Genomic DNA, 489,897 nt, shown 5'->3' with positions numbered 1-489,897 from the left:
GAAAGCAACAATTCGAGACATAAAAAACTACATCTCTTTTGATATGTAAAATATTTCACGGGCAGTACACTCACGGAATCTCCGTTATCGAAGTGCCACGCCAAATCTCCCCTTCAATTTTCAGTAGTCAAAGAAATCCAATTACTTCCTACGTAGATCTCGCGATTCAATTTCCTGTCGGTAAAAGAATGGTGAGAGCAATTCTGAAATACAAAACGCGCAGGACGATTCACGAGGCGGAGAACGGTGAAAGGATTACCGTTGTCGGACACTGAAAGAACCGTCCAAAGTAAAAGGATTAATCTGGATCATCTGGCTCTTTCTCCTGTGTATGCACTCGTGCGAGGAAACGACTCACCTTTCCGCTTTGAAACAAACCTCAGAGCCACTCTTTGCAGTCGAATTTACCCTCCATATTCAGGGTGGGCGATTTTAATAAATTTTCCAATTTTAGTGGGACAAATTTGCATGTTAAATTAAATTATATGATTTCTTAGTTAAGTTCAGTGAAGTTTATGTGATGTGTTCATGTGTTCATAATGTGACAAATTTTATGTTTTATTGTTTCAGCTATGTAGTCGCCATTTTTTTGACCACTGATTCTTACATACACAGTTATGTTTATATGATAATTAATTTGATATGTTCATAATATGACAAATTTTATTTTTTATTGTTTCAGCTATGTAGTCGCCATTTTCTTAACCACTGATTCTTACATACACAGTTATGTTTATATGATAATTAATTTGATATGTTCATAATATGACAAATTTTATTTTTTATTTCTTCAGCTATGTATTCGCTATTTTCTTGACCACTGATTCTTACATACAGTTAAATTTATGTGATGATTCAGTTGATGTGTTCACAATTTTATTTTTTATTTCTTCATCCATGTACTCGCCATTTTCTTCATCATTGATTCTTACACAGTTAAATTTATGTGATGATTCAGTTGATGTGTTCATCATTTTATTTTTTATTTCTCCAGCTGTGTAATCGCTATTTTCTTGACCACTGATTTTTACATACACTGACTCATTTTGAGATAATAAGTTCCGTATGAACATGTTAAAAGGGAAGGCAAGATGGTGACGTAAGGCAAGATGGCGACCGCAGGGTATTAAGAAAATACAAGTGATTATCAGAAGGCGTGGGTGTGCCGTTTAGGTTAGCGTAATTGGACCTTTATCCATCCGATCAAAGCTTTGCGTTTAATCGGTGACGGTAAAACGGTCCTCTAAGGGCGGTAAAAACCGGTTCGATACAAAAGCAAAAGTGAAATCATTATTCGCCCAGCCCTCTTTCTCCTCTCACTTTCGATGAAAGCTAGTAACCGAAACGTTTCCATTGGAAACCAATCAGCTTGTCTAATGAAATAATTGTATCCTAAATTATGTCCTGTTGACTTCTTTATCGAGGAGAAAACTTGAAAATATTTTTAAAGGCAGAGCTAATGTAAGCTAGCTTTTAATCTAAATTTTGTTAGGCATAAAATCTAAGTGACCACTTTAATTCACATTCGGACTGAACATGGAGAATGACAGTAAAAGTGCTATGAATTTTGTCCAATTCCCCGGAGAAAGGCAGAAAGTTGCAAAAGGCACACGTGAAAAGGCATTCGAAATGTGAGAGGCTCTAAGGAAATAACATAGAGTAACATCAAAAATCGAACTGGGTTAACTAAAAATCAGAGTTTCCATATCTAGTTTCAACCACGATAAAAATATCAAACTTTCCATCTTCGCAGTGGATGTAAAATTTTACTTGCTCTCTGTTAATTATGGAAAGTGGATAATAAAGATAATTGGAGCTCCTTTCCTTCCGCAGTATGTCTAGAAACAATATAGCACGTGTTGCTACTAGGTGCTATGTAGGTAATATGTGACACGTTCACTCTCACCCGTATCTTGCATGTTAATTTAATTTTAATTTTATTACGAAGTTTCGTCTTCTCTCTTGTAATCATTAGATTACAGCAAATTATAGATTCTTGTGGCAAGCTGTTTTTTAAGATTTTATTTTTGTGGCGCCTGTATGACTTCTCTTACCTGCAAGTATCACGAGAAGTCTACCTACAGGCTCTAAATCTATCACCTTTGACGAGTCGTCCACAGATAGAGCCACTGTGCTAATTTATTAAAAAAAAATAATTAATTTATGCAACATGGATCAGTGATCTGTTACATCCTCACATATATACAAATATACAAAACACAATTTAACCAAAATTATTTAAATCTTTGATTTGCATTATTTTCAACAGCTCAAAAGAACAATAGCTTTCTTATCAGTCCCTTAATTGATCATAAATTAGTTCATATAAATGTTTGATTCGTAAATATTCTTATTTATACATAGATAAAAAGCTCAGAAGAAAGTCCAACTTAATGAAAATGTTATGGATCCAAGACTCTTCTCGGTTCAAGGTTACAAGTCCGTGAACGTTCCAAGAAGATTACATAACCTTGAGCAGCCCAATTTTTAACGATACCGTTAAGAAAGTTATGACTCTAACATCGAGATCTTTGATATCTGTAGTACATTAGCCACAGGTATAGAAATGTCCTCGAGACAGAACAAGGAAGTACAAGAACAAAGAGACAAAAGAGATGTCATCTACAAAGTATTCTGTGAAGAGTGCCATTAAGTAAGTCTCAATAAATAAAGAACTCGAATTGAATTTAAATAACAAAGAATTTAAATAGTGGCAAATGTTGTCAATTCAAATCGTGTCCCATTGGAACCACATCAATTTACAAATGTCAAGTTATGCAGGAACATTCATTTCCCATAATTGTGAATTCAGGATTTACTGCCTGAAGATCCCATAATAAATTCGACGGAGATCGTGGGAAGATTTTTTATTAAATAAATATTTATTATAGGCCAAGGATAAATTCGAGTTCATTTACAATTTAAATCCATTCGCAGGGTTCGGTCTTCTTTTTATATGCATATTCTTAATTAATATTTTTTATACGAAGGTTGTCGCTCGAACATATTAAAATTCATGGACCAAATTTTTCTGAAATCTCTTAGTTTCCCGCTTTTCTAACAAACTTATAAATGATCAGTGACGTAAGGTACTCAAGAGTTATCACGAACTTATGATTGGGTCATACGTTTCAGAACGAGCCGTCCATTAAACCTTACAAAAGTTATCCAAGTCCTTTAAAAGCTTCGATAATGGGCGTAAACATCGTAACAGAGACGAAAGGCGACGAATTTACATAAATCATCGCTACAGAGTTAAAACGTTGGATAGAGTGCAAGAGAAAAAGAACGTAGGAACATTAATACCAAACGAAGCAAAGTCTGTCCAAACGACACCAATACAACCTACGGATACATGTCCAGGAAATATTTCGTTCACGACGCTGGAGCATCTCGATGGCTCAGGCCTTCGACAAGAAGTCAATTAAAAAATCTAGTTCTGCCAATGCCACGAGGATTGCGAAATAAACTGGAGGGAGCATCGGCCGAGTATAAAAAGTCGACATATCTTTGGGATGATATTCGACTCCACATCCAAACATCACGCGGTTAACATGAAACTCCTGCTCGTCGTTCTGGTAAGATTCCTCTATTCACATCCTCTCCTTCATCTTTACTAGTCTTTAGTTCTCTGAATTTTACATTAACTCTATATTCTAAAATAACTGTAGCTTCACATATATGATTTGCAACCCCTAAGTCTGAGCCACGTGTCCTTTTAATTAATGCCACGTGTGACATTAAGCTAGGCCAATGTGGATGGTACTTTCAATGTGGATGTTGAATTATATTGCATCGCAGTTAAATTTCACTTACAAAACCCTTGTAATATTTCTATTTCTAGTTATGATTACACTCGATGTATCTTCCTTAAGCCCTTGAACAATTATACTATTAACCATTTAGCTTTACCATTTAGCTTTACCATCTAGCATTACTAAATCTCAAAATACTTTCAACGTCATTCAGTGACACACGTTCAAAAATAAAATCTATTAACATATAATTGCGAAATGTTGCAGGGCTGTATAGCAGTCTCGGCTCTGCCCGTGGAGAAGCAAAAAAGAGACATCCTCCCAGGAGACCCCCGCTACGGTACCGATCATCATCACCATCACGATAACGTGATCGAAGATGCACGAAGCTCGCTGCCATCGAACAGCTACGGACCTCCTGGCTATCAACCAGGTGTTCCTCTGAACAACTTGGAGCAACACTCTGACGTAACTCATTTTTCGACTCCGTTGCCAAACTTTGATGTCTCCAACAATGTCCAGGTATGATCAAATGTTAAATGTTAATCAAATGTTGCTTAAATTGTTGTTTCATTGGAGTTCAATGATCTTTGTGTAGGAGTTAACGGTATCTTTATTTATGGTTTTGTACAGCTTCCTCAACTGAGCAACAGCTACATACCCGTGAACACGGAGACGAAGAAGACTGTCACGACGGTTAATGTTCCTGTTCAACACACGAAGGTTCGTCAAATTTTTAATTACTAGCAGGGAAATTATATGCTATTATATGTAATAAGTATAAATACAATGAATGATTATCTAATATTTGACCATGCAATGAATAACGATATAGTGTGTTGCGATTTAACACGTGGTTAATATTTAATTCGCGTTGCAGACCGTAAGCGTTGGACCACCAGCCACCTCTTACGGAACTCCCGTGGTACATCACACCAAGGTAAATTAACATACCGAATCTCCTTTGCAAGTACGTGATTAAATTATAATTTTGTTCAGACCTCGGTCGATACGTCCAGCGGACACGTTGAGACAACGCACAAGACAGTGAAAACCGAAGTTCACGACCAGCAGGTGGTAGACTTACCGACTCCGTCAGTGAAGGTCATCCAACAAACACCCGTTACCCAAGGTAGCTTGAGCTTTATTTTTATAATTTGTCAGACAAACGCGAAAGGCAAATCGAAAGGCAGAATACCGTAGGCGTCATTACGCAACGCATAAATTTTAAAATTCCGATAATTCAACGAACGTCATGTTGCCAACATTCTGAATAATTTATACACCCGATCCGCTATATTTTGCGGAGATAAATATTCATTTTTGTAACCTACAGAAAATACTTTCCAATTTTGAAATAACTTCTTTTTCAGCGGCGAAACATTTTACTGCAGTGAAGAACGTTCCAACCACCTTGACGAAAGACGTGCACTCTGATAGCCTAACTCAGGGTCTGCTAACTCAAAGCTTGCCCGGCTACCAATCGTTCGGAGGATTCTATAATGTACCCAGCTATAATATTCCTTCTTACACACCCTCCGTTTACACGAACTTCCAGCCAGGCTACAACGCCTTCCAAACTGCGTACTCCGGCTGGTCGAACTACCCTAGCACCCTGGACCACCAAGTGCAGCAGCCTCTCACCTCTCAATTCACCCTTCCAAGCTACTCTTACTCTCATACTGCTCAACTCCCGCAAACGTACCAATTGCCTCAAACTCTCACACACCTCGTAGAGCAAGTACAACCACTGCAGAATGTGCACTCTGTGTCCCCCGTGAAGACGGTGCAGAGCTATACTCCGGTGGAGACTCTGACCCACTCTGTGCAGCCAGTACACACTAGCTCTGTGAGCACCGTGACGCCTGTTCAAAGAGTGCAGTCCGTCGAGGTGTTGCCTCCTGTGAAGCAGAGCTATACTTCAGTGGAGACTGTGTCCCACTCCGTGCAGCCAGCGCACACTAGCTCCGTGGAGACCGTAACACCTGTTCAAAAGGTGCACTCCGTCGAGGTGTTGCCTTCTGTGAAGCAGAGCTACACTCCAGTGGAGACTGTGTCCCACTCCGTGCAGCCAGTGCACACTAGCTCCGTGGAGACCGTGACACCCGTTCAAAGGGTGCAGTCCGTCGAGGTATTGCCCTCCGTGAAGACTGAACACACAGTGCACTCTGGTCAAGTCCAGAAAGGACCCATCAGCGACTTCTTCCAGAACCTCTCCCAGAACTTCCCATCTCTGCCCTCGTTTCCGACGTTACCATCCTTCCCCTCGTTGCCGGATTTACCTAGCTTTCCCTCGACGCCAGCGCCAGCTGAGGAACCTGTCTCAGAAGTTAAGGGTTTTACTGCCGACAAAGAATCCATCACCGTGGAGAACCCGTTAGTGTCCGACAGCTTGAAGGGTACCGTTGTACAGCACGTCACTCCCGCTAACGAGTATGTTCAGCCCACGGCTGCGAATGGAGGATACGTGTATTGAAAGGGAGTCGAATGCTTGAGATTGAAAGATCGAGAGAAATGTGAAAGTCACAGGACGGATGTAAAACGCGAACTAATATAAGTAAATAAATTCTTTTATTACAAACATGGTCGTTTGATTTTAGGTTAAGGCGGAACTGTAATTTTGTAGTCATTTGCGAAGTGACACGATTTCGTGGGGTAAAAGACATGGTTAGGTTAGGTTACATTAAGCTTGGTCCATTATTTGTTCCAATAAATCGTCATTTTTTTTTGACTGTTGTGGAGTTTGTCGATGTAGTCACTTCCTTAAATTAATGTACCACAACTTCAAATGAATTCGACGCTTCCATGTCATGAAATCGTATCAAATGACACAGTACTGTAGAAAATGTATAAAATATTTTATTGTATCGTGTCATAAATCTTCAGGCGATGCAGTGTAAGAAGGAAGATGTGGCAAACGTCGAAAAAAATAAATTCTGAAGCAACACTGTTACCACACGTGACACTTATTCGGGGGGTTCATTTTCGACCCGACAGGGCATTTCCATACTTCGCTGAACTCTTTGGAATTCTTGAGAACTCCTTGAAGCCTCACGTGTCCGGGACAGTGAGAATCCAGCAGGATCCATTTGAGAGATTTAGGCGTATACGATTCGCACCATAGCTGGAATTTAAATGAAAAAATCTTGCGTAACTTTGGACGGTAATTATAAGGTTAAAATTTTCAACTCGATGAAATATTCATGAGGTGCCAGTATCAAACTTTGCACACATTGAATTATAATTTAGTGACTTGGCGTCTCACAAATTGGCCACAAAATTGCATGATGCTTCCTCCGGGTAGTAATTTGAATCGCGACAGGAAAGTTATCAGTATTCATAAAAAGTTGTTTAATTTATTCTTCAAAAAACGTACGATGCTCGCATGTTTCTCAATCTTATAATTATTAAAAATGTCACTCTGTTATCTCATCTAATGTACTGTTTCATAACTGAACTTTCTGAAACTTCTGCATAATAAAGTGGAATATTTATTCGCTTACGTGGGCGAAGCCGAGGAAAACAAGCTGCTCAGATGTGAGATGAGTGAATCCAGGAAGTAGAGGCTCCTGACCGTGTCTGGCCTTCCATCTTTCGTAAGCGATGACAGCCTCTCTGAGACCCCCATTATCGGCTATATTTTCGCCCAGCGTACGTTCCCCGTCGATGTAATCGTCTACCTGTTGGAACGGACTCATGATTAACCATTCTTCATCGGGAACTGCTTCTTTGAACGAGATCATCTGTTTAAGATGGAGGTACACCTTGAGTTAAAAATTTGATCTTGTAACCTGGGTCAGCCTGACTTCACATTTTTATAAAAATTAGACTGAGTCTAAGACTGAGACTAAGTTAGAGAAGTTAGACTAAGTGTAGGAGTCTACAAACTAGGAAAACTTAATGTTTAAAAGAACTTAGAGATTAGGGAAATTAAAGAGTTTAATCTCTAAGAGAACTTAGAGAACTTAGAGATTAAGATCGCCCAGACTAGGTGAAGTCCGGAGACCAAAAAGAGTCCAAACCATAAAAAAGCTAGAATCCTAAATATATTGTAAATTCCTTGATACCAAAATTTGCTATATTTACCTCAGCTTCATAATACTTGTTATAATGTTCCACAAAGCACTCTGTCTTCTCAGTATACCGCAAAATAGTCTCATTCGTCCACCACTGTCTAACATTCCCATCGCTATCGTAATGTCTCCCACTGTTATCGAATCCGTGAGTCAATTCGTGACCCAGAACCGTGCCTATAGCGCCATAATTCAGGGATCTAAAACAGAAGATATAGATCTACAACTGCCCAAACCCAATTACGTGATTGCCTTACTCCAAACCCAATTCGTAAAAGGGGAACTGAAGGATTCCTGCAGGTATAGCTGCATGCGTTAGAGAAGTACATGGTTAACTTTTTAAAAATGCAATTGTGAAGAGAATCAGATAGTTACTTATGTGATTAAACTGGAAGGTGTGGAACGCGTTCACGTCGGTTGGATCGGTCGCCCAGCTGAAAAAGAAATGTTTAACTTTGCATCGACTTCGCAAGTCGAATATGTGGAAACTTGATCTGCTTTGTCTAAAGAACTTACTATGATTCGTTGTTGTAATTAATATCGTGTATGCAGTCCAATTCCGAAAGAGCCATCAAACGTACAACTTGCACCATGTTCCCCAAATATTCCGTCTCTGAGAGGTCTATCTGAAAACACAGATGATTAAAAAATAATGACATCCTTGAACATATGAAAAAGTATTCAAACTTACGCCTTCATAGTAGTCGTTAAGGATCTTCTCATCGAACAACCACTCCGGAAACCCAATCTGAGATTCCATTTTCCTGTTTTTCTCCAAAGTCGCAGTTTTCGTTTGCATGTCCATCCAGTCGGTTCGCAGAACCATCGACGCGAAAGCCTCTTTTATATCGTCCAGCATTTCGAACACCTTTTTACCCTTGCCCTCGTGGAACAGAGGGTCCACGAACAACCACGAAACCGCCATACCTGTAAATTATAACACTGAGAAACCCTCCGATTTGATAGGTTCTAGGAACTAACCCATCAAGTCGTTCACGGCGGAAGCGCAGAGCATGGACTTCGATTCACCGATTTCGATGCTGGTCATCTCGTTGATGTAGTTCGTCCAAATTTTTCTTAGGCTGGTGGAGGAGTGCGGCACTACGATGTCTACGATCACCCACCAAATGTAGGTTTCTGGAATATTGAAATAATTGTTAGGTTAAGAGCTATAGGCTGTAAGAAGCTGATGATCAAACATATGTATGTTTCTGGAATATTGAAATAATTGTTAGGTTAAGAGCTATAGGCTACAGGAAGCTGATGATCGAACATATGTTTGTACATTTTGCATAGACAGATGACTCATAAAGATTCAACGTATCTAATGTGTAACACTATGTAATATATGACTTATCTAATGTGAAACATATGATATAATCTTTTATTTGCAATGTTAATTATTCTTCATCTACCTAGTTCCGCCTCCTCGCTGAGAGTCAGCATCAAAGCAACCTCCTTCAAGTACTCCAAATCCCCAACCAAAACCTTGTCCTTCCGACTCAAATCCAGAACCTCAATATCCTTGAACACTGACTCGATAAAAGGTTTCCACAGTGGTTTAGGCGTCAAAGTCGAGTTCACCTCCGTCACATATTCATCAGTCACCTTCTGCAGATCCTCCACTAGCATATAGTCATTATCAGTCGGGTCAGCGTCCCATATACTTTCATTATTCTCCAGACGAGACAACTGCAAGTAACACAATCTATAACCAGTCTTCCTAATACAATAAAACGTGCTACTGCTGCTGTACTCACATAATAAAAAGTGCTGCTGAGTTCATAAATGGTCTCCACAACCTCCTTCAGCTCGTTCTCCTCAGGAAACGACGCGTTGCTCAAAGAACAAGTATCGAGGGTACCATTATTGACGACCTGTTTAATAATGTCGGACATGTATCTCAACTCTGCTTTCTTCAAAGAGCTCGTCAGTTCGTCCTCCATCTCGTCTTCCAACTTCCGGAAACGTGATCTGATGGAGTGCAGCCGCTTCTCCAGCTCCTTGTCACTGTCAATAATCGAATTATTATGATCGGATTCCACGAAGATGATAGAGTAAATTATACTTGGGCAGTGGACTGCTCGTGATCGGCGTGTCCAATAGCATGATGTTATTACTGGTGTTTCGTGGGTCGGGGATAATGTCGAAACCGAAAAAGATGTCCCTTCCTAGAATCTTTTTCACCCGGGCCATCTGGTCGATGTAATCGGTAGTCTTCTTAGTGAATGCCGCCGGAATCGAGGGTAAATTGAGTTCCTCCAGTAAGTCGAACATCGGCGCCAGCCCTAATTCGTCCACGGAGTCTGAAATATTGGTTTTGAGAGTATAGGGTACTTGTGACTATTAAAATTTAGGAGATAATTCTGTAGAAATACCAACGTACGCACGTCCATGCAGCTAGCGAACAATATTTTCGCCTGTGTCACTGCCCAGGGTGCATTGTGGTTCGTGACATTATCCCGTAACAGCTCTCTGATTTTCCTGTACACGCGATCTCTACGCTCCTCGAACCATGAATTTGTTAAGCTGTTGTCCGGTATAGGATGCTCGTCTGGCCATTTTCCACATACGTACCTAAATATTCCACAGTATTTTTCACGATGAAAAAATAACCAGAAGTAGAAGTTTGCAAAGTGCTATAGATAAATGTATCAATACTCACGTATAGAAATCGTCGCAAGGGTCTACAGACGTATCCATAGATTCTTTCAAACTAGCCGCTAAAACAAAAGTTTCTGTCTCTAATCACACTTAAATGTCTCTAATCGCACTTAAATGTCTCTAACCATACTTAAACGTCTCTACTCACACTCAAATATCTCAAACCATACTCAAATATCTATAATCCTACTTTTATCCAAATGAGCCTACCTATACGAACGCAGCTCTCCGTTTCGCACAACTTCGTCTGCTTCCTCGTGGCGTCTAAAAAACGCATCCTCAAAATTCATCCTCGAAAAGAATATTAAAAAGCTACGCAAAGATGCTTACACAGTATCGCGAAGAGTAGAGTCATCATCAATAAGAGCGCCATCAAAACAAACATCATAATCACCAACAAATTCGGTACTTGCCTCCGTCTCTTCAAGCTTGAACAAGAAAACGAAAGGACGAATCTAATTGCCGGTGGAAGGCAAATTAGCGGCTTCCTCGCCGCTTAATGCATGTAATAATTCGATGTAATGATACCGCGAACCGGAGACAGCCGGCAAACGTCAATCTCCGTTCACTTACCAGGCGTGTCTGGATCTTATCGGTACCAAGTTCTTGTGGCTGGTGACGGTGTAAATCGACTGCGTTTCATCCTCTGCGAAAATCGAGAACAATAGAGACAGCGTATGAAACAATTCTGAGAAATCAAACAATTCTGCTCCTGATTTTATAACGAGACGCACATGGTGCGTCGTGGTGGTCCTCCCATAAGACGCACCTTGTGCGTCATGAATCTGTGACCCGGTCCACGAACGAAACGAAGTGACAAAGGGTCATGGAGAGTTAAAAGGTGTATTAGCGGAAGCGGTGAATAAAAAGTATGACTATACTCACTGCGTCGGTTCATGCTGAATGGCCCAGTGACCGGATCGAACTGACGACACTGAACAACCTCGAGGGACAACGGGTCTATCCATACGTTCACATTTTCCTGCTTTGCCAGTGGTTCTCGTTACGTCCATTTTCACCTGCGCTTCCTCGTTACATTCACCCCGGTGTGTTTTCTCCACTCAAGTGTGCGTGGATCGCACACCGTCTCTGCTTATAGCATCGTGAAACGTTAATGCAGTGATGTAGATCTGACAATCGTTTCTATATCGCGCTACAATTTTCCTGCTTCCGGTGATAACACGGTTATACGCGACATTAAGGACGTGAACTTGGACTGAAAAAGGTTGCACTTTTGTCGACTGCGATTCGTGGCGTTAGCACGAGCTGACGTATCGCATAGTTTTGCTGCACGTGCTCATGTAACGCGTGCTTCTCTAATGATGTAATTCTAATCTGGTAACGAGTGAAGGTACGTCTAACGATGCAATACGTTGAAAAACGATACGCGAAATTATAGCTTTGCTATGCGGAGTCGATCGAAACTTTTACGATGGAATTGGGAAGCGTGATATTGCAACGCTTGGAATTGCAATGGGTAGAAGTACAACTCGTAAAACAGCAACACATAAAATAGTAACGTCCAACGTTGCAACGAGTCAAATTGCAATGTGTAGAACTGCAACGCGTGGAATTGCAATATGCAGTACTATAACGCATAGCATTGCAACTCGACCAACTGCAACACGTGAAACTGCAATGCGTCGAACTGCAACACATGGAATTGCAATACTTAGAATTGGAATGCATGGAATTGCAACGTGTGGAAATGCAATCCGTCGGACTGCAACGCGTGGAGTTGCAACGCATAGAATTTTAACGCGTGGAATTGCTACGCATAGAATTGCAAAGCGTGGAATTGCAACTCTTAGAGTTGCAACGCGCGGAATAGCAAATTTTGGAATTGCAACGCGTGGAATTGCAAATCTTGGAATTGCAACACGTGGAATCGCAAATCATGGAATTTCAACGCGTGGAATTGCAACTCTTAGGGTTGCACCGCGTGAAATTGCAAATTTTTGAATTTTAACGCGTGGAATTGCAACTCTTAGAGTTGCAACGCGTGGAATTGTAAATCTTGGAATTGCAACGCGTGGAATCGCAACGCGCGAAATTGCAGCGGGTGGAATTGCAAGAGTTGCAATTCCAATCCTTGGAATTGCGCCGCGCGGAATTTCAACTCCTGGAATCCCAACGCTTGGAATTGCACCGCGTGGAATTGCACCGCGTGGAATTGCAACGCGTGGAATTACAGCACGTGGAGTTGCAACTCTTGGACCTGCAGTGCGTCGAACTGTAACGCGTGGAATTGCAACGCATAGGATTGCAAAGCGTAGGACAATAATGTATGAAATTGCAATATATAAAATTACAGCGCAAAGATTGGCCCATACGGCAATATAACGAGAGAGCTTACAAATCAAACGAATTGATAGTTTTTCTAAAGGTGCATAAAGAAGCGAAGCAAGGAGTGAAAATTAAATCGTGTGATTTGACCTTCCTCATAATCGACTGCACAGTTTATTACTAAAACATTGCACTTCTTTGAACATGATCGATATCGTTGTTTAACGGGATTCTCTCAAGGTTTGCTTCTCATTATAGAAAACGTTCTTCTCGTTGTTTGCATTGAACAGAAGTGACGTAAGGGATGGAATCATTTATCTTGCAGAAGGCGCTTAATGCCAGCAGTTGTGCTAGGTTATGCCCGGACAATTGTAGCGTCATTTTATTACCCGAGGCATATTAGTGACATAACAGCTTCCTCGATTAATTCCGGGGATGTCAAGTTGAGAGAAAGTAGGAACACGTGTTTGATTATTGAATTCATATTTCTATAAGAAACGTTGATTTATCGGGTGATTAGAAACTTCGCTCGAGCCTTATATAATAATAAAAATTATATCAGTAGTGCAGAATTATATTATAAAAATAATTATCGAAGTTATGTAAAGGTCATATAAAATTACAAAGTTTGAACATTCGTTGTATGTCAAATAGAAGTAGGCTATCAGTAATCAATCGCGATAAGTAGAAGGTCTCTGCGATCGATATTGTTCCCATCTCGAAACAGGATAATCGATGTCCCCCGTAGACAGTGGGTGACATGATTCGATTTGTTATCAGTGTCGTTGAACCTTCCACTCCCATTTACCATAAATTCCACTGGGAAATGAAAAGAATCTCTTCTCAGAAAACTGAAGCAATTTTCTACGTGAAATGATAATTACACTTAACATGTGTCAGGTGCCATTCAATCGGACATATGAAATCGGTAAGGGAAACAGTCGCGAGGAATTCTAGTTCTCAAGAAAATCGCCGCGGGCGACTCCTTCGGGCGTCATTGCAATTCACTGCAATTTTTTGTCCGCTGCAGTTCTCGATTTCTTCGCTAACCTGCCCGAGGCTCGAATCGGTGTCGTTGAAAGGGTGTTTGCAAATTAAGTTCCCGCGGCTAACTTTCAGAAATGAAGTCAACTGCTAAGTATTATAAATTTAGGATAAACTCAAGATCATTCATTTTCTTTTTTCCCTCGAAATTATTTAAATAAAATTCCTTTTGTGAATAACAGGTTTTTTATTTCACGTAGAAAATTAATTTATTTTTTCCCAAGTAATTGTTCTTGTTTTTTGTGCCAGTAATTTTTCTCTAGTTTCCAGAAACCGTTGAAAAAATTTCGTAAAGCGAAAGTAGACGAAGAAATCGAACGATGAAATTTCCCTCGGCGCTAACTGTAACAGTTCTGCGTAGCGAGCGGTTACGCAAGAATCATTAAAATGCATCGGTAACGTAATTAGACGGCGATGCCCTTCCGTAATGTTATCTTTCTCGGTTCAAAATAACCCCAAAAAAACCAAGCAACATAATTTATAGTGTTAATGATTATGCAAGCCTACGAGAGGACGATCGATGATCGCGGAAGACTATCTTGCGTCGATCGCCACGCGATTCAACCATTTTCCGGTTCGTTGTGCGGAAATAGGCAATAATTGTAGAATTTTATTTATGGATCAAATATTCGATCAATTATTGCACGCACCAGCAAACCTCTTATAAAATCATTCAATTAATTTTCGCTCGTTATTATCTAGCCTTTTGCTTCACTTTGTAATTTTGATTCGAGACTGAATTACAAAAGTATACAAAGATGTGGAATATTATTTTTAAAATTATAAATTATTACGCAAGGTAATTGAAAAGATTTGAATCATCGAACGTTATCGAATCCTGAAATTAATTTCCCACACGTTTCCTATTATTCTTTTTTAAGGAGAGTTACTGCATCGAATCTCAGCGTTAGATTTACGATTCCCGCCGCTTTCTCGTTACGTAATTCTAGCCTCCCGAGTTATGTTTTAAATAAAAATTGCGTAACAACGATTGTATGAAAAATTGGAGCGAATCGAACTCTCTTCTCACTCGTCTAAAAAAATCAAAAATCGAGTAACTACTTCCCCGACAGGAAAATAACATTCACAGCTCGATATTCTATTTATAAGAGTACTTATACCTCGCTTCAAGGTTCCCACAAACGACAGAAAAAACATAGCGACACTTCAATAATTGCAGGAACTGCATGACATGCCGATATTCAATGCGATCTATCGATTTTTCATGCAAACAAAACTCGAATTGCCTTCCGGCACGGTGCACTGCGAAAACAACGACAAGGGGGTTGCTCGTTTTTGTTTGGACGATTCGTTACCCTGGCGACATTAGATTGATTTGTATCGTACCGCTATACGTTTAGAAACTCACTGTACGAAAATGACCACCACTTAAAACTGTAACATTACTCTTAAACTAAATTTAATTTAATAAAATAGCATTTGAGTTAACATTTGACGAATTAATATTTGATGAGTTTTAACTGGTTAATGAGTTTTAATAGGGTTGAATAGAAAACAAGTGATTTATCACAAGACATAAAAATTAACTTTTATTAGAAAATAAATAAAAGTGTTGTTGCAGAAGTATGATGGGGATGGGTAAGGTAGGGTTGGAACTAGGCGGAAGAAAGAAAGAAGAATATACAATGAAGGCACCGGTAGTCGTCGAATATCACATGCCGCACAATAATTTCATGATCCATTAATCGGGAACAGGGTAGGGAGGTGTAACTATCAAAAAAAGTCGCTGCGCTCGTGTAAACGTGTATCGTGTGTACAAAAAAAGAACAATAAATTTTCTTTTCTTAAAAGTTGGCTGCCTGGTCTGAGGTCTTCGGGTGGTCCAAGAATACTCGCCGATCCTGAGGCTGTTTTTTCAAAGCAACTCGACGTTCTTTCGCCCACGGTTCCTTCCAACTTGGATAATACTGATTTTCAAGTCCCTGAAGAATACTGTTTTTTCCCTTGAAACGAAGAACTCGAGTTGACCCGGCTCCTTCAACTGTATATCGTCCTCAGTTTCCTTCACGCCAAGAGAATTTCGATGTTGGCCATGCTGGTTAGCGGTTGTTCGTAAAGCGTCGTCGCTACTTCCGGATGGATGCACCTCAGGACGGCTCGTCCAGGATGGATCACCCTGGACCAGCGAGTTCAACGGGTGCCGTTACCTTAGTCCCAGGGGTGGTGACTCACTGGAGCCTTGACGATCTTTACGGGTTCCACATAGTGCTCAACACCGATCAGATGGGGCTTGACTATTCCGGGTCCGTGGTACGGGATTTTCACGACGGGTATATGGGGAATCTTAATGTTCAGGGGCTGTGGGTGTGGTGGCGGGATGGCCGGCTGCTGCGGAATCTGGATTGCGTGGATAACTTCCGGAGCGTGCACCTAAGAACACGTTAATCACATTATCTACTGTCACCAGACTCGAACTTAGACCCTAGGTCAAACCTAGAATCTCTGTAAAGTAAACCTTCTCTGACCAGCCGTTTCACAGCCAATTGAACACGGAATCTATAAGAGGTAAAAGCTGGTAGGAAAATGAGCTCGGAAAATTAGAGCAGATTGCAAAACCTAGTTGCACAAGGGAGTTGAAATCGCCTGCAGTTTCATCAGAGGGTTCGTCCGGAAGAATTCGGTTTCTCTTTCGAACGGAAAGTTACGTGATATGTAACCATTAAACGAAAATGAGAAATTGATCAAGGGGATCATTGAGCATGATCGAGAAGAAAATCGATGATTTTTTTTACCTGACGATAAGATCAAATATTTTGTTGTTACCTGAGGTACCGATACCTTTACGATGGGAGGTGAAGGTGCACCTTTGTAAGAAGGTGCATGATAAGACACTGGAGCTGGCCAAGGTTCAGGCGCTGGCAACGGCAGCGCAACCTAAGTGTCCCAAAATCACGAATTCAATATCTATGATTTTTAAACGAGAAGTTTGTTACGTTATTTCCCCGAGTGTGTCCAGCTACTCGGTTGTCGAAGAATGTCGAAGTTGTCGAGAAGTCGAACAAGTTTCGGAAGATTATGATAAGTGATAGAAGAATATGTAGAAATGAGTGTATTACTCCTGGTGTGTCCTTTGAAGTCTTTCGTCGATTCAGACTTTCTTGAAGAGTTACACTGATCGTTGTTAAGGTAGATCAGAACTTGCATTAAGAGAAATGTTAAAGAAGTTATAAATGTTATTACCATTAAGGTAATAAAGGTTACAAGAACGTTATTGTCAAGTTACGAATGGAATAGAACCATGCTATATTTTAATGTTTCGATACTGTCTTACGTGCAGTTAACTGAAAATGTTTGGTGTAATAATTAGAGAAAGATGCTTTTTTTGGGAACTTACCGGTTCGTGGTACGAGAGGAGGCCGGGATAGGCACTGGCGACGGCCAGGACAGCGAACAAAGCAATCTGAAAAGGAATATTTTTACATACTTAAATTCTATGATCTACATTAAATAAAATGCAAAAACCAAATTTCTTGTTAAAAAAAAATAAGGTGTAACATTTGACATTAGCAATATTTTCTGAAGAACCATATTTTGAATATTATTCAATGCTGCAAGTAGTGATGCTATAAGTACACAATGCTACGTAAATTATCTGTAAGTTAATACTAACTAGTTAAGTTAATCTAGCAGTATGAAGTAGCAGAACCTAACCAAATGAATTTTTTATTAGAGAAAAAATACGATGGTAGCATTTGATATTAGCAATATTTTCTGAAGAACCATCTTTCAAATATTATTCAATGCTGCAAGTAGTGATGCCATAAGTACCCAATGCTACATAAATTATCTATAAATTAATACTAACTAGTTAAGTTAATCTAGCAGTATGAAGTAGCAGAACCTAACCAAATGAATTTTTTATTAAAGAAAAATAACGATGGTAACATTTGATATTTAAAATTTTCTGAAGAACCATCTTTCAAATATTATTCAATGCTACTAGTAGTGATGCTATAAGTACCCAATGCTACATAAATTATCTATAAATTAATACTAACTAGTTAAGTTAATCTAGCAGTATGAAATAGCAGAACCTAACCAAATGACTTTCTTATTAAAGAAAAATAACGATGGTAACATTTGATATTTAAAATTTTCTGAAGAACCATCTTTCAAATATTATTCAATGCTACTAGTAGTGATGCTATAACAAGTGCCAAAGCTACATAAATATTATCTATAACTTAATACTAACTAGTCAAGCTACGAAAGTTACTGTACTAGCAGTACAAAATATAATAACATCCAGAACTATTTAACATTCAAGTAAAAAATTGATCAGGCCCTTCAAGAACGCTAAGTCTCGTGTCGAGCAGGGACTAAGAATGATAGAATCGTCCAAAGGCAAACTTACGACGAACTTCATTGTGGGCGATTTTTCTAGTGCAGTACACGGGAAAACACTACGTATCTGAGGGGCGACGCGGTATGCTTTTATAGCGGTGCCCTGCCCAGGCCCAGGGAACAAACATGAGGCGGGGGTACAACGATTGCATTGCATACAGACCCCTTTCACCAATAGCGAGCGACCCTTTCGGACCCCTTATTCGGCGCTCTATAAATTCTAATATCGTTCGTACTTCCGGTAAACGATGACACCCGAAAAAACTTCCTGGACCAATTAAAAATTAGGAAAAATTGATCTGGAATTTCCTAAGTGCGAAAAATTTAAGAACTAAAATTGCAAATGTTCGACGTACGATATCCGGTCATCTCGAAACATGGCAACAGAATTGCACAGCGGAAGATTAAGACTTCCGGCAGAATTGACGTAATCGTTCCTTCACAATTTGTCACTGCTACTTTCCAGAAATATGACTGCAACAAGTCTATTCTGCTGGGAATATTCGAGTTCAATATCGATAACTATCTTTCATAGCGAGATATTCTTTCCATAACTTATTCTTCGATCAGAACACAACTTTCGTAATAAAGAACCAATTAACGCACCGAATTGCGAAAAACCATTGTCGATCTGGCTACTTCCTTTCGCAAGTTGCAAAATTATCGTGAAAAACTCGGGCAACATCATCTGCGATCAAAACATAATTGTTCGTTGCAAAAAAGGTAGGCAGTTTATTGTTCTCCGTTTACGGCGAGCATTGTGTGAAACGTGAAATTAGAACGCAGTTTTTCTAACACGCTGGATTAAATTCGGGAATTAAAAAGTAAAGGATCGAATTGTTCAGTGTCGTAAATTTGGCGGAATTAATTCAGCGTTAAAGGCCAAACTTAAATCTTTAGATTTTGCTGTCACACGAGTTATTTTAAACCCACGGATTTTCCACGTGTATTAAATAATACACGACCCAGAACTAGATGCATTTACGACTTTGCACTCTAGCTCGTTAAATTATCCAGCGTTTACAATGCTTACGAAATTGGCGAGTCGTAAACCCGAAGCTATTAGCGAGGATAATTGGGATAAATAGGGTGGATGAAGATTGAAACAGAATTTTACTTTCTGTCGGAAATACACTTTTTTCGCGAACCAGAATTGCGCAATATTTCCCAGATCAAAAACACGTACGAAGAATTTTCGCCTAACCGGCTGTCACAACGAGAGAACCAATTTGGCAATACCAATGATCCTTTCTTACTTCGATCTCATTAACGTTCACCGTCGATAATAAATGAGGTTCGAAGAAAAAAACTCCGAACGATATTACGACAAATGTATGTACATGAAATAAATCCTCGTTAATGGACCACATTTTTTGCATCGTTTTATCATATAGGGGATGATTGGTCCGAAGAGACTACGTTCTCCTAGATGATCTTCAGCGAAGGTTGCAACAATTCGCTAAGTTTCCACCTTGGCACGATTTCTGTAATGCGACTTTTCTCGCTACCTTTGGCCTGAAGGATCTCCTTTTCGAGAAAACCCGCCGCCCTTTACATGGGAGTACGTTGGCCAATCTTCTTGACCCGTTGCTTCGCGAAGATTCGTTATTCCAAACGTTCGTTTAAGGTCCCAGCGAAAAAGGAATTATCTTAACAGCTCCTGAACAGATGTAGGACCTTGTGATTTAATACCTGAAAGAACTTTAGGACCTGTGAGCTAGAATCTTAGTTACCAGAACTTAGGTTGCTGCTTTTACCTCTCTAAGATTCTAGGTCCTATGTAATAGAAATTTTGGACCTAAGGACGTAGAACTGTAAATTCGTAGTTCATACGAATTCAACTCGCGAATTTTTCAGGGTTTCTTCTAGTGATCCATCTAGGAATGGTTTTTTTGACTGATTGGCAATTATACCGGAACGGTCGACCAGTCACCACTTGCTTGCGCAATCCCGAGCGTGTTACACTCGTTGTTTCTGATCGCGTACAACCGAGAAACAACCAACCCTGCACGGATGTTAACTTGCTGAGACTTCTTGCAAAACCTGGAAAGTTTAACGATCCCGATTATTCGAGCGCTGTTTCGGCACGGTGGAACTAAAAATGGAATATTCGGCGGTTTATGGTTCCGTGAACATTTTATGCTCAGTGATCATTTTGCAACGTAGCTTATTGGTTACCCTTTCGTTTCTAGGGAATTTGTTTAAAATTTGTAATGAATGAAACTCACCGAAGATCGTATCTGCAAGATGGAATGTCTGTAATTATCTCCATTAGAGAGATTACAATATTTGATTTTATAATTTTGTAGCGAGGGAAATGGATTCGAGTAAATGCATCAATCCCTGAGAAATTATCCGTTTAACGATCCGAGACGTCATTATCTCCCACTTCCTGATCGGCAAGCATTAACCATCGATCGTTCTCCATTTGTAAACGCCGCGAACAAAGTAACTTGAAAATGAATTCACCGCAGTCTGAATCGAGTTCAATCGCTTGCTAATGAGCCAGACTAACGTAACGCGCTTTACCTGAGTCTCTTTCCATTACGGTTTCCTTTATTCGGATAAAAATCCAGAAATCTTCCGCAACCAGGTCGACGACCATCGCTGATGATCGATCAGCCGGAGAAAACCGACAGTCATCCGAAAGATGTTTCGATTAAGTAATAACTTATTTGTCAGGAGAAAATGTGAAACAGATTTTTGACACAAAAATGAAACTCGGAGAAATTAAAATTAATGACACAATAAAAGGGCCAAGTTCACGCTTCGTCGAACGAGCAGAAATTCGAAATCTTCCCGTGATTCACCGGTCATCGTTGCAGTCCAAGGCATGAAGGAAGCATTAAGCAACATTTTCAGATAGAATCGCGAACTTGGATCACGAATCAAGTCAAAAGTTTCGGTCATCCAGATTATCTGATCTACCAACGTTTCCTGCCTTTCTCACCTATCAATCTTCAGAATGAAAACATTAAACGTGAATCTGATAGCTTGAATTAGCGAATGACACGGTTACACAATACGTAATCTCCTTTTCTTTTTAATTATAGTATGTTCTTGCGAGGATGGAAAAACATGAATCATAGTTCGATCGCGGTGCGCAATAGAAGTTTGCACCTCCCCGAACACGTGAAATATCAATTTACTCGGAACTTCTTGCCAAAGTGAACGTTCCTAAAACTCTCCGTAACAATTAAGGAACGCTGGTGAAATCGAACAATAAACGGTAATCAAGCTCGTGTAACACGCTCGAAAAAGCGAACAGACGTTACATTAAAGGTTACACTGCGTAAATCACTCGAACTGTAACAGATTTGCATAGATCGATCGAGCAGGTGCCGTTTATTAGCGTCGTGAGTGGTGAGTCTTGTAGCAACTATTGGCTAACGTTACAAATTGCGGCATATTAGTTACAAAATGTAGCAAAATTTGATTGAAATATTCTTGATTCGTCAGCCTATTCAATTAGCTACACTCTAACTTTTTACTTAATATATACTTAATTCCGGCATCGTAGAGTAAATTATTTATGGAGCGGAGGATTCTGTTTAAAATAAAATTCCGCAGAAAAATTACATAACACTGACACGTTTGAATCGTTATGCCGAAGTTTAGGTTTCCAATGCATTCCGCGAGCATTTTCCAGTTCTCCAGATTGCTGAATTTGTCCTCGTGTACCTCGATCGTTCCCCGATCAACGAATGGCAGAATGTGATTTCTTGCTGCTTAGGTGATCGTATTTCTTGACGTTAGACATTTTGTAGCAACGTACCGGGTGGCCTGGATTATTACAAGAAAATCTTAACACATACATTCAAGACTATATACAACATATTTGAATTTACTATTTCGCATATTTGCCCAAAAAATTTATCTCATGTTCACCCCATTAATTCAAGTTTAACTAATTTACCACTTCATTCGTTTCATATGCCACGCTTTTATTACCGCACACCCGTTCCAAATGAAGATAATTGAATAAGAGCTTCGCCTATCAGAGATTTCGTGGCAATTAGAAGTGTTAAATGGCCTAAACAGGGTCCGACAAAAAAGGTAAGTTGTCCAGAATGCAGGTGGCAGATGATCGCGAAATTAAGCTCGGTGATCGGATTTTCTGTGGCCAACACTCGCCAAGTGCTCCAGATACGTTAGCCAAGGATGGCGATTGCAACAATCTCGGTGCTGGTGCCCCCGGGGCAACATGGATTCCCATATCTGCGGGCACTGACCACGCCAACGAGCTTAGAAAGTAAAGTTCCATGCGTCGGACTACGCCATCGGCTGTTACTTGTTTAATTATTTAATTATACCGCGGTGGCGGTAACCGAGTTACGCAGAACAACCCTTATCATAACTGAACTCATGAGACTTTGTTATATACTTCTATAGAGTTCACCTAAAATTTATCTAATTCTATCCAAATTATCCATGTCCATATTATATCATATTTATATCATTATCCATACCATGTCACATTACATTATCCATATTATATCACATTATATTATCCATACTATATTTATGTATATCCAACATTTAATGAAATGCAAATAGTACTAATGTAACGTACTTGCTACACAAAGTAACAGGCAGGAAATTGAAAAGTCTGAACGTCAGTATTGTGAATAATTGCGACTTTAATGTGCCTTACCACACACGTCCTTTTTCACCGTGGCAAGGATACGGATCGTTAGTTTTCAGATTTATACTTTCAGTACCTTACTTCATTTGTACGACACTAATACTGTTTGATATTCCGTTCGCTAATTATTCCATTACATTTGAGTTCAATGTCTCATACTAAATTCATAAATATATAAATAAATTGTCCCTTCACGCATCCATGTCTGTGACTTAAAATCGCAAGTATCCCTGCGACCACTATTTTGAGACGTCCATACTAAATTGTACATACTCTCAAGCATCCATTTCTTAACCCCAAAATCGCAAGTATAAATTCGTATCATTTTGAACTTGAAAGAAGGTATGAATTTGAAGAAACTCGTACGCAATATACGCCGGCAATAAGTTCGTACACGAAGTTCACGCACACGACGCAGCCATTACCTAGAAACGAGAAAGTTAGTTGGAAAAATGGTAGGGAAACAGAAGAAGGCGAAAGTTGTTACATATTGTAATGAAGAACAACAATAAAGTCATTAAACGGAGCGTTCGTTTATCAGATAAATTAACACAGTAATCTCGTTTCGTAACGCTGAGTGATTCTATTTTGTAATCTTATACGGTTGCACCTGAGCAGCAACGAAGAAACATAATGTCTGCTTGTAAGCAGATCGAGGTCAAGTTAATCCTATGGATCGTTACTCATCCATGGGATTCTTTATCAACTGAAACAAAAAAAAGCCGTGACCAATGGAAGCATAACGTGGAACGTTGTGGAAGGAATTGTCGTAACGTTATTTCATCTGGTTCTAGAGCCGCGGGCAATGACTTTGAGAACGACAAACTTGGAATCGAGGCTTCCAACGAGCTTCGACACTTTTAGCTGAAAGATCTAACGTACCCTTCACTCTACGAGCTTGTTTTTGTCGTCTCTGTAACTGGCTCTCGTTTAATATACTTAACAGGTTTATGTTCATCACGTTGACTGCCTGCGGAATCAATTCAATTTACTCGGTAAAAAAGAAAATTTTGTATACTTAACTTTGATATCCTTAATCTGGTATTTTATCATGCGTGTGCGCATCACGTTTTTATCGTGTTTTTGTAATTTATCTATCGACGTACTTCGTTCGAGGAATTCAAGGTTTCAGACAATGAATCTGCAAAAATCCATGAAGGGATAATGATTAGAGCGAAATTGAGACATGTCACGAAACCCGACATTTCTTCAGACCGATTTTAAATTCATAACAGCTGCGATTACGAAATGATGATACAGGCGACGCATCTGTTCATTAAAGTTCACGTGGTAACGTAACAACCTATGTAAAAACTTGGCTGATTTTCTACGGAAGTTCTACAAAATCTATCGAGTGTTCCGGTAAGACGAGTACACCGAATTACCGATACAAACTGCGTGCATGAACTTTCATCGCGAAAGCGTGGCGATATAGAAAAGTATTGCATCCCGGAAGAAAATATGCGCCGATTACCGCAACCGGGAATCAGTGCCTCGTAAAATCTTGTATTAAACAGTTCATAACTGAATTACATCGTTTCCCACTTTGTATAGCGAGAAAATCTCTCTGCTACGCAACTGGCATATCGAGTTACGCTCATTTTCGAACGATTATCAATTCGATACTTGTTCACTTCCTATATTTCCACATATGATCTTTGTAAGCCACTAAAATTCAAAAGTCTCAAAGTCTTCAAGTAGTATTTTATTTGCATTATGCATAAGGTATTGCACTGATATTTAAATCATAGAATTGTTATGTAATTCTTTCTACAAAAAGTGCACATTTTTCTGTCAGTTCTACTTCAGTGAAGCTACATATTGCTTCGGTTGACCGAGGAATAATAATTTTTAGAAAGGATGCTTCTGAAAAATTCTATTTCCGAAATTTCGAAAATTTATGATAATTTATTTTTGGGAATATTTGACATAATTCTTAAAAAAAACTTTTTGTATCATTTACTTAATGTCATCCTTGAGATTTATACCACTTTCAATATCTAATTTCATTTGCAATCGTATTTCGTTTCAAAAATAATTTCAATGTAACTCCTTCGCAGTGCGTTAGAGAGCGCTTAGATCGATCACTATTGCTGTTTATTTCAAATGGCCGCCACGTTAAAAAGCAATATTGTGATCGCGGGAAAAAATATCCTATTTTATATTTTTCCGTGAAAATTCGAAATTCTAACAAGTTTAGGTGTGTAAAATTAGTGGTATGCTGTCGCTAGACAGTAATGGAACTCTTCAGGATGAGGTAAATCAATCGTAGTATTGATTTCAATATTTTCTCAAAAATATATGCTTTGAATTTTAGGTTATGTTGTTTGCCGTTCAGTTACCCTTTTCTCCTTTGTTTTTAAGGATAAAATTATACGTTTACACATTTCTGTCAGTACTGCAAAGAAATAACTTAATCATCAATATTTAAACCTTATTTTTTATATTTTTTAATTGTTCTCATTGTTCGAAATAAATTTCTTGTTGACGTTTACGTTCTGTCAAATATAAAAATGTTTCTAATCATTTGCCTTTGTATGTTCTTTGATTAATTGCAGTATGAAATTAAAATAAATATATTCTTGCAGGAAACCGCTAGTGAAAATGGATCTGATGATTATCCAAGAATACCTATTTCTATGGATGGGCCAAAAGAATGGACTTATACGATGAGAAGACATATGCAGGTATATTTTAGGTGTATAATTAAAAGGAACATTTAAACTAATAATTTTATTTTGTCTTAGGAAGTTGTACCTGGTTTATATCTTGGCCCATACAGTGCAGCTAGTCGGTCCAAACTTCAATCTCTAATAGAACATGGCATAACTCATATAGTGTGTGTTAGACAGGATATAGAAGCAAATTTTATAAAGCCCAATTTTCCAGATAAATTCAAGTACAAAATATCAATACTTATTTTATGTAGTTTAATGTTTAGATAAAATACTAATAAACAATGTTATAGGTATCTTGTCTTAAATATTGCTGACACAGCCACAGAGAATATTATTCAACACTTCCATAAGGTAAAATCCTTCATCGATGAAGGTTTAACCTCTGGTGGCCATGTTTTAGTCCATGGCAATGCAGGCATATCAAGATCGGCAGCATTGGTTTTAGCATATGTTATGGAAACATATGGACTCTCTCAGACGTAAATTTCTGTGTTATTGAAAGTATTATATCATGTTTTATTTAAAGATTATGTTTATTGGAATTTAATGCTTTCTACAGGCGTGCATATGCAATGGTACAACAAAGAAGGTTATGTATAAACCCTAATAGAGGTTTTATGGCACAGTTAAGAGAATATGAACCTATTTATCAGGCTCAAAAAATATTAAATAATGAACAACAATGTTCAATAAGACAACGAAGCAAAAGGACTATCCATCAAATGGATTCTGAACGAACAGAGGACAAATGTGATACAATGGATAGTTGATGTAACTCAAAAGAATGCTAAACTTACCAAAAGACTTATCCTAGACCAGATACAGAAATAAAATCGACGGAAAGTAACGGTCTTTACGTCGTCATGTTCTGAAAGATACCTAAATACAGAAGTATATTAAAAAATCAGATGTTATGCTATTTAATTTTTAATATAGTATGTAAAAATGAAAAATTTATTACATGTATTAGCTGAACTAATTGTTTATTTGGACGAACAAGATATAGCTTTTAAACTTTTGTCTATATTTAAAACTATGATGTGCACTAATTTATAGTAGCTAATAAATTATAAACAACTTTTACAAGGTAAGCGAAAACGTTAATTTTATTGTTTATTTATTAAGTATTTTTTCTCGTTTACAACTGAGAGGATTATATTTTTTAAGTTCACATTATTTATTGCTGTAAAATAATTTCCTACATTTTATTTTTGCAAGTGTATTACTCCTCATAAAAATTGTACGAATTTCTTGTATATTTTGTAAATTAAGATAATCCAAATTATGAAGCGTGATAAGTAAAATTTTTTAATACCAAATTTTTGTATTTATTTCATACAGCTATTGTAGAATACATAGATTCGTGACAAATCTTCATACAATAAATGTTACTTTAATACTACCTATTTAATTTTTGCTGGTATCAGCAAACAAATAATGGTTTCATTGTCTTCGTCTCTCAATTCCCATTTCACGGTGACGGACAGCTAAAATTAATTCGCTCATATGATTACGAATGTCGTTACAGTGACGCATAACATACAATGACTAATACAAAATACCTTAGGATAAGATTTATGCACTGCTAACATATTTTTATATTTGTATGGGCCACCCTTGGCTAAAGGACATGTAAGTCCTGAAGTAGAATCTGCGCAAGCGTCTGCATTAGGCAACGGAAAAGGTATAGGAACATCCATTATAATACCATGCACAATTGCAGTAACTTTCGAAACATCCTTATCTACACAAAATAATATAGTTTTCATTTATGCCTTACAATAAAAAAACGGTGAATAAAACCCATATTTACCAACTGTGAAATCGATAGTAATTGTTACGTTCGTATTCTGTATTAATTCGCATTCACTTTTAGCCATATCACAGTCCAATTTAATGGATGTAAACTTTCCCACCTTCGAGCCTGTGCAGAAGAAAAAGATTGACGCAAATAAAAAAATCGAGAAAAACATGATAATGTAAAATAATATTTTCAATAATTTCATCCTAATTTAGATAACATTCTCCTGAAACTTTCCGTACAAAAAAAATGTTTTCAAATGTAAAATAAAATTTCGGCTACTGTAATTATGTATATACGATTTATTTTATGACAGACAATCAACATAGTATTAAATTATTATAATTTTACGCAAATTGTAAGTTTATAATAATTCAACGTAATTTAAAGAAAGTACGAATGTCAGTTGTTATCTGTTGACGAATTCTCATGCGTGTTCGTGAGATACTCATTACAATATCTTCACGCGCAGTATCAAACAAAAGAAATTGTCTTCTGATTAACACAATCAACAACGCTCAAAGTTCTCATAAAAATGTAACCGAATTGTTTTTTATAAGACAATAAAAACATTTGAAATTCATACTCTTACCGACCCTTAAAATTCTTTTGGTAAAAGTACTAAATACTTCTATGTTCTAACATTTAGGTACTAATATTATTAACACTTGTGATATATTTTTTTATGTTAAATATATTTAAAAAAATATTTAAAACTCACCGCAATCATCGATTTCAAAGGCCCGACACGTTAAGCACAAGTATAAGGAAAGAACAGCAGCGATCATTCGATACATGTTGTTTGGTCGGTGTCTGCGCGGTTATTACAGGCTGTTAAAGTATACGAAGCTCTATATTGAAATAAATATTGGGCAGCTACTCTTGATATACACCGCGGCTGTTACGCCATTGCTAAATTACGTGTCTTAACGCGTTACGTACGAAATTAATATCAACTTGCTTCACGAATGCACTCCTATCTTGTGTACAATTTTGAATACGTGCAGACGAAGTATAATTTTCGCTTTAACTTATCATTAACGTGTCAAAGCAAAATTTCGAAGCAACAAAGATCTATTACATCGTGTCTGACTATTCTTTGCGGAAAAAAACAAAACACTATACTCGCATATGTGACGTGAATGTGCCAAAATCTTAACTTTGTTCACATTTACATATTTACTGATAGGGGATACTAAATCTATTTTTAGATTAAACTTAGTACTTGTTAATTTCTTTGATATTTGTTGTGCAATGACGACTTTTAAAACTGTGGTCGATATAGTTGGCTGTCGATATATTACCGTGTGCTGATATATTTTTTTGGGGGTTTTCTATATTGCCTACTGTTAATATATTATCCACTGTTGGATAGTGGTTGATAGGTAGATTATTTTTTAATTCTTGCTCTTATGGCTAGAGTATCTCTACACTACAGATGAGTCATATAACATGTCACTTCTTAAAGCATTATGGGTATTAACATTTACGTGCGACTATGTGATTACACTGTTAAGAACAATGAATAATTTACAATAAAATTGCAAGTTCCACAACAAGCATAAACTCCATAATGCAATTTAAGTCCGCTGCGTCTTTCGAGTCATGGAGGAATCCCTTTGTCCACTTTCCATTGTTTTCCATTTTCCATGATGAACCTAAAAAACCTTCAGTTTCTTTTCACTGCCTCAATTTATGCGGACAATCACTTCAACTTATAATTATTCTAAACGTTTAATCTTTACGACAGGGAACGGAACCGGACGATACCGTTTGGTTCGATTAATTAACAACTCATTAGAGTCCTCGATTTGGGTCAGAATAGCAATGAACGGAAGGGTCCTACGTAAGTCGGTATGAATATTCGGTTATTGGTATCAAGGATGACGAAGCGGAAAAAGGAAGCTTGGAAATATTAAAATCGATGGGAAATAACAGTTAATTATCCATACTTTAGATGGTGCCAAAGAGGTACCATTTGGGTAGCTATCAGAAATCATGCGAAATGAGTTTGATACAAAAACTCGAACACTCAGATGAATCACACGTTTATCATTTTTTAGCATAAAAGGAAATGAATGGATTCATCGGTAAAAAATGGCAAATCCGTGCAACCTCTCCCTAAAACTCCGTCCACATACCTGATCTTTACAAAATGTGGTGCTTCTTGAGCACGAATAATGCATAAAGGATACCCGGACGGCATTCGTATGAAGTCGGATGATGAAAACTGAATATAAAACCATCCGACCAAAATGAAGCAACAGTTTGTTAAAGGAGTTAATTTATCGATCTTCCCCATCGGTCAATCGTGTCTTACGATCGAGTATGCCGGTCGTCGTTCGCTTATTTGTCGCGAAATGAGCAAAGTCTCGGTTCTCAGGCGGTAAGATGGCTCCTGTTTTCGTGAACAGCCGCACGCATCGAATCAAGATGAAGACCATGTCGAGTTACACGTGCTGCGCAGTGGCATACTGAATCGGACACGTCCGTCTGCTCACGTGCGGCAACTGTCGAAACGTGAGACAATCGTATCGTTTCTGCGGTGGATTCGATTCTCTTGATCATCCGAGTACCGAGCTTCTATCGCGAAAATAGCGAACTCATGCTTATTCGATCAAAATTTAATGTCGGTTCAGAGAAATCGCACCTTGACCAGTTTCTGGGAAGAAATTTTGCTAACAGAGGCACGTATGGGACGTTTTTTGTTGATTTTCTAATCCACGGTCCGGATACAGTGGATGATCTACGATTCAATAGAAATACCTCCGGGGTGGAGGCACGTGGATGTTTAATTCAAGATCGTTTCTTAGAATGATTCTGACCGTGCAAATTTTACGCGCCTCACGGTCGTCGAACGGATGCAGTAATTCTGTAAAAATTACTCGTAAAAAACGCCACGCGGCAGAAATATCTTCCACACGCGTCACTGATTTGACGTACACATCGCTGGTTTCCGGTATATGTTTCATTTCTTCTCGCTTTCTTTCGTCGAATCATTTTCTCTAAGCACAAGATAGATCCTGGACACGTGTTGTCGCGATTCCTATTTGAACACCAATCACGAAGAGCAAACAGGTAAGTCCAGGTGGATGGGTTGAAAGACCGCGTTACATCTCGCCAGTGGATTGCGTTCATCTTGCAAATTTCCAAGATAAAACGCAGGAGACAGGTGTTTTGTATCGTATACTAGCTGTAACGTGTATCCTGCTAGACGCGTATCCTGTTCAATGGCGTGGATGAGGATCCTCCGCTGAATTAACAATAAGCAGTGCTCGCTATTCCTTACGCTGCGAGAATAGGAAGATGCGGTAAATAACTCTCTCATTACAATCATTTTTATCGGCAATTTTCTATTATACTAATTGTTTTAGAATTTAAGACTAACATGCTAACATTTACTGTCAACCATCAGTCCACAGTAATGGATTCTATGGAATCCGACCTTTCATATTAATTTACAAGCTTCTTTATTTGACAAGTTCCTTTATTTTACAAGCTTTGAAAGAAGGTAGTCTTCAATTTGTTGTAAGTGGACATAAACCTCCCTCGCCATTTCGATCTCCTTTTTACTGCAGTGATCTGATCAGCAGTCAGAAGGATCCCAGGCAGGCAGGAATTTACAGTCATGGTTTTCCAGGGAAGACATAAAATAGTCGCAGGTGTATAGTCGGCCGACATAAACGGCCGCAAGGCTACGAATTCTGCATCCCGATTGCGAAACAAGATCTGCCCGTAGACGCACCTGCTTGTCTTGCGTCAGCTATCGATGCGGACTCGTTGGAAATCGATCAGACGTATCCTTATTCGTGGCTACGTGACCACATTTCCGGATCGTGATTCGGCGATTGTTTGGACAGGAAGTCCCTGAAGATTTTGATTTACGTCTAAATCAAACCGTAGGCCATGATTGCTAATTCGCAGAACAACCAGAACGGCTGGACAACAGATTTTATTCATGCAAGGGAGGAATCTCGTATTCCGCGTTTCATGCATGGCTAGCACTATATATTTTATGGTGGATCCGTGGACGGACTCGTAAACGAACGCTGATGCAACTAAGTGTTCATCATGCTTTTGATTTGACATTACCGTGTTATCAATATCCGTGAGGACGTTGATTTACGGTTACAAGCTCGCATGATCGTCTGATTGGCGCCAACAACGGGGTCGTAAACAATACGTTCGTTCTAGACATTTCATTTTACGTCAACTTGGATGAGCAATCCCTAAGATAGCAAATTTCAAAGACCTTGTTCAAACTTACCCATCGATTACATAGCTACTAACTTATCTAAATCTAAACTAACTCTTTAACCCAATGAGAGATGACTCACAGTCACCATTCTATTTAATACAATAATTTTAAATAAGCATTTTTAACTGATTTTATAACACGACAGGTGTGATGTATAAACATAGTGAAACAAACTTTTTAACTAAGTTTTAAAGTTGCTGTTTGTAAACAGTCAAATTACCTCCGAAAGGGTTAATTAAATCTAAATCTTGTCGAGTCGAACAAGAATTCGGAGTAATTTTAAGCATCGAGAAACGCGAGCATCCGTGCAGGGCAAAAGGGTTAAAGGTTGAAGGGAGAAGTCGTGGGAGCGGTTGAAATATTCGACGGTTTCGTTCGAAATCGCGAGGAGAAGAAAAGAAACAAAAGGGGTCTACATGCGAGAGAGAAAGGACTCCCCTAAGGTTTTTGGACGTGCGTGTCACGTGCCAGCGGCTGAGTCACGTGACTCGCGGCGCGGTAGATCTGCGCGGTGCATCATCGCATGAAGATCGCGATGGCGGCTACCTTTTGAACACGGCCTGCCATATTTCAGCGCAGACGATTTTTTCAGTTCGCTAACGGACACGGAATGCCTGACAATTCGCTTGCGCATCGGGGAATCGTGACGGACGCGATGTTGACTCTAAAGGGTGCATTCGTAACGAGCGTCATTTGAAATTTCAAACGAGACGCTCGCGCCATTTTTCAATCACGAACTTCGCGAACTATATTCTCGAATTTTGCTGTTAACTAGATTTAATTCTAAATAATTTTGCTATCGTCCGGTTCTATTGAAATATTTTACGGACGTTCATTTTTTAAATATTTTTAAAAAAATTTTCTTTTGCCCTCATCAAAAGGATCGACTAAGTTTTGTACTAGCTTTTTATGATTTGTACAGAACGATTACGATGTAGAGAATAATTTGGAGGCTGGTAGAAATGAAATATTGAATTGCTGTGACACAGAAAATTTTTATTATCCTTTTTGTTACATGAGCCATGGTCCGAAAGTGGGTCGAAAGGTATGGTCGGAATGGGTGTGTGAGGATCGTGCGGTTGTCCCCGGAGTGAATTTTTCATCGTTTCCGAGATTTCAATAGGTATCCCGCGACGTCCATATCGAAATACCTGAAACAAATAAATTTCCTTGACACTCCGCACAAACTCTACTTACCCATATCTTCTGTCACCTCACCTTTTGTCTAAATTTGAAATTTCACGTTTCGTTTGACTTTTTTGAGACGCGTTGGAAACGAGCCTCGCTGCGATTGCAGTGGATTTTTCAGGAGGGCTGGTGGTGAGCGAAGGTATGTTCGACAATCGTTTACCCTGACGGTTTTCCTTGGACTTCCTTCTAACGTTCAGATCCGATGACACCACAATTTCGTCAAAAGTTTGTCCAAAAACATCTGAAAATAACATTTCATACTGTCGTTAAGCAGTTGTCCTTCGCTTTCTATATTCACTTACATAACGCAAGTGAAAGAGAAAGAAGTGAAACTTTATCGTTGTGTAAAACAATAAGGACAATGCAACGGTGTAAAATGAATCATGGGATCATGGTTGCACGTGAGACCACAATAAGCAGCGTTAACTTACATCGTTCAGTAAGAAGACACGTTCATGACTCTCCGATTAATTATTCATTCGTTCATAAGTTTTACTTACGTTTCTGATCCGATGTTTGCTGAGCGTTGACGATCACGCAGGCGAGGGTGATCACCAACAGGGCCAAGAAGTTGGTCATTGTCGGGAAATTCCTTCGGTTTGAGTCTGTTTTGAAGAGAAGGCCGAAATTTTGTTTTAACCTGAAAGTAAGCGGACAAAATTAGAGTACATTGTGAAAGTCATGAGTTGACACACCTACGGACTGGAGTACCTTTTACCTATTGTAGACACATATCAGTCACCGTGAATATAAGACAAAATGTAACTTTGTAATGACTTTACAACTGGTAATAATGATAGCAATCATTTGACATTTAAGTGTCAGTTCACATTAAAATTCTTCAAGAAAAAGGAATTTGACAAATGTCACTTGATCAGCCAACACCTTACCATAGAAACGCCTCGACATCGTGCAATGTAAAGAGTAGAGTTCAACATGAGATAAAAAATGAAAAGATAGAATTTGAAAACTGTGTCCTTCGAGACCAGACTTTTCACTGTGACACATGCTTCTCACTCGATCCAGATCACATACCAAAAAAGAACTCGAGTAAAGTATAAACCAAAGCACGATAACGAAACGAAAGGTAAAAAAGATGTTCCAAAGGATGAAATGGATGCAAGTACACCAACTGTTCGACTTACCGACGACTTAGCCAGAAGATACTTTCCGAGTCGACAACCGCACGAGAAATGCGAGCACAATGCCGCGGAAGCCTTCAAGAGAGCATCGAAGATTTGCTATAGTACGTGGTGAACAGGAACAGGTCGGGGGTAAGGGTCCAAGAGGAGGCGCCTCGACGACGTTCACGTACTGTAGATCGTTGCACCGGACAGACCACTTTCTATTTCATTTTTTCTTCCCCTTCTCGTTCTCGCTCCTATATAGGATCTGGACTTTATGTTCAAATGGACCCGGAGGACTGGTCCATTGCTCAGGACGAGACTTCTTTGCGTGTCCAGTCACGACTAAACAATACTTAACGATACCGGAGGACGGACCTTTAACGAACCCCCTTTAACCCCCGTCACAGTCGAATAAAATTCAAAGTATCTACGTTTGCACATTCCACGAGTGGAACTACGTTTTGGGACCAGGACTGAATGCTCACAGTATTTTTATAAAATTTCGCTTGTACACTGAAATTCTACAAACAGCAATTTTTATTGTACACTTCTAAATTTCAGAACTCGTAAAAATACAAATAAATCTTTATTGTAAAATTCGCGTAATTACAAATGATCTATAAGTTACATGTTGATTAAATTAGCATACAGGATGAATATGAACGAAAATATCGCGTGTACTCTCGCGGTCCCGGTCATTGAACGCTGCTCTTCGCGTCCCGATTTTTCGCTGCTCGTTTTGTTGCAGGACCTCCTCCTTTTGGCCTCCCTTTGTGCTGTTAATCCCCGAACCCTCTGTTTCGATCCTCCTCCATCCTTGCGCGGTCCTCGTTCCTCCCGTTTCGCGATATTTTGTTCGGTTTTATTCGCGGGAACATCTGGTGGTTGGCGTGGTAGCGCGGACAAAGGAGAACTGGCTCTCCCAGGAAATCTCGAGGAAGGAGGGTGGTTTTGGTCTGCTCCACGCCCGTTCGGGCTATTTACTTATACCTAGTGACGTAGAATGTTTGTAAACAATGGATGGCCCGTGGATGGCCGAGGTTGAGCATGCCCGATGGAATTACATCGGAGTCAGGGGTTGATTTATGACCTACGGAAAATACCAATCAATTTTCACTCGGGTTATAACTGTTGCATTGTTCGGGGAGATAATACAAAGGTAATATGGTGATTGTGCAAAAAGAAAGATAGGAAAATTGTAATCACAAGATCCTTTGAAAACAGTGGAACAAAAGTTTGAAAGTACCTCGACGATTTTTGTAAAATGTTCGAAATTGAAGGTGAACGAACTGAAGAAATTAAAAGGATAAAAAGGTGTGACGTAATCGCAACACGTCTTTTCACTTCTGTCGGTGTCACGTAGCGCGATATACCGCTAACGAGAACAAGAAACATCTGTCCGAGCTGGTCCATGTTCGAGGATGCAACAATCTTGGTATCGTGTCACTTTTGTCGAGTGTCTTGGAGACATCTCGTTGTCTCTCTTAGCTCGTACGAGGCAGTCGTCTCGACAGAGACGTATGCTTTGCCTACGCGTTGATTATTCAAATGTGTGTGGGACCTGTGCGAAAAAAAGCGAACGTCGTAAACGCCCGAGCCGCTCGCATTGTCCCATTGAGCCGAGATCCTTTTGGGGTACGTGTGAAAAAGAATGGACAAAGGGAAAATGAATCTTCTTGGTTCTCAGGCGATCGGCAGACGGCCAGACGGACGGATTAACTCGTTTTAAAAGGACCCTTGGACGCCATATTGCCAGTGGCCGAAGAGAGGAACGACCGCTGTACGCTTCTTCGATCCTGGCGAGACCGGTCTGTTTTCATCCCGAAATGCGCCTACACCGCGCAACATTCGATTTTAAATCGACTCGTTTCAAACGTATACACAATTCTAATACATATTCTAATTAAATTTCATTTTGCAATGTACACTGACGGTATAATAATAATTTTCAGGTACTTTGACAATTTTGAGGGTACATTTAAAATTTGAAGGACATAGGGTACATTTGACCAGGGTCTTTAACAGCAAGTATTTTGAATTATTTCTTAGGTCGAGGTTGAATGGAATATTCCTCTACTTTAACAAACTCTAATCTCAATGTCAAGATCTTTGAACGTAAATATTTTTTAAATTCACTCAGCGACTCAAATTATGGCGTACGTGATTGATGTGTGACTTTAATGAAGTGCATACTTAATAGTCTTTCCTCCGGAAATTGAGACTTAACTGATTAGTTATTCATGAATTTTGTCGGTAAAACTTTTGAAACCACCTGTAGTTACCCTCCAGAGACGGGTTTTTTGCTTGACAACCAGCAATTTCAAGCCATTCTTCCTTTTGCAACGGTCTGACAGTGGTTCAACGAGAATCGTCATGATTATTTTGTTTTTCTAAATCCTTAAAGAATCGATATCAATGAAAAAAATTAACATCAAAACAGTTTGAATCTCCATAGAATATTAATGAAAAAAAATTATCAGTAAAAAGTTTGAAGAAATTGAAGCTCCATGGAAAGGAGAATCGATTGTATAGTTGACAATTGCATCACGAATCGTTAAAGTTGCATCAATCGTACAGATATACGATCCTGTAGAAGCGAATAAATCCCTGTATGTAAATGATTTCGAGTCTCCCTTTCAAGGGTCACTGTGCGAGGGTCAAAGGTCACAAGTGATTCCACAGTGTGTACACTTATTCATGCACGGTATACAGACGGGTGAATGCAGATTTTAGATTAGGCCTCGTGAAAGCAACGTTGGTTGCAACATAGACTGCATTTAAACTCGATTCGACTTCATTTTCGAGTCGATTTTCGACATTAGTCATATTTATGCAAAATAGGACTTGGGGTTCTAAATCTTGCGATAATTGAAAGAGTCTTTACACTGTATTGGTAGGGCATTCGTTCTGAAAGCTATTGTGTTTTTGATACCTGGTTACTTTGAACAATTGAATGTAGAAACAATTGAGCTTAGAAATAACTGAGCTTCGAAGCGTTAGGTCTTATCGTAGATCAGGAAATGAGGATCAGTTTATGGTCAAGGACCTCGTCTACAATTTTATGAGTATCGTCGAATGAGTTAGCTAAAACTCGAAGAGTCCGAAGCTCCACAGATGTTCCTCTATCTCGTAAAACAATATAAATCTCAAATGGGCCAAGTTCGTTAACCCTTCAGAACCTCAAGAATACATTCAAACATCCTACATATTATAATAACTAACCTTCGACTTGAATATTTCTACGAAAGAGTTTCGAGAGGTGACCCTGGTTCGATGTTTCAATGAAAGTGAAAGGAATAGAAAGACTCGTTAGTACGAATGCAGTTAACAAGCTATTCTCAACTCGTAAATAGATACGAGGTGTACGCTCAAGTATTTGCACCTGAAGGAATTACAGGAAGAACTGATTCACGTCAAACTGATCTCGACTTCATGTTGCTCGTTTAGTTGCGTCACGCGTGCTGTCGCTACACGCGCGTGCAAAGTCAATTAACACTTTCACGGTCGGTTCGCGATGAAATTGTCTCCTTTGGTGCACAAATTTAAAATTTACTACGGGTGCGCAAATTTAAAATTTACTGTGGGTGCGCAAATTTAAAATTTACTACGGGTGCGTAAATTTAAAATTTACTGTGGGTGCGCAAATTTAAAATTTACTGTGGGCGCGCAAATTTAAAATTTACTGTGGGTGCGCAAATTTAAAATTTACTGTGGGTGTGCAAATTTAAAATTTACTGCGGGTGCACAAATTTAAAATTCACTGCGGGTGCACAATTTTAAAATTTACTACGAATGCACAATTTTAAAATTTACTGTGGGTGCGCAAATTTAAAATTTACTGTGGGTGCGCAAATTTAAAATTTACTGTGGATGCGCAAATTTAAAATTTACTGCGGGTGCACAAATTTAAAATTTACTGCGGTTAGTTTATCATGTACTAAAAGTTCAGAGATGAGTATATGAATAAGCTAATTTTTTTTAATATCAAACAAACTGTACCTATTTTTTAATGTTGAAATAAGCTGTGGTTTATATATCAGCTATTTATATTAGGGTAGAAATTTGTCACAGAGTGCATCAACCCCTTGCAGTATTTTAACGAGCCAGACTTATGTAATGCAACAAATCTTACTTAAAGACTTAATATATTTCTAGTACAATTTTGAAGTACAATTGTAACTTCTATAGTCAAAGAGCGTTGAACACAGAATAGTCACACTTTGACTTTCTTTAATGATTTTAATACTGCTGTAGTTAATAGTTATTTCTGACAATCTAATACGATAAGGGATTAATCTGTAAATCAAAGAAAAATGAATTTACATTACCTAAAAGTTGTCAGTAATTTTGGCTGCCAGACGACGCCTCCGCCACACTGAACGATGCGGAGTACGGTCCAAAGCTGAAGCTAGCACTCTGTGCATTGGCCTGACTTTGGCCAACAGGTTTCCCATACGAATCTACAGATCCTGCGGAAGCTGTAGCGAAGGATCCTCCGACACTCGGTTGTGGATGGTACTCTGGTCTATATCTGTAAAAAAAATTGTGAAGACTTCGAACTCCAATATTTGAATGAATTGTTATACCCTCCGTATTGACCACTGGGGTAGAAATTGTAGCCATCCGGTTTGTGTTTGTGGTGTTTATGCTTGCGATGGTGGTCGAACGTCCGCTCTTCCTCGACGTCGTAATCTGAATAGTCTGCGTCGAGGAGTCCGAACTGTGGCGATCGTTGGTCCCTGTTATTACCTATTAAAATTGTACTTGTAATAAAAGAGCTCAACCACAAAAAATAAGTACAAAAACTGACCAGTATTCGAGGCGACTTCAACGGGGTTCAACGATGCAGGATCGGAGAGTCCTGTGGGTTGCGCGTCGATCAGCGCACACAAGAGTATTAATAATAATTGCGATATCCACATTATGACGAAACGACGAATTCGACAGCGAGAAAGAAATTGTAGGAAGTTCAGTGAACACGATCCTTTTATACAAGTCCACACCAACGAATTCAAGGAAGACACCTAGGTCCCATAATTTCCTAATGTCCGTTTATTGGTTCCTAAAGAGTGGACGACCTTACTGATCAGGGCCGATCGAAAGTGGACTAGAGGAAAGTACGAGTTTGCCTGAGGACGCTAATTCTCTTGGGACGCTGCGGGGAATTACGTCGAAGGAAAAAATAGTTACTTCGATGAGTAATTTTTCGAATATCATGTTTTATTCAGCACGCATGTGAAATATAGTCAAGGTTTAGCTATTATGAATTTTGGAGTATTGTTTCTTTGATGACTTGCAAAGATGCTGTTGTAGAAATTTAGGTTAGGTTAAAGGAGGTGTGGATACTAGGTTTACTTAAATTGAGTTTTAAGAGGTTAGGGTTACTCAAATTGAATTTTAGGAGGTTAGGTTTACTCAAATTGAATTTTAGGAGGTTAGGGTTACTCAAATTTTTAATTATAAGAGGGACAAGAATTTTACGAATATATGAGTACAATTTAATACACTTTATTTTATAAAATCACACTTCTCACGTTTATAAAATAACGTAGTCAGTCTCTTATTAATTTCAGTCTTGTGTCTCTCCTTATTATTACAGTGACATATAAAATGATTCTTATGAATTATAATTGTAAAATGATTCTCATGAATAATATTTATAAAATAGTTCTTATGAATAATAATTATAAAACGATTCTTATGAATAATAATTATAAAATAGTTCTTATGAATAATAATTATAAAAAGATTCTTATGAACTATAATTATAAAACGATTCTTATGAACTATAATTATAAAATAGTTTTTATGAATATTAATTATAAAATGATTCTAATAAAATATTTCTTACGAATTTTGTCGAAAGGCTACAATCTAAAATAATCATCAGGATGAACTGACTTCGTCAAATTCAAATAGCACCTTAAAAATTATGATTTAGATTATTCAACGCCTAGAGTCACGCCATTATTTGTTACAAGAAATATCTCTTTAACCCAGTATATGTTGATGAGTTTTGCTGTGTTCAACTGATAGACTGCTGTGAGGTAGCTGCAGATTGGCATTGAAACTGTGGGTCTTCGAATAGGACACTGAATGATGTAGCAGATGCGGAAGAAGATGGTGGCGGTGCACTGTAGAGTGAGAGTGAACGGAGCTCGATGAGTGGGCGATAGAAGTTTCCAATCTGAAATAAAAGAAATAATGAAATATTAACTGTCGTTATTTTACTGTTTGTGAAGTAAGCTGGACTCGACTTGAAATTAATTTGTCTGTCAATTCATTCTTGATTTTAGAATTCAGATTTATTTAATAATGAACACTAAACCTTGATAGGTTTGATATATGCTGATTCATAAAATCCACACTTGATTTAAAAAATTAAGAATGAAGTTCAGTAGTAAATAAACAAATGAAACATAAGTTAGTACATTCTTCATTTTTGTGAAGATTCGAGATTTCAAAGAAATAAACTTAATAAATTTTGTAACTTAATAAAGAAATTTATAAAACTTGCAAAGTCTTTGACTGCTGTGGTAATTTTAGTGTTATTTACTTACCCTGGATAATTTGCACCCTCATATTCGATCTGCTTTTTGACTCTCTTCGCACCCTGACTGCCTTCTTCACTCGCTAAAATATACACGTCATTAGAATATTACACTAAACTCTCCTATATTAATAAAAGTCAGAATTTCTTTAAAAAAGAATCCAAAGAATGTTCCAATAACTGAATCAAAGTTAAAGTAAAAATTCTTACACAACGTCAATGATCGAGCATCAACCACAATTTCCACAGCAACCAAAACTACCAACAACACGAAGAACTTCATTCTCGCCGAATATTTCCAAACTGAATGCAGATTTCGTCGATGCTTTCCTTTTAAGGGTTCCTTTCCCCGTTATGGGTTTTTCAGGAAAGCCATGGTTTGCCTATAACAATGATTCCTGGTCGAAGACACAAATCGTGGAATTTTAGGTAGGTGATTAGCGGCAATAAAGCGATAAAGGCATTACCTGTGGATTCCCCTCTAATGTCGCTGATGATCCTCGACAAATTAGATTTAACATCCATGGAATTTTACGTGGATGATGTAGTTTCGATGACTAAACAATTTCTTACTGTGCAACATTTAACAATTAAGATGGCGGAGCTACATTCAAGATGGCGGATTCCTCGTTTGAAATTAGAAAACTTCTTCAAAGAAATTTTTGGGGAAGTCTTTCTTCAAGATTAAGTGTTAGATAATTTACATATTTTTAATTTATTTATTTATTTCTCTACATTCATTGCAATTTGTGCAACATTTAACAATTAAGATGGCGGAGCTACATTCAAGATGGCGGATTCCTCGTTTGAAATTACAAAACTTCTTCAAAGAAATTTTTTGGAAAATCTTTCTTCAAGATAAACTGTTAGATAATTTACATATACTTAATTTATTAATTTCTCTACATTCGTTGCAGTTTGAAAATAAGTAACCATAAGACGTCCCTAAAATTTACTATTAAAACATACATATAAAATTTTCTTCTAATTACAAATTATATTCAAACTCGAAACCACTTAAACTCTTTCCATTCCAATCTCTTTGCATCGAACAAAACCAATAATCCTTCCATAAGATTTATCGTTGTTCAAGAAATTATTTACAAACTTCACAAAGATTGTTAAATTGTTTGCTATTATTACTATGCGCATTCGCAGTAAATTATAGCTGCATATCGAAGAAAATAGCAGAGATTTAAAAAAAGACAGAAACTGATAATAATGCTTAACGATTCTTCGATGACGTGCAAACATTTGCAAGCGGATTCTATTTCTCGAGAACTTCCTCTTGTATAATTAGTTTCAGACATCGTGATCTTGTATTCATTTTATCTTCCTACGATAACGTTTACCGGTTTACATTCATTTTATAATTATTCAACTTTCTCTGATTTTTAGGAGTCTTCCTACACTTTCTGTTTTATTAATCATTGCTTTACTGATTAAATATAAACACTGTTCTGAACTGAACTGGGTGTTCAGGTTGAGTTACTTTAAGTTACCTCTGTTTTTACAGAGCAAGAATTTCATTCTCCAGTTTTCAAATTTATTTAACAAAATATTTCTAATAATTCCTAATATTGAAAGCATAACAAAAGTATTCAAATGAAAGGTACACTGAAGAAGAATTGTTAGACATTGTCACTCAAAAATTAACAGTAAGCTTGTATCTAGGCAACGATAGGTCTAGCAGACAACTACGCCCGCTGAATATTAACATGGAACAATGAACTGATTTCAATGTCTTCGAACGGATTCGCGAAATGAGATCGTTTACGAGGTCATCGAACCGGGCCAAAATGGCTGAGAGAATATATGAATCTGTGATTCGAATTTCGCGAAGCCATTTACAGCAAAACCGTTTGTCCAATCTAGAAACCACAAGTCACTGAGTCACATCAGAAAATTAGACGTTTGTCCTTTTAGAAACCCTCACTGAGTCACAAAAGAAAATTACACGTAAAATTTATTATTTAACCTCCTTTTGCTCCGTTTGTGTATGATAATTCGTGAGAAACGAAGATGCAATTCAAATTTTTAAAGGCATCGCGAATCCAGCTGCATCCGAGCGGAACGATCGTTCTCTAAGGTAGATGTGCTCGACCGCTTGCGTCGCCTGGTCACGCTCGAAAATACGATATGCGTGACTTGGAAAACGGTGCGTTTCGAGGTTGATTCATGAAATCGTACGAATTCATGAAGTATTCACGGCCTGATAGCGGTACCGGCCAGACAAATCTGTCGGAGAATTAATTCCAACGGAAATTGTCCCTGTTAACGATTAACTGTCCTGGGACTCAAAGGACTCAAAAATTAAGATAATATGTGGACTCCAAAATTGGGAAGATAGCTCAATCAATCTGGAAATGGAGGAAGCTTATAAATAGGTGGAGAGCTTAGAGATTAAATGAACCTAAATGTTGACCTAGAAGTGGAGGGAACTTAGAATCAGTAGGATTTAGGGTTTTGGTCAAGGTAGAGATTAAAGGAGTCGAAGAATTAGGATAACACTGGATTAGAAATCGTAACAGAGTTTGGATCCCTGAACTCTGATCTCAGAATCTACAAATCGGGAGAAACTAGAGGTCGAGGGGACTTAGGATCAGTGGGATTTAGAAGTCAGTAGAATTTGGGAAACCCAGAAATTGATGTCCCGAATTAATAAATCCAAACACTGGAATATTAGAAATCTTGAGAGAGCTCAGCATAAATACAAAAACCTTGAGATACCAATACCCAAAAATCGAGAGAACCTAGTTGACCCTAGAATCAGTAGAATGTAGCCTAAGTCCAAAAATTAATAAAACCCAAAAGTCATAAGAAACCAAGAATGCAACCCTTGAGGAAACCAATCCAACCCTTGAGAATCCCCTTGAGAAAGAATCCAACCCTTGGAAAAAGGGGTATAAAGAGAATATTTAGGTACTTAATTATTGAAAATATTTCACAAAAAGCCGGGAAGGTACAGTGACACGCGAAGGCGGATCTGTCTGAGGGCGTTTGAAATTCAGAACACGAGCGTCTCGGCCACCGCCATTGGACTCTTACGGACTTTTGATCATCCCCAAGAATTATCGTCGCCTCTGACCAGTCATACCTGCAGACGTCCGAGCGTGTATGACTGACATAATGTTAATATTAACGGGTTACGTCAAACAGACGTCATTAACCGTACCGGGTGATCATTGCAAAACAGCGTCCTTCCAGCGACAAAAATAGCCACTTGCAGCGATTAAAAATAATCTAAAGCTTCCTGCCGGAAGAATACCATAAGTATAACTTTTGAGAGTAAGCAACCCTGTGATGGTACTTTCTTGGAAGAAGCGGGTCATGGAACGGGAATGAAAGTCCTGGAATGGCGAATTCCCGCGATTGAAAGAATCAGTGGAAAGCATCGTTCCGACTCGTTCCTTGGAGGCCTATTTATAGAACGATTGAAAATGTATGAACCTCTATGTTATTCTGTCGTTAGATCCTTTTATCAGGCTACAATCTGTGACTCACGAACCGTCTCGGCTTGAAAAAAGGAAACTGTCAACGGCGATTCTTGTCATCGTTCATCAAACCACTGTTCATTGACGTCTTTGCTACCGCCTTAAATTAAATTTAGATATCAATCACCTTTTTAGCTTAGATTTTTCAATGATTAGAATGCATTCAAAATTTAGATTGTCATTTAGGTTGTCAGTCCATATATTATTTTATTTTGGACACAGGTCCAAAATTGTCCTTTTCAAATGACGAAGGTTGTTGACTCAGCGACTTGAACTGGAGATACCACATAATGTGGACATCGGATTAGTCTCATTATTGCTGACAGTCATTTTTCTTCCAAAATCTTGACTACTATTTTATTAGACAGTCCACGTGTTACTTTATCATGGACATAGGTCAAAAATTGCTCATTTCAAGTTCTCATCCAAGGTTGTTGACATGAGGACTTGAACTGAAGGTGCCACATAATGTGGACAGCTGATTAGTCTCATTATTGCTGACAGTCATTTTTCTTCCAAAATATTTTACTGCTAGTTTATTAGACAGTCCATGAATTACTTTATCATGGATACAGGTCCAAAATTGCTCATTTCAAGTGCTCATCCAAGGTTGTTGACTTAGCGATATACATTGATGACACATAGTGTGAACAGCTGATTATTCTCATTATTACTGACAGTCATTTTTCTTCCAAAATCTTGACTACTATTTTATTAGACAGTCCACGAGTTACTTTATCATGGACACAGATCCAAAATTGCTCATTTTAATTGCTCATATAAGGTTATTGACTTGAACTGGAGGTGCCACATAGTGTGGACAGCTGATTATGTTCAGTCCCAGCACAGTATATTTCCGAAGGATGTATAGCACCATTCCAAGTAAGAATGTGTATCTGCATATCTAGAAGTCCTAAATCTGGCCTTCGAAGACACCACGTGCTGCAACGCGATCAAAGAGGACGATCGACGAGGGATCGCAATTAATGCGTTCGATTCAACAGGGCTCCAATCAAGGATGACGATCACGTATCGTTGAACGATGCGCACGTTTGCGTTACGACGATCCTGTTGGGTACGAGGCAACCACCTGACGAACGATGGTGGGGAACCAGAGGGTCCCATATCCCCGTTCTCGTGGCTTGGATCCGACCGATCCATCCCATAGCCTGTGTCATCGTTCGCCCATCCCATCCCATCCCCCTTCGTGATCCTAGCTCCTGGTATAAAAGCAATTGCGGATTCGAGGATACCAGCATCGTGCAAAAAGTCCGTGAACCAGGTAGACCAGGTAGCCAGGTGTCCAGTGCTTGGAGTTCAGTCTCTGGTATCCGGAAGAACGTGCGAACGGTGTTTGGAAGATTCTTGTATTTGTTTAATTGGAGTTGGAGATGGCGCAGTGGATGACCTTCGTCCTCTTCGTCGTGGCGGCGGTGGTCGCGGTGGCGGAGTCCAGAGCTATCCCTGCTGAACCCAGTGAGTATCAAATTTAAACCCGAGCTGGAGCTCTTCATGGTTCTAGTTTGTTATTTGTCTCTAAACACTTCTGAGACATATCTGAATACTCCCATTAAAACCTAATTGTGCGGTCAGCATCAAACCTCTGACTGTTTCATCCTCTTTAGTTCAAACTCGAAGATTCAAACTGGAAGCTCGAGTATCATACTAATCAAGCTCTCTAAGACTAGGAATACTTGTCCCAATAATTTGAGTACCATCTTTGTCTATTCTTCGACATAGAAATTAAATAACAAAGCAATTGTTACTTAAAAATACACGAGAGTCTCTATCCTACATTATATGTGGATACATTATGTCCTACACTATCTCTGCCTTACACTACGACAAAAATATGTGTCCTACAGTCCTAATATTCTACGTCCCAGGATTCTAATCCTACACTATCTCTGTCTTACGCTACCACAAAAATATGTGTCCTACAGCCCTAACATTCTACGTCCCAGCTTCCTATTCCTACTGATCCAAAAAAGCTACGACTCCAATACGTTTAAAAGTTTCAGTAATGCTAGATCCATACGGGAACCCGATAGTCTTCCTCCGCGAGAAGAGGACAGCGGTGCACCCCTACCCCCATAGAGCCATGATGTTCACCGGCTACTACCGACCCGTACGTCGGTCGAGTCACGGTGGCCAGGCGACAGGTGTGTTCGCTCAAGGCAACGCCGTGAGCGGAGAAGCCTTCTTCGGTGGCATGCAGGCGCCACATTTGAAGAACGGCCCAGAACCGATCGAGGAACCGGAAGTCTCTAGCGCGGAGGCTGAAGCTGCGCCAGAGCCGGAGCATCCTTATAGCCAGGATGAGCAGACTCAGGAGCAGGAGTACCAGCCGGAGGAACAGGTTCATCAGCATCAGCAGGAGGAACAGTATCCGCAGGAGGAAGTGCAGGAGGAGCAGCATAAGCAACACTTGCCTCCTCAGGTAGTTTATGAAGCTTGATGTTAAGTTAACTTAAACTTGCTTATGATAGTTCTTTGTGGAGTATCTTTCTTACAGTACTCTTCTTGTATCATCATTTGTAGCATACCTTTCTAACTGAATTCTACATTAACTTAACTTAAACTTGCTTATGATGGTTCTTTCTATAGTATCTTTTTTACAGTATATTTCTGCAATAGCCTTTCATACAGTACTCTTCTTCTATCATCATTTGTAGCGTACCTTTCTAACTGAACTTGATATTAACTTAACTTAAACTTGCTTATGATAGTTCTTTCTGTAGTATCTTTTTTACAGTACATTTCTGCAGTAGCCTTTCTTACAGTACTCTTCTTGTATCATCATTTGTGGCATACCTTTCTAAGTAGACTTAACTTTAACTTAACTGAACCTTTTCCTATAATAGTCCTTTCTACAGTATCTTCCTTGCAGTAGCTTCCTACAGTAGCCTTTCATACAGTACTCTTCTTATACCATCATCTCTAGCATATCATTTCTAACTAAACTTAGCCTTAACTTAACTTAACCTTTTTTACAATAATCCTCTCTACAGTACCTTACTTACAGTATCTTTCTTACAGTAGCTTTCTACAATAACCTTTCTCGCAATGCACCTCTTCTCTCATCATCTCTAACAAACCATCATCTGCTTCTAAATAGACATACCAAATTTAATGAGTATTTAACAGAGCAATCTTTGTATGTTTCAAAGAATGAACAACCTGAGCCAGAAGCAGCCCCAACGCTGAGCACAGAAGCCTCTCCAGTGACCCTAGCGGAGGAGTCCCACCCCAGCATCGAAGTGACGACCACTCGCCCAAAGGTTCAGCACGGGAAGAAGACGAAGAAGACGCAGGTTGTGGTCGAAGAAGACGACGACGACGATGAAGAGTACGACGACGAGCCAGTTGTGCCTTTCGTGCCTTTCAAGGGAAATCGTCGCCGCCAGAATTATCCGAACTTGAATAACTTCTTCCCGATGGTGTTCAGTTTTCCTGGAGCCTCCTCCAGATCTGGAGCTCCTGGATCTCCCCCTGGAGCAGTGACCGCGATCGCTAACAGTTACAGCACTGGGAAAGGAGGCGTCGCTAACTCGGTCGCGACTGCTTATGGAGGATCCCATAATGGGTAAGTTTCTGATTTTATTAGAAGTTTGTTTTGTACTATTTAATGTTTTAATTTTGTAGGAAGAAGAAACCTGCACCGACGCCTGAGGAATAGAGCCCCTCGATACCGTTAAATATTCCGCGCGATATTAATATGCAGACAGGATAGACAAACACTTTTAATCGGTTCAAAGACGGCCGAAAAGTGGTGGATTTGTAATCTGATGTCTTCCTGTTTCGTGCCAACCCTTTACGATCACTATGTCTTACGAACGATAAAATTAGTATTTAACAGTAAGTTATAGCAGCTTCGTTCAAGCTTCTAAAACGATAAATCTAATCGTTGAAATCGAGATTGGTCTTAGAGTATCTTTTTTTTATAGTTGTATTTAGGTATCGGTAGATTTAGCTAGTAATAAGTGTAAGAGTTTAATCGTAAAACGGACAAGTGCAATATTAAGTCGATCGTTCAAAGGGTTCGCATTACTGCCATCGATCGACACTGATCACGCGATTGTATAGTTCGCAGATCTACGCGATTACGAGTTAGAATAGTTCGAACCTAGCCGAGAGGCAGCGATACTTATCGATTGTTACTGAATCTTAGGATTTCCTGAATAAAAACAATCGATCTGACAAAGTTTTTCTTTACTTTCCCTTTGAATCCTGATTTTTCTAACATAACCTCTTGTGCGTCACGTGCGTCATATGCGTCAGACACATCAATTATCATCTGCGACAAAGTCCAAACGGATTGTTACTGAATCTTAGGATCTCCTAAATAAAAACAATCGATCTAACAAAGTTTCTCTTTACTTTCCCATCAAATCCTAATTTTTCCAACATAACCTCTTGTGCGTCACGTGCGTCAGACGCATCAATCTCCTACAAATTCAAACCAGATAAAGAAAATTAAGATCCCATACCACTGTTCTATTCAGCAATCCTCAACTCAAATAATAATTACTAAACTACAACTTCAAAATATGAGAAAAATATTTAAATAGCAAAGTGACGAAGGTCGCCAAGGGATAAATTTGAGAACATTAGAGAGCAAAGTACCGAAAGACAAACACTCTTAGACCGCAAGAAAGTGGTCAGGTGTTTAAATAATGCTCGGTTTAACCACTGACGTAATTACGAGAATGTTGTCGCAAAAAATGTAAACGAGACGAAACTCGACACGGAGGAGCTCGAATTGATTCGCTAAACGAACGTGTTAGAAGGCGAAGCACAGGAATCGTTCTGTTTTATCCTTGAAATCATATGTACAAAACAATTAGTCATCATATAATTCCTACATTGACTGTGATTCAGTGAATGGCGCGTTTCACGATATTGTGGAATCTTTTTGTTCCAAAATTTCCTGTTATTGTAAAAGCAAGGTTGAAGATTTCATAGTTTTATGAAGGTCAGCTTAGTCTATGAAAGCTAGGTTTACTCTATGAAAGCCAGCTTAGTCTATGAAAACTTAGCTTTATATGAAAGTTATCTTTCATACTTTCAAAGCTATCCAAAACAATTTCAATGTGGTTGACTTTGACACACTATTTGCTTTATCTCTCATAATTCATAATAAATCCTGCATCACCTTCGTCTAAAAATATGCAGCTATTATTCTTTGATGAAAATATTGACAAAACAATGTTAACGATTTTAAAAAGAAAAAATTATCTTGAGGTCATCGTTGAAAGAAAAGCAGCCAACTTTTTTGCTATTTGATCACACCTGGATTATCCGGCGTGTCCATCCAATGGATGAGGTACGCTAATGAGATGCGACTCCTCGTGAAGAATACCCATTTCATACCTAACACGTAACCGTGTTGGGGCATCCCAGAACGTGTGTAGTTGCATTATATAAAGATCGACCTCTTCATCTTCGCATCGTCATTTCGCACTTGATCTTTACGGGAGTTATCTCGATAGTGGACTGTTTGCAAACATGTCGAAGATTGTTTTGATCTTGGTTGCCATTTTGGCTGTTGCTTTTGCTTATCCTGTGGTTGAAGAAGGTATAGTTTACAAGGTTCTAGTTTTGGGAGGAATTTTGATTGAGGGAGTCACATTGATTTGACTGAGGGAGTTACATTGATATGGTTAGGTTAGGTTTGATACCATAATGATATAGTGTTGATAGAAAGTGTCGTTCAGGATTTGTTTGGAGAACCAGAAGGAATTGAAATAGTGTTTGAGGAGTACATGTATATTGACTTTAATATTTTAGAACAATATATTGATTAGATTGATATCATAATGATATAGTGTTGATAGAAAGTGTCATTCAAGAATTTGTTTTGAGAACCAGAGGAAATTACAATAACGTTTGAATACTTACATGTAGATTGACTTTAATATTTTAAAACAAAGTGTATAACTACTATCAACCACAGTTAACAATTATTTCTTATTAATTCAAAGTTAATAACCGGTAATGTAGTAAAAGTCAAATAGGAAGATGACAGCGCCACAAGAACACGTGCTCACTAAAATAAACTGATTAACATCCTCCAACACAGTGACTGACTAACAAACATATTTAGCACTCACTTGACAATCATCACAAATTATTACTTCTCGACATTCTATAAAAGCCACCTGCCGAATTTTGATTATAGCAGAAAAACCATCGTCAAGGATAGTGAGAGATGCAAAGGCGGATCCACACTTTGGCGGAGGAGGATTGGGTGGTTTTGGAGGAATCGGTGTCATCGGTGGATTTAAATTAGGTGGTATCGGTGGCTACGGAGGTGGCTATCCTTATCATGGTGGATACGGTCATGGTGGACACGGTGGTTATGGACATGGTGGTTACGGTCATGGTGGTTACGGTGGACACGGTGGTTACGGTGGACACGGTGGTTATGGAGGTGGATCTTATGCTAGCGCGCAAGCTGGGTAAATATTTAAATACCTATCTTGAAAATTTCATTCTAAAAATTTTATTATACAAATTTCATTATAACAATTTCATTCTGAATATTTCATTTTGAAAATTTCTTTTTACAAATATTATTATAAACATTTCGTTATGAAAATTTCATTCTGAAAATTTCTTTATAAAAATTTCATTACAAAAATTTCATTATAACAATTTCATTCTGAAAATTTCTTTATAAGAATTTCTTTATAAAAATATTATTATAAACATTTCATTATAAAAATTTCATTCTGAAAATTTCTTTATAAAAATGTCATTAAAAAAATTTCATTATAACAATTTCATTCTGAACATTTCATTATAAAAATTTCATTCTGAAAATATCATTACAAAAATTTCATTATATCAATTTCATTGTGAACATTTCATTCTGAAAATTTCTTTATAAAAATTTCATTACAATAATTTCATTATAGAAACTTCATTGTAAAAACTTCGTCATGAAAATTTCATTATGGAAATTTCTTTAAGAAAACTTCATTAAGAATTTCTTAAAATTTCTTTGAATGAACTTATTTGTCTGAAACAGAGACTTGTTTGTTGCAGGTCCTTTGGATTTGGTCGATAAACAAAATAGAATTAGACATGTAACTTGACGATTTCAATAAACTTTTCTACAACCTCTAAAAATGTTTTTTTCTTTCAAACCTCCCCGAACTTCAATTAGCGACAGAATATTCTAGTACCGACAAGTCGATAGGTTTGATTTCATTCGGATGTTTGAGAAAAGTGTTTGAAAAACACGGCATACCGTTGTGCGCTTACAGCAACATCATTGCTATAAAATCGGTTGCTCTAACGAACGCAGTCATTTAACGGAATTCTTCTATCAAAGTCGAATAGAAACCTGAAGAAGAATGAAGTATCTAGTGATTGTGTTCTTGATAACCCTGCAAGTAAGTTTAAATTAAATCTTAAAAGTCAAATTTTTAAACTTAACTAGTTTAAATTACTTAGCTAGTTTAAACTACTACTTGAGTTAATTAGCAAAAATTCACCTGAAAATATCTTTATAGTTGCGCCATGCCTGGTCTGCGAAACTGGAATCGAAAGGTAAAAGACATCTACGTATTATTTGATTAAATAATTAATAATTGTGTTGGTTTCTTAGCAAATCAAACGAAATTGGGTCAACCGAGAATTCGAGTGCACAGAGTTTCCTATCCTATCAATGAGGAGTCTTACGGGAAGAATATAATGAATGAAGGAGCGAAACAACTGTTTCCTTTGGAAAATAAGGCTTTGCTGACGTTTTCTGAGAAGCTGCAGTCTACTCTTCCTGATTTGAGCGATCTCATTCAACGTGAGGTAAGAAGTTTGATGGTGTGGAGTTGCACTTGTTAGCTTTCGGCCATTTTGTTTGCTTACGCCCATTTTGTTTACGGTCATCTTGTGTACATCTTCATCTTCTTTACATAGCGTCTGTAAACTTGCACCTTCTTTTAGACAACAATATTGCAAGTTTAATAAAATCGAATTTTGTAAAATATTTGAGAGAGATGTTAATGTAAGATGGCTGTAAAGAAACAAGATGGCCGTAAATAAGTAGACTACGTTAACAAGTGTGACTACGTAAACAAGTGCGACTCTACGAAATATTTAACATTTTGACTGTCACGTCACCCACATATGGTGCTTATTGGACAAATCTCACTCGTGACGTACTTAAAACTCAAATGTGACAAACCTTACTCAAATTTTGAATACTCCTCTTCGTGTTGACTGACGCATTTGATAAATAAGTGACACGAGAAGGGGTTAATCTTCCATACGTATCATCTTTATTATTAAGAATTTGTTCGCTAATCTAGTTGGAAATATTATTTTAAACTATGAATAATAAATATAACTAATGTGAGAATAGAAACAAAAATCTACTGCTTCTGTGTGAGAGTTAACGTGTCAAATTTCAATTGCAAAAATAACTTGATGCAGGCACAGTTGTTCAAAGAGTTGAACGTAATTCTGAAAGAGCTGCCCCGAGAGGAGGCGACGAAGTTGAAGAACGTTGACTTCGCAGTGAACGAGATGGATATCGCTACTTCAGCATCTATGAAATCGATGCTAAAGAATACTAATCACTTGGATAATAACCTTCTGAATTCCCCGGAAGAGCTGAGTGTTTATCACCAAGAGCAGTCACGTAACTATTTTGACTTTAAAATAAATTAGGAGATAAATCAGATCAAATCTAAAATTCTGCAGATCTTATTTTTGTCGATGTCACTAGGATCTCCGATTGAATCGTCGAACGATCCGGAGCTGAAGGTAGTAAACAACATTGCACAATACTTGGACAATGTACTGATGGAAATTCGGAACCACATAACTTACGTTCGTGCAGTGTTTGAGAAACTATGCAGGTAAAGCAAACAACATTTTTAAAATTGAAATTTTTTAAAATGTTATACGAAAACAATGTTACAGGAAACATAATTCGTTGACTCGGAATGCAAACATGGAGGCGAATCAACCTAAGAAAGTCTCCATACTCTAAATTATTACTTTCTATTCACTGAAATATTCATAAAAAATGTATTACCGTATTTAAGATTTATGTCTGTAATTTTTATTGTGATTTAATCTTGAAATTTGCTAAATAAAGAGTTACGAATTCATTGTAAAATTGAATGAAATTGCATGATGAAATTGATTAGAGTTGGTCCACGGTTACGTGAAACAATTTCTAGTTTGATCGATCACATTCGGTAACCGTTGGCGACTGAGAAAGAAAACATCGCGTCGGTAGTGTTTTCTTCTTTTTTCAGGTAAGTTTACTGTTAACTCGATTGTTACGTTGTCAAAATTTTAAAATATCACGAATGCAAATAAATGAAAGAGAATTGCACTTGAGGAAGCTTTACTTTTGTTGAGAATTATAAATAATTGACGGAGAGGTACGAATTAAGGGCAACCATTTTGTAATGAGACTTTCGATGTGACATAAAGAAATTTTGTTACTGAATCACAATTAAATCTTTATAATAATATCAGACAATTATAATAATAAACAGTGTAGGATACAGAAATAAATTCTAGAGGTTCCTAACTTGCTTTAAGATATTTTAAAAAAATATTTCTCTCCTATTATTTCGTGTGGTCCACGTGCAATCCTAAATTTACAACATGGCGACAGTGAATGACTCATTCAACATGAAATTTCATCTCTGAAAATTAAACTTAAAAATTAAACTTAAACTTAAACAGACTTAAAAAAAGTCTGAATTATTGAATTTAAAAAAACATTACATTGACACAAAGTGTTAACAGAATTCTTGTAGAGTTATTCTCGTCCATACTGATTTCTATCAGTATTCAGTATTTGTATTAAATTATTCTCGTGCATACAACATACATAGAAGCTTTCGAAGGATGTGCATTTTACTGCTGTTTCAAGAGTAATCTCGCACACGTAACTTTCCATATTTCCCGTAACGAGTTTTCGGCACGCAGTTCTGAAGGTTCTAAAATCTAGGACAAACTTCCGGATAAATGGTATATATAGATAACGAAATGAGTGCAAATAAAGCAGATGCACGCAATCCACTGATCTTATCGATAGCTTCTGCAACAAATTTCTATTAAACTTCTTTTTTCTGGAATTTCTATTAAATTTCTATTAAATTTCTTTATTAAACAGCAAAGGTTGCATACTGTTCATCAGGAATGTGGTCAAATGTAGTCAATGTTGCATGTAAATAAAACCTTGCATTCCCAGAATAACATAAACGCATGCAATTTGCGGTATTCGCAAGAGAATTCAATTTTCTAAATTATGTTACATTAAGTAAATTTGAATGGAGGGAATTATCTGAATTGCCCAAATGAGATTTTAACTTCTATAGATCATATGAAGGTTTAAAACTAAAAGCTAGTCTAAGTGGAAATGTTAACAGATTTCCAATCAAAGACGATGAATCGTTGCGTGTTATTGATCAATCGATCCGTAACCATAGCTTCTTTGCGATCAATTTCCGTTCGTGCTATGGCTGCTATAATTGGAACACGAAGAACAGATAATTCTGACGAGTTTGAGAGCTGTCTAATGTTCTCCTTCGTTAAGAATTATTCTGCTGTAATTTACTGTTACGAGTTAGCACTCAAGTTAAGATTAAAACCAAGATGAAGATCTGAACTTTTGAGATGTGACTCGATCATCTTTTATTTTTGAGAGTCTCGTACTTTTTCTTGGTGTCTTAGTTTCTTATACAGTAATTATCACAGTTGTGTAAATTTTAGAAAAAAAGAATGAACACGTAAATTTGAATGAGACTTGTATCGTTGGAACTGCACTCTTGTGACTGTAGCCTTGAGACAATAACTTTGAGACTGTAACGTTGAAACTGTAATCTTGGAAATGTAATCTTGAAACTGTAACCTTGAAACTATAATCTTGAAACTGTTAGGGATACCGAAAAGTAATCAAAATTTTATTCGCTGGCGAAAAATATTTATTTATTAAAAAAATCTTAAATCAACAAAATAATTTCCATCACTTTCTAACGCTTTTTGCCAGCTTAAAGGCAATTGTTTCCTTCTTAAAAAAAGTCCTTCGATTTTTCATAGAAAAACTTTGAAATCATCGAAGAAATTTTGATTACTTTTCGGTACCCCTACTATTAACCTTGAAACTGTAATCTTGAAACTATTAATCTTGAAACTTTAACCTTGAAACTGTAATCTTGAAACTATTAACCTTGAAATTGTAACCTTGAAACTATAATCTTGAAATTGTATCCTTGAAATTATAATCTTGAAGTTGTAACCTCGAGACTGTAACCTTGAAAGTCTAAACTTGAAACTATTAACCTTGAAACTGTAACCTTGAAACTATTAACCTTGAAACTGTAATCTTGAAACTATTAACCTTGAAACTGTAATCTTGAAACTATTAACCTTAAAACTATAATCTTGAAATTGTAACCTTGGAATTCTAAACTTGAAACTGTAACCTTGAAACTATAAGCTCGAAATTATTAACCTTGAAACCATAATCTTGAAATTAAAACCTTGAAACCTAATAATTTTAACCAAGAACCACATCCTCTCCTTAAATCCACGTTCCACCACCCCGAAAGAATACTAACATCCTCAAAGAGGAAGATGTCTCCCAAATTCCAGAGAAATGAACGACCGCAGCCTCTCCAGCACAAAAGCACGAATGGATCACAGCGTCGGCGTCGGAGTCGGCGCCGATGGCGCGAGCACCCTGAACCTTCGTGCTGGCACGACGTTGATGAAAAGCGTTTCAATCTTCCTGATGAGTGGTCGTAAAGCTTCCGTGAACTCCAAACGGCAAACTTCCGGTAGCCCTAAGGAGCTCCGTAAGAAGCATCGCAGAAGGATGCCGGAAGTTGGTGCTACCAGGAACTCTACTCACACTGTTAAAATGATCGAGTCTTTGAAGAGGAAAACCAGATTTTCTTGGCAAGTATGATCAAACGTTAATAGAACTCTCTTTGTAACTTTAATTTCTTCAATTTTTATTTCTTTTATTTCTTTTTTTTAATTTCAAAGAAGACATTAAGGGCTCAGACATTGATTTAACAGAGTTTGTGGTGCATTTTATTTAATTTTGAAGACGGGGATTTATTGGGATTCGAACATAGATGTAGCAGAGTTTCTGGTTCATTTTGTTTAGTTTTCAAGGTGGGAACTAGTTAAGGTTCAAGCATTAAGGGAACTGTCTTTCTGACTTATTTTCCTTAATTTTAATTTCCTTTTTCTCTTTCTTTAATTTCAAAGATGGAAGTTAGTTAAAGGCTCAAACATTGATTTAGCAGACTTTGTGAGGCATTTTATTTAGTATCAAAGGTGGGAGTCTATTGGGACTCCAACATCGATGTAGCAGAGTTTATTACTCATTTTCTTTAGTTTCAAAGATGGAAGTCCATTAAAACTCAGACATCGATGTAGCAGTCTTTGTGATTCATTTTCTTTAGTTTCAAAGGTGAAAATCATTCAAGGTTCAAACATCGAAGAAGTAGACTTCGTCGGCCATTTTGTTGAGCTTCAAAGATGGAAGTCAATCAAGACTTAATCATCGACAGAACAGACTTTGTGATTCTTTTAGTTTAGCCTGAAAAGTGAAAATCAATTAAGAACTAACCATTGACAGCAAAGACTTAGTGGTTCTTTTAGTTTAGTTTCAAAAGTGGAAATCAATAAAGAACTAACCATCGATAGAGCAGACTTTGTAGTTCTTTTAGTTTAGTTTCAAAAGTGGAAATCAATTAAGAACTAACCATTGACAGAACAGACTTTGTAGTTCTTTTAGTTTAGTTTCAAAAGTGGAAATCAATTAAGAACTAACCATTGACAGAACAGACTTTGTAGTTCTTTTAGTTTAGTTTCAAAAGTGGAAATCAATTAAGAACTAACCATTGACAGCAAAGACTTTGTTGTTCGTTTAGTTTATTTTCAAAGTTAGAATCAATTAAGAACTAACCATTGACAGAACAGACTTTGTAGTTCTTTTAGTTTAGTTTCAAAATTAAAATCAATTAAGAACTAACCAATGACAGCAAAGACTTTGTAGTTCTTTTAATTTAGTTTCAAAAGTGGAGATCAATTAAGAACTAACCATTGACAGAACAGACTTTGTGATTCTTTTAGTTTAGTTTCAAAAGTGGAGATCAATTAAGAACTAACCATTGACAGCAAAGACTTTGTTGTTCGTTTAGTTTATTTTCAAAGTTAAAATCAATTAAGAACTAACCATTGACAGAAATGACTTTGTGGTTCGTTTAGTTTATTTTCAAAGTTAAAATCAATTAAGAACTAACCATTGACAGAAAAGACTTTGTTGTTCATTTAGTTTATTTTCAAAGTTAAAATCAATTAAGAACTAACCATCGACAGAGCAGACTTTGTAGTTCCTTTAATTTAGTTTCAAAAGTGAAAATCAATGAAGAACCTTGATTCTATAAACCTCTCTTACAGGTCCGAACTCGACAACCTCTGCAAGATGTACAAAAAGTTAACCAACAGCCCCCAGCAACAAGTGGGACAATCAATTATTGGTAGAAGATCTCAGTCGAATCAGACTATAGAGGTAGCGACACTTAAATTATAGAGCCATAAGTCGCGTGCACAGTACATCCCTAGAGAAGCATGCGATGCACACGATTCTCCTTTCACCCTGTCGAGTCATTTAACGTTTCCATTTATCAGTTCTACACTTGAACAACGATTAGACATGAAAATCCTGTGCAGGGCATCGACAGGGGTATTTTTCGGAACCTTCTGCACAATACTTTCAAGGTGATCACTGAGGACACGTTGGTGGAGCGAATCTTTTGCTGTTGGGATCGGGAGAACGAGGGGATCATCAGATTGGAGCCGTGGATTATGGGGTTGGATCTGTACCTTCGCGGAAGTTTCCGAGAGAAGATAGAGTTTTGCTTTAGGGTTTACGATTTGAACAGTGATGGATTCATCACGAAGGACGAGATATTTCAGCTGTTCAAGTAAGTATGTTCATTTTGTGATAAACACAGGTTACTATATTTTTTCGCAATGAACATTCTTTAGATTTCGTAGTAGAAAAGTGTATTTTGTAATAGAATTTTTTATTTTTAATGAAAAGCGTCGTAATTTGTAGGTGGTTGGTTTTGCTTTAATTAAAAACCACTGCATGTGGAGTATTTTTAATATTTTACTTTGTATTAGATACGAAAATTAGTAGATTAAAATTTTATTTAGTGAACAATAAGTAATTTGATGTATTTGAAATACTTTGCAAGCCAATTTTTCATAATTTTTTAAATTAAAAATGATCTATCTACTAAAAGATATAAGTTGCGCCATCTAGCGGCGGAATACTTGAACTAAACTGAAAAACCGTATGTCGGAACACGCATAAAAGGACATTAAAAAAAAAATGAATATTTCGCCACTTTGACGACGTAGTATGGTTCCTGAGGCATTTAGAAACAAATTTCTATTAGGGTTTGATGCGTTTTGATGCCGAATAAAGCCAGAAAATGAATTTTTGTAGAATTCGGTCGAAAACGGTACAGGTGGCGCCATCTAGCGGTGAGCGGCGGAACTACGAAAAAATAAAATTTCGATTTTCTCGAAAACTAGGGACTTTTCCGAAATTCTGAGATATACAAATTGTTCCTTATCGCCTGCGGAATCTAACGAATGTAATTATAGCCTGCTAGGACAATTATTAAGGAAAATAGAAAAATAGCCCATTTCATGGACTAAAAAATTGGCGTCCATCTAGCGGTGGAAGTTGGAACTACAAAAATAGAAAATCTCGATTTTCTCGAAAACTAGGGACTTTTCCGAAATTCTGAGATATACAAATTGTTCCTTGTCGCCTACGGAATCTAACGAATGTAATTATAGCCTGCTAGGACAATTATTAAGGAAAATAGAAATATAGCCCATTTCATGGACTAAAAAATTGGCGTCCATCTAGCGGCGAAAGTTGGAACTACAAAACTATAAAAATACGATTTTCTCGAAAATTAGCGAACTTTGAGTACTTCCGAGACTCAGAAAGTGTTACGTGGTCGCATTAGAAGCAAAATAAATCAATAAAAGTTTCCTGGAAGTTTTAATAAAGAAAATAAAAAAAATGTCATTTTATGGAGAAAATTTGTGGCGCCATCTAGCGGGGGAATACCTGAACTAAACCGAAAAACCGCATGTCCGAACACGCAGTAAGGAGTCAAATAAAAATTGATTTTCTGGACTTAATAGGCAAAAAAATGAATAACTTGTTCAACGAAAGTTGCTTCACAATGTCTAAGGAAGCATACTGCGTCGACAAATTCCCGAAATATTACTTTTTATATTTTTCCTTAACGCGTGTTTGGACATACGTTTTTCCAGTTTAGTTCAGGTATTCTGCCGCTAGATGGCGCGACAAATTTTCTCCATAAAATGACATTTTTTTTATTTTCTTTATTAAAGCTTCCAGGAAACCTTTATCGCTTTATTTTGCTTCTAATGCGACCACGTAACACTTTCTGAGTCTCGGAAGTACTCAAAGTTCGCTAATTGTCGAGAAAATCGTATTTTTATATTTTTGTAGTTCCAACTTTCGCCGCTAGATGGACGCCAATTTTTTAGTCCATGAAATGGGCTATTTTTCTATTTTCCTTAATAATTGTCCTAGCAGGCTATAATTACATTCGTTCGATTCCGTAGGCGACGAGGAACAATTTGTATATCTCAGAATTTCGGAAAAGTCCCTAGTTTTCGAGAAAATCGACATTTTCTATTTTTGTAGTTCCAACTTTCGCCGCTAGATGGACGCCAATTTTTTAGTCCATGAAATGGGCTATTTTTCTATTTTCCTTAATAATTGTCCTAGCAGGCTATAATTACGTTCGTTCGATTCCGCAGGCGATAAGGAACAATTTGTATATCTCAGAATTTCGGAAAAGTCCCTAGTCTTCGAGAAAATCGAAATTTTAATTTTTCGTAGTTCCGCCGCTCACCGCTAGATGGCGCCACCTGTACCGTTTTCGACCGAATTCGACAAAAATTCATTTTCTGGCCTTATTCGGCGTCAAAATGCATCAAACCCTAATAGAAATTTGTTTCTAAATGCCTCAGGAACCATATTACGTCGTCAAAGTGGCGAAATATTCATTTTTTTTTTTATGTCCTTATATGCGTGTTCGGACATACGTTTTTTCTGTTTAGTTCAAGTGTTCCGCCGCTAGATGGCGCCACGTGTACTATTTCAGATCTAATTGCATAATTATCTATTTTTTGGGCTTAATCAGCATTAATATGCATTAAATATTAATAACAATTTACTTTAGAATGTCTCAGGAATCGGAATATATGGAGAAAGTCATGAAATAACATTTTAAAAGTTGTTTAATACTAAAATATGATATACTGTGCTGCTTCTACCGCGTCGATGACATAGGAAATGACATGAAAATACCAAAAAGAAAAGAAATTTAAAAATCTCCAATTTTATAACTAGGTATTAAATATTAATTTCTGCTATCAGGAACTGTTTAATGAAGCAACCAGGCGAGGAAGACCCCGACGAAGCCGTCCGCGATTTATCCGAAATGGCGCTGAAGAAGCTGGACGTCGATCGCGATGGAAAAATCTCTTTTCAAGATTACAAAGTCGCTGTGCTGGAGGAAAATTTACTCCTGGAAGCTTTCGGACAGTGTTTAGTCACTGACGAGAATCGTACTTCTATTTTAGTCTCTTTACAATCGTAAAATAAATTAAAATTGAAACTGATTTATACACTAGACTTACGAACTTCTAATGATTTATATTTATAGTGAAACTAAAATAAAAAAATAAATTAAAACAATGGTAACTTTCCTAATACAATTTTTTAGCTAATAACACTTTCAATAACTAAAGCATTAACGAGTTTCAATAACACTTTACTTCAACGAAACTTTTTAAAAAAATTTCTAAATAAATTTTGTAACTAAAAATAAGAAGATGACGAAGAATTAAATCTAGTAATTTATGCAGGAAAATGAAGGAACAAACAATATATGCGATAGATTCGTAATCATGGCACCTGCCGTTTATTAAAAACAAATTCGATAGTAATCGTAATTACAAACAATAATAATATTAATAATAATCATATAATAATAATATAATAATAATAATAGCATAATTACAAAATACGCTCGAAATCTGGCTTTCTTACAGCATGATCGCTGAATCAGTCTTAACCCTCGGATTACCAAGCATCGAAATCACTTAATCTTTTCTTCACCCTCGTATTCTCTTCCGTTTCGAAAAAAAATATCGATCTTCGACCGATAACCCGAAGGCTAATTAAACTATGAAACCGTTCTAGAGGTATGTTACACGGTGATGCAAGGGGGTTTCTTTATCTTCTCTCTTTCTCTCGTGTTATTTGAAAAAATTGACATCTTTCGCGCAACAAAATATCATCGGTTCACTTCGTCGCGGTACTTCCGGTTTTCCAGGACCCGTGCCGCGACCTCAAGGTTCCTTTTCACGGATACGCTTTGTGTACCTTTGTGTATGTGTCTGTGTGTATATATATATATTTCATCTCATTTAATTTAATCTTTCATTTATATATATATTCTGTTATAATTAATATACACGCAACGAGTTTCGCGGATTCCCGTCTCGAATCGATCGCTTTGTACGATCACCGGGAAATAGAGGGGGTGCCATTCTGGATTTTTGTCGAACAATTTTATCATTTTTCAAACAACGCACTTTCCGTTTTATGGGAACGTTTTGTACATTTACACTTTGTGCTCAGGATCTTCTCTACTCGAGACAGTGTTCTTCAACAACCGTTCGAAGAACATAGACTCAAGGTGTCGGTTAATTGGTACACGGAAAAAACAAGGCAAGCTTATTCGACAGAAATCCTCGTTGAAAAATATTACAGCTTCGTCGATCGATTCTCGACGAAATCCGCGGATACTGGGGTACATACGATAAGACGCGCCCCGACGGAAACGAGCGAGGCTGACTTTTATGCGCGAATAACAAAATAAACGATCCACATTCGTTTCGTCAGAGCGCCTGAGATCTGCCAAGGGTGAACGACTTTCGTTCCGTTGTGACGTGAAACTAGCAGTTAGATAAAATACTATTTCGTCTTTTTTTTACGTACAATAACATATATACCTATGGTAGTATATCTATAGATTTATATACGTATATTCATTAAAGTGGGAATGACGAGCTACTAAGTTCGTCGTCAAAACTACTGTCGCACGAACGCAACGTTAACGTTTCTATCTCGTAACATTAAACACTGATTTTCATCGTAAATATATATATACTCCATTTTCTATTTCGTTTTATTATTTTTCTCATTTTTTTTTTTGTTCGTTCGTCACCAGGTTTTTTCGATTCGTTTTTCAAGGTGTTCTACAACGAAGAGTGTATGTGTGTGTGTATTGCAGTAGCATGGAAACGTTCTATTTCGCGTCTGCCGTCAAAATAGTATCTTACCCACTTCTAGAAACTAGAACAACGAAGGTTCAAGGAGGAGAATAGACGCGATTCCGGTTTTGTATAGGCACTTAAACGTCGGGAATAGTGGTGGGAACCTTAAGGTGGAGGTCCATCGAACGCCTGCTATTTCCTATTTACAGTCTTGATTTCGTATGTTACATCTTCCAGGAGGAATTACGTTCGCCACCTACGCTCCTGTCACTGTTCATCAAATTTCTTTCAGTTACAAAGATAATTTCTTTCAAGAACAAAGTTTTAAAAGAACATTTTGATAGGTGCAAGGTTTAGACAGACTGATCTGAGTGAACAAGATGGCCGTCAGCGAACAAGATGGCCGCCGATACACAAGATGGCCGCCAGCGAACAAGCTGCCCCTCACCTGACAAGTTTAAAACTCTCTACCTTAAGAATTCGTTGAAAATTTCTTTAAAAATGAATGTAAACCAAGACTTGACACTTGATACAGTCGATAATTAATATCATTGCGTGTCTACGGTTTTGTATCTAATAATTAGCAACCTGAAAGTTTCACGAACAGCGACACGAGCGCAAGTCTGTGTAAAAGTAACAGTTAGCACGATATCTAGCTAAAGAAAGTAAGCACAGAGAGAAATAAAACATACATACAACTCAACGATATTGAAATATAAAATTCGTTTTCCACGATTATTAAAATTCGTGACATTTACACGCATACACAGACGCATACAGTGCGTTATACCAAAATACACTTACGATTGCTACAAAGTAATCGTTTTCTCTCTCTCTCCCCCTCTGTATATCTAATATAGTATATATATATATTATGTATAAAAATCAAAGCGCATATTACAACGTTATATATCAAGTAATAGCAATAGTCGATAAAACGAGAATAAACCATAATAGTCGTAGTACGAATAATATTAATGAAACAGAAATTTATAATAATCATTAGTACGATATATGTATACATAAAAATGGCATTATATCCTTCTTATTCCTTCGCTTCCCCCCCTGACCCAGTTCGTTTACATCGACTCGTTTCTTACACCTGATACACACACGCATGCAGGTGTGTAATTGTAACGATGAAACAACTTTAACATTTTGATACTGTTCATGCATTTTAGGTTTGTAGAAATAAATATTTCTTCTTGGTGTGCAGATAGGAGGGTGACCAGCACCGCAAATTTAAAACGTTAAAAAGAAGAAACTTCCAATCGAGAAATTGTTTTCGGGAAAACGTTAAAGTTGTTTCAACAGCAAAGTTCATAAAACATCCAATATATATAATATGTATATTCCGCTGTGACGTGCATGTACACGCGCGCACGTCGTTGATTAAAGACTAGCAATTATGGTTCTCTTAAAGGACTACGCCGTTATAATTAGGTAAAACCGTGGTGGCCGCTGACGCGGTTGATTATCCTACTAGTACGTTACCGATAAATTCTTTTCTTTACTAAAATATAATTGTTATGGTATTCTGTGTTCCGCCAGTGATCGCGACTCGTTCGATCATGAGAATCAACGCGACGATTAAATGCTGAACGAATGTATGCGTTTAGTATAAAAAACCCGGATTGTCGGATAATCGATCCGTTCTTCGTTTTAAATGCAAGCGAGTCTTCAATTTTGAGCGTACAGTGCAAAAGCGATGGTCAAAAGAAATGGTAAAGTCTGGCAGTTATTCGGTTGTCGTTTGGCAGTAAGAGTGAGAGGGCAGTGTTCTTAAATATCGAGTCGCGATAATTCTCACCTAATGCGATCAATTCGTTTCGGAAAACGACTCGAGACGTAAACATAATTCGTTCGAACACAGATTTCATAAATTTTTTAACTGACAGAAAATAGTTAAAAATCGTCGAGGATCGTTCGTCCGAAACATTGACCGGCGCAACACTCGGAATAGACATTGAGACTCTGTTCGCTCCACGCCATGATTATTTTGGCAATTATTGTACTCTCCTATATTTACAGCTCTATCGTACACGTAATATACAGAATATCGAGCGGAAAGGCAAACGTTACCGTCTACACCTTCGAAATAAAACAGGATTCGAACATGTTTGCTCGTGGTCAAAATAGGGGCAACCCTCGCAATAAATTAAAAAACATTCCACTATCTCGAAACTGATTTCATCGGACATAATTTGATCTCGAGAATAACTACCCTCGAATAAGCCAACATGGGGGAAACTGGAGAGATCGATAGTGTCAGAGGGTGAATCGGCTCCAACGTGCTGTGCTACACGACCTGTGTGATCGATTTAAAATATAGATTACGCTTCGAATACAAAAATACAATTCTCGGTGGAGATCAACGGGAGCACGGAAGGCCGCATTCGCCTCACTATGCGATTCTCTGCACCAATGATTTACGCAAACTGCTCAACCCTTTCGATGCCCTTTCATTTTCAAAATCGCACGATTTAAAATCAATGAAAGGGTCAAGATTCAAGTCCAGAAGATATTCGAGTGATGTGTTCGAGATGTATGGATTTCAATTTAGAAAAAAAATCTCGAAAGAACGTGAATGGAAATAAAAGACGGATGGATTAAATCGGGTCATTCGAGGATCTCTTTTAAAATCACCGCATCAATGGTAACTTTCAAGTAAATATAAAATGCGTCGTCGTTTTTTCGATCTCTCGCATCGGAAATCGCGCTCGATTTTTAGGACCAGCTCTCCGGTTTCTGGGATCGACGGAGAAATATATAACCATGTTCAAACATAAAACTCTCCAAAAATATATTTCCCGTTTCCTCGCTTTAAATTGTCTTCGACGAGATCGATAAAACCGGACAGCTGTGTTTCGAACATAGAGTTGAAACATAATCTTTCTCTCGAACGATGTGCAACAGCCGCAGAAATGTAACGTTTCCCATTTAACCTCAAGCTTTCGAAGTACTTTTGCACTTATTGCAGATACGGGAAGATTCTTCCAATTGACAGTCACCTTAGAACTTTTCGCGCTACATATTTCTGCGGCTGCTGCACTGAACGATATGCTCAGACACTCGAATATAGAGATTCCTCTTCAAATTGGCGGGGAGCAATTTTGACTCAGCCAAATACTTTTTGAAATATACCCAAATGTACGGTGACGAGAGTTGAGCAACGTGAGAAAGAATACCGAATTTCAATCAAAAGAATACAGCCTGAACCTAGATACATTGCTAGATCTTTGATCTTACTTTTGTAATTTTGCTTCTTTGGCTTAGCATCAAGGTTCTAAACGTACCCGTTGCTTAGTTACTCGCCACCGTTCGATTACACATTAGCAATGCCCCTGAATCGAATAATTTTAACTTTACAGCGACTAATAATACGCGTTTCCTCTTCAAACCTATCGCTCTACATCCAGACGCTATTTAACCCTTTGTAGATGAGTAGAATGAAAGTTTTATTCGGAAGGAAATGTTTTCTTTCAGAATATCTTTGAGCAACATTCACGAAATCAGAATACAGCTTTATCTCCAAAGAGTTAACGAGTCATCAGCTATTCGAAAACGATGAACGCAGAAAGCACTAAAAGCACAAGACGGTAGAGTGTCTCTCGAGCGTGTAAAGTGTATCGTATTAAAATACAACTCTTCTAACTCGCGTTTCATCGTTTTTAATCCTTCGTCTTTCCGTTGTCCTACCTGTATCGTAATGGTTTAATATTTAATAATTAACGTTACACCTCTTGTTCTCTCACTCCCCGGTTTCATCGTCAAATCGTCTAAAAATATGTCCTATGTATCTTCGTAATTTCTCATTCGTTCTCTGATTCTCGCTTCGTTTACGTTTCCCCATTCAAACAACGAGATGTTATCGATATACACATGCATACCTCGCTTGTACGTACTGTTTGCCTACGTCTAGGTGTATTTGCAGAGTGAAACACGGACGGTAGTGCCTAAGAGAAGCTCACCCGAGATCCGAGAACCTCGAACGCCGAGGGAACGGTGCATCCTTCCCGAAATTCCTTCCCCAGATCGTGTAAGAGAAAGCAAATCTCGCTCGCTTAATGTTCTTGCAAAATTTCGGAAATTTGCTTAACCTCTTCGAAACAGATGCTAATTTCGAGCGATAACTTCTTACACTCTTCGAGCAAAGACAAATTCGCGATGATCGATGGAATGGAACGACTCGTAAAAATTCTTGCCATTTTTAGTATACTGATCTTCGAAAATCATGTGTTTACTCTGTCCGATCAGTCTGAACTCGTACAGAACGTCGTTGATCATCTCTTGGAAATCTTCCTGAGTGAAAGCTCGAAGAACATCGTTCATCCCCTTCCGATGCACGCGTTCCAAACCCTAGTCTCTTCGGAAACTACGGGCATTTCCGTGACCCAGCACTGCTTCGTTTATCGTCCTGGACTCTGTCGAGTTCTGAAAGGCGACACCTGTGCCGTTCGTTCTGGGATGTCGACGGTCCTCGATGCCTACTGTATCTTCGTCTAGTGATTTAACCGGGTTCTAAAACGGCTCGAAACGTAACACGCCGATCTTCTGCCTTGCGACTGGCAACGAGTTCGGAACAGTTAGGAACGTCACGCTTCGTCCCGGATCACCGACGCTAACATTCAGGCCTGGTTCATGCGATACCCATCGAAGTCGACCGAGACTTCCTTTCACAAATAGTCGTTGTCCACTGCCTGCGCGTCCTGGGACTTCAGCGTGGCCATCTCCTCCACGGTGCCCTCTTCCGCCTCCTGCTCCTCCACGAAGTTGATGCTGCCCGCTTTGTACCACACTACTATGTCCACCACGAACGCCAGCACCAGGATTCCACCCGTTGTGCCTGCAATATTCAAATTGTAATTAATTACTTTTAATTATAAAATCACAATTGAGATATACAATTTGGATATAATATACAATTGTCGGAAAAATAACAGAACTTTTCAAACAGAAAGGATTAGTTCCTTTTAAAAAGTTACTTTTCATACTGTGTCGAATTTATGTTTAACAAAAGAGTGAAAAATAGGAAAGTGCTCTGAAATCTCTTTTCTCCGTACCGTGATAGAACATTCTAAAGACATTGGAGTCGTAAAGCCAGCAAGCACCTCGCTCGCCGCAAGCGTATTCCCATACGAGACAGGCTGAGTCCACCACAGCACCATAAACGATAGGACACGGGACATTACCTGGAATCAGAAGAACGGTTACAAGAAATTTATGTTGGAAATTAATTTATTATCGGAAGATTATTTCCGTAGTTAAACTAATTCCGATTATTAAAAATGGTAATATCACGGTATTTCATGGAGGAGGTAAGGAAATCTAATAACGTCAAATATCTCTTCGGTTTCTATTGGAGAGGGGTTCTAAACATGCCAGTACGTTTGCCATTGTCTCCTTTATAAGCACTCGCAATCCCATAATGTAGCCGGATCGGGGATATAAACGTCTAATTAAAGGAACGGGAAGAAAATAATTACCAAACAGGCCGATGGCGAACTGTATGAGACCCAAAGCCATAGCCTTGTCCCGTGGATCCACGCACCGTAGAATCAGCAGCATGGAGCCCACCTCGCTCGTAGAATGGATGAAAACGAACACGGAGAACAGGACCATATAAACCCAAAAGTTACTGCACTCGAGCGCGCAGTAACCGATCGTCGCGGTGCTCAGCGTTTCCGGTGTCGTTACGTTCGGCCCGATACACTGGCAGTTGTAAAACTGTAAAACCCGTGAAACGATCCTTGGATCATTAACATATTACTTACCAGATTCGTATAAACTTGGCTATAGCGAAATAATACTCGAAACGATTATACGGAGACTACTTAACGCTTTAAAAGTATTTTATCGACGCAAGAATTTCTCTGGGTGGAATTATCGAGATTGTAAAGTAATTTACAGGTTATTTAGCGAGGACTTTTATCGAGCGAATTCGAGAGCAAAATTCGAACAACTGAAAATGAAATGCTCGACGCGAGCAAGTTGGATTGCGAAAGTAATGACTTGTGCTGTTGCGCAATCAATGAAGCATTGTTTCGTCCACGCGAATAATGCGATTTCGCCCGTAAATGGTAGAACAACGAAACATTTCTGGCCTAGTTGCATGCGACTGTCACCGACAATTACCGTGGTTGTTCCAATGCGCTATATATCAATTCGGTTACGTCATTGAGTGTGCAACAACAATCGGAAAATGCGATTTCAGGTAGCTACTTTTTTACATTTATCATCGATACATTTACAAGAGGTTACCCCATCGATGGGGTACGACTTAAGGAATAAAGAAATTCCAGGTACAAATTATATAATTATAAGAATAAGTGATATAATTATAAGAATAAATGATATAATTATAACCGCTAAGATTAACAATATACTCTTAACAATATGGCGGGTTCCGAGGATGATGTGATTATTCAAGACTTTGTTCAGTAATGATGTATTACAAATTACTGGATCATACTCACCGATGCAACCTTGCCATCGACGATGGTATAATTCGAGCAACCTGCGTGACACGCAGAAAAGTAAGTTTTACCATCGGCACCGCAGATTGGACTGAACTTATTGCGGACGCAATCGCAACTGGCATCGCAGGTCGGTTCGAAGCTGGATAGTCTAGAAAATAATACAAATATTTCCTTGAGTTAATTATTTTTAACGTGGTTGTTGACTGATGTGAACATGATCGTGGACTGTTTTGAACATGATCATGAACTGTTTTAAACATGATCGTTAACTACTTTGAACATGAATGGAAACTGATGTGAACATGATCATGAAGTGTTTTGAACATGATCTTCAACTAGTTTGAACATGAATGTAAACTGATGTGAACATGATCATGAACTGTTTTGAACAAGATCATGAACTGTTTTGAACATGAATGTAAACTGATGTGAACATGATGATGGACTGTTAAGAACATGATGGTCAACTATTTTGAACGTGATTGTAAACTGATGTGAACATGATCATGAACTGTTTTGAACATGATCGTCAATTATTTTGAACATGAATGTAAAGTGATGTGAACATGATCATGAACTGTTTTGAACATGATCTTCAACTAGTTTGAACATGAATGTAAACTGATGTGAACATGATCATGAACTGTTTTGAACATGATCGTCAACTATTTTGAACATGAATGGAAACTGATGTGACCATGATCATGAACTGTTTTGAACATGATCCTCAACTACTTTGAACATGAATGTAAACTGATGTGAATATGATCATGAACTGTTTTGAACATGATCCTCAACTACTTTGAACATGATTGTGAATTGATGTGAATATGATCATGAACTGTTTTGAACAGGATCTTCAACTACTTTGAACATGATTGTGAACTATGTTGAACATGATCGTCAACTCTGTTGAACATGATCATGAACAGATGTTCACTGAAGAAAATTATAATTAAAGCTAGAAAATAAGAAATGTTTCATAAAAGAAATCTTACCCATCGGAATGCGAAACGAGACCAGCAAAATCGTCCATAGGACAACCGATGAACATGAGCACACCCATGCCGATCGCGTAAACAACCGCTGTGAAGGCGATCCAGGCTGCGACGAACCTGGCGTTAGGCTTCGCCCTCAAGATAAACACTCCGCTAATTATAATACCCAGTCCCATTACTAAAATACCTCCGACACCTGCGGACAAACGACAAATGCAAAATAGTCACGACAATGTTTCATTAATTAAACGCCGTCTCGTTAGCTTGAAATTCGTACGAGAGTTTATACGAATTAGCTTATACTACTCAAGATTATACGACTAGTTGATTCGATAGAAATTGCTATTGTCTTTTTCTGCGAAACGTTACGTGAGCACGAGGTTATACTACTCAATTACAATAATTACCTAAGGTATATCTTCGAAGGTTGTGAGAAAATAATTTGATGTCATGTTAAGAAACAATATCGTGTAATACAAAATGCATATGAAATTTTAAAAGTGTTTAGATTGCAAAGTAAATTGAAGAGGATCGAACGCGAGTTCTCGCGTGTCTATTCGCGAAAATTACCTGAGATCATGTTCGCATGATGAGCTGGCAAGCGAAATTGGCTCTCAAGGTACTTTGGCAGGAAAGTGTAGAGGCCGGCGATCGGTAGGATGTGCAGCACGCTGCTGGCCGTCCGGAACATAAGAATGTCGTTCTTCAACAGCCTCTTCACCGCTTTAGGGAAGTCTGCAACAGGTAGAGAGAAGGCGAGGTGTAGCGAGTACGCCGTCGTGCAGGCCAACGCGAGCCAAGGTATCGCGACCTGTAGATTTACATGAAATTTATCTCCGTTTTTTACCAATAATTACCCCAATCCGAAATTAATCCCAGAACGTTGCTACATAAAAATATAATCATCGATAGGAAATTCAAGGAAGAGGAGGTTCGGAAACTGACATTAAAAATGCCTAGGACTGCTCTAGGCTTCCAGGAAGGCCGGTCTAGAGTCGTGGCAACCCCGCATAGAGAAGTCCAGCAGACCATGAGTAGACAAACGTGACTAACATTGCGCTTCGTGTATTATCGCGACAACCCTGCAGAAAGAACATACAGGGTGGCCTCTCGTGGAAACTCGCTAACTCGTTCCTTCTTCCATGTTCGTGACTATGGATGATTACCAACTATGATTGTTCAAAGTCTCCTAGGTTTTATAAGCTGATTTATACTGGTCTTTGAAATCGACATATTGGGTGCTGCTTTAACAATTATTCATTGTGATGAGCAAAAAATTTGTGGATCTACAGGTCCATCTTAATTACCCAGAGTTAATATGTTGAGTTGTTTACATAGAGTCAATTGGATAAATGTGTTGCAGACCTAAATCGTTATTTTTCTTCAGGAGGGGCTGACAAGTCTGTTATGTCTTTCAGAAAAGTTTTTCATGGTCAGTCAAATCTTTGGTCCTTCGAGTTGCTTTCAATAAATTCATCCTTTTCAAACATACTTGGTTTCTATTTTTTTTAGACTTGTATCTGTTAACATTGATAAGGTTGTTTAAATAAAATAGAAACTAAGTATGTTTAAAATGGATGAATTTACTGAAAACAACTCTTGAAAAACAAAAAATTAGACTGAATGTAAAAAACATTTTTTAGAGTCATATCTATTAACACTGACATTGGTTGTTTAAATAAAATATAAACTAAGTACGTTTAAAATGGATGAATTTATTAAAAACAATTCTTGAAGAACAAAAAATTAGACTGAATGTGAAAAACTTTTTATAGTTTCATATCTGTTAACCTTAATATTGCTTGTTCAAATAAAATAGAAACTAAGTATGTTTAAAGTGGATGAATTTATTAAAACAATTCTTGAAGAACAAAAAATTAGACTGAATGTGAAAAACTTTTTATAGTTTCATATCTGTTAACCTTAATATTGCTTGTTCAAATAAAATAGAAACTAAGTATGTTTAAAGTGAATGAATTTATTAAAAACAATTCTTGAAGGACAAAAAAATAGACTGAATGTGAAAAACTTTTTTCAGTTTCATATCTATTAACGTTGACATTAATTGTTTAAATAAAATACAAACTAAGTACGTTTAAAATAGATGAATTTATTAAAAACAATTCTTGAAGAACCAAAAATTAGACCGAATGTGAAAAACTTCTTTCAGTTTCATATCTATTAACGTTGACATTAATTGTTTAAATAAAATACAAACTAAGTACGTTTAAAATGCATGAATTTATTAAAAACAATTTTTGAAGAACAAAAAATTAGACTGAATGTGAAAACCTTTTTTTAGTTGTATATCTGTTAACGTTTAAATGAGAATCAAAAAGAGTCCTCGAGAAAGTTAGCAATTATGGAGCAATGTCTAGAAGAGGAATGTCAGACTAGGAAATAGTAATCCGCGAATCGCGTGCATTGGATTCGACAGCAGCGTCCTTTAAGGCAATTTTCTAGTATTCGTGACGAGAACGCGGAAGTTTCCCATCGAACGATACCGCCAATAACTTCGTGACATTTCACCGTTTTTGTGAGCCATTGAAAAACTAAACGCGCAAGAGCCTTGAAATGTCCCCAGTTTTTCGCTGCCTGCAGCGCGAGAAAGTCGAAACTCGACAAACACAGCTTCCCTCGAACCCCTACGAAACCCGATACACTTCGAGAACGGGCGATTTTAAAATTGACCACCTTCTAGAACTAGCTCATAGAATTCGACTACTATTCACGAGAAACTTGAACCTTTGTGTAACTCGAAACTAGAGAATCCTTGATTATTCAGGGGCAAAATTTAAACAAAACACTCGGATTACAGCTTCGTAAAAAGATTGAATACCAGTATTCAAAGTTCGCAGTAGAAACAGACAGTGGACAGACAGTAAAAAAGACAGTCTACTTGCACAGTCTACCATTATAAACCTAACTACGTATAGGAATTAATGATTCATAATCTTCCGACTAAAAAGTTTCAGCAGATAATTAATTTAAGTGAATTTACAGCCGCAGTACGCGTTAAGAACGAGATTATGCAATTTACGGGGGTCAGCGAGATCAACGACTTAACACGAAAGTATAAAACTGAAGGTGTCCCGAAAAGCACAGATTTCTCGTGTGTACCGTACGTAGGAGTAGTAAGGATTGGTGTACGTGAAGCACGCGTGTGTGTGTGCGTTAATAATGATGACTGACCGACTGGTGCACTAGGTGGGGCAAGTTCACGGTCACGCGTCGTGCATAGCGCTCGGTAGGCACGCGCGAGCGCGACCGAGTGCATTTCTGCGTGCATATACGGCCCTGTTTCTTCTCCGTTGGATCCTCACGGGGAGAGGACTTATCTCAGCTGTCTCGTGCACCAACGTGCACCTCGGACATAACACGCGCGACGTAACATAGTAGATATGCAACTTACAACACGGCTCTTGCGCACCTTTTCCAACTACGATTTTAACGGCGTCTTACATTTACATCTTCCAAAATTTGACTTTATAGCTGTTCAAAATTATCTGACTACCTGGGGAAGTCTACTGAGTGATGTACTTGTAGAAACTTCATTTTTGTTATCAACCTCATGGTCGAATTTATGAAATTGATTTGTCTTTTAACAGGAGTGAATATACATTAACACTTCACCTTCTAAAATTCAACTTTATTAGACATGGTGTTGCTGTGCAAAATTGCTGTAGAGTAACTGGGAAGTCTACTGAGTGATGTACTTGTAGATACTTTATTTTTGCAGTCGTCGAACCTCATGATCTAATTTGTAAAATAGACTTGTCTTTCTATAACAATCAGTAGACTTGTCTTTCTGCAGCAGTCAGTAAACTTGTCTTTCTATAACAATCAGTAGACTTGTCTTTCTGCAGCAATCAGTTGACTTGTCTTTCTATAATAATCAGTAGACTTGTCTTTCTATAATAATCAGTAGACTTGTTTTTCTATAACAATCAGTAGACTTGTCTTTCTGCAGCAATCAGTAGATTTGTCTTTCTATAACAATCAGTAGACTTGTTTTTCTGAAGCAGTCAGTAGACTTGTCTTTCTATTACAATTAGTAGACTTGTTTTTCTGCAGCAGTTAGTAGACTTGTCTTTCTGCAGCAGTCAGTAGAATTGTCTTTCTGCAGCAGTCATTAGACTTGTCTTTCTGCAGCAGTCAGTAGACTTGTCTTTCTATAACAATCAGTAGACTTGTCTGTTTGCAGCAGTCAGTAGACTTCATCATACGTTACTTAAGAATTTTTGAATAACAATAACACATGTTTAAAGTAGAATTATAGAAGATGTTTGAGACAGACGCTAAACAAGATGGGCGCAAACAGACAAGATGGCCGTAAACAAACAAGATGGCCGCGCATCAACGCGTCATTCTTAACAAGCTATAATCGACACTGTCAATCTAAAGGTGAAGCAGTGTAAAAAGTGCACGAAGCAAGTTAAGCGTCAAAGTCACGAATGCACCGTCAAAGTGTTAATAAGAAATGTTTCTGTCGAAGAAGGTATCTTCACGACCGGATGCACGGCTGTGTTTTTGGCGAGCCCGAGAGCAGTGAGAAATGAACGATTCTCTCGAGAGAAACTTTGTCGCTACACGGTCAATGTAACGCTCTTCAGATTCTATTGAATTTCGATACGCTTTTTGTAATCGAGAATCATAAAAAATGATGTGTGCGGAGCTATTTTTAAGAAACGTGGGAGATGCAACGGAGCACGTGCTGCACTGGAACGTACGTTTCATTATCGATGCTACTCGTGTCGCATTTTGAGCAGTCGACTCTTTCAGGAACAACATTCCGCTACATTGTCGGTCAAGGGTAAAAAGTATGGGAGAAAATATTGGACAGATGTCGGTCGGACCATTCTCCTCTGATGTAATAGAGAATGTAATGTTTATATTAAAAAAAACTAGTAGTTTTCCATCAATCTGGAGTTGCAGATGTTACGACCTTCGATCGAGAGTTTCAACGAAGCGAACCAAGAATAAACGCGAAGGGTCGCCCTGCTGTCCCAAGGCGCAAAGGGTTCCCAGAAAAGGGCTCGCCCGTGTTTCAGAAAGCGTTGGACTGCGTGTTCACGATCGAACGAGCAGACACGCCGGATCTGCGAAACCTAAATTCGCCATTGACCTTGACTGCGAGCTTCACGCTTCAAAGATCGACTTATTGGCCCGCCATACTATTTCCGACGGAAACGTAATTATTTTTTATCAAACGTTTGCTTTTCATATTATCTACATAGTCCACGTCTTTTGAAAATTTGAGAACCGTAAAGACTTTAGTCCAAGAACAAATAGAGCCGAATTAATAGACGGTTACGGGCCGATAATAGTTTTATCTTACTCGAATCTTCCTCGGGCAATTTTACGGGCCAGCCACGAAACACGAGCGCGCAAGCGGAACGGCTTACGGGAAGCCATAAAATCAAATTAAACCGCTCTGATCCGATAGCCGGAGCTTAAACACCGGCCTCTCTGACGAACAATTCGAGTCGCCACGATAAATCAGGGCTTACCTCGGAGACTAGGCTTTTTCGCGTCCGCTCGTTTCGGTGGCGTTCTGCTAGCAGGCAGCCGAGTCGGGAACGCGAACATTCCTATGCTCACCAACATCAGCATCGCAGATATTAGCACCAAACCTGTAACATTCAATTTTGCCTTTTCTTTTCTTCTTTCCTCAATTAGAAACTTCAGGTTATCAGACACACAGAATGTATGTTAATTGAAACAACTTTGGTACGTTGTTGTGAAGTTCATTGAATATAAGTGAATATAAGTATGTATGTTAATTGAACAAACTTTGGTACAATGTTATGAAGTTCATTGAATATAAGTGAATATAAATATGTATATTAATTGAACAAACTTTGGTACAATGTTATGAAATTCATTGAATATAAGTGAACATAAGTGTGTATGTTAATCGAACAAACTTTGGTACAATATTATGAAGCTCATTGAATATAAGTGAACATAAGTATATATGTTAATTGATAAAACTTTGGTACATTGTTATGAAGTTCATTAAATATAAGTGAACATAAGTGTGTATGTTAATTGAAGAAACTTTGGTACAATGTTATGAAGTTCATTAAATATGAGTGAATATAAGTATGTATATTAATTGAACACACTTTGGTACAATGTTATGAAGTTCATTAAATATAAATGAACATAAGTATGTATATTAATTGAACAAGCTTTGATACAATGTTATGAAGTTCACTGAAGTAACATAAGTGAATATATCTAGTTGAAAGTGTACAAAGTATCCAGTTGATAGTGAATGTATTTACCAAGCCACCAGGCTCCGACCCATCTCAGATCCGTCGGCGTGATCTGCGGATTTACCGACAGATCCGCGTAAATCATGGTACACACTGACCCCAGAATGAACCCTAACGCTGGCCCCAGTATCCTGACACCGATGGTGATCGCTATAACAAACGCAGACAAAGTTAGCTACTCGTATTAGCAGAGCTGAAACTTGATGCTTACCAAAATACAGAGGGCTTTCTCTGCTGGCCACATTGTCATCGATGTAAGGAATCCCAAGGGTGTAGACCGCCGTTTGCCCCATTCCGACCCCCAGCAAGGATACGAAGAATATAGCCAGAACCACCGTGGTTATTTTGCTTTGTATCCTCTGTTTCGTGAGAGTGTCACCCTCGCAATCGTTCGTGGTGTTCACGTGTGACGGGGCGATGGACGAGTTCAAGCTTTAAAGAAGATTCGTGATAAAAAGCCGTTATACACTGAGAAGAGGGGTTGAAAAATAATCACCTGTCGAGCGTGCTGTTCTCCAATCGATCCTGCAGCCTGCAAAGATACGCAGGTATCGGGTCGGTGTTGTTCGGATCGCCAGCCTTGTCGCTCGGCCCGACACCGCTTAAAAACATCTCGTTCTGATGGATCAGCTGTTCGCCGAAGATGAAATGGGGCATCGAGCAGGTGAACGAGCTCACCGCGAACAGGATCATGCCCCAAGCGATCCACTTAGGCCGGTGACCTTGGCCTCCGTAGTACGTAAGCAGGAGAGAGGAACCGATCTGACCGATCTCCGTCGCCGACATTATGATACCGGTGGTTTTCGACTGAATCTGGAACAGCTTCTCGATCGTCGTGATCACCGACACGAAGTACGTGAAGTACATGCCCTGAAGGACCTGCAATTAAAACGCGTAAGACCTTGATGAAATCATATATTAAATCTAGTCCTTGAAGAAATTATATTTAATCTATCATAAGATTCCGAGATCTTGTTTGGTTGACATTAAGGAGTACGAACCCAGGTGATGCAGAAGGTGACCAAGAACGCCTGCTTCGTGGCGAAATACTGGAGCCAGTGGGGTCGACACGGTCCCCATCCGCAGGACACATCCGCGTCATCGAACTCCGTGTGAAGGCTACTCGACTTCTCGTCAGACATGATCAACTTTCCGTTCTCCGTCCCAGCGATTTCGTGTAACTTCCCGTTCGGTATCGACCCGTTGTTGTTGTGTTGTTTACCGCAGATCAAGCCATTCCCATTCGCCATTTTCGGTGGGATTATCGTTAATGCTTCGACGTTTCCGTTCGCCAGGATCTGCGTGTCCTCTCCTGCCATTATATCCTTCAACGTTGCACGTTCCTTCTCTATTTTGCCTCGCTCTTCTTCGGATCCTAATCGTATACCCTTTTTCACCATCTACCCGGGATTCTTCCTCGTGAGAGGATCTTCGCGACCGCTCAAACGGTTTGCATTCGAACGGTCAACCTGAAACAGATGGAGGACGAATTCTTTATAGTTTTTCTTAGATTTTGTTCAAATATGAAAGGTCAAATTAATAGCAAATTGGTATCGATGGAACTGTCGTTCCTTCTTGAAATTCCAGTTATGACGGTGGCTATGACGATGGTTTTTAAAGTTTTGTTCATGGTTTGTCTATTTCAAAATGTTGAGAAGGTAATTTGAAAAGCTAGATTGAAAAGGTAGATCTCATATTACTTCTGCTGCTATGTAATTTCATGTTCACCCATGAACAATTAAGTATCAGAAAGTGTGCACGTAGAAAAGAAACTATTCGACTGAAACAGCCTGTAGTCGGCATCCTCTCACTTTCATCGGTGCCCGACTTTCCTCATTTCCCTTGCGTTCCATTGCACTGGCTATCCTAACGATGCGGTTTTCACTGACAGCGAGTAGGAGTCTGTAGACTGGTCTATACAACGGGTGACCCGGAAGTCATCGCAATTCCACTCCATTCAAACTTCCATTCAAAGCTAGAATGTTTTGAATTCTGACACTTTATGTCAGACGAGGTTCAGACAGTTAGAGATTCGATTTGTTCCTCAATGTTGTATTTTTCATTGTATTTTGATTCAGTTTTCTTGTGGATAAAGTCCAGTACCTTCTCTGAAACTACTTTTTGTATGATACTTTTCGATATATTAGCCTAGTTACCAAAAGTCCTTTCTCAACCCGTAGAATATCTCTGGGAGCAAAACATCAGACAAAACGATTTCCGAGGAATTTTAAATCGAACCGTGATTCCATTAGGGAGCGAAATGATTCGAGAGAAGCGTTCGAGCAAGAAACTTCCTGTCGAATGGTCTCGCGCATGATAATAAAACCCGAAGAACTGTACACGAGCGGATTTTATTTGGACGTTAATTGGCCGGCCGGTAACCGACCTCCAAAAACACACTGTCCAAGAATACGAATGTGTTTACGGTGCCGTTTCGCTGCGCGCCATTGACCCGTTAATGTTCAAACGCGTGTCTATTCTCCACGTGTCGATTTATTCCACGTGTTTTTTAAATATTGGAGTTTCGAAAAATGGAGTCACAAAGCACGGGATATTACGATCGTTAGAGGATCCATTAGGGAACCAGAAGATTAAGAAGTTCAATTAGCCGAGAACTTTCGCCGGTTAAGGAGGGCAATGTCGACACACGAGGTTGCAATCAGAACGAAATCGAAAGGGCCTACCGAGAAGAGCATCGATTCTCCGATGGTGAAACTTCCATCCGTTTTTGTCGAACGTAAATCCTTTTCGGGCGGCTCGAAGTGAAAATCTCCAGATTTTTCTCGTCCGTGATTCACGCCTTTTTTCAACGAATTTATGAATATTTATCATGTACAAAAAGTGGATCGGTAGGATTTTAGGGAGGTATGTTATTTTAGACGAAACGATTTGTTTATCGCTAACGGAGGATAATTTTAGTTCGGGAATTCTGGTTTCCCTGTTAGAGATTTATCGCTCGCTTAATGTCCCGACTCCACGTTTTTATTCCGTGATTAATTCCTTGGGAATATTCTTTCAATTAATTTTCATGACTGACTAAATTCTTCCTCCGAGTACATAACAAAATAATGAAAGTCAAATAATCGTCGATCGCTATTTATTTCTTCATTAATCCGAGCATAGTTACGTTATAGAATTAGTGTTAATTAGGTACCTGATAATTATCAAGGATCGTTAATCCGATTCTATGGTCGTTAATGAATGCTTGAAAAGAGCAAAGAAATTCCAGGCGATCGAGCGCAGGCCAATTGGAAATTCCTCTCACATTTCTGATTTCGTTCGGGATTTCATAGACTCCCGTGGAACCAGCTATGATGCAACGAGAAAAGAAATTTCCGGTAATAAATTGTCGTGGTATGTTGCCGTAGGCTTGAATGGGGACTCAAATATCTCGTAAGAGTTCTCGCGGAGAACCCACGTGCGTGCTTCCCGAGAGGCCGCTTTCTTATTACATTCTACTTTTCATTCTACAATCCCGTTAATACCCTTCATTTATTCCTATTATTTTTTAATTTGTACCCTGACGCACTCATGACGCACTTACAGATTGAACGTCACAAAAATTACGTCAAATTTAGGTTCAATTATAAGGTGCATTATCAAGGATCCTTGGGTATAAAATAGTTAAATGAGAGGCTATTTTAGTGGACCGTAGTGTACATCTCTATGGAGGCCATTTTCGTGTCAGTAAGTATGAGTTTATACAAAAGGACAAAGGTACAAATGATCTATTAGTGTCTGTTTATTGTACTGATCCTTTGATCATTTATTAGAAAAATTCGTACTATGTATGAGTTTATAAGAAATGACAAATATGTCCAAGTACAATCAATCTATTAGTGTTAGTTTATTATACTAATCATACGATCATTTATTAGAAAAATTCGTACTATGTATGAGTTTATAGAAAATTACAAATATGTCCAAGTACAACCAATCTATTAGTGCTGGTTTATTATACTGATCCTAAGATCATTTATTCAAAAAATTCCTACTACATATAAATTTATAGAAAATGACAAAGATGTCCAAGTACAACCAATCTATTAGTGTCCTTTTATTGAACTGATCCTAAGATCATTTATCCAAAAAATTCATACTACATATGAGTTCATAAAAAAATGACAGAAGTGTCCAAATACAACCAATCTATTAGTGCTGGTTTATTATACTAATCATACAATCATTTATTCAAAAAGTTCCTACTATATATAAATTTATAAAAAATGACAAAAATGTCCAAGTACAATCAATCTATTAGTGTCCCTTTATTGAACTGATCCTAAGATCATTTATCCAAAAAATTCATACTACATATGAGTTCATAAAAAAATGACAGAAGTGTCCAAGTCCAACCAATCTATTAGTGCTGGTTTATTATTAATCATACAATCATTTATTCAAAAAATTCCTACTACATATAAATTTATAAAAAATGACAAAAATGTCCAAGTACAACCAATCTATTAGTGTCCTTTTATTGAACTGATCCTAAGATCATTTATCCAAAAAATTCCTACTACATATGAGTTCATAAAAAAATGACAGAAGTGTCCAAGTACAACCAATCTATTAGTGCCAGTTTATTATACTAATCACACAATCATTTATTCAAAAAGTTCCTACTACATATGAATTTATAAAAAATGACAAAAATGTCCAAGTATTAGTGTTCCTTTATTGTACTGATCCTAAAATCATTTATTAGAAAAATTCCTACTACATAGTTCATAAAAAAATGACAGAAGTGTCCAAATAGAGCCGGTGTATTGAACTGATCCTGTCTGAAAGTATAATTCAGAACAAATTGAAAGATTGAAGTAGGTGATTCGTTCTAATTTCGATGAAGGAGAAGAGAGGAGACACAATGAAGCACCTGGACACACAGACACGTAGGTAAACGAAAAGAGCGTTCCTCGTCAAGTTCCAGCAGCGTTGCGCCGGAGAGACTTGGTCTAGGTCGCCTTTCACTGTCCTACTGACGTCTCGTGGTTAGTTGGTTAGTTGCTCTATTCTACTACGACTATAACTCAATGCCAGCATACACGTTGTCGTACAGAGCGACCCAAAAGAAACTACCGGCTCGGAAGGCCGAGCACGTGATGCGAGGCAAAAAAAGGCTAAATCTTCCACTCGGCCAGCTGGAAACTCACACAATGTAATTCTCAATTGCCGAACTTTGGAACAAACATCAATCTACTACTAATAAAATTCATCTAGCAATAAAATTCAGAGTTTCTAAGAAAACCTTGATCAACCCAATTGACATATACGTCGCTGAGAAATTTTCCAGATCGAGAAATTTGAAAGATTTGAATAATCTTGTGGGTCATTCGACATTTCTCTGCAAAAATGTCCGTAGAAAAATGTTAAGGTAAATGTTTCCCGCGATTCACTTTCGATCGGCAAGTCGGTCGCAGTGAACGTATCGCAAATCTTTGCAAATGCCCCCAAGAAAGTAAAGTGGAAAGCAGCAAGATTTATATGCTACTTTGATGTTCCCAGCAAACTTGTTGAACCTGATCTTGAATCTGGTTTACGGTGATACGCTCACATGCACGCGGAACGTTCGGCTAGACGTCGAAGAATAATTCGAGCCACTTTAGCGGGACAATAAATAATAATCGGCGTTAAAGACAAGGCGGAACGAGCCGGACGATTTTCACGTTTTACTCGTCTCCTAATTTATTCGTCGACATTCCGGCTGACTGCGATCGAATCGATGATTCGCAAGGTACTTCAATAGTTTTTGAAAACTGACAGTAAAAACACGAGTCGCTTTCCAGAACGAAATCGAGATCAGGATCGAGATTCCTTCTATTGTTCACGCTACGAGAATTACTTTCGCTGCTTTCGATTTTCGCGACGCCTGTGATTCAACGGTGACAGCTTCAACCGGTACACGACTTTCGTTCTCGTTTAATTACGATTTCAGCTAGAAATGGCCGTAGGCTGTTGTTTAAAAAAAGGAAAAACGAGTGTAATTGTACGCTTTTACTTTCGATTGTTTTGCCGTACAAGATAAACGAATTTAATTGTTTCCTCCTGGCAAGCGTTAATTAGAAAGTCGATTGTTGCGCAGTTAATGACAAGTCGCTCCTTAAAAATGAGACTAAAAGTGATGGAAATAAAAAGCGTTTTCCCTAAGATATAATATCCCGGGGAAATTATCTTATAAAAATCCAGCCCCGCTGAAATCAACCCCAATTACAAGCCACAATAAACAACATCATTCCTGAAATGACATCAGACTCAATTAAGCACTTAATCGCAGCAACGAGGCATAATCCAATCTTTACAGACTACCTCTATAAAACCCCGCCTACCATGTCACACTCGCCGAAGGAATCACCACGACCCGGCACGGCCGTAAAATATTCTTTTCCGAAGGATGATTCGACGAAACGCGCCACGACCAGCTCTCCTGCATCGTTATTCGACGTCGCGAACGTTTAACAACTTTTGAAACCTCGAAGATCTTGGTTATCCTTGAAGCCACAGTACTTGTGCAACGTTTTACTCGCGCATAAAATACAACATGGTAATATAAGCTTGATAGTTTGTCAATCCGAAAGATCTCCAGTCTAAAATCAGAATCAATTATCGGCTCTTACTATGATAGTTTACGTAGATTATTACCTTAGTTATCTCGAATATTAGTATAGTGATCAGCGCAAACGAAGTTCGGACCTTGGCAATTCTAACTTCAGAATGTTCCAAGGTCTTCGAGTTGACGACCCAAACGTTACAATATCCGGTAGAAATGGCACGAGAGGCAAACGTATTATGGTAGCCATAGATAGCAAAGCCACAGCGCATCATGGTGGACCGATGTAATAATAGATTGCATTCAACCGTGGTGGTCCCTGGCCGCAAATTACCGACAATCATAGCCGACGCTATCGAATCTTCTTTTTTCGGCAAATAATGGTTCTTTCAACCCTTTTACTCCTCTTTCGTTCTTGAAATAAAGCTTATTAATGGGGTATATTTAGGGATAGGCACATCAGCAAGCTTATTACTCAAAATCGATATACGAAAAATAAAGTATGGTCTGTCATCCACACATGTCATCTACAAATTTAAGAAAAACTACTAGTGCCATCTATTTTATGTCAACGTTATGTGAGCCTAGTGGTGTATTGATGCAAATGTATCTTGAATAAAAAAAATTAATTTTGGCAAAATAATTCTTCTCCTATTTAAAAAGTTCCATTAGTTTTCCGACCTATACATATATGTAGAAAAGTAAGTAGGGTAAAAGATTAATATCGTGTAATGGTTTAATAATAACCGCTCGCCCGAGGACATATCGCAAGGTATCTAACAATCTCAGTTTGATAAATATTGGGGTTCGATCAATATTCATGATACTTAAGCTCCATTTATAACGCTTTAGCGTGGCAATATATCTAGCGCGTGGTCCACTATCGTGTTAGGCTCGTACTTCTTTCGCATCCACATACCTCCCTTTACACACCTTTCTCGAATGCAACTCTCGTGGCTGGCCACGTGTGGCATGGGTATTGCACGTGTAGCGCCGGTGCCAAGCGATACAAATCGATCCGCGGGTTTCACGGTTTAGTTTGACTCGATCTAATCCCATCGCGGTTCGGCGTTGATTTATAGACGGTTGCTTTGATTTCTCCGTTCTTGCAATTTTTACCCGGTCTTCCCACCGGTACGTTGGTTGCTACACACGCGATTATGCGAGTCAGGTGAACACAGGTGCACAGGTGTGCCTCTAGAGACGGGAACAAACCAGTGATTGGCTCGCGAACAATGCGGTTAATCATGTTTTCGCGTGACATCTCGCGATAATAAGTGGGTCAACTAGACTGATAGACTCGTTCGGCTGGGCTGAATTATTGCCGGATTTATCTTACCACCAGACCGTTCTATAACACTTTTCAACTATTCGCAGATCCGTCAACGGTTCATTGCGGTACCTCGTTTTATCAGTTTGTTCGTCTCTTAGGAAGAAACATGTTCCGGGATGTTACTTCCCATACTTTGACGAGTTCCACTCGTGACGCACTTTCAGCTCAAATGTGACAAACCTTGAACATTCTTCAATTCGAAATTTAGGTCCAACTATAAGTTGCATTATCAAGGGTCCCTGAATATAAAATACTCACAATTAATTTTCTTTATTCGTTTTAATGCTATAGCCCTGAATAGTCTTGACTGACGCATCTGTTAAATAAATGGCATGGGAAGGGGTTAACCCTTTGCACTCGAAGGTAATTTGTTTGCAAACAGCGACTTTAAAACTTACTAATATAAGGGTTAAATGAATTCTTTTCAGGTTATTATTTCTGTAATAATTTCTAATATTGCTTGCTTTACTATGTTTATAAAATGCTTATTTCAAGTTACTTTATTAAAATGGTGACTGAGTTACCCCTCGAGCGTAAAAGGTTAATATATTGCTCCATTTTGATCGACAAGTAGAAAAAAGATTGAATCAACGTAGAGACGGTTTGATCCCATCTCTATCCAGCCCACGACACACCGATTCCCGCGCATACGCAGCTGTTGCCTCGCAAAGTTTTATGCACGCATTTATTTCAAGCGTTCAGCTTGTACGAGGTGTACCGGCCTCGGTACCCTTAATGAATTCGCGGAAATTTCATTCCTTAGCGAATTCTTCGCTGCGCGCATAAGAGGCTGAAACGAATCGTTCGCGGCCTCGTTACGACCGTCCAGGAAATATTCCTGGAATTCGTGGAAAATGGATGTGGCTCGGTTCAGGACGCCCATTTCTCCGTTTCTCAACATCCTTTGTCAGAATCGCCTTCATGGTAGATTAGAGGCCTTGAAACTTCCGAGGAACGCTGTACGCTTCGAAATCGATCGATTATCGAATCCGCCATGTTTCCTCTAATTGAAGCTTAATCACGATAGAGAGGCCTTGTTCTTGTCTTGTACAGAGATAACGAGCAATTCTCTGCTACTTTTCCTTCGGGGGCATTCGAGCGAAACAGTGCAGGAATTCCAGATTTCAATTTCGTACAGTCCCTCGAGCGTAAATTATTGTGTTGAATACTCTTCTATTTTCAGCTCACGAGAACCGCGTCAAGTAGAGTCGTCGATGATTATTCAGACGGCGGACGCTGCCGGTGAAGTTTTATTCCATTTAACCTTAATTTTCCTGATTCTAGAGCTATACTCTTATTTATTCTGTACGGCTATTTCTGCAGAGCCATTCCAAGTTAAAAATCCCGCGATAAATATATTAATTCTTCCCATGTTAATTTACGAACTGAGACCAGAACCTGATAATTAAATCCTTCGAAATCTATTTAAAAAATTGAGGAATTTCGTCCGAAGAGATCATTGTTCTTCCCCCGTTTTCGCGGCATGTTCAAGGTTCCATCGCTAAAAGAAAAGCAGAAGAGGCTACAAGAGTAGCACGAGGACACGAGGCAGCAACGAAATTCAGGATCGTGTTCGCGCGAGAAACGACGACGGGGAGAGTGAAAGAAAGTGAAAAAGCCATGGACACGAGAGAGCTATGCGCACAACGGAGAAAGAGAAAAAGACAGGCGAAACTGGCTGGATGACCTCGGTCTCGGAGTTGCAGTTGCAACGCGACAGGTTCGCAGCTGCAGTCTGTCCCAGATGTCGAGGCTGACGTCGGCGTAGGTGTGAGAGATCTGTGTACACTCGGCGTTTCCTTCGAACTGTGTCACGGCGTCTTTCTAGCCGGTTTAAAAGTAAAAGTAATTGATAGACGTTCGGATGATCTCCCGTTTACTTCTGCTTACAAATATCCTCGGTTCTAATATCTTGCTTGCAAGATTCGTGAAAGGGTACCTGGAGAGGAACTTCTTGTTTACGGGTCAAACATAAAAAGTAGGTCTCGAATGCATCTAGTCTGGAAGTTGCAGACGCAGCAGGTGCGCATCTGCGACCTACTCTCTAAATCGATGGTAAGCACCGGTGACGTAGGCGCAAAACTGCATCGGATCGCCAGCACGTGACGCGTTCGTGTGCACGTAACACAATGCAAGCGAAACAAATTGCCTACGAACGTTGCTCTATCGAACGAAACTGTCCGACAAATCAGAGGATCAGTTTGGAATCTAACGATCTGAACTAAGGTTGCAAGAACCTAGTGAAACGATCTGGTATATAGAAGAGACTTGAGGCTTTTAGGGCTCGGCGTCAGGTATTGAGGCTTTCGGGTGTGAGCCGTATCCTAAAGGAACAGCTAGCTAGCTAAGAGATACACTGGTAAATAATTAAATGTAAGACACCTGAAGTCCAAGCGTTTAAAGACTATCGATGTGAATAGAACCATGAAAAGATGTTCATCATAAAAGCTATCAGTGAAAGATGTTACTTAGCTCTAAACATCGGTCTCTATTGAAGCAATCACGTGAATTGCTACTAGTCGGATTTGGAACTCGAAACTCCGGTCAATTGAGTCACGTTAGCGACGGCTTCTGCCTAATTCTAGTATCGGAACGACTACCACCTACATTATTAATTGGAAAATAGCTCCGGGTGTCCTTCTGTGTCGCAATTTCGTCGGTCCCTCAATAGTCCATCTCTGAAAGCGTAGGGGCCGTTGAAAGTTTCTAGACTAGATCGACAAATTGAACCGGGTAGAACCTCAGACACCGCGTTATTGTGGCTTTCGATAAAACGTTGCTCTAAAAATACTTAATGGGATATCGAATCGCTTCTCGGAATCTTGCTCTCCATTGTTGGCCGATTTCTAAAGACCCGTCGACGAGCGAGCGTATAAATAAAGAGGCGAACAGAAGTAATTAGGATAGAAAAAAGCAGGGGAACGGAGGGAAAGGAGGGTATCGCGCAGGCGAGAGAGGCAGAGAATCGCCCGGATGACCTCAGTGTCTCGAAGCTACGGAGAGCAGCAGGTACGCAGCTGCGGAATGTCCCATATTCCCATGGTGAACTCGGACGCTCGATAATCGAGATATCGAGCACGTAGGTGCGAGAAACCACGAGAGGCACGGACAACGTTACACGCTACGCTCCCAGCTTCATACACGGCTTGCATCATACGCATTACACACACTTTGCTTGATGAAACAAATTGGTATGACCTGGTCTAGCCACTGTTGCTGCTGCCGTTGCTTCTCATCGACACCCTCCAGCCTGTCCCCCCTTCTTCGTCGTTCTTTCGTCGTTTCATTGAAGGAAGTCGTTTAGAAGAGATTCCTCGGCCCCCGACTGTAATTTCCGCGTGGCAATTCGACGCCGGTTTCCTATGCCTCTTCCATTTTGCTCGCGGTCAATTTCAATTGAATTAGATACGTAATCTCGTTCGATCCAAGCAAAAACCTACGGTTTCCCTTTCTCGCCTACTATGTAATTTCAATAATTTTGCGGATCGAATTACCACTCACGATCAGATTCCAAGGCATTCGATAAATTTCACCGGTAATTTACCGTCGCCTCTGGTAACCTATCCGTTTATTATATTCGCGTAAACGATTCGACAGGTTAACCGATACTCAGATTATATCGACAGATAACGGCGGATCTAACATTCTCTAGCTGGATGCACTTTTTATACCTTTGACTATAAAAGTGATGCATTAACCTCTTGCACTATTTTGACGAGTCCGACTCGTACCTCGGCCGTGATCAATTTTACTCAAATTAATACGCTTCAATTTGGAGTTCAAATCCAATTATAATTTACATAGTCAACGAATAATAACATATTGACATAACATTTCAATTTTTTCCATTTTAACCCCTAGCACTAATTTGACGAGTCCGACGCATTTGTACCTCGGCCGTGATCAATTTTACTCAAATCTTGAATACGCTTCAATTTGGAGTTCAATTATAGATTGCATAGTCAACGATCGAATACCAACATATTGAAGTAACATTTCAATTTTCTTGTCTACTTTAATATTATAGCTTAATTGTTCAGTTCTGCCTGACGCACCCGACAAGTCATAGTGCAAGGGGTTAATATTGTAGCTGTTAGTTCTGACGCACCTGACAAATAAGTCATAGTGCAAGGGGTTAACGTTGTAGCTGTTAGTTCTGACGCACCTGACAAATAAGTCATAGTGCAAGGGGTTAATATCGTCGGTATCAAAGTAGGCTTTCCGGTGTTTCAAGAAGCTCGTCCAAATACCCGGTTGAAAGACATATTCAGAGTTTCGCAAACCAGGTCGAAGTCGCGAGAAAGGAGGAACTGGAGCAGACCTTCCGAAACGTTCGTTTTCGTGGCGCAGGGATTCGCTGGTGATCGAGTGAAAATCACGGACAACGGGGAAGGAAGGGGTAGGTAGAGGAGGTCGAGTCCCGGAAAAGAGGGAAGGAAGAACGTCAGCGAAAGAGGAGAAGGCTCGAGGGGGAAAAGAGGGTTCGCTCGCGAGGGAGGCGACGCGACGTTCGGCGCGCATAGTTCAAAGATAGAAGAGCGCAGCGGCACGTTGCACCGATGCATGCCCGCTGCATGCCCGCTGCATGTGCATTGGCCGGTTGTGCGCGCATGCACACAGACACGTAACCAGCTCTGCGGCACCGCCATTGAGACCTGACCTACTTTGGGACACACGGTTCGCCGACATCGCGCTTCGCCCGAGTAAAAGCACCGAGCAAAGCACACTCCGCGAGCGTGGGCGGCCGGTCTTCCCTTCTCGCTCTTTTTTCCGCTCCTCTGACCCGACTGTCTTCGTTTTTTACCCTCCTTCTTCCACCTTTTTTAATGCGCTCCCCGATAAATTTCCGACATTTTTCCTATTAAACTCTTTTACCGGGTAAATATTAATTAGACTCTAGATTCCACCAATCAATCCACAGATTTTTAGTGGTAGTCGTTATTTTTGGGACGTTCTTTTTCGGGACACTTATCGATGTTTGCTGCGTGACCCTTTTGTTTCTCGATTCATCTCAACCCTTCTTTTTTTATTTCTCTTGATCTCTACGCACCTCATTTCTGCTCTGTCCACGACCCTTTCGCACCCTGTTCTCTCTCTTTGTCTCTCGTCGACCCTTCGGATATAATGCACCGGTTTTCGGTGCACCGAGAGATTTCGAGTGCATTGGCCTAGATACGAACCGAGCGGGGTTTGATATGAATTTTCCGGTAGACACGGATTTTCCCCTCGGATATCGGGTCAACGAAACGAAATTCCCGCGAAAGGAGGACAGCGGGAGCGCAATAAAGGCCGGATCGACGTCGTCGATTCTCACCGAGCCGAACAATATTCCTCGATTGAATCCACTTGCGGCGCCTGCCTCTCTTCCGCGGTAAATGACTTCATCCGTGAGAGAACGACTCGTCTTTCCGTCCAGAGAAAATGCTTGAAAATCGGGGAAATGGGCCGTGAACGGCAAGAATAAACTCGCGCAGTTATTGGATGCAGCGAAGTGTTTCTCAAAAGCAACCATAATTAATATTCGTGAGTTTTGATTCGTCACGGTTAACCGATAACTCCAGCCCGATTACGTTATAGGGTTTTAACTACCTGTTCCTCGTAGGAACTTAAAATCTCGAGAAAATTTCTAGTGTCTAAGCTCGTAAGATCGCAGAAAAAGGTAATGACAATCCTGCTAGAAGGGAAGAAACCGGTAATTGTTAGATTATCGGCGATCATTAAGATGCATGACTAACATTTACGAGCACGGAATCGCGTTTATGATCGTGCGAACGAAGTCCATAAAAGTGTCCGCATTATCAGCGAAAGAGAACAGTAGGATCGATGAAAGAGAGTCTGGAACACGGAAACCGAGCAAAAATATATTTCGAGAGATCGTCCCACGATCGTTGCGCAAATGGCGTACGAAGCCGTTATCGTCAGAGCGGAGGATATTCGGCCGATTATCTTAACGACGCTGCATACCGAACGGGTCCTTTCACCAATAACGTATTTAAACATTGTCGCTTTAAAAGTAAAAAAGAGAAATCGAGAGGGAAAGCAGCGCGAACGCGAGCAATCAATTTGCATTAACGAAGAATTCGGCTCCTGAAGTTCGCTTTCTTCTTTCTCCTCGATTTCTGGAGGGAGAGAAAAATTTCGAGGGTACAATCGCAGCTTGTCAAGCAAAACAAACTCGCTCCCTCGGATCCGCAAATAATCCGAGTCTTCTATAAATTCACCTTGAAACGGTTATCCACCCGCGGTGCATCTCCCTGCAAGCTTCGCTTCGAAATCGGTCGAGCGTGACCGTGCTTTAACGTGAACTTATTGCCAGATCGGTCACGGTTCGCCAACTGATTCGATAAAAGTTTAACCATACGCGATCTATCCTCGAAAATCGAGTTATAAAAATGTAACATTATATGTAACATTATAAAAATACACATTATATGCCTAAAACGAATGATCACTCAAATGATCACTCCATAAGTTTCTTATTACAAGGCACACATTTTGTTAAGTACATTTCTTGAAATCAGAATTGATTTTCATCACGACAAAGAATAAATGTACTAATTTATGTTTCATCGTTTGTTCATTTATTCTTTAACTTCATTTTTAATTTCTAGTTAAGTACACATTATATGCCTAAGATTACCAAACCAGTTAAATGACCGCTCCATAAGTTTCTTATTACAAGGTACACATTGTGTTAACATTTCTTGAAATCAGAATTGATTTCCATCACGGTTAACAATAAATGTGTACTAATTTATGTTTCATCATTTGTTCATTTATTCTTTAACTTCATTTTTAATTTCTAGTTAAGTACACATTATATGCCTGAAACTGCCAAACCAGTTAAATGACCGCTCCATAAGTTTCCTATTACAAGCTACACATTTTGTTAAGTACATTTCTTGAAATCAGAATTGATTTTCATCACGATGAAGAATAAATGTGTACTAATTTATGCTTCATCGTTTGTTCATTTATTTTTAACTTCATTTTTAACCATTTCTTCAGAACTGCCTAATTTCAGCCATAACATGAAAACAGACACAGAAACTTGAAATGTAATGTGAATTTGGTATCATGCAGTCATTGACTATGCAAATTATAGTTAGACTTGATCTCCAAATCAAAATGTATTCAAAATTCGAGTAAAATTGGTCACAGCCGAAGTATGACTGCGTCCCAAGTCAGACTCGTCAAAATAATGTAACGATTTAATTTCAAATTAAGTACTGCCGGTAGATTTAGTGTTAAATCCCCCAAAATACCTTAAATTAAAATACCAGAAATGACCAAAGAAGGTGCAGGGTTAAAAATAACCGGAATCGTAGAAACGCGTGAATGGAATCGAAGATCGATCGAGCCCTCAAACGGTTCAATGGAAAACAGGAGCAACGGTTGGCTAGGGTATTTTTAGATGGGTCGAGATTGACCGTGTTCGGCTGTTACGATGGCTGGCGCACGTGCATCGGCTCGCAAGCACAGGGAATCGTTGCACCGGAGAGAGAGAGAGCTTGCAGCCCCCGTCAACTGGGTCAACGTGACACCGTCGACGTCGTCGCTCTTGACGCACGTGCAAACATCTTGAAACGCGGCACGCATGTGCAGCTTGCCAGGCTAACTTCGCCTGGATTTCCCTGTCGACGATCAATGACGTCCGGGAAACGTTCCTCTTTTCTGCGTCCTTCGTTACACTGACAAGCACTTGCTCTACAGCTTTATCGACCTTTTGCTCGCCGATTGCTATATCATTTACTTCACATTTTATGATATCTCTTTGGGTATAAAACTTAGCGTTGTATACTTAGGGTAGATAATACTTAGGGACTCATTGTATACCTAGGGTATAAAATACTTTAGAATCTCGTTTACTTAGGGTATGAAATACTTAGCGTTGTATACTTAGGGTACAAAGTACTTAGGGTCTCGTATACTTAAAGCTTCAGGGACCACTATGTCACTGGTGCTAGCATTGGTAGTCGAACTTTTGCAGTTATAGTTTTGCATATAAGTCATTGCAAAATCTAACGATGTAAAGACCTAACCTAACCACATAAATCACTGTAAATGATTTATCAGACTTAATTTCGCTTTCCCCTTCGAAGCCTCCAAGTAGACAAATGGGTAGATGTCCAGACTCGATATTCGTCGTGGCGTCCGCTTATTCCCGAATCGAAACGCGTGTCGCCGAAAAAAATGAAAAAAGTCAAAAGAGGCAAAAAACGGAGAACGAAGCGAGTGAAAGTGCGAGCCGTCTCGAATTCGCGATTAGAGGGGCCGTTGAAGAAGAGGCGCACCCGCGGGTCCCGCTGCCAGGCCCCGAAAAAGGCGAATCACCTCGCGTCGAAAGTTGCTCTTCCGAACGAGTGTTGCGACTTGACGCGGAAAGAGCGAGAGAGAGGGAAAGGTGGGACGAGGCCGAGAGGGGAATCGTATGCGAAATAACAGGCCGTTCAAACTGCGCAAATGTTTGCGAAATGACGTCAAAAACTCGCCAGCTCTGTTCGGATTACACGTGCGGTCGGTGAACGCGTGCCTGAACCTCGGGACAAAAGGATGATTCTGGCTAATTATCTTAACTGCTAGGGAAGGTTAATACGCCGGAAACACCGAGGATCAAATATAATTACGTGTAATAACAGTCTTTGATTTTCGATATGAGCATTTTGGGTAGTTCTGTTGGGGGTTTCTTAATCCTCGTGTGATCCACGTTATACTGACTCATGTGTGACATGCGTTATTCGGATCTGATAAACAGGTATTTTCTTTGCAATTTTGCATTTGATTGTTATTGTGATATAGTCTAAGATGTACCTAACATTTTAAACACCTTCAGTTGTCACCTTGTAGAAATAAGGGTGAATGACCAGAATGATCTGTCCGGAAGATTGCAGATTAACACATTGCCACCCTTGAAGCAATCTTCAATTGCATCCAGCAGTGTTTTAATTTTTACAAAATATTTTCATAATATCTTGTTACATTTATTTTCCCTTGTAATTAATGTAGTCAGATCCATGTAATTAATGCGAGAATTTGTTATTAGGAAAGTGAACAAATTTTTAATAATACACGTGTTAGATCAGTAGAGAAACTTAAGTGTCAGCCATATATGTGACGTGGCAGTCAACGTGTTAACATACGCCAACAGAATATTCCCAGTGAAACAGCCATACGTGATCAGACTCCCCCGTGTTTTATCCGATTGCACAGCTAAACGCGTTAATTTTAACGGCGAAGAAAAGATAGAGTTGAAGAAGAGAAGCTAGGTCGCGAGAAGCCGAGAGCAGAAACGGCGCTCAGAAATAATACACGGCTAAGAAAAAAGGGGGATACGAGGGGATGCACGGTTTACCTGCAACCTGCACACGGATGCATATTTTTCCATCCCCTATTCATTCGCGAGTGTACGGTGCTATGACCCACTTCCGTCTGCGGAATAAACGACACCACCCACGCACGGGATCCTCGAGCTCCATTCGAACACGGTGTTTCATTGATGCACAGGGTCGATGTTTCAACAGAATCTAGATCGAATGCTTTCGAATCTGTCGTAATCGCTGGACTTGACATGATTTTACAATTATTACTAAGTATTCGATACGTAGTTCGATTCTGAAGACTCTTGGACTCTGAAGATTCTACTTGGAGTCTGAGATTGTACCTGGAGTCTGAAGATTTTATTTGGAGTCTGAAGATTGTACATAGGGTCTGAAGATTTTATTTGGAGTCTCAAGATTGAAACTAGAGTCTGAAGATTTTATTTGGAGTCTGAAATTGTATCTTAGAGTCTGTAGATTTTATTTGGAGTCTGAAGATTGTACCTAGAGTCTGAAGATTTTATTTGAAGTCTGAGATTGTATCTTAGAGTCTGTAGATTTTATTTGGAGTCTGAAGATTGTACCTAGAGTCTGAAGATTTTATTTGAAGTCTGAGATTGTATCTTAGAGTCTGTAGATTTTATTTGGAGTCCGAAGATTGAAACTAGAGTCTCAAGATTTTATTTGAAGTCTGAAGACTGTACCTAGAGTCTGAAGATTTTATTTGAAGTCTGAGATTGTATCTTAGAGTCTGAAGATTTTATTTGGAGTCTGAGATTGTACCTAGAGTCTCAAGATTTTATTTGGAGTCTGAAGATTGAAACTAGAGTCTGAAGATTGAAACTAGAGTCTGAAGATTTTATTTGGAGTCTGAAGATTGTATCTGGAGTTTGAAGATTTTATTTGAAGTCTGAGATTGTACCTAGAGTCTGAAGATTTTATTTAAAGTCTGAGATTGTACCTAGAGTCTGAAGATTCTACCTGAAGTCTAAAGACTCTTCCTGAAGTTAAGAATTTAACTTGATTTCTGTTAACGACAATGTTTCTCTGGATTATTTTTAAACAGTTCCAACGGGAAAACGTTATCGATAACTGGAACATTGCAGGAAGTTCGCGGCAAATATCGTAGATGGCAAGCATTACGAGACAGCAGGAAGAAAGCGAGCGTCGAAAAGCACGGTAAAAGCAGAAAGTGGAACGGCGGTCGGATTGAAAGCCTCTTCTCGTTCGGGGACTAACAGACATTTATGAGACACTGGAATCCGAGGAACGACCGGTATCTCGTATTTCGTCGTCGAGCCAAGGAATCGAGCAACCGTGAACCGCCTACGCGATCCGATCAAACCGTACGAATTAATAGGGAAAACTGTTGCATACCCTCTCTTCCGTAATCTTGAATAAATTAGAAAAGACCGTCGTCGACGTTGCCGGGAAGCGACCTAAAATTTTATTCGAAGTTTTACGAATTCTGGGTCGTTAAACTGCAATCGAACATAAATTTTACCATCAATTTTTAAGTCTCTAGAAGTTGCTGGAATTTTAATCTACTCGACATAGTCCGATTCTAACTCTAACTCTGATGGGTCGTTGCTTATAGCTAGTTTGAGGTCGACATAGCACAGGTAATTCCAGCGTTGAAATATTCTGAGATCCACTAAGCTAACTTAATCCCTACTACACAATCCCTGAGAATGTCATAAAACAAATTGCAATTCCTGTTAAGAGTAATTGAAAGAGGAAATATTTTTAGTGGTGAAATTTTCGAGTAATCGGTATCGAGCAGAGGTTGTATCGGCAACGATGGCTCCTCGAACGAGCCTGGAACGTCGTTCCGTGGCCGAATCAGCCTGAGTTTGCCGGATGCCCGGCCGGCCGAACCTGTCTCTTCTACCGGCACGCACGGCGCTTCATCGAGGCACCGTCACGCGTGGAAGTCGTTTACCCCTCGGAGTTATTTGGCCCCTTCGTGGCGAGCAACGCTCCGGCCAACACGCTCCAACCGGACGACGAAGAGTGACACAACACGCGGGACGCCGGTCGACGGCTAACATCGGAGAGAAGAAGTTATTGGTCAGAGGAAGTTGAGGGAAATTTGGTGATAGGGGTATCTTTGGGGTGCATTCGACTTACCCTTTCTACCAATTCCACTCCTTAATTTTACCAACTTCTTAATTTACAAAATAAATCAAATTCTCATCAAAGCAAAAGATGCCTCTTAAAGCAAAGGCTTCTTAAATCACACATGTGTTACAACATTGTAGATAAATATATTTTATAACTGGCAAATAAATGAAAATATATGAACAATCTATTTGTTTGAATTATTTTTAAGATCCAAGAGAAATGAAACCACACTTGTAGGAGTGTGAAGGGTTAACCTTAAGAACCGTTCAAACATCGAATGTACCAAAAACCTCACTAAACAAAGCTACCTCTCTAAGCTATTTTATTACAAAATTTTAGTTCTGTCCATGAATTAAAAGTAAAAGTCTTTGTCTACGAGCCACGTGTCGTCTTTCAGTGATCTTCAAAAGGAAGTTCGAAAGTGCAGGAAAAGGGCAGGGTCACAAAGGGAGGCTCAGCTGATATTTAAACGGACGCGTGTCCAGGGCATCGAATGGAACGGGAAACGTGAGGTGGATAAATCGGTCGAAGGAAGGAAACGGCGACGGAAGAGTCGAAGAAAAACAAGGCGAGAAAACAAGCACGAAAAAACCGGGCGGCCGAGAAAAAGAGACGGAAAACAAAGATGCGACACACGTGCCAGGGACACGCGTGCGTGTAGGCGCGAGAGAAGGAACGGGAGAGAAAAAGGGGACGAGAAAAAGTAGGCGGAAAAAAAGATGCCGGGGGAAAACGCTGAAGAGAAGGAAAATAAAAAGAGAGACAGAAAAAGGAAACCGATAGAGGCACATTGTACGAGAGCACACAACCACGCGATTTTAGTTCTCCCTCCTACGGTCGCTACGAGGATCCCCCTTACGGCTGCCGAAAACAACGTGGAGACCTTCGTATGGCAACTCGCCCGACGGCGACGCCGAGACGTATTCCGCATACGTAAACCCGTGTCTCTCGAACACCGACGAATCCACTGGCGTCTCACGAAATTTCGGAGAACGATCCTTGGACGGGGGACCGAGGCGTGTCTTGATACAACGCTTCAACGTGTCACGGTTCACCTTCCACTGGAATTTTTGCGAGATACCTATTTCTAAATTTTCGGGTTTATAAAGTTAGATATTTAGAGAATTTGTTAATTCGAGGATATCATAGGTAGTATATGTGTCTTTGAACTGAATACTTTGGGCAAGTTCAACATTTTTATATGGAGAAATTTGGACGTTTCAATCTGGGAACTTGAGAAGTGGAGTCAATTCAAGAATGCCACATCTAGCTCTACGTATGCATCTATGCTCTTAGACTGAATACTTTGAACAAGTTTGAATTTTCTATATTTATAGACTTTGATGTTTGACAGTCTGGGTACTTGAGAATTTGTGAGGTAAATTCAAGAATACCTCCACATCTAGCTCTACCTCCACATCTCTACTCTTAGACTGAACACTTAGGACAAGTTCAAAATTGTCACATTTACAAACTTAGACATTTGACAGTCTGGGTACTTGAGAATTTGTGAAGTAAATTCAAGTATACCTCCACATCTAGCTCTACATCCACACCTCCACTCCTGCGACCGAATTTCTGCCCCCAAATAAAAATAGCAAAAATATTTTTGCTTCAACCCTTAAATACATAATGATGCAGTACTACTACTGTTTCAAATCGTACTAAATAATGAAGTTGCAAAAGTGAATTATATCACTACCTAATAAAATATATCTCATTTTGCAAAAATGATGCTCTTAAGGGTTGAAAGCAGCCAATAATGATGCAGTACTATAACTGTTTCAAATCATACTAAATATTGAAGTTGCAAAAGTGAATTATATCACTACCTAATAAAATATATCTCATTTTGCAAAAACGATGCTCTTAAGGGTTGAAAGCAGCCAATAATGATGCAGTACTACAACTGTTTCAAATCATACTGAATAGTGAAGTTGCAGAAGTGAATTATATCACTCCCCAATAAAATATCTTGCAAAAATGATGCACTCAAAGATTAAAAGCAGCCAATAATGATGCAGTACTACAACTGTTTCAAATCATACTAACTAGTGAAGTTGCAAAAGTGACCTATATCACTCCCCAATAAAACATATATTATTTTGCACTTAAAAGCAGTCAACATCGAGTTCCGCCATTTACGTTTTCCATCTTGCTTCGCTATTTTAAGCTTGAACGCTTTTATAGCAACAACTTTGTCATTTCCCTGCGAAACGAAAATCTCCCATTGTAAAGGGCAGACGGTGTATTTTGAGCTCGATGTGTTCTAGGACAACTTTGTTCGTTGAACTTTTACGCGGTCGTGTTTCTCGGAGGAACATTTTTTTTTCAACTTGCGTGGGATGGTATCACGTGGGAATTGTTTCGTGACATACATATGTTTGTACGCTGAAATTCGTGTGGGTTTTCTTTTCGTGGATGCTCTATCACTTTTGTCTCTTTCGTTTCGTAACGTTTCCGAACTTTCCATCGGTGCTCAAACTATTTGCAACGGAAATAGAAAAAAGAGAATCAATTTTTGGGGCTCTTAGTTTTCATGGACATGACGAATGTGCAACGAAGCACGCAAATAAACGACCTACAGACTGGAAGGGGAAAAACTTTTCGATCGTAAAAATATCACGGAAACGCTTCTCGAAAAACTCGAGCCAGAATTTTCCTGACTTTAAATATCGCGATATCGAACGAAACCTTTTAGCGTCGACGAAAATATCTGAAAACAGACGGATGATCAGACTTCGACTAAATAAGAAATCGCGGATTTCAGTTTGTCCTGCACGGGATTATTGATGACTGTTTTCTTTACTCACAATGAAGTTGTATTGTCGAGAGGTAGGTACGTGGCACAATACAAGATTACGTAATTTTAGAAATCGCCGAAATTTCGATGAAAAATATAAGAGTTTAATTATCGAGTACGCGATTATCGCTTTAAATTAAAACCTGACACACATACGATTTATTATTACGTCACACGTAGACCGTGACCCGTGACACGAGCGTGATTGGTGGTTATAAGGCATGGGGTTAAGAACGATCGAAGGGTTTTCCACGCAACTTCGATAAGTGGCTAGATCAGAAGTATTTAACTTGTCCGCGTTTAGAAGCGTGCCGTTTCTTTCGGCCCTGGCCTTAATGTGTACCGATAGAATGCATCACCTACCTCGTAAACCCTACAATCGAAATTCAAGGTAAATTTATCGTAATAAGTTTTAAATAGAGATCGGAGTGGAAAGAAAATCGCGAGTGCAAAATACGCGCTTGACCTTAGTCATCGGTTCGCGAGGTCGATGGTTGGCGAGAAAAACAAGAATTTATCTCAGCGAATGTTTCCATTCGAGTTCATAATTCGCATTACCCTTAATGAAAGATCTTTTCCAAAAAGATTTCTCGAGAACCGTATCAGCTCGAGAAACAAGCACGCGATTAATAACGATGTCAAAGCGACGGCAATTGAGCGTCACGCTAAAAAATATTGACCCAAATCGCGAGCATCGATTCGCCGGGAGACGTTCTATCGTACAATGCACTTTCACGCGGCAAAATCCTCGTGATAACGAGCAATTCAAACACGTTTTTACGCGATGATAAGATAAAAGATTGTATTTTTTCTAAGCCGGCAATTAACAATGCAGATACGATTGAAAAGAGGTCCGATTTTCAGTCAAGGGGTTAAATGGGAACATGGCAAGATCGCGAACAAGCAAGCACACTGGCAGCTAGAACGACTATCACAAGGTAGTTAGCGTGAACAGAGACGTGACGTTGCCGGTTGCCTGTCCGAGTACTTTCATTGCTGTTATACAACCGCGGATCGAGCGACCGACCGACCGCTGAAAGGAGAAATGGGAACACGCAGTGGTTCTCATGCAAACCTGAACCTTATCGATCGTTTGTTCGAGACCAGAACGCGGATAATAGGTCTCGATGGATCTCTGCTCGACCCAATTTGCGGGGATAGCTTAATCGATTCCAGTCTGACATATCGCTTTCGAGATGTTACCAGTTCAGAGTTCACCTTGCAATTCTATTTTCTTTACTACACTTATTATTCCAAACCCATTTTATACAAACCTATACAAGGATTAGGGTTTCAAAAATATTTGGAGCTTAGGGTTTCAAAAATATTGCAAATTTTGTGAGAGGAATCAAGGTACTGATAGTCTGTTAACAAAGAGTACAGACCGTGTGATCTCACATGACTCGATTGCTAAAATATTCTCATCAGATTTTTAATAAGATAGTAAGGTGGCATGGTAAGGTTGAAAAATAGCGAGAAGCTATGTGAAATTTCTCGATAAGCCATCGATTGAGCACCGTGCACAAGAGCAGAACGAAGGTGAGTTTTATCTCGCGGTGTTCTACCCAAGGCTTCGTGTAATCTCGGTCGCGGAGAAAGTGGAAAAGTGTATCATTGACTTCGTTCCCTATATACACGGTGACTCTATCAACCTTACAATTTACATTTTTTAAAATGATATTAAACCTCATCCTAGATTAAGACAGCCATAAATTGCGATCTTCTTGAACCATGTGCAACTGTGGTCCATTTATGTTAAACAATAATTTTATCGTACGAGTAGGAGTATAAAGAACTCCGAACGACAAATAAAAGTTACAATATATAAAAGTTTTTGAGTGAAATAGTTTGATGAGCGAGAGGTTAAATTTAAACCAATAAAGCAGATATTTTTCAAGAGACACTTAGGATGATCAAAGTTGCTCGATAAGAAGTGCAGCAGCAACAGTGTTGCAGCGTTCACCTATTTTCAGCACGCGGTCTAATATTAATCCCGACGATACCTGCCACTAAAATCGATATCCCTCGCTGTTCGAACTGGGTCAAACAGTTGCGCGCATTCTGACGTTATTTTTAATATCGCGAAATCCACCCCCTTTTCTCCAGGGAGTCTTATCTTTCTGCTCTCCGATATCTTTCATTAAGAAAAAACTTCTTGTGAAAATTCCGTAGAACGTTTGTAAATCAAAAATTTCAGTATGGAACGCAAGGATGTCGAAAAATGTAACTATTTCGAAAGGAGTTTTCGAAATTGACTTTCGAATGGAAAGTCGAAGGCTGCGACTTCGAAGCGAAATTTAGTAGGATGTAAAGCTATAGACGGAAGCAAATATCGGTTTAATTCTCCAAGTAAAATTTGCAAAATACCAATCCAGCTTTTAAATCGAATAATTGAGTCGAACGGTAGAAACTTTCGATATAGCTGACGAAAGTAAATGCAATTGTTATTGTTAGCAAATGTACTTTATGAAGAAGAGTCCACGTAACTCTATTTTATAACGCCGCGCACCATGCAATGCCATTTGAACCAATTGCACCGTAGCAATTGCTTTTGAAGAGAACGTCGACGTTGACGCTTTACTGAACCAGGTTTACGATTTATATAAACCCTTAATTTTTAATTTCACTCTTTTTCGAATAAAGTTCTCAGAATCGTATTTATACCGTAATATTATTACTGTCTATTCGAACGTTAGCTCGTAACAGCTTTAAACGCGATCGTATATTTATTAAGCAGCCATCTACATACATTAAATCCAGTAAACGCTTAAGCCTCTGCGATCCTCTTAAGGGCACGACGTAGGGACCGTAGCAGCCTTGAGGTAATCGATTTTTCCGTTTCCATCTACATTTACGTCCGATGCTCGAACAGATGCTGAGAGTGCTCGAAATCGAAAAAAGTCGAAGAAAGCAAGAAGTTATTGCAACATCCGCTAATCGATTTCATAAGAAATTTCAATCCATTAACTTGCGAGAACCCATCAATCCTTTCAGAACACAGAATTTAATGATTCATTTGCTAAACCAGATTTCCATCGATTCGACTCGGTGTCAAGAATTTCCATTTATCTATCGTGACAAACGATATTTGCACACTGCAGAATTACAACACTTTCAAACATCAGAATTTGAGAATGTTGAAACTTGCAAAATTCAGAAAGACTAAGCCTGAAATCTGCAAGTTGTTGCAAAACGCACATCGAACAAAACCAATGTTAAGCTGATCTCACGTCTGTAGCTTCATCCTCACGAACGGACAGCTACATATTTTTCTTTAAAAGCCGAGGCAGACGAACGCATCGCGTTCTCGAGGCCACGGGTCGAGGCAGATAAGATATAATTATTGGTGTCGCAAAAATGGCTGAATCCGACCCACCCGCTCTCCCTCCGTACTCCGCATTTTCTTTCATCTTCAAATTTTATCTCTTTCATGAAGTTCGGTGTTTTGATTCATGGATATGTAACAAACTTTCGAAACCTTCTTAAAGATTCAATGTTACAGTCATCCAGAAAATTGCTAACACAGTGTCCATCAAGAGTTTAAGCTGTTTGATAAAATATTGTTTGAGAAATTTTAGGAGTACAATGAAATAAAGGTGTATTATGACGATTTTGTTTTTGGACATCAGATATAGTCAAGTATTGTTCATAGAAATCATGGTACAAATATAATTATTTGCAAAAATACAAATTTTATTTTCAGCACATGTTCACAGGAATGTATTGGAGGACATAGCATTACAATTATTATTACAATTATTGAAAAGTATTTATTTAAGTACATGTACAAATGTGGGTGACATGAGGATTGTTTCAGAAGTAACACCATTAAGTAACATCATTCACAGTAATATCATTAAGTGTTAGCAGTAACGTCAGTAAGTAACATCATTAAATAATTCAATTACATCGACAATATTTACAATATTCAATATGGATGTATTCACAAATGTATTCACATATTTGCAAGTCAAAATTGAAATAACAATGCGTTAACGAATCGGTCAAGTTCCAAATGTTTAAAAACATCTTACTGAAAAATGTATTAAATAAAATACCAATCTTTTAAATGAAATATTAACCTTTTAAATAGAAAATGTTCTCTGTATAATTAAAGGATCAGACATGGTAGAAAAACGTGATGGCAAGGTTTTCCAACGGCGTCGACCCCCTTGGGCAAACCGAGCCTGTCTTATCGTAGGACAAATAAAGATATCGCGATATCGGACAGATTAAAAACGGAAGAAAGCACGCGAAAGATAATTTTGGATCTTTGGAAAAGGATGAAAATTTATTCGAAGCTGTCAGCAAAGCCGCGAGAGTTAATGAATCAAGCACGTGTTACTTAAGCGACTAATTAGCGCCCGTAGAAGAGAGACCGTTGAAGGAAAGGTTAGGTCCAGAAAAGCAGAAGATGATGGTAGGAACGCGCGGTCGCAGGGTCACGAATGGCACGCGCGATTCTCAATGTCCACTATTAGCCAACACTAGTATCGCATATTTTCTGTCTGACAATTTAGCGGGGAACTTGAACCGTTGCATTGTATACTAAAAATAAACGTGATACCTGAACCTTCTCTTCATTGTTTATGTGAAATTTTCACCTCCATTTTGTACGAAAATGAGAATAAAAAAATATTTTATAGTAGTTCAATTTGTGTTAAATAAACCCTCTGAAAAGAAATTCTTTCCCGTTTGTCGTTCGTCCAAAATAAATTGTCAAATTCGAGAGTGGTTTTACCCCTTAAAGATCAATAATCAAAATTGCAGGTCGCGTGACCATGCAAACGCAGCGACCGGCAATGACAGTGTAATAATGACTGTTACCACTTGCTACACGACGATGTTTACCCGCCGTTCGTGATCATCGATCATACGCGGTCTTGAAATTCAATAAAACGCCTCGTCTAGTCGGATTGATGATCGAGCGGAGAAAAAGTCCGGGTCTACGAGTATCTAGCGATTACCTGTGCCGCGTGTGATTAATGCCGCATTTTGCGTGTATTATTACGCACGCCGGTTTTTACCGCGCTGTACAGGTCACTTCAAAACACTGCAGACGAGCCGTACAAAAAATTGAAACAATGCAAAACACGTTTCGATTTTTCCTCCTTCGCTCATCAAAATTCCTTATTAACCGAAGATGAAGTTGCAGAGCGGCCGCCTCAAAAGACTCGAAAGAAGCGTGAAACCGTGTTGTTTGGAAATATCCAAGCTATAAACGTAGCTGTACGACAAAGGAACGTAAGTCAGAATTAAAGGAACCAAAAAGGAAGTGGAAACATTTTCGAAACAACGTGGAAGGCCGTAGGCTAAAGTGGGACAGGGAGGATCAGTTTTTCAAGCTTTTTTCTCTTTTTGCGGTCGAAAGTGAACGCGCGCGCGCGAGGCAAATCCGCTGCAGCCGTTTTTGCGCGGTTTATTGCGATTTAAAGTCGATTTACGCGCGGCCACCGCGTCGTTCAGCTTTGATCATCGACAGCCAAAAAAAGTTAACGATCAATGATCGCGTGGAATCGGCCAGACTCATCTCCGGTTTCCCAGCTGCGAAACTTATGGAACACACTGTGCTTCCACATTTTTGTAACTTCGTAAACGCTTTCTTGGAGACAAAAAATTTTTACGGAGGGAAAAAAATGGTCGAGGAATCTCCGAGATCGTAAAACGGAGAAAAAAAGGGACGGGTTTAAGGAAAATCGTGGCGTTAACATAAATCACGGAAAAGGTTCAGGCTCGTTAGCAGGTACACAACCTTTCTTCGAGGAACATAATGGCTGAAAAAGTAGATAATTGAAAGGAAATGGAAATTTTGAAAGGAGAGTTCACACGGAGGCTACGATGTGGCTAACGGTATCCCTGGCTGCAACCCGTCTCAAAGGCCTTCGAAGCTGCAACTTAGTGCAGGGAACGTGACTCACGGATGCATCGGTGCGCGAAAGTGGAAAGACTGGTGGTGAATTTGACGCGTGCCCTCTCACCTGTTGCACGAGATGCATTATCGATAGCGAGGCTTGTATCGATTATGAACGAATCCTTCTCGATTCATTATCGTTGATCTGCCTTATGCTTCGAATCTCTAGCGTTCTCGATAAATTTAACCCTTAAAGGCTCGGATCACGACAACGAATGCACAATGTGGTAACAAATTTTCTAGGCAATATTCGTGAAATGAAAATTAAATTAAATGAAATTCTACATTACTCTTTGTTTAACACATTCACTGCCATACTGAAACAATTAAAAATTGCATCCAGTAGTGTTTTAATTTTTACCAAATATTTTCACAGCATCTTGTTACATTTTCCATGAATCCATGGAATTTATGCGAGAATTTTTTATGAGAAAAGTAACCAAATTTTTAGCAATGTTAGATCAGTTTAGGAACTTAAGTGTCCATGTACGAATGTCGTGGCACGTGTTAAATTAATTATGTAAACTCTTTGTTAAAATTAATCCTGTTTGTTTAATTTCGAGGAAGAATATCTTACCGTAGGAATAATTTACGCATCCGCTAGCACTTGTAAATTTATCAGGTTCATGCGTGTGGCTGATCAACACTGAAATTATAAGCATTTGGCGCCTGTCGACTGTAGTTGACGAGCCGGTTCGATGATAGTATTGCTGTTTTTCTGCCGTGGCGTTTCATTTAAAATGAGAGAGAGGGATAGAGGGAAAGAAAAAAACGTGATAACCCGTCCGCCACACAACACACATATTTGTTTGCCGGTTTTCTGCATCTACAAGCAGGCGTCGTGTCGCTGTAATAAAAGCGGCACAGAAATCGTTGTACGAAACCTCGCTTTGTGTATCTTATCGCTGACAAACGGGCAAACAATGTATTCATTTGCATGTCGCGTATTACATAAATATCCCTGCCACGCGTGTGCTACGATGAGCAGACTAGCAGTCGAGAAACTAATCTCTCGCGTGCAGCTTCTTTTTATCACTTGCCATCTCTATTCAAGATCTCGCCATCTCTTTATTAAAAAGAGAAGAATTCGAAATAATTTCGTCATCGAATTGTCCGACTTCCTGACCACGCAATAATCAAAATGTCAATATCTCGTTCCCACTGCGGCAATCGACGCGAAACTGAAAAATTCGTATCCTTGATCAATACCGTGTCTTGCCATGCACGTCTGTTTTCACTGCGGCGGACAATTCGCGATCGCGATACCAGTTTTTCGTGGGTTTCGTTTGCACGGAAAGATTATCGCGGTTGTTTTCTCGAGATAACCGATCCAGATGTCGCAACGAGATTTCGCTCGTTAAAACGAAGAAAAGCGCAAGGAAATCTTGATGTTTCTCTTACATCAAGCATAACGAACGACGGATCTCGTGGCGGGTAAATAGCTTCAAGGAATCGAGCGTGAAACGCGATGCGTTTCAACGTTGCTTATTATAGAACGTATTCCAAACACCTGTAACTCCAGGTGTTTTGGAAACGAAATGGAGTGTAAATTGTTGATAACGCTCGTGAACCTTCAGCGAAATTTCGCTTGGATCTGACTTTGAAACAAAAGACGTCTTTGATCAAAGCGCTGAAGATAATCTCAAGCTCCTCCGCAGAGAAGCTTGCAGAGAAGGTTCTACCTTTCAGACGTGACAATACATTTTATTAATCCTAAAAATGGCACAAACATGTTCGATAGCACGAAGGATCGAGCTATCGAAAATAAAGCGAGTAAAGGTCATAAGAACCCTAAGAGCGAGCAAAGAGTGGAAGCATGGTCAGGTACCGAGGCAGCGTCCCAGCACGAGCAGTTATTTGGAGCAGCAAGGGGATATAGTCTACCAAAACAACCCCTGCAGTCGGCAATTACATGGAACAACAAAAGGGGTCGAAGTTATGGTAGGGCAGCGATCTCGGCGGTCGTAAAGGCGTGAAGTCCAGTATCGTGGAGGCTCACGGTCACGGCACAGATACGTCGTAGGTCAAGAGATCGCGGCGTGGTTTTGCAAAAAGGCAAGAAGTCGAAACGTACCTGTCATACGTCGTCCCGTCTCGCTCGTTCTGGCGCAGCCTCTCCTCTCTTTCGCGTGCACCGTCTCTCTCTGTCTCCCTGTTTGGTCAGGGCCATGCGTCATCGGCGCAGAATCGGTGCGCTTTGGAGGAACGTGGACGCGCGGCCGAAGAAAGAGCGTAGCAGGGCCAGCGCAGACAGCAGCGAGCACGGCACCGTGCTCCAAGATATTTGGCGGGCTCGAAAATAGCAACAGCGTTGTCCTTTACGGTGTGTGTGCTCCCTCTTCTTCTTCTTCTTCGTCGTCTTCTTCTTGGTCCGCGCGCCACTGGCAGCCTCGCACCGCCCGGTGTAACTCGCTCGGTCGCTCCACCAGTTCGCACTTTTATATACCACGCGTTCGTTGCTGCTTGTCACTTGACCGCTTTCCGCTCTTCTCTCACTCGGTCACCAGCTGCACGTATCTCCGGATGCGACCAGCACCACTCGCGACGCGATTACCACGTCGATACCGCGACAATTCCACCATGAGATAACCCCGAAAACGAGTGCGATCGCGAGCGATCGTTCCTCCCTCTGACCCGTGAACCACAGCCAAATACTCGCCGATCTCGATCAAGGATTTACTCGGCTTCCATCGTGCTCTTTGGAGCTCTGCAGTATCGCGATCGATCCGATAAATCGGTTCACCTGTCGCTTCCCGGTGTTCCTCGTTCGGGTCGGATTCAGATCCGCGCCAGGTTTTCCACTTGCTCCCTCGCTCGATCCCCTGGTTCTCGCACACGTGCACGCGCCTCCGAACACAGCGATCCCGACGTGCTGAGCGAGAGAGAAACGGAAAGATGCTCGCGGCTCCGCGGTTCGCGCGCGACTGACCGAGGGCGAGAGTCGTTATTGGGAGCAGAGCGCCGGTGAAGTCTGTTCGCCTCGGCAGCCACCTCTCTCTTCACCCCTGGTTAGCGCACGTTCTTTCTCTTTCTCTCTCGACAGCGCTCCCCGTCCTCCTCGACCTCCTCTACCCGCCTCCTCTACTCGCTTTTCCTTCTCGCTCCTTCTTCCCCTTTACCCTGCTCGTCTACTCTCTCTCTCCCTCGGGGTAAGCCGTCTCGTTCTAGTCGCGTCGCGGCGACCTTCCTCGTCCCTCTTCGCGTCGGTCTCTGTCCCGCTCGGCCCGGCGCTCACTCTCGGCTCCCGTTCGACGCGGAGCAGGCGCGAAACGAACGAAACCGAAACTTAAGCTCGGCTGTCGCCTCCTCCGTCTCTTCTTGCGCCTCTCTTCCTGGCTCTCCCTGGCTCTCCTCTCGTTTCCTTACCTTCCCAGCAGCGGGCCGTTTGCTCCGTTCGTCTCCGCGCGAGGCTACGCAGGCCTTTCGAACCTTCGAAGACACTGTCCGAAACTGGTTGGAGAGATGGCCCGCCACTCGTTTCGGCATCGTAATCAACTGGCCAGACCGCTGTTCCACGCGGCCACCCGTTCCATCCCGTTTCATCCCGTCCCAACCCCGATCCTCCTCGCTCCGCCGCGCCGCTCTTCTGCCGACCTTTCCTTCCTCTTTCCTCCTTCTGCGTTCCAGACTCGGACCGAGGGAACGAGTCCCTGATGCGCGCGTTTACGCGGCCCTCCGGAGATCGGGATCCGAATTCTGGCAGCTGCTCGATCGCCCGAATCCTGCCCCCTTTTCAATGGGTGCCGTTTTTGCCCTCGCTGCTCCTTCTTGCCCTCGTAGGAACTAGACTAGAATTCGAGTGAAAGCTCATCGACACCTTTTCGGAATCTCGCTGGACCGAGTTCTTCCCTTTGAAACCGATTCCGCGAAAGGAAAGGTGAAGTTGATGAAAGTTCTCGTAGAAAGTGTGGTGAAGGAGCGACTTCCTAGGTACGATCGAATTACTTCCGATAGTACCATCGTGGAATTCAATTTCGACTCGTGATCACCGATATTGTCCTTTGCGGTATTTTTCAAACCGCAACGACCGCGGCGTTTCTTTCCGCGTAAATTCGAGTTTGTTTTCCGCTGCTCCTTACGTAACTTTTCTCGTAACGAGCTTCGTATAAATTAATTAAAATCGGGAGACCGAAAAAGTCCCACTCGATTCGATTCCCATCTAAACGATGCATTGTAACGGCATTTTTATCCGATCCGATGAAACTGCACCTTCTACGCTTCACTCTCGATGAATAGCAAACTATTTTACGCTTTAATCGGACGAACAAGATCTCTCGCTCTTTCGCCCGGCCGTCGATCAAACGATCCTTTTCGATACTCACAGTCGCTCGTTCCTTCGTGCAACGCTCTCAGGCATCGTTCGTCCCTGTGAATTGTTTCAATTAGACGAGATAACGGCTGAACTAATTATATACGCGAGACGCTCCATTAAATTAATCTCACAAAGGTAATGGTACCCCGCGTCTTTATTGGCACGAGAAAAAATTGAAAGAATGATCCAAATATAGGAACGATTCGAACAATGCTAAGATACTTCTTCAGAGTTGTAAATCAACTTTACTGCTATACGGTAAAATATCCTGAATGGTTTCATTAAACCATGCGAATCGAACATTTCAACGCACTTTCAAAATATTCTCGAATACGTTGATAAAGCCGGCTTCTTCTGGTTGGCCATATCGAACGATGGTTCGCGTGCCGATTGGCATTCAACTCGTTTCGCCGCGGCAAAATGCATCCCGGTGTACACGTAACGCCGGCAACATGCGTCGACGTAACACAGAACGTATATATACGCTTCGAGACACACGGTTTGGATTCAGCGGCAGGTATGCGTCGCGACGCGACACGACGTGCGAGAAACCGACGGTACCGTTATACGAACACCGTCGTCAGAATCTCCTATACACCGAGGAACGGAACACCGCTCCTAGCCGAACGAATACGGCGTCGAATCACGAAAATCTGGACACCGTCTCGAAGTATTCCCCTACCTTTGACACGCCCTGTAGAAGTATGAATTCTTTTGAAACTCTACGCAATTTTACGTCTGGTTCCTTTCGTGCAGGAGAGTAAAATTTGAATGCGATTATCGTCTCAGCAATCTCGTTCAAGTATCAATGCATTCCCTCGAGATTTCACGGAACACGTGCAATCGTCGATTATAATGCACCGGTGAAAAAAATTCGAAATATTTAGGTCTTCGAGGAAGCCGGACCACGGTCTTTTAATGGTAGCTTGCACGTGAATCCTATTAACATAAATGAAAGGGCTGCGCTGCATTCCGTAGCGAATGGAGATTGACCTTCGTCAGGATAACGTGACCTTGATATACCTTCTATTAAGAATCGATACATTTGTGGTAAGGGTAGCCACGTTCTCCGCCAAGTGAAAGGGTTACGTGTGTCTACGTTGCAATCCTTTAACGTGGTTTCGAATCCCCGATCGATCGACATTGGAAAAGTGGAATTAAACTGATCGGTTGCACCTTGAGAGAAATTACCTCTATGCCTTATAGCCTTTTACCACCAAAATTTAAGGTATAATCTTGTAGAGAACACTTAATTTCTTTTACCAACTTAATTTACAAAATACAAGTATGTGGCATGTGTCAAATACTTTCAATGGTAATAATTTACTAATCTGTTTAAATTATTTATAAGATCCGAAAGGAATGTGATGCTAAAAGGGTGAAAAGACAAAATTTCCATAAGATCTCGCAAAACTATATCCGACAAGACCCTCCAAGAGCCCCCAGCTAAAGATAGCTCAGTAACAGCAGAATTAATGGCGGCTCCTCTGTATCAATTACACGCAGTATAATATACCAGGAAACGTTGAACAATTATTGTTGTCTGGCCCACATATTGCACCGAGCCTGCAGCATCGTTCCTCGTCTCGCCGTCCACTTGCCTTCATTGCACTCGTCGAAGGTTCGCAATTTTTATCTCTATCTTTATAATTACCCCTCTGTTTCCCAAAACAGCTGGAAAGTTTCTTCGCGTTTGTATTTCTTTTCGGGAAAGTTGATGTTTCATTGTGAGTTACGAGAATCGTTTATGACCGGTCGTAAATCAAAGACCTCGAAACGGGAAGTCATCGAGGGGACTATTAGAAAATGATTTGGGGGATGACAACTTTCTTTCGAAAGTTCATTTTGATACTCTCATATTCACTTTGTACTTCATTATGTGAAGAAATTCAATTGAACTTTTAATAAGAAACATTTAGCATTGAATGCTGCTAAGTGAATAAATCTAAAGTTCATAGAAGGCGTACCAACTCTTAGAAATTAATCACAAAATGTTGCTAAAGTTCCATAATATAATTGCTATCGTACGAACAAGAAATGTGAAGACATGTGAAGACATGTGAAGTCATATGAAGTATATGAAGACGTGTGAAAAATATAAAGACATGTGAGGACATGTGAAGACATGTGAAGATATGTGAAAACATGTGAAGGCATTGTGAAGTTATGTGAAGTATATGAAAACATGTGAAAAATATAAAGACATGTGAGGACATGTGAAGACATGTGAAGACATTGTGAAGTCATGTGAAGTATATGAAGACATGTGAAGACTATGAAGACATGTGAAAAATATAAAGACATGTGAGGACATGTGAAGACATGTGAAGATATGTGAAGATATCTGAAAACATGTGAAGACATTGTGAAGTCATATGAAGTATATGAAGACATGTGAAGAATATGAAGACATGTGAGGACATGTGAAGACATGTGAAGATATGTGAAAACATGTGAAGTATATGAAGACATGTGAAAAATGTAAAGACATGCGAAGACATATGAAGACATGTGAAGAATACGAGGACATGTGAAGAATATGAAGACATATGAAGAATACGAGGACATGTGAAGAATATGAAGACATGTGAAGACTTGTCAAAAATGTGAAGACACATGAAAAATGTGATAAATTGAATAGAGTGTTGAATCGGTTTAACCGACCATTTGCGCAAGTCTGACTATTGTAAGGGCGAGAAACGGGCGGGATCCATTTAGATGAGTTGAGTAGCGTCGTATCGAGCAATTAATTTGTTTATCGATAGAAACGACGATACGCGTAGACCTAGACGAGCCAGATGATTGGGCAAGCATGAAAGCGATTAAGCACACGCGACAGAGACAATTAAGTCCTGTAAGATCAAACGCGACCCGTGTGTCGGTCACGACTGGCATCGCAACCTCGTGTACGTACACCGCTATTTTTACTCCGGTGAAAAATACTTTGGACTCGATATAACGTTTTACGCGCGTACGTGTCATCGTCGCTATCTCTTCCACGACCAGCCACGGTTGTCCGTGTTTTGCAACACGTTGCGTGCCGTATATTTCACAAGCGTAACACGCTTATCGCCGTTGCAATATACTCCAATTTAAATGATTGCCGATAATTCAGTCGGTCAGCTCGGGAATTCGTACACCCCTCAAAAAAACAACGACGATTTTTCGTAACTTTCAAAAGCGTTTAATTAATCGTTTATTTTTGGACCAACGTATTTTTTGTCGCAACTGCAGGTTGCAGCGACTCGGATTCTTATCTACAATAGCCACAGCAACATTGTTTTGCGCTACTTACGTCATCTTATCGGGAATTCAACGAATCGCGTCATTCGTATTCCGAGATCGCGACAAGATATAGCCTGATTTCGGCCCAGCATTCATCGATTCAGATCGGAGAAAAGTAGTACACAAAATGCATCCATGAAAAGTGATTTTGCATCTCCTTCGATTGCCAGAATTAATCGATGCAATACAATACGCTAATTCGATCTAATCTTTAGTGGCTAGTCAGACGACTGTTTCTACTGCGGAAGTCTACCTTTATTCCATTAATTTTTAATCGAAAGTATAATTTTCGATGAAAGTATTCGAAAGTGCGTGGGACACCGTCGTCCTATATCGCATGTTAACAGATCTTAAATGCATAAGCATCAACGATCCATTAATTACAATCGACCACATCAGCGAGTCTATTGTCCCGAATGGACGCAGGACAAAAAAAGGGTGTCTCGGGATTTTAAACGAACCATTGGCCGAAATTCGTCGTGTCACGGGCTGTTCCCTCCCCTGTTAATAAGATATCAACCTCTATCCGGTCGATTGTTCTGCCCGCGTTATTTGCGCTGCAAGTGCGTTGAACCAAGCGGCGATCACGACGAATCGTCATCGAGTAGATCGGACCCAACAGCTTCATTGGGAAACGAGACATTGTGGCCCAGATATCGATGCGACTCGGTTGCTTTAACAACGCGCCGATATTCTCGGTACTTTTGTATTCGAGAAATGCCATTACATTGCAGCTGGATACCGGTGCTTGTACTTCTTTGAAATTCAATACATTATGGAACAGTCGCAACCTCTCGTTAATCCTTTTGCAATAATGTCTATTTTATTGCTAACAGAATCTCTTCGCATTACAAAAAAAACTTCCCGTATCAACGTGTTGGGTCTATTGGAAAATTAGATCCAATCTAACACGGTACCGCAGTCTCACGCTCGCTCGCAGACAGAAATTATGAAACGTATTTCGTCTGGTAATAATCTCGTAACGCTACAATAGCGTTTAGGGAAGAACGAGGAAGAGCAGTGACCCCGGTACGCGGAAGTGATTAAGCGCGTGTAACGTTTAAATGGCAAGTATGGATTAACCCGATTAACTTATTCGTCAAGGAGCAAACGAAGCTGATCAAAGAAGCCGACCGATCGAACGGAGATCGTGATCCGATTCGTTCGAAGGGCAACGCACGAATCATGATCAATTCTCTGATCAGTTTCGCCTTAAGATTAATATGCAGGAAGTTAACCGGCGATTAATCAGAGAAACGAGAAAAGTCGAACGGACGAAAAGTGGAGAAAACGCGATTGATCAACGGAAATTAAATCCAGAGAAAATATTTTAGCAAGATTACGAGAAAAGTTTTAGTAAGATTTTTACAGATACGCAGACTGTACAATCATTCTTAATTACTGCGACCTTTGCGCACGACATAGGGGTGCACCGGTGACCCTGGCTCGGTCTATATTTCGTTTGTCCCTTCCGAGAAGGCAATTATGTCTGAATTAGTAAATTAGCCGTGGCTTGCCACTCTGTATTGTTGAAACTGGATTGCAATCTGTACCTTCCACTCGCCGACCACAATGTCAACGTCTGTCTAACAGCGGAGCATATTCAAAAATTCATGCAACAAGACTGCTCTCCGCAAGAAAATAAAACGCACATTTGCCACGTTTAAATATACGATTCTTTTTTGTTCGGCTAACACGTTTCTCCCCGGCTGTTTAGAATTTAACCTCGATTCGACATTGAAATGTGCATCCTGTCGCGTTGAAATGTATGTGCTTGATCAGACATCTCGCAGTCAGATTGAATAGACAAATTCGATCGACCTCGTTTCGAAAGCTGTTTTTTCCGATCGAGAAAAATCGAAATTCAATCGTATAAAAGTGGTTAGGTAACGTCTACGATTTGGCAAGATCTACAGGTTGCATCAAAAGTACGTGTACCACGCGTTATATCGCTTAAATACGAAGTGAAGACCAGTGAGCAAATATCGGCAAGTTCAACGAACGAAGAATACAGAATTTAAGACGTGCGTCGTGTCATGGACAAATGGACGTTTTAAAGGGAACAATTTGTGACAAAGCCTGTAGCGAGCCTGTTTTCGCCTTGTTTTCGAATTTCTCGGTCGGTCGAACTCGCTGAATTATTGATGAGCCTGATTGGCTATGCCTGAACGTAAAGGAATTCAGATATTATTCGTTGTTCGAAGCGAGAACCACGATCGTCAACGAGCATCGTCCATCTTGACCAAAGTCCAGCAGGCTTTACTGATTTCCGGACGAGATAAAACGCTGTTGGCTGGTGACAGAAAACGCGGGAAACGAATGGGACTGTCGACGGAATTTCGGATGGAATTCTTAATCGGTCGGGGATATTTTCAGCCGCGCCGAGAAACACGAGGAATACAACCTTTGACACGACACGAAAAGGGCGGTCGTTAACGCTTGTTAATTTTTAAAATGTTTGAAATTTTTGGAAACGAATTGTCGTATTGATAGCATTAAAGGATGAAGTCCTTTTGGATTACGGTTTCCCTCGGCAAGACGAATCGATCTCGCCAAGGAACAAGATCGGACGATTCCTAGTCCAACTGGTTCGGTTGCTAGCATTCCGTGGAAGGATACTGCCACCCTTCTGGCTCGAGTCCACGAGAGCAGGGGAGGGAAAGGACGAAATAAAAAAAGGGGAACGAAGCCTGGCTAGAGGGCGACTGGAAGGCGTGTGCATAGTACAGAACGAATTTGGAAAAATTTTCCCCGTTTGCAAAATTAACTTACAGAAAGTCAAGAAGGCAGATCTACAAAAATAAAGAATTAAAATTTCATCAAACACCATCGTGCAATTTAATCCTAAACAAGGTTTGAAGATTTGAAAAATTTAATAAGGGTTGATACTGTGCTGCACTGAATTTGGAATTAAAATAGCAAATAGAAGAGAAATACATATGTCCAGTACAGTATATAGAAAAGCGACGCTGTGGATAGAGACGGTCGACCTTGTCTCGTGACGTCACCGACCGTCTAGACGAGATCCACCGCTTTCAATGTCCCCCATTCTCCCCCATTCTTGGATTAAATTCGAGAACTAAAAAACTCAAAACGAGCCACGACGGGCAACCCGATCTCCACCCGTTCACTGGATTCACCGCATTAATTTCGACGACCTCGCTCTCTCTACTACTAACTATATCTCCCCGTGTTGCTCTTACGCTCTTCTATACTCCCCTAGTCCACGTTCTCTCCCTCGTGTGCACACGCTCTACGAGTATACCTCCTTCGACCTTATCCTTCCTAGCAGTTTGCTCCATTGTCACGCTTAAGCTCAGTTTACGTCGAGGATACTAGACCGAGTAACTTGACCGACCGATCTACCGTCTCTGCCATCACTTTTACTAGCTGCTCTAAAACCTTTACTCCTACATTTTTACCTACGTACTTTGACGTACTCTATGACACTGGATAGACTATGACATACTCTATGACACTGGATAGAGTATATTATCGGAATAAATTTTAATAAACTTCCTATGATATAAACATAAGAGCTTCGTATTTGTGAAGGGTAAGATAGAGGAAAAAGTTTTGGAGCATAGTACGCATAGAAACGGCCGTATGTAACAAGAGCAGGTGTGTAGCAAGGTGAGAAAAGGGTAGTACTCGAAGACCCTCGTGAAACAGGGAGGAAGTTTGAAGATCCTGTTGCCAACGGTTGCAGCAGGACAAGCGGATCCCTCCTTCGCCGCGTAGAAACGTGTGCTTTCGTCGGAGGTTAAAGTGCCGATCGATGTACGCACTCCTCGACCACACCCGTCGATGTTCCTCCTTTGGCTGGCTTGCCGAACTTCGGGGAATCGATACTTGTATCGCGTCATTGAATATCGAATAGGTCCGCGGACGTACCCGGTGAATATTACGAAAGACTCCGGGCTGCCCAGTGATTAACAATGAACCCATATTTTTATTTCGAGAAAATTAAGTCATCTTCTACTGAACGTTTCGTGGAAATTTACCTTAAATTTGAAACTTTCTGAAGAATGAAACTGAATGAAGATTGTAAATGATTCTTTGTATAATTTTCTGTACTTAAAGGTTGCTTCCATAATTTTTATTTCGACAAAAATTGATTTCTGAGGGAAAATAAATCTGAAACACGTTTGTCACGCTCTCAAGTGATTGCCCGATAATGCTACAGTCTCGTTAATAAATTAACGTTAGGTTAAATGGGCATCGTTACGTACCCGCTGCTGCTAGGCGTGGTTCATACTTGTTCTGAATACAACATTTTTCGATATTAACACTCACTTTCCTAGTACCAATCAATAGGCTTACGCAATCCGTGATATGATTGCGGTATCAAGTATTAACATAAAAGTGCATTGAACTGAGAAAGAGGAAAAGAATAAAAAAAATTCTATTCTCAGTCTCGCAAATTAAACCCTTGAACAATTACGCAGATTCGAGTAACTGTGTCAAATCTCCAAAACGGAAGAGTTATAAAAAGAAGCTAGCTCTTTTATTCGAATCAAATGCTCCAATTTAAGAGGACCTAAAAAACGTATACATACATCACGCTATTGGGCACAATTAGGTGTCGGGCATGCACGTACGAAATAGCTGTTTGCACGACTTATGTGTCTCGTCAATTGGTTTTAAATCTCACGACGGGGTTTGCCCTTCGAGCCGTTCCAGCAGGGGTCACGGTTAAGGTCAGGCCTGCAGTGTCAGATCATTTTGGACGACCGTGTAGGTCACTACATTTTAAACGAGCCAATCACGTGCCTGACCGCCTTCAATTTTATGCACCGACCCGTCATCGATGACATCCTTGAAACGTTGTTAATCTTTGCTCGCTCGTTTCTCGCTACCTCTTTCGATTCTTTCGTGCGAAAAATTTCACCAACTTTTTTTGACAAATCCATAACTAAAGGATGCAAGGATAGCACTACAATAACCTTACAAATTTAATTTGGTAAAAAATAGAAAATTGAGAAAGTGGATGCTTAACATCCACAATAGATTAAGGATAAGTAATGATAGCTGCAAAAGTGGGTGTTCCACATGTTCCCTAACAATGCATCAACACGAAATATTTGTAACGTTCAAAAATTGTGGTGAATAAAGTAATGGTGGAATTGTAAAGCAATTGGAACATAGACGCACGAGGTTTATTCTTCGATCTGCTCCAGCAGAGGTCGCGGTTAAGGTCTTGCCGGCAGTGTCAGATTATTTTGGACGGGCATGTAGGTCAGCACAAACAGCCAGAGCAAACGATACGCTCGCGAGAGCACGTCTGGCCCGGCTCTCGCGCATTAGCGGGTCAGATTGAAACACAATCGATTTAACGAAGCGAATCATCCGCCACGAGGACGAGGGCCAAGGGCGAATCTCTTTAAATGTCTGATTCACCTGTTTCGCTTTGACCTCTACGTTTTGACCAGCCTCAAGCGTGCGAGGAAGAGAGAGGCAGACTGACCCGGGAATGGGAAAGAAAGTTAAGAGACGAACGAAAGCCAATCGTCGACGATTGATATAAACGATTTAATGGTTTAGCCTCGGTTTCATGCGTTCCATGCAGCTTGCAGCAGACTGTGACCGCTCGTTCTTTATTTAACCACCTGTGATAACACCTCGTTATTTCACTTTTCAAGCGAACACTGAAACCTTTGGAAATTTCCACATTCAGTATCTTCAACGATGTACTAAGTACAAGAAATGGGTCCTACAATGAAAATCAACAATGCGGTTTCCAAGTATCTTTACGAGTCGCTCAAAAATAGCCGTCTCCCGGGGTACCGCAAAAATATATGCGAGCTTCCTATGCACACGTGCAATATTATCGCCGCTGTTACGTTGTTATGCTAAACGATTTATACGCCGGTGATTTATAGGCCACGATATATAACGCACCGATGCGCCATTACTTGTCAGATTAACGGGATACTTCGCGCGGCGGATTTACTCGCAACCTGCGCGCGTTACTTTTTCTCCTCGAACCCACTGTGTGGCAAAATACGTGGGAGGTTACAAATTTGTTGGACAAGATTTCCAATGTGAACTTTTTGGACAAAAGTTTCACCTAACTCCGTTTCATGACATAAGTCAAATGACACGTGTGTGAAGTTCGAAGTTCACAAAAAGTAAAATCTTGATTTGTAACATGATTGAAGAACTTCAAAGTGATGTACATAAGACTTGAAGAGTATGTATGTACACATGTATGTACATATATGAATACATACATACATACACATATGAACACATATGAATATATGACACACACATGAATACATGTATGTACATACATACATATATGTCTGTACATATATAAATACATACATATACATGCACATATGAACACATATGAATACATGTATGTACATACATACATATATGTCTGTACATATATGAATATATACATATACATACACATGTGAACACATATGAATACATGTATGTACATACATACATATATGTCTGTACATAAATGAATATACATATACATGCACATGTGAACACATATGAATATATGACACACATATGAATACATGTATGTACATATATTAATACACACATACATACATACACATATGAACACATATGAATACATGTATTGATAGTGGTTGAAAATGAAGATTGAGTATTTTGGAAATAGTTAAACAGCACGTTTTTATTAGAAGATGAAACGGGAGATTCCGAGTGAAATTTAGTGGCATGGCAGTAAAAAAGGCAGTGGGTAATTTTGTGGAGCTAAATTGTTCAGCTATTAAAGATCGAAAGGGAGAGAGCATACACGAAAAGCTACCTCGAGCAGCTAATTCTTGACCCAGTCCCAAAGCCATTCGGACAGCAAGTTCCCAGAAACGAGTCGCAAATCAACGCGAGCATAGGAAAAGAGACGAGCACGAGCGGAGACAGCGACGATCCCCTTTTCGTCCGTGTTAACGCGGACAAATGGCGCCGATACAAAGTCAAGCGGGCACACGAACACGGGATCCCAAGAAGCTCCACCTCGCGAGAATCTATGAGGCTGGAATACGCGAAGTAACCAACTATTAGTAACCCAGACTTTAGTATTCCCGTGGTGTCGTCTCGTACGAGAGACTTCCTCATTCCACAGTTGAGCTATTGTGAATCCCTCCCTCGCCGCAACACTTCTCTCTTCGTTTTCTTCCTTTTCTATCTTCTGCCCGTTCTTCCTCCTCTTTGACTGTTGCTTCTACTTCATCCCATAGTCCAATCGCGTTACCTCGGCTCACGATTACGTATACTCGAACCGTTCTTGTCTCTGCAATTTTCTACCTTTACCTTCCACCCCCTTTTTCCCGTTTTAACGATCTACTGCTAGCGTGACTATATCCCTCTTGTATCGCGCGATCAACTTTGTTGACGCTGTTGCCATTCGAGTCTGGTTCTCGCGTGACAGTCCACGCACGTACGTCGATGCTGCTGATTTCCACAGAAAATTAGGATTTCCTAGATTTCGTCAGCAATACATATTCCGACCTTCCTAAAAATTCTCTAACTTAAATTTCATCCCCAGCAATTATCTTAATTGAATTACGCAACTCGAGACCCTTTCAAAAAAAAGCTTTCAGATATTAAAAAAAGAAGGGGAGATGTTTCGTGCTACGATAAAAGGATTAAACCATTAAACGAGGCGAACAAAAAAAGGAAAAAAGGGGGTAGAAACGATCGTGGCTCGCTCGAAAATTCGTCCCTCGATTATAATTCAGCGTATCCGGCTCGTAGGGGAAAAGAGGATGGCTGGGATGTAATAGCCACGCATCGGGGTCCCAAGAATTATCGGCCCTCTGTCCTTCGATCTCGAGCTTCGTTTTGCATTGCTGCGAACGGCTGCGACAGGTTTTCCCCACCATCGATGCTTTTGTCTAGGAAAGGTCGTCGTTTTCAGATCCTAGATTCATTTTCCTGGAATCACTTCCCTCGATCTTTTAGTAATCTTTTGAAGTTTAACGGGACTCGCACTTAATTGCTGTTTGCTTAACCGACTCAGCGACAAGGTGGCAGATGCCTCACACAGGAGTTGCAACAAAAGCGACTGTGTTATATTATCCTGTACCGTATAATCAAACGATGTATGGTATTGCAACGAGACACCTTAATCGAATAAATTCAAAGAATATTTTTTTTAAAATGAATCCTGTGTACAATTTAATGAATCCATGCAAATGCACGTGCGAGCTAATCATAGATTTCAATGCCACCTTTTCTGATTCTTTTTCTTTTGAAGAAGAATGACGAAACGAGGCAAGGTGAACATATCATGAATGATCGTTCAAGTAAATCGATACGAAAGAAACATCAGCAAGGATAAAATGTTATATTGTTAGAAGGTTTCGCAACTGATATTACTCGAGAGTATTACGATGCTAATTTTATGGATAATAAATGATAGCGTGCAGAAGCGAATACAAATTGCAAGAAATAATCTGAGCAACAATCTGCACAATTATCAGCGATTAGGTTAACCTTTGAAACATCCATTTTTCGCCGTATACCATTCATCCAGATATTCTCATAATTTAACGATCGATATCCTGGAATAGCTGTTCGCCTGGTTGCGGCGTGACGTGACGGGAGAAAGGAAGCGTGATCGGAGTAGAAATTACTTTAGATGGAAAGCAGAGGCCGAAGAGAGTGCTTTGAAAAGTTTTGCGAGTAACACCGACGGGGAAAGTGGATGAAAGTATTACGTGTTCAAAAACCCCTCGTGGCAAATAAATGGCTAAAGATTTACGGTGCCCCGCGTTTCAGACTCGTCTCATAAACAACGCCCACGTTCAAATTTCGTTTCTCGACCAGTTCCACATTGTCTACTTTTTGTGGAGTTTGACTTTCCTCAATTAGCTCACCTACAAGTTTTCGATTCACTTTCCTACACCTCACCTACTTCTTCAAAAGACAAAAAAAGGTTGTCAATTGTCTCTGTAGATGAACCACACTTTTGCAGCGTTTCACAATTAGGGTCACAATGTAAATCCTCAAAATTGACCCAGGGTCGTGACCGTGAATCACAGAATGGAAGCAGGTTATCGATAATAGTTTTTCCCGGGTGGGCCAACAGGAAAAGTCGCTATCTCTCTCGTATTTCTCGACGTGCATCGCGTGTGGGAAGATGACAATGCACCGGTGGCCTCGCGCCCGATACGCCTTACGTGGTTACGCTCTCGCAGCCCTGGGGAATTCTCTCTTTGCACGAGCGTGTAACTCGCGCGAGCACGCGTTCCTCCTAACGATTCGCTACCGGCACATTGATATTCCAACGTCGCGTACGCCCCTGGCAGATGCCCAGTTCTTCCTATTCGAACTGGACGATCGTCCATTTTACCCAGCGTCGATGAAGCGATCAGAGCTAAATGTTGCAAGGGAAATTTTGAGTTTAGGGACGAAGGTAATTTTGTATCTGTCACGAGGGATATCTTTAGCGGTGAATTTAGACGGAACCTGTCGAACACGTGGATTGCTCAATTGACCAGACTTTGGCTCAGGAACCATTCATCACTGGTTTAGCACATTATCTTTGCATTTCTTCATCTACTTTCTTTTACAAATCCTTAATTTGCAAAGTGGATCGGTATATAAGTAGAAATAAACATTCATAAATAGAAAAGTATTGTAACAAGGAGTATGTAACAAATTTTATCTTATATTACAAGAAACGAATGATGATATTCAACTAATCTATTGTAGTTGAGGTACAATCAACATAGAAGAGCAAATGGTTAACATTGTATTGTGTATGATGCAAGTACATTTATCTTTTATTACAAGAAATAAATGAATGATAATATTCAATCTATGTAGTCAAGCTAGAACATACGAGTACAGAGGGTTATTGTATTGTATGATGCAAATATATTTATCTTTCATTACAAGAAATAAATGAATGATAGTCGATCTATTGTAGTCGAGCTACAACATAGGTGTACAGAGTGTAAACATTGTATCGTATGATGCAAATATATTTTATTACAAAAAGAACATATCTTTTATTACAAGAAATAAATGAATGATAGTCGATCTATTGTAGTCGAGCTACAACATAGGTGTACAGAGTGTTAACATTGTATCATATGATGCAAATATATTTTATTACAAGAAGAACATATCTTTTATTACAAGAAATAATTGAATGATAGTCAATCTATTGTAGTCGAGCTACAACATAGGTGTACAGAGGGTTAACATTGTATCATATGATGCAAATATATTTTATTACAAGAAGAACATATCTTTTATTACAAGAAATAAATGAATGATAGTTAATCTATTGTAGTCGAGCTACAACATAGGTGTACAGAGGGTTAACATTGTATCATATGATGCAAATATATTTTATTACAAGAAGAACATATCTTTTATTACAAAAAATAAATAAATGATAATATTCGACCAATCTATTGTACTCGCCAGTCAACGTAGCAAAGAGTTAACATTGTACCGATGCTGCCATCACATATTAAAATGGCCGCATCGAATTATCATAAGATTAAGGTAACTGGAAAGTTCTCGCTTAAAATGCAGAAAAAGATCGATCGGCGATCGAAACGACCGCTTCTCCGAACAGAGGTCGCCGATTAAAACGGGAGAAAGCAAGAAAGAATAGGCGCACGCTCCTCGTCGACACGCGCATTTGCGTTCGTCGTATTGTTATTCCTGCAACGGCTGCTACGCCCCTGGCAGATGCCCAGTTTTTCTATTAGAGCCAACGTCAAACCTTAGGAATGTCTTCTGCCAGGATAGGCCTCTGCCCGTTGGCTGAACGTAGCCACCGGCTACATTTCCATTCACACATCTCATAATCTCCCAACGAGCCACCATTGTGCCCACTCGTGGACCACTAAAAATCTTCTCCGTCCGTCTCTCTCCCTTCCTCGACAAAATCGTCGCGTGAGCATTGACCCGCGTGTGCCGTTACCAAGCTTCCAAAATACGCTTCCAAAAGAATCCATTAGCACCAGAACATCCTTTCACAGATTTTCTCGGAGAAAATTGACGCATGTTAAATTAAACCACAGTATGCTAAATTAAACCACAGTAGGTTAAATTATGACTGACCATGGTTTTCCTTCGATTAATTAAAAATTTATCGTCGAGGTAGAGGGTTACGTCAATGGCCGGTATCCAGAACACGAAAATCGTCGTGGGATATAACTGGGTCACACCACGTTTCATTCTCGTTTCAACGACAACTACGACGACGCAAGACATTCTAAGTGGAAAATGAGCGAACGCTAGCTCGCGTTCATAAGGTTAAACGAGTGTGCTGCAAGCAGTTCACCGCGTGGAAGTTAACCGGAGAAGCAAAAGAGCGTTTATCGTGAGGGGATGATTCGAGATGGGGGAACCTTTCGATGAAAATTTGGAATTGCCACTCGTAATAAACATAGAAACAATATATGAGGGGCGAGACGGGGGAACCTTTTCGATAAAAATTTGGAACTGCCACTAAACATAGAAAATATATGATGTTTGCTGTCCGGTCCAGAATCGACATCTCATGGGAATTGCAGTGTTACGTATTACGTAAAGGCCATTCCAATGCACGAATGAATATTTATAATCGGTTATTATCAAAGGAACCATTCATTCCCTTCGACAACTCTATAATTCATAGCTGACGCGACAATAAACTACAACGTTTCTGCAATATGCATCTCGTTAAAGAGGCTCGTACTTAGTCACGCTCATTCATTAATCGTCAATTTCTTCGATAGCGATAAAAAGTTATAATTTCAGTATCGATGAAATTGTTTATCAAGTTTGAATTAAAACTGACAAGCGAATTACTCTGTCAATCGGAGTATAATAAACGTGTCTCGGGTGTTTCGTTAATCGCGATAAGTGAAGATGCGGGCGCTCACAGGTGTGGCGACAGGTGAACCGATATGACACTTTTGTGTAACGTTGAAATTTTTATTCGAAAGGACTTCCGTCAATAGTCGAAAATAACCTTTGATAAACTCGATCGCAATCCTGACTTTCCACTCGGCCCACGTACATTCAAGGGATGGGTACTGAAAGACCCACTGTTCGGCCCTGACCGCTCGATTACTCGGTAGAAATGTCTCCGTTCTCCGACAATGACCTTTCCTCCTCTGCCGTTCTTTTTAACCGTTCACTGAACGAAAAGAAAAGGACCAATGTTTGCAAATTTTTTATATTTCAAAATTACATAGAAAATTAGTGTACCCTTCCTTAATATTTTTGTCTGTCAAGGTCTCCGATTCCAAGAACCTTTCCGAGTCTCATAATCGATCATGCTAGTCTAATTCCCGAGATCAAGAAACGCTAGAGAGGATAAATTCTCAACGTGGGACTCTTGAGTTACGATCCTTGTACCAAATTCCAACGCTAAACGAGTGTGTTCCAATAACTCGGTAAACACAAAACCGAAGTTACTCGACGGAATATTACGGACAAAAGCTGAATGGAGGAAATTAATTGACTCAATGAAAGAACAGAGCGTGGTTTTTTCCTTCGACAAACAGTGTCGAATGAAACATACATAAGATAAGCCAGAATTAAATTTCCGACATCTTATTTTGGATATTACATTACGTTTACTATCGCGTAAGGTGTCCAAGGTTAATGATGTAAGAACGCAATCTGGAACACGACCTGCGACACTGCGAATTTATCGTGAATCCCCTTGCAGGGGTTAATCGCGAAACCCTAGAACGAGATTGGGTTTTTGAGAGATAAGAAATCTTTGTCCCTATTTTTTCTATGATTAACAGAGCAACCTAATGCAAGAGACTGATCAATAGTCGACATTCGCGATTTGCATATGTGTATATGCAAATTCCTAGTAATACTGTCAATAGCACGTAATGTACGCGTTTGCGGCGCGGTTGGGTCGCGTTATAAATCTCGTTGCTAGCCGATATTCTTGCACGGCATGATTCGCATAAGCTCGCATGCAAATTCGTCGTGGCGATTATTTTCGGCCCGCGTGTACGTAGACACGCGAGTCGCCACAAAGCCTCTAGCGACGACGCTGATACGTGGCGACGACCAGCAAAGAGGAACACGAGCACAGAACGGAAGATTAACGAGTCGCAGACGGCGACCGCTGTCCCTCGGACTGTATCACTGGCAAGATCAAAATTACCGATCCTACGATTGCTCCGTTTTTACTCCTCCCCTTTAATCGAAAACTCAGGATTCTTACCCCAAAACTCTATTCCTAAAAATCGACTTCCTGAGAAACTGTAGATAGGGACAGAATTAGTGTGAAATACTGCAGCCATTCACCCAACATTTATCGAGCGAAAGATCAAAAATTTCCTTTTCATATCAGAGGGGTGGTTCGACAGCAAAGATTCGATGATGGCGATTTCTTCGAAAGATCTGAACCCACGAGATACGCGACCTCACCCTAACGCGAGTCCTGAAAAACTGTATCAACCGAAGTTACACCCCCGACCAATTTCACGCGATTATCTCATTTTGCAAACGAGGAGTCGCGATGGACGAAGATGGAGTGGCGCCAAATGTCGTGGATGCAATTCCCCGGAGTGCTTCGACTGAATGACAAGTAAATCAAGCGTATAATTGGAATTCAATTCGCACAGTGGCACAGATACACGGCATTAGAATTCCGCTTGCGGGTCCCTCCGTACGATAGCTACTTGACCGCACACGCACGCACGTACGAACGCGTCAATTGCAAGCGAACTGCACGGGGCGATTCGTCTTCGCGCATTTTTTCGCGATACGTTTTCTAACGAGACTCGCTAATGAACGAGTAGGCGTAGAATTATGGATACCCGACTCTTGGAGATAGGAACGATTCCATCTATTTCGTCGCATCATCGTTCGTGATTGAATTGAATAGAGCTCGATTTGATACGGTTAGATCTCGCTACTTTGTTTCTATCTCGAATATTGTCTACAATTCGATCAAAATGTACGGGGTTATGTGAAATAAAACGCGTACAGTTTATCAGATTAATAATTATATTTATAAACGATGAAAGAACCTATAATAGAATTCGGTGCTTACAGGACGGGCGCACGGTTAGAACTAAAAAGAACTGCAACGACAGTACATGTGTCTATACCTGGAGTACTAGCAGGCCCCAGACCCTAATTAGACAATGACTTCCAAGGATGTAGGGTTTTCTAAAAAATCCTTAAAGTTAAAGCATGGTCAAGGCTTTAGCTTCAACAGTACGAATGTATCGATTTCATCAATTTTGAACGAAAAGTATAATCAAACGTTGATTCTCCGAGTGAAATAAGAGAGAAGATTTCTGAAAAGGGTGCGATAGCAGAGAGTAAAAGCTAGAGCAACGACAGCAAGATGTCATTGGTGGGAAGGGTGGCGGCAGCAGGGGGTGCAACGGGGGCTAAAACCTAGAAGGTTAACAAAATCAATACCAGTGGGTGGCAGAGCTGGTGGTCGGCCTGCTGGGGGGCTAGGTCGGCCACTGACCTTTATCCAGGCCAACTGCATCATCCCCGTTTCTACGCGCACGCACATAGGAGGTCGTCGTCTATTTTCACGGCGAGCCATTTTCGTCGGATGAAAACAATCCAACCGTACGTATACGTCTACGAATGTACGTTCTGATCTTTCATGCTCGATGAAATCGCTATCATCGAATTTTTCCTCTAACTACCCTTGCAAGCTCTGTTATAAAAAAAATACCATTTGGAAATTTGTTATCTTTCGATCGATAAATGTTGGGTGAATGGCTGCATTTTAACTGTAAGGTAGCATGATTGTCTTTTTATTGAAGGCTAGAATGAATGAATTAATGAAATATATACTGTCTCAAAGGCCTGTGGTTTCGCGACATGTATTTTTCATCTTGATAAGTCGATATAGCTGGATAAATCCTCAGAGAGTGACACCGATTTTGGAAACCTTCGTGACTTTTTCGAAGGATAATTTGAAGCAAACTCACGTATGAAAATTTGCAGAGTCTTGAACAATAATTCACGGTAGACTGGAATGGTCAGTGTTCCAATTAAGAGCAGAAAAAAGCATAGAAACTGCACCTTCTCACGATCTATGAAATGCTGTTCTTTAACACGAATCGTAATATCGATAAGCGAACCCTTTAATCAGTGTCCGGGGTTAAAACCGCCCAAAAGCTAATGTTCGAACACCTGGATCGTATCAAACGGCAGCACATTTTTCTGCGTTATCAATCGGCACGATCGTTCGCTCACGAATTCCGACGATTAGCCTACTTACTCGAGAAGAAAATAGCTGGCGGAATAACGCGTATCTAAGTCGTCGATCGAGTAACAGGAACACGAAGGGCTCTTTTGGGTTTTACGAGATGCTTTAGCGTCGATGTTTTTCGTCACGCGAGGAACATTAGCCCCGAATTTGATTCCTCAACTTTTATTGTCAAGTTAGGCCCTTTCGACGAAGGATACGAAACACGATCCAACACCTGCCACGTATATATTCGTGTTTAAGCCGAATCATTAGATCGCTGGTTCCCTGGAACGAATTTGGCCCGAGTCTCAAGTGAGTTCCGCTGAACGTCACCTTTAACCATTAAGGAACCAGACGGAACTTCCGTGAATCGAATTGGAGCGCAGTGGCAAAAGATCCTATATATAAGCGAATCCCTGAGTCTAACGGAGAAACTTGATATTCGGATCATTATGGGACTATTCACCGAAACTCCAAGCTGATTTTTGTAAGTCTCGGATATTTAGAAACGAGAAAGATCGGAACAAATTAATATAACTGTAGACTTTCTCTTCGAAAGAAATATACCGTAACACGTTAACACCGTTACAAATTTAATCAGAATCCAAAAAACGAGGACGGAAATTTCTAAAATTATGTGGACCTCTTCTAAACTCCTTCTGTTCCAATTATTATACTTGAAGCGTCCGATGTCTTGTCTCACCGTACTTGCAAGCGTCTAATTATACGTCAAAAGCGAAAGCATTTTACCTTAAAAAAAAAGTCCAGCGACAATATCGGAAGAAAGACAATAGGATCAAAGACCTCTCATCGAGTAAACTTTGTAGCAAACAGTTACGAACAACGATTTACAGACCCCTTAAGTGGCCAAGCGTGACTCGTAAAGCATTTATATTAGTGCGTACAAACGAGCCAGCAGAAAGAAACGTATACGGTGAAGATTTTACGAGGGGCACCGTAAAACGTATACGAAAGTCGGCTACCTAAAGGCGAGCGACGGGAAAACGAAAAACACGAGACCGGAGTACATTAGCATTTTTACACAGCAACGGGAATTAGCATGCTACGCGTTAGCGGCTAGCAAAGTCGCGATTTAGGCCAGCAAACGACACAGACGGCGGTCGTCCTTGCCGAGCAACGTTGTCCTGTCCGGCGATCGCACTGTGACCCGCTTTTTTCTAGGATGTGGGACGAACTAGCATGCTCTCCTCTCGGCTCTCTCTTTCATTTAGAAATCCACGCATGCGAGAATAGAAACCGCTTCATTGACGGATTTCGCGGGACAACGAGCTTCGTGGATCATAAGGATCACGGTGGATCAAAGTATGCACCGAGGCACGAATACGCTGATGATGTAATCAACCACGACCTGAGCATACGAAATCACCTCACGAACCAACGATGTAGTAATACGAATTTACAGTAAGACCATCACGAAAATATGTACCTTGCTAGGAACCATCTTGAAAGATAGCTTGAGATATGAGGGTGAAATTTTAGATCGTCCCGAGAAGGAAAAGAACCGAACTTTTCAAGTACCAAGAGTCAAATAGTCAAGGTTAATTATGGAAAGATAAAACAGATCGTAGCAAACAAGACAAATGGTTAAGACACCATTAACCAATAGATCAACGTGACGCAGCCTTTTTCACAGCCTTCGAAGTCTATGCGAAATCGACTAGAAAAAAAGAGAGGATTCAACTATAGTTAAGCAGAAAGGTTCAGTGAACGGAACATCGTTCTACAATAACGATAAGAGCGTTGCATATGCCAGCCACAACATCGCTAATAGAATAGGGTGACGGAGGGTCTTGTTCCACGCCGATGGAACAAATGAAAAGAAATGACGACGAAGATGAAGACAAATGGTTCGCGGTACTAGACCCGAACTCCTAAAAGTAACAGAGGCAAATCAACGGAACGAATCGAACGTCCGAACGCCACCAGTTCATGCATGTAACATGTAACATTCATAAACGCACGAGCCGACGACCTCGTTCCGCTTCGTGTGGCGCGTTTCGAATCTCTGACCACTACTGGATCTCGCCCATTATTCCTTTTCTTCTAGCCCTTTCGTTCTACCGATACTAGATATTAATCTTGAACATACTTCTTGAGAGAGCCTAGAATCTTGAAGAGACTCGAACAACCTAGAGAGGATAACCGAGTCTAGGATCATTTAAGAGGAACCTTAGAGCCTAAACTAGAACCTGTTCAGTTCAAGAATTTGAGACTATGGGATGCTATAAAAATTACTTAATATGTACTTCAATCTGGAGAGACTGAGAGCGTAGAATCTTGAGGAGACTCGAGGAACAACCTACAAAGAACAACCGAGTCTGAGATAATTTAAGGGGAACCTTAGAGCCTAAACTAGAACCTGTTCAGTTCAAGAATCTGAGACTATGGGATGCTATAAAAATTACTTCGAATGTACTTCAATCTTGAGAGACTGAGAGCGTAGAATCTTGCGGAGACTCGAGGAACAACTTACAGAGAACAACCGAGTCTAGGATAATTTAAGGGGAACCTTAGTGGAGCCTAAACTAGAAGTCCAGTTCTTAAACTGGATCAAATTCTTAAATTAGAGACTATGGGATGCTATAAAAGTTTGTGGAGTAATTTTAGTGTGACAGCACTGCCGAGACAAAAGCACAGTGGCGTTCACACGGAAGATCGACTGATATTCTCGAGCGGTCGACCTATGCGGAGAATCGTCGATTAGCCAATTCCAGCGGATGCAAATGACGTGGCGCGATCGTACGATCACGATCGCCATTTCCGACGTATTATGTAGATAATCGCGGGTTGAACGGAAATTTTGGCGTAGAAAGCGTCGCGCGTCCGCTCGAACCCGCCCTGCGATGTTTTGCGTTTCAAATCGCGCTCGTGATTCATTCCACGCGATCGAACAACGCTAGCAGAAGATTCGTGGAATTCTTGAATTTTTACAACGCGTCTCGATCAATACGGACTTCCGTGAACCGATAGAGCGAAACGTGAACGGAATACGATGATCGAACACCTAGCTTCAGTAATTTGCTCGGAACTTCCTTGTTGATTTTCAATGAGGTATTCTTCGATTAGTTCTATTCGCGATATCGTATCGCTAGGAACGTATTACGGGACAAAGTGAAGCATCATTGAGAGAGAAACGCGCCGACGCGTTAAACGCGCGTTCATCAGTTAATTACGCGAAGAAATAATCAAGTTACTTTCCGCATGCAACCAGGCGAGCCACCAATTAGGCATAACTGCACGCAATGCAAACACGACCGTGACGCGTGTATGCGTGTGCTGGACACACTTGTTTTCCACGTACCGTTCTTTTGCTCGCGCGGTTTCTACGCCACGTGTTAAGGCTATTTGCGCGCACGAAACGGGACAAATTTAAACGTAATTTACCAAGGAACATTGTACGCGACCGTTCACGGAGGATCAAAGGCGTTTAAATCAATTTTAGAACAGCTTTAGTCGAAATTAGAACGTGTAGTTAGTACCCGGTATCTTGCTTTCTAACTCGGTTTCGAATTGCCATGCGCACTGTATTCAAAAGTCCCGCTGCGCATGCGCAGTGCGTGCTTTTCGAGATCCCGCCTGTCATGCGCAGTAGTCGAGTTTTTTAAGACGCAGACCGGCATTTGTAATGTATATAAAAATATATGTACCTTAACCTAGCATCACGATACAAGCAATAAGATCGTGAAATAATACTAGAAACGGATAGCGCAATACCGCAGCATAACCTCATCGAACAATCTAATGTTACAAAGTAGCATGAAAGTCGAGACTCACCGCATAGCTCGTCTCCGACGAGGAAGGGGCACACCACCTGTAATTAAAACAGACATTATTGATTCTAGATCACTATCGTCCACTGTCATGAAGTTCACCGCTGTGTTTCATATTTAATGTAATCGGAAAGAAAAGGGAAGAGCTTTGACGTACTACAAAAATTCTATGTGCTTCGAAAAGTTTCTATCTAGTGCCGCGCAATATGTACACCATTATTACGTGTTAAAACAGAAAGATAAAAGATTATTACATACCTTAATACGTATAGACGTATGCATTGTTACAATCTCAAATTAAACTTTGCACAATTACGCACAATTACGCACAAAAATTTCAAGAAAACCGCACCACCACTGTTCAAAAATTTGATCGACTCCGCCATTAACAACCTCAATGTAGATTAGGTAACGTGATCTACATCTAAGATCTACGAAAGACGCGACATCTATAATCTATGAAAATGAGCACAAAGCTTAAGCTCCTTAAGTCGCGCGTTTTTACCCGCGTCACTTTTAGTAACTCTATGCTCGAAGATTTTCAAGTGACAGGTGCAGCACCGATTTTAAACAATAGTATTCGTCGCAGTGGTAATTACGAGTTTTTCAAATTGCGGAATAGTTTCGAAATACGTCTCGATACGTACGTGCAAAGAATTCATTTACTTGCGTGCTCTTTAAATGACGCGTGCAGAGGCAAGTGCGTAAAAGCAACTTTAAATTCTGGCTTCGACAAAGTTCCCCAGCATTAACGCGCAAAGAGAAGCAGCTCAAAAGCCGGTAGCGCGACGACGTATTTATCCAGACAGCAGACAAACATACTACTTGCCTGAGTACCTGACACCTGCTCACTTTCGTATACTTTTAAAGAGGACTACGAGTGAAACTGGGCACGCAAGTCAGACAGAACGGTGAGTCTTTAACGTAGTTGTAACGTGATCTCTGTTTTCGTTTCAACTCCGATACTGACCATGAATATCAGGGGCTCATTTATTCTCGATTAACTAACGTACGAAGCAAATTTAAGAATGTGACATTTCGTAACAATAGCTGTCAAACGATGTTCGTAACGATATCAAGTAGCAATCTTGAAAGGTCGATTGCGCGCGAGTCTATGAAAATTAAAATCCATTATCGCGACGATGCATTATGATATATTTGAGAAGGAGCAGAACGCGGACATTGACTCACGTGACCAGAACGAATTACGCTCGTACGAATTGCGTGAACGCGACCACGCATAAATAACGTGGCTGTGTGTACGCAAAGTGTACGCCGGCGACAGTGACGACAGTGTGGACACGGTTGATCGCGTGAATAAATACACACGTGCATATGCGCGTATATACACGTAAATACTCTCACCTCGATACAAATCGGCAAGCAGGCAGCAGGCCGTCACAACACGACGGTCGTTGCATCCCCTCCCGCCGCGCCTCGATCCTCCTGTTCCCGTTCATTCATTCCTCTTCCACGCGACGCCGCCGTTGTTTCTTTTCTCGGCGGACAACGTTCGTGTCAGCAACGTTAACAGACGGCACACCATAGTTACCCGGTGTACAGTGGCATACTTTGCGCGGTAATCGAATAAAGTACGATCTTCGATCAACCGGAGACGACGAACCGCGATTCGGACAAACCCGATAATATTCGGACACGCACCGTGACGCGAAATTCCCGACCGATCAGACCGACGCCATTCTTGCTTTCAAACTGTTTATATCGCGTTAGGGTGCGTTTAGTCTAAACGAGCAAAAACTTGGAGTAAGAGCATTCGTTCGCGCTCGTTTGATACGAAGCGAATTATCGGGTCACAAACTGCTGAATGTTCATACAGGTGATTGTACCGTAAACGCATTTAAAGTCGTAGAATTCAATATGTATGACATGGAGAAAGAACAATTTCTCAGCAACTATTCAATGATGGACTGATAGCAATCGTGTGTTAACATTAGATAAAAAGTTGTCTGCGATGAAAAGTAACATTCATTTATGTCCATCTGCCAAACAATCGCTGAGCAAGAAAATGCTCGTTTATGAATTTCGTCAAGGTGAAAGAAGACAAGCATTCGCTCGCTTAGTCCAAACGCACCCTTAGGGTGAATTCCCACTGAGCCAAACGAGCGCAAACGAGAAGGGAGAAATATACGTCGATGTTCGTCTCGTTAGTTCGCTAGACAAGCACCGACATACGGTTTCCCCTGGTGCTCGCTCGATTCGGTGAGGTCTCGCGCTTAGACATTATGGCACGACCAAAACAATTCACGTGAACGTGCAACGTATACACACCAATTGCGGGGTATTAATCAAATCGTTCAAACACCGCCACTTATTTCCATCGGCGATTATGCGGCAAAACAAAAATAGCCTCCTGCGTGCTCCGAAAGATCGCGCTACTCTTCGAGTCTGGTGGCCGTAGGCGGCGTGACGTGAACGCGGCCTACCGTAAATACAACGGTTAATAGGAGAACAGCAACGACGAGGAACAACCAATAGCACCCAAACACTAAATGATCAACATCGCGAGGAAAACTGTCGTAGACTACGCGCAGTATACCAGACACGTTCTCAAGGACGTCCGCGAACGTCTCGCCGGCGACTTCGCCGCTACCACAGCAATCGAACGACATTTGACCAGTAACCGTGGTACCTTCGAATGCTCCGACTGGACGAAGTATGACGGGCTGAAGCCGGGAAATAAATGCGGAGCACCCATAAGAATGTCGCGCTATAAAACGGCGCGCCGCGACAACGCGACTAAACGGGCTAAGCGGGTTTTCGCTTTCGACTGAAATCGAATGTCCTGCCGGCTAGCCGCGAACGCCAGCCCGTGTGCGAGTACGTACGTGTGCGCACGCGTGCGTGTTGCGTGTGTCGTCGTACGGGTGTTTCTATCCAGCATCCAATATCGAGTATCCCGACGAGTAAACGTAGCCCTGTCGAGCTCGTGTTACAAAACACTAGTGTCGACGAGATGAGTTGACCGATTAAATTACAAGTGACACGCGCGTAATGCACTTCACGATAACAGATACATCTTTTCTTGTTTACCTTGAGGTCATGCCGCGTCGCGGTCACTTCAAAATGAATAAAACGAATGAGTTCTGTCTTAATTTTTAATATTTTTCTTACAATTACAATTCGCTCGATTTTCCTTTTATAATTACAATGGCTGTCACATATTTGGTGGTCATTTATATGGATAAATTAAATTAACTAGTACATCAAAGAAAAATATATTTATTTAAACTTATAGTAATCATTGTACAGCTACAATGTTCATATACAAACTTCATTTTCATATATTACTTCCATATTATGCCATTTTCTGTAAATGGTCTTTAGTCAAAAATGTGAAGCAAAGTACTTGTACTTATAGGTCACATAAATGGATATTGCCTCTGAAATTGTAACATGTATTTCATTATAAAGTATGATAGCATTGTGTTTGACTGAATTAGTAGAATTACATTATTTCTTCTCTTCATTGAGATTATATTTTGTCTTCAACTTATCTATTTCTTCCATCTTTTTATCTACATCCACCCGCTTAAATGCTTTATTACTTTGATAATATAAAACTACCAAGTATCTATTGCAAACATTAAATCCACTTAAATGATCACATGCATTCTTAGCATCAAATATATCTTCGTAAACGACAAAAGCTGTTCCTCTGGTTTCAGCTGTATTACCCCTATAAGAAAGGATATACTAATCTTAAAAATCATGTACAGAATGTAATTAAGAAATAAAAAGAAATTGTTAAAACAACAATTGGAGTTATATATTGCATATTTTAGGTGTAATATCAAAAAAATATTGTAACTGATCACTTACACTCGAATTTGTCTGATAGCTCCATATTTACCAAAAATATCATACATTTCTTCCGCTGTAATTTTATAAGGCAAGTTCCTAATATATAATACTCTATTTACTTCTGGAGGCAATCTTACCTGTCAAAGAAAATAGTTTAAAAAATAACAGATATAGGTTAGGTTAGAAATAAGTTGAAAATAAACATTAAATACACTAATTTAGAATACTTACATTAGCCCTCCGTTGCAGCATTGCCATAGTCATCTTGGAAAAATATTTATTCTTTCGTGTACACGGGAAAAGAAATTACGAAAGTAGTTTGTTTACTCAGAAACAATGCGCTTTTCTTTTACGTCAAAATACTGTCGTAAATCGTCATCGTGCTGCTAGAGAGCAGCACTGACGAATATCCTTGTAATGATCTTTGTGGTAAGAACATTGTGATATGTGGAAAGAAATTAATAAGCCAAGTACTTTTGTAATTTTTATTCATAGTAACAATGATCCAAAACAAACATTTAAAAATGGTACTAGTAATTGGCATTATTTTACTTGCAATATCATCCATTTCATGAGATTTTTCCAAATACTAACTAAATGTTATTACATGTTATCACATTGACGTTACAGTTTTATACGTTTAGTTACATTTACAACATTTAATAGTACGATATCTGCTTTTTCTTTATATAAATAGTATATTCACGTTTCAATTGAAAAATTTACTTGAGTATTAGAAACGATTTAACAAACTAACAAACTGAGTATTGAACTTTTAAGTATGGTAAGCTAGATCCTGATTCCTTCGATAATCACATTTAATATATAATATGTATACAACGTGTTCATTGAAATAGATATTGCTAGTGGAATGAATAGATGGCACAACAGAACAATGCCTGATTGCAATTAGAACCGTCAAATATTTTCTATGAAGGATATTATGTTAATATTTTATACTTTATTAAAAGCTGCAATATCTACGCTTTGTACATAATCCTCGATTTCTTGAATTTTTTCTGTGAGCCAATCTACTGAAACTTTGTCGTCTTCCACGACACACGAGATTTGAAGTTTGTGTATTCCAAAAGCAAGGGGAACAAGTTTTGCTGTGAACAAAAAAAATTATCGTGTTCTCAATTCAAATGTTAAAGTACTTATTATAAATAAATTATATCATTAACTCACCCGCTCCCCATAGGAGACCATCGGTTTCAATTTTTCGTACTTCAGTTTCCATAGCTTTCATATCTGTCTCATCGTCCCATGGTTTCACGTCTAATATTATGTTCGACTTCGCGATCAGTGCTGGTTCTATAAATTATCATTATATAGAGATAAAGAATATTATATCCAAGTTCACATTTAACAAACAACTTACTTTTGGACTTCTTCGCGGCATATGCAGCCAATCTTTCTTCCCTAATTTTTGCAGCTTCTGCATCTTCTCCCTAATAAGTCAAGTATTTGAAGAGTTTACAGCATAGGCCATAATTAAAAATATATAAATTTGAATAATTGTGTAGTTTTGTATTGAACGAATGTCATGGATAAGAGAATAGAGTGGAGTATATCAGTATTCTGGGAATATCTGGTGTACTATTATCTCGTAAATGTCGTTTCATTTTACCGCTGTTTCATCCTACTTGAAAAAAATGTGTAAAGTGTGCTAAATGTATCGTGCATAAATGATTTTAAATATCATGTAGATAGAAGGAGATTAACTGCTTAATGTCTTCCACTATTACTGCTCACTTGCCTCTGAATCTGAACCAAAGAGATCAACATCCTCGTCATCGTCAGCTTTTTCTTGCGATTCTTTTGAAACTGGTTCAGGTTTAGCAGGGCAAACTGCTATGACTGAAGGAGTAGATAGGAGTGCAACCTTATCTTCAAGATCTTTGACGCGTTCCTCCAATTTGTCGATAGTATTTTTCAATGATTGGATAACTATCAGTGAAATTTGATAATGCAGTGAACTTTACAGTACTAGCGAATGATGTTGTACGTACAGGGTAGAATACTTACAGCTAGGATCAAATGTATCTTTCTTGTTATCATTTGGTGTTGGGAGACCAGCAACAGCTGCAATGTCATCCATCTGTAAAATGATAATAATATATGGTAGAAAGAATGTACATAACAATTACAGGCTGATAGTTACTGGATAATTAAACATTACATCTACCAGTTTACATTAAGACTAAATATTGTATTAGTAAGCAGGTTTGTAAATTTGTTATATAAGGGTGTGCAAAGAGTGCAGTACTCACACACTGTAAAGACTGTTTAATATGTTGACGAGCCTTGGCCACTTCATTGGCTAAGCTTCCACCAGCAGATAGAATTGGACTAGTGGTTTGTTGATTTCCCTGCATCCACCAATATTAAAGGTAAACTCAAACTAAACTCAATGTTATCAATTCAGTATCATACTTCCACTAAGACTTAAGAAAATAATGTTAATAAAACTGCAACATGTATATGTTGTTGTTTTATTTTTATACAAACTATTGAAAATATTTACCAAATTATACTAAAATTCATTTATAATCATATAGAAGTACAATTTTTAAGAAAAAATACCATGTGGAAGTAGATATTTCGCATGTTCATCATGTGAATAAATAAGCACATCAATGTGTTACTACAAGGTAAAAAATTAAAAAGAAACATTGATTATTATTATACATAAATGTTTGATTAGCAAGCTTAGAATTGTAACAAAATACACTTTTAGTTGTAAGCACACAAATACAACAATTTTTTTAAAAACACAAAAAGCATGCAAAATTTTAAATAAAGGCATAGTATACATATGCTATTTTTCTCAGTGTTTAAGCAATAACTACCAAATGAAAGTACCAAACAGTATTAATATGAGAACTATAAAATGATTACTAGTTCTTGATGTTTTAATAATAAAAAAGGACAAGATAGTAATATTTTTAATATTTAAAAATTATAAGCATTTTTCTGTAATGATATATGCAATGAAATTTATGTAATGAAATAAATAAAATATCATAAATAATATTCAATTGATGCACACAAAACATTAAGTATGCATTGCAGTATGTACCTGAGTAGGTAATTGTTGCTTATTCCTTGTTAATGATGCAACATTTTCTTTCATTTCCTTAGTATCTTTCTTTGCTTTTCCTTTATTTCTATGTCTTGTATCAGCTTTATTCTTCTCTTCCTTCACTTCTTTTGTATTGTATTTTTTAGATACATCATTTGAAGGACTAGTCTCTTTTCTTTTCATATCATTTTTTATGTTTTCAGTCTTTTGCTTTTCTTCTATATTTTCTTTTTTAGGCATAATGTACTCATCTTCTTCTTTATTTGTATTTGACATTTTTTTCTGATGCTTGCAACTTGTTATGTCATTTGAAATATTATCAGAAATTAACATTTGATTATCTTTAAATTTCTTAGACTTTGACTTAGATACAGAATTACTATTCAGGATATCTTGACAATTGTTAGTTAAAGAAACTTCAGATTTAAGCGAGCAGCTTTCCATAATTTTATGGGACACCACCTTGAAACATGTTTCAAGCTATGCAAGTAGGAACTAATGTTTTGTAAACATTGTATAAAATAGAAACTAAATCAAGCTTGTTTCTATTATGGACTGAATACACTTTATGTTGTTACTATCAAAATACAACTGCACAAATATCAAATATCTTTAGTAAAAGTTTCATGCATTATTTAACTCATGAAATATGTAATATAATACATTGTGTGTAACTAAACAATATACACAAATTAATATGAAATTATATTGTAAATCTTATGTTTTAACTTTGATATTATGTCATAAATACTTTGTATTAGGAAAAAAAAATATTGCATAATTTGTTTAGACATATAAATAGAAATGGGAATTAAGTTTTTAGAAGAAAAATAAAATTCCCAACACCTCGTGAAATTATAAGCAGGTGAAATGTTCCCTATCACCAGATATTCCCTGAAGTGTGTGTTAGAAATGTTAGTTTTTAGTTAGTACAACAAAAAAACATAAGGCATAACAAAACAGCATACATTAGTTAATGGATGTTGGGGCTAACAATAATAGGTTTAAAATTTTCTGTTTATAAACATACTTTCAGACATCATGATTTTCAACAAATATTTGCTTTAACATTATTGTATACAAAATTAATAAAAAACCAAACTTTTTCATATTGATTTAATTGTATGTTTAAAAACATTTTTCCTATTCCTGTTGGCAGTTATCGTTATTCAACGATATTATCATAAAACATTTTGCTAAAAATACTTACCTTAGCCATTTTCTCAAAATATAGTCGTTCCGCCTTGTCATAGGATGGCTTGTCAAACCATACCTTTTCTTGAGCTAATGCTGATTTTTCCATGTTTAGGTGATTTATTCAATGATAAAGGTGCAAGTAAATTTCTGTAACACGAAATTTTATCCATCTCAAAAGTTTTTAAAATTTAGCAATATTTAGCTTAACTATGTTAAAGTATTAAATTTTTTTTAATCAACTAGAATTATGTAATTTAGAAGTTCTTGTCTATGAGAAATAAAGATATAAAAAAATATTTAAATAACTGTGTTTATTAAAAATACAACTTTATAAATAAATTACATGTAAACTATGTGCAATATTATATAAAATTATTGAGTCTTTTTAATCAAATAACAATATATTACAAAATTTAATAGCTAATACTCATTAGTACTTAAATATTAATTAACATCAAAAACTATCATCATCACTACTGAAGTATTCAGATTTAAATGAAGAGTTACTTAATGCTTTTTTATTTGGAAGCTCTAATTTATATGTCTCTCTCAATTTTACTTGATCATCAGATGTGTTTGTGATTTCATCTAACAAACGATATACCTCTTCTTCTTCTTCTGTTTTAACTACACATGGATATATTTCTAATGCCTTAAAATATTGTACAAATGCTTTCAGTTCATTGAGAGAAGAGTGAGTGGAATAACACACATTGAAAGTTCTTTCTTTAGTTTTATCCCACTCTCCTATCACACTCGTATCTCTCTTTCTCCATTTCATTACAGATGGAATGATAGTCATAATATTTGTTATTTTTACATTACTTCTACAATGTAAGCCCGAGGAAGATATTTTTCCCTTGCAAGCATGAATTGGTGTACTATGTGGATCATTTGTAACACAACAAGATAATTGTTCGATACGACAATAAGTTTCATACACATAATTTTTAACATGAATTTTCATGTTTAACATCTTAAACAGTTCTATAAAAAGAAATTCTGAACCATAAGTAGCAGAACATTCCAGAATAACAACATTTCTTGGGTCCTTATTTAACCAATCTTTGGTAACTGTACATATTTTAAGTAAACTCTCTTGTCTAGTTGGAAAGAAAATAAAATCATTGCTTAGAAATGTTGTATCTAAGTAAACTTTAGTAAATGTTCTAGGAAACAGTTTAGAATCTTTGTAATAATGTAAAGCTTTTAACTTTGAGAAATCTACTGGATTAATACGAAAATCACCAGTATACAATATCGAAACATTATTTCTTTCAAAAAGAAACATTACAGAACCAGGACAGTGTCCTGCAGAAATAGAAGTTACAGAAATAAGGATTTCATCTTTATTCTGTGTTTTATATTCTATAACAACAGATGCGTTGATATTTATTTCTTTTATACAAGTATCTTTAAATTTAAATTTATTTTCTAATAGAGCCTTCGTAATATGACTACAATATAGATATTTGTTATTCTCATCTAAATATTCAAAAAAAAGGTCAGATAAACCACGCATATGATCACAGTGACAATGACTAAGAAAGAATACAGAAGATGATAAATTTTCTCCATCAAAACGATCCACTGAGATGCCAGGTATCTCCTTAATAAGCCCAAGAAAAGTTGACATTCTGGCACGTATTTAGCTCCTGTAATTTATAAATTAACCATCAACTACATCAATACTTGTTCAAAATAAAAATATCTTAACAGAAGTAATGTATGTGATTATATATGTAATGAATCAATATATATCAGATCTAATTTGTAATAGTCTAAGAAAAGACTTTTAAACTAACTATTCTATTAATATTTATGCTTGATTAAAATATGTTATAGTCAAATGTATCTACATTTCGTTTAAACTTGAAACATTGTCATAAACCGAAAACAGATGTTTGAGAGACAGATGAAATTGTATATTACAGGTTAATGACTATAAATCAAATAAATAACACATCGATCAAAGAAAGAATTTAAACGGGATCATTTACGAACCAATGAGCCAATCGTTTATGCAACTGTGCATGAATAATCAGTAAATTTTTCACTGGAACATTAACAACACGTATCCGCCATGTGCTGTATTGATCGATTAATTTGACGATTCTATAGGTGAAGTACTATTAATTTAACTGTCGCTAATATTGCAAACTGATAAAGTAAGCATATGAATTATATGCCGCCTAAATATATTAATTCTACCTTGACTCGTCACAGATTGTCAGATTGCTGCAACAATTGTCCGTTCGCCAAAATTTCTGTATGCCGGATATAACGTGCCAATTAAAAAGAAATAGAAACACTGGTATACGTGTAATGATGAAAGATGTCACTACAGTACCTTTTTATCACCGACCAACTCAAAACACTTGATGTTTTAATTTAGATTAGATACAGCTTCTTAAAAAATATGATGACTGAAGGTTCAATTAAATTTTTACGCAATCGAAAATACACGATCGAATGTAGGCTGTTTCAAGCATATAAATTTTGTAATGTTGGTCTACAGTATACAATTCTTTATTCAATTTTATTACGTATTTTTATTAGCATAGCTATTGTGCTAATACAATTTGATTTATTAGAAAGAAAACAACAATGGAAAGAATAGAGTTGAGTCTTATGTGTGAAATAAATGTGAGCCCAATTATGTTGAAAGTATATCAATATTTACTACTAATAATTTTACAAGATTTCATTATATTTTTAACGTTGCATGTATTGTATCAATACATAGCAAACAAAGCTTTAAAATTGGCGGTAATTGCTTTCAGGAAAGACCTTATCTTTTTATTCTACGCATATCAGATGGCGCTGAACGATAATACAAATACATTACTGCTATGCAGGTAGTTTACGTTTGATTCTAGCAGAAATCAATTTTTGGTTAAAATGACTGCGCAAGGATCACCTACTAAAATTAAAGAATTACGCTTGCCTATGTCAAGGGTAAAAACGATTATGAAAAGTTCTCCTTACGTTGATACAATTGGCCAAGATGGACTGTATTTGGTCACGAAAGCTACGGTAAGATTAATATGGTTATTTTGTAAATATGTGTAGTTTCCATGTTTGTTATTTCGCGGGTCAATTAAAAATTCCTGTTGTTTAACATGCATATTATATAAAATAATTGTTTCTCTTGTTTAACGAATTTCACTAATCAGAAATATGAAATTAATTTCTTTAGGAACTATTTATACACTATTTAACTGAAGAGGCACATTTACAAAACAACAAAGGACATTCTTTAGATTATAAACATCTGGCAGAAGTGGTACAGACCAATGATACATTAGAATTTCTTAGAGAAATAATGCCCAGAAAAATAACAGTCAGACAATTTAAGGAAATGATGGCTGCCAAGAATTCAAACAGCTCATCTGAAAGTAGTTCAGATTCAGACAGTGATAGTGAGTCAGATACTAATTCCTGTTCTGATAGTGATGATAGAAAAGCTGATAGTCACTCAACAAGTAGTGAGAAAGAAAATGGTAACTGTGATTCAACCAGTGACAAAAGTGAAGCCAGTGAAAAAAGTGACAGTGAAGATGAAACTAAAAGATAGGGAAAGAGATATTTATTTTCATCTATACTTTCATACAGACAGGCTCTCTGATTACCTAAGAAACATTATAACTCTACAGACATTTAGTTTTAGGAAAATGCTTAAAGTGTCTGTCAGTATTTGATGTCTAAATGACAGACGGACAATAATTTTGAATGCTCAACATTATTTTTATATGTATTCATTAAATTAATAGAAAACTAAATATGACATTTCCATTTGTGTTAAACCATACTTGTATTATTCCCTATTTAGGTGTACCACGAAAGAACTATAAAAGCACATACAAAGTAAATGATTTATTTATTTTTCATGATGCAACAGCTTAAAAAGCTTCATACTACTTTAGCCGAATAATAATACAAAACAAAAATAAATGCATCAATCTTTCTGCTCCGTTTTTCCCTTCACTTTATCATTATTTGTTAATATATTGACTTTTCACAAATTTTTTTTCATATTTCAGCACTTTTTGTAGAAACTGCAGAAAGATGTTAATCATAGAATGCTCTATATACTTTTATTCTTGATGCAACTTTTTAGGCATAGGCGTTGAAGCAGCTTCGTATCCATCTTCATTCAATTTAATAGCCAAGAAATAGATTTCAGCCAAGGCTATGATCAGTGCACAGATTATACCTAATAACAATCTGAATCCAAAATCTAAATTTCCAACTATTAATTCCACACCTTTGAATCCAAAGACAAATCCTGCTAATACAGAAAATATAAACTGTGCAACAGCTATGAGTTGTCTATTTATTTGTTTCACTGAAAAATAAACATAGATATATCATACATATTTTAATATTTAATTTTAAATTGAAAGTCTTACTTTGATAAGCAATAGAATCATCTGGAAATTTTCTTCTACTAGAATCAATATTTTTGGTCATAGCTTGATATTCTCTAGCATCTTGTTGCGCTTTCAGCTTCTGTATTCTAGCTTCTAACTCAGGATTCCTTGGTATGTGTTTTGGTGTAGGTAATTTTATATCAGCCTCTTCTAAAAGTTCATGTAAATAAATACTTTCCATTTTTGTGGTCCTGTATTCCTCCAAATACTTGTTCAACCATCTGATGTCGTCTAGTTTCAATAAAACATCTTTCTGGTTATCTTTATTAGCTCTTTTCAAAGCAATAATACCAGGTGGGTTGCTGTTTGATTTCTTAACATTCTTACAAATAAATTCTGTTAACCTTTTGTTTGGTTTGATTTTTATAGAAGGATCTTCAATCGATTCAACTACCATTCTTATATATTTTAAATAAATTTGCTGCCATTAACAAAATAACATTATTATGAAATTTGTATGTGCTAAATGCAGAAAGTAGAAAATATAACTCTCCAATATTAAAGTACAAGAATGATCAATTTATGGTGTAATGTGTAACTTTTTTTCTAGATCAATATAAAACTCTTTTATCTCATTCTCTTTTTCCTCAAATGTTTGATTTACTTTCTCACACTTTTCACTCATGTCATTAACAAACTTCTCCCATTCTACTTTCCTTTTTTCTCTGTTCTCTTGTAATGCTATATCCTGCAAAATCATTAAACATATATAAGAATATTTCTGGTATATATTTTTTTCGTTCGTTTTATATTAAATAAGCATACAGGATCAAAGTCTTGTTCTCTTTGAAGAACTCTTTCGCACATACTCAGTGCGACATCAACATTTGCTTTTAAACTCGGCAAATGACAATCTCCAAGTTGCTCCGTTCGATCGAGTTGATTTTCCTTTAGTTCCGTCGTATATTCAAGTATTTTGAAAAGTCGTTCCACTTCCGTGTCACCTCTTTTCTCCTGAAAATGTACAATCCTCAATATTTACACGTTTTTTACAATGATTAAATAATAAGAAATCAATTTTTTCTTAAGCTTCATCTTGCAACTCTTTTAGGTTATAATGATCATTGTTGCCACTGACATACACACGACGTTTAATAAAGGTACTACGAAAATGAACACTTATGATACCACGATTATTATTTTTTCTTACATGAAACTACAAATATTTCTACGAAACAAGAAAATATTTTACCTCAAATTCGCGCAAGAAGAACGTGATTTCACCTTGGATGAATGGTCGGTGATCGAACAGTCGGCTCCAAATCTCACCCGCGTCTACGAAAATGTTATCGCGAATTTCATTATGATAATTAATTTTAAGAATAAAACGTACGTTTGAAAGCTACGTATTTACAGTCAACCGGAATATGCCGCACCTTTAATTACGGACTCCATGTTTCTTCGGAAGATAGGTGCACTGCATATGCAACCTCTCCATTGTTTCGCGCATCGCGCCTAATACAAAAGTCGCATTTTCTTTTCCTTTTACTTAACTTTTTATATCAGAACCGATCGATCTGCATTCGTCAATTAAACGCTGACTATCTACATTTTACAGCGTTATTTATAACATGACTATAAACAAAATTAAATTCTTTTTTTTACGAAGATAAATTTTAGTCACGTGTCTTTTAATGAAGGTCAAGGAAAGTAATTTTAGATATTGCTGAAAATGACTTTTTTATTAGTTCGTGATGGATCGACGTTTAAATCAGAAATAATTATTCGACTGGAGTTATAAAATTATTGATCCCTGATCAATTCAGACTTATCGAAATTCTTAATTCATTTTTCAAATCGAATTAATTTTTCTTCAAGTTCCTTTGTGTTCTTTTGATCGAAAAGGACTTTGGTTTAAAGTCTAAACCTTTTGCTCATGTTTTAAATAAATATTCTTCAAGTTTCTTTGCGTTCTCTTGATTGAAAAGGACTTTAAAGTCTAAACCTTTTGCTCATGTTTTAATTAAATATTCTTCGTTCGACAAAGACCATTCGATAGGTGCTATTTAAGTCCCGCAAGGAAACAATCACGCGACACGCATTTGACACCGGTTCATTTCATTCTCGCGTTGCAACACGACGCATAATTACTTATCGATGTAAAATTTGAGACATCCATAGGGTATCGTACACGACAATTGCATCGTGTGATCGAACATGTATTCTGTAGTAACGGTGGTAGGGATTCCTGTAGTCTATAAATGAAAAGTTCCGCTCGATTGTTCGTCTGTTTCGTGAAACTCCACTGGTGCTTGTATCGATCCGAAGCGTCGAAAACGTCATCGATACACAATGGATCGTTTCCTGCATTTCGTTCTGTTGTTCGCCGTTTTGCATTTCGCAATGTAACAATCGTATTCACTCTTTTGTCCGTTGATATTGCTCTGCCAAATAAAGAAGAAAAATATTGGAAATAGTAACGCAAAAATCATATTCTGTTTTGGTAGTTCTATTTTGTTATCACTGATTGAGAACGCTGTTCGCAATATTGGAAACAATTTTGCTCTTCGTAAAAGAACTTACAAGTCTCTTTTCATTTTTATTTAACGGTGAATTATTTGCTTACTGGCTATGCTTTTTCACTGTTATAGTTGTAGTTCAAATTGTTATTACGTCAAGAATTTAATTCCGTTTTCAATTTCTCTTGCAGGCAAGAAACCGTCGAGGAAGGAGGATGCGAGTGCGGAGTTTTTGAGGCGGACACGTCCAAATCGATCATCGAACGCGCTCTTAAATTTAATGTTACGTGCAACAGCAAAGGGGAGGAAGAGTGTCAACTGCTGTGCGTCGCTTTGGTAATTAATTTCAATTCAAACACAGTAATCGACACAAATCGATATTAAAAAAGTATAATTCTTCACAGGCCCAAAGTGCGAAAGACAAGGCCCCGCAAATGATCTGCGAGATATTGAACGCCACCGTGGAAAATCTTCAGGTGAGTGACCTTTCATCAAGCACCTAACTTTAGTCGTTATGGAATTGTTATTTATAGAATATTTCAGGTGGCAGTGTACTCGAAAGTGTGCAACGAGGCCAACTGGAAATTCACTGGTTTGAAGAGCGGTGATCCGATTTGCTGCCACGAGGGAAAACCAAAATCTTGCTACGAATCGTCATCGATCATCAACGATTGGATGAATTCATTCGCGGCGGTTAATCCCTAAAATTTGTTATTCCTTCGTTACGCGAGCGCTGATTATTTTATCGATAATTGATAGGTTTATGCGTCGCTGCTCTAATATGTGTATTTATCCGAGTTAAACAGGAATATTGATCGTTAGGATTATGAAAATAAATTCAAATGTTTGTACGAAACTTATGGGAGGATTTGATTCGACGAAACTCGTGAAGAAAACAAATAATATTGTTCCAAGCGATTTATAGCAGTAAGTTGAATATATAGAACTTGTCCATACTGTACTAGTTAGAATACAGTGAACGTAGATAGATTCGCAAGGAAAGAGACCTCAGGGGCTCAAATATTATTTTACTTGATCCTTCATTATCCCCTGCGTATACGAATCAGCTACCTCGAGTATAAGTTGATAAATAAAGATTAATTCGTTATAACGTCGGAAAATAATACGTAACTGAATATTAAAACGTAGAACAATAAGATATGTATTCTGAAATTTATCCGGATAGAGAAAAAAGTTGTACAAATGTTGATATCTCTGCAGCAAACCACTTGTTTCCATTTTATGAATTTCATTTCACGATCTCGTTTGCATCGTAGATTCGATCTCACAGAGCGTGAAGCATCAAAAGCTTCTTCTGGATAAAATCCGCCGGCTTAAAAGCATTAAACGCTGCCCGTCTGCCTTCGATCGAAAGAGTTTTCGAAACGATTATACACGTATGGAAAGCCGTCTCTCTCGGAGAAGCAGCAGAATACAGAGTACGTCTCACGGATCCTAGATATCTTCTATTTCGTCAATGGTGTTCAGAGATTCTCATCCCAGCATTCGTGCCATTATATGAATAGAGGGGTTTGTTATCGCTCCTCCAACTTCCTGTCGATGAATCCTTCGTCGCGGCCTCGTATATCGACCTTGCCAGCCTAAAGGTCCATTGTATACCCACGGTTTTATCACCCTTTCTTCTCCAGATTAAATGACCGCACCATTTTCGTGCTCCTCTCGTGTTGCGCGAAATCTACTTGGTTTTCTCGGTCAGAGGCGACGCCATTATTCTTCAGGTATCTCGAAATGGCAAAATTTATTCCAAATAGTGCTGTTGCAGCGTTAGATCGCCCTTTTGGCGGAATTGAAAGATTTACACGCAAATGCAAGCCCGATACACGCTGCAGGAACCCACTGTTTCTGCACTGTGTGTCGTATAGCACGCTAACTTGGTCTAACGACGAAGTTTGCGAGTAAAAGAGGATACGTCGAAAATGGGGTCAGTTGCTGGTACTTTGAGTTGTTGGTTTGCACGGTGCCAACATTGTGCCCTGTAACGCGCTGACTTTGACTACTAGCGTCGAAAGGGATGTACGTGGCAAAAGTTGCACGAAGTAATCACTCGCAGTGTATTGGCTTTCGGGAAGCGTAAACAGTTTGTAATTTGTAAGCACACATTATTACGTCTTTTGTGTCATTAAACTCTGTCACCTTTAGCGTTAAAAATCTCGATATTCTCTATTAATCATCAAGTAATTTCCATTCGACAAACATCCTTAATCGTACGATTGGAAATGGTACACACCGGTAAATCCGTTCGCGTTAATTTGCCTTTCATATCGTGTGCACATTCCTTCGCGTACGTGTGAGTGTTATCCGCAAATCAAATCGTGTAGCATGCGTCGTTTCAACACAATTAAACGAAACGGAAATTGGGATAACTAACTGTGAATTTCCTGTTTTCCCTGCGAATCTTCACGTATAAGTATCCGCGTACGACGAGCATCCATTTACTTGTAAACCCATCGAGTTAAATCCGATACGTTAAATAAAATTCTACCTGTTAGCCGATCGCTTTGTAATCTTCTTAAATGTCGGACGATTTAAATTGTTTTCAAAAGTACAGGAACTTAAAGTTAGGATTGCGTGATCAGACTTTGAAGAGCAATCAACGTCTAAGATTGACGTCACGTTAGATTAATATTCTAACGCGTTCAGCTTGATATTCTGATCTATTCTTAACCCTTCGTATCTTGTAACTGCGTACAGTATTATATTGTCACCTTGCAAGACTGTACCGCAACATAAATAATTAGGAATGTAATGGTGTGCGAAAGGATTAAAAATGACGTGCGGGAAAAGTAAATAAAAGAAAATATGTGGAGAATAAATCTGTATGAAACGGGAACGCGAATTCGCAGCGGTTTATCCAATAATGTGTTGCGTAATCGAATCTCCAGAGGTAACACCGGCACAAACCCGACGGGTGAGAGGTACATTTGCGTAAATAATTCTACACCGATAGGATAATCAATGCGTGGGGGATTACGATGTACATATATCGTTAGTTTGTTACCGGGGATATTAGTTTCCGGCTGTTTCTGCGCGTGCATATGAACACAAAGCGTGCGAAGCGATAGATATGCTCGCTAGAATACATCATCTGGAACAATGGCAGTGTGTCTCGTATTATATAGAAAAACTACGTTCTACGGTTTGTCTAGTACCTTTTGGAATGATCAAATTAGAGTCACCAATAGTTAAGTGAATACACACGATGAATTTTCTTGAAATATAGCTTCCATTAACCTGACAAGCAATTTATCTCTATTAGCAACGTGTCAAGCAGCTTTTAAGGTTTCCGCGATCTTGCGCTTCGTGTATCTCGTAAAAATATGAAAATTATTGACTTCCATTAAGAACTCTTTAAATCGAGCTTTCTGCTCCAAATGTCAGCTAATGCGCGTAATTATGTCGAGCGGTTTGATTACTTTCCAATAATACTTTCCGTAATTTTCATTGTACGAGCTGATAATTCAGACGATCTAATTACGGTTGCTCGTCAGATCCATCAGCCGTTCTCCATTTTGATCCTTGATTTACTAGTTATATAACTTTGGATCGGAGGAGATAATACTTTTATTTGTTTTATGTCATCGGTTGATTATTGCGTTCTCCGTGGCATGGATGTGCAAACATCGCTTTAAAGCACTTAATCCGGCTTAATCCTGTGCATACCTTTCACGCCTCCTTAATGTCGCTCTGGTTCGTACGTTGCGGCTCCTACATAGTCCTCGAAGTTGGGCGCTCGATTATTCGTGTTTGAAAAGCAAGCACCTGCTAGAGCCTCAAGGACCAGTTATTATGTCAATACCGCTACCCAAAGAATTTTACCTCTAAATATCAAGATAAATTTCATAATTCTGATATTCAGTATACAACCCTATAAATTCGGAAAATCTCAAGATTTACATGTTAAAGCAAATGAGTTACATCAGTGGTGTCAGAATTGTTCACATACTCCAACTTCCTAGCTTCGAACACAATTTCGAAACTTTTCAAATAAAGCGGACTAACAACACTCTGGAAAGTTCAAATGCACTGTCGAAACCGTTCAGACTGCACTCGCTTCGATAGCTTCAAGATCCGATATTTTTCGAGCCTCCGAAAGAATTGTATACGTCAACCCTTGTTAATTACTCTTCAAAACTACCCTCTCTTTGTTACTTGATATTCGGGTTATGTGAAATATTTTGCGGTTCAAGATATTTTTGCTGTTGCCTCCGCAGAAACTTTTAGTTACAAGTTTGTTGAATTCTTTTGTCAGTTGCTACATTAGCAATGCATCAGACTGCATCATATTTTAATTTGTATAGAATGCATCATACTATAAATATTTACAAAATGCATCATACTATAAATTTTTATAAAATGCATCATGCTATAAATTTTTATAGAATGCATCATACTATAAATTTGTACAAAATGCATCCTACTATAAATTTCCACAGAATGCATCATACTATAAATTTTTACAAAATGCATCCTACTATAAATTTCTACAGAATGCATTATACTATAAATTTTTACAGAATGCATCATACTATAAATTTTTACAGAATGCATCCTACTATAAATTTCTACAGAATGCATCATGCTAGAAATTTTTACAGAATGGATCATACTATAAATTTTTACAGAATGCATCGTGCTTTAAATTTTTACAAAATGCATCTTACTATAAATTTTTATAAAATGCATTATACTATAAATTTTTATAGAATGCATCATGCTATAAATTTTTACAGAATGCATCCTACTATAAATTTCTACAGAATGCATTATACTATAAATTTTTACAGAATGCATCATACAATAAATTTTTACAGAATGCATCATACTATAAATTTTTACAAAATGCATCCTACTATAAATTTCTACAGAATGCATCATGCTAGAAATTTTTACAGAATGCATCATACTATAAATTTTTACAAAATGCATCTTACTATAAATTTTTACAGAATGCATCATACTATAAATTTTTACAGAATGCATCCTACTATAAATTTCTACAAACTGCATCATACTATAAATTTTTACAAAATGCATCTTACTATAAATTTTTACAAAATGCATCCTACTATAAATTTTTACAGAATGCATCCTACTATAAATTTTTACAAAATGCATCATACTATTTCGCATCATATTATATCATATTATGTACGTGGGAGTGTATTGTATTTTATGTTTAATTTGATGTAGAATGTATGTACTTCCACGTTTAATAGTTCGATACGTTATTGTGTTTTAATTGCGAGTTAATAGTTGCTCCTTAATAAAGAATAGTTATTAAAACTCTATTCCTACATGTATATCATACAAATTTTTTTCAACGTCGTCAAAGTGAATGGTGAATATGCACCCTCGTTGCAGAGGGTTACTGTTAGTTGTCTGAATAATTGATCGTACCAATCGAGGTTTCAAGAGGTCCCCATACGATCCGAGTTACGCCAATGGCAACGTGACGTGCAAACACTACGTTAGCAACCTTAAGCTGGCACAGCAGCCTCGTATTAAGCTTTCCGTGTCTCTTCGACGCCAGCACAGATCATACGTTACATGTTACTTCGGCCGGAAATCAGCTTCGGAACTACATCTACTACAGGCTAACGCTCGCGCGTGCAAAGGTGTATTTATGCACGTGTGTTTACCTATTAGCGACATGTCAGCGTGTTGCCGCTTTGCCGGTCGAGGCTGGCCGCGATTATTGGCTGCAAAGCAGTGATTACTCTCGTTCGGTCGAATCGAACGTGAAATTGCAATCGGAACACTGCCTCTTGTAAATCGGGATTCATTAAAAATTACCGGAGTTTAAAGTTTCATACTTTAAAGATTCAAACTGTTTCTCGTGAGGGATGATAATGATTGGGGAAAGGGATCGGCCCACAGGAACCGGAAGCTTGTGGATAGGTACACGGAGCTTGCCTCTGCTTATTAACTTATTGCATCTTCTAAGTTACCTAAACTGATATTAATTACCCCACTCAGGAAACTTTGGCCGACTTGTCGCGTTATGCTTCCTGTCCTACTTCGTCCTTCCTTTTATTTTACAGTTTCGTGGAGATTCTTTCTTATCAAACAGGTCATATGACCGCTTCACGAGATTCTTATAATAAATTACACAATTTGTTGAAGTCATATCTCCATTGATCTTCAAGATAAAAAATGAATTTATGCTTTGTTTATTTTTTGACTTCATTTTTCATCTCAAATTAAGTACACATACGCCGATAGGTTTAGTGTTAACCCCAAAATTTTTCGCAAGTCTTTTAGACAAGAAAAAAAATGTCTTTCCAACTGTCCAACAATGGTGTGTATTTAATAGGATATTTTCGAGCTCGATTTCAATTTCTGACCAAAGTACGTTGGTCGAATAAACGAGGTAGGATAAAGAAAAGCAGGACGAAACCGCAAAACCAATAGTGGCGTGCAAGCATCTTTCACGGAGAAAATATTTCCCACTAGACACTCCAGTCTTATATACGATCGGGATCCAGACACGGGTAAACATGATTCTCGTTGGCCAACACGTCCCTGGAGGTGAGGGAAAATACGACGGATCCTTAATACGTTCGACAAGCTGTTTAAATTCCTCTCGAACAATCGATTCGCACCTTCGAATTTAAACATTATTTTTGAACAACAATACGAGAAAAACTGAAATTAACTTCGAAAGAGTGTCTAGGAAAGAAAACAGAAGATTTTCGATATGTCTTAAAGATTTCTATTGGGAGTACTCGGAAACGGTGAGACAAAAGTTTCGAAAGAGTTTTATGTTCGTACCCTGTAGTAGCATTCATCTTCGATATCTGGTACACGATTTATAATTGGATTCTTGGTTGATTAGAGTTTGAATTTTTATCCTTGAAGCATACAACTCGTATGAACAAATGTACGGTTTAATAAACGATTGAACCGTGATTCCATTGATTCGACTACGAATTCAGCGTATTGAAATAACATCCGCTATCGTTGTCAATTGAATCCGTATTACGGACTCTTCGTTTAACATCGTTACAGGCATCGAAATGAATGGAAAGAACAGGATCGAAAATATCCCTGTGGTAAACGGGAAGAGCTAATCCAATTTTTTTTGTCGCAAATCACTTGTGAAACGTATGTCTGCCATCGCTAGTGAAATGGTCAACGGAGAAATAGCATTTAAAGATTTTATAAAAGTTCAATAACTTTGGTTTATCGAATTTGGAACAATTCGGACGATTAGACTCGATTAACGAATACTGAAATAAACTGTTTCCTCTACAACGGTTTAATGGAACTCGAATGAAACAAACATTTTTTTCGTAGCCACTCGTCGATAAAATTCTGCGTCGTCAAACACGGACGCGGCACGCGTGTAATTTTAAAACGAATACTTGTCAATTGCTAAAAATGATTGCTCCACTTTTATTTTTACCGTCAAACTATTCCCACGGGTTATTTCGTGCGATTAAGTAAACAGTTTAAATCATCGTCGAACGCAAACACCCGGCCAGTTACCTCCGAAATTTTACAGCAAATCGTTTTATTGCCGGCTCGCGAAAATTCCTCGTTTCGACTGGATTTTAATGGTCCTTTAGAAAATATAAATTACGCTTCTCCGTCGTAGCATAAATTCACCCCGTTCTCCCTTTAACGCCCGTCATTTGTTAATCCTCCTCTGCCACGCCACGATAATACGCGTCGATATTATTAAATTCGATTAGTTAAATAATTAATTCGCTAATTACTTAATGTCAGATGTTAACGCACGATGTCATTTACAACGAGTAATTCGGTTTCGTTGATGACGATCCCATCGTTCGGGGAAATATCGCTCGGTAAATTTGCCGATCGATCGACAGAATATAAGTCTCGTTAAATCGGAAACTGGTTATGAAATGTTCGCGAAACGTTAATTTGGTCGTTTAAATATTACCTGTGCAACGGAAATAGATTTTGTCGTGTCACCGGGGATATTTGATTGGATGATACGCGTTTAATTGTGTCCTCTCGGTTATTTGATCCCATTTTTCTTGTATTTCAATATCTTTTTTCAAATTCATTTTTCGATGCTCCATTCTACGCGTTTTAACTTTCATGAAATGTTATATTAAAAAATCTTTTTCCACTTTATTTACTGCCTTAAAATACCTTACAAAAAATTGCATCTTTTCAACAATATAAAATAAGTGTACAAAACTACTAGTCTGTAAGAGCAGTCTTCTATAAAACACATTTGCTTCAAAATTAAAAATGAAATTCAAAACCAATTTCTATTCAAAACTACCCTCTCTTTGTTACTCGATATTCAGGTCATGTAAAATATTTTGCAGTCGAAAATATTTTTGCTGTTCAACATCGAAAACTTTTAGTTGCAAAATTTTTTGAATTCCTTTAAAATTGCAACGATATAAAGTAAACACAAATGTACACTAAAACTAATAGTCTGTAAAACCAGTCTTCTATAAGACACATTTGCTTCAAAATTAAAAATGAAATTCAAAACCAATTTTTATTCAAAACTACCTTCTCTTTGTTACTCGATATTCAGGTCACTAAAAATTTTACACTCGAAGACATTATTGCTGTTCATCCTCAAAAACTCTTATTTTTTGTTTTAGTTCGCTGAATTCTTTTGAAGTTGCAACGATATAAAATAAACTCAAGTGCACACTAAAGCTACTAGTCTATAAGAGCAGTCTTCTATAAGACACATTTGCTACAAAATTAAAAATGAAATCAAAAAAAGAAATGAACGATAAAATATAAATTGGTGTACACGTTAAATCTTGATCGATAAGAGTCAATCTCAAGAAAACTATCATAACAAATTCTGTGACTTGAGCATTAACCATTACAACAAGATGTAATTTATAGTCCTCTAGTGTTAAGATAAAAGAGTTAATTAAATTAGAACTTGATATTTCATCGTCGAAAGCTAATGTCGAAGCGTACCGTTCCAGGCGTCTGACCAGTTATTGACTCATACTACTTGCGATTCTAGAGGCGCGCGTTTTGATTACGCGCTGCCTTGCATTATTTGCAAGAAGAATAATTTCCTAACGAATCGCTGCTGAAAACGAGCTTGAAACAAAGGCGCAAATTTGATGCAAATTCACATCGGAAAATAATCAAAATTGATACAGTACATACTCTAAAAGGGTTGTAAAAAAACGAGGAAACAAGGAGAGTTTGATGGGGGGAAAATGACGGCGAATATTGATAAAAATCGCCAGTTTTTTTGAACGATTCTTTCTTGCCGCATCCGGCGTAATAACGATTGACGCGTCGGCCGTCACGGAAACGCGTCGACGGCCGTAGGAAAAAGCATATTTCCGGTTGGTCCGCGATTCGTCCATCGACCAGACAGAATTAATCAGTTTTTCCTGGTCGATCGACGTTTTATGAAATTCCAATCGAATCGAGTGTAAACGGATTTTGCTCGCGTGTAAATAATCCTGCGCGTAATAAATTAAGGGAAATTGATACCGTTTCGTTGCTAAATCGACTGATGACTAATTTCAATCATTAATTAGAACTTTATCGATAGAGAGGAACTCTAGGAAGCTGTAAGGGACTCTAACCTTATTAGATAATACTAACCTCAGAATCTAAGGCTTACATCAACGAGGATAAGATTCGTAAATCTCTTTTGAGGTTTTCTTTTCTTCCACCTTTTCCCGAAAGCGTAACAATGTCCGTCACGCTTATATTCTTCTTATAATTAATCCACTAGCAAGAAATTCCATTTATTTCTTTTCAATCATTCTAACAGCCACCTCTATCGATATCTAACTACTTGTCTTTTAATGTATGAACAATTTTTACCTTTCATAATTACAATAATTGCCTGTTTACGCAAATATGTTCATCAATTATACACACACAGAGATTGAATTATGCATCAATTTTTATTAACGTTGTAACAAATCGCTGTGTAAATCATTCAAATTATGATGCACGGATAGAGAAATTATTCAGAATGATATTCTCATTCCAGAGTAATAACTCGATGTACAACGTGATCATTCATTAACAGAGAAAAAATCGGTCAGTTATAAAATTTTACGGTCAAGCGAATCAATCTTGAAATTACAGCTCATCGAAAATATTTTCACAACTGCGATAACTCGTGCAAAATATTCTCCGTGATTTAATTTATAAGTACATAATATTTCGGTGTTGGAAAAATCAAACGCGAGTCCATCTTGAAATATTGAAGAGCCATTTCATTCAAGCTTAATTTCATTGACTGGAAAATATTTTCACAACTGCGATGAACATCGTACAAAATGTTCTCCGTGATTTATTTTATAAGTACAAAATATTTCTGTATTGAAAGGATACTTCAGAATCGAGCGACAATATTATGAATTAAACAGAAACTCTTTTTAGTTGACCTTCAGCCTGAAGATAGCTAAGTTAGGCAGTCACGTGACCATCTCCACGCGATGGCGTCTCAACATCATTTTCTAAAGATCCACCTCGAAAATAGCTTTCAAATACACGAAAGACCGCATTGTGTCCCCAGGAAATCTTTCGTGTTATTAGAAAATTGAATGTTGTTCTTTCAGCTGGCTCGAGAAGCTCGATAATTTCTCACGACATAATCAAGTCGATAGATAGCTGTTGTTATTGCGCGGAGTTCTATGACGTGAAACTTCGAAACCTCGGCTGCGTAAACTCCGCAGTTTGTGTCGGCAGAAATTCACGGGAATTTATTGAGCTTCGTACACTATAATTATGCGGCCTTTTATGCGCAAAAAGAGAGAAAAAAAAAAGCGCTACAAAATCAAATTCCTTTCGTTGATTTTATAATTCGAGCTGAAAATTTTGCATAGGCGATTGATGAGTTATCGATTGGTTTAAAGACAAAAGTTTAATCCGAAAAACGAGCTCATTAAATAAAGTTGCTCTTAATTCCATCCGAGGCGATTAATCATCCTGTCAATTATTTCTTTTTCCCCTTCAAGTAGTATCTCTCCTCGGAATTTAATGTCGATAAAACGTCTACGGGTGCGTCAGCCGAGTTTTATCAACCCGCAGACCGAATCATCGAGCGAATTGAATGAACGAATTAAGTTTTCATTGGCTCGATGCATTGCTATGCTTTCTTTATCTTCCTGTCTACTTAACTCCGAGTGTTCCCTCTCTCTCCGTAATCTTGTTATTTAATTTTAGCTCCTCGACAAAGTCTTACATAAAATCTTGTAGTAATATTTCATTAATTTATTTTTCTAATAAATCGTTACAAATAGCTGGGAGTTAAAATTGAAAGGAAGGTAGAAAATTAAAGGTTTCCAGCAGAATATTAAAAATTTTTGTTAGCAGGGTAAAAGTCGGTTAATTGGGAGTGCTTAAGGACAGGTGCCATCGCGAATTAAAGAGGAGTTTAAAAACGGTCAACGGAGTACTTTCGTGCAATTATATTTCAATTTAACTGGAAACATTGTTCCTCGGCTCACGTTGGTTCTTAATTAGGACATTAAAGAAGAATTACTTTTAATTTCTGACTCTCTGAGTAACGACTTCGGTTTACTGTAAGTCAAGAAAGCTCTGCGACAATCGTTTCCCCCATATTTTTTCTGTTTTTCGATTTCCTCGTAATCCTCGATCTTCCTTGTAACAAGCTTCTATCCCTCCTCGATTTTCTTTCTTTTCCTCCGCGACGAACGAATGTACGTATCGTTTCCGAAGTAGACGGTTGAGTTAAATCCTTCGAGACAACTTTCGATTCTTTTGATCGTACAGTCAAACAGGAAACGAAACTTTTTGCGACGGAACTTCCCAAACTTTTTCCTACTCCAACTTCTATATTTTCAGAATCAATTGATCTCGTTTGAACGTTCCGTGTTTCCGATTAGTGCGATTAAAACAATTCGCTTCGAGGTTTAATCAAGTCTTTGTCCGATTAATAATTCGGTTGATTCGATTATTCGAGACGCAACTGCGATTGTAGTCACGCTAATTAAATCACGGAATTCAATGCTAAGTTTCGACGTTCACCGGTGCATTCATGATTTTGACAAATTAAAATTGGAACCGGGATACTATCCCTCTATTGTTAAACCTTGCTCTATGATTGGTGCGTTGCGTCTACATAACGCAGCTATAATATTACAGACAATGTTACAGTATATCAATTTACTATCATACTATTGACTATGCAAATTATTAAAAATTCAGAATAGGGGTTAAATGATAGCTGACATATATGTAATTTTTCCTCATATACATCATTTTATCTTTCCTTGAGTGAACAAAAATTACCTCTTCCTAAATTACACATATGTGATATACATAACGCAGCTATAATATTACAGACAATGTTACAGTATATCAATTTACTATCATACTATTGACTATGCAAATTATTAAAAATTCAGAATAGGGGTTAAATGATAGCTGACATGTATGTAATTTTTCCTTATATATATCATTTTATCTTTCCTTGAATGAACAAAAATCTCTCCCTAAATTACACATATGTGATATACATAACGTCGCTGTAATATTACAGACAGACAAAGTTACAGTATATTAATTTCGTATCATATAATTGACTATGCAAATTATTAAAAATTCCATTAAAATTGTTCACGAAGAGTATCTCAATACTCAGAATAGTACAAAAGGTTAAATGACAGCTAACATATACGTAATTATCCCAAACAGCCTTTCCTTAAATGAACAAAAATGTCTCTCCCTAAATTACACACACATGTATCTTATATTATATTTCTATATTTTTATATACGTTTAACATGTACAATATATTAATATTTCAATATTGGTTTTATTGTTGTATTGTACGTATAATTCCCCATTCAAAAAGAGCAAAAAATAGACAAAAGTAGTCAAAGTCCAATAAACAAAAACATTATGGCGACCACTAACGACTGGCTCGAAATTCGAGAGAAAAGCACGTTCCTCCGAATGCGGTCGAAAATTGATTCCCTCTTTGACCGAGTCTCGATCACGTTTCTAATCCTCGATCCCTCCGGCTCGTACACTTCGTTCTTATTTCCCCGCTCCCCTCTTCATTCACGTCAGAGGCGTCGCGACGATCGGACGTAGCGAGGACCAGCTAGCTGACTGGGAACGGTTCAGAGTGCCCTACGACTGCGTCGCGTTCGCATCCCCTGCCTCCTCGATCGTGGTCGATCATTCCCTGGAAGGTGATCAGTGACGTCCAAGTGATCCCAGTGTCATCTTTGTGATTACGACTCCTGTTCTTCAAACTCTACAATTTTTATTAGAACTGTGCGATTTATTAAGACTACGACTGATTAAGACTGTACGATTCTTCAAGACTGTACGATTGATATTAAAATTGTACGATTGATATTAGAACCGACTTCGAGAACTGACAATGATCTACAGGAGAGGCAGTTGACTTGCGATGACCGAAGATTAGATCGATCGATCGACTTTCTGGGAGAAGGCAGAACGAGGTCCAGAAGATCGAGAACGATGCGTTGAGGAGCATCGATCGGACAGAGCGCGGGGATGAGCGAGGCGTTCAATTAAAGCGTGCCAGAAGCGCGCCAGCTCGAGCGAGGAGCACAAGAGGAAAATATTAGTCGCGAACACAGCGTGCCATGTTGTTTCCCGTTATCGTAGCCGCGAGACGTTCGCGTTGAATCGAGATTTTTCTGTAAATCTGTGTCAGTGGAAGTGCGATACAAGCTACGATCGAACTGATCGGATCGATGTCGAACGATCGATCTGACGCGAGTGACACTTGCCAGTGATAAGATACACGGATTTTGGAAGAGTTCCAGGATACAACGGACAATGAAGTGGTGCTTGGTGATGCTGATTTTGGCCGGTGTCACGCGGGCCGACAACTCCGTCGATTCGTATATGGCATTCAAGTGCCCGACGCTGAATTCGCAGGAGGAGATCGACCTGAACGAGGTAAGATTTCTTTCTTACTTTTGGTTATGGAGCGACGTGACTGTAATTTTATATTATGGTTCAATTTTATAAAATCTATTTGGTTATGGAACAGCTTGACTGACCATAATTATAGTTAAATTTTATTGATATAGTTTTTAAAACATCGAGTATAATTTTTAAGAATATTTGTATTAAAAATCGACCTGAAGTGAGATTTTATTCTTACAAAAATTATTGCTTATGAAACAGCTTGACTGACTATAATATTGACTGACCATAATTATACTTAAATTTTATTGACTATAGTTTTTAAAACATCGAGTATAATTTTGCAAAATATTTATACTAAAAATCGACCTAAATAAGGTGAGATTTTATTCTTACAAAATTAACTATTGGTTATGAAGCAGTAACGTATAATTTTAAATTATAGTTCAATTTTCTTGTATATAATTTGAAAGCATCGAGTATAATTTTTCAGAGAATTAAAAATCTGTCTCGTAACAAGGTTTTCTCAAAATAATAGCTTCTACAGCGCAAAAGAGAACAATGTTATTGATTGTAGCTCACTAGCTCAGTTTTTTTAGCTACGCAAACGCACTGCTCCTTTACCGATATAAGCTGTAATTTAACCGCGCTCGAATTCATCGTGAAAAGCTCTTAAAGTCATATTTTCCTCGTATCGAGTGCTTTCAAGATACAAGGGAATATGAATGGAGTAAATTCATAATTTACGGATGTGAAGATGGAGTACATTGAAATTGCGTTAACACTTTTCTGTGTCACCCTTGTATGGGGTAACTGTGTGGAGATACTGATGTAATATCTATGTTATTAAATTTTAATGCAGATGTAACATATATTTATTATGAAGTTCATCTTGAAATACTTGCATTTATGAAGTTGAGTTATGTAAAATAAATTTAGGAAAATATTATGAACTGACATTTATATTCTTCAAAATTTGTGCATTTTTCTAAGAGTACATAGTTGAATTAATTGTTTGGAATTATAGAAAATTAATATAACAAAATATTATCAAATATCTATGGAATTTATATTTTTCAAAATTTGTTCATTTTTTTAACTGTATATAGTCTCATTAATTATTTGAAATTATAGAAAATAAATATAACAAAATATTATCAAATATCTATGGAATTTATATTCTTTAAAATTTGTTCATTTTTCTAACTGTACATAGTTGCATTAATTATTAGGAATTATAGAAAATAAATTTAACAAAATATCATCAAATATCTATGGAATTTATATTCTTCTAAATTTGTGCATTTTTCTAACTGTATAGAGTTACATTAATTATTTGGAATTATAGAAAATAAATATAACAAAATATCATCAAATATCTATGGAATTTATATTCTTCAAAATTTGTTGATTTTTCTAACTGTATATAGTTGCATTAATAATGTGAAATTACATTAAATAAATATAACAAAATATCATCAAATATCTATGGCATTTATATTCTTCAAAATTTGTTCATTTTTCTAACTGTACATAGTTGCATTAATTATTTGAAATTACATTAAATAAATATAACAAAATATCATCAAATATCTATGAAATTTATATTCTTCAAAATTTGCTCATTTTTCTAACTGTACAAACTTGCATTAATTATTAGGAATTATACAAAATAAATATAATAAAATATGACAATTCTTTTGGAAGAGTTTAGGTTAGGTTTGGACATCATTCTCCATTTGTTCACCTCCCTAACTGAACACAGTCTCATTAATTATTTGAAATTATAGAAAATAAGTATAACAAAATATTATCAAATATCTATGAAATTTACATTCTTCAAAATTTGTTCACCTCCCTAACTGTACATAGATACATTAATTATTTGGAACTACAGAAAATATAACAAAATACGAAAATTGTTAAAAAAATTTAGGTTAGGTTTGGACATCATTCTCCATTTGTTCACCTTCCTATACACAGTCACATTAATTATAACTACAAAAAATATAACAAAACAGGAAAAACTTTGCAAAAATCTAGGTCAGGTTTGGACATCATTCTCCATTCTTCACCTCGCGGTACACAGTCGAATTAATGGGAACTATATAAAATATAACAAAAGAACATTGTTGAAAGTCTAAGTTAGTTTTAAAGTTTAGAAATAAAAATAGTACCCAAAAGAATTTACAACCGCTCCACTGCAGTCAACAAGATCTTATTTTCCAAGAATGCAAATTTCGCTCCAAATCGAATAATTTGTTTCCGACACCACAGTCGAGTATCGATGCAAGAAAATCACGCAACCCGCGATTTTCGAAGGTGAATCGTCGAAGAATTTGCTGGTTGGTTGGTTTTACGATTCTTTTTTTTGCAAGAGGGGCTGGGAAACGCCTGATGTTCCTGGAATACCTTAATTGCGTCATTAAATTCTTGTCACGTAAACTGGGTCGACCAGGATTCTTCCGTGATTACTTTAAGACAGTTGCACGAAATGCCTCGTCGAAACGATTGTTTGTTTCAACGAGAGATTGATTCGGATAGAATTGAGAGCCTTCTAATTTTCTTTGAATCTCGTTTGATTGCGTCCTTCGTAGCGCGTTACCGCCGTTTAACGGTTTGATAAACGCTAATTCGATGCTTAACTTGTACGTTTCGCTTTATTTCTGTCCGTTTCATCGCGTTAATTACGACTCGGTTTTTCGTCCGGGAACATGAAAGGGTAGAAAATCGCGTTTGCAAATTCTGTGCAGCCGAGAATTCTGATGTTCGTTAAATAATGCGCGAGTTTCTCGCGCCTGGCATTCTCCGAAATGTTATAATCGAAAACATAACGCGCAAAGATTTCACGGCACGATTTTTTCCACCGAAGGAAATTTATCGCCGAAAGATACGGATCTCGGTTTTTTGGGATTAATGCGATTCCGATAACCGCCGGTTTGTTGCGAGTTTGAAAGGCGCGACAGCCGTTGCTCTTTTTCTTCCATCCAGGAAAAAATATTGTAGCAGTCCGTTTTACAGGCGAGAATTAAAAATAGAGGTAGTCGAAAAGACAGCTTTCGTTGCCATGATAAATGCAATATCGATAACATCGAGAGAACGTTTATTTTGTTCCGCGGGTGACGATCAAATTAAAATAAAATCACTTTACTTCGGTTTTATTTTTACGGACAGATAAAAATCGATCTGGATGAATGGTTTTTTGAAAATCGGCTTTGCTTAATGGAGCCGATATCCATTTTATTTCCTAGCATTAGTTCAGATATTTCGGCCAAAATTCGATACCGAATATAATCGATACTTGACTCCTCAATTTTCTCCTTTACGTCACCTTCGAAATATTTCTGTTTTCGTTTCATTTCTGGGAGCTTTGGTTAGTCGGTGCAACGTTATTGGAAGTCCATCGAAAAGTGTTTGCTTCGAATCTCGTCTGGTAAAACGCGGAACTTCATGCGGAATATTAACAAGTTTAATCTAACTTTCCAATTTGCCCGAGTTTTCTTTTAATTATTCAATCGTATTCGATCTTGTCGGGCAATTATGAAAATTTCGCAAATACAGAGTACGAAACAATGACCATAGAATGGAGATTAGAATATGGAGCACGAGGTGTGTGCTTTAGGGCGGCTGGAAACAGAGCATCGAGGACACGGTACAAAAACCAGCGCACAAAATACGTTCGCATCGAGCCTCTTCGAAATGCGTCTCTTTGATACGTGTTACTGGATGGAAAAGTTCCGGTACACAGTCATTAATGACTTATTTACTTAAGTAAATTGCGAGGGCTCTATTGAGCGAATTTTATAAGGCTGGAATGATTAATGGTTTATTCGGAAGGCAATCGATTCGCAGCTAGGAGAAATTGCTTGGATAGGTGCGAAAAGTAGATCGGCAATTAGGGGATTCTGGGGGAGCGCAACTAATTGTCTACTTAAATTATGCTTCGAGTTTATATGTTCTTGGGATGTTGAGGCGATGTGTACTTCTTGTATGTATGTACTTGATAATTTATATTCATAGGTGCAATTAAATTTAGAACTTATAAAGTGTATAAAATTCATCAGATTCAAACTTCATAAAATTCATCAGATTCAAACTTCATAAAATTCAACAAATTTAAACTTCATAAAATTCAACAAATTTAAACTTCATCCAATTTATAAAATGAATAAAATTCATAAAATTCATAAAATGAATAATATTCATAGAATTCAAACTTCATCAAATTCATAAAATTCATAAAGTGAATAATATTCATAAAATTCAAACTTCATAAAATTCATAAAATTCATTAACTGAATAATATTCATAAAATTCAAACTTCATAAAATTCATAAAATTCATAAAATGAATAATATTCATAAAATTCAAACTTCATAAAATTCATAAAATTCATTAACTGAATAATATTCATAAAATTCAAACTTCATCAAATTTATAAAATTCATAAAATGAATAATATTCATAAAATTCAAACTTCATCAAATTTATAAAATTCATAAAATAAATAATATTCATAAAATTCAAACTTCATAAAATTCATAAAATGAAAAATATTCATAAAATTCAAACTTCATAAAATTCATAAAATTCATTAACTGAATAATATTCATAAAATTCAAAATTCATAAAATGAATAATATTCATAAAATTAAAACTTCATCAAATTTATAAAATTCATAAAATAAATAATATTCATAAAATTCAAACTTCATCAAATTCATAAAATTCATAAAATGAAAAATATTCATAAAATTCATAAAATTCATAAAATTCATAAAATTCATAAAGTTCATAAAGTTCATAAAGTTCATCAAATTCAAACTTCATAAAATTTATCAAATTCCATCTTCCTCAAATTCATCAAATTCCTAAAATGATTAAAATTAATCAAATTCAAACTTCATAAAATTCACAAAATGAATAAAATTCAAGAAAAAATTCACAAAACTCGAGATCATTTAACTCTTAAAGAACTCTTACTTTTGACAGCAACTTGAAACTTTTTAGTTGAGAAGTTCCATAAATCCCTGAAGTTATCTAACATTAATTATTACTATTGTTTCATTGTATACGTCATACACCTATAGACTTAAGTAAAAAATATATATTCTAAATAAACTAATATTCTAAATAAATACAACTAATTTCTAAATAGTTGTATTAAACATTCTGTTCACCTTCTGAGTACAAAAACTTGAACATAAAAGAAGAAAAATGTTTCCACTGAATTAGTCATACGATGGCAAGCATAGAATCAGTCTACGCAGCGTTACGGTCCAAGCTTAAAGTATCGTTAATTCAAAACAATTACGAGTTCCTGGCACGCGGCCTCTACTTGTAGTCGTTCAGCCTTCTCGTTATGCATCGACCTAAGTGGTCAGTTTGTTTATTTGACGTACCATAAACTTATCTTAATCGAAGCTCGCTTCAGTTTTCCCCGATGGCCACAAGAAGGCATCCCATAAACGATTGCACGGAAAAATATTTATCGAGAATCCATCCTGTCGTATATATTGAAATATCTCGGATTCTCAGAGACTCGAAGGCATTGACGTGGGATTATATTACGCTTTGAATTCCCTGGGAACGCAGATTTCGAGTTCGGAATGCTTGATTGACATGGCAATCGAAGTACGGGAACTTTGAAAGTAAAGGGCTTCTCTTCAAGAATCTTGCGAATTCTTTAGAGATTCGCAGTTTGCTTCTTGGTAGCGATTATTCTTATTTCCGAGATGATTTCCGAAAATTTATGCATTGGAGGAATATGATGGAACGCCGCGACGCTTTGACTTATGAGCGAACCATCGCATAAAATTGAACACATTTCTCTCATCGGTACAACCCTCTATTTCTGTAAAAATGAAAAAAAATTGATTTCAAAATTGTACCTTGCTTTTGTAAAAAATGTTTGAACTTCTAATTGTAATTTTAGAAAACTTTCTTTAAGTATCAAGATATAAAAGAGGTACTTATACCCATCACTACTATGCTTCTGTCAAGACTAACTATTCAGGACTATAAAATTAAATTGAACAAAGAAAATTGAAGTGTGAGTATTTTATATTTGAGGATCTTTAATAATGCAATTTATACTTGTACCTAAATTTCAAGTTGAAGAAAAAATTTCAGTAAGATCATTTAAACAGTAAGTGCGTCGTGGTGCGTCACGAGTGCGTCAAAGCACGTGAAGAGGTTAAATGTTGAATATTGTTTGTATAATAAAATAAAAAATTGATTTCAAAATTCTTGTTTTTGTAAAAAATGTTTGAACTTCTAATTGTAATTTTAGAAAATTTTCTTTAAGTATCAAGATATAAAAGAGGTACTTATACCCATCACTATTATGCTTCTGTCAAGACTAACTATTAAGGACTATAAAATTAAAATGAACAAAGAAAATTGAAGTGTGAGTATTTTATATTTGAGGATCCTCGATAATGCAACTTATACTTGTACCTAAATTTTAAGTTGAAGAAAAAATTTCAGTAAGGTCATATTTAAGCAGTAAGTGCGTCGCGGTGCGTCACGAGTGTGTCAAAGCACGTAAAGAGGTTAAATATTGAATATTGTTTTTATAATAAAATAAGAAAAGTCCAATTACGAAGAATTATTTCTTAAAATCAATTGCACCTTCAGTAATGTATTGATCGAAATCGTTGAACGTTTTTCATTCAAGAGCTCAAGTAGAAAATCCCAGGTTTATCTGCAACGCACAAAGCAGCCGATTAGCAAAGCTTGACTATAAAATACCATTTGAAAAGAGTTAGAATAGGAAATAGGACAGTTACTTAAATCGTCGCCGTCGTGACGCGAGATTGGCGAGCCCCTGGTGATATAGTGGATTCGCGAATGCAGTATTTGCAGTCGCGAGTGGGTTTAACGTTTAAACATGCACCTTTCTTGATTTCTTTTCTACCCTGGAAAAGTTGTCTAGCCCTGGGTCAGTTTGCTTGAAACGATCAAATATGTTCTCGCTTGGGTTTACTGGCTTAATTTACTAGACTAGGTTAATTTATTAGACTTTTGCTAGGTGAATCTTTACTTTTTGGGACGTGTTGATCTTTTCAGATTTCGAACGTTAATTTTGTAGCATGGTAAACTTTCCAATCCGGCCTCACGGCAACATCGATCACAGAGCAACGCAATTGGGGTCTATATTGTCCATGTAAGCGTCCAGGCATCACTTAACTAATGTTATGTGTATGTTGCCGCGTTACATTGGCTTCAATCATACCGATGAACTTGGGACTATAATGGGAGCAGCATTGACAACTGGCCCTGGATCAAACAACGGATAATCCTTTTACGGTTCTCATTCTCCTTCCTCGATAACTCGATTATTATCCCACCAGATATTTTATACACATCAAGAACTCACATAACCTCCATACAAAAGTCCAATGCTCACATAACCTTAATACAAGAATGCAAATCCAAGATCTAATTAAATATACTTCCACACCGAAATGAAACTGCAGATAATTTTCTTAAAGATTCATCACCGATATTTAAATTTTCCCTCCAAGCCGTAAACTGATTTAAGGTTATATTTAACAGCCCCGAACTGCAGATAATTTTCTTAAAGATTCATCACCGATTTTTAAATTTTCCCTCCAAGCCATAAATTGATTTCGTGAAGTTATATTTAACAGCCCCCGAAGAATTCTCCCCCGGTTAAACATTTACTCTTCCTCGTCCGAGTTACATAATTTAAAATGAAATTTCTTTGTTTGGAGATCGTTGAACGAATCAGGGCTCCTAGTTCGACCGTTAAATTGATCTCTGTCAGGATTATTTCCAGGCGATAAACCTTTTTTGCCCGTGGCGTTTGAAAACCGTGCTTTTCAAAGTCGATCGATTCGAGAGCTCGAATCTGGTATTCTCGTCAATGTTTTTTTTTTTTTTTTTACCGAAACGATCAACGTTTCCCTTTGTTTCCAGTTTCGCGCTATGCGCCGCGTTGATTAGCATAAATTCCATTTAAGGTTCATGTACTGAATATATTGCTCGCGAAAACGTTCTCTCGCGGCTGAAATTATGGGCAAGCTGTTGCAGAGAATTGGTTTCCTACGTTGGTTTGCGTAGTAAAAGGCAATCAGTCTGTCTTGGGAAAATTTTCAGACCGGCCAACAAGTTCGCTTCAACCGCAACCTAGAACTTTTTACAGCGTTTTAATTACGGCGATGATTTATGCTTCGATTTATGTACAAATGTTCTGCGTTTTTTAACGCGGAACTATTGCTTGATGCAGCAAATTAATTGTACTCGAGGTAAAACCTTTTGCTCTACATACTTGTGACGCACCTGCACCCTGCAGGGTGACGCACCTTGTTCATACGATGATTTATTCTTTGATTTATGTACAAATGTTGTGCACTTTTTAACTGGAAATCAAAGTATCAATATAGCTAATATTGCTTAATGATTGATGCATCAAATTAATTACTCGAGGTAACTGAAAACTTAACCTCTTTCTTTACACTCTCGTGACGCACCTCACCCTCAAGGTGACGCACCTTGTTCATACAATGATTTATGCTTCGATTTATGTATAAATGTTGTGCACTTTTTAACTGGATATCAAAGTATTAATATAGCTAACATTGCTTAATGATTGATGCATCAAATTAATTGTACTCGAGGTAACTTAAAATCCTTTACTCTACATACTCGTGACGCACCTACACCCTACTGGGTGACGCACCTTGCAGTTCATACGCGACAGACTCATATTGTCATCTGAATCGAATTCTAGGTTTAATTATAATCTTCATGATCAATACAAAATGTGTCCAATTTTCAATTTTCTTTATTTGTCTTCATGTGTATTCATTTAATAATTGTGAATGACGCAGCTGCTCAGAAAATTATAGGTTATGTTAACATCTGCGATTTGTGTCTGCCATTTATGTAGTTTCCTAGCATTGAAATTTCAAGTTTATCTAATTGCGGTAGACTAAGAAACCGACAAACCAAGCAAAAAGTGTAATAAGAAGGTAAAAATGCATCGTGGCGAAGAAAAATGAAGAGAACGGTTGAAGGGCTAGAAAATTGGTGAAAACGTGCGGAGGACACTTGAAAAATTACGGAAGCGAAAAAAAAAGGTGCAGGTTGTTCTTAGGAAGTCACTAACAAGCTTTCATGTACAATGTAAAACTTGCAAATTGACGCACGTAGAATTGATAGCCAAAGTTTCTATAAAGTCAGCGTATAAAAGCCTTTCCGGTGGAACGGAGAAATTTTGTTGGAAATTCTTGTGCCATGTAAAGGCCGGAGGAAAAGTCGTATTATGAGCAAGCTGTTGCAGCTGTGTAACGTCATGGCGATGTTCTTGCACGGGCGAAACGTGTCGTTGCTGTGGCCGCTTTTCACTGGCTGGGAAAGAATTCAATGTTTCCACGCCACTGCATGGAAACGCGAGCTTTCTTTGCAAGCACGATCGATCGGGATTACCGAGAGATTTATTGGTGTCTCCCGAACACTGTTCTTCTTTCGACGCGTGTTCGAAGCAGTTGAATAAAACGTCTTATTTTCTATTGTAAAAAAAGAAGAGCATCTTCCCATTGTGCTACCAGAAGCTGGTAACAAACTTTCTATTCAATACCACTGACTCGAGAGAAGGAACTCCATTGTTTTTTATCCTCAACTTTCTTACGTGCTTCCGACACGAAACCTTCCTATTCATTTTTATTTGACGTTATTGAAAAAATTCCACGAAATAACGAAACTTCCTTGCTGATTTCTTAGTTGTCTCAATCTCTTCTTTATTACAATCTTAAAATTTATAAAAAATTATTCAACATTATCAAACTTGATGAGACTGCATCATAGACTGTTTTCATTGTACTCTTTTTGATGTCCACATTGAAAATTATTGAACATGAAACTCATAATATGAGTCTGCATCAGAGTCTCTTCTCATCATTTTCTTCTTGATGTCCACATTGAAATTATTGAACATAATGAAACTTGTAATATGAGTCTGCATCACAGACTGTTTTCATTGTATTCTTTTTGATGTCCACATTGAAAATTATTGAACATGAAACTCATAATATGAGTCTGCATCAAGGTCTCTTCTCATCATTTTCTTCTTGACGTCCACATTGAAATTATTGAACATAATGAAACTTGTAATATGAGTCTGCATCACAGACTGGTTTCATTGTATTCTTTTTGATGTCCACATTGAAAATTATTGAACATGAAACTCATAATATGAGTCTGCATCAGAGTCTCTTCTCATCATTTTCTTCTTGACGTCCACATTGAAATTATTGAACATAATGAAACTTGTAATATGAGTCTGCATCAGAGACTGTTTTCATTGTACTCTTTTTGATGTCCACATTGAAAATTATTGAACAAAATGAAGCTTATAATATGAGTCACTATATTACTTTGCACTCCTTACTTTCTTTTACCTACCATCTCTTTTATTTATAAAATAGTTCAAGAAAGAGTTTCTCCATCAAGTGTATTGTAACAGTGCGCGCATCTGACTAATGCATTCTTCATTTATTATAAATAGTAAGTTAATGAAAATATATATATTGAGCCAATCTATTTATTTGAATTATTTATAAGATCCAAGAGAAAAGAGACGTCGACACTCGACATAGGACTCCAAAGTGTCTGACTTTGACTCCAAAATTGAGAAAATAGTCCTCCAAATTTGTGTGCCACAGTCATTAGCATTTTAACGTCGAATCAAATTCTCCAAATTTGACGACCAGGTGTTCCTTTTTCAATGTTATCGTTGAGCAAAATTCCGACAATTACCACCGGATCTGTTTTAAATTCCGTTTTGAGCGGAGGAAATCCAGGGGAGCGCTTTCCTTCAAGATATATGGTCGCCAGAGATTGTAGAAGATTTACGGTGTTAGAGGTACCTTCATCGACGAGAGATTTGTGTTTTAAAGGGTTTCTATTATTCCGTACACGTTCCTGAACCCGGCTGGATGTACGTGTCCTCGTAAATTCAACAAATTCTTAAATAATTAGGACAGTTACGGTGCGTTTCATCCACTACTACAATTATCTTTTCGTGATTGTCATTGCGCGTTATTAACGATACGTTGATTAAATATAACTATTCGAATCGAGATTGGATCGCTGCTTCGATAATTGACATCCAATCGCTCCGCCCACTATTCAACGAAATTCTGGGTGCGGACATTGATCCGAATGGTCATTTACGTAACTTGTCATTGCGTATAGAATTTCAGAGACCATTTAGTTCATCAATTTTTTAGATCAATTCTTCAGATCAATTTTTAGTTTAGAAAAGGGCTGAATGTTCTTAAATTCTGGGACCTCGAATCCTCCATCTTTTAATATTTCCTCCATCTTTCGATCGAATCGCGATAACATCTGGAGACACCGAGTTTCTTTCTCGATGGTCAAATTTCGCGTGGATTTCATCTTTCAGTGTTTTCCGCGCCGTTAGAGTCGACGAGACGCGTTCAATCTGCCAGCGAAGAAAGTCAACGTGATGGCCGCCCATGTCACTCAACGGATCCGACTAGAGAAACCCGCTAACTTTTTCTCTGTCTTAGGAGATAGCGACTAACTTACTGCGAAGGAGTAGAGCAAGAAATCTCCGTTTTTTTACTTTCTTCCTCTTCGTGGCATGACCTCTTCGCAGGAGAGCCTCGTAATTTTTCTTCGATCGATCAGCGCGTTTCGAACGCTTCGGCAAAAAGTTAATTACTTAACCTTTTACCGGAAGCAATTTCTACGCGAACAATACAGGAATTATTTCTGGAAATATCTTTTCGAGACTCGGTTCAAAAAACAAAATCGTTCTGAAATCATTTTTAAGAATTTAATGAAATTAAAGTGTCTTTAAAGAATGATAAATGAGAAGATGAAATCTAACTTTAAAATATGTGAAAGTTTTTCGAATTGTCCGTAATTAAATGAAAACGAAGTTTAAAATCGATCTAAGAGTCCCTCGAAATTCCAAGGTAAAATACACACGCGTGGAAATAAATTCGCTTAATGGGATTCGTTGAAAATTCTTTCAACTTCGGTGAAATTAGAAGAGGCTCGTAACGGTTCCGGAATAGAGGGTTTTTAATTAAAACATAGAATATTCTCAAAAGGCGGCTAAGAGGATAGGAAAAACGCAACGAAGGGTGGGAAATTTAAATATGGAAATTTGATATTGTCGACCGTTTGCGTTCCGTCGCTTTTCATTTCTTTTCATTTCTCACGTAATAAGTTCCCGACACGGTCAACTCCCGTGTGTCATTCGAAAACCTTATGATATAAGGCTGTATAAGCTTCGTCCCTGTTGCTACGATGATAAATGCAAGTCTTCAAGTTTAACTCTTTTGCTTATAATATTATTTCTGATACACCTTGTATAATCATTTATTCAACAAATTATAATCATTCATTTATTCCACAAATTATAATCATTTATTTATTCAATAAATTATAATCGTTCAATCATTGCAACACTGAGTCTCAAACTTAATGGCGTTGCATTTGTTTCATTGCGTATAATTACTTAGACTTTTGCTTATAACACGACGCACTCGTGACGCACATTACACAGTCATTCATTTATTCAACAAATAATAATCGTTCAATCATTGCAACACTGAGTCTCAAACTTAATAGCGTAGCATTTGATTCTTTGCGTATAATTACTTAGGCTTTTGCTTATAACATGACGCACTCGTGACGCACATTACACAGTCATTCATTTATTCAACAAATAATAATCGTTCAATCATTGCAATACTGAGTCTCAAACTTAATTGCGTTGCATTTGTTCCTTTGCTTATAATTACTTAGACTTTTGCTTATAACGTGACGCACTTGTGACGCACATTACATAGTCATTCATTTATTCAACAAATAATAATCGTTCAATCATTGCAATATTGAGTCTCAAACTTAATAGCGTAGCATTTGTTTCTTTGCTTATAATTATTTAGGCTTTTGCTTATAACATGACGCACTCGTGACGCACATTACATAGTCATTCATTTATTCAACAAATAATAATCGTTCAATCATTGCAATATTGAGTCTCAAACTTAATAGCGTAGCATTTATTTCTTTGCTTGTAATTACTTAGACTTTTGCTTACAACATGACGCACTCGTGACGCACATTACAAAATCATTCATTTATTCAATAAATTATAATCATTTAATCATTGCAATACGATAGAGTTCGAAATTTAATGAAGTCGCACTTGTTTTTTTGTGGCCATCTTGTTTATGTACGGTCATCTTGTTCATGTGCGGCCATCTTGTTTATGAACGGCCATCTTGTCCATGTACAGCGATCTTGTTTACGGTCATCTTGTCAGTTAAAAAATGTGACGTCGATACAGCAAGAAACGTGAAATATTAATTTCCATTTTGCCCCGTTCAAAAGAAATTTGTTCTCGTCAGTTTCAGTACATGTCCAACATGTTTTGGAGAAAATATTTTTATTGGAAGAGCGTCGGCGTATTACACGAGCATCGGGAATAAACGATTCCCGTGTCAAGCTACTCGTTCTTTTTATTTTTTATCGATTTCACAGGCTCGCAGGGATTGAAAAGGATGAAAAAGGTGACGGGCGTCGAATGAATCGCGTACGAGACACGAAATAAAATTCCCGAGTTCCTTCTCAACTTTCGGATTGCTTTGACTTCGTTGAGCGTCGTATATCGTTTACTTCGAAATTTCATTTCTGGAAAGTTTACCAACGCTCTCGAAAACGGGACAAGTCTCATATTAAAAACCGTCGATTTGACACACGTGTTTCGAGTATGAAATATTTTGAAATGCTTGAAAATTTCGAAGTTTCAACTTCTTGCATTCTTCGAGAAATACGCTCCTCCAATTTTACGCTTCTGTGTTATCCACTTTACGACATCTTTTTCCTCGAGATGGCGGAGTTCGAATAAATAGGTACCAATCAGTAACTGGTATTTACTATTTGTTCGAGTCCTTGCAATGGATGGAACCAGTAAACTTTTATTGCAAGTATTTGTCAATAGAAAGTTTGTTCTACCCAGCCAATATTTCTCTTGTTTCTTTTAAGAGTTTCAACTTTTAAGATTTCGGTTTCTTACGACCAAATAACTTTTACCTTATCAAACATGTTTATCAAAATACTACGAATTGCAATTTAATGTAGCCTCGTACCACAATGTCAGCCATGTTACGTATGATAACCTAACCTTTTTTCACGTGGCTCACATAAGTCTGAGGCAAACTTTCCTCGTTTTCTTTTCACTGTCATTCTATTAGTCAACTCATTAGTCATTCAATTAGTCAAACATTATAAAAATTATGAGCCTGTATCAAAAAATGTTATCATCTTATTTTTGATGTCCACATTGAAAATTGTTGAACATAACAAAACTCATAATATGAGTCTGCATCAAAGTTTCTTCTCATCATTTTCTTCTTGACGTCCACATTGAAATTATTGAACATAATGAATCTTGTAATATGAGTCTGCATCACAGACTGTTTTCATTGTACTCTTTTTGATGTCCACATTGAAAATTATTGAACATGAAACTCATAATATGAGTCTGCATCAGAGTCTCTTCTCATCATTTTCTTCTTGACGTCCACTTTAAAAATTATTGAACATAATGAAACTTGTAATATGAGTCTGCATCACAGACTGTTTTCATTGTACTCTTTTTGATGTCCACACTGAAAATTATTGAACATGAAACTCATAATATGAGTCTGCATCAGAGTCTCTTCTCATAATTTTCTTCTTGATGTCCACATTGAAATTATTGAACTTAATGAAACTCATAATGTGAGTCTGCATGAGAGACTGTTTTCATCATTTTCTTCTTTATGTCCACATAAAAAATGACTGAACGTTAATAGAATTATAATGTAAGTCTACATCAAAGACTCCTCTCATGTTTTTCATCCACATCGAGTACATCCACTTAATCTTAAGATTCATTACGATTCACAGCGTCACACCGTTCAATTGCCAGAGATTAGACACAGCGCGTCACGAATGACATTTAAGCTCGCAATCCAAAGAAACGGAGTGGTTGAGCGATTTCAGCGATCTAGATTGTCAGGAAACAAACCTCTCCCTTCGAAATAGCGTATCCAAATATAGGACAACATTTTTCAACGGCAAATATCCAAACTAGAAACCCTTGGCTGGCATTTCCACTCTGTCTATCTCTATCTTTCTCTGTCCCTCATTCGCGATGAAAAGTTGAGCTTCGAAACCACAGGAAACCCGAAGCTAAAAGCTCTCGCTGCTTCCCAGCTCGTCTGGAAAATGTTTCATAGCTCAACGAGAGGCTTTCAGCGAGAACTTTCGAATGCTATAGAGTTACCCGTGTCAGGAAAATCTGTCCCACTAACTGTGTTCCATCTCATTCGATTCTGGTTTCTCGCGTATCACGCTCGATGAAAAAGAAATTTTGTACGAGGCATTTTTTTTTCAAGTACTTGAGTCGGTTCTTAAGAACTGTATCATTTTTCATTATTTTTGGTATTATCGAACACTTGATGATAAGGTATTAACCTAACTGAATCATTTATTATCATTTTTTTTATTTTTGAGCAATTGGTAATAAGGTTATAATCTAACCTAACCTAACTGAATCATTTATAATTATTTCTGTTATTATTTAACGCTGGTAAAAGAGTGATATGCTGACCTAACCTAGAGTTAGGCCCGAATAAAGTTAGATCAAAATAAGGTTAAGTTAGCATAAGGTTAGGTCAGAACAAGGTTAAGTTAGCATAAGGTTAGGTCAGAATAAGGTTAAATTAGCATAAGGTTAGGTCAGAATAAGGTTAAATTAGCGTAAGGTTAGGTCAAAATAAGGTTAAGTTAGAATAAGGTTAGGTCAGAATAAGGCTAAGTTAGCACAAGGTTAGGTCAGAATAAGGCTAAGTTAGCACAAGGTTAGGTCAGAACAAGGTAAGTTAGCATAAGGTTAGGTCAGAATAAGGTTAAGTTAGCATAAGGTTAGGTCAGAATAAGATTAAGTTAGCATAAGGTTAAATCAGAATAAGGCTAAGTTAGCATAAGGTAAGGTCAGCTTAAGGTTAGATCTGAACAAGGTTATGTCAGAATAAGATTAAGTTAGCATAAGGTTAGATCAGAATAAGGCTAAGTTAGCATAAGGTTAGGTCAGCTTAAGGTTAGGTCTGAACAAGGTTATGTCAGAATAAGGTTAAGTCAGCATCAGCTTAGGTCTGGGTCAAATTTGAAAATTTATGTTAAAGAAGAAGGGGCATTTAGGTTTGGTTAGTATTAGTATTTTGTTTGATTTAGATTGTCTTAGAATAAGGTTATGTTTGATTAAATTTTTCAAGTTCCTCATGGTATTCAATTATTTATATCCTTTATTATTAAGATCATTTGTACTTATTCCAAATCTGTACGCTACCTTAATGAAGCTAACCTGACCTAACTAAATAATTAAAATTATTTCTGTTATCATCGAGCTGGTAATAAAGAAACCTCGACCAGCATAATTAAGTTCTATAATTAGACGCGCTCTCATGGAGCAAAACACGAGACACTTAAGATAAAAATACCACAAGTATATATATACATATGGGTAGAAAATAGGGCAAGTTTCGACTCCCTAAAATCACGTAACTCCTCATAGAAATAAAAGAAATTCTATTATCGTTCTTCACCAAAATCTTGACTCGCAATAGAATCCAAGGAACGCGAGTAAATGGAAAAGCAACGCGAACTTCCGTGGTACTCCTGTAGCGAGTTTTTCAGGCCAAGAATTTGCATGAATTTCCGCACCGCTAAAGTAGTCCGCAAGTTTCGAATTACTAGGCATTAACCGTTTTGCGTTAGAAAATACAGATTATATTGTGGGGTTAAAAATTGCCGATAAACGAATTAATTTACCCTCGTCACGATTAATCACCGAAGCCCGCTTTTGTAGCACTCGGGAAACTTTACATATGGAAATAGATTTTTCTGCTGGTGAATATTTATAAGTGAAAATGCTTGGTGTAATACAGGATTTCACGCTGGAGGATTATATATGCAAACGAGGTACATTTTGCGGTGGCTGCCTGGCCAGTGATAATCGAGAACAATTAAAATGCAATGTTATGAAAGATACACCATGATGCGGATAATAAAAGCGAATTCAAAGAACCGCGAGATATTTATTTATGCGTTTCCATTATTTTATTCGGAATCGTTTGATGCGTGGACACATGTAGATTTCGTAGCGGAAAATATTTAACACCGAAGGGATTATCGTGGAGGTCATCATTGCGCGTGTGTACACGGAGAACATTTGCTTGCCTTTTAACACCCTGGCTCGTTCGTGACAAGTAATAATTAATTTACACCGTGGCTTTCGGCGTTTGCTAGCTCAAGAGACTAATGAATGTTAATACATTCACGTACGTAACATTTCAACAAAGTTCGCCATTCGTATTTGCCATTTGATTTCTCCCTAAACAAGCTTCCCTCTGCAACGTGATTAATCAGTATTCCAAAAAATAGAGGATTCGACTTTGTTCACGCTCATTTACAAGAGTATTAATTCTCAACGAATATTAATCCTTTGCATTACGCTGAAATTACGTAAATCTACTCCAACTTTCGTACAAACTGAAGGAGCTCTTGTGTACCGTAATCCCTCAGGATCCGATGCTTTGACTGGCAACAGGCTTTGAATCAAACGTTCGAAACGGATTTCGTCTTGATCAAGGATGCCTTATCGCTTTTATCGCGAGTGTCTCGAAATTAAATTCAGGTACGAGTGATAATTGCACGCAGAAAAAGTAATTGAAAATGTACAGTTACTTTTTAAATTTGAGGAAAATTAGCGCCATATATTTATGTTAACCTTGTGTGAGCTCAGCGGTGATGTAGATGTATTTTGAATAAAAGAATTAATTTTAATTTCTTTCTATATAAAAAGATCAGTTATTTTTACGACATACTGCGTGTAACGTCGAGAAGCCTGTCAGCAGCTTCTTTGTACCGCACCGATTGCTACGAATAATTACGGGACAATTAATCAGCTTGAGTAATTATCTGCGCGGTAGAGAATTCTGCGAGGCTTGTTCTGGCACGCATGAGATATTAATTATGAGATATACCGATTCCGTACGAATAATGGCAGATTTTGTTATGAACATACAAAAAAATTTCATTTAATTAAAGTTCATTGTCCACATTTTGACATCTTATTAATCTTGTGATCTCTCGATAAATGTTTCATTTATTTGACGATTTATTTACCTTTCAACAAATGATTTATTCATTAAAAGAATGAAATTGCATAAAATTTTGTTGCATCACGAACATACAAAAAAAATTGCACTTAGCACAAAGTTCATTGTCCACATTTTGATATCTTATTAATCTTGTGATCTCTCGATAAATGTTTCATTTATTTGGTGATTTATTTATCTTTCAACAAATGATTTATTCATTAAAAGAATGAAATTGCATAAAATTTTGTTGCATCACGAACATACAAAAAAAATTGCACTTAGCACAAAGTTTATTGTCCACATTTTGACATCTTATTAATCTTGTGATCTCTCGATAAATGTTTCATTTATTTGATGATTTATTTATCTTTCAATAAATGATTTATTCATTAAAAGAATGAAATTGCATAAGATTTTGTTACGAGCAAACAAAAAAAATTACCCTTAGCTTAAATTTAATTACTCACATTTTAACCACATATAAATCTTGTGATCTTTCAATAACCGATTTATTTACTAAAATAACAAAATGACATTTGACTCTGCCAACTGACATTTTCCACCCCAAAAATTCTGCAAACGACAGCTCGACAGAAACGTTCCAAACAAATTGTACCAGTTACAAACATCGTGTATTCGGTGAATATTCTGACCGATCCCGCTAAAGGGAAGTTCGATAATTAACCGTACACAAGTTATTCGATTATCAGGGCTGTTTGCACAGTTCAGACGATTTGTATTCTGTGAAAAGAACCTAGAAGGAGATTTCTGTTAAGAGATTAAGAGTCAGCGTTGATCAAAAGATCCAAAGTTCCGTGGTTCGACGACCCAATTTAATTATCTAATTAGACACCGGACTGAACTGCGAATTAAATGATTCGAGGAGCGCCGAGGGGGTGTTAATCCGAGCTTAAGCCTTACCTATTACATCTGTTCGATGTAAAATGCAGCTGTCCAACCTGCCGAGAGATCGCACCGGGATTCATCTTTCTCATTGTCCCTTTATGTGCTTAATTCGCGCGAACGTATAATCCTGGATGATTTGATGAGAACGTCAAAGAACAGATTTTGGTCTGATGTAGGTTACAAGTGTAGACTAGATTATGATAGAAAATTTAGACACACTTCTAACGTTTCTTACATGAAAGCTACACATGTGTCGGATTCGTTAACACATGACTGTTATGGTGAAACAGCTGAAAATTGCTGTATTTTCATTTTATACAAACCCAAATATTTTTGCAAAATCTTATATTTATTTTTAGTAGCTACTAGCTTAATATGAGTATTTTCAATGAAGAGGCAAATTTTTAATAACAAAGCAGATCTGTCAAGTAAGTGCCACATATCAAAGTGCTAAATAAAGTTTGCTCTAGAAGTTCTACTAAATAGCTACAGATATACAAAGCATCCCCCAATCGATGAGTTTTTCTACAAAATCGATGAATATTCCATGCACGTTTGCAAACGGCGAACGATGCGTGAGATAATATAAACATAAATCAGCGAATTATACGTGCATGGAATAGAGCCCGCTAGTTATGACATATGGAGATAGGAATTTTATTAAATCGATTTTACAATAACCTGTATCGATATTATGTTTACTCGTGCAAATATTTGTCAGAGCCATATTGTAGATACGTATCGGATACTGGAAACCGTACGTGACGTATATTATGTTATAACGCGATATTTTATTATATAATAATGTTCATTCGATGGCCTTTGCAATTAACGCAGAGAGAACGTCGAGTGCGTCAACGAACGTGCCGCACATTTGAAATTTCGCACGTTCCAAGTTACATGGTTTCGGAATCGCTCGCATTCCAAGTTGCACTCGTTTCAAATTCTACCCGTTTGCACGCATTCGAAATTGCGTCCGTTCGAAATTACACGCATTCCCGATTGTCCTCGCTCGAAATTTCATAGCCAAAATAACCGAAGTCACGAACGACTATAATCGCCGGTAGAAAGGGTTGCGTGCGGGTCGTTAATGAACGAACAGCGAGGAACTCGTTAACATCGGCTGATAGATGTCAAGCGAGACGGACAAGTGGCTTCGCAATAATGACGCTTGGCGTGCTCGAAGGCTGTTTCGAAACGATCAAATTTTCTACGTTTATGTCTTCATACAACTTACATGTAAGCATGTGCAACTGGTTGCCAATAAGCCGCCGTATGGACTCGCGTGTGCGATATACCTTGTCTTTATCGATTTCACGTAATGGCGCTCTCAAAACGCTCTTTCGCAAAATTGTCCCGTACAAAATTATCAGCAGGTAATTCTAAAACCCTTGATGTACTTTGGAGTCTCACTCGTGACTCAGAGTTCAAATGTGACAAACCCTGTTAAAATTTGTACTACTCTTTAACTTCAAATTTAATTTACTAGTCTTAACTTCAAATTTGTCAAGGTCCAACTAGGTCCATCTTTAGTCAGAGATTGCTAAATATGTTAACGTTGTGTGAGTCCAGTGATGTATGGATGTGGATGTGTTTTGAAAAAGTACATTTTGGCAAAATAATTCTTTTCTGTTTATTTGAAGAGTTCAGTTAATTTTCCGAGATAGGTACGTTTCCAATAACGAAGCTATAAATCGTCATAACACAGCCCGTAATAATCGGAAGCTACTTAATTCGTAGAATCAGGTCATGGTTGCCGGGGCAATTGCATCGGACATTAGTCTGCGACCTTATTAATGCGTAACGATGCAGCGAAGGGGCTAGCAAATTGCGTATCACCTGCATTTCGAAAAACGTACGTAAAATATAGAATCCCCGTTTGGAGTGGAATTAAAAAGATCTATTATGTCCGTGAAGGGTATTAATTTTGTTAAAAAATGTCCGTGGAACGTGATCGAACGAGGACAAAATAGATTCTTCTATCCTTAGAATTCAATGTGCCAGAGTCGGAAGGTAATAAATCCGTGACGGTGTCGTGTAGCCGCCATCGAAAGCCCGGATCCCGTCAGAGAGAGGTGGCATTTAATGGCGCAGAGACGACGGAAGTTGAATCGTAAATTCGGCCGGAAAGGGGCGCGTGGAAAAGCGAGCATCCGCGCCGCTGGAAGGCGAACTTTGCCCACCCTAATGTAGGTCTAGCAGCACGTGTGGTGAGTTACGAACACAAGGACTCGAGTCCCATGGCCTAGATTACGGCCCGTTTCCCTTCGCAAATGCGATCGGCCGCGTTTACCAGCGACGCGTACAGTTATCGCATTGTGCACGCTGACACGCGCGAAAACGCCTTTGTTTTTTGACCGAGGCGGTTTTTAATCAAACGCCGGATTTCCAAAATGTCGATTCCAAAAAAGGATTGTACGATTTGTAATTATCTGTATACCTTTTGATTAGTTTGTTGGAAACCAACCGCAATAATATTAACCCCTTGCCGTGCCATTTATTTATGAGGTGCGTCAGTCAAGACTAACCATTCAGGACTATAACATTAAAACGAACAAAGAAAATTAAAATGTTCGAAGTATTTTATATTCAGGGATCCTTGACAACGCAAATTATAGTTGGATCTAAAATTCAAGTTGAAGAGTATTCAAAATTTGAATAATATTAATCACATTTGAGTTGTGAGTGCGTCACGAGTGAGACTCGTCAAAGCACGGGAAGGGGTTAAAATCAATAAAGAAAATTAAAATATTCTGACTACTCTGTATTCAGATCTTTGACTGTACAAATTATAATTGAACTCAAACTTCAAATTGAAATGTATTTGATAGTCAAGTAAGAGGTTTTTAAGTGCGTCTGACTCGTCAAACTGCAAGGTTAAAAAAATATTTCCTGAAATTTATCGCGTCGAATATATTTAAAATTTAATATCGCACGACCTATTTTTCGGGATTTATAAGAGTTAATAAAAGCCACTGTCTGACCACGCACGGACCTCTACTACTTGCGTTCGCGAGTTCCCACAATTTCCACCGTATTTATACTGTTATTAGATGTTTACACGTAACGGTTATCCACACCATTTTGAGAGACACCAGTTTCAGAGAAGTATCGGAAGATCCAAAAGTTTCGCGTTCTTTAAAAATTGTAGGTTCGCATGAAACCGTACGATCTTATTAAAGCGTCCCTAAAGTTCGCAATGGCCCCGGAAGTTAAATGAAAATTTGTAAGCGACGGTAAAGTCTCCGGCGACGTGCCCTTAATCTCCGGCGTCGTGTGAAACATTTTGTATCAGGGATCGCGAACTTGTCCAGAGGTTGCCTTACACGTTTCGCAGATAGTTAAAAAAAAGCGTTCGATATCTTCGGAACTACTTGAAGTTTGCTTAACAATCTTAATTTTGCACACTTCCAACCGAAGTTGGATTATTTAATATTTCGGTTATCTTCGAGTGTAACGACCGCGTATTTTTTCTTAAAACTGGCTTTCGTTAAGGATTAAAAATTATTCGAAACTTCTGACTGGCTTCTCGGGAACAAAGGTGTCGAGTTGCAGCTCGTTGGATAAAGCAAAAGGAAGAGAATTCTTTGAAGCGGACTTCTCGCTGAAAACAACGTCTCGCGGCGACTCGTTTATTAAGATTATAAATTAACGTCAGCTCCGGCTTTGCATCCTGACAACGGAAATTCAACCTTTAATCGCGGTGTTTGTTGCAATAATCCTTGATCGATCATCGCGCCAAACCCTGACTAAAATTTTAATTCGTTTACGTTTGAGAAGTTACAGAGACGACGGGAGGATTAAAAGCTTACCTCGAGGACTAAAAGAGGACCGTTTTATTTCGTTTATGGTCGAAATACCGGTAAGAAAAGCTCCTTTCCGCTCCGTGGAAACTTCTTCGGGAATGGCTACGGTAACACGGTTGAAGTTACGACTACTGAAGTTTGCTTAAATGCAAAATATAATAATAGCCCGACGCAGGATAATGGGATCGTCTACCGTGTTACTGCTACTCCGAGGAAAAGGTGAACGCGGTCCAACTTTCGATGCAAATCTTGTCCCGAAACCTGACGGCTCGAATTACCATCGATCCTCTTTCTGCTTCAAACTTTAAATATTCGGACAAAAGGACCTGTAACTGATAGCACAACGAAAATTTAACGAGCTCTAATTTGAAGATAAGGGATTTTTATAATACACTGTTCTTCTGTCTTTTGTTTCTTAAAAATTCTTTCAGAACAGAAACTTCTATTTCTTTTCAGAAATCTCAAATTTTTACCTTGAGAAGTATTTTGCATTTTTTATTCGAGACATGGAGACATTTCTATGTTTATAATTTTGAAAATTCCATGACCATCTGTCGTTGAAAACAGAATTTTTATCGACAACGTCGCAGTAAATAAAAATCGCAGGATCTTGGTGACACGCTTCCTCTGGCACGCGCGTCAAACATTCATTTTTCTCTGTGTTACTCGCGAACGGTCTGTTTGCGTTGGTCTCGGCTTTTGAATAAAGCAACCTGGAGTCCCACGTTAAAGGCGCCACATTTTACGGTGCGCCATGCTCGCAATATTTGTTGTCAAAGCGTCGGTGTAACGCAATTGTCCTCGATCCCCGTGCACGTATAAAAACCCTCCAACGTTCATTGTCGTCGACGTTTTTCACGGAAATTACTATCTCGTAATTACTCCCTGAGAGACCAATAAGCGACCTGTTTCGAGAGAACGTCCACTGAGAGTTTTTACAGGGCTTTCCGTAAGGCGTTCCGACCATCTTATCCCAAATATTACCATGATCAATTTTGTAACTGTGATGATACTGCAAGGCTAGTTCATTGAAAGAATACTTAAGATCATTTAATGTAGTCAATGTCTCATCTTGTTGACTGTGAAATGTAATTTTGAATGTTACTCAACGATGAGTTGTTTCAAATGATATTGTTTAGCTTGATCAATTTTGTAACTGTGAGGCTATGACACTGTGTGCCTAGTTAAGACATGGTTCATCAAGAGACTCACATAGAGTATCACTTAATGTAGTCACTTAACATGTCACACTGTTGTCTATGAAATGTAAGTAATTTTGAAAGTTACTCAACGAAACCTTGTCTCAAATGTTACCATCTATCTTAATCAATTTTGTAACTGTGAGGCTATGACACTGTGTGTCTAGTTAGGGCATGGTTCATCAAGAGACTCACATAGAGTATCACTAAACGTAGTCACTTAACATGTCACCTTGTTGTCTATGAAACGAGAGCAATTTTGAAAGTTACTCAACGATACCTTGTCTTAAATATTACCATCTATCTTAATCAATTTTGTAACTGTGAGGCTATGACACTGTGTGCCTAGTTAAGACATAGTTCATCAAGAGACTCACATAGAGTATCACTTAACGTAGTCACTTAACATGTCACCTTGTTGTCTATGAAATGTGAGTAATTTTGAAAGTGACTCAACGATACCTTGTCTTAAATATTACCATCTATCTTAATCAATTTTGTAACTGTGAGGCTATGACACTGTGTACCTAGTTAAGACATGGTACATCAAGAGACTCACATAGAGTGTCATTCAACGTAGTCACTTAACATGTCACACTGTTGTCTATGAAATGAGAGCAATTTTGAAAGTGACTCAACGATACCTTGTCTCAAATGTTACCATCTATCTTAATCAATTTTGTAACTGTGAGGCTATGACACTGTGTAGCTAGTTAAGACATGGTTCATTAAGAGACTCGCATAGAGTATCATTCAACGTAGAGTCACTTAACATGTCACTTAGTTGCCTGTCACTTAACATCCCACTTTGTTGCCTGTCACTTAACATCTCACTTTATTGCCTGTCACTTAACATCCTGTTGCCCATGAAATGTAAGTAATGTGCATAAAAATTCGAACAGACGATACGACTAAAATTACAGAGTAAATTTCAAGAACTCGTTAGCAGCGTCAATAAACAACGCCATTCCAAAGATCCGTTTGATCAAGACCCATCCTCTGCACCCGTAAAAAAGAGTAGTAAAAAAGACGGTGACAGACAGCGTTTTAAACGAATCTCGATAGCCCAGGAATAAAGAAACGACGGTTCGTCGATGAGTCTCCCATTGTGTCCTACGGCAACGAATTTCAGAATCCAATCGAGATGTGAATGACAGGGTCTCCTTTCCAAATTTTTGCTCCATTTGTACACAACGGAGGAACGAAATCGTTGATGTACGTTCGAAAGCTCTCTGATTTCGGAAGATCTCGTTGCATCGGTCCAGCGAATCGGAGTTCCGTGGAGATTAACGGACGCACGCTCGGCCTGATAACACGATAGTCAAAGCAGCGAACCGATACACCGCGATATGCAAACGAGATTCAAATTCATGGAACAGCCTCTGTGTGAGCGTCCTGCGTCTTTCGCTTTGCTGTTCGCGATCTGATAAATTAACGTTGGGTGGAAAATTACATTCGCTCATCGGTGAATAATCGGGGTTCTTAATCCCTGGGCTTTGGACGCTTTGTCTACAATATTTCGAGCTTGTAGAAGTCAAGTTTGGGTCAGTGTTGACTTGACACAAGTTTGACACAAGTTTGACAGGTTTTGTTAGTGTTTTGCGAGGAAAAGCAAGGGGCTGGTTGCAAGGGAAAATTTTTCAGGAGTAATAGACGATGAGTAAAAGGATAATAGTCCTCAAGGGTCAAGGTGACATTTGTATTTTCCAATGCTAAGTTCTGTAGTAAATGTAAAAGCATCGAGGCACTGTGGAAAGACAGAATAAAGTGTCGAGTCAATTTTGTTGCTTGACTCACAATTTTCTAGACAGCTGCATTCACAGTTATATCTGTAATAAGAAAATTATTGAAGCAACCAAAAAATGTTAAAATGTTAAAGACATCAAGATCTCTGAGTATGCATTTCTAATTAAACAAAAAATTGCCTACGTGAAAATATCTCGTTCACTTCAGCAGCAGTGTTGATTCAGTAGAGTCACCAGGGGTTAACTTCATATCTACATACGCTCCTATTTAAAAGCATATTTCGCATAAAATGAGAATCATCGGAGAATATCTACAGTGTCTATTCTCGTTCTCTTAATCACCTCGAAAGTTCCATTCGAAAAGTTGTTCTGGTATCGTTGAAACTTCTCTTTGAAGCAACAACTCTTCGCTCCGCTCGGGGGGGCATAAACTTCTATCCGTTGAAACGGTTTCTCCGAGGGTAAAGAATTTGTTTTATTGTACCCGGCACAGCATCAAATATCACCGTGGATCGTCGTTTGTCTTCGGCGTGGCGTTGCTCTGTACCGTTGAATCGTTCCTTACCGACCGGCAATTCAATCGGCCAAGCTTCCGTTCCGGAACGCCCCGTCGTCTTTTCGTCTTCCTTTTTAGCACTTTCTTTACGACAGATCCAATGCGGTTAACCGTTGCCGGAGTTAAATGGGAACACGTCCAGAGTGGAACGAGTCCACGAAATTTCACCGGGACCGTTTTAATTCCGTTTTATTTCACTAGGCGATGTGTAACAGGTTCTCGCATTGTAAACAATTTTATTTATTATGGATACTTCTGTTATACGAATTATTCGTAAATTAGGGAATTCTGTTTTAGAATTATGTTTCCTTAATTGTCGATTCCGAAGAACGAGAACGCGTTGCTAATTGCGTAACTTCCGATACGACAGACGTTTAGCCCCAATCGGTTTCTGGTTCTACCTCCAGCATTTCGGGACGTCATCGAAGAAGTTTCGCAATATCTGGTGTCGCTTAATTCTGGAATCGAGTGTCTTGCTCTCGACCGTAAGAAGATTAAACGTTTACTTGCCTCTCTTTCGAGAGCTTCGATTTACGATCCAAATGTAAATTCTAGTTTCAGCTCTAGCTCCGCTATTCTCCTTGCTCTACTATTTATTGTTCAGTCAAAACTGTTCGTAGCTATAACATTAAACTATGATTTTGTCAGACACGTAAAACTTAAGCAATAAATCATAGCTACAATATTAAAACAGTCAAAGAAAATTGAAATTTGATTTCAATTTATTTTTATTCAATCGACTATGAAAATAATAGTTGAACTTGGACTTCATTGGGGAGACTGGAAGACTTTATTGGAGTATTAAAAATTCGATTAAAATTGATCACAGCTGAAGTACAATTACGTCAAACTCGTTAAAGTAACTCAAGAGATTAAAATAAATAAAGAAAATTAAGATGTGAATACTTTATGTTCAGCCACCTTTAGCTGCATATATAATTGTATCTAAACTATAAATTGAAGAGTATTCAAAATTAGTAAAACTTGTAAGACTTGAATCACTTGTAAATTGCAGTTCTGACTTTGGTTTACTAGTTTGACTCCATGTTGCAATCTGAGAGGTTATGTTCGATCTTCAAATTTTGCTTATGTTCGATCTTCAGATTACCAACCATGTACTCGTAGCTTAAGGTTAAATATACCATTTATACATTTAACGTACATATACATATGTGCATAAATAACATAGATTTTTGAGGGAACAATTTTTAATACTAGCAGAGCTCCCTTTAATGATCTATTTTTATCCGTTAACGATCTGCCCCCGTTATCAGGCGTGAAACCACTCTCCTAACCAGAGACCATCGGTTTATTAAATTCGTGCGTTGAATTTAATCCCTTTGCTGCGGCGAAACTGCCCATAAAGCGTTATCACCTTGCAGGAGAACGAATGGTTAGCAATTTGCCGAAATAGAGTTTATTTGTGGTACATACATTTTTCAAGTACGATTCGAACACGGATCTTGATACTCGTCGAGACGAAAGGGTGAGAAAGTTTAACGCGTTTATGGCTTCCGTGCTTAGAATCACGCTCGAAAGGCCATGGGGAACACTTTCATCCGTGACCAGCTATAAGATTTCGCGAAGTTGTACGATCGCACTTCGTCCAGCTCGAAACAAGAGATTTTTGCTCTACGTTGATTGGATTGTTCGGGTAAGCCGTGAGCAACGAGTCTCATTTATCTGTGGAGAAGTTCGATACCGAACGCTAACCTTTCCTGAATCGATTCCTTTTCGTTTATTGGCGGAACAAGGTGGCAGATTTTACTGAAACTTGAAGTTTAAAAATCGTCAAATTAGGAAAATAGGGCTGTTGAAATTATTTTTAAATTACTTTTTGAGATTTTTTTAAATGATTGCATTGGAAAATCGCTTTAGTTACTGCATTTGAGAGGTATTTATAAGAAGTACAATTTAAAAATTAATTAAGTAGTCTGATGGCTAAAGGGGTAGCGTGAAAGACTGCTAATCCATAGATTGTCGGATCGAATCTCATTTTTACCATTTTTCTTTTTAACATAATTTTTTTTTTTTTTTGAAATTTACATTTTTAAAAATCTACATCAAGGTACAGTTACTTTATTTTTTAAAGGCCTATTTTTAATTTGTGATCATTAAAAAAATTGTTGAACAACTAATCATTACAAATTTCATGTCTGCGCTCGAAACTTTTGCTATAAAATCTAACAATAGTTATCGGCTGAAAGAACCTGGCACGAGCAGTATTTGATCGATATCTTGATCGAGTAGAAGCGTATGTTTGAATTCCCCCAAAGTAATCAGGAAAGAGCGACGGTAAAATTATACGAAAGTTTGGTAGTAACGCTGGAACACCTTTAAGTAGGATGTAAAGTATTAAAGGAGCAGTTCGATCTTAATAAGCTCTTAACAACAAAGTTTGTGCACCGAAAGGGTATTTAACTTATCTAAAATAAGAGCCGCAGTAAAAATGGCACAGTTTTTTCCAATTTATTCAACAAACGTTTTGACTAAAAAAAAAACGCTGGCGAATTTCGCTGGCTCCGGTAATCAAGCCGGGTAGTAATATTAACGGGGTCGGAAACATTTCGTAGTCTGATAGTGGGCGCACGTTGTCTGATAATATTGCCAAGTAAAGTCGAGGTAACGACTTCTGCTCACGTCGTGTGAAATTTCACCGATATTGCCTCAATATGTTGCCGACGGAGTGCATTTTATGGACGTGTGGGTCAGCGCTTAAAAACAGGAAGTAGCAGGAGGCTCGTTTAAGTCCTTCGTTCTTTTTCAACTTTTATCTCCTTCCTTTTTTTCCCTCCCGTAAAATGTGGAGTGTAGGAAACGATAACGAGGGGCGCGCTTAAAAATAGCAGATTTAACGGAGGAATAAAATATTAGTCTTTTTTCGAGGGACGCAAGAAAGAGGCAACGTTACAGAGATGATTTCTGCCGACTTTCAGCCCTGAACCGAATGAAAATTTCAGCGCGATTTCAAAGGGAGTCGTAAGAGTTACTTAAGTGGAAAAACGGGGAGATAGGGGAAAGGCTGATAAAGTGCAGGGAAAGATAAAAACTCGACACCATTGTGTCCTTTGACGATGTGCTGGCATTCCGTGCAGTCGCCAACAGAGGAACGCTCGAAGACCTTTCGTATACAAGTTTCCTATCGATCGTGTTAAGGGGTGATACCTTTAAACAGATGAAAATAAGCTGATATTTGTGAATTTTTTTTGTATAGAACACCTTTGTTTTGCATTTTCGAAATTTCGGGTATAATTTATTATAACTATTGCCTGTTACAGAATATTTTCTGTTTTGCAAAATATTTCAAAATGCCGGAATTATGACAATCCTTTCTGGAAGTGTTTTGGCGCGTCTCGTGAATCGGTTCTAGCTTTAGATATATTGGTCCGAAGCAAGTTTGCAGACAACGTATATATAAATTTTGAGACAATATTTTTAAGATGTTACACTAACATTTTATAGAAAAAAAAATTTGTAATTTTTTAAGGTTCTAAAGGTATTGCCCTTAAAAAAGAACATCCTTTTATCTAAATCAATTAGAATATTCTACAAGAGAAAATTATGAGGGTACAGTGTCGACAAATCAACGTTTCCTGAGATATCTGAAACTTTTTATGACTAAAGCCAAAGTTCGTTACTCGAGACAAACTTTTCCTCTTCCCCATTCTTTTAATCAGTACTCGAAGAAAAAGAGGTCAACGAGAGACGAGAAACACTTTCATCGTCTTTACTCTTCAAATTTTCGAGCATAAAGTTTGCGAGAGGTCAAATTGCCAGTCTACCGATAACGTTTGCATTTTAAATTCGTCGCTGGAATTCAGATTTATTCAGCTTATAATTTATACGGCGTAACAATAACAAAACAAGGAAGCAAATCTCGCTGCGTATCGCGCGTTGCGATGACTTTAATATCTGATCGCAAGACAACACGTTCCTCGAAAACCCGCTGAAATCTCGCCGCGTATGCAAATTGATGAATTAGTTTGCATAAATAAAGGCTTCTTGCGTTGGCCTTTGGACAGGCGTGGAATACGAGAAACCATCTATTTCTTACGTGTGCATTGATAATAGTTTACAGAATACATTTTGTATTGATAGGTTAAATGGTTACAATATGACTTAGAACCTTCAATATGTGCTGCATTTTATAGGGACAGTTTTTGGGGTCTTTTTTTGTAAGGTTACAGTGCGACGAACTTGGAAGGATAATAAATGTGATTGGTAGAAAGATTTGGAGGAATAGGTAAGTGGGGATGAAGTCGGTACTTGGAGGGTTATTTTTATCCTTCCAATTTTCTTAGGGAGTCTACACGGATTTTTAGGTTTCTTAGTTTATGTGTAGTAGGTCTGTCGTTGGAAAGGGGTGGCAAGGAAGGGAACAAAAAATTTTCGTCCCAAAATAGCTTAATACTACATCTCCAGATCTGTGAACTCCAAATTGCCAAATTCCCAACTTCTAAGGCTTGCAAATTTCTAAATACTGAAATCTCTACATCCTCAAATCCCTACATCTCCAAGTTCCTATATCTCCAAATCTCAGGACCCCCAAATAGGTACATTCTCAAATTCGAAGGTTCCCAAATTGCTAAATGCTGAAATCTCTACATCCTCAAATCTCCAAACCTCCAAATAGCTAAATTCCCAAATTCCTAAATCCCGAAATCTCTACATCCTCAAATCCCTACATCCCCAAATCTCCAAACTCCCAAATAGCTAAATTCCCAAATTCTAAAGCTCCCAAATTCCTAAATCCCGAAATGTCCACATCTTCAGATCTCTACATCCCCAAATCCCCAACCCCCGAAATTCCTAAATCCCCAAATTACCTCCCTAAATCCTTACATCCCCAAATGCCTCCATTCCCAAAATTCCAAATCCTCAAATCTCCAAATCCTAAAATACCTGAACTCCAACTCACTATATCTCCAACGTCCCATCCCAAAGTCGGTAAAAAACAGCCGACAATTCATAGCTCCAGGAAGTGGCGTGGCCTACATTTCTGTGTGGAAATGCGTAACGAAAAAAAAGAACTTGTCGAGTCAGTATGAATCGGTAAACGGAACAGGTGGCGCCTATTAGGATAGGTCAGTGTGCGCGGCGAGCCAGAGATCCGATACCAGAGGATTTAAAATAGCGCCTCTCTTTAAACGACCGTATCTCTTCAACGAGCTACGATATCGATGCGATATAAACTCCATTTTATATGAAGGAAGATTCTCTCTGGCTTCTTTGTATAAACACGAATGTTTTCTTTATTGAAAGGGGAAAGTTTCAAGACTTTTATGTGTATGTATCATGAAGATCATATGTGTTGAGGTTAGCAAAGTTATATTGTCAGTATCAAGGTTTTTAGGATTTTTATGATGGAGGACACAGGGAGATTCTTAGTCATCGTTAAATTTAGTATAATAATATAGGAAGATTCACTATAGCTTTTCTATATAATAAACACTAACACTTTCTGTGTTAAAAGGGAGGAAGTTTCAAAAGTTTTATATGTATGTGTTATCAAGATCATATACATATGTGAAGATTATCAAAGTCACATTGTCACCATCAAGGTTCTTAAGATTTTCATAATGAAGGACAGGGAGACCTTAAGTCATCGTTAAGTTCATTATAATAATATAGGAAGATTCACTCTAGCTTTTCTATATAATAAACACTAACACTTTCTGTGTTAAAAGGGAGGAAGTTTCAAAAGTTTTATATGTATGTGTTATCAAGATCATATACATATGTGAAGGTCGTCAAAGTCACATTGTCACCATCAAGGTTCTTAAGATTTTTATAATGGAGGACAGGGAGACCTTAAGTCATCGTTAAGTTCATTATAATAATATAGGAAGATTCACTATAGCTTTTCTATATAATAAACACTAACACTTTCTGTATTAAAAGGGAGGAAGTTTCAAAAGTTTTATATGTATGTGTTATCAAGATCATATACATATGTGAAGATTATCAAAGTCACATTGTCACCATCAAGGTTCTTAAGATTTTTATAATGGAGGACAGGGAGACCTTAAGTCATCGTTAAGTTCATTATAATAATATAGGAAGATTCACTCTAGCTTTTCTATATAATAAACACAAAAATTTTCTGTATTAAAAGGGAGGAAGTTTCAAAAGTTTTATATGTATGTGTTATCAAGATCATATACATATGTGAAGATCATCAAAGTCACATTGTCGCCAGCAAGGTTCTTGTGATTTTCATAATGGAAAACATGAAGAGCCTCAGTAACATCATCAAGCTTATTATAATAATATAAAAAGATTCACTCTAGCTTCTCTATATGAACACAAACATTTTCTGTATTAAAATGGAGGAAGTTTCAAAAGCTTCATATGTATGTATCATCAAGATCCTATACATATGTGAAGATCATCAAAGTCACATTGTCGCCAGCAAGGTTCTTGTGATTTTCATAATGGAAGACATGAAGACCCTCAGTAACATCATCAAGCTTATTATAATAATATAGGAAGATTCACTCTAGCTTCTCTATATAAACACAAACATTTTATGTATTAAAATGGAGGAAGTTTCAAAAGCTTCATATGTATGTATCATCAAGATCATATACATATGTGAAGATCATCAAAGTCACATTGTCGCCATCAAGGTTCTTATGATTTTCATAATGGAAGACATGAAGACCCTCAGTAACATCATCAAGCTTATTATAATAATATAAAAAGATTCACTCTAGCTTCTCTATATGAACACAAACATTTTATGTATTAAAATGGAGGAAGTTTCAAAAGTTTCATATGTATGTATCATCAAGATCATATACATATGTGAAGATCATCAAAGTCACATTGTCACCATCAAGGTTCCTGAGACTTTCATAATGGAGAACATGTAAACCTTCAATGTCATCATCAAGTTCAGTACAATCATATTTATTTAGTTTACGTACCTATTTATAGTGTAAATGAAAAGTGCCTAGCAAAAGTGTCTTCGTCAAAGATTAATACACAATAACTGTATTTTTGTGCTTTTCCTATGAATTAATTTGCATTCCTTGGCTCTGCTTTTGCAATTCATCCACCCGAACGCAACCATTTATTTCAGAGTTCGTATTCCGATTTTTGAAGCTCATACACAGGTGCCATCGTTAATTATTAAAAACGTTAAATGTTTGACTTATCGACAATTAAATAATTTGACACGAGCCCCCGGGGTTATCAGAGGTTTCGATACCAGCTCCGATTATTATGAACGCATTACAGGAAATGCTCGTGTAATTGATATCTTTACTAAGGTTTCCAGCTAATTAAATGTCAGCCGATAACATACGGGAAATTGGGAACAACCGATCTATACCCGGTATGCCCATCAATCGTATCGAATTCGTCGATATGAATTCACGAATTTGTGGCACGTTAAAAGTCCCGCAAACGTTTCGATGAGAAAGCTCCTATTGATCTGGCCTAATCGGACGGAAAATATCGAAACCTACCCTCGGGCTGGATTTGATTAATCCGTCGTTCAAACGTATCGTTTTGACGGATCCCTACATATAATTACACGTGTCTCGCGCGAACAATACACCGCCGGGTTTTCATATCCAAAATCCACATCCGCGTTTTTCGCGGTTCACCGACCAATCAGAATCGTATATTATATCGATGTCAAGGCGGATTAACGTCGATTAATTTCAAGCGAAATATTTGTGACGTCGTATGTGCCTTTCATGTTGTGAAACAAATCATGTTGTACAAATGTCAAACGGGTTCGTGAGGGTCACAGTAAAAGAACCTTCGTGCACTGTTGTGGGTTACATTTCAGCTAGGAATAATAATAGTGACTACTGAGAATATAATTTAATAATAAGAAGAATAATCATCAATAGTTAGATATTTATACAGCAATAAATTAATATTTGGATAGCATTCAGGTTTTGAACAGCAATATTATATTAAACTTCATAAAATTAAAGTTTGAACGGTGTTTGAGGCAGACGCTAATGTAAACAAGATGGCTGCAAGCATATAAGATGGCCGCAAGTTAACAAGATGGCCGCAAGCACACAAGATGGTCGCAAGTTAACAAGATGGCCGTAAAGAAGCAGTGTAACGCCGTTAATACTTGAAGTATCAGTGTTAAAATAAAGAAGATGGCCGTAAAGAAGTGTGACATTAATACTTGAAGTATCAGTAATAGTTTTATTAAAATAAATCATTGAATTTTGTAACGGTAGAAAAAGAAAATTGGTTCTCATAAAAGATGCATGAAGTTGACGGTAGTTCGACAAAGGTTAATACGATTCTTTCGGTTTGGACCTCGTAATTTCACGGAACTTTCGGGGAAAGACTTTTAACACCACGAGATCCCCGAAACTCGAGGAAGTCCGGAGATTCTCATATCTGGGCCGAGGATCGGACAATGTTTGAAGTCGGTTCCAAGTTTTAATGATTAGTTCCGCGGGAAGATCCTCTCCGTAGAATGGCTGTTGAGAATTTAAAACTACTTACCGGAGTTTCGCAAACCGTTAAATTGAATACAAATAATTCTCTCGATTCCACGAGACAGCGTTAAATCGCTTTAAGCGTTCCGATAGAAATATTTCGGACGTCTTCGGCAAAGGATCAGTTTGCAAGGCAATTTTCACTGTTCTCCAGAGTGGATAATTAGTGTTTAAAACGCGTTTTAACGAGAACGCCGTATCGATGCAGCCACGCTATCGATATCGAATCTCATTACCTACGGGGTAAATATAATTTCGAAGTTGTTCGAGCGTTTAATTCAAGGCGCAACAGAGGTTTCACGCAGGGAGAAATTTACAACGGATCGTATAGGTTTGAAGCACGTTTAAACGATATTTAGGTCGCGTTGCGGTTTCATATTCGATTACATAATTCTATCGATTAAGAGAACCTATGTTTTCGAACGGTATTACACTTGATCACCTGTGGTCTACACGAAATTTATTATACGTTATTAATTCATCTGGTGATAAACGTACTTTGTTTATTTAAGCGTTTAAAGTGGAACGTTCGTTTTAAAGTCTCCTGTTAATCAATATCAATATATCAATATCATTATATGAACATCAATATATCAACAGCAAAATATCAACATAAATATATGAACATCATTATATGAACATCATTATATGAACATCAATATATCAACATCAACATATGAACATCATTATATGAACATTATTATATGAACATCATTATATCAACATCATTATATCAACATCATTATATGAACATCATTATATGAACATCATTATATGAACATCAATATATCAACATTATTATATGAACTTCAATATATGAACATCATTATATGAACATCAATATATGAATATCATTATATGAACATCAATATATCAACATAATTATATGAACATCATTATATGAACATCAATATATGAACATCAATATATGAACATCATTATATGAACATCAATATATGAATATCATTATATGAACATCAATATATCAACATAATTATATGAACTTCAATATATGAACATCATTATATGAACAACATTATATGAACATCAATATATCAATATCATTATATCAACATCATTATATCAACGTCATTATATCAACGTCATTATATGAACATCAATATATCAACATCCTTATATGAACATCAATATATCAATATCATTATATGAACATCATTATATGAACATCAATATATCAACATTATTATATGAACTTCAATATATGAACATCACTATATTAATATCATTATATGAACATCAATATATCAACATCATTATATGAACATCAATATATCAACATTATTATATGAACTTCAATATATGAACATCAATATATCAACATTATTATAGGAACTTCAATATATGAACATCATTATATGAATATCATTATATGAACATCAATATATCATCATCAATATATCAATATCATTATATGAACATCATTATATGAATATCGTTATATGTACATCAATATATTAACATTATTATATTAATATCAATATATCAACATCAATACATCAGTATCAATACATCAATATCAACATATCAATATCAATAGTAATATCTATAACTCTCAATATCAATAACAACGTCAATAAAACTAATACCAACAAATATTTTAATGTCTAAATCGCTTTGAAAACCTCTGTCATAGCTGTTTGCCATACTGTCTTGATGTTAACAAGAAAGTTGAATTTTACTGTTAACAATAGATAACATATTTCAGTAGATAGCGCTAGTTCTCCTTAAATTTAAAAAGCACCGTTTCTTTTCCAACGTACCGTCTATATGGGTGACCGTCAACGTGTAAAATCGATCACGTATTAAATTCATGAGCAAACCGTCCAAAATCAAATCGTAAAACGCCGACAGAAACGAGTAATTGAATTTCAGGTTGAACCAGATGCGAACGATCGGAATGATTAAAATTAATTTACAGGACCGATCTCGAGAAGGTAGGGTTCGTAAGATAATCCACAGATGTTGGTGTAGGTACAGATAATTCCAGGAGGTGCTCCGACCAAATTAGGGACGATTTATTGGTCGGTCGACCACCGGCGATTAAGCCCGGAATAATATCGATCGATTCAAGAATTCGTCCGACTTGCAAACGAATTACTTTTACAAAAGTCCTTTTCATTAAAAAAAAATTGATAGGGTCAATTTGCATGTCCTCGACTGTCTTTCCGTTAGCGTAATCAATTTACGGAACGGTATCGTCAGCAATTAGCTAGCAATTAATCACATTCGTACGGAAGTCAAAGCTTTCTCGGAGCATCCAATATAGCTCTCAATTTCTCTCGTTTCTACTCCGTTCTAATAGAATTTCAGCTCGAAGTAACGCGATTTAATTCCCGTAGGCAGTTAGTTCCGCAAGTTTGCCGGACACCGTCGCGTGCCACGTGTGTTAAAAACACCCCGGAATAACGGTCGACCTGTGCTTGCAGAAATAATTAAAATAACAAATGCCAGGACATGGGGCGATTCGTGCGTGAAAACGGCCCCACGGTTCGCTCGTTACACGTATACAGAATGATCCACACCGCGTCCATTTTAACCGGTGATATATCTCCGCCGTTATCATCGATGTAATATTAATTAAATCTCGCGAAAAATAAATTTCGCCCGAAAGCGAATCGATTGGAAAGGACTTTTTTCCTCCCTGTGCCATGTGTTATGCAACATCCTGTATAGAGGTAATTTATTAAAGCAACACCGCTTGATACAACGCGTTCCTGCTCGAATTGCAGTGGAAACGGACTTTTACCGGGGTTCATAGTCACGTGTAATTACGTTACGCAGCTTTATGAAAGGAACACTCTTTTCGGTCCTCCACTGGATATTTCGCGGCATATTCATTTTTCAGAGGTAATTGCGTGCTTCCACTCTATCTTCCCGCTCGTTCGTTAGAGGATATTAGAATACAATTGCCGCCATATATTTTTGGTCAACGCGGTGAAATGTAGATTTCTCAACACCGCCCATTTATTATCGCGTTTAATCTCGTACGCGGTAATTCATGGACCGTGGATTTTTACAAGTTCGATGACTCGTTTAGTAAATTGAACCTCATTCGCTGACATTTATGAAACGGAACTCTGATTTAATATCGTGTCCATGCTCATTACGGGAACTTGCTGAAGTTCCGCGATACTTGAAAATAATTGTTTCGAACAGATATTAAAGTTTGCCCGAGGGGAGGAAAACCGCCGGAAACAGGGAAAATATTATTGCGAGGCCGCCTGCGCGAACTATAAATTTTCACTCGCACCGAATACCGTTGCATCGCAAAAAGCTATGCATTCTCTTGCAATGAGGTCGCCGGGAACTCATTTTCTTTCAATTTCGGAAAACAGAGGAGATGAAAAGAAACACAATTTTGTTAATTGTACGCGCAAAGTATCCGAACCTTTGTGCCGTGAAAATTGAAGTCGTGGACTCTATGAAATATTACAAGCTTGGAATTTATTCGTTTATGGCTGTTTGGAGCAATAATTAGAGCGCGACAGGAGGCGCGATAAAATAGAGCGCGAAAAGTTGTAAGTTTAAAATGAAAAACCGATCTCGTCGTTAATCCTGCTGTAATAAAAAAGATGTTGATTTTCAATCGCGTCTGTCAGTTTGAATTTTTACAACATTTAACGACTTTAAACTCTCGTTATACCGTCATGTGAAATCGGGAACGTGGATTCCGTCAATTTTTCAGCGGAACAACGAACGGTATTCCACGAAAGGATTTTTGTACTGTTGCTTGTTTAAAACGGTGCACTCTCTTTATCAAGCTGAATTCATGAAACGCTAAATGCTTGGCCACGTTTTGTTTCCACGGGAAGGAAAAAATATTCCGGATAAAAAGAGGATAAAATTTCCGTTCGAAACGTAAAATAAACGGTAAAAATCGTGCATGGAAGTTGAACGAAATATACAGAACGTAACGAGCGTAACAAACTTTGACGGATCGTTAGGTGTGTCATTGCGAATAAAAAGATGTCACGATTTTACAGAGTTTAAACGTTAAAACTCTCGGTTTATAATATTCGAGGTACACTCGCTTTTGTATATTCATTGGTTTACGTGCATAGTAAATTTACAAATACGCGCTTTATAAGGGGAAACTTACTAACGCTGTTACAGGAGCAATATTTATTGAATTTTACGCGTTCGTCGAATACTCTTTTTACTTAAGTGCTTTTTTTCTGTTGCCTCGATTCGCGGTTCTAATCGAATTTGTTCGCCGATTTTCACCGGCGGTCTTATACCTCTACGCCGTAAAATCTAGATATCTCAAAAATCGGTTTTCGAGAAAGGAATTTTACTTCTTTCATTTTTAAGATATTGTTGTTCAGATAAAATATCGTGTATTTCTGTAAAATATTGTGTATGATAGTAAGGATGCGTTCAAATAATAAATCCTATAAATGCGTACAGTAAGATCAAAACGTTAAACAAGATGGCGGTAGACAAACAAAATGGCGGTGTACAAAGATGGCCGTAAACAGTCACGTGTCTGTAAATTTCGTTTCGCAAAAATAACATATTTCTGCGAACATCGCAATTGTTTCTTTTTACAGTTGCCAAGAATTATATTTACCACGCGTTGTATTCACCACGCGTTGTATTCACCACGCATTGTATTTACCACGCGTTGTATTTACCACGCATTGTATTTACCACGCATTGTATTTACCACGCATTATATTTACCACGCGTTGTATTTACCACGCGTTATATTTACCACGCGATGTATTTACCACGCATTGAATTTACCACGCGTTGTATTTACCACGCGTTGTATTTACCACGCGTTGTATTTACCACGCATTGAATTTACCACGCGTTGTATTTACCACGCGTTGTATTTACCACGCATTGAATTTACCACGCATTGAATTTACCACGCGTTGTATTTACCACGCGTCGTATTTACCACGCATTGAATTTACCACGCATTGAATTTACCACGCGTTGTATTTACCACGCGTTGTATTTACCACGCATTGAATTTACCACGCGTTGTATTTACCACGCATTGTATTTACCACGCATTGTATTTACCACGCAATGTATTTACCACGCATTGAATTTATCATGCGTTGCTTACCATGCGCTGCACCTACCACGCGTTGTATTTACCACGCACTGTATTTACCACGCGTTGTATTTACCACGCATTGAATATATCACGCGTTGCTACCATGCGCTGCACCTACCACGCGTTGTATTTACCACGCATTATATTTACCACGCATTGTATTGACCACGCATTGAATTTAACACGCGTTCCTTACCACGTGCTTACCAATTCGTATATTACAGTAAAGATGCGTTCAAATAATAAATCCTATGAATGCGTACAGCTGCAGAACAAGACGTTAAACAAGATGGCATTAGACAAAGATGGTCGTAAACGCGTCCGTAAATTTGATTTCGCAAAAATATTTCTGCGAATATCAGAATTGTTCCTTTTTCGCATGTCCAAGTAGATTTTGATTTCCCGCCGAGGGACAGTCAGCGAACAATTTGTCATCGGCTTTGCGATACGAGTCGAACGACGGGCGAAAAAACGACGGCAAAGAGAACGGAATCGAAGGTCGTAAAGATGCAAATGCAAGTTTCGCAGAAAAATTGCCGGCTGTCGAGGCTGAAACGGCTCGAACCCGATGAATCTTGGCGTACGCTTCCTGCTCTTATTCCACGGGGACACCGGGAAGAAAATATGCGCTCGTATATTACACGGAGCTTATCGAGTCATCGTTTCCGAAATCTAACGGCTTTGGTCATTAAATTTAGGACACGACAAAGGAGAAACAATCTTTCTGAAACGTGGATTAAAATTCATATTTTTCTTATTTTTTCGCTTTGCGAGCGTCAAAGCTTTATAATCGTTTACGAAAATTATCGGTATCCTTTGCACAAGAACATTTCACGTGTATATTAAGGCACAGGAGGCAGTCAATGCACGCTCGGGGAGAAAAACGATCTTCGCGTTTTAATTAAATTCCTTTGGTGGACGATCTATTTTAAAAGGCTATCCACGAGTCTCATTTCTCATTCGTTCGAGCTACAATACCACTGATGTTCTCAAAGACTATTTTTTAGCTTTAGCTCGATAAAAACAATTCGATCGTTCCATTTCTATCTTTGAACTCGCACAAAGGGGTTGCTATATTTCATTTCTGGAGGGTTAACCTTTTCGTCGAAATTTAGCCGGAAAATTAGGTCGATTTTACCTCGTGAAATATGTATCTTTCGTAACTGCTTCATCTATGATATACTAGATATTGTGACGCACTTTCGTGACGCACACTCTAGTTCATATGTGACACACATCACGGTTCAGCCTTGTTTTTATTGAATTCTAGGTACAATTCTAAAACTAGGAACTTTCGTTATTTGTAAAGGTATTCTTTTGTGACTGCTTCATCTACGATATAGTAGATATTGTGACGCACTTTCGTGACGCACACTCTAGTTCATATGTGACACACATCACGGTTCAGTCTTGTTTTTATTGAATTCTGGGTACAATTCTAAAACTAGCAACTTTCGTTATTTGTAAAGGTATCCTTTCGTAACTGCTTCGTCTACGATGTAGTAGATATTGTGATGCACTTTCGTGACGCACACTCTGGTTCATATGTGACACACATCAAGGTTCAGTCTTGTTTTTATTGAATTCCGAGTACAATTCTAAAACTAGGAACTTTCGTTATTTGTAAAGGTATTCTTTTGTGACTGCTTCGTCTACGATGTAGTAGATATTGTGACGCACTTTCGTGACGCACACTCTAGTTCATATGTGACACACATCACGGTTCAGTCTTGTTTTTATTGAATTTTGGGTACAATTCTGATTCGATCGTTTTAAAGCAGCAGATTAAAAATAGCATCTTGAAAAAGCCTTGGTTGAACAGATTTCCTAGAGGAAAATTAAATCTCTGGATCTCGACTAAGCACACGATTTACAGCTGCGAGCATCTTCCGCGTACCGTAGGGAAATGTTAGAACGTCGCTGTGCACACTTATCAACTTTATTTCCTCCGACGCTTTCCATTAAAACAGAAATCGATCGCGAGCAACAGATCGCTTATTCTTCTCGCGGGAGACGTTTCTGCTTTTCAACGAATACTATGGCTGGCTGGTTTTCTCCGCTTCCTATCCGTGTGCACCGGATACGTGGTTATCATCAACCGGATATACGAACGGTTCTTTCGTGCGCTTTTTTTTGCTATGCCTTTGTCGTTAAACTGTTTGGAAACGATTCGGGCTTTCATATATCAAGTAACTTTCTTCGGATACGTTTTTCCAGGTTGATCGAAAGTCGGTTAAATTGGAGGTTGGCGATTTGGCATGGAATTCGGTGGGGTACATGCGGCGCGTTTAGCGGCCGAGATAAATGGCCCTCGGCTTCGTCATGATTATATTTGTTCGACCGCGGTACATGCCCATACCGAAATCCATTGTTTTACGACCCACCTAATTATACATTGTGTAAACCAGCGTCACTTAACCGCTGGCCGTCACATAATCAAGCAAGAAACGACCTATTCGTGATGTTTCACCAACGATGTGTTCTACCAAACCTCAACCTATCATTCTTTTAATCATAATCATATAATGTTACATAAATAAAATAGTTGAAATATTGTGACAGTATTTGGTAAAGTTTATCAAAAATTAAAACACTGCTTGTAAATTGAAAAGTGTGGCAATGTGTTAAAGAATTTACTGAGTCGTACGGCCATCTTGTTCGTGTACCGCCATTTTGTGCACAAACTTAACCTATCATTCTTTTAATCATAGCATAATCATGCATACAATTGCAATGTTACATAAATAAAATAGTTGAAATATTGTGACAGTATCTGGTAACGTTTATCAAAAATTAAAACACTGCTTGCAACTGAAAAGTGTGGCAATGTGTTAAAGAATTTACTGAGTCGTACGGCCATCTTGTTCGTTGACCGCCATCTTGTGCACAAACTTAACCTATCATTCTTTTAATCATAGCATAATCATACCATAATCTTGCATACAATTGCAATGTTACATAAATAAAATAATTGAAATGTTAACAATTTTGTTACAATATTTATACCTTCAAAATTTAAAAAAATATAAATGCAATAAGATATCATAAAAGTATTCGATAAAAATGAAAAATGAAAGTGCTACTGCAATAGAAAAGCAACGTGTTAAAAACTTTATGGAGCGATAAAAATTTACAGAGTACGGCCATCTTGTTCGTTTACCGCCATCTTGTGCACAAACAAGTGCGGCGGTAAGTAGCTTTTGCATACTAAATTATCTATAAGTACAGCAACGTGCTACTAGGCGTTTTTAATAGACCCTCCATTTATTCGCCTTACTCGACCTCTTTTATTCGCATGAAATATTAGAACACGTTTAAGAAAATGAAACGTGCTTCATGAAACTGGCGAGTTTTTCGCATTAACGGTGCAACCGGTCGCATAACGTAGCCTGACACTTTTATGGCTCTTCGATTTTGCAGTTTAACGTGTTTTTAAATCGCTCGTGATATATTCTAGGCTAGACGGGAAATCCCTTCGATAAGCCGACCGCTTTCAATTAAATTTATTGCTGTTTGCTTGGCAAATGTTTTTCGTCTTACCTCTCTCAAATTTTTCGTATTCGTTTTTAAATATTGTCGAATTAAAATTAACTTTGAGATATTGATTGTTTTCAGATAATGGGCAAGTGGTACGTGGTGGAGGTGTTGGAGCACCACGCCGATCCTTTGAAACCCTTGACCGGATCGTACGTGGTCAATTCGTGTCCGATCGTGAAGCTGAGAGCGATCGAGAACTCGTTGAAGTTTTTGTCTTCATTGAGGCTCCTGTGGACCGAGGGAGCCGGCAATCTTGAGTACACTTTCCGAATACCGGACATCACCAGGAAACCGGGCTTCTGGATCTCCAATTCTCTGCAAAACGGTAAGCGCGAACATTTTTCTGGCCAACTAAATCGCAAATAGAAAAACAGAGTTTGACGAGTTTCACGTCTAACAGTTGGGAAAATGCGAAAAGTTTCGAACAAAGCGAGCGCGGACCAAACTGAAATCGTTCCTTTTTTCCACATATATGAAAATGAAAACCGAACTTTTTACACAACGCGAAACTGCCGAAAATAATTCAACGTTGACGGGTTTAACAATTTCCAACGGAAATCAACAAATGAATGTTGCTTATCGTTTTTATTTCTGCGGATTATCCTGCAAAAGCTATCGAATCTCTGAGCCGAACAATTCTCGCGGAATAAATGAAAGAACGGGCTGGTCAAGCGTACGGGTGTTTGACCCAGCGACGAAATTAGAAACGTGCTTCTGATCGAAACGTGACCTGCTTCCTTGCTTGAAAAATGAAATTTCTTCGAGGGCTTCGATTCTTCACCTAGCATTCTCAAATGTTTCCAACTTTTAAATTAACTCTTTCAAATTTATTTTTATACTTCGTATTGACATTGTCTCGGCTTTTTCTTACTGTGGCTTGGAAATAGAGCTGGATCTATTCATTGAGTCTATTCGGCCGAATCGATGAGCCGTATAAACGCGATAGGACAATGCGCAGGAAGTAGAGTGGAACCAAAGTTAAGATCGTGGGTCATCGGACTACGACAATTAAAACTCTATACAGGGTGTCTCACAATTATATGTATATGTTCATTATATATAATTAAATATGTAGGTCCCTGAAATGGGAGGTAGCTGACATGATTCTGAATAAGATTTCCCTTTGCAGAAATGGGGTTTGAAGCTTTGTTTTTGAATTATTAAGGAAAAACGCGGATTAATCAGAGCGCGAGGATTACGCATGCGCAGACGCGAGAGCGACAACTTCGAGCTAGCGGCTGAGCGCGTGGTACTTACCACGCGTTGTATTTACCATGCACTGTATTTGCCACGCGTTCTTTACCACGTACTGCACTTACCACGCGTTGTATTTACCACGTGCTGCACCTACCAAGCGTTATATTTACCACGCGTTGTATTCACCACGCATTGTATTTACCACGCGTTCTTTACCACGCATTGTATTCACCACGCGTTGTATTTACCACGCATTGAATTTACCACACGTTGCTTACCACGTGCTGCAACTACCACGCGTTGTATTGACCACGCATTACATTTACCACGCGTTGTATTTACCACGCATTGAATTTATCACGCGTTGCTGCACCTACCAAGCATTATATTTACCACGCGTTGTATTTATCGCGCACTGTATTTACCACGCATCCTTTACCACGTACTGCACTTACCACGCGTTGTATTTACCACGTACTGCACTTACCACGCATTGTATTTACCACGCACTGTATTTACCACGCGTCCTTTACCTCGTATTGCAATTACCACGCGTTGCATTTACCACGTGCTGCACTTACCACGCGTTGCTTACCACATGCTGCACCTACCAAGCGTTATATTTACCACGCGTTGTATTCACCACGCATTGCATTTACCACGCGTTCTTTACCACGCATTGTATTTACCACGCGTTGTATTTACCACGCATTGAATTTATCACACGTTGCTTACCACGTGCTGCAACTACCACGCGTTGTATTGACCACGCATTATATTTACCACGCGTTGTATTTACCACGCATTGAATTTATCACGCGTTGCTTACCACGTGCTGCACCTACCACGCATAGTACTTGCCACGCCTTGTATTTACCACGCGTTACATTCACCACGCATTGATTTCGTACGCGTTGCACTCACCAAGCGTTGAATATACTATACATTGCATTTACCACTCGCTAGCTCGAAGCTGTCGCTCTCGCGTCTGCGCATGCGCAATCCTCGCACTCTGATTGCTCCGCGTTTTTCCTTAATAATTCAAAAACGGAGCTTCAAATCCCATTTTTGCAAAGGGAAATCTTATTCAGAATTAATTCAGCTATCTTCCATTTCAGGGATCTACTAGTTGTGAGACACCCTGTATAGCCTTCGATGCATCGACACTCGTTATGGCCTAAAGTTACACCCTCTTCCGTAAGGTTGCACCCATTCACTGTTGATTTACTCTAATCGAGGTTTTAGCAGTCGAATAGTTGGATTCGATATTAACTTACCCTATTTAGTCTGGGGTGACATAACCTAATCGCAGATACTGTATTACAAATTATAATTGATATTGCATCAATATTACAAAAATTAAAATAATTTAGTATTATGCCCTATGCAAATTACTCCAAGTTAAAGTAATTCTAATTAATTCTAATAACTCTAATTTGACTAAAATTGACCACTGGAGTCCAAGCTGAAGTATAAGATGTAACAAGGGGTTAAAGATCCCGTTTCCTTGAATGAAAATTTTTGCAATTTCCTCGTTCCAATTCAACCAACGTCCCACGAATAAAACAGCGAGCATTATTAGTTTGAGAAACGATTGTCACGCGCCTAGTACGTGCCAATCGCAATAACGTCAACACGACGTGTTATCGTAATATTACAGTCTCGTCCATTAAACTGTTTCGTTGTGTAAACGGACACTATCTCCCAGGTATTGACGTTTAATCCGATGAAATTAATTGTAGCCGCCGTGAAATTCGGCTCGATCGAACACGTTTTGATTCACCGCTTACGAATCGCTTCACCCGATTATTTATTGCTGTCGATTAATAAAACGATGGAATGACAAGAACCGGGGAACCGAAAAAACGAATGTAAGCAACATTCTGACGTTTGTCGATTTTATTCTTCAATTGTAAAGAGTCGATGCAGATGTTTCTTCGATATAGATCCTGAATGCGACACACGTGCATAATTTTGTCTCTGCGTGTTCCTAATCAGAGGAGTAAGTACATCAACGACATAATGGCGCATAATGTGACAGATTTCCAGAGAGGGAATACGTCGACATTCCTAGCCAGCGATAATCAGACCGATTCACTGATTTCCGCTGCTGATTTACTCCGGATCCCGATTTCTCTTTGTCTCGGTCCCTCGGGAAACCTGCATCGAACGACTGATAAATCCTTCGTATACCTCCAACGTTGACACAGAATATCTGCATGTATATCTGTATAACAGGAGCAAAAATTTAATTGGAACCTTCTGACAGCTTAACCCCTTGCCGTATTAGTTTCTGTCTGTCGATCAAAACTATTAACAAGAATTTAATCGTTAAAGAAATTCAAAATATTGCAACTATTTTACATTCAACTCTGAATACAAAATAATCTTTGACAAATTATAATTAGTCTCGAACTGCAAATTGAAATGTATTAAATATTCAAGCAAGATTGCATTTGATTGCATTGCATTGCATTTGATGTATTAAATATTCAAGCAAGATTGCATTTAAGTCTGGCTCGTCAAAAAGCAAGAAGTTAATTGCAAACTAAATCACAAAATAAATTGAGGTCCCAAAATACGATTACTTCGGATCCCAAAATTTTTGTATGACTTCAATCATCTTTCATCATAAACACCTCGAAATTATTCACTGTATGATCTTGCCAACAGGTACATTGGTGCAGAAACAGTACACTCAGTTCACCGGCAGCGTACACGTGATGAAAGCAGTGGCATCAGATATGGTGTTGACTTTCTGCGCCGCCAGTCCCGACAATCAACTGTACTCCCTGCTGCTGGCGCGCGAGCATATCCTTCAGAAGAGCGACAAACGCGGAGTTCACAATCTGTTGACTCGTCGCGGCCTGAAGATCGCCAGCATTCGAGAGACCTGTATGAACAGCGCCGTCTGGCGAAGAGGTTCCGTCAATCTGATCGGTTTACTCGGCTTGATGGGAGTGCTCTTCAGCGTCTTCTTCGGCTCTTGGTAGTGGCGATCTAAGAGCATCTGCGAATTTCATCAAACTCGTTAGCTGATTTGGGCTCCTCCGCGACTTTCTTACTGTTAAAGGACGTACGGTTTTTGGGAGATGAACTGTTTCTGTATACAGGGTGGTTTAAATACGTTGGGAGGGTACGTGGATTCTTTTAGAGAAATTGGGGAGTGGGAGACTCTTTATGGGAGACTCTTTGAGATGAAAGGATTTTAAAACTTACATGACATGAAAACTTACATATGACAAAACTTATATGTAGCAGATTTCAAATCTTCTTGTTTGATCTCAAATATTGGTCCAATCTTTCACTACAACAAATACTGCACATATTGCCATACTGTTTGATGCAGAAATTTTTTACTGTGCACTGACATAAGTTGTAAAGAGTATATACAAAGTAACTTTTGTTAAAAGTATGAGTCTTTCATGCAGAAATTTTTTGCTATGCACTGACATAAGTTGTAACAAATATACACAAAGTAACTATTGTTAAAAGTATGAGTCCTTCATGCAGAGATTTTTTACTGTACTGACATAAGTTATAATGTGTATGCACAAAGTAACTGTTGTTAAAAGTATGAGTCCTTCATGCAGAGATTTTTTACTGTACTGACATAAGTTATAATGTGTATGCACAAAGTAACTGTTGTTAAAAGTATAAATCTTTCAGGCAAAGATCTTTTACTGTACTGACATAAGTTATAATGTGTATGCACAAAGTAACTGTTGTTAAAAGTATGAGTCCTTCATGCAGAGATTTTTTACTGTACTGACATAAGTTATAATGTGTATGCACAAAGTAACTGTTGTTAAAAGTATAAATCTTTCAGGCAAAGATCTTTTACTGTACTGACATAAGTTATAATGTGTATGCACAAAGTAACTGTTGTTAAAAGTATGAGTCCTTCATGCAGAGATTTTTTACTGTACTGACATAAGTTGTAATGAATATCCACAAAGTAACTATTGTTAAAAATGTCAGTATTTACAGTCACTCTGATTATATTGAACAGAAGAACTGCAAACTGCAGGACGCTTTCCACGTACTCTTCGCGCACCAATTTTGAGTCAGCCTGTACACCGCGCAACAAGCGTCAAATCTCAGCAAATCAACTTCCCAGCGAGCAATTTCAACCGTCCTGAGATTCTCGACAAGTATCCAAGGTTTCTCAGTAGAGTCCAGGTCGATACAACTGGATAAGAGGTAACTCTCGATCCGCGGACGGGAAAAAAAGCCCTTTAATTGCCAACGCAGCTAACGACGCGTCCGCTGCACGACGCAATCGTAACGAGAATCTCGCCGAAAGATAAAAAGAGGAAACGCGAAAAGAGCCGAAGGAATTCGTGGACGAGAAACGCGGGCCAACACGCTGTCCCGGATTCCATTTCTCGCGACAATGCCAGCTTCCAAGGGAACGATTCGTTTCCGCTCGAAATACCGGGGTTGGCCCTTGTTATCGCGAGATTTCGTTCCTCCTCGAAGGAGATCCCTCGAGCGTTCTCGACTGAAACAATACGGACTCGATGATGCCTGTCCGCGTATTTATAATAGCCTAGACGATCGTTCTCGTCGAACAGGATCGAAGTTCAATGTCTCGAGCGTGTCGACTCTTTCACTTCTTTCCTTAATTCGCTCTGACAAAATCGTATACTAAATCCATACAAGCGAAAGAGAGTAATGTATAAAGCTTTCAAGAACCTTAATAAAAATTCTGAACTGTGACTTCGGTGTTCTAGCGTTAACATAGGCTCTTCATTAGTAAAATCAAGAGCAAGCTTTGAAATTAATATTGTTTTCGCTTCATCCAGCGAATACCCCGCACGTGTTAAAGAGAACAGGGGATTTCGCGAAAGTAGATTAGAGGATTTAACAGAGCTTTCTGGAAGCCTACACTTGGTACCTAACTTGTACGCGGGTATTGACCCGAGATTAAACTTTCGATTCGTGAATAATCTTGATACTTTCCTCGCAAAACGCATTTGTATCTAATTTCATCCTCCAACATGCTCCTTCAACCCTGTTTTTCTTAATGAATTTTCTGACAGAGTAACTCGAAATCTCGAGCTAGCATTACTCAACAGGAGGTGGAATAACAAAAGAGGGGAAGAGGAGTTCCTTGTCGAGTAACCGATGAAAGAGTCGAACGCATCGATCCTCCAGCAAAGATAATCCTCGTTTGTGAACGAGCTTCTCCGTGAACATTAGTCGCGTTAGATAGAAAAAATGCATGTTTGTATGTAAATTCTCGATTCGTGGATTTAAGAAGACAATAGTGGATCGGTTTTCGCGGGCGATCGGTTGTAGCCGACTATCGTGCGACAATTTTCCGATAGGATAAGTTTTTGTCGTGAGACTTTGGTTTTAAATCGGATCATATCGTCATTCATTCAGAGTCTTTCTCCTGACTCGAGAAATCGAGAAAGATGACGGGGAAGAGCAGTGTACGTTGTACCATTGTAAGATAGTTAACATTAAATCGTTAGAGATGAATATTAATATTGTTCGTGTCATGATCGAAGTATTCGATCAATTTCGAGTAATGTCCTCAATCGCACTCGCTTCTCAAATAAGAATGAACACAATTTTCTCTTTTTATACTTAACGAAATATTCGTTCGGACGATGTTTTTATATGGACCTTCGATTCTGCCAGTCTTACGTCTCGTATGCCTTTTTATACGACAACGTACAAAATTCTATTGTGAAACTTTTTTACCCATGTCGTTTTAATAACCGTTTCAATTTCGATGCGAGCATGTGGAATTTTTATTCGAAAAGTTTACGTAGAATTAATAGTACTTTTGCTGTAGAATGTTTGCGAATTTACTTTTATTTTCTGTTTAAGTTAGCATTGTTTTCCGATACGATTTTCTTTTAATAGACGGAGAGTCGCACTTGTTCGTTCGCGGCCATTTTGTTCGTATACGGCCATCTTGTTTGTAAGTAACATCTGTCTCAAACACTTTCAAAATTTGTCTTCACGGTTGTCAGGTAATTTTCAACGATAAATACCGCATATTTAATAAAGTCAAATGTTAAAGTTTGAGACGGACGCTGATGTAAACAACATGGCGGTGCAAACAAGATGGCCGTCAGTCAACAAGATGGCCGTCAACAAGATGGCCGTCACTGAACAAGATGTCCGTAAACAAAAAAGTGCGACTCTATGAATTTAATTAATTTTGAAAGTTCCACAGACAGCGTGGTATAGTTATTTCCTATTTAAACCGAAAGCAAACGAATGCGTTTGAGCGGAGACTCGCGTTGTTGAACGCGTGTAAAGTCGCAGCTTCTCGTGACTACGTGATTCTGGAATCAAAATGATGGAACCGTTATGGTTTATTTAAAGTTCTATGAAAGAAACTACCTGTATATATATCCTCGTCAGTATGAAACAGCGTTGAGCATTTAATATAACGACGATAACGATATACATATGGGGAACTCGTTAAATTATTGTATACTTGAATGGCAATCGCAAAAGTGTACGCCGTGTTATGTTTTGAATGCTCTAGAGTCTTTATTTATTGTACAAAAGCTCGATATAAAAATGAATAAATAAAATGAAATATATTTCATTTGAATAATAATACGATCTAGTACCTAATACGATGTAATCGTATGCTTATTATGTGTATAAATATGAAACAATAAAGAGATCACTTTGACGGTTTCTGCGAATTTATTCTTCCGTAAACTTTCGTTCTCGTTAGTCTTCTAGGAAGTCTCATCGAACAAGTACTTTAAGAAACTGTGGACATCGGTAAGTATTCTCTAACTCCAAGACTTTCCAACGATCCCTGCAAGCGTCTAAACTTTCGAACAGTGAAAAGAAATAACGAGATATTCGCATTAGCGCGTGAATGCTAAAAAGCTCGCGAAAAAGAAAACGTAACGTAAGATTTAGCAGCTGTAAGGCATGCTCTCGATAATTAAGGTTAATCGGAAAATTAACCTCACCCATCAAAATATCCGTGTTCTTGAACTTTGTTCCTGTTTTTATCGGTTTTCACCCTCTTTGTTTCTCCAGTTTGTCTTTTACGCTTTTTATCCTCTGCTGCGTCGCTTAACAAACTTCGATAAGCCTGCAAGAAGTTCTATAATGGTCCAACTACTTCGTCCTGATTCTTAAGGAGTTCTAATATCGCGACCAATTTTGTCCATTAAGGTAAATTAACGTTCTTGCCGAGTCTTGAAGGATTAGGAAAACAAGGAGCATTTATTATTTACTGTATAATTTAATCTTAGAAGCAACTGAGCTGTGGGTCGAACACTTACTGACATTTTGATTATTTATTTATTATTTACAATATAATTTAATCTTAGAAACAGCTGTGGTTGTCGATGGATCACTTACTGACATTTTGATTATTTATTTATTATTTACAATATAATTTAATTTTAGAAACAGCTGTGGTTGTCGATGGATCACTTACTGACATTTTGATGATCATTTATTATTTAAAATATAATTATTAATCTTAAAATTAACAGATCACAAAAACAACCTCAGAAGCAATACATCATCAAACAATCTACAATATTAAAATAAATAAACTTGTCAAAATAAATTTGTAAATGTAAAAATAATCTCAACAAGTCAATATTAATATCCCTAAAAAAAATAAATAAAAGTAAAGCATAAAAGAGTAAGATATTCCTCTATAAAGTAGATTCGATCGATCGAACGACACGACGGCAGCCCATTAAATGTGATTTCCGTGGCGAAATAACAACTGGGTCGAGTCGTGGGTGCCAGACGTTCCTGAACTCCACAAGTTTCCTCTTAAACGGATTACAACATCGTTCGTTGTGTGTTGGTCTGCGGATGGCGGCTGCCTACGTGAAATTCAACGCAAACTTTTCGACTGCGCCCAGCAACCCTTTGTGCTTAGGATCCCTTTGACTGTCGGCTTATATCTGGCGAGCGTCGTGGGAGGGTCGTTAAGCTAGATCGAGTCGTCCGCGAAGAATAGCCCAGAAGAAAGTGAAAGAAGGATTCGGATAGAAACGGAAGATCCGTGTTGACCATCTTCAGACTCTGCCATCGTTTCTTCTTTTTTGCTGTTGCTTTTACTTCTTTTCGTTAAATCAATTTTATAATTTTAAAATTCATAGTTTTGTAAGCAATTTTTGTAAAATATCAATTATTATGAAATTGTAAATTTGTAATTTTGTAATCAATTTTATAATTCATTGTAAATGTATCATTTTTAAATTCATAATTTTATAATCAATTTTTGTTAAATATCAATTATTATAAAATTGTAAATTTATAATTTTGTAATCAATTTTATAATTCATTGTAAATGTATAATTTTTTAATTCATAATTTTATAAGCAATTTTTGTAAAATATCAATTATTATAAAATTATAAATTTGTAATTTTATAATCAATTTTTATAAAACATCAATTATTATAAAATTATAAATTCGTAATTTTATAATCAATTTTTATAAAATATCAATTATTATAAAATTATAAATTCATCATTTTATAATTAATTTTTATAAAACATAAATTATTATAAAATTATAAATTCATAATTTTATAATCAATTTTTATAAAACATCAATCATTATAAAATTATTAATCCATCATTTTATAATCAATTTTTATAAAACATCAATTATTATAAAATTATAAATTCACAATTTTATAATCAATTTTTATAAAACATCAATTATTATAAAATTATAAATTCATCATTTTATAATCAATTTTTATAAAACATCAATTAATATAAAATTATAAATTCATAATTTTAAAATCAATTTTATAATTGATTATAAATGTACAATTTCAAACTTCATAATTTTATAACCAATTTTATAATTGATTATAAATGTACAATTTTAAACTTCATAATTTTATAATCAATTTTATAATTGATTATAAATGTACAATTTTAAACTTCATAATTTTATAATCAATTTTATAATTGATTATAAATGTACAATTTTAAACTACATAATTTTATAATCAATTTGATAATTCGTAAAATCAATACTGGTTACGAAACGTTCACAACAAAATGGCGCTCAAGATATAAACAAGATGGCCGCGACAAAGACTTAACGAAATATATCACAGAATTGACGATCAAAGCTGTTGATTACATAGATCGGATAAAACACCGTAAAAGCAGCTTTGCAGGGAGAAATATTACCGCACGCATGATTCTCTCGAATATGGAAATCGCAGTAACACGAACTGGCTTCCGGAACATCAGTCCAACGATGACAAACGGTCGCTGGTAATCGACTTCCCGAAACAACACGTCGATTAACCCATCATCGTAAATTAGCGCTTTAATCGTCCCGTGGGTGTATCGCGTTTGTCCGCCGGTTTTTCGCCGGGACTTAGAGATCGCGACCTCTCAACCAGCTGAAACGAATAAACAAATTAGCTAATGACCGTATGCTAATGGATTGAGTCTGCAACATGAGCTACGAGAGTAAGTTTGAAAAAATGAATACAGAATACTTTCTGTGGAAAAGGTTTCAAGTTCTCAAGAAAATCCTTAGATGTTGAAAAGAGTGGACACGAATGAAGAGTCTGCAAAATGAAAGATTTCTGCAAATGTGAATAAATGAAATAAAAAAAACAGAAGACATATTGTAATTCTTTCTAGCCACAGATTATTTCTATGTAAAATTGATAGAGAGTCTCCCATCTATCAGACAACGAAAAGCAGCGAAGTTCTTGGGGCTTTTATCTCAAAGCTGAAGAGTTATCGATGTTTCCAGAGCGGATGGCTCTTAAAGGAAACCAGCAAGGAATCACGAGCGAAGGCAAACATAACGAGAGAATACGGCGTGGTAGTATGTGTCAAGGCGGCAAAGATAGGGGAAAGAAACGTGGAAGGCAGGAGTAAGTGTACTCGAGTTTACAGTTCTACGAGGCCCACGACTTTACGGGACACACGTTCGAGGAATAAGAATTAGATTCAATTACCGGTGGCATTCAACGCGCGTCGACTCGCATAAAGTTTGCTTCCTAAGTGGCTCCTTTGTTCCGCGATGTTACTTTAGTTTCGGCAGAAGATCAGGGGTGGAAACCAGTAGTACAAGTCGAGCTATGGTCAGACGCTGATTCACTACTCTCACACTTCCCATTAAAAATATACAAGATTTGTCAGACTTTACATTGCGATACTTTTTATTTCATGATTTCATTAACACTAGAATTAGTCAGAATGACTGGTTTCAGATTTCTCATTTTGTATTACAAAATTTTATTATTTAGTATTTATTTATTTTTCGTTCTTTGATAAACGAGAATTTAATTTCGGTAGTTTTAGTGTTAAAAGAAATACTCTAGATCGTCAATAAAATAGAACACCTTTGCTGTGGAACAAGGCTCCATAATAGTGATGGGAAGAATAGATGTGATCAAAATAAAGTAACGGATTTGAAATGCAAATTCGGTATTGTTTCCAAAGACCTGATTATTTCTCCATGAAAAAGAGAGTAAAACTTCGTACACAGGACAGCTTGTATCTTTCTTCACTCGCTGAGAGCGACAATTTTTTCCCGCAGTACCGTGGATCTCGCTTAATCGTTCTTTCTCGTTGCAACGTTTTCTCGAATCGTTTTGCGCAAGACCTATTTGTCAACGTCCACCTGGCCACAAGCCTATAAATAATTCTGCGTTCCACGATTTTTATCTGATGCTTCCTCGAACTTCCGATCGATAGTCGAAATTATCGGAGAACCATTAACCGTTACTAATTAATTATCTCGTACTTTGGGCGGTAATTGCAGTGGAATACGTGATATGGCCGAATTTCCTGCAGGGTTAATAACTTAATCCAAGAAAGGCGGAATATGGTTTGTTAGGAATATTGATAGTTTAATTGAGCAAGTAGTGAAAGGTTTAAGTGGGTTGCAGATATGTGTACATCTTTTTATCATCATTTTTAATAACTTAATTCAAGAGAGGCAGAATATGATTTGTTAGAAATGTTGATAGTTTAATTGAACGCAAGTAGTGAAAGGTTTAAGCGTATTTCAGATATGTGTACATCTTTTGATCATCATCTTTGTATATCATCTCAGTGTACATCTTTTGATCATCATTTTTAATAACTTACTCCAAGAGAAGCAGAATATGTTTTATTAAAAATATTGATACTTTAATTGAACACAAGTAGTGAAAGGTTTAAGCGTGTTTCAGATGTGTGTACATCTTTGTATCATCGTTTTTAATAACTTACTCCAAGAGAAGCAGAATATGTTTTATTAAAAATATTGATACTTTAATTGAACACAAGTAGTGAAAGGTTTAAGCGTGTTTCAGATGTGTGTACATCTTTGTATCATCGTTTTTAATAACTTACTCCAAGAGAAGCAGAATATGTTTTATTAAAAATATTGATACTTTAATTGAACACAAGTAGTGAAAGGTTTAAGCGTGTTTCAGATATGTGTACATCTTTTGATCATCATTTTTATATATCATTTCTATGTACATCTTTTGATCATCATCTTTGTATATCATCTCTGCACACATCTTTTCATCATCATTTTGTACATCATCTCTGCATACATCTAAAAATATTCATACCAGGAGTTCTATTTACAAAAATCTGAAACCACAAAAAATTTCTCTCCGCTCGTTTAATCCAGTTAGATATAATTAACTGATGTAACTTCTGTAACGAGTTTTCCAATGCGCAACCTGGCCAGCGGTAATCTTGAAACGTAAAAATAATTACTGTCCAAACTCTGGTTATTGAAATACATCGTTAACAAAGTGTTAATTCCATGCTTACAATTTCCTTGCAAATACAATTTTTCTTGTTAATCGAACTCCCCGTGCTTAACATGCACCTGGAGGATACAACGTGCAAAGAATACAATTTGTCTAGAAAATTCGTGACCCCGCGGCGTGCATGCCGAGCAGGAGTTGAACGTATGCAGAGTGGGAACTTGCGTGTAAGTTTTGAAGTTTCGAGTTCGCGAGCTTAAATTTGATCGGTAACTTTGCGTCTCTCGCGACGAATCCTATTTCACAATGTAAGGAAAGATTCGAGGGAAGGTTGGAGCTGTCGATCCCTAATGAATATTTGCTTCATAATTTTCGTGTCCATCAACGCCCAACGGGTAACATTATCAATTCGCTGTCCGACAAGGAAATCAATAACGATTTCCCTGGCGAAACATTCATCGTGTCCTCCGGTATCCACTGCTCAATATTTGTAATTTAAATGCATCGCAGCTTTTTCCTAGCAAGCGTCGGCGAAGATGAATGGCCTCTTGTTTCAGCGAGGAGCTCGTGAACGATGAAGTTTTTATGATCCTCTATCGTATGAAGCGAAATAACTTGTAAGAAAAAATGGAACTTACACCGTACTTACAGATTTGCGAAAATGTAGTGGCAAGTTTGTGAATTCACTCGTTTTAAATCACCTAACCGAATTTATGAAATGAAACTTGCTCCGAGAAGCGTTGGACCGGCACTGGGGTAATTGATCTTAATCGGTGATTCAGACGGTTATGTCATCTCGGAGACGGCCATTCTTGCCAAGGCCACGTTCTCAGAAAGATGTAACCGGTAGACTCAATGTACGTTTACATAAGTAGCTCCTCGAAAATCCGTACATGTAGATTGACCCGTTCGAGGATTAAATTCGGGGTCCAGAATTATTTTCAAGATTTCTCACATATTCGATCCGATCAGAAATTGTAATACGCGAGAATATAACGTTCGCCTCCGAGGGTCAATCGATGCACGAAGCAATTTTCCAGTGAGCAAAGCTTTAGTAAAAACCTTCGAAACGGCTTTCAAACGAGCCACGTACTGGCCCTGTCAATATCGGGTCCATGGTTTTTTTCCACCATGCTTAAACGGATATTTAAGTCACGTTCGTTTTCTCGCTTTAAGTTCGTAATTGCAAGTAGTGCGAGTGTCCTTCAAGTAGTACAGAGACAAGTGTCGTGAATAATATTAATAACCAAAGTGTTAATCAGAATCGTGAAACAGCGAAGGATTTTCAAAGTTGGATTAAACTTTCCAGGTATCTGTGTCAATTTCCCTTACATATCTAAAGTTCGAAGAAGCTTTGAACTCATTCCACGATTCCGCCGCGTTAATCTTGACAGCAGTACGCTTCGCACAATTCCATGTTCACCCCGAAAGCTCAACCGACTACCCTTAACTACGATAACAGTAGCTTTGTCGACATCGAGCTTACAAGACAGGCGATAATAGTAACAATCGGTATGACGACCATTATATTCGGTCTAAAAGAGTCGGGCTATCATTTTCAGCATCCACGCACACCCCTATTAAGGCTCCATTGCCTGAAATCGCGTCATTGTAAGCTGTTTACATGGCCTTCTCATCGATCACACGTATGCAACGTTACCGTGCATGGGGTCATGGGTGGCCAATGAACACACGTACACCTCGGACACGGCCTGTACAACGACTCGACCATCCGTGGAAAATTCGCGGAGGCACGATGCTCGCTTGATCGTGAGCGATTCTATCACGCGCCGCTGCCCAACTCCTCTTCGTTGTCATACTCGATTTCCAGCTACACAAAATAATTCTGCTGGCCAACACGTGGCTGTGGAGTTCTGTAGTTTAATTCGGAAATTACATGGCCCGATTCAATTACCACGCAATGACCACACGTTTTCTTTAACATTTTGACTGCCAGAAGAAGTTATATTTTTCAGAAGGCTGACTGTGTATAGTTCTTGCTACAAATTTATCTACAGATTCTTCGAAACACTGCAGCCAGTAATCTCTAGAGACATCAAAATTAACGATCTGCTTATTCTACAACAATGTAGTGTTTATGAAAATACATGTTTACTCAACTCACCTAGCTTCTTTATCTTGAGCAAGGTCTGTTGTATCAGGATTGTAAGATGCAGGATCTTTTAAAAGAGGACAAAATGTAACAGCATTTTCTGCCTGATCAATTTCCAACTGAGCAACTTTAATTCCGAGATTAGTGGATATCGAATCTTTGAAACCTGATGATCCTGCATAGTTTTCTAACCAACTATATTCGTTGGACTGTTCAGCACCATATAAAAATGCTCCGATCGCACCAAGATAGCCCTCGTGACGAAGAAATAGAGGTTTTACTTTGCCCTAGATTTAAAAAGAAGTTAATTTTTTTATCATAATTATGTAGTAGTGTAAACAAAATTCTCCAAACTAACATTTGACCAATATTTGATGGAATATGAAATGGTATGCATTGACAAAGGATGATTACGTAAAAAGTAACCACCAAAATAAACTCTATCCATTTTATGTACAGTTGCATACAAACTAGCTATTTGTCCAATATCATTACTGATTGTAAGTAAAAGACTCCTCGCAAGATCTGCTTCAGAAAATGTAGGTTGACCTAGAATGTATATAATTTAAATTATTTCTTATGTTGAAATCTTTCATTTAATCATTCAACCAATTATTTGATCATTCACCGTTATAAAACACTGCTTTGCCAAAAGAAGCTGCAATAAGGTCTCCAGGTAATCCTTGAGAGGAATAATCACCCCCATACATATCTTTTACCAACATATCAACATTACGATGATCTCCACGTTCTGCAAGTTGCAGTAATTCATCAAAGCCCTAGCAAGGGAATTGTTAAAGACATTTTTATAAAATTTACATTCATCTCAATAATGTGTACACACTGTTATTTAAGATTCTGTGTTATTAATTTTATTTGAAAAAATTTATATTTGTACCTTTCTTTTTGTGAGCAAAGAACCTAGTCCCCAGAATGTTCCTCCTCCTGTAGCTGTTCCACCAACTCTTTCAAATACTTTTTCAGACTCCACCTGAGAATATTATCTAAGTTATAATTGTTTTAAAACTATTTGAATATTATAAGATCAATATTGTTCTTACTTTAAGAATACGCCGCTACCAATAGTTACTAACATATATGGAAATATATGAAGATCAGCCTTTTGAAATTTATATTCAGGATTACCGTGTCTTTCAAATTCGAAAGCTTCACACGGGATATTCTTGAGTAAAAACAGATGGCACTAGTTTTCCTTAAATTGAAAAAGTTTCGTTACTCTTCCGACTGTTTGTGGAATACAGTAGGATAAACACGTCATAACACCGGGTCCTATTGTTATAACGCATAGTTAAGAGCATTACATTACGCATATGACCGGTACGTGATGTGGGTTATGGTGATTCTTGTTGCCGTTTCGCAGCGCTCATTACCAAATTACGAGTAATTTCATCCACTTTACCGCACAGAAACGCTATTCGCGTTCCGATGCGTACATTTATTAAGGGGCAAACATTCGATACTCAGAATTGATCCAGAAATTATATCAAAGCGATTGCGAATGTCTGGAATACTGCAAAATTCGACAGCCCGTAATTTAGTAGTAAAAATACAGATTTGCCGGAAGCAGTTGAAACAGTTTAATGTAAAACAAACCCCGCCATATCATAAATGCAAGAAAAATGCGGTGAACCGTAGAGAAACGTTGCTGCCAGGCTTGAAGAGATCCTCGAGCGGAAAATCATCGCATCCTCGAGAGAAACGTGCTGGAAAGCGAAAAACATCGACAGAAGTGGCATCAACAGGTTCCGGGGAAAGTTTCTAGAAGCGGCGAGCAATTGTGGTCGACCGATGTTCCCTGTGAAATGTTTTGCAACCCTCTGAGGACGTTTGCGCTAGCTCGTTCGTCGAATTCCGTTTCTAGTTTCGATGCTACCCAGCTTTTAATTAATCCACTGGCGACAGTTCACGGAGGAGTATCGCGATTGTCGCGAAACAGCCAGTTGGTTAACCAGTGTCAAGGAAGCAGCGAAAAAACCGCGGCGTTCTGCTTCGACATCAAACGCTGCAAACTCGTGAAAGCGTTTTTGAGGGGTAAAATTCATACCACAGACCGAATTTATTCGGTCGCGATAGAACGCCAGATACCTTTTCCTTCATTATTGATTAATCCGCGCATAATCACCTTTGCAACCGTGTCGATAATAAATGATCACGAATACTGCAATCGCGCAAACGTGACGCGCTTATCAGTTAGCGAAATTCACAGCAACGTCACGTTTAATATCGTCATTATTAATGGAAAGGATTTACTCGAGCATTGTCGATCTCTGTCAACAGTTTGTTTTCGCGGGATTAATATTCTTCGTGGCTCATATACGGTAACAGTGATTAACGCGAGTAATTTTGATAAAACCATTTGTGGAAACTGAGTAAATTTACAGTTACGAGTAAGCTGAAAGCTTACAGCGTAAAATTGATATTCATTATTTTTTCTTTGTGGATAATTTACCGACAGTCAACGCCATCTAGCGTTTGTGGTTTTGGGACTGCTCCTGGTAGCAGGAGCGCAGAAAAGTAAAGGAGGTATACGATAAAAAGGAGGTATCCTGATGCGCATGCGCGGCAGAGAATTGGCGCCATGTTTTTTGACGCGCATGCGCAGTGAGGCGCGCGCTCTTTTCCCGCCGCGTCGCATTTAATAAAAGTCAGCTATAAAATTATTTATTATTAATTATCTGTGAAAAATTCCGAGGACTTCGATTAGAAAATCCACACATCTAAATTATCACAGTAAGCTGCTTTAAAATTTCAGAAGAATTGAAAGTTGAAAATTTATTAATTTACTTGGAATTGCGTCGTAATTCATTTACGTTGATCTCGACTTCCTCTTTATTCGAAACAAAGATCTTGGACAATATTGACGTACCTTTTGCGACGACAGTTAATAACGATGCTAATTTGATCCATTATTTTCGAAACGGAAATGATCCTTTTACTTGGAGAATTTGTATTCTTTGACGACAAGACTGAACCTTTGGCGTATTCTGCTTACAGCATTCATCGCGTCGAAAGATAAATTAAACATGACTTTCGTTAGCAAATTTCTAACGTTCGAACTCCGGGAATTACTAAACGCGATACTGGGTGTTGATAGATAAACGACGAGCGTGCATAAATGGCCGCAAATGATAAATCGCCGCTTCGTTTTAATGCCAGGCTCTAATTACGTTAATTTAGGACACGCCCGCGTGCGAGGTTATTTACTCGACGCATCGGGATTCTTTAATTCTCCTGGACATCAATTTACAGCTTTACCGTATTTCCCTACAATACGGTATTTATATTTATTGTTATATTTATCAATTTTTAATAAACAATCATCTGAAAAAATATGTTAATATTAATATTATTAATGTTGCAGAAGATTGAGGTTATTAACCGGAATGAATCACTTGCAGACACTTGGAACGTCACAAATGGTTAATCATGATTCAAAGTCAGCTTTTTCCGTGACACAGGGTAGTTAAGAAGTAGAAACAAAGATCAACTATCTTCCTAAAAGCATTATGCTGTTCACTCAGAGAGAAGTAGTTTCCTTCTTATGGAAAAGGACACCAGGGTAAAGTTCAACAACAATGCTCCTCATAATTAAAGGGCAATCTCATTCTCGGATGCGAGAAATTTCCAGACACAAGGATTTCCAGGAAGTGCTCGATCAAGTTAAAATTGAAGATATTCATTGATAGTAAAAAAGAGATAAATCATGGAACGGGGAAAATGCATCGATCTCGGTTGATGAAATTGGCGCCAAGAGCACTCTCGTAAAACATGCTCTTTTCATAAAGCATTTACGAGTGACACGCGTAAAACGGACTTTCTCGTGTTTACTTTTTCTACCTTCTTTTTTAAAGCATAGCTTGTAAGCGAACGAGGGCCAATAACGAGGGTTGAAAAATTCTGAAGAGTTTAAAATTGTAGGTAATTGCTGAAATCTCTCGTGAAAAAGTTCGGGAAAATTTTAGGAGTCTTTAAAGATGCAACGTCTTTAAAGAACGCCATTTGCAAGTATTAATTTCCAAGTCGTACTGGAAGTTTCTTACCACTCGTAAGTATAATTCTGTACTGACAATTTGTATAACAAGATTTTATTGCATTTAAAAATTTGTATAATTTAAGCAACGTCGTATAATTTTTAGCACCACATTCACAAAGTATCGTAAAGCGAATTCGGAAACGGACCACGGGACAATATCGCACAATGGGAATTTAATAAAGGGAAATTCGCGGACGTTACGTCGCACGTGGCTGAAAGAAATGAACTTGGAACGTGTACCGCATGCATATAAGACTTTTTCCTTCCTTTCCATCCTTTCTTCATTTGTTACTCGTTTTGTCTTGCCCCAAGGACTTTCATTTGTCCACCACCAAAAGGAGAATGACTTTTCATATGTACTCTATTTCATTTTGAAAATTTATTATTTTCTATTGTAATAGGGAATAAATGATTTTCAATTTCATTATGTCTCGAAAATCCATATTTTATTTACATGTTACAAAGCAAGTCATATATCACATACGCATATATTTATATCAAGTATTAACAAATTGTTTGCATATAAATCTCTGATTTGAAAACCATGTTTCATCTTAACACGGTAGTTCATTTTAAGTTTCAACAAAGTGTCTTCATTAGAATTTTCGCGCTTTTACTTATATAAAATTTTGGAAAAGTTTATAATACCATTTTGGTAAGGTTATAGTACAATCGTGAAGGATATCTTCACAAATTGGTCGTTTCTGAAAACGTATAGTGTATTCATAAATACTGTAAAAATCAATATATTCGACTTATAATATTACAATAAAAAAGAATACGTTCGAGACATATACTTGAATTTATTATGCTGAAAGAAACGCTGTTTCACACTGTTTAATTTGACGTGAAGCGACAGATCTGTACAAAATATCTCGTGATCAGAAGGTGCCAACTTAAAATATTTGATTTTTATACTCTATTATACTGTTCCAATTTACTGTTTTAATTTATCACGTATATGTAACTTTCTTTTTGAATATTACATTATCACAGAAGATATATTATACAATATTATATGATACATATCTTTGTTATAATTGATCGCATCACTTATCCTTTAAACTACGGTAACCTCTTTAAATTACAGAAAAAATAATCTTATTGTCTTCGACTAAGTGTTAGTCATGATTTATCCATGTATCGGAACGCTAAAGCTTTTATACTTGAATAACAAGTAGGCTAGTTTGTCAAACTTGAATAATCCAGTAACATTCAACATTGCATACTCTCGATTCGTACTGTAAATTTAAAATAGCCAAATTGTATGTAAATCTTCATTTTAATCAATCTCATTTAGCATTTCGCAAAATATATGATGCAATCAACCAAGTTTCCTTCCTTTTCTTTCATAGTTGTTTCTTTGTAATGTCGGAAAAATAACGATAAATTTTGTAAAAGTATTTAAAAGTTTTTGTACAATATACATAAATTGTCATATGAAATTCTAAAATGTAGTACTTAAATTCTTTTTTCATTTACATATGTATATACATCTAAACGTAAGTAAAGAAATACTTTTTTATGTATGATTTTTCAGTTCCTGAAATGAAATTAAGATTTTAATATAAATTAACTTGCCAATGTGTAAGGCACTATTGTTACTTACAGTTTACTTATTTATTTTTAACGTCACAGGTGCAAATATCCGTCACTCTCTCTACACACTCTTGTGGACACTCCGTTGGTTTCATTGCTATATCGTAAATGTTCATTTTCTCCGGTGCTCGTTCGTATTTACATATTACAGAATACATATCGCCACCCAATCGAAGGGCTAACCACCGATTTTTAATCACCGCTAACTTCAAACATTCGCAAGTCATTTTTGAATAAAGATTGGTATGAACAGTCCTACCCATACCCTCGAGTACGACGAGATCAACGTTATGTTTCACCATAGCGAGACATAAGTCCAAACTTAATCGGCTGTTAAACAATTAGTTAAAATATATAGAACGTGTATAGCAATGTATAGAGCATGTTTAAAATAGTTACCTTAAATCCAGACAAGGACCAGCTTGAGCTGTTTCCATAGCAATCAGTCTGTTGTCCTTAATAGCATGTCTGATGACTTTACATATTTTTGCAGCGTCCCGTAACGTTACAACTAACTCTGGATATGTCACATCATTCAATGCTGGCATAGAATTAGCACACAGAATAACCTGTAATAATACTTAATCGATTTTACCTAAGTTGTTAAATGATCTTATACCCATAAAAATATCTTGACTAACCTTTGTTCCACGTAGTAATAAATCTCGTGCAAATGGTAAAATTCCTAGTACTATATCAACTCCACTATTGTCAACAAAAATAGCAGCACACTTATGAGGTGGTCCCGTTTCCAGTCTATCTATCCAATCATCCAAGTCGTCTTGTAACCAAGGTCTACCTAAGTTTAAGAAAAATAACATGTGAATCTTGTTGGCACTTTTTTCGTGATATGTCAGAGACTAATTCTGAGGCATTGCAGTACCCGGTATTTTTGCTTGAGCTTCGGCAAAACCAAAGTCCGTGGTTTCCATCAAAGTTGCGACAGCTTTCGCACCCCAGTCAAACATATTACCACTTAATACTCCGAGTATTAAAGCTTTTATTTTTTCTTCTCCTTCTAAATTATCGATAAGGGTTATACGTTGTTTTAAGTGCTTTAAAGCTTCTTCGTTCTCCTGCTTTTTTTGCTGTATATTAAAAAATTAGAGGTTATTTGGAAACACCTGCAAAGTTACGACAAATCCGCAGTTTAAAAGTAACTTACGTGCAAATAAGGATCAGGAAAATCGAATTCTTTCATACAGTGTTCAATAGTGTCTAATAATACTCTCACAGTGAGTGTTCCATAAGCACTGTAATATTATATTAATTAACTTAACATCGTAAAATATAAAGTAACTGCATACTCTTATAAAATATTACATTTTTTATTAGTTATCAGAGCTTACAATGGTTGAAGATGCAGATAATGCAGTCTATTAACATATTTTTCCTTCAACTTCGTTGCTCTATCTTTTGCAGTTGGACTATGTGGCTGACTGTGTATAGCTCTTGCTACAAATTTATCTACAGATTCTTCGAAACACTGCAGCCAGTAATCTCTAGAGACATCAAAATTAACGATCTGCTTATTATACAACAATGTAGTGTTTATGAAAATATATGTTTACTCAACTCACCTAGCTTCTTTATCTTGAGCAAGGTCTGTTGTATCAGGATTGTAAGATGCAGGATCTTTTAAAAGAGGACAAAATGTAACAGCATTTTCAGCCTGATCAATTTCCAACTGAGCAACTTTAATTCCGAGATTAGTGGATATCGAATCTTTGAAACCTGATGATCCTGCATAATTTTCTAACCAACTATACTCGTTAGACTGTTCAGCACCATATAAAAATGCTCCGATCGCACCAAGATAGCCTTCGTGACGAAGAAATAGAGGTTTTACTTTGCCCTAGATTTAAAAAGAAGTTATATTTTTTTATCATAATTACGTAGTACTGTAAACAAAATTCTCCAAACTAACATTTGACCAATATTTGATGGAATATGAAATGGTATGCATTGACAAAGGGTGATTACGTAAAAAGTAACCACCAAAATAAACTCTATCCATTTTATGTACAGTTGCATACAAACTAGCTATTTGTCCAATATCATTACTTATTGTAAGTAAAAGACTCCTCGCGAGATCTGCTTCAGAAAATGTAGGTTGACCTAGAATGTATATAATTTAAATTATTTCTTATGTTGAAATCTTTCATTTAATCATTCAACCAATTATTTGATCATTCACCGTTATAAAACACTGCTTTGCCAAAAGAAGCTGCAATAAGGTCTCCAGGTAATCCTTGAGAGGAATAATCACCCCCATACATATCTTTTACCAACATATCAACATTACGATGATCTCCACGTTCTGCAAGTTGCAGTAATTCATCAAAGCCCTAGCAAGGGAATTGTTAAAGACATTTTTATAAAATTTACATTCATCTCAATAATGTGTACACACTGTTATTTAAGATTCTGTGTTATTAATTTTATTTGAAAAAATTTATATTAGTACCTTTCTTTTTGTGAGCAAAGAACCTAGTCCCCAGAATGTTCCTCCTCCTGTAGCTGTTCCACCAACTCTTTCAAATACTTTTTCAGACTCCACCTGAGAATATTATCTAAGTTATTGAATAATTGTTTTAAAACTATTTAAATATTACAAGATCAATATGTATTGTTCTTACTTTAAGAATACTGACGCCGCTACCAATATTTACTAACATATATGGAAATATATGAGGATCAGCCTTTTGAAATTTATATTCAGGATTACCGTGTCTTTCAAACTCGAAAGCTTCACACGGGATATTCTTGAGTAAAAAATTGCAACCTTTTATTAAACATGTCATTTCATCTTCTTTATCGACTCTGGAATATTTACATTTATAATTATTACATGTATAATAAAGTTTTTTAATTGTTTTCATATTATAAAGCACTTACGTTAAGCCTAATTTTTCTTGCAGTAAAGGAGTATATTTGTATGCTCCTCCGCCAGTTACTTTAATACTTTTACCTTGAAACCGTTCAACATTCACTAAATTCTCTTTCACAAAATCCAAACAATTTTCAATGTATCTTGTTTCAAATTTAACAAAGTGAAGTCTATTTCCTTCGTGTACTTTATATGCACGTTCTCCACTATTTCCTAATCCTGTATCCTCATACAATGCTTTACGGTAACTAACCGTTGAATAGTAAGCTATTTTTGTCAATGATAAGCCTGTAATTAATTTAATAATAAAATTACGGCGTTTAAGAAAGTAACCTTTCAAAAATCAAATTTATGTTCCAACCAAAAATTGTGGCTCATATTGAAGAAATGTGAAATACACTACATACCAATGTCAATTGCGAATTTTTGGGCATTTTTTAAATTTGCAAACACTTCCACTGCTGTTGGTAATTTTATAGAACGAGTATGAGTTCGTTCATTGTCAATTTCCGCCGTTTCCATTTTACATTAAACCTTTTACTGCGCTATACCTCTTTTGATCGGTTCGACGCTTTCTCAACTGACAAACTGTTTAAGAACTACATCACGATAAACGATAATTTTATCATTATTTAAACATACTTTTCTGGATGTCGTATGTAAACGCCATAAATGAATCTCCTGCCTGTGAGACGCGCATGTACGCGCATAAATTAAATGCTTGTTTATTCAAAATTTATCGCGTTAATTTAAAAATGGCTATTAACATTCAGCTGATAATAGCACCGTTCTGTACACGTGGCGCTAAAGATTGAATTTCAATCCAGACCGATGAAGAATAGCTTAATCATGCTTAAATACATAGAATCATTATGCCTAAATAAATAAAACTTTAGGGTTATGAGTAAACACCGAATACGCCGATCATGATTTTTAAAAATTCTAGCGGAAAGTTAATAAGCTTCGGCGATGCTTATTTATTTTATAACATATGGTCGGGAGAGACAGGGATAACAGATGTTTGGGTTCCCAAAATGTGCAAAAGTGCAACTTTATTTGCAAAATATTCTTTGCATAATTCTTGACTGCACTAAGGAGCCGGATTTTGCAATTTTACCCTTAAAATTTTGCGAGAAGGAAACAGGCAAAATTTTTATAGCAGATACTTTTTCACGTTCCATTTTTCCAAAAAAGCGCTCTTTACTTGCATGCAAAAGATGTTCGATACGCGTAAGGAATCGTAGAGGTTAATTATAATATAAGATTAAAAGAAAACGTAAAAAAAGAAATAAATACTTTCTTCTATTAAATCCGGTCATCGACCACCCCATGCGAGATTCGCTTCATTCTTTCCATTCTTAGCCGCGAAACAATAGATAGACTCGTATCTGTAAATATTTAATTGTTCAGTTGTTTTATCAGTATCGTCGTAGAGTCAAATAAACAGGGCACTTCTATCGGGTTCCATGTTTAACAGATTTCTGGAATTAAACTTAAAAATAGGAATTCTGAATTCTAAAAATTTAGAAACATGAAATTTGAATTTAGGAAAAGGAAGCGCCAAACAAAAAAAATTTCGCTTTTTTGAACTTGCGCGCTCTTTTAATCATTACGCCAGGTATCTGAAAACTTCCGGTCCCACAAGTCAGCTGATCAATCTTATTCCTGTCTGCTTGATAGTTAATAGCTATGTCTGGAAAAGATAAACTAGCAATTTTCCCCTCTCGGGGGTGAGTATTTCACCTATAAGTTATTCAGATTTGTTTCACTTGCAACCGAATTTCATTTTTCATTTATTTCATAAATACTATAAGTTCTGTCAAGTTGTATGGAATTCTCATAAGATGGGTGTAACCCCTTCTTAATTTGTTTTCAACATTTACTCTTTGACATCAAATACATTGCTTTATTGTCAATGTTGTGTTACTTATTTATAAAACCTATTTATATTATGTTAGCATACACATAAGTGTATATGTTCTTTATCTAATTAATTGTTATGTGATAATTATATATACTATGATACTTATAATCTCTTACTAATCCAGTAAAAAGGAAAGTAAAATGATGTATAACGCTAACTGACATGTCTTTTTTTCAGTGCGCAAATGTTAATGAAATCCCGTTTACAAGGGGCACAGAAAGGTCATGGTTTGTTAAAAAAGAAAGCAGACGCATTACAAATGCGATTCAGATTGATTTTGGGTAAAATTATTGAGGTATAAAAATTATGGTTTTATGGATTATTATCATTTATCATATTGCTATAATGTTTCTATGTATTGCTTTTATATGTAGACAAAAACTCTTATGGGAGAGGTAATGAAAGAAGCAGCATTTTCATTGGCCGAAGCAAAATTTGCAACAGGAGACTTTAATCAAGTAGTCCTCCAAGATGTGACAAAAGCACAAATTAAGATTCGTTCCAAGAAAGATAATGTAGCTGGTGTCAATCTTCCAGTGTTCGAGTCTTATCAAGATGGCACGGATACTTATGAATTAGCTGGGTTGGCTAGAGGTGGTCAGCAATTGGCAAAATTAAAAAAGAATTATCAGAGAGCAGTTAAGTTGTTAGTGGAATTAGCATCTTTGCAGACCAGTTTTGTAACTTTGGATGAAGTTATTAAAATCACAAATCGTCGTGTGAATGCAATTGAACACGTTATCATTCCAAGAATCGAAAGAACTCTTGCTTATATAATATCAGAATTGGATGAACTAGAAAGAGAAGAGTTCTATCGATTAAAGAAGATTCAGGATAAGAAGAAACAAGCTAAAGCTAAGGTACAATTTGAATCCTGAAGATTGATATATTTATTATGTAGTTTAATACTCATACAATGTTCTGATTACATTTCAGCTTGACAAGATTAGAGCAGAAAGAAAAGCTGAAGGCAGAGACATGGAAGCTGCAAATATGCTTGATGAAGGTGATGATGACCTTTTATTCTAAACACTGTAAATAATTTGTTTCCACACTTTGAAGTATTAAAAAGTATGTTTCCATTCTGAACGAATGTGTGAAGAGCGAGTCCAATGAAGTATGATCAAGACATATAGTCCTTACGTAAAACTTATAAGACAATATGTATTATGTTATCGAAATCTTAAAGATTTATGTAAGCAAAGTAACAGTTACAATATTGCTAACATTTTTTAATTATATTACTCCTGTGATGCATCACATGAAAATAGATATATATCAATTGAAAAATGTTAAAATAATGCCTTCTGTTAATTATGCGGTTTGAAGTTTGCTGAAACTGTATCATGTATAAATGCACTCAAAAGAGTTGCTGTTCTGTTAATAAGGATGCCGTTCAGCGCCAATAAATGTAACGTTGTGGGAGGTTATAGAATCATTTAGTAAAAACTTATGAATAAACATGTACATACATATCTATACTCTAATGATTATATTCTTCTTTATCCAACAACATTACACTCCTTTAAAGAGTATCCATTTATTTTGTGCATCATTACTTTACATCAAAGGATCTCCTTAATTTTACAATGGTACATTTCATGTCTGATATACATGGGCGTTTTCATATCTACATTGGATAGCTACAGATACCATTAGGGCATGTATTGCGTACCCTGCGATGGGAATTAATTAAGAAGAATACATAATCAATTGTAGCTAGTAAATTCCTTGAACTGGGTCAATCAATATATGGACCTTTTCCCATATGAGTCTACTCTCCCTACTAAGGGTGGTGCGCGCGTGGAAAATCCTTTCAGTGCGCGGAAAATTCGTGCCGTGACCATCCCAAAGATGTCGTCTGATCATTTAACAGTTGTGAAAGTTCCAGAAAATCGCTTCGAAGATGCGATCCATCATTTAAAATGGAATTTCTTTTCTGATGAACCACTGAATCATGCGGTAGGACTATGCGAAAAAGGAGACAGCCAGTTTGAACTGGAGAGGCACTGCCTGCTGACTTTGAAACAGGGATACTCGAGGATGCTGGTTGATCAGAATGGAACGGTAAGTTGAACTGAAGAAAACAAATTCTTTAACTAGAGATGTTTGATTTTCTTCAATTTGATGATTCATGTATCATTAACTTTTTTATAACGTATTGAAGATTAAGTTAATCTTAATGTCCCATCAGATAGCTGGTATGGCTTTGAACGGTATACTGAAGAAAGGGGAGCGGGAAGAGGCTGAACGTCGACTGGCCGAGCTGAGCGATGAGAAATTCAAAACAATCTTCGGTCTTCTTTACAAAGTTAACGAAAAAGTTGATCTCTTTGCCAAATACAACGTCGAGGAATTGTTTGAGTGTCGAATCCTCAGCGTGGACGAGAACTTCCGTGGAAAAGGTTTGGCGAATGTTCTAATGGCAGACAGTATAGAAACAGCGAGGAATGCTGGCTTCAAGGTAATCTGACTGCAATTATAACAATGGTCTACTACATATATATGTATATTGAATATTATAAATGTTAAAGCATGCATTGTCAAAGATACTAGGGTGTAGAAGCTTATTTTAATTATACCGCACATATGTATTTAAATTTCAGTTATAATTTCTGAACATATATGTGTGTTCATTATAATATTTTATATGTAACTATAATAATATGCCTCAACTATTTTCTTAACAGCAATTTTATACACTTTGGTGCAACAAGGTTTTTCTCAGGGGTAAGTGTAAGGGCAGAAGTATTTGGAAGAAATGAAGAATTGAGGAAGAGCCTAAGAAGAGAATAGTAAGAGTAAGATAAGAGAAAGTTCAGACCTAGGGACCTTAGGGACTAAAAAGCAGTAGGAAGTTCCCAGAAGACTCTCAGGAAAATAGAAGAAGCCCACATGGATTATCAATATTTCTTCCCTTACACTTCTCAAACAAAGAGAAGCCTAAGTTACACACGATAAGATGTTACGTATAGCACGATCTGTTGGGATAAATGTGACCGCTCGAAGTTCACATTTTGTTTTTGTTTCAGCATGTTCTTCGATTAATATGCATGGGATGATTTTCGTTTATCAAGGTGTAATGCACTCGTTACTTTCTCGAGAGGTATTTTTGCACGCAGTGTACCTCGTACGAATTGTATGTAAATGTTTGCGTGTAAAAGCAGAATATCCTCCTAAATACTGTGCTCAAATTGTTAATATATTTACAGGTGTTCAAAGCTGACGCTACGGGGCTGTATTCGCAAAAAGTTTGCTTAAAACATGGTTTTCAGGAGGAAGCTGAAATTTTGTATTCGGATCTCGACGAGTCGATCAGACCGGCTCCTCCCCATCAAGCTTTAAAGCTGATGGTGAAATTGTTGAATTAAACGAAACGAGATTTAACGTATTGAGCTTCGGTAAACAAAAGAATTTCACGAATGAAGAGTAGTGTAAACTATGTGTATCGTTGTGTGACAATAACAGGTCTCTAATGTGTATGTTTGTCTTAAAGACGCATTTACAAAGTACTTGTATCTATAGAGGGTGGACCGCGTGTTTCTCTTAGAAAGTATTACAAAATTCGAAACATCGGTTACCACCCATTATCTGTGTTCCAACTAATGTATCGTTATTGAGACAAAGTTAAAACATTCGAGTTGACAAATGCGAGAACAAGGATCCACTTAACGTTTCGTTGGATGGTTCTTTTATTCTGCAGTTTGCTGACTCAATATGAATTATCGAAGTTGCTCTGGTTAACGTGATAAATGATATATAACAAATAAAAAAAAAAGTTACGTCTTTATGTATGTCATAAGGGAATCTCAGCGTATATCGTTCGACAATAGAAATGTGATTGAAAATAAAAGTCGTGTCAAATGTTGTACATTGACATTTGTTGATTCTTATGTAGATTCTACAGTTTGCCGGTGGTAAATTGAAAGTATATCGTATACATGCATGGTACACAATTTTCGACATTTTCGATTGTGTACATGTTTTTTTATAGCCGTCAAAAAAGCGCAGAAACACGGATTGTCTTCTTGCTCCGTGTATAATAATTTATCGAAAACGGTGACTCAGCTCATGGTTACAGGTATCACTTGGTAATGGGTCCATATGAGTATAAAGTAAAAGTTACAATAAATATTATTTTTGTCGGTGTCACATATTATGAAAATATATTACGAATTATTTTGTAAAACTATCCATCAAATAAATATTACAATTTATAATGATTAAAGCCTCGTAACATGCCCTTCTAACAGATTTAAGATCTAAATGCGGTTTTCAACTAAATAAGTACAATTTTATTTGAACAAAAGATTTACAAATATGCGCTAAGCATATGTAACAATTAATTTCTGATAAAAATGATATATAATTTAAGAAGGAATGCAGTCTTGCAATGATATTTAGACGGATAATAATATCTAGAAGTTAACTTGGGGTCTAAAGTGCTTTTGTAATTTATTTGCTTTAAACTGCAACTGTGTAGAGTATTTAGCTTGTATCCTTTGCATGTATCTGATATCTCTGACTTTCTTAATAACAGCTTCTTTCTGTGTTTCCGTCCATCCAAGCGCTCGGTACTGTGATAATACTTTGCGCAATTTTTTACTCTTTGATACTGCAAGAGCTCTGTTTGGATTCAAATTTTGTTTATAATATCTCAGCAAAGATCTATGACCAATAACATTTCCTGATGGTAATATAAGTTGAAAATCACTATCATCTAATTCTGGTATCTCAATTTCTGCATTTGGATCTGCAACATCTGCATCAGGATAACTTGAAGAGTAATCATAAAATTCTGCATATTCTGCAAGTGCATCTCCTTCATGCAACATTTTGCAATGACCTTTATCTATCATATGTGCTCTAGCTGCTTCAGCACTTTGAAAAGTCCTTCCTGTTAATTTATTAAACAAATGTTATTTATTTACTAAGCATTATGTAAATATAAGAGAATAAATTTGAAGTTGCTTACCTGAATCATTACACCAAATGCACATATATCCTGCAAATATTTTTTCTCCAAGATATACAAGCAATCCTCTAATATCAACACAGTACTCAGGATCTGGTATGAAAAATGAGTGTGCAATAGTCATATGTTTTAAATTGCGTATCAGAGATCTACTATGATGATTACAGAACAAGCAATCATTATTTTTCACTGGATTCTCAGTGTCTTCAAGCCATTCATCAGAATCTAGAGACTCAACATCAGAATCCATTTCCACATCCTTACTCCAATGCTTACTGGTACTACTGCAACTTTCTTCATTCATGTCTCTACTAGTCACAGAATCAGGTGAGACATTATTATCCCTGTCTTCTGTTTCATCCATAGCTTCAGCAGCTGTACTTTGTTTCACACACTTTTCTTTGTGCTTCTTTGATACCAAATGATTTTCATATTGGTTTTTTGTATTGAAACTTTTTCTACATGTCTTACAATTCATTGATTCTTCTTCTTTCTGTTGATCATCTTTAGTCCTTTGAGCAATTACCCTTTTTTGAAATTCTTCCACAGTAACAGGAGGTAATTCAGCCACTTTCCTTTTCAAATTATATCTGTGCCAATCTGACTTATAATGCTGTCTTTGTATTTCCAAATCTTTAAATGCCACACGGCATGTGATACAAGTAAATGGAGAAGTCATTTTCTACAATATGTTTTAATGTATCACAATTATAAATTAGAGATCAATAGCAGATAAGTTGCCTTTTAACTAACAAAGTTCTGATGTGACTATTAATTATATTGTGGTAACATTTATTATACTATATATACCACCAAATAAATGAGCATAAATTATATTATATACTACTTATATTTAATTACAATTAATACACATAATGAGAGTTATAATACGACTCACGCGTGGAGTTACTTTTGCACGTGAAGGTTATGTTCAAAACACTTCATTGCAATGATTGAAAGGTTATGTTACCGATTACACGACTAGCGCAATACTAGTGCAATCATTACAACTGATATCTGCTTTTGATGTTGCATCAGAGCACGTAAAAGAAGGTATATATATCTCGAAATTCATAGGGTATAAAAATTCCCTAATAAATTGTTAACATGTATTTTTTTTCAGCGGCAAATTTGTAAATGACCTGTACGTATTTTTAATACTTAACAAATAGTTCATTAAACGTTCTCATACATATAATACGCGTTTATTGGAACTAGCAACGATTATAATTAGTAATTTACATAAAGATGTTGCAAATACCTATTAATTTCCTTATGTTTTGAATAATTTATGCTACGAAACACTTTACCGCAGCATCCTCTTTTTCGAGCATAAACTATACATCTACGAGAGATACTATTATTGTTATCTCACGTAATTTAAATCGAGAGTACTAAAAGTACAAGCAAATAAGATTATTTTAAGTGCCAATATCGTTCGTCTAAATTTTTATACACTTGCAGTCGGCATGATAGTATTCCAGTGACAAGTATTGATAAAATTCTTGTCACGAGCTCTAAAGAAATTGCAAAAATGATATTGCATCATTGTCAGTGATACCGCCGAGTCACGTGACAAATCAGCAAAAACATAGTGTTTTTACTACAGTATAATAAGCAGTATGGGGGCGCCGCTATCATCGCAGGAATCATGAGTCACGTTTACGGCCCTGGTTTCTTCGAGCGTTTGCAGTTGTATTCAGGCAGTAGCCGTCTGAGAAGCCGGAACGTTTCGTGTGCTCGTTACAAGCTGAAAACGTTACGTACATCACGTACAACCGAAGAATTCTTGAGTAAATAGCATTTCGACGACAGGGATACTTGTCATCGTGCAAGAAAAGCTGAAGCATCAGCACGTTGTCAACCCAACGCGATCAACCGACATCTCGAACGACGTTTGTAGGACGACATCGTAGAAAGACGTAAAACGAGACACTGGGGTGCACCCGACAGGGCGATCCATCTGTCTCGATACACCCACGAACACCCGTTCAATTTTCACGCTAGAAGGCGGCCGTCCAGCAGGGCGATACCATTTTATATGACTTTTCTTCGACGTCAAGGTGAGTGGAACCAGGGCATGGTAACGACGGCGACCTCCTATCTGGTATCATTTGGTTGCTTCCGACGCTAATTTTAGCGACCAGCCATTTTGGACACGAGAACATACACGATTCACGAGCCGCTCGTTTCTACGGAAATGAACGTTTTCTCCGTCATTTCACGCATTCAAGTTCTTTCGTTGGTACGTTACGTTTCCCCTTTCTCTTTTTCCTTGTCGCCTCGTTTCCATATTCTGTGACTTAACGATCGATCGATATTGCATTTCAAATTATTGAACGAATCGAGAACGGCTGGTTTGTCGGCCGCGAGATTGCGATAACGCTCATGTAACGCCGATGTTTCGATGAATCATGATTTTTTTCGGTGCTTATGGAAAATAAGTGAAATCAAGCTATAACGTATGAACTATCAAATCGAGGTAACGATATTATTTCATTCTGCGATAGCGAGAGTTTAACCCTTGTGTGGGCAACCTCATTATGGTACCACGTTGGAAATTTAATATTAGAAATTTCTAGCTGGGAAACATAAATTAAAATGTAAATCAATTCTAATTGAAGCATAAGTATTTAAAGTAATTTTGTGATATTTTTATAAAAACAGAAATGTTAGGAGACCTAGAAATACTCGGTACTGTAACATTTGAAATTTTCATGTTGCCAGTCTTGAATATTTAAAATTCATAATTTGAAAAACTTCATGCTGTAAATTCTAACTTCGAAAAGTTGTAGTACACAAAATTTGTATTTGGTATAATGTAAAGTGATGTGAAAAGAAATGAAAAGTATGCAAAAAGTAAAGAAAACAATATAGAAATAATTGAATATATAAAAATTAAATAAGTTTGTACAAGAAATATTTAAAAACTCGACTGTGACATTTTCATGTATGAAGTAAAATGCAACGTCATTTATCGATTGGCAATAGCGACAAACTTTCGAAGAAAAATTTAGTTCTTTAAGTATGGAGTCATAAATTTGTTTTAATATCGTTGATAAAAGATTCGTATCGAAGCTCGATTACATACGATATTGTGCTATATCGATTTGAACGGCGGTCTCGTGTTATTTGTACGCGAATCCATACTTTATACATTTATCGTAATCGACTGTATTTTTGTCGTATTATTTGTTGTATCGAGTGCTTATGGATTGGACTGGAGTGTGGATCGAGTGTTTCGTAGAAATGTAAATTGTTTTGTTGGATTAACGTTTCTTTATCAGCGAACAGAATGATGAAAGCTTTCTTCTTCGTTTCTAAATGTCATTCACAGATTGCGCTGTAAAAACTTGTATTGTCTTATTTTGGCATTACATTGCATTTATATTATTTATTCTTTTCTTTCAATGATAACCTTGAATAGTTAAATAAGCTGCATACATATGTTAAACGTCGTCACGTAGGTATCTGTTCGTGTTATCTTCCGAGTTGTCTTTGCTTGTAATTATACTCGATCAATGAAACTTTCTATTTCCACTTTTCGCGGTTAATCGGAAATACGTGATGTTTCCATTAAATTGCAAATGCCTCTCAAGATCCCGAATACATTTTTCACCGATAATTCTTAATATTTACAAGCACGTAGATAAAATTGCATAAGTTCTGATACAAAAGAGTTATCTCAAAGTTAGATAATACTGATTTGAAATTGTACGATATTTAGAAAACAGGTGATGCGTAACTAGTTCCGATCTTTGTACGATGTACCATGGAAAAAAACTCGTGTGCAACAATTTGAAATTTAATTAACTTTTTGTCCTATCTATTTACAGCTGTTGCTTTTGGTATTGATAAATGAATTAGTTGAAACGATTCAATTCCGTTGATGCGTTTATTTTCGTCGTCACAAACAATCGTTATCACAACGTATCGCTGTTTCGAAATCGAATTGAAACGCAACGAAATTGATTTGGCGCAAGATCGCGAAAGGTTAACTTTTAATTCGAACTGTATAACTTTCTCGCGTTCCTACGACGCACATATTTACGTTTCGATCCATTGACCTGTGTTCGAGTTGGAACTATTTAATTAACAATTCAAATTTCCCGCTAATTATTTCTTTTATTATCGATCGAAATTTCGATTGTCGAATTACGTTGTTTACAATAATTTTTCTAGTAACTTTACCGAGAATCTATTTATTGTATTATGTTACATTAAGATATAAATTTTTAGATACAAAAGTCTCTAGATATTAATATCTCTAGATTTCAATTTCCCTATATATAAAAATCCTTATATCCCTATATTTTCAAGGTCCAATTTTTCAAAACTCCTGTAGATCCAAAAAATCCCTAGACTCAAATATTCAGTAGGTTAATAAATTCACTAGGTAAAAAAAAATCACTAGATCAAGAAATTTATTGCATCAAAAAATTCAGTAGATCAAAAAATTTACTAGATCAAGAAATTCACTAGATCGAAAAATTCACTAGACAAAATATCACTAGATCGAAAAATTCACTAGACAAAAATATCACTAGATCGAAAAATAACTGAACCAAAAAATTGACAATACCAAAAAATCACCGAATCAAAAAATTCACTAAATCAAAAAAATCACTAAATCAACAAATAAGTACTTCAAAAAATTCCCTAGATCTCAATCTTCCTAATTTCAAAAATTTCTAAATCCCAGTGTGCATATAATTTTATGTCCCCAGATTTCAATATCTTTGAAATACAATATCCCTAGAATTCAATTTCCCTAGACCTCTATAGTTAAGTATTGTATATATAAATTTTGTGTGTACGATTTGTCAATAAATTAGTGTTTAAAAATGTTCGAGTTGCAGCACGTGTAGTATCTTGCGGTTAGGATTCTTCATCATCGTGAACATGAAACTGTTCGGTTTCGAAACAGATTCTTCGAACGGTCTCTTGTAATCCGACCTTTCGCTCCCTTCGTACTCTCCTCTTATTTTTTCCATTTATCGTGCGGTTTAAGATGGCCCGCTCTCTGACCCTTTAAGCATGCACAGCAGCGGCCCGATAGCGATGCAAAATAATATGTGTATCTTCAATTTTATATACCGAGTGGTTCTCGAATCGTTCGGAGATCATTCGATTAATCGAGCCATGCAGATTTCTAATTTAACCGATCTAAAACGGGAAGTTCCGAAATACGGCCTTGTTTCTGTATAGCAGTAAAAATAGTGTACACCCTGCATGGCGCACCGGAAGTTTCGTGCGAATCGAGAGATTAGCATAGAACTATGTTTCGTTGCGTCATTTTCGGCGATGCTCGAAATTCCACCGCATGGATCGATTCGGTCTACACGTATTTCGTTTTGTAAACGTTGTTTCCAATCTCTTTTTTCCGCGATTACCAATCGCAACTGGCTCGCACAACACATCAAAGAAATTCTGTTTGACATTCTCAAATAGCGTATCAAGGTGCAACACGTGCATTTCCATTAGCAGGTAACGAAGCGAGCGCGCGTGCAACGCTCGAAAACGAGTGCAGCAACATTTGCATAAACAGTCGCATGCAGTGTTATCACGCGGGATCTGTCTCGCTCGCAATATGTCTTTTTCGCGACGCATCGCGGACGATCTAGCCTTGCCGTATCAGCACGCCATAAAAGATCGATCCTGGCCAGAAAATGCATTATGCATACGATTCATGCTTTCCTGCCGAGATAATGACTCCCCCTAAAATGCATAAACGTGATCTGTTGCGCGCGAACCCGCGATATTTTCATCGTGCCACTGACATTAAACTTGACTCCGTAATTCTTTCGAGATAAGCTTCATTACCTCCTGCGAGATAAGCTCTCTCATTTAGGGGTAAAATGAACTGGAAAATTTTGAAATTAGCCGCTAAAGACATTGCTGAAGAATTAGGGATTGAAAGTTGAAGAGATCCACCTCTTCATATATGAAAATTCAACTATTCAATTAAAAAATATCAGTGTTTAAGACTGCAGCGGAAAGCATACTTTTTCCGTGACAAATGCGACTTAGATCTTAACAGAGTAGGAGTAAACGGGTTATTTATTCAACGAGTTTCCGTATTGCGAATGTTGACAAGGACGCAATTGGACGGTTGACAGAGCGCATTAGTCCTGATCAGACTGTTCCTTCGATCAATACAAGGAACTATTATGTCGTACGCAAGAGGGTGTTTCTATCGCAAGGATCACTTCGAAACAATCTCAAAATGGAAGTATTTTTAATCTGGTCCACTTGATCAAATAATTCCTGTTGTTCCAGTTTGCGGAATTTTCCTACGAAACGTATTTATTATCCTGACACATCTTGGCACAGAATTTCACTTGAGATCGCAATCAGCGAAGTGTAGATACTTATCAGGTGCACAGGTGAAATGTGCAAAATATGCAAAATATGAAAAATGCGCAACCATTTGCATAAGCTGCACATTCCTGCATCGTGTTAAACAATTTTGTTCCTGGTAGTCGGTCATGATCAACGTGCAGCAATTAACATTTCCCTCCACACGGAAGAAGATACATCGTACGCGTTAATTAGACCTACCTAGCTGCACACGAACACAATACAAATTCCACGTGTTGTAGCACATTATACTTCAATCAACCCGTTCCATTTATCATTCCACTTTACTCGAGAATAAGATCGCGCCATTCAGCTGTCCTTGCTGCAAAATCTAATCTACCATCGGTCATTAGAAAAACCTGTGCTATCGTTCGAGCGATCTAATCGATTCGACGCTTTAATCAAATGCGGAAACTTCCGTGCATCGTTCACAAGTTTCATATTGTTTAACTGTGCAAGAATAATACAACGTTATCGTGTCCTCTACTCGTTAACTCAGTTTCATAGGAAAGGGTGCATTGATCCCCAGAACGGAAGATTGTTGGAACCTGATGTAACCTCAGTCCACTGTTCTGATAAAGCGATTGTGTCATCGTTCATTCCGGCCTACTCAATCTTCTGCTGCTTAACGAGAGAAGCATACCGTTCAATTCTTGTTTGCTCAGCACACGAGAAAATTCCATGAAACTTCAGTTAGCTAAAACATATGGTGTCCAAACATTGGGAACATTGTAAGAACATATGGTATCCATTGATTTCCAAACATTGATTACTGAAGTAGGTTTGTATGGCAAGACTGAATGTGATCTAATTTCGTTTTATTTTGACAGAAGAGTTTGGTTGGTCTTATTGGATACAGGAGACAGTTCTGGATAGTATGCACCTAAATGTAGAGATAACAAGGGTTTCTATGGATGTTTTATCTGAACACGTGGGCACACATGTGGGCTCTACAGGGACATGTTAACTCTACAGGAACATCACACACCTACTGATCAGTTCACTGCCTCTGCATCGCTAGTTTTTAAAGATCATGAAGGTCTACATGATTTTCCATAACGGAAAGCAGCCTGACCTAACCTCTATTAAATTCTGCACCAACAAAATACCTCATCAATCTCCATCTACTGAATATACATGTAGAGACTCCAGTTAGCCCTGAAGGATGAAAGATACTACATGTAGGCATCTAACTGCTTACTGCTTCTACCAGCATCACTTTCATGAAACTTGTATCTACCAGGATTCCACAACTAAGAGTTGTGACCTAACCTCTACACCCTACAAATCCTTTGATGCAATTTCTGTCACATGTAGAGAGTTAGCTTTAGATCAAAGAGTACCCATAGGATCCACGATCACGTCACTTCTGTGAACCACACGTGAATTAACCTTGCACCGACACCTGGTCTTCCACCGAGAGGGTACACCCGGAGCGTGCTCCGGTCCTCGTGGCGCGATACCGGTAAAATCTGACCTTGTCTGAAGTCCGTGCGCTAACCGTAGCAGAGATTCCACGTCGACGTTACGTCCGGATCGGGGCAAGTTCCGATCAATATACGGCGTATCCTCGCGCGTAGGACGCCTGCGCAAGTGGCGAGCCGCGGGGTAGGCCGATCTGGGATCCGAGGGCCGCGAGCACGCACGACCAAGTGACTCCAGTTACGGCAGCCGGCAGAGAGTCGCTCGTCCACAAGGCATATCGTTCGCAATCCGTCGTGTCGTAACGTGCGAGTGGTGTCCTACGCTGCGCCGCGGCAACCGACCGTTTGAACGGCTATATAACCAGAGGAACCGGCCGGACTCCCTTCCTCGATCCAGAACTCTGCCGGCCTAAGGCGAGAGTCTCGAGGAAGACGTAGGGACACCAAAAGCATCCGCAGCTGCAGCCACGGTCGCAAATCACGACTTATGCGTCTGTACCGAGCAGGTAATGATCCTCCATCGTGCTACGCCTCCGCACCGCTCGATAGGACACTCCTGGGCTAGCGTTGCTCTAGATACATCGCTTTTAAGATAAACCTATCCGGATGAAAGGGGATGTACCAAGGTGATTAGCAAAGATACGTGCTACTAAGTGGACCCGGTCGATGATGACTGCTGCTGCTGTCTAATTTTCATTCCTTCTTTGTTAATTGATTCTGGATTGACCTCCTTTCACCCCGTTGATCAGTTTGGACTTCCTGGTTGAATTAGGAGACGTGGAAGAGAATGTCATCCTCGGTTCATATAGATTTGGTCTTTTGATACTGGTGATGCTATTAGGTTCCATTATAAAGAGATTTATGATCAGAGAGTGATCAGATCAGAGGGTGGATATCGTTCCTAGTTTCTTCTTTGGTGTCTCTTCCTCTAGCGAGCGTAACGATCATTGACGTGGCCTCTTTGCGCATTGTGTGACACGGTGCAGTGTGACCGTGTGCACCGGCACCCTGGTATTTCAATCGAAACACGCTGTTCTCTGTTCGTTAGGGTGATGAGCAACTCGTTGTCGGTAATCTGTTGTTTCTAATCACTGCGACCGTGTATTCAGCTTTATCTGGGAGTGGTTTCGCACGTTTGATGTCGATAAAGCGATCGCTTTAGATCCGTCCGTCGTTCATTATCTACCTTAAATCACATAATCGTTCAAGGTTTTTCCTGCAAAATCGAACCCCGGTTTCTCGAACCATCTCGAAACTTCCACAGGTAGTAATCGAACAATCGATGCGTGCAAATCGCGCATACGTGCACAATGTGAACCAATTAAGAATTATTTTTGTTAAACAAGATTGATAAGCCTGGAATAACCAACGTAGGGTGCGGATCGAAGAAAGTGGGTGAAACGTCCCTTTCAGCCTGTGGGCTTAAATATTTTGGCTTCTCTTTGATGCTGCAACGCTTGTGGAGTTGTACATAGTTGTATAATTGTTTGGCCACGTCGGCCGTTGCACCGTAGATCGATTGCTCGACGGATTAATAATTTCACGGGACGGAAGATTCTTTTGCTAGATCGTGGTCCATGGTGGTTATCAAATTTTCAACTGACATTGTCTTCGTTAGATATTTCGGATTTTGAAATAGAACGTTTTAAAATAGTACGATTTGTGACGGAGTTGTAGGTTCAAAATAACTCTGTGGGTCATCCACTATAAAATTGCTGTTCCATCAGTAAATATTTTAACGTTGCAGTTATTAATTTAGTAAGGTCTTTGTGGGTCATTCTTGATAAAAGTTTGTTCATTATAAATTTGATTTTAAACGAAGGAGATGTGATCCGTGGGTCACGATCCACGTGATAGACATTACAGTGATTTCACTGTAAGAAATCAAGCTTTAATGTGCTTAACATATGAAATATTTTATCTGACAATATCAAAATTGTGGTGCATTTTCTAGATCCTCCGTGGGTCACCGATGACCCACGCGAATAGTAAAATATTTTTGAAACAATCCTTGATATGTTTAACACATGAAATATTTTATCTGACAATATTAAAATTGTGGTGTATTTGGTAGATCCTCCGTGGGTCACCGATGACCCACACGAATAGTAAAATATTTTTAAAACAATCCTTGATATGTTTAACGTATGAAATATTTTATCTGACAATATTAAAATTGTGGTGTATTTGGTAGATCCTCCGTGGGTCACCGATGACCCACACGAACATTAAAATATTTTTTAAACAATCCTAAATATTTTTGACATAACATAACTAGCTTTTATCTCAGATTGTGAAATTCTGATCGAGTTCAGTGGATCCTCCGTGGGTCACCGATGATCCACCCGAATATCAAAATATTTGTTAAACAATCCTTAATATTTTTGACATAACATAACCAGTTTTTATTTCAGAATGTGAAATTCTGATCGACTTCACTGGATCCTCTGTGGGTCACCGATGACCCACCGAACATTAAAATATTTTTGAAACAATCCTTAATACATTTGACATAACATAACTACCTTTTATCTCAGAATGTAAAATTCTGATCGACTTCAGTGTTTCCTCCGTGGGTCACTCGTCTATATTTAAATACAAATCTCCCTCGATTTTTTTTCAACCCAAACATTGTCAATTTTCGTTCTACGTTTACTAAAAACGACACAAAAAAGCCTGTTCTCCACCGCTTATCGCGTCATTAGCGCATAGAAAAAATTCAATTACGTCGTTGGCGTTCGATAACACCGTTAATTACACTTTTCTTAAGTCCCTCTTTTAACGTTGGTATCGCGAAACGTGCACAGGAATTCGAACGATTCGGATTCACGGTGCACACGTGAAATTCTCTTTCTATCGGGAACGGATGGGATCGATGAACGGGTTTTAGCGCTCGAACTGGCGCATTGATAAACGATTAATCGGTACGGGATATCGCGGTTAGAATTCTAAACCCGTCATTTTACACCGCGTGCCAGACGTTGGAACGTTTCGTGCACGTGAGAACCTGAATTCCCTAACTAGCTTCGTCATCATCAGGAATCAATAGTTAATTGGCACATATGTACACGCACGATTATGTGTACACTGCTGCTCAAAATCGGGAGCTCATTTGTGGTTGGTCTCTTGGGAATTTTCTTACGTTTTTGCGTTATTTAAAAATGTAAGAAAGAGAGTGTAATAAATTATGACTCTTAATATATAAAATTTAATTTTGTAAATTGCACAAAGCCACCTACATTGACCACCTAACTTTATTAATAAACCTCCCTTTATTACAAAAAATAATATTAATGATATATGGAATATTTACAATACTTTTCTATCCAATTTTGAACAACATTTGTATTAATATTTATTAAAAATATCGGAAAGCCTCCACAACTGGTTTGACCTTTGCATTCCATCGTACTCCACTCAAGGAAGTAAAGTTTCCGCTAAAAAATGCATATCCACAAGAGTTTTCTGCCCCTCTTTGCAAAGTTCGTTGACCAAATCGAATCAATTTTTCTGTAGGCATGATAAAGAAACTTGTGAAACTTTACCGAGGAAATAAATGACGGTGTACAAGCGTTGTTTAGTTTACAAGATGAATAATGTGTACGCTGTTTATCGGAACGATTTACGCGATTCAGTTATCTTTAATGATCACAGCAAGAACAGCATTGCGCTGGCGTATTAGTCGGAAGCGGATTATACTATGTTTTTACATAATAGGATTTCGTCGTGCTATCGAAACCAATGCAACCCCGCCCAGGTCGATAGAATCCTGCAAAAATATGCTTCTTTTTCTTTGGTCGAAATCGTGAAAGATGCTTTTATCTTTCAACTCCTTCATAGATGCGACTTGATGCTTTCCTTCATAGATGATCAATCAATGAAACTTCTTCAAATTATATGAAATCCAGCTTCAAATTTGAAAAAAGTGGTAGAAAATTAATACAGGGTCTTGCAATTAGTACAATTTTTAGAATAATAAAGCTTTTATGATAGTGGTCTTAAAAGGTGAAATAATCTTTTCCCGTTAACATTCGAACTATCAGTTCGCAGAAACGCGGATATCGTCTCTGTTTGCTTACATTCGATATACGTAGACCGGAAGCGTGTTCATAGCATAGCGAGCCCTGTCTGGCTTCGTATTGGGAATTAACGTGATGATATTACGGATAATATACGCTGGCAATTGTTGTCACATTGGTTTCTTGTTTTCCGATCGCTGGTATCAACGTGGATTATCGGAAGCAAATTAAATTAATTCTCCCTGAGGGAGCTTGGTTTCCACTTTTTCAAATTTCCTACTTCTCGTATTATTGACAAGTTTTGGAATTTTTGAGATTTCCACGTATTTGTATTTTCAAATTTTTAAGCTTTATACTTCTTAAATTTTTAGATTCCCAGTTGTCAGAAATTCTATTTCCCTAATTGCCAATTGTTCAAAATTCCATCTCCCCAATTTTCAGTTGCCCAAAATTCTATTTCCCCAATTTCCAGTTGCCCAAAATTCCATCTCCTCAATTTCCAGTTGGCCAAAATTCCATCTCTCCAATTTCCAGTTACCCAAAATTCCATCTCCCCAATTTCCAATTGTCCAAAATTCCATCTCTCCAATTTCCAGTTACCCAAAATTCCATCTCCCCAATTTCCAATTGTCCAAAATTCCATCTCCTCAATTTCCAATTGTCCAAAATTCCATCTCTTCAATTTCCAATTGTCCAAAATTCCATCTCCCCAATTTCCAGTTACCCAAAATTCCATCTCCCCAATTTCCAATTGTCCAAAATTCCATCTCCTCAATTTCCAATTGTCCAAAATTCCACCTCCCCAATTTCCAATTGTCCAAAATTCCATCTCCCCAATTTCCAATTGTCCAAAATTCCATCTTCCCAATTCCCAATTGCCCAAAATTCCATCTTCCCAATTTCCAGTTGCCCAAAATTCTAAATTTCCAACTTCCCAAATTCCCATCTCCACCTTCCCCTACTCTCAAGTGTCCAAATTTGCAAAACCCCCAATTTAAATTTCTGAATTCCCAATTGCCCAAAATTCCATCTCCCCAATTTCCAGATGTCCAAAATTCCATCTCCCCAATTTCCAATTGTCCAAAATTCCATCTCCCCAATTTCCAATTGTCCAAAATTCCATCTTCCCAATTTCCAATTGCCCAAAATTCTAAATTTGCAACTTCCCAAATTCCCATCTCCACCTTCCCCTACTCTCAAGTCTCCAAATTTACAAAACCCCCAATTTAAATTTCTAAATTCCCAATTTCCCAAAATTCCATCTCCCCAATACCCAATTGTCCAAATTTCCACCTCCCTAATTTCCAGTTACCCAAAATTCCTCCTCCCAACTTCCCAAAAACCCAAACTCCCCCAAATCCGGCAATATACCAAGAGTCAACCTCAGCAACCATCCCACGATCGCAATTAAAATTACAATCCCGTATAATCGCATTCATGGATGATACGATCGTCCTCTTCTCTGATCATTTGTTTCCGTTTCATTTGTTTCATTCCTCTTGACGATGCTCAGTAAAGGATTCCGTCGCATCGTTTCCGGTGGTGAAACCTCAAACCACGTACTTCCCGGCAAGCAAGTCCTCGTGTGACTGTCGCTATCATGATTTTGGAATGGTCAGTCTCCTCAAAACACCGGCTGGATGATCGTTAAACGAAGATAAATGAGACCACGCACCGGACTAAATTTTCATGAACGACCTCAAACAATCTACGAAAACAGGCAACAGAAATAATGCAGCTGCATGATCGAGTCTGAGAACCCTGGTAAAAGCATCCCCTGATGGTCCCTTTCTGCGAACGTTTTTAGCAGGTCCGAAAGATCTTCGAATCCGGCTGTGAATGGACATAATAGGCTGCTACAAAATACATTCAGATTTCTGTGATCGAAGACTGATATGTCTGCGAAACGTATTATGCGTTACGTCGCTTGAGATGATTTGGCTGGTTAAACATAGGTTGGTCTGGGTCATTTTTATCTTGAATTCTTGATTTATATCTCGGGTACTATTCAAGGAGTCAGTTGTCCTCTTATCAGGATATTGATTTAGGGACTGTGACTATCTGTGACCCACATGACTGCGTAACCTACTAAATTTATTCAGAGAACCTATGTTAAGGTTTACTAAATCTTAACCTACAATGGTACTTTTAGAGAAAGTAGACTAGGTTAAGAAACAAGTGATTAGCAGATTAGGAAGTCTGATGTGACAAAGACAATTTGATATGCAAGCTAAAGAGATGATAACGAACTGGTTTGATTACAGGAACATCCAGGATATCATCCAGAGGGAAAGGATCGGTGTACAGCAAAGGCGGCGGTAGTAGGACATTGTCCAAGCGACATTTAAACGGCAACATCATCACCTTAGCTCGGTGTAATCGTTCGTTACGAGCAACTTGTGAGTTAACCACACCAACCTGGTACCCAGGCTTTCTTAGTGGCACAAGCAACGGACAGGCAGCGTGTATGATCATTGAAGACTATCCCCCTCTGCCCACCAAACCGAGGCAATATCTGCATCAAGATACCACCCAACGATTTCTAAACCATCTGGTCCTGCCTAAACACAGGACCTCAAAATTTTCCAGGTGTGTACTTCCTCGTGATCTCTTGTATAAACTATTGCTATTAGATAAACTAATTTGAACGTTTATTTCAGTAATAGGCATCGGAAGCTACAGCCGTTCAGAGAAACGTGACTGGCGTCAGCGGATAGTGCGGCACACCTTACCGCAGACAACGAAAATCACCCTGACTCGACACGTAACGAGCTACCATCGGGTAGCCATTGCCTGGCAACGTCGCTGCACAGCATTCAAACTGCCGCTGGGAAACGTGAAAATTAGATCGAGAAGGACGAGGACGAAGACGTTACCCACTTGAACACCGCGATCCAGGAACGGCCGAGAATCAAGAGAGCCGAGCTACCAGAAGCTTGGAACATCCACCCACGATTTGCAGTAACGTGTTCACAACGTCTCGTCGTAAGTTGTCGCTTGGAACGGACATCAAGGTAGCTAGAAGCAAGAGACGGAAACGTCATTCACCATGGGGAGCGTCAACGTTAACCGCACCGTCAGCGATGCGTTTTATCGCTATAAAATGCCGCGGATCCAAGCCAAGGTCGAGGGCAAGGGCAACGGCATTAAGACCGTCATCGTAAACATGGTCGACGTTGCGAAGGCCATTGGAAGACCTGCCACTTACCCGACCAAGTACTTCGGATGCGAGCTCGGAGCTCAAACCCAGTTCGATTTCAAAAATGAAAGATTCATCGTGAACGGTTCGCACGACGCCACCAAGCTGCAAGATCTCCTCGATGGATTCATTCGAAAATATGTTCTCTGTCCGGCCTGCGATAACCCTGAAACGGAGCTGATGGTCAGCGCGAAGAAGGGGACTATCTCGCAGGGATGCAAAGCCTGCGGCTACCATGGGCTATTGGAAAGCAATCATAAATTGAACACCTACATCTTGAAGAATCCACCGAGCTTGAATCCCGCTGTTCAAGGTAGCTCTCTGACGGAGGGCAAACGCGGGAAACGTTCGAAGCGCGCTAACGGTGAAACAACAACAACAACTACCACCGCTACCGCTAACGGTGATCGATCTGGTTCTCCGGAGAACGATACCAGCACCACCGACATCGTGGTCGAAGCTCCTGAGAAAATGGCTGACGAGAACGGTGATGACGATAATTGGGCAGTCGACGTGTCAGAAGAAGCTGTTAGAGCTCGTCTGCAAGACTTGACGGATGGCGCGAAAGGAATGACCATCAGCGACGATCTCGATAAGACTGAAAAGGAGAGGATGGACATGTTTTATAAGTTAGTTAAATGTCGTCGGGACGCTGGGCAATTGGACAACCATAAAGAGCTAGTGACGGAGGCTGAACGTCTGGAGATCAAGACCAAGGCTCCGTTGGTATTGGCTGAATTACTTTTTGATCAGAACATTGCTGCTCAAGCGAAAAAGTACCGGGTACTTCTGCTACGTTTCACTCATGATGACATCAAGGCACAGAAGTATTTGATCAGAGGAATCGAGCAAGTGATAGCTCTGCATAAAGATGCTTTGATGCCTAAAGTACCTGGCATTTTGAAGGTAAAATAAATTTTGCTATAACAAAGTAAAAGATAACAACTCCATCTTAAAATTGATCTTGATTGCAGCTCTTCTATGATGTTGATATTTTGGAAGAAAAAGCTTTATTCGAGTGGTCGAATAAGGTAACCAAAAAATATGTATCAAAAGATTTATCTCAAGAAATTCACGATAAAGCTGCACCGTTCCTAACTTGGCTGAAAGAAGCGGAAGAAGAAGATTCTGAATCAGAAGAAGAAGACGATGATCTGGAGGTAAATCTCTGTTTCTAAAAATTCATCAGCTGTATAATCTCGGAATTTTACTAATTTATTAATATCTTTTGTAGATTGAATATGACGATAGAGCCAAACAATCACTGAAACCACAACAGCCACCGCCTGCGCAGAAGAAGCCTGCTGTAGTTGAAGACTCGGATGATGAGGATGATTTTGATATCGATGCCATTTAAAAAGAACATGAAAGATGCTCAGTAGTCGGACACTTGTCCGGTAAAACGATGATTAACGATCATTTTTCACACGATACAAAGAGTCGCAATGCAATCTCTTATTATATATAGCATTTTGTTATTTTAGGCCAAGAGGTGAATTATAATGCCATTTACATGTACGAGAAATTTTAACTGTTTCCGAGTTAGCAATATTTATCTGTACGGTAATATTTTAATTGTTTTTAATAAGGCGATTACGAATTACCTATATCATTATTCCTAATTATTATTGAGATTTTTAAAAAATGATCGAAGCATCTGCACTTCGATATACGTATCTCTTTTAGAAGAAAAAAAGATACTGATAGTTCTCAACTGTTACCGAGAAGTTGGCCTGCTAAAAGCGTTCTCTATTGTATCTATTTACTATTCAAATAATAATTATTCAAATAAATATGGTTTATCGCAAGATACAGTATTTATTCCTGTTATTCCCCATTATGAATTTAAAAATTATAAAGATCGGAAAATTGATAAATTTGAAAATTTAGACATTAAAAAATGATTAGATTCTCAAAAGAATTTATAATGTCTAGAATTTCATGTTGCCGGTTCGAGGCAATATAACGAGTCTACTGCATCTGTACGGTGTCTTCATCAACGCAGTTGTCAATAATTAATTTATACGTCTCATCTGAAACAAAAAGCTAATACTTCAAAAATAGGTGTTACTCTTCGGTTAGTCATCATTATTTGCATTGTCGTGTTTCTTTTCATTGATGATTCATGTTAAAAAGTGCCGCGTTTACTTTCTACAAAATTGCATTCGTATGGCTTCAATATTGAAATATTTGCAATATAAAATTTAAAGTAATAACTTAACTAATTAACCTAACTGACTGGTACAATCATTCGAAATAGAATATATTTAAATTTCATTGTTTTGAATGTAAAAATTGTTTCATAAAAACAGGCCTTATAGAAAATTCCGGTGCTTGGCGCTGCAGTCGCAACGGAGTCGCTAGAGTCGCGTTTTTACGATCGGCTGACGGTCGTTTCAACATTCTGAACATTTTGTTACAATTTTCTTATTCCGAGTAACACATTTTTCATCCGTACTCGATTTTACAAAAGTCCATGGTATCACAACAGTGAGAACCATATTTAGTGTTCGTTTATTCGACGTTTAAGTCGCAAAATATGTGGTTATTGTACTTTTATTAATTTTCACGGTTATCGCCATCTTAGTCTGTCATCAAACCTTTCGAACCAAAATTTCAGTGTTTCTTAATTTACAGTTGACTGTGTTTTACAAGACTATTTTCTCACGAAAAAACAATAAATTATTCTTTCGTATCGTGAAGAACATTGCACAGTGAATTCGCAACCGTGATCGGTGAGTGCAATTCACTTTTTCCAACGTTATCGCTAACACAAAGCCGAATGGTTTATTGGAATATTAAAACGCGTCAAATGTACTTGTTCATTACAAAAAAGATTCTCTTAGGTTCGTCTTCGACGTGTACATCGAGGCACCCTGCACTTCTTTAGGGAAGTGGGATGTTACACTGAAGAGTGGAGGATTCCTCCATGGACCGTTCTCAAGAGTAAGTTAAGTCGTTTTTATATTGCTGTAAATAATTTTTTTCTCTTTATACACGCACGAACTTAAAACGCATTTGCACGAGACCGAATTGCCACGCCTTGGGCAACTAGTTATTAACCGGAAGTAAATTATCTTAATTCGTTTCTGAAAGATTTTGCGGAACCAACGACCATGACGACGATGGTGATGGTAATTATCCTTATTCTAGTGCATTTAGAAAGGAGCGCGTTTCATCAAATTTTCACTAATTTACTAATTGAATGCTCCTACGAATAAAAAAAGGTTTCACTGTGTCAGCGATATTATGTATTTTGTACGCGTTACATAAATGTACACCGATAAGCGAGGGTTAACCGCAAATTGTCAGATAAGTGAAGTGCTGTTCAGAAGTCAGCATATTGGTTTTAAGAAACACAGTTTATCTTCTCGTATTAACATTTTCAACTATTTGCTTCGTTTCTTAATTTATTCTCTCCAATAAGGAGACAAAGGAGCCGTAAGTAACTGTTTATTAATGAACATGGACTTGAAATTTCTAACCTTAATCGTACATCAAAGTCACAAAGGAGTTGCAACAAGGTGTTTATTAAGTTATTTAAAGAACCAGCATAAAGTTCCGAACCGAACGGACACTGATCTATAAACTGTTACCACAATTTACTATATATAAACGAAACATGAAACGAATATGTGATTGTTATATGATACGAATCTTAATCAGTGTTCAACGTTCACTAATATGGATCTTCAATTGTCTCGCGTTGTGACTGAAAATTTCGTTGCACCTGACGCTGTCATTGACCCCATTCCGCTTTCGAAAATTCCATTTACATTCTTAATTAATACTTTAGAAAATTCTGAATAAATTAGTAATAATTTCTTGCTACTAAAAATGCTTTACGATCGTATTAAACGTCTGTATGTGCATCCGTGTTTATTCAATTCCATGGTATATGTTCACACGTGTTTTTGTCAGACATCCAATATCGATTCGTGCGACGTACATATGTGTTATTTAGATTACTTTGTCTTTATGTTAACTGTAATAAATACTCTTCTCTCGAAGCTATACACTTTATTAAACTTCCTTAATTTCTTTGCGATTCAAATAAAACAAGCATGTATTAAAATTGAGAAAGCAGTTTTTTTGCGATGTTATGCGCGCAGTTATATGTATAATACTCAGGGGTGGCATCAACGTTTACGGGGCCCCGTATCAAAATTATTTAATACTTAAACATTTATGGAAAAAATAGATTTATGTCTACAATAGATTTTCGTTATATCGAGGTTAAGAATAGAAAACTTTTAAATTGGAAATAGGCTGACAAGTTTTCATGTCATGATGATTTATTTGGAATACGATTTTAGATTCGACTTGTGTAGTAATATGAGAGCACATGGCGATACATCACGAGGAAATTCGACGCGTTGCAATTTTTTTAGATTTGTCGTAACAATTGTGAATTGGTTAGGGGGTCTTTAGAATGTTGTGAGCACTCTTTGAGCCAGCCCTGAGTACTTCTCTACGAATGGGCGCACATGGTACAGCACTTCCAATGTTCTGTCGTCATGCCGTGAGTCATCAGCTACCAGTCTCTATTCCCCCTTTAAAAGATTGCGAAAACGGTCTATGCACGCTTTTCGCCTTCCTAAAACGTTCCACAAAGTCACGAGATGCGAACGAATTAATTGGTTCAAAAATAAGTAACGATTGACCTGTTAGCTTTAATAACATTATTGATAGCACCGTTATTTATCGATAACGTATCAACCCCTTTAAGTCACGCATTTCTGATCCACGAACTAAGTGTCATGCACGCGTTACCCTCTTCTTAAGAGCCCCATTCATCGCACCCTTACGCACCCTCTGGTTATTCCACTGACCGACTAACACTTATTTGCGTATGACGTGTGGCACGAAAGTTTATGGAGAAAGTATCAATTCAGGGTCGCATTCACCCCAAAAAATTTTAACCCTATCGACCTCGGAAGTTGGAAACTTTTGAACTTCAGAATTTAAGATCTTAGTTCCTGAACTTAGGGAGTTTGAAATTTCATAGACTTTGAAATTTTAGAAAGTGAATACAGTGGAAAATACCCCCACCCTTGCTCTAAACACGTGCTTATGTCTCGTAATGGTTAATTCACTCCCGATTTCGTCTACTTGCTATACACGTAGATATTTCGTGTGTATAGTAACCCCCGATAAAATCGGCGCCTGCGCAATCATTCGATCCCTTCCACCCCCTCTTATGCCTCGGTCTTTCGTGGACAGGGTGCGAAGCCAAACGTTTAACCCTCAGTAAAGAATTAAACGCGATTCCGTGAGGTGCCCCTTTGCTAATCGCCAATGCGGGACACACTGTAGTGTACATATGTATAGACTCTATTTTTCTACGAATACTGGATAAATGTCTTTTTTACGAGAAATTCGATCGACTGAGAGTGACAATATTGCGACTGTCCGCGAAGAAACCTTAACCAGATCGATATAGTAGAGAGTTAAATTTTTTTTGTACGGTTTAGGTAGGTTCAACAGAGTCCAACGTTACCGATGGGTAGAACAAATAATGTCAAAAACGCTGAACGCTTATAGAATGTGAGTAGCTTCCCCTACTTACGAGTATAACCCATTTTGATCGTTATCTCCTCATTTTTTTTCCTTTTAATACGAACAACGTTTGACTGAGCATTGCTGTTTTTACGTAAACATACCAAGCTCTAATTGCCGTGCACTTTCATTAGAAACTTCACCCACAGTTCTTCCATATTCTTTTTCCAGCGAAACGTGTCATCGAAGCGACTGCATGCACCAAACGGATACCGCAATGCGCGAAAAAAAAATCGTTCGCATTATTTTAGCGTCTATCAGCTGTGAAACACTTTCACTGCTGATATGCAGGTTCTGAAATCGATGAGAAATTGTACTCGCCACACTTTTAGATCGCCGGAAAGATTTTTGTTCGCTCTTCGGACGTCAATGTCGAAATATGAGCATGCTTGTTAAACGATGTCGTTTCGGGCGGAGGTCAAGGCTCCTCCAAGGACGATTGTCGAGGTCAAGGTTTACAGGTGCAGAACCCTGAAATCCTGACCTCGCCTGACAGCGTCAATAGTTCCTCCGTATACCGCAAGTACAACTTCCGGTCGCGTTTTATCGATTGCGCTAACGTCGCATTTTTTTTATCCTGAAAATTTCACTCGTCCTTCAAGGCGTTTCCACGTTCTCAAATTTCCAAATACTGCAACTTTCAAACTTTCGAGTTTCTAAATTTTCAAATTCCACAATTCTTAAAATTTTCTTGTTTCCCAAATTCTTAAATTAAAAAATTTCTAAATCCACATATTCTTCAATTTTTAAATTCTCGAATTCGCAAAACCCTAAAGTTCCATTCCCTAAATGTCAAAATTTCCAAATACGTGATTTTTCAGGGTTTCAGATTTTTGATTTCTCAAATTTCTAAATCTTTAAATTTCCAAAGCCGAAATTTGCAGTTCTAGAAATTTCATCGTACCTATATACGTTCCGTCACATAAAAGAACATGCCATGATGATTACGCTTGCGCGGAACTATCGAGCCATTGATTCGTCTATGTTCAACGCGGTGCAGACATGGGGTAAATTCCTCCTCAAAACGCATTCATTTCCAGCCGATTTCTCTGCGTCTCGTTATCGTCGGTCGATCTTTCGTCGTGCGTGAATGTTTCTCTAATTAAATTGAGTCGTCAACGGATCGTATTATAACCTTACTTTTCTTTGTGAAAATTCATCTCATAATCTCGGGAAACCGCTTGGTTGCGCTTGCGCGTACATATTGTACTATTGATTTCTGTGGATTTAACGCGGCCCTGACATGGGGTAAGTTTCTATTCGAACTAATTTCATGATAATCATCCTAAACATAAAAAGTTGGGTGGTTATGACTGATTGATTACATTATGAATACTCTATGTTTATGTAAAAACAGAGTTAGCGTGATCGACGTAAATCTGAAAACGTTTTAGTGCCGGATACGTTCTGCTTGCCTCGACTGAAATACTTCACGATGCCTATTTTTGATTGCGGTTAATTATTGGCGCGTAAAGCAAGTCGTTCCAAATACCGCTTACCTCTGTTTTACTTTTTTTTCTTTGTATCTTTTGTATTGGTTGCGATCGTAGATTATACAAACGCCTCATCGTCGTCCTGACTACTGTTTCATTTTTGAATTTTTGAAAATAAGTAGAAAATGTATTGGATGTAATATACGCATAAATTAATTATTCATTTAACACAATAAGTCAATGTTAAATGAAGTTCAATTTGTGTTAATTGTCATTACATGTTAGTTTTTCTGCTTCCAGCAAGAAAATAGAAACCATTGGTAGAATGACGGCCATGACACAGGAAGAAATTGTGGCTGGTGCCAGGACGGTTGCCCAAGGATTGGAAGCCCTTCATTTGGAACATGGAGGGCTTCTACAAGGACTGCAGTCGCAGGATACACCAGTTGCAAGGGATAAAGCCAGTTTGCTATCGAAGAACATTGAGATGATAGAACTGGGTCTTGGTGAGGCTTACATTATGATAGAACTTGTCAACCACCTACAAACGGTAGAGGCTGAAAAACAAAAGCTTAGGACCCAAGTTAAAAGGCTATGTCAGGAAAATGCTTGGTTAAGGGATGAGTTGGCTGGAACTCAGCAAAAATTACAAGCCAGTGAGCAAGCAGTATGTAAATCAAAGTTCTAATGTTATATTGCGTTAAAAAAAAGTGTAAAGGCTAAAACATTTATCATTTTGTTAGGCAGTCAAATTAGAAGTAGATAAGCAACATTTACAATATATGGCAAGTCTGAAACAGTATGATGCAGATTCATCTGCTGATGATGAAAATGCTAAAGACAGACCAAAAGCTGATCCTGTAGTTGATTTGTTCCCTGATGACGACGCGGACGACCGAAATAGTAAGTGTATGTTCACTTTTCATTTCTACTATCAAGCACATCTTGATGCTTGAATTGCCCTTAAGTTTGTGTGAACGATACAAAGAAATTTTACCAAAGTTTCTTCATCATTTCAAATTGCCTTAATGACGGCATTAAATTCGATACTCTGTTGGAATGTTAAAGAGGTTGTAAGATTTCTCATTCACACGGACTTAAGCTACTGATAAGAGTCATGTTTTTAATGTTCCGCTTTTATTACAGCGATATTGCCGACACCACCATCACAGTTAGCACAACAAGTGAATGCCGGGTATGAAATACCTGCACGCTTACGTACGCTGCACAATTTGGTTATACAGTACGCGAGTCAAGGCCGTTATGAAGTAGCTGTACCTCTATGCAAGCAGGCATTAGAGGATCTGGAGAAGACATCTGGACACGATCACCCTGATGTCGCAACTATGTTGAATATCCTCGCTTTAGTATACAGAGATCAAAATAAATATAAAGAGGCGGCGAATCTATTGAACGATGCGTTGGCCATTCGCGAAAAGACGCTCGGAGAAAATCACCCTGCCGTTGCCGCGACATTAAACAATTTAGCCGTTTTGTATGGCAAACGAGGCAAATACAAAGAGGCTGAGCCGTTGTGTAAACGAGCCCTCGATATTCGAGAAAAAGTTCTGGGTCGTGATCACCCGGACGTTGCAAAGCAACTGAATAATCTCGCGTTACTCTGTCAGAACCAGGGTAAATACGATGAAGTAGAACGTTATTATCAACGAGCGCACGAAATTTACGAAACCAAACTAGGCCTAGATGATCCTAATGTCGCGAAAACGAAAAACAACTTAGCGTCGTGTTATCTGAAACAAGGCAAATACAAAGATGCAGAAGTTTTGTATAAACAAATACTAACTAGAGCACACGAGAAAGAATTTGGTGCTATTTGTAGCGATAATAAACCAATTTGGCAGGTGAGCGTACTTCTGTTTACTGGAAAATGCTTCTAGTTGCTTTTAGAACGAGTTATACGATCAGAAATCGATTTTAGGTCGCGGAAGAAAGGGAAGAAAATAAACATAGGAATAAAGAGAATACCCCATATGGAGAGTATGGGGGCTGGCATAAAGCTGCTAAGGTAGATTCACCTACAGTCACAACTACTTTAAAAAACCTTGCTGCGTTATACCGAAGACAAGGAAAATATGAGGCGGCGGAAACTTTGGAGGATTGTGCTATGAGGTCACGAAGAGAGGTAAGTTATTTTATTAAGTTTTATTGTATCCGCACGTGGGACCGTGATACATTTCCATTTATTCTATAAATCACATCTCCAAGTCTTTGAATTTCTCAGGTTGTTTAATTTACAAGTTCATAAATTACAAAATTTAAAAGTGGGTTTGACCAACAACCCTTACTATAGTTAGTACAGTAGAAGAATAAATTTTATCCAAATTTTAAATGTAACTAGTTGAATACCTTTCTGTTAAAATATCCTAGTAGATGTAAATTGAATCAGTGAAGACAGCATAGTCAAAAAGACTGTACGCATTTGTTAATTAAGTTGCGTTTTTTTTGAAGCAGACATTGGACTTCGTGAAACAGGGAAAGGTGGCGCAGATTTTAGGAGAAGAAAAAGGACCGACAAGGCGCGGTTCGCGATCCAGTTTAGCCAACAGTGAACACGAGCAACACGACGAGGTAAGTTGTGTCGAGAAATAAATAAATTATTAGTCGCACTGCATGTTGTAGCACACGATTAGTCGTCTACTATCCTTTTCTTCTTTCTTTTTGTTCTTTTTTCGTTATCCGGCCCGTTCTGACGAATATTGGCGATACAACACACAATCACAGGGCTCGCTGCCGCTGGTACAAAGGGCGCTACATGAAGGACAGTCTGGCCACCACGACGCTAGTCCTAACAAACCCGGTTTTAAAAACAAGATCTTTCAAGCTTTCGGGATTCACTCTTCCACGTAGGATATTCGTCTGTAGCGTTACCTGTCGTTCAATTATGCTCGATCACACAAACAACGACTTTCAGTCGCGTCGCTGAAAGTTTTGTGCCGTTAGGACGAGAGAGAATATTTAAAGAAGTACGCATGTTTGAGAGAACATTACGTTTAGGTATTTGTTTTAAAATTTCATAATGGTGTAACCCAAACCGCTGAGGAACGTTACGATCGTGCGAGAATGTCCTTAAAAGATTCCTCTAAAGTGCAAGCATTTATTAGGGACGTATAGTTGGACGTAGGAGTGGGCCTTCGGCAATTTTTGGGCATTCGATAGTTTCCGGCAGCCGGTGTTTCCGATGATACGACGAAAGCACATTACTGCACATTCTTTTATTACATTTACAAGTATTTCGATAACCGTTTGTTGCTACTTCCATTACCCTTTTTGGACAAGTATTGCGTAGAAAAGTACAGCCTTTACAAATCACTTCCACTTGTAAGCCATGATAATAATGCTCCTTTAATTTCGTTGTTCCCTTTTGTTTCGTCTTGTTTTTGAAAGACCATGGATCTGTATTTTTAAATGTTAATCCAAATTCAATGGAGGTGCTTTCTATGAAGCATTTTTATTTTTCACGTTGCATTATTTGTAATATTTAACTATTGAAACTTTTTACGCTTGTATCATACACAATCATGTTAACGAGCAGATAGAATAAAAAATGCTTCCAGAAATAGTTATTTTCTTAAAGAAACTATATAGTTATTGTTTCACGTGTTCTTCTTGGCTTGACAGAAAGATACCGCGATGTAAATGAATTGAATGGACATTTATAAATTCAAATATCGTTTTTTTATATTGGAGTTATTTTTCGTAAGCCAAAACACACGATGAAACTGCGCACACGAAATTATATGTAGCCAATTTTAGCAACAGCTTTGCTTAACTATATAGTTCAGTATAGATTTGCAAAGATGACAGTTTAAGATAATCGATGTGCAGAGAAAATTAATAACGCTATAATTACGGTTTAATACTTGACAAACATTAATATTCTCTGTGTAAGAGGTTTTTACGATAATCTTGTGTACAGTTTACTTTGATTTTTAACAAATGTGCAGTCTTCTTCTAGCTTGAGATGACTCGTCGTCGGTTTTACATTCGCCTATTTAACAATGTGTTTTAATTTACATTCTTTTAAACGAAAGTTTTCTCACTTAGGGTTACATTGATTGTGTCCTACTTTTTAATACAGGTGTGAGGTGTCTCGAAGCTCATGTAATATTCAAATTCTTCCCTTGAAAGTATTATGTATTTTTTAAGAAATGGATGCAACTCGTGCAATTCATTATGTTATATATTTATACGCATATAATATATTATATATTCTTAAACGATTCTCATTTGTGCGACAAATGAATGAAAAGCTGTGTTGCGGATCTATTTTGACAGATCTCAAGAGCGTAAGAAGGGTAATTTTATTCATTCGGGGCACCTTGTATCACTTTCTTTTTTCATCTTTTATACATTACGAATAGACTGCGAATATTTGTACATTTATAACGTATCTAAGTATGCAAAGAAATCATGTAAACTTTGTAGACTTCAGTATATCATAAATGCATAAATATCCGCGATCATCGAACTCCTATTTAGATAATGAAATTGTTACATTACATTCAATTCTACGTTGTAATGAAACTGCAATCGGTAATTGTGAACTGGATTATTTAATATAAGTAGTGCCTTGAGACTTTAACTGAGAGCGAACAAATAAATTATTTTCTAACTGTATAAGATTCTAGTTGTTATTCCGCTCGTGATGTTACGTGACCCTTGTGGAATTAATATTCAGTGTCCGTTTGTTCTTTTTTCTTTTGTTATCGTCAGTTAGGCCTCTTTTGTATAAAACGAATGTGTATAACACAGGTTTGCATCATTAATTTTCCTCGCACGCATTTGTGTTTTTTAACCACCATTGTTACCAGTCGTTTTTCGATATCTGCGTTGTCGTTTTGTTTCGCTTTGATTTGAGTACTCTGCGGGCCGGGACTTAGATAAAGGATGTCACCGGAGTACAATCTCGTCTGGACAACATACGGGACAGAAATGACCGATTTCTGGAGCAGGTGCGTATTCGTAGATTTGTAGAACATTTTACTTTATTTTTCAATGTTTTATGTTAATGCACAGAGGAATCTATTTTTATTTTTTGTTCCCATCCACCATATACATTGTCTTACACTTCCCTTTTTTTTCATTTTTAGATATTGTCAGAGCACAGACCTTTTTTGTAGCATAACAAGTATCATTGAAGTTATCGTTCCAGTTAATTACTGCTCACTCATTGTGAATCGTACCTAACATGTCTAACATAACTTGTACATACTTGAATATGTCCTTGCGAGCAGTAATTATTCTCTCTAAATGTTACATTGTTATTCGATTAAGTTTTTGCCTGCAATAATATGAAGACAAAGTTAACGTCACTTTTTTTTTCAGCTTTTGTAACATTTATCAGCAGTTTGTTCTGATCCTGTGTCTTCAATATTCTTAGCTACTTTCAAATGCAAAAGAATTGGTAAAACAAATTAGATTGAAGGCACACGATCATTGATGTTGCTGGAAAGATCTCTCTAGAAAGTCTTTTCCTTTTGTTTCAGGACAATGTTTCATTCACTCGCAATAAAGGATACTATGTAAGAGATATGTAACGGGGAACGATAAGTTTGGATGATAAAAAGGGCTCTGCATTGTTTGCGTAAAACATTGTCTGATGTCCATTCTGTTTGGATCGTTTAACCGTGTACAGCACATTCCAGCTGCTTTTCTTCTCAATCAGGCGTAACGTTAACGAAGTGCTCACGTTGCTCGTTTCAACGCGGGAACCCAATCACGACTAGCAACTGAATTTGGAAACAGGAAAGAAGGCATATCGCTCCACTCTGCTTGGGAACGTGAATCAAAATCCGAGGGCAGGAGATCTATACAATTACACTGCAGAAAGTTACATTGACCTAACCATAAAAATCAGGATGTATTCAATCACTGTTCTCCGTGTTGTACAGAGAGCGATAAACAAACAAAAGTTTCTTCAAACAGGCGTCCATTTTGCATACACATATCTTTCTTTTTCGTTGAGCATACCATAGTTCAAACGACGCGACAACGTGTAATCATTCCACGAGTTCTAGCTTTTTGGTCGATTATTCAAAAACAAGATGATTTACATATAACTTAAGGAATGTTTGTATGTCGCTTAGCATTACATGTACTCTTACACAGTGATGGGCAAACTATGCCTGCGAGGAGGTGTCACGCACATCAATGCAGTACGTACTGTGCACGTCCGTGCCCGTGAGGCTCCGGCGGGCACCTGATCTGCCCATCGCTGCTCTTACATACCATGCATGTTAGGATTATGCGAAATTATCATCGTCATACTCAAGAATAAACAAGTGTAACGCGCCAGGGGAGAATCGCGTTTTCTCTTTTTCATTCTTGTTCCGTCTGGAGTCCAATAATACAAAGTAAAATGGCGCGTGTAGTGGAAAGAGTTAATCTGCCGGCGACGTTGATTTCTTTGTCCTATTTATAATCGTACACATAACAAAAAGGAAAGAATACTTATATAATATACTATATAATATACTTATGTATTCGCAATATTTAATTTATTCTATGCGTTCTATTCGTCGCAATTAAGATATTAAGCATGACGCATATTTGTATTATAGTTACCGCGATAAATTATTTCGTTTCTGCGGAAACTTTCGTTTCTGTTTTTATTCGTTTTCTAATCCCGTCGGGACGCGAAACAAGGATTCCTTTTATATCCGCGTTTATGTAAATCCTGAAACGTATGCTTTAAAGCCAAGGATCATTGTAACCGGCTGTGAATGTGAACTATTTAAACAGTCTGAAAATTGCGTTCGATTTTTAACAGTAGCTACGACAATACAGAAATGATGATCGTTTGAATTAGCCGAGTCCTACATCTGAGTTCTACCTGCTAGAATCTCGGGTTTTTACGCGTTGTACAACTCTTTCATTGTAACATTGTGTAATGAGTCACATTTGAAGCCATTATAGCGAGGCTATAGTTTGTTACGTAATAAATGAATAGAACTTTTATGAAGCTTCTAAATTATTGTCATGAATTGCTGGAAGAAATAATTATACTTATGGAGGCTTTTGAAAGGAAGGGCTTCTTTGAAGGATCTTTAAGTTATTGAATTTCATCATTTCTAAACTAAATCTGAAAATTTAGATCAACAGAAGCCTACAACGCCATTCTATAGTTGCTTCCATAATTCAGAAGGGGCAACTATAGCTGTTAGAGTAGACTCGATCTTAACAACGAAAAATTAAACAATAGTTATTAAACAATGCTAATCGCTTAATAAAATAATTCTCAAGTTCTATTCGCATGCAAGACTCGTTAAAAATTCAAAGTTTCGAAAGAAATTGGACTGGTCTAGTTCAAATTTTAGAATTGCACCCGGGTCACGGATGTACGATTATCATTTTACAGTCGTAGCGACGATAGCTCGTTTTCATTCTGCGTAATTATTTAAGCAGCACTTCATTTTCTCATCGTTTGATCCTGCGTTCATTTAGAAATCGTAGAAATTCTCATCCGATCATCCTTTTTTACACTTGTCATACTTTTCGTGTGCTGTTATCTTGGAAAATGAATCATGCATTTATTGATACGCATATTCTGCGCCTGAGAGCTTGAAGGCCTAGAAAATATCAGCTTTCGCTTGAGATAACTCAAGCTTTGTTGGCTTTTTGTAATATTTTAATCGCTTGTATAAGTTGAACTTGTTTTCTTTTTGTATAGAATACGCACCACATTTTTTCTGCTAGGGTAAATATTTATTGAGAGGTGATCATTTTGTTTCACCTTGCATCGCTGTTTAAGCTGCGATTATGTAATTTTTAATATCTTTTTACTATTTATATTAGATGTTTTTGTTAGCTTATTTTTCTTGGGATTATGTAGCTCTTTGAGAAGATTTATTTTAAGAAGTTGAAAGGGAATAGATGATCTACTATTTTATACTTGAAATAGATGTGATACAGTATTAAGATAAGGTTTTAGTGTCCATTCACCGTCGAAAGTAGTTGTTGCTTTATTCTATAGAACAACAAAACTTTTGAGGTATTGCAGCTCTCAGGTGCAAGTACTGTAATTTAAATAATATGTAAGTTTTGATTTATAATAAATATTTCCACTTGGTAAGATTTATTCGTCTGCTCCCTCGCGTAGCATGGTTTCCAAACAAATTGTACTTGAATTTTCGAATTTTAATTAAAACATTGTTGCTGAAATACCTCCATTGAATATCCTTAGTTCTCATCATTTCTATTAGCGTCCTTTTTTCTTTGCTACGTCCAGATATCAGAGTTCACCCACCTTAGAGACCCTAAGCTGATAAGATTGGCCCCATTGTCTATAAAATTACTCGAAAAAAACCGTTGCTATAATTATCAGCAGTCTGTGTATCAATGACGTGTCATCTCGATTGCCAGACGACAAATGCGCTTCCATATTAAAAGAAAAATATAACTCTTAGTACAATCATTTCCTTCCATTATCGCTAAAAAAAAAAGAGAAACTTGCAGCGTACGAAATTTTTTTATTCCAATATAACATCACGTACCATAATTAGCATTGTTATTGTTCCATTCACTTCGAATTATAGAAAAGTTTTTATTGAGCATAGTGTTACACGTTACAATAGTAATAATAATAATAATAAAGGTGAGAGAGTAATGATAATCAATGATATTTACCTTTCTTCTGTTTTAACAAATAAAACTATCACGAAGTTACGCTTACAGAGAGAGAAAAAGAGAGAGTGTGAGAGAAAGAGGAAAAAACGAGAAAAGAATAATTCTTTCTTGAACTCCTCTTGATTTGTATCGGCTTTGACTAGCATAATTAGAAGCATATTAACGTGTTCACGATTAACCGTAATCAATTAAGGGAGGGTCGAAAAGCACGTTTAAATGCGCCAAGGGGTAATTACTAATTACAGTTACAAAAAGGAAGAAAACGCTTCGTAAAATAAATTAGGTATCAAGGAGAAATGTACATTTATAAATCGCTATAATAACATTATTATTGTTACACGTATTCGAGGGGGGCTACGTCGTGTTTCAGACCAATATATATATAAAAACGATGCAAGGCTGATTTGTACGAGTTTTTTTTTATTTCAGTAATAAAATATTCGCTCCACGTCTGCACATTTTTCTCCGCGTCCGCTTTCAGAAACGAAGGAATAGAAAAGTGAATAGAAAACAGGGAAAGAAGGGTAACATAGAATCGCTAGGTGAAAAAGTTCGTTTCTGAGAGACAGTTACACAGCCTTCGTAAAATCGGTGAGCAAATCAGCCTGGCAGATTTTCACGGGAAAGTGTAAAAAAAGATAAGGGAAGAAGCGACACGCGCGAAAAATTCAAATTCGACAGATAGTAAAATATGTGTACAACTTCCCAATAAATATGCGACGTCCGTCTATAAAGTACAGAAGATTGCTTATCCATTAATCCGCCAACTCGTTGAGAAAGTACTTAAAATAGAGTCTAAACTAGCCTTTCGTGCTCCTAAGTCTAATTTAATTTGTATCAAGGAGTCCCCTACAGTTTTCATTTTTTTCTCCTCTTACTTGGTTACAATTTAGGCTTGAGCTACCTGCACAGCAAGCGTTTACTTGACTCTGTTATTTTTGTTGGATATGAATCTTTTATTTGGTGGACAAAATTTATTTCAGGAGAAGAATTGATTCAGAGAAGTTTTTATTTAATTTTTAGGGAGGTTAGATTTTTTGTAACATAAGTAGGACTTAAGAACTTGCAAATATAAAAGGTTAGAAGCTTTAGGAAATCTTCAAATAATTCAATAATTAACAAAATAATTGTCTAAAAGTTAAAAAGTGAATCTTACATCTTCCAATTGAATTTCACCCACAAAAGAAAATATTCACAACCCACAGAGACACATAAACCCTTCCTATGGGCTTCATCCCATAAAAAACGTACAATGATTTCTCGTAAATTGGTATTCGAGTTCGAAGAACGTCCACAATCTTATCGCAAAAATTTTGAAGACAGACTTCGACTCGAGTACCAACGCTCCAACTTGATTAAAAAGTTTGAGGAGCCTTACGAAATATCGAATACTGAGTAATACATGATCCGTTCTTTTAATCGTTAACATCGATCGCGAAGTACAAGCGGTCAGACTAACAAAAATTTGTTCGAGCTCGATTTTGAACGCCAACAGAACGAGCTATATCTAGCACCTGCTCGCTAGAGCAAATTAAATCCGACTGAATATTAATTGCCTGATTGTATACCGCCGTTGGCTCGACCGTCTTTAGCTGCGTTCAAAATAAATTTCGAGAACCTATCCTCAACATTGCACTGTTGCATTGCACTACATTGTCTTCGAACTCGCTTTTCAAAAACTTCGATCAAAAATAATATTTGTTTAGATCGCAGCTAGAGGGGTCTTTTTTATCTGCTACAAATTGTATACCCGATGAATGATGCCAGATATGTGATGCGTTTTGCGAACGAGAAAAAATGAACGATTAACGCTTAGATTAAGCTTTGGTCGCTTTTAAATGCTCGGATTGTCTCCGATTCGATTCGTGACTCTTTTATACGTTCAGAAAAGCTGTCCATCCAGCTGGCAGTGTTCTACGAGCTAATCGTCCAAAGTTTGAGATTGGAATTTCGATAGCTATGAGTGAAAAGAAACCAGGGATTAATCGGTGCCTTGGATTATCCGAACCGTAGACAGGACCTGCTTTTAAGAGCTGGTTTTCGGCCAGGCTATCTTCGCGTCGATTCGCTTGTAGGCGAAAAGGCAGTGAGAGAGCTCTTGTGGACACTCGTGGTCGCCCAGTAAGGTTTCTGAAATTATACAGATCACAGTTTTTATTTATAGCACTTTTGTAGGATGGTGTGTTGGTCAAAACTAGGATTTTTTGTTGGGAGGTAGGATACTTGGTTTAGTGAGAAGGTTAGAGGGACCTGTGGTGGTATGGTCAAGTAGGTTTTGGGAATTTTAGGGATTTGGGAGTTTAGGGATTTGGGAGTTTAGGAATTTGGAACTCTTGAAATTTGAGAACTTAGAAATTTGGAAATTTGAGAATTTGGGTTTTGAGAAATTGGGAGTTTTGGAACTTCAGGATGTGGGAAATTGAGTATTTAAGGATTTGGAGGTTTAGGAATCTGAGGTTTAGGAAATTGGGTATTTAGGAATTTAGGGATTTAGGAAATTGTGTATTTAGGGACTTGGGGATGTGGGAAATTGTGCATTTAGGGATTTGGGGGTTTAGGAATCTATAGTTTAGGAAATTGAGTATTTAGGAACTTGGAAATTTAGGGATTTGAAGATCTAAGAAATTGGTAGGTTAGAAATCTAAGACCTGAATCTCAAGAATTTAGAAGTACACTAATTAAACAATTATGAAATTTGGTAAGTAGAGTCTTCACAAATCTGACAACCAGGGAACATAAAATAATTCAAACCAATAAATTCAGAAATCTAAAACTTGAAAGTGTAATGAACTCAAGTTCACCTAGACCACAAATAAAATAATTATTCACCTTCTCCTTGGACCAACTTGAACAGACCATAGTCCTGAGGATTGGTGCACCTTATTTTATGCGCAAGGATGCGACAAATTTCTCTGGTGTTCATATTTGGTCGCACAGGCAACGTTCTGGTGTTCAGGGATCCATGAAGTTCATCTGGTACTAAGATCCGTAGTACGGATGAACAGTCTGGTGTTCCACAACCCTGAAATTAAATTACATTTCATTCACAACCCTTCCACTTTAAAACATTCTTTCAAAGTATATAGTTGACTATTAGCTATTTTGTATTTCTAACAGTAAAGCTTCATGTAGTATCTTTTGCTAGACTTCAAGCTTTAAGTAGCACTGAAATGCTTTTTTGTAATCCATCAAAATGCTTCATATGTATTCTAGTTAATAGTTACATTCTTTAATAGGTTACTCTTTTTATAATTAGCTTTATAATCAGTTTACATTCAGATAATTAATGAAGTTTATGTAGTTTCTTTTGGTCTTTAATCTTTGGTGTAACTTTAATGTCATCAAACAGTGCCTCATCTTTGTCTTCTAATAGATTTTACATAACTACAACCAAAATATTTCTCCAACTTCTACCATAAATTCACAAAAGCTCTACAAACAGGTAAAGTAACAGTCTTGATACAAGGCCTAACAAATTACAAAGGTAAATTACACACATTTTAATATTACAAAAAGAGTAACTCTAAAGAAACGTCTTCCTGATGCTTCAGATATCACGCAAGTCGAGGGCTCTTACATTTAACGTGGACATCGTTCCCTGGCTGGACTTGAACGTCTTCAAGACATGAACGGCGCTGGACAACGTGGTCAAATAGTATCCCCCTTCGCCTGTGAGAAGAGAGGGATGCAACAACCCCCACATATATTCAGCCTCCACTTCGGCGTCCACCACCTTTCCGCGAACTAACACCCAAACTAGAAGAGGTAGAAGGTCATCCGCACCCAGGGTCACGTGTCGACCGGAATTCGCGTGCTTCACCTGGAAAATACACTTCATGAAGATTGATTGAACGCTTTACTAAAATATTCAAACATCTCTTTGCTCGACTATTTAAGAAATTCGACTATTTATTTCTTTGAACAGGAGACATTTAAACTGTTTAATTATTGATTATTTAATATTTTTTTGAACTAAATTCTTTAGAAAGACTAAATTCTTCAGTTTTGTCTGAAGGATTCTTCAACATCTTTTTAAACAAAATCTTGCAATATTTCTCTGAATGAATCTCTCTAATATTTTTCTGAACGAAAGATGTTTGAATATTTGTGGAGGGTAACCTAGCGAACTTACGGAGTTGAAGATGGCCGAAATGGCCGCCAAGAGATTCTCCAACTTGTCCAACGGCGAGTCCGCTTTCTGAAGACGATCGATGTACTTCAGGATCCTCTCCAAACTCGACTCTGACGGCGGTATGATCTTTGGCTGCAAACAGTATTTCTGATATCTTAGCTTTTGAGGTTTCTAATCTGTGATCTGAGGGTAGCGATTCTGAATCTTAGAACTCGACAGTATTAGCTTGCAATTGTGTAAATTCGAGGCCTTTATAGCTTTAAGCGTTTACAACCTTCGAAATCTTATTTTTGGTAAATATTGTTCGATGTCTCGGAAATATTTGTATCGAATTTACATCTATTTTAAATGTTCATAGCGAAGTAGACGTTAGCTTGCGATTCAAGTTCAAATAGCTTATTTTTGGACAAATAGCTTATTGTATAAATAAAATGTATTTCATCGACTATTGTTTCTTTCAAGTTAAAAGATTCCTATTTGGTTAATATTTTAAATAATTACTAACTCGAACACCGAGGTCCTGAACATGCTTCCCCTGTGCGTGCTGTATGCTTTCCGCAAGGGTCTGCAGCGACCCAGTGGCCGCATAGTGATCCACAAACAGTCTGTAAACGTGTTCCCTGAGCGGCCTCACGACGAGACCCATCATCACACCCTCCAAGATGGCGTCAAGGTTCAGAAACTCGTTCGGTTTCAACTTCAGTCTCTCCTTCTCGACTTCCTTTTCGAATTCTCTTTCCCCGTGCTTTACCAGGTAGTTCTTCATCCCTGACATGAACTGCCGCATGTTTCGCATGACTACATGGGGGCTCGCTTCTTTACCCTCTTTCGTGCATTGGATGAAGTTGTCGATGTTCTGGGAGAAGGTGGTTGTTTTGTCGGCCGCTAACTGCAGGGCGTAGGATCGTATCGTTGCTCCTGTGCCACAGTTGTCGCGGTTCCTCAGTGCTTGCAGTCGTGGAGGAGCTGTAAGATAGGGAAAATTAGGTTGGGGATATTGTTTACGAGATTGTTTATTTTTATATCTTCTAATTATTGAAGTATTAAATTCTTTAGTTATGTTCTTCAATTTAGAGATTGGGGAAGTTTCAAATTGTTAGATGCTTATATTGTCAAGGTTTAAAATGACGAAAGTCTCGGGTCTTCTAATTTAGACGTTGTGAATTAACAGATGTTGCAAAGTTATCTTATGAATTAACAAGCGAATTTATGAATTTATAAAGCACTTAAATAGAAAGAAATTCTGATTTAGTATCCCTAATTTCTGAACTCTTAAATTACCAAAATTTTTAGTTCTCATTTGTCAAATTTTCAAATGTCCTAATCCCTAAATATGCAAATACTTATTTGTCAAATTTCCAATTTCCCAAATTCTCATTTACCAAATCCCAAAATCCCCAAATCCCTAAATATCTAAATTCTCATTTGCCAAATTTCCAAATCCCCAAATCCCTAAATATCCAAATTCTCATTTGCCAAATTTCCAAATCCCCAAATCCCTAAATATCCAAATTCTCATTTGCCAAATTTCCAAAATCCCCAAATCCCTGAATCCCCTAATTCTCATTTGCCAAATTTCCAAATCCCCAAATCCCTAAATTCCTTAATTCTCATTTGCCAAATTTCCAAAATCCCCAAATCCCTGAATCCCCTAATTCTCATTTGCCAAATTTCCAAATCCCCAAATCCCTAAATTCCCTAATTCTCATTTACCAAATTTCCAAATCCCCAAATCCCTAAATTCTTTAATTCTCATTTGCCAAATTTCCAAATCTCCAAATCCCTAAATTCCCTAATTCTCATTTGCCAAATCCCCAAATCCCCAAATCCCTAAATTCCCTAAATTCCCTAAATTCTCTAAATTCTCTAAATTCTCTAAATTCTCTAAATTCTCTAAATTCTCTAAATTCTCTAAATTCTCTAAATTCTCTAAATTCTCTAAATTCTCTAAATTCTCTAAATTCTCTAAATTCTCTAAATTCTCTAAATTCTCTAAATTCTCTAAATTCTCTAAATTCTCTAAATTCTCTAAATTCTCTAAATTCTCTAAATTCCCTAAATTCCTCACTTTCCCCACCCCTAAATTCCCAAGTTCCCAAGTTCCCAAATTCCTAAATTTCCAAATTCCCCAAATTCCCCAAATTCCCAAAATTCCCAAAATCCTAAATTTCTAAAATTTCCCTAAAGTTCCCAAATTCCCCAAATTCCCCAAATTCTACTACACAAAATCTCAAAATCCAAATTCCAAAATTTTCCAGCCACGCAAATCCCCAGACAAATCGATAAAACTTAAAAATCAGCCATCTGCACTTTCGATATTCAAGAAATTTGATTTGAATCTTAATTTCTATTATCTTCGTAAACATCCAAGCGTATCTTACAATTAGCTCTTATCTTATCTCTATGTCATATCAATAGTACACCGATGGTATAAGTTCTAAAATAGGAAACGTGTGTTAAAAACAATTGCTAATAGTCATTATCTGTACACGTGCTTTTATGAGGACACTGTATGTAATTTGATCTCGTTTGTTCTTATCGGAAAACACATTCTTTCGATAACTTCTTCCGTTGAAACTGATTTTTCACTTTGTAAATATGGAACTACGGTTTTGAGGCTTCAATGGGAATCTTCTGTTATCAAGAGGATGAATGGAGAATTGTTCTAAAGCTGCTATTCGATCTGATTAATTATTTATTAAGTATTGATAATTATTTTCTGTAAATTTCTTTATTTTACAATTTTTTAAAGTTTATACAAATTTTCAATTATTATGCAAAACTTCTATAGTAATTTTCTATAATTATATACATTTTTTTATGGATATTGTTTATGCGTTTATAATAATAGCGAAAATAATTTTAACAATTGCCTTTAAAAATAATTTTTCAATTTAACAATTTTTCAGTCATGATTAATATTTGAAGTTTGCAAGGTTATATAATTTTTGCAAGGTTTATCTTCTAACTTTTCAAGTAAATAATTACATATAAGAATTTTGTTTTAAACTTGATAATTCTGCAGTGATAAATATAATTCATTGATCAGTGAACAAGTGTTCAAAAGACACATTAAGTTTGTTAATTACTCAAATAATATTGAAAAATGTATAATGTATATTATACATAAAATATTATTTAATAAGTGAACATAAAATATTGTCTAATAACTGAAGCTTACACTTGAGTATCTCAATACTGTTTTGCAGCTTCCTGCAAAAGCACCGGAACCATCTTCCTATCTTCCGAAACAACCCCCTAGTCTTCAGCGACAAACTCTGCCGCTCACAATTCGTTTCCACCGAACAATTAATCATTTTGCTCAAACTTTTAACAACCTCTCGATATTAAATACTTTCCAGCGTCGATTAAATCAGCTTTTAGCTGTAATACTGTTCACAACATGGATATTTTCTTCTTTACGACTTTTTTATTAATTATTTCGGTTATTCTGTTTCTTATAGAGTTTTCAATTTTGAAATAATTTCTTCTCTTTGGGCTATCAATTATATATTTACAATTATAGTAATAATTAAGTATATGAGTTATTCTTCTTTTTTATTAAACTTCACTTTTCGAATTCTTCAATTTTTAAATTTATAATTTAACGATTGTGGTTTTGAGGAGTTTTCAAATTTTCAAAGACATCATTCGAAATTTCAGAGATGATTAAAGACGTTTAAAAATAATTTTTAATTTTCGAAATGAACTTCCAAATGATATTTTCTATAAATCTTTCTTCGACAAGAAGTCTTCAATGAATCTTTCTTCAACAAGGAATCTTCAATAAATCTTTCTTCACCTTTCTCCCAATTATATTTTCTATCTCATTCTTTCTTCAAAAAATTTCTCAAGCTTTGCAAACTTATTAATTTACCAATTTACGAAAATATACCAGTACATGAAATTGTACAAACCACATCTAATTTTCATATAGCATAATACATCAGTAAATACATCAATAAATATATTATTAAATTTAATAGTAGTAAGAAATCATTAAAGTTCAAAGAATATCCATAAAAGTCGATAAAATCTCTTTCTCAAAAGATTTCCCAGTTCATTGACATTTCTCCGAGCATCAACCGGAAGTATGTCTTTTCTTTCGAAGAACTTCTTTAATCGGGGCTAAAGATCGTTCATCCTTATCTCCACACGAGCTGCTTGAAGAATGCTCGTTGTCGAACAAGCTTATCGTCCCACTGAATTTCGCGTACAATTTATCGACGATGCTGACCCAGGACGGAATCGCGGACTTCTTTAAGAGGCGAGTTATCTCGACCGTGGAATGTTACGGTGCCGATATAACAACCCTTCTTATTTCGCGCTAAAATGCGATCTTTTGTTCTTATGGAATATTCGCGGATGTTTTACGTCTTTGAAATTTGGAGGCTTAGGGAATTTAGCCGGTGTGGATTTCAAGGATTGGAGAATGGGAAATTTTGGAATTTGGGGATTTGGAAGTTTGGGAGTTTGGAGATTTAGGAAATTTGGGGATTTGAGAGTTTGAGAAATTTAGAATTTGGGGGCTCGAGAGTTTGGGAAATTTAGAATTTGGGGGGTTGAGAGTTTGGGAAATTTAGAATTTGGGGGGTTGAGAATTTAGGAAATTTAGAATTTGGGGGATTGAGAGTTTGGGAAATTTAGGATTTGGGGGCGTGAGAGTTTGGGAAATTTAGAATTTGGGGGCGTGAGAATTTGGGAAATTTAGAATTTGGGGGTTTTAGAATTTGGGAAATTTGGGAATTTGGGGGATTGCGAGTTTGGGAAATTTAGAATTTGGAGGCGTGAGAGTTTGGGAAATTTAGAATTTGAGAAATTTGGAAATTTGGGGGATTGAGAGTTTGGAAAGTTTAGAATTTGGAAGCGTGAGAATTTGGAAAATTTAAAAATTTGAGAATTTGGAAATATAGAATTTGAGGACCTACAAGTTTGGAATATATAAAAATTTGCAAACTCCGGAATATAAAAATGTCGAAGCTTCAAAATGATCGCAAGTCTAAAGTTACTCAATAAGCCGATCTACTACTATTACTAGTTAACCCTGAATCATGTGTATTTGATAATGCTAGCAACTTGAATTGATAAAGTCGCGATTACTATAGTTTCAGGGTTGCTGATTGCACTCGTAGTCCTCGAAGACGAGATTATTATATTCTCTTTAGTTATTGATCGAAGATATTCATTGAAGAAAGATTATTTTTTAAAAACAGTTAATTGAAGAAAGATTTTTTTTAAATAAATGAGATTCAACTAGAACTTCTACAGATAACTAACTTAAAACGTCTTTAATTTCTGTTTTCGACGATTTCTCTTCTTGTCTTCTTTGTTTTTTCTCCCATCTTTCTTAAAGTCGTTCGCTTTGCAACAGACAGGAGCGTGTTTAGGATTATCACCTGTCAAACACGGAGTTTCTTCACGTGATTTCATGAATAATTTATTAGAACGTCTGTCGTTACTTCTTTTTAATAGTTCAGTAAATAAAAACAAACTTGTTAGAACTTTTTATTATTTGAATTTGTTCAATACTGTTCTTTTCTATTTCTCTTCAATTAAACACAAAATTTATTTAAACCTCAATTATCAAATTATTTTGATAACCCAAATTTATTTTTTGAGAAACCAGGAAAGAAACCGAGAATTTTTCTTCTCTTTACTGATGCACTTAAAATTGTTTGCAATTTTCCTTTTCTTCAACTGCACTCAAAATTATCCAAAATCACTCTTCTTAGATCAAAGAAAAAATTCAAGAATTTAGAAATGAAATAAAACTGTCAATCAAGTCTTATCTCTTAATCAATTGTCAATTAAGTCTCATTTTAAACAAGTCTAATTTTCCACCAGAAAATTATTACAAAAATCACTTCTTCACAAAGTTAACTGTTTTCTTCAACTCAGTTGTCAAAGTTTTCGACCGAGAATCAATCTTAACACGAGAACCGTTTCATCGAATAAAAATCGAAGCTTTTTAATGCAACGAAGACACGAGGCTTATTAGAAGAAGCCTCAGCACGAAGCTTCACCGACGACCGATTGTCTGACACTAAATAAATCCTCGAACGCGTTATCGTGAAAGGTAGAGCTATCGTTCCATACTCCGCAGTATCGTAGAGGGGCGATGCCCGCAATTGTGGGCAATTTTCTGACCGGGGCAAGGTTTGGGTTTTTCTACAACTCTATTGCTTGTAAGATGGTTGGAAAGGGTCTTAGGGAGCTTGGGACAAGGGTCCTGGGAATTTTGGGAAATTTTAGGGGGGAGAGTTGAGGTTAAGTTTTTTAATTTCTAAATTTTTATATATTGAAATTCTCAAATTCACAAATTCACAAATTCACAAATTCACAAATTCACAAATTCACAAATTCAGAAATTCACAAATTCACAAATTCACAAATTCACAAATTCACAAATTCACAAATTCAAAAATTCATAAATTCACAAATTCACAAATTCACAAATTCACAAATTCACAAATTCACAAATTCCAAATTTGCAAGTTCCAGAAGTCCCAAAATTCCAAAACTCCAAATCCCCAAATCCCCAAATCCCCAAATCCCCAAGTCCCAAATTTGCAAATTCCAAAAGTCTCAAAACCCCAAATCCCCAAGTCCCAAATTTGCAAATTCCAAAAGTCTCAAAACCCCAAATCCCCAAGTCCCAAATTTGCAAATTCCAAAATTCCAAAACCCCAAATCCCCAAATGCCAAATTTGCAAATTCAAATATTTCAAAACCTTGAAACCCTAAAATCCCGAAACACCAAATCCCCAAATCCCAAATTTGCAAACTCCAAAACCCCAAATCCCCAAGTTCCAAATTTGCAAATTCCAAAATTCCAAATCCCCAAATCCCAAATTTGCAAACTCCAAAACCCCAAATCCCTAAAACCCCAAATTCCCAAATTTCCAAATTCCCAAATCCCTAAATCCCTAAATCCCTAAATCCCTAAATCCCTAAATCCCCAAATCCCTAAATCCCCAAATCCCCAAATCCCCAAATCCTAAAAATTCCAAAACCCCAGAACTCCATAATCCCAAAATTCCCAAACTCCCAACCCCCCAAATTCTTCTCCCTCATCCCCTAAAATCTCTGCAACCAAACGAACTCTCGCAATCTTCATTTCGAGACATTCATTTCCGACCATTTGCGTCTCTGTTTCCCAGTGTCCCGTGATCTCATCGCGATGAAAAGTGGATGATACGAACAAAGCAATCGGTTCGATGTTGCGGCTGCAGACCTTGCTAACTTCGCAGACGGTCCAGATGGTATTACGTATTCGTGGGAGCATTCCGGAAGAGGGAACAAGTTTCTTCAACTTGTTTGCGACTTCTATTAACTTAAGTGCCCTCTGTTTCCGTACATCGCGATTTAAACCTTCCTACGTTATTAGAGAGGACAATTTTCTACGGGAACAATTTCAATTCCTTTATTTCTTTTTTTACTTTTTCTGCATACTTAATGTTGTGACGAGTCTGCTCTTGTTTTATTAAAAAAGACAAGTTTTAAGAAGAATAATTTCACTTCAATTTCTTTTTTTGATTTTTTATATTTATAATGTTGTGACGAGGCTGTTTTTGTTATTGAAAAAGACAATTTTTAAGGAGAATTATTTTACTTGATTAATTTATTTTGTTAGTTTGAAGATGAATTATGTTGCAATGAGACTCTGTTTATGTTATGGGAAAAGACAATTTTTAAGAAGAATAATTTTACTTCAATTTCTTTTTTTACTTCTGTTTACATTCATAACTTTGTGACAAGTCTGTTTTTGTTATTGAAAAAGACAATTTTTAAGGAGAATTATTTTACTTGTTTAATTTAGTTTGTTAGTTTGAAAATGAATTATGTTGCAAGAAGTCTCTGTTCAAGTTATGAGAAAAAACAATTTTCAAGAAGAATCATTTCACTTCTTTAATTTGTTTTTTATTTTGAAAATAAACAGTGCTGTATCTAATCTTCTTGTGTTAGTAAAAAGAACAATTTTTAACAAAGACTAATTTTACTTATTTAAATCTTTTTGTGTTTTGAACATGAACATGTTATTAAAAGAAAATTTTAACAAGAACTAATCTTGTCTATTTAATTTCTTTTTTACTATAAACATAAACAGCATTGCAACTCTTCATGCTATTAAAAAGAACAATTTCTAGCACTTGATCTAACGTTGCTTGTTTAAATCCTTCACTACTTCAATCATAAACAACATCCCCAACTTTCCTATTAAAAATAACAATTAGTTTCATCTTAATCTTTGTCTCTTAAGAATAATTTAACTTCCACAATTTTGTCTGACATCAAAAAGAAATGTTTTTAGAACCATGACATAATTCATCAAGAAACTGAAACACTTCTTTTAAAACTCGCCGCAAAATGGCAGTGTACCATTCACATCACGTACGTCGGCAATGGCGGAGGAAATACTTCAATTTCTGTTCTTTCCGTCTCACAATTTCAAACAACATCACAACTTCGAAATTTAATAATAAAACTTTCACAAAAAAATAAGATTTCATTATCGTATTTTACGTTTCTGTTTCTTTGTCGAAAATTCTTCAATTTGCTTCGTGAATGATGAGATAATAAAATGATTTCCGCGTCGCATTGCGTTTATACGTCACTTACGATAAGACAAAAGATTTCTGTTCTGATCGATGAGTATTATTTGTTTATTACGAGTTTGTTGTAGCCTCTTGCGTTAATTTTAACGGTGATACGGTTTCTTGCGTTGGGCGAATAAATATTATTGGCTTTCAAGGAAATTTATTGCAAAAATGTGACACCAGAATATCTCACTTGTTCGTCAATTAAAATTAAAGAGGAAACATTTATATTAACATTTTTAAATTTACGCTCTGTAAAATTTATAATTTTTGAGACTTTGGAAAGATGAGATGCATATTTTTTTTATTTTTGTAAATGAAAATAAATGTGATAAATGCGCTATCATTTAATTAAAACTTCTCGAGTGGCGTCAAATTAAAAGTTGCAACACTTTTATTTTGTAAAAAATTTTTAAATATATTTAACTCGTTAAAATATTTTAATGAATGTTAAATTTTAATGAAAGTTTAATGGAACTTTAGAGAAATTTTAAATCAAATTATTACTTCAACTTCTACTTCTATTTTTTGACAAAAATTAAATGTAACTTTATGACTTCAATTTTAATTTTACGAAGTTGACTTCATAAAATATTAAAATTACACAGAATTTCAAGAGGTCAAACAAGAAATAAAATTATAAGAAATTTTCCATGGGATAATGGATATAAAAGTTGCACTTAATTTCTACCCTTAATTATTTAACGTCGTTGGATTTTTCCACTGTCGACAGGCGAGCAAATGGAACAATAAGAAAACCATCCTTCGAGAATAATTAACGGGAAAGTCCGAACGTGGCGTCGGAAGTTACCTGGGGTATAAATTTAATAATGGGGAAAGTATCATGGGACAGGTCAAAAATTTTACGGGGGTTGTTTTATTGCTCTCTTACGGTCTATGGAATATTCCATCGTTTTCTTGCAATTTTTGGGGACAGGAAATTACCAGTGGAAAATTTTCTTATAGTGTTCCAGTGTTCATTGCTTCTTTTATATTTATATTGAAAGGAAAATTAAAATTGAAATTATACAAGCTAAAATTAAAATTGAAATTATACAAGTTAGAAGTAAAATTAAGATTAAAATTGTAACTGTGAAAGTTAAAATTGAGATGAAAATTAAAATTGAAACCATACAAGTTAAAATTAAAATTAAGCTTAAAATTCAACCCCAAAATAAAAATAAAAATGATGAAAATTAATATAAAAAATTAAGCTTAAAATTCAACCCCAAAATAAAAAGAAAATTATGAAATTTAAAATAAAAAATTAAGCATAAATCACCTAAAACAATTTTCTTTACCTTTCTAAAAAAATAACCCAAGGATAGAAATATTATAAAGTTACTTGAAACAGTATCAGACTCATAATTTCATTTTCTATCAATCACACTTGAAATGCATCGATCAAGCATCAAATCAGCTGGAAACTCAGGATAAGCTTGATCCTCCTATCACTCAGTGCAGACAAGAAACGAGAGTATATTTATTAGCATAATTCCAAACAGATCATGTCGGACGATAGAATCGGTCGAAATAGGAGCAGAGAAACCGTGACCGTGTTTGTTCGAACAATTCTCTCGAACGAGGTCGTGCCACGTCACTATGTGATCTACATAATTTTTCATCTAGTCTTTTTGTCTGTGATAGTTTACCGTATTCTACTGAGTTATCTACTGAGTTTTACTGTGCTTCTACGCAATTACGACCACGTGTACGACCTTAATCATCGTACACTCATTAAGTAGTAATTTTATCAAAAATTAGTTCAGTTATCGCTACATGAAGACTGGAACTACAGTTAGAAGATAGTAGTAAATCATTTTGTAATAATTGAAGTTAAATATTGGTTTACTTAAAGATTTTTAAGAATTTAAATGTGGAAGATGAATATTAAATTTGGGAATATTGAGAAGAATATTAAATGAGGAAATATTAGTTAGAATATTAAATAAACATGACATTAGTTAGAATATTAAATAAACATGACATTAGTTAGAATGTTAAATAAACATAACATTAGTTAGAATATTAAATAAACATGACATTAGTTAGAATATCAAATAAACATGACATTAGTTAGAATATTAAATAAACATGACATTAGTTAGAATATTAAATAAACATGACATTAGTTAGAATATTAAATAAACATGACATTAGTTAGAATATTAAATAAACATGACATTAGACAAAATATTAAATAAACATATAATAAGTTAGAATATTAAATAAACATGACATTAGTTAAAATATTAAATAAACATGTAATAAGTTAGAATATTATACAGACATAATACTAGCTACAATATTAAATTAACATAACACTGATCAGAATATAAAATTAACATAACATCAAGTGCAACAAGAAATTACAATAAAATTAGTAGAACAATAACATCCATTAAAAAATATAATTTGCATAATAATGATTAGAATATTAAGTTTGCAAAATAGTGATTAGAATATTAAGTTTGCATAATAACGACTAGAATATTAAGCTTGCATAATATTAATTTTGCCTCTACGTTTAATATTGAACAAAAAAGAAAATGAAAGAGGTACTTACAGAGAAGGGGATCGAGGCGTTCCTTGAAGCTTTTGTTCCTCTTCATCCTCTCCACGTCGCTTTCGTCTGTCTCCAAGGGTGTCTCCCACTCGGAAGAATCGTAAGTTTGGTCCTTCCTAGTGTCGTTCGCTTCTTCCCTCTCGTGTCTCTTCTCCACGTTGTCGTACGAGGAGTTCCTGTCGCTGTACAGCGACTCCGACGTGTCCGGTGGTTTCAATAACTCTGGGTACCTGCAAAATTAATTATAAAACACTGATAAGTCTTTAAATAAATTTTTTATAAATCAAATATAACATCTTTCAAACATTCTTCATCAGTATATTATTATATGAGTAAGTATAATTATTTCATTAACTAATAAATTCTCAATAAGTTTGTCTTCACTTTTTTTTATAATAATTATATTCAAGTATGAATTTCTAAATAAAGAATAGTAGTTATTTAAACTGTAAAGAGGATAAAAAAATCAATAGGTGATTGTAGAGTAATTAATTTATAAATTTAAAAGTGATTTGAACGCCTCCTCACTAAAAGTTATTATTTACATTCATATTTTCGCGCGCTTTTTGGAAAAAGTACTACTAGCGCCATCTCTCCGGCGAACAGGGTGAACTACACACTTTTGAAACACCACTTTCATTAGTTCCCACCTTCGCCGCTAGGTGGACACCGATTTGATCGCCATCTGGTGGCGGAAATAGGAACTAACGAAAGGGGTGTTTCAAAAGTGTGTAGTTCACCCCGTTCGCCGGAGAGATGGCGCTAGTAGTACTTTTTCCAAAAAGCGCGCGAAAATATGAAATAAATATAATAATTTTTAATAATTGGGCTCCCAAATCACTTTCTACTTTACAAATTAATTGTTCTACACTCAAATACCATTATATCGGTCAAAAATATATTTGTGTCTCATTCACAAACTGATATAACATTTTAATTAAGTTTGCAAACAATGAACATACCAGATGGTATAAGATTTAAACCTTTTCAGACATTTGTAAGTTCAGATATTTATTATTATAATTTATAGACTTCTAATCACTTATATCCTTATTTTCCATACTCTATCTATTTTTAAATATTTATTATTTATTACAATTCCATAAAAATTTTTAGTATTTCTATTACATTCCTATACTCTTAAATTTGTATACTGAGGAGTGGATCCTTGGATCCTTGGATCCCTATATTGTGAAAGATGTTCTTAGATCCCTACACTCTACAAAAGAACCAAATCTCAAACTCACCGTTGGAGGATGATACTCTGAACGGTCAAAGTGTTCCCAACAACGTCCCTGTCGCACTCCTCGTCCGGAAACTTCCTGGCCACGTTATCTCCCTCATAATCAGCATCACAGTCATAGTCTGGCTCGCAGTCGTCTGCTTCGTTGCCTACATCAATCAGAAATTTATCAGCAATGCATCACTCCTTACACATCATTGCATTCCACATTCCAGACTCATCCAGTAACCTATATACTACATGCTCGCTTAATGCACGCTCCTCTAATGAACAACAGTAACCCATCTCTCACATGTACATCTCCCACATATGTACACATTCTACTCTGTCACCTAGCTTGTCTGAGCCTAACAAACTAACGTCAATCATATCACATCAATGAATGACCTTGAGACAAAGTGTGCATGTGATTACTTTAAGAACCTAATACTCTGAGAATTAACTATCTAGCTCTTTAAGTATCTAGCTCTGAGGATTAAATATCTAGCTCTTTCAAATGTTCCAAAAGACTCTTACATGACTAAACTCATCAGGAAATACTAATTCTGACAAAACAGTGCTTGTGAACCTCTTCAGAGTCACACTAGTAAGTTCATTACCAATAAACTCCCAGCTGGAGTCCACAGCCCACGAGGTATCATTGAACACCTTCGTCCTGATCTTTGGTGGTTGCACAGGCTTAGCCCTCGGTATTTTCTTCACCTCTTTGGTGCTCAGTCGTTTGGCCAGGTTGTCTACAGAGGACGAGATCAAAGGCGTCTTATCCTCAGCCTCCTCCGTCTCCTCCCAGTCGATCGGATGAAGTTGATTAGGATTCCCGCCAACCGGTGTCTGCAGCCAACCTGGCTCGCTATGTCGATACTTATTCGTCGCCGGATTGTTCCTGGGTCGTCTTCTGGGTATAATCGCCGCGCTCTGTGCGATGGCGTCCGCTGGTTCCGCGTAGAACGGGCTACCCTGTTTGGACTCCGGTGTCAGTGGGCTGTTGCTCTCTGATTTCGCCAGCATCAGGCCTAATTTGTTTCTGGGAGGCGTCACTGTGCTCGGACTGTTCAAGGAATTCGCACTGCCTGTTTGCATGAGAACTTCGTGTTAGATCTAATTTAGATGCCGAAGAGAAGCTATCTATTTATAGAAACCTGTTGGACTAGGTAGCTTGACTAGGTCAGTAATTTTGTCACAAAGGCAGAAAATGATCATTGAGATCTTGTCACTTTGCAAATTGCTCAAGAGGTAAACACAGAGTGTGTAGAACATGAAGAAGTAGATACAGAACATGAGGTAAAGACAGAACATGAGGTAGAGACAGAATATGAAGAGTAGACACAAAATATGAAGAGACAGATATATACATGAAGTAGACAAAATATGAAGGGACAGACTTGTACATGAAGTAGACAAAATATGAAGAGACAGACATGTACAAATAGACAAAATATGATGAAATAAACACAGGACATGAAGAGGTAAGAACATGAGGCACTAAGTGACAAGCTGCTGATCTAACCAGCTGCTGATCAAGTAATCTAACATGTGAAACAGTTCAACCAAAAATTATATATGATCAGACTTTCCAGCTTTAGGACAAAGCACCACACTAACCAACTTATGGTTCCACATGAACTTGATACTCCATAAGCTTGCTATTCTAGCACCAACTATGCACCGCTAGCGTCAACTACTCACAAACTCGTGACAATAGATCAGGTCTCCTTCCCATTCCCGTCTCCTCCGGCGACCCGTTGCTCTGTTCCGTCGGCTTCGGCTCCTGGACAGGTTTGAAGCTGCTGAACTCCGGGCTGGTGATCTCCTTATAACTCAGTTTCTCGTTGCCGATGGACTTGTCGTTCCTGACGATCATCCTGTCGTTCCTCACGATCAGCTGCTCGTTCGTAGGCAATCGCTCGTTGAAGTTCCTCTCAGCCGGATTCACCTGTCTCTCCTGAACCATCAGCCGGTCGTTCGAGTTCCTCAGCCGCTCCTGAGGATTCGCTGGGCCGTCGTTCCTTGCTAGCTTGTCGTTTGGCGACCAGGTCGACTGGTTCGACTGGTCGGTCGTGTTCCAGATGTCTTCATAGTCGGAAATCTTGTCTCCCGGTGAGCTACGATAGTACGACTCCAGGATGTCCGATTCCTGGTAGTGCTGCGAGTTCTTCCGGGCTTCCCGGTCGCGTCTCCGCTTCGACTTGCTTGTACTCGATGGCGTGGTCGGAGAGAGGACGTTGGGAGTCTTCGCTCCGGTGTTTGGGACTAGCTTTGAGAGGGGCGAGAGGACCGGGGTTGTTGGAGACAGGGGGGACTTCACTGAGAAGTTGGAGGTCAGGGACTTGTTCGAGGTAGCGCTTTGAGGACTCAGCAGCGACGTGTTTGGGTCCGATGGAGTATTCTGCTGTAATCAGAAATTAGGTGGATTACAGATGGATTATCAGATGGATTAGATATCAAATGTATAGCTACATTTGGTTAGTGTCAAATCTGGATGCGAGGCACTTGCTCAAGTTTACAGAAACCTTGACTAATATCAAACTGCTTAGGAGTACTAGTTTTAGTTCACATGTAACTCAGTGATACCCTAATCCTTAACTCAGTATCATAGAATCTAGTCTAGTCTATGTGAAGTACTAGGAGTCTTCATCTATTTATGTTGCTATCTGAATTTTGTTCTGAAGCAAACTGTGGCAAACTACAGCGTCTTGAATCATCAGAACATCTGATGACCTGGCATAGGTCCACATATGACAGCACAGATATAACAAGCTATACAGGGTGTCCACATAGTAGATGTAAGCTGTACCCTCAAAATATGAAACCATAACAACATTGCTAAAAGATGACTTGTTCTATTGATCATCCACAATAAGCATACGACAGCAAGTCCACATTAAGTCAATCGCAAACTTGCATGAGTCAGACTCTCTACATTTCAACATCCTAACGTGTCAACCTTCCAAATGCTCTCCAGATACATTGACCCTAGACCTATTGTGATCATTCTATCCAGGTGGTGCTAATCCTCGATCAGCCCTCCTCCAGCACTCACCTGGGAGCTGCTGACGTCATTCGCCTGATTCACATTGAACGTCACCGTGGTGGTCACCATAAAATTATTCTGCGTCTGCCCGATCCCCGGCTTGGCCCACCTGGGAGGCGGAGGAGGTGGAGTCTTCACATTCTGTCCAACCGAATGATTCTCCGCGATGATGTTCCGAATCTCCGGTAACACAGGCGACGTGGTGCACGACAGATTGTTAAACGTCGACACATTCTGATGGAAATTAGACGTGGAAGTGCTGACAGAGGAGAATCTGGTCCTCGATAGTTCAATCACCGTCGACTTCGACGTCTCGGCGTTCTTAGACTCGAAACTGATCCTGGTGTCCTGGACAGGGCTCAACACGTTGCTCTCCACGTTGTGGACCACCGGCGACGGGCAACGAACGCTCTGGACCAGGTTCGGAGAGATTAGCTTCTGCGAAAGCTTGTCAGCAGGAGAGATCTTCTCTTTCTTCACGTCCAGAGGCTCGTTGAACGTCGTCAGGTTCAGAGTGTTGGGCGGCGTCGGCCGAGGCTGACGAGGCAGCGACGACGCGAACGTCGTGACGACCGTCGTTGGCGACGAGCTTCCTGCGAACGAAAATAAGGGCGATTATTTTCGGCGTGGGTGAGATGGGTGGGACGTTCTTGTGGACTCGATGAGTGCTCGTTTTATTCTGATGGTGATGGATGGGAGGACAGTTGAGGGAGTGTGGAGGTCTTGGGTATTGGGGAATTTTGGGATGGGGTTTCTACGCTTTGAAAACGTTTTGGCTTTGAAAACGAAAGGCTTTGGATGTGGAGATGCTGAGGAAGGTGACAGTGACCCATTATCTTGGGTTGGATTTTAGGGAGTGATGAATTGGAGTATGTGGTATAGGAGTTGAGTCATGTGGATTTGGGATGCGTCGATTTGGGTCATATGGAGTTGGGGTGCGTTGAGTTGGATCGCGTGGAGTTGGGGTGCGTCGAGTTGGAACGCGTGGAGTTGGGGTGCGTCGAGTTGGATCGCGTGGAGTTAGGTCATGTGGAATTAGATTATGTGGAGTTCGGGTGCGTCGAGTTGGATCGCGTGGAATTGGATCGCGTGGAGTTGGGTCATGTGGAGTTGGGGTGCGTGGAGTTGGATCGCGTGGAGTTGGATCATGTGGAGTTGGGGTGCGTCGAGTTGGATCGCGTGGAGTTGGGTCATGTGGAGTTGGGGTGCGTAGAGTTGGATCGCGTGGAGTTGGGTCATGTGGAATTCGGGTGCGTCGAGTTGGATCATGTGGAGTTGGGGTGCGTCGAGTTGTATCGCGTGGAGTTGGGTCATGTGGAGTTGGGGTGCGTCGAGTTGGATCGCGTGGAGTTGGATCATGTGGAGTTGGATCGCGTGGAGTCGGATCATGTGGAGTTGGGGTGCGTCGAGTTGGATCGCGTGGAGTTGGGTCATGTGGAGTTGGGGTGCGTAGAGTTGGATCGCGTGGAGTTGGGGTGCGTCGAGTTGGATCGCGTGGAGTTGGATCATGTGGAGTTGGATCGCGTGGAGTCGGATCATGTGGGGTTGGGGTGCGTCGAGTTGGATCGCGTGGAGTTGGGTCATGTGGAGTTGGGGTGCGTCGAGTTGGATCGCGTGGAGTTGGATCATGTGGAGTTGGGGTGCGTCGAGTTGGATCGCGTGGAGTTGGATCGCGGGGAGTTGGATCATGTGGAGTTGGGGTGCGTCGAGTTGGATCGTGTGGAGTTGGGTCATGTGCAGTTGGAGCATGTGGAGCTGGATCTTGTGGAGTTGCTATGCGTCGACTTGGTTCATGTGGAAGTGGGTTGCCTTCAGTTGGACCATGTAAACCTAGCCCACGTGTAGTTAGATCACATCAAATGGAGTCCTGCACACTAACTTCCAAGATCCCCAAGATTTCTCTAAATACTTAAACACTACTTACGTGTATCATGCGACGATATCGGTGCAAGATTCAGCACAATACTCTCCGTCGTCGGTGTATGAACATTATTGTTATTATTATTATTGAGATTATTGTTACCTACAACCAAAATATCTACTATTAATAAAAATATTATAAAATCACACATGTGATAGCTTCATCTTCACAAACTTACCACCACGAAAACTACTTAAGCTGGACGTATTGCTACTGCTGCTTTCAGGCGGTTTCGGATTCGCCATCGGGTATCTCCAGAATTCCTGACCCAGAAGAGCCAGGGAGGAGAGTTGCTGCCTATTCTTGGCTTCACGCATCGCCCTTGGCAGTGTCAATTGAACTGGCAATTCGTCGCTGTTCGTTCAAGGGAAAACAAACTAGTCAGACAGTCATTGATTTACTCACCGTGACGAAGATAAATGTGAAAATAAAACATGAAGGAAAGTGAGACTTCTGAGGAACTCGTAGAATTTCTATTTCATTTTTAACTAAATTGTCATTGAAATAACTTCAACACATCTAATGTGTTATTATAGTTACATTTATTATTCATTATAATAACTTTGTTATATACATATTTCAATTTTTTTTAATTAACTCTGTGGATGTTTGCATTTCAACTTTCTCAAATGAATTATTCATCTTGCATGTTGATAAAATTAATACACTATTCAGTTCATATTTTCATCTTGAACTGTAGTAAATTATTCATCTAATTTATTTAATAGAATTGTTATAGTTGCACGTCTCATAGGAGCACAACAGATAAATTCACGTGCTAATGCGTGCTTTTTAAATTAAATCTATGGATGTTTGCATTTCAACTTTCTCAAATAAATTATTCATCTTGCATGCTAATAAAATTAACACACTATTCAGTTCATATTTTCATCTTGAACTATAGCAAATTATTCATCTAATTTATTTAATAGAATTGTTATAGTTGCACGTCTCATAGGAGCACAACAGATAAATTCACGTGCTAATGCGTGCTTTTTAAATTAACTCTATGGACGTTTGCATTTCAACTTTCTCAAATAAATTATTCATCTTGCATGCTAATAAAATTAACACACTATTCAGTTCATATTTTCATCTTGAACTATAGCAAATTATTCATCTAATTTATTTAATAGAATTGTTATAGTTGCACGTCTCATAGGAGCACAACAGATAAATTCACGCCCCAATGCTTGCCTTTTAAATTAACTCTATGGATGTTTGTACTTAAATTTTCTCAAATAAATTATTTATCTCGTACATTAAATCAATGCACTATTCACTTCATACATTCATCTTGAACTATAATAAATTATTCACCTAATACACTAATAGAATTGTTACAATTGTACGTCTCATAGTGGCACAACAAATAAATTCACGCCCCAAAGCTTCCTTCTTAAATGAACTCCGTGCATGTTTGTATTTCTACTTTCTCAAATAAATTATTTATCTTGTACATTAAATTAATTCATCCAATAGAATTGTTACAATAGCACGTCTTATAACTGCACACCAAATAACTTCACGCTCGACTTCTCCCTGGCTCCTGTCCTTTCTCTTTCAATAAAACGAATCTTCCCCGAATAATCCCAACATTAAATCACGTAACCGATCAATTCTATCCTACATAAAAATATTAAGCATTCGGAATTTAATGTCGAACATTAAACGTCTCATTCCAGTTACACGGAACATAAAATGGCGGGATCAACTAGTCAGGTTATCGGTAGCCCATAACGTCACGCGTTCGGTAAAACGTTAAACGGTCGGAAACGCTCATGAATCATTAATCGAGCCCATTAAACGCGGAAAAAAACGCAACACAGCACGGATTATCGCGAAAACCGGGGCTTAATAGCGCGTTCGCGCTTTCCAGCGTCGCCTAAATTATCTCCCGCCACGATTAAACGCTCGACTTTCACCTCGGTCGGCTCGCTGAGTTTATATCGTACCACGTCACTTCCGTGACGGAGAAGTTTGATAAATTAAGCTACAGGGAACGTTCAGCTTCATCTTCGTGACACCTGCTCGCGGTACACGGTAGTCGGCTTAATTATCAAGGCGTCACTCTTCATAATTCTTGAAATAACGTTATCTATCATTTTTTCGACTCTAATTATGACGAATCGGATTTAGCAATTTTTTGGAGGGCTGGGGGATTCTGGTTATTTTGGTGGGTGAGTGATTTTGGGTATTTGGGGGGTTTGGGATTTTTAGGAATTTTTGGGGTGGGTAATTTTTAGAATTTTGTGGGGAGGGTAGAGTTTAGAAGATTTGGAATTTTTTGGGGAGGCATGGTTTAGAATTTTTTTAGGGAGGGGCATAGTTTAGAATTTTTGGAATTTTTGGGGTGGAAAATTTAGAATTTTTAGAATTTTATGGGGTGGATAATTTGGAATTTTTAGAATTTTAAGGGGTGGATAATTTAGAATTTTGATAATTTTAAGGGGTGGATAATTTAGAATTTTTAGAATTTTAAGGGGTAGATAATTTAGAATTTTTAGAATTTTATGGAGTGGATAATTTAGAATTTTGATAATTTTATGGGGTGGATAATTTAGAATTTTTAGAATTGTAAGGGGTGGATAATTTAGGATTTTGATAATTTTAAGGGGTGGATAATTTAGAATTTTGATAATGCTAAGGGGTGGATAATTTAGAATTTTTAGAATATTAAGGGGTGGATAATTTAGAACTTTCAGAATTTTAAGGGGTGGATAATTTAGAATTTTGATAATTTTAAGGGGTGGATAATTTAGAATTTTGATAATTTTTAAAGGGTGGATAATTTAGAATTTTCATAATTTCATGGGGTGAGTAATTTACAATTTTTATAATAGTAATAGGTAGATAATTTAGAATTTGCATAATTTTATGGGGTAAGTAATTTAGAATTTTTATAATTTCAACAGGTGCATAGTTTAGAATTTTTATAACTTTATGGTGTGCATGATTTAAAATTTTTATAATTTTATGGTGTGAGTAATTTAGAATTTTTATAACTGTAATAGGTGCACAATATAGAATTTTTATAATTTAAACAGGTGGATATTTTAGCTTACAAGTCTCATCATAAAAATATTTAAAATATTTCTATTTTTATAAAATTTAATTTTCCCCAAATTTATAAAAATATTATAATAGTAATTTCAGTTTATAAGTCTCCTCATAAGAATATTTAAAATATTTCCATTTTTACGAAATTTAATTTTTCCCAAATTTCTAAAAATAACATAATAGCAATTTCCCCTAAAAATCAATAACTCCAAGAAAAATGTTTCACCCTAACCAAACACCCATCCCAAAATCTTCATATCATATGCAAATACAATGACTCACAAGCAACTTCCTCAAATTATAATTCCAAAGAACGATGATATCATTTTCTTCTAACCCTCGTACAGTATAAAATAAAGAATGTGGAACTTCCTATGTATCTTATAATCTTGTACACATTTCCACATAATGATTTATGGGCCAGCGTTATTAAACCAATAAAATGTAATTACGGAACATGAACATGTACGTAAACGGGAAGAGATGTACGAGTTAATAGAAAGCACTTACCAGCACTGAGAATAGTGGGCGATTAACGAGGGGATGTTGTCGAACCTGTTCTCGCTAGTTTCCAAGCTCAACTTCCCCTTGTTGGCTTGGATCAGGTAGTGTTCGATATATGGCCCTTTTCCGGGGGGCAGTCTTACCGACAGGGCCATCGTGTCGCTCTGACTCGATTGTCGAACCACGAAGTTCTGCAAAAAGATTAAATAAATTCAATTAAAATATTCAAACTTATTTGGAAAATTTAAAAAACATTACTTGAAAGTTTATCAAAAAATTTTGATTTGTAAACTAACAAATTGAGATTGCTATTTATTATAATATTTTATTTAAACCATATACATAAATATTTAAACTCATACATGTATCACAATTCAAGTTTATAAATTTAAAAATTTTTTACTTTGACAAGTTTCACTTTCACAAATTTATTTTTAGAAATTTTTAAATTTGAAGATTGCTCCTTTTTGAATTTTAAAAATTATAAAAAATTGTACTGTTACAAAGTTCTTCATTTTCCTATATTTTACTCCGTAAAACTAAAGCCACTAGTAATTTCGTTTCAACCCCCAAAACAAAGATCACTGTATCCACCATGATTTTCATAGAATTCCACCCCCGCCTCGATACAACCCTCAAACGAACGCAACACAGAGTTTCGAGCAATCACCATCCACGTTTCGCAGCGAAGGGGTGAGTGTCTCGTCTATGCAGAAGTAATTGCGAACGACATTGTTTTTCGGCCCGTGCAATTTGCCAGGGGGTTGAAGGGGGTGTGCGACGATTAACAAAGCTGGAAAACAATGAAGCGGCGGGAAAACAATGCCACCACAATGCCACGGCTCGTTCGCAGCCGTTCTACTGATTACACTGCTCCGTGCAACCCCCTTCCAACCCCTTTCACTTGGCTCCGCGGAAAAAATACACTGTACTCCAACAAAACGTCGGTATTCTCAGACTTGTGCATTTTCTGCTGAAATTGTTGCATGTTTCGAAACCGGGGATGTGTTTTTGTTCGCTGATGTGTGAATGGGGGATGATTTTTTTTAATATTGGTTGGGGATGTTTAGAATTGTTGGATGCTGAGAGATGAGACATTTTTTTGGATGAGAATTTTTTAATTTTAAATACAACTGTAACATTTTTTTATTATGCAAAATTTATTGCAGTATTTGCAATTTTAGATTCATGCTTAAAATTGCAAAATTTAGACTTCCTTCATTTTTGAATTATCAAATTGCAAAAATATAACTTTGTGCATTTGTGAATAATCAGACAGAAAAATTTTCGAACATCCTACGTCTTAAAATTCTCAAACTTTGACATTTTCATTAAATTTTGTTAATTTCCTAAATGAGATGTGTTGTAAATTTTCATACCAAAACAGATTAACATGTAGTAATCTAACGTGTAGTAATCCAGCATGTAGTTATCAGACATGTAATAATCTAATGTGTAGTAATGTAACGCGTAGAATCCTAACGTGTAGTTATCTAGCATGTAATAGTCTAACGCATAGAAACCTATCATGTAGTTGTCTACTGTGTAGTTATCTAACGTGTAGTAATGTAACGCGTAGAAACCCAACGTGTAGTTATCCAATGCGTAGTAATCCAACGCGTAGAAACCCAACGCGTAGAAACCCAACGTGTAGTTATTCAACGTGTAGTAATCTAACGCGTGGAAACCCAACGTGTAGTTATCCAACGTGTAGTAATCTAACGCGTAGAAACTCAACGTGTAGTAATCCAACGCATAGAAACCCAACGCGTAGAAACTCAACGTGTAGTTATCCAACGTGTAGTAATCTAACGCGTAGAAACCCAACGTGTAGTTATCCAACGTGTAGTAATCCAACGCGTAGAAACCCAACGCGTAGAAACTCAACGTGTAGTAATCTAACGCGTAGAAACTCAACGCGTAGAAATCCAACGTGTAGTTATTCAATGCATAGTAATCTAACGCGTGGAAACCCAACGTGTAGTGATCCAACGTGTAGTGATCTAACGCGTAGAAACCTAATTAGACTGCAAACTTCCCAAACACCCTCCATCTCCAAATTCTCAAACTTCCATATTTTCATTAAATTTTGCAAATTTCGTAAATGAGCCTATATTGCAAATTTCCATACCAAGATTAATTAATCAGATCAAACCAAAAACCGATTACGTACAATTCTACAAAAAGAAACTACCCTAACAGTAACTTCCTTCCACAAAAAATAAACGCAGTTTCGTACAAAACCGTCCCACGCGAACGTTCGCAACGTCAGAAAAACGTAGACGGTCGACTTAGGGAGGACTTTTACCAGGCAACCACGCTAACAATGCCACTTGTTATGCGTATTTCCAACCAGATCGCGGTCTGGAATGCCGCCAGAAGCTTAGGCAGTCGTATTTCGTCGGGACACCGTCCGTCGTTTGCATTTACCGCATATTAAGCCGGGGTTGCAGCTTGCCAAATGGTCGATGAGTTCGCAGATACCTTGGCCACGCTCGATCTGGCGGCCATCCGTGAACGATAGCATCGTCGTGATGGCGTAATTCGAAGGCTAATTGTCCCTGCGTGCCCTAAATGTCCCGATCACGAAAGTCTCCGCAAAATTGCTCTCAAGGGTCACAGACACCATTAACGGTTCGCGTGTGTGAGGACTTTAGGTAAGGGCTTTATGAAGTCACATTACAAATGTGACTTAATGGACAGTTTATTTAGTTGTGTTAATAAGTGAAGTTTAAGGTTGAAGTAAAATATGAGGACTTTAAGTAAGAAGCTTTATGAAGTCACATTACAAATGTGACTTAATGGACAGTTTATTTAGTTGTGTTAATAAGTGAAGTTCAAGGTTGAAGTAAAATATGAGGATTTTAAGTATAAAGCTTTATGAAGTCACTTTACAAATGTGACTTAATGGACACTTTATTTAGTTGTGTTAATAAGTGAAGTTCAAGGTTGAAGTGAAATATGAGGATTTTAAGTAAGAAGCTTTATGAAGTCATATTATAAATGTGACTTAATGAACAGTTTATTTAGTTGTGTTAATAAGTGAAGTTCAAGGTTGAAGTAAAATATGAGGATTTTAAGTAAGAAGCTTTATGAAGGCACTTTACAAATGTGACTTAATGGACAGTTTATTTAGTTGTGTTAATAAATGAAGTTCAAGGTTGAAGTAAAATATGAGGACTTTAAGTAAGAAGCTTTATGAAGGCACATTACAAATGTGACTTAATGGACATTTTACTTAGTTGTGTTAATAAGTGAAGTTCAAGGTTGAAGTAAAATATGAGGACTTTAAGTAAGAAGCTTTATGAAGTCACTTTACAAATGTGACTTAATGGACAGTTTATTTAGTTGTGTTAATAAGTGAAGTTCAAGGTTGAAGTAAAATATGAGGACTTTAAGTAAGAAGCTTTATGAAGTCACTTTACAAATGTGACTTAATGAGCATTTTATTTAGTTGTGTTAATAAATGAAGTTCAAGGTTGAAGTAAAATAGGAGGACTTTAAGTAAGAAGCTTTATGAAGGCACATTACAAATGTGACTTAATGGACAGTTTATTTAGTTGTGTTAATAAATGAAGTTCAAGGTTGAAGTAAAATAGGAGGACTTTAAGTAAGAAGCTTTATGAAGTCACTTTACAAATGTGACTTAATGGACAGTTTATTTAGTTGTGTTAATAAGTGAAGTTGATCCAAATTGTCCATTCTCCAAATACGGGGTGCATCTTGAAAATCTTTTGATTTCAATAAAATGCAAGAGAGTTGGCAGTTTTTCCTAGAAATGTACAAAGCAAAAGCGTTCGAATTGCTCGAGTAGCGTGTCAAGAAGTCGGTTCTAAAGCAGATCGATGAGAGGTTCGTGCAGGAGAACCGGGTCAAGATCCTCTCCGAATAGTATCAAGATGGAATCAGGTCTGTGAAGAAGATAAAGGCTGTAGCAGGGTCAAGAGTCTTTATCGAAAGGCTCGAAAACGAGATCAAGATAAAGGCTTATGAAAAATTAAAGACTTAGACAAGATGTAACGACAGAGATCGGGTCAAGTGTCTTTGCAACGGAGATTGATCAAGATCCACTTGAGCAGGCTCTGAACTTAATCAGAACCATCAAATCAATTACTAAAATCGACGATTAAAATCCACGATTAAAATCGAGGAATAAAATCAAAGAATAAAATTAAGGAATAAAATCAAGGAACAAAATCAAGGAACAAAATCAAGGAATGAAATCAAGGAATAAAATCAAGGAATAAAATCAACGAATAAAATCAACGAATAAAATCAGCAAATAAAAACAACAAATAAAATCAACGAATAAAAATAGTGAATAAAATCAACGAATAAAATCAATGAATAAAATCAGCGAATAAAATCAAGGAATAAAATCAACAAATAAAATCAACGAATAAAATCAGCGAATAAAATCAACGAATAAAATCAGCGAATAAAATCAACGAATAAAATCAGCGAATAAAATCAACGATATTAATAATTAAATTAATATTGCAACAAACTCTAATTTTGCTCTTTGATGTTCCAACAAATTTTTTATTAGGAAGAAGGAATATTTTATGTGAAGGAATATGATTTGAAAACGGGGTCTTGGTAGGTGAAATCATCGCGTGAGAAAATCCAGAGCGGAAAGTGTCGGAGAATTTTCCAGGAGGCTACGCTTTTAAGCCCCTTACCAGAAAGAAAAGTTAGAGAGCCGGCCATGCTCGCAATTTTCTTACGCCTAATCGATTCGTTGGAGTGCACTCACCCCTTCCTCTTTGCCTTGCAACAAGTGGAAAGCACCGGCCCTTTGGATGCCAGGAAGGAACCAGATCGGATGAGAGCGTATAAGCCTCTCGATCAGAGTGATGTCACAGGCGACCTCGCTGCCAGAATCTTCTGTGGTGCCCGAAGATCCAGCAGAGGTGGCCGAACCTTCTGAGGATAGCGACTCCTCGCTCTGAAATTAGAAAATTCGATGTTATATTCTTTTTTAGTATAGAACATATTGAAGTACAAGGTACAATCACAAGATGAAGTACAAGGTCTTTATAAATTTTTGGAGAAAGGGGTTGATCATTTTTGTGGGTTAGGTTGTCTAAATTTGGAATTTGGTTCCTCAAATTCCAAATTTCCCAAATTCCAAATTCTCCAAATTCCAAATTCCCCAAATTCCAAATTCTCCAAATTCCAAATACCCCAAATTCCAAATCCCCCAAATTCTAAATTTCCCTAATTCCAAATTCCCCAAATTCCAAATTCCCCAAATTCCAAATTCCCCAAATTCCAAATTCTCCAAATTTCAAATTCCCCAAATTCCAAATACTCCAAATTTCAAATTCCCCAAATTCCAAATTCCCCAAATTCCAAATTCTCTAAATTCCAAATTCCCCAAATTCCAAATATCCCAAATTTCAAATTCCCCAAATTCGAAATACCCCAAATTCCAAATACCCCAAATTCCAAATACCCCAAATTCCACTCTCCCCAAATTCCAAATTCCCCAAATTCCAAATTCCCCAAATTCCAAATTCCCCAAATTCCAAATATCCAAAATTCCAAATTCTCCAAATTTCAAATTCCCCAAATTCCAAATATCCCAAATTCCAAATCCCCCAAATTCCAAATCCCCCAAATTCCAAATCCCCCAAATTCCAAATTTCCCAAATTACAAATTCCCCAAATTCCAACTCCCCCAAATTCCAAATTCCCCAAATCCCTAAATTCCCAAATTACCCAAGTTTAAGATTGAAGCTTATTGGAGGGTGAGTATTATAGTAATAATAATTAGGGGCTTGTCATAATTCTTCAATCACTATGCAAGGATCATAATAGCATTTTAATAAGTAAGGATTGTTGTAATACTTCAATAGCTATGGTAAGATGATAATAAAATTTTAATAATTTATTAAGGGTTGTAATGATATTTTCTGAACGAAGGAGGGTGAGTTGTAATAACATTTTGAGAGGAGAGAATGGGTCGCAATATTATTCTAACAATTATGGGTGGTTTGTAATAATATTTCAATAATGACGACTAATATCTGAACAATTAAGTGGTTGTTTACAATGTCACTTCATAAATCATTAATCACAATATTTCAATACCATGTTGCTCACAATAATCCATTTCTTTATAACAAGAAAAATTGTCACAATTAAAATTCTGAATATTTTTAATTTTATCCAAGCTACATCTTCACCCCAAATTTTCCAACCCCATCTTTAAAATTCAATTAATAAATTCCCTTAAAAATATTTCAAAGATATTTTAATCTCCATAATTTATACTCTATAAACCATAAAAGATATTGAACAGCATACATAATTTAACAGAGTACATAAGAAAAAGAACGAGGGTGTAAAATGAGAAAAAGATTAAAGGATGACTAAATAAACGACGGTCGAGAATTGGCTGCAAATTGAGATAACCAGTGAACCCATTCTCGACGTGTTATAATGCCGCATTAGAGTATATTGTGTGACGATCGAGCAGGATTTACACCCCCATGGAATTACGGCTTAAGGGAGCAAAATTTCCATATTCGTTGGGCGATTGTAAATCGTGTGACTTTGTCTACTCGTTTACGAACTGTGGTCAGAATTGGCTAGCAAACGGCTTAACGCCACACAAAAAGGAACGTGGGGTTCGAGATTAAGCAATGGATTGGAATTAACGGGACTAACTGGCTGGAGGTGTTCTGGGGAAATTATACCAAATGTTTCCCTTTTGGGGATGCGGAATATATGTGCCTTGTATCTTTTATTGGGAATTTACTAATTTTTTTATTGCAAGGTTTGCAGATTTTTAGATTTGTAGATTTGTAGATTTGTAGGCTTGATAATTTCCTGGAAGTCGTAGGGTAGATCTGAAATTCCCTAGTTTTCATTTTGTGAAATTTTCTAAATTTTTTCATTTGGACACTTAAACTTGGAATTTAAGAATTGTCGTATTTCCAAATTCCCCAAATCCGTAAATTTCCAAATTCCACATTCCCGCAATTCCAAATTCCCCCAATTCCAAATTCCCCAAATTCCAAATTCCCCAAATTCCAAATTCCCCAAATTCCAAATTCCCCCAATTCCAAATTCCCCAAATTCCACTCTTCCCAAATTCTCAATTCCCCAAATTCCAGATTCCTCAAATTCCAGATTCCCCAAATTCCAAATTCCCCAAATTCCAAGTTCCCCAAATTCCACATTTCCCAAATTCCAAATTCCCCAAATTCTAAATTCCCCAAATTCCAGATTCCCCAAATTCCAGATTCCCCAAATTCCAAATTCCCCAAATTCCAGATTCCCCAAATTCCAGATTCCCCAAATTCCAAATTCCCCAAATTCCAAGTTCCCCAAATTCCACATTTCCCAAATTCCAAATTCCCCAAATTCCAAATTCCCCAAATCCTAAATTCCCCAAATTCCAAATTCCCCAAATCCTAAATTCCCCAAATTCCAAATTCCTCAAATTCCAAATTCCCCAAATCCCCCAAATCCCCCAAATCCCTAAATCCCCAAATTACCCAAATTACCCAAATTCCCCAAATTCCTAAATTTCAAAACCCTAAAATTCCCAAATATCCCCAAACTTCCCAACTCCTCAATGTCTCCCAACTTTCACAATTTTACGTATTCAAACACACATCAATCGCAATAATCGACCGTGCACGTTTAAATCCAGCAATTAAATCGTCGCTGATTACACGGAAGTCCCCCTAATTTTTCTTTTTCCCTTGTTTCCCATCGAGCTGACGAAGCTTATGCAAACTCTACCGTGGATAATCGTCAAACGATTAGCCGCAAAATAGCAAATCGTCACAGGAAGCGCGTTTCACCTACCTTCACCATTCCTGTCTGACAAAGCGCGTTTTCTCTCTGTTGATCGATGCTGATCGATTGGATATCTACCTCCTCCTTCCTCTTTTTTCGTAACTTTTTTTTTCCACGATTCGTCAGTCGCCCGAGTCGCGTCAATGAAAACGATAGAGACCAACGATATCCGTTTCGCGCGACCCTTTTCACACTTTTTACCAGCGGGATTTAGGGGGATCCTGGGATTATTTGAAACTGGTGAAAGGTGGGAAGAACCTTAATCGATGCCTGATTTGATTTATTTCTTTTGTATGGACGCGTTCGTTTACCGTTTATTGATTATCTGCAGTTTCGAGATTGCAATTGCTATAATACTGAAATTCATTTGTTCATTACTGTATTATTCACTGTATTTTATTACTAACATTGTAACTAGATTAACTATCCTAGATAAAGATCTAGAGAAGTTTCTTTATCTTATAGTGTTTTAGTTTGAACTATAGCAATTTTAAATATTTTGTGTTGAGCTGTTCATAGATTATGTAGAGTAAGATTTATTACTATAATATTTGTTATATAATCTATTTTCTAAAATTCCAAGGAGATTTGTTACAACACACACCTAGGGAACTAAAACTTTCTACTCGTCTCTTTCTCTAATTCCCCTACAACAACCACGAGTATTTTTTCCCTACATATCCTTGGGGTTGGGTTATTTTCCCCTCTTATACATCAAAGGACTTTCACACATTCTATCCCATTTTCATACCAAAAACCCTAAAACCCCGGATTTTCCCTAGATTCTTCTCGAACACTAGGGATGAATTCCTAACTAATCCCTAGAGAAAATTCCTAGGGGAGAGAGAAATCCATGTTTAATTCCCTAGTGTCTCTTTTCCCATGTCTATCATAGAATGTACGAAATCCTACAGCAACCTTGATACTCTAAAATCCCCAGAAATACACTTTTTGCCCTACAAATTCCTGAAGTTCCTATTATATATCCCTATTTAATTAATGTAGCAAACCTAATTATCGAGAAAAAACGGTGAAAAAACACCCTTCCCCTAATTTTTTCTTGGCAGACCTCCAAGCGGTCTCCCATCCCATCATGGGACCGCCACACACTGTCCCTTGACGTCGAAGATCACACGAGACTACACATCCTCCGAACCTACCGATGCCTACATTTTATTTTTTATTAATAAACAAGTTTATCTCTCCGTTAAATTTGCAAATATATCATAAAAAAATAATGTACTACACATTTTCGATTTTTCCCATACCACCATTTCTCCAGCAAGTGGGGTACGATTGGGGGGTTCGAAGAGGATTTGCAAAGGGGTTCACCGCGTGCCAGAGTTTCGAGTGTAATTTAATTTGAAATGCAGACTGACACACAACGGCATTTCGGGTTAAACGGATTAAACGAGGACGTGCAACGCGTGCTGAACACCCTTGCAGCTAATTGCGAATCCCTTAATTGCTCGCCGCAGAAAGTATTCCGTTAGGGTTGCGATTTTCCAATGATTCGATGCTTTCAACGTTTTACTGGAGGGCTAAATTATGATGTGTGCTATTCATCCCCTATTATTGATGTATATAATACATTTTCATGTACTGTTCTTACAAATTCCTAAAAATTCATTCATACATTTTTGTCTACGACATTTTTGAATTTTTTTTTCTGTATTTTTATAAATAAATAAATACATTTTTTAATTTATTTCTATAAGCAAATTGGCTATTTATTTTTATAAGCAATTTTTGATGTACTAAGAAAGTTTGGATGTGAAGTTTGCAATGTGAAGTCATTTTAGCAAACCAAAATTTCAGCATTTGTTCAAATAATCATTTTGAAATCTTGATCTGTGTAATGTGGAGGGTGTATATGTTTTGGTGTATAAATTTTAGATTGAGAGGATGATGAGACTCACCTGTACATGATGTAGCTGCGTAAGCTGATGATGCTGAAGCGGATTTGGCGGAGGCGTACTAGGTGAGCTGACAACCTGAACGGTTCCATGCTGCTGCAGATACGGTTCCAGGAAGACGTCGCTCCTGTAACAAAGAGAAAACGGAGCGTTCTGTTTAGTCACCTTTCGCTAATTAACCGCCCGTTCGAATTTCTAGAGACAAATTAGGCAACTTCGAGATGCTTTCACGTGGTTAGCGTGTCAATTAATGCTCTCGACTACAAGCCTTCGCAACGAAGCAAATTTTTATGCTAAACATTTATCATTTCACTTATATGACACTTAATTATTTCACAAAACAAATACATTATGCAACAAGAAACATTAACAGATATTTAATGTAGCAATATGTTTACATTGTAACATTTGCAATTTTTATTATAAATATGGGAGTTCATAGAAATGTAGACAAATATTGTTTATAAAAATATTCACAAATTTTGTAGATATTTAATGTAGTAATATTTCATGTTTACATTGTAAAATTTGCAATTTTTATTATAAATATAGGAGTTCATAGAAATGTAGACAAATATTGTTTATAAAAATATTCACAAATTTTGCAGATATTTAATGTAGTAATATTTCATGTTTACATTGTAACATTTGCAATTTTTATTATAAATATAGGAGTTCATAGAAATATAAACAAATGTTTATACAAATATTTACAAATTTTGCAGATATTTAATGTAGCAAGAATATTTCATGTTTTCATTGTAACAAGTAACATTTGCAATTTTTATTATGAACACAGGAGTTTATAAAAATATACACAAATATTGTTTATAAAAATATTTACAAATTTTCCAAGGTAATTAATAATTCAAAAACCAGTCACAAATATTTCACAGCACTCCTTTATTATTAATCCCATTCAATAGAAACATAAAACCAAAAATGAAAAGTCAACCTTTCTGCCAAATCTCAATTTCCCCTCGAAAATCGCTTTCGAGTATCAAAAGCGTAATAATCAGTGCGTCAAACGAGATTCAAGCAGCTTCGGAAGGCGGGTTTCTTCCGTTTCATTTACCGTGAAAGCGAAACAGCCACGAGAATCGTTTCGAATCGTAGGAAGAAGGTCGTGAAGGAAGAAGAGGTACAAAAGTGGTTGGAACCATCCAATTCGGTGTTGTGAAGCTACGCTGTATAGGAGAACCGCTGGTTCTCGTTACCTACGCTCCGTTTCAGAGCACTCTTGTACAGGTAATCGCTTAGAAACTCGCAGATAAATTTTCCGTAGCGTACTGAAGTACCTACTCCATGTAACAGGACAATGTAGCTTTGTAAACAGGGATCTCTACGCTAACTGATGTAATTTCCGTCGGGTTGAGCAGAAATCGCGAGACAAGTTTCAACGTAGGAATTTATATGGCGTGGTTATATACCGGGAGGCCAATTTAGAGGTTAGGTTATTGGTAAATGTCAGGGTTTATTCAAAGAGCCTGCAAATTATAAATTTCAAACGGTTATTTAATTATTTAGGTAGCTAGTTAAATATTTTTTAAAGTTTTACTTAAATTAGATATTAATAAAAATTCTAAAAATATCAAAAATTTCCAAATTTGTCAGAATACTTAAAATATCAAAAATTTGTAATATTTCAAAGTTCCCCACATTTGTCAAAATTCTCAAAATATCCAAAATTTGTAATATTTTAAAGTTCTCCAAATTTGTCAAAATTCTTAAAATATCAAAAACTTGTGATATTTTAAAGTTCCTCAAATTTGTCAAAATTCTTAAAATATCAAAAATTTGTGATATTTTAAAGTTCCTCAAATTTGTCAAAATTCTTAAAATATCAAAAATTTGTAATATTTCAAAGTTCCCAAAATTTCCATAATTTCTAAAATGTCAAAAATTTCTGAAGTGTAAAAATTTCCAAAATTCCCAAACTTCCTAAAAGAACACAAATTTCTAAATCCCCAAGTTCTCAAATTTATCAATCCCTATATTGCCAGTAACTAACGCGTAGAAACCTGACGTGTAATTATCTAACATGTAATAATCTAACGTGTAGTAAACTAACGCGTAGGAACCTTACGTGTAGTTATCTAACATGTAATAATTTAATGCGTAGAAATCTAAGGTGTAGTGAACTAACGCGTGGTAATCTACCGAGTAGTTATCTAACATGTAATAATCTAATACGTAGAAACCTAACGTGTAGTTATCTAACGCGTGGTAATCTAACGAGTAGTAATCTAACGTGTAGTAATCTAACACGTAGAAACCTTACGCGTAGTTATCTAACATGTAATAATCTAACGCGTAGAAACCTAGCGTGCAGTTATCTAACGCGTAATAATCTAACGCGCATTAATCTAACGTGTAGTAATCCAACGCTACACAAGTTAATCTAACGCAGCACAGTATGTTTCAACACAGAATTAGAAACATCCTCATTAGAATAAAAAATGTGCCCAGGGCTTTTTCGTTCGAGGCAGTCGACCTCATCACGAACCAGGTCATAAACAAATTGGTGGAACGCTCGGAAGAATGAAAAAGGAAAACAAAATGGAAGGTTTGTATTCGAGGCGTGCTCGTAAAAAGAGGTCATTAGGGAGACTTTTGGGACTCTAATGAGAGCATTAATTAAGTACAGCGTCGTTTGGATGGGCTTCGGAACGCTTTACACGAGTAAGGATTATCGGTATAATTAGCGGATACTCGAGACATCGTTAATTCAACGTTAATTCCGCGATCTCGTCGCGAATGCTTGATATGCAATTATTTGTACGACTTAATGGCGTCTTGGAGATTACTTTAGATTCTCTGCAATCTTGCACTAAGAAACATTTCGTTTTAATGTTCATTTCGTTTCAAATACTAAATTGTAAGACTTATAATTATTTTTACACAATGAGTTATAATAATTGTAACTCAAAATCATATTAAATTTTAAAGTGTTCAGTTGTGTTAAAATTGCAAAAACAAAGTACCTATTTTAACTTGAAAGCATCAAATGATATGAAACAATAATTATAACTCAATATATTAAATTTTAAAGTGTCTATTAAAATTGTAAGAATAAATTGCCAGGGCCCATTTTAACTTGAAAGCATCAAATGGTATTATTTCGAGCAAACTTTGTCGCTATCCCTCGTTGAATATCGAAGCAGAGGGGCGTTGACGTATGCAAAGTTGTTGGCTGCCACCCCCAACCACCCTTGTGTGTTCTGCACTTTATTGTCCTCTGCGTTTGACAGATGAACGGTCTGTCTCGGACCTTGTCTCGACTCTCAGGACCGTATACTACTCTGCTCCATCGATTAAAGCAACTCTCGTGAAATTTGGGAAACATTTTATCCCCTGGTGTCAACTATTCAACTTCCATCTAATTTTGTGCTGCGTCCAAAATTAAATCATTCACAAATTTTAGTCAACGTGGTTATTAATTTTACTGATTTGGTTGTTAGATAAAATTGGGTAATAATTTGGATGTCAAATTTCAATACTATTCATTTTATATGTATACATTTGTATGTGTTATTCGATATATGTCTGTTATTCTACATATGTGTGTTATTTTACATATGTGTTCAATATATTTGCATGGATATTCCAATGATCATATTTAATATAATTGCTTCTTGATTAACATTTTAACTCACTCACATTGTGTTCTACAAAGTTCTTTAGTAATATCCTGCGTCGTAACGTCCTGCGTCATAATATCCTGCGCCATAACGTCCTGCGTCATAATGTCCGCGTCCCAATGTCCCCAATACCCTTTCAGAACCTCATTCATAAATTTTTAGCAAACGAGATGTCAACAGTGTTCGAACTCGATGACAGCCGACATAAATCATCGTTGAAAAATGTCTCCCTCGAAGCGATATGAGAGACGAATTGTTTCGTCGCGACGTATCGATCGCACTCGGACGTCATTGACTAATTTCGCTGCGCGGATTAATTGACTGCTCGAAGAGTTTTCGCTGGGTCGCACGTGGCGGCTGGTTTCCGGTGTATCGATTTAATTAGACGGGAAACATGCAACCGAATATAAACCCTCGAAAATTGAGAGAGTTCCGTGACCTCTGACCCGCGTCGAGAGCAATGAATCGAATAATGATTCAACGATTTGGGGTACGAATAGGACCCGTGGGGCATGTATCAATTCTTATCATCAGTGTTTGTGGTTCATCGAATTTTTAAGTGGGTTAAGGGTTGTTAAACATACTTTTATTTATCGTTTTATGATAGTATATACTTTATAGATATTTTAGATAGATATTTTATTATTAGAGTTTGTATGTAGAGTTTTAAGTTGTGGATGGATATTGTAGATGAAATGTTTTGGATTTAGAATATTAGCTCTTGTAAATTATCCCATTGTTTTAAATATATAACTCTTGAAATAAGTACGATTTCTATATCATTTTAGGTTAATATTATACTTAATATCATACTTGGTATCATACTTGATATCGTACTTGATATTACACTTAATATCATACATGATATTATACTTGATATTATACTTAATATCATATTTCATATTATACTTGATATTATACTTGATATTATACTTAATATAATACTTGATATTGTACTTGATATCATACTTGATATCATACTTCATATTATACTTGATATCATACTTCATATTATACTTGATATCATACTTCATATTATATTTGATAACATACTTCATATTATATTTGATATCATACTTGATATTATACTTAATATCATACTTGATATTATACTTAATATCATACTTGATATCATACTTCATATTATACTTGATATCATACTTCATATTATACTTGATATCATACTTGATATCATACTTAATATCATACTTTATATCATATTTAATATCATACATAATATCATACTTGATATCATATTTAATATCATACTCAATATCATACTTGATATTATACTTAATATCATACTTGATATCATACTTGATATTACACTTGATATCATACTTCATATTATACTTGATATCATACTTCATATTATACTTGATATCATACTTCATATTATATTTGATAACATACTTCATATTATATTTGATATCATACTTGATATTATACTTAATATCATACTTGATATCATACTTCATATTATACTTAATATCATACTTGATATTATACTTGATATCATACTTCATATTATACTTGATATCATACTTCATATTATACTTGATATCATACTTCATATTATACTTTATATCATACTTCATATTATACTTGATATCATACTTCATATCATACTTGATATCATACTTCATATTATACTTAATATCATACTTGATATTATACTTAATATCATACTTAATATCATACTTTATATCATATTTAATATCATACATAATATCATACTTCATATTATACTTGATATCATACTTCATATTATACTTGATATCATACTTGATATCATACTTCATATTATACTTAATATCATACTTGATATTATACTTAATATCATACTTGATATCATACTTAATATCATACTTTATATCATATTTAATATCATACATAATATCATACTTGATATCATATTTAATATCATACATAATATCATACTTGATATCATATTTAATATCATACATAATATCATACTCGACATCATATTTCATATCATACATAATATCATACTTTCTATCATACTTATTATCACATTTGCTATCACACAATGAATATATCATATTTAATATAACACAATCATTACGTAGATAATCAAATAATTCTTCCCAACTAAAAAAGTATCTTTTACCCCAAGTTCTCAGTACAAGAACCTGTCAAAGAAGTTCATAAAGTCGTAAAACTCATCCGCATTATTATAGAATCTCTTAAAAGCAGGGAATGCACCCTAACTGCAGACTGGCTACAATTAGCCAGCCCCGTGCAGCGAATTAACATCTCGAGACGGCGAAACTCATAAAAAGAAGGACGTAAAAGGAGCGAACTTCCCATACGTTCCTCGCCTCCCCTTTGAGACACCCTTGCCACTCCTTTGAGACGCTCTCCGCGTGTCTGCAAGCTCTGGATGCAACGCTCGTTAATACGTAAAAATCCCTTTTTACCCTTCGCGAGGTCGGCGCTGGACCACCACGTGTTGAGAACCTTCAGTCGTCATGGCAACCCCCGTCCGATCCTCGCAGACGTCCATGGCACCACCGTGTTCCGGTCGAATCAGGAACGTAACTTCCGCTTTGCTGGCCCTTTGTTATTTTCGACCGGTTGCTCGCGCAATTCGGACGTCTTCTGCAACCCCCTGCAAAGGGTTGCCTGCACTTTCTTTTCTTTGGTAATCTCTTTTAGTTTCTGGGCAACTTTGGGGTGTTGCGAGGCTCTTTGGGATGTTGCGAGACTTTTTCGGATGAGGGAAATTGTTTGTTAAGGTGTTGGGGTGGCTTTGATTATTTGGTGACATTTTCTGTGCTGGTATTTTTTATTTGTAATTTGTTGCTTGGAAGTTTGATGACATTTTCTGTGCTGGTATTTTTAATTTATAAATTGTAGCATGGAAGAAGGGTTTGTCTACATAAAAGGTCTGACACCTCGTCATTTTGTACTTCATCACAAACTTCATCTTCAACAATCGGTGCCTATAAAATTTATTAGCATAGCTAAATTTTGGGATCATGAATGACATGATTCACTGATATGAAATAACTTGAAAGTTCAACATTCCTCCGATATAATTCGATTAGGTCGCCAATATTGAATCACAGCCAACAGGGACTATTCTTGCGAAACCTTGAATTCTAGCCAATGAGGGCAAGACACCTGAATACCCAGCGGTCTCCATCGAAAGAACATTTCTATTTCGTCAATGAAAATTCCTATGAAAACGAAACGTTTAGGTAATTTCCTTTCTTTATCGCTTAAACGATTACTTAATTAGCTTGAAATAATCGAGCGCAAACTTTCCATCGACAGGCAAAAAATTAGCTAGAAAGCATCTAATGGCGTTGAGTCACGAGAAACGGTTTCATGCTCGACGTGAGAGGAAAAGGGAATTAGAAATGTCGATTACGATGATCGTTGACCGGAAAAATATGCAATATCCCTTTTAAACGTCAAGTGCATTCTCTGGTGCGTGGAAGATAGATTATAGTTGAATTGGCGGTATAAATCTTTTTAACCTTCATTATCGGTAAAGACTGTGTACAGAAATACTTGAAACTATGTACATAAATATCGTATACAGTGTCATATCATATAATGATACTGTAATCATATCGTATGATATGTATTATATGTATCATATAAATAATATCAGTACCTACCATATATATCATATAAATAATATCAGTATCATACCAGTATTATACCAGTATCATATCAGTACCATATCAGTACCATATCAGCATCATATGAGTATCATATGAGTATCATATTAGTACCATATGAGTACCACATGAGTATCATATGAGTATCATATCAGTATCATATGAGTATTATATCAGTATCATATCAGCATCATATATATCATATAAATAATATCAGTATCATATATATCATATAAATATCATATACTGAACTTAATGTCTAATTGATTTTATTTAATAATTAAGTGGATGTTTATGTGAATTTGATAATAAATTTTATGTTCAAGTGAATTTGGTTAATCATACTTGATGTCTAAGGGATTTTACTTAATACTGAATTCGATGCCTAGTTAAAATTGATGAATAATTAATTTGATGCATAGTGAACTTGTTTAATATTCAATTTGATGCATAGCGAATTTGTTTAATATTCAATTTGATGTCCAAGTGAATTTGCTTAAAAATAATTTTGACATGTACTGAAGTTGTTTAAAAATAAACTTGAAGTCCAGAAATTTAATTTGATGTCTAAGTGAATTTCCTAAAAAATAATTTTGACATCCACTGAATTTGTTTAAAAATAAATTGCAGCCCAGAAATTTAGTTTGATGTCTAAGTGAATTTCCTTAAAAATAATTTTGACATCCACTGAATTTGTTTAAAAATAAACTTGAAGTCCAGAAATTTACTTCGATGTCCAAGTGAATTTCCTTAAAAATAATTTTGACATCCACTGAATTTAAAAATAAACTTGCAGCCCAGAAATTAAGTTTGACACCGAATTATCACCCCAATAAATTTCAAACACGTATTCTAAACCCACATCTGTTTCCAACACTGTCATTTCTTCAATCATCCTGCATCTCATAAATTCTTCAACCCACATATTTCTCTACACTTCTAATTACAAACATAGAAATCCAGCATAACATTACCAGTGCTCTCATCTGATCGTACTTTCTCTTCTATTTAATCTGTGGATATCCAGAATACACGTTACAAGGTATAATCAAATCGTTTAATTAATTTCAGCAATACACGGGATGTAATTTTATATGTGGAACACAGTTGCAAACATATCTTTTTTTTTGCCTTCTCACTTTCTCCCGTTTCCACAGCAATGGCGTTTTGCATGAAAATTATCGTGTGTCGTTTCTTTTCTTTCAGACCTCGTTGCGACATGCTTTTCGCGTACCCGATACTCAGATAACATTCATAGTCAGATTGCAACACCTGTGCGAGATGCGGGCAAGGTTGATTATACATTTTTTTACACGAGAATTAATTCCATGAATATTCATTAAGGTTTTAATTACTGTTCAGAAAAATTTTGATTCGGTAAAACTTGCTGTGGTTCAATTGTTAAAATTCTACTTTAATGTTGCTTGTTACTATTGTTACTGATGATGTTTATTAAAATTTGTATAATTGCTTTGGAATTTTATTAACATATTTTATTATTCATTTCAATATTTGAATAATATATTCTATCACTTTAATTGCTAGTAATTAATAATTAATATCTAATGAAATTGATTTGTATAATTACTTTTGAATTTTAATAACATATTTTATTATTCATTTCAATATTTAAAATAATATATTCTACTACTGTAATTGCTAGTAATTAATAATTAATATTTAATGAAATTGATTTGTATAATTACTTTTGAATTTTAATAACATATTTTATTATTCATTTCAATATTTGAATAATATATTCTATCACTTTAATTGCTAGTAATTAATAATTAATATCTAATGAAATTGATTTGTATAATTACTTTTGAATTTTAATAACATATTTTATTATTCATTTCAATATTTAAAATAATATATTCTATCACATTAATTACTAGTAATTAATAATTAATATTTTATGAAATTGATTTGTATAATTGCTTTTGAATTTTAATAACATATTTTATTATTCACTGCAACATTTAAATAATTTATTCTGTTACTTTAATTGCTGTTATAAATAATTCATATATTAGTTAAAAATGATTTACACAATTTAAGGATAAAATATTTTCTTTCAATAAATATTGAAGATTAAACTAAACACGTCTACAAATAAAATTAATATAAATGTGAACAATATAAACAATATTAAATTATCAATTAAATTTTTAATTTTCCAAAGTACATTATATATTTTAAAAAAATTACAAAAATTAAAAATGACGTCCCTCAACAGAATTTTAATAAACAACTTCATCTCTCAACTTATTAATTATGATTTAATACATCTGTTAATACACTAAATAACAGAAAATACAATAACTCATTCTACCTCCAAGAAGCAAACACGTAGAAATGAATTTCACAAACAACTCCCCGCCATAAAGAGCCATAAATCCCCTCGAATTTCCCGCCATAAATAAAATCGACGACAACAGTCGCCATAATTCGTGAACCGACTGTTTGCTAGGAAAAAGTTTCTATTAGTTAAACTTCCTAACCGAGTTATCAGCACTCTGGGATTCGCGTGTCTCATCGGTGGAGATTAAATCGACCGGAAGTGGCGTCCTCCTTCGAGGTATTGGCGGAAGCCATTCCCCCATTTCGCGAAGACGATTAATTTCCCTCCGGAACGAGCAAAACGCGATCCAATTTCGAGAAAAAAAGGAACGTGGGTATCTATGTACGTCTGAACGACCACCCTTGCACATTCGACTGTTTTCCTCGCCATTGAGATTGCACATGAGATTTTCCGCTAAATTGCGGACCATTGTCTTCCGCGGACAATGGTTGCAGGAAAAGCTGCATGTAGTCTTCGTAACCGTTATGATGATTCGACAAATTTTAGTGTGTTGGTCTTTCATGGGAAATTAGGTCTCTTATAGAAAATTAATTCTTTTGTGAAAAATTTTTGTTTACAATTTTTATAGGTTTGGAGAGTTGGGAGATTTGGAGGAAGTATTAGTTATAATTCTCTAAATTACTAAATTTGTAAATTTGAAAATTTGATAATTCCACATTTATGTCTTTGTGAACCTAAAAATATCTAAGCTTGTAAATTATCAAATTATTTCTGAATTGCTAAATTTTTAAACCTTGCTATCCTTAAATAACAATACCTAATACCTTATAAAAATACCCAAGACAATCCTTAAGTAACAATACCTAATACCTTATAAAAATACCCCAGACAATCCCTAAGTAACAAATCCTAATACCTTCCAATACCTAAGCAACAATCTTTAAATCCTTAAAGTTCTAATACTCCTATTTTCTCGTCATCTAATAACATTTTCGCGAAGAAAAGGCAAGCTTCAAAGAAAAAGCGACCGGGAACTGCGCTATTAGTCTTAATACAACAGAGAGCTTCCTTGGAGAGCTTTGTTTCTTCCTAACACGATGGTTCCTGACAAGCTCGTTACTCCACGCTAAAAAGACAAGTTAGATGTGCTGGACAGAGAATTTCTGACCAATTTCTCAAAGCTCCATTTCTTATTCAGGACGCTTTAATCCATCAAGATTCTATCTATTCGCTGTAATTAATTTTCTGAATTGTAAAAGTAATTTTACATGAAATTCTAAGGTGGTATTTTCAAGCTTTTAATGTATAGACTGCTACACTGAAGCTTTTGAAAATTGTAGTCAATGGTGTTTTCATTTTTAATAAATTTTGTTATATTTATTTTATGTAAATTCATGTAATGTGACCATTTTCAAGCTTTTAATATATAGACTGCTACACTGAAGCTTTTGAAAATTGCAGTCAATGGTGTTTTCATTTTTAATAAATTTTGTTATATTTATTTTATATAAATTCATGTAATGTGACCATTTTCAAGCATTTAATATATAGATTGTCATTCTGGAGCTTTTGAAAATTGCAGACAATGATGTTTTCATTTTTAATAAATCTTGTTATATTTATTTTATATAAATTCATGTAATGTATCTTTGAATGGGAAAGTGAACAAATTTTTAATAATATACAGATTGTATCAGTATAGTAATTGTGCCACCCACATAAGATAGCTTGATAGTATCTAGGTGACGTCCATTTTGTGGGTGACGCCGCCATCTTGTGGATAACGCCGCCATCTTGGTTCGTAACAAACCGTACGTCACATGCTCTAATTGAATGAAGGTTTAATATTCGTTGAGTGATCAGATAGACATGATAAAACAGGAGAGGATGAGGAAGAAGTGAAGCAAGAGGAATAAAATATCAAATCTTCTTAATGAAAATTCTAATAATCAATATTAATCGTAATACAGTCGGAGTTAGAGATTGGACGCCATCTTGGTTTGCTACAGACCCAGTTTCCAACGTCATATTTTTGATAAATGTTTAATATTCCTTGAGTGACCAGATAAATATAATAAAACAGAAGAAGAAGGGGAAGAAGAGAAGCAAGATTAATAAAATATCAAACCTCCTCAGTGAAAATTCTAGTAATTAGTGTTAATCCTAATACAGTTGGAGATGGAGGCTCGACGCCATTTTGGACCGTAACAAATCTACTTTCCAACGCCACATTCTTGACACAGATGAATGTTCAATACTTGTTGAGTGACCAGATAAACATGATAAAACAGAAGAAGAGGAAGAAGAAAAGCAAATTAAAATATCAAATCTTCTCAGTGAAAATCGTAATAATCAGTGCTAATCTTAATACAGTTAGAGACTCGACGCCATCTTGGTTCGCAACAAACCCAGTTTCCGTCGCATTCTTGACACGAATGAAATCGTCGAGTACCCAAGTAAACGAAAGAACACCAAGAGTCTAAAGAAAACAGCGAATCTCAGTTTAATCCTAATAGTCGCCATCTTGCACCCTAAAACCCAGTTTCCAATGTCGCATTCCCGACACGGATGAATGTCTAATGCCCGTCGAGTGGGCAGGTAAACGTCAACACGAAATAGAAGAAGAGGAAGAAGAGCAGGAAGAGGCATAGTATGAAGAGGAAGAAAAAGGTATGCCAAAGCTCGACTAGCGTGCATCAGCCTATCCAATTTCTCGTGGAAACCGAAGCCAAAGAGCGACTCTTGGGTTACACGCTGGGAGCAGCAAAGTGGTCTTAAGTTACTTGGTGTAACACGCGACACTTTGCTCGCTAAGTACCTCCACGCTCTGTTTCGGTTGTTCTGCTTGTCTCGCTGACGTCACCCGGTATATTGTACTACTGGACAACGGAAAATCGAGTTTAGGGTGGTCCGGGGACTCTTGTATACCATTCATGCCTTTATGCTGCTGGACACGATGTGGCTGCTTTTAGGGCGAGTTTCGGGGAGTTTACATGTCATTGTGGAGTTATGAATATTGAAGTAACTTAATTATTCAAATGAAGGTTAGATAGAAAATTTTGTGATGACCAAATTATTCAATTTGTGAGATCTTAGTTTTGAGGACTGAAGTCCTCAACTGTAAAATGGAATAAGTTCAATAAAATTAAAAAGTTAAAAAACCTTTTTATATAAAGCAGAATAAAATAAAATAGAAAGAGAATGAAACAAATGGAAAATAAAATAAAAAAGAAAGAGAATGAAACAAATAGAAAATAAAATAAAATAGAAAGAGAATGAAACAAATGTAAAATAAAATAAAATAAAATAGAGAATGAAATAAACAGGAAATAAAATAAAATGGGAAAGATGTATGGTGTGTTTGTCAAACAAGTAGTATGGTTCACTAGGGACAAACATTCGACGAAGGATACACCTATTCCATTTCTGCAAATTGCTCGGTTCAGACGCGCCCTGCCAAATACGGTAATTAAAGGGTACATAATTGCAGAACCCCGGAATGGTCTGTGATCAAAGGTGAATCGTTTGCCCTTTTCTGTCCATCCGACGTCACCGCGCATATTGGGCTTCCGTGTAAAGCATTCCACAGTGAATCCGCACGAGGGCTCACGGAAATTGGCATTATGCTACCGGTTTCCTGTCTGTCGGCGAAAATTCAGACAAATTCTCGACCTCACTTACGATAAAACGACCAATTCTGCTTTATCGTTTTCCTTCTCCTTTTTCAGTTTCCTCCGGTATGTGGAAAATGAATGAAAAGAAATGAAATCGTTTTGTTATCTTCCCGTTGGGTTCATTTCTTTGTTGTGGAGATAAATGGAGGAAGGGAATTGTTAGGGAATTGTAACGTTGAGTAATTCTGGATTTTGTGGGTGTGTGGTGGGTCAGATTTGAAGTATTTGAATTATTCAGCGAGTGGCTATATAACGCGAGGTGATTATAATAAGTGGAGATATGCGTGAAGTTCACAGTGTGCTGAGATAAGGATGCGTGGTGATATAACGCGTGGAGATAAGAATGCGTGGTGATATAACGCGTGGTAATTCAATGTGTGGCGATATAACGCGAGGAGATAAGAATGCGTGGCAATACAACGCAAGGTAATTCCACGCGTGGCGATACAACGCGAGGTAATTCCACGCGTGGCGATACAACGCGTAGAAATAAGAATACGTGGCGATACAATGCGTGGTAATTCAACGCGTGGCGATACAACGCGAGGTAATTCCACGCATGGCGATACAACGCGAGGTAATTCCACGCGTGGCGATACAACGCGTAGAAATAAGAATACGTGGCGATACAATGCGTGGTAATTCAACGCGTGGCGATACAACGCGAGGTAATTCCACGCGTGGCGATACAACGCGAGGTAATTCCACGCGTGGCGATACAACGCGTAGAAATAAGAATACGTGGCGATACAATGCGTGGTAATTCAACGCGTGGCGATACAACGCGAGGTAATTCCACGCGTGGCGATACAACGCGAGGTAATTCCACGCGTGGCGATACAACGCGTAGCAATACTAACGCGTAGAAATAACAACGCGTAGAGTTAACAACGCATAGAGAGTTAACAACGCGTCGAAATAAGAATACGTGACGATACAACGCGTGGTAATTCAACGCATGGCAATACAACGCGTGGTAATTCAACGCGTGGCAATATCAACGCATAGAGATACCAATGCGTGGCAATACAACGCGTGGTAACATAACACTTAGCAATACTCAATATTTCACCAATAAACATCTCAATTACCCTTCCCACAGCTCTCTCCACATTATTATTTCACACAACCCGAAAATGATGTATGTGCTCCTCAAGACAAAATCCCCTAAGCTTTATCGACGTTTGTAATTATTAATTATTCAGGTAGCCAGCCATAAATCTGACCCACGAAGCAAAGCAGGGAAAAAGAATGGGTGCTCCCCTGCTTTTCCCCAACTTTTAATTTACGGGAGTCGAGTATTGATCGAATAGAAATCCCCATTGCGTTTTACATAATATAATCAATGCATTCAAATGAAGAAATTTACAGTATAATAAGGAACTTTCGATAACTTCACATTTCTTAGAAGAATTTATTTGGAGAACCTGCTTAGAACTTACTTATATTGTTACTTAGCGGTCACTTATCGAGTTGTTACTTAAACTGCAATTATTTATAGGACTGTTATTTATAGGATTATTTATCTAACGAGTATTTATTCAACGGTTACTTGTGTAATCAACAGCGGTCACTTATCGAGTAGTTACTTATTCTGCAATCATTTATAGGACTGTTATTTATACGACTATTTATCTAACGAGTATTTATTCAACGGTTACTTGTGTAATCAACAGCGATTACTTATCGAGTAGTTACTTATCTCGCAACTACTTATAGAACGGTTATACGATTACTTATCTAACGAACACTTATCTAGCAGTTACTTGTGTAGTCAGTACCCTTACAACAACTACTTATTTAACAAATACCTATCCAGTATACTATACTCATTTAACAAATACCCAGTTACTTATGCAACAGTCACATATGCAACCACCTATCCAACGGTCACTTATCAAGTTACTCTACTCCCACATCAAACAACATAAAAATTCTGGAAGGTACACGTCGCAGGTGATTGTCATTCAAGTTTCAGACTAGTTTAGAAACCCCCAGAAGGGTCAGATACACAATCTACCCCATTTAACGACGAAGTCCTTTGAATCCTCCGAAGGTAACCACGAAGTCCAGCCCTCGAAGACGAGAACGCAAGCACTGTGGCTCGCTTTGATAACGAGTCAAGTACAAAGAGGCGTTTGCAGGACGAACAACCGCACGAATCGCTTAATTTCGATCGTTACGTCACGATACTGTTCTTGCGGGAGAACAAAGAGGAGACTGGAATGACCAGACGCTCGATTAAGGACTGTTTGTATTTGCTGCGTTGCGATCACGCATTTCACGAAATCTGGGCATTGTTAGGATATACTTGTCTGGACATACTTGTTGTCTGGATACATGTAATTAATTTCATTCAAATATATTTATGGCAATTGTAGATGTAGGTTAAAAATGCACATTTATGGTAAAATTAATCAAGGTGCAATTATCAAGATTTTTATCTGGAATTTTTAACTTTGCAGCATACTTCATAAGGTTAGGCAATCAAGTATTTATTAGGTTGCTAATTTAAAGTATTTATTATGTTACTTTGTATGAAATAATAAATTGTTTTTATGTGCAGATAACTGATGTATAATTTTTTTACATGTTGCATAAAAATTTTGTATAATTTATTATACATGAAGGTGGTATGAAATAATGTAGTGTTCATTATAATCATTATAAATAGCGTTCACTATAATCATTATAAATAATTTTTACCATAATACATCATCCAATTCACCATAAATAAATTATCTGATAATTGTTCAAAATTATTCAAGTATTATTTAATTTGTCAGATATACTATCAAGTTTATATCACACAATCATCTGTTCCTCGCACAACCGCCATTTTCATGGCGCAGATTTTCCAAACCTAACCTAACCGTTCCCACAGCGGAGTGCACACGTGCACTCACGTGTTCGAGTGCATACGACCCCTGTGATTTCGATGGGGTTGTAAGTGGCGTTAATCCCCTATGATTCGACGATCATTGTTTATTGTTAACGCGATTTTCGTTGGGAACACGATAAATCGTCGATCCCCAGAGTGCATTAAAATCGCTCGGTTCTCTACTTTGTTATTCTAATCGGCTGGAAGCGTGCATCGCGGATGTTAGCGTCATTTTTCCAGCGTGGGTGAGAAGATAACTTGGCACGAGCTCTGTCACGATAAAACGGTATGATTTGTGTGCTAATTATTCATGGGCTTACATCTTGTGTATTTTCTATGTGGAACGAGTTTATGATTAGATCGCATCATTTTTGTCATGAATATTCACTTATCTACTCGGTTTCATCCTTTGTTGACATATTATGTTTAAGTAGGTCTCAAACTTTTAAGCTCTACATTTTTAGATATCGAAATTTTTTAATTATTGTATTTTTATATTTCAACATTTTCTAGTTTTCAAATTTATAGGTTTCTAAATATTTAGATATGGATTTTTTAAATTCTCAAATTTCTGAATTACTATATTTCTATATTTCAAAATTTTCCAGTTTCCAAATTTTTAAGTTTTTAAATTTGCAAATTTTCAATCCCCTAAATTTCTACACTTCCAAAGTTCCAACCCCTGAAATTTTATATTACTATATTTCTATATTTCACTTTTATATTTCAAAATTTTCCAGTTTCCAAATTTTTAAGTTTTTAAATTTTCAAATTTTCAACCCCCTAAATTTCTACACTTCCAAGTTTCCAACCCCTGAAATTTCTGTATTACTATATTTCTATATTTCACTTTTATATTTCAAAATTTTCCAGTTTCCAAATTTTCAAATTTTCAACCCCCTAAATTTCTACACTTCCAAAGCTCCAACCCCTAAAATTTCTATATTACTAAATTTTTATATATCAAAATTTTCTACGTATATTTCATTTATTTCCCTTTCGTTTCATTTATCTTAATTTTCTTTTATTTACTTCCTCTCGAAAGTTTCATTTTCTCTTTTATCTACATAATTCATGTACTCGAAATTTCGGGGTTGCTTCCTCTTAAATTATTATTGTTGCTTATTATATAACGCATGAAAGAAATTTCGCATGAAGCCTCGAAAGGCAGCCAATCCGAAGGGAAAGACCGAGGGGTGGCTTAATTCATTCGCTTGACAATCAAAGCAATCGCGCGTGTTCGCTTGACAATCAAAGGAAAAAAGTCGCGCGAAAAACAGCCCCGTCAACGACATCTCGAATTGCTCAAAAGATCGTTCCACTTACGACCCTTTTCGTGTTAAGTGAACGGTGCTACTCTGCCGCCATTTTAACGCACTCTGACGCCAACGTCACATTCCTTAATTCTCAAAATTCCTTTTACAATCATACTAGTGTATAGGACTCAAAATTAAAAAATTAAAAATGAAATAAAAATTGCAGATGAAATGATGCATTAATTGGTCAATTTTTTTTAGTGAGTTGTATATTCTGTTTGATATCTTACACTATGTAAATATTTTTAGTATAATCAGTATTGTAGCTCAGTAAATTATACAAGCTCAATAAAGTATACAAATAATAAATTTATATTTTAAATTTTGCAAAGATATTTTAATATATTAAGTTTGAAGTGAGAGTAAAAATTTTGAACAAATAAAATCTTGAATAAATAAAAAATATTAATATATTATGTTTGAAGTCAGAGTAAAAATTGTGAACAAATAAAATCTTGAAAAATCTTGAATAAATAAAAAATATTAATATATTAAGTTTGAAGTCAGAGTAAAAATTGTCAACAGATAAAATCTTGAAAAATCTTGAATAAATAAAAAGTATTAATATATTAAGTTTGAAGTCAGAGTAAAAATTGTGACCAGATAAAATCTTGAAAACTCCTCAATAAATGAAAAATATTAACAATAGAAGAATAAAGAAATTTTATTGTTAAAATAGTGAAGAGATGTTTTAAATCCAGAAAAGTCGAAAATAAGATTCCCGGGTAAGTTCGTAGAATTTTATTTTCCCGAAAGCAGCCACGAGCATCCCCCTATAATTGGGATCGACGAGGGTCAGATCCTCCGGCTAGTCTCCACGAAAAAGAGAGGAAAAAATAAAAAAAATAAAAAGAAAGGAAAAAAAAAAAGAAATAAATGAATCTCGTCCGGGGTCTATTCGCGGGGGCCCTCAAGCGGATTACCACTAAGAGGCTTACATAAGAATAAACCGAAGGGCTTCGTGTGGTCGGCCACTTTGCTATCATATTTCATATTAACCGCTGATTAAAATCGATTTTCCTGCGGTGACAAGCAATGATTCACGATCGATCGATTTTCAAACAAATGGGATTTCCGTTTAAGACTGTAGCAGGGAAATGAGATATCTTCTATAAAGGAAATTAGCTCTCTTTACATTTTTTACTATTATAATTTATTATTTTACTATTTCTATTTCATAATAAATATTTAACTTCAAAGTAGTTCTTTTTTAAAGAAAATTTCATTTTACTAAAAATATTAAAATATAATAAATATTTTATGAATCTGTTAATTTATTGTATGAACTTGTCAATTTATTATATGGACTTGTTAACAAATATTCCTTTTCAAAATTATTGTATAAATAATTAGAAAATAAAGAATTAGTATAGGCAATAAAATTAAGGGATTTGTCAATTTATTATACAAACTTGTTAACAAATATTTTTTTTACCAAAATTATTCTATAAATAATTAGAAAATAAAGAATTAGTATAGACAATAAAATTAATGAACTTGCCAATTTATTATACAAACTTGTTAACAAATATTTTTTTTACCAAAATTATTGTATAAATAATTAGAAAATAAAGAAATAGTGTAGACAATAAAATTAATGAACTTGTCAATTTATTGTACAAACTTGTTAACAAATATTTTTCTCCAAACATTACTGTATAAATAATTAGAAAATAAAGAATTAGTATAGACAATAAAATTAATGAACTTGTCAATTTATTCTACAAACTTGTTAACAAACATTTCTGTCCCAAAATTATCATATAAATAATTAAAAAATAAAGAATTAATACAGAAAATAAAATTAATAGAATTGACAAGATGGAGGTCGATCAAAATAAAATGGTGGAACATTTTAGTTCTTTCAGATACAAAAAGCTTTCGGTTCGTTTGTATTTATTGATTCACAAATGAAAGATAACAGAGTTAGATTAAAATGTCTCTGTATCACATTCAACATCGTGCAATCAAACGTATGGCTTTCAATTTCCTAGAAAATCAATTGACACCATCGCTGAAAGCTTTGGAGCTTCGGATAGCCGGAAGTGTAGAACTTTTATACGTGAAAGAAGTAAGTGGGGCGAGGCATCAAAGTAACAAGGGTTGCTAAAATCAATTAAAGGGTTCGAGGAACTTTTAGCAAAGTAATTCTAGGTGTATTGTGGACTTCTGAATAGAATTGTGAAGAGTAGATAATAATTGATTACTTTTAAGGATAAGTGTATAAAAGAATTTTTAGATTGTTAATTTTCTAATTTATTGTATTTCTGTATTTCACTTTTATGTTTCGAAATTTCCTAGTTGTCAAATTTTTAGGTTTATAAATTTTTAGATATCGAAATTTTTAGATTCTCAAACTTCTAAATTACTATATTTTTGTATTTCATTTTTATATTTCAAAATTTTCTAGTTTTCAAATTTCTAGATATCGAAATTTTCAAATTCTCAAATTTTTTAATTATTGCATTTCTGTATTTCACTTTTATATTTTAAAATTTCCTAGTTGTTAAATTTTTAGGTTTCTAAATTTTTAGATTCTCAAACTTCTAAATTACTATATTTCTGTATTCCACTTTTATATTTCAAAATTGTCTAGTTTTCAAATTTCTAGATATCGAAATTTTCAAATTCTCAGATTTTTTAATTATTGTATTTTTGTATTTCACTTTTATATTTCAAAATTCTCTAGTTTCCAAATTTTTTAGTTTTTAATTTTTAGATATCGAAATTTTTAAATTCTCAAACTTTTAAATTACTGCATTTTCATATTTCACTTCTATGTTTCAAAATTTTCTAGTTTCCAAATCTTTAAGTTTCCAAATTTCCAAATTTTCAGCTCTCTTTTTCAATCTAAATTTCCAGACCACTAAGCTCGTATATCTAAAAATTGTGTATTTGCCAAATCCCGAAGCTGTCGAATCGCATGTTCACCATGAGAATCCATGGTGGCTCGCGGCGGGATCAATAAACGCAGGTGCATGTAATGGCAACTGCAACGAACACGATCCGAGTGCATCGATTAATAATTAAATACGCGGTTTCGTGGCTGCAATTACACCGCGTTCTTAACAACGCGTCCATCGTGAGAGCATCACGCTGAGCGAATGTAAATTGCTTGAGAATGGGTCATAACAATTAACAGGAAGACTCTTTCTCTTTCATAAACTTATACGGTGTGCTAATTCGTTCGAGAGTTGTGAACTCGTATAATGAACAGATGGTAATTATTATTTTCTTTGCATATTTAGTTCTGTTTGATACCACGATTGAGTGTCCACTCATTTTTTTATTGCACTGATATTATACGATAACGAGATTACATCTAATCATGCAATACAGTTGTGAAACATTGTAAATTATCGATAATTTTTATAAGAAGTATCAGTAAGATTATAGAATTCGTTTCGTAGAATGTTTTTATTCTATAATGCACTACAAGCTTATTCAAAAATAGCGTTCAATCTACTGTGGATAAAATAAAATTTAATATTTTTTTGTATGTACATCATGCATGAAGTTTAAGTAGTTTTTTGGGTGCTCTAAATATATGCACTACAGATTATACCAATTGATTTATGACACTTGAAGCAATCGAGAATTGTGGTTTTTCGCTGGTGAAGTCTTTTCAACCCTTTCGTTGTATCAATAAGTACCGATAAAGTGTTAAAAAAGTACGAAGAAAGTACCAAGAAAGTACTAACAAGGTACTAACAAGGTATTAACAAAGTACTAACAAAGTACTAACAAAGTACTAACAAAGTATTAACAAAGTATTAACAAAGTGCTAACAAACTGTAATTCAACCCTAAATATAACTGCTTTAAATATAATATTCAGCACTAACAAAGTACTAACAAACTGTAACTCGAGCCTAAACATAACTGCTTTAAATATAATATAAAGCACACAATCCAGCAATAAAGCAATCAAATATTTATCGTCAGCTACGCAATTCATTGCAAAGTTCTTAAAAAAAAAGTAAAAAAGAATGATTGAAATGCGTGTATGTACATGGCTGATAGCAGAAAGGGTTAAAAATAGTCAGTCGCGAAAAATTTACCTTTTGACGCCGATTTCCGCGTAACGGCCCCTCGCCGGGCGAGTAGCTACGCTCCTGCCGCTTGCAGGATTCGTGTACAGCGTCAGTATATCGCTGTTAATGTTGTTTAGAATCGGCGGCAGCATTATTGCGATCCTGTTTCCGGTCGATCCTTGTGGTCTGCCCACGCACGACGAAGCATCGCACAAACGCACACACGGTTCCTCGTGTTTCACCTTCGATCGCAGATCGATCGACCTCTGACGGGGGATAATACGTTGTGAACGGGACTTTAAGAGCACTTCAATGGGGATCGATTTTTCGGGTCGCGATGGAAAGTTCTTGGGTGTTGAAACTTCGAATGCTTTTTCAAGTATTTTTCTTTGTAATTTGGTAAATTTATGGTGGAGGTATTTTTTGGTACTTTCACTTTTTGAGAAGTTTGTTTCGCTTTTCTTTGTTTCAAGATGGCGGCTGGTTTGGGGAATACTCACCCATTTGAATGAAACTTTGAGAAACTTTATTGAGTGACTAATGATAGGAATGTTAAAATGCTGCATTTTATAGGTGAATACTTCCTGAAGATGTGGAAGGTTGTTTCAAAAAATTTTGAAGACTTAATCAAAATTAAATAAGTGCTTTTGTAATGTGACTTTAAGATAGAATGTAGACAGTGTTCATGTTATATACATTAAATCTTATAATAATATTTTATATTTTAGTTATAATAATACAAGTTATACAATTATTGTAAGTATACTACAATGGAGTTTATAAAATTATACAAAATAATAAAATTTAACAAACATAACCTTAAATAACCTCCATCTCGAATCACTCCAACAACCCCAAAGTTTCATTCACCTTAAAAAAGTCATAGTACGTGATCTATAAATCAACTCGAGATTAAGAGATTAATTCAATCGTATTTTCTCTAAATAAGTATAATTAAGCTTCTATTCTATACTACTTTCTAATCTAGTTCTAAATAAGGTATTTGTGTAACTATACTCGGTTCTACGTCTACTGGTACTAAGAATAAGAATTTCAGTGTTCTACACGTGGTTTCAGTGACAAATACGGAAAACGTAACTAAGTGATCAGAAAGTGATATTGATTAGTGAACATGTGCATAAAATTACCGTACGTAGGTTGCTTCGTCCATTAACATTTTTAAAAACGTTCAGTTCTTATGCACCATTATTAAGCTTTTTTGATCATTTTATTTTTGATGAAGAATAAGTATAAAGATAGAATATAGACTTTCACATATGCAGTTACATATAGTACATATTTTTAAACAATTTTTTAGACATTATTTTATTTCTGCAATTAATTGTCCTTGAAGATAATTACTTTTTTTCTATGAAATCATACTTGTATTAATAATACATCGTATACATACACATACACATGTGTGTATATACATATACATGTACACATATGTACATATACACATGTGTATACATACACATATGTACTTCTCTGTATGTTCCATATTTGTCTTGATAAAATTTTTACATATATGATTACATACATTCATGATTTTATATATGAGATACATATGTGAATAAGTACACATGTGTATACATACACATATGTATCACATATATGAAATCATGTATGTATTTAATCACATATGTAAAAATTTTGTCAAGCAAATATGACACATACAGAGATACACATGTGTATACATACACATATGTACCACATATATAAAATCATGTGTGTATTTAATCATACATGTAAAATTTTATCAAGACAAATATGAAGCATACAGAGAAGTATATAATAAGGTCCACATATAAAAAATAACCTTATGTATTAAATAGAATATTTGCACATATGCAGAGAACATATGTAACATCTAAATATTTGAAGTGGGTGAAAGCGACAGAATGATAAATGGAGAAGAATCAATATTTTTGTTGACGGATAAAAAGTGTATCGAATGAGCGTAACTTTCGTGGCAACCACGGGGATTTTCGGGTGCAATAAAAGCGTAAAATCGTTCCTCGTACGTGACCGTGGCGTACTAATACGAGCCAAGCCAAAGAATTATCGCCATGTCGTAAATGACTTAACGGCGTGATAATTTATTACTGGCGTTTCACACCTCCGGTGAAAAAAAGAGCTATACAATACAAATTGCCGTGAAATGTTACAACAGAAATTACCCGTGAAATACAATATTTTCGCGGCAAGAAATTGATTGGAACGAAAGGAAATACTCCTTTGAGATAACATCGGGACGAGAAATTGAAAATATGTTTCAATGTGGCAATTAAAGATATTGCGGGTCATAAAGTGAAAGCATTGGTAGAAATAAATGAAAGTTACAAGTTCAAAACAAATAAATTAAGAACATAAGATTGAACAATACAAAATAAAAATGTTATGAGTTCATATAAAATAAATTAAAAATATGTAACTGTAGAAAGTTACAAGTTCAAAACAAATAAATTAAGAACACAAGATTGAACAATACAAAATAAAAATGTTATAAGTTCATATAAAATAAAATAAAAATATGTAACTGTAGAAAGTTACAAGTTCAAAACAAATAAATTAAGAACATAAGATTGAACAATACAAAATGAAAATGTTATAAGTTCATATAAAATAAATTAAAAATATTACAAGTTTAAACAAAATAATTTAAAAACATTACAAGTTTGAATAAAATAAATTAGAAATACTATAGGTTTAAACAAACCTACCCACTTAAAAATATATTAATAAAAATGTATTAATAGACTAACAAAAGAAATTAAAGTGTGTCAGATTAAAGATGTGTACATTGATAAACTAATAAATTAAATAAATTAAACATGAATAACAAATTGAAAATATATTTGATATATTTGAAAATAAAAATAATGTGAGGATGAAATTTAAGAGACTTCATAGAAGAACAAAATGGCAGTGTTTAAACTCGAAGGTGTCCTTGAAGATCCATCAGACCCTATCAAATGGACCTCCCTTGGCAAAAAAGGAACTCCCTAGTTTGGTTTCGTGGTCCTCAAACATAACGGACAGCTTCTGTGATCAAAGTTCTGGGAACGGACGGGTATAAAAGAAACCGGACCGATAGTCCAGACACGTTTGTTATTATGATACGATAGTGGTAAAAAAGGAAGAGGAAGAGGAAACGCCTTCCATATTGAACCGAAGACAAAAGGTCTCAAATGAAAAGAAGACACAGACTATGGATTACGATAAAAACACTTTCTAGTTGGAAACTTATAAATTCTTCAATTTCTTTGCTTTTAAACTTTTTCAATTGTGAGATGGTCAAATATTTAGATTTTTGAGCTTTACGAAGTTTTTAGTTGGGGTTGATTAGATTTTGGGGTTGTGACATTTTTGGATTAGGTTGAGTTGAGGAGGCTGGGAGGTGAGAATTTTCTGGGGTTTGAATTTCACAAATTTTTAAATTTCCAAATTTTCCAATTTTCCAATTTTCCAATTTTCCAATTTTCCAATTTCCAAATTTTCCAATTTCCAAATTTTCCAATTTCCAAATTTTCCAATTTCCAAATTCCCAAATTCACATATTCCCAAATTCTCAAATTCCCAAATTCCCAAATTCCACAAATTCCCAAACTTCCAAATTCCCCAAATTCCCAAATTCCTAATTCCCCAAATTCCCAAATTCCCAAATTCCCAAATTCCCAACTCCCCAAATTCCTAACTCCCCAAATTCCCAAATTCCCAAATTCCTAACTCCCCAAATTCCCAAATTCCCAAATTCCCAACTCCCCAAATTCCTAACTCCCCAAATTCCCAAATTCCCAAATTCTTAAATTACCCAAATCCCCAAATTACCCAAATCCCCAAATTCCCAACTCCCCAAATTCCTAACTCCCCAAATTCCCAAATTCCCAAATTCCCAAATCCCCAAATTCCCAAATTCCCAAATTCTTAAATTACCCAAATCCCCAAATTACCCAAATCCCCAAATTCCCAACTCCTCAAATTCCTAACTCCCCAAATTTCCAAATTCCCGAATTCCCAAATCCCCAAATTCCCAAATTCCCAAATTACCCAAATTCCCAAATTACCCAAATCCCCAAATTTCTCAAATTCCCCAAACTCCCCAAATTCCCAAGTTCCAACACTCCCAATTACCAATATTTCCAATTCCGTTTTCCTCAATTCCCCCGTCCGCCTCCCTTATTAGGAGCAGCACTCGAGAAAACTTCACCCAGGAATTATGTTTCGTAATAAATGGATGGACAGCGAGAAGAGGCGTCGAGCCGTTCCTTCGTGTACATCCAGGTTATTCTTTGAAACGAAAGGGAGAGAGTAGAAAAGGAAGAAAAAAAAAATATTGAAACGAGAGAGGTTGAGGGGTTCTGCCTTGTAATGGTGTGCAGTTTGAAGGTTGGCGCCATCGTGAATACACTGCTCGGAATAAACGAACGTCCTCGTCTCTAGGGACTGAATTGAATTATCAAGGAATAAAGAAAAGCATTGTTGCGACCTGTCCGAGTGAACGAGCGAGAGACTTCACGGAAAGACCAAACAACTTCCGTCATTTTTGTTCGGGGACAACAGCTACTTCAAGGTGTATGAAAGAGACAACGGATGCTCTTGAAAATTTAACGATCGCCAGTTTATATGCGAGCCAAGTCTCTTCTGTTTTGCGTATCTGATATCGTGTTTCTTACCGTTGATGTTAGTGGGACTTTTCGGGAGCTTGCCGCGTGTTATATCGCCGTTTTGTGGGCGATGGGAGTCGCGTGTGAGGGCTGCGCACGTTTGGGAATTTGCAAATTTGTTTGTTTGAGAATTTGGGGAATTTAGGGATTTGGGAAATTTGGGGAATTGAGAATTCGGGGATTTGGAGAATTTGGGAAATTGAGAATTCGGGGATTTGGGGAATTTGGGGAAATGAGAATTCCGGGATTTGGAGAATTTGGGGAAATGAGAATTCGGGGATTTGGAGAATTTGGGAAATTGAGAATTAGGGAAATTGGGAATTCGGGAAATTGGAAATTCGGGAAATTGAGAATTCGGAAAAATTGAGAATTCGGGAAATTCCGAATTCGGAAAATTGAGAATTCGGAAAATTCCGAATTCGGAAAAATGGAGAATTCGGGAAATTCCGAATTCGGAAAATTGAGAATTCGGGAAATTCCGAATTCGGGAAACTGAGAATTCGGGAAATTCCGAATTCGGGAAATTGAGAATTCGGGAAATTCCGAATTCGGAAAATTGAGAATTCGGGAAATTCCGAATTCGGGAAACTGAGAATTCAGGAAATTCCGAATTCGTGAAATTTACAATTCAGAAAATTAAGAATTCGTAAACTGTCCTCATCAAAAGTCTCAAGAACCCCTCGAAAGTCTTGATAAACTCGAAACAGGAAGAAGTCGATTGAAAATCAGGTGGAAGTATCACGCGATAAAACAGGACGATGGGGAAACGTTCCAGCCTTTTAACAGTTGCGGTTTACACTGGATCGGCCACGAAACAACGTGTCATGTTCGCGGCTTAATTGCGATCGATCATCGAATCACTCGATTGCGTACGGACTCGCACCCTGTTCTGGTATTTAATATTGAATGCGACGGACATCACGCGATCGAGAGGAAAACGACATGGAACTCATGGGAAATTAATGATATTGTCTACCTGCTAACAATCACTATACATGTGTTTTGGTCAGATACACTCTTATTCATCGTTAAACAAAATCTTCATTTCCATTGTGCATTTTGTTGCAAATTAGAAAATTGTTATTTTCATGTACTATGAAGAGTTGTCATATTTTAAATAAGAATCTTTTAATATATTTTTTTAGGTGTGTGGTCTGATTATGTTTGTTATTTGATCAAGTATAGTATTTGAAAGTTGACTTTTAATTTTTATCTTGTCTTTCAATTTCATCTAATTAAAAATCCACTTTTATCTAATTTCAAATAAATGTATCCCAAAATTAATTACTCTGCAGTTCCGCTTTCTAAAAAGCTTAGAAAGATTTAAACAAAAAAATTCATAAAGAATTCCAGTAAACATAAAAAAATCTCGCTCGACTTTCTCCGAAATCGCCGTCGTTCCACGTAATCGAATTAATATTTCCACGTCAGTCTTTATTAGGAACGCAACAAAAGTTGCGGGGAAAAATTCGTTGGAGCGCTTGCAAATTACTTTTGGCCGACGAAAATCGGGCTACGATCAAGATTGATCGCGAACGTGACGAGAAATTTCTATCGTTCTATCAATTTAAGAGAGAAAAGACAGAGGAAAGGAATTTGTTGGACATTCCGTAGAAAGTAATTTCTACGGATAAGAACGATTTTTCCTTCCTGCTTCACGGGGAATCTCAATTGATGACATTTTTTTGCGTTATCTCGTTACGCGAGCGTGGCGACACAGAATGCGGGAATAAGAATTTTTCCTGGAAGCTAAGTTGTTCAGAGAATTATTTTATAACAATGAACAAAATTAGACAATTTATTTAATCAATTCATATCGAACAATTTATATAATCAATTAATATTGAACAATTTATATAATCAATCAATACTGAACAATTTATATAATCAATCAATACTGAACCAATCAATATTTAATCAATTAATATTGAACAATTTATATAATCAATCAATACTGAACAATTTATATAATCAATCAATATTGAACAATTTATATAATCAATCAATATTGAACAATTTATATAATCAATCAATACTGAACAATTTCTATAATCAATCAATACTGAACAATTTCTATAATCAATCAGTACTGAACAATTTCTATAATCAATCAGTACTGAACAATTTATATAATCAATCAATACTGAACAATTTCTATAATCAATCAATACTAAACAATTTATATAATCAATCAATATTGAACAATTTCTATAATCAATCAATACTGAACAATTTATATAATCAATCAATATTGAACAATTTCTATAATCAATCAATTCTGAACAATTTATATAATCAATCAATACTGAACAATTTCTATAATCAATCAATACTGAACAATTTCTATAATCAATCAATTCTGAACAATTTATATAATCAATCAATAATTAATTTTAGGTCAAATTTAGTTTAAAACAGTTAAAAGTAAAAATTGAAAGGCAACACAAAAATCAGAAGAAGCTTTCAACTCCTCCAAAAGTAAAAATCAGTACTTCAACATTTTCTTTTCCTCAGAAAGTAAGATTCCACACGAAACCTCTTCAAGGAATAAAAAACCAACTCCCCGAAGACAACACCTTTTTGTTTAGTCTCGATCAATGCAATTCCGTTTCTACCGACTCACCAAAGAATCTCCTCTTTTTCTCGATCGAGAACGCGGTTGCAACTCGAGTGACTATGCTGTTTTAGCTAGAACTGATTCATTCGTTCGGTTCGAAAAATCGACGCTCAAGCGAAACACCCACTGGCTCCTCCATTTTGTTTTCCTCTGTTGGGCCACGTCGAACGAAAAATATCGAACAAAAAAAGAATCGGAAACGACTGTGTTTCTCCACGTGAAAATGTATATGTGAAAATATCCCATGACGGTGGAACGGGAAAAAATAAACTTCTCTGCGTTATTTTTTTTCGTTACAGATATAAATACTCGCATTATCTTCTTCGTATTACCGTGACTCCATTTTGCGGAAATTCTATGTTTGTTTTTGCGGAGTTCATTTATTTTTGTGATGTGTGTTTCTTGGATTTATATTCGGATTTTTGGAATTTAGGTTTGAAGTGTTTTAGAATTTTTTAGAATTTTTTGTTGGAATTTTTTTAGAATTTTTTGTTGGAATTTTTTTTAGAATTTAGGTTAGAATTTTTAGAGTTTAGGTTAGGTTATTTAGAATTTTTAGGATCTGGTTTGAAAGTGAAATAAAGAGTTTTAGATTAAAAATGAGAGGTTCTCAGAGATTTAGAATATTTTTAAATTAATTTAAAATTAAAATTGTGATGTTTTACACTTTATAAATTATTTAATGTAACATCTCAATACTTTGTCAATTATTTAGTGTACCACCCCAATGCTTTATAAATTACTAGACTCTACTAAATTATTTAATAAAATATTATTTAACACAAAATTCCAATATTATAAAATCTGTAAATTTCCCTCTGTAAATAAAACACAAAACATCAAATAAAAAAATGATAAACGATAAAACAAAGACGTAGAAAAAACAAAGCACGAAAGCAACAAAACTTGACACTGGCCGTCAAAACGTTAACAGGAAATAATAGATAACGAAGAGAATGTTTCCCAAACCCGTTTATCGAGGCATAAAAATTCGATTCATTGAACTCGCGCGATTAATTGCCTCCAAGAAATTGGACAGCTGTTATCTAATGTTATCACAGTCAGTTTCATTAAAAGTAACAAGGTTTCTCGTAACTTTCTAAGAATTCGGTTGATGATTTACGAAACGTATGATAGCGAGTGAATAATTGCATCGCGTACAGATGTGAAAACTCACCTTCTTATTTTGTTCAGTAATTTCCTAACATAATTCATCACAATCGTTTAAGTGTTGCGTCCAATCAGTGTCCGATGAACTCTAATTAACATTTTAACGATTTTATAGAAATTATGTGGAATACATGTATGTGCACTTATCACTAAACACGAGCGTTGATTAAATCTTGCACAATTGCGATATTCCGATATGTTAGTATCACTTGATGCACTTTCCTGAACACTTTAATTCATTTTTAGAAATTATTCTTTAAAACTGAACTGAATTTGCTTTGCAGTTTTAATTATTTTTTGAGACACAAAATCAGTATTAAATTATTTAATTTTTAGATCTGTAAATTAAGTACTGTTACAAGTTTTTAATGATAAGTTTTACTTGTGGTGATAACAGAAAGTTTGAGCCTTCTTGGTTTTAAATTTTTTATAGAAGGGAAACTTGATTTATGATGATGTTATTCAGTGAATAAATGCCTCAATACTCGATTTATAATTGCTAGTTCATAGTTCTATCAAATTTGAAAAATTCACGCTAACGCACGCTAACACACGCTAACTCACACTAACGCACGCTAACGCACACTAACAAAAAATCTACTTTTCTTGAAAATTTCCTCGGCAACACATAACTACACAATTTTAAACAATTCCAACTTCACAATATCCACTCCGTTCACTAAACTGTCACTAAACAATCCTTCAATAAAAAGACACAATATTTTAACTAAACATCTTTCATCACTAAAACAGAATGTCATCACTAAAACTTCCAAGAACACAATTGCTTCCGAATTTTAAATTACTTTCGAATAATACAAGTACTTTCCAAGGAATGAATCGTAAGAAAAATGTCTCGATCGAAGAAGAGCTGATCATGGAATACAAGAACGATAAAGAAACAGCAAACAAACGAGTATCGCGCGAACAACGAATAATCGTCGCGTTGATTGAGCACCAACCATCCAATCAACTCTAAACGAGACGATGTTCACGAGCATTGATCCCAAAGAACTCTGTTGCACCACCCACGACGACGTCGAACCACCGTCTCTTATCAACCCGGGTGATAAGTGACGCGAGCTACGTCACTGATAAAATCCACCAACCGGAATTTGCGGAGTTTGCATTCTTTTTGGGGAATACAGGATGTGGCGGAATCTTTGTTTTCGTTGTTTTATGGAGCTGTGTTTATGTATAGTTTTTTGCGTTCGGAAGGTTATTGATTATTTGTTTATTGGGTTGGGGGAGGGTTGGACTTTTTAGAGATTGGGAAATTGGGAGATTGGGAAATTGGGAAATTGGGAAATTGGGAGAGTGGGAATTTCGGAGATTGGGAGATTGGGAAATTGGGAAATTGGGAAATTTAGAAATTGGGAAATGTGGAAATCGGGAAATATAGTAACTGGGAAATGTGGAAATTGGGAAATATGGAAATTGGGAAATGTGGAAATTGGGAAATATAGAAACTGGGAAATGTGGAAATTGGCAAATTTAGAAATTGGGAAACGTGGAAATTGGGAGACGTGGAAATTGGAAAATGTGGAAATTGGGAAAAGTGGAAATTGGGAAATGTGGAAATTGGGAAATGTGGAAATTGGGAAATGTGGAAATTGGGAAATGTGGAAATTGGGAAATGTGGAAATTGGAAAATGTGGAAATTGGGAAATGTGGAAATTGGGAAATGTGGAAATTGGGAAATGTGGAAATTGGGAAATGTGGAAATTTGGAAATATAGAAACTGGGAAATGTGGAAATTTGGAAATATGGAAATATGGAAATTGGGAAACTTAGAAATCTAAGAACCTAAAAACCTACAACTCTAAGAATCTAAGAATTTAGAAATCTAGGAATCTAGGAATTTAGAAATCTAGATTTCCAACAATCCCAGAATCTAAGAACCTAGAAATCTATAAACTAGCAAATCTAGAAATTAAAAAATCTAAAATTCTCAGAACGTAAAAATCTAAAAATCCAACAACCTAGAAATCCTCAAATTCATCAATTTAATAATTCTTACTAAACTTCATCTATCCCACAATTCCACATCTTACTTTTATTTACAAATAAAGTCAAGACTTTATTTTGTTCTTCATTTTACATAATTTTATTATATCTGCCATTATATTCTTCAATCTCTTGTCTAAAATGTGGACATCCGTCCAGCACAGAACTTTTAAAACGGAAGAAATATCTGCGAGGAAATCTTCTCTGTTCTATTTCAGAGAAATCATTTAAAGTCCGGGTAATTCTGTCGACTGCATTTTATTGCCAGCCGGAGAATGTCTGTCTTAATTGAAGAAATACCTGCCGTTCTCTGCTTTAACTCTTGAGACTCCTTTTCAGAGTAAAATAGTACGCGCTTCTTTTAATACAAAATTGCAAGTCTGAAGCAGACTGCAACATGTTAATGTTTCAATTAACATCTCGTTGTATAATTTATTTGCCATTAGATGCGTTAGTCAAATTTGTTAGAAATTGGGAAAGGTAGAAATTGGGAAAGTTAGAAATTAAGAAATTTAGAAACTGGGAAATGCAGTAGTTGGGAAATTTAGAAATTGGGAAATGCAGTAGTTGGGAAATTTGGAAATTGGGAAATGTGGAAATTGGGAAACGTGGAAATTGGGAAATGTGGAAATTGGGAACGTTGGAAATTGGGAAACGTGGAAATTGGGAAATGTGGGAATTGGGAAATTTGGAAATTGGGAAACGTGGAAATTGGAAAATGTGGAAATTGGGAAATTTAGAAATTGGGAAACGTGGAAATTGGGAAATGTGGAAATTGGGAAATGTGGAAATTGGGAAATTTGGAAATTGGGAAACGTGGAAATGGGAAATTTAAAAATTGGGAAACGTAGAAATTGGAAAATGTGTAAATTGGGAAATTTAGAAATTGGGAAACGTGGAAATTGGGAAATGTGGAAATTGGCAAATTTAGAAATTGGAAAAGCTAGAAACTGGAAAATTTATTTTCCTCTAAATCCAGACCTTATCGGACTTCACATTATAACAACGTAATAATTCGGAAAGATTCTATAGAAATTGAGATAAGTCGATAAAAATAGCTCTATCATTCTCGGATTATAGATAACAAAGATTATTTCGAACATCAAGAAGATATCCGAAGCATATGGCGCCTTTTCAAACACAATTTTAAATCAATATTGCTTTTCTCAATTTAATTAAAGAAAACTCGACACAGTATAATTTTACAATATAATTGTATTATACTGCTAATTTATTTTGTTAAGAATTATTAAATCAGTTCAACGTTTCAGTCATGATATTTTTAAATTGCATCTTTTAAATCGTTAAAATATTGATCATCGAATTATTGAATAAGTTATATTTGTAATACTCGTCTCCCTTCTCGCAGCGTTCGATAAGAAACATGCGGTTAACAAGCATTCTCTTATCAATGCAGGCTGACAATGTCACCGGTAGAAGGCTTATCAACCGCCATATATAGCCAGCCAGGAAAATCAGATAATATCGACCGGTACCGTTTCAATGCACCTAAGTATCATCGTGTATCAACGACCCAAGAATATTCTTTCCTATCGGACCGAATCCTCGGACTCCCATAACTACGCCATAAAACTCACTGATTTCTATGATCTTGATATATGACATAAAGGTTAATGTCCTCTCGGTTTCATAGTTACATCGTTCGTCTTCTATTTTAGACACATATCTACTTTCATATATTATTTCAAACTTGAATTTATTATTCAAGTTTGAATTTATTATTCAAATTTATTATTCAAGTTTGAATTTATTATTAAAGTTTATTATTCAAGTTTGAATTTATTATTCAAGTTTATTATTCAAGTTTGAATTTATTATTAAAGTTTATTATTCAAGTTTGAATTTATTATTCAAATTTATTATTCAAGTTTGAATTTATTATTCAAATTTATTATTCAAGTTTGAATTTATTTATTGAATATTATACAATTATTGTCTTTAAAATGGAGGCCATGTTCTACAAATTGCAGAAGCTATGGAAAAAATGAAAAATAACTATTTTTTTTTAAATAAAGAAATTCAGGATTAATTTTTTAAATGACAAGAATTAAAGAACAAATATTTTTGTATAATTAACAGGACTAAAATATATATAATTCTATCAGTTTAAAAATATAAATTGATTGTAGTATATTAACCTCAGTAATGTTACAATAAATGATTTGTATAATGCAACATAAATTATAAAATTTATAATTTTCCTAATTTAATATTATTAAAGTGTGTATATAGTGAGAGACTAGATCTTCAAGTTTGATATTTTATTATGACTTTACAAGAATTATAATATAGCGAGGATGCATTTCATATCAATCAAAAAATTAATAAAAATTCTGTATAAATTATTACACATACAACTTCAATTTTATGTACAAAATGAATGTATGGAAATAGAAATTGACCACCATTGAATGTTCCACTGTTTCGATACACGAGGGTGCTCGAACATAACAACCCTAAAATGGTGACGTGGTTATTAGTCATCCACGCTCCAAAATTAGTTCTGTCCATAAGCTGCAAGTTCAATATCTACAATATTCATATGTGTCCACACATGAGGTTCCTCAAAATATTTAACTGTATCCTCCTTTCTAGAATTCGAGAATTTTCCACCATACTACAAAATAACTTATCATTTACTCTTTGACTGCCATGTCACCCATATGTGGATGGCTCTTCAATTCCCACACTGATCCACATTATTAAAAATATGTCCTTTTACTTCATTGAAAATACTTGTCTTAACTGCTTGTAACTATAAAAAATAAATATAGCAACATACTGTAAAAATATTTAGTAAGACTTGTTAAAATTGAAAGAGGTACCTAATGCAATTTTCAGCTGTTGTTCCCGAAAATTCGTAAAAAGAAGTCGAGAGGTAAACGCATCATACAAATTCCCGAGAGGCCATCAACCTTTACGAGTCAAAGATCACGACTGCACTCTAATTCATCATAATTACTTGAGTAACTACATCGTCGAGGCATATCGTCGATTTTTGATCCTTACCAACAACTGTGCCTCGGTACTCGATTCTTATCAATGACCTCGCGACGTTGTCGCGAGACCATTCTCGTCCTCTCGATCCTCGACAAACTTCGATGACGTCACTGGTCTTCTCTCTAAACGAACGCTATTCCACCGGAACCGGCTTTCGATCGATACCGGTGTGCAACACCGCGAACTTTCACTTCCGGTGTCCAACGCACACGATCACAGAACGATAAGTATCACATGGGATTATTTCGCACTGTGATTGATCAGATTTCGTATTAGAGAACACACGATATGCACAACACTACCGGCGATAGGCGCCGTGACGCCAGTCGGCGACGCACTGCCAGCCGGCGTCGCCACGACACGCACAATCGCGTACAGGGACGCAACTGCCTGTTCGTAGACACGAGACCACCTCTTACCGGCGTGTGAGAGAAGGGGAAACCAGGGGAACTAGGCGCATGCGCGCTAGCAACGAATAGTCTTGGGACTGATATTATTGATACCATTGATAGCTCTATGAGATTTCAACCGATATCGCGTTGCACCGATGGAAAGGTTGATCGACTTTCATTCATTAGGTTATAGGGAGGTGGACGGAGGTCTGGGACACTTTATAGGTCCTCAACTTTCATTTATAATATTAATATTGGGGTAAAATGTGGACACGTAGGTTTCTGACTACTTTACAGGTCTTCAACTTTCATTCTTAACATTAAAATAAGGTTAAATGTGGACACGTAGGTCTGTGACACTTTATAGGTCCTCAACTTTCAGTTATAATATTAATATTGGGGTAAAATGTGGACACATAGGTTTCTGACTCTGTTACAGGTCTTCAACCTTCATTCATAATATTAGAACAAGGATAAAAATATGGATAGGTAGGTTTGTGACTCGTTTACAGGTACTCAACTTTCATTCATTATATTAATATTAGGATAAAATGTGGACACGTAGGCTTTTGACTCTTTTACAGGTTTTCAACTTTCATTCATAATATTAAGATGAGGATAAATATGGACACGTAGGTCTGTGAGATTTTTACAGGTACTTTCATTCGTGATATTAGAATAGTGCTAAAAGATGTGGACATATGGGTCCATCAGACTTTTACAGTATCTTCGATAACTTTCATTCATGACATTAAAATAAGGCTGCAAGATGTGGACATAGTGGGACTATGACATTCTACATGATGTTCAATAACTTTCATATATAATATTAAAATGAGGCTACCATATGTGGACATTGTATGTCTATGTGATTTTAACATGATGTTCAATGACTTTCATGTATAATATTAAAATGAGGCTACCATATGTGGACATTGTATGTCTATGAGGTTTGTATATGATGTTCAACAACTTTCATGTGTGATATTAAATTGAGGCTACCATATGTGGACATTGTATGACTATGTGATTTTAACATGATGTTCAACAATTTTCATGTATGATATTAAATTGAGGCTACCATATGTGGACATTGTATGTCTATGAGGTTTTTACATGATGTTCAACAATTTTCATGTATGATATTAAATTGAGGCTACCATATGTGGACATTGTATGTCTATGAAGTTTATACATGATGTTCAACAACTTTCATGTATGATATTAAATGAAGGCTATTAAATTAAAACTCTCAAGCCAAAAAACTGATCTAAACTACATCAAGTGTCTCCATTTCAAGTCTCCTTAATCCGCTCGCTCGAACATCCATCCGAATAAAGTCCGTCGAATCAAGTGTCCTAGCTCGATCTCCAAGTAAGCCAACTTTCCTCCGGTGAAATAGGACGTCTGTGGATTTTTATCTCAGAGGGCAAAGAATATATGACTTGGTCAGACTTCCTCGCCATAATCCACGGAATATACGCTCGCGATGAACCCTGGGCCGACCCTCGCGAAATTTCAGAGGAAAAGTTGCTCAAAAATTTGGACACCTGGGTTCCAAGGTGGACGACCTCAGGTTTTAGTAGACAGGATAGTTTTATGACTTCGAGCTTACAACTTTGTTATCTTACATTTTGTTCGATATTATAGCTTTGTCATTTTATGTCTTGTTCAAAGTTTCGTGAGCTTGTATTTCCGATAGAATAACTTGATGACTGGAGGTTCTTCAATTTTAGAATTTGATCAGCTTACATCTTTTTTAGTATGTCTTCATTACTTCACACCTTGATAACTTTACAACTTCATGACCTTACACCTTGATGACCTTGTACTTTCTTTAACTTTACACCTTCATAACCTTGCACCTTCTTCAATATTATACCTTCGACCTTACACCTTATTTAATATTACATCTTCATGGTGTTACATCTTCTTCAATGTTACACCTTGATGACCTTACACCTTCTTCAATTTGACACCTTGATGACCTTACACCTTCTTCAGTAGTACACTTTGATGATCTTATACCTTCTTCAATCTAATACTTTCATGATCTCACACCTATTTCAATCTTAAACCTTGATGACCTTACACCTTCATCAATAGCACACCTTGATGACCTTACACCTTCTTCAATGATACACCTTCATGACCCCCAACCTTCATGACCTCCAACCTTCATGACCTCCAACCTTCATGACCTCCAACCTTCAATCGTACGTCATCAACTATTCAAAAAAGGCATAGTTAATCGTCGATCTCTCTAGATTTTCACAATTATCGACAGATAGAGGAACGTGTTGATTCTACGAGTATTGTTCCTGGAGAAACGAAGCTGCACCCTGTGTTTGACGGGCACTTTATTGTCCGGTTTTCTTGCCACGTAAGGGTTGCACCAGACCTCGAAGGGTTGAACGATTGCCACTCAAAACGTGCCTGGTACATTAAGAGGGAACGGTGTTTTATGATGTTCCGGATGAAATTGTTTGTCTGTCTGATCAGGTGCCTATGAAGTACACTATGAGGGAAAAATTAAATCTATACGTACAAATTCAATATTTTTGAAATAGGTGGAAATTTAATGGTTGAGGGTGGTAGAATTGGAAAGTTAAATGTTGCAAGGTTGACTTCATATTTAAATAGTGGAAGGTTTATTTATTAGGTATGCATTGACTCCAAATTCAAATACTGAAAGGTTAATTGAAAGATACAAAAAAGTTTTAATTAATAATATCTCTAATATAGAAAAATTTAAAAAACTGATTCTAACGAAAGTTCCCAAAAGTCCCATCTCCAAAAACACATCCAAAAGAGTGGGTATCGAATTTCCGTCTCCATCAACGTCCCCGAGTAGATTCGGAAAAAAGGAGCGTAGGTCGCAGTGGATTAAACGAGGGTTGTAAAGGGGACAACGCGTCTGAGAGCAAAGAAAAACGTTGGAAGAGATTTGTGGCTGGTTGCGAGGATTTCACCGCGACGAAGAAGCATAGCTTTTCTTCTCGCGAACCGTTTGGAAAAAGTGATCGCGAGCCGGCTAAAGAGCAAGGAGGGAGGGTTTCGACGCAAGAACGAAACGGGAGAAACTTGGGTCGTTTCTAGACCGACGGAAAAAGTTTATTGCGTGTTTGCGAGGATGTTTCGTCGCTAGACGTTGATGAGACTCGAGCGTGCCATCAATGCGCCTGTTTGTTTGGTCCTCGACTAATGAGATTGATCTAGCGACGCATCAACTTGGACGGGAACGATGATTAATCGGCTTTAATGCCACTACTCGTATCGCAAAGAGTTGTTGCCGTTGAGTGGATATTATATGTATCTTATCGGAACTGTAACGTCAAATATATTTCAACCTTTCATGTTATCCGATCGCTGCTGTTTGGATGTCGATAGCGAGTTAGTTAACATATGTACGTCTGATAAGATGATCGTTGCTTTCGATTGAATTTATTGCAAATAAAACTAGTGACTACTTTGTCAAACCTATAGATGACAGATAGACCTACAATATCCACATTTGATAGGCTTCTTTTAATATTTTCAATGAAAATTGTCGGACAGACTGTTAAAACCTTATAAACATACAATGCCCACATATGGTAACCTCAATTTAATAATATACATGAAAGTTGTTGAACATCATGTTAAAATTACATAGCATACAATGTCCACATATGGTAGCCTCATTTTAATATTATACATGAAAGTTGTTGAACATCATGTTAAAATCACATAGACATACAATGTCCACATATGGTAGCCTCAATTTAATATGATACATGAAAATTGATGAACATTATGTTAAAATCACATAGACATACAATGTCCACATATGGTAGCCTCAATTTAATATCATACATGAAAATTGTTGAACATCATGTTAAAATCACATAGACATACAATGTCCACATATGGTAGCCTCAATTTAATATCATACATGAAAATTCTTAAACATCATGTGAAGATCTCATAGACATACAATGTCCACATATGGTAGCCTCAATTAAATATGATACATGAAAGTTGTTGAACATTATGTTAAAATCACATAGACATACAACATCCACATATGGTAGCCTCAATTTAATATCATACATGAAAATTCTTAAACATCATGTGAAGATCTCATAGACATACAATGTCCACATATGGTAGCCTCAATTTAATATCATACATGAAAATTCTTAAACATCATGTGAAGATCTCATAGACATACAATGTCCACATATGGTAGCCTCATTTTAATATCATATATGAAAGTTACTGAATCTTCAAATGTTAAACGTTGGAAAAGTACTGCAATTTGAAACTTAAGAATCCTAAATATTTAAAAACCCCTAAAAGTTAAGAATCGAAATTCTTTCGGGATTAATTCATCACCACTCGTCGAGAAAGGTTGCAAAGATCACGTCACCCGGTTTCCCAGAGTAGTTTTTTTCGCAGTCGAACCCCGGTTTTCCGCTCGACGGCACGCGATTGTCCCCTCGGGGACGTTGCAAAGGGTTCACCGGAGAATTATTATAACACGGCCATGGAGTCGTTGAGTAATCACCCTCAGGTAATCGTTCTAGCCAGTCTCAGACGGTCGAATATGCAAAATGGAGAGCAGTTTTCTAAACAATTTGGAAAATGTACGAACAAGCGGGCTACAATTGGTAGCGGACGTTCTACTAATGAATTATACGTCGTTTCGAGGGTGAGAATTAGGGGACAACGGAATGGCGTGCACGTTGGAAACGTGAATTCGAATTAATTCGGGGGAAAAGGATGAATGGACGCTTGGAGGATTGCTGTAGGTTAATGTTAATTGTTGTGCTTCATGCTTTAAACGCTGACTAGTTCCTTTATTTTATCTGCTTTTTAATTTTATTTTCTGCTCTTCGACTTTTGTCTTCTTTTTTTCATATTTTTTTTTGTTGCTTCTTTTTTTATGACGAACTTCTTTGATGCATTAAATAGGTTCGTTGTCAGCTTTATATATTTTTAAAAATGTTTTTGAATATATTTTATATGTGTTTTTCATATTTTTTGATGTCTTTCAAATTTTTATATCTTTTTCGCAGTTCTGATACTTTTTTAATTTTTAAAATATTTTTAACAAGTTTTTAATGTTTTCTAATATTTTTAAAGTCTTGTTAATATTTTTTGAAACGTTTCTAAATATTTTGTCCCGATTTCTGATTTTGTCTTCATCAATTTTGTTTGATGATTTTGTCTCAAGTGAAAAGTTTCAAATGCATTATACATTTTTAGAGAAATCAATGTTAAAATATTGTTCGATCAAAGTAAAATGAAAGTAATATTTCCCAACGATAAAATGACAAGCAGAAGAACACGTAAAACGTTTAAATGCTCGTTGAAATTCAAGGGTGAACGTCCTTAAACGCTGAAAACGTTTTACGATACGTTTACAAATTGCTCCTCTCCGTTCATTGAATACCACGTCGAATCAAAATAAGTAAAATGTACCATTGTATAAATGCATGCCGCATGAAATGAATATTTTTGCATCGACAATATCAAGTGCATTGTTCCTGGCTTTCCATAGAAATTCTAGGGGATAAACTGTACAGCTACAAAATGGAGCTTACGTCACGTTTCCAATAAATCTTCAACTTTTGCATTAATGTATAATAACTTCTACACAAGTCATTATTACGGTATGTTACTGCATGAGTATTTTTTATCAAAATATATTTTTATGAACATTCAATTTTTTTTAAAAACGTGTTACTAGATTTTTCTCTTAAAATATCATGTAAATTATAATTTCTTTTTAACTTGTATTGCTAGATAAGTTACTACTTTTTCTTTTCACATATGCCACACATATCACATATGCATACACATATGTTCCACATATGTACATACTATATGGGTTGTCATTTCTTTTTACTATATATTACCAGACAAGTTACTATCTTTTTAACATGTATTACTAGATAGGTTACTATTTTTTTTTATCACATATACCACACATACCACATATGCATACACATATGTTCCACATATGTACATACTACATGGGTTACCATTTCTTTTTACTATATATTACCAGACAAGTTACTATCTTTTTAACACGTATTACTAGATAGGTTACTATTTTTTTTTATCACATATACCACACATACCACATATGCATACACATATGTTCCACATATGTACATACTATATGGGTTACCATTTCTTTTTACTATATATTACCAGACAAGTTACTATCTTTTTAACACGTATTACTAGATAGGTTACTATTTTTTTTTATCACATATACCACACATACCACATATGCATACACATATGTTCCACATATGTACATACTATATAGGTTTTCATTTTTTTGACTACATATTACTAGACAAGTTACTATTTTTTCTTACATTTTTCAAAACATATAAGTCACCATTCACTAGCCTTCCCTCAAGAAACTAAAATAATTCATATCAAAACAAAAATATTAAAAATGTCACAAATACCTCAGCAGATCTCGATTTCCTCAAACGAATACGAGAACTGGCTTGATAGCAGGAGACTAAAAAAAATGAAAAGAAACACGAAACAATTTGCACCTTGTAATCGCGCTAACGGTGCAAGTAATTAGCGTGCCTTCTTACGCAGACGAAGAGAACAAGCAATATGAAACCAACATTCACAACCGAGTGGATGTAATTCAACAATTACGAATTTCCTTCATGTACCTTCGATTCAGTTCTTTTTCACAAGTACCGTACAACCGTGACACGAAATCTGCTCTTCGAACAAGTTTGCCGCGAAGAAATCGTTTTTGCAAATACTATCGCGTTGCGGTAAATCATTGCAGGGAAATTAATTTACTGTTAGTTTATCTGTTAAACAAACTTAATTGGGAATTTTTTAATTATTCATACAAATTTCGTTTGTGAAATATAATTTTATGCACTTTGTTGAACGTATTAAATGTTAATAAGAAATAATTTTGTCGTACACCAACAAATTTTTACATAAATAAGTCTTATATAAATATTAGCTTCAGACGTTTTTGTATGAATGTAACAATTTTATGTGAACGATAGTTGATGTCAATAAAAACGTCTTGCATTATACAACATCTTGTTTGCATAATGTCTAAAATATCATATAGAGCATATCAACCTGAATGGTACACAAAATAATTTAATATGTCAAAACACTTCTAATAAATTTCTCCAAATATCCATTTAACAGCCCCATATAATTAACGAGCTAAGTTTCCTAAACAAATATCTTCAGTTTCAGGATATCTGAAAGCACGAAACAGTTCGAAAGAAAATATTGCAATTTTCTATGGTGAAATTCCAGGCAAGATCGTAAAGATGGACGTAACCGGAAGCCAATCACCGAGCCTCATCGAGACAAGCTTTTCCTGATAAATCAGTCTCGTGTTCGCGACAATTGGCCTGGCCAGACAACTTGGTCTAACGGCTTTCTATCGTCTCGTATCCGGCGAACAATTTGTTGTCTGCCAGGACATTTTCCATCCACCCCCTTATCCGTCATATCTGAAGCTTCGTCTCTGTCAAAATCCGAGGCTGGCTATCAGACACATCTCTTACGGAAAGGGAGAAAAGGGCCGAGAATACTGTTCTCCCGGAAATTGCATCACGTAGCCTCTACCTATTCCAGGCTGGCGTGTGTTGCTTTTGAAGGAAAAAATTTTCACGCGGTTTGGGTGTCAGAAATTAAATTGCGGAAAGATCGAGACACCTGAATTTGGGAGTACTTAGGATTTGACAATTTTTTACCTTTCAAGTTTTTTATAGTTCTGAGATCTAGAATTTTAAAGCTTATTCATTACAATTTTTCAATTTTTCAAGGTTTCAAGGTTTCAATTTTTCAATTTTTCAATTTCTCAATTTTTCAATTTCTCAATTTCTCAATTTCTCAATTTTTCAATTTTTCAATTTTTCAATTTTTCAATTTTTCAATTTTTCAATTTTTCAATTTTTCAATTTTTCAATTTTTCAATTTTTCAATTTCAGAATTTCTCAATTTTTTAATTTCTCAATTTCTCAATTTCTCAATTTTTCAATTTTTCAATTTCTCAATTTTTCAATTTCTCAATTTCTCAATTTCTCAATTTCTCAATTTCTCAATTTCTCAATTTCTCAATTTTTCAATTCTTTAATTCTTTAATTCTTCAATTCTCCAATTTTTCCATGTTTCAATTCTTCAAATTTTCAATGTATTTGCAAACAAAAATTTGTAATAACATGTGATCAAAAAATTTTTATAAAAACATACATTAACTTTCGTCATCCCTAATTTTCCTACTTTCATTTTAAAAAACGACCACCAAAAAACTACCAAAATAAATTTGAATAATTCAGAAGAATTAGAAAGATGTTCCCAATCGGAAAACTCGAGTCTCGACACCATTTCCCACCCTAGGAAAATTCCTGTCCAAGCGCATCAGCGATGCGTATCTCCATCAACACACACACGTACGTTCCATAGAATATGCGAGTGTGGTTCTTGTAAGCGTAAGCAACAGCGTGCTGCGTTTCCGGAATAATTTAATTAGTAGCTTGTACGAAGTGAAGTGCCAGGTCTTATCCCGTGAGCTTAATAGCAACCTCTTCTGGCCGTGTCGGAGTTCGGTTCCCTAGGGACGTATCTTTTCCAGGGAACCCCCGTCGTTGAAAATACGCGGCGGGAATCCTGGAACATCGGGAAAAGCGGGACGCGTCTTGCCCGCCGTTTAATGAATTAATTAAGCATTATTTTCGTTAAATGCTGCCTCATCAGCATTCGACTGTATTGCCTGATATGCATTTTGTAATTGTTCTCTTCGGGATATATTCTGGGGTTTATTATCTGAATGACAATAGGAGTTCTTTGGGTTTAGTTGAAAAGTTTTGTGAGGTTATAGGAGTGTGTTTTTTAGAGGCTGGAGTGGCGACATCTAGGAAGTCTTTTAGTGAAACTTGTTAGTGTTACTTGTGCATCGGTTGCGATGGTTTTGAAGAGAGTTTGAAATGTTTAATTTTTTTTTATTTCAATTTTTCAAATTTTCAATTCTTCAATTTTTCAGTTCTTCTATTTTTCAATTCTTCAATTCTTCAATTTTTTAAATCTTCAAATTTTCAATTCCTCGAACTTTCAATTCTCCAAACTTTCAATTCTTCAAACTTTCAATTCTTTAAATTTTCAATTCCTCAAACTTTCAATTCTTCAAATTTTCAATTCTTCAAACTTTCAATTCTTCAATTATTCAAACTTCCAATTCTCCAAACTTTCAATTTTTCAAACTTTCAATTCTTCAAACTTCCAATTCTTCAAATTTTCAATTCCTCAAACTTTCAATTCTTCAAATTTTCAATTCTTCAAACTTCCAATTCTCCAAACTTTCAATTCTTCAAACTTTCAACTCTTCAAACTTTCGATTTTTCAAATTTTCAATTCCTCAAACTTTCAATTCTTCAAACTTTCAATTCTTCAAATTTTCAATTCTTCAAATTTTCAATTCTTCAATGTTTCAATTCTTCAATGTTTCAATTCTTTAATGTTTCAATTCTTCAATGTTTCAACTCGTAAATTTTTCAAGTTTTCAATTCTTCAATTCCTTAACCCTTTGCACTCGAAGGTAATTTGACTGTTTGCAAACAGCAACTTTAAAACTTAGTTAAAAAGTTAAATGAATTCTTTTGAGGTTATTATTTAATTATTAATAATAATTTCCAGAATTGTTTCTTTCACTATGTTTATACATCAAATGTGTCATATTATAGAATCAGTTAAAAAATAATTATTTTAGATTGTTGTATCAAATAAAATGGTGACTGAGAGTCATCTCTCGAGCGCAAAGGGTTAATTCTTCAATTCTTCAGTCTTCCAATTCTTCAATTCTTCAATTCTTCAATTCTTCAATTATTAATTTTTCTTCGACATAACTTTAACTTCTATTTTTTTTATCAACGATGAAAGTGGGATATAGGGAAGTAGGGAATCATATCTTCAAAGTCGACGTCAAAGAATAAAATACACGAAAAGGAAACAGTTCTCAAAGCAAATTGCACGTCTCGTCAAACAAAAATCATCTGCCTACCGGATCTCCGTTATATTCCCTTACTGTTCGCTTATAAATTCTTTCGTAATGTCGCGCTCTGAGACTCCCAGGTCCGAGGGGTGTGCACCCTCGTCGTTTCCGGCGATCCCGAAACGGTCGACAGGAACTTTTATATCGCCGCAAATTGCTCGGGGCCAGTTTCTCCTCGTTGCTCACTGTCGTCGATGGTTACTTTTTAATTAAAAGTTTCGCCTTTAAACCGTTCCCGTCAACATCGCGGAGGGGCAAATTGTCGCTACTCGCGTGCGTGTACTTGTTGCAGCGTAACGGGACAAATGAATGGGAAACGATGGTTGTAGAACAATATCACGCGAAGGCAATTATTCACGGTTGAAAACTGAAAAAATTCGAGTTATTTTGTTACGTTGCTTTTGTGGAGATTTTAACTTTGAGTGAGAAGCCGAGGGTTGAGGGTTTGCAAATAAAATTTGTTCATAACAGCAATTTTATCAGACATCTAACCTAACCTAACCTAACCATCAATCTTGTCGACCTAAATACACAAATGTTCCTAGCTAGCGTAACCTAACCTAGCCATTAAATTTCTATGAATTATATTTCTTACACTTAACCTAACCTAATCTAACCATCAATCTTGTCAATTAAAATACACAAAAGTCCATAGCTAGTGTAATCTAACCTAGCCACTAAATTTATTTAATTACTATTTCTTACACCTAACTTAACATAACCTAACCATCAATCTTGTCAATTAAAATACACAAAAGTCCATAGCTAATGTAATCTAACCTAGCCATTAAATTTATTTAAATTTTATTACTTACACCTAACCTAACCTAACCTAACCATCAATCTTGTCGACCAAAATACCCAAATGTTCCCAGCTAGTGTAACTTAACCTAGCAATTAAATTTGTTTAAATTATATTTCTTACTCCTAACCTAACCTAACCTAACCATCAATCTTGTCAATTAAAATACAGAAATGTCCCTAACTAGTGTAACCTAACCTAGCCATTAAATTTCCTTAAATTATATTTCCTACGCCTAACCTAACCTAACCATCAATCTTGTCAATTAAAATACAGAAATGTCCCTAACTAGTGTAACCTAACCTAGCCATTAAATTTCCTTAAATTATATATCCTACGCCTAACCTAGCCTAACCATCAATCTTGTCAATTAAAATACAGAAATGTCCCTAACTAGTGTAACCTAACCTAGCAATTAAATTTCCTTAAATTATATTTCCTACGCCTAACCTAACCTAATCTAACCACCAATCTTGTTAACCAAAATAGCTAAATGTCCCTAGCTAGTGTAACCTAACCTAGCAATTAAATTTCTTTAAATTATATTTCCTACGCCTAACCTAACCTAATCTAACCATCAATCTTGTCGATTAAAATACTCAAATGTCCTTAGCTAGTATAACTTAACCTAGCAATTAAATTTCCTTAAATTATATTTCCTACGCCTAACCTAACCTAATCTAACCACCAATCTTGTTAACCAAAATAGCTAAATGTCCCTAGCTAGTGTAACCTAACCTAGCAATTAAATTTCTTTAAATTATATTTCCTACACCTAACCTAACCTAACCTAACCATCAATCTTGCTGATAAAAATAGCTAAATGTCCCTAGCTAGTGTAACCTAACCTATCCATTAAATTTCTTTAAATTAAATTTCTTACACCTAACCTAACCTAACCATCAATCTTGTTAACCAAAATACCCAAATGTTCCCAGCTAGTGTAACCTAACCTAGCAATTAAATTTCTTTAAATTAAACTTCACTGTATACCTTCATATAATTTACAGCCTATCACCCAATCTTCAAGGAATTAAAAATAAAACAGCATCATCAGATTATTGAACTGGTTACCAGCTCACAGAAGATGGAACCGGACTACCATTTTTTCGATCAGAATCGAATGAACCCAAGTACCAGCTCTTTGTCTGGCAAACTAATCGCTGTCGTGTATATACGGGCATCCAGCACCAGCATCGAGATTCCTTCGGGACAAAGAACGGAACGTTCGATTGTTCATCAACGCTGATGCACTCTGGGCTGCTCTTCAATGACACGGCCCGGTGGCATGCTGTTAAATCAACGAAACGAGGAAGAAGTACTGGGTATACTTTTTAGGTTCTTAGCAGAAGAGTTTGATGATTAAAATAATAGTTGTAGTGTAATTTTTGAGGAGATTGGTTTGGTGCTTAGGATAATAGGTTGTGGATGTTGAAATTTTTATGATTTTAGGTATGATGTCTGTTTTGGTTTCTGGTGGGTGAGATTTTAAGCTTGTTTTATTATAGTTCGAGCTTTGATAAATATAGGGAGCTATGGTTTACTAATTATGCATATATTATACACACATACATATGTTTATATGTATATACATATATGTATGCATACATGTACACATATGTGCATAGGTACATTCATACATACATGCATACATACGAATATACATACGTTAACACATACATGCATACATACATTAATACACACATGCATACATATGTATATACATATATGCATACATACGAATATACATACGTGAACACATACATGCATACATACATCAATACACACATGCATACATACATGCATACATACATACATTCATACATACATGCATATATGCATACATACATACATACATATATGCATACATTCGCACATACATACGTGCACACATACATGTATACATACACATATGTATAGGATTTGTACACACTTTTATTCTGACATATCAAAATTGCATAAACAGTCACTGATCATTCAAAAGCTACCTTTGACTCACTCTGATGACTCACTCTGACAAAATAAAGTCTGATCAAATTTACAATAATTCAGAATTAATGTACCCAATAATATTGAAGCTTCTCAGACCCAAACAGGATTCATAAATAATAAAAATCTGCATAAACATTTCATGCCTCCAACTTCATCGATGACAAAACTTTGACAAAATATTTGATTAAATACTCAATAAAATTGATGAAGAACATTAAAATGGAACACAGAAGAATTTCCTATACATATAAATTGCAAATATGTATCTACATATGTGTATCTACATATGTGTATCTCCACAAAATATTAAGTAAAACGTCAACATAAATGTAAAGTGAAATATTAATCCGTAGGTAAATTTATGTTATTGGTTATATTCTTCGAACCCGTCAACCATGTAATATTTCACGAAGCATGGAAGTAAAAAAGAGAGCAGGGGAAAAAAAGAACAAACCGGACCAGAGTTGCAAGAGACTCTCGAACAGGCAAGAAAGGTCTCTTCCTTTTACGACGAGACTCACCGACACGCGGCCATTAGCATATTCTTCATTTTCGCCATCCCCATCCCCGTTTCTTGCGATCTTATTTCGAGCTACGCCGCCTTTTTCCGACAATTCTTCGCCATTTTTGGATGGGAATGCTATCGATGTCGATGCATTTGAATATTGGGATGGAGTTTGTTTCTTTCGTGGTATTTTTAGATTTGTGATTTTGTTTGTCATGTAGGATTATGTAGGAGATGTACTTAGAAGGTGGACTTAGGAGGTGTACTTAGAGGTCAAGGTTTAATACTAATCAATTTTAATTGGTATATAGGTAGGTATGGTTAGGTGAGATACATTTGTGCAAAGTAGATAATCTAGTAGTCTCAGCAGTAGGTAGCCATCTTCACATAAGTGCATTCCAAAATGACTGGACCTTCACATATGTAAATTCCCATATTTCCAAAGTTCCACATATGTAAATTCCTACATCCCCAAACTTTCACTTATGCAAATTCCCACATCCCTAAATTCCCACATTCCCAATTTTTCACACTTCCAAATTCCCATATTTCCAAATTTCCACATATGTAAATTCTTACATCCCCAAATTCTCACATATGTAAATTCCCACATATCCCCAAATCCTCACATCCCCAATTCCACACATCCTTAAATCCTCACATCCACAATTCCAGACATCCCCAAATCCTCACATCCCCAATTTCACACATCCCCAAATCCTCACATCCCCAATTCCACACATCCCCAAATCCTCATATCCCCAATTCCACACATCCCCAAATCCTCACGCCCCCAAATCCTCACATCCCCAAATCCTCACATCCCCAAATCCACACATTCCTAAATCCTCACATCCCCAATTCTACACATCCCTAAATCCTCACATCCACAATTCCAGACATCCCCAAATCCTCACATCCCCAATTCCACACATCCCCAAATCCTCACATCCCCAATTCCACACATCCCCAAATCCTCACATCTCCAAATCCTCACATCCCCAATTCCACACATCCCCAAATCCACACATCCCCAAATCCTCACATCCCCAATTCCACACGTCCCCAAATCCCTACACTCCTAAATCCCTAGCCCCCCAAATCACTAAATTGCCAAATTCCTGAACCCCCAAATCTCCACAATCCCACACCTCCAAATTCCGAAATTCTCAACCTCCCCTAAAAGCAAAATATCATCTCTCCTCTCTTGCCTTCCTAAGAAACCCAAAAATCTCAATCTAAACTTCAGTTCCCACCTGCCGGAAAAAACGTTAAAAAGTCACCACACAGATTTCGAACACTCCATAACTCGAATCACAATCCGCGTTTCATCCCCTTCCATTTCACCGACCAGATACGCCATTAGCGTAAACTGGCCAGTGTCGAAGGCAAAACGCCTCATAGAGGCGATACGATGGTTCACTAATTGCGTTCACGAAACCGCGAACGGGCAAGAACATTCGCGAGAACGATCGTTTGTCAGCGGCAAATAGAACAGTTGATCTCGTCGTGGCTCTAACGAGGCCTCGTTATTGCGCCCGCAGTACTCGGTTGGCTCGATCTTTCGCCCCGTACCCGATATCCGTTCGGCTAATTAAAACGAACCACGACCCTGGCCTTCTAAGGGGAAACCAATAAAAGACCAGGAGGATTCACTGGGTTTTCATCTTCGATTTTTCTTTTTGCTCAACGTGGTTCCTTGCGAGACGCCAGCCATGGAACGCGATCGATCTAAACGCCGCCGGATGTCCGACATCCGGGGACAATTTATACCCTCGATAAATTCCTGCTCGCTTTCATTAGTGGCGCGTTATTGAACGACGGAGGTGCGAACAGGTTGTGGTGGATATACTCCTGTTTTTCATTTTTTTGGACGCTTTTTCTTTGGTTGCTTTTGGATGCTTTTGGATGCTGTTTTTGGGTGCTGCTTTTGGGTGCTGTTTTTGGGAGAACTTCTCTTAGGGGTCTGATTGATTCATAAATTAAATATTGACCTCAAGTTTTGTCAATCATTATTACTGTTATGTCTTATAAATAGTTCAGGAGCATGAATATTATGGAAGCATATTTGTTCGCACAATTACACATGCATGAAACTGAACATATGTACATATGTGATAACCCATCCACATGTGAGGATGTGGCTACCAATTTTCTTCTCCTAAATGTTCAACTTTATAATTCAAGTGAATGTTAACTATTTTAAAGATTGCATTGTATATTTTTTATTCATGAAGTTTCTTAAAATTTTATAAAATAACATAAGTTATTTTAAGCAAGATTATAATGTATCATATGGGATGTACATAATAATTGACTCTTAATAAAATTTCTTTTAAAATTGATTTTCTTCAAGAATTTTTTCGAGAGAAGTTCTTTAAAATTTTTTTAAATAACATACATTATTTTAAGCAAGATTACAATGTATCACAAGAGATGTACATAATAATTGACTTTTAATAAAAGTTCTTTTAAAAATGATTTTCTTTAATAACTTTTTTCAAAAGAAGTTCTTTAAAACTTTTTTAAATAACATACATTATTTTAAGCATGATTACAGTGTATTACAGATGATGTACATAATAAAATCTTCATAAAAATTCTCCTAAAATTTCCCAAAACACACGAGTATAAATTTTATCCCAAAGGAAGCTACATAAATGCACGCTATATATTGAACACCATCATCGACAGCACAAAATTATCCTCGCATTCGATCGTATTTCCACTTCGAAACTTCGCTCCATTTTCGGCTCACGTTCCGATTTATCAGCACCGAATGAAATTTCGATCGGTCTCCATAACCGTGAACTTCCTCCGGCACTATTCAATTTCGTCTCGCTCGATGTATCGATGTACAAGCACGAATACATTATCGCTATCGGCAGGTAACATCTGTGAACGGTGACAGCCGGCTCGAACGAGTCAGCTCTTGGATCGGGAATGAATCTTCTTAGGAGAAAGTTATAAAAACAGAGGGAAGAAAGTGGGTTACGTTACGATGCTTCGGACATATGTAGTCTGACGCAAAAATTATCTTCACTTTTTTTTAATGGTTTGTGAGAAATTGCGTCGCGCAGGGAAAGTACTTTGCATTTTTGAAGAATTTTATGAAAAATTATTGTGTACAGTTTTTATGGAGGAAGATGTTCTTTTTATAAGAATCTATCTTTTTGAAAGAAATTCTTGAAAGAAATTGTTCAAAGAAAATCTTGAAAGAAATTCTTGAAAGAAATTGTTCAAAGAAAATCTTGAAAGAAATTCTTGAAAGAAATTGTTCAAAGAAAATCTTGAAAGAAATTCTTGAAAGAAATTGTTCAAAGAAAATCTTGAAAAAAATTCTTGAAAGATATTCTTGAAAGAAATTTTATAAAGAAATTCTTGAAAGAAATTCTTAAAAGAAATTTTTGAAAGAAATTCTCAAAGAAATTTTTGAAAGAAATTCTTCAAAGAAATTCTTGAAAGAAATTCTTGAAAGAAATTCTTGAAAGATATTCTTGAAAGAAATTTTATAAAGAAATTCTTCAAAGATATTCTTGAAAGAAATTCTTCAAAGAAATTCTTGAAAGAAATTCTTAAAAGAAATTAAAAAAAAAGTTCTTAAAAAAAAATCTTAAAGAAAATCATTTTTAAAAGAAATTTTATAAAGACTAAATTATTACGTACATCTTCTATGATACAATGTGATAATTCTTAAAATAAAGAACGTTATTTAAAAAAATTTTTTAAATTTAAAAAAATTGAATATCAAACCAAGAGAAAAAGTAAGAAATGTCTCCTCTTACATATTTCAATGCCTTCACCCGAGTGATAAATATACCCTATAGAGGGTAGGAAATTCATCTGAACCCTTTCCTTTTCTCACCCCGTCCGAAAGTCTTAGAAAACCGACACGGCGTCAATTGACAATTACGGTTCATAATTAATACGAACTTCTGACGGTGCCATCACGGTAATTGGGGGACTGGTGTGGGGTGAATTTAATTTTCACCGATTAATTTCGAGGATAGTCAAGAAACTCGTCCTGCAAGAGACGGGGATGGTTGAATACTCTTGATTCTTCTCTTCGTACCAGCAGTTTCTTCGACTTCATCGAAATTCGGTATTCAGAAATCGTTCGTTGCATATTTAAGCTTTCGATTGGACTTGCCCTTATTCTTGGGGTGGGTATTATTAAATTCGTTCTGGAAAGGGTTGTAAGTTTCTTCAAGAAAGCCAGAGAGATCATAAATCTCCATATATTGCATAGAAATTTTGTTTGGATTGCAAGTATTTATATTTTTTGCAGTCACATGTGCACACGTATGTGCACACATATGCAGTCTCTTCTCTTTTAAATAATTCTCAAATTAAATTTAGTATAATCAAGTTTATTATATATAAACTATTTGTAACTATAATTGTTCCTCTTCTATTTCTTTTGCACTGCAAGTATGTTTATACATTGCACACATATGTGCACACATACGTATACACATATGTAATCTTCTTTTTTTAAATAATCCTCAAATTCAATTTATTACAATCAAGTTTATTATGCATAAATTTTTAACAAGAATTATTCTTGTATTATGCAGAAAAATATTAATAATATTCCTAAATTAAATTGTCACTTTGAAATAATATTCACATACGTGTTATACACACATGATGTAAATTTGTCGTACAACGTGTAAACTTAAATTCATGACATAAAAGTGTCACAAAATGGCACTTATGATACATGAATTTAAAGATAAAAGCTTGACAAAGGTAGCCACGTATGGACATTATAAAAATTCCCAACACAAAATGGCGGACGCCTCATCAAAGCGATCAATCACTCCACTAATGAATTTTTCAAAATAGTCCACGAAGAAGCAATAAATTTTCAAATGTAAACTAAAAATAATAACAAGCCCTATACACAGCTATTTTCTGTGTACCCTAAGCTTTAATTTGGTACATCACAAGTGCTTCTACATAATACTTTTATGTCATGAATTTGTGTCAGACCATCTCTACACCAGAATACTTAAATTTATAAATTTACGACAACATGGTATTTGCTTATGTTAATACAGTATTTTTATGAATGGTTTAAAATGGCTTTGCAAAAAGTTATCTACATACCTGAAGATATGCTGATTGGTAGATTGCAGCAGAATAGTGGTGTACTTTGTGATCAGCATGATCCCAGAAGTGAAACTCGCGAGGAGTCAAAGTTCTGATTCACTAAAGTGGGTAACTCCGTCGGTGACGAGGTTCGTTGAGAAGAGAAGGTCCGCACTCGTTTCGCATAAATCGCGCTTAAGAAAATCGAGCAAAACCGTGAGCGAAGCGGAGAAGCGTGCGGATGCCGCGGAAATTCTTCTGGCTATATTTAGAGGCCATATTTCCGACGGACACAAAGCGATTTCCACTCATCGTTTCTTCTTTTCGAGACATCTTCAATAAGCTGCTGTTACTATGTTTCATAACTTTGTTTCCAAATTTTTGAGTCTTTTGTGATCAGACGTCTTGTGAATTCCACAAAGTATCTGACAAGTTATTTTGTACTGTGTTGATAAGTTTAGGAGATAGGTTCTTGTGAATCATTTGTGATCAGGTATTATTGTAGCTATTGATGTATTATGTGATTGGTTGTTTCATATGTGAGGTTTGGGTTTCAACTTCAGGAGCAATTTTAATATTTTAACTTCACAATGGAGCTTCACACATCAACTTCACAAGTGATCTTCAGACCTCAACTTCACAACAGATCTTCAGACAACTTCATAAGCAACCATCAGATCTCATCAACTTCACAATGTAACTTCAGATCTTGTCAACTGTAAAGGGACCTTGAGATCTCAGCTGTACAAGCAACCTTCAGATCTCAGCTTCACAGCAAATCTTCAGACCTCAACTTTATAAGCAAGCTTTAGATTTCATCAACCTCACAAGTGATCTTCAGATCTCATTAACATCACAATGTAACTTTAGATCTTGTCAACTGTGAAGGGACCTTGAGATCTCAACTTCAACAGCAACCTGCAGAACTCAACTTCACAGCAAATGTTCAGACTTCAACTTTATAAGCAAGCTTTAGATCTCATCAACCTCACAAGTGATCTTCAGATCTCATCAATATTACAATATAAATTTAGATCTTGTCAACTGTGAAGGGACCTTGAGATCTCAACTTCACAAGCAACCTTCAGACCTCAACTTTATAAGCAAGCTTCATATCTCAACTTTATAAGCAAGCTTTAGATTTCATCAACCTCACAAGTGATCTTCAGATCTCATTAACATCACAATGTAATTTTAGATCTTGTCAACTGTGAAGGGACCTTGAGATCTCAACTTCAACAGCAACCTTCAGATCTCAACTTCACAGCAAATCTTCAGACTTCAACTTCATAAGCAAGCTTTAGATCTCATCAACCTCACAAGTGATCGTCAGACCTCGACTTCACAAGCAACCTTCAGATCTCAACTTCCCAAATAACCTTCTGATCTCACCATCTCTTCATCTCCTACATACCTCATCATCCATAATAACTTAAATCCATCAACATACACCACAGCTTCATTCACCAAATCCTTGTGAATCACAATCCTCCACATTTACCACAAGTCCACATCCACCTCAAGTTCCACATCTACCACAAGTCCACATCTACCATATCTCCACATGCACATCCAGTTCCACCAGCATCACACCGGTTTCTCCACCACGTCAACTCAGAATCAGGTATCGAGTCAACATTCAACGTCACAAAGTAAGCAACGTTACGTCAACGACTTTGTGAAGTGGCAGGTGTGTTCTTGGAGACTCAAGGTTTCCGAGTGTGACCGATAGCGACAGGTGCAACGATCGTCGACTCGCTTTCGATCGTTCTCGAATGGTCACCCTGGCGCCGTAGCTATTATTACGTGTCCCTCGCTCTTCAGCTTCTCGCGATGTTTGTTTTGCCGAAATCCGTTTGACGGTGGTCAGGGAAGCACAGTGGGTGGATTTGTTTTCGTTTATCGACGATCGGAATCTTCCGGCGGTTACCAACGGAGATGAACGACCCGACGACCTTGTTGAGGACCTTTTAGTGGATTATTTTCGTGGAGGTGGCTGCGCTCGTAAAGAAGTATTTTTAGATTTTCACCAGACGAGGTCGAGGATTATGGCAGGTTTGCGACTTCTCAAGAAAATTTTTCTGAAGAGTGAAGATAAGATCATTTTGAAGGAATGGAAACGAGAGTCTGACGAATTATGATCACAATTGATCATGGAAGAAACTTCCGGTGATTAGACGCGACAGCTGGTAATGTGTGGACATTCCAAGGCGAGGACACTTTGATCAACTTGTTGAACGAATCAAGGAATCACGAGGACGTTTCTCATTTATGATCAAGATTAATCAAATGATTCAGGTTTATTGGGGAAAATTGTGAAATGTCACTTGAAATTCAAAGTCGCAAGCTCTATATAGCTTTAGGATAAGAAGAGCCTGCTCTACAAATACCTGTTCACAAATGCAGTTTAGTGATCAAATAGATTGAAGTATTGCTAAAAAATGATGTTCATAGCACAGCTGAAGATGTTCATATAAAATCATATCAGATGTTCATATCAAGAGTTGGATGAATGATGAAGTTTTGAGAATACTTGTATCACAAATTGTAAAATCACAAAGATGGTTGATTAAACAAGGAAATTTTAGACTTGCTACCAAATGATACAGTAGATTTATAACTAATCTTCATGTAAGAGTCACAAGATGTTAAAAGTCCTACCAGAACCTTGCATCACAAACTACATCATCACAAGATCAGTCAGCTGAAAGGAAGAATCTCAATCTTGCTCTCAATTGATGCAGTAGATCTATAACTAATCTTCATGTCAGAGTCACAAGATGTTATAAGTCCTACCAGAACCTTGCATCACAAACTACATCATCACAAAATCAGTCAGCTGAACAGAAGAACCTCAATCTTGCTCTGAAATGATACAGAACATCTATAACTCACATTCATCTGAGAGTCACAAGTTAAAACTTCTATCCGAACCTTGCATCACAAACTACATCATCACAAGATCAGTTAGCTAAACAGAAGAACCTCAGTATTGTTCTTAAATGATACAGAACATCTATAACTCACATTCATCTGAGAGTCACAAGTTGAAACTTCTACCTGAACTTTGCATCACAAGTGACATCATCACAAGATCAGTTAGCTAAACAGAAGAACCTCAATCTTGCTCTGAAATGATACAGAACATCTATAACTCACATTCATCTGAGAGTCACAAGCTAAAACTTCTATCAGAATCTTGCATCACAAACTACATCATCACAAAATCTATCAGTTGAAAGGAAGAACCTCAGTATTACTCTTAAATGATACAGAACATCTATGGTTAATCTTCAACAAAGAGTCACAAGATATTAAAACTCCTACTAGGACCTTGCATCACAAATCACATCATCACAAAATCTATCAGCTGAAAGGAAGAACCTCAGTATTACTCTTAAATGATACAGAACATCTATGGTTAATCTTCAACAAAGAGTCACAAGATATTAAAACTCCTACTAGGACCTTGCATCACAAATCACATCATCACAAAATCTATCAGCTGAAAGGAAGAACCTCAGTATTACTCTTAAATGATACAGAATATCTAAGGTTAATCTTCAACAAAGAGTCAGAAGATATTAAAACTCCTACTAGGACCTTGCATCACAAACTGCATCATCACAAAACAAGTCCACTGATTGAATTGTCTCTAAACGAAGCAGAAGATGAAGTCATCATATGTCTTCAAGTCTCAAGTTCTTAAAACTCCTACCAAGACCTTGCATCACAAATTGCATCACCTCAAAACCAGTCTACTACCCAGAAGGACTTCAGAATTGCCTCCAAACGATGCAGAAGATGAAGTCCTCATACGTCTTCAAGTCACAAGATCTTAAAACTCCTACCAGATCCTTGCATCACAAATTGCATCACCTCAAAACCAGTTTACTATCCACAAGGACTTCAGAATCTCCTCCAAAGAAGATGAAGTTGCATCAGATGAAGTCACCATCCTCTCCAAATCACAAGACTATACACCTCTCACCAAAACCTCGAATAACAAATCACTCAGCTGAATTACCCCAGTCAGTCAACCAAAGTACCCCAGTCAATCAACCTACCCCAGATTTCCCCCCAAAAGAAGGTCCCGAATCCTCTCGCACACAGATCTTCACAAACAGTCCCAAAAGAAAAGTCCCAGAGACAAGTCCTCGTATCCCAGTACAAAAGTCCTCGTTTCAAAACCGCACTCGCGTGTCAGATCGCCTGGCAGGTGGCAGCTCGAGTGCGCGTCTACTCGCTCGGAAGTGATCCGTTCAATAAGCATTCCTTCGTTGCTTTAATCGGTGTCAACCGAAGGACAGCCACGACCGATAAACAGTCTTAAACAGTCTCTGGTTATACAAGCCACGATCGACCTCGATCGAGAACTGTCGCCCCTGGACAATGTATTTATTACGAGCATAGGCCAGGGGCTTCGTACTCGCCCTTCTTCTCTATCCGAGGAGTCGATCACGAAGCAATTCCGTTATCGATCTCGGAGGATCTAACCGGTTGGCTCGGTTTCAACGTTTACACGAAGGTGGAGCTTTTGTTCGTGATTTTCGCGAGAAGTAAGCGTTCAGCTTACCCTTCGCTCCGCGCCTCGAATTGATTTCATGCTCGATCGCGCCCGAGTCTGGGTCATCCACGGTTACTTTCGAACTCTACGGATAAACGACTGGGTTTAATTCACGGTGATCTTCGTGTGGGGTAGGTTCATCTGCTGCTGCTCAAGATGTGTAGATACTTGGGTGGATTTTTGGGGACTTGTGTAGTGCTACCTTTGATGTGGATTTCACATTCACTCATGTGATCTATTATTTGAGAGGACCATGTAATCATTCAGATGTCTTCTTCTAAATGTGTTAGCTGATTGACGTAGACATCTTCATTGTGATACTTGGGAAGGTATTTTTTGGGAACTCGTGTGGTGCTACCTTTGATGTGGATTTCACATTCACTCATGTGATCTATTATTTGAGAGGACCATGTAATCATTCAGATGTCTTCTTCTAAAGGTGTTAGCTGATTGACGTAGACTTCTTCATTGTGATGTTAGATCTTGATACCAGTGAATGTGAGAAGTAGGAGATATTTGCTGAGGTGTGACAAGCTTTTGTGATTCAGGTCCTGATCTTCAACCTCTCAAGGTGAGGTCCTCACTTGTTATTCCCTGTGAATCTATTTATGAATTTGAAGATTCTGATCTGCTATGTGGGAAGAGTGAATTCATTAAAACAGAGACCTTGCACGAGGCATACAATCATAATTCACATAACTCTTTATGAAATAAATAATTGTATCTTGAAGATGAAAACATGGTTCCTCCAAAATGACCCAACCTAAAACTTTGTGCTAACTTGACATCTAATACTCTCTAATTACCATGTGACACTCCCTAATTTTCATAACACCCCAAAGATCAACCAATCATCAAGAAGTGATAAGACATCCAGCCGCCTTCAAAGGATTAATGATCGTCCTCCATCAGCAGGTGAACAAGCCGAAGACCTTGAAGAATCCTTAATCGATGCCATTCTTCATGGCACTCATGAAATAAATCGCGAAGAATGATTCGTTAAGCAGTGATAAAATCTTTTGTGATTCTCAGTATCGAGATCTATATTGGTTCGAAGATGTACACATATACATACGTGTTCTCAGCTTCACACTTTCTCGTTTCATAATTGGTAAGCTGCTATATTCAGCGAGTGACTGACACAGTCGTCTCACGTCATCAGAGACAATTAAACTTCCTCTCTCGGATAGCTTTGGAATAACACCATGCGGAATATTCACAGCTTGTTGAACATGGCTTTTGGGATAATGCGGAGGACTCCCTCGGACTATCCTTTTTTGGTTATCAAGATTATTTTATCTTCAGAGTTAAATATTAGCAATTATATTTACGGTGCTAACAGTTAGGTACATTGTTTCGTAAGTGCATAGTTAAATATCCAAAGTTAATCTTGAATGATACATGGATCTTCAAGATTCTAATCTTCAAGTTCTAAGATGTTCAGCAGACTCTAACTTGAGATTATCGTTATAGTTCACTTTAGAGTTGTATTAGGACACTTGAAGTGCGTGGAAAGTACTTAATGAGAATTGGTATTGAAACTCTTTAAGAATTCTATGATGTCTAGGAGCAGTGATAGGCAATAATATTCTGATTATCACAGGGTACTCATAGGTAGACACGTCCTAACTTAGCTTTTGAGTGCATTTGAATTGCACCAGGACTATATCACTTGAGGTACTCAAATTGATCTAATTCGACTGGAATTTATATTCAAAAGGAACCCTGAAGAAACTAACACCATAGATTAACAAGAGTCCCACCTAACACCTTAGTTAGCCTAATCCTAATGCATCCACAAGTGATATCCAAACTCTCCAACTAACAATTGCAACATTCTTCAGAATTGTATCCACACGACTTCCAAATACACAGAATGATCAGCTCATGACGTGAATTTATGCTAAAAACTAATCCTGAAGAGCAACTAAGAAACCTAATCCTCAAGAGTCCTTGATATCTCAGTTATCCTAGTCCTAATACTCACAAGTATCAAACTCTTCAACATTGCAGAATTTCTCAGCTTCCGTATACACAGAATGACCTTACTAGATTAAAATTTATACCAAAAATGAATCCCTAAGAAAGTAACCCCACAGAGGTTACTCTGTTTTTCTAATTATTTCTAATCCACAAAGCTCTTCAGTTCACACAGCCACCTTCCACGTCTCAACCCAAAAACTTACATCAAATATCAATTCCCAAGAAGCGTGACTGTCAGTGATCCTCGTATCAGTTAGTTCCACTAATCTGAAACCCATCAAAGGGTTCTCACATGACCGTTACCCAGAGTCAATTACCTTGGCTCGAAAAGGACACTGGCCTACTCGATCCACAGGTAGACGCCAGGCAGACCTCTGCCGCTCCACGTGTACAAAATCTCCATCATCATCGACTCATAATCACTAAACACACTCAATTATCCTTCATCGATCATTCTGAAGAGACACTGCGACCAACGTACGGAGTTGGTCAGTCGGTTAACCTTGACCCAGGCCAGGATCAGCGGGTGCCAGCGAAGTGTCGGATGGTTCCCCGAAAAAAAGAAATCCAAACTGATCGATTATTCCAGCGAGAGGTCGCGATTTATTTATAGACCAGCCAGACAAAGAGATTCGAGTGTGCTGCCTGGCTGCCGGTCGCGAATGGACTGGCTCTGCACGTTCCTTTAAACACTATAGTCGCGGCTGCAACGAGCAGACTTTAGGCCGCCTATAGTCCGCCTGTATGCTTGGTTCCTGACTCGACTCGAGAGTTTCGAGAGCGACTCGATTGTACACTCGGCTGCAACGTTGGCATTTCGATTATCGCGCTTGACCATTTTTTAATTCTTCGTTTTTCCGACTTTTAAGTTATATTCAAGTTAGGGTACATAGTTAGGGAATCATCTTAGATTGTTAAGTTGGTGGGTTCTCAATTTTTTAAGTTTGATTGATATATTTTTATTTTGTTTTAGCATTTTTATGTTGGAAATATAGACATTTGTATATTATTGAAATTTTCAAAGTTTTTGCTTTGTAGTTGTGGAAATTTCTAGGGAATTTTAGATTCTACAGACCTCTAAATTTATGGATGTTCAAAGTTTTTAATTTATTTATTTGCAAATCTCCAAATCTTCAAAGTTTAAAATTTTCAAATTCTGAAATCCCTATATGTACAGATCATCAAATCCCTAGATTACTATGGCAGTATGACCATAAATCTCAAGGTTTACATATCCCAAGATCACTAAAGATGTTTTCAAATTACTAGGTTTCTAAATGCCTAAGTACCCAAATTTCTATGTCCCTAAGTTCCTAATGTAACTCAAAACCTTTCACATGCTCAAATCCCTAGACATTCATGCAATCTCAAATCCCAAAAGTCCCTAGATCTCAAGATTCACACTATTTCAAATCCCAAAAGTCCATAGATGTCAAGATTTATACTATTTCAAATCGCAAATGTCCCTAGATCTCAAATTCCCCAAATCTCTGGATCCACATTGACACTTAGCAAATTCTCAAATCCCTAGAACTCCACATTCGTACTATTTCAAATTGCAAAAGTCCCTAGATCTCAAATTCCCTAAATCTCTGAATCCACATTGAAAGTTAGCAAATTCTCCAATCCCTAGAATTCCAGATTCATACTTTCTTAAATCCCAAAAGTCCCTAGATCTCAAGATTCATACTATTTAAAATTGCAAAAGTCCCTAGATCTCAAGATTCACACTATTTCAAATCGCAAAAGTCCCTAGATCTCAAGATTCACACTATTTCAAATTGCAAAAGTCCCTAGATCTCAAGATTCACACTATTTCAAATTGCAAAAGTCCCTAGATCTCAAGATTCACACTATTTCAAATTGCAAAAGTCCCTAGATCTCAAGATTCACACTATTTCAAATTGCAAAAGTCCCTAGATCTCAAGATTCACGCTATTTCAAATTGCAAAAGTCCCCAGATCTCAAAATTCCTAAATATCTGGATCCACATTGAAACTTAATAAACTCTCAAATCCCTAGAACTCCACATTCATACTACTTCAAATTGCAAAAGTCCCTAGATCTAAAAATTCCTAAATCTCTGAATCCACACTGTAACTTAGCAAATTCTCAAATCCTTAGAATTCTACATTCACACTATCTCAAATCCTGAAAGTCCTTAGATCTCAAATTCCCTAAATCTCTGAATCCACACTGAAACTTAGCAAATTCTCAAATCCTTAGAATTCTACATTCACATTATCTCAAATCCTGAAAGTCCCTAGATCTCAAATTCCCCAAATCTCTGAATTCACATCGAAACTTAGCAAATTCTCAAATCCCTAGAATTCTACATTCACACTATCTCAAATCCTGAAAGTCCCTAGATCTCAAATTCCCCAAATCTCTGAATCCACATCGAAACTTAACAAACTCTCAAATCCCTAGAATTCCAGATTCATACTTTCTCAAATCCCCTTTGACCCCAAATCCCAATTGTCCCCAAATCCCTATTGACCCCAAATCCCAACTGTCCCCAAATCCTAAAGTCCCCAAATTCCTCTATTTCCAATAAACCCATCCCTAAAATCTCTCCATCCCTAAATTTCTCCGAAGCTCTAAAACTTCCCTAAAAATCTGAATGTCCTAAAAAATAAAGTAAACGGTCCGTTCCGTCTCAATGAGATTCTCCCTATGGAGACATATTTGCCTCTGACTGTACACGAGGGGCCACGTGTGCGTCCCGTCGGATCCTCGGTGCACGGCCACCTCGACTGTGTGCAAAAGGGGGAACAACTGCACTCGCGAGTGCGCACGACGAGCCGGCCTCGAACCGGCTGGCACGTAGGCACCCGGGAAACAACGTGGGACGCGATCCTCTCTTCCTTTTGGTGGGGGATGATGATTTCGTGGGCCGCGCCTCGAAAAGGTGCAACGTGGTCCTCCTCTTCTTTACATTGCCATTCTATTCAACATACTGGCCACGTGTTTTTAAACCCTTATGGGGAGATGGAATCAAGCTTCTTCGTACTCGAATTATTTCAGGTAGCTTTTGTAGCATAGGTCTTGCTAATTCTACCATATTAGCAAGACTGTTATTTGTGGTGGTTGCTGTTTGTGCAAATTTTTGGTCATGATTGCTGTATTTTTTAAGGCGCTGGGTTCAAGTATGAGGATCAGGGTTAGATAGATTTATATTAAGATTGATGTAATCTTAAGACAGGTACGGAAGGTTCATATGTTAGGATAATTTGTGTAGAGCGATCATTGGTAGACGGATTGTGATTAACATTAACCCCTTCCCGTACTTTGACGAGTCTCACTCGTGACGCACTTACAGCTAAAATGTGCCAAACCTTACTCAAATTTTGAATACTCTTCAACTTGAAATTTAGGTCCAGCTATAAGTTACATTATCAAGGATCCCTGAATATAAAATAGTTACAACATTTTAATTTTCTTTGTTCGTTTTAATGTTATAGCCCTGAATAGTTAGTCTTGACTGACGCATCTGTTAAATAAATGGTAAGGGAAGGGGTTTAAACTTGAAGTTCTACCAAGGTGTTCTATCTTGAAGTTCTATCAGAATTCAACAGTCATGTGCTTCATATGTAGAACATGAGTTATAAGACAACAAGTTAATTGATTTAAGAGAGGTTCTCTAATAATATTTTAGAAAATTGTCATTGACATAAGGTTAACAAGTTTGAAGACATGAGATGCAAGTATTACATGTAGATGATTAATTCTAAATCATCTACAAGTTCATCTTTCAAAATGTACTCATCAAAAAAGCTATCTAGCCCCAAAGTATGCACCCTAAAACAATATCCATTCAACAAAGAGTTAACGTTAATACATTAAAGGGTCGCGAAAGTGCAGGGTCGCCGACCATTCAGTCGAAAATTTACCTCTGAAATAATTCGTGCACGATGAATGGTCTGCAACGAGCAGATACGCGTATTAACGCGACCGTGTACGCGCAGATTTGGCACCGGCCGATACCCCCTTTCTTTTTTCGCACCGTCTATTAAATAACCGTGGATGAAGCCTTTTCTGAGTCCCTCACGCGTGCATTCGAATTATTAACGATACGTTTCTCCCATTCCTTTGTTCGCCCATTTTGCGAAAACTCTTTTGGAGAAAATATTGTCTCTTCCCGGTTTTGGAGAAAATTTTGTCTCTTCCTGGTTTTAGAGAAAATTTTGTCTCTTCCTGGTTTTGGAGAAAATTTGTTAAAACTACGAAGTGAGAACAGTTTCGTCGCGGGTCTTTGTTCTTTGTCGGTGATTGTTCCGAAGGTTAAAGATCGCTCTGTTCCGGAAGTATTTACGATTGGTTGTAAACCCATAAATCTACGTCTCGAATAGCAGAGGCTGCGAGTTGAACAATGGAAAGACAAGAAGTATCCCAGGAACGTCTTCGGACAGATGTACGGCAGATTGTTCGGGACAAATGTGGCCTCTCTTCCGGAGGTTTCATTAGAGTTGCTTAGAAAGGAGGATGGAGGTATAGAGTATGCGTTACTGTATGATGTAGTAAATGCCAAGTCGAGTTTGATGGACCTTAGACTTCTGGACATTTTTCAAGATGGGACCTTGGGAATTTTTTAGATCTGAATTTTTGGAATTTTGGAATTTTTTGGATTTGAAGGTTTGTGGGTTTTGGAAATTGGGGATCTTGGAATTATGGATTTTTTAGATTTTGGAATTGTGGGATATTGGGGCTTGGAGGTATTGCTATTTGAGAATTTGGGCAGTTGAGGCATTTGTCACTTGGAAATTTGGGACTTTGAGGCATTTGTCACTTGGAGATTTGGGACTTTGAGGCATTTGACACTTGTGAATTTTGGCATTCTAGGTTTGATAATTTTGAGAAGGTGGAATTTTGGGAATTTGGGGCTTTGAGATATTTAGCACTTTGGAAGTTTGGGATTTTGAGGCATTTGTCACTTGTGAATTTTGCCACTCTGGGTTTGGTAATTTTGGGAAGATGGAATTTTGGGAATTTGGGGCTTTGAGGCATTTGTCACATTGGAAGTTTGGGACTTTGAGGCACTTATCACTTGGGAATTTTAGGAATTTGAAGCCTTGAGGCATTTGCCATTTCGAAATTGTAGGATTTTAGATTTAGTAACTTAGGGAAGATGGAATTTTCAGACTTCAGAGAATTAAACAATGAAAACTTTGTCAATCTAGAAGTTTGGTAAATTACATTTCAAAACTGGATAGTACAATCATAATTTTACACAGCATAACAATTTAGTTATTTTAGAAATTTGAAGCCCTGAGGCATTTGTCATTTGAAAATTGTGGGATTTTAGGTATAGTGACTTAGGGAAGATGGAATTTTGGGAGTTCAGAGAATTAAACATTGAAGAATTTGTCAATCTAAAAGTTTGGTAAATTACATTTCAAAATTGGATAGTACAATAATTTTACACAGCATAACAATTCAGGAATTTGAGAATTTTTAAATTTAGTAATTTGTTAATTAGTAGAAATGCAAGGTCCTTCCTAACCGGAAGTCTCGATGTCCACAAAGAGTGACCGTCGATCGAAATTCCGTCCAGTGGTTCTGCTTCCACGATAAGCAAATATCCCCTCGCCTGCGGGGAAATCCAATTAGGAGAAGAAGCTTCGTCTTGAATAAACGTTCTGAGCCGTTCGTTTATGAACCACAGTAATGCCTGTAAGCCTCGATAAGACGTCTGGCTCTCAGCATGAAATCATTGTCCCCGATGCCCGATAATGAATCCATAACGCCATTTTCCACCCTCAGCAATCTGTGGACTGCTTTGCCGTCGACCTTTCACACCCTTAGGCACTCTCGGTGCTCTTTGGCGATAAAAATTTTCTTTCAGACCTATTTTGAGACTGTGGAGGTTGGAGTGGAGATAAGGATGGGTTGAGGTGGAGATAATGTGTGATGAGGAATTCTTGAGGTAGTGGGATGAGTGTGGAGGTTGTGTTTGAGGATTTGGGGAGATGGGGAGTTAGAGAGTTGAAGATTTGGGGAGTTGGAGGTTTTGGAGGTTTGAGGATTTGGAAATTTAGGGATTTGGGGATTCGGAGAGATGGGGAGTTGGGAATTTGGAGAGTTGGGGAGTTGGACATTTAGACATTTGGTGATTTGGACACTTGGGCATTTGAACATTTTGGAGATTTGGACACTTGGAGATTTGGGGATTTGGAGATTTGGACATTTGGTGATTTGGACACTTGGGCATTTAAACACTTTGGAGATTTGGATATTTGGTGATATGGACACTTGGAGATTTGGGGATTTGAAGATTTGGACACTTGGAGATTTGGAAATTTAGTGATTTGAACATTTAGAGATTTGGACATTTGGTGATATCGTGATTTAGAGATGTGGGCATTTGAAGATTTGGACATTTGGTGATATCGTGATTTAGAGATGTGGGCATTTGAAGATTGGGACATTTGGTGATTTGGTGATTTGGACATTTGGACAGTCAAACATTTGAACATTCGGAGATTGGGACACTTGGACATTTGGACATTAGTCAAACTAGTTTGGATGTGATGAATTATCATAAGCGAATATTATGTGATCTATACTATGTATTCAATATAGGTCAGTACTATGTATTTAATACATGTGTGCAATATAGATGATGCCACATGGTCAGTACTATGTATTTAATACATGTGTGCAATATAAATGAATACTATATGATCAGTGCTATATATTCACTACAAATGTATACTTGGTAATCAAATAACCACCTGCCCTGCACTACACATTAAAAACCCAACTACATAAAAATCTCCAACTAAAAACATAAAACTATAAATCGCCGAACTAAACGTGGCAGTAACCGTTTGAAGTCGAAAGAAAATGCGGGGAGAATATGGAAGAAGAGAACGAAGGGTGGCATCGAACGGTCGTGCACATCTTCTAATTGCTTTCTCCGGCCGATTAGCAGACAAAGAAGGCACAGTGGGACGGCTATTTGTGGAAACCGGCCAACTGGCCGTGCAGTTACGCTCTCGACCTTCGTCGCTTGAAGAACGGATGCCGGTTTCTCGCGAAGGTTGCGCCTTCCATCTCGTCTCCGCTTCGTCCTCCCGCGGTTGCTCGTCCTCTTCCACAGATTTTTCTGCCGGATCCTGTTCCACCTATATACGGTCGTCCAGCTGAAAACAATCGAGAAGGCGACTTTCCGTTTCGCTGGACTCTTGGAAGGCGAGTGGTCAGGTAGAAGGGCTTACGACTTTTAGTCATTCGCGAAGAAACATGTGCAATGTTTCTTTTTAGAACAGAATTTTTATTTTATCATTGTTACTTTGATGGTCGCGTAGGTTTGTTGTATGTTATGGGCTGATGGATGGGAGATATTGTGGACTTGGATAATTTGGGGAAGTCAGAGGTTGACTTTAGAGATACATTTAGGGATTTTTGAATTTGAAGGTCTGCAATGTTATTGATTTACAAGTTTACAAATTGACAAATTTAGTGTTCACTTATATTGAACACATAGTACTGACCACATAGTATTCACATGTATTAAATACATAGTACTGACCACATAATATTAGGGTGTAACAATTTATCATATCTAAACTAGTTTGATTAATTTGACCACATAGTGTTCACCTATATTGAGTACATAGTACTGACCATATAATAGTGTTCACTTATATTCAACACATAGTACTGACCACATAATATTAAATTGTAACAATGCATCACATCTAAACTTGTTTGATTAATTTGGCTACATAGTGTTCACCTATATTGAATACACAGTACTGACCATATAATAGTGCTCACTTATATTCAACACATAGTACTGATCATATAATAGTGTTCACTTACGTTCAACATATAGTACTGACCATATAATAGTGCTCACTTATATTGAACACATAGTACTGACCACATAATATTAGGTTGTAACAATCTATCACATTCAAACTAGCTTCAATAATTTGGCCACATAATGTTCACCTATATGGAATACATAGTATTGACCATATAATGTGTTCACTTATATTGAACACTTAGTACTGACCATTTAATAGTGTTCACTTATATTCAACATATAGTATTGACCCTATAACAGTGTTCACTTATATTCAACATATAGTACTGATCATATAATAGTGTTCACTTATATTGAATACATAGTACTGATCACATAATAGTGCTCACTTATATTGAACACATAGTACTGATCATATAATAGTTTTCACTTATATTCAACATATAATACTGACCATATAATAGTGCTCACTTATATTGAACACATAGTATTGACCATATAATAGTGTTCATTTATATTGAACACATAGTACTGATCATATAATAGTGCTCACTCATATTGAACACATAGTACTGATCATATAATAGTGTTCACTTATATTCAACATATAGTACTGATCATATAATAGTGTTCACTTATATTGAACACATAGTACTGGCCACATAATATTAAATTCTAACAATGCATCAAATTTAAACTAGTTTGAACAATCTGACCACATAATGTTCACTTATATCGAACACATAGTGCAGGGCACATAATATAATGTTCTTCGAATCACAGAAAAAGAATTGGAAACCAAGAGTGTACATATCCACAGCAATCGATCGCAAGAGGATCGAGTCGCGCACGGATTCGCTAATAAGAGGTCGCGCCCGATTAATCTCTCCTTTTTTCGCGGATCGAAAGCCCTGTGATTACGCGCCCCACGATATTACAACGGTCGATCTACCCTCCATAAATTCGATGGGATCCCGTCTATGCGATCCCACACCGTGCCATTATGAGCCGGAGACCTTTTCTCCCTCGTGGCGTGCCAACGGGACAAGGGAGCAGAAAGAAAAAAGAACGAGGTTTATTGCGAGATCGGCCCTCGAACAGCATTAAACCACTCGCTGCGAAATTCTCGTATAAACAATGGAAAAAACTTGTAAGAGCTTGCGGCTGCTGAAATAGCCGCGGAAGTGTAGGAAAGTGGTGCAACGGTGCAAGTGTAGGAAAGTGGCTTTTAAAATACGTGGAAGGGGTGCATTGAGGGATTGGAGAAAATAGAGCTAGTTGGGAGAAATTTGTTTAAATTTATTTTAATAGTTTACTGAGGGAGATTATAGGGGATGTATCTTTATAGATGTATGATAAAGTGTGGATAGTAATTAGTAAATTTATTAAATTACCACATATGTGAATTCCCACATTCCCAAATTCACACATCCTCAAATTTTCACATATGGAAATTTCCACATTTCCAAATTTCCACGCCCTCAAATTCCCATGTTCTCAAATTTTCACATATGCAAATTCCCACATATGAAAATTCTCACATATGCAAATTCTCATATGTGTGAATTCCCACATATGTGAAGTCCCACATTCCCAAGTTCTCACATCCCCAAATTCCCATATTTCCAAATTCCCACATATGTAAATTCCCACATTCCCAAATTCTCACATATGCAAATTGCCACATTCCTAAATTTCCACATATGTAAATTCCCACATCCCCCAATTCCCATATTTCCCAATTCCCACATTCCCAAATTCTCACATATGCAAATCCTTACATTCCCAAATTCCCACATATGTAAATTCTCACATTCTCCAATTCCCATATTTCCAAATTCCCACATCCCCAAATTCTCACATATGCAAATTCCCACATTCCCAAATTTCCACATATGCAAATTCCCACATCCCCCAATTCCCACATTCCCAAATTCTTACATATGCAAATTCCCACATATGAAAATTCTCACATATGCGAATTCCCACATACGTAAAGTCCCACATTCCCAAATTCCAACATCCCCCAATTCCCATATTTACAAATTTCTACATATGTAAATTCCCACATCTCCAAATTTTCACATATGCAAATTCTCACATATGCAAATTCCCACATCCCCAAATCCTCACATATGCAATTTCTCACATCTCCAAATTTTCACATATGCAAATTCTCACATATGCAAATTTCCACATCCCCAAATCCTCACATATGCAAATTCCCACATCCTCAAATCCCCATATCCCCAAATTCCTATCCTGAAATCCCCACATCTCCAAACCAGGAAATCCTCAACTCCCCAAATCTCCAATCCTCCAACTCCCCAAACATTCAAACTCTCAATTTCCCCAAAACATTCAAAATCACCAACATGTTCAACCTAAACTCATCGGCCATCTCTTCTCCTCCTCTCCGCAATTTCCCCTAGGGAGCTTGCGTGCTACTGAACCTCTCCTCAACGAACGATAAATATCGCGGCCAATGACGTCCCTTTGCGGGGACTCGATGCCTTCCATTTGCTCTGCTCGTAAAATTAATTGTCCATCCTCTTCCCATCGCGAAGCTTTCATTAGCCAGCCGTTTGAACCGTCGAAGAAAGCCTCGGTTGCGATTCCGCGGATCAGATAGAGGCTAATAGGGGCTTGGATTCACGGCAGAGATCGCTCACCATTGAATATGGGACGAGGAAACTATGTTGGTGCCAGTTTTACTGCTGGTTAAAAAGAGAAAAGCAATCGAGACCGGGATCAACGAGTTCGTCTTGTCTTCCATTTTCTTTGAAACTACGTGCATGCTGAGATTACTTGCGGAAAGAGGTTTTTGCAGATGTACTTTTACTTGTTTTGTCGGGGGAATATATCACGGAGCTTATTACTTGGGATGTAATTTTACTTTACTTATTGTAATTATATTGTTTTGTGTGCTTTGAGATGGAGGTTTTTAGAGCGTTTTGCTGAAGGATTGTTGATGTTGTTTTATTGGAGGAAGAATTATGGGACTTGTTAGTTGGTGAACGGATTTTGTCTGACTTCTTGTGATTGTTTGTTTTTGTGTTTGACATGGTTTGAGGTGGAATTGAGGATTCTGTAAGAGGACAGTTTAGCTTGTTTCGTTGAAGGAAGAATAATATGAAGATTATTAAATCAAAGAAAAATTTGTTTTGTTGTTTGTATTAGTTTTTATTTGTATTTGATGTGGTTTGAGACAGAGTTGAAGATTGTACAAGAATTTTGCAGAAGGACTCCTCAGCTTATTTTAGTAAAGAAGGGTAAATTATTAAGTCTATTAATTGAGAAGAGGTTTTGTCATCTTTCTTGTAATTCTTTCTTTCTATGTTTGATGTGGTTTGAAGTAGAATTGAGGATTCTGTGAGAGGACAGTTTAGTTTGTTTCATGAAAGGAAGAATAATATGAGGCTTATTAAATCAGAAAAAATTTTGTCTTATTTCTTGTACCAATTTTTATTTATGTTTGATGTGGTTTGAGATAGAATTGGAGATTGTACAAGAATTTTGCAGAAGGATTCTTCAGCTTACTTCATCAAAAAAAGAATAATGAAACTTATTACTTGAGAGCAAATTTTGTGTACTCTCTTGTGACTCCTTTCTATGTTTGACATAGTTTGAGACACAGTAAACAAACCAATAAACAAATTACCAATAACAATTTGACAATACAATACATCTAAATTAATCTGAATTTTTGAGAATTTTTAAATCCCTCAATAAAATGACCAAAGAAGTAACTGATCAGTGAAGAGATAATTGAACGATGAGTGAGAAGATAATTTTCCAGATACACGAGAAAAAGTGTTAATTAAAACTGGAAGAAGTCAAGAGTCATAAACGGGTCATTCGATGATCCATCGATTGAAATCTCCTAATCCGCCCTACAAAGAGCTCACTCATGTTAACTAATTAGAGGCTAATGAGCCTGAAGCGATCCTGTCGTTTGAATCTCTCGAGCCGCTTCGAACAACGGAGCTCTTGCATACCAATTGAAAAACCATAGCCCTGCAAAACTGGAAGCATCACTCTAACAAATTGCGAATTGATATTTCACTCTTATTTGAGTTTCAGGGGATTTGAGACCTGGTGAACTTGACCCAAATATTTTTCTGTAACTAAAATATATTCTACGGAAATATCTCCTACATACATTGTATATGTGGAGGGGTCTCTAAAATATGTAGAAAATTTCTAAATAAAGAAGACTTGTCAAATTCCTATACATGTCAAAAATTCCCAAATCCTCAGCCACATAAAATCCCACAAATAGTAGGAATAGTAGAAATAGTAGAAATAGTAGAAATAGTAAAAATAGTAAAAATAGTAGGAATAGTAGAAATAGTAAAAATAGTAGGAATAGTAGAAATAGTAGAAATAGTAGAAATAGTAAAAATAGTAGAAATAGTAGAATAAATCTAGAAATAGTAGAAATAGTAAAAATAGTAGAAATAGTAGAATAAATCTAGAAATAGTAGAAATAGTAGAATAAATCTAGAAATAGCAGAACACCCAAATAATAACATCCCCAAAAATCCATCAAAATCCCTAAACAAAAATTTGCATATTCGTCCGAAGAAAAGTAGCTCCAAAACGTGGATCTTGCCACGGGGGTGAATATGGCGCTTACGTCGATTTATGGAGATTGTACATCACGGTTCACGCTATGGATAATCCACGATGTTTTCCGAGGCGGAACGCAATTTTTCCCAGGAGGATTCTGATGAGAAAGAGACGCATGCAAGATCCTGGCGACGCTCGTCGTTTCTGCGTGTAAATAATTCAGTCTGCATTAAGGTGCTCGTAGCACCGCTAGGGTAACAGAAAATCGGTACGGGGGCGGAAGAGTTATGTTCATCGCGTTAATTCTTGGCGTGAATGCTCGTAAAGTGCTCTTCTCGTGCCCAGTTTTATCCTTGGATACCTTGCCGGTAGGTTTTCCTAAGTTTCTGGGGGAGAAATATGGGGTTGAAAGTTTTGATATTTATAAGTTATACATAAACAAAGTTGTATACAGTATGTCGGAACTTTTTAAATTTAAGGAAAACGGCATTTATTAAAACATGTTATCTGAGGACAGTATACCTCCCCAAAACACAACAATTATTGCAATCGAGCAACGAATAAACTTACAGCGTTTAACGCGACAGAACCTTTCACCGTGTCACAAAATCACAGGCAAGCAACAAATTGCTCGCGTCGAATATTGCGAGGATCTTATCAAAGCCAGACGAAACTGTACATTCCTGGAATCGATTGTAACTAGTGATGGGACTCGGTGCTTCAAGTATGAACCTCGAACAAAGCGCCAAAGTGCTACGAGGAAATCCAGGCTCTCCAAAATCAAAAAATTGCGATTCCAGAAGTCCCTCGAGAAGACAATGTTAATTTGCTTTTACGATTCTAAAGGAATTATACTTCGGGAATTCGTTCCACAGGGACAAAATGTCAATGGCGAATATTATCTGGGTGTTATGGAACGTTTGTGGAAGAGGATCGTGAGGCCCGAATATCGAGCGTTGGGAAGTAGGTTTCTGTTGCATGATAACGCAACATGCAGAACTGTCTGTTCGTGAATTTTTGGCGAAAAAGTCTGCAACATCCTCCAAACCTGACCTCCATGTGATTACTTCCTTTTGCAAAACTGAAATTAGGTATAAAAGGAACGTTTCATGACACTTACACAAGTCCAAGCAGCGTTCAACTCCACATGTGGACATTTGGAGAACAGTTATTCTCTTTTGCACTAAAGAGCGTTGTGCTGAAACATCTAACCTCTAGATTCTGATGAATTATAAATGCTTGGATCTTCAAATCCTTGACGTACATACTGTGCCTGTATGAAGCTACCTATGGTCTAATTGTAAATTAAGGGACATCCATAGGTGCCAGTTATTCACAAATCACCTGTTCACCACAACTATTCATCAAACCTCACAACAAAATTTTATACGAACTATCATATAGAAAATATGATAAATACTCTGACAAAGTCATTCGAAATCCAGTTCTCCCAACTTTGAAACTCCCCATATAAAAAATCTCCAAAAAGAAAGAAGAAACTCGTATCGATATTTTCTCCAGATCTCCTGTCAGCAAGAACGCATTCGCGAGCACATAAAACCTTGCATTTCACCGGTACACCGCGATGCATCGAACAACAACGAAAAAGGGAAACGCAGACAAAGACAGTAGACAAAGCAGGAAAGTTATTCAAACGTTGATCCCAGGGAGATTTTAATCAGACCGGGAAACAGAGCAACGTCTCGCTCGGAAAAGGGGTAGATCTTCCAGTGTTCTTTCCCTCCTTTTTTCTTTCGGTAGAAAGCAAAGGGAACGGCGACCTGGCTTCGCGACGACAATGCTGGAGGCAGCCGTCATTGTCCTGACGTTATGAGGTGAAAAATGAAAGATAACGATTTCGCGGTGTCTTCCTGGCGATAGCGTTTTTCTCGACCGCGTTCCCCACGCATTTTCACCCTTGAACCACCCTCTAGGAATCCGTCGCAGCTGGGGCTGCAAGGTCCTCGTAAATTCGAGGGACGACATTTTTTTCTATATTAAGCCCGTCTGCAAGGCGAAAAATCGCAGCCAGGGGTGGAGCGTGGGGTTGCAAAAGTGACTGAGCTGCTTTTTGCGAAATGGGAATTGTTTGGAAGATGCTGAAGATATATTCGTTTCTGTTTGGTGTTTTGGAAGTGATGGATTAATTCCTGTTTTGCAATTATGGAAATGAATTGTATGTTTGAGGTACAATAAATTTGTTCAAATTTTAATGCAGATTTTATTCTGACGATTGCCAAGTGATTTGTAAATAAAAATTACTGTGGATTCTTTTTTAGAAGTTTTTTGCAGGCATCCTCTGACTTCATCACATATTCAGCATTTTATCCATGTTCTAGGTATAAAAATACAGTTGTATTTTTCTTCATGTAAACAATCACCAACATGTACATATGACATCATCACATATGCATCAATAAATAATAACGGAAATTTTAAAATTGCACTTGATCAATTATTTAATTGCTGTACTCCTGTTTAACAACCTTAAATTCCCAACTCTTAGATGCATAATATGAAAAATCATCAATATATCCACCTATCACATATGCATCACATATGCATCACTTGCCTAATATACCATAACTGAACTTCTTAAAATTGCACGTGACTAATTATTCAATTACTGCATTTTTGACTACCAAACCCAATTACCCAATTCTCAGATGCATCATATAAAAATTCATCAATACAGCCACCTATCACATATGCATCACTTGACTAATATACCATAACTAAACTTCTTAAAATTGCACTTGACTAAGTATTCAATTACTGCATTTTTGACTACCAAACCCAATTACCCAATTCTCAGATGCATCATATAAAAATTCATCAACATAGCCACCTATCACATATGCATCACATATGTTCCACTTAACCAATATACCACAACTAAACTTTTTATAATTGCATCTGATTAATTATACAATTACTGCACTCCCAATTCTACAATTTCCCTAATTTTCCAATTCTCAAACTCTCCATATGAAAAATCTATAATTCTACATCCACATATGTGAACGTCACATATGCACCTGACTAATACCCCAAAAGTAACCTTCCCAAAATTGCATTTGATCAATTACCTAATAATTACACTCCCATTCCTGGAACCTCTTCTATTTCCCAACTCTCAAAATCTTCATATGAAAAATCATCAATAGTACATACGACCATCACACATGTATCACATATGCTTCATCTGACCAAAATTCCAAAAATAACTTCTCTCAAAATTGCACCTAACCAATTACTCAATGACTATACTCCCACTTCCAAAATTTCCCAACTCTCAAACTCTCCATATGAAAAATCACCAACACCACATATGTACGTCCATCACACATGTATCACATATGCTTCACCTGATCAAAACTCCAAAAATAACTTCCCCCAAAATTCCACCTCACTAATTACTCAATAACTGTACTCCGATTTCCAAAATTTCCCAACTCTCAAACTCCCCATATGAAAAATCACCAACACCACATATGTACGTCCATCACACATGTATCACATATGCTTCACCTGACCAAAACTCCAAAAATAACTTCCCCCAAAATTCCACCTCACTAATTACTCAATAACTGTACTCCCATTTCCAAAATTTCCCAACTCTCAAACTCCCCATATGAAAAGTCACCAATACCACATACGACCATCACACATGCATCACATATGCTTCACCTGACCAAAATTCCAAAAAGAACCTCCCCCAAAATTGCACCCGACCAATTCCCCACTTTCCCAATTACCCAAGTACTCCTATTTCCAATACCAAATTCCCCAAAACCTCCCCAAATATCCCCAAAACCTCCCAAATATCCTCCAAACCTCCCCAAATTCCCCAAAACCTCGAATCTCCAGCCATCACCCACACCGCACTCGCAGAAGGAAACTACAAGCTTAGAACCGATTTTCAACGGACGAATTTAGCACGACAGTGAAAAGCGTTAATGCACTTTCTCGGGAGCGTCGCCGCAGGCTCGTCCGTCTTTCCCGCTCAATTTACACCATTTAGAAAAGCTGTGCTCGGTCTCGCGGCAGGAAAATCGATGTCGAGCGTCACAATGCGAGAGGGTTGTTCCCGCACTGCAAGAGGGCTCTTCCTCCTCTTCCTCTCCTTTTTATCCTCTTCTCCTCTCGGCTGCTGTGTTCGCCGCGTGAAGTGCGTGTCTTTGTCACCGGTCACAATAGCTCCATCGGGGGGTGCCGGCGCTGTTGCACCCCCCTCTACGCTATACAACACTGTGCCTGCCATGGACAAGTCCGCGTGGATACACGCTTGCCCGACGGATGATATTGTATCGAACCGGCTCGATAATGCCACCAATGATAGCCTGATCGAGGTAGTTTTCGATAACGGGACACGCTGCGAATGGCAGATAACGCTTCAACGTGAATCGGGTACACTGATGAGATTCTGTTTGCTTAGGGCTTGCTTACATGCGGATTTTTGGGGAATGGATTTCATTAAGGGAGAGGGAGTTTGAGGGAGTAGTTTGCTACTTTGGAGTATTGTTAGTTTGGAGGTTGGGGATTTGGGAGATTGGGGGTTTTGGGGTTTTAGAATTTGGGGATGTGGGAATTTGCGTATGTGAAGATTTCGAATATATGCGAATTCCCACATTCCCAAATTTCCATATTTCCAAATTTCCACATATGTAAATTCCCACATTCCTAAATTCTCACATATGCAAATTCCCACACATACAAATTTCCACATCTCCAAATTTCCACACTTCCAAATTCCCATATTTTCAAATTTCCACATATGTAAATTCCCACATCCCCAAATTCACACATATGCAAATTCCCACATCCCCAAATTCCCATATTTCCAAATTCCCACACATGCAAATTCCCACATCCCCAAATTCCCATATTTCCAAATTTCCACATATGTAAATTCCCACATCCCCAAATTCTCACACGTGCAAATTTCCACATATGCAAATTCCCACATCCCCAAATTCTCATATTTCCAAATTTCCACATATGTAAATTCCCACATCCCCAAATTCTCACATATGCAAATTTCCACATATGTAAATTCCCATATCCCCAAATTCCCATATTTCCAAATTTCTACATATGTAAATTCCCACATCCTCAAATTCCCATATTTCCAAATTTCCACATATGTAAATTCCCACATCCCCAAATTCTCACATGTGCAAATTCCCACATATGTAAATTCCCTCATCCCCAAATTCCCATATTTCCAAATTTCCACATATGTAAATTCCCACATCCCCAAATTCTCACAAGTGCAAATTCCCACATATGTAAATTCCCATATCTCCAAATTCTCACATATGCAAATTCCCATATCCCCAAATTCTCACATCCCCAAATCCTCAAATCTGCAAATCCCTAAATCCCCAAATTCCTAACTTCCAATTCCACATCCCCAAATTCTCACATATGCAAATTCTCACATGCCCAAATTCTCATATCCCCAAATTCCTATCTTGAAATCCCCAAATCCCCAACTCCCCAACTTCCAATTCCACTTCCCCAAATTCCAAAACCCCAAAATCCCCATGTCCCACCTCCCACCTCCCCAATTTCCCACTCCATTAAAAGCCATTAAAAGCCCTTGCACCACCCTTAAACCCGAAAAAATTTCACCACAAAAAGAACCATACCAGAAACATACCAGCACAGTTCATAAACGTCTTTCGTAACTTCCGTTCCCAAATCCCAGGAAACAGTTGCCAAGATGGCGAATTACTTCTCCCTCGAAGTCTCATTTTCCCATATAATCAAGACGGTATAAAATACACGGAAAGAAGGCGTGTCGTTCTGGTCGACGAGCTATTATGGCGATCAAGGTTTCAGAAACGATACTTAGGACCGCAATGTATGCGTGCTCGTTAAAATCGCTCGATCAGTCCCGTTACCGGTCGCGACACTCGCTCGCACGATGCATCAAGCATCCTTAAAACGCACAATTTTATAATCGTTATCGGTGCGCTCGTCGCTATGACTGTAAAAAATGAATTTATGAACAAACGAGACGGGTATTCGCTGCAGGGTCATTAAGGGGATTTACGGGAAATATGATACTGTTCGTGAAATTCATTTTTAAACGGAATCGATGGAGTTGCAGTGTGGAATATATTTTGGAATTTATGGAGTTGGTAATTGGGGAAGTTAGTTGGGAATTTAGGTGTTTTGGAATTTTGGAGGAATATTTGAGAATTTGAAAATTTGAAAATTTGAAGAGTTGTAGAACATTAGAAAATTTGATGAGTTGGAGATTTGAAGATTTAGAGAGTTGGAAATTTGAAATCTATGCATTAAGAAATTTAGAAAATGAATGTAGGAAGTGTAGGAAATTTAAAAATTTGAAAACTTGAAAATTTGGAATCTTGAAAAGTTGACAACTTGAAAACTTGAAAACTTGAAAACTTGAAAACTCGAAAACTTGACAACTTGAAAATTTGACAACTTGAAAACTTGAAAATTTGACAACTTGAAAACTTGACAACTTGAAAACTTGAAAACTTGAAAATTTGACAACTTGAAAACTTGACAACTTGAAAACTTGAAAACTTGAAAACTTGACAACTTGAAAACTTGACAACTTGCAAACTTGACAATTTGAAAACTTGAAAACTTGTCAACTTAAAAATTTGAAAATTTGAAAACTAGGCAACTTGAAAATTTGAAAATATGAAGCTTTGAACATTTTTACAATTAAAAATTAAAGAACTTGTAAATCAAAAAATTTGCAAATTAAAAATCTAAAAATTAAGAAACCTAAGAAAGTATTTACAAATCGCACCGAGTAGTAATTTGGAAATTTATTAATTTATTTAAAAATTCTTGACTTGTAAAAGCTTGATAATTTGGAGATTCAAAATTAAAAATAATAGAATAATGCAATAGTAGTCTTTTGTTCGCTGTAGCTGATCCGTTCAGCTCGACGAATCGCAGAATTGAAATAACGCGTAACATCCGACGGATTTGTTCGAGTGGGCTTTTATGTAGAAATCCGTGAACCTTGAAGAGTGGAGATTACAAGAATTTCCATAATAATTTAGTCTTCGTGTCTTCTCTTCTTTTTATTGTGAATTTTATGAAAACATACAGTGACTCATCTGTTCGAAAATTGGTTAAATATTTAATAATTTAATAATTGTTTTGGAAATATCAATTTTTAGCTCGTGTATTATTAGAAGCTTGCATTATTGTATTTAGTGTTGCAATACTCTCACTGAATTTTACAGTAATTCAAAATTTTTAATATAAAACTTGTTATGGAGAAATTAATATTTTTCCTAACTTTGCATTATGAGAATATTGCATTATTGTATTTAGTGTTGCAATACTCTCACTAAATTTTACAGTAATTAAAAATTTTTAATATAAAACTTGTTATGAAGAAATTAATATTTTTTCTAACTTTGCATTATGAGAATATCGCATTATTGTATTTAGTGTTGCAATACTCTCATTAAATTTTACAGTAATTCTAATTTTTGGTTATAAAACTTGTTATGTAGAAATTAATATTTTTCCTAGTTTTGCATTATGAGAAGCTTGCATTATTGTATTTAGTGTTGCAATACTCTCATTAAGTTTTACAGTAATTAAAAATTTTTAATATAAAATTTGTTATGTAAAAATCAATATTATTTCTAACCTTGCATTATGAGAATATTACAATATTATATTGAATGTTGCAGAAATTTATATAAATTTTCAGAGTAAAATTTTTATATTTATTAATAAAGAGAAGTTGAAGTCCCTCCACATATTCTTGGTATTTCACAATGTATTCCATAATGTAATTATTATCTTAGGAGTAGTTTCAAATTCTTAAGAGACAAAGTTGAAAGCATGAATAGTTGAAATTTTCAGCTAGAAAACCTCTCTACATAACTTTGTTAATAATTTCTATATCAAGAATGATACATGCCTCAAGAACTATCTTCTACACTTAGAATACTTTGAATTATCTGCTGTACAAAAATTAGCATTCTACTATAACTTTTTCCTATTATTTTATTTTTAATAAACATACTCAACAAATTTTTCAATTATCTAATATTTTACTACAAACTTTAATTCAATGAAATTTTATAAAATTTATATGAACATAATAATAACAGACAGCTGTATATAAAATAATTTCTATTGAAACAGATTTATCATATGTGTAAAAATTCATGTGTCACATATGTGATGAAAAAATTCATGCATCACAATGGGTTATTCTTCTAAAAATATTAAATAAGTAATATCTCTACAAAAATTAATTTCAAACGAATCAAAATATTTATACTAAAGCTTGAACACCAACTTACCGTTCTGATTGTTAAATTTATAATCTTAAACCTAGGAAATCAATAAAACTCACCAGCATCAGAACCAAAAATCTACATTCCACAACAAAAAATCTCACATCACAAGAAGTCGAAACATCGTCATGCAGTAAAATAAACAGAATAATCACCTCTTCCGCTTGTAATCAAATAATCCAAGCACCACGTCGCAGAGAACCAACATGACGAGTCTCGCAAAGCATCTACGGATCGATTATGCTAACCGAACAGCGGCAGCAATAAAGATTCCAGAAAGGAGACATAACCGGAGAAAGATGAACGAACGACACGCGACTCGACAATGCAACTGCGAGTACACTGCACTCGGCCATTCGTGGTCTAACATTAGAACAAAAACAGAAATAGACGATAATTTGCAAATCGGGAGGTGGAGAGTCTGTGGCCGCTGGATGTGGGCCAAATCTGAGCACCGCCGGATGAGAACCGACATAAGTCCATAATTTTGGGAAATAATCACGCTTTTGATATCTGAGTTGCTTCAGGAAGAACGTGACACAAAGTGGGATTTTGTCAATTTTAAGATTTTGATGAAGAATGTCTGAATTAAAATTTGAAATGCTATTTGAACCTGTTGGGGTGAGGTGTTGGTCAGAGGTGAAATTTTAGAATGTGGATGTGATATGATGTTTGATGTTCAAGCTTAAAAATTATTTAAAAAAAATTCTTATGATTAAACATTATGAAATAGAATTTTTTCTTTAAAAGAATTTTTAAAAACTTTCTTCACTATTTAAAAAAAATATTTTTTCTTTATAGGAATTTTAAAGAAAATTCTAAAGAAAAATTTTAAAGAAAATTTTGAGGAAAAGAATTTTTTCTTTAAAAGAATTTTAAAGAAATTTTTAAAGAAGAATTTTAAAGAAATTTCTAAAGAAAAATTTTAAAGAAAATTTCAAAGAAAGAAATTCTTTCTTTAAAAGAATTTTAAAGAAACTTCTAAAGAAAAATTGTAAAGAAAATTTCAAAGAAAAAAATTCCTTCTTCAAAAGAATTTTAAAGAAACTTCTAAAGAAAAATTGTAAAGAAGATTTCAAAGAAAAAAATTCATTCTTTAAAAGAATTTTTTAATTCTTCTTCAAAATTAAAAAAAATAATCATTTGTTTAAAAGAATTTTCTAAATCTTCTTTATAATTTCTTTAAAAAAAAATTCCTCCATTTTCTCAATTAAAAAAGAAGAGAACCAGTAAGCATATTAAATAAATTACTATTTTATTAATTCACCTAATATATTATTAACTGCAAGTCTTTTACAGCAATTTCGTAAATGGCAATATAGCGAGAGTCTCCTACAAAGCACCTAGCAAACCATCTGAAGAAGACTAATCGAGTATTCAGAGTGCCACCGAATGCCAGAGATTAATTACCAGGTTGCTTTTCTTTCTTAAACAAACTGAGTCCAGCATCAGATTAAACGAATTCTTTAAGAGTCGGATTAAAAGTTCGTTCCAGCGAACAATAAATGGTAAGAAAAAGGGAACGTCAGATAAGAAGTCGAGCCTCGTATCCGAATAGAATATTAAGTTAAATGGGAAACTCAGTGGTCTGCGAGATCGCGTCTCACGCATTTAAAGGATTCTATATCCGCCATTTTCTTTTATCTTTCTAAACAATTTTTGCTACCTAAAATTTCGTATATAAAATTTTATGAAACCTGTACAGTAACTTTACCATAAAATTGAAATATATTAGTGTAGCACAGTAAATTTTCTGTACAGCAACTTTTCCATAAAATTAAAATATATTAGTGAAGTACAGTAAATTTTCTGTACAGCAATTTTTAAAATTAAAATATAATAGTACAGTAAATTTTCTGTACAGCAACTTTTAAAATTAAAATATAATAGTACAGTAAATTTTCTGTACAGCAATTTTTAAAATTAAAAGCCTTCATTTAATTAAAATTCTGTTCGAAATTAATCCAAAGATGAACGCAAGGAAATATTAAAAAATTTTAATTTTCTCCGTGTAAACTCCCGCGATCTAATATCTTTGGTGCACTATCTTGAGCCCCAAAAATAACCCGAAAAAATAAAACGAAGGAATTAATTTATGTACGCAAATTTCCTTTCAGCGTACAAATTTCATCGACTCGAATAACCCACACTTCGAAATGAGAGCAGAAATATAATCTTTTCATCAGCAAACTCAAAGAATCGCATAAAGGCATTACCGTACGGGCAGAATTTAAAAAGCCAGCGACAAATACGAAAAAATTTCATTTCCGTGAACAGTACGTACGCGGCAAGCCAATATTAGTTTGCATAATTCTTGCAGGCTCCTAAAAATCGCCGACGGGAAGCCGAAAATGAGCGTACGAAGGACAGGACACGTCGCAGGCTCCCGTTATCCTGTCCACCATTGCGAATTAGTATTCGTTTGCATAGTGTGTCGCGTGAACGCACGAATGAACGCGATCGTGCATCAACGACCGAGCTCTGACGATCGTGTTTCGAATGAATGGTTCTCGAGTTTCCCTCCAAAACGCTCCAAAAACTCCCCAATTCGAACGTTCGGAGGGATAGAGACCATTGGCGTAGTTAGTATTATTGTTTAGGAGAGAGGGGTCTTTATATTGCCTCGTGATATATCGCCGTGGGTTGTGTAGTCATTAGTTATGTCGTTAGATGTTGTTAGGATACTTGTTAGATTATTAGGTGTCGTGTAATTATGTTGGATTATGTGTTTGCGACGAATACTTGTTATATTGCCTCGTGTTATATCGCCGTGCGTTGTATAGTTATGAATTATGTCGGTAGATGTTGTTTGGATACGTGTTAGATTATTAGGTGTCGTATAATTATGTTGGATCGTGTGTTTGTGATGCATACTTGTTATAGTGCCTCGTGTTATATCGCCGTGCGTTGTATAGTTATGAGTTATGTCGTTAGATGTTGTTTGGATAAGTGTTAGATTATTAGGTGTCGTGTAATTATGTTGGATCATGTGTTTGTGATGAATACTTGTTATATTGCCTCGTGATATATCGCCGTGCATTGTGTAGTAATTAGTTATGTCGTTAGATGTTATTAGGATACTTGTTAGATTATTAGGTGTCGTGTAATTATGTTGGATTATGTGTTTGTGATGAGTACTTGTTATATTGCCTTGTGTTATATCGCCGTGCGTTGTACAGTCATCAGTTATGTCGTCAAACTTGTATAAATACTTGTTAGATTATCGATTGTCATGTAATTAAGGTATCTCTACATGCATTTGTGATGGACACGTGTTATATCACCTCGTGTTATATTGCCGTATGTTATATAGTCATGTATTACATCGTCAGACGTTGTGTGGGTGCACATTAAATTATCGGTGTTATGTAATAGACGTTAGATTTTAGATATACATATATTTGTGATGGATACGTGTTATATTGCCACCTGGTAGATTATTGCTCAATATATCGCCACATAATATATCGTCACTGAACTACAAAGTGATGTATCGTCACACATTGCGATTTTCACGCTTTGCTACTTTCAAATTTTGAATTTTAATATGTTATTTAGGTGAGTGTTTATTTCCTCGTATTATATTGCCACGTGTTATTTCCATGAACCGCTGTATCAGCCATATATTATTATTTCTATGTATAGTAATTTCTCTTCGTTCTATTGCCACATGTCGTAAAATCCATGTAACACCATTTGTCTCTCCCTCGCGTTATATTGCCATATTCTACTACTACACGTTATAGTGCCATATACTGTAATTTCACTCGTTGTATCATCAAAGCATTGTATTACAACCTGTATTATGTGCTGTTACATCTGATTAGTTCCATTCGTTATATTGCCGTAAGTGTATATTAATTATATGCATTAGAATTTCACATATTGTATGATCAAAGAATTATATTACAACCAGTATCATGTGCTGTTACATCTGATTAGTTCCACTCGTTATATCGCCGTAAATGTATATTAATTACATACACTACAATTTCACACATTGTATCATCAAAGAATTATATTACAACGTGTATCATGTGCTGTTACGTTTGATTAGTTTCCCTCGTTATATTGCCGTTTCGTATTGTTTATATAAATTAGAATTTCACACATTGTATGGCCACGCGTTATATTACCGACCTACCTAGTTACGTCAATACGAAACGATGCAAAGTTCCACGCAATTGTCGAGAATAATGAGTTCGACCCTTTCTGCCTCAAATTGCCTCGTTCTTTTTGTTTTCATAATCGAACACGAGCTTTCTTCCCGTGAAAGACTCTTTTGACCGGCATGAAAGTTTCATGAAAAAAAAAATAATCGACCAATTGATACGAATGCTGACTAACGAGTTGCTAATTAGTTCGAGAGAACTCGCAATAATTAAACCGAGGTGAATGAGTCAAGAGATGCTCGAGTACGGCTTTTGTCTTTGCCACGTGGAGAGTGTAATGTGCCCGAGTTATCCAACGTAATTGCGCGTGCGATTCAACGGACGGAGATTTTTAATAGTCTTTAATATCAGTGAATCGGTGAATTTGATAAATAGAAATTGTCTTGATTCAAATATTATAATATAATTATATTTTTTATCAATTTATGTAATGTTCATAGAAACATTTATTTAATTCTAATTCTTCAAGTTTGAAACTAATGTTCAGTGGCAATATAATGAGAGATTACTATACGTTACTCCAACTACACATAATTGTAATATGTGTGTATAATATGTATTGTTCAATATTAAAATCATTTTTTCCAACACTTCAAGTTAGATAACACACGATATCGTTTCTCCAAATCACCCTGTTATTTCGCAGATGTCGATCCTAATTTGTAAATTCGTAATTTGGAATCACCTGGGTTCGCGTGGAACACCTGATGCCGAAATTTCACTCCCTTTGTGTCAGACGGGAAAAATTGTCCCTTTCGAAAGTGTCGAAAGAGAGAGAGTGGCGTGAAATTTTGCGATTTCGAAAGGGTCCAAACAAATTGGTCGAATTTGTCAGCTTTTCCTTTCCATATGTATCGCTGCTCGTTTTAGAACGAAGAATTGGATACTCGTTTCGATCCTACTGTCCCTCACAATTTACTGAGCTCCGGAATAAAAATAAATCACATATGTATATTATAATGTACACATGAAATGTATACAAAATTATACGTATATGATGTATAGATGTGACACAAATTTGTTTGTTACACATATGCATAACATATACGTAACATATACATAACATATGCATTTATATATACATATGTGACAAATGCGTAACATATGCATAACATATCCATAACACATACATAACATATGCATACACATATACATATGTGACATATGCATAACATATGCATACATATACCTATACATATGTGACACATACATAACATATACATAACATGTGCATAACATGTACATATCATATCCATTCACATACATAACATATGCATACACATAACACATGCACATAACACATATTAATTTATAACTAACTTAATAATTGACACACAATCTATAAATTATCTTAAGATTGCAAAATAAGAAATATTTTAAAAAAAGTGTATGTACAAATGAAAATCAATGCAGGACAACCAGCCATTCAAATTAGAATCTCCATTGAAATGTTCCTGTGGCAAAAGTAGGGAGTCTCTTTAGCGAGAGCCCTTCTTCTCCTTGGCAGACCAGGAGCAACGTGATTTTTTGGTTCGTTAGACCTTTTGGTAGCAGGGTGCGAGTAAACTCGATTTACTTTCAGTGAATTTCATTTCTCGCCTGCTAGCCTCTCCAATCTATCCTTGCACACACCGACGATCCTTTTTAACCCTTTTATGTTGCTCGATTCTATCACGATCTTCGTGTTGCCACACTATCTTATAAAATGCTACGAACAATATATTTCTTCCTTAAATTATTTTTGTGTGACTTAAAAGTGAATCTACTGTCTCTTCATATGTAGCCTAGATATTAAAAATGAAGGGTGCTAATTCATCCAAGGGTGCTTCATTCTATCTATTTAAATTACTATCATTCTATTGACATATCATTTGATTTCTTTCAATTCTATGTAAAAAAGAAGTTCATTCTTTTGCGAACAAACTTGTCCGTTTCACAAGTGAGAGTCTTAAAGGAAAACGGTTCGTTTCCTGCTGGCCAAGTCTGCGTGCATAATTCAAGGGTGGACCGGTATCGATTGAGTCGCCTCGGTTCATAGGACAGGGGAAGATTCGTAGGAAAAGCGGAGAGAAGTAAAAAGAGTAAGGTTTGAAAGATTCACCGGTGTCCTGTGAACTCTCGAAACTTTCTGAGGGGGTGGAAAATTAGCGAAACATCGGGGTAAACAGCGGACGATGTTCTTTGAAACGAACTTACGAGAAACTCATCAATATTCCATCGCACAAAGTTTCGTCTGAAATGTTCGGTTTATTTTAGTCAGGAAATTTTAGGTCTTTTAGTGTGACAGTATTAATACAGTATCAATACAAAGTATCATTACATTATTATTAAATTAACTTCAAATTTTGTACAACACCAAGTAGATCAAGGTAGATAATGTAGTAGATCAATATTTTTAAAGAAATAAAATATTTAAAATGATGTTTTGTTCCAAGATTAAAAGATGACTATAGAGTTGAGAGTCACTGAAGGTTCACCATCGGAAACGTTATTAGAATGATTACGCTTTTGTCGAAGGGGTAGAAGTTCGAACCCGATTAGCGGAATGCTTGGTCCAGCTAATCCAGAGGGTCGATCCGTGGCCCTTTTACTTTGCCACCTTCGGCCAATTTTCTTTTCCCTTTCGTTCGTTTACGACGCGAAGACACGCGTCCCGACGTAAAATCGAAAAAAGAAAGAATTCGTGGCTTTCTTCTCCGCTAACAGCACGGAAGAGTAAAATGGCGGAGGTGGTGCGATTCAACCGGGTAAAAAGATGAATTATCGGCGTTATCGTTACGCTTCGGTTCACCCGAGGGGCTCCTGTGTAATCAGGTCGATTCTATAGGCCCTTTTCATGGGTTATCCTTGAATTGCGCTGTTGAAAATATGGGATGTCGACAGGATATTGATTTTTGACCTGCTCTAGCCACTAGTATTTTAAGCACGCGCTTTAAACAAAGATATCAAACAAAACACAGACATCTGACTGCTCAAGGTACCTACGAAAGATACCTAAGACACTCGAACTACCTAAAGTACCTGAAATATCTGAAATAGTTTACGTAACTGGAAAACCAAAAAGCACTTGTATGTATGTAAAACTATCTAGTACATCTAAAAGTACCTGAAGTACCTAAAACTACCTGAGATTGATGGAAGTACCTGAAGTACCTGTAGCAGCTGAAACAACCTGAGATGCATGAAAGTACCTGAAGTACTTGAAGTACCTAAAACTACCTGAGATTCATTATAGTACCTGAAGTACTTGAAGTACCTAAAAATATCTGAGGTTCATTAAACTACTTGGAGTAGCTATAACTACCTAAGATTTATGAAAGTATCTGAAGCACCTGAAGTACCTAAAACTATCTGAGATTCATGATAGTACCTGAAGTACTTGAAGTACCTAAAAATATCTGAGATTCTTTAAACTATTTGGAGTAGCTATAACTACCTAAGATTTATGAAAGTATCTGAAGCACCTGAAGTACCTAAAACTATCTGAGATTCATGATAGTACCTGAAGTACTTGAAGTACCTAAAAATATCTGAGGTTCATTAAACTACTTGGAGTAGCTATAACTACCTAAGATTTAAGAAAGTATCTGAAGCACCTGAAGTACCTAAAACTATCTGAGATTCATTATAGTACCTGAAGTACTTGAAGTACCTAAAAATATCTGAGATTCATTAAACTACTTGGAGTAGCTATAACTACCTAAGATTTATGAAAGTACCTGAAGTACCTGAAGTACCTAAAGTCACCTGAGATTCACGAAATTACCTGAAGTACCTAAAACTACCTAAAGTACCTGAAGTACCTGAAGCACCTGAGGTAGTAGAGGCAGCACAAGTGTTCAAAAATACCAGAAGTATCCAAAACTATCTGAAATACCTGAAAGTGTCTGAAGTGCCTAAAGTATCTAAGGTAATAGAAGCACCAGAAGACTCAAAAGTGCCTGAAGTATCTGACAGTACCGAAAGTACCTACATTACTGAGATACCAAACATCAAATAGCATCAGTCTCTATCTCCTAGTCGAACTAGAAGAACAACTTAATAGAAAGCGGTCGAAACAAATGGCTCTAATTAACCTAACAAATATCAATGAACCTGTAACAAGAACTCAATCCGCAACAAATCTCCGTCTCATACAAATAGAAGCAATCAGCGTACAAGTAACAACCGTACGAATAAGAGGTTAGAAAATGCAAGTAAATTTGCACGTTCATCGATCATCCTCGCAGTCGGAGTCAATGTAGCATCAACGTTCAAACGGTTCTCTATAAACTCTCCGTACCAGCTATCCTCGTCCGATTTTAACAAAGCTAACGAAGCGAAAAGATTAATGGAGCGACGTTCGCCAGATAAATGACGAAAGAGAGTGTCGCGGCGAATATTAGCGAGATCCTGAGAGGCGAGGCCGCAAATTATCGCCCTCATATCGGCCTGCAATTCCGACGAGATTCACTTTCGTGAACAGGGGGCTGCATTAATGGCCATGGAATGGTCGGTACACCGCCATAAATTCCTTCTACCCTAGTCGCTTTCCAGCCTACCTGATCCTACGAACCGTGGATTTCGAACCGGATTCCGGCTGCCCATCGGATTCGAATAAATTTCAATGGACCGTCACGAGACTCATGGCGATCATAACTGGATCGCAGATTAGCATTTTTGGAACTGGTACAACATGGGACTGGTCAATATTTTCTTAGTCTACTTTATACCATTCAGATATCACTGTTGGTTTAGTGGAATTTGGAGAATCTTGTAATAAATTTGAACTTCCCGCCAAAATCACTCTTGACGATTCTGGGTGAATGGGATATTTTTGGAACTGGTTCATCATGGGACTGGTCAATATTTTCTTAGTCTACGCTGCTTTATATCACTCAGATATCACATTTGGTTTAGTGGGATTTGGAGAATCTTGTAATAAATTTGAACTTCCCGCCAAAATGTCTCTTGACGATTCTGGGTGAATGGGATATTTTTGGAACTGGTTCAATATGGGACTGATCGATATATTCTGAGTCTACTTTACTTTATATCACTCAGATATCACATTTGGTTTATTGGAATTTGGAGAATCTTGTAATAAATTTAAATTTTCCGCCAAAATGTCTCTTGACGATTCTGGGTGAATGGGATATTTTTGGAACTGGTTCAATATGGGACTAGTCGATATTTTCTGAGTCTACTTTACTTTATATCACTCAGATATCACATTTGGTTTAGTGGGATTTGGAGTATCTTGTAATAAATTTGAACTTCCCGCCAAAATGTCTCTCTTGATGATTCTGGCTAAGTGAGAGATTATTGTAGGAATAGATTTAGTATATTTGGAACTGGTCAATATTTTCTGAGTCTACTTCACTTTACACCACTTCGACATCACTTTGGATTAGCTGGATTTGTAGAATCTTGTAATAAATTTGAATTTCCCGCCAAAATATCTCTCTTGGATTTTACTGAATTGCACACGATTATTTTCTTACATAGCTGGAGACTAAGGCTAGTTTATACTTTATTCTTCATGAAGTTTAAAGAAAATATTTAATAAAATTGTACATGAAGAATTTTTCCAATGTAAAGAGTCCACAAAATTAAATTTCTGAAACCTTCATTACAGACTTTATGTCTAACCCTTCCAATATTCACCCATAAAACATCACTAAAATAAAAAATTTATAATTGAAACTCGCAGCACAGGAAAATGAAGTTTAACCAGTTCATATTCTCTCCCCGACAATTGAATCAAAGATGAAATAACGCGAGTTCAAAAGCTAACCAGCGACGGATATCCGCATTAAAATTCTTGATTCATTGAGTTTGCTCTGTCAATGGTTATCTCAGTCTCCATTATATGATATTCCATAGGTTATCCGGCAGTGTTCCCCGCAGCGTATTCGCAACATCTGACATCTTTGTGCGATCCGTGCGTGAAATGATACAACACCTGGCGTTGACATGCGCCGGAAATTAACCAATTGTCAAATTCCTGGCGATACCGGGACCAGACGTCTCGCGTTCCCTGTCCTGTCAGTTCAATGTGATTTTGAACAATGTATTATTCTACTATTGCAATTTAATATGAAAATTAAATCGTTCTCTCATTTTAATTATAATTGCGTTTCATTACTTTAGGAAGGTTTCATACGAGTGAAATATTTTTATGGAGATTGGGGTTAGGGTTTTTTTTTATATTTCTGAATTTTTAGATTTTTAGATTTTTAGGTTTTCAGTATTTCTGGGTTAGGTTAGGTGACTTGTTAGTTAGGTTAGGTTATATTAGGTAACTTGTTATTTAGGTTAGGTTAGATTAGGTAACTTGTTAGTTATGTTATGTTAGGTTAAGCAATTTGCTAGTCAGGTTAGGTCAGATTAGGCAACCTGTTAGTCAGGTTAGGTTAGATTAAGCAACTTGCTAGTTAGGTTAGGTTATATTAGGTAACTTGTTATTTAGGTTAGGTTAGATTAGGTAACTTGTTAGTTATGTTATGTTAGATTAAGCAATTTGCTATCAGGTTAGGTCAGATTAGGCAACCTGTTAGTCAGGTTAGGTTAGATTAAGCAACTTGCTAGTTAGGTTAGGTCAGATTAGGTAACCTGTTAGTCAGGTTAGGTTAGATTAAGCAACTTGTTAGTTAGATTAGGTTGGATTAAGCAACTTGTTAGTTAGGTTAGGTTACATTAAGCAACTTGTTAGTTATGTTAGGTCAGATTAGATAACTTGTTAGTTAGGTTAGGTTAGATTAAGCAACTTGTTAGCTAGGTTAGTGAGATTAGATATCTTTTTAGGTATGTTAGATCAAATTAGATAACTTGTTAGTTGGGTTAGGTTACATTAAGCAACTTGTTAATTAGGTTAGATGAGATTAGACAACTTGTTAGGTAGGTTAGATCAAATTAGATAACTTGTTAGTTGGGTTAGGTTACATTAAGCAACTTGTTAATTAGGTTAGGTGAGATTAGACAACTTGTTAGGTAGGTTAGATCAAATTAGATAACTTATTAGTTAGGTTAGGTTAGATTAGGTAACTTGCTAGTTAGGTTAGGTGAGATCAGGCATCTTGTTAGGTGAGCACGATATGAAGGTCACAGTAATCCAGGGCAAAGATGAAGATCGAAGGAAAATCTCGCGAACAGGGTGAAATCTATTATCGACAGAATTAGCGGCGCCCTGGAGCACGTATTTCGACGACACACCCTTTGTCTATGGCTAACGATACGGGGTGGTCGGATAAGGGTTGCGTAGCTCCCCTCGTAAACATCAGACTCGCGTTAGTCGTCAGAAATCAGGGGGATATCCGGTGGCAGCCGGAGAAACCAACCCAGGGGAATCCCCATGGTATTTCTCTATACTCTCTCTCTCTCTCTCTTGTATCGAGTTTCCCCGATAATTCGATCGGTGCACGTTCCGTGTCGGCTACCATCGATCGCGATGGATTCGGTTTCTTCCCGCGGGACGAGGAAATTCTCTACGGATCGACAAGTTTCAGCTATGTCACTGTTTCTGGGAAGTTATCTGCAAGTTGGACCGTAAGGATCTTTCGCGGACGTTGACCTGAAATCTTAGAGACTTATTAATTACACAATTTAGGGGTCTAGCAATTGAGAAATCTTAAAAACTTGAATATCGAATTTGGGGTTTAGAAATTTTGCAATTTAAGGATGTATAAGTTTGTGGATGTAGGAGTAGAAAATTTAGAAATTTGTTGAACGCACAAAAATTGTAAAATTTGCAAACTTACATTAATACCCCAAAAAGGACCACTTTCCAAACGATTTAACCATCCACATCTCAGTGTCCATTTACCGACCATCGAACCCGAAAGTTCCATAGTTTCGATTAAACTGCGATTGATCCCCACAACAACGCATTCTATCCACCATGTCTCTGTTTACGAGCAATCGAGATGGATCACAGCTCGTAAACACGGTTTTTACAGCATCCAGCGAGCATCAACCTTTACCGGAACGCCTTTAACGATTTCGTCTCGTCTAAACGCGAATCTAATACGGTCGAGGAATCTTCAGAAGAAATGATCCCTTTTTTCCCTCTCTCTTTATGCGTACGTGTACGTTGATTTCAGCCAGTCGTATTAAAAGAGGATTTACTTGGCTTTCGAGATCTGAATTTAATGGGCAAAAGCTCGTGGAGTATTCGTGGATCACGTATGTATGCTCGGAACGAAAGGGGGTGAAAAGAGATTTCGTAATTGGGATGAACAGAGCTCGTCATCGAAATTTCACGACGAACAAGGTTTCATTTTTATCAACTCTCGAACTTTTTGGGGGTGTACAAACGATTCTCCCTTATATTCCTCTTTTATGTGTACATGTTCGATTTTCTATTCTGTGTGTACATGAATTTTTATTAATGTATGCACGTGTCTGAATTTTTATTATGTATGTACATGTGTGAATTTTTATTTTGTAGGTGCAAGTTTGAATTTCTATATTGTAGGTACAAGTTTGAATTTTTATTAATGTATGTACATATGTGAATTTTTATTAATGTATGTACATGTGTGATTTTTTATTATGTATGTACATGTGTGATTTTTTATTATGTATGTACATGTGTGAATTTTTATTTTGTATGTACATGTATGATTTTTTATTACGTATGTGCATGTGTGAATTTTTAATATGTATGTACATATGTGAATTTTTATTAATGTATGTACATGTGTGATTTTTTATTATGTATGTACATATGTGATTTTTTATTATGTATGTACATATGTGAATTTTTATTTTGTATGTACATGTATGATTTTTTATTACGTATGTGCATGTGTGAATTTTTATTGTGTATGTACATATGTGAACTTTTATTAATGTATGTACATGTGTGATTTTTTATTATATATGTACATATGTAAATTTTCATTTTGTAGGTACATGTATGATTTTTTATTATGTATGTACATGTGTGGATTTTTATTATGTATGTACATGTGGGAATTTTTATTATGTATGTACATGTGTGAATTTTTATTATGTATGTACATATGTGAATTTCTACTTTGTAGATACAAGTTTGAATTTTATATTATGTACATACATCTTTGAAGTTCCATTTTGTACATACATGTTTGAATTTTCATTTTGAAGGTACATGTATGAAATTTCATTTTGTACATACATGTTTGAATTTTAATATTGAAGATACATGTTTGAATTTTCATTTTAAAGGTACATATTTGAAGTTTCATTTTGTGCATACATGTTTGAATTTTCATTTTAAAGGTACATGTACAAAGTTTCATTTTGAACATACATGTTTAAATTTTCATATCGAAGGTACATATCTGAAGTTTCATGTAGTTTGATTTTCAGTCCATCTCCAAATCAATTTAAAACATTCCCCAATTTTTTGCCCCAGTATCTCGTTAAGAGCAACGCGAGTTGTCTACATAATCATTAAGATAATCATCCGTGTCGGTCGGCAGCAACGGAGGGTATAGTAATCGATGTAGAGCATAAATTGGATACACAGCGTATATCCCCAGGGCCTAGCATCGCCATCGTACCACGTTGTTCTGTTCAGATTCTCCCTGTCTCTTCTCCCTTTCGCCCTGGTGTCCTTCGTTTCCCGTTCACGATCGATAACGATCGCGTTCGATCTTGATAATTGCTTGGGCTGTCGTTAATCATCGTGGCTGATGCTGCAGGTGAGGTGTCAGGTGGCCATCGAGGGTACGCGGCTTCAACAACCTCGCGAAACCGTGTGTACGTAACGGGTTGATTTATTGGAACCGTGACTACTGTATGATTGGCGAAAGTGTACAATAATTGGATTCTTTTCGATATTGTTGCATACCTCGAATGATGATGTTTTCTGCCAATTGCGGAGAGGAGGCAATTTAAATAATTCGAATTATTTGGCAATTTTTATTATTTAGAGTATCTGTGTTTGTGGATCGTACAATTTTCAAAGTCCGAAATTCCTACATCCTCAAATTCTCACATATGAAAATTTCCACACATGCAAAAGCACACGTCCTCAAATTTCCATATTTCCAAATTCCCACATTCCCAAATTCCCACATCCCTAAATTCTCACATATGCAAATTCCCACATATGCAAATTTCCACATTTCCAAATTCCCACATCCCCAAATTCCCGCATATGTAAATTCCCACATTCCCAAATTCCCACATCCCTAAATTCTCACATATGCAAATTCCCACACATGCAAATTTCCACATTTCCAAATTCCCACATTTCCAAATTCTCATATTTCCAAATTTCCACACTTCCAAATTCCCATATTTCCAAATTCCCACATATGTAAATTCTCACATATGCAAATTTCCACATTTCCAAATTCCCACATCCCCAAATTCCCGCATATGTAAATTTCCACATTCCCAAATTCCCACATCCCTAAATTCTTACATATGCAAATTCCCACATATGCAAATTTCCACATTTCCAAATTCCCACATTTCCAAATTCTCATATTTCCAAATTTCCACACTTCCAAATTCCCATATTTCCAAATTCCCACATATGTAAATTCCCACATTTCCAAATTCTCACATATGCAAATTTCCACATATGCAAATTCCCACATCCCCAAATTTCCACATCTCTAAATTCTCACATTTCCAAATTCTCATATTCTCAAATTCTCACATATGGAAATTCCCACATCACCGATTTCCCATGTCTCCAAATTTCCACATCTCCAAATTACCAAATCCCCAATTCCTAAGTCCCCAACTCCCAAGTCCCCAATTCCCCCAATCTCCAAATCCCTAAATCCCCAATTTCCCAAATTTCCAACCCCCAAATATCCCAAATCCCTAAAACATCCAAGTACCACCCTTTCCCTAAATCCCCAATTACTCAAAATCCCAACATTTCCAAAAATCCGTACCCAAACTTTCACTCCACAATTTACAAAATTTCTCCAAGACAGCAATTCTTGATTGAATCTCCGAAACACAAGCATCCCCATCGAATTCCCCCAACGCAAACGAAATTCACCCCCAGGCAACGTTTGAATTATTATCGGTGGCTAAAAAGTTCGCCCCCATTGAAATATCGTCATTCTTTCACATTCCTGTAACGACCCGGCCATTTCCTGGTTTCACTTACGCCATCTTGGAGCAATCGGTGTGCACCAATTTCCTTGGCAACACGTTTAACCGAATCGCATAAGTCATCGGGGATAATTGATTATCTGAATTGCGATCGCCTATCTCGTTGAATAGGCAGCGAACGAGTTCTCTCTACGACACCGTTGCTGATCACTCGTTGATTTTTCTGTAAGATTGACAGAGAAATTTGCTTCGTGATTATGTGGATAATTGATCGTGTTTAACGAATCATGGTGAAACGAGTGCTGCATTTATTTAGAAATTTTTAGATTTTATTATTTAGTTGCTGATGCAAGATTGGTATTTAAGTTTTTCGAGGGTAGTATTTTTTACTTTTTTAATTACTGAATTACTAATTTAATTAGTGCGTTATATTCTAGTTTAATTACTAGTTTATTTACTAACTTATATTCTAGTTTAATTGCTAGTTTATTTACTAAATTATATTTCAACTCCTCAGTCAGTTTCAACCCCTGAATTTTGGAATTTTTGTGTCACAGTATTTTTTAGATTTTTAATCACTGAATTATATTCTAGTACAACTACTAGTTTAATTACTAACTTATATTGTAGTTCAATTACTAAGTTTAATTACTAAATTATATTGTAGGTCCTCACTGTTTTAGTCACTGAACCAAAATGTCTTCAGATTTTCAAATTCTGCTACTTTTAGATTTGTCAATTTTCAAACTTCAGTCACATTATTTTCATACTTTTGAACTCTGAATTTTCTAATTGTGGAACAATATTGAACAATATAGAACAACATTGAAAACACAGTGAGTTCAGTTGGCAGAATGCAACATAAGCTTCCCACGTAGTCATCGATTATCTGACTCGCCTAATCTCCAAATTAGAAGCAACAAACGAATCTCAGGATTTATCAGAGCAATATCTGAAGAAGTTCCGGAACTTTCACCTAAACGACCAGATGGTATCTTGATAGATTATACAAGTTCCTTATGAATGGCCCAAGACTTTTGAAGTTGGAATCGAGAACAAAGAGGGAGACAACCCTCTTAGATTACTCGAGATAATTCCAGTATCTTCCACTGTCTGATTAATGAATATCCCGAATAAGATGACAAAGTGTATCGATACGACGAAACATCCTATTAATTAATCTTAATTGCAAGTACAGAATTTTCTAGCCACACCATGTAAATTAATAAACGGTTTAATATCAAAGTTTCGCGTTCCTGGAACGCCCTCTTCGCTCTAATTCGAATAGTTTCGTACAAGATTTCCGCGAAGTGCTGTCTGGGATATCAATCTTCATCTCGACCTCGTTTCCGTAACTTTGCAGTGCGTTCAAAGGGTATTAAATTTTTGTGGGAGAATTCGCTATTTGTGTTGCCGTTGTGTTTAATAGCTTCTCAGTTAAACAATCGATGTTTAACTTATTTCGGGAAAAATGGTCTTAATGAAGTTCGATTTATAATTGTGAAGAGATTATTGACTGATGTGATTGGTAGATGAGGTGAAGAGATGAGGAGATAGCAAGGTTTTCTCTTCATTGCAATTTATGGTTCATTGTTGTGTAGAAAAGTTTTTTAACTGAACCGTCGAGTGTCTTCATTTCTAATAAAATTTTTGCTAACTGCAATTAGCAATTGCAATTTTGTATAATACATAAAATAGTGTTTGTAAAATATATAATTTAGTGTTTTAATGAAGAGTAGTATTCTTCAGACGTGAACATCAAATCAGAATCCCACAACACATATGCCATATGTCACGCACGAATATTTAAAATTGAGAAACGTAATTTGTAGAAATTGAAGAATACAAAAATAATGAATAGGTGTAAAATTAGCGTTTTCACGAGCAAATGACCCAATTTGCGACATGTGCAGGATCAGCGTAATGTTATGCGTAATCGCCTTCAGATGCCAGCTGCCTGTCGTTTCTTGCCACTATTACTCGCAGTCTGGAGCTCTTCTAATATCTTATGGGCCCCTTGTTTTTATTGCATTTTAACATCACGCTGACACGAACAGAGATTTAACACCGCTTTAATGACACGGTAAAAAACATCCTACCGTGGTATTATACTAATCGCAATTACAGGAAATCTGGTAAAAATTAATCTTTCAATTTGAGCTCAAAAATGAACTTTCACTATTTGCTGCATCTGTTGAATTTTAAATTAGTACAATTTTATTAGTGACATTCTTCATTTATTTTTATGTTCTTATTTAATCATTTTTATTAGGAATTGTAGCAGTAACCTCAGTCTTCATACATAAATATTAGAATTCTTAATAATGAACATTCTTATTAGTCTAACAATATTTAATAAACTTAATATATTAATATAATACTCAATATATTGTTAGTATATTGACCTTGTTAATTATCAGTCAAGAAATAGTCACAAGATTAAATAAATTAAAAACCTTTACAATGAGAATGAAGTTTTGAGGTTATGTTACAAATTAATGAATTTTGATGTATCAACATGTATTAATCTTGTTAATTATCAGTCAAGAAATAGTCATAAGATTAAACGAATTAAATAGAACATGAATTAAAAACCTATTCATTATAAACAATGAGAATGAAGTTCTGAGGTTATGTTAAAAATTAATGAATTTCAATATTAATTAAAAACTTGATACAAAACTTGGGCATGAAATATGGGTGCATTTAATACAAACAAGAGGTTCGTTATAGGATGTGTCCCATATAACATTGCGGATATTGTAGGCGAAGTCTCCCATAGATCACCAAGAGGCCCTTACGATATGGAAATTATTCCGCGTGCACGTGGCCCGGAGGTGTTGGGAAGATTTCCATCATAAATTACGAGAATTCGTGATTTAACCATGGTCACGCGATGGGGTTGCTCGACAATGTCACCCCGTTCGACAATGTACGCTTAGAGTACCTCCACTGCAAACATTTCGTGTGGCCATCGTGGAAATTGTCCTTAATGGCGAATTTCGAGGATACATTAGATAGATAAATTTATTTGTTGCGGGGTTCTTATGGGGTTGTTTAAGTTGTAGAGTTTGGGGTTTGGGGAGAGGGGAAATTTGGGATTTGGGAGTTGAGGAGTTGGAAAATTTAGAATTTGGGGGTTGAGGAGTTGGGAAATTTAGAATTTGGGGGCTTTGAGAATTTGGGAAATTTGGGAATTTGGGGGCGTGAGAATTTGGGAAATTTGGGAATTTGGGGGCGTGAGAATTTGGGAAATTTGGAAATTTGGGGGCGTGAGAATTTGGGAAATTTGGGAATTTGGGGGCGTGAGAATTTGGGAGCTTGAGAATTTGGGGGCGTGAGAATTTGGGAAATTTGGGAATTTGGGGGCGTGAGAATTTGGGAAATTTGGGAATTTGGGGGCGTGAGAATTTGGGGGCTTGAGAGTTCGGAAAATTTGGGAATTTGGGGGCGTGAGAATTTGGGAAATTTGGGAATTTGGAAGCGTGAGAATTTGGGGGCTTGAGAGTTTGGAAAAGTTAGAATTTGGGGGCGTGAGAATTTGGGAAATTTGGGAATTTGGAGACTTGAGAGTTTGGAAAATTTAGAATTTGGGAGCGTGAGAATTTGGAAGCGTGAGAATTTGGGAGCGTGAGAATTTGGAAAATTTAGAATTTGGAAGCGTGAGAATTTGAGGGCTTGAGAGTTTGGAAAATTTAGAATTTGAGAGCGTGAGAATTTGTGAAATTTAGAATTTGGAGGCTTGAGAGTTTGGGAAATTTAGAATTTGGGGTTTGAGGAGTTGGGAAATTTAGAATTTGGGGTTGAGGTGTTGGAAAATTTAAAATTTGGAGATCTGAAAATTCAGGAAATTTACAACTTGAGGTTTGAGGACTTGATTGATTGAAAATTTGTTAATTCACAAATCTTGAAATTTGAGGATACTAAGATGTGAAAACTTAGGAATTTATGAATACTTAAAAAGAACTTGAAGATGTACAAATTCATTCAAGACCTTGAAGAAGTACAAATTTATTTAGACCCTTGAAGATGCACAAATTCATTCAAAACCTTGAATAAGTACAAATATATATAAAACCTTGAAGATGTACAAATTCATTCAAGACCTCGAAGAAGCACAAATTTATATAAAACCTTGAAGATGTCCAAATTCATTCAAGACCTCGAATAAGCACAAATTTATATAAAACCTTGAAGATGTCCAAATTCATTCAAGACCTCGAATAAGCACAAATTTATATAAAACCTTGAAGATGTCCAAATTCATTCAAAACCTCGAATAACTACAAATTTATTTAAAACCTTAAAGAAGTATAAATTCACTCCCAACCTTCAACATCCCCAAATTTATAAATTCCACATTACGACACATAAATCTAAAAATTCCAAAACATGACAATAACGACCACAAAAAAGACAGTCATCCTAAATTCCAAACAACGAAAAACTTCATCTGCAAGTCCACATGAACTTGAAACTATCCATTCATCATTCACTGAACGATGACATTTTCGCGTCGCAATCGAGAATAGCCCGAAGGCGTGTGTCGAGTTCTCTATCGAATCGATCGACTCCAATAACCCTGCTCTTGACCTCGAGAAGAAGAGGAAGAAGAAGAAGACACCGAGGAAGAGAAGGAAAAAAGGTACTCACCGCTCGTAGGAATCCGGGGTCGTGCAGAGCTCGCCCAGCATGCAGTCCAAATCGGTCGCCAGGGAATTAAGCAGCTGAAAGAGAAGCAAAAAGGGGTTAGGGTCGTCGGTGGCACACCTCGTTTCGCAGCGGTACATCAATCGCCTTTTACTCTTTAATGAATACACGCGGTGAGATCGTTGTTCTGTATATTTTTAATGAAAACGCTGCTCGAAAAACGAAGCTAGGGGAAGTTAGGGGAAGTTGGGGATCTTTTGAGGGTAGTAGAGGACGAGGGCAGTGGAACGGTTTTCAATGAGCTTGGTTTGGAAAATGGGGGTTGGGGAATTGGGATGTTAGAAGTTGGGGGTTGACGGGGTGGAAAATTTAGAATTTGGGGGTTGAGGAGTTGGGAAATTTTGAATTTGGGAAATTTGGGAAATTTGGGAATTTGGGGGTTGAGGAGTTGGGAAATTTGGGAATTTGGGGGTTGAGGAGTTGGGAAATTTGGGAATTTGGGGGTTGAGGAGTTGGGAAATTTGGAAATTTGGGGGTTGAGGAGTTGGGAAATATTAAATTTGGGGGCTTGAGAATTTGGGGGCGTGAGAATTTGGGAAATTTGGGAATTTGGGGGCTTGAGAATTTGGGAAATTTGGGAATTTGGGGGCGTGAGAATTTGGGAAATTTGGGGGCTTGAGAGTTTGGAAAATTTAGAATTTGGGAGCGTGGAAATTTGGAAGCGTGAGAATTTGGAAAATTTAGAATTTGGGAGCGTGGAAATTTGGAAGCGCGAGAATTTGGAAAATTTAGAATTTGGGGGTGTGGAAATTTGGGAAATTTGGGAATTTGGGAGCGTGAGAATTTGGGGGCGTGAAAATTTGGGAAATTTGGAAATTTGGGGGCTTGAGAATTTGGGAAATTTAGGAATTTGGGAGCGTGAGAATTTGGGGGCGTGAGAATTTGGGAAATTTGGGAATTTGGGGGCTTGAGAATTTGGGAAATTTGGGAATTTGGGGGCGTGAGAATTTGGGAAATTTGGGGGCTTGAGAGTTTGGAAAATTTAGAATTTGGGAGCGTGGAAATTTGGAAGCGTGAGAATTTGGAAAATTTAGAATTTGGGAGCGTGGAAATTTGGAAGCGCGAGAATTTGGAAAATTTAGAATTTGGGGGTGTGGAAATTTGGGAAATTTGGGAATTTGGGAGCGTGAGAATTTGGGGGCGTGAAAATTTGGGAAATTTGGAAATTTGGGGGCTTGAGAATTTGGGAAATTTAGGAATTTGGGAGCGTGAGAATTTGGGGGCGTGAGAATTTGGGAAATTTGGAAATTTGGGGGCTTGAGAGTTTGGAAAATTTAGAATTTGGGAGCGTGGAAATTTGGAAGCGTGAGAATTTGGAAAATTTAGAATTTGGGAGCGTGGAAATTTGGAAGCGCGAGAATTTGGAAAATTTAGAATTTGGGGGTGTGGAAATTTGGGAAATTTGGGAATTTGGGAGCGTGAGAATTTGGGGGCGTGAAAATTTGGGAAATTTGGAAATTTGGGGGCTTGAGAATTTGGGAAATTTAGGAATTTGGGAGCGTGAGAATTTGGGGGCGTGAGAATTTGGGAAATTTGGAAATTTGGGGGCTTGAGAATTTGGAAAATTTAGAATTTGGGAGCGTGGAAATTTGGAAGCGCGAGAATTTGGAAAATTTAGAATTTGGGGGTGTGGAAATTTGGGAAATTTGGGAATTTGGGAGCGTGAGAATTTGGGGGCGTGAGAATTTGGGAAATTTGGGGGCTTGAGAATTTGGGAAATTTGGGAATTTGGGAGCGTGAGAATTTGGGGGCGTGAGAATTTGGGAAATTTGGAAATTTGGGGGCTTGAGAGTTTGGAAAATTTAGAATTTGGGAGCGTGGAAATTTGGAAGCGTGAGAATTTGGAAAATTTAGAATTTGGGAGCGTGGAAATTTGGAAGCGTGAGAATTTGTGAAATTTAGAATTTGGGAAACGACTGAGAACCTAACCGAGTTGATATAACTTGAAAATTATTATCAGTAAATTTGCAAAGAGTGAATGTTAGAGCTAATGAGTTAGCAGAGTTTTTCCAGTGAAGAACATTTCTACGGTTTCCATCGGCTTTTCAATGAAAAAGATCAACGCAAGGTTTCCCGTTTGCTTCCCGTTGCTTTAGAATCCATCGATTTCCATCGGCTTTGTGAGCAAAGCTTCGACAGCCGGAATATCTATCCGACGTTCTATGGGGTTCCATGCTTCGTTGCTCGCATGACTCACGGAGATACGTGTACCAGCCAAATATTCCCGAATCTAAAGCATGCATTACCTGTATGCCATGTAGGAGGGTGAATATTTCATGGTAATTTTAATCATTTCCTGTACTGCTTTTGTTGACAGTCTTATGAGTTGGTCATCTTCGGTTAATTATCTGGAGATGACCAATTGAAGTCTATGTAATTATAATCCTAACTTTGAATCTTTAAATACTTGCATACTTAACTTGCTGTTTCTAAACATTGACCTTCGTTTAAAATTTCATGACAGAAAAGTGTAACAAAATGGCACTTGTGACACATCAAATTAAACCTTGAAGCTTCCCGAAAATAACCACACAAAGTTTGCGTTCATATTTCCAGCACAAAATGGACGGTCTTCAAGGACCTCCAAAATGGATCTCGTAACATATCTGTTGGAAGTAGTTTCGATTTGATACAATTTGATGGCAACAAATCACCCGTACAGCTACAATTTATGACAAATGCAATTTCCAATTCAAACTTATCATGTCTGAACAAGAGACAGTAAAGGCAGACGGGAACAGCAGAAGGTTCAGACAACGACGTATCCCGTTATCTGTCAATCGAGCTGTCCCGGGGTGTGTATGAAAATTTCAGAAATAGTCTGAGATTTTGTGGAGCGAGTTACGTGTTACCCGTGTCACAAGGGGAGTCGATACTCGTATCGACAGATTGCGTGGTGAATAGAGGGGGTGAATTGCAATTACATTCTCACGATGACCCTTTAAGGTCGTGCACGAGTTCACCACATCCGAGGGTTCTGATGATATTTAAATTGCACTCGAGACTGTTCGTTAGGAAATTCTCTATTTGGCGCGTTATTTTGTTGAAAGTGTTCTGTGTATGGGATATTCGAGACATTTATAATGATATATTCTATTTAATTATATCAAAATTTTAGGTGGTCTTCTTTGCTTATGGATGTATCAGTTGATAATTTAATAGGAATCAAGAAATGGGTGTTACTGAAAGATTTTAATTTGGTATAGATATAGTTGAGTGATGGCAATTTTAATTTAATTGACTTGTAATTCAAGTAACTCAAGTAGTTGAGTTGGTGTAAGTAATCGTATAAATTCAAGTAATTTAAGAAATATATGTAACTCAAGTGACTTAAGTGACTTAATGGACTCAAGTGACTCAACAGACTGAACTGACTCAAATAACTCAACTAACTTAACTAACTCAAGTTACTTAAGTTACTCAACTTATTCAACTGACTCAACCTACTCAACTGACTTAAATCACTTAACTAACTCAACTAACTCAACTAACTCAATTAACTTAACTAAATCAAGTTACTCAATTTATTCAACTAACTCAACTGACTCAACTGACTCAACTAACTCAATTAGCTTAACTAATTCAAATTACTCAATTTATTCAACTGACTCAACTGACTCAACTGATTCAACTAACTCAATTAGCTTAACTAATTCAAATTACTCAATTTATTCAACTGACTCAACTTACTCAACCAGCTTAACTAACTCAAGTTACTCAACTTATTTAACTGACTCAACTTACTCAACCTACTCAACTGACTTAACTCACTTAACTAACTCAACTAACTCAACTAACTCAACTAACTCAACTAACTCAACTAACTCAACTAACTCAACTAACTCAACTAACTCAACTAACTCAACTAAATCAACTAACTCAGCTAACTCAACTAACTCAACTAACTTCACTGACTCAACTTACTTAATGAACCTATCTAACTTAACTAACATTATTAAATATTCACCAATCAGTTGAGAAACCACTGTGTCAAGATCTTATAAAATTGTACATAAATTTTTCCACCTAAATTTTACCATTTCAATCCGTCTAAAAATGAATCTTTTTATTTTATTATCAATTTTTGTTGGAGTTCATCCGAACTCGTGTAAAACCACTTGACGAACTCGTACGAGACGAGACGGGAAGTTAGTTTATTAGAAAAAACCCCTCTCGAATGGGATCACCGGTAAATATAATAACCCCTTCAAGTGTGCTGCACTTTTTTCATAAACGAAAATTGTGATCCTCGTAAATTGTCGTGATTATGGGGGCAAGATAGGAGGGCGTCTACCGTGGAGCTTCAATGGGGTTCGTTTTCGTTTAATTAATGTTCCATGCTTTTCCCGCGTTCCACTCGAAAACTTTGTTGTTTTATTTTTTGTGTTTCTATTAACTTGTTATTCAGAGACTTTTTTCACAATGCGTTTCAAAAATTATTACGGTTTTTCAATCATTGAAACGAGGTTTTTTAACTGGTCGTAAATGGAAGCTAGTAAATAGAGTTCTTTGCAGTCTTTCATTGAGTTTACCCTTTTTGATCGGTCAGAGTTTTAATTTAGCTGTTGCAGTCGTTTATCAATTGAATATTTTTCAATAACATTCATAGACTCTTCATATGTTGGGCAGAGAATTTTATTTTTTAGACACAAGTATTTTCTGTTCATAAATAAACATTTTTTAAATTATTTACTCATTCAAAAATTTATTCGTTTATAATAAAAATTTATTCTTCATAAATTTACTTAATAAATGTTCAAATATGCAACTCAAAAACGAATCTTCACAAATCATTTTTATAATAAAATTAAATACAACAATATACAATATACTATTTTGTAAATCACACAATATTTGTATAACTATGTATAAACAATTACATGCAATAAATTTTTACATCCATCTGTTTCGACTCACTCGAAGAAAAATATTTAGTAAAATAAAATTAAATAATTGTGAACCTGTTAATTTTAATAATATAAACAAATGCAATTATTTCTATAATATAATAAATGTTCGTATTAATTTTTAAAAAATAAATAATATAAATTAATATCAATTTTTAAAAAATAATGATATAAATTAATATTAATTTTTAAAAACTAAACGACATAAACTAATATCAACTTTTAAAAAATAATGATATAAATTAATATTAGTTTTTCAAAAATAATGATATAAATTAATATTAATTTTTAAAAACTAAACGACATAAATTAATATCAACTTTCAAAAAATAAACGATAAAAATTAATATTAATTTTTCAAAAATAATGATATAAATTAATATTAATTTTTAAAAACTAAACGACATAAACTAATATCAACTTTTAAAAAATAATGATATAAATTAATATTAGTTTTTCAAAAATAATGATATAAATTAATATTAATTTTTAAAAACTAAACGACATAAATTAATATCAACTTTCAAAAAATAAACGATAAAAATTAATATTAATTTTTCAAAAATAATGATATAAATTAATATTAATTTTTAAAAACTAAACGACATAAATTAATATCAACTTTCAAAAAATAAACGATAAAAATTAATATTAATTTTTCAAAAATAAAATGACATAAATAATGAAATAAATAAGCAATTAAAAACACAGAGAAAAAATATAGAATATCATAAAAGATGCCATAGAAATATCATCGATTTTTTATTCGTTGCAAGGAAATTGCACCCCACGCTTTCACCCCGTGTGTAGCCCGTGTTGCGAAACTTTATCGAATGTCTTCTCCGCGTTCAATATTGACTTTGCGAAAGTGCCTCCGGATGGAAACCTTCTAATTTTCCGGGCTCCGATTCCATGATGCAATGCAAATACTTTCGTTGTATGGGTACAAACGTTGTACGGGTCTTCACGAAAATTTCGTTCGTACTCAAAAATTTTATGCGATTCGATATCGTGTCACAGAATCACGTAAGTTGGCTCGCGATAACGCAATTCATCCAGGAACCACGAGAACACTGTAATCGAGCAATGATTTCCGCTTTCTGCTCTGTGTTTTGTTGCGCAATAATTGATGCGTCGGAAGCCCAGTTTACATTGTTGCGAATACCGTGCTATTAGCATTGTTAGATACGAATTTTCATCGTGATTAGGTTGTATGGTTAATTCAAGTTAAGTTTCATTGCTTGATTCATCCAATGAATTATTCATCTTAATTCTATCCTACTTCAATCACTTGCAAACCACTAAAAAATAAAAAATCCTCAAATTTGTACCTCTCCCGAAATATCCACCCCTAGATACGTTCCCCTTTTACACATCTCAATTAAAAGCAAACAAAACGAGAATCCCCATTGTCCCAAAAAGACCAAAACTCCGTTCACGAAAATTTCATCCACGATTATTTCGTTTCCAGCCGATAGATTTAATTAAACAAATGTCTGGAATTGAATTAAACGCGGCGACAACGTGTTGCACATCGGCCACGAGAACGAGCAGTGCTGCTGATTGGATCTAATCCGTTTAATTCGGGGAATGAGTTTCAACGGACCATTTTAATTCGAGCGTGTCGCGTTTGCTCTTCTTCTTGAACTTTCATGGGGTTCGTTGTTTAATCTTCTTGCAACTCTGTGTTTCTATGCAATCACCAAAAATTTCATTAAACTTATCGTGTCATTAGGGAAAATGATAATGGCGCGGACAAAATTCCTTTAGCGTCTACCTATGACTTTTTTATTTTGGGAAATATGTGAGGCTATAATGTTATTTTATTTATACTAATTAAGTGAAAGTTGTAGACTTCTTGTTTTGTAATTATTTGTGTTAAAGTTATAATGTAAGTAGTTGGAGATTTAATTTATGTTGAAAGCAGAGGTACAGCTTAGTAGACCTAACTTGGTCATGTGAGGTGCTTTTAGGTACTTTTAGATGCAATTCTCTACCCTTGTCAGTAGTTAAGTGTTGTATGGGTCTCACTGTAAGTCTCATAGCAGTTTTATGGGATCTGATGAATTGGAAGTCGGTGATTTAGAAATCTGGATATTATACCTTGGAATTTAGAGACTCCATGATTTAGAATCTGGTGACTTAGATATTTGGGTATCTGAAGAATTGGAAGCTTGAGAATATCACAATTAAAAACTCCCAGGTCACATTTGAAGACCCAGTCTCTAAAGACATTCAGAAATTTGAAGACTTGTAAACTGAAGATTCAGAAATTTGAAGACTTGCGAACTGAAGATTCAGAAACTTGAGGATTCAAGAACTGAGAGTACAGAAACTTGAAGCTTTGCATCAACTCTAAAATAAATTGCAGCTAGATCTAGGTCCAGCTACCATTCACGATTAAACCGACCTAAATGCAGAGCACCAAATGTTATAAGGTCATCCTCAGCATCTGAATAGAAGGAAGTCAAAAGCTGACGACCCTGACACGCCTGAATTTCTAATAAAGTCAATTTCCTGCCATAAAGGCTACAAGAAAGAGTCTCGAAACGGTGTCAGCCTATTTTCATCTATGTTCAAGGATAAGTCCGAGTTTTCTTCATAACCAGAGGCGACCCTGGCCAAGTTGCCTGTTTTTTTTTCATCACCCATGAAAGACGCAGAGACAATTTTCAGGATCCCTGACCAAGATTCGTCAGGTCCAGATTCCTTTCCTTTGCATTTTGGATCCTCTTTCGAGATTGCCGAGATATGCACAACCCTCTGAATGACAATGTACACGATGGAAGGGTGTCGTTCTTGCTTATGCATTCATCTTCGCTTTTTCCGTGATCTTTTGACGTCGCCTCGAACCCTGATATTTAAATTTCATGAAGAACTGACGCTGACTTGCTTAGTTAAAATGTTCGGGATAATGTTTTCGTTCGGGGAAATGGGGTTTGAGGTTTTGTGCTGACTTTGGGGATTTTTGGAAAGAGGTGGAGTATTGGGACATTTGGAGAGGAAGAGTGATTTCAAGATCACTAAGTTCTAGATCATCAAATCAGTCAATCCCCTAGTCTCTAACTTTCGAAGAACTCAAAGATCCAAATTTTCAACTCTCCAAATCCTCAGAGGCCCAAATGTCTAACTTTCTAAATCCCTACACACCTAAACTTCCAACTCTCCAAATCCTCAAACCCTTAAATCCTGAAATCTCCAAATTCCCAACTCTTTAAATCCTTAAATCCTCAAATTCCCAACTCTCCAAATTCTCAAGGCCCCAAATCTCTAAACACCCCAATTTTCAACTCTCCAAATCCTCAAAGTCCCAAATTTCCAACTCTCCAAATCCTCAAAGCCCCAAATTTCCAACTCTCCAAAGCCTTAAAGCCCCAAATCCTGAAATCCCCAAATTCCCAACTCTCCAAATGCTCAAATCCCCAAATTCCCAACTCTCCAAATCCTCAAATCCCCAAATTCCCAACTCTCCAAATTCTCAAGGCCCCAAATCTCTAAACACCCAAATTTCCAACTCTCCAAATCCTCAAAGTCCCAAATTTCCAACTCTCCAAATCCTCAAAGCCCCAAATCCTGAAATATCCAAATTCCCAACTCTCCAAATCCTCAAATCCCCTAATTCCCAACTCTCCAAATTCTCAAGGCCCCAAATCTCTAAACACCCAAATTTCCAACTCTCCAAATCCTCAAAGTCCCAAATTTCAAACTCTCCAAATCCTCAAAGCCCCAAATCCTGAAATATTCAAATTCCCAACTCTTCCAATCCACAAATCCCCTAATTCCCAACTGTCCAAATCCACAAATCCCCTAATTCCCAACTTCCCAAACCCCTAAACACCCAAATCCCCAAATTTCCAAATCCCTAAATCTCCAAATTCCCAAATCCACTCCCATCTCCTAAACCCACATCCACATCATCTATCAAAATTATCCCTAGCCTCTACTCGCCGTCCCTCTAGAAACCAGCAAAGCGTCATTCGTGATGATCGCAGTAGATAGTCGACAATGTATGTCTCGTGTCTCGTTCAATGGACTGTTAGGTTGCATAACACACCCATATACATGGATCAGCTCGTATTTTATTCCGCCATACGTTGGCCGCTATGACGGGGACACATGGGACAAAGAATTCGGGAACCCCCTAGCTGTCCCAGAGGATCCTCGTTACTTTGTCGAGGGTACGTCAAGGGTATATATACCGCATCAACTCTACTGTGTAACAATATGATGTTACATAGTCAATTAATCTGTGATCCATCAAGATGTCGATGTGGACATTGTGGTCCACATGAAAATTTAGGGCTGATTTTTTTCCTTCTATATTAACGTTCTTATGAATTTCATGAAGTTATATTAAATTGGTGCATGTTTGATTCGTTAATGTACTCTTCAAGAATTTTTTCAGGAATTTTTGGAATAAATTAGAGGAGTCAGATAAGTCAGGTGAGAAGATGATTTTATGTGATTCATGAGTGTATTTCTGATTAACACTTGAAGAATAATGTTAAGGGATTATGGCAGTACTGATCATGTCAATACTGATCCATTGATAGTTTGACAGAAATTATAAGTTCTTTGAGTATATTAGTTTTATCAATGTACAGGGTGCTTCATTTATTGTGTTATGAAGTATATTTGTTATAGTAAATGAAGATATATAGGGTGCCTCATTTATTGTGTTATGAAGTACATCTATTATAGTAAATGTAGATATACAGGGTGTTTCATTTATTGTGTTATGAAGTACATCTATTATAGTACATATGGTATAAATATATAGGATGTTTCATTTACTCTGCTATGAAGTATATCCATTATAGTAAATGTAACTATACAGGGTGTTTCATTTATTGTGTTATGAAGTATATTTGTTATAGTAAATGTAGATATTCAGGGTGTTTCATTTATTGTGTTATGAAGCACATCTATTATAGTACATATGGTATAGATATATAGGATGTTTCATTTACTCTGCTATGAAGTATACCCATTATAGTAAATGTAACTATACAGGGTATTTCATTTATTGTGTTAATAAGAACATCTATTATAGCAAATGTAGATATACGTATAAGATGTTTCATTTATTCAGCTATAAGATATATCTGCTACAGCAAATCTATAATTATGACAAACATAAAGGTGGACAAAACATATGAATCACCCTGTACAATCATCTTTCCTTACAAACTTTCAAGGTTCAACATTGCTCAAACTTTAAATAAATGTCACTATATTTGAACATTGGTATATTAATATAAATAAATGTTTCAGACTCCAATGATCAAATACATTAAATAAATGTTGATCTTCTAAATGTTCAAAAGTAATCTTCAAATAAATATTTCTACATTTTTCCAACGTTCAAACACCCTCTTTCACCACATCGACCGTTAGAAAGTAAAAATGTAAAAGTATAGAAATGATCACGTAACAACGAAAGTGCCACGTGTCACGTCAGTTGGCAAACTTTTTTGTGGTGCAAGTATAGGTCCACCTGCAGCACGAAACAATCGGTACACACGGTGTGCAACGACAGCTGCACTCGATCGAGAATGTTACGTGTTCCTGTGGCGGGCATTTATTTACCAGGCCACTGTGTACCCACGAACAGACGACACCGGGGATGATAAGACAACGAGCGGGTTCGTGCACGCACACGTATTTTTGTGCACCAGTCAGCACTGAGAGAAGGCAGATGTGGGAAAAGAATGGATCGGGTCGGTACACGGGGATCCAATGATGCGGGATTTTTTGGGATCACTAAATTTAAATATGTGTGACATGAAAAATTGTATTGTTTTGTGCGGATTCATTTTTGGTGAATTTGGAAAAGTTGTATATTGGGAAAGTTGATTTTGGGAAATTGGGAGTTTGGGGTTGTGGAATTTTGGGACGTTGGATTCGGGAATTTGGAATTTTGGGGGGTTGGATTTGGGAATTTGGAATTTTGGGGGATTGGATTTGGGAATTTGGAATTTTGGGGCGTTGGATTCGGGAATTTGGAATTTTGGGGCGCTGGAATTGGAAAATTTGGAATTTTGGTGCGTTGAATTTGGAAAATTTGGAATTTTGGGGGGTTGGATTTGGAAAATTTGGAATTTCGGGGCGTTGGAATTGGAAAATTTGGAATTTTGGGGCGTTGGATTTGGGAATTTGGAATTTTGGGGGGTTGGATTTGGGAATTTGGAATTTTGGGGCGTTGGATCTGGGAATTTGGAATTTTGGGGCCTTGGATTTGGAAAATTTGGAATTTTGAAGCGTTGGATTCGGGAATTTGGAATTTTGGGGCGCTGGAATTGGAAAAGTTGGAATTTTGGTGCGTTGAATTTGGAAAATTTGGAATTTTGATGCGTTGAATTTGGAAAATTTGGAATTTTGGGGGGTTGGATTTGGAAAATTTGGAATTTTGGGGTTTGTGGAATTTTGGGGCGTTAGATTTGGAAAATTTGGAATTTTGGAACAGTGAGATTCTAGAAAACCTCTACATCCACCAAAAAATAGAAATCTCATAGAAATCCCAAAAAATAAACTAAAAATTCCCAAAAAGTAGAACTATCCTAGCAAAGACCCTAAACAGCCTAGAAAGTCTAAACAGTCAAAAATAATTCTAAAGTTTATAGAATCTAAGATTTGTAAATAGGAAAATATTTAACTTCATGAAGTCTATTAATAAAAAGTTATTACCACGTGCACTTGTAACTGGAAACTAGAAGCACTTTGTTGAACACACGATTGGCTTCACGATCACGTGGAACAGTGTAACGGTAGCACAACTTCATGCGATCAAAGCAGGTGACTGAACTGAACTTTAACACGAATGTGCAGCTACCTTACACATTCTGTGTACTTGCCACCTAAGAATCGATACCAACGTGCCACCAACCCATCGCTAAATTTCCATAGCAACATTTGATCCAAACAAAAATCATTCTGTGATGGTTTCATGAGAAGTTTACTTATTTCGTATATATACTTTTATGTACATATGTATCTTTTATATATGTACCTTTCTACTGATATAATTTTTACAGTAATCTTGTTTTAATATGTGTAGTTGATACATGTGTTCATATGTGCATCTATACATTCATCAGTATATGTATTAATACATGTATCAACACATGTATGTGTGTATTAATAAATACATCAGCACATGTATAAATATATGTGTTAATACATGCATCACTATATGTGTTCATACATGTAAAAACATGTGTATATGTATGTCAATAAATGCATCAATACATGAATCAATACATGTATCAATGCATATGTTGAAACATATATCACTACATACATATATGCATGTACCAACACATATGGTAATGCATGTCTCTACACAAGTTACATTACATATATCAATTCATTTGTCCATACATATGTCAATACATGTACTAATACAAGTATCAATGCATGTGTTGTAACATATATTACTACACACATATGTGTATGTACCAACACATGTGGTAATGCATGTCTCTACACAAGCTATACCATATGTATCAATTCATTTGTCCATACATATGTCAATACATGTACTAATACAAGTATCAATGCATGTGTTGTAACATATATTACTACACACATATGTGTATGTACCAACACATGTGGTAATGCATGTCTCTACACAAGCTATACCATATGTATCAATTCATTTGTCCATACATATGTCAATACATATACTAATACAAGTATCAATGCATGTGTTGAAACATATATTACTACACACATATGTGCATGTACCAACATATGTGTTAATGCATGTCTTCACACAAGTTACATTACATGTATCAATTCATGTGTCTGTATATATATTAATACTTGTATTAATACATGTATTAAATCATGTGTTAAAACATACATATATCACTACATACATATGTGCATATACAAACACATGTGGTAATGCATGTCTTTACACAAGTTATACTACATGTATCAATTAATTTGTCCATACGTATATCAATACATGTATTAATACTTGTTTCAGAACATATTACAACACACATCCTATTGCATACATTACTACATATGTTACATATTTATTTATTTACATATATGCATTAATAAATATTTTAAAACATATCCTAACACACGTTTCACTACATGTATCAAATACGTACCACATAAAAAACAGCACTACCCATAAAAATTTTCTTCAGCAAACCAAAATGGAAGTGTCTACAAAATGGCGGAAAGTTCCATCTCTATAAATCACAAATGCGTACCAAGAGAATGAAAAATGATTACATAAAAAGTATCGAAGAAGAAAGTGTCTATTTATATCCCCATCGTTCAATGTGTCAACGAACCAGGTTAATTCCTGAACAGATCGATTCTCAATTCACCAGCGAGGTAAGTTTTCTGAACGGCGACGAGGAAAAACGAGAAAGAAAAAGAAAAGAGCAGAGGCGAGCGTGAAAGTTTCTCAGGCGAATGAACGCCTATCGCATCGCCTCGGTCCATCGGCGTGGAAAAAATAAAAAGAGATCGTAGGGGGTTGAAAAGAGGAACCGACGATAAATCCTTCGTTCAATCAAGTTAAAACGATGCTAAATTATTTGGAACGGTGGCTACGGTGCTAAACGTCGAACACTCAAGAACGTACGTTCAACGGGATTATATTTTTTACGGGGGAGTGAAAGAGGGTGAAAAACCCTTTAAGGAGTTACTGGGGGTCAGCGCTACCCCACGTGTTTCGCGAATTTTACGCGGAAAGACCAGAGATTGCGTTCTTCCTAGCAATTGAGTTTGTTTTATTATTTTTGTTATGGTTTTTTATTTTGGAATTTTGGGGAATTTTAAAATTTTGGAATTTGGAATTTTAGAATTATGGAATTTGAGAATTTGGGAAATTAACAATGTGGGGAATTGAGAATTTGGGAATTTGGGAAATTTGGAATTTGGGAAATTTGGAATTTGGGAAATTTGGAATTTGAGAAATTTGGAATTTGAGAATTTTGGAATTTGAGAATTTTAGAATTTGAGAATTTTGGAATTTGAGAATTTGGGAAATTAACAATGTGGGAATTTGAGAATATGGGGATTTGAGAATTTTGGAATTTGGGAAATTTGGAATTTGAGAATTTTGGAATTTGAGAATTTTAGAATTTGAGAATTTGGGAAATTAACAATGTGGGAATTTGATAATTTGGGAAATTAACAATGTGGGAATTTGATAATTTGGGAAATTGAAAATGTGGGGATTTGAGAATTTGGGAATTTGGGAAATTTGGAATTTGAGAAATTTGGAATTTGAGAAATTTGGAATTTGAGAATTTTGGAATTTGAGAATTTTGAAATTTGAGAATTTGGGAAATTAACAATGTGGGAATTTGAGAATTTGGGAAATTGACAATGTGGGAATTTGAGAATTTTGGCATTTGAGAAATTTGGAATTTGAGAATTTTGGAATTTGAGAATTTGGGAAATTAACAATGTGGGAATTTGAGAATTTGGGAAATTGACAATGTGGGAATTTGAGAATTATGGCATTTGAGAAATTTGGAATTTCAGAATTTTGGAATTTGAGAATTTTGGAATTTGAGAATTTAGGAATTTGAGAATTTGGGAAATTGACAATGTGGGGATTTGAGAATTTTGGAATTTAAGAATTTTGGCATTTGAGAAATTTGGAATTTGAGAATTTGGGAAATTGAGAATTTTGATTTGAGAAATTTGGAATTTGAGAATTTTGGCATTTGAGGAATTTTGAAAGTCGGAGAGTTTCGAATTTCCTTGTCTTCGATTTTCCTATATTTTTATTTTACATTTATTATATTTTTATTTAGCAGTTACGGAATTGTGGTAGTCCAGAATTTTTTTGAGGTACATGAAGATTCTTCCATCTTTTATTTTTTGTCCACTTACCTTCATAACATTATAACATTCCAAACTATCATAATTTCATAACACTACATTGTCACAATTGTCAAAATTTCAATTTTTATTCACTTGTCTGTTTATCCAACTAAAATAAAAACTTCTTAATTCAGCAACTCTGTAACACAAACCTTCATATCTAGAAACCATCTCCACTTGTCCCAATTTCTTTTAAAAAAATCCACCTGCACGAAGCACCGCAAGCAATTATTTCGGTAGGTTTCCCGGGGTGAAAAGCATCCGTGTATTTTTTTCTTGGATATTGAACGCGGCGGAATTTTATAAAAGTCGAGGAAATATATTCGCGAGGGCGGGTCGGCGCGGTATGCGGAGGGGGTAAAATGTGAAGTATCGCGAGGGTTCGGAGCAAAGTCGACGGGAATCCCGTTTAATGCAAATTTTCTCATGCACCGGAACGATATCTCGCCGTCGTGGAATTAATGTTCGCGATGTTTCCTTTTCATTTCCGGCCCGCCACGATTTTCGAAATGTGATGGATAGCCAAAATTTCATCCCCCGAACTTCGGCTAGGATAACCCGCAGACGACCTGCTTATTTTTGCGGCTCTTTCTCGCTCGAACGATTCCTGAATCCTCGCAAGACGTCTATGGAGTTGATATATGCATGGGGTTATCATTTTCCGAACCTTGTGATGAATGGAACTACTCTATTTTCTGCGGGTCATACAATTTTTCAGGAATTATTCTCATTTTTATACTGTTGCAAAAATAGATATATTTTTAGCTGATCGTGTGAGAGTTATGTACTGAATTGTTTAAAAATTGTGTAACGAAAATGTTTAGTTTAATTGTAATTGTGTAGAGATGTTGAATAAAAGAAGGAATGTAGAGAAACTCATATGAGTACATGTGTGTGTGACATGACATGCGTATTTTTGAAGTATCTCTGGAAATTTATTAAAAATTATAGAACTAAAATGTTTACTTTAAATGTAATTATGTAGAGATGTTGAATAAAAGAAGCAATGTAGAGAAACTCATATGTGTGAAACATGTATGTGTGACATCACATGTGTATTTCTGAAGTATCTCTGGAAATTTATTAAAAATTATAGAACAAAAATGTTTACTTCAAATGTAATTGTGTAGAACTGTTGAATAAAAGAAGCAATATAGAGAAATTCATATGTGTGAAACATGTACATATGTGTGATATGACATGTGCATATCTGAAGTATCTCTAGAAATTTATTAAAAATTATAGAACAAAAATGTTTACTTCAAATGTAATTGTGTAGAACTGTTGAATAAAAGAAGCAATATAGAGAAATTCATATGTGTGAAACATGTACATATGTGTGATATGACATGTGCATATCTGAAGTATCTCTAGAAATTTATTAAAAATTATAGAACAAAAATGTTTACTTCAATTGTAATTCTGTAGAACTACTGAACAAAAAAAACAATATACGAAACTCATATGAGTGGAACATGTACATATGTGTGATATGACATGTGTATTTCTGAAGTAACCCTGGTAATTTATTTTTAGTACAGTCAATATTTCTGGACATCGATATCTTCTGGTAGCAATATCCTTAACACATGATTTATCAAGATATCAGTGTCTCAGATTTTCTTATATCACAATATCCTTTAACTTCAACATCCCTGAATGGTTACAACCTTCATTTCTGACAATTTCTAATAATTATTAATTAAAATTAATGATATACATGTACATCATAACTTGTACATTTTCTTCTACATTTTCATATAATTTCCTCATCTTCATATTTATATTTCGTGTCAAAGTGATAGGTTTAAACCTTGACGCACCAGATGCGTCACTAACTGTTCACTACTACAAGTTAAAACAAATACTAAAAATTGAAATTTCCTGCTAATCTTGCACTCAGATCCTTGTACTTAGATCCTGCACAAATTGTAATTAGACAAAAGCTTCAAACTGAAGTGAAAACTTTGATATTTTGAATAATCTGCATAAGTCCAGTCATATGTGAACTCTAAGTGCGTCACTAACTGTCCACTGCCTACAATGTTAAAACAAATACTAAAAATTGAAATATCATGTCAATCCTGCACTCAGATTCTTGACTACATAAATTATAATTAGACCTAAATTTCAAATTGAAGTGAAAAGTTTGAAATTTTGAATAATCTGCATAAGTCCAGTCATATGTGAACTCTAAGTGCGTCACTAACTGTCCACTGCCTACAATGTTAAAACAAATACTAAAAATTGAAATATCATGTCAATCCTGCACTCAGATCCTTGACCACACAAATTATAATTAGACCTAAATTTCAAATTGAAGTGAAAAGTTTGAAATTTTGAATAATTTGCATAAATCCTATCATGTGTGAACTCTGCGTCACAAAATCGACTCGTGCGTCACAAAATGGACTCGTGCGTCACTCGTCAAGGGGTTAAACCTCAATGTATCTTCATCCTATCCCCCAAACATCCTCCCAAAATAAAAAAGGCAAAGTAACTCACAGCCATAAATAACGTTCCAACCCCCATAACCACCCTATCAATTCCCCAAACCCAAAATATCCCCGGTACCATGACGTACACGGTAATCTCCCAAAAGGACGAATTCTCCGTTTGCTCTCACGTGAATCGTAGTTATCGCTGTCCAAATAACGAGCGATACGACGCGTAACCCTTGTGCTTATCACCAAGAACAGGGTTAGGGTAATATCACGCGGCAATAACAACGACCTGATTTTTGCTCGACGATCCAGGAAACTGGCGCCGATGTGTGTATTCAAAGACGGCCTAGGGAGATCCCGTGACGCGTTAAGGGCGGCGGTGTCGTTTGTCAAGGGAAAGTTCCGCAACTTTCGTGGAATCCTTGGATCTCATCCAATTCGCACGATCCTCTTATTCGTGTTTATTATCGCCTCTTTGATTATCCACGCGTGGCCTCCCTTGACACGTGTACTGGAGGAGAATTCAAAGCTGACTGTTTATGAATATTTTTGGGATGCTTGATCGAATCTGGGGAAAGTTGTGGATGAAATATGTGGACCGGAGATGAGTACAGTTTGTGCTTATGGGTTATTGTTAAATTTAAAAACTTGATAATTAGAGAGGTTTAATAATGGACCTAGAAATTGAGGTTATGTCACTTCCAAACCTTATACGAATTCTAGACATTGTATCAATTTTGAAGTCAGCCCATCATGGACCCAGAAATTAAAGTTACTTTAATTGTATACCTGACGTATCAATTTTAAAGTCACCCCATCATGGACCCAGATATTCAAGTTACTTTAATTGTATACCTGACGTTGTATCAATTTTAAAGTCACCCCCTCATGGACACAGAAATTCAAGTTCTTTAATTCTATACCTGACGTTGTATCAATTTTAAAGTCACCCCATCATGGACTCAGAAATTGAAGTTATTTTAATTCTGTACCTGACGTTGTATCAATTTTAAAGTCACCCCATCATGGACTCAGAAGTTCAAGTTATTTTAATTATATACTTGACATTATATCAATTTTGAAGTCACCCCCTCATGGACCCAGAAATTGAAATAATTTTATTTCTAAACCTGACATAATTCTAAACCTGGCATCATATAAATTTCAAAGTCACCTCACATGAACATCTACATAACACAGTATCAAACATGTCTATAATAATTTTAAAACTAAAAATTTATAATTTAAAGAAAAAATAATTACATTAGTTCAATATAGAAATATCATACATAGAACATATGTATAAAATATAAAAATGTCTACGTAACATATAGAAATTACATAAAAAGTTCCTTTCCATAAGAGAGAAACCCATGAACAATTCAAGATGAAGATACCCACATTCGCTCAAGATATTCAATTTCCCCGATCACGAAATTGCACGGTTGACACGTAGTCGCCAAAAACGAATTCCCGTCGAAGGGACGCTTAATCCGATGATTAATTCAATTAATAACAACTGCACCGGGCAATTGATCCGCCTGCACGCTTCCAGAGAGCCAACGGACAGAAGCTTAAGCTTCATTTGCATACTGGTCGATCCTCCGAGCGGAAGCCAACTGCTTCGTCCTTGAGAGACACCATACTTTTCCATTATGCGTGTCCCTACACTGTGTCCCGGAGCAATTTGTTGCAATTAACGCCATGGAAGATAAGAAGGACCATGGGAATGTGAGCGAAATCTGCATTCGAAAGCAACGTGTTCTTCTATCGATAATTCAGGTGTTGGTATATTTATATTTGTTACGTATGTGGATATTATTGTTAGTCATGTGTGGGTTTAGGAACATATGTGGGTTTAGGAACATGTGTGGTTTCTTGAAAATATTTTTGGTAATATATTTTAAGGTGAGAAGAGTACTTTCTATGGTTGTGGACTTTCTGTAGGTTATGATTTCTTATGTTTTTTAATGGGTTCATATGTTATGTACATTGCATGTGTGTTACCACATGTAGAATAAATATGTGGAATTATAAAATGTATTTTTGTAACAATTTGCAGAGACTTAAATTACGTTTAGATCTAAATGGTATCTTTCTTATGTGATAAGAGAGATGCTATGTACATATGTGAACCACATATGTTCATAACATGTTAGCACACATGTCCACAACATATGACCACATATGTGAACATATAAATTATTGATCTTATTACAAAAATATTAATGTAATTATTTTACAGAGGTGGTATCTTTCTTATGTGATAAGAAACATGTAATGTACATATGTGGACCACATATGATCCTAACATGTGACCACACATGTCCACAACATATGACCACACATACGAAAATAAAAATTATTGCTATTACAAAAATATTCAAATAATTAATCTACACAGTGGTCTTGAAATTTTAGAGGTGCTTTATGTGACCTCTAATGCGACCTCACACGCATCCACATATGTGACATACAAAGATCAATATACTTCATCAAATGATAACTTGATGAAGTTATCATTACAGTCATCAAGGATTAATAAACGAATGCTTTCGCCCCATAAGATGAAAAGAAGCATTCCATGATTAAAGAACGTCGAACACAAAGGTTTGGACAATGCTTCCAAGACACCCGGTGCACATCAAACGAGCCACCAATCGAAGGCCATCTTCACGGACACCGGTTCCAGTGTCTAGAAAGTTTCCTGTCAGGCAACTGTCGATACACTTTCGATCCCCATGGGTTTACTTTGTCGCGGTTGATCTTCGACTGCAATTAGCTCGAATCCTCGCGGGTTTTGCCCAAAGTCTGCCGCCAAGAATCGCTCGATTGAAACTTCTGTGGTAACTCGAATCGATAATGTCTTCGATCGCTTACTATTGGGGGTTCAGACCACTTTCGTCGACTTGGAACCTGTCTGGATTTCTTTCTTTCTCAACATTTTCAGGGATGAAAATAAGGTTCAATTTTTGGGTGGAAATTTTTTCTTATGAATATATTTGTCAAGAACATATGTGTAGTTTCACATATGAGGTAGAATTCCTGTTCTTCTTTAAACATTTTCAAGGACGAAGACAAGGTTGAAAATAATTTTTGGTTGCAAACATATTTGATAGTCAAGAACATATGTGTAGTTTCACATATGAAGTACAATTTTTGTTGGCATATGAAGAGACTTCAAATGAATTTAATTAATAGAGAATGAACAATAAGATGTTACTACAAATTTAAGCTTGCAAATGTCATTTATATACATACACATATGTTATTTTTAAATGTCCACATATGTCATATATACACACATGCATATGTTTTTACTTGTATTAAAATAAAAATTGATTTAGAAGTTCAAGAAGAGTACTGAGAAGATGAAGAGCACTTTTGTCAGTGAAAAATTAATTCTCAAGAATGAGACATTTTCTGAACCAACCAAAACCACCCCTCACTGAACCTCACCCTTAAATATTTGCTATCATGTAAATCTAATCTTTGCTGTTACGAAAAAATTAAATATGAATTTTCAATTAAACTTGCATTTGACATTATGCAAACACTAAACTTCCTTAACATAATTAAGGGATGATAAGCAATAATAAACATCATTAACAATAATGTTTTATTAATACATGTTACTAATAATAATTATTACCAATGTTATTAATAATGATCATTATTAATCATTTTTTTAGTAACGATAAAAATTATAATATGTTATTAGAGCATCACCTGGCAGTTTCGACTTAAACCGAATCTAAAGCTGCAGCTTAAAATTTAAGTGGAAGGTAGCGAAGGATCCGAAGGAACCCCCATGAAAAATAGTCGTTTCCGTGACCACCTCTGAATATTCCAGCGAGCATTAACTCGCATGGCTTATGCGTTTCCGTGGGGAACAAGAGAGCCATCTGTTCTTATCCTCGTTCACGGCTTTTAAGCGTTTTTAAGCCGCGTCGGGGTCGTAACAGACCGGGGAAGGGTGGAAAGACGCGGCAATGGACTTCGTGCTTTCGCATAATCGTTTGGGTTGCGTGGTCCATTCAAATTTTGGATAATTGCTGCGCTGGTCAGAAGTTTACTCTGATGTGGACATTGATTGTTAGAGAGTATTATTCGAGGAAAATAAATAATATTATCTAGTTTGGTATAGTAATATATGTCTATATTGTAATTTTGATATTTCTGTAATTTTAATTTTGGTAGATTAGTATGGGGTGTTATTAGAATGTGTATATGTTAGTTTTGTCATGAAAATTTAGTGCAAACTTTGTATGTAATAATGCAAAGAGGTACTGTTGTGATATGTGTACATATATTAGTAACATGAGATGTTATTAGGATATGTGTACACATATGAGTAAAATGAGGTGTTATTAGGATATGTGTGCACATATTAGTAAAATGAGGTATTATTAGGATATGTATATGTTAATTTTATCATGAAAATTTAGTGCAATTTTTCGTGTGTATTAATGCACAGAAGTATTGTTATGATATGTGTACACATATGAATAAAATGAAGTATTATTAGGATATGTGTGCACATATTAGTAATGACACATATGAGGTATTATTAGGATATGTATATGTTAATTTTATCATGAAAATTTAGTGCAATTTCTGGTATGTATTAATGCACAGAAGTATTGTTATGATATGTGTACACATATGAGTAAAATGAAGTATTATTAGGATATGTGTGCACATATTAGTAAAATGAGGTATTATTAGCATATGTATATGTTAATTTTATCATGAAAATTTAGTGCAATTTTTGGTGTATATTAATGCACATATGTATCTTATGATATATGTACACATATGAGTAAAATGATGTATTATAATATGTGTACATACATATGTATTTCAGCACAGAGAGGTATTATAATATGTACACATATGAATATCAGCACAGAGAGGTATTATAATATGTACACATATGAATATTAACACAGAGAGGTATTATATTATATGCATATGTGTATGTATTACTACAAAGAGGTATTATTATAAAATAAAATACATATTGGTCTTAAAAGATATTATTTATCATTAATGTACAAATGTGTTCAAATGAAGAATTATGATAACTAGAGATGTAGAGGTGTCCTCACATAATTTATACACCCTACATCAGAATTTGCAAGTGTATTAAATATTTTTCCTATACAAGATTACTTCTTATGAAGTTCCACATTTATATTCATACATTCCTACATACGTTACTGTCTCATTCCAATGTTTAATTTATACATACTTCCAATTAGAAATTCCAGTAAATGCAGACGTAAATATTTAAGGGTAGTGTCTATAACTTATATATGATCTCTATATGCATTTTACATAAAGTGATCTTAATGATTAAAAATTTTGAACGAATTAAAAATAATGCAAAGAAAATATTAACAAGCTGCAAATATGTATAATCTGAGCCGCTAATAACCCATGCTGGTTGATGCGACTATAAATAAATAAAAGAAAAAAAAGAAAATTTAAAAATAATAAAATAATGAATAACCACTCACCAATAAATAGCTGGAAGCATTGCTGCTGGTAGACTCCCTCTTCTTCGGGGGTCCACAATCCCTCTGAACCAGCGAGGTCATCTTCTTGTCATATTAGTCACCGAATACTTGTATCGCGATCACGCACGAGGAACTTTAATTAACACAAGCGTACACTTAATCACAGAACACTCCGATTAAACACGTGTAAACGTCACGCACCATGGATCTCTTATCTGCAACAAAATAAAAAAATTATGTATGTAGGAAATATTTAATGGTCAGTTATTGATTTAACTATCTAACAGTTTTCTGTTGGACACCATAATTTCACCCTTATCTAGAAGATAGAAAGTGCCGAACTAGTTGCTATAAATTTCTTTTATCTCAACCCTCTGAATTGTTTCGGAAATATGTTTTCAGTAGAAGTTGAAGTGTTATGGTCATTAATAGAAAAATATACATATGACTATATTTATATAAATTCCTGCTTTATGATTATAATTGCAAATATATTTAAAATGAATTATTGTAATTATTGTCACAATTGCAAATGTACAATACATTGCAATTGTAATTGTGGGTCATTCAAAAATATAAATTTTGTTAAAATTTTCCTGCAATAATTCTAATAATATGGTCTCTTTTCATAAGGAATTAATTTTCCCTAATTTTTGTTAGGTTTCCAAAATTTTCAACCCCCACAAAATTATTATCTTCTACCTGTAAAATTTAATTTCACAGAAATTTCTATTGAAAGCATATTTCACTGAAAAATATTTTATTCGACAGTCATTCCTTAGAATTAATTTCTGTGACTAAAACCCCCACAAAAATATTATTTCACCCTTTCATTCTCAAGTCACAAAAATCAATTCTAAGAAATATAATCTACGGAATCGAATAAAATATTTTTCCAAGACGCTTTCAACATTTCCATAAAATTAAATTTTCCACGCTCATGTAAACCACCCTTACAGCAAGATTTATCGTGTTTACCTTTATCCGTAGCCACTCGATGCTCCTTGACTGAGCTTTTCGGTCTCTAAATTCAATTCACCGGTCCACGATGGATCAAATACGAGGGGAAAGAGCCGCCTGACAACGTCAGGCAAATTCTTGCGTGAAAATCATGCCAACAATGCGGCAAATTATGCTCTTGTTGCGTGTATAACCCGGTTGAGGGTTGCAACAGATGCGATTAAGGAAATATTAAATTTCAAACGCTTTGATCTTCCATTGTCGATAACCTTAATCGCGTTGTTTAGCATTCCAATTATTTCAGTAATTTAAAAAAAAGGTACTTAATTATTTAACTGGGGTGAGTTACATTTTTGATGTTTAATATTGAGCAAAATTTTGTGGAAGCATCAAATTTATTTTTTTAGTGGTGCAATTTTAGCTTTCTTAATTTATTTTTACTATTTCATTGAAGTTGTACTTCATTTTTTTTTACTGCAAATTATTTTTAAAAATTGTTATGAAGGGTATTGTTATGAAGGTTTATGGTTCATAAGTGAAGCTTACATTTTTATTGAGGGTTGGTAAAAAATTCAGAATGATTTTATTTTACATTTTATATTATTTCATATCTTACACTATATACGTATATTTTATATTAATACACACAAGTATTTTACAATAATTCTAAAACTAATGTACATATTTTTGTACCAATTTATATATAATCTTGTTACCAACGCATAAATGATATTAGAGCTTCACACAATTTTTACAAAAGAAAATCAGACTGACCCATTTTTCTATAATAATGCAATATAACACATGTAATATAAATGACGATATAATGAAGCTCTGACTACATAAAAATCTACAATTTTGTAAAGAAATAATAAAAGTTTGAAGAACCTAAACGTCAATAAATGTATGACTTATAAGACTTATAAGATCGATGGTTTTGGACCAGTTAAGAAATGTTCCCATGAAATGCTTGAACGTTACCATCCATTGGTTACTGCAGTCATTGCCCTGATTGGTCTCGATTAAAATCGACTTGCGAAATCGCCGGAACGATCCATGCTGATGACATCAGACAGTTATAAGAAAGCCTACGATGTACATGCTCGGTGTAACACCAACATGTTTTGCGCAAGTTGCGGATGAATAATTCACACGGTACTTCCGAATGCAGAAAAAGAAAATAAAGAAGGATCTATCGATTGCTTGCACTCGATTAATCATCGATATCGTTAAGTACGATGAATTTACAAATGTTTGTGATTGCTTGTTTTTTTGGGGTATGGTTGGTATTTTAGGTATTGATTTTATGTATGATCTTTTTGGGTTTTGAGGTAAATGGTTTGTAATGGGATGTGATGGGATATGGAATTTTTTAATTTGGGAATTTAGAGATTTGGGAAATTTGGGAAACTTGCGAAACTTGAGAAATTTGGGAAATTTGGGAAATTTAGGAAATTTGGAATTTGGGAATTTAGGAGCTTGATTAGTTAGAAATTTGGGAAATTTAGGAAATTTGGAATTTGGGAATTTAGGAGCTTGATTAGTTAGAAATTTGGGAATTTAGAGATTTGGAAAATTTTGAAAATTTGGGAAACTTGGGAAACTTGGGAAATTTAGGAAATTTAGGAAATTTGGGAAATTTAGGAAATTTGAAATTTGGGAATTTAGGAAATTTAGGAAATTTGGAATTTGGGAATTTAGGAGCTTGATTAGTTAGAAACTTGGGAATTTAGAAATTTAGAAAATTTAGAAAATTTGGGAAATTTGCAAAACTTGAGAAATTTGGGAAATTTGGAATTTGGGAATTTAGGAGCTTGATTAGTTAAAAATTTAGGAATTTAGAGATGTGGGAGATTTGGAAAATTTGGGAAACGCAAAACTTGAGAAATTTGGAAAAATTGGAATATTTGGAATATTTAATAAATTCATCAAACATATTTTTTATCGCATTCAGTATTAATTGTTCCTTCAAATATATGTTGCAGTATGCTTGATATTAATTGTTCCCCCAAAATACACGTTTTACTATGTTTGTTATTAATTCTTCCTCCAAATATATCAATGATTAATTGTGGGGTTGCAACATTTTACAATTTCGTTCTATAAATTCCCACCACATAAATTGATTACTGTAGATATTTTTGTAGAAGTTCCTTCGTACAATAAATCCGACTGAAATTGATTTCTGATATCGAAGTTGCTGAGCTGTGCATCGCCAGGGGTGGTTTTATGAGATTTCAGGGAAGGTTCTATAAGATTTATTCCTGCAAACAGTTGTACCTTGATGGAATAAAATCACTTAACTATTTTGTAACTTTATAAAGCTGTTCAATACATATCTTTTTAAAACTGTTCATTCTTCTTCAAAATTCATCTTGATATTATTTAATAATGAAGCTGTGTGGATTGATGTTAAATTGCAACACGTCTCATTGATTAACTACCATCAAAATAATAAATTATATTATTAAATTCAATAAAACAAATGAATTGTCTTAGAAACCTTTTATTAACAATCTTATAATCTCACGATTTTAATTTGATGATCTTATGATTTGTTTTAAACAAATTGTTCGATAGACATTTTCTTAAAAACTGATTATTTTATTTTCTTAATTACTACAATTTTCAATTTCATTTTAAACTTCTCTACACAAAAATCAAAATATCAAATACGACGAACATAACCTTGAAAAATAACCTAACCTAACCTAACTCCTTTTTAAAACATCCCCTTAACCTTGAAGATTCATGAAAATATTTCTCTTCAGAAAAGAATATCTAAAAAGCTATTTATGTACCACAGGCGATTCTCTTAGGAAAAATACACCCTAAACCCTGGCGGATCGCATCGAATTCTCATTGAACCCCCATCGAGCGCCAAGAACTTCTAACGAGGCAAAAATGTCGAGATTACGTCTACGACGAAGGATTGATCGACAGTTCTATCGTCTGCAGCTTTGTTCGACGAATGAAACCGAACGCGAGAACAGGGGTTGACAACGTTGGGGTTTCCAGAGAAACCTCCACGGCTTACTACTTTTGACGTTTTTGCGTTTTGCTGGTGACACCTGTTCCCAGACTTTATTAAATCCCTCGACGTGCGATGTCGTTTTGCATCGAAAATAAAGGCCGGTTTCAAACCAGACGATTTTTATCGTTTCTTTCATTTCCTTCGGGGGATTCGGACCTCCTGAATGGGAGAGGTGTATGGTAATAGATGTTAATTATGGAGGGTTCATGTTTTGAAACTTTTTTTGGGGGACATTTTACGTGTTTTCGAATCTTTTTATTTTGGGGTATATAAGTTGTGGATTTGTAGATTTATGGATTATTAGGTTTCTGAATTTTTGGGTTATGGGGTTAGGAAATTTTAGAATTTCTATGTTAGCAAATTTTTATATTTCCAAATTCTTAAATTACCAAATCCCTAAATTTCTAATTTCCTAGGTTCCCAAATTTCTAATTGACCAAATTTCTAAATCCCCAAATTCTTAAATCACCAAATCCCTAAATTCCCAAATTTCTAATTTACCAAATTTCTAAATCCCCAAATTCCTAAATTACCAAATCTCTAAATCCCCAAATTTCTGAGTTCCCAAATTTCTAAATCCCCAAATTCTTAAATCACCAAATCCCTAAATTCCCAAATCTCTAAATCCCCAAATTCTTAAATCACCAAATCCCTAAATTCCCAAATTTCTAACTAATCAAACTCCTAAATTACCAAATTCCAAATTTCCTAAATTTCCCAAATTACCTAAACTCCCTAAATTTCCTAAATTTCCAAATTACCAAATCCTTTTCAAATCTCCCTCGATGCATAGCTTAATACACGGCTCGAAAATACGAGGTATATTCCCGTTATGGGGTTGAATCGAGTCGACAACAGCGAATGGAAACGCCACCCCTTCGGAAGCTCGAGATCGAACGTTGAACGTCACCGTGCAATTTTCTTGTCAAGTCGTTAGATCGCAACTTTGTTCCGAATAACGAAAAATATGAATCGTCTCGAGTTGGTGAAGTTTCATGTTTAAGCCTACGTTCTTAATGGCGTGGCACTGTTGTGCGTTGAAAGGACCGAAATTGAATCCTAGCTTGTGCACGTCACCACGAGGGCTCAGCCGAGTTTCGAAGTTATTAGAATCGCTCGATTTTCACCCTCCGGCCCTTCAAGTTTCGCGAATTTTCCCTGGGGATTCATCTGCATACGAAGGTTAGGGATTGTATTATTACTTTTCAGTCACCGTCTTATCGAGGCCTTATAGGGAGCTTTTGTTCCTGTGGAGGCACTTGTGGTTTTCGGATTTTACGGAGTTTAGGTTTTGGGGGAAAATTTTAATATGTGCTTTGTTGGAAAATTTTAATAATATATGCTTTGTTGGAAAATTTTAATAATATACATATGTATATGTTGTTTGGAAATTATAATAATACATGTGTTGTCAGAAAATTATCATATAAACACATATGTACACATATGTTACTGGACATATTATAACATATGCTTTGTTGCAAAATTTTAATAATACACATATATGTATATGTTGTTGAGAAATTATTGTAACACATGTTGTTGAGAAATTATTGTAACATACATGTCGTTGAGAAATTATAATAACACATGTGTTGTCAGAAAATTATAATATAAACACATATGTACACATATGTTACTGCACATATAATCATATATGCTTTCTTGGAAAATTTTAATAATACACATACTTATATATGTTGTTGAGAAATTATTGTAACATACATGTTGTTGAGAAATTATAATAACACATGTGTTGTCAGAAAATTATAATATAAACACATATGTACACATATGTTACTGGACATATAATAATACACGAGTTATTGGAAAATTACAGCAATGTGTACATTATTGGGAAATTATAATGACATATTCTTGAGAAGCTCTAGTATGTACATCATTAGAAAATTATAATAATACACATATGTGTATGTTGCTCCACATATGTTCATTATGATAACATATACATGACATTAACTTGTATCTTCATATTTAATATTTTTTTTCTAATAATTTTCTTTTAGATATTTTATATTCTTCTGTTGTTAAAAAGTTACATTAATGTACATGTCGTTAGAAAATTATAATAACACACATGTGCATATGTTGCTACACATATGTTCATTATAATAATACATACATGACTTTATCTTGTATGTTCATATAGAATATTCTTTTCTAATAATTTTCTTTTATATATTTTATATTCTTGTGTTGTTAAAAAGTTACATTAATGTACATGTCGTTAGAAAATTATAATAACACACATGTGCACATGTTGCTACACATATGTTCATTATTACAATATAATACATACATGAAATTAACTTGTATGTTCATATATAATATTTTTTTCTAATAATTTTCTTTTATATATTTTATATTTTTGACATCAATTTTTATTCCCATATTTTGTATTCATAAAATAAATTTTTATATAAACATTCAATATTTTTAACAACAATTTTTATGCCCATATTTCAAAATTTTTCATAATAATTTCAAATATGGTGTTCAGTTGATGTATGAAATAAAGGAGCACGACGATATAAAATTAGTTTAAATTGGCTGGAACAATTCGACCCGCATACACCCGTATACCGATGGAAACGAGCCTTGACACGCGTCTGCTCTTCTTACGTCGCAGCGAACAACTTCAGAAAAAAGAACCTCGAAGAACGTTAAACGATCGAGTGTACTTTCTTCCGGGATCACACCACGCTCAATTGAAAATTCTCTCAAGTTTTCGAGACCTTGAAGACTCGAGAGCTTAAGGAGGCAAGAAAGTTTGACAAGCTCCTGCTAAAAGCTGTCTCGTCGTGCAAAAAATTGAGTTAAAATACGTGGGATGAAACTTCGGGCTTAATTTATTCTACAAAATATTTACCACCTTATTCAAGCTTGTAAAAATTAATACAAAATCCTTCTGAATTTTCAATTAAAAAAAAAAATTCAATTGCATATATATTTATTTTTATACTCGTTAATGTAACTCGTAAATATTCAATGTTAGAAATTATTTCAAACAGCAAAAAAATTAATTATAAGATATATTTATAGAAGAAGAATTAGAGAAATATTTACAGAAAAAGAATTGTAAGTAAATTATTTTTTAACCTTGATTCAAGTACCAGGTTCAATGCAGTAAATTTGATAAAACGAAGCGAATCAAACAGCGTTCGTTAAGTGTTGATGTAAATTACTATTAATGAAATGGGACGTAACGGTGCAGCATCTAAATTCAGGCAGTACGACTTCTTTATCGTAGCAGACGAAGGAGACGGGAAGTCCGAGAAGGCTGAACGACGGATCAAACTAAGTAGCCAGACGGAGTGTTGGTGTGTAAAACGATAAGTTAGCGAGCAACAAGCTCGGATACGCTTTAAAAAGACGTGGCCTCTTAGTGCTGCGTGTATCTACCGGGTGATGTGCAAGTAAGGATGGGAACTTTACTTTTGAACTTTGGAAACTTTTGGGACTTTTTAGGACTAGAAAATTTTGGGACTTTGAGGAGGTGGAATTTTGAGAGTTTGGGATTTTGAGAAATTGGAATTTTTGGAGGTTGGGACTTTGGGAGTTTGGGACTTTGGGAAGGGGGAATTTTGGGACTTTTGGGACTGGAGGATTTTGGGACTTTGAGGAGGTGGAATTTTAGAAGTTTGGAATTTTGGGAGTTTGAGACTTTGAGAAAGTGGAATTTTGGGACTTAGGGAGTTTGAGAGAGTGGAATTTGGGGACTTTTGGGACTGTGGGAGTTTGGAACTTTGAGAGAGTGGAATTTTGGGGCTTTGGGACTTTGAGAGAGTGGAATTTTGGGGCTTTGGGACTTTGAGAGAGTGGAATTTTGGGGCTTTGGGACTTTGAGAGAGTGGAATTTTGGGACTTTTGGAACTTTGAGAAGGTGGAATTTTAGAAGTTTGGAATTTTGGGAGTTTGGGACTTTGAGAGAGTGGAATTTTGGGGCTTTGGGACTTTGAGAGAGTGGAATTTTGGGACTTTTGGGACTTTGGGAGTTTGGAACTTTGAGAGAGTAGAATTTTGGGACTTTTGGAACTTTGAGAAGGTGGAATTTTAGAAGTTTGGAATTTTGGGAGTTTGGGACTTTGAGAAAGTGAAATTTTGGGACTTTGGGACTTTGAGAGAGTGGAATTTCGGGACTTTTGGGACTTTGGGAGCTTGGAACTTTGAGAGAGTGGAATTTTAGAAGTTTGGAACTCTGGAAGTTTGGGACTTTGAGAGAGTGGAACTTTGGGACTTTGGGAGTTTGAGAGAGTGGAATTTTGGGACTTTTGGAACTCTGAGAAGGTGGAATTTTAGAAGTTTGGAACTTTGCGAGTTTGAGACCTTGAAAGAGTGGAATTTTGAGAGTCTTGAGCCCACAGAATTTTGAGACTTTGAGAAATTGTAATATTGGGACTCTGGAACTTTAAGAAATGAGGTCAGTGAAAAATTATAATTTTGAAAATTTAGGACTTTGAAATTTTGGGCCCTTCAAAATTAATTCTTCCCAATCCCTAAGATATTACAACTCTGAATTAGAACTTCAAGCCCTCTGTCATCAAACCTTAAAAAATTTAAACTTACATAATTTTTAATCTGTCCCCCCATTTAATAACCACACCTCCAACTTCAGGATACCCAAAATTTTGCAAACTATATTACACAATCTTAAAACTATACAATATCGTAGGTGTGGGATTTAGTTTCATTTCCACACACCACTGTACCCTAACCTAAACACCATTTGTACTTTAAGTTCATCAAGAACCGGAACACTCATCAGATGCCTATCAGACTCCAAAATATATTAGCCGAAGTACATACATATCTTAGACGCATTCTGCGTTCGTTTATCAAAAGATCGATCAGTATTCCGCGTCCGGACTCACAAGGCGATTCGTCATTCGCTGCGAGCAATCAGCGTAATTGGCGCTGGGAAACGCGAAACGGGAAGGACGACTAACTGTACGGGTTAGGTTAATAAATAACTCGATACGGATCACGTGTTCACGAATTCGTGCAAAAATTTTTGAGAAGGAACCTTCTGTGAACCTTGTGTTCCCTGAGGAACGAAAAAGCATTCCGTGAAAGCATCCAGCGTACTTCCTGCCTTGAATGAATCGTTCCCTTGGTTCCGTCGTTCCTTGGACAAAAAGCAGGCGTAACACCTACAATTGCGGAGATAACGTGGGAGGATTGGTATCTGGGGATATTTGAGTCAGTTGGAAATTTGCGAATAAGAGATTTGGAAATTTGGGTAATAGAGTTTGGGGATTTTGGGATTTGAGGAGGAGATATTTGAGGAGTTAGGTATTGGAGAGTGCAGGGATTTGTAGATGTAGGAATTTGGGGAGTTGGGTATTAGAGAGTACTGGGATTTGTGAGTGTAGGAATTTGGGAAGTTAGGTATTGGAGAGGTATTGGGATTTGTGGATGTAGGAATTTGGGGAGTTAGGGATTTGGGGAGTTACGTATTGGAGAGTACTGGGATTTGTGGATGTAGGAATTTGGAAACTTAGGAATTTGGGGAGTTAGGGTTTTGGGGAGTTGGATATTGGAGAGTACAGGGATTTGTGAGTGTAGGAATTTGGGAAGTTAGGTATTGGAGAGGTATTGGGATTTGTGGATGTAGGAATTTGGGGAGTTAGGGATTTGGGGAGTTGAATATTAGAGAGTACAGGGATTTGTGAGTGTAGGAATTTGGAGACTTAGGGATTTAGGAAGTTATGTATTAGAGAGTACAGGGATTTGTGAGTGTAGGAATTTGGGGAGTTATGGTTTTGGGGAGTTAGGTATTAGAGAGTACAGGGATTTGTGAGTGTAGGAATTTGGGGACTTGGGAATTTGGGGGTTTGGGAGTTTGAGATATGGAGATTTGAGGATGTAGGGATTGGGGGACTTATTTGGGGACCTAGAGATTTGGGAGTGTACAAATTTGGATATTTAGGTGTTTGGATATGTGGAGATTTGGACATGTAGATATTTGGATCAGTAGAAATTTGAAGGCGTAGAAATTTGGACATTTAGGTATTTGGTTATGTGGAGATTTGGACATGTGGGTGTTTGGGTATGTAGAGATTTGGACATGTAGGTATTTGGATGTGTAGAAATTTGGAGATGTACAGATTTGGATATTTAGGTATTTGGGTATGTAGAGATTTGGACATGTAGGTGTTTGAGTATGTGGAGATTTGGACATGTAGGTGTTTGAGTATGTAGAGATTTGGACATGTAGGTGTTTGAGTATGTAGAGATTTGGACATATAGATGTTTGGATGTGTAGAAATTTAGAGGTGTAGGGATTTGAACATTTAGCTACTTGGGTATGTAGACATTTGGAGGTGTAGTGATTTAAATATTTAGCTATATGAGTATGTAGAAATTTGAGCATGTAGAGATTTAGATATTTAGGCGCTTAGGTATGTAGACATTTGTATGTGTAGTCATATGGATATGTAGGTATGTGAATACGTAGAAATGTGTGGATGTAGAGATTTGGATATTTAGGTGTTTAAGTATGTAGACATTTGTATGTGCAGTCATATGGATATGTAAGTATGTGAAAACGTATAAATGTGTGGATGTAAAGATTTGGTAATGTAAGAATGTAGAGTAATAGCACTTTAAGGATACTAAAACTGCAAGTTGTAGAATTCAAGGTTATAGCCATGTGGATACACAAGGGACATTTAGGACATGTATCAATTATAGATTTGCAAGTGATTATAGCTTTGTAAATTATAGACTTGTAAGATTTGTATAGATTTGAAATTCGGAGGTGTAAGATTCAAGGTTATAGCGATGTGGATACACAAGGGGCATTTAGGACATTTATCAATTATAGATTTGCAAGTGATTATAGCTTTGTAAGTTATAGACTTGTAAGATTTGTATAGATTTGAAATTTGGAGATATAGGATTCAAGGTTACAGCCATGTGGATACACAAGGGACATTTAGGACATTTATAAATTACAGATTTGCAAGTGATTATAGCCTTATAAGCTATAGATTTGTAAGTGATAACTCAAGTATTACAACACGTCTGTGTACATTCAAGAACTAAATTCACCCCTATAAAAACATTTCCTCGAACAAAGCACGCGAAAAATCCAGAGCATCAAACGAACTCATTCCATCCCTACAAAACAGAAGGAATTATTAATGTACTCACCTAACACGTGTCACGCAAAGCTCCGTGATCCCCGCTGAATTATAGAAACGTCGAAAGGCCACGTGTCGACGCTGAAGCACGCGAACAAAGAGGGTGTACCGGGTTTTCGAATGCTCACGTGGCCATTTTACCGTGAACGGAACGTGTATTATAGCGCGAAGCACGCTACACTGTAGGGACAGCACTTCACTCGAGCGCGGACACCGAGACACTGAACCTAACCGTAGTCCTTGCCCTCGAAAACGCTCAGGTACCACCTAAGGCCCGTCTACAACGTAAACAAAGAGTCTTGTTTGCCATCGACATTATTCCTTGGCTGGTTACACACGTTCTCCCTCCTCTCTAGGTCTTTCGACGATTGTTGCGGTAGCAGGTAATTTTCTCGACTGTACGACCGCCTGTTTGCCAACGCGACCTTTGCAGCGTTCAAAGAAGACCTGGCCAATGAATGCTGGTCATTCCGTTTTTATTTAACACGTTCTTAAGAGCGCGAGCGCACTCGGGGCTTCTGCTTGCTATACATTTGATGTCACTCGATGACACACCATGTGCGTCTTGTTATATTACGTACTCTTCGTAACACGTTGCATTTTTCTTGACACGTATAGTATACACTTCATGACGCACTTTATGCGTCTTATGAAATGTACTTTTATATTGTATGACGCACCTTATGCGTCAAATGAACTACACTTCAGATATTGATATATGACGCACCTTATGTGTCATATGAAGTATACTGGATATATTTATATATGACGCACCTTATGCGTCATGTGAAGTATACTTGATATATTTATATATGACGCACCTTATGCGTCATGTGAAGTATACTTGATATATTGATATATGACGCACCTTATGTGTCATGTGAAATATACTGGATATATTGATATATGACACACCTTATGCGTCATATGAATTGTGCTTTTATATTCTATGACGCACCTGATGCGTCATATGACGACTACTGGATATATTGATACATGACGCACCTTATGCGTCATACGAAGTATACTGAATATATTTATGTACGACGCACCGTATGCGTCATATGGAGTATACCTGATATATTGATGTATGACGCACCGTATGCGTCATGTTATTACTGTCAGTGGATGACGCACCATATGCGTCTTGTCGTGTGTATAGAATACATTCAATGACGCACCTTACGCGTCATATGAAATATACTGGAAATATTTATATATGACGCATCATATGTGTCATATGTTATGTTATTACTGTCACTGGATGACGCACCGTATGCGTCTTGTTGTGTGTATAGAATATCAGTGACGCACCTCATGCGTCTTCAGCTATGTAGTGATCGTTGAAGACGCACAGCAAATGTTCTTTATTATGTACACCTTGTATTGTCTATTCATTGTAATTAGCACACCAGCTGTTTCATTCTAATTGGATGACGCACCTTGTGCGTCTTCTCTTCTGAAATAAATATCGTCAGTAATGCACTTCATACGTTATTCAATAGAATACGATGTATGCTTTTTATGAAGTTGCATGACGCACCATGTGTGTCCTACATCACACGTCTATTAAATAGAATGACGCACCTGGTGCGTCCTACAGTGAAAAGTCCTATACAATAAAAATATTGTATTTGATAGACATTTTATGTGTGTCTTATGTCTCCATTATATACAGTGACCTTTTGCGTCTTATGTTGTACCTACAATCCACTGACTCACACGGTGCGTCACATGAAAGAACAGTTATTGCATAAGTGAGACAAAAAAATAAAATGTACAGTTAAATTTCTATGTCACAGTGGAAGTATAATGTTGTGGACAATCATCATTAATGGTCCACACAGTTATCAATAATGTTTAACCCAGCGTAAAGTCTATTTTTGCTTCGTTTCTTGTCAATGATTACCTCACTCCGTAATTTCCTCGGTTTTATGGTCACAGATTTACGAGCAGTTTTTGTAGCATTCGAGAAGTGCTAGGCAGTAAATGGGGAGATGATCGTTTTTTGATGATGTTAGGTGAAAGTATAGTAATAAACCTTTGGATCTGGTAGATGTTGCATTTATGTATACAAACCGACTCAGGTTAAATTTTCACTTCACTGTAAAAAAATTGATTTCGACACCGATGGACGTAGTGAATGACTTGTTAAATAGTTTTGGACTCGTCACAGTATCGATGCTTAATTGATAGAAGCTTGAGGTGCGAGTGTTCGAACATCGATCCGGACAAATTTAGCGGACGCCACGGAAGAGGACGACGACCAGAGAAAGACTCCAGCACCACTGGTTACTGCATTAACATCATCATCGCCATCGACCTCCTCTTCCACCACCGAACACTCTACCAGGGCTGCCACCATCTTTGACAACGGGCCCTTCGTTCTTTAATATTCTCGTACCATCTAGGATTCTACAATCCATTATTTACGGGTCCTTCTACAATTCATGCACATCCATTCTACAATTCATTCTTTGTAAGTTTATCCTTGCAGTTTTGTTAGAAATTGATTGATTATTGGCAGATAATACATAACAGTATACGTATATTTAACTTAATGTACCTTTTTGATATACAGATTTATAGTCATTTCTGTTGTGGTCATCTCTGGAGCAAACTGTATTGTGCATGTCTGAGTTGGCACGTGATATGATAAGCTTTGTAATGTCTATTTAGGAGACACGTAACACTTGCACAATTTTTTATGAAATTATTAATTTTTATATAATGTAAATGAAACATGTATTTCATATTTAATTTTATGTTTGACATGAAGTTTATATAGGTGTTCATTTTATGTATAATTCATATATGTATAAGTCATATGAAAACCTGCATTATACATCATTTTAAAATATAGTACATTTAAATTACATAGTATAATTGTTTTATTATTATCAAGTTAAATATTGATTATTGATTGACAATTTATAATGAAACAAAAGTACACCTCAATTTGTTTTAAATTATTTTACTATTGTCAAGTTAAATATTGATTATCGATTGACAATTTATAATGAAACAAAAGTACACCTCAATTTTTTAAAAATTGTTTTACTATTATCAAGTTAAATATTGATTATCGATTGACAATTTATAATGAAACAAAAGTACACCTCAATTTTTTAAAAATTGTTTTACTATTATCAAGTTAAATATTGATTATCGATTGACAATTTATAATGAAACAAAAGTACACCTCAATTTTTTAAAAATTGTTTTACTATTATCAAGTTAAATATTGATTATCGATTGACAATTTATAATGAAACAAAAGTACACCTCAATTTTTTAAAAATTGTTTTACTATTATCAAGTCAAATATTGATTATCGATTGACAATTTATAATGAAACAAAAGTATACTTCAATTTTTTAAAAATTGTTTTACTGTTATCAAGTTAAATATTACTTATCGATTGACAATTTATAATGAAACAAAAGTACACCTCAATTTTTTAAAAATTGTTTTACTGTTATCAAGTTAAATATTGATTATCGATTGACAATTTATAATGAAACAAAAGTACGCCTCAATTTTTTAAAAATTGTTTTACTGTTATCAAGTTAAATATTGATTATCGACTGACAATTTATAAAATAACAAAAATGTATTTAAATTTATTTCAGAATTTATGAATAATTAACTCTAAAAGGTTGCATAACAAGTATAACAAAATTACACAATAACATTGCACAATACATTCAATCCCAAACACAATAAATATAGGATCACAGATTAGATTATACTAATGCTACTATTGTTGTCTATATTACATAATACATAGAAGAAACAAGTGTTGTCGAGTCACCTGAATTCGAGATTCAATACAGATAACCTGACTCGAAAAATACATAAAGAGAAGACAGTAAGAAAAGTAGAGAAAAGAGATAGACAGTCGCTGAATCATGCAACTAAAATATACCGAGTGTACGTTTCGTATCCGAGTGTATATTCATTGAAAAAACGAATGAATCAAGCAGCAGCTGTTTATTAATAAACGAGCACGTTTAGTGGAACGTTTGCATGGAAGGTGTTCTTGCAACGGGGAATATGGATGTGGAAATTCTAGGTATAAATATTGCTTTTTTGTTGGTGGTGAGTCATTGGTTTTTTAGGTGTATTTGGAGGAGATTATAATAGTGAAGATATTGGTAGAAGATGCAAGGAATGAGATAAAATTAAGATTTTATTAAATAAAATTAAAAAGTTTTAATGTAGCTATGTACAGAACATTGATTATAAAAAATGTTTAAATCTGACAATATAAAAATCTAAAAATCTGAAATATGAATAATTGAAAAATTGAAAAACTGAAAAATTGAAAAGTTGAAAAAATGAAAAATTGAATTCTTGAGAATTTGGAAAAAATTGAAGAATTGAAACCTTGATAAATTGGAAAAATTGAAGATTTGGAACCTTGAGAATTGCAAAAATTGAAAAACTGAAGAATTGAAAAGTTGAAAAGTTGAAAAGTTAAAAAGTTGAAAAATTGAATTCTTGAGAATTTGGAAAAAATTGAAGAATTGAAACCTTGATAAATTGGAAAAATTGAAGAATTGAAACCTTAAGAATTGCGAAAATTGCAAAATTGAAAAATCTAAACATTTTAAACTTCAAAGTCCAATAACCTAAAAATGAAAAAATCTTCTAACCTTATAACCTAAAAATCTAAAAGTCTAAAAATTGCAAAATTCAACACAAAACCCTCCACATTACAACAATTAACAGAAAAGAAAGATCCACAAAAATATTAATTAAAGAACCATACTAACATCCTGCCACAGCAAAAAAAATTTATGTCCAACTGATATCCAAGTATTAGCCCGACCGTTCATTATCCTCAAAGATGATGACATTATAATTGCATAATTCGTCGACGAAGTTACGTCCGTATCTCAGCTAACACTCATTACACATTACATAATAGTACATAATACCGAGTCCCCGAAATTGAAGATCCACTGTCTCGGGATACTCTTATACTCCTTTGTATCGAATTTAACTTAATTTCTACCTCGCAGCAAATTATCATTGACTCCCTGAATTTACTGAAGATAAAAGGTCCTTGATGTATGGATAATAAGGTTACAGCTCGACATTCGACCAGCAATTAAATCAAAAAACGATCCGCCCCTGCTAATTACCGGGCGTCAGGCTTCATTAAGAGCCGCCTTTGTTCTATCCCCTTTGTTTGAATTAAGCGTCATCGATTGCTCGCAATATCGCAAGGATTTCCGGAGGATAATGCAATCAGAGCTCTCCCACATTGCAAATTAATACGGGCAATTGCGAGAAAACTAGAAAAATTAACACAAGGCACGAACAAAAATTTGATGTATTCTCTACATAATCTGTCGGAAAAGTAGCTTTTTAAATTTAAGGAAAACTAGCGCCTATAAAAACATCTAGCATCTATTAAAACATGTTATCTGACAGTATACCTCCCAAAACACAACAATTATTGCAATCGAGCAACGAATAAACTTACAGCGTTTAACGCGACAGAACCTTTCACCGCATTACAAAATCACAGGCAAGCAACAAATTGCTCGCGTCGAATATTGCGAGGATCTTATCAAAGCCAGACGAAACTGTACATTCCTGGAATCGATTGTAACTAGTGATGGGACTCGGTGCTTTAAGTATGAACCTCGAACAAAGCGCCAAAGTGCTACGAGGAAATCCAGGCTCTCCAAAATCAAAAAATTGCGACTCCAGAAGTCCCTCGAGAAGACAATGTTAATTTGCTTTTACGATTCTAAAGGAATTATACTTCGGGAATTCGTTCCACAGGGACAAAATGTTAATGGCGAATATTATCTGGGTGTTATGGAACGTTTGTGGAAGAGGATCGTGAGGCCCGAATATCGAGCGTTGGGAAGTTGGTTTCTGTTGCATGATAACGCAACATGCAGAACTGTCTGTTCGTGAATTTTTGGCGAAAAAGTCTGCAACATCCTCCAAACCTGACCTCCATGTGATTACTTCCTTTTGCAAAACTGAAATTAGGTATAAAAGGAACGTTTCATGACACTTACACAAGTCCAAGCAGCGTTCAACTCCACATGTGGACATTTGGAGAACAGTTATTCTCTTTTGCACTAAAGAGCGTTGTGCTGAAACATCTAACCTCTAGATTCTGATGAATTATAAATCCTTGGATCTTCAAATCCTTGACGTACATACTGTGCATGTATAAGGCTACCAATGTTCTAATTGTAAATTAAGGGACTCACCATCCATAGGTTCCACTTATTCACAAATCACCTATTCATCACAACTATTCATCAAACCCATTCACAACAAAATTTTATACGAATTATCATATAGAAAATATGATAAACACTCTAACAAAGTCGCTCGAAAACCAGTTCTCCACAAAAGCCAGGAATAACTAAGTGAAACAATTTGCAATGCAAATATCAAACACCGGACACGACTCCCAACACGCGCACTAGTTAAGTAATTCTAATTCTGACAAAAAGCACAGCCTCGAACGTCGAACTTTCGTATAGACAGAAAGAGGCCAGGCGGTTAAACGAGAAAATATACAAAGTTTGATTATTGGTTGTCGTGAGAAAGAAATCGGAGCGCGGAGAAAATGGACAGAGGGTAGAAAAAAAAAGGGAAGGCGGAAGCAAGGCGAAGATTATTTTCAGCGGCGTTACGATTTCAGTTTGTTTATCGTCAAATGGACGTGGCTAGCTGGAACCCGCAGGAAACGGATACGATTAGGCCTACGCGTGCGTATGTGCGAGACGTGGAAACAGACACTGATTAGACTCGAAATCAATTTTTTCTTTCTCGACTGGTTTCCTGTCGCGACCGGTGGAAAACTCGATCCCACATTTTTCTGCCGGAGTTGTTGCATTATTTAACTTTCGACTTTCGATTTAATTCGCGAAATTATGAGGTGAGAGAAGTAAAAGCATCTCGAAGCACAACTTCAAACCTTTTCAAAAATAAAAATGAATACTAAAATGGAACGAAAATAAACAAGATAAAATTGTATATATACAAGACAGAATAAAATTGTAAATAAAAAATAAAAATATCCGGAATGAACGATAAAATATCGTAGGTGAAATATCAAACTCCATCATGGTTGATGAAGAGAGAACAGTAAAAATATATTCAACGCAAAGTACCATAACCTCAAACCTAACCTCTTCAAAAATAAAAATGAACACCAAAATGGATCGAAAATAAACAAGATAAAATTGTATATATACAAGACAGAATAAAATTGTAAATAAAAAATAAAAATATCCGATATAAACGAGAAAATATCGTAGGTGAAATATCAAACTCCATCATGGACGATGAAGAGAGAACAGTAAAAATATCTGCAACGAAACGCACCATAACCTCAAACCTAACCTCTCCAAAAATAAAAATGAAAAATAGCAAAATAAAAATAAATAAGAATACCCTGTATAAGGTAGTAAATAAAAAATGAAAATGTCACAGGAAAAAATATCAAACTCCATCATGGACGACGGAGAGAGAACAGTAAAAATATATTCAACGCAAAGCACCATAACCTCAAACCTAACCTCTTCAAAAATAATTAATGAGAAATAGCAAAACAAAAATAAATAAATATACCCTGCATAAGACAGTAAATAAAAAATAAAAATATCCCAAATAAAATATCATAGGTGAAATATCAAACCTTGAAAATATGAAACTCCATCATGGACGACGGAGAGAGTGCATTAAAAATGTCTCCAACGCAAAGCACCATAACCTCAAACCCAACTTCTTCAAAAATAGTTAATGAAAAATACCAAAACAAAAATAAATAAAAATACCCTGCATGAGACAGTAAATAAAAAATAAAAATATCCCAAATAAAATATCACAGGTGAAATATCAAACCTTGAAAATATGAAACTCCATCATGGACGACGGAGAGAGTGCATTAAAAATGTCTCCAACGCAAAGAACCATAACCTCACCTCTCCATAAATAAAACTAAAAAATACCAAAACAAAAATGTCCTGCATAAATAAAAATATCGCGAACAAACAAGAAAATATCAAAGGTATACGAAACCGAAAGACAGCGCACGTGTCGCTAAAAAAGGAGACAAAAGGTCAAAACGAAGACTGAAGTGGACCTCGTAGGGGTTGTTTCGAGCACCGTACGATCAGGTGGAAATTAATCGTGGAGACGAGATCGAGGAAAAGGGAAGAAAGAAAAAAAATGTAATTATCGAGCCGGCGAAGAGTGGCCGTCGGACTAATGGCCACGGCACGTTGGCGGGGATGGTTCCTGGCCAGATGGTCCTGTTTTAAGGGTGTCTCTCGAGATACAAGGGTTCGACATTAACGCCAGTCTTCTGGCGCGGAAGGGTCCGAGAGGGCTGCGAAATACAAGCGAACAAGCAAGCTGCACGAACTTGCTTTCCATAGAGTTGGACCGTAGCTAAACCGCTATGGGGTGGTTGGAAACCCCACTCTAGTTCAGCAATCGTACGGTCCTGGGAAATGCAAACTATAATGGAATAATTTATCAGTGGCTTGCGTTATGGACGCTAGGGACTTTCTTGACGGAACGACACCCTTTCGAATGAGTGCTGGGTGCTTTGTAAATTGTCGCGTTTTTGGTTTTTAATGAAACGGTTGTAGGGGAGGTTTATGGACATCTGGTTTCTTAATTAATTATTTTATTATTTATTTTAAATTATTCTGTATATTTCTATATTTCTATTTTTTATGATTAACTTTCATACAATTTTGTGTAATTTTGTAAATTATATAATTTTACAATTATAACTTTAAAATTCCATAATTTTATAATTTTATAATTCGACAATTCTATAACATTCAATATTTATATAAATTACAGAATAAAATGCAAAATTCTACAAAATTATAGTTAATAATTTTTAACTTGTATTAATTCTGACAAGTTTAGGGAAGGCAACGAAGAATGCATGTGATCGAATAATCTGTGCTGAAAAGAAGTTGACCAAAGTTCGCTAGATTTGAGATAACATCTGTAAACATTCCGATATATGACCAATTACGGAGAAAGTTCGCGTTCTGATATCGTCGGTTGAAAACGAGCACAACGGTGTCCAGATGTGGGTGAAGGAAGGCTGGTATTACGCGATCGAATTCCTTCGATTCAATCCGATGTCATCCTCTGGTGAAATTTTGTTATTGCGCTTGGAAATATTTTTAGTCGATGAGATACGTTGGAAAAATATTATTACGTAAAATTTATGTTATGAAAGTGACGTGTGAGTATTATTTTGGGACATGTGGTCTTCGATGTTGAGATGCTTAAGTTGATTTTTAGATTCTTAGGTAGCGTTGTCATGTGGTACCTATATGTGGATGTCTACGTATCTTCGTATGTGTCTAGATACATATATTGCTAGACACATACGTCTCTAGTATACACATATATATATACATATACATACACACATACTACACACATGCATATACATATACATAAACATATACATATGCACATACACATGTGCATATACATGTACATATACATATGCATACATATGCATATACACATATGCACATACATGTACATATACATATGCATACATATGCATATACACATATACATACACATGTGCATATACATGTACATATACATATGCATACATATGCACATACACATATACATACACATGTGCATATACATATGCATACATACGCAATACATACACATGTGCATATACATGTACATATACATATGCATACATATGCACATACACATACACACACACATGTGCATACACATATACATATACATTATGCATACATATGCATAATCCTAGTATACATCCTGCCACTCTACATGCTAGTTTTCGTATATCGTATCTCAAAAATAAATCAGCAATTAATATACCTAGTTTGACAGGTATTTAATGAGCGCGTTTCACGCACACCCGTTCGCCAGTTTCTTTCATTTCATTCCAGCGACTCCACAAATAAAAGAAACGAAATGCATCCCGTGCACCTCGGAATGCAACGAGTCATAGAAATAAGAGAAGTCGAGTCGACGCGAAGGAAGCATGAGAATAACGCGAACTTTGCGACACCGCCCTAATTAAACAACTTTAATTAGCCTTAATAACGGACCTCTCTCATCAGGTTGCGTAACGAACATCTTGTCGATAAGCCGTTGTTTCCACTAGAATTATAATAATATCTTCCTCGTTACGAGGTTAAGGGTAACAAAGTGGATGAACTTTTATACCGTAGCCTGGTAATAAAATCGGGTTTGTTCTTCTTTTTTCCCTGGCGAGTAATTAGCTTATTAGCAAACATAAGGTTCTCGTATATTGCAGATTTTTATGTAATGCAAGTCGAGGGTGAATAATTTTTTGTATCGTTGGTTAACATCTAGTTTATTGCTGGCTTTACTTGATGAGTGATTATTTTATTCTGTATCATATATGTAGGTACTTTTGCTATATTGCAGAAAAGAGGTGCATAAAAATTGAGGATGAATTAGGTGAATAAAGTTTGAGATTTTGCTTTGTAATTAATATTAGCTTACTATTCTTTTTTCCTTGGTGAGTGATTATTTTATTAGTAACGCTAGGTAATGCCTTTTGCTATATTGCAGGAAAAGAAGAATGAAGTAAAATGATTAATACAAAGCTGGAATTGTTAGAATAATCTCCGATATCCTCTCACAATGAAATGAAACCATAATTATGTTATTATTCAACTAAAGATAATACCTCTTCCTATATTGCCGAAAAAGTGAATGAAGTAAAATAATTAATACAAAGCTAGAACTATCACAATAATGTTTGATATCCTCTCACAATGAAATCAAGTCATAATTATACTATTACTCAACTAAAGACAATACCTCTACCTATATTGCAGAAAAAGAAGAATGCAGTAAAATGATAAATACAAAGCTAGAACTATCACAATAATCTCTCATATCCTTTAATAATAAAATCAAGTCATAATTATACTATTACTCAACCAAAAACAATACCTCCACCTATATTGCATAAACGCGAACAAGCCACAAATCGACTAACAAATTGCACAATCTTCAAAACAATGCTAAAATAAATCTAATCTTCTTTTTCCCACCAAGTAATTATCTAATTACCAGCAAAATAATTTCCCAAAGCTACCTTTCAACAAGAAATCAAATCCAAATAAAGCGTCCGAAATGCAATCACAAAGGAAGCATCCGGTTAGGTGAGTATCATCGAATTATCTGTCTGAAAGCCGCTCGCACGATATGAAATTAACGTGTTACATAAAGTTAGCGAGCCTGTCATCGAGTTCAAAACCACCGTGTTTCGACGACGATGCCAAATTATCGGGGTCGAAAATGATCGTGTGCGACGTTCGAAGATGTAACGCTTATTAAAATCAAAGGATTTATAAGGAACATTCCAGAGGACGGAGTCCTCAGTTGCTTGAACTCGAATGTGAAGAGATTCTGTTTAATTGTGGTATTCTGTGCTGAGGGAAAATGAAGAAGCTGCTGCTTTTGGTGGCGATGTTGGTCTCTGTGGCTTTCAACCCGGTGAACGGTGTAAGTCTTTTTTTTTTGGAAAATAGGGAGAAAATTTGGGAGAATAGGAAGGTGCTTAGTGTACTGGTGGGATTATGTTTTTTAGGGGGAGGAACAGTGTGGTAGAAATATTTGTGGGAGGCTCTCGTTATATGGCCATTTTTGGATGAAGGGTACTGTTTGTGGTATTTGAGATTTGGGGATTTGAGAGAATAGGAATTTGAGAATTTTGGGATTGGGGGTTTTGGGATTTGAGAGTGAAGGGGTTTGAGAGTGTAGGGGTTTGAGAGTTTAGGGATTTGAGAGTACAGGGATTTGGGAGTATAGGGATTTGAGAGTGCTGGGATTTGGGAGTATAGGGATTTGAGAGTATAGGGATTTGAGAGTACAGGGATTTGAGAGTTTAGGAATTTGGGAGTGTAGGGATTTGAGAGTGTTGGGATTTGGGAGTATAGGGATTTGAGAGTGTTGGGATTTGGGAGTGTAGGGACTTGAGAGTTTAGGGATTTGAGAGTTTAGGGATTTGAGAGTTTAGGAATTTGGGAGTTTAGGGATTTGAGAGTTCAGAGATTTGGGAGTGTTGGGATTTGAGAGTGTTGGGATTTGGGAGCGTAGGGATTTGAGAGTGTTGGGATTTGGGAGTATAGGGATTTGGGAGTGTAGGGATTTGGGAGTATAGGGATTTGAGAGTTCAGGGATTTGAGAGTGCTGGAATTTGGGAGTGTAGGGATTTGGGAGTATAGGGATTTGAAAGTGTTGGGATTTGAGAGTGTTGGGATTTGAGAGTGCTGGGATTTGGGAGTGTAGGGATTTGAGAGTGTTGGGATTTGGGAGTGTAGGGATTTGAGAGTGTTGGGATTTGGGAGTGTAGGGATTTGAGAGTGTTGGGATTTGGGAGTGTTGAAATTTGGAAGTATAGGGATTTGAGAGTGTTGGGATTTGGGAGTATAGGGATTTGAGAGTGCTGGGATTTGGGAGTGTAGGGATTTGAGAGTGTTGGGATTTGGGAGTATAGGGATTTGAGAGTGTTGGGATTTGGGAATATAGGGATTTGAGAGTGCTGGGATTTGGGAGTATAGGGATTTGAGAGTGTTGGGATTTGAAAGTATAGGGATTTGAGAGTGCTGGGATTTGGGAGTGTAGGGATTTGAGAGTGTTGGGATTTGGCAATATAGAAAGTTTCCTACTGAGGACTTTAGGGATTTGGCAATATATAAAGTTTCATACCTAGGAATTTAAGTATTTAGCAATTCAAAATCATACTCAGCATCAATAAATATACTTCTCACTACTCTATCACCACCAAAAGCACTTTTAATCCATCATCACAGATAACCCAAGAGCAAATGGAGAAGATGGCGAAAGGAATGCGAACCACATGTCTGCAGAAAATCGACACGACAGAAGGTAAAGAAAATCTCATACAAACGCACCATATAACCACAACTACAAATTCCAAAAATCAATTTTGCTTTTTTTTCTAAAAATATAGAGTTAGTGGCAGGAATCAGAAGAGGTGAATTCCCAGACGACCAGAATCTCAAGTGTTACACGCATTGCATCATGAAGATAATGAGAAGTGTAAGACAGTAATCTCATTATAACTGAAAGCGTGTAATTAAGAGTACTTAATGACTGAATTAGTAATTAATTCCTCGTAAACAACTTTGTAATTAATCCACGCGTGTTTTCTCAGTTTAAAAACGGAGGTATCGACTTCGCGATGATCAAGAAGCAAATCGACATGTCGATGCCAGAAGATTTGGCAGTTCGAATGAAAGACGGTGTAAACGCCTGTTCTAAAAATGGTGTGTATGGTATTTTCATTATTAATTAAATTCTACATAAATTAAAGTAGATACAAAACCGACTAAAATAGATGCAAAATATCTTCGATAGATTTGTCCTAAAAATTCATTAAATATCAAAGTTTGAATTTTGAACATGATTAATTAATGCAAGCAAAAGGAAATCATAAATTCTATCATTACTGATAGTTGCCTGATACATTAAATTTTAATTAAATTTCTCCATTTTCTAAAACAATTTTTGGTGATTCTGCGCAGAGTACACCGGCGATCAATGTGACATAGCATACAAATACGTACAATGCGTTTACGAACAGGCTCCAGACATATTTTTCTTTCCTTGAAGCAAGAAACCTTCCTAGGAACAAGCACAATTTGTAAATGCTTCGTCGATGATAATTGTATTCGATCCTTGTACGTCATTGATTATAGTCGTTGATTGAAATGAAATATATTGTTTCTTATTTTTTACAAACTCTGGTGATAAAACTATTATTTCAAGAATGTACTTTCATTCATTTAATACATCATTCAAATATTTCAATTAGGTCTTACACTACTTACTATTTCAATTGTGTAATTTTTGCACTATTTTATGATGTAGTCAATCAGACACTTATATAAAAATATAAATATATAAATAGTAGTATAGTACTGAAGGTGTGCAATTGTATTGTATAATAATGGAATAGTAGAATAATGATACGATGGTATAGTTGGACAGTGGTATGGTATAGTTGTGTAGTTGCATAGGGCAGTAGTTAAATAATTTTACCAAAGTATAGTAGTATAGTTGTTTGGTAGTATAGTAGTATAGTAGTATAGTAGTATAGTAGTATAGTAATATAGTAATATAGTAGTATAGTAGCATAGCAGTATGGTAGCATAGTAATATAGTAGTATAGTAGCGTGGTAGTATAGTAGTATAGTCGTATAGTAGTATATCAATATACTAGTGTAGTAATATAGTAATATAGTAGTTTAGTAGTATGGTAGTATAGTAGTATAGTCGTATAGTAGTATATCAATATAGTAGTATAGTAGTATATCAATATAGTAGTATAGTAGTATATCAATATAGTAGTATAGTAGTATATCAATATAGTAGTTTAGTAGTATATCAATATAGTAATATAGTAGTATAGCGGTATAGTAGTATAGTAGTATAGTAGTACAGTAGTATAGTAGCATAGCAGTATGGTAGCATAGTAATATAGTAGTATAGTAGCGTGGTAGTATAGTAGTATAGTCATATAGTAGTATATCAATATACTAGTCTTGGAACATAGTAATATAGTAGTTTAGTAGTATGGTAGTATAGTAGTATAGTAGTATGGTAGTATATCAATATAGTAGTATAGTAGTATAGTAGTATAGTAGTATAGTAGCATAGCAGTATGGTAGCATAGTAATATAGTAGTATAGTAGCATGGTAGTATAGTAGTAAAGTAGTATAGTAATATAGTAGTATAGTAGTTTAGTAGTATATCAATATACTAGTGTAGTAATATAGTAATATAGTAGTTTAGTAGTATAGTAGTATGGTAGTATATCAATATAGTAGTATAGTAATATAGTAGTATAGTAGTTTAGAAGTATATCAATATACTAGTGTAGTAATATAGTAATATAGTAGTTTAGTAGCATAGTAGTATGGTAGTATATCAATATAGTAGTATAGTAGTATATCAATATAGTAGTTTAGTAGTATATCAATATACTAGTGTAGTAATATAGTAATATAGTAGTTTAGTAGCATAGTAGTATGGTAGTATAGTAATAGTAAGGTGGTAGTATAGTACTATAGTATAGTAGCAGTATAATACTAGTGTAGCAGCATAGTAGCAGTAGCAATAGTAGCATAGTAGCAGTATAGTCGTAGTATTGTAATAGTATAGTAATATAGTTGCATTGTAGTAGTAATACAGTTGTACAGTAGCATACTAGCTTATATTTTATTTCACTATAGATCACTATTCATACTATTACCCTAACTACATTATCTCATCCCTACATATCTACTATAACTACTTATAGTACTTCAAATACTTCATCTACCTATATCTCCAACTACTACTAACACTACCATGTACTATTCACTACCAACATTATCATACTTCACGTTATCACATCACTATACTACGCTACACTCTTGTCTCACCTATATCACTATTACTAATAACAGTCACCAATATTACTACTAAAAAAGGTACCATCCTACAGAATCAAACAAAAATATTTTCCCATAAGAGTACCTAAATACAGAAATCTGAAGATACAAAATACGAACCACGGGCATCGAGTAATCATTACAGAGGCGATGTAAGTTATTACGTGACACCGATCCTCCTCTTCCGGTGTAATTTTAAGACGTTCACGAAAATGGAGGTTACGGATACACGTTAATCACCAGCCACGTCACCAAAGACAGAAAAATTGGTCGTTCTCCTACTTATCGGCAATATGCAGGCTATAAAACAAGGTACACACACGTATCGCGACCTAGCAAGGGCGATTCCGAGTGGCACGGATAAGCTCCGTTCGTATTTCGAAGAAGAAACGAGAGTGTGAGAAGAAGAAATTTAACGGAGAGGTGAAAGGTGAAGAAAGAATGAAAGGGTACAGTGTTGTATTACTGGTCGCCTTGATGATGGTGCTGCTGAGCATCAAGGACACAGAAAGCGTGAGTTGTTGCTTCATTTGTTATATTGCAGTTATTGGTTAGTTTGTAAATGTGATTAATTGAGGAGCAGTTGTGGTGCATTGTTAGATATATTGCCATATGTTTTAATTCCACGCGATGTAATGGATTCTAACTTTACGCGCTGAGAATTCTACATATTGTAATTCTACGCGTTGTGAATTCCACCCATTGTAATTGTACGCGTTGTGAATTCTACGCATTATTATTCTACGCGTTGTGAATTCTGTGCATTATAATTTTATGCGATGTAATTCTGTGGATTCTAATTTTACGCGCTGAGAATTCTATGCGCTCTGAATTCTACACGCTGTGAATTCCACATGTTGCATTTCTATGCGTTGTAAATTCCATCCATTGTAATTCTACGCGTTGTAAATTCCATTCATTGTAATTCTACGCGTTGTAAATTTCATCCATTGTAATTCTACGCGTTGTGAATTCTACGCATTATTATTCTATGCGTTGTGAATTTTATGCATTTTAATTCTACGCGTTGTGAATTCTATGCATTATAATTTTACGCTATGTACTTCTGTGGACTCTAATTTTACGCGCTGAGAATTCTATGCGCTCTGAATTCTACACGCTGTGAATTCCACATGTTGCATTTCTACGCGTTGTGAATTCTACGCATTATTATTCTACGCGTTGTGAATTCTATGCATTATAATTTTACGCGATGTAATTCTATGGATTCTAATTCTACGTGCTGAGAATTCTATGCGCTCTGAATTCTGCACGCTGTGAATTCTATATATTGTAATTCTACGCGTTGTGAATTCCACCCATTGTAATTCTACGTGTTGTGAATTCTACGCATTATAATTCTACGCAATGTAATTCTACGCGATGTAATTCTGCGCATTCTAATTTTGCACGCTGAAAATTCCATGCGTTGTGAATTCTACACGCTGTCAACTCTAAATATTGCAATTCTACGCGTTGTGAATTCTACTCATTGTAATTCTACGCGTTGTGAATTCGACGCATTATAATTCTACTCGATTTAATCCTAGGGTTTTTAATTTCAAACGGAATTTTAAGCGCCGTGAATTCAACGCGTTGTGAATTCTACACACTCCGAATCCCACGCGCTGTGAATTCATCGCGTTACAATGCTATGCGTTGCAAATTCTACATATTGCAATTCTATATCTCTTAATTCTACGCGTCGTGAATTCTACGCATTCTCATTCTATGGTTTCTAATTTCACACGCTGTGAATTCTATACACTGCGTATTCCAAGCGTTGTGAATTCTGTCCGTAGAAAATGTTGTAATGATAATTACTCAGTAAAATTAAACAACGAATCATTTTTATGTGCGCAGAAAAAAATGACAATCGAGGAAGCAAAGAAGTCGGTTAAAAATCTGAGGAAAACATGCAGCAAGAAGACCGATGCACCGAAAGGTAAAATAAAATTTAAAATAATAGACTAATTATTTAAAGTATTATTTAGACATTTGTTACTAGCTGTGATTAGAATTAATTATACTAGGATATTATAATGAAATTATTTGAACGTGTTACATGAACAAACGCGATATTACATTTCTGAAAATACCTGTTAAATCTTTACAAATAATTTCATTTGTGTATCAGAATTATTGGACGGCCAACACAAGGGAGAATTTCCAAAGGAGGAAAGTCTGATGTGTTACCTCAGATGCATTTTGACTGCGACGAAATTCGTGAGTAAAAAATTTAATAAACTGAAATTAAAATTATTTATTATAATTAAAACTATTCATTGATTTTAGATGAAGAACGACGTAATGAATTGGGAATTCTTCGCTAAAAGTTCTCGAGTGATGTTGCTGGAGGAATACGTACCACGAGTCGACCACATAATTGAAGTGTGCGAACCACAAGGTTTGCAATTAGTCAATAAATCTGTAAAATCGCCGATTAATGACACTAATTGATCGTTTCATTTTAATTGCAGCCACATCCACAGATGGCTGCGAGCTAGCGTGGCAAATTGCAAAATGCATTTGGGAAACGGACTCGGAGGTGATTTTTCGATATAGTACACTCTTCTCGTATAGCCATCTTCACACATATAGCCACCTTCTCCTCATATATACATTTTACACTATTTTATCGAATCATGTTACTAATACATTATCGTTCACAATACAATACTAGTAGAATTGATCTTGCTTTCATAATAATCATACAATAGGGTTATTTTACATGTTTCACATGATCTACATATGTGGATGTTTTAATACAGTAGGAAATGTCAGTTGGATTAATTTGAGAAATAGGAAAGGATGTGCAAGATTGACTATGGATCTAATACAATCATAATCGCACGTAGTATATCAGTAGATCTATATATCCGCAGATCTATGTATTTAGATCTGGGTCTTTAGTTTCCTATATGTCTAGAATTCTGTATCTTTAGCTCCTTGTGTCATCAAATCTCTATATTTCCAGACCTCTATATCTTCAAATTTCTACATTTCCAACTTTTTGTATTCCTAGCTCCACATGTCCCCAAATTTCTATAACTCTTACTCTTAGTCCTAACTATGTATTTTTACCCCAAATCTCATCTCCACATCCTCAAATTTCTACATCCCCACATCTCCACATCCCCAAATCTCTACATTTTCAATTCCACACATCCCCAATTTCACTCATTCCCAAATCCTCACATCCCCAATTCCACACATTCCCAAATCCTCATATCCCCAATTCCACACGTCCCCAAATCCTTACATCTCCAATTCCACACGTCCCCAAATCCTTACATCCTTAATTCCACACATCCCCAATTTCACTCATTCCCAAATCCTCACATCCCCAATTCCACACATTCCCAAATCCTCATATCCCCAATTCCACACGTCCCCAAATCCTCATATCCCCAATTCCACAGGTCCCCAAATCCTTACATCCCCAATTCCACACATTCCCAATTTCACTCATTCCCAAATCCTCACATCCCCAATTCCACACGTCCCCAAATCCTTACATCTCCAATTCCACATGTCCCCAAATCCTCATATCCCCAATTCCACACGTCCCCAAATCCTTACATCCCCAATTCCACACATCCCCAATTTCACTCATTCCCAAATCCTCACATCCCCAATTCCACACATCCCCAATTTCACTCATTTCCAAATCCTCACATCCCCAATTCCACACATTCCCAAATCCTCATATCCCCAATTCCACACGTCCCAAATCCTTACATCCCCAATTCCACACATCCCCAATTTCACTCATTCCCAAATTCTCACATCCCCAATTCCATACATCCCCAATTTCACTCATTCCCAAATCCTCACATCCCCAATTCCACACATCCCCAAATCCTCACATCCCCAAATCCTCACATCCCCAATTCCACACATCCCCAAATCCTCACATCCCCAAATCCCCACATCCCCAATTCCACACATCCCCAAATCCTCACATCCCCCAATCCCCACATCCCCAAATCCTCACATCCCCAATTCCACACATCCCCAAATCCTCACATCCCCAATTCCACACATCCCCAAATCCTCACATCCCCAATTCCACACATCCCAAAATCCTCACATCTCCAAATCCTCACATCCCCAAATCCCCACATTCCCAACTCTCCACTCTACTACCACCACACATCCCCAAATCTCCATATCCCTAACTCTCTATATTTCTATAGATATATTTCTCATCCCATCACCTCTATATCCCCATCTCTCTATATCCCTACCTACATCTCCATCTCTCTACCCATCCTATCCTGACATCCATCCCTATCTATCTATATCTCTAGCTTCCTAGCTCCTTATTGCTAATACGTTCAATTTGAATCGTTCATTACGAGCGAAATTGATCATCAGAACTCTGTTGCAGATGTACATGGCCCCATGATCAACGAGTCAACAACGAATTCACTAGATCACTACGGAATCTCTAGACTAGGTCATCAAAGAAAGCGTCAGTCGTCGATGCACTATCGCACTCTTCGTCGTCGTTACAATCGTCACAACGCGGTTTGCAGGAACAACAGAAATAAACCGCAATGCAGAAGAGTCTAATCGGGAACAATCATCGTTAAATAATCGTGGCTCATTGAAGACCTTGCGGAGATGAAGAATATATCAACCATACATCGTTCGTTTAAATTGGAACATTGTTTTTGATGATCTGATATGGAATGACTTTCAATATTTCTGAAAATTAATATTTTAATATTTTTGAAAATTTTTTAATTTAAAATTGCGTGGATTATTGTTGAACATTGAAGGCTTTTTTATTTAGAGTAAATGTTGACTGTTGTTCGATGTTTATCGATTTATTCGTTGCGATAAATCGAGATCGATTGTTCCTAAATTTGAATGGAAGTATAAAAAAGTTACCGTATTTATGTGAATAAGCAACGTAATTTTTATGTTATCTTTTAATAAAAGTTCATGCAGATGTTAATTGTTTAGCAATTTCTTTTTTTGTGGAGTAACATTTATCCTCGATTTGTCAATTGTAATGGTAATAAAAATATTATTCGGAGATAATATCGTAATTCTTGTTTTCGCTGAGTTGTCCAGAATTATTACTGCTATTATACTTCTTCCCGACATTGTTTAATATCGCTAAGCTTGTTAGGGAAATCTCGTTGTAATTAACAACGATGATCAGCAAAACAAACAGATTTAAAAATGTTGGAAATAAAAGATTACTGGTAAAATAAAAAATAAATGAGAAACATTAAAATTAAGTTATTTAATTGTTGTCAAAAAATAATTTGATTGAAGAAAATAACAAGATAAGATATTGTAACAAAATATAAAAATAAAATAAAAAATAAATGAGAAACATTAAAATTAAGTTCTTTAATTATTGTCAAACAATAATTTGATTGAAGAAAATAACAAAATATAAAAATAAAATACAAAATAAACGAAAAATACTAAATTTAAATTATTTAATTATTATCAAAAAATAATTTGATCGAAGAAAATAAGATAAGAAAACATTGTAACAAAATATAAAAATAAAATACAAAATACTGAAACAATAAAATTATCTCATCACACGTAACACTATTATTAAAATAATTAAATGAATCTTCCGCGATAAATATAAAAAAATACAACGTGTAATCATTACAAAATGTCTGTTATCAAGTAACATTCACAAAATTAATCTTTCGATGACTATCGAAGCAGAATCTCGTTCGATTACATAAATTTATGAAAGTTGAATCAATTCAATATTTTGATCGAACATCTGAGACCGGTTTTAAAGGATTAGTTTTAATCCCATGACGATTTAAAAAACGATGAAATTAATTTATATCTGGTTCGTCAGCGCCTCTTATCTTTATTGAGAATCCTGTCTAGTTTTGCATTTTAATCGAACTGGTTTATAATCGATCTTGATTGAATATCGTTCGCAACTTATCGAACAATTAATTCATGGAGCGATTGTATGTAATTAATTCTTTTAGATATGCAATTAATTAATGCAGACTGCTCGTCTATTTTTTAATAGATAATTTTAAGTAGCACTTCACTTATTTTTATTTTTCACAATTTTCATTATTAAATTTTTTTATTATACTATTTTGTGATTTTTAATAATTATTTGGGCCATTTAGTGGTTCCTTAATTTCTAAATTATAATATTTGCTGATGGTTCAATTTCTGAATGAAATTTTTTCTGAAATTGCAAATTGTGTTATTTTCAAATAATTAAATTTCTGAATGAAATTTTGTCTAAAATTGCAAATTGTGTTATTTCCAAATAATTAAATTTCTGAATGAAATTTGTTCTGAAATTGTAAATTGTGTTATTTCCAAATAGTTAAATTTCTCAATGAAATTTTTTCGAAAATTGCAAATTGTGTTATTTCCAAATAATTAAATTTCTGAATGAAATTTTTTCTAAAATTGCAAATTGTGTTATTTTCAAATAATTAAATTTCTGAATGAAATTTTTTCTGAAATTGCAAATTGTGTTATTTCCAAATAATTAAATTTCTGAATGAAATTTTTTCTGAAATTGTAAATTGTGTTATTTGCAAATAATTAAATTTCTGAATGAAATTTTGTCTAAAATTGCAAATTGTATTACTTTTAAATAATTAAATTTTTGAATTTGTAAATTATACCACTTCCAAATAATTAAATTTCTGAATAAAATTTTTTCTAAAATTGTAAATTGTGTTATTTGCAAATAATTAAATTTTTTCAATGAAATTTTTTCTAAAATTGCAAATTGTGTTATTTTCAAATAATTAAATTTCTGAATGAAATTTTTTCTAAAATTGCAAATTGTGTTATTTCCAAATAATTAAATTTCTGAATGAAATTTTCTCTAAAATTGCAAATTGTGTTATTTTCAAATAATTAAATTTCTGAAGTAACATTTTTGAATTTGTAAATTATACTATTTCCCAATAATTAAATTTCTAAATGAAATTATTTCTGAATTCTATCATACAACTTGATGAATCCAACCCCTCATATCAATCAAAATTTAATCACTCGATCATCGCCATCACCATAAAAATTAACAAAGTATCCAACAAACATCGACTAACAATGTGAACAGTTTGAAAGATAAAATAGCGAAAAAACGATCAATTACCAAGAAATCAATTTAATAATAATAAAATTTCAATTCTATTTTTCAGCTATTAGATCCGTAGGTAAATATTCCCAGGATTGTATGCAAACCCAGTGAACGTTTATTTTCAGAATGATCCGCTCAAAAATATGGAATCGCAGATATTCTCGGAAATCTACGCACGAAGGACACCGTTCGTATCTTTTCTTCGGCGATCGAACAATTAAAAGCAATCATTTTTCACGGGATATTCAAGTATGCCTTAAATTGGCCATCCATTTCAGATCGCAATCAGAGCTTCGTTATATAAAGTAGCGTGGGTTGAGTAATTATTTCTCTTCCTGTTATTTCGTAATGGAATCTAACACCTTCGACGCTTCTTCACATCGGTCCTCTATAAATATGTTCAGCGAGCATTGAATGCATCAGTCAGTTCGTGATTTTTCTTTGTTCCGAAACGATTATCGAGATGAAGTCCCTTTTGTTCGTCGGTTGCCTTCTTCTTGTCGCGGTGAGTAGAACAGAAAATTTTTATCTTGTATCACAAATTTATCTTTCACTTTGTTAAACACTTTACATAGTTCGCTATCGAAAGTAATTAACTAGTGTGATAACTTCGTTCATCAATGTGACACTTGAGTGATGATGTTTCAACTGAGTCTGAAGCTCTTTGCAACTCTGTTGGTTTTTATGGTGGTACTATGTCAAAGGCATGTGGGATACTTCAGGTACCTCGTATAGTTAGGATATTTTATATACTTAGATCAGTTTAGGTAATTCGAGACAATTTAGATAACTTTGTTACTGAGGATACTTCAGGTACTCTAGGTACTTTAGGTACTTCAGGTATTTCAGGTACTTCAGGTACTCTGGCACTTCAGGTACTACAAGTACTCCAAGTACTTCAACTACTTCAGGTACTTCAGGTACTTCAGATACTTCAGGTGCTTCATACAGTACCTCATACATACCTTAAATAATTAGGTCACTTCAGATACTTCAATACACTCCATGTACTTTCCAGACTTAAGACACTTCAGGTATTACAAGTACTTCAACTACTTCAACTACTTCAGGTACTTCAGATACTTCAGATACTTCAGGTACTTTATACAGTACCTCATACGTACCTTAAATAGTTAGGTCACTTCACATACTTCAATATACTCCATGTACCTTTCAAACTTAAGACACTTCAGGTACTTCTGGTACTTCATAGAGTACTTCATACTACCATATGATACTTAGGTCATTTCAGATACTTCAATATACTCCATGTACCTTTCAAACTTAAGACACTTCAGGTACTTCTGGTACTTCATAGAGTACCTCTACTACCATATGATACATAGGTCACTTCAGATACTTCAATACACTCAATGTACCTTTCAAACTTAAGACACTTCAGGTACTTCAGATACCTTATAGAGTACCTCATGCTACCATATGATGCATAGGTCACTTCAGATACTTCAATATACTCCATGTACCTTTCAAACTTAAGACACTTCAGGTACTTCTGGTACTTTGTAGAGTACTTCATACTACACTATGATATTTAGGTCACTTCTGATACTTCAATATACTGCATGTACCTTTCAAACTTAAGACATTCAGGTACTTCAGGTACTTCAGGTACTTCAGGTACCTCATAAAGTAAGACGTTGAGATGTACCAAATACTATGTTGATGATACGTTTGGTAATTGAAAAAGTTCCTCTGACACTTTTGGTTACAAGAGAATGACAGTAAGACTAGGTACTTAGGTACATAGGTACTTAGGCACATCAGGTACATTAGGTACATTATGATATAAGATGTCAGGTACATATCATGTGTACTCCAAATAAATTAGGTACCTTGAGTGCAGAGATTATACATACAATTGTATGAAACACTTCAGGTAGCTCAGGTACCTCTAATTCAGTTGCGGTATTTCACTAATTATTCATGGTACAATCACAAAATAATAATTAATACATTAAAATAACATTTTACATTAAATTGATTACATTAAATACGAGTATAATTAACGTTATTTTTAGGATATGATCCGTGGCAACCAAAAAGTGGCAGAGGCTTTTCGAGAACAGATCGAGGCCTGTGCGGCAGAACAAGATATTCCGGCTGGTGAGTCAAGAGTGCAATTTTTTTAATTCAATTTTTAATTAATCCATTTTTATTTAGAGGAGCTGTCGAAATTCGACAACTTCGAGTTAGAAGGCGAGGAGAAAAAGAAATTCGGCTGCTTGAAGCTCTGTGTAATGAAACGATCCGAACTTGTGAGTAGATATTTGGTTGTGGAGTGACTCTTGATATATTGCCGTAGAGGACAATTACATGGGACAATTACTAGTTATTATAATTACTCTCTGAAAGATTATTCTCTCAAGAACCGTATTTCTAGTTTCTGCAATAAAGGGAGAGCGTCACTGACCAATCGGCAATATAATGAGAGTCTGCGCTTAAACAGATGATAGATTATGTTTAGACCTATAATTTAATTCACTTAAATGATAGTAAATGATTTTTCTATAGTAATTGAATGAACAATTTTTGTGTGACTTTTTTCTCTTTGATGACAAATTATATTTTTCAGATTGATCGAGACAACATAAACGCTGAAAAATACGAACAAATGGCTGAGAAAATATTTGAAGGTGATGCGGAAAGAGTTGCCGAAAGCGTGCAGAATATGTTAACTTGTGTCGAAGAAGGTAGGTTTCGATTAATATTGAAATTACATATATTATCAAATTATTTGACATTACGTATAAAATATTGTAATTACATTTCTTTTAATTAATGCACGATCAAATTGTTTCAGCGAAAGAGATATCTGACGAATGCGAAGCGGCGTTTGAATTTTCGCGTTGCATCGTGCAGAAGCAAAAAAATTGATCGAATAATTTGCTGCCGGAACCAATTATCCTTAAAACAATTTTCAATTAAATAATCAAATCACAATTCAACGATTAGAACTGTGCAAACATGCAATTGTAAAAATTATAAAATGTAGTAATTAAATGAAATATATTCTTCAAACAATTGCTAGTTTTTCTTTGGTAGTTGAAAATAGTGAAGACCTGAATCTTTGTAACTAGTTTAATAATTAATTTTAAATTAATAACAAAAATTTATCGACAATTGAAAACAGTGAAAAGTACATTTGTTGACAAAATTTATTAGTGAAATTTATTATAAATAAAAAGGTTTTATTCAACTATTATGTGCAACATCAAGATAAATATTTTCGAACAATTAAAAAGCAATTTGCTCACAAATATTTGCAAACGATGAAAAACGTATGAAAATAAAATTGAATTGCGTATATGAAACATACGTAATACAAGTAATTTGAATATCATGTAACATGACAATTGTACGGTAGATTCCACGTGTTTTTTTTTTCTTAAGTGCAGTGCAATTATCTGACGAAGTTCTCAGATCTGCCGATAAAAAAGAAAATTATGACAGATATGATATAATGATTACTGCAAGAGTGCCGGCTGTTGCGCAGTCAATAAATGATTGAGAATTAATTTCTTCATTTGTGCTTCTGTTTTATTGAAAAATAACACTTGGAATAATATGTATCATTTTTTTTAATTAACGAGGACCTTTTAATTATTCGATGAATTTAAGAACATTAGGTTTGAGAAGTTTTAAATTTTTAAAGTTATAAATTGAGGAATTGAGAAGTTGACAAAGTGACAAATTGAAAATTGAGAAATTTACAATTTCCCAAACTTCCAAACTGCTTTATTTCCACATTTCCAAATTTCCAAGTTTCCAAGTTTCCAAATTTCCAAGTTTCCAAGATTCCAAGTTTCCAAACTACCAAGTTTCCAAATTTCCAAGTTTCCAAACTACAAAGTTTCCAAGTTTCCAAATTTCCAAATTTCCAAATTTCAAAGTTCCCAAATTTCCAAATTTCCAAATTTCCAAATTTCCAAGTTTCCAAGTTTCCAAATTTCCAAGTTTCCAAGTTTCCAAATTTCCAAATTTCCAAATTTCCAAGTTTCCAAACTACCAAGTTTCCAAGTTTCCAAATTTCCAAATTTCCAAGTTCCCAAATTTCCAAGTTTCCAAATTTCCAAATTTCCAAATTTCCAAATTTCCAAATTTCCAAGTTTCCAAATTTCTAAATTTCCAAGTTTCCAAATTTCCAAATTTCCAAATTCCTAAATTCCCCAATTCCCAAACTCCCAAATTCTCACATTCCCCAATTTCTAAATTCCCCCATTCTCAAAACTCCCCAACTTCCAATTTCCCCCATTTCCAAATTCCCCCATTCTCAAAAATTCCTCCAATTCCCCAAATTCCCCAAATCCCCAAATTCGTAAATTCTATAAATTCCTCAAATTTCCCAAATTCCCAAATTCCCCAAATCTTCAAATTTCACAAACTCCCCAAATTCCCAAATCACCACCAACAAAAAATAAAAATTATTACATTCATTCTCAATCACAATTTTTAAATAAATCAATGCCTGACAGCAAATGGCAAAAAATATTGATGACCAATCCTCCTATCAATCACTCAATTTTCTCTAATTAAAATGTCCATTCAGAGTCAAGGCTAACAAGATATCAAATAGTGAGACGCAAGATTTCAAGTATTGATTGCAATGCCTGTCGATCTAGTTAATAAGCACTTGTTTTACCATAAATTTAATTTTCACGTCATTTGTTTTTTGCACGTCTTTGGAACTATGATATAAATATTGCGATCGTTTCTGAAGATCATTTAGTTACCGATAAACTGATTCACTTTGTGCTACTCTTGCGGATTCAACTATATCAAGATGAAGGGTGGATTCATTGTTCTTGGTGTTCTGTTAATTGCTGTGAGTAGTGACAATTTAAAATATTAAGTAATTTATATTTGTTTTTTGGTAATTTGGAATTTGAGGCGAGATTTGTATGGTAGTGGAGGTATAGGGTGATTCATTTGTTGGGTATGGTAGTTGTCAAGTATTGTATCAAGGTTATAAAGTTAATGAATAATATAATTCTTAAATTCCTAAATTCCAAAGATCCAAAATTCTCAAATCTCCAAATATCCAAAGATCCATATTTCCAAAGATACAAATTTCCAGAGATCCAAATTTCCAAAGATACAAATTTCCAGAGATCAAAATCTGTAAAGATACAAATTTCCAGAGATCCAAATCTGTAAAGATCCAAATCTGCAAAGATCCAAATCTCCAAAAATCCAAATCTCCAAAGATACAAATCTACAAAGATCTAAATCTCCAAAGATCCAAATCTCCAAAGATCCAAATCTCCAAAGATCCAAATCTCCAAAGATCCAAACCTGCAAAGATTCAAATTCCCAAAGATCCAAATCTCCAAATCTGCAAATCTCCAAATCTGCAAATCTCCAAATCTTCAAATCTCCAAATCTCCAAATCTCCAAATCTCCAAATCTCCAAACCTCCAAATCTCCAAATCTCCAAATCTCCAAATCTCCAAATTTCCAAATCTCTAAATCTTCAAATCTCCAAATCTCCAAAGTGTTCAAATGCCCAAGTGTCCAAATAACCAAATGTCCAACTCCCCAGCTCTCCAAGCTCCCAAATCACCAAATCTCCAAACCCCTAAATCCCTATATTGCAAGATCCTCACATCCTCAAATCTCCAAATTCCTAAACTTCACATTACATAAATAATGCGTATTACAACTCCAGGCGACGATTCGTGCCGAGGATTACATAGATGTCTATCTGGGATTAATGAAAGAAGCGATCCAAGCATGCGCCAAGGAAAATGGCTACACAGACCGTAAGTTGTCTTACAAACATTTTTCTCAACTTCGCAAATTCCAAAATATTTCCAATTCTACATGAAAACATTTTTGAAACACTACAGAGAATGCTCGAGAAATATTTGATAAGGAAATGACCTTAGGAGAGGAGAATGCTACGTGTCTTCGTGCATGCGTCATGAAAATGGGCGCCTTCGTACGTAAATCTATTATGAACACCTCACAAATGCACTAATAATTACAAACTAGTAATTTGAATAATATTATTCATTATTTTATTTAAGATGCACCACTCGAAGATAAATAAACACAACGTGAACACGTTCCTCGGAGTTGTGCACGGTGAAAATCCGGAATTGCTTAAGAAATTGGAGAAAGGTGCAAGTGAATGCATTGATAAAGGTAATATACATTAGTGTCACATGTATATTGTAAACGTAAGAGTGCAATTGTAAATATAAGAGATAATTTAAACATTTTTGTTTTAGTTGACGACATCGCTGACGAGTGCAAAAAGGCGTACGTCTATATTCAATGTTTCTTGGACAAACATCAATGAGGTCTGCGTATGCTTTAAAGAAGATAAACAAAAATACAATTATTTCTATAGAAATACGTGTCTATTTGGTTGACTGTATTATGTTTGAAATCTGTTAAATATACTGTGCAAAAATAGATGAATAATTTTTTAATTGTACTTATGAAAGGAACTATACAGGGTGTCTCAAAATTAGTAGGAGGATAGACGCGATTCTGAATAATATTTCCCTTTGCAAAAATAGGGATTGAAGTTTTATTTCTGGATTATATATACGTGGTAAATACAATGTATAGTATATTCAACGCTTGGTGAGTGCAACGCGTAAGAAATCAATGCATGGTGAATGTAACGCGTGGTAAATACAAGGCGAGGCAAGTACTATGCATGGTAGGTGCAGCACGTGGTAAGCAACGCGTGATAAATTCAATGCGCGGTAAATACAACGCGTGGTAAATATAATGCGTGGTCAATACAACGCGTGGTAGGTGCAGCACGTGGTAAGCAACGTGTGGTAAATTCAATGCGTGGTAAATACAACGCGTGGTAAATACAATGCGTGGTAAAGGACGCGTGGTAAATACAATGCGTGGTAAATACAACGCGTGGTAAATATAACGCTTGGTAGGTGCAGCACGTGGTAAGCAACGCGTGGTAAGTGCAGCACGTGGTAAATACAACGCGTGGTAAGTGCAGTACGTGGTAAAGAACGCGTGGTAAATACAGTGCGTGGTAAATACAACGCGTGGTAGATGCAGCACGTGGTAAGCAACGTGTGGTAAATTCAATGCGTGGTAAATACAACGCGTGGTAAATACAATGCGTGGTAAAGAACGCGTGGTAAATACAATGCGTGGTAAATACAACGCGCGGTAAATATAACGCTTGGTAGGTGCAGCACGTGGTAAGCAACGCGTGGTAAGTGCAGCACGTGGTAAATACAACGCGTGGTAAGTGCAGTACGTGGTAAAGAACGCGTGGTAAATACAGTGCGTGGTAAATACAACGCGTCGTAAGTACTACGCGCTCTGCCGCTAGCTCGAAGCTGTCGCTCTCGCGTCTGCGCATGCGCAATCCTCGCGCTCTGATTGGTCCGGTGTTTTTCCTTAATAATTCAAAAACGAAGCTTCATATGCCATTTTTGCAAAGGGAAATTTTATTCAGGATAACGTCAGCTACCCTCCATTTCAGGGACCTACTGTTGTGAGGCACCCTGTGTATGCAAGTTCTAAATGCACTTCATTGAATAGTTGCATCTGGTAAAATATATATAATGCATTTATAAAATTGTACATGGACAAGTTTCTGAATGTAGTTCATTAAATAGGTGCACCGAAATACATATTAATCACATTGAACTGCTTTTACAAAATTAAATACCTGTAAACATTCAAATGCATCAAATTAAGTAATATACCATGTAAAATACTATAAACAGTTTCACCTAACTGCGTTAATAAAATATCATAAATGTTATAAAGTTCAGCCTAGCAGTAAATTATGAATTAAATAAATTTAATAATCTCTACAGAGCTCTCCCCAAACAGAGTACCATAACTGATCCAACACCATAATTTAACATTGCATAACACAATATTACAAGAATACTATTATTTGTATATTTTATATCACTATGATGCATCTATGCATTCCTGGAACTCATAGTCGCCACCTAAAGTAATTACAGACAAAACCGATCATATGCAGAAGTCAAACAAATCGTCCTGATAATAACAGAGCTCCCGAAGCATCGCCACGATTATCCCGTAATTAGTATAGCACATTTCAAACAGCTCATAATTTTCCTGTAACAACCCTCGTTCCACGAATACATAAAAACGATTATTTCTCGTGATAAAACCGACACAGAGCGGTAATGAAGACGTTACTCGATGGTACTTGAAGCAGCCTTACGTAAATCGGTTAAATCGGGGAATTATCTTGTTTCCTGCGTGTCAAACTTTGAACACCCATCGGAGTCAAGGTATAAATGTAGAAACGGGAGATTTGATGGGACACAGTCGATGAAAAAATTCATTCCGGACGAATTTTGTTTTGTTTGTCGATTTGGGAGATAAGGATAAGAGAATTATGAAGTTCCTCGTTGCTGCTACTTGCCTTTTGGCTGCCATGGTAGGTCCATTACGTGCTTCTTTGGATCGGTGGATTAATATGTGATTTGGTATTTTAATTTCGGTCTTGTTAGATTTTTTATTGGGTAGTTGACGTCGTTTGCAAATTTTTTATTTTACAATTTTTGAACTTCGACATTTTTGACATATTTTTGGATTATTAAAAATTCTGGTATTTCTACATTTCTGTAGGGTACTATTTCTGATTGGTAAATTTCTAAATTTCTATACAGTGCTATTTTTAATTTACAAATTTCTAAATTACACTATTTGTAAATTTACCTACACAACTTCACAATTTATGGATTTTAAAATAATTTCAAAACTGACACCCTTCTTTTCATGAATTCCTTACTGCCATTGTCACTGATTTTCTCACAAATAATATTTGAATTATTTCTCCATATATTTATCATATCTACACTTATCAATTAATAATTGCGAGTTTAATATTGAAGTATTTATTAGTCAACATATTTATGCAAAAGTGGAATATTATTTTCAGACGGTTGTTCGTGGTATGGATCAAGACGCCATCATGGCGAAGTACATGGAGTATTTGATGCCCGATGTGCAACCATGTGCCCAAGAGTTCCATCTTACTGAAGGTATAACTTCCACATTACGAAGCATTAATTCTTCATTAATTAATAAATGTGTTACTATTATTTTACATATAATGTGCTACTATCATATGTTACATATAATGTGCCACTACTATGTGTTACACATAATGTATCACTATTATGTGTTACATATAATGTGCTACTACGATGTGTTACATATAATGTACTACTATTTTGTGTTACAAATAATGTATCACTATTATGTGTTACATATAATGTGCTACTATCATGTGTTACATATAATGTGCTACTACTATGTGTTACACATAATGTATCACTATTATGTGTTACATATAATGTACTACTATCATGTGTTACATATAATGTGCTACTACTATGTGTTACACATAATGTATCACTATTATGTGTTACATATAATGTACTACTATCATGTGTTACATATAATGTGCTACTACTATGTGTTACATATAATGTATCACTATTACATGTTTCATATAATGTATCACTATTATGTATTACACATATGTTACTACACATGTGCACATATCCACATATGAATATTATTTAAATATACAAGTATGCAAAAATAGTACTCAAATTGAATACTTCTCCCAAGTTTGCATTTCGTAAAAGAATCTCACGTTTCTAATTAAATTTCAGACGAGGCCAACAACATACAAGCAGCCTCACAAACAGTGGACTTACAGAAATTAGGCTGCATGAAGGCATGCGTGATGCGAAGAGTAGGAATGGTACGTACAAGGTGTAACACAAAAAATTTCTTGACGTATCAATGAGTCATTTGTTAATTGCAGCTGACGGGAAGCAATGAGTATCACCTGGAACCCGTGTACAAGATGATAGATGTAATACACGCCGGTAACGATGCTGAAATTCAGTCTGTCAAGAAAATTGCGGACGACTGCCTTGGTGATGGTAAGTAATTAAAACTAATTTACAGAGTGCGTTTACACGTAGTGTACACTGATACATTGGTGATACTATCATAAAAAATTGGTATTGAGTTATTTTACAAAATTCATATTGACTGTATACGATCGAGTCTCGGTACTTCCCTGCGCTGGGGGCTCTCAGAGAGCACTTTGAAATTTTACTATATACGGTTTTGTGAAAAGTAGCAAATGATTTTTGCGTTGATAAGAGAATCTAAGGAAAAAGTTCAAATCACAAACAATGAAATGAAAGTTTAATTCACAATTATATAAAGTTATTGAGATAATTTGTTACAATACTTACGAGATATATTTTTTTTATAGCTACTGGAGAGTCTGATGAATGCATCGCCGCCAACAAGTACACCGATTGTTACATAAAGAAGCTTTTCAATTAAATAAGTTAAGTTATTAAAAGTTGCACTTCAAAGGCTGCAAATTTAATGACAGTTTTATACTTGTGAGCCGAGTAGTATTCAATAAAATAATGTAAAAGTGTATGTTTCCGATTTGCTGCTTTATGACAATTTTTGATTCCATGCATTGTGAATTCCATGCGTTGTGAATTCCATGCATTGTGAATTCCATACGTTGTGAATTCCATGCATTGTGAATTCCATGCGTTGTGAATTCCATGCATTGTGAATTCTATGCGTTGTGAATTCCATGCATTATGAATTCCATGCGTTGTGAATTCCATGCGTTGTGAATTCCATGCGTTGTGAGTTCCATGCATTGTGAATTCCATGCATTGTTAATTCCATGCGTTGTGAATTCCATGCATTGTGAATTCCATGCGTTGTGAATTCCACTCTTCCTAATTCCACGCGCTCTAAATTCCCCACATCGCGATTTCACATCTTGTAATTCCATGCATTGTGAATTCCACTCTTTCTAATTCCACGCGCTCTAAATTCCCCACATCACGATTTCACATCTTGTAATTCCACGCACTGTTAACTCCACGCTCCCTAAATTCCACGCACCGTGATCTTACACGATGTAACTCCTCGTTATCATTTCACGGGTTGTGAATTCAATGCGTTGTACTATTCGTTATTCATAACTTTTCCCATTTTATTCGTTGTAGTCTTCTTAGTTTTCGTTGCAGTCCTACCAGTTCTCATTGCAGTTCTACCCATCGCAATTCCACGCGTTACATCGCCTCGCGCAATATTACAATTTCCCCACATTGTAGCTCCCCGATCTACACCCATCAATTTCATCAACCATAAATCTACCCTGCAACGCCTCGCATTATATCGCCACGCATGATAATACTGCACGCATCGATGAACACGAATGCGATCTTTTTCATGAGTGTCCGTTTAAGAATTCCACGGGTCGTCAAAGCGATTTCTTCGGAAATGCAACTACCGAGTGTAATCGGTCGCAAAGCCGACCATTTGCAAAAGTGTCTCAACGCGTCTGTTCGTCGTAGGGGACGGCCATAACTTTATCCCATGGTGTATGCGAGGCAACTTCGACCATTACCGGCTACATTATACCGCCTCGCAACGTGAGCCGCTTACGTTAACGCGATACCCGCCTCGACGTTCTGCCGCGAGCTGAATGCTCTGAAAATGTGCTGCAACTCGTGCAGACAATTTTCTGCCTCACAGGACGACAAGTGCTGCATGCCACGCTGATGAACTCTGCCGCTGAGTGAACATACCTCTTCCGCGTTCTTCTTAATTCGATAAATTATTGGGTCATTACGGGAATTTACGAATATTTGCTTTGGAGATGTCGCAGGAATTTTTGGCGTTAAAATAATTGTCGTTCTTTGGGAATTTGTTTGGTGCGTTTAAATATTGCGCCGTGGAAAGGGCGGGAAAGTAGTCGTATTTGAAATTTTTTAGAAATTGTTATTATATTGTAAATTGTTGTTGTGCTGTTGTATGATAAATTGTTACAAGAGGAAGGCTAGTAAAAATATGCGATTTTTGTTAAATTGATCATTGGTTTATTAGTACTCCTTTTAAACTTCCCGCCACAGAAAAGGCGCGAAAGTGTTCAGATTCAAAATTGTCTCACGTGTTGCATCCAATATTGTATATCTAATAGATATTCCGAGTAAATAATATTAAAAGAGATGTCTACGTCGTTACTTTTATCAAATCAATCATTTATTAACATGATTAATATTCCTGTAACTCTCCCATTACAAACCGCCATAAAAAAAGCGCGAACGCACTAAAATTTGAAATTGAAGTACATGTTTCACTACTATAATTTAACTGTTACACAATAAATATTAATGTAGATGCTCACATAATTATTTTCCCAAGTTTTAAGCATCAATGTATCATTTTTTGATATATTTATATGATGACACATAAGATACGATGATCCTGGTACGATGCACATTTAATGTCTCGTAAAATTTATGTAGTTCGTTGATGATCCTTTTAAGGTTCAGTATTTCTGAGAGCGGACCGTACAGTTTCATTAATAAGAATGAGATTAAGCAGCGTGCGATTCCAGGGCATCACGCAGACACCGTCGGCTTATGAATAAACAAAGGGACGTTAACGCGTTATGAATAATTAAACTACACTCGAGACGCGGACGCTGCGTGCATTTCAACGGGGAAACCGCTGCTTTATGACCACCTAGTATATGTACGACTGAAAAGTGTTCGAATCTTTTAAATTAACTTTGCGTTTGTTTCAAATTACTGGGAACTTGATTAATGAATTTCGTGACAGAAAAGTATTGCAAAATGGTGCTTATGGTATGTGAATGCAAAGCTTAAAGTATGAGGAAAATGATGATGTGAGGGACTCATACATATTCGTTACACAAAATGGCTGCCGGTTGATTGCAACGAACGACATTTTTAGAAAACATGAATTTTTAATTTTTATGAAGCATAGATTCGAATAAAATTTCATGACATAAAAGTATCACGAAATGGCACTTATGATACATGAATATAAAGCTTGAAGTATCAGGAAAATGATGGTGTGAGGGACTCATGGATATTCGTAACACAAAATGGCTGCCGGTTGATCGCAACCAACGACATTTTTAAAAAACACGAATTCTTAATTTTTATGAAGCATAGATTCGAATAAAATTTCATGACATAAAAGTATCACAAAATGGCACTTGTGATACATGAATATAAAGCTTGAAGTATCAGGAAAATGATGGTGTGAGGATCTCATGGATATTCGTAACACAAAATAGCTGCCGGTTGATTGCAACCAACGACATTTCTAAAAAACACGAATTCTTAATTTTTATGAAGCATAGTTTCGAATAAAATTTCATGACATAAAAGTTTCACAAAATGGCGCTTATGCTACATCAATATAAAGCTTGAAGTACCACAAAAATGATCGCATAAACATATCCTCAATATTCCCAACACAAAATGGTTGCCATTCAATTGCAACAAACAACTTTCCTACGAAATATAAATTCAACCAAAATTTCATGACACAAAAGTATCACAAAATGGCGCTCATGTTACACGAAAATAAAGCTTGAGGTATTACAAAAATGATGCTGTAAACATTTCGACAGTGTTCTTAATATAGAATGATTGATGGTCAAAAAAAGCAATGTCCAATTTCGAAACGTATGATTACATGACACAATCAGAAACTTATTTAACATTTCGCTGACTAATTTGATTTTGGTACCACGTGCTGCAAGCAACAATATACAGGAAAATTTTTAAAGGTTTGTCAATTGTTGGTAAGTTCGAGACCATCACACAAATATAAAATGAGCTGCGCTACAATTTGGTGCAGTTTCCAAAATATTCTGAGAAAGCACGTTCCTCGTTTAATTTTTCAGTGACGAATGATGAAGTTCGTGGTTCTTTGTCTTCTTATCAGCGTGAGTGTTTCTGTGTCTATTAAATATTTTATTCGAATAGTTTACTAACTAATATTTTATAGTAACAATTATAATAAAGTAATATAGTAACAATAATTAAGTTTCTGAATATCCTCCAAGTTTTTGATTTGAACGAAAGTTAAGCTTAATGAGAAAATGGAGGATCTTCGACGGAGACTAATGGAATCTTGTTGTTGGAAAAATTACTAGGGCGTGCATTCGGGTTTCGCTGGAGAAAATTGGAAGAGCTTGTTAATTATTTATAGAAAAAGTTCCCAGCTAATTCGAAACGATTACACTTTCAGACGCTTTTTAATTGTACGATATTGGAAAGTAATTAATTGAATGTCCATTGCAGGTGACTCGAGCGCTCGAGGTAGAACTAATTTCGAGAGTAATGGACGTGCCATTGAACGAATTAGCGGAATGTTTGCGAAATAACAATTTATCTGCAGGTACTGCAAAATAACAATGCAATCATGTAAAATTAATGGATCTCACTTCAACGCTCATGGATTAGTTTTAAATAATTATTTACAGTAACTAACATAAATATTATTATAACAAATAATAGGACATTAGATTTAATAATAATTGTTATCGTTAACAGAAAAATTCGATAAATTCTACTAAATAATTATTTTACACAAATCCTTAGGTTGCTATTTTCTACCAATTTTATTTGTGTGTGTGTTTTTTTTAATCTCTGCAGAGGACGTAGAGAATTTGGAAAATATGTTCAATGAAGACCAAACATCGAGAGAATATTCCTCCAATTTTGGTTGTTTCGTTACATGTGTCTTCGAAAAATCGAATATCGTAAGTAGAATATCTTATGTGAAATTTAAGAATATTTAATTATTATAAAATTATTTCAGATACAAAATAACGAGATCCAGCTAGACAGGTTGATCGCATTGGCTAAACGCAATAAGTTCAATATTACAGCGGCGATTAAACAAAAATTAAATGAGTGCATTAACGAAGGTAAATTATTCAAGTTTTATTATTAATTTCTTTTAAAGTTTGACTTCCCTGTTGCATTTTCGTGAAGAAATAATCAAACTTGCATTAAGAAAATTTTGTTTAACATGTCGAAAGATCTTCTTTGATACTTCTGTTGTATTTTAAGAAATTTGTCAAAACAATAAACAAAGTATCTCGTTAACGGAACTTATATAATCAAAATTACTCAGAACCGAACAAAACTGTTCGAATTCTTAGACTTCACGGAATTCATTTAATTAAACGAAAACTATTAATATTCGCAAACATGTTTACTTAATAATGGAAACAAACATGGATGTAAATAGACTTCGGAAAATCCGTGAAAAGGTAAAAATATGTTTGTTGACAATTAATTAAATTGTTGCAGCCGAAGAAGAAGATGACAAGTGCAAGATTGGACTCGTTTTTACTTCCTGTGTGATGCGAAAACTTCGACAATGATTTTGTTAAAGAATGTTACAGAATTCTTTTTTTGTGAATACAATTGCAAAATGTGGAAGACTGTAACCTGTTTCTTTTGAAATAATAACTTTTCTATACTAAAAGCTTTAGGTTTTTTTATTACATTAAATATATATCTTTGTGGGAGAGTATTTATTTTTATGTTCCAAAGGATGTACAAACCCAGGATTACTTTAAGTATTTTTATCTTTTATCTTTAAGTGTCAGATTACTTCAAGCATCTTTATCTTTTGCCTTTAAGTATCAAATTACTTCAAACATTTTTATCTTTTACCTTTAAATATCAAATTACTTCAAGTATCTTTATCTTTTACCTTCAAGTATCAGATTACTTCAAGCATTTTTATCTTCTACCTTCAAGTATCAAATTACTTTAAGTAGCCTTATCTTTTACCTTCAAGTATCAGATTACTTCAAGTATCTTTATCTTTTGCCTTCAAGTATCAGATCACTTTATCTTTTACCTTCAAGTATCTCAAGGTAAAAGATCCTTTGCAAGGATCTCAAAAGGAACACTTACAATCTACAATAATAACTGACTCAATAATTCCAATTAGAAAACAAATTTAATTTCCGCAATTAAATAAGAAGATAACACAAAAAAGTCATTATATAACAATTAATAATAACATAACAACAGTTATCTAATACACCGAAAAACGGATGCGTCACCCATTCAAATACTTCCAATTTTTCTATTAGTTATTATTTATGAGTAACGCTGCATCCGCGGATGTGACCTTATCTTGTATCTTTAACCTTCAACCGCGATTCAGTTCGATATAAATAAAGCAGGCCAAACATGCGATCTTAGTTAAACAAATTTCGTCCACGGAATAAGTCGAGTGCATTTCAAGATCAGTAAATTATATTATATTTGTAGCCTGTGAATTAAGAACCATGAAGACTACAACGTTATTGGTGCTAGTGGCCGTAGCATTTGTAAGTACCTATACATTTAGTGGAATTTACTGCAAGAATGCAGAATTGTTAAATAAAGTTTGCATCATGCTATGCATTTTTTGGAAAGGAAGATTAACGGAGTTTATCGGAAATAATTGTGTGCAGAATGACTTGATCTGTGTCATAACTATGATGTGTGGTTTTAGATAATAAGGTACTGCGCAAATTGAGGGAATGCGTTTTGGTTTTGGGGATATGGAGATTTAGGGATTTAGGTTTGGGAATTTGGGGATTTGGGAATTTGGGGGTTTGGGGATTTGGGGATTTGGGAATTGAGGGAATTGGGAATTAGGGGATTTGGGAATTGAGGAATTTGGGAATTGGAGGATTTGGGAATTGGGGGGTTTGGGAATTGGGGAATTTAGGAATTAGGGGATTTGGGAATTGGGGGATTTAGGAATTAGGGGATCTGGGAATTGGGGGATTTGGAAATTGGGGGATTTGGGAATTGGAGAATCTGGGAATTGGGGGATCTGGGAATTGGGGGATTTGGGAATTGGAAGATTTGGGAATTGGGAGATTTGGGAATTGGGAGATTTGGGAATTGGGGGATTTGGGAATTGGGGGATTTGGAAATTGGGGGATTTAGGAATTAGGGGATTTGGGAATCGGGGGATTTGGGAATTGGGAGATTTGGGAATTGGGGGATCTGGGAATTGGAAGATCTGGGAATTGGGGGATGTGGGAATTGGGAGATTTGGAAACTGGGGATTTGGGAATTTGGAAATATGGGAATTTGGGAATTTGGGAATTTGAGAATTTGGGAATTGGGGGATTTGGGAATTGGGGGATTTGGAAATTGGGGCATTTGGAAATTGGGGGATTTGGGAATTAGGGGATTTGGGAATTTGAGAATTTGGCAATTTGGGAATTTGGAAAATTGGAAAATTGGAAAATTGGGAATTTGGGAATTTGGGAATTCGGAAATTTGAAAATTTAGAAACATGTATGCTGGTCAAAAATCCACAAAACCAAATATATCTCTAAAAACGTCTTAAATATATAAAGTTTGAAATATCCTAAATATGTTACCTTCCCTAAGATGTACTTTAAGATGCTCTTATTCTGTTCCAGATGACTGTTCAAGCAGACCAGCAAGGATTCGAACCAAGAGTGGGAATGATAATGTTTTTATCAAAGGCTTTTCGTATCAGTTTGCTAGACACTGAGAAGTGTGTGAATAAGACGGGCGCATCAATAGGTAGATTTACTATATTCTCTATTAACGTAAGAACCTAACCTAACCTGACTAAATCTGACCTAATAATACATAACGAAATTTATTTAACTTTAACTTATCTAACAACTGACTTAACCAATATAAATATCTATTATAAAATAACATAACTAAAAATGATCTGATTAAAAATTACCTAACCTCATCTAACTTTGACTAACCTAACCTTATTTCAACTCAATGAAATTTAATTTAGCTTAATCTAATTTAGTTTAACTTAACAATATTTATTAATTAATTAAATTTATTAATTGGGGGATTTGGGAATTGGGGAATTTGGGAATTGGGGGATTTGGGAATTAGAGGATTTGGGAATCGGGGGATTTGGGAATTGGGGGAGTTAGGAATTGGGGAATTTGGGAATTGGGGGAGTTAGGAATTGGGGAATTTGGGAATTGGGGGAGTTAGGAACTGGGGAATTTGGGAACTGGGGAATTTGGGAATTGGGGGATTTGGGAATTGGGAGATTTGGGAATTGGGAGATTTGGGAATTGGGAGATTTGGGAATTGGGAGATTTGGGAATTGGGAGATTTGGGAATTGGGGAATTTGGGAATTAGGGGAGTTAGGAATTGGGGAATTTGGGAATTGGGGGAGTTAGGAACTGGGGAATTTGGAAATTGGGGGATTTGGGAATTGGGAGATTTGGGAATTGGGGAATTTGGGAATTGGGGGATTTGGGAATTGGGGAATTTGGGAATTGGGGGATTTGGGAATTAGGGAGTTAGGAATTGGGGAATTTGGGAATTGGGGGAGTTAGGAACTGGGGAATTTGGGAATTGGGGGATTTGGGAATTGGGAGATTTGGGAATTGGGGGATTTGGGAATTGGAGGACCTGGAAATTGTTGGATCTGGGAATTGGGGGATCTGGGAATTAGGGGATTTGGAAATTGGGGAATTCGGAAATTTAAAAATTTAAAAACATGAATGCTTGCCAAAAATCCAAAAATCAAAATTACAGTAAAAATTTTTTAATGTAATCCATTTAATTAACTTGTGAAACCATGTTTCTTTTTTCAGACGATTTGGCGCAATTGGAACAAGATGTAAACGAAGCCACTTATGACTGTACTAAGGCGAGTACAAGAAGAATGACTTGTGCTATGGTTTGCTGTGCTCATATTCAAGGATCGGTAAGTTCATTGAAAAATCTATATTTATTGATTGCTCATACTGATTTATTTGTATTGTTTTCAGATGGTCAATGGTACGATCAACATGCCGTTCGTTAATAATCTAATAACTGAATCGGGAATGCCGGAATCTGCGCTGGCTGTACTCGTTCCAATTTTCCATTGGTGCCACGACAGAGGTTTGTACAACAATTTATTTCAAATTATAACAAAATTAGTTAACAACTAAACAAATCAATGTGCAAGATTTCAAAAATTTATCATTTACTTTCGAACTGTTCTCCTTTATGATTTAACTCGATAATTAAACGATTTCATTGCATAAGATGAACGTTATCTCTGTCTGTTTCAGTGAAACTTCTTACCGACGCGTGTGATGTAGGTTGCATCTTCCTCGAGTGTATGGTAGCTAACACAAAATATATAGGAATGTAAATAGAGTCTATCAAGATAATTTTATTAAATGCAATGAGAAGAACAAATTTTTGAAAAGATGACACTGTTAGGTATTTGTAATAAAAACTCTTTGGTGGATGATATAAAAATTGCATTTCTGAATTTCTGGATTCCTAGATTTCTGGATTTCTGGATTTCGGGATTTCTGGATTTCTGGATTTCTGGGTTCCTAGATCCCTTAATTCCCAAATCCCTAGATCCCTAGATGCCAAAAGTTCCTAGATTCCAAAATATCTGGATCGAAACATTCCAAGATCCAAAATTTTCTAAATCCCAAACTCTCTAGGTCTAAACACTCCAAGATCCAAAAGTCTCTAAGATCCCAAAATCCCTAGATCCCAAAATTCCTAGCTCGCAGAATTCCTAGATCCTCGAATCCCTAGATCCCCGAATCCTTAGATCCCCGAATCCCTAGATCCCCGAATCCCTAGATCCCCGAATCCCTAGATCCCTAAATCCCTAAATCCCTAAATCCCTAAATCCCTAAATCCCTAAATCCCTAAATCCCTAAATCCCTAAATCCCAAAATCTCTAAATCTCTAAATCCCTAAATCCCTAAATCCCTAAATCCCTAAATCCCTAAATCCCTAAATCCCTAAATCCCTAAATCCCTAAATCCCTAAATCCCTAAATCCCTAAACCCCAAAATCCCAAAATCTCTAAATTCCCCAGACACCCAAATTTCTACATCCCTGCATCCCCACATCTCTAATTTAACATATTCCAAGAAGCGTCAAAAGAAATCAGTAAATACATTAACTCGAACAATTCACAAATTCATCATCGAACAACGCAAACTTGTCGAAATTAAACACCGCGTATTCATTCATCGTATTCAAGTGTACGCGCTTGTTTCGAGCATCGTTCAATTAAGAGCAATTAAGTCTCCTCTTGAAATAAGAAGAAAGAAACACGAGTGTACGAACGAAACACCAGCGATTACGATTGGAGGACTACAAAACATAATGATCAAACACGTACAACTTACATATGTGTGTACTTTTGTTATGAGTCTCAATTAAATTTCAGAATAGTTATACTTTTCATTCTTTTGTACTACATTGGTAACTTTCATCGTGTCATAAAAGAATTCCATACAAGAATTTATACAATAATCAGAAGATGTCCGTACAGTGTACACGCCACAAGATAAGTTCTGGTAATACCAGAACTCAATGAGTTCAGTATACGAAGAAAAATATAGCTTCAATTGATCAACACTAAAAACAAGTATCCTTTAAAATATTAATATAACTTGAAAGGAGATACAAACAATTAGTTACAGTTGTCACCCACCAAAAGAAGAAATTCCATCAGAACATGTGGAATCAAAAAGCTCCAAAGCTCATCTTGCAGCGCGCCACGAGCGCATGATATCGTGATCGGGTGTAAACTCGATTATAAAAGCATACTATCGTTCGCAGACGTATTCCTATCCCCGTGTATATAAGTACACGTATCCGTGGATACGCACGGTGTGTCGTGGAAGCCTTTATAGAGCCAGACAACTCGATTGAATTATAGTAACAGAGTTATCCGTCACTCGGCGCGCGGGGGCGGGCCAACGGCTAAACACTAAGTCTCAACGGGATCTAAACTGATTTCCAACGTATTTGAGGGAAATGAAACGCGTCTGAAGCAAGATCGATGGAAACGGAGAAGTTTCCTCTCGCTACCTTGCCTAACCATTTACGCTTATCTTGCTCGTTTTATGTACCTCCACCTCGGACGGGTCTGAATTGCTCTGGAATTTGATGTAGGTACTTTAGCTGCGAACTCTGGATACTTAACTTTATTTAGTTCGGTTGGACTACTTTATTTAGATCGACTGGGTAGGTGCATTTTGGGGGATTTGGTGCTTTGTTAATTTGGGGTGAGGTGTGTGAAGGATTTGTGGAGGATTTGAGAGGTTAGGATGGGTGGTTCACATTTTGTGGAGGATTTGGTGAGTTTGGGAATCTGTAATGGGGATAGGATGGAATAAGTCACTTTTTGTGGAGGATTTGGTCATTTTGGGAGGTTAGGCTAGGATAAACTCACATGGTGAGGAGGATGTGATTATCTTGTGAGGTTAGACTAGGATAAGCTCACATGTTGTGGAGGATTTGATGATTTTGGTAGCCTTTACTAGGTGTAGGGGAGAACAAGTCACATTTTGTGAAGGATTTGGTCATTTGGACAGCTTGGGCTCGGTTAAGTTAACATTATGTGGAGGATTTGATCGTCCTACCAGGTTAGACAAGGATACGTTCACAGTATGTGAAGGATATGATCATCATATGAAGATGGGCTAAGATAAGTTCACATTATCTGAAGGATATGATCATCATATGAAGATGGGCTAAGATAAGTTCACATTATGTGAAGGATATGATCACCATATAAAGTTGAGTTAGTACAAGTTCACATACATATACATTAAAATTCGAACAATGACCGCAACGAGACTAACTTAAAGCCCCATACCTCAAATCCTGTCCCTAGTTCTGAACCTCAGATCCTTCCACATGATCAGAAAGGTAGAATCGAAGTTCTTCCAGATTCCAGTTCATTAGCAGTCGAGTGGCTCTATCGTAGTTCACTCGCATAGTAAATAATGCAGCGCGACACCTGGTACATCGTGTACATCATGCGTCCACGTACGCACGGCAGCGCACGTGTACACACACGAGGCTCGCACGTAATGTATGCATAATGTATATACGGCTGTCGTGCACAGGCTCAATACCGGCGTTGCATCGCTTTCTATATATCACGTTAAGCTGCTGCATTCGCGACTGCATTCTACGCTTGCACCGGCTGCGAACCGAGGGCTGTGCCGAGAATTCGAAAAAGGGAGGAAATATGGAGTGGGTGGCTTTAATCGCGTTCATTTGTGCCATCTTGAACGGTCATTTCTCTCTTAGCTTTCGCAAATTGCGAGCTGTAATATTTTTGAAACCTTGCTTTAGTCTAAAATGAAATTTAAAGTCCCTGTCAAGTTTGAAAATATAAAGATGACGTTCATGATGAAGTCTAAAGTCCCTGTCAAATTAGAAAATATAGAGATGATGTCCATGATGAAGTCTAAAGTCCCTGTCAAGTTAGAAAATATAAAGATGACGTCCATGATGAAATCTAGAGTCCCTGTCAAGTTAGAAAATATAAAGATGACGTTCATGATGAAGTCTAAAGTCCCTGTCAAGTTAGAAAATATAAAGATGACGTTCATGATGAAGTCTAAAGTCCCTGTCAAGTTAGAAAATATAAAGATGACGTTCATGATGAAGTCTAAAGTCCCTGTCAAGTTAGAAAATATAAAAATGACGTTCATGATGAAGTCTAAAGTCCCTGTCAAGTTAGAAAATATAAAGATGACGTCCATGATGAAATCTAGAGTCCCTGTCAAGTTAGAAAATATAAAGATGACGTTCATGATGAAGTCTAAAGTCCCTGTCAAGTTAGAAAATATAAAGATGACGTCCATGATGAAGTCTAAAGTCCCTGTCAAGTTAGAAAATATAAAGATGACGTCCATGATGAAATCTAGAGTCCCTGTCAAGTTAGAAAATATAAAGATGACGTCCATGATGAAATCTAAAGTCCCTGTCAAGTTAGAAAATATAAAGATGACGTCCATGATGAAGTCTAAAGTCCCTGTCAAGTTAGAAAATATAAAGATGACGTCCATGATGAAATCTAGAGTCCCTGTCAAGTTAGAAAATATAAAGATGACGTCCATGATGAAATCTAAAGTCCCTGTCAAGTTAGAAAATATAAAGATGACGTCCATGATGAAGTCTAAAGTCCCTGTCATGTCACAAAATCTTTAGTCCCTATCACATGACAAAATCTTAAGTCCTTGTCACATGACAAAATCTTAAGTCCCTATCACATGACAAAATCTTAAGTCCTTGTCACATGACAAAATCTTAAGTCCCTGTCTCATGACAAAATCTTAAATCCCTGTCACATGACAAAATCTTAAATCCTTGTCACACGACAAAATCTTAAATCCTTGTCACACGACAAAATCTTAAATCCTTGTCACATGACAAAATCTTAGGTCCCTGCCAAATGACAAAATCTTAAATTCCTATCACATTAAAAATATAAAGATGATGTCCATAACAAACTCTTAAGTTCCTGTCACATTACAAAATATAAAAATGTCCACATAAAATCTAAAGTCCCTATACAAGTCCCAAAATATAAAGATGTGAATGATAAAATCTAGCAACACCTCATCTCATCCCAGAGGTATGAAATAATTACAAAGGCAATTGAATCGAACAATACGTAAGTGAGAAACAACGACAGGCGACGAAAGGCCAGTGTCGTAATAATAGAGATACACAAGGTGGTACAACGGCCTGATAATTCGAGAATAATTCGCTGTTGGCGCCTATCGTGCACGTTGATCAACGTTGCGAGCTGCTTTATGGAAGAACACTCGTTCTTCGGTCACGTAGGATCGTCGGGTTCACGAGGGAATTCCAGCGATGCTAATTTCATCGTAGAATTCCGGAATTCCGGCCGCCATTCTGGCCATGGGGTTACGGAGTTATATTAACCACGTTTCCGGAGACGTTCGATTAGCCACGGAATCGAAACAATTTCGGTAATAACGACGGATGCTGATGCACTGGTACGATATTACCTATTATATCTGTAATTAGATTCCGATCGATTACCTCAACACTTCCTATGAACAAGAATCTGATGCTAGGTCAAAATGAACTCTTCATGAATTTTTGGGAGGATTTTTTAAAATTGAATCTCCTCAATCATTTTATTATATTGAACCTATTTGATCAATTTATAATATTGAACTTATATGATGGTTTTGAAATAAACAATTTTTCTAAGAACTTCAGAATGTAGAACTAGTTTAATTATTTTCTAGTAGTGAATTTATGTGATGTATTTAAAATAATTCGTTTTTATAATAAGTGTATGATGTTGGAGTTAATTAATCAATTTATGATATTGAATTTATATGATGTTTTTGAAATAATAAAATTTTTTGAAAACTTCATAGTATTGAACTTGTTTAATTATTTTCTAATAGTGAATTTGTATGATGTATTTAAAATAATTTATTTTTATAACAAATATATGATGTTGGACTTGTTTAACTAATTTATGATATTGAATTTATAGGATGTTTTTGAAATAATCAATTTTTATGAGAACTTCCTAATATTCAACTAGTTTAATTATTTTTTAGTAGTGAATTTATGTGATGTATTTAAAATAATTTATTTTTATAACAAGTATATGATGTTGGACTTGTTTAACCATTTTATGATACTGAATTTATATGATGTTTTTGAAGTAAACAATTTTTATGAGAACTTCATAATATTCAATTTTATTTAATCATTTTATAATATTGAATTTATATGATGTTTTTGAAGTAATCAATTTTTATTTGGACTTCAAGATGTTGAATTTATTTAATCATTTTATGATATTCAATTTATACAATGTTTTTGAAACCAATTTTGTTTTTGAAATCAATTTTCATAAGTTCTTCATAATATTCATCTTATTTAATCATTTTATAATATTGAATTTATATAACGTTCTTCAAGCAATCAATTTTTATTTGGACTTCAAGATATTCAACTTATTTACTCATTTTATGATATTCAATTTATACAATGTTATTGAAATAATCAATTTTTATAAAGAGTTTTTTCCAGCAACACAATAACTGATTGAAACAGCAGAGAGTGGAAGCAACAATTTCAATCGGAAGTTTGTTAATCAGAGAAACCTGGAGATGCGAAACGTGGTGTTGGCCGCAAATGTTTGCTAGCATCGGACATAGTCCGGAATACGCGATTCGACATAAATGAAATTACAAAGTCAAATGCAGACAGATCGGGGTGCACGCCTCGGATGAAGCCACTTAATGCAAACGACCGTCGTCGAAACGGCTAAAGCTTTTGTTTAACACGGCTCGAATTAACTGGGTCCGTCAAGACCCCTCTTGATCTGGGTCCCACCACTGGGACTTCTCGGAAGTTAGGTTAGAACTTGTATTTCATCGCTTGTAATTCAGTTTTGAATTTGGTAATTTTGATATTATAGTCACTGCAAAATGATTTTGTGGTTACAGACGTAATAGTGTAATTTTATTAGTTAACAACCATGTTATTTTGTGACTACTTCATTTTTCATGTAGCTTCACGACTACTTAATCTAGCAACTATGTAGCTTTATAAGTGCGTCATTTAGCAACCATGCAATTTTACGCCCACTGAACTTTGCAGTCGTGGAGTTTTAGAACCACTTCATTTAACAGCAATGGCAATTTACTACCATGTAATTTTACAGATACTTAATTTTCAAGGTCTCAAAGTCCCTATATACAAAAATCAAATATTAAAATATTCCGAAGTTCCAAATCCCTACAAAATTACAAAGTTACAAAATTTTCTGTTATGAATGCTTCAAAGATTCTCTAGCCCCAATGTCCCAAAAATTACCTAGTTCCAACATTCCAAACGTTCCCTATTCCCAATATCCCAAAATTCCCTACTTCCAAAATCTCAAAAATACCTTATTCCCAATGTCCCAAAAATTCCCTAGTTCCAATATCCCAAAAGTTCACTATTCCCAATATCTCCAAAATTCCCTAGTTTCAAGATTTCAAAAGTTTCCCATTCCCAATACCCCCAAAATTCCCTAGTCCCAATATCCCAAAAATCCCCTGTTCCCAATATCTCCGAAATTCCCTAGTTCCAAGATCTCAAAAGTTCCCTATTCCCAGTAACCCCAAAATTCCCTAGTCCCAAAATCCCAAAAATCCCCTATTCCCAATATCTCAAAAATTCCCTAGTTACAAGATCTCAAAAATCTCCCTATCCACAATACCCCCAAATTTCCCAAGTCCCAAAATCCCAAAAATCCCCTATTCCCAATATCTCAAAAATTCCCTAGTTCCAAGATCTCAAAAGTTCCTTATTCCCAATAACCCAAAAATCCCCTATTCCTAATATCTCAAAAATTCCCTAATCACAAGACTTCAAAAATTCCTTAACCCCAAAAATCCCAAATATCCCAAAAATTCCCTAGTTCCAATAACCCCAAAAGTTCCCTAATTCCAATAACCCCAAAAGTTCCGCAATCCCAACATCCCAAAAAGTTTCCCAGTCTAAAAGTCACAAAATGTAGAAACGCGAAATGAACCGAGGCAGAGGAACGAACGAAGCGGCGAAAACATCGGCTAATAAACCTAACAGCCATAAAGACGGCGGTGGACGGGGACCATTACAGAAACTCATGCGACGCTGACCCGCCACGGGAAATTTTCCCCATAATAATTTGGCCGTGCAACGATTACGAGCGATCATAAAATTTCGAGGGTACGCACTTCGAAGCGCTCGAAATTTCCGCGAACCGACCACCGCTTTTCTACTCGCCGACGATGGTGGGTGATGGCGATGGTGATGGTGGTGGTACTCGACAGTTTTTGGTGCGACACCTCCCTCGACGTGGACAATTTTCCACCGTTCGAGGGGGAAGGAAGCCAGGGGTAGTTCGCAGCCAATCCCGGCTGCAATGCACCCTCAGAACCAACATACTGGGGGAATTAATTCCTGCGACGGTTGCGGACTTGTCTAGGGAAATTTGTCTTCTGCTGCTGATGGAGACCCACGTAAAAAACGGGGATAATGATACGAGTAGACCTGATATTTAGACCTAACGTTGAGACTTTAAATGGAGTTATGGAATGATGAAGGATTTTTATTAAGAAGACTGAGAAAAGTTACTGAAGTATTTAGCAATAATATAATATTCATCTTGAGTCCTCAATATTTAGTTTAATATACAATTATATGAAAAAGGACAATTTATGAAAACATGGACTTTTAAATTTTTAAGTTTGCATATTTTTTAATGGTTCTCCTAATAAGCCTAACAAGCAAATTAATTAATGAAACTATCCTAAAATAAGTACCACAAATAACAAAGCACCAAATAAATGTTCAAACTTGTATATTTTTTAATGGTTCTCCTAATAAGCCACAAGTAAATTAATTAATGAAACCATACTGCAACAAGTACCACAAATAACAAAGTACCAAATAAATTTTCAAGCTTGTATATTTTTTAATGGTTTTCCTAATAAGCCACAAGTAAATTAATTAATGAAACCATACTGTAAGTACCACAAATAACAAAGTACCAAATAAAATTTCAAGTTTGTATATTTTTTGTAATGTAATGGTTCTAATAAGCTACAAATAAATTAATTAATGAAACTATACTGTAAGTACCACAAATAAATTTCAATGAAATAAAAATTGTTGTCAAAGCTAAAAGTGCTATCAGCGAAGTATTGAACATAGATAAAAATTTGTAAAAGTATAAAAAATGTGGAATTCGTGTTCCAGGAAAAAGTTACGACGAATCCACCCTACGCACGGAGGTCTATGCCCTGTCTGTGTCTCTCTGAATCGATTTTAGGCGCGTGGACCACCATAGGCGTACACCCCATGCATCCAGAGACTGGAGAGTCCAACCTATCGTCTGCTCTCCTACAATGGAAATTCTTTCGATATACAAAACGACGGATAACTGGACAATTCACCTGCACTTCGGTAATGGGACGTCGGATCCACTGAAAAATTGCACGATCTCGCTTTGCCAGAAGAGCACGCAACAGTCTATTTCCCATCGAGCCTGGAGAAATTGCCGTTTTATGTTTGAATCAAAATTGCAGCGAGTTTTAGAGCCTGTTTGGAGGAAATGGGGAAAAATGTGCTGGGAGTTTGGAAATTGATAAATGAGTATGGAAGATGGGATATTGAAGAAGAGTTATTTTATGCAATTTGAGGGGTGAAATAAAGTAGAAATGTGGAGTTTAAGGTTTCTGTGGTTTCTGATTGCAAGAAGAATTTTTTATAATTTTTATTATTTTATTGATCTACTATTTTACTATATCCACTATTTATTACATCATGTGATAATTTTGTTGTACTTCTGCAATTAATAATTGTCAGTAACCACATCATTCCAGTATCTTATTTTCATTATCTCCCACTTGAAAGACGCAGTAAATAAAAATAGTAATTACAAAGCAGAGCCACTTATAGATTAAAAGAGCTCTGGGTCAAGTTTCACCCTTCACTATCTTCTCGCTATAAATATTTCTCCAACATGCTTAAGGGTTGAAAATTATTATTGGACAACCTTTTGCATTTTAACCCTTTGTTGCACCCCATCTATGCCACACATAATTCTCCCATATAAATAAACAATACGAATAAAATTTTAACCCTTTATTGCACCCCATCTGAATACACCACACATTCTTCCATACAAATAAATAATATCCATAAAATTAATATAATTAAAATTATCCCGTAATTTGAATCATCCCGTCTCATAAATACAATAAAGCAGATTTCCCAAAGAAAATAAATTTCCGCTATGAAATTTATTTTCCAATTAGAGGAATAATTTATTTCCGTGCAGCGCGTGTTTTCCCACCATACACAATCGATCCTGCAACTTCGTTTCGTTATCGTTCCCAGATCCCTCGTTATCGGAGGTGATATTCATACACGCAACGGGAATCGAGGGGAGAGAATAAAACGAAGGAAAAAAAATAGAGTGAACTTCAGGTTACAATAGTGCAATTGTGCCCGCGAATACGTTATCAACCGGTTACATACGTTAACCGACTGATAAGAGAAAGATAGTTCCTGGTGGATGTCAACGAACCAGGTAGGTGGGATAACTTTTATCTTATCCAGATGTGTGCCTACTGGTGTTGATTTCTGTTCGGTGCATTTTATTTACGTTTTCTGATTTTGGGGTTTTCGTTCTTATTAAGTTTTGAGTACACTATTTTTCGAATTTGGGACTTTGGGAGTTTTGGTTGGGGTATTTGCAAGGCTGAGAATTTGGGAAATTTGGGAGAGGTGGGCAATTTAGGGGATTTGGGAAATTTGGGAGATTTGGGAAATTTGAGGGATTTGGGAAATTTAGAGGATTTGTAAAATTTGGGAGATTTGGAAAATGTAGTGGATTAGGGGGATTTGGGAAATTTGAGAAATTTGGGAAATTTAGAGAATCTGTAAAATTTGGGGGATTTGGGAAATTTGGGAGATTTGGCAAAATTTTAGGGATTTGAAAAATTTAGGGAATTTGGGAAATGTAGTGGATTTGGGGGGATTTGGGAGATTTGGGAAATTTGAGAAATTTGGGAAGTTAAGGAAATATGAGAGATTTGGAAAATTTGGAGGATTTGGGGAATTTGGGAGACTTGGAAAATTTGGGGATTTTAAAAATTTGGGAAATTTAAGAAATTTGAGAATCTTGAAAATTTGAAAGATTTGGGGAATTTTCACTTACTTAAAACCTTGAAAATTTCCAAATTAAGAGCCCCAATAATTTTCAAATTCCAACCTTGAAAATTTACTAATCTAAAACCTTGATAACTTTCAAATAACCTTGCCAACTTTCTAATTTAAAACCTTGTCAACTTTCTAATTTAAAACCTTGAAAAATTTCTAATATAAAACCTTGAAAATTTCCTAACTTAAACCTTGAAAATTTTTAACTTTCCACCCTCGTCATTTCTTACCCCAGCGAGCCCATAATAAATTAATCGCAGCTCCCCAGTTGGCGTGAGCCTATTCCCCAGCGCCATTTTCCCTAGGGAGATTTACCGTAGCCGTCAGTGTACCCTGCCCACGTTTTCTTGTATATAGTAAAAAGAAAGAACCAAGGGAAGTTCGTTCGATCACTGAAACGCGCCAAATGCGTGAAACTCGCGTAGGTTCTTGATATTTTTGCGCCACCCACGCGTAGAAAACGGGTTTCTTCTATGCTCGTATACCAGACCGTTCACTTTTGCGACGAACGAACGAAAGATCACCGACATTGTTAATTGAGATTCATCGGTGCTGCCTTTTTTAGAGTATTTGTGAAAGAATTGGTATCAAAACGAAAACTTCTTTGATATACTATACTGTATGTGTAATACATTGTGAGGTACTCTTTCAATTTTATAACAATTAAATATATTAGAAATGTATGGAAATCCTGTTGTGTTTGTCTATAATTATTTTGTTGAAATTGTTTATTGAAATTATTCAGTAAAATATGTTACATGAAATTATATATTAAAATTATTTATTGGAATTATTTAGTAATACATACTACATGAAATTATATATTAAAATTATTTATTGGAATTATTCAGTAAAATACACTACATGAAATTATATATTAAAATTATTCAGTAAAATACGCTACATGAAATCATATATTAAAATTATTCAGTAACATACGCTACATGAAATCATATATTAAAATTATTTATTGGAATTATTCAGTAAAATACACTACATGAAAATATATATTAAAATTATTTATTGGAATTATTCAGTAAAATACATTACATGAAATTATCTATTAAAATTATTTAATAAAATACACTACATGAAATAATTTATTAAAATTATTACACACAATGTACCTTCAAAAATATATTTATTAAACTCATTTTATAAGTTATACTCTACAAGATTATTACTGTAAAAATGATTAGATCATTTCATAAATTGATTCATTTATTTTCAAAACAATTTTAAAATAATGCAAATGCAATGGCAAAAATGATGTGTAATACATAATTTTAATTTGTAATCAAGTTTTATGACTAACAATTATTTTATACCTGCATTTATAAATAAAATGAAAATCGTTTGTATGTAACGATATATCGAGCGATAGAGGTCACGTGACTTCAAAGTCAGATAGGTTAGGTTCGAAGGTATCAAGATGAAAGCTGGTGAAGAGTTGCAGAATAAATAAAATCGATTACACACGAACAGAATTAATCAGCGTATTAATATTTATCTTTCTTAACACGTGTCCGGTGAATCACCTGGTGATTTTTATTCTGAATAAAAAGAATCTTTAGAGAAATTACTAAAATATGCGACTAGCATAATATTTTAACAAAATTATTTTGTTTTCTAAAATATATTTCAATTAAATCAGAAATTTTAGTGTGTACAGTAATAATCATGTAGTGAATTCAAAAAAAAAATTTTCCCGCCAAATTTTTGTTAGAGATCTACCAAAGAAATGAGTCTATAATAAAATATTAGTTATAGATTGGTTACAATAAATTTTTTACTGTTTTTATGTAATGCAGTGATTGTATAATGAAATTGGGTGCTCGAGTTTATATGAAACGAATAGATTGAACTGGAATACGTTCGTAGAAGTCGAGACTAACTGACTCATTTGTCATTGGCTCGTCTGTGTTGCAACAAGAACGACCGATGTTTTAATCAACACGCTTTAATGATTCAACATACGCACATTCGAGTCTAATGTAATGTAAGCTGCCTTTGGATAAGCTTGAGTGTAGGGGAATCTTTTACCATTTGGGGGATCGATTAGGCATCAAATTTTAAGAGTAAAAAATTTCTAGGTTAGTGCATTTTTAAATTCCTAAATTTTTAAATTAGTAAATTTCTGAATTTCTAAATTTTTATATTAGTAGATTTCCAAGGTTCTAAGATTCAAGGTTCCTTAATTCCCAACTCTCTAAATTCTCAACTCCTTTAATTCTCAACTCCCTAAATTCCCAACTCTCTCAATTCCCAACTCCCTAAATCCCCAACTCCCTAAAATCCCAACTCCCTAAATTCCCAATTCCCTAAATTCCCAACTCTCTAAATTCCCAACTCCTTTAATTCCCAACACCCTAATTTCCCAACTCCCTAAATTCCCAACTCTCTAAATTCCCATATTCTTAAATCTCCAATTCCTAAACCCCCAATTCCTAAATTCCTAAATTCCCAAATCCCTAAATTTCTAACCTCCCAATTTCCCAAATACAAATCTTAAACTCCCCAAATCCTTAAACTCCCAAACTCTAAATTTCCAACTCCCTGAATCCCCAAACCCCAAAACTCCAAATCCTAATTTTCCACACTCTATCCCCAACTCTCCACCTCTCCAAATTTGAACATTCCCAACTGTTCAAACCGTCACATTTCCAACGTCTAATGACATCACCGTCACGTGACCTGTCATCTCCACGCACAAAACATTCAAACTCCCAATCCGAACAAACTTCACACACTAATTATTCACGCAACTATAATTACATCACAACACAAGCATACAGATCACTTAAAAGGCGATCGATTACACGTATCCTATGAACCTGTCAAACGTCAAAATCGCGATATCTCGCAACGTTGCCGCCATTCGTCTTTGTTTCACAAACAATGAACGCACATCTCGAAGACGCACATTTCTCACGCTGCGTAGCGATGCAACAGAAATTTTCTTACGAAACTTATTCATTATCGCCCAGTGAAAACGAAAGAACGATAACCTACATACCCGATGGCCTTGCACGATAGATCGATAGCGTAAGAATTTGAAAAAAAACTGTCAACGTATCATGGTTAACATTATGATGTAAGTATCGGAATACACGTACCTTTCGTTGGCTCCGTTTTCTCAAATCCGATGCGTGTCACGTTTCAAAAGTCATTTCCTGAACATGCACGTTTAACACGATCGTACACGATAAGGATCGATTGATCGCACCGATTTTAAACGGCGTTGTTAACGAACGGGTATACGAGGCTGTACACATGCACCGCACTGTACTATTAAAAAACTCACGCGAAAACTCGACGAAGCATAACACCTGTTGCATTGAAAAGCACAAACTGGAATGTATGACACAAATCGGGTGAGCGCACGCCAGTCACGCGTGCGACATCTCGTGGTGGAGGAGGGCACTTCTGCGTATGTGGGATCGATTATTACACGCTCGTTATATTCGCGATAAATTGTTTAAAATATGGCACAGAGTAAACCGGGAGAGACACTCTCGACACCTTTGATCTCTCGAGAATGCTGTCCCTTTAAATTAATTATACCAGTGGGCGGGAAATTTAAATCGAACAAATCTACTAAGGGTAGTTAAAAATTAATAATAGTTTAGTGAAGTCAAAACAATTCAAAGTTAATTAATCTTGCACTTCGATGTAATTCGATTAATATTAGAATTAATTATACTAGTGAAATTAACTATTTGAATTTAACGGTAAACGATACACGTGGCGCCGTACAGTGGCAATGTCGGAAACTAATGAAACTGCAGTTTCAAAAGCGTGTAGTTCACCTCGTTCGCCGGAGAGATGGCGCTACTCGTTCCATTTAGCTTGATGACGTCACTGTTTAAAAAACCGCGCGTAAAGTTGAATTTTTAGCAACAGGTACGAATTAAAATTTTAGAAAAATATGAAATTATTATGTGTTCAAAATAGTTCGCATACTATACTG

General features: G+C 36.5%; 35 protein-coding genes and 4 long non-coding RNA genes across 79 annotated transcripts; 22 read left to right on the top strand and 17 right to left on the bottom strand.

The window, feature by feature from the left end:
* The first annotated feature begins 3,445 nt into the window (after nucleotides 1-3,445).
* Nucleotides 3,446-6,336, top strand: LOC105663726 (uncharacterized). Its single transcript, XM_012294598.2, has 6 exons — nucleotides 3,446-3,578; nucleotides 4,023-4,277; nucleotides 4,389-4,478; nucleotides 4,636-4,695; nucleotides 4,755-4,887; nucleotides 5,129-6,336. Exons 1-6 carry the CDS (start codon nucleotides 3,516-3,518, stop codon nucleotides 6,229-6,231), a joined length of 1,704 nt encoding a protein of 567 aa, XP_012149988.2. The 5' UTR covers nucleotides 3,446-3,515; the 3' UTR covers nucleotides 6,232-6,336.
* Nucleotides 6,308-11,925, bottom strand: Nep5 (M13 family metallopeptidase neprilysin 5). Its single transcript, XM_012294587.2, has 17 exons — nucleotides 11,378-11,925; nucleotides 11,066-11,138; nucleotides 10,823-10,920; nucleotides 10,703-10,756; nucleotides 10,494-10,551; nucleotides 10,215-10,405; nucleotides 9,897-10,134; nucleotides 9,589-9,838; nucleotides 9,244-9,520; nucleotides 8,810-8,965; nucleotides 8,520-8,755; nucleotides 8,345-8,454; nucleotides 8,204-8,262; nucleotides 8,086-8,134; nucleotides 7,842-8,028; nucleotides 7,259-7,435; nucleotides 6,308-6,879 (listed from the first exon to the last, which is right to left on the bottom strand). The coding sequence occupies exons 1-17, from the start codon at nucleotides 11,388-11,390 to the stop codon at nucleotides 6,706-6,708; spliced, it is 2,400 nt and encodes a 799-aa protein (XP_012149977.2). The 5' UTR covers nucleotides 11,391-11,925; the 3' UTR covers nucleotides 6,308-6,705.
* A 3,420-nt stretch (nucleotides 11,926-15,345) lies between these two features.
* On the bottom strand, nucleotides 15,346-18,290 carry LOC100875475 (uncharacterized). Its single transcript, XM_076539925.1, has 4 exons — nucleotides 18,198-18,290; nucleotides 17,178-17,243; nucleotides 16,607-16,717; nucleotides 15,346-16,213 (listed from the first exon to the last, which is right to left on the bottom strand). The coding sequence occupies exons 1-4, from the start codon at nucleotides 18,207-18,209 to the stop codon at nucleotides 15,992-15,994; spliced, it is 411 nt and encodes a 136-aa protein (XP_076396040.1). The 5' UTR covers nucleotides 18,210-18,290; the 3' UTR covers nucleotides 15,346-15,991.
* A 5,051-nt stretch (nucleotides 18,291-23,341) lies between these two features.
* LOC143265805 (uncharacterized) lies at nucleotides 23,342-24,796 on the bottom strand. Of its 3 annotated transcripts, XR_013040537.1 has the most exons (4): nucleotides 24,218-24,796; nucleotides 23,939-23,973; nucleotides 23,715-23,802; nucleotides 23,342-23,538 (listed from the first exon to the last, which is right to left on the bottom strand). It is a non-coding gene; the product is annotated as an uncharacterized LOC143265805 (long non-coding RNA). The 3 variants fall into 3 exon arrangements; XR_013040535.1 differs by having other exon boundaries at nucleotides 23,342-23,802; XR_013040536.1 differs by lacking the exon at nucleotides 23,939-23,973.
* A 152-nt stretch (nucleotides 24,797-24,948) lies between these two features.
* On the top strand, nucleotides 24,949-26,417 carry LOC100875364 (serine/threonine/tyrosine-interacting protein). The gene is made up of 5 exons (XM_003700125.3): nucleotides 24,949-25,089; nucleotides 25,421-25,519; nucleotides 25,580-25,731; nucleotides 25,801-25,989; nucleotides 26,070-26,417. Exons 1-5 carry the CDS (start codon nucleotides 25,051-25,053, stop codon nucleotides 26,278-26,280), a joined length of 690 nt encoding a protein of 229 aa, XP_003700173.1. The 5' UTR covers nucleotides 24,949-25,050; the 3' UTR covers nucleotides 26,281-26,417.
* LOC100875256 (NPC intracellular cholesterol transporter 2 homolog a) lies at nucleotides 26,025-28,174 on the bottom strand. The gene is made up of 5 exons (XM_012294560.2): nucleotides 28,033-28,174; nucleotides 27,324-27,434; nucleotides 27,073-27,254; nucleotides 26,914-26,997; nucleotides 26,025-26,389 (listed from the first exon to the last, which is right to left on the bottom strand). The coding sequence occupies exons 1-4, from the start codon at nucleotides 28,106-28,108 to the stop codon at nucleotides 26,914-26,916; spliced, it is 453 nt and encodes a 150-aa protein (XP_012149950.1). The 5' UTR covers nucleotides 28,109-28,174; the 3' UTR covers nucleotides 26,025-26,389.
* Nucleotides 28,175-28,224: 50 nt separating this feature from the next.
* On the bottom strand, nucleotides 28,225-29,888 carry LOC143265806 (uncharacterized). Its single transcript, XR_013040538.1, has 2 exons — nucleotides 29,453-29,888; nucleotides 28,225-28,969 (listed from the first exon to the last, which is right to left on the bottom strand). It is a non-coding gene; the product is annotated as an uncharacterized LOC143265806 (long non-coding RNA).
* A 2,656-nt stretch (nucleotides 29,889-32,544) lies between these two features.
* LOC100875141 (uncharacterized) lies at nucleotides 32,545-34,046 on the bottom strand. Its single transcript, XM_003700123.3, has 4 exons — nucleotides 33,906-34,046; nucleotides 33,261-33,400; nucleotides 32,788-33,001; nucleotides 32,545-32,720 (listed from the first exon to the last, which is right to left on the bottom strand). Exons 2-4 carry the CDS (start codon nucleotides 33,337-33,339, stop codon nucleotides 32,669-32,671), a joined length of 345 nt encoding a protein of 114 aa, XP_003700171.1. The 5' UTR covers nucleotides 33,340-33,400; nucleotides 33,906-34,046; the 3' UTR covers nucleotides 32,545-32,668.
* On the bottom strand, nucleotides 33,902-40,996 carry LOC105663714 (uncharacterized). 3 transcript variants are annotated; one of them, XR_013040418.1, is made up of 8 exons: nucleotides 40,905-40,996; nucleotides 40,648-40,835; nucleotides 40,448-40,520; nucleotides 38,698-40,074; nucleotides 38,474-38,636; nucleotides 38,216-38,418; nucleotides 35,134-35,448; nucleotides 33,902-34,977 (listed from the first exon to the last, which is right to left on the bottom strand). XR_013040418.1 is itself a non-coding variant. In XM_012294494.2 (7 exons), the coding sequence occupies exons 4-6, from the start codon at nucleotides 38,807-38,809 to the stop codon at nucleotides 38,226-38,228; spliced, it is 468 nt and encodes a 155-aa protein (XP_012149884.1). In that variant the 5' UTR covers nucleotides 38,810-40,074; nucleotides 40,448-40,520; nucleotides 40,648-40,835; nucleotides 40,905-40,996; the 3' UTR covers nucleotides 33,902-34,977; nucleotides 38,216-38,225. The 3 variants fall into 3 exon arrangements, 2 of the variants coding, with proteins under 2 accessions (XP_012149884.1, XP_076395583.1); XM_012294494.2 differs by lacking the exon at nucleotides 35,134-35,448; XM_076539468.1 differs by lacking the exon at nucleotides 35,134-35,448 and having other exon boundaries at nucleotides 40,648-40,820; nucleotides 40,905-40,991.
* Nucleotides 40,997-45,157: 4,161 nt separating this feature from the next.
* On the top strand, nucleotides 45,158-48,135 carry LOC105663708 (uncharacterized). Of its 2 annotated transcripts, none has more exons than XM_012294474.2 (4): nucleotides 45,158-45,407; nucleotides 45,953-46,371; nucleotides 47,102-47,517; nucleotides 47,577-48,135. In XM_012294474.2, the coding sequence occupies exons 1-4, from the start codon at nucleotides 45,323-45,325 to the stop codon at nucleotides 47,608-47,610; spliced, it is 954 nt and encodes a 317-aa protein (XP_012149864.1). In that variant the 5' UTR covers nucleotides 45,158-45,322; the 3' UTR covers nucleotides 47,611-48,135. The 2 variants fall into 2 exon arrangements, with proteins under 2 accessions (XP_012149864.1, XP_012149857.1); XM_012294467.2 differs by having other exon boundaries at nucleotides 45,174-45,407; nucleotides 45,947-46,371.
* A 1,214-nt stretch (nucleotides 48,136-49,349) lies between these two features.
* Nucleotides 49,350-51,065, top strand: LOC105663705 (uncharacterized). 2 transcript variants are annotated; one of them, XM_012294443.2, is made up of 3 exons: nucleotides 49,350-49,509; nucleotides 50,113-50,392; nucleotides 50,982-51,065. In XM_012294443.2, exons 1-3 carry the CDS (start codon nucleotides 49,440-49,442, stop codon nucleotides 51,001-51,003), a joined length of 372 nt encoding a protein of 123 aa, XP_012149833.1. In that variant the 5' UTR covers nucleotides 49,350-49,439; the 3' UTR covers nucleotides 51,004-51,065. The 2 variants fall into 2 exon arrangements, with proteins under 2 accessions (XP_012149833.1, XP_012149836.1); XM_012294446.2 differs by having other exon boundaries at nucleotides 49,351-49,509; nucleotides 50,116-50,392.
* Nucleotides 51,066-51,214: 149 nt separating this feature from the next.
* Nucleotides 51,215-53,061, top strand: LOC105663707 (uncharacterized). The gene is made up of 6 exons (XM_012294455.2): nucleotides 51,215-51,331; nucleotides 51,452-51,488; nucleotides 51,547-51,743; nucleotides 52,371-52,578; nucleotides 52,666-52,798; nucleotides 52,863-53,061. Exons 1-6 carry the CDS (start codon nucleotides 51,293-51,295, stop codon nucleotides 52,930-52,932), a joined length of 684 nt encoding a protein of 227 aa, XP_012149845.2. The 5' UTR covers nucleotides 51,215-51,292; the 3' UTR covers nucleotides 52,933-53,061.
* Nucleotides 53,062-55,550: 2,489 nt separating this feature from the next.
* LOC100882428 (calaxin) lies at nucleotides 55,551-60,730 on the top strand. Its single transcript, XM_012296819.2, has 4 exons — nucleotides 55,551-55,862; nucleotides 57,378-57,489; nucleotides 57,651-57,904; nucleotides 60,421-60,730. The coding sequence occupies exons 1-4, from the start codon at nucleotides 55,561-55,563 to the stop codon at nucleotides 60,641-60,643; spliced, it is 891 nt and encodes a 296-aa protein (XP_012152209.2). The 5' UTR covers nucleotides 55,551-55,560; the 3' UTR covers nucleotides 60,644-60,730.
* Nucleotides 60,731-60,944: 214 nt separating this feature from the next.
* Nucleotides 60,945-133,776, bottom strand: Oatp74D (Organic anion transporting polypeptide 74D). 4 transcript variants are annotated; one of them, XM_076539735.1, is made up of 14 exons: nucleotides 132,991-133,776; nucleotides 132,067-132,444; nucleotides 130,706-130,742; nucleotides 77,087-77,554; nucleotides 76,582-76,964; nucleotides 76,297-76,517; nucleotides 76,095-76,235; nucleotides 75,315-75,437; nucleotides 70,375-70,539; nucleotides 69,805-70,000; nucleotides 68,804-68,954; nucleotides 67,814-68,054; nucleotides 67,391-67,519; nucleotides 60,945-67,173 (listed from the first exon to the last, which is right to left on the bottom strand). In XM_076539735.1, the coding sequence occupies exons 4-14, from the start codon at nucleotides 77,483-77,485 to the stop codon at nucleotides 67,004-67,006; spliced, it is 2,319 nt and encodes a 772-aa protein (XP_076395850.1). In that variant the 5' UTR covers nucleotides 77,486-77,554; nucleotides 130,706-130,742; nucleotides 132,067-132,444; nucleotides 132,991-133,776; the 3' UTR covers nucleotides 60,945-67,003. The 4 variants fall into 4 exon arrangements, with proteins under 4 accessions (XP_076395850.1, XP_076395851.1, XP_012149750.2 ...); XM_076539736.1 differs by having other exon boundaries at nucleotides 132,067-132,414; XM_012294360.2 differs by lacking the exons at nucleotides 132,067-132,444; nucleotides 132,991-133,776 and adding an exon at nucleotides 130,960-131,087.
* Nucleotides 131,464-142,587, top strand: Chrac-16 (chromatin accessibility complex protein 1). 2 transcript variants are annotated; one of them, XM_076539740.1, is made up of 3 exons: nucleotides 131,464-131,612; nucleotides 141,589-141,841; nucleotides 142,005-142,587. In XM_076539740.1, the coding sequence occupies exons 2-3, from the start codon at nucleotides 141,707-141,709 to the stop codon at nucleotides 142,380-142,382; spliced, it is 513 nt and encodes a 170-aa protein (XP_076395855.1). In that variant the 5' UTR covers nucleotides 131,464-131,612; nucleotides 141,589-141,706; the 3' UTR covers nucleotides 142,383-142,587. The 2 variants fall into 2 exon arrangements, with proteins under 2 accessions (XP_076395855.1, XP_003700167.1); XM_003700119.3 differs by lacking the exon at nucleotides 131,464-131,612 and adding an exon at nucleotides 141,168-141,451.
* Nucleotides 133,926-134,922, bottom strand: Sf3b6 (splicing factor 3B subunit 6). Of its 2 annotated transcripts, XM_012294379.2 has the most exons (4): nucleotides 134,755-134,922; nucleotides 134,542-134,660; nucleotides 134,172-134,398; nucleotides 133,926-134,102 (listed from the first exon to the last, which is right to left on the bottom strand). In XM_012294379.2, exons 1-3 carry the CDS (start codon nucleotides 134,785-134,787, stop codon nucleotides 134,173-134,175), a joined length of 378 nt encoding a protein of 125 aa, XP_012149769.1. In that variant the 5' UTR covers nucleotides 134,788-134,922; the 3' UTR covers nucleotides 133,926-134,102; nucleotide 134,172. The 2 variants fall into 2 exon arrangements, with proteins under 2 accessions (XP_012149769.1, XP_003700169.1); XM_003700121.3 differs by having other exon boundaries at nucleotides 133,926-134,398.
* eEF1delta (elongation factor 1-delta) lies at nucleotides 134,995-141,149 on the bottom strand. 4 transcript variants are annotated; one of them, XM_076539738.1, is made up of 10 exons: nucleotides 141,017-141,125; nucleotides 140,810-140,920; nucleotides 138,819-138,952; nucleotides 137,606-138,070; nucleotides 136,797-136,895; nucleotides 136,552-136,624; nucleotides 136,279-136,473; nucleotides 135,905-135,970; nucleotides 135,712-135,837; nucleotides 134,995-135,632 (listed from the first exon to the last, which is right to left on the bottom strand). In XM_076539738.1, exons 3-10 carry the CDS (start codon nucleotides 138,909-138,911, stop codon nucleotides 135,478-135,480), a joined length of 1,272 nt encoding a protein of 423 aa, XP_076395853.1. In that variant the 5' UTR covers nucleotides 138,912-138,952; nucleotides 140,810-140,920; nucleotides 141,017-141,125; the 3' UTR covers nucleotides 134,995-135,477. The 4 variants fall into 4 exon arrangements, with proteins under 4 accessions (XP_076395853.1, XP_076395852.1, XP_076395854.1 ...); XM_076539737.1 differs by lacking the exon at nucleotides 140,810-140,920 and having other exon boundaries at nucleotides 141,017-141,149; XM_076539739.1 differs by lacking the exons at nucleotides 134,995-135,632; nucleotides 135,712-135,837; nucleotides 135,905-135,970; ... (3 more) ...; nucleotides 137,606-138,070; nucleotides 138,819-138,952 and adding an exon at nucleotides 139,102-140,460 and having other exon boundaries at nucleotides 141,017-141,149.
* A 79-nt stretch (nucleotides 142,588-142,666) lies between the features above and the next one.
* Nucleotides 142,667-143,635, bottom strand: LOC100884093 (vacuolar ATPase assembly protein VMA12). Its single transcript, XM_003700118.3, has 2 exons — nucleotides 143,218-143,635; nucleotides 142,667-143,153 (listed from the first exon to the last, which is right to left on the bottom strand). Exons 1-2 carry the CDS (start codon nucleotides 143,633-143,635, stop codon nucleotides 142,903-142,905), a joined length of 669 nt encoding a protein of 222 aa, XP_003700166.2. The 3' UTR covers nucleotides 142,667-142,902.
* A 101-nt stretch (nucleotides 143,636-143,736) lies between these two features.
* Muted (biogenesis of lysosome-related organelles complex 1 subunit 5) lies at nucleotides 143,737-144,771 on the bottom strand. The gene is made up of 4 exons (XM_012294432.2): nucleotides 144,615-144,771; nucleotides 144,431-144,513; nucleotides 144,004-144,192; nucleotides 143,737-143,926 (listed from the first exon to the last, which is right to left on the bottom strand). Exons 1-4 carry the CDS (start codon nucleotides 144,631-144,633, stop codon nucleotides 143,759-143,761), a joined length of 459 nt encoding a protein of 152 aa, XP_012149822.1. The 5' UTR covers nucleotides 144,634-144,771; the 3' UTR covers nucleotides 143,737-143,758.
* A 659-nt stretch (nucleotides 144,772-145,430) lies between these two features.
* On the top strand, nucleotides 145,431-146,687 carry LOC100882320 (uncharacterized). The gene is made up of 4 exons (XM_076539742.1): nucleotides 145,431-145,583; nucleotides 145,889-146,033; nucleotides 146,102-146,173; nucleotides 146,241-146,687. Exons 1-4 carry the CDS (start codon nucleotides 145,531-145,533, stop codon nucleotides 146,400-146,402), a joined length of 432 nt encoding a protein of 143 aa, XP_076395857.1. The 5' UTR covers nucleotides 145,431-145,530; the 3' UTR covers nucleotides 146,403-146,687.
* Nucleotides 146,688-158,748: 12,061 nt separating this feature from the next.
* LOC100883979 (uncharacterized) lies at nucleotides 158,749-210,986 on the top strand. The gene is made up of 3 exons (XM_003700117.3): nucleotides 158,749-159,608; nucleotides 203,196-203,442; nucleotides 206,988-210,986. The coding sequence occupies exons 1-3, from the start codon at nucleotides 159,486-159,488 to the stop codon at nucleotides 207,305-207,307; spliced, it is 690 nt and encodes a 229-aa protein (XP_003700165.1). The 5' UTR covers nucleotides 158,749-159,485; the 3' UTR covers nucleotides 207,308-210,986.
* Nucleotides 166,110-167,389, bottom strand: LOC143265779 (uncharacterized). The gene is made up of 4 exons (XR_013040482.1): nucleotides 166,960-167,389; nucleotides 166,624-166,859; nucleotides 166,370-166,530; nucleotides 166,110-166,284 (listed from the first exon to the last, which is right to left on the bottom strand). It is a non-coding gene; the product is annotated as an uncharacterized LOC143265779 (long non-coding RNA).
* Nucleotides 210,987-213,662: 2,676 nt separating the features above from the next.
* Nucleotides 213,663-219,312, bottom strand: LOC105664047 (4'-phosphopantetheine phosphatase-like). Of its 2 annotated transcripts, none has more exons than XM_076539463.1 (6): nucleotides 219,202-219,311; nucleotides 219,039-219,131; nucleotides 218,769-218,919; nucleotides 218,499-218,689; nucleotides 218,153-218,427; nucleotides 213,663-213,702 (listed from the first exon to the last, which is right to left on the bottom strand). In XM_076539463.1, exons 3-6 carry the CDS (start codon nucleotides 218,863-218,865, stop codon nucleotides 213,678-213,680), a joined length of 588 nt encoding a protein of 195 aa, XP_076395578.1. In that variant the 5' UTR covers nucleotides 218,866-218,919; nucleotides 219,039-219,131; nucleotides 219,202-219,311; the 3' UTR covers nucleotides 213,663-213,677. The 2 variants fall into 2 exon arrangements, with proteins under 2 accessions (XP_076395578.1, XP_076395577.1); XM_076539462.1 differs by lacking the exon at nucleotides 213,663-213,702 and adding an exon at nucleotides 217,930-218,074 and having other exon boundaries at nucleotides 219,202-219,312.
* A 1,086-nt stretch (nucleotides 219,313-220,398) lies between these two features.
* LOC143265747 (uncharacterized) lies at nucleotides 220,399-222,618 on the top strand. 2 transcript variants are annotated; one of them, XR_013040416.1, is made up of 4 exons: nucleotides 220,399-220,891; nucleotides 221,156-221,435; nucleotides 221,523-222,206; nucleotides 222,298-222,618. It is a non-coding gene; the product is annotated as an uncharacterized LOC143265747 (long non-coding RNA). The 2 variants fall into 2 exon arrangements; XR_013040415.1 differs by having other exon boundaries at nucleotides 220,400-221,435.
* Nucleotides 222,619-222,977: 359 nt separating this feature from the next.
* Nucleotides 222,978-227,952, bottom strand: LOC100882210 (4'-phosphopantetheine phosphatase). Its single transcript, XM_012294331.2, has 14 exons — nucleotides 227,091-227,952; nucleotides 226,692-226,971; nucleotides 226,433-226,616; nucleotides 226,261-226,353; nucleotides 225,991-226,141; nucleotides 225,721-225,911; nucleotides 225,374-225,648; nucleotides 225,143-225,295; nucleotides 224,959-225,046; nucleotides 224,677-224,881; nucleotides 224,435-224,592; nucleotides 224,193-224,362; nucleotides 223,804-224,123; nucleotides 222,978-223,737 (listed from the first exon to the last, which is right to left on the bottom strand). Exons 1-13 carry the CDS (start codon nucleotides 227,203-227,205, stop codon nucleotides 223,811-223,813), a joined length of 2,376 nt encoding a protein of 791 aa, XP_012149721.2. The 5' UTR covers nucleotides 227,206-227,952; the 3' UTR covers nucleotides 222,978-223,737; nucleotides 223,804-223,810.
* A 305-nt stretch (nucleotides 227,953-228,257) lies between these two features.
* Vha36-1 (V-type proton ATPase subunit Vha36-1) lies at nucleotides 228,258-230,094 on the top strand. The gene is made up of 4 exons (XM_003700107.3): nucleotides 228,258-228,413; nucleotides 228,785-228,902; nucleotides 228,982-229,467; nucleotides 229,544-230,094. The coding sequence occupies exons 1-4, from the start codon at nucleotides 228,373-228,375 to the stop codon at nucleotides 229,634-229,636; spliced, it is 738 nt and encodes a 245-aa protein (XP_003700155.1). The 5' UTR covers nucleotides 228,258-228,372; the 3' UTR covers nucleotides 229,637-230,094.
* A 138-nt stretch (nucleotides 230,095-230,232) lies between these two features.
* Nucleotides 230,233-233,587, top strand: LOC100883873 (arylalkylamine N-acetyltransferase 1). 3 transcript variants are annotated; one of them, XR_013040412.1, is made up of 4 exons: nucleotides 230,233-230,674; nucleotides 230,802-231,071; nucleotides 231,640-231,746; nucleotides 231,820-231,960. XR_013040412.1 is itself a non-coding variant. In XM_076539461.1 (3 exons), the coding sequence occupies exons 1-3, from the start codon at nucleotides 230,360-230,362 to the stop codon at nucleotides 231,667-231,669; spliced, it is 615 nt and encodes a 204-aa protein (XP_076395576.1). In that variant the 5' UTR covers nucleotides 230,233-230,359; the 3' UTR covers nucleotides 231,670-231,927. The 3 variants fall into 3 exon arrangements, 2 of the variants coding, with proteins under 2 accessions (XP_076395576.1, XP_003700164.2); XM_076539461.1 differs by having other exon boundaries at nucleotides 231,640-231,927; XM_003700116.3 differs by lacking the exon at nucleotides 231,640-231,746 and having other exon boundaries at nucleotides 230,360-230,674; nucleotides 231,820-233,587.
* LOC100881228 (cytoplasmic 60S subunit biogenesis factor ZNF622) lies at nucleotides 232,880-234,979 on the bottom strand. Of its 2 annotated transcripts, none has more exons than XM_076539459.1 (3): nucleotides 234,844-234,979; nucleotides 233,583-234,264; nucleotides 232,880-233,504 (listed from the first exon to the last, which is right to left on the bottom strand). In XM_076539459.1, exons 2-3 carry the CDS (start codon nucleotides 234,259-234,261, stop codon nucleotides 233,026-233,028), a joined length of 1,158 nt encoding a protein of 385 aa, XP_076395574.1. In that variant the 5' UTR covers nucleotides 234,262-234,264; nucleotides 234,844-234,979; the 3' UTR covers nucleotides 232,880-233,025. The 2 variants fall into 2 exon arrangements, with proteins under 2 accessions (XP_076395574.1, XP_076395575.1); XM_076539460.1 differs by lacking the exon at nucleotides 234,844-234,979 and adding an exon at nucleotides 234,481-234,833.
* A 295-nt stretch (nucleotides 234,980-235,274) lies between these two features.
* LOC100880103 (uncharacterized) lies at nucleotides 235,275-248,188 on the top strand. Of its 4 annotated transcripts, none has more exons than XM_012294282.2 (4): nucleotides 235,275-235,645; nucleotides 246,899-247,149; nucleotides 247,650-247,974; nucleotides 248,046-248,188. In XM_012294282.2, the coding sequence occupies exons 2-4, from the start codon at nucleotides 247,128-247,130 to the stop codon at nucleotides 248,083-248,085; spliced, it is 387 nt and encodes a 128-aa protein (XP_012149672.2). In that variant the 5' UTR covers nucleotides 235,275-235,645; nucleotides 246,899-247,127; the 3' UTR covers nucleotides 248,086-248,188. The 4 variants fall into 4 exon arrangements, with proteins under 4 accessions (XP_012149672.2, XP_003700130.2, XP_076395581.1 ...); XM_076539466.1 differs by lacking the exon at nucleotides 235,275-235,645 and adding an exon at nucleotides 235,688-235,827; XM_076539467.1 differs by lacking the exons at nucleotides 235,275-235,645; nucleotides 246,899-247,149 and adding exons at nucleotides 240,542-240,673; nucleotides 240,773-241,872.
* Nucleotides 248,189-248,383: 195 nt separating this feature from the next.
* On the top strand, nucleotides 248,384-250,392 carry eIF5 (eukaryotic translation initiation factor 5). Its single transcript, XM_076539457.1, has 3 exons — nucleotides 248,384-249,490; nucleotides 249,559-249,744; nucleotides 249,819-250,392. Exons 1-3 carry the CDS (start codon nucleotides 248,435-248,437, stop codon nucleotides 249,939-249,941), a joined length of 1,365 nt encoding a protein of 454 aa, XP_076395572.1. The 5' UTR covers nucleotides 248,384-248,434; the 3' UTR covers nucleotides 249,942-250,392.
* A 533-nt stretch (nucleotides 250,393-250,925) lies between these two features.
* On the top strand, nucleotides 250,926-263,670 carry Klc (kinesin light chain). Of its 7 annotated transcripts, XM_012294114.2 has the most exons (9): nucleotides 250,926-251,319; nucleotides 251,431-251,530; nucleotides 255,877-256,243; nucleotides 256,320-256,485; nucleotides 256,723-257,438; nucleotides 257,516-257,719; nucleotides 258,046-258,165; nucleotides 258,319-260,549; nucleotides 261,084-263,670. In XM_012294114.2, the coding sequence occupies exons 2-8, from the start codon at nucleotides 251,514-251,516 to the stop codon at nucleotides 258,442-258,444; spliced, it is 1,716 nt and encodes a 571-aa protein (XP_012149504.1). In that variant the 5' UTR covers nucleotides 250,926-251,319; nucleotides 251,431-251,513; the 3' UTR covers nucleotides 258,445-260,549; nucleotides 261,084-263,670. The 7 variants fall into 7 exon arrangements, with proteins under 7 accessions (XP_012149504.1, XP_012149499.1, XP_012149488.1 ...); XM_012294109.2 differs by lacking the exons at nucleotides 250,926-251,319; nucleotides 251,431-251,530 and adding an exon at nucleotides 254,059-254,131 and having other exon boundaries at nucleotides 256,320-256,479; XM_012294098.2 differs by lacking the exons at nucleotides 250,926-251,319; nucleotides 251,431-251,530 and adding an exon at nucleotides 254,059-254,131 and having other exon boundaries at nucleotides 258,049-258,165.
* Nucleotides 263,671-264,119: 449 nt separating this feature from the next.
* spri (Src homology 2 domain-containing protein sprint) lies at nucleotides 264,120-489,282 on the bottom strand. 13 transcript variants are annotated; one of them, XM_012294180.2, is made up of 18 exons: nucleotides 489,044-489,282; nucleotides 422,705-422,919; nucleotides 399,911-399,984; nucleotides 299,011-299,134; nucleotides 294,033-294,224; nucleotides 289,283-289,467; nucleotides 285,891-286,066; nucleotides 285,716-285,814; nucleotides 283,801-284,384; nucleotides 282,447-283,149; nucleotides 281,360-281,830; nucleotides 280,765-280,909; nucleotides 279,518-279,747; nucleotides 268,860-269,320; nucleotides 268,355-268,501; nucleotides 267,800-268,042; nucleotides 267,052-267,244; nucleotides 264,120-266,352 (listed from the first exon to the last, which is right to left on the bottom strand). In XM_012294180.2, exons 2-18 carry the CDS (start codon nucleotides 422,783-422,785, stop codon nucleotides 266,249-266,251), a joined length of 4,212 nt encoding a protein of 1,403 aa, XP_012149570.1. In that variant the 5' UTR covers nucleotides 422,786-422,919; nucleotides 489,044-489,282; the 3' UTR covers nucleotides 264,120-266,248. The 13 variants fall into 13 exon arrangements, with proteins under 13 accessions (XP_012149570.1, XP_012149579.1, XP_076395547.1 ...); XM_012294189.2 differs by lacking the exon at nucleotides 489,044-489,282 and adding an exon at nucleotides 433,875-434,105; XM_076539432.1 differs by lacking the exon at nucleotides 489,044-489,282 and adding an exon at nucleotides 433,875-434,105 and having other exon boundaries at nucleotides 282,447-283,146.
* Obp6 (odorant binding protein 6) lies at nucleotides 445,262-453,838 on the top strand. Its single transcript, XM_076539785.1, has 11 exons — nucleotides 445,262-445,417; nucleotides 446,728-446,803; nucleotides 446,889-446,977; nucleotides 447,093-447,204; nucleotides 447,463-447,500; nucleotides 449,711-449,887; nucleotides 451,238-451,319; nucleotides 451,512-451,600; nucleotides 451,670-451,781; nucleotides 451,855-451,922; nucleotides 453,768-453,838. The coding sequence occupies exons 1-11, from the start codon at nucleotides 445,355-445,357 to the stop codon at nucleotides 453,783-453,785; spliced, it is 924 nt and encodes a 307-aa protein (XP_076395900.1). The 5' UTR covers nucleotides 445,262-445,354; the 3' UTR covers nucleotides 453,786-453,838.
* On the top strand, nucleotides 456,836-459,530 carry LOC100881885 (uncharacterized). Its single transcript, XM_003700017.3, has 5 exons — nucleotides 456,836-456,993; nucleotides 458,528-458,612; nucleotides 458,670-458,764; nucleotides 459,082-459,199; nucleotides 459,310-459,530. Exons 1-5 carry the CDS (start codon nucleotides 456,952-456,954, stop codon nucleotides 459,381-459,383), a joined length of 414 nt encoding a protein of 137 aa, XP_003700065.1. The 5' UTR covers nucleotides 456,836-456,951; the 3' UTR covers nucleotides 459,384-459,530.
* Nucleotides 461,177-462,928, top strand: LOC100881775 (general odorant-binding protein 19d-like). The gene is made up of 5 exons (XM_003700016.2): nucleotides 461,177-461,331; nucleotides 462,175-462,268; nucleotides 462,356-462,447; nucleotides 462,536-462,653; nucleotides 462,740-462,928. Exons 1-5 carry the CDS (start codon nucleotides 461,290-461,292, stop codon nucleotides 462,808-462,810), a joined length of 417 nt encoding a protein of 138 aa, XP_003700064.1. The 5' UTR covers nucleotides 461,177-461,289; the 3' UTR covers nucleotides 462,811-462,928.
* LOC100882759 (general odorant-binding protein 28a-like) lies at nucleotides 464,764-466,961 on the top strand. Its single transcript, XM_003700025.2, has 5 exons — nucleotides 464,764-464,922; nucleotides 465,427-465,529; nucleotides 466,169-466,260; nucleotides 466,324-466,444; nucleotides 466,786-466,961. Exons 1-5 carry the CDS (start codon nucleotides 464,881-464,883, stop codon nucleotides 466,857-466,859), a joined length of 432 nt encoding a protein of 143 aa, XP_003700073.1. The 5' UTR covers nucleotides 464,764-464,880; the 3' UTR covers nucleotides 466,860-466,961.
* Obp7 (odorant binding protein 7) lies at nucleotides 470,208-471,866 on the top strand. The gene is made up of 5 exons (XM_076539664.1): nucleotides 470,208-470,313; nucleotides 470,672-470,768; nucleotides 471,026-471,132; nucleotides 471,192-471,300; nucleotides 471,689-471,866. Exons 1-5 carry the CDS (start codon nucleotides 470,278-470,280, stop codon nucleotides 471,760-471,762), a joined length of 423 nt encoding a protein of 140 aa, XP_076395779.1. The 5' UTR covers nucleotides 470,208-470,277; the 3' UTR covers nucleotides 471,763-471,866.
* On the top strand, nucleotides 472,415-475,661 carry LOC105663672 (uncharacterized). The gene is made up of 5 exons (XM_012294265.2): nucleotides 472,415-472,725; nucleotides 473,821-473,947; nucleotides 475,004-475,116; nucleotides 475,181-475,295; nucleotides 475,469-475,661. Exons 1-5 carry the CDS (start codon nucleotides 472,684-472,686, stop codon nucleotides 475,549-475,551), a joined length of 480 nt encoding a protein of 159 aa, XP_012149655.1. The 5' UTR covers nucleotides 472,415-472,683; the 3' UTR covers nucleotides 475,552-475,661.
* On the top strand, nucleotides 478,306-482,306 carry LOC143265765 (uncharacterized). The gene is made up of 2 exons (XM_076539621.1): nucleotides 478,306-480,199; nucleotides 481,248-482,306. The coding sequence occupies exon 1, from the start codon at nucleotides 478,530-478,532 to the stop codon at nucleotides 479,382-479,384; it is 855 nt and encodes a 284-aa protein (XP_076395736.1). The 5' UTR covers nucleotides 478,306-478,529; the 3' UTR covers nucleotides 479,385-480,199; nucleotides 481,248-482,306.
* Nucleotides 489,283-489,897: the final 615 nt, after the last annotated feature.

This window comes from Megachile rotundata, chromosome 14 (genome assembly GCF_050947335.1).
Source record: "Megachile rotundata isolate GNS110a chromosome 14, iyMegRotu1, whole genome shotgun sequence".
Taxonomy (NCBI): Eukaryota; Metazoa; Arthropoda; class Insecta; order Hymenoptera; family Megachilidae; genus Megachile; species Megachile rotundata.
The sequence above is the reverse complement of the archived record's forward strand: the minus strand, read 5'-3'. Positions and strand labels throughout refer to the sequence as shown.

Excerpts from the sequence above, each read along its gene's own strand:
- LOC105663726 (XM_012294598.2), top strand. The coding sequence starts at position 3,516 with ATGATATTCGACTCCACATCCAAACATCACGCGGTTAACATGAAACTC. Across the intron at positions 3,579-4,022 it reads AACTCCTGCTCGTCGTTCTG|GGCTGTATAGCAGTCTCGGC; the intron begins GTAAGATTCCTC and ends GAAATGTTGCAG. Across the intron at positions 4,278-4,388 it reads ATGTCTCCAACAATGTCCAG|CTTCCTCAACTGAGCAACAG; the intron begins GTATGATCAAAT and ends GGTTTTGTACAG.
- Nep5 (XM_012294587.2), bottom strand. Across the intron at positions 9,839-9,896 it reads ACGAGCAGTCCACTGCCCAA|TGACAAGGAGCTGGAGAAGC; the intron begins GTATAATTTACT and ends GATTATTGACAG. Across the intron at positions 8,966-9,243 it reads CAGCGAGGAGGCGGAACTAG|AAACCTACATTTGGTGGGTG; the intron begins GTAGATGAAGAA and ends TCAATATTCCAG.
- LOC100875475 (XM_076539925.1), bottom strand. Across the intron at positions 16,718-17,177 it reads TCCTCTCGTACCACGAACCG|GTTGCGCTGCCGTTGCCAGC; the intron begins GTAAGTTCCCAA and ends TGGGACACTTAG. Across the intron at positions 16,214-16,606 it reads TAAAGGTATCGGTACCTCAG|GTGCACGCTCCGGAAGTTAT; the intron begins GTAACAACAAAA and ends ACGTGTTCTTAG.
- LOC100875364 (XM_003700125.3), top strand. The coding sequence starts at position 25,051 with ATGCTGTCGCTAGACAGTAATGGAACTCTTCAGGATGAG. Across the intron at positions 25,732-25,800 it reads AATTTTCCAGATAAATTCAA|GTATCTTGTCTTAAATATTG; the intron begins GTACAAAATATC and ends ACAATGTTATAG. Across the intron at positions 25,990-26,069 it reads ACATATGGACTCTCTCAGAC|GCGTGCATATGCAATGGTAC; the intron begins GTAAATTTCTGT and ends TGCTTTCTACAG.
- LOC100875256 (XM_012294560.2), bottom strand. The coding sequence starts at position 28,108 with ATGTATCGAATGATCGCTGCTGTTCTTTCCTTATACTTGTGCTTAACG. Across the intron at positions 27,435-28,032 it reads CTTTGAAATCGATGATTGCG|GCTCGAAGGTGGGAAAGTTT; the intron begins GTGAGTTTTAAA and ends TCTTCTGCACAG. Across the intron at positions 26,998-27,072 it reads TGCATAAATCTTATCCTAAG|CTGTCCGTCACCGTGAAATG; the intron begins GTATTTTGTATT and ends AATTAATTTTAG.
- LOC100875141 (XM_003700123.3), bottom strand. The coding sequence starts at position 33,339 with ATGACCAACTTCTTGGCCCTGTTGGTGATCACCCTCGCCTGCGTGATC. Across the intron at positions 33,002-33,260 it reads GCAAACATCGGATCAGAAAC|ATGTTTTTGGACAAACTTTT; the intron begins GTAAGTAAAACT and ends TGTTATTTTCAG. Across the intron at positions 32,721-32,787 it reads ATTTCAAATTTAGACAAAAG|GTATTTCGATATGGACGTCG; the intron begins GTGAGGTGACAG and ends TATTTGTTTCAG.
- LOC105663714 (XM_012294494.2), bottom strand. The coding sequence starts at position 38,809 with ATGTGGATATCGCAATTATTATTAATACTCTTGTGTGCGCTGATCGAC. Across the intron at positions 38,637-38,697 it reads TGAAGTCGCCTCGAATACTG|GTAATAACAGGGACCAACGA; the intron begins GTCAGTTTTTGT and ends CAATTTTAATAG. Across the intron at positions 38,419-38,473 it reads CCCAGTGGTCAATACGGAGG|ATATAGACCAGAGTACCATC; the intron begins GTATAACAATTC and ends TTTTTTTTACAG.
- LOC105663708 (XM_012294467.2), top strand. The coding sequence starts at position 45,323 with ATGGCGCAGTGGATGACCTTCGTCCTCTTCGTCGTGGCGGCGGTGGTC. Across the intron at positions 45,408-45,946 it reads AGCTATCCCTGCTGAACCCA|TTTCAGTAATGCTAGATCCA; the intron begins GTGAGTATCAAA and ends TACGTTTAAAAG. Across the intron at positions 46,372-47,101 it reads AGCAACACTTGCCTCCTCAG|AATGAACAACCTGAGCCAGA; the intron begins GTAGTTTATGAA and ends TATGTTTCAAAG.
- LOC105663705 (XM_012294443.2), top strand. The coding sequence starts at position 49,440 with ATGTCGAAGATTGTTTTGATCTTGGTTGCCATTTTGGCTGTTGCTTTT. Across the intron at positions 49,510-50,112 it reads TTATCCTGTGGTTGAAGAAG|CAGAAAAACCATCGTCAAGG; the intron begins GTATAGTTTACA and ends TTTTGATTATAG. Across the intron at positions 50,393-50,981 it reads TATGCTAGCGCGCAAGCTGG|GTCCTTTGGATTTGGTCGAT; the intron begins GTAAATATTTAA and ends TGTTTGTTGCAG.
- LOC105663707 (XM_012294455.2), top strand. The coding sequence starts at position 51,293 with ATGAAGTATCTAGTGATTGTGTTCTTGATAACCCTGCAA. Across the intron at positions 52,579-52,665 it reads TTATCACCAAGAGCAGTCAC|GATCTCCGATTGAATCGTCG; the intron begins GTAACTATTTTG and ends CGATGTCACTAG. Across the intron at positions 52,799-52,862 it reads GTGTTTGAGAAACTATGCAG|GAAACATAATTCGTTGACTC; the intron begins GTAAAGCAAACA and ends ACAATGTTACAG.
- LOC100882428 (XM_012296819.2), top strand. The coding sequence starts at position 55,561 with ATGAACGACCGCAGCCTCTCCAGCACAAAAGCACGAATGGATCACAGC. Across the intron at positions 57,490-57,650 it reads AGTCGAATCAGACTATAGAG|GGCATCGACAGGGGTATTTT; the intron begins GTAGCGACACTT and ends AATCCTGTGCAG. Across the intron at positions 57,905-60,420 it reads GAGATATTTCAGCTGTTCAA|GAACTGTTTAATGAAGCAAC; the intron begins GTAAGTATGTTC and ends TTCTGCTATCAG.
- Oatp74D (XM_076539735.1), bottom strand. The coding sequence starts at position 77,485 with ATGGTGAAAAAGGGTATACGATTAGGATCCGAAGAAGAGCGAGGCAAA. Across the intron at positions 75,438-76,094 it reads GGTCGGAGCCTGGTGGCTTG|GTTTGGTGCTAATATCTGCG; the intron begins GTAAATACATTC and ends TGAATGTTACAG. Across the intron at positions 68,055-68,803 it reads TCGATGGCAAGGTTGCATCG|TTTTACAACTGCCAGTGTAT; the intron begins GTGAGTATGATC and ends CGGGTTTTACAG.
- Sf3b6 (XM_003700121.3), bottom strand. The coding sequence starts at position 134,787 with ATGACTATGGCAATGCTGCAACGGAGGGCTAAT. Across the intron at positions 134,661-134,754 it reads TGCTGCAACGGAGGGCTAAT|GTAAGATTGCCTCCAGAAGT; the intron begins GTAAGTATTCTA and ends TTTCTTTGACAG. Across the intron at positions 134,399-134,541 it reads GCTATCAGACAAATTCGAGT|GGGTAATACAGCTGAAACCA; the intron begins GTAAGTGATCAG and ends CCTTTCTTATAG.
- eEF1delta (XM_076539737.1), bottom strand. The coding sequence starts at position 138,911 with ATGGAAAAATCAGCATTAGCTCAAGAAAAGGTATGGTTTGACAAGCCA. Across the intron at positions 135,971-136,278 it reads TGGTTCAGATTCAGAGGCAA|AAGATGCAGAAGCTGCAAAA; the intron begins GTGAGCAGTAAT and ends CTTATTAGGGAG. Across the intron at positions 135,838-135,904 it reads TGCCGCGAAGAAGTCCAAAA|AACCAGCACTGATCGCGAAG; the intron begins GTAAGTTGTTTG and ends GATAATTTATAG.
- Chrac-16 (XM_076539740.1), top strand. The coding sequence starts at position 141,707 with ATGACTGCGCAAGGATCACCTACTAAAATTAAAGAATTACGCTTGCCT. Across the intron at positions 141,842-142,004 it reads ATTTGGTCACGAAAGCTACG|GAACTATTTATACACTATTT; the intron begins GTAAGATTAATA and ends TAATTTCTTTAG.
- LOC100884093 (XM_003700118.3), bottom strand. The coding sequence starts at position 143,635 with ATGGTAGTTGAATCGATTGAAGATCCTTCTATAAAAATCAAACCAAAC. Across the intron at positions 143,154-143,217 it reads TGATTCTATTGCTTATCAAA|TGAAACAAATAAATAGACAA; the intron begins GTAAGACTTTCA and ends TTTATTTTTCAG.
- Muted (XM_012294432.2), bottom strand. Across the intron at positions 144,193-144,430 it reads TCTTCTTGCGCGAATTTGAG|GAGAAAAGAGGTGACACGGA; the intron begins GTAAAATATTTT and ends GTACATTTTCAG. Across the intron at positions 143,927-144,003 it reads GAGAACAAGACTTTGATCCT|GATATAGCATTACAAGAGAA; the intron begins GTATGCTTATTT and ends ATGATTTTGCAG.
- LOC100882320 (XM_076539742.1), top strand. The coding sequence starts at position 145,531 with ATGGATCGTTTCCTGCATTTCGTTCTGTTGTTCGCCGTTTTGCATTTC. Across the intron at positions 146,034-146,101 it reads AACTGCTGTGCGTCGCTTTG|GCCCAAAGTGCGAAAGACAA; the intron begins GTAATTAATTTC and ends AATTCTTCACAG. Across the intron at positions 146,174-146,240 it reads CCACCGTGGAAAATCTTCAG|GTGGCAGTGTACTCGAAAGT; the intron begins GTGAGTGACCTT and ends AGAATATTTCAG.
- LOC100883979 (XM_003700117.3), top strand. The coding sequence starts at position 159,486 with ATGAAGTGGTGCTTGGTGATGCTGATTTTGGCCGGTGTCACGCGGGCC. Across the intron at positions 159,609-203,195 it reads AGGAGATCGACCTGAACGAG|ATAATGGGCAAGTGGTACGT; the intron begins GTAAGATTTCTT and ends GATTGTTTTCAG. Across the intron at positions 203,443-206,987 it reads CTCCAATTCTCTGCAAAACG|GTACATTGGTGCAGAAACAG; the intron begins GTAAGCGCGAAC and ends TCTTGCCAACAG.
- LOC105664047 (XM_076539462.1), bottom strand. The coding sequence starts at position 218,865 with ATGTTGGTAAAAGATATGTATGGGGGTGATTATTCCTCTCAAGGATTA. Across the intron at positions 218,690-218,768 it reads CAAAGCAGTGTTTTATAACG|GTCAACCTACATTTTCTGAA; the intron begins GTGAATGATCAA and ends TATACATTCTAG. Across the intron at positions 218,428-218,498 it reads CCATCAAATATTGGTCAAAT|GGCAAAGTAAAACCTCTATT; the intron begins GTTAGTTTGGAG and ends TTTTAAATCTAG.
- LOC100882210 (XM_012294331.2), bottom strand. The coding sequence starts at position 227,205 with ATGGAAACGGCGGAAATTGACAATGAACGAACTCATACTCGTTCTATA. Across the intron at positions 226,972-227,090 it reads AAAATTCGCAATTGACATTG|GCTTATCATTGACAAAAATA; the intron begins GTATGTAGTGTA and ends AATTAATTACAG. Across the intron at positions 225,047-225,142 it reads TATCTGCATCTTCAACCATT|TGCTTATGGAACACTCACTG; the intron begins GTAAGCTCTGAT and ends ATAATATTACAG.
- Vha36-1 (XM_003700107.3), top strand. The coding sequence starts at position 228,373 with ATGTCTGGAAAAGATAAACTAGCAATTTTCCCCTCTCGGGG. Across the intron at positions 228,414-228,784 it reads GCAATTTTCCCCTCTCGGGG|TGCGCAAATGTTAATGAAAT; the intron begins GTGAGTATTTCA and ends TCTTTTTTTCAG. Across the intron at positions 229,468-229,543 it reads AGAAACAAGCTAAAGCTAAG|CTTGACAAGATTAGAGCAGA; the intron begins GTACAATTTGAA and ends ATTACATTTCAG.
- LOC100883873 (XM_003700116.3), top strand. The coding sequence starts at position 230,360 with ATGGACCTTTTCCCATATGAGTCTACTCTCCCTACTAAGGGTGGTGCG. Across the intron at positions 230,675-230,801 it reads TGGTTGATCAGAATGGAACG|ATAGCTGGTATGGCTTTGAA; the intron begins GTAAGTTGAACT and ends ATGTCCCATCAG. Across the intron at positions 231,072-231,819 it reads CGAGGAATGCTGGCTTCAAG|GTGTTCAAAGCTGACGCTAC; the intron begins GTAATCTGACTG and ends ATATATTTACAG.
- LOC100881228 (XM_076539459.1), bottom strand. The coding sequence starts at position 234,261 with ATGACTTCTCCATTTACTTGTATCACATGCCGTGTGGCATTTAAAGAT. Across the intron at positions 233,505-233,582 it reads CATTTGGTGTAATGATTCAG|GAAGGACTTTTCAAAGTGCT; the intron begins GTAAGCAACTTC and ends ATAAATTAACAG.
- LOC100880103 (XM_012294282.2), top strand. The coding sequence starts at position 247,128 with ATGATCGAGTCTGAGAACCCTG. Across the intron at positions 247,150-247,649 it reads GATCGAGTCTGAGAACCCTG|GAACATCCAGGATATCATCC; the intron begins GTAAAAGCATCC and ends GTTTGATTACAG. Across the intron at positions 247,975-248,045 it reads AGGACCTCAAAATTTTCCAG|TAATAGGCATCGGAAGCTAC; the intron begins GTGTGTACTTCC and ends CGTTTATTTCAG.
- eIF5 (XM_076539457.1), top strand. The coding sequence starts at position 248,435 with ATGGGGAGCGTCAACGTTAACCGCACCGTCAGCGATGCGTTTTATCGC. Across the intron at positions 249,491-249,558 it reads AAGTACCTGGCATTTTGAAG|CTCTTCTATGATGTTGATAT; the intron begins GTAAAATAAATT and ends TCTTGATTGCAG. Across the intron at positions 249,745-249,818 it reads AAGAAGACGATGATCTGGAG|ATTGAATATGACGATAGAGC; the intron begins GTAAATCTCTGT and ends TATCTTTTGTAG.
- Klc (XM_012294092.2), top strand. The coding sequence starts at position 254,103 with ATGTCAAAAACGCTGAACGCTTATAGAAT. Across the intron at positions 254,132-255,876 it reads ACGCTGAACGCTTATAGAAT|CAAGAAAATAGAAACCATTG; the intron begins GTGAGTAGCTTC and ends TTCTGCTTCCAG. Across the intron at positions 257,439-257,515 it reads ATAATAAACCAATTTGGCAG|GTCGCGGAAGAAAGGGAAGA; the intron begins GTGAGCGTACTT and ends AATCGATTTTAG.
- spri (XM_012294180.2), bottom strand. The coding sequence starts at position 422,785 with ATGACCTCGCTGGTTCAGAGGGATTGTGGACCCCCGAAGAAGAGGGAG. Across the intron at positions 280,910-281,359 it reads CTCCAGCTGGGAGTTTATTG|GCAACGAAGCAGACGACTGC; the intron begins GTAATGAACTTA and ends TGATTGATGTAG. Across the intron at positions 267,245-267,799 it reads GAACGATGTCCACGTTAAAT|GGTTGTGGAACACCAGACTG; the intron begins GTAAGAGCCCTC and ends ATTTAATTTCAG.
- Obp6 (XM_076539785.1), top strand. The coding sequence starts at position 445,355 with ATGAAGAAGCTGCTGCTTTTGGTGGCGATGTTGGTCTCTGTGGCTTTC. Across the intron at positions 445,418-446,727 it reads CTTTCAACCCGGTGAACGGT|ATAACCCAAGAGCAAATGGA; the intron begins GTAAGTCTTTTT and ends CCATCATCACAG. Across the intron at positions 451,601-451,669 it reads TTTTGACTGCGACGAAATTC|ATGAAGAACGACGTAATGAA; the intron begins GTGAGTAAAAAA and ends CATTGATTTTAG.
- LOC100881885 (XM_003700017.3), top strand. The coding sequence starts at position 456,952 with ATGAAGTCCCTTTTGTTCGTCGGTTGCCTTCTTCTTGTCGCG. Across the intron at positions 456,994-458,527 it reads GTTGCCTTCTTCTTGTCGCG|GATATGATCCGTGGCAACCA; the intron begins GTGAGTAGAACA and ends CGTTATTTTTAG. Across the intron at positions 458,613-458,669 it reads AGAACAAGATATTCCGGCTG|AGGAGCTGTCGAAATTCGAC; the intron begins GTGAGTCAAGAG and ends ATTTTTATTTAG.
- LOC100881775 (XM_003700016.2), top strand. The coding sequence starts at position 461,290 with ATGAAGGGTGGATTCATTGTTCTTGGTGTTCTGTTAATTGCT. Across the intron at positions 462,269-462,355 it reads GGAAAATGGCTACACAGACC|AGAATGCTCGAGAAATATTT; the intron begins GTAAGTTGTCTT and ends GAAACACTACAG. Across the intron at positions 462,654-462,739 it reads AAGTGAATGCATTGATAAAG|TTGACGACATCGCTGACGAG; the intron begins GTAATATACATT and ends TTTTTGTTTTAG.
- LOC100882759 (XM_003700025.2), top strand. The coding sequence starts at position 464,881 with ATGAAGTTCCTCGTTGCTGCTACTTGCCTTTTGGCTGCCATG. Across the intron at positions 464,923-465,426 it reads CTTGCCTTTTGGCTGCCATG|ACGGTTGTTCGTGGTATGGA; the intron begins GTAGGTCCATTA and ends TATTATTTTCAG. Across the intron at positions 466,445-466,785 it reads GGACGACTGCCTTGGTGATG|CTACTGGAGAGTCTGATGAA; the intron begins GTAAGTAATTAA and ends TTTTTTTTATAG.
- Obp7 (XM_076539664.1), top strand. The coding sequence starts at position 470,278 with ATGATGAAGTTCGTGGTTCTTTGTCTTCTTATCAGC. Across the intron at positions 470,314-470,671 it reads TTCTTTGTCTTCTTATCAGC|GTGACTCGAGCGCTCGAGGT; the intron begins GTGAGTGTTTCT and ends TGTCCATTGCAG. Across the intron at positions 471,133-471,191 it reads TCTTCGAAAAATCGAATATC|ATACAAAATAACGAGATCCA; the intron begins GTAAGTAGAATA and ends AAATTATTTCAG.
- LOC105663672 (XM_012294265.2), top strand. The coding sequence starts at position 472,684 with ATGAAGACTACAACGTTATTGGTGCTAGTGGCCGTAGCATTT. Across the intron at positions 472,726-473,820 it reads TGCTAGTGGCCGTAGCATTT|ATGACTGTTCAAGCAGACCA; the intron begins GTAAGTACCTAT and ends ATTCTGTTCCAG. Across the intron at positions 473,948-475,003 it reads TAAGACGGGCGCATCAATAG|ACGATTTGGCGCAATTGGAA; the intron begins GTAGATTTACTA and ends TTCTTTTTTCAG.
- LOC143265765 (XM_076539621.1), top strand. The coding sequence starts at position 478,530 with ATGAAATTTAAAGTCCCTGTCAAGTTTGAAAATATAAAGATGACGTTC.